Source organism: Periophthalmus magnuspinnatus, chromosome 16 (genome assembly GCF_009829125.3).
Source record: "Periophthalmus magnuspinnatus isolate fPerMag1 chromosome 16, fPerMag1.2.pri, whole genome shotgun sequence".
Taxonomy (NCBI): Eukaryota; Metazoa; Chordata; class Actinopteri; order Gobiiformes; family Gobiidae; genus Periophthalmus; species Periophthalmus magnuspinnatus.
This window is the reverse complement of record NC_047141.1, coordinates 9,241,625-9,818,340: the sequence shown is the minus strand read 5'-3', so window position 1 is coordinate 9,818,340 and position 576,716 is coordinate 9,241,625. Positions and strand designations below refer to the sequence as shown.

Here is a 576,716-nt window from a genome sequence, read left to right as displayed (position 1 = left end):
TGAAGGTTATTAATAAGTGTTTGTTTTACGCTCAGTGAGGAGACAAACTGATGAAGTGCTGAACGGCAGGATGTAGCCGCCTGATAAATTGAACACACAAGGGACGCCTTAAACAGCCCTGTATTTCTCTGCTGTGAAGGTAATGATAACTCTCCCGCTCTCCCTCACAGTCCCACCCCCAACACCAGCCGCCATCTTGTCTCCCCTTCATGTCCACCCTGTACCAAACGCTTGAGTGACAGGTGAGATTAGACCCCCTCTGGACCCTATCTGCTTATTAGAGGAGCAGTCCAAATTGAAGGCGTATTATTTAATGCGGTCTTGCTGAGTCAGGGAGAGCCGAAGAAGCAATGGGCGGTACTTCCCTGAATGATAAAAGGGCTTTTGACTACTCTAAGGTGTGGGGCAAGATGGTCCGATCTATCCTGTAAAAATGGTCAAATGAACAGGGATAGAAGTGCTTCCAACAGCAGCTTTGGGTTTGGTAAATCTTTAATACGACCTGAGGTAGGAATCGTGAGAGGACGAACAAACATCCCTCTAGTGAAAAGATGAGGAGATGGCAAACAACTAATCGAACAAATCAAAACAACATGATTTGTCTGAAGATTATGACTGTATTGGAGAATTGTGGTTGTGATTTTTCTTTTGTGGATCTATGTGTATGCATTAAAGCTGTATTACCCTGCATTTTTCATGGACACAAATAAATGTTGTTTTCCCTCTATAAAGTGTACAAAACTTGGGATGCATACAGATACTGGCATCAATATATCAGCGGTGATACTAAAAAATTAGCTGGATTGGATATCGGTTCCATAAAATTGGTTAACAACATTGGGTCTTTAATTGGATGTAATAAGACTGTTTACAGGCAAATTTTGTCTTAGATGTCTCACAATGTTTAAACTTGCATTCATATGAAGAGGTTCTGTAGTTATTTGAAGGATAAATAACATGTACATAAAACAATTGCATCTTTTGTGTAATACGTGTACTGTGTTTTAAAGAAATAAGTGCAATTTTCTGCCCCTACACGGGTTAATATCAGGTTTCTGCAAATTCTTGAAGTCAAAACATGGAAATTGGTGTTGGAAGTGGAAAAGCTGGACAAAACCAGACCACTGTCCACATTTTATCTATTGCTAACTTATGACAGCTGATTGATTCCATGTCGGTGGTCCACCCAGCTTCAGTTCTCCATCTGAAAAAAAAAACAAAAAACAAAAAAAACAATTCTAAAGCTGTACGTGTGCCCCCTTAAAAAAAATATGCATGTGAATCCAAAGGCTATGAAGTGGTTAGACAAATGTAAAGCGGGTGGTATTTTGCAAAACTGACTTTTGGAGCTTTCTACCGTGTAATAGCATTGTTTCCTCAACAAAAACTTGCCTGAGGAGGCTTTATATGTCATGCCTGTCCTGGACCCTATTCAAACCCTCCTTATGGTTAGCTGTATGATACTATACAAAGCTCAGCCCAAAGGCCTATGACATCCATGTTCCCGCACAGCAATTTTCCATACATGTACAAAACAATACACAACAACTTCACAAACCTGATGTGATGTGCAGTAGTTTCATTAGCAGAATGCATGTCGCTTGTAATATGATTGCACTCTGAAGGGTAAGCAAAGGGTGGGGGAGTGTCAAAAGCAAAACTGAAACTTATTAAACATGTTAATTTGTTGTTTTCAAATCAATAAAAGGTAATATGGTGATCAAAGTTTGTTATGTGTTAGTAGTCAATACCCCAAAGAAAAGTAATACCTTCTTCCTCCTACGATGGCTTGAAAATGAGACTTATGTCAGTTAAGCAATCAAAGGCGTATGCAATTACATTGTTAAAATAATTAAATAAATGCAATTTAGTGGCTAAATAGGTTAAGGCTTTGCGCATTAACTAGAGGTTCAGCAGTTCAAACCACAGCCAATAGCAACTGTATTATCTACCCCATTATCCATTTCAAAATAAATTATGAACACCTAAGTCTGCGACAGGTGCGTAGGCAAAAACTTCACTTCACAAGACAAAGAAACTCCCCCACACAGTCTCACTCTTTATGAATTTATCACTGCAAAGTTTCTGTCTCACTGACCTTCACTCCATAATCCCAGAAGGATATCTTTTGCAGAAGAAACATGGCAGAATCAATGGAAAGACCTTTGGTGAGTTGGTACTTAAGCCATCATTTTGGTGTTTCCATGCTTTTGGGAACGATATTTGTCCTTCACATTTTATGACCTAAAATGTTGTTTATGTATTCTGCTGCTCAGGCTCTGGGACTTTTACAAAGACCTATTACAGTCCACAGCATTGAATGAGAGAAATAAAAGCTACTCTAGACATGTTTTTTTTTGTTTTGTATGTTCCATAGTATGCCATTAAACTTACATATCTTACATGTATTCAAAGCAGGCACTGTTCCTCAAAAATACCTTAGAAAAACATGCTTTCAACTATGAGCGTGACCGCCCCTCCATAGACCTGACCTGTAGCTTGGCATGGTGATGATACATTGCTTGTCTCCATGGAGAAAAGTTTAGTGCCATACTGTGGAACATATTAGGCAAAACAATAATATCTCAATGGAAACAAGCAGGTGACGGACCCCCCACCTGAAAATGTCTACAGTGCAACAAAAAGATTTGATGGGGAAAAAAAAGGTTTTCACTTCATATGTTGAGCATTTTCTCTGAGTTGGAAAAGCAATATTTGTGCAGAAATAAAATATGTCACCTCTTTAAGTTCTGCCTGTAACATTGTGTCAAGACGTTTCTATGTTGAACCCATAGACTGTACAAAGAAGCGGACTAAGGGAGTGTGACATCACCCATAGCGTTCAGCTCCAACCAAAGGAGGCTCATGGAGGCTAGCAGTTATAAAGATGAATTTAGAGCTGAGTTACAATTTTTGAATCCTGACTACGAGTATCATAGCAACCAAAGAGCCAATCAAGAGCAAGGCTGTTGAAGGTGATCAGAGGGCTGGCACAATCAGATTAAACCTGTTGTTAACAATAATGGAAGTGACCTTGGGGAAAGAAGGCGTGATTTGTTATTTATTAATGTTCATATCTTGATGTAGCAGTTACGGAGAGATGAGGTGACGGTTTATCAATAGAAAGTGAATGGGTGCTCGAATCGATGGAACTGACAGCACGCTTATGCTCACTTCCTGTTTGGAACGCAGCAGCTAGAAGGTTAGCTATGTACATTTATACATACAGTCTATGGTATGGTATGTGACTATCTGCAAAAGGCACAATCAAAATCCATGTTGCCTGTTGAATACACACTTCTTCAATATTTTATGAACATGTGAGTCTGTTTTCAAATGGGCGTGATTGACAGGTGGATTAACCAATCAGGCACATGCATGGTCCATCTGTTTCCCTAGCAACATTTAAACCAGATTAAAATATGACTAATGATAAATTTGTATATTTTACTTACTTAAATGGATGCAAATGCTAAATATGTCTCAAGTAATTAATAATCTTTAAACTGTAGCAGAGGACAATGACCCCTGACACTTAATCATTTCATTGTTAGATCCTAAAACGTCTTAATCTACAAAACCTGGAACTAATAACTTCTCGAAATCTAACGTATTACTAACTCATGAGTTCACATAGAGGTCACGTTAAAGGGCCTGTGCCATATTTTTTCCCACGTATTTGTCTTGCCCATGACGTATATAATGTATAAGCAGCTCTTGAGGTCAAAGTATGTCCAGTAGAAATATTCAAATCCCAAATTACACGTGAAGTATAAATGCTCCTTTTCTACACTATTATAAATGATTCCCATAATGCAATCTTTCTAAACAAACAACACAACATTAGCAGTAAATCAGCTCGTGGATTAGCCGGCAGTATTCTCCATATTCCACTGTCGGGGGATGAGTAATTCAGATGGACAGAATGAGGGCTACAGCAAAGACTAATGGTGTGTTTTTCAAAATGAGAAACAGAGTGAGATTAAAGAGTTATTACGGAACACTGCTCCGAGCACGTTCTCTCGGCTGGTGGCTCCAACACAAGCATTGATCATTGGTGCTGTGTGCCGTGTTTTAAAAATTATTATTACTTCAATCAGTTCACCTGGCGTCCCCTCTCCCTGCTTTTCAAATACCACTCGGTATGCAGGACAAATATATTCGGGCTACTTACTGAGAGACTGTAGCTGGAGTTAATAACTGCAAACTGGGAGAAATTGGTGAAATGTTTCAGGCTATAATTCAATTTAGCTCAGAGAAGGTGTAATTCAGTGTGCAAGGATTCAAGTCTGGAGAACAAAAGTAAGACTTACATACCTGTCAGTTCATCTAACAGTGAGAGTGTGTCATATTATTTATCTTGTAGTGATACGTGAAGCTCCTTTGTATTTTTAAAGTCTGTATGTCCTTATGACTCATCCTGTCTTATTCTTATCTTAGAGCTAACATTCACTACATAGACCAGTGACGTTCATCTGGTCTTCTGTTACAAGGTTTAGTTTGTTTTCATACCTCACAGTCTGGACTACTCACCAGCGCTCTTCCTCAGAGTGGTCATGTGATGTTGCTGTGACGTGTCCGGGCAGCTGATTTAAACAGATGGCACTGTCCGTCCCAGGCGCCAAAGTAAACAGCAAACATCATTGGGACAGAGACCCTTCTCCTTCCTGAGCGTTTGATGGCTGGACACTCCCCATATACTTGTGTATAATCGTTTGAACAGATGAACGTGGCACTTTCAGGGATCTGGAAATTGCACCCAGACTTATGCAAGTCCACAGTTCTCTTCCTGATATCTTGGTTGATTTCTTTTGACTGTCCCATGATATTACACAAAGGCACAGTGTGTTTCAGGTGTGTCTTCAAATACATCCACAGATGTGTCTCTAATTAACTCAAATTAGAAGACATGACATCATCATCTGGGTTTTCCCAAAATCCTTCTCTCATTATTCTGGCATCTAACAAATAGAAATAATGTTGATTATCCTAATTGGCCTAAAACAGGAAAAGTTTAGTCTGATTTTAAGTCAGACAGTGAGAAAAAAAGTGCATGTATCTATATATAGTGTATGTAAACTTCTGGTTTTATCTATAAGTACGCAGTAATTGAAGCATTCATTTAAAATTGCACACTTAGAGCGAAAAACAAAATAAATAAAGTCATAAGGCAAAATGACTGCTATGACAATAGAGCCGTGGGTTTGTTGTGAACACAGTTTTACTACAGAAATACTCAGCAATGCTTATGCACTTAACAACTGTGCAAGAGAAGTCCAGATTTCTGCCTGCAACGTAACAATCTGAGAAAAATGGAAATAGGGTGACAGCCATGTAAAAATGAATGGAACAAGCGTGAATGATGCTAAATACAATACATTTAACCAGCACATTATAAAAACAGTTTATTTGCAGTAAAACATGTTAAACCTTGATCGGACTCCTCATCGTATCAAGTATGTAAACTGTCTCAGAAACAGTTGATTTCAATTGAAAGTTTCAGTCCCAGAAAAAGTGCAAACAGCTGGTTCTGTGAGACTACGGGGAAGTTTATTCTTCCAGTAAAAAACATTTCCTCGTCACTTTCTGTCACAAGAACACAAAATACTTGCTTTGAAATTCTAGCACTTTTGTTTTTGCCAGTTGGAATAATTTTGCATTGTTACATTTTGTTTGTACTGTTAATTGATGGGAGGTGGTTTAGTGAATGTTTTTTTGTCAAGCCATCAACAATTTTTAAAATAATTGTTATTGCAAGGTGCTGTGCCGATTCTTACTGTCTGAAAAACATGAAAAATAGAACTAGTTTATTTTAAATGGTTTGCAGTGGAAGTTGTTTCTTACTTACCTTATACATTCAGAACATCTTAATTATTCACCGCTATGAGTTTATAAGTGTTTTTCACAACTTCATGACAGAGGCCAGAAAGGAGTTTTCTGTCAGGAGTAATAACAACAACTATCAACAACTAGTATGCTGAGCACACACTTCCTGATTCTAGGATAATAAACCAGTGTAATTAGAAGCAGACTGTAGGGCTGCAACGATTAATCAACTAATCGTGAGTACTCCACCATAAAAAAAAAAAAAAAATTGTAGTCAAATTTTCATCATATAGACTATACAGGCTCTAAAACACATATGATAAGACCTTTTTATAGCAAAGACAAAAGTATTATTAAATCAAAATGTTAAAAAGAATAAACCATTTCTGATTTCTAATAATACCCTTTATTCCTTTGGGGCGACAGTGCCTCAATTGGTAGAATTTTTCCACTGATTCAAAGGTTGGCGGTTTGAATCCCGCTCTCGATGTAAACAACAGTTTAGCGCTTAACAGTTGAGTGGTCAGATCCACTGACCACAGGTTGGTGGTGTGATTCCAGCTCCCACAGATGAATGCTGTCATTGTGTCCTTGGACAAGACACTTAACCCATCTCGCCCTCAGTGTCTGTGTGCACTGGTGTGTGAGTCTTGAAGGTGGAAAAATGCTACATAAAAATGTGGCCTTTTACATTTTACATTCATGAATTTACTCTATTCAAAAGTCTTCGTAAGCATTTTTCGATTTTTATTTGGTTAAAAATAATTGTTTGAGTTGCCGCAGTAGAAGAGAGTACAGCTGACTTATTTTAACCACAAGAGTTGCTTATACAATGTATCTGTACTGGGGGAAGACAAATCTTGCTCAAAGACATAGGAAAAACAGACCAAGGTTTAGTTTGTTTGCATACCTGACAGTTTAGACTGCTCACAAGAGTGGTCACATGCTGTGACGTGTCCGGTTCGCTTATTTAAACAGGTTTTGGTATCGTCTTCGTACTGGTGGCGGGACAAAAGCGCTATCTGCAGTCTGATTTCTTCGGGACAGTATCCCAGGTGTGTGAGAGTAAAAAGCCCCCTCATCCCAGTGTATAGTCCTGTGGACATGTTTCTGTATTTCAGTTGCCTCCTTAATCCAGTGATGATGTTTGTTCAGCTGACTGGACACATCACGTGACTCTTCTGATGAAGACTGCTAATGAACAGTCCAAACTGTCAGATATGAAAACAAACTAAGCCTTGGTCTGGAAAAAAATAACAGAAGCCCAGATGAGCCTCATTCGACTACATGGGAAAAACATCTGTTCCAGAGCCTTTATTTAGTGGATTTTAAAGTTATATTTGGAAGACAATTAATTTCTTTCAGCTGTCTTCACTCACGTCTCATGTAACTGTTTATATGACATTTCAAAAACCTAGCTCCAGAAATCAAACAATGCTCAGATTTGTGCATGTAAACATAGCCACTGTTTCTTCTAGGGTTGTTGAAAAGCATAAAACTAGTATCATTTGAGCAGTTATCAATACTAAAAAACTCACATTCCTAGGACAGAAATGAACCTTTCCTGAACAGCTTTAGAATGATCTTGAGCTGTATCAGAACAAGCTTTAGACCATAGACTAGTATACACAGGCCAAGAAAGTACAATTATTTTCAAGTTGCCTCTCTTCTTTAGTATTGAAATCGAGGTTGAAATTTCAGTACTGTCACAACACTAGTTTCTACTTTCTACATATACCTGTGTAACCGATCCTCCTCTCTCCTCTTCTGTCTCCTCTGGCGTCCCACCACACAGCCGCAGACATATGCTCCTGTCAGATTGCGTTAGACCTGACTCTTACACCTCACAGATGCATTAGAAAAAGATGTCACAACATTCCAGAATAAATCGGCTGGGGCTGCTACAATCTGCTGACTGGCATCCATCAGTAGCCAGCGGAAACCTACCGAGCTCCAGATAACGCGGGCACGGCTCGCTTCACTTCTCCTGATTTAGTCTTTTCGATTTCGCCTTTACATGGATGGCTCGTTTTTAATGCTTTTATCAGGCCGGTGTAAGTTCAAATAGTACAACGCCATATAGAGAACAAATATAATGTGATATTGGCTGAAGGATTTATGTGTAATGATTTTTCCCCTACAGGGTAACAAGATTCCCAAAGCATCAAATATCCAAGGGGCTTTTGTTAGCTACATGTTGTGATTTTTTTGTGTTAGTGCTGCACAGATGTTGGTTTAAGGCTTGGCTGGAGCGGCAACGTTCATAGTTAGTGAATCAACCATTGGCAAGGCGAGTGGGACTAAATAAAAGTTTTAAAAGGGGACGTGTTATGTAAATTTGACTTGTTATAAGATTTGAACCATGGTATAACACTTCCCTCATCATTACCTCACTCAAAATGGACTATCAATGGATTCACGCATGTTTGATAATCCTGTCCTGCATTTGAGACTTGAGTGCTAAAAAATTGAAAAAAACATCACATACCCACTTTTCGACATTAAAACCACATGAATACAAATAAAAATCCCCAGCTTGCTAAAGTTAAATGTCATAATGATGAGGTGGGACCATCAGTTTTGACGTTTTGACCCAGATCCATGTTCCTGTTTTACATCAGTATTGTGGTTTGCCATGAACAAAATGTTATCCAGTGGTCCAAAGTTTAATACTTAAATACCTGTTAGAACGGGTCATATCTTTAGCCAACTTAAAGAGGGATTTTAGATCAGCATGTTACCTTTAAAGTTTTGAAAATGTTATATTGGCCAAAAACAACGTATTAACATGTTTTCATTTCATTTTAGTCCCCCCTCCTTTTGCTCTCGGTGCTCCCCCTTCAGAGCGCTATCACAAAACACTTGTTGTGTATCCCGCTAATGAAACTACTGCACATCGCACCAGGTTTGTGAAGTTGTAGTGTATTGTTTTACGTTCTGCTTTTGTATATTTATGCGAGTGCATGAGTGACTCGGGCTTGTGGGCGGAGAATTGTACAGGCTCATACAGTTAACTCTAAGGAGGGTTTGAATACAGCCTGGGATTACTCAAACATACATGGATGACATATAAAACCACATCAGGCATGTATTTGATGAGGAAATAATGTTATAACATGGCAGAAAGCTCCAAACTGTCATTTTTGCTTAATACTGTCTCTTTAAATACTAAGTTAAAGGGAACCCACAATGCCACTAACTGAATCTGGACCTTTTCAAGAGTTTGCGAGTCCTTTTAAAACAATCTAATTACACTAATAATAATTTTCTTGTTCTAATATTTGCGGCTTGAAAGTGTAAAGTAGAGCCTAACTTGAGTCAGCCTTAATAATGTGCAGTCATGCCATCTGCTTTGTTTAATTAGAAATCTCACTATTAGAAACCAGCTGCTCCAAACACGCTACAGGACAAACGGCTCCAACCGCTCACTGTACTTGTTAAGAAATGTGTGGAGAAATTTACTGTGTCAGATCAGGAAAAAACATTTGGCTGAGTAAAAACAAAATCTGTTGGCTACTATAAATGGGCGCTGTTCACTGTTCACTGGCACTCCAATACAAACACATAAGCCTGAAATGCACAATGGGACTTGGTTAGCACACTGGTATCGTCACTCATTTTGCTCCTATTTTTGCTCAGTGTTTAAATGGCAAATGTTCTTGGTATCAGTAATACTTACCTAAAACGTTTTAGTTAATTTATGTATTGAGTTAGTCTGTCAAGATAAGGTGTAGGTAAATTTGGGAGGTGACAGGATGATCTTTTTCCGAGTTGCCAAAAGTCCTGGAAAGATATTTTGCATTTGATAATAATGATGATCTGACTGTCTTCTGTCTGCTGCGTTCAGACCGCGGTGTCAGGTTTGCATGTAAAGTGTATGGGAACACGCGTCTAAGCTAGTCCTTCCATTTTTTTTTTATGTTCATACGCTTGGATCGATTTTGATGCTCGGTGTGAACATATATAGCGCTTTTACAGATGCTTTAATTTGCTTAACCCTTTAAGGACTGAGCACATTATAGACCAGTATAGCTCACCTAGATGTTTTTTTTCTTTTCTTTTTTTAGCCATAAAAATCATGTTAAAGGAAATATCAGCATGTACAATTACCTCTATTTTACATATCCATCTTTATTTTTCCTTTGATGCATCAAGTAACTGGCTGGGAGAATCCCGGCATCACCTGCGCTCTGATTGGTCATCTTTGAGGGACAACATAAGCACATTACCGTAATGACAGTAAAATATTTAAAGAGCCCCATGCCTCTGCTTTGAGACGGCATTTGAATTTACATGATAGCGCAGTTGGTTGAGGAGTTACGATAATGGAAAGTCCGCAACTGCGAGTCTATCGGCGGCAATAGCATCTGACAGTATAGGGTTAACAATGTTGTGTGTTACAGTTAAGTTACGTTCTAATAACAAGGCGAAATCCGCAAAGTAGTCAGCTTTATTTTTTACAATGATTATATGTGTTTTCAGGCTGTAGAACCCCTCACCACACACTTTATACACTTTTCTCACACAGGCATTAACATTTTCTCACATTTCTCTCTTGTTTAAACACTCTCAAAGTTCAAACCTTCAGCCCAAGCATTTGTTTAAGAAATAAAAATATAAATGTTTTCCTATACCGTAAATAAAAAAAGGTGAACTGCGATATAGTGAGGGACAACTATACGCAAAATGAAAAACTTTAACCACAGACTAAGCTGTCCAAAAGTAACTGTAAAAAGCATTGAGGATGAGATATGTACTTGGCAACCTTTTTCGGCCACAACACACTCTCCTCTTGTTCATGAAAACAATCCGTGCTAATCCCTTGTACCATATCCCTCACTATTTGGCTTGTTCAAACCTGCTTTTCATCTTCAACAGTACTGCCTCTTCCCCACCGGAGGGAGCCTGACCTTGAGAGAATGGGCTTGTAAGGGATTTAAATGAGGATGCGCTGGTACGTGCTGCTTTCTGGTGCGGACGTGTGTAGGCGAGGAGCCCCAGGTGTTTGCTGTCCTCTTTAAGGATTACACAGGGACATTTGGATAGGTGCGTAATCCCTCCAAGTGTCTATCAGGCTCGGGCCGGCAGCGGTAAACAAACACAAGACACACAGGAGCTAATGATTTTAACTTGTACCTGTGTTTGACTATCATTGCATAGGATGTAATCAATATGTGTGTTTATGTAGACATTCATAATTGCAAAGCGGGATTAGCGTCATCAAGCTATTTACTTTACGTGTGGTTTCATGTGATGTCTTGTATTGTGAATATACAACTTCCAAGTAAACAGGGAATAACCATGTGTGGGATTGATCGGATCTTTGTTCCATTTATTTGATTAATGGTGTGTCTGTGTAATCCTTCAGTCGTCCAGGTATGATCCATAGTAAAAGAAAAATTCAAATATGTCAAGGTGATATAGTTCATTTTCCTGGCTCCCCTCTGCTTCTCTGTGTGTAGGCGCTGATTGACATACTCACACCCAATCAGAGCAAGGATAGGAACTTTTAAAAGGTGTGTTCTAGCTAGCTCTCTTGCCATGTCCCAGTTCGACGGCTGCACACTTCGCCGCCTGCATTTGAAGCGCACTTACGTCACTTCCAATGCGACAAGGCCTGTCCCACTTCATGTACCTGATGAATACGGCTGACAAATGTGCCCTGCGTTTCCATGGAGATCAGCCGTGAACGAAGCGTGCATCCGTGCAACTTTGAGCACTTCTATATCCCATCATGCACCTTGCGTCACATCTTCTACTGGAGAAAATGGAGTCCGCGGCCGCTACGGAATATACTTTTAAATGTAAGTATTGATTTACAGTGCTACATGAAACTGTTAAAATTTCAATAAAAAATAGCCTTCACGGTTGCTAGGGGACGTAACGTAAGCGCACAAACAGCGGTTGATGTACACTCTCCGTGGCGTAGGCCTGTCCATCTTTGCGGTCCACATAGGTTACATGGAGGAGCACCCTTCGTCTGCCAAGCCCGTTGAATTGGGACACGACATCTGGCTCATTCCAAAATCGTCAAATTAGTCACAAAGCTCCTTAAGCCAAAACCTGATGTGTGTCACCATCTGCCATGATAAGGGCTGTCCGAATATTCCGCTGAGTTAGGAAGGAGTTAATAAAAGGAGCCTCTCATAGCTCCTTTAGCAGAGGAACCTCAACCCAACCTAACCAGGGGTAAGGAGCTGTGAGGCATCCCACAATACAGTAAGCTTTTTCTTGAAAGTTTCCGAACACAGACAATCTCTGAACAAAGAGTTTGTGAATACAGTAAAAGTTGTATAAGACATTTTAAAAAACAACGATCTGAACAAACTCAACTTCATATAAGTATCCAAATGAAAGATTTTAGGGTCATCACAGCTTCACATGTTTATCTGTAGATACATAATGACATAAGGGAAGACGAGCGCCAAAATTAAAGCCACATGGGTCATTTGCATAAACTCGCTGAAGGAGCCTGTGCACTGCTCTTTGCTCGGCAGCACACGGACTAAAAGACAGGATTTGGTGGAATATTTGTTGGGACAGAGCAGAGGCTGTGCAGCTGATGGTGAGTCTGGAGAATATTGACTCTGTTCTGTGCATGGAGGTGGTTCATATTTAAACTTTTCCCAGTCAGATCTACAGTCTGTGAGGTTTAATGCAGAACGTTTTTACAGCAGAATCTTCTCTCATGCGTAAACACTCAGATTACTTATGTACACTGTTATTTTGAAATTTTCATTAAGATCAGAGCAGTAGAGGAGACTGAGGAGCACTTGCTGTAGTCCGTTTTGTGGGTGTTGTAGCTTGTAGGGTCATGTGACTTCTCCTTTGGTCCCGCTGTATCACTTTCCAGGATGCTAACCTGTTAACTTTGGAGAGAGGTTGGTTTAGGTGAGTCAGTATATTTGTTTATACACACTAAGTTTATCAGTTGTTGCCTTCTTGTCGTTTTATTGTGTCAAAGCTTTTTTTAGACACACTTTTGATTTCTTTAATTTCTTAGTCTACGTTATTCAGTTAGGACCTGTTTTGTTATACTTTGATTCTTTTCTGTTGGCACAACTGCTACGCGCCTCTTCCCACATTTATGTAAAAATCCTTGAATGTTTTGGCTCTGAAATAAAATGGCCAAGCATCTGTTTTGACTCCTTGTCTCATGATTGTTTTATATTAGTTGTGTCTTTTAGTAAATAAGGGACAGAACAGAGTGTTTAAAGAGGAGGTGTGAATCGTTAACACGTTACATATTCAGATCTCCATGTGACCTTTTGTTTTGAAAATGCTATACTTGCTAAAAACAACATAATAAAAGTTTTAATTAGTAGCTCCTTGCTCTAAGTCACTCCCCCTTCTGACACAATCACAATCGCCGTGCGTTATTGTAATGAAACTACTGCACATTACATCAGGTATGTGAAGTTGTAGTGTGTTCTTTTGAAAAATCATTGTGTGGGAGCATGGATTATGTAGGTTTAAGGTTTAATACTGCAAACCATGTACAGAGAAGATCGCTACATTACTCAAACATGCATGAATGACATAAAACCTCTTCAGACATGTTTTTGTTGAGGGAAAATCGTTTGTGCAACCTTCCAAGCGAAACCGTAGCGTCTCAATAAAGGCAAGCAGGTGACTCACTCTCCGCAAGAAAATCTACTTTGTGTCCCTTTACGTTGTTAAGAGTAGCTTTTGAGATTGCCTAACCTGGTCAGGAAAAGAAGACACTGGAAATAAAACGTTTATTTGTTTAGTATTTAGATTTTTTATGTTCCATCCTTCCATTTTCTTCTGTTTTTCTGAGGTCGAGGATAAGAAGCTCAGCTCCTCCAAATTCGAGGCCATGGTTCCCGACTGGAAAAAGGTGGCTTGCCCTCTCCGGGTGGGTGAAGAGTCCTTGCTTCAAGTGGAGGAATTCAAGTATCTCGGGGTCTTGTTCATGAGTGAGGGAAGGATGGAGAGAGAGATTGACAGGCGTTGCAGCCTCTGTAGTGATGCGATTGCTGTATCAGACTGTTGTGGTAAAGAAGGAGCTGAGTCGAAAGGCCGGTCAATCTACGATCCTACCTTCACTTATGGTTATGCTCATGGATTTTGTTCATCATTAGCCAACTATAGATCAGGCACTCCAAGACAACACATAGATTTGAAGGAATGACAAAATTACAATGATGAAATTGTATCTTTTTTCCCCTTCTTTTTACAGTGCAAGTTAGGACAGTGCACGTGAACATTATTTTATTCCTTCCTATTCCAGGAGAGCCATGTGTAGCCATACCTCCACTCCTTGCCTGGCTGGAGTAAAGGTCCAGGAGCAGATCTCGGGGGAGCAGCTGGTTATTGACGTGTGTTTGGCTGACAGAGGTCACTGACCGCCACAGCACCAGGTGGACACAATCTGCCTGTTTTTGTTTGCTTTAAATAAGATTGTGATTGAGTTTATCCCCTGCTGGCGCTCACTGGATATGACGCAGGAATCATTACATGCAATCTGCTGTGTACTGCACAAAGCCCTAATGCAATATTGATGCTCACTGGAAGTAACTCTGGCCACTTTTGCTCAGGACTTTGTTTGGTTTAGTACGCTTTTCATCTAGGCAGGAAAATGAGAAACAAAATAGCAGTTTTTGATGATATTAACCATCCAGCCTGATGTATGTACTGATATACGAATCAGTGTAGCAAAGGTTTTAACTGTGGTAATCTGGACGCTGTTTTTGCAATCGAGACGTGTCTGCGCTCATCCGGAAGACATTTTCGATTTGATGGTACTAACGTAAGACGCTTGGATTTATACTGCTCCAAATTAAACAAGTGCTAATTAGGTTTTTAACTATGCTAAAAGTGAGACAGCCAATGCACAATAGCAACATAACGACCCATAATGTTGTTTGATAGAAAACAAGGGCACGGCAGTTTCACTCTAAAACTTCTCCCTTTGGGGCTGGACTTCGTTAACTCAGAGCAGTGTAAATCCTGGTGTCTCAAGCCAGTACCAGCGACTTTTTTGGGGGGGGGGGTTGTGGCGGTTGGCATCAAAGGAAAAGTAGGAAGCGGTAATTCGCATTTCCTTTGATGTCAAGCACCACAAAACCCCAAAAAGACGAAGAAGACGACAGTACCATCAAATTAATGAAGGGAGCCAAAACTTCTTCATGGAAAAATCGGTGTCCTAATGACCACAATTAAAACCTCCTCTACACTGAACCACTGCAGGATGAATGAGAGATTACATTGTTTTACGTGTCATTTGAACAGGTGATGTCTTTGAAATGTGTGCTTTTTCTAGATAAAAGTAGACTGATCTTATTTGGGTAACCTTAATTCAAGCTGCTGTGAAGATTGCTAACTCAACTTCAGATTGGTGGCTCAATCCCCAAAGTATAACTACATCTTCAACAAGACTCATATTAAAAGCGTTTATGCTTCACTCACTGATGCAACACAAATCATTTTCAGTCTTGTTGTCAGTCTTGTAAACCACTATGTTTGTTTGATACTGTTAGCATGGTCCCTTTACTCAGTGTTAAACATGAACATTAAACTCAGCAGTACGCATTATACTTTTGTCTGAACATCCTATCCCCGTGTGCGCACTTCACTTATTTTACACAGGTGCACTGTAAACAGTCTAGACTCTCATGTTGTGGTTAAATCACTGAAGCCCTCTAACTGGATATAAAAAAAACTAAACAAAAAGAAAAGGCTTGTTTTGTGCTTGACGGGGTGAAAGAGGAGCACTGTGCACACACAAAGCTGCAGCTTATAGATGTATGTCTCATTATCGCTCTAAATACTTTGTGCGTAAAACAGTTTAGAAGCTAATAACCAGATAAAAAGCTCCTCCCAAATTATGTGCAGGGACTGGATCAGTGCATTTTCCCTGAGCTGCACTAATCTTCAGCTTTTTGTACAATGTAGTTGCAGACTCAAGTCACCAGAGGAGGGACATACAGATTCTGATACCATAATGAAAATTAAAAAAACAACAACTAAACAATAGAATTTAGACAACAGAATGTGATTTTCAACATTAACCCTATAATGTTGTCAGATGCTATCGCCGCTGATAGACTCACGGTTGCAGACTTTCCATTACCGTAACTCTGCAACCTATTGTGCTATTATGTAAATTCAAACGGCATCTCAAAGCAGAGGCATGGGGCTCTTTAAATATGTTACAGTCATTACGATATGTGTTTACGTTGTCCCTCGAAGACGACCAATCAGAGCGCAGGTGCTGCCAGGATTCTCCCAGCCAGTTATTTGATGCATCGAAGGAAAAATAAGGATGGATATGTAAAATAGAGGTAGTTGTGTGGAAAAAAGTACATGCTGATAGTTCCTTTAACATAATTTTTATGGCTAAAAAAAAAGAAAAAAAAAAGGTCTTGCCGAGCTATAATGGTATAATGTGCTCAGTTCTCAAAGGGTTAAATCATAGTTCTTTTTTTTATATTACCATGCGGCCTTATATCTGTGTAATCCTTCACCTGTTGTAGGTTCCATAGTGGTCCATGGGAGTATACTAGTCTTATACTCTTATGCTAGTCTTATGTGTCTTATACTTGTTCTGATAAAGCATAAGCTCATTCTAAAACTATTCAGGAAAGGTTCATTTCTTTCCTGTGAATGTGACTTTTTTAGTTTCAACACATGCTCAAATGAGTGTCTAGTTTGGATACTAGTTTTAGTATTGATTAGTAATATGACTACACATCTTTGACTACTTTAGGGGAAATGTGTGATCTTGGTTGGCCTGGCTGTCTTTACCCACTTCACCACATGTATGAGTCTTTGGTGTGAGTGCTACAGGGAGCTTGTGCATTCTATTATAAAAAAAAAAAAAAAAATACCGCTTTTTGTTTCAATAATTTGTTTGTAATATAAACAATTAAATGCTCGGTTTACCACTGTATTGTACTGGTATTATTCCTGGTTACTATCGCACTGCTCTCCACACCACATTTTTACTACTAATCACCAGCTACTTTTTATAGCCTCTCTATTCACACTCTATTTGGCTTGTATTTGAATAATACAAAGCCTCTTTCGCACTGTCCTCGTCAGCTGGGGACACATGCTTATTTATGAAAATTGTTGACAGCCTTTTAATCCTCTGTCAAGTCGTGAAAATTCCACAGGAAATGATGCAGCATATTTTGGCTAAAGCAGATGTCCCTTGACGATTCTAATCCTACGCAAAACAAGCCATTCGTCCATGTGTTGTGTTCCACCGTTCACTTTTCTCCTGGAAGTGCATTTTCAATCTTACTCTTGTCACGAACAATTTAAGCCACCATCGGGGAAGGTTTTTGTTATTTCAGCACCACGGACAGAGATTGGTTTTGCTAAAATTCAAAGTGACAAAAGCGTGATTGAAGCCAAATTTACTCGCAAGTGTTAATGTGTTTTGTAGAATGAGGGCCGCGGGGTCACTCAGGAGTCAGAGCCAAAGCCATGGGAAAGGAAAGTACATTTTAGAAGGTCGTGTATGAAATGTTTTAGACCGAAAAGCACTAAAGTATGGTTAAAGACGCTGTATGGGTACAAGAATCTTTGTTATGGTGTGATTCACTTGTCTTACATAGCGCCCTGTTGTCGAAATGATGACGATAGCGAGTAAGTTATGACGTTTCTGGTCTTGCAACAAAACAGCATATTACGATTCACAAAATAACATGGTAGCACAGGGTTTATTGGTTTTAAATTATAGCAAGAATAAATGCAAAACATGAGCTGGTAGTGCAATATTTTTAAAAGAACTCTCAAATAACAGTAGTCAAAAAACTTCTGCTGGAAAAAAAAAAGTATTTCATGCATTTAAAGAACACACATTGGTGTTTAACCTTGTGAAAAAAACATACCTGCAGTTGTGTTTTTGTTTCATTCACGCTTGTTTCATTAATCTAAAGCCGTCTTCTCTCTTTAAAATGCACACTTCCACAGCTCCACACTGAAATTTCTTTAACCGAAGCGTGCGTGAAAATAGATATTAAACTCCTTGATGGCAAATGAAGTCATAAATGTTTTACGCGTTGACTCACTGCTGGCAGTTTACTGTCTTGTCAAGTTTAATGATCATTAGCCCCATGCTAATATCAGCCCACATTAAGACGTAATGGAGAAATAATCACCATAAAAATTATATGAGCAGAGATTTTACATATTTAGATCAATCAGTTGACTGTTGTATCAAATTATTTTTCTTTCAAATTTGAAACCTAACACTGGGTACTATGGACATTTGCAGAAAGAGGATTACACATTTAATAGGTTGTTCTCAAACACTGCCTTGCCCAAAAATAAAAATAAATAAAAGTTGCCACCTGGATTTAACTAAGCAAATATGTTGGGGTTGCTGCAGTTGGTCTGGTCTAGGTTCAGCAACAGTCTGTGATCAAAGAATGAGGTCAGCTGATACCTGAATATACTGAATGACCAGGTTATTCCATCAATGGATTTTTTCTTCCCTGATGACACAGGCATATACCAAGATGACAATGCCAGGATCCATCGGGCTCAAACTGTGAAAGAGTGGTTCAGGGACCATTGTCCACCACAGAGTCCAGACCTTAACCCCATTGAGAATCTTTGGGATGTGCTGGAGAAGCTTTGTGCAGCGGTCAGACTCGACCATCATCAATGCAACATCTTGGTGACAAATGAATGCAACACTGGATGGAAATAAATCTTGTGATATCGCAGAAGCGAAATCAAAACAATTGTGAGTGTGTGACTTTCTTTTTTTTTTTTTTGGTGGCGACTTCTCTTTGGCCAGGCAGTGTATAATAATAATAATGATAATAACATTTACAATTGCAGGCCAAAAAAACTACAATGTTTATTCTAAGATTGAAAAGTCAAAACTCTGGCTGTATGATAAATGGTGCGATGGTATCAACATATAAAGGTATGTATGTTTCAGTGGCTCAAAAGATCTAATAATTAGTTTTCCATTGTTAGTCACTACGGCAACAGCCCTAATTTCATTCTGAACCCATAGATATGCTCACACAGTTATTGATGAATGTCTTCTGCGTTCTTCTTCAAAAAGGTCACGTGACATTACAGCGACATGTCTTGTGTCACCGTAACGTCATGTGATCCTACTGAAGAAGATCACAGAAGACATCCAAAACATGTCAGGGTATGTGTAAAAATTATATAATATAGCCCATATATTTAAATAGACAACGTTATAACATGGGTAAATCAGATCTGAAGAAAAATTAATGTACCAGCCAAATTTACATAAAATCAAAGCAAAAGCTCAGCTCCAGTAATCATGCTGTCTCAATGGGCCCTCTGTTCAAAGAAGAGCACAGTAGTCGCAGAGCTGCCACAACCACACCTCCAATCAATTACTCTCACAAATGACAGATTATTAAATCAATATAATTCTTCACATTTTCCAGAAAAAGGAATTATGTAATTATTATGACAGTAGGTGCAGGTTCCAGTAGTGGTGAATATGACCCTTAGTGCTCATGTTTTATGTATGCATGGCGTTTTCTACAGACCATAAGTAAGAGTGTTACTCTTGAGTAAACTGCATAGACTGTTATATAAATGGACACAGCTAATGCGCCAGATGCTGAGTTCCAAATAGGAAGTGAGCCTGGGCGCACGTCCGGCTCCATCGATAAATTGTTGCCCCTCTCTGTGTTATTACTGCTGTTAGCATCATCATTTTGATCTTAAAATGCTTGTACTAACCCACTCTACATGATCCTGGTGTTTTTATTTCCCTTTTGTGTCAGTATATCAAGATATAAACATTAATATCAGACAAATCTGGTACATAGCGTTAGCAACTGGTCTGATTGACACCGTTGCTAAGCACCTGCTCCCTGTTAAACCAGCAGTCTGGGGACGAAGGGGTATTACCTTCAGCAGCCTCTCTCCAGATTGGTTCTTTGGTTGCTATGATACTCATGGTCGGAATTCCAAATATGGAACTTGGCCCGAAATCTGCCCCTATAACCGCTAGCCTCGATGAGCTTCATTTGACTGGAGCCGAACACTTAGTCCACTTCTTTATACAGTCTATGATAAACTATTTTCTACTATTATTATGATTACCATTTCAACTATGGCAGGTGACATGTATTGTTATAGGAATGTTTAGCCCCTCTGCAACCCTACCTCACATTTGACATTTTTATTTCAACTTTTGTTCATTGTAAACCCTAATATGGATCAAAAATGAAATAGGTCCATTGACTTCCTGTTCAAAACTGCAGAACTGAATCTCTGCTCATGCCTCAGTCTGCTTCATTGTTGCATTTCATTGTAACATTGTAAAAACATTTCCTCTTGAAGAATCACCACTAAGTATTGAGAGGTAGGTGGAGATAGGGGGTAGGTGAAAACATACATGCAAGTCAAGCCTCAAATGCAAGATTACTGTTTTTAAGTCCATAAACCATCACACTATATGGTCAAATTGTGTACACAAATAACACATGGCTCTATTAGCACAGCATTGTCATGGTCTAAATGATTAATGTGTTTACTTTATCATTGTAAATTTGGGTTGCTGACAGCAGAGGGAGCTCCAACGACTAAATGCCTCATTGGAAATGGAGGTGTAGTTTATAAAGTGTGTTTTCTAAATGTACACATTATTTTAAGTTATAGAATGTGAAATACTTATCCCAAGGTGACCAAAAGAATATTTAAAGCGACAAGAATGCATAATATGTGTTTATTAAGTCTCATGAAAGTTGATTTTACATGATGCTTCTTTTAACAGAAAAATCAATAAAGTTCATTTTTTCAGAGTGAACAAGTGACCTGAGCCGTACAAAATGAAGCCCCCAAGTTAAACTGCTACAGCAGAATGAGCACTAATGAGATGTGCATGTTCTGAGTAGAGTATTAAATATTAAACAATAACGGCTTTAAAACATTAACAGCTTGTATTTTTGTCATTACTATAGATTGTATTGTCATTAAAGAGTCTATTAACATGGAACAGAATTGAATAAAGGATAAAAATCATCTCTTTTGTGACAGTGCCAGTCGGGAGCAGCCCAGCGACAACCCTATCTATTAACCCCTCCTTAGCACTTGATTCAAGATAATGACCAACAAAATACCACATCATAAGTAAGTGCCCACAATGCTATTAACTGTTAAAGGGTTTCACCTGATTTTGAACTATGAGTCAGGAACATATTTAATTTTAACCATTATTCCCACCCACTTAGTCCTTTCTGCCATTCAGATATTGCACCATGACACACAAAAAACAAGTGTCTGGGATAATGTCAGAAAGTTGATAGTCATGATTCTTGGTGAATAATGTGCGTGCCAGTAGCTTCTGTATTAGTTGGTACATCAGAAAATGTTTTGTAAAATGCATTATCACAGTCTCAATGTATTTCTTATTTCGCTTCTTACTAGTGTTGGCACAAATAAAAATAAAATGAAAGGAATAGACTTGATGCTCAATAACAATTCCAATATCACAACGATAAGAATAAAAACCCTTTATTCAGACAATAGAATGTGATTTTCAACATTAACGAGGTAGTATTAAGTCAGGTTTGTGAAGTTGTAGTGTATCCTGCCCTTGTATATATTATAATAAAAATACAGGAGAATTACAATACTTCTGACAACCCAAGTTCTTACTATATGACACATACTTTTTATTTTGGCTAGAATTAATTAACATCGGCCCTTTAAGATGCCAACGATGGTCTTCAGTTAGAATTAAGGGGTGAGATGCATTGCCTCTGTTCTAGCCAAGTCCTTTTTTAAAAATAATTTCTGTCTTAGTGAGTGCTTCGACTCCCAAACATTGATGATAGAGTGCTTTGAGTGCAGTGATCCCAGGTCCTGCTCGCATTACTAACACTGGCACAAACATTTTAGTGGCTCGAGGCTGCACTCACAAAGGCCCTTTTTAATCAAACATTTTTATTTTCGGTTTTGGATGGAAAGATGAACCAAACCCAGGTGCGAGCCAAATGTGAAAGCTAGTTAAAAGTATGACAGATGACTATTAACAAAACACATTTCAATAAAACTGCGCTAAGGAAAGGTGGGTGGGGTGTCTTGCTCAAGGACACAATGTGACAGTGCACTAGTCTGTTCCCCACAGAAACAAAAGGAACGCGTCAGCAGTTAGCTCCAGTCTCTCTCTCTAAAACCTTCAAATCAGGTTAGAAATTTAGGGGTAATAATGGACTCAGACTTGAACTTGAACAGCCACATCAAATCAATAACATCTGCAGCTTCTTACTATATAAAAAAATTGCAAAAATCAATGGTATAATGTCAAAACCAGACTTGGACAGACTTATCCATGCATTTGTCTCCTATAAGTTAGACTACTGTAACATCCTGCTCACTGACCTCTTCAAACGAGCATTAAAACAGCTGCAGGGGTTTTTACTCTGCACTCTTCTGTTTTAATGTTAATTTTACGATGATTATTTGTGATTACTTATGTTTTGATTTATTTGTATTGTGATTTTAATGTCTTTGTTATTCTGTAAAGCACTTTGAATTACTTTGGGTACAAACTGTGCGATACAAATAAACTTTTTGCCTTGCATTTCCACTGTCTGGAGCTGGAATTGAACTGCCTTGGTTTGGTGGGATAATACGTGTGTTCAATATTTATCAGTTTTGCATCAGTCACGAATCAGTTTGTGAAAAAAAAAGTTGGAAAATAAAAGTTGAAAATAATGGGATGTCGCACTGAGTTTTAGAATGAAATTCCTCCATCAATAAATGTGTTCCCTGGGTTCAAATTCTGTCAGGCTAATGCATATTGTGTAAATTAGCCGAGCTTTGGCCCCTGTTTACGTTATAGCAGCTGGGAATTACTCTATTTATGTCACATCTGCTGACCATGTTCAGCCAGGAAGTAAAAGTATTAATAAAGGCATATACAGTTGAAACCTGTTTTCATACAGTATATATATAGACACATATGTTTTTTGCTGTTTTTTTCTCACTGTCTGACATGAAATCAGACTAAACTTTTCCTGCTTTAGGATTACCAAAATTATTTCTGTTTGCTAAATACCAGAGTATAATGGGAAATAATGAGAGAAGGATTTTTTAGACTATTTTTTCATGACTTTCTTCAAAGTCAGAAGTTTACATACAGTAAGATTACTCTGCATTTAGACAATTTGTGAAAACCCAGATGCTGATGTCATGACTTTGGAAGCTTCTGGTAGTTTATTGACAACATTTGAGTTAATTAGAGACACACCCGTGGATGTATTTGAAGGCACACCTGAAACACACTGTCTCTTTGTGTAACATCGTGGGAAAGTCACTGACTCATGTGAAATCTATCCTTCTGGAACAAAACATAAAAAAACCCCAACACATTTCATTTCAGATTAACAGTTTAGCACTTTTTTCCACTATGGTTTCCATGACGTGATATTTTTGCCTAACTTTTTCCTTGTTAGCTGCCATTTTGTTTTGATACGGACCCTCGATTGGCTAATTCACCTGTCAATCACGCCCATCTGAACTTCAATTGGGCGTGATTGACAAATGCTGCATTCTGGACCCTAGCCAAATATTAATAAAATGAGTGGTCTAACCTATTATATGCAATTTAACTCATGGTGCCACTGACCTCACAGAAAAGTATTGCAAATAAAACAATGGCATTCATAGTATTTAAAATCTCGTTTGCAATGAATCTACTTTCTTACAGTCAAACTGGTCTTACAGCATGTGCCCGGTTACATCGTCGTTACGTCAGTAGCTTACCCCACACATGTCTCTATCCCCATAATTATTATTATTATATTCTCATGTGTAATGTGATAAGGTGTCAGGGTATCATTTTAAAATACAATAGTTTCAATTACCTCTCATTGCTCCACCATCCACCAGGAGGCAGCAGCGTGGGACTCGTTTAGAACTCTTGGTGGTGGGTGGGTGGTGTTGGTGGTGTTGGTGGTGAGGAGCAATCATTTTTCCATTAAAACAGCTGATGAGAACTATTGTACTTCAGTAAATGCCACACAATTGCATGGAAATGAAAGGAGGGACAGTCATTTTCAAGAGTGAGATATTGTCACGTTGTACTGTCTGCACGAGCACGTATAGGATAATGGTTTTTGATTGGGCATTGTTTTAAAGAACAAAACTACTTTGTATTTCATCGGTGAATGAAAGAAATTGAACGCACACACACACACACACACACACCCCCACACACACCCCCACACACACACACACACACACAAAGCTTACATATAGAAAAGTGTCTGGATTTATCCCCAAGCTTGTCACAATATAAATACACAAGAAATACTTTAAAATACTTCATATTCCAAATTAAACTACATTATACAGTATGTAACTTTCTGATCTCATGGAAATAGAAATTTTGATCGATACTTCAAAATATTCACCCTGGATTTAAATATATTTTGTGACTATGAAATACTCAATTCAACAACATTTTCATAGAAACAAGCAAAAAGACCCCTCCAGGCTGATTAAGAGTCAGGTTTGTGGAGATGCAAGCCCATTCAGAGCAAAGACATGTTTTTCAGTGGTAACACAATCAAAATGAAAACAAAACAAAAAAATTAATAAAAAATCTTTTACTTTAGTATTTTTTGGGGTGTAAAAGTTACATACTGCAGGTTTAATCAATAGAACTTCACTTGCGTTACTGTCCATCTTGGTTGTCTTCCGGGAAATATTGTTGCTTTGCCTATTTATTCATTAACAAATGTTTTTATTCCCAAGAAACAACTTCAAAACCACGCACTCTCGCTGTAGGCAGGGTCATCTCTGCACAGATCTGACCTAGAATCTAGTGGTGTCTCCATGGAGATAGGTACAATGGAACGCTCCCTTCCAGGCAAATCAATAACATCTCCATAGAGACAGTCAGGTGGCACATCCTCCTCCAGAAAAAGTTACTTAGTATGACTTTTAACTAAAAAGCGGTGTTAATACTCGAGTGTTCTCTGCTGTTATCCTTCCACAGCCCCTCACAAAAATAGCTATATACTTCTTCCCTCTAAGTCATAACAAAATTGCCTCATTAAAATGCATAGAATTTTACTGCAGGCCAAAGGGACGAGTGTTTAATTGTTGCGAGTGCGTTGACGGGCATATGCTGCGGTCACTTGATGAAAAGCTGCTGGAGCACCCATCTGCATGTGTGCCGGTGAATGTAAAAGCCACGACGATGGCCATATGGCGCGAGTACGTTTGTGGGGAGCTTCAAGGCCACTGCTGACACTTCAGAGCCAGAGGAGGAGGAGGAGGAGGGAGGAGGTGGGCTGTCTGACCTCCACGAGACCCAGAGGAAATGAGCGGCAAAGCGCAGGGAGGGCCGGAGCGGAGGAGCAGATGTGTGGTAAAAGCGGTGAGGTTAATTGATGTTTTAAAAAAGTTGTAGTTTGAGTGCTTAAAGGTACTACATTACACAAAATGGATTCATATGAGCTTTAAGACATGCTACAATGCAGTTCTAACATACCCGGAGTTGTGTTTTGTTTCATTCACATGTGTTTGAGTAATCTTGGTTTAATAGGTTGTCTACATCTCCAGAGCTTAACATCCTCTGTTCCACATTGTGATGTCATGGAGTGGTAGTTTTCAAGCTAAAGTGTATGGAGTTTAAAAAAACACAGTGGAGCACTTCCTGTATTATCACATTTGTTTGCCTTTATTTATACAGGGAGACTCACTCTTTTTCATGAGCACCATTAAGAAAAAAAAAAAAAAAAAAAAAAAAAATAGGTCCATTTGAAACATTAAAACCAGGAGCAGGTGTGATTTTACATGTATGACTATGTAATTTGTGGCCAGTTTTGCATGTACTGGAAATGTATTCCATTTATTAAGAAGCAAAACCATCAAAAGCTTTTTTCCCCCATTTCAGTTCTAATATGGCCACTTTTTAGGTGTAGATAATCATGAGATCTTGTATTCAGGGGAGTCGACGGAGGGGGGGGGGGGGGGGGGGGGGGGGGCAAAGGGGTCTGTTGTGCCATTCATTTATATGGGGGGGGGGGGAATTTTAACTACAAGCCGGCTTGTAGTTAAAATTCCCCTATCAAAGTTCATCAAGCAAGTGAGATATTCAGGCAGTCTATCAAGTCCCTTATAAATACATTTATACAGCTGTTCTTTTCTGACAGATAGTGATGGCCAACCTACTTTTTCACAGAGTGTGCAGTGATGGGTTTTAAATTCATCACCTGTTATGAAATGAAGGGCTGAGTGGAAGACTGAGAGTGGATCTAAAGGTTTAAAGTAGAGGCTGAAGTCTGTATGTAGATTATATCTCCATAATCCAGTACAGAAAGAAAAGTTGCTTTAACAGTTTCTTTTCTGTAATTCAATGGGATCATAGAGTAGTTTCTATAATAAAAAAAACGTCATTCTGAACTGTTACATAATTCTGAGACAAGTACTTTAAAAAATAAGCTTTTGTCAAGCCAAAACCCAAATGATTTATAGGTGGTGAATCTTTCAATCGATGTACCATTTAGTGTATAAAGAATTGTGTTTGCACACCATTTAAATGTTTTGGGGGTTTTTTTTGTTTTTTTTTTTGCATTTAGAAAAAAACATATTCTTAGTTTTATTTGCATTCAATGATAATTTAAGATTTTTAAGTTAATTTTACATTTCATTAAAATCTTGCTGCACTTTTAAAATTGCCTGATTAGCAGAGGGAGCACTTGCATACAAAGCTACATCGATCCATCCATTTTCTTCCACTTATCCAAAGCCAGGTCACAGGGGCAGCAGTCTCAGCAGGGACTTCCAAACTTCCCTCACTCCAGACACTTCCTTCAGCTCTTCTGGTGGGACCCTCAGGCGTTCTCAGGCCAGCCAAGAGACATAGTCCCTCCAGAGTGTCCTGGATCTTCCTCCATGGGGCCTTCATCCGCTGGGACATGTCCAGAACACCTCCCCAGGGAGGCGTCCAGGAGGCATCCTGAAAAGATGCCTGAGCCACCTCAGCTGGCTGCTCTCGACATGGAGGAGCAGTGGCTCTACTCCGAGTTCATCCCGTGTGACTGAGCTCCTCACCCTATCTCTAAGGGAGCGCCCAGCCAGGATCTTGTCCTTTTGATCATTATAAATGTGAGGGCCGTACTCTTAAACTGTAACCAATGGAATTAATTCATATAGTAAAAAGTAGCAGTGATGGATGAAGTACTCAGTTTAGTTACTTAAGTAAGTACAGATACAGTGTTAAAAAGGTATTCAAGTAAAAGTAAATGAATCACAGAAAAAAATATATACTTAAGTAATAAAGAGTAAAAAGTAAAAGTATTTGACACAAGTGTTGCTAATTTGTTAAAGTGTAAATATAGTGATACTGATTTAGAAATTAGACATATTTTGGTCAAGAGTAACAATACAATGTACAATGTATTTTTGTTTGCTGAAAGCCACATCTTCAACTCAAAAACTTTAGTCAAGATGTTACTACGAACATGGGAAAAATAATCCCTTAAATCTTATGAAAAATACTTTTTACTTTTCCATCCTGTTCAAAAATGTAATGGAGCAGAAAGTAGATACCTGCTCACAAATGTAGTGAAGTAAAAGTAAATATCCACTTGAAAATGTACTTAAATAAAGCACAGGTACCTAATCCCCTTTAATGCATTTATGTTTTGTATTGTTTATACAAGCGAGGAGATTCCTTTTATTTTTTACTTCACAATCGACTGTGACTACTCGACTGATGTAAAATTATGATAAATATTTACCACAAGTACTATCCCACCAAACAGAGTAATAATTTGAAGGGGAAAAAAACCCCAAAACTGTCACAAACACTTTAATAATGCAATATGTAAATGCGACGCTGTCAAACTGCTGCACACATGTCCGAGGATTGAACCCCCCATCTGAGGACACAAGTCGCCTGGTGCGCTCTGAAGACTGCCCCCTGAGCCGGGCCCCCTCTCATCTCCCGTCGGGCCCTTTTATCTATTTTTAGTTCACTGTTGCCTGCATCTCTAGCGCCTCATTTGCAAAAGACTCCAGCCCTTTCCTATTGATTTCCACCTCTCTCCCTCCTCTTCCCCTCGGAGAGCCCGACACTGTGCTCCGGTGTACACAGCCGCCTCTGATATTACAGATAATGTTTTCAAGGAGGACCTAAATCAGATTTGGTTGTTCCTCCAGCGCCTCTGATGGTTCCATGTGGGCTATTCTGTTGGTTTGAAATACTGTGTGTGTGGTACAACTGTGGAAAGAAAATACGTTACGCTACCTGTGGGGAAATAACCTCTGCATTTAACCCGTCTGCCGGTCAGGAGTGTTGGGGCACCACAGCGTGATGGCCGGGGGCATTTGACCTGATCAGTGTCGGTTGTAATCCCTCTGTCGTTCTGGAGTGGTCTGGGCTAGAAAAGGTTTCAACGATAGTCATCTGGAAATGTTTTTGAAATTGACTTTTAAAACATTGTGCAATAAAGAAGCAGAATATGTAGCAATCAAATCTAGATGGCAATTTGAGCTGGCGCAATTATCACCAGGGTAAAGGCTGTAATTATTTTGATAACTCTACAAAGAACAAGATATCCTTTCTTTTTACAGAAAAATCGTGTACCTTGTAGTTTAGACCTCTACAAACTTGTTCTGAAATGTATGGGATTCTTGTATTAGTTCAGGGGCGTCGAACTCATTTTCACAGAGGGCCACATCAACAAAATGCTTGCTCTCAAAGTTCCAGATGTAACTGTAAGATAAATGTAACTAAATGTAACCAAATGTAACGTAAAATAAATGCAACTACTTTTTAATCTTGTTAATTAATCGTTTCTATATTTATTACTTATTCAAGTTACAAATATTGCATATGGATTTGCATAGACATGAAAAAATGGCTGTTTAACTGCATATCTCCTGATAAATTGATATTTTAAGACAGTCAGACATTTTAATTTACTTTGTCGTGGGCCACATAAAATGACATGGCGGGCCACATTTGGCCTACGGGCCTTGAGTTTGATGTGTGTATTAATTTATGAGTTAATCAGTTTCGATCTTCTCTCAAATTTTAATGACGCTGAACCATAGACTTTACATATAAATGGAGACAGTAAATGTGCTAGCCAGCGAGGTCCAAATAGGAAGTGATCATGGGCCCATTTACGGCTTTATTGGGTCCAATTCACTTTACATTTGAAAACTGTTGCCCCTCTCTCTGTAACTGCTGCAGTGAGCCTCCTCATTTCCGTCTTAAAATGTTCGCATTAACCCACTTGACATGATCCTGGTGTTTTTATTTTGCTGTTGTGTCTGTAACTCAAGATATGAACATTAATAACAGACAAATCAGGCGCCTTCTTTCCCCGAGGCTGCTCCCGCTACCGTTAGCAACAGGTTTGATTGACAGGGTTGCTATGATACTCACGGATGGAATTCCAAATATGGAATTCTGCTCCAATTTGGACCCTATAATTGCCTCGATGAGCTTCATTTGACTGGAGCAAAACACTAACACTATGGATGACGTCTACTTCTTTATACAGTCTATGCTCTGAACAGAATCCTACTTTTTTACGTTAGGATTATGGCAGACTATCAGCATCCACTAGCCTTAGAGCACAACATGTTTATTTTATTTTTATTGATACAGGGAGAGCCCAATGGGAGCACTTGCGCTCTCTTTTTCATGGGCACCTTGTTCAAATACATAAAAAATACAAGCAAAACAGCCAAAAGCCCCTTTTCCCCATCTCTTGTGCAGCTTGTACTTAGACTTATATAATCATGTGATCTTGTATTAAATGTTCCGGTATCAATGATTGAACGCTGCTGGAATATCTCACCAGCTTGTTAAAGTAGTAGCCTTATAACACAGTGATGGCCAACCTTCTTTTTCATAGAGCGTACAGTGATGGGTTTTAAATTCATCACCTGTTATGAAACGTAGAGCTGAGTGAAAGAGTGAATCAAAGGTTTCAAAGTAGAGGCTGAAGTCTGTATGTAGATTATATCTCCATAATCCAGTACAGAAAGAAAATTTGCTTAAACTATTTATTTTCTGTAGTTTAATGGATACAATATTTGTTTGTCTATTACATACTTCCGAGATATGTTTTTAAAAGATAAGCTATCGTAAAACCAAAAACCAAGATATTTATAAGTTGTGGCTCTTTCAATCAATGTACCATTTAGTGAATAAAGACGACCAGCAGGAAGAAGGCTCCTCTCCCCCAACTGTAAATCCAACTGCCTAATATGATCTTTTATTCCAACATCAATTCAATTTATGAACTCCAAATTACTTTCAAGCATAATGCGCTTTACCCTCATGAGTGCCTTCAAGTGTTTTGGCCATTTTATATTATTTTATTTTTTTTAAATCTCTTTTGAAGAATGTATTTTCATTGAATCTTTGATATTGCTGAATGTTTGTTGTTGTCCTCAATGTCATGTGGCAAATGTTCTGTACTGAGCCCAAGACAAATTTCCCTTAGGAGACAATAAAGTGTTGCCTGGCAAATCTAGAATGAAATCTCTCTGTATTTTTGTTACAGCTTGATATCAGTCTGGTCCCCATGTACTGCAGTGCATCTTAAGCCTGGTCAAACATGATTGTGCAATCAGATTTGTTTTTCTTTTCTTTGGTCACATTGGTCACCTATGATTTACAAAAGAAATCAAAGTTATCTTTCCTCAGACTAACAGAGTTTAGTGCTTTGCTCATTGATTCTGCAGAAATCCATCATAGTAAAATGTAACCTTTAATGGCCCTACTGGCTCACTTTAGTGTTCTCTTTGTTTCCTTTGTTTGCTTTGGGTCTGATGGTGGAATTCTAAACTGGGGACAGGTGATGTCTAAGGCCCCCAATCCTGTTCAATAAAGGATTGTCTTAAGAGAATAGGACCATTAAAGGTTGAATGGAGGCCATTAAAGCTGAAACTGTAAACAGTAGCTGTTTACAATTTCCATGTAGTTAGCTACTCCATGTAGTGTCCTCCAGTAATCTGACCAGAAACGAAGAAGTGGCTTGGATGAGCAGCGAAACATGTTTACTCCTACAACTTTTTGTCCGGATGACAAATTTAACTTTGTTTTTTATAATGGATCAGACCTGGACGACTGAGGGATTACACAGACAGTAATCCGTGATGTTTTCAGTTCCCTGTGACAGTTTTTTCCTTAGATTTTTCTGATATGGATGGACCATGCATGTCCCTGATTGGCTAATCTACCTGTCAATTACATCCATTTGAAAACGGGGAGATTCATCGGTGACCAGACCCACATCTTCGTAAAGTTTTGAAGAGGTGCTTACTCTGGATCCCAGGCAAAATGAAGTGTATTCTATTGTAAACATATATTGCAAATCTAATCACAGTCTGCTTGTCAGAGGAAATTGCAAGAATTTAAACCGGTGTCCAGATTTTAAATCTTTGTTAAGTATTGTGGTGGTGTGTATTCTTGGCATGTAAAATGTGAAAGATAGAATACTGGTTGAAAATACTAAATGTACCTGGGTATACAACAGAAGTTTAGTGTTTTCTTCTTCACACATACAACATGCTGTTTTTTTACACTGATTAACGCTGAACCAACACAAGAATCAACACAGAAGCAGAGCAGGCGACACTAGTGAGAGCCTTGTGCACAATCATATGAATAAACTGTAAAAGAGCCAGTCTTTTGAAGGGCTCTTTAAAATGAACAGATCCAAAAGTTTCGAATCTCATAAAAGAGCCGAAATCCCATCACTGCTCCCCTGCTAACTTTTGTCACTCTCTGCATACAAAAAAACAAATGTAACACCGCTCCGAACCATCATTTACCCCCTGACATATGACACGGAGTGATGTATCGCCCATAGCTTTACTCGATTTATCCAAAATGCATAAAGAACACAACAAGACGAAGAAAAACCCGATTTGGAAGATGCTGAATGGACTGGGTTTTTTTTGCATAATTGGTTGTTTGCTTCAGAAATGATGGATAAACCGGGATAGCGCGCGTGAAAAATAGCATGGTTTAAGGCTAGACGATGTCTGCTGCCAAGCTCACGTGGAGTGGAGTAGGCTTTCCGCGGTTTGGCTAATGCGATTAAGATGCTACGTGACAGTTTGAGGTGTCATCCACGCAGCATGACGCAGAAAAATAGACACAAAAGAGCAACCTAGTGCCAGTTGTAGAAATAAAGGACAATATGAACCCAAAATGGTAAATACGTTTGAGGGGACGTGACAAGTTAGGAAACAATTGGGTTGATTGATGAAATTAGAGTATAGTAATGATGAGTCAGTTTGTCGCATTAACAAGACGTTTAGTGGCTTATGTTTGGAGCATCACCATAGAACAAGAATTTGTCTAAAATTGTTTTGCATTGCACAGTTCAAAATTCTGGCCCACCTCCCGAATCCTAGAAGAAAATTTCCCCTTGAATATTCCCAAAAGTGTGGAATATGAAAGAAAACATATCATGCAAAATTGACTGATTTGAGCCTTTTTTCCAGACCAAGGTTTAGTGCCTTCACGGGTAGGAAGAGAGCGCCAAAACCTGTTTAAATCAGTTGACCGGACACTTCACAGCAACATCATGTGACCACTCTGAGGAAGAACGCTAGTGAGAAGTCGAAACTGTTAAAACAATCTAAACCTTGATCTGGAAATAAAAATAATAATTTAACAGAAGACCAGATGAAGCTCGTATTTTGCTTCATCACATGCTTGTTTCATTAATTCTGTTTACAAAGTCCTCTCCCTCTGAGCACGTAGAAATCACTCTGTATAAATCTTCGATAAATTGTGTCAAAGTAGAAATCCAGAGGGCTGTTTTTAAGTCCATCAATAATTGGCAAACTCATTCTACTGTCAAATCACAGTCATTACAACTGCGTGTTTATATTAGCATGCCAGAACAACATCGCTCAATGGCTAGCTTATGTTTTGTTTTTTATTTCCATGGATATTCCCATTGCTGCCAGTAGACGGTGAACACCAAATCCAGATAAGGGAGCACGGACTAACTGCAAAATAACATATTGCATGGGCTTTCAGTACATTGCAGAATTTCAAGTTTAAAGTGTGAGATGCTAAAGCAAAGGCACTCAGGAGCATGTCTGCTTGCTGTAGGCTTATCAACTATGTGGTGACTAATGAGAATATGACACATAATATCACTTATAATATATTTCTGAAATTGTGAATTCAAATTTTAGGTTTTAGTATGTTTTGGGACTGAACATTATTGTGTCATAGACTTTTATAATTGCAATTTTTTGAAAAGTCAAGGAGAAAATAAATAAATAATGGGAACTGAACTTACGTAACCTGAGAGGAGTTCAAGGTGGGTAGGGCTGTTGAGATTTTTTCTGGAAAACATGGCATTATAATGTGGCGACGCCATAGATAAAAAACAAAAAAAAAGGCCAAAAAAAACCCCAAAAAAACCTTTTACCTAAACAATCAGCAATCTTCTAAGGAATATAAGTGGCAATGTTTTGTTTTTCATTCAACAAGATTGTCATCGTACTTCAGTCTAATTTGAAACACAACATATTCCAGTGAACCATCTATAAATATCAGGAAAATGTCCAAAGTCTGATTCAGAAGTGAAATTAAAGTTAATATTCCTTTCACTGCGTCACACAAAGTCAAGTGGTGGATTTGAGCACGAGTTAAGGCTGGCCACATCTTAGTAATCAATGGGCTCATTTGGTTTAAATTGAAATTGGATAATTATCCGGGGGAAAGCGGCGTAAAAAGCAGCTCCACTGATGACTCTGATTGGGTCCGCCATTCTGCTGCTGATTACAAAGTCTTTGATTGAGTGAATGCGGAGCTACTGCTGGGACAATGGGACTCTGAGGAATGATCTGAACAAAGGCGAATTAACAGTAACCCTTTGCAGTGCTCTTAAGGTAAAATACAAGACATTTTAAAACCCATGAGCTCTACAGAAGACTTGGTATACCTTTTCGACAGCCAATAGAGACACCAACATACTTAAAATACAAAAAGTGATAAATAGGACATTATAACTTTTCTGAATAGTAGTGAGAATCTCCATGGTTACAATGTTGGATATTAGGGACTATACTATAGGTTCAATGTAGTGAAGAGTGTAGTGAGCAGTACATTGAAGAAACTAAACAGCTACTCCATAAGAGGATGTACCAACACCGTCACACGAGTTCTTCTGGACCTCAGTTTGCCATACATCTCCATCTCAAAGCCACTAACCACTCCTTTGAAGACAGACAGTGAGGTTCAAATCTTAGTCAGAGAAAAGAAAAGGTCTGAGAGGGGAGTTAAAAAAACAATTTTTGTATTTTTGTTAAACAGGAATGGGGGCCTGAGACATAATCTACAACCCAGCCTCAGACCCAAAATAAACAGGAACAAAGAGAATAATAGGTGGCCATTACAGGTTGAATTGGGCCATTAAGGCTGAAACTGGAGAAAATCGCTGTTTACAGTTTCAGTGTAGTTAGCTCCTCCCTTCAGATAGATATAAGGCAGATCCATCTTGACAAAAAACTTGTATATTATTGTCATTATTCATATTATTCATAAATATGTAATTCAACAAACACAGATTAACAATTCAGTAATCTGGCTGTGTTAATTCTCAACAGCAGTCCACAGAAGGGCTTTTAAAACAGTTCAAATGTCACTAAAAAGCAGTGGGATTATTTTATCTGAGTTTAGTGGACTTTCTTTCACCCAGGTGTTAGAGTCACGTGACCCGTGTGAATAAGTGCACTATAGAGTCTACTAAAGTGTGTAGGGCTGTGTAGTGAATGAGGCGTTAGGGGCTACGGTGGACATTCAAACACAGCCTAGCAAAAAAAAAAAAAAAAAGAGGCAAGAATTGCAGTGAATTGAATAGTCTAACCTCCCACTTTAAGTATCCAATCCACTTTTTTTTATCTAAGTTCAAGAATGTTAAAAACACCATTCCCCAAAATAGAAGAATGCCTGTACTGGGCTCTTTATCAGACCTCATTGTGAGATACTTCCCATCCGTCTGCAGAAACAAAACACACTCAACACCAAACCACTCCCCAACAGTTCCGCTTTTCACCATCCGCTCAATGCATTACCATCCTTCAGGGGCCCTCACAAAGCGCACTTGTCCCTTTAATGCTCTTAGACTGACAGTTCCGTCCCTCTCCGTTGTATCGTTGCCCCTTCTCTCCCACGCAGGCTTTGTCTCACTGGGCTCTGGGTTCACGGGGGGCGGTTAGTCACGCGCTGCTGCAGTCTTGTCCCTGTCCTAAGAGAGGTTTTATGCCCATTGAGAAAAGAATAGCGCTGGGTTTGATTTATAAAACTGTACGGGGAATTCGGGTACGTGTGGATGAAACTTTTTTTATTTCCTTTTTCAGGGCAGATCTACTGTACTTCAGCCTCATTCCTGGAAAACTTGCATGTAAGGTTCAGAATTTTTTCCTCCTTTGGATTATGAGGTTTTATCTACATTGTGGTTCTGAGATATTTAAGTTTAAAGATCCTATATTGCACAAAACTGACTCTTGTGAACAATAAGCCATGTTATAATGATGTTACCTCATCAAAAACATGCCCAGAGTTGTGTTTTGTTTCATTCACACATGTTTGAGAATGTTTGTTTTACCTCCAAAGCTCAAAATGCTCTGTTCTGCCTTGTGAAGTGGTAGTTTTTCAAGATAACAGTTCAATAGAGATTGGCGATTCCAGATCTGAAATTATCCAAATGATTTAAGTATTACCACATGACATCACTAGGTGGAACCATAGATTGCATATATAAATGGACGTAGCTAACTTGCTAGCTGTCGCGCTCCAAATAGGAAGTGATCACAGACGCACTTCCGGCTCCATCGACTCTGGCTCCAATTCACTTTCTATTGAAAAACTGTCACCCCTCTCTCTGTAACTGCTGCTGTCAGGCTTGTCATTTTGGTCTTAAAATGTTCATGTTAACCCACTCTACATGATCTCGGTATTTATATTTCACTATTGTGTCCATAAATCAAGATATGAACAGACAAATCAGGGGTCTTCTTTTCCTGAGGTTGCTCCCGGTAGCGTTAGCAACAGGTTTGACTGAGAGGTTTTGTGTGTTAAACATGTGTGAATGAAACAAAACACAACTGCGGGTATGCTTTTGATGACGAAACATAAAATAAATCGTAATATGAGCCCTTTAAAGTTTGATCCATTCATACAGCACAATGGAATGAATAACTCAATTTCAACAAAAAAAACATCAGGTAGAACATCCCTTCTCAAGTATTGCTTTATTTAATGTAATTTCAAAGCAGAATAGAGTGAACCAATCAGAGGACAAAGAGCAGATGTTGGCCTATCTGTACTTTTTTAAGAACAAGCAATTTCAGTAGCATGTGGAAAATATATTTATTTAAAAGAAAAGCTCTTATGTAGTTGTCCATCACAACATAAACTAGTCTAATAAAAAGTGCAGCCATTTGATCTGTTACTTTTACTTCTATTGAGTATGAACATATTTAGATCACCACATTACCTTTTAATGTTTTGAAAATGCTATATTTGCTGAAATCAAGGTATTAACATGTTTTATTATGTTCACGTTCACTTGTGACACCGAGTTTCCCCTTTGTGTGTGCATACCACCAATGACACTACTGCACATCGCATCAGGTTTGTGAAGTTGTAGTGTATTGTTTTGTATCATGTGTTTGTATATTTATGGAGAATTGTCATGTGGGAGCATGGTTGATGTCGGCTTTGGGCTGAGATTTGCATAGAATCTACGGCTAACAGTAAGGAGGGTTTGAATACGGTCAGGAGAGATCACTAAATTACTGAAACATGCATGGAAGACATCTAAAATCTCTTGAGGCATGTTTTTGATGAGGGAACAACATTATAACATGGTAGAAAACACAAAATTGATTTCACCCTCCTTAAAGAAGACATAATATCAACACTCTAACCACTGAGCCACTGTCGTTAGAAATAAGTTCAAACCTCCCGTCTAAAACTCCAGAATTGCTAGTTTTCCTCCACTCATAGTGAAATCTCAGTAGCAAAAAGCACATGTGGCAGGAGGAGTGGGGATGTTCAAGAAAAAAATAAAAATAAAATCAAGTATAGGCACGGGACTATACCTAGAAAATAACTAAATGAGAGAGGTATTTTTAAGTAATTGTACTTTTATTTTACACATTAGCTTAGTTGACTGGACAGGTGCGTATATAGTTCTGTGTATTTTATTAATTCAGTTCAAAGTCCGTTACATGACATAAGTGGTGATTAAGAGTCAACATTGGGCTTGACCGGTCGGGCCCATGTTAATTCTCCATGGCCTAGCACCAAAGTATATCTCCAACATGTTAGTGCCATATGAACCATCTCACACTCTGAAGACTTCAGGGACAGACCTCCTGCTGGTGCCCAGAGTCAGGACTAAACATGGAGGATCAGTGTTTCAGTTTTATGCAGCTAAAACCTGGATCAGTCTTCCTGAAGATGTGAGACAGGCCTGTACTTTGACAATGTTTAAATCCAGGCTCAAAACAGTTCTGTTTAGCTGTGCAAACGACAGAAAGGTTTTCATTCTGCACTTTCTTTCCCTTTTAATGTTATTTTCTGATGATTATTTACGTTTCGATTTGTTGTATTATGATTTTAATGTCTTTTTTATTCTGTAACACACCTTGAATTACTTTGTGTATGAATTATGCTATACAAATAAACTTGCCCTCGCCTTAATGGGATAAGAAGATGAACAAGGCGGGCTACAGTCATTAGCTCACATTTACAAGGGAAACACAACACCTCCAGCACCAACACTGCAGCTCCTGGGAGTCACATCACTTACACCTCAGAGGACCATTGTGGGGCTTTGACAGCGGTACCGCAACCATCACATACAGAGCACAACACGCGGCACCAGGTAACACGCCACAGCACTGGAGAGCGGAGGACACGGGAAAATAAACACCAAAGGGACCCAGGAAGTGCAAAGATAAGAGGACAAGTGACACAAACGAAGCAGCATTATTGATTGGCAACTATTACAATTAGCCAATGGGACCAGTCTCTTAAAATGGCAAGACTCCAGACCACACTGCCGTACAGAATTGAATGGTTTATTGTTGAGAAATGGCTACATAGCATTTTTAATCCAACATATATATTAGCCAGGGTCAGCCAGAGCAGTTGGTGGAGACAGGAGTTAGGTGAAAACAGAAATTTTCAGACGACTTAAACCTTGAATACCAGACAATGCTCAAATGTTACTCAAATGTGCAAGAATCAATCCTTTTAAAATGACAACTGAAGGATTTTTAACTTAGAAAATAAGTTTATGATCTGAAAATAGGACAAAATCGCCACAAAATCCTACCTTTGCAAAAACTATTGGTGTCTGGTCAGCCGAACACAAGCAGTTTCTGTTTACTTTGCGCTCTACAGGAAGAATGCATTCTACTGCGCACGCTGAGACTAAACCACTTGAAACCCAGCTCTATGAAGAAACATTTTTAGAAGTTTGATGAAGAAAAAGGTTGCATAACGGACACTTTTTATTACATAGACTTTAATAAGCCAAGCACAGTGTGGGAAACCTGAGAGTTAACCTTGTCATAACACTCATTGTCTATTCTCACAGCGTATTGTATCTGCATGGGAAATGTAATCACCGGCTGAAGTTTTATTAAAGTAAGTGATGTCGAGGATGACTAAGACAGTAATCCTCTTCTTGCTTCGCTCGCCTCGTCTCATAACAAAAACCAACCACGATCAGTTATTTCTGCATGCCATTCACAGGCACTAGTAATTCCTCCACAACAAAACATGATTTAAAATAGGAAAAAAAAAAGACACAAATACATAAAATGGCAGATTAAGGAACACCAGATTACTGTAAGGATGTAACTGTCCAGTAGTTATTGAAGGGTTTAATCATCAACAATACTGGAATGTTTCACAGTACGACATTAAAGAGGGGGTATTAAGCAAAATTGTTTGTTTTGTTTTTTTTAGCTTTCTACCAAGTTATAACATTGTCTAGCATAAGAAAAATTCAATTCTGTCAACTCAGCAACTGTACTACGGATCATACCTGGAGCACTGAGAGATTACACACACTTACAACATTGTCCACTCATCAAAAAACATGCCTGAAGAGGTTTTTATATGTCATTCATGCATGTTTGAGTAATCTAGCGATCTCTTCTGGACCTTATTCGAACCCGCTTTATGGTTAGCAGTACGATCCTGTACAATGGTCAGGCCACAAGCCTTTTTCATACATTTTTTCATAAATACACAAAAGCATGATACAAAACAATACACTACAACTTCACAAACCTGATGCGATGTGCAGTAGTTTCACAGAATGCATGCTGATTGTGTTGTCATAGCATTCTAAAGAGCGACTGACTAAACTGAAACGTAGAAAACATCTTTGCACGTTATTTTTGGCGAATATAGCATTTTAAAGGCAGCTATAAAAGGGAGCATGGTGATCTAAATATTTTAATACCTCATAGAAGGTCTTTAAACTCATCAATCTCTATGGAGCAGGTGACTTCACCGTCTGCCACTCTATAAGACTACACTTCAAGATATTTTCGAGCAATAAAAGGCCTATGATTGAATAAATGCAAGATAGATAAGTTTAATCTCATACTGTAATGTAACATACATTCTAGCCAAACAAATAAAGCAATAACATCTCCATGGAGACTAGAGGTTAGCAGATCTGTTCACCTGAAAAGTTACATAGTGCTAATCTGCTAATCTGTATATTTCCCCATTTTTCACAGCTCTTCCCAGCTATAAAAGGGATCCGCCTCCTACGCCTGTCACCGATTGCCACAACTTTATCACTTTTCCACAATTTGCACATATTTATTGTAAATTATCGACTAAACGCTCCAGCAGAGAGCTTAAAACGGTTGTGTCTGCCCCCTTCCTTTGTTACGATCACGAGCCAGGCTGTAACATCCATACACCTGACATTTAAAAAATTTTGAATTCTGTGCAGTCATACCAAGCAAGCCCCCCTCCGTGTCCTTATTAGATGAGCGACTGTGTCATTTGGGAGGATAATTTTGCAGCGATTGAATTACGTGCCATCATCCACGCCCTGATACATCTCCTCTGTCTGCACTGTGTGGGAACTTCCTGATTACAAAAGACAAAACGAGATGGCATATCAGCACTACCTCATTTCATTCCAGTGGTGCACGAACCTCCTGTGATACTAGGCCTAACCAACAGCTTCTAAAGTGTGTATATACATTTACGTCATTATAGGTGTTTTTATTGCTATGAAAAGCTTGCAGAAGACAGACATAGGCACCTGGAGACAACAGGGTAAACAGCAGAAGGAAGCATCCTGACCACTGAGGGATATTGATTCAATATTATATCAAGTAATGTCCCTAATTCAGCACCACATTTACATTTTACTACCACACATAACCAGCATCATTCCTTTTTTCCTTTTTGTTAAAATATCCAACATATAAATTCACAAATCTTGAATCTGATCATTTCTATAAGTGACTGAACCCTATACTGAACTTTATATTCCATTGTCTCCATATTGAAGACAAAGCCTCATACATTTATATGCACATGATGCTCATTTGTTTCCAAGTGCTATCTCTGCTGATCAGGTGCATTAAAAACTGCAGCAAGATTGATCAATCTTAAATTATCACTAAATACATACGTTTTTATTTTTTTAATCATATACTTTTGTTATTTGTAATGTGCAAGCAAATCAAATCTTTACACACTAAATGGTACATCGACTGAAAGAGTCACCACCTATAAATATCTTGGGTTTTGGCTTGATGAAAACGTATCTTTTAAAATACATCTCAGAATTATCTAACAGTTTAAAAATAAATTATGATTTTATTATAGAAACAAATCTTGTATCCCATTAAATTACAGGAAAGAAATTGTTGAAGCGACCTTTATTTCTGTAGTGGATTATGGAAATATAATCTACACTTTATCCTCAAACCTTTAGATACACTCTTTCACTCTTTCACTCTGCCCCTCGTTTAATTACAGGTGATGTATTTAAAACACATCATTGTATTCTCTATGAAAAAGAGGGTTGGTTGTCACTGTGTATTAGAAGAGAACATCACTGTATGAAGTGTATCTATAAGAGACTACTTCATAAACTGCCAGAGTACCTCACCTGCCTGTTAATCATTGATACTGGAACATTTAATACCAGATCTCATGACTGCAAAAGGTCAAGGACTAGCCACACCAAAACTGAGACGGGAAAGAGGCTTTTAGCTACTTTGCTTCACAAAAATGGAAAACACTTCAAGGACAAGCCAAACTGAATATGTTGGTGACACAATTGCAATTTAATAATCTGGTAACAAACTTTTATGCACACTTCTGCACCTGTTTTTAACCTTTTACATGGACTTGTATACTTATTTGTTGTCTTTGTAAAGTGTCCTTGAGTTTCACGTCACTTTCAAGGCTTAATATATTGCATTGAGTGTGGCTCTTGAGTTATATCGGGGGTGGAGATTTCACAAAGTTTATAAAATCCAGTTTACGCTCCATCATGAGACAATTCCTTGTTTCCTTGGGTGACCGGTGCTGAGCCGAACCAGACTGTGACCGCACTACGACCCTATGTCTGCCCACTGAGGAGAATTAGGAACTATTTATCGGATCTGGATGCTGTTAGCCGCCCATTTCATTGTGTAATTTGGATGAAACGGCAACAAAGCAGAACAATCGACGATAGCAGGCGGTCTAAATCACCTGTATCCATCATTGTGTGGGCACCAAGGTCACTCGGGAGCCGCTACCTGCTTCTCCATTAACTGGTTGTGTAGCCGTGTGGAAGTTGCAAGGCTGGTCTAAATGCTTCCCTCTTTCAGTCCACAACATGCTGAAATAAACCTGAGCGGCGCCGGGCGGATGACTTTGGCTTGAAGGTTAATTGATTGGAGGGATTATCCTCTTCAAGTCACCTGCTGAAGGGGGGAGAAGCAGGGAGTGGAAGGGGGAGTGGGGAAAACTGCATACTTGGCCAGATGGGGGCTTTGTGCACCAGCTGGGAGCATCCACAAGGACGTTTTACTGGACATACTGAATCAGAGGTTAAAAATTTGTTTATATGAATTAGGACAGTGCATAATTATCAATGTGGTATATTGGCTAACATTCACTGCCTCACACCAAGAGGGTTTTGAGTTCAATTCCCATATCGTCCTGGCTTTTCTGTGCAGACTTTGCATGTTTCACTTTGTGTCTAGGTGGGTTTTGTCTAGGCAATTCGCTTTTCCCCATTGAGTTCCCCCTGGTTTTTGGGGATTCTGGGGCGGCAGTAGCTCAGTTGGTTGAATGACGATGCTCCCGATATAAAGCATCATTGTTAGATCGTTGGTGGCGCGATTCCTTGGGCAAGACACCCCGCTTAACGCTTAAAATTTTGTGTTTTAAATGTGCTTCTTGCAATTAATACAGCCACTTTATGAATATTAGTTGGCATGTAACTGATTGGCCTCAACAATGCTTTTGAATTCTTAATATTTGAACTTTTTTAGAAAAATCTAAAAAGGGAAAAATTTATGGAAAATATACTTTTGGAATCAAAGCGGATTTCGAAGTGAATTGGATTGTCCCATTCTCCATTCAAGACACCATTGCTCCAATCAACCCCGTTTTCACTGCCACGTATAAGTCCACTGTTCTGTACTTACCTCATTTTATAATTTTTTTAAAAATCGGTGATACATTTATGATTTGGCAGCGTCAAGAAATAAATATAAAGTTGACTGCTCCCTAGTGTGATCTGCTGCTGCCCATAGGAGGGGCCGACGGCGTGGTCCAACAGAGCAAAGCTTTGTTCAGATGACAATTACGGCAATACTATGAAGGGGCAGGTGGGAATTGGCTCCCATTGGGGACTGCAGTTTTCCAACTCAGAAGTCAGCTGCTTTATTTAAGTTTTTTTAGATGAATATTGCGATTTCAAATGTCCAAAATATAACATAATGATCCACAGGTGTCATAGATTATACAGACAAAAGCACAAGGCCTGATGAAAAAAAAAAAAAAACTGGCCAGCAAACTCACTTTTCTGAGACTGTGTCGAGGGCCCAATATTCAATCAAGCATCAACATCTGTTCGTTCACAGTGCAGCAGTTTAGCCGTTTCTTTTGCCAAGGTGACGTGTTTGTGTTCAGGGTGATGTGTCCTCAAATGCTCCATTGACTTTCTCATCTAAAGCTAAACGACACGTGTTGATGGCACTAAACTGCTGTTCTACTGTTTTACTGGCTGACTGCCACTGAGAACGTGGACATACTAGCCTGCTATGGTTGCCTTCATTGTAAACACTGGCTCCTGATTTCAATACATAATGTGCTGTGAAAGAGAAAACAAAAAAAATAGTATGGTATTATGCGATGAGTGTGTTACTGAGTGTAATGGTACACAGGTGGCGCTCAATTGCCTGCCCCTTTGACTGAAGTGCCCTCGTGATCAACAACTTTTTTTTAGTTTGATATTTGCCCCATGGAGACAGCACTTGTATAAAAGTTATTCTAAACACTCAACTTCACCTAAAACACCCCAGATTACAGGAAATTACATTTATTTTATCAAAAGCTCCTGACCCCCCTCACATAAAAATATTCTTGTCGGTTTCTCAGCTCATACACCTATGCACAAAGCTTTGCTGCTAAACCTCAGCAGGCACACACCTAAAAGTAACCTCTAAAGAAGAAAAGAAGACTAAATCATTTTTGCTTACTTTTAAAACCTGTGGATAAGTTCATTTTAGGCGATGTGGAAAAGTACCCTTTTTTCTTGCTTGATCACCTGCCCCTCAAAATGTCTGTGCAAGATCCTGGTGCATAATACATGTAGTACATTATATTGTACTTGTGTATTCAGCACAGCGTTAATGAACTCCACGGAACAGAGTATAAATGAAGTACTTTGCTATAGCAGATAGTGCATATCTCTTTTTCATGTCTTGTAGCCTTTTATTATGATTTTCCATAATGTTCCACTTACAAGGAATATCTTTGTTTGGTGCGTTGATTCAGCCGGTACAAGATGTACATATGTTGCATGAAAAGGGAAAAATATTTACAAGAGAAAGGGAAAATGGCCAACCAATGTTTTTATCTGTCTCCTCCACTGACAGAACCTTAACACAAAAGAGCCTTTGAGAACCGCCAAACACACCATTGCTGCCAAGTTCGCTTCTGTTGAGCAAATCTTTGAAAAGTCACTAGAACATTTTAGCAGTGTGATGTTTTTTGGCTCGATATTCTACTTATCCACATATTGTAAGGTTAACGTGTTTGACTGAAGTTATATATTTGACAAAAGTCTCCATTCCATTCTCTCCGCTCAGGATCATCTTTTTACTGTATACAGCTGCTGTTTTCTAAGCACCTCCAACAAGTAATATCCTGGAAATAAATATTATAATTTGAGACTGCATGACAAATACATTTACAATCTTAAAGATGCTGGATCTGATTTTTACTTTAAACAAAAAAAAGGGGGGGGGGGGGGGGGGGGGGAAGTTTATTTTAAATGGTTTCAAGTCATTCATTACTTATCTTATGGGTTTCACTCATCTTAATTATTCACCACAATGCGTTTATAAGCACCATTCAAATCTCTGCTGGATTTTACTGTGATGATAAAGCTAAAAACAACTACCATATTAACATGCACTTCCTGAATATCGTACAATAAAATGCTTTATGATTAGATGCAGACTGCACACAGCAGACTTACTCTGACCTCAAGAGTCACTTATACAATATATCTGTACAAATTTTACTCAAACAAAAATATCAAGTACAGGTCCTTTAAAGAAGACATATTGTGTTTTTTTCAGCTAGTCTGACACCTGTGGATCATTGTTATATTTTGGACATTTTAAATCGCAATACTGATCTAAAAATGCTTAACAAAAGAAACAAGTTCACTGATTTCTGGGTTGAAAAATTGCTGTGCCCAAGGAGCTGATTCCTACCTGCCGCTTTACGCTACATCAACGCTACAACTTCAGCACAACAAAGTACTACATGCCCTTGGGCTCTCCTATGGACAATTGCACATCACACACTACTATGGCTATGTGACACCAAATCCTATGTATATCACCAATTAAGAAAATTAAATTGGAGAGCGTAGCAAGTACAAAGCAGTGGGCGTGTACTGGTGGCCGTGAAAACGACAGGATCAGAGCGATGTCGTTGTGAATACAGGAGTATAAAGATTACTAAATGCAACTTTAAGAGGGGAAATAAGAAGGGAAAACAAACCTGGTTAAAAGGTCTGAAAACTCGATCTTACATAACTTATCTTCTCTAAACTAAACCATGATCTTTCCTACTAAACAGATGCGTTATTATGTTAAAGGTCCTGTATTACGCAAAATTGAGTCTTGTGAGCTTTACGCCATGTTATGTTACTCAAACGTGTGGATGAATATGTTTTTGATGAGGTAACAGTTTATTATTAGTCCATCTAAATCTCCAAAGCTCAAAATGCTCCGTTGCACCTTGTGATGTCATGAAGTGGTAGTTTAAGTTAGCAGCTACAATTTACCTTTTGTTCAGGGCAGCGTCAGGGCTGAAATTATCCAAATAGCAATGGAGCACTTCCTGTACTACCACATGACATCACAAGGTGGAACAGACATGCAGGATTTGTGAGTTAAACATGTGTGAATGAAACAAAACACAACTCCATGTGTGTTTTTGATGAGGAAACGACATTATAACAGATGAGAAAATAGTATAATATGGGCCCTTTAATGACATCCTTAGGTCCAGATGCCCTTCCCTGCTTATTGAACTGTGCATACTTCTTCTAACTTATTTATTATTTCTCCCAACGGCTTAAGGGTTATTAAGTAAATTGTTAATTAGCTGCAAATGTCATTTGTCTAAGCACCTATAGATGGTTACAGCACTAATTATGCTTTGTACTTTATGTCTGCAGAGAGCATGGGGGCGTAACTGTGTTAGAAGTACAGTACAAACAGATTAGCACCAGACACTACTTACGGGGATTGGGAACATTGTGAACTCTGCTTATTGTGCTGTATACTCGGCTGGACTCCAGATAAATGCTGCAGTCTAAATAATGAGAACAATTTTGAAATATATGGATGGTTCAATATGGATTCTTTTAAGCTCATATTTATTTGCCTTGCTGCCCTGATATAACAGCTACAGCTACTTTTCTGGTGGAGGGTGCTCGAGCCAATTGACAGGTCAGATCTGTGGAAAGTGGAGTTGACTCACAGTAAGAGCACATGTTTTTTTCAAGGTAGTTTTTTTTTTCAAATGGTTAAATCTGAGACAAGAAGTTTAAAGATTTCTGTTTCAGTGGTGTCTGAGTAAATCTTGGTTACCTTTATGACAGTATAGAAGACATATTGTGCTTGCGTCAGCTATATAGTTATAATCTGTGACACCCGTGGATCATTATGTTATCATTTGGACATTATAAATCGCCATATTAATCGATAACATCTTAATAAAAGAACATGTCCGCTGACTTCCACCTTAGAAAACTGCGTGAACGTGAGATTGCTGACACCGCCGATGGATAGCGACCACGTGAGACTGCTGAATCCTACATGTATCACAGATTAAGAAAATAAAATTGAAGAGAGAAGTAAGTGGAGAGCAGTGGGCGTACACCAGTGGCAGTGAAAACGGAGTTGATCGGCAATATGGTGTCTTGAAAATAAGTGATTAAAGATTGGTAAAACATGAACGAATCGCTCCAAATACAACTTCGGGTGAGTAAATGGTGAGGGGAAACAACTATAACCAGGTTAAAAGCAATGAAAAGTCGATTTTGCTGAATAGATCTGCTTTAAAAGTAACCTACTGTTCCGTGAGTACCTTTTATAGAACACTCAAGCTCCCGCTCAATTCAATTTATATAGCGCATTTAAAATACAACTTAAGCTGCCTAAAGTGCTTCACATAAACAACAATAAACAAAAACAGATATACATAAAATGCGATATAGGCAGAGATCAATTTATAATAGGCCATTACATTATTAGCTCCACAGATGGATAACAGCGTCCTCAAATGGACCATCGAGAAAAGAGCCAGAGAAGCAACAACTGGCTCTTAAATCACTTTGAATGGCAGGCAGTGATGTACATCCAGGTTTGATTTCTATTCGCTCAAATTGGCGGCCATGTTGGAAACCCCAGGCTTGGTCGACTGGTGGCCGGGCCAGATTTGGACCATTTTGTTATTCTTTCTTTGAATATATTGTAAGCAGAACTGACATAAGCAGACCACTGTGCAATGTTTGTGTGCATTAAAAAAAATGTCATTAATAGCAAGTCTGAAACGTCTATTTTAAATTGGGTCAGCAGGTCACAAGTTCACAAGCTAAAAAAAATCCATGCATGCAAATACTAATGATGTGCCAAATGGTTCACAAAAGCTACAAAAAAGTTAGCGTTGCAAGTAAGTTTGAACTACTAACCTCCTCCTTCCCCCGCTCAAAGTCAATTTAGTTGAAAATGCCTCTTTCACTCTTTCAGTAATCTAATTCTTTCTGCTTATCTGTGTGTAAATACTCATAGCCCCAACGCTGTCTCAATCTTCCTCTACAGCGAATGCCCTGACCTCTGCCAGTGCACTCTTGTTCCATGATGAATGATAATGAAGGGCTAATTGGCCTGTCACTTCAGATTAGACACAGGTAATAGTTGTTTCTAAGTGATGAGCTGGTTCTTACTTCTCCAGCTATTTTCTCGACGGTCCATTTAAGGCCGCTGATAGGTACCTGAGCTAATAATGTCACGATGGCAGCTCGAGACAAAATGGTGAATTAAGAAAGTTAAGGCGAACTCTTATACGAAAGGCAGACAGAAATGGTTAAGAGGTTGGAGAGCTTGGATTATAACTATACAGAAATAATAACAGTGATTTTAAATGTAACCTTAACCCAACTAATTGTGTAAGAATTAATGTAACTACATGAAAGGTTTTGGAGTGGTGGTAGCGGTAAGTACCACAGGAAACATACATCTCACAGTCGGAGTATGTGGATTAATTTTCCAAAATGGCTTTAACTTGCATCTTTGCTCTTTATCTGCCAGACTAAATGCAGCTAAAAACAGTAGCTGCTTAATATGGCTCACACTAGACTGGTATGTGTAGCAGTCTGACTTTCTCGCTGAAAGTGATCAGGAAATGGCGGAACACAGTGACAACTATTTGAGTATAATTGGGCAACAGTGGAAAAAGCCTAGAAATCAAACTTTTGTTAGAGACAAACACAAACACAAGCACTTACCTTCTGCACCTTTTTCAAAAACAAAGTAATCCATGTTTCTGCTTAAATAGGTTTAGTACCTCTGTCCATGTTGTCATGTTTGTTTTTCTTTGCTACACTTTTGTCAAGATCCCAGTCTGTCATGCCTTTTTTTGTGCTGTCTTTTCTGTATCTGAGCCTGGAGCTGGGCGGAGACTCGGGCTCCTCCCATGCACACCTGCAACTAATCACTAATCAAGCTGCACCTGGGAGGACAAAGGGAGCCAGGACCTGACTTTTTTTTTTTTTTTTAAGTGTGAAGTTTTTTTAGTTTTTTTTTTTTAAGTTTTTTTAGTGATTTAACTTTCAACTTTTCATTAACGGCCTAACCACATTTCTGTCCTGTGATTGGTCTGAACACTGGATAACCGGGCAAACACAACAGCGGGAGAAACGGTCTAGGTTAGCATCTGCTGACTGATCCAATACAAATGAGTCTGGGGATGGTGCATGGAGACACAATATAATTACCACACGGTGCGATGTGTGAAGGGAGACTGCTTAAAGATGCACTATATAACTTTTCTGATGATCTGTCTGCTACTTCCTTGTCTCCATGGTTGTCAAGTGAAATGCTCCAAAGTATGGCAGTAAATTGATCTCTTTTGTGTTTATTCAATTACACATTTTTTTACTCAAATACCTTGAAAAACATGCATTCTTACAGTGAGAGGGATCGCCACTTCACAGATCTGACCTCTAACTTTCTTGTCTCCATGGATAAATGCAAGTTAAATGTCATACCTGTGGAACATTAAAGGCAAAAAACGTACATCTTCATGGAGACGTGCAGGTGTCAGGCCTAGTACCAGAAAAATGACATAGTGCACATATTTAAAAAATGAACTAAAACACTTGCTTTATGCTTCTGATGAGGAAACGCCAAAACACATCTCTAACAAAAGTGAATTTAGCATAATACTGGACCTTTTAAAAGCAATAGGCTGACATTTCAAGTGGAACACAGACAAGAGAAGCTGGTTCATGAGATTTTGTTCATTTTATTTGCTAGATAGATGTTGGTATTTGCAGAAAATCTAACCCAGCAGCAGTCAGTGAAATGCTGTGACATTTAATAATGGTTTTGCTAATAAACTAAAATGGCTCTCTAAAGTCCCGCACAAACAGACTGTGCAACCATTTCAGGAGCCGGCATCTTTACTTGCTAACAAACAAGCGTGTGATCCTCAGGAGAGTCTGTAGTGTAATATGGACACAGCAGAATCATGAGTTTCTTGCACAGACTATTGTTAAATTTATATCACTTGAAGCTGAGAAACGTGTCGGGGGTTTGGAATAAAGTCCGCCATTGTGGAGGTACTGGAAATATTAGTTTTATCTTAGCTGTTAGCAAGCTTTTAGCTTTGGTTTTCATGTTTTGTTTTTTTTAAATATGACTTATTTTGTTGCGGTAGGACCTGTGGTAAATATTAATAATAGTTGATCAAGGACTTCAGAACAAATATGGCTGCTTACGTGGACAAAATGAATAAAAAGATGAATAAAAATCACAGGGGACTGAAAAACATTGTTACTTTCTGCAGAATCAATGAGAAAAGCGCTAAAGAAATTTGATTTTGTTCTAAATAATGTGCGACCAATGAGCTCCTTCCTTTCACGTATGTCACTGAAATAAACTCATCTGATTGGACAGTTTGAATCCGGCTTGAGACACGATATCTCTCTGTATAGAAAATAAAGAGAGACAGCTACAAAGACTTGCCAGGTACGAAAATTCCCTTACGTATGACTAAAGTTTGAAGTTATGTCGTAGCCTAAATGGAATGTATTATTGATTCTCTCCAGTGCATTAAATAAATCAGTAGACAAATCCCATCTGTGCCGCATTGTGAAACTATTTTCAGAGATAAAACAGGACACATCTCCGTTAGTGTGAAAAGAGTGTGGCCGATAATCCATCCCAATGAAAGCTTTTCAAACGACGGAACCACATACAAAGAATAATATTGATTTACTCTGAGCTCAGTAAAAATCACCTTGTCAATGTGGAGCTGCCATAGCACCTTTTGGAACATAGTAATTTGCCAGGGAAAGCAGCGTGACGTGTGATCGCTTATTCAACACCTGCAGCTGGGACTGGGCCAAGTGATACTGCTAAACGCTGTGAACCACGGCTGCTACTTTCTGGGGGGTAGTCATTTAAAGGTGCATGATATAACTTTTCTACTGGTGTCCATGGAGAGGTTTTTGCCTGGAAATTATAGGCGCTGTGTCCGATTTTGTAACCTGACACACCCTTATATCATAAACATGTACGTTTCTAACATGAAAATTATAATGTACGTATGTTTCCTCCTCAAAAAACATATCTGGAGTTGTGTTTTGTTTCATTCGCGAACACACAAACCCCACGTATTCTTCACTCAAACAGAAAATACACAACTTTTCTACCTTGTAATGTCATGGGGTAATACAGGAAGTACTCCTTACACCTTGACTACAATCATTTGGATACTTTCAGCTCTGGAAATCTGGAAATATCTCTACTGAAAAAAGGTAGGTTTTAACTTGAAAACTACCACTTCATGACATCACAAGGTGGAACAGAGCATATTTTGAGCTTTGTAGGTGTAGACAGACTAATAATAAAGGATTACTCAAACACGTGAATGAAACAAACACAACTCCTGATATGTTTTTGATGAGGAACAATATTATAACAAGACTAAAAGCCAAATTTAGCGTAATATAGGTGCATTAAACAGTTTGCTGCGGTCCATAGTTCTTCCTCACTTACCTTATGGATTCTGAGCATCCCAATTATTCACTGCAACAAACACTGTGGACAACAAAAATAGTTTCTAATTAGATGCAGACAGCACGTAGCAGACCTATTTTGACCACAAGAGCTGTTTATGGAGCAGGACAAACGTTATCTATGTTGTGTTTATTCAAGCATGGAAGGCTTTACTTTACTGCTCAAAATCTATATTGAAATGAATGCATTATGGCAGTGAGTGAGCTTGCTTGTCCACAGATCTGACTTGCAACATTGCCTGGTAGTGTCACTGGTCTCCTTGAGGTAATATCGATTTGTGTTTTTGTTTTTATCGTACCTAGAGTTGTGTTACACTCAGGCATGTTTGAGTAATTCATCTTATCATATGGAAGACCTGAGGACCTGACCATTGAATCATTCTTCAGTAAGTGGAATAATGAGGACCTGAGTGTCACTTGAACATGAATAAAATGTAAAATGACTACTTTACCGCCAGAAGTACCTCATTGTTTTTTCAGGTTCATTCGCCTACACTGGACTCAACCTGGATCATTTTAGTGCTTACTATGCCTTCTCTACTAGCCAACCGATTTTGATATTGAAACAAAACACAGCTCCAGGTGTGTTTTTGATGAGAAACAATATTAAAACATGACTAAAAGCTCCAAAGAGTCAATTATGTTGTAACTTCATACATACCAGTCAAAAGTTTGGACATACATTTCCTATTCAATGTTTTTGTTTTTGTTTTTCTCTTATGTTAACTACTTTCTCTATTGTAGATACATCGTGATGACATCAAATAGACAATGCAATATATATATGGAATTATGTGTTGTAGTTGTAGTTGTAATAATAACTCCAAATATGATTATTATTATTTGTGGGGAAGCTGGCCCGACGTGATCAAAGTAGAAGGCAGACTCAAAAAGAAGTCCCATTAGACGAAACTTATTTTCAGCGTTGTGGTACCCCGTGAACAAGAAAAATAATACATATTTACAAAAATTAACGGTCCTCAACAAAACTAAGCAACAGAACTTAAACAACTAGGGAAAAGGCCACGTGTACCCTGGCTACACTGATGTCTCCACTCTGTCTAATTAGCCCTGCTAAAATACCCCCCTGCACCTGAAGCACCTCCCCCTGGTGTACACCATCGCTTCCCCAGGTGCTGTGGGTGTAACATTAGCAGAATCTTAAATGTAAAACCATATCTCAGGGCCCAAGTCCCTTAACTAAAGTGTTTAACAAAATAACCATAAACACTTCAAACATTGAAACAAAATACATAAGACATTAACACAAAGAAATAAACAAACTTAAACCAGTTCTCCCCTCCACATAGTCTGGCCCGCAACCACACCCAAACCTATAAAAATGGCCGACAATGGGCACACCCCCTCTTTGTTTGGACCATGTGGAGATGCAGGTAAGTGGCTTGATGTATTAAACTGAATTGACACATTTAACTAAACAAAATATATTTAAACTAACAAGTGTGTGTGTTGCGGGCATGTCATTTTTAACACTGTTTTTTTGTATAGCACTTGCACTTTAATTATTTGTGTTCACTGTAAATAACAGTATCTGGTCATTGACAACTAACATTACTATTCATTGTTTTATTGTAAATATTTATTTGGTTGCCCGGAAATCACGTGACCAGTTCCAAGGTAGGGCGCGGCAAATTTAAGCCGGCCTACTGAAGCATAGTAGGTATGTGGAGAAGCAGCCACCAGACTTGTGTCTGTGCTGCTGTCGGGACGTTGATCGGTGTTATTGCTGTAAGTGTTGCCATTATTGTTTTTATACTCCGTAAACTTAAATCCACAAATAATCTATACTGTATCTACACTACAATGGTTTTATATTTGTTGTTGTTTTCACCAGGGCTCTTCTGTTATGACTTTACTGCACCCCCAATAAATGATGAAAAGGGATCTTTTCTCTGTGATCATTTTAAAGAGTGCAAAATGTGGTGATTTAACTAATTGAAAAACTAAACAAACCCGGGATAGTTCTATTTAGTTTTGTATTGCAAAATTATTGAAAATGACCATGTGAAATTGTGAACAAACAAAATGGTAATATTAAAAAGGGACAAAGGCCCACTTTGTCACATTATTATACAATATCAAATACAAATTAATATTATTATTATTATTATTATACCACCTTACACATATATAGTGCTTTTCATGACATTCAAAGACGCTTCACACAAAACACAAATAAAAGAAACAAAATGATGTAGTTATTTGAAGGCATTTTTGGCACAGGTGAGTTTTTGGGGCTTTTTTTGAAGATGGGGAATGTGGATGAGTGTTTGGGCAGGGAGTTCCAGAGAGTGGGGGCAGCAGCGAAGAAGGCCGTGCCCTCCCAGGTTTTCTGTTTAGTCCTGACGGAGGGAGACAGGAGGTTGGCATCAGCTGATCAGAGAGCACGGGTGGGTGTGTTTTGGTGGGCTATTGGAGGAGCTCAGAGAAGCAGATGTGGGCCAGGTTATGGGGGGACTTGTACACAATGGTAAGGTGTTTGAATTGGATGCAGTGGATGATGGGAAGCCAGTGGAGATCTCTGAGGACAGGGGTGATGTGTCGATGGGAGGAAGTGCGGGTGAAGCTCACAGATTCCTCAAAGTAGCCACTCTTTGCTTTGCTGACAACGCCGCAAACCCTTGGTCTTTTCTCAGTGAGTGAAAGCATGATTTTAGTTTTATTTATTTTACTCTTAAACCTTGTGTTGAATACTGTGTGGCACAAACATTGAGGTGAACCTGTTTCTGAGTAAGAATGTGACACATACTCAACACACTGGAACCTGCTACATCGGTTACAGCAGTGTTTTTCAACCACTGTGCCGCGGCACACTAGTGTGCCGTGAGATATTGTCTGGTGTGCCGTAGGAAATTATCCAATTACACCTAACTGGTCTAAAAAATATCAGGTTTCACACTGAGTGAGTAGAAATATTTTATTATAAAATGCTTTTTTTGTGTGTTTATTTGATTCCTGTTCAAACAAATCTGATGGGAATTACTTTATATTGTAAATATAGGATGCAGAGTTTCATTTTTTAACATTTTCTGCTTATGGTGTGCCTCGTGATTTTTTTTTCAATGAAAAAAATGTGCCTTGGCTCAAAAAAGGTTGAAATACACTGGGTTACAGGATACAGGTGTAACCCGGGTATTTTTCTGCTCCTGGTTCTCTCTGCCTTGGGTTTTGCCCCGAGACTAAGTCGCAAGTATCGTGAGACTTGGTACACGTACCGCGAGATTTGGTGCGCACTGTCTCTTTAAATATGGCGCTGCGACGCGGCTCGCGAGTGTTGTGGGTCTCGGGAGTGGTTGAGCTGCTGCAGGTAGGCATTTAGCATTTAGCCCTTTAAAACTCACTGATCTTGGCTTAAAACGATCTCTAAGTAACCGTTATGCTGCCAACCTTTCTAGATGCCTCTTACTGCGTGATGATGTGCTGTGAATGACTGTATTAAATGGAACTGGTGAGTGCTGATTTGTTATTGGTTGTTTGGAGCTACCATGCTAATGCTAGCGCTCCTTTGTAGTAAGATACGGACCTGTCAGCTGGGGCTGGCGCTAGCTGCACTTGGTCCTATGAAGATTAAGACAATCATTTCTTAAAATGCTATATTTATTCTGTACTGTTTTGAAAAGCATTAATATATATACTGCTCAGAATTATTGACATTTTCTACATAATGTTAGCACTGAAACTATTGAGTAATGTTTACTCTTTAAAGCTTAATGCACTTTGAATTATTGTGCTAATGATATGACCTTTATACAAAGAGTACTCTGTGATGAAACAAATATTTATACATGTACATGGGTTTGAATTATGATCATTATGACGATTTATTGTGACAAATTGTTGTACTGTCAGTTCCTTTTTGTAACTTAGCTGTGATACATGGGTTATGGTATTACTTATTGCTGGTCTTGTTTTGTACAGGCCAGGTTCCAGAACTGGATGGCGAGCTAGAAGGCCTCGAGCCTGGACAAATATTGAGTGCGCCCGTCTGCCAGTCTGGTAGGAGGCACTGCAGCCGTTCCCCACACACACTTGCACGCACACCAACAATCTCTGCTGGTGATAGGGTTCTGGACTTTGCAAGTATTGCACAAACTGACAACTGGTTCACCGATCCTCTAAATCTGAACTCTTTTTGCGCCTATGTGGATTTATGGACCCTTTTTGCGCTTACGTGGATTATGAACTCTTTATGAACAGTGGGAAAAAATCTCAGCTTGCGCACACAACCTAAAAAACTCCTTAAATGCGTTGGATCCATTTTTGCTCTACATCACACACACATCTTGTAAATTATTGTACATAATGTCTGTTTGTCTATGGCACTTTTGTAAATAACATCACAACTGAGCTCAACTCCAATATTTGAGTCTAGTTTTTATTGAGCACCACATTTTCCTCCGAGCCGACCTATATCTTCTGATCCTAGCCTATTTTACGGTACTATTATTATCATTGGTAGTTATTATGATTATCATATTGCAGTATTATACATGCTACACTACACAAGTCTTCATCTTTAGGGCGACAAGAGGTGTAATACATCTTTTCAGTGACTGCGAGCATCTTTTTAGTAACGTATTCTATCTTCATGTACACAGCTAACGGTATATCCATTTGTGACTGTGTAAGGACAGTATGTAAATGGGACCAGCCTTCTATAGATAGTACCTTTCTTGGTGTATAAGTACTGGATGACTCCTTTGTAATGTAACTCACACGCATGTACTTGCCGTCTGTTCATTCATCTGATCTGACTTTCAACTCTCTAGCTGGTCTGCAGTCTCTTCCTTCACAATTACAATGAGGTTCATGATGGTTTTCACTTCACATTTGTGCCTTTTCAGGGTTCATTAGCAGGAGGCCAAGATTGTATAAAGCAGTGATCAAAGCAAAGGGTGGCCATTTTGGAGAATCTAAAATATGTTTTGCCCCACACTTTGTTCAGCACATTACAGATGTTCCTTCGTAGTTTCGATGTTTTCGTGTGAATCTCCTGTTGTAAATAGTCATGAAAATAAAGGAAAACCAATACATGAGAAAGTCTGTCCAAAATTTTGACTGGTAGTACAGCTGTTTGAACGTGTCTAGTATTAACTGTGGAATAATGCACAGTAAAATTTCAATGCTGTTCCAACATGACCACCACACGCCCTTATCCAAATGGGATACATCATGTTCGATGTTCCATTAAACAGCCACTTCACTGCCTAAGTGCTCTAACCCGGACATACAGCCACTGTTTTAATATTCTAGCACCACTGTGTCTGGGAAAAGGCAAACCTATGACAAACCTTTCCCACTTTTATACAAAAAACAAAAGATCAAATGAAATGGTGCTATTAAGTAATTATTATCACCATTATCAGCTAAATATTTTTGAATGCATTTTGGTGCTTCTGTAAACCATTGCCCCAGGAAAACATACAATATTCCAATTAGGATTTTCCAACGCTAAGGCAACATTAAAAGTGTTGAGGGCTGTTGTTAAATGCTAACTTCTCCATGAATTGGTACTGGACAAATGGGGTTCATTAAATGCACTTTTATGAATCCAGCATTTATTTATTTATTATACAACTCCATTCACTATCACAGACTCCAAAACATCTTATCCACAGTTCATAGTTACATGTAGTTTACTTGTTGCCAGCGCTCTTCCACAACTTCCAGAAACTGATTTTGTGACTTGCATTTCCTCCAAATGCGGTAACTTCAATAGGCCTCATTTAAAAAGATTGCAGGTGAATATTTGTCCACGCTCCAGCAGGTACATGGAATTTATGAACCAGCACGTACAACACCGATCCTGCTGTTTGCACCAGAACTGGCGATAAGCAGTCCCTGAAATGTGAAAAACGGCATCATTTGAACGAAACGGCCCAAAATATTCATCTTTTATACTGCCTATATTACGTTGTTTTCTTAGCTATATTATAATGCTGTTTACTCATCAAAAACATATGTGGAGTTGTTTTTGTTTCATTCACATGTTTAACATTTAACACATACTCTGCATATTCAGGCCGAGTTCTTCTCAAACTGAAAACACTCTGCACCTTGTGATGTCATGTGGTAAAACAGGAAGTGCGCCACTGTGTTTTTAAACTCCATACAGCTTCACTAGAATCATCTGGATAACTTCAGCCCTGGAATTGCCAATCTTTACTGAACTAAAGGTAAAACGAGCTGTTAACTTAAACTACCACAGGGACAGACAAATAATAAATATGTATGATATCCAGGTATGATTTTGAGGAGGTAACAACATTATAACATGGCTTAAAGCTCACAAGAATCCATTTTGTGTAATATAAGACCTTTTAAATCTCTCACCTACTGGATTTATGAGGCCATGGCAAAAAGCAGCATTTGTCTGAACAGGTAATCATAAAGAATTGCATGAAAAAAGAAGATATTGTCATTACCTGTAGTTTTGTTTAAGCTTATCTTAAAGAGGGAGTATTATATGAAATAGATTTTTGACTTTTTTTTTTTTACTTTCTCCTGTGCTATAATGTTAATCCCTCATCAATAAATGCCTCAATATGTTTTATGTCATCCATGCATATTGAGTATTTTAGTGATCTCTCCTGGCCCCTATTCAAACTCTCTTTGCGGTTAGCTGTAAGATTCTGTGCATTGCTCCGCCCACAAACTTACATCACCCACCCTCCCACATGACAATTCTTCAAAAATATACAAAAGCATGATAGAAAACTGTACACAGCAACTTTGAGAGTGACTTAACATGGGGAGCAAAGGGAAGGAAGACTCAGAGCATTGAAAGTGAAACTAAAATAAATATGCTGTTTTTGGTGAATATACATTATAGCAGTCACAAGTCATAAGCTCAAACTTTCTGTACAGTACATAGTAAAACTAAGGAGTTTCTGTGCACATAAAACATTTCCAAGAGCTGCAGTTCTCATTAATGACTGAGAGAAACTTGGTTCAAACAGAAATAACAAACCAGGGTCCATCTGTTGCCGGCCACAAAATGTCTCTGCAGTACTGAATGTGCCACTCTCGCCAATGAGCCCTATCGTTTCATTGAGAAATATTAAGCTTTTTATTCTTATTGGATTATTCTTTAACTTACACAATCTTTGGATGTTGTTTTAATGCATGAACCTGACAGAGAAATCGGACAACGACAGCTGGCTAGTCTGAGTTAGCTTTGTGCGCAACCAGTAAGAGAAAGCAATAAATACAACCATCTGTGCTATTACAATGTACTGTTTGGTGAATCCAGAAATTGAGTTGCATAAGCACAGACTGACTATCAAATATGAAATATCCTTTGGTGGGGTGAGAAATCAAACCCTCTTGGTTTTTAACATGCCAGCTTTCATAATCAGCTGTCTCCTTTTCCAGAGCTTAAAATGTTCAGTTTGTCTAGATTATGTTATTAAGTTACACATTGTCTTAAAGGTACAAGGTATGTTTTATTTCTGATTGAGAGTCTTAGGCTGTACCTGATTTTTTTCATGTAATAAAGTCAAATTTGTCTGAACAGGAACAAATTATAGATACAATACAGTGCACACATGAGGAACATCATCTGTTTTTTCGCCACATGTTAAGATTTGACGAACAATAAAAAGGGTCAGCATAGCTGAGTTACATCTTACGAAGCTATAGTTCCAAGTAACAGTGCTACAAGGACAGCAAAAAATATTAAATCAAAGAAATATAAAATTGTAAGGCCAATGGAGAAAACTAAACCACTTAATTTATTCTTTTCAAAACCTTCTCTGGTCTCTTTCTTGTAGGCATCTCATCTTGTCTCGTGCCATCCCGAGTACAAACATTTACCATCCATGAGCAAAGAAGTAAGGCTGATGTGCATGTTAGCTCATTACCCTTCCCAAAAATTCAATTTTGGCCACTAAAAGTTGTGAAACGTGCTTATAAACTCATCACAGTGAATAATTACAATGCTAGAAATCCACTGGAAAAGTTATCAATTTTACTGTCTTAAAAACGTGAAAAACAGAACTAGTTTATTTTAAACAGTTTGCAGTGGACCAAAGTTATCCCTGACTTGCCTTATGCATTCAGAGCATCCTAACAATCCATCACATAATTGCTTTTCACAATGTTCAGATACCAAAGAGTTTTGCCATGACAGTAATGCTCTACAACAACTACCATGCTAACAGCGCACTTGATAATCTGACACGAAAACGCTTTATAATTAGAAGTAAACAGCACACAGCGAACATATGTTAACCTAAAGAGCTGCTTATACAAAGTCTGTACTGGGGCAAGACAAATTTTGGTCAAATAACTCATGAATACAGGGCCTTTTAAATAACCTTTTGGTCTGTTTGTTTAATCCTTCAGTCGTCCAGATCTGATCCATAATAAAAGAATATGATTAAGTATGTCTCAAGCACAGTGCACCCTTAGTATAGCTCAATAGACCTAGCTTACATACAGAAACTATAAATAAAAGCTGTTTCCAGTTTCAGTGTAGTTAGCTCCTCCCTTCAGACAGATATAAGGCAGTGTCCACCAGTAATCTGACCAGAACTGAAGAAGCAGCTTGGATGAGCAGCGAAACGTCTTCACTCCTACAGCTTTTTGCCCATTTCACAGATTTAACTTTGGCTTTAACCTTTTGGTCTCACTAAGTTCCTGAAGTTCCCCTGAGTCACGTCAAAACTTGCAGCAGACACATTAATTCAATTATGCTTACATGAGATAGCTTTTTCCTTTTCAATTGAAGTAATAATGCTGGGTCAAGTAACAAAGTGCTTCTCATTGCCAAACAGTGTGTCTTCGTTAGATGCTCTTTGTGTAACATTAGCTGTGGTGGTCTTCACAGCCACTATGCTAGCTGACTCTGTAATGACACACTCATCCCGGTTATTCACGCTGCAAAAATAACCCAAAAGAGGAAGAATTAGCGATCGGCACTCAAAGACAAATGGGCTTTTATCTGGTTGCGCTGTATGCCGGGCGGCGTATGCAAAGCGCTCCTCTGAACTCAGAACTGCATTATTAAGTCAAATTAAGCGCCGCGCGGCATGCTAACGCTGAGTGCTTGACCCTGCCTTGCCAGAGGAGGCTATCTCGTTGTGGCGCATTAGGGGCTCCAATTGATCCCGTCTACCGTTTAATAAGGCCATCTCTGGACTAATGCAGCCCTCCATCAACACTGAATATATATTTTTGTTCATATCACATGGCCAAGGTTAGCTTCTGATTAACTCTACCCTGACTTCTCTTGCTGTTCTTGTATGATATAATTTGTTTCTCCCATTAAAAAAAAAAAAAGTAGTTGCTGCGCTTTTGTGACCAATTTCAATACGAAGCATTTATTTTATCGTGTTGACAATAGCCATGCTGCCAATTTGTTTTGAAAAGGTGGTGTTTCATATTCTTGCCAGCAGAGGGCAGAGCAGAAGAGGAAGTACAGAATTTTTCATGCAGAAATATGAATGTCAAGATGTCCAGTTTCGACGCCTGGGACCCAGAATACACACTACTCCAGTACTTTTATAAAGATGTGAGTCTTGTCACCGTTGAATTTCCCTGTGTTCAAATGGACGTGACTGACATGTAGATCAGCCAATCAGGGACAGGCATGGTGTGTGCGTACCAAAGCCGAGGAATAAAGAAATGGAAGAAATATATATCACAGGAGACTGAAAAACATTGTCTTTCTGTAGAATCAATGAGCGATGGACTAAACTCTGTTAATCTGGGGAGAGGGAAGTTAGATTTTGTTGTAAATGATGGATGACCAGTGATCTCCTTTATTTCACATGCGTCGCTGAAACAAATGCGATTGCACGTCAGATGAGAGTGGTGATGACTGATATCCCTCTGTATAAAAAAACACAGAGGGATATCAGTCAAATGCCAGACATCCAATTTGTATGTTTTTTTTTCCCCACATCTCTAAAAACGCAAATCATCAGAATGACTTTCCTAGCAAGGTTGCGTACTTTCCAGACAATTCAGAAACCTCAAAATAGTCAACAAACATCTCCAAATGTACCTTTCACCTCTCTCCTCATTAACAGTGTTCCATCTCCGAGTCTACTTGTCTCCTCTTGCACAGATCCTGGGGCGGTCTGTGTCTCCATCACATCGCCGAGGTCTCTCTAACTCTTTTATCGGCCTGCTGTCGCCTGAGCCCCTTATCGCGCTCCCATTCCCCCAGTGCTGTTTTTGTCATTTTCCTTAATCCTCACTCTCTATTTTTGTCAGTGGAAGCTGAAAGGGAATTACAGAGCCCTTAGTGGCATCGACGCCTCCGAGATAGATGGCGAAGAGCAAATGAGGATTCCTTGCGTTTCAGCTGTACAGTTTTCATTAGGTCTTGAGGCTTGATTCCCATTTTTTCTCCCCCATTTTTTTATTTTGTTTTTGTTTTTGTTTTTGGAGAGGCTGTTCAAATTGCGACTAAAATGTGACTCAAATCCGATTTCATGTGTGAACCCAGAAGCCCTGAAGTGGCCAGATGTGCAGTACAAGACAAGACAAAACCAGGAGTACACCATACTATATGCACTATATTTAGCATTTGTCCACTGATCTGAAGGTTGGTGGTTCGAATCCCGCTCTGGACATAACACGTCTCTCAGAGCAGTCAGATCCACTGATACACAGGTTGACAATGTGATTCCAGCTCCCACAGATGAATGCTGCTGCTGTTGTGTCCTTTGGCAAGACACTTAACCCCCCCTTGTCCCTCAGTGTCTGTGTACACTGGTGTATGAATATATGTGTTGGTGTGTGTTGATGTAAAGTGCTTTCAGTGCCTTGAAGGTGGAAAAGTGCTATATAAAATGTGACCATTTAGCATTTAAAATATCAGTGAGAACAATTTGTCAATATATAATTACCTAAAATGTGTAATCTCTTTATATTTCGCTTTAAATAGGCCAGTTATTTTTATGTTTTGACTCACTTTCAATCAACTGTATTACACTTGTATAGGGTATTAACTGCTAACACAACATTTTTAGCTCACTATATTAGCTTTTATTGTTTTGAAAATACTATATTCACAGAAAATATTTAAAAATGTTAAACAAGTTTTAGTTAAATTTTTTGACACTCTAGGTCCCCCCTCCCCGCTTCCAGTGTTAAGTCACTCCCCCTTCAGAGCATCACCACAACACAATCATCGTCCATCCCCCTAATGCAACTATTGCACATCACATCAGGTTTGTGAAGTTGTAGTATATTGTTTTGTATCATGCTCTTGTAAAAATTGCTGTGCAGGAGTTTGAATCACGCTCAGGAGAGATCAGTAGATTGCGCAAACATGCATGGATGACATATAAACTTCTTAAAGCATGTTTCTGATGAATGAACAATGTGATAAACATGGTAGAAACCTCCAAAATGCACAATACCCCCACTGCTGTGGCCTGGCAGATGTTTAATTGTGTTTCATTTCTGCCTTTTCCAGTGAAAAATGTGATACCTGTAGCATTTCAGTGCTGCAGATGTCAGATAAATGTGATTTGCGTGTTCAGACTGCAAAAGATCACATTCAAAAATGATGTATTTGCGCATAAGAAAAAGGCCCAGGTCAGATTCGGAAAAAATAGATTCAGCCTGTTCACTCTGACATAAAAAAATATCTGATCCAGGTCACAATAGTGTAATTGTACTTTGTCATTAGAGGGTTGAAAATATGAAGGCTGTAAGGTGTACATGGTTACATTTATTTGCTATATTTAATCATCAAAATACAATTATTACATGCATATTCCAACAATTTTTAGAGTGACTCCCCCATAAGGTTTTCATACCAAAGGTGTAACTGTCATACAACTGGCTCACATTGTTTGATTCAACTGTCTTATTAAAGGGAGATATGCAAAATCAACTTGTAAGAGCTTTTAGCCCTGTTATAATGGTGTTTCCTACTCATCAGCTTACACAAAGTTGTATTACATTTGTATTGTCATGCATGAGGGAAAATGTCTGTTTTCACCTACCCCCTATACCCGGCCACTTCCCTAAACTAAGTTGCATTTATTCAAAAAATGAGACTTGTTCATGTAAAGTTAAAAAAAGGTTGTATTGTTTTTCAAAAATAAAAACACACACTAGCAAGGCCACTAATTACAACATCTGCATATTTTTTTTTACAAAGTCAATAATTCCATTTCTATAGCAAAGCCGTTTTAGATCGATTTTGTAGTTTATAAAGAACTAGATGTATAATAATGAGCTACGTTTGATTACTACTAGAATACTAGAAGAAACAGGGAGGCTCCAGGGCCCCAGCCTGCCTTCAGCACCAAAGGAATTACTCTCTCTACCTAGGCACAGGGCCAGGATGCTCCCCTCTGGAGGTGGGGGACCACGGAGGCTCCAGGGCCCCAGCCTGCCTTCAGCACACCAGCCCAGACTCACTCTCCCTGGGTACAGAGCCAGGAGACCCCCCAAGGTGGAGTGTTTTCCAGGCCTAAATATGCAGGGTTGGTGTGTTAAACTTGTATGTATGAAACTAAACAAATAAACAACTCCAGGTATGTTTTGGATAAGAAAACAGTTTAACAAGTTAAAAATGTGAACAGATGCCAGTATCTCAACCCATTTTAGATTCTCAGTCTTCGGATTGACCTGTGCGCCATGGAGACTTTTTCCTCTGGTCCTTTTCACTAAGCCTTTGGGCGATTTGCACTAAATGAATCTAATTAGGTAAACATTTTGGAAGATGGATTTTAGCGCCTTATTCTTGTTGCAATTACCGAGTTCTGCGACTATTGATTTACTCACTTGCTGCAGTGGACGGTGCCAGAAGGCAAACTCCACTCCACATTGTCCCGTAATTATTGTTCAGAAAGCTTGTTGCAAATTCTAAAGGAGACTTGTTTCCTCCATAGAGCCATTGATTCGCACCAGCATTCAACATCTTGTATAGATGGTTATTTTATCAACGGGCCTGTTTGTGAATCAATTTGGATCATAAGATTCTCTGGCAACACAATTTTGCTGTGTTAGGCAAGAGATAGATCAATCCAGCGCTGGCATGAAACATATGCGCACGGCAGCAGGTGTAAAATCAATAGAAGCATGACGACAGTATACAAGCAAAAATACATTGTTGGTAGTGTTGCTTTGTGGAAGAAATATGTTCTTTTACAAGCGTTAAAATATGACCTATGCTGGATTAGTCAATTAGCCAAATTACTGCAGTCTTTGTTACATCAATAAAGATGTCCAACACTGAAAGCACAAGCATTAAAGATATTAAACACAAACAAAAATGATTATTTATCAAAATAATGCAAGCTTTAGGATACTGTATGCAAACTATAGGCTGATTTATGGTATCAATTTAATTATGTTTTCTTTTCCTTCAAAGCCCCAAATTAACTAATGTAATGTTGTAGAACGGCAGGAAACATTAAAGAAGACATACTGTGTGTATCTGCTATATAGTTATAATCTATGACACCCGTGGATCATCATGTTAGAATTTGGACATTTTAAATCGCAATATTCATGTAAAACGAAACTCCACTGACTTCCATGTTTGGAAACTGCTGTGCCCAATGGGAGCTGAGGTCATAAAAGGTCATCACAACAAAGAGCAGCTGTTGGAATTTTTTTTTTGTTTTTTTTTTTCATTTATGCCACACTGCCAAATCCTGCACATATCACCAGTTAAGAAAATAAAATTGGAAAATGAAATACAGAGCAGTGGGTGTTTACCGGTCTGTGGTGAAAACGGGTAGATCAGAGCAATGATGCCTATACAGGAGTATAAAGATTGCTCAAAGATTCATGAATTACGAATAAATACTGAATAGATGGTAAATGAGAAGGGGAAGCAACTACAACTTGTTTAAAAGCTCTAAAATGTCAATTTTGCATAATAGGTCCTCTTTAAGGTCATTTTTGGATAGATATGGACTGCCCACCTCAAAGTCCAGAATGATATCAGTCTGGTCACCACTCCCATTGTACCTCAAGCCAATTCAGACAGTACAACACAATCAGATTTGTTTATTTCAATTCATGTAAAACAACATTGGTCATACATCATTTACAACTAAATCTCACCGCACATTAACAGTTTAGTGCTTCACTCATTGATTCTGCAAAAAATGTATGATATTTTTCAGTCCCTTGCAATATTTTCATAGTTTTTCCTCGTAAGCACCATACTTGTTTTGATATGGATCGAGCTTGTGCATTCCTGACTCACATCTTTATAAAGTATTGATCTTATTCGACCACTTTCACTTTTGCCTCTAAATGCTCCATATCTTTCTTTGTGGGGCCACTTCTAGGTAAGACTTTATGACATGAGGCTGGTTAATGTAAAAAATATCATTGTTTATGTGCACAAAATGGGTTCTTCTGAGCTTTAAGCCATGTTATAATGAAGATACCTCATCAAAAACAGACCTGGAGTTGTGTTTTTTTCCATTCACACATGTTCGAGTAGTCCGTTATTATAAGTCTGTCTACATCTCCAAAGCTCAAAATGCTCTGTTCCACCTTGTGATGTCATGATGCGGTAGTTTTCAAGTTAACATCTACCTTTTATCTTGGCAGAGAGATTGGCAATTCCAGGGTTGAAATCGATGATTCTTGTGGAGGTGTATGTGGTTCAAAAACACAGTGGAGCACTTCCTGTATTACCACATGATGTCACAAGGTGGAGTGTTTCCCATTTTAGAGAAGAACTCAGCCTAAACATGCAGGGTTTGTGTGAATGAAACTAAAAAAGCACAACTCCAGATATGTTTTTGATGAGGAAACTTAAAAGATCAGAAAATAGCGTGATATGGGCCCTTGAAGCAAATTTAAAATGCAGTTAAGTGTGTATGATATGAGGAAGACGGTAAAATATTCATTGTTCATTGATTCTCTGGGAGGCTTTGTGGTCCGTATAGAACTTATTTGCTGTTAAATGTGGCAGTGTATTCTGGATCTAAGGGCAGCAAATTATTATACTGTCAATGAACACAAGACTGGTACATTGTCTTAGGCTGACATTACAAAACTAAACTGTGAAGCAACCACGGGTACTTCTCTAGATCTACAGTTTAAATCTTAGTCTGAAGGAGCCCGGTCTTGTCTGTCTGTCTACATTCACATGATCATCCCTCTTCTACAAAATACTTAGTGGTTGGTGATAACAAAAATGATTCTGTTAATCTTTTCAATCTAAACACACTAACAGGATTACAATAGCAGTTACCTTATCATGCTAACGGAGTCCAGATTGCAGTAATTGATTTGAAGTAGCTCGAGGAGGACCATTCAGACTGAGCAGATGGCAATGGCCGAGAGGTGGAAGAAGTAATTAAAATGTCTAATCTCCAGTTTAACTCCATTGGCATTTTCACACCAAAGTCTACCTCTGCCACAAGTAAAAAGAACAAAAAGTAGGCTATACTAGCTGCTCTTATCAAAAGTGTGCTGAGCAGTGTTAATAATCGCAATAAATGATTTGCATCTTAATCCTACATACAGTCAACCTTTTTTTTTAATTGAAATGTATTTATGAAATGTAAAGTCTATGGTTATTTTTGCACTGCTTCCTGAAAGGCCATGTACACTGCCTGGCCAAAAAAAAAGTCACACACTAATATTTTGTTGTTCCACGTTTAGCTTTGATTATGGCACATATTCGCTCTGTCATTGTTTCGATTTCGCTTCTGCAAATTTATTTCCATCCAGTGTTGCACCAATCTTTCACCAAGATGTTGCATTGATGATGGTAGTTTGACGCTGCACAAAGCCTTCTCCAGCACATCCCAAAGATTCTCAATGGGGTTAAGGTCTGGACTCTGTGGTGGACAATCCATGTGTGAAAATGATGTCTCATGCTCCTGAACCACTCTTTCACAATTTGACCCCGATGAATCCTGGCATTGTCATCTTGGAATATGCCTGTGTCATCAAGGAAGAAAAGATCCATTGATGAAATAACCTGGTCATTCAGTATATTCAGGTGTCAGCTGACCTCATTCTTTGAGCACAGACTGTTGCTGAACCTAGACCAGACCAACTGCAGGAAGCTCAGACCTATTTGCTTAGTTAAATCCCGGTGGCATTTTTTTTTTTTTTTTTTGGCCAGGCAGTGTATATGACAAAACAGCAAGAAGATCCGAGGTTTGACACAATCTGGTAGGGGCCGCTAAAGTAAGTTTCTACTTTGTTGTATTTTAGCTGCAAAATTTTTCCCAAATTCTCCATTCTCACATTCTCTTAATCATAAGAACCATCACAAAGAAAGCACAGTTTAGTTGCATTTACGGCAAAAGTGGGTGGGGCCAAATAAGGTCAATAGAGACAGTAAAATGTGCTTTAATTTAACCTTAGCAAAAGACGAAATTTAAATCTATCAACTGGACAAATTGTTGTAGGAGTGAAGATGTTTCGCTGCTCATCCAAGCTGCTTCTTCAGCATCTTCACTCCTACAATGTTTTGTCCAGGTGACAGATTTAAATTTCGTCTTTTACTATGGATCAGCCCTGGACGACTGAGGGATAACACAGACAACTTTAATTTAACCTTAGCAAAAATAGACTTGCTCAGAAAAAGAAACTAGAAAACTAAAACTCTAACAGTCAAATCATCTCAGCATGTGGGTTAATCAATTTAATCAAGTTTAATCTATTCAGTTAAATAAACTAGAATCCGCTGTGTCCCTTGAGAAGTCCATGAAAATCGTGAAAATATGTGTTTACAGCGAAACGTTGTGAGATACAATTGTTTCTGTAATGTCATATTTAGTGATTTTTCCTGTACTGTGTGGATTGTGTTGCTTGTTAACTTGGCTGAGTCTCTCTCTTTTCTGAATCTCAAAGGGACTTCCTGGGAAAAAAATAAATAAATTGAGATAGATATTTGTACTTCAAGTTACTTTAGACAATGTAGAAAGTAGGGTTATCAAAAATATCGAAAATCAAATACTAAATAACCCTGTCTCAAATAGAAATACTCGCAAAAGGCTCCACACACACACACACACACACACATAGTATTAGCTTGAGTATAGGGCAGAAATAATGTGGGGAAGATTATCCAATTATTCATTCAAATAAAAAGGGAAAAGAGAGAAACGTAGGAGGGAAGAAAGGAAGAAAAATGAAAGAAAAAGAAAAAAAGAGGAAGGAAAGGAAAAGGAGAAAGGAAAAGAGGAAAAAAATAAATGAATAAAAGTGAATGGAGACTCAACCCTGAAACTGAATGTCAAAACTAGTTTTAACTTCATAACTATACTCACCCATTCATTCATTCATTTTACCTGCTCATTGCTCACTGTAAGCCCCCGGCCCACTCCCTCAACCCACCCAAAGCTCTGATCATTGCTTTATTTCTGTTTCTTGTCCTTTACTTTGTACCAGGTTTATCATTTTCTTGTCTGTTTCCTCGTCTCCTGTGCATCATTTCTTTCTCTTGCCAAGTCCTGTTATGTTTTGTACTGTACAAAAAGAAAATCAGATATTAATTGATACTAAAACTAGTATCGAAACTAGATGCTAATTCAACAAGTGTACTAAAAAAGTCACGTTCACAGGACAAAAACTTTTTCCTGAGTAGCTTTAGAACGATCTTGAGCTGTATCAGAACAAGTATAAAGACACATAGACTAGTATACACCCATGGACCCGGACCACTGAGGGATTACATAGATGTAAGCCACGTGGTAATTTAAAAGAAAGTACTACTACTATGATTTAATGTTGAAAATCACATTCTGTTGTCATTGTATTGGAATCTGTAGTGAGTATCGAGTCTATTCCTTAGTATCGAAATCAAGTTAGACACTGTAGTATCATGACGACACTAGTATAAAGACCACACACTTTCTTTTGCAATGCACCACATTCTATAGAGATATCTGTGCAGTTTTCTTCCGCTAACATTCGACGTCATGGGTTCATCCGAGGACTGCAGCAGTGACAAGCCTCCGGGCATGTATAATTGGTAAAAACTCTGGACTTGCTGCTGTCCAGATGCTTCTTATAGAGACATTGTTTTGTATAAAGAAGTTTTGCGGGACAGGACCACCGCATAGACTCACTGACCAATAAATGGTCCCAAGTCTCAGTGGAATAACGGATATTGTTTTGGGGGGTTGCATTTGTCAAATAATAAAGTCAATTTGTTCTGGCCGGGTTGTGTCTCGCAAATCATACATTTTTAATATTGTTTGGACTTGGCATTTACTTGTACTTGTTTTATTATAGTAAAATACAATGCCAGAGACTTTACTACAAGTGTTATGAATTAACAAATAAACTGCTTTGTGACTTTTAGGCCTGCCTGCAATCAGTGAACAAATGTTAAATCAAACCACATACAGCAGCCTCTCTTCTCCTGGCAGCACAATCACGGTTAATCACTGGTATTAAGTTGGCAGACTTTTGACAGGTGACATAGCCCTCACACCCTTACATTTTACATATGGGTTAGCAAAACTTGTTAAAGGTCCAGTATGTATCTTGCACTCTTACTGTATAAAACTATACTCACAACTGAACCTGAGTAAACCTGTATAACAATAGCATCTGCAGCTTTTTATCATCTAACAAAACCAGTCTAAACCAGTCTGTCTAAACCAGACTTGGACAGACTTATCCATGCATTTGTCTCCAATAAGTTTGACTATTGTAACGTCCTGCTCACTGTCCTCTCCAAACAAGTGTTAAGACAGCTGCAGTACATCCAGAACACTGCTGCTCGGGTCCTGACTAGAACCAGGAAGTATTTCACACATGCGTCCTGTGCTCAGGTCTCTGGCTCCTGTGGCTCAGAGAATAGACTTTAAAGCAGCTCTGATTGTGAACAAGTCTCTCCATGGCCGAGCACCAAAGAACATCTCCCGCATGTTAGTGCCATATGAACCATCTCACACTCTGAGGACTTCAGGGACCGGCCTCCTGCTGGTGCCCAGAGTCAGGACTAAAGATGGGGAATCAGTGTTTCAGTTTTATGCAACTAAAACCTGGAACAGTCTTCCTGAAGATGTGAGACAGGACTCTACTTTGACAATGTTTAGCTGTGTATATGACTGAAAGGATTTTTATTCTGTACTTTTCTCTTTTAATGTTAATTTTCTGATGATTATGTGTTTGTATTGTCATTTTAATGTCTTTCTTATTCTGTAAAGCATTTTGAATTACTTTGTGTGTGAATTGTTCTATACAAGTACACTTGCTTTGCTTATATAGAGGACACATAGACACATAGTTTTTCTCATTCTCAGTAAATGGACAGATCATGTCTCATGTGAACCTCTGGGATTCACTCACTGAGCTTCAGAGGCTGCACTAGCACTGATTAATGATTAGTTGTATGTTCTCCCCATGTCTGCATAGGTTCCTCCCATAGACTGTATATATAAATGGACATAACTAACCTGATAGCCATCACTTTCCAAATAAGAAGTGAGCTTTTGACACCATCGACTCTTTCTCCAATTCACTTTCTAACTGAAAAAAATGTCACCCCTCTCTCTGTAACTGCTGCTATGAACCTTATCCTTTTGGTCTTAAAATGTTTGCATTAACCCGCTCTACATGATCCTGGTGTTTTTATTTCACTATTTCGTCCATAAATCAAAATATGAACATTAATAAGACCCCAATGAGCTGCCCTTTTCCCTGAAGTCCCTCTGCTTAGCAACAGATTGATTGACAGTGTTGCTAAGCCCCTGCTTCTTGCTAAACCAGTGGTGCAGAGAGCAACCAACTCACTCCTGATTGGCTCTTTGGTTGCTATGATACTCACGCTCAATGAGCTTTATTTGGCTGGAGCTGAACACTATGGATGGTGTCAAACTCACTTAGTCCACTTCTTTTTCCGCTCGAGAACCATGGCCTCGGATTTGAAGGAGCTGATTTTCACCCCAGCCACTTAACACTCGGCTCAATCCGCTCCAGTACATGTTGTCTAAAAAAACAATGAACAGAACCAGTGACAAAGTACAGACCTGGCAGAGTCCAACATGCAGTGGGAACAGGTCAGACTGCACCGGGGCCTGTGCCACTAAAACGTGCAAAAGACTCCTCTGAAAATAAGATTCTAAATCTCACTAGAACTTTCTGTGTTAAATAAAGAATAAGAATAAAGACTGTCATGTATAATGTCTTTTTAAATTGAGAATAAATCAGTATTACACTTGCATTATAAATCAAGTATTTCATTTGACTGTGTACATCTGGGGGACTAAGATAGGTGCTGTTTATGAAATTTTAAATACATATTCTGCATACTCTAAGTTACAATTAGATTTTCAATGAACCTTTTTACAACCACATGAAAGACTGACATTTACCACTTTTCTGGGAGCGACAGTAGCTCAGCTGGTAGAGCGTTTGTTCATTGATCCGAAGGTTGGCAGTTTGAATCCTGCTCTCTAAATAAAAAAAAAAAACAACAACATAAATATCCACCCATCCAACAGACAGCTTGGCAGTGCAACTCCTACAGATGAACACTGTTGTTGTGTCTTTGGGCACGACACCTAACCCCCCTCGCCCCTGTGTCTGCGTACACTGGTGTATAAATGTGTGTGTGAATGTGTGAGTTGTTCCTTGACGTAAAGATGTTGAGCGCCTCGAAGGTAGAAAAGCGCTGTATAAAACTGTGACCATTTACCAACAAAACCAAAACACCAGTGATAATTTAAAATCAAATTAAACTTTTTGTCTGCGACCTATCACCTCTGCTACCAACTTTTATGGAAACAACTGTAGACTTTTCCCGGTGTTGGCTTTATGGCCTCACCTCGGTAACTATTTACACCGTGATTGTGCGACCTTGAGGATAATGCCGCTTGGGTCAGCCATTGTGAGATTAGTGGTGTGTGCCATATTACGATCGGGTACATTAACTCCACAACGAGGCCTGTCATAAACGAAATCCAGCCGCTTCTGTGTGAAACCTCACTGCACTGAACAATAGCTCGGAGCAGTGCCAGTTTTCCTCGCTCACCTGCTAACTCTTTTCCTGTTTTCAGCCTGAATACAGATTAATTGCAACAGATTCTGAGCGATATAAAAGTTGACACCTGCTGCGTTTATATTAGGCCTCAGAATGGCTGTTTTATGTATCGCTAATGAGTTCAAATGGATGCTAACTGTGTAATGACAAAGCACAGTGCGTTGAAACATGTCCTCAGGTGCTTTCTTTCATTTCATTTCACTATTTAAGTATTGTTAACGTAAATACACAGGTGCACCAAGTTATACTGTACAAATACAATGTCAAAACAATTAGATTCAATACACACACAAAACAATTAAACAATATACTTTCCGCTCTTACCCTTCCTTTCCTCCCACTGCTCACATTTTTTTTATGATTAACACATATCCAGATGTAAATTAGAAGTAAAATTAAAGTGCTTTTAAACGGTAGAAATATTAAAAATACAACTGTAATGTAACTTTTCTGTATACAGGTCAGGTCTGCGGAGAGGCGACGCTGCTCACAGTTTTTCAAGTATGTATTTTTGAGCAGTTAAAAGTATAATAAACTAAAATAAAACTATAATAAAATAATATTTACAGTATATATTTATAATTATAATACAACTATAATTTAAAAAAAAAAAAACTAAAAATAAAATAAAAATAAATACAGGATAGAAACTTTTACTACCCTACATTGGAATATCCCAGGCAAAGCAACAGAATCAACCATATAATAATAATAATAATAATAATAATAATAATGTTGTTCCTCTCAAAAACATACCTGGAATTAAAGGCCCTGAACCAATTTTGAGCAAAATTTGTCTTGCCCCAGCAAAGATATATATTGTAAGCAGCTCTTGAGGTCAAAATAAGTCTGCTGCATGCTGTCTAATTAGTCTAATTAATGTCCAATAGTCAGGATGTGCATGTTGGCATACTAGTTGCTGTTAGCTTTACCGTTGTGGAAAAACTCTTGACTATGGGAGCTGTGAAACTCTTTGCTGTGACTAATTACGATGTTCAGAAAAAGGGAAGTGAGCAGTAACTATGGACCACTGCAAATGTGTAGTTTTTTTTTTTCTTCTTTTTTTTTTTAAAGGCGATAAAAATTAGGTACAGCCCCTTTACATTTCATTCAAGAACTCAACACTTGGTTATCCCTTGTGATACATGGTGTTAATACAGATAGATTATGTTTACTTTTTTGTCTCTTCAATATTGTCAGTGCAAACAACACTGTTTATTTACCGCGCTATGTCCCCTTTAATTACTCCCCAAATGCCTCGCCTCTTGCCAGGTTTGGAAAATCTAGGCTGCAAACATGCGTCATTTGATTCCACTTTGAGCTGCTGTCATGTTCTGTTGTGACAGGTGCATGCGTTTACTTCACAAACATCAGAGAACACAGCGCTGTGGGTCCCTGGGGCATTCAGGCACAGTGGGAGATTTTGGTTGCGGCCTCTCTTAGCGTCAAAAGAGTGACATTCAATAGCACTATCAGAAATAGTAAAACTGTGTTACCCCAAGTTACTTTTATTAGTTTTTAATCCCAAACCTAAATTTGGTGGTCTGTAAATCCCACTATTTTAATGATCTGTCGGCTTATATTTTATGTGCTGAATTTGACTGCAAAGACCTCTTTTCATATTTCATAATTCCATCCCAACTCTGCCAACTCAAAGTTCCTCATTAAAGCCGATTGTAGCCCATTTTTGTCCATGTATTAGAGAGAAAATGTGTCTTGCCCCAGAGCAGATATTGTATAAGCAGCTCTACAGGTCAAAATAAGACCGCTATGTGCAGTCTGCATCTAATATAAACCGTTCATTGTCCGATCATCAGGAAGTGCGTGGTTAGCATGTTGTTGTTGGCAAAACTCTGCTCTGGTTTCTGAAAGTTGTGAAAAGCGCTTACAAATGAGTGATCAATAAAATAACAATTAAGATGATCAGAATGCAATAGGTAAATGAGGAATAACTTTGGACCACTGCAAACGGTTTAAAAAGTAGTTCATTTTAAATCAAGTAAATCAAATCAAGTTTTTCACATTTTTAAAGGTTTTTTTTTTTTTTTTTTTTTTTTTTTTTTTTTTGTATATAGATTCTTTTTCCAGACCAAGGTTTAGTTTGTTTTCATACCTGACAGTTTGGACTGCTCACTAGCGCTCTTCCTCAGAGTGGTCACGTGATGTTGCTGTTTCGTGTCCAGTCAGCTGATTTAAACAGGTTTTGGAGCCATCTTCCTACTGGTGGAGGCAGGTCAACAGCGCCATCTGCAGTTCGATTTCTTCTTCAGGACAGTATCCCAGGTGTGTGAGAGTAAAAAAGCCCCCTTGTCCCGGTTTATAGTCCAGTGGGCATGTTTCAGTTTTTTAAATTGCCTCCTTGATCCAGTTACAATGTTTGTTGTCCTCTGTCCCTATGACTGAGCTTTTTTTTTGAGCCTGACCAATACCTGCTGTTTGATTCACACCATCCACTGCAACACAGAGCTCAAGTGGTGCCCACAAACACAGAGGGAAAAGTGAAGGAGGAACAACACGTGGAGAAAGCCCTCTCTGTTTGTGGGTATCCCAAATGGGCCTTCAATAGATCGAAGACAAGACAACAGGGAATCTGAACCTAGAAGGAAAGGTGTAACTATTCCTTACACAGCAGGTGTTCGGCTGTGTAAGGAAGTCACAACTTAAGAGAACTTTAAGACAGTGTGAAATTCCGGTCTATTTCATATGTACAAACACTTAAAGACAAAAACTGTTTCACCCAGAGGACAAAACCCCGAGTCATAAACAAAGTAATGTAGTCTACTCCATTTAGTGTAGTGAAGAGTACAGTACAGTGAGCGTTACATTGGAGAAACTAAACAGCCACTCCAGAAGAGGATGTACCAACACCGGTGGGAGAGTTCCTCAGGACCCCAGTCTGCTGTACACCTCCATCTCAAAGACAATAACCACTCCTTTGAAGATAGTAAGGTACAGATCTGAGCCAAGGAAAAGAAATGGTTTGAGAGAGGAGTTAAAGAAGCAGTTTTTGTTAAGAAAGAGAATCCTTCTTTAAACAGGAATGGGGGCCTGAGACAAAATCTCTCACCAATCTACAACTCTATCCTCAGACCCAAAACAAAGAGAACAATAGCAGGGTCGTTAAAGGTTGAATAGGGTAGTTTAAGCTGAAACTGGAGACAATAGCTGTTTACAGTTTCAGTGTAGTTAGCTCCTCCCCTCAGATAGATATAAAGCAGTGTCCACCAGTAATCTGACCAGAATTGAAGAAGCGGCTTGGATGAGCAGCAAAACATCTTCACTCCTACAACGAGTTGTCCAGTTGACAGATTTAAACTTCGTCTTTTGCTATTGATCAGACCTGTACGACTGAGGGATTACACAGACAGGTATGAAAACAAACTATACCTTGGTAGGGAAAAAAACAATAAAAATAAATGAACAGAAGACCAGATGAACCTCATTGCTTTCCACGTTGTTAAGACCATTAAAATCGGGTGGAGCGCCTATAATTTCCAAACTTGTTTTACTCTGGCAGAGGTTAAAACTGTGACATTAAAACAAATTTGTCTCCCTATGAAAATGGCATGACCTACCAAGTCGCAAGGAAGACTCTAATAAAGTTTTAATGCTGCCTTTCACAGCTTGTAAATGCGAGGGTCACCCAACGAACCCGATGCAATTATTTATAAAAAACTACGCTAGAATGAAACGGTGGTTAAAGAACCCGACGTAGAAGGTTGTAATGATTAGCTTTATGTCAAGTTCTCGTGACCCGCCACTGACCTCCACAGATTTTCTATGGTGACTGAAGGAAAACAAAAAAAGACAAAAGAACAGTGTCAAAAATGGTGAATTTAGTTGATACTTTAGGTGTCCGTTACTTCAAAACTCCCCTCTGGTCTCTTTGAACTGCAAAAAGCCTTTATAAATGAATGATGAATGAATAATTAGGATGCCCGGAAAACATAAGGTAATTGAGGAATAACTTTGGACTAGTGATGGGACGTTCGGCTCTTTTACGCTCTTTTGGATCCATTCATTAACGAGGAGGAATTTTTATGACAGAAGCCAATGTGAGAACTCATTTTCTCTACAAATTAATCAGACAGAGAAATGACCAAGATTCAGATTTGTTTAAAATGGTTCAAACTGAGAGTGGGAGCGTGTTTATCTTTTTCAAATGATGCATTATCTGAATAAAATGTTGCACTACAATCATAATAAATAAAAGACTTAACAGTTAAGATGTGAGATGTGTTTTTTTGTGCACAAAGATCTCACTAGTGTTGCCTCCTCTCCTTCTGTGTTGTGATTCTTGTGTTGGTTCAGCGTTAATCGGGTTAAATGCGTAAAAATTTGCAAGAAAAAGATGACTTTGGACCACTGTAAACCATTTAAAATCAACTACTTCTGTTTATCACATTTTAGACCTTAAAAATCAGGTTAAGCGCCTTTAATTCCCAAAGTTGTTTTAATTTGGTTCAGCGTAGAAGGTTGTAATAATTAGCTTTATCTTAAGTTCTCATGGCCTTCCGTTGACCTCCGCAGATTTTCTTTGGTGACTGAAGGAAAACAATAAAAGACAAATGAACAGAGTGTCAAAAATGGTCAATTTGCTTACCTGAAGTGTGCGTTCTCATGCTAGTTGTTTGCCGTGACTTCAAAACTCCACTGTGGTCTCTGAAAATTTGAAAAGCCTTTATAAATGATGATGCTCGGAACAACTTTGGACCACTGCAAACCCTTTAAAATGAACTAGTTCTGTTTCTGTTCACCGTACTGTTCTGTTTTAGACCGTAAAAATCAGCTATAGCACCATTAATTCTTTTTTTTTAATCTGGCTTAGTGTAAAAGACTGTTATGATGAGCTCCATCTTCTTCTCATGACCCTCCTCTGACCTCTGCAGATCTACTGTGACGACTGAACAGAAACAACAGAAGAATAGAGTGTGAAAAATGGTGAATTTAGTTGTTGTATGGATTTAGCCGCGAGTGACATTTAGACGTCAAAGCCTCCTTTTGTTCCACTACGGTGAAGACAAGGCAAGGACAAGAAAGGAGCGGTGCTATCAAAGCGAGTACGAGACAGGTCTGTGCAGAGGGAGCGTGTGACTGTAGAGTGGAGTCATTACATCAGCTGAAGCGTCACGAGTATTGACGGGAGAAGGTAGTGATGTGTCAGTGTATTTCAAAAACACAGGAGGAAGAAGCACAGATCATGTGTAATGTGTGTAGTGTGAGTCGGGTGAGTTCTATTTAGATGTCAAAGCAAACAGGACTGGACTGGAAGAAGAAATCAGCCCTGGATGTTTTAGTCTGGACTGGACCCCTGATCACGGCGATTCAGGGATGAGATGAAGTAAAACGGATTTTTACTGTCTTAATCCTGGCCTGTATTTATTAACCTGTATATAACCTTTGGCTATATTTAATGAGGCAGTGTTATGAATTATAATTAAATGTTTTGATTTTGTTTAAATTATGATGATTGGTAGAAATTAAATCAGTTACTACACAAAATACATAAGTTTAGGACCCAGAGTGTACTTACTGTGCACGCCCCTGGATGCTCAGAGCTCAGAGCCACAGTCTGAGAACAGCAGTGAACAGCAGTGCTCTGAAGTGGCCCATAAACCACAGAGGCTTCACACACTTGTGTCAGGACATCTGAACTCATGGTTTATGTCACTTTTAAAGATAATAGCATTTGCTCCTTTGCAAAAATCACACAAGAATTACACTGCCTGTGTAAACAATTTGATCGCACTGCATGAAAATGGATGCCTTTTTTGATGAGCTAAACATATCCAGAAGATGTGATATGTGGTCGATGTAAAAGAAAAACTGACGTGAAAACTGAAGAGTGTAGAATGCATTTATGGGCTTGGAAACATTCTTTGACGCCTTGATTTTCAGCGTGATTTCAATGAACAGGCTCAGTACCAACAGTAGCTCTGAGCATGCTGCCACTCGGGACAGAGACTAGCGCTCCTGCCTCTGCATGGGGCCACATGTGTGTGAGGCCACATGTGCGTGGGGCCATATGTGTGTGAGGCCACATGTGCGTGGGGCCACATGTGCGTGAGGCTGCGGTGAACTCATACTTAGAACATATACATCCAGGGAAAGCTTAATAAGAGCGGGGCACTTAAGCGTTACATCAGGATTGTTGTACTGCACAGGTGTGACAGTGACCAGCCCAAAAAGTGCCTCGGCCCGCTGGTAAAACTCCTGTTGCTCCAGATGGCCAGTCCGGTCCTGAAAGCAAAGTGTACTGAACTTGCAGAAGGCAGATTGATTTGTTGCAGTCAAACTGACTTCTACACATAAACAACCTGGGATTGCTTCCATTTTATTATTACTTGCTAACAAGGTACCAAGTGCAAGAACTGACTCCTGTGATCGGCTAAAACTCAGCTGAGGGTTCCTCTTTTTCCCGAATGATATCAAAGTTTAGTTAGTTTAGGCTTTATGTGAAGGGACAATGTACAGAGACATTTAAGCTCATAATGAGGAGATGTCCCACACCAGATTATAGCTGCATAGCTAGTTTCCATCTGCAGTCCCTGATTTACAGGAATAAATTATAGGGAGCCCTTCCAGATTGATAATGGAAGAACTCACTTCACAGTGTGGTGTTAGCCAGGCTAACATGTTTATTTTGGTTCCCTTGGGTGCTTTGCCCTTGGCTTCAGACAAAACTACAGTGCTGCCCTGTAATTGGTCTGTTGTGTCCAATCCACCGGTGTATGTGAGTTTAAGCTCATGGACAGAAGCGGGACAGGATGGTCTTTCATGATTTTGATCAGTCCATGGGACGACACAGCTCGCCGCCCGATGTTTTGAGTGTATATAATAGTCACACCTAACAACTGGTTAACTAGTTGGTGGATTCCTCATCAACAAATCTTACCCAGTGCAGATGCCGCCTGTAAGACACTGCCAACAAAAATCACAAACCCTGATGAGACTGGTTGAACTCCTGAAAAACGGGCGGATGCTATTTTCAACTAATAAACAAACTGATTGGTCTTCCAAGTAGATCAAAGACACACATCAGACCACTTCAGGGCCATTGAGTTCACAAATTAAATCTGATTTGAGTTATATTTTCTTCTACGGCGTGAACAGCCCCTCCAAAAAATCTCATTTGGAAAAGAATTTGAATTGATCATGATGATCCGTGTGAACGCAGCTACAAAACTTAAGTGAGGAGAGATTACAAGTTAATAATTCAGCAGTTGCAGATGTTCCCCTTCAGTAACACACACGTAGATATCTGTTTCACAAAATGACACTCCAGCCTGCTCCAGCGCGCCCCCCCCCCCCCCCCCCCCCCCCCACAGCCCGGCCTCCACGTGTCCCGCACATGTCCGCTCAATCCGTACATTTACATACCGCACGGCTGCACTGCTCCACAAACGAACGTGAACTATCGATGCCTTTACAAGATGCATTAGGCTTTATTATCAGATATGGATCGGTGTGTTGGCGTGTTGCTATGGCGTGGCGTTCATCAGGAGCGTTCATATCGACCACGGCTCGTACTGTCATTTCAGGGATAAAAAATGATGCACGTGGTAATGCATCTGCAGCAGTGCATTTAGAAACTATTACTCTGCCCCAGTCAGTCGATGCTTCAGACGTTTACTGTTGGGGCTAAATCAGCAGTTTAATACAGACATGGGGTTTACAAAGGTTAGAGTTTTGATGCTTCATTTTGCCTCGTGGAAAGTATTTTTAAAAGTATAAACATAGTAAGAAGTATGTGGCAAATAGTTCATTATAGCCTCATTTGTAACTAAAATAAATGCTTTGGCAAATTTTCAAAACAAACATATCTGTTTTTGCTTTTGAACTTTTCAAACATATGTACGATTTGTGGAGATGTGATGACACTCACAGGAAGAATATTTTCAAAGTATTTTAAATTAAATAAAAGTAGTAGTAGTAGTAGCAGTATGAGTAGCAACAGTGGCAGTAGTAGTAGCAGTAGTAGTAGTAATAGTAGTAGTAGTAAGAAGTAGTAGCAGTAGCAGTAATGGTAGTGACAGTAGTAGTTGTATTAGTAGAAGCAGTAGTAGTAATAGTAGTAGTAGTAGTAGCAGTAGAAGCAGTAGTAGCAGTGGTAGTAGTATTAGTAAGAAGTTGCAGCAGCAGTAGCAGTATTGGCACTGGCAGTAGCAGTAGTATTAGCAGAAGCAGGTACAGGAACAGCAGCAGTAGTAGTAGTAGTAGTAGTAGTAGTAGCAACAGCAGTAGTAGTAGCAATAGCAGTAGCAGTGGTAGCAGTAGTAGTAGTAGCAGCAGTAGTAGTAGCAGTAGTAGGAGCAGTAATAGTAGTAGTCGCAGTAGCAGCAGTAGTACTAGTAGCAGCAGTAGCAGCAGTAGTAGCAGTAGCAGCAGCAGTAGTAGCGGTAGTCGCAGTAGCAGCAGTAGTAGTACTAGCAGTAGTAGCAGTAGCAGCAGTAGTACAGCAGTAGTAGCAGTAGTAGTAGTAGCAGCAGTAGTAGCAGTAGTAGTACTAGCAGTAGCAGCAGTAGTAGTACTAGCAGTAGCAGCAGTAGTCGCAGTAGTCGCAGTAGTAGTACTAGCAGTAGTAGCAGTAGCAGCAGTAGCAGCAGTGCTGCTTTATTTACAAATGATCATATTATTTTAGGTTAAAGGGGTCATCTTCATCCAAAGTGACTGGAAGCTAATTAAACAGTTCTATTTTACATCTTATAGTAAACAGAAACGAGTTGACTTGATGCACCGCGGGCTGTAGTCAGTGCAGTGGAACAGAGAAGTGTAATTACGCAGATGAGTTTGTGACACCAGACACTGTCTAAAATATGAGGTCGCAACTTCCCTGTTTTTAATTAGCGCCTCCGAGTTTTAAAGAGGCACTAAGGCTAATGTAGCAGAGAGGAGCAGCGTGCAGGAAAACAGATGCATAATTCAGATGAGCTTTTGCAAAGTCATGAAATTTACTGTATCTCCAAACACACAACAGTTAAACCAGAGTACGAGGGTAATGTGAATCATCACCGAAGAAAAAGGCAGTAAATTAAAAACGCCTTGTGTAGCTTTTCTGATGGAATGTCTGCCACTTGCTTGTCACCATGGAGATGTTATTCCTTTGCCTGAAATGATCTGCAGTATGGTATTAAACCGTTCTATCCTGCATTTATTTAATTACAGGTTTTATTGATCTGGGTTGCCTCTCCACAGATCTGACCTGTAACTTGGCCTGGTGATGTTTAGCAATTTTTCAAATGAAGATAACTGTTTTTCCTATTGAACTCATCAAGTCTATGTCCAATTTGTGCAGATGTAATCCCACTCAGTAAGAATGTTTTCAAAGTATTTTGAAGCAAAAAAACAACAACACACATTTAATTAAATAAAAGTAGTAGTAGTAGTAGCAGCAGTAGGAGTACCAGTAGTAGAAGTAGTAGGAGGAGTAGTAGCAGCAGTAGGAGTACCAGTAGCAGGGGTAAGAGTAGTAGTAGTAGAAGCAGTAGTAGTAGTAGTTGCAGCAGTAGTAGCAGTAACAGTAATAGCAGTAGTCGCAGTAGTAGCAGTAGTAACAGTAGTAGTAGTAGTAGTAGTAGCAGTAGCAGCAGCAATAATAGTAGTAGTAGCAGCAGTAGCAGTAGGAGTACCAGTTGCAGCAGTAGTAGCAGTAGCAGTAGTAATAGTACTAGTACTAGAAGTAGTAGCAGTCGCAGTATATTATTCCTTTTCCTGAAATTATGTGCATTATGGTCTTAAACTTTTCTATGTTGCATTTATTTAATTACAGGTTTTTATTGCACATTGATCTGGGTTTCCCCTCCATAGATCTGACCTGTAACTTGGCCTGGTGGTGTCTCCTACTTGTCTCCATAGAGATAGATTTAACTGAACACTATACTTATAATCCATGTACTTTAACCAGGGCAAACATCACATATAGACAAGCAGGTGGCAGATGCTCCACCATTAAAGTTATATAACACAACCATAAGGCACACATTTCTTGTATTTTCTGTAACTTCAGTTCTATTAATTTCACCTGGACTCTTAAAGGGGATGCTACACTTCTATGGGGTATTCATTGCTAAGATATAACATATTTAGATCACCATGTTACCTTTTATTGTATGGGACAATCATGACGTCCTGTGTAGTGCGCCCAGCAATACAACTAGGATAAAGTGCAGTTATGAGTACTAAAACTGGAAGTCCAAACAAAGACATATTCAAGATTTGGAATTACAACTGCGAGTATCATAGCAACCAAAGAGCCAATCCAGAGCGAGGCTGTTGAAGGTAAACACCCCTCCCGCCCACTTTGTTGGTTGTGCAGGGGCAGGGCGCTTAGCAACGCTGTCAATCAAACCTGTTGCTAACGCTAGTGGGAGTGACCTCAGGGAAAGAAGACGCCTGATTTGTTTGTTTTTAATGTTCATATCTTGATTTACAGACAAACTAGCGAAACAAAAACACCAGGATCATGTAGAGCGGGTTAATAGGAACATTTTAAGACCAAAATGACAAGGTTCGCTTCAATTTTATTTCTATAGCACATTTAAAACAACTTCAGCTGTCCAAAGTGCTTCACATAAAAGCACAAGAAAAAAAAATGCATAGGAAAAGGACTATATAAGGACTATTGTGCCTTCTAAAAACATCACCCAGGGGAAGTATGTACAGAGCAAAGAGGACTGCTGCTAATGTAGAGTCCTGGGACACAGCGTACTCTAAAGGAGACGCAGAGGAGTACTGTCCAAGGTTCACAGAGACACTCCTGTTTGACATAGGCCTGAAACCACCAGAGTGCAGTACCCTTAATGACCACATGTGTCTCCAGACGGGACAGAAGGATGATGTGGTCCACCGTGTTGAAGGGGTGTGGGTCAACAGTTAAAAGCAGGTCATTCAAAACTTTTAAAAGAGTTGTTTCGGTACTGTGCTGAGATTTAAAACCAGATTGGAATTAAATTTTTCACCAGTTTTGTTCAGATTAAAGTAAAACTGCATTTGGTCATAGGTAACCTTCTGTAAACCCTTAGAAGAAAAGGGCAACTTTGAGATGGGTCTAAATTTAGAAAGAGCATTTGCGTTTGGATTAGGTTTTTTTGATGCATGGCTGGACCACGACATGTTTCAGAGCTGTAGGAAAACAACCAGACATCAGAGACAAGTTCACAACATTAGAACTTGGAAAAATATCTACTGGACACAAGGAATGCTTTAGCGAGAGAGAAATTGGCTCAAAACACTGAAACTGAATTACAGACTGTTACAAGTTTCACTACAGAGGACAGAGTGACATCTAAGAGCAGAGACTTTATCACTAAAGAATGATAAGAAGTGTAGATAAGGGCACAACAACATTTGCGTTACGTAGATTTACAAGAGACTTCAAAAGTACTAAAAAACATCTGAGATCTGTGGCACTTTGTTGACACCAAGTTTGATTTAACACTACACTTGGCAGCTTTAACTACCCTTTGTAACAGCAGCAGTTATAGAGAGAGATGTTTTTTTCAATAGAAAGTGAATTGGAGCCAGAGCTGATGGAGCTTGAAGGAGCCTTATGCTATGTGGAATGTCTATTTACATACTCAGCTTTAGATAAACGTTCATGTTTTTGCATTTGAGCTACCTGCTGGAGCATTTTGTCACTTTTTTCCTTGTCACTGCAGTACCACACTGCTCCTGACAGTTGTCTCCACAGTGTTCAAATGCAGAGGATGACTTTTCCTTACAGGGACAGTTAAGTGTACATTAACCTTAAAGTGTGACTAAACCCCAAAACTCCACCCACAGCCACATTTCAAACAGAATTGCTAAACTGTGCAGTACCTGGAGGACTAAAGAAGACAGTGAAGCGGGGGGAGTAGTGAGCCTGGACATTTGTACTGCACTGGCTCCCTATTTTAAATCAGGTGCAATTTAAAATGTTACTGATTGTGTTTAAATGTTTGCACTTCATGGGTCCTCTTTATTTGAGAGAGTTACTGCAGCCCAATACTCTGCCCAAGACCCAAGATAGAACAGCGCCCTCTGCCTGTCAGATCCTCTCTGTCTTTAATACAGTTACACTAGACTATAAACCCATCTCTTCTCTCTGGCATTTGGCTCTAGCTAGACAGGATATATTGGTGTTTTGTTGTTTTATTGTTCTTTGCCTATGTATCATATTTGTTGACTTTTGTGTAAAGCACTTTAGGCAGCTTAAGTTGTATTTTAAATGTGCTAAAATGTGTAAAAAGAACTGAATTAAATGAGGAACAGTGCAATTGGTCTAACACAGGCATGCCTAAACTGTGGCCCGGGGGCTAAATGTGGCCCTCAGACCAAATTTTTCTTGGCCCTCAAGCTTCCAGCTGAATTGGCCCGTATTACCTTAAACAGTACTTCTTACTGTACATTTCTGAAAATCTACTTACTGCCCATCTCAAATATTTAATGTGTCCTATTCCTATTCACAGATTTTCACTGTATTGGCGACCAGTCTATGGCGCTTAATCGGCCCTCAGCTTTGTCTGTGTTTTTATATGTGGCCCTTAATGAGAAAAGTTTGGACACCCCTGGACTAACATGTATCCACAGTTCTGCGTGATGTGAAGTAGTACTTGAAATTGCAATCTACACTGGAGGCAGCACACGCACTTTTTGACCATTTTTGACCAGGAAGGTGCTAATTTACCTACTAAAACTGCCAAAGGGGAATAGAACAGAGGACAGTACTATTTAAAACAATAGCAGAATAAAAAAAACATTTTAACCTTAACACTAGGACAACACAGCACCCGTAGAGTAGCATATTTATTTATATATTTCTTTCCTTTTTTTTTCGCATAATCTGTAGTAAATGACATCATCCTCTTCTCAGTGTGAGTGGAGGCTATGACCCCGTGAAGAAGGCCCTCAGGAACCCACCCATCAGTCATCTGCATGTTCACCCACCCGCATGTTCTTTACCGGGGGCCAAAACGACACATGGGGCCACTTCGTCTCCGCTGTGGGGGCCCGATGGAAGCACTGCACAACATGAAATTCTGACAGCCCCCACTTTACTTGCCAAACCCTCCCACAGCTAACCATTAGAGCGGTGATGGCAACAGCTAACTCATTAACAGGCCTTGTTCACTCAATTACTCATGCACCACAAGTTAATGATGATTATTTCTGCCAGTGGGATTTTATGGGGCTTCTACCCTTTGATGAAGAAATGAATTTAAAATCACTCTGTGCCACATACCAGTCAAAAGTTTGGACACATTTTTTCATTAAGGCGAGGATATTATGCAAAATCTACTTTTTGGAGCTTTGTACCATGTTGTAATGTTACCTCATCAACAACAATCCTGGAGTGGTTTTATGTGTCATCAATCCATGTTGAGTAAAACACGATCCTTTTCCAGACTCAGCCCACAAGCCTGCGTAACCCGTGCTCCTGTAAGGCCATTTTTCATTTTAAAAAAGATCATTGTACGTATGTTTTGATCTGTAAAACGCACAGTCCTCCCCAGTGTAGCTCAATAGTTTCAGTGTAGTTAGCTCCTTCCTTCAGATAGATATAAGGCAGTGTCCACCGGTCTGACCAGAACTGAAGAAGCGGCTTGGACGAGCAGCAAAACATCTTCACTCCTACAACCTTTTGTCCAGTTGACAGATTTAACTATGGATCAGACCTGGATGACTGAGAGATTACACAGACAAAGTACGAAAACCGAATATTTTTTAAATGGATAAATGTAAGTCATATTATCTGGAGCTAGTAAGCAGCACTTGGTCTGGATGACCTGGGAAAGGAGCATTAGTAATTGCATTACTAATTACATTAGTATTCAGTAAGTGCAGGTACCAGAAAAAACTGAAAAAAAACTGAGAGGCTGGAAATAAGTTTAGCTAATTTATTTAACAAGTGTGGCTGATGCTGGTGCTGATGTGCAAGAATTATATGTTATAGGCCCATATACACTTAAAATGAAACATAATAGTGGGATAAATAACAGTGACAAGTATAAAAACGGATCAAGTTCCTAAAAAACACACACTTCATTAGGATAAATTCATACCAGTTGGATATTATGAAATAGATTAACAATACCTTTGCCCAATGTTGAGTTCAAATGTTTGTACTCGTCTTCCTTTAACTTCATACCCATGACTAGATTCAAAAAGATAAATTAGTGTTTTACATAAATATAGTAGTAGTCATAGTATTTGCAGTAGAAGTGCAAATAAACTCACATCAAGTGCGTATTGCTACTTCTATCCGTATGGTGGATGGCTGGAGGTCGTCTGAGAACAGTCTATGGAATGAATGTGCAAACTACAATTATTACGCTGTAAAACGAGCACATTTCACTACTTTCATTTAAGTCATGCAAACAACGAGAAGGTTGCTCAATGTGCAAGATAGAAAGATCATTTACACCAGCTCTATTTAATGTCCGTACGCTGCAAGAGACGTGTCGTGTTTTTGACCGAAAGCTGATTATTACCTGATGAAACCCTACCTCATCCACTTATGTTGTTGACGTCTGTGATAACGCATGTGCCTTTGTGTCCTTGTAAGTTGTTTGAGATATTGTGTCTACATTTTTTTTAAAAACAACAATAAACTCTATACGACTTCACAAACTTTTCATTAGCGGGATGCATGCTGATATGAATCCCGTGAGGGCTCAGTGTAAAAAAACAACACTATGTAGCATTTTCAATACGATAAAAGTGAAAATGTTGATCTACACATGTTTGCATCTAATTAGAAGCGTTTTATTGTGAAAGTGGTAATCAGGAAGTACGCACATGCTAGTTGCTGCTGATTTTACCATGATGTTTTCTGAGATTTTTGAAAAGCGCGCACATCCTAATTAGTCACTGTAATAAACTTTTTGTGGTGAATAATTAGGATGCTCAGAATGAATAAAGTGAGTGAAGACGCACATTTAACATTTTGCCTGGGCATTTTTCATTGCTACATAATTCCATACATCTTGCTTCATGTATATTGATGTCGTCAGTGTGTATTTGCAAGATCCTTTTGACTTGCTGGAAGCCACATTCACCGTACGAGCCGGATCTCTGCTGCTGTGGGCCCAGAGGAAGCAGTCTTCCCAATCCACCCAGCGATCCAACAGCTAACTCATTAACACGGCTGGTTCACTCAATTATTATTATTCACGCTCTGCAACTTTTGATTATTTTTACTAGTGAGAGATTTGTACAGATGAAGTGCTATGCTGTTGATAATTAATTTCTTTGCTCACAGAAATTGAAAATGTGGATGTTTGGAATGTGTATGAACTCTAAGGAGATGAATATAAGGTAGTACTGTCTGTACCTTTGACAACTTTGACAGTTTTGCATAATACATGGGCTTTACTTTGATGGAAATAGCAGTATTGCCACAACAAAGAACAATTGAAAATGCAATACTCTGTCAAAAGTTTTCAATAGGGAAAGAAGCTGAAACCTATGAATACATCACACAGTCAGAGGTGGAAGAGTAGCCAAAAACTGTATTCAAGTTAGAGTAGTGTTTCTTCAAAATGATATTACCCGAGTAGAAGTACAAAGTAGTAGTACAAGTAATTACTCAAGCAGGAGTTTAAAAAGTATTTTGGAAAAGCACTACTTCAGCAATGGTAACGTAAAGCCTAACTGTTGGGACGTAGCATCTGATTTACAATTTAAAATGAATGTAATTGGAAGGACAAATACAAATAATGCAAAAAAAAAAAAAAAAAAAAAAAAAATATGATATTTTCAAAGGACAGACACAGAAATGAGAAAAAATGTGAAAAATCATATATAAACCTTTGTGGTCTTACTCACAATGGGAAGAGTACCCAAAACTTTTACTCAAGTAAGAGTACTGTTACTTCAATAACAAAATAGGAGTAGGAGTAAATGTAGGCTGCTAGAAAAGTACTCTGAAAAGTACAATTTCTTGAAAAGGTTCCTCAAGTAAATGTAACTGAGTAAATGTACCATCTATGTCTGTACACAATATTATGCATCATGTTACTTTGTGCCACAGCGGCTAGAGAACTCCCACCTCACAGCAAGAAGGTCCTGGGTTCAACTCCCAGTGTCTAGACAACATTAAGTCATACGTCCTTTTGCCAAACCTTCTTGTCGAAGCCGAGTCTCAACAGATCGCAGAAACTAAACAGGGACTGGGACTGGTTAGTACGTGGATGGGAGACTGTTCCAGATGTCACAGTGGGGCGTCAGTGGTGAAACTGTTGTTGTGTCCTTAGGCGAGACACTTCACTCATCTTGCTAGTATGAATGTGGTGTGTGTGGGAGCGTTGGTAGTGGTGCAGTTTGGCAGAGTTGCTTCCGTCGGTCTACTCCAGGGCAGCTGTGGCTACAACTATTGAGTGAATGAATAATGCACAAACTTGCAGAGTGACTTTGACCATCTGGGAAAGTAGTAATATTAGTAGTCATAGTAATAGTAGTATCCAATGGAGACGATATTATGTCCCCTCTCTTTTGCGGTTTGCCTACACACGGACACAAATATCTTAAGGACATATATTTGATAGTAATGTTGCTGCAGCAGGACCCAAAGTACTATAATGCTGTTTAAATGAGGTACACATGACAAATAGTGTTGAATCTCCAGGCGAACTCAATATCTAGTGCAGGTCTCATTACAAAGAGAACACTATGTACCGGAACAGCAGCCACCTTCAGACTATAAGGTAATAGTCCATTTTGTGTTAGTCTGTTGGTGGCTAATACATATTAGAAGTTACTGAATAGTCGTATCAGTCAGGTTACATTACATAGTTGCAGTTGTTTTACATATTAATAATCATTTGCGTTTGTCTAGTGAGGAGCTCGCCACCCGCTGGTCTCAATAAAGATGTTACTGCTTTGGATAGAAAGTTATGGCATTACATCTTATCAGCCTCCATGGAGACAAAGTATATTTTAAAGCAATAAAAACACCTAAATAAAAGTGAGATAGATAAGTTTAATGACATATTGTGAACATCTATGACATATTTAGATCGCCATGTTACATTTTATTGTTTTGGAAATGTTATATTTGCTGAAAACAACGTACTAACACGTCTTATAAGTTTCACTCACCTCTCTTTGCTCCCCGTGTTAAGTCACTCCCCCTTCAGAGCACTAACACAACACAATCAGCGTGCATCCCGCTAATGAAACTACTGCACGTCGCGTCAGGTTTGTCAGGTTGCTATGTACAGTTTTGTTTTTGTATATTTATGGAGAATTGTCGTGCGGGAGCGTGCATGACGTACGACGTAGGCTTGTGGGCGGAGCATTGCACAGAATCTTACAGCTAACCGTAAAAAAGGTTCGATTAGGCGCTGGTAGAGATCGCTAAAATACTCAAACAGGCATTGAGCAACAAAACACCTAAATACACTTGAGATAAATATGTTTAATGCCATATTGTGCAACATTTCAGGCAAGTAATAATATCTCCATGGAGGTGTGTATGTGGCAGACCCTTCACCGGAAATATTACGTAGTTGCTGGTTATATATAATTACTTTTCATTGCAAAGTTTAAAAAAAAAGAGAAAGTACGGGGGCTAGATGATTTTCCTTCCCGTAGTCCCCATAAATTTATATTCAATTTGGTATGGAAATGGAAATGAGAGTAAAAATGCCAAAACAATTTCCAATCAGTGCCGCACCTTACACGCATCAGCACTAAATGAAATGCCAAACATTATTAATTTGTGCCTGACTCCGTACACATATTCAGTTGTAAATAATGTGCGAGGAGTGCGTTCCACCCGGCGACGCGGTGAGGATGCTGTGAGGTGAACAGGACTGGGAGGTGCAGATAAAGCGGAGCAGCGTTGGGGAGTTGGCCCTGAGCCGGAGGAGAGCGATGGAAGGTGAGCGCACAGCCGGAGACACTGTGGGCCTTTCAGATAAGACACCAGCTCACAGTGAAGCCAGCAATGCACAGTACAATACAGCTGAAACCAGAATTTTACAACTATAGAAAAAGACACATATGCTTATTTTCTCATTGTCTGACATGAAATCAGACTAAACTTTTGCTGTTCTGGGTCGATTAGGATGAACAAAATTATTTTTATTTGCTAAATGCCAGAATCATGAGAGAAAGTTTTTTTTTTTTTTCAAAGTCAGAAGTTTACATACAGTGAGATTACTATGCATTTAAACTATTTCGGAAAACCCAGATGATGTGTCTTTGGAAGATTCTGAGGTTTATTGACAACATTTTGAGTTCTTTAAAGACAAAGCTGTGGATGTACTTGAAGGCACACCTGAAACACACTGCGTCTTTGTCTAGCATCATGGGAAAGTCAAAAGAAATCAGCCAAGATATCAGGAATCACAATTGTGAATTTTGGACTAGGACAAATCTTTCCAGATGCCTGAAGGTGCCACGTTCATGTGTTTAAACAGTTATACAAAAGTCTAAACACTATGGGAATGTTCAGCCATCACACTGCTCAGGAAGGAGAGGAGTTCTGTGTCCCAGAGATGAATGTGCTCTGGTCTGAAATGTGCATATCAACCAAGGAACAAAAGCAAAAGACCTTGTGAAGACGCTGGAGGAAGCTGGTAAAAGTGTGTCATTAGCCATAGTGAAACAAGTACTGTGGGCTGAAAGGCCACTCTGCCAGGAAGAAGCTATTACGCCAAAAGAAACATAAAACAAGCCAGATTACCCTTTGCAAATATAAGCAGGGACAAAGACCTTATTTTTTAGAGACATGTCCTGTGGTCTGATGAAACTGAAATTGAACTCGGCCATAATGAGCCTCGTTATGTTTGGAGGAAAAACGGGGGAGTTTGCAAGACTGAGAGCACCATCCCAACTGTGAAATACGAGGGTGGCATCATCATGTTGTGGGGTTGTTTTGTTGCAGGAGAGACTGGTGCACTAAAAATCCTTCTGTCATTATTCTGGCATTTAGCAAATAGAAATAATTTTGGTACGTGCGAAGTCTGTGTCTCAAGTTTCACTCATAAACAGTGTGTGACAAGAACCTGTTACTTTTCCCAGTTGTGACTCATAACTGTACAGTCATAAGAACACAGAGCAAACTACTGTCCCCTTTACACAACAGACCAAGACCAGGCCCAAACAGCACATTTATGAAGTGCACAGATATGAGAACATTACAAACATGTGCACGCCACATGACAACACTTATACACTAGTAACTCCAGCAGCACATGTCACTCTCACTGTAGTCATCTGTTTGAGAAAACAGATGACTACAGATGAAAAAGAGTCACCAAATAATGTGGACAATGTATATCCATAAACTCCACAAGAGTCGGCAAACTTCCTCATGTGTGCTGAAAACAGAGGGTATTGACCATGTGCCAGCGCTAAACCAATGAAATGTCAGGAAAGTCTTTACAGCCGCCTAGTGCAGCTTCTGATTGGTCACCTTTACAGTCAATCTCTGTTTTAGCCAATCACTGTCTATTCTCTTGGGTCGATCTTATTTAGTTCCTAAAACAAAGAAAAAACTTTGCAGCTCCTCTGAATGAGACGCGAGAGCAGAGTCTGATCTGTGATCACTGCTGAGACTCACAGTAAAATGATGAGCCCGTTACAGCAGAGGAGAGAGTCATTAGTTTGATTTCTTGCTACTAGTAAAAATAACGTCATTTAACGCAGTTTTACTTAAATGTCATTATTCCCAACACTGCTCATAAATGGTGAGAAAATAGACGTTTGCTTTCAGTAACTTGGAATATAATGACGGGAAGCACAAGAGGTGAGAAAGAAAAGGTGAGGAACTGCAGCTCAGAGAGAGGGAAGGGGAGCGAAGGTAGATGAAACTGCACAGAGTCAGGAGGGAAGGAGGTGCTGGATTTTTAGTCAGTGCAGATTTAACGAAAAACTTAAGTAAAAAATGCATGTGAGGAGACATAATGATGTGCCATGGCCCTGATTCAGCGTTTTCACTTAAACAAGAAAGTGGTTACTCCTCTTCAGTACCATGCGCTCTCACTGTCACAGGATTGGCTGTAGACTTGGTGATTAAAATGCTCTTGCCAAAGTTTAGATCACAATCTATCGATCTTTTGATTTTTGGCATAGCCCTACATCAAGGACAAGGCCCCAACGACAAGGACATGGCTCAGCAACTGTCTCAGACAGTGGAGCGCAGAAGAAGAGGACCTGGAGGAACCATCATGGGAGGACAAGCCCCTGCACGGGATGTACCACCAGAACATATGTAACTGAAGTGGCTGATATGAAGAAATCCTACCAATGGTTTGAGAAAGCTGGACTGAAGGACAGCACATCCTGGCTGCACAGGAGCAGGCGTTGAGCACCAGACCAACAGAGGCCCAGATCTACCAGACCAGACAGGACCCAAGGTGTAGGCTGCCAAGATCCTGTGGGACTTCCAGATACAGACTGACAGGATGGTGATGGCGATTGTGGTGGTGGATAAACAACAGAGCAAATCCGTTGTGGTGGACATCGCAGGACCAAGTGATGGAAACATCAGGAAAAAGGAACATGAGAAACTAGAGAAATAGCAGGGTCTCAAAGAAGAGCTGGAGAAGACCTGGAAGGTGAAAGCATCAGTGGTGTCCGTGGTCATCAAAGGACTCGGGACAGTGACCCCCAAACTGGAGGAGTAGCTACAGCAGATCCCAGGAACAACATCAGACATCTCAGTCCAGAAAACTGCAGCTCTAGGAACAGCAAAGATACTGCACAGAACCTATAAGCTCCCAGGCCTCTGGTAGAGGACCTTGGAAAAAGAATGAGACCACGCACAGAGGGTGAGGGGGAGATTTTATATATTATTGCAGATGGTATCTGCAAATGTCTATGGCTTGTAACCCTGCTCTATTTTTTCATGTATTTTCATGGCAAGAAGACCACAGACAGCATTTTGTCTCAGCAGAGACTATCTGACCCCTGAGTAAGTTCACATTTTAAAAGTTTTATTTTACAAGTTAGCCACATGTAAAATCCAGCTTCAAATGCTTTCCTTCCTCAAACTGAATCCATTCCGGCTGAACCAGTCCTGTTAAAAGTGAGTGTGCCACTGTAATCGTAAACTTATTCAACATTTTACGCCAAATATTCCATAAAATTATGGTTTGGATAGTGCAAGCTAGGGCAAGAAGTTTACAGTTCTGGCTTATATTAGCAAACGCCAAAGAAATGTTTTTGAATAGGTTTTGCAGACCGTAAACTACAGCTCATGGCAGTTTGAACTGAAATGACAATACTTCCACGCTACTTTGTGTTATGAACATCCCAGCGCTCGTAAAGGTCCTGTGCACATTTTATATTTGAGCAAAATTTGTCTTGCAGCATAAGTCGCTTCTGAGTAGGAATACAGGATCCAGGTTTTTTCACTTCTGATACTGATTTCAAAACTATAGCTTTAAATATTTGCTGATACCTGAAACCAACCGATACCACTGCACAGACTGAAAACAGCATTTATTTCCTTAAAACAGATGTGTTATGTAGCTCTCTCTCTCTCTCAAGTAACCACAGAACAGCTTGTATATATAAAAGTTCAACAATTATGGGATTTTCTGGGCCAACTACAACCAGTAAATAAATAGTGTTATTACATGGTTTTATATGTCCAAACACAATATTGGCTGAACCACTATTTGGAAGCTGATATCCAGTTCAGCGAAATTGTCAAGATTGGCACTAATGTTTGATCCCAAGACTGGATCATTGCATCTCAACTCCTGAGGTCAAAATATATCTGCTACTTGCTGTCTGGATCTGATTCAAAAGCATTTTTATTGTCCAATAATTAGGAAGTACGCAGCTGTAGTTGGCTTTACTGTCACTACAAAACTCGGTCTCACTGGTCTCAGAGTTGTGAAAAGCTCTTATAAACTTATGGTAAATAATAGGGATGCTCAGAATGCGTGACGTAAATGAGAAATAATTTTGGACCACTGCAAACTGTTTAAAATGAAATAATTCTGTTTTTCCCGTTTTTAAGACAGTAACAATCACATACAGCGCCTTTAAACACAAAATTCCCCATCATTTTCTTTTAATTGGCAATCTGCAAAGAATCAAGTATGGCATATTGCTGTTTTCAAAGCCAGTCACATTAAATATTCACAGCTGACAGTGTTCCAGGAGCACATTTATTGCAATAGCAGAGGAAATTAGATTTTCCTAGTATTACGTTGTGGGTTTTGCATATAGAGTAAAGGATTATGGGACATCTTTCTTCATAAAGGAGGTAGCGATTGTGCAGTTCTTTCGCGGTGTGCTGATTTGAGTGAGGCTGGAGTAATAGTCACCTCAGTTTCTGTCTGATGTTATTCTGACGAGCCCGCTGTCACAGAAGGAACAGAGAGGTGTGTGAGGCAGGAGGGGGCAGATATCACCGGCAAAGAGGAGGACAACATGGAGTCTGTAATGATGTGATGGTATGAGCTGTTTTTTAAAGAAGACATATTGTGCTTGTGTCTGGTCTATAGTTCTAATCTATGACACCCGTGGATCATTATGTTATCATTTGCACATTTTAAATTGGAATATTGACCTAAAATGACTTAATGAAAGAAACAACTCTGCTCACCACCGCTATAAAGGTTTTTGTAACAAAGAGCCGCAAAATTGTCTGCACCTCGAATGGATAGCTGCACATCAGGTTAGCGAGCTGATAAAGAAAAGAAAATTGGATAATGAAGTAAGTACAGAGCAGTGGGTGTCAGAGCAGTAAGTAAGAATAGTCCTGCTTTAAAAAGGCCATAAATATCTTGGACAAAGAAATAATTTCACTACTGCATTATTTATTTAATTCATGTTTGACAATGTTGTCGTATGAACAGAGATCTGTTAATTATAACATAATTATTTTCTATTTCTTTATTTAATTTTCTTTCTTATTCATCAAGCGTTTGAACATATAGACGTCATATAACTTTTAAAGGTAAAAATACATGATACAAAAGTACACATACAGTGTATTTATGGAAGTAAACTTGTGCTGATATCATTGTGCTAGCACATGCTCTGTACACTGTATTGTTTCACTCTCTTCTGTCAGTGTATTTTTGCTCTCCAATGCAGCAGATGTCTCTCTGATCTCTGTTTGTGCAGAAAACAACTCTCACGAGGAAATGTAACGATGACACTTTTGACAAGGCAAGTATGGATTTTAAATCAACGTGGAGTGACAAAGAATTTGACAAAGAATTATTTGACAGTGGTCATCCAAAGATAAAATTCCTCTTTTCTACACATGTTTTTTAAGTTGATCTATGGATTTACATGTCAAAGGTGCTGATCTTTACTGCTTTAAAAACATGAAAAACAGAACTATATTGTGAAAAACATAATTATCCATTTTAATTATTCACCATGATGAGTTTTAAGCCCTTTTCATAACTTTCAGAGACCAGAGTGGAGTTTCTGCAATCACGATAATGTTAACAACTAGCATGCTAACAGTGCACTTCCTGATTATTGGACAATAAAGTGATTTATAATTAGATGTATACAGCACACAGTGGGCAAATTTTGATCTGCTTATACAATATAAATCGGGGCAAGACAAATTTTGCTCAAATACATGGGAAAAAATCGAATACAGGGCCTGTGACAGCAACATGAAAGTGCAGACTAAAAACAATATAAATGCCCCGTTATGTAGGAGTATTTCCTGCCCACGCTGTAGGGCAGCAAGATTACTCTCAATCTAATCAAAATTGCAATTTGAAGAACCAAAATTTCCTCCACAAACATCAAAGATCAAATTGTTCAGCCCCACCACACTACACTGAACAAATAAAAAAATAAAACTACATACTTTTCTCAAAACTATGATTAAAAAGTCTGCATGACCTCATAACAGTACTGTGTTAGCTCCATGCTCATCTGAGCCTTCAATCTTACCCAGCCTCAGGCTCCAGTGGTTCTACATCTTAAACATACTCCCTGGTGCATGTCAGGAATATGTTCATACTGTATATGCTGCGTGTTAGAGACACAGATTTACATTCATTTCTTTCAGAACTCCCTTCCACAGTTATGGTATTTCTGTGTAGGATTTTATTTGCACTCTTCTCTTTTAATGTCAGTTTGATTTGTTTGTATTGTGACTTTAATGTCTTTTTTATTCTGTAAAGCACTCAGGTCCTGACTACAACCAGGAAGCATTTCACACATGCGTCCTGTGCTCAGGTCTCTGGCTCCTGTGGCTCAGAGAATAGACTTTAAAGCAGCTCTGATTGTGAACAAGTGTCTCCATGGACCAGCACCAAAGAACATCTCTGACATGTTAGAGCCACATGAACCATCTCACACTTTGAGGACTTCAGGGACCGGCCTCCTGCTGGTGCCCAGAGTCAGGACTAAACATGTGTGTGAAACGCAGAATCAGTGTTTCAGTTTTGTGCAGCTAAAACCTGGAATAGTCCTCCTGAAGATGTGAGACAGGCCTCTACTTTGACAATGTTTAAATTCAGGCTCAAAACAGTTCTGTTTAGCTGTGCATATGACTGAAAGGGTTTTATTCTGCACTTTTCTCTTGTCAATTTTTGGATGATTATTTGTGATTATTTATGTTTTGATTTGTGTGATTTTAATGTCTTTCTTATTCTGTAAAGCACTTTGAATTACTTTATAAACAAATTGTGCTATACTTGCCCTCGCTTTGACTATTTATTCGTATTTGCAGTGGTGGAAACTAACAAAGTACAAAAGGAAAACTACTGAAAGCAAGTAATTTTTGAGTTGTCTTAAAGTAATTTTTACAGAATTGGACTGAAAAGTAAACAGTGAATAGGACACATCGACAGAACTTGGTCTGACAAGGAAATGAATCCTACGGTTGAGGGACCACTGCTCCACTGTCGCGAAGTAAAGTAAATTTTATGAAGACATGTTAAATCTATTCATTTGACCTGATTTTCAACCATACACCAACACATACTTTAGAAAGTTTGGTGATGTGCCTTGCCAAGGACCCACAGGGCAGAAGCAGGGACTGAGCCACCAACCTAGAATGAATGTGCAAGTTCTTTGTCGGTTCTCTTTAAATGCATCAATTGCATTTGAAAACTGTTAAATTATGAAACAGCCTAAACATATGCCTAAAACGTTATATAAGGCGAGGGTTATATATGCTGACTGAAAGCCCTTAGAGTCAAGAGATGCATTTCCTCACCTTTTCGCATCTAAATTATCATAATGTTGGTCGCTGCGGCACTTTGGCTTGCAGTTAATGGCATCAAAATGCTTTTATGGCCCTGTGGTTAAGGAACGCAGGAAAAATAAGCCATATAGCCCGACTCGTACCTTTCCCTGTGATGCTACGTTGCGTCAGACCAGTTACTCTTAGCAACAGTCTTATGGATTCATTCCACACACACACAAACACACACACAGACATAGGCAGCATTCACCGGAAGCTGTCGTCTGCCCAAAATGCAAATCCAATTTCGGGAGAGCACGGGACACGGAGCGACCTTTTGGCAGCGGAGGTGTTGTATCTGCGACAGTAATCGATTGGTGTTGGGGGACAGAGTCAACAGGCCCGATGCTGACCATGTGCTGCGGTGTAATGAGAAACTGACTTCGTGCAGAGGTGTGTGGCTACGGGATGAAGGCCTGGAGAGAATATATTACTGGTGCTGTATCTGATGTTTACTGTCTTAAAAAAAAAAAAAAGATTACTCAATTTTAAATGGTTTACAGTGGTCCAAAGTTAATCCTCACTTACTTTATGCATTCTGATCATCCTAATTATTCACCATGATACGTTTGTAAGTGCTTTTCACAACGTTCAGATTCCACAGAGTCACGGAAATGTTGACAACTAGAACGCTAACAGTGCACTTCCTGATTATCGGACTATAAAATGCTTTGCAATTTGACGCAGATGGTACACAGCAGACATACTTTGACCTCAAGAGCTGCTTGAGCTTAAATACATAGGAAAAAAACTAAACAAAAAAAAAATCTAGTACTATCCATCCATCCATTCATTTTCTTCCATTTTCTTCTATTCGGTGTTGGGTCGCGAGGGCAGCAGTCTAAGCAGTGACTCTCAGACTTCCTTCACCCCAGACACGTCCTCCAGCTCCTCCGGTGGGACCCCAAGGTGTTCCCGGGCCAGCCGAACAGAAACAGAAACAAAAACAGAACTAGTTCATTTTAAACGGTTAGCAATGGTCCAAAGTTATTCCTCACTTACCTTATGCATCCCAAGCATCATAATTATTCACCACAATGAGTTTACAGGCACATTTCACAACTTTTCACAGGCCAGGGCAGAGATTTAGTTGCATTGGGGGTCAACCAAATACATACCAATTCCAACAATATGTATTCAGGACACTAATTTTGAGTGTATTACTGTACATGTACCATATTTTTCCGGGCTTTCCGGGTTTGGCCGGGGGTGTGACTTATACTCAGAAGCGACTTGAAATATGTGGGGTTTTTTTCTTCATTATTGTGCATTTTTTGGCTGGCGCAGCTTATACTCCAGTGCGACTTATACTCTGGAAAAAAACAACGCTTTTTCAGTTGTTGGTATTAAGTAAACTGTTACTTCCCTATAATCTAAAGAAAACGTTGTGGTACCAGATCACGAAATTTAAACTTTAAACTTCAATTGCACAGAATTATTGCAAAAAAAAATCGATAACACTGCTTTTTCAATCAAATCAATCAACAAACAGTGAAACGGCCATGTTTTCATCTTATCCTATCATATAATACACCTCTACATGAAAATATAGACTTATTAATAGCCGCAGGAAGAGCAGCTGTCATTTTGGTGACAGCTGCAGAGAATTCAAATACAGAAACAATAGGATTTGTGGTGAAATAATACAACTTCAGCTGACTCAAGCCAATGTTGTAATTTTTCCGTATTAAAATTATATTTCAGAAGTTTTGACAATACAATATTATTTCTCATACAAAATTGTGTTTTTGTTCCATGTGTCTTTGGTGAAGATTTATTTTGTCTTTAGTTTTAAGCTTAGAAATCATGATTCTTCTTGTCAGACAGGAGCGTTTGTCAAAAAGGACAGTCGTAAAAAGAAAAATGTGTACTCATGTGATCAATAGGCCTACCAGGGAAAATTACAAATACATGCTCAAGAGATGGAGACCCAAGTCTTATAGATCTTTGCCATTTCATAATATGGTTTAACTGTTTAATGTGGCTCAAAAACCTGATTTTTACAGTCTTAAAAATGCTATCCATGCACTTCCTGATTGTCGGATTGTAAAATGCTTGATAATTAAAGCCCGACAGGACCCGGTGGACGTATTTTGACCCCAAGAGCAGCTTATACAATATATCTGTACTGGGGCAAGACATATTTTGCATACATGGGAAAAAAATAAAAATAAAAATCGTGGCTCGTATCTTAATAAAAGCACTGTATTGAAAACACCCCGTGGCTGTGTACCTCTTTATCCTGCCTCATGTTATCTGCTGCACCTCATTACAAATATTCAGATGAGGAAAACAGGGACCCATGGCTTATGAGTTCTCCTATCTCCAGCAGCATTATTATTATTGTAATTTCTTCTCATTTTTATTTTGTTTATTCAAATAATACAATTCGTCCTATTTTATGATCCCATGAACTTGTAGGCTGCTGTTGAACAAGCTGAAAGATGGGGAATCTTCAGACAAAAAGATGGAGGAATCAAATCAAGGTTATAAAATGCTGTTCTTATTAAAAAAAAAACAAAAAAAAACTGTGTACAGTCTGCATCTAATAATAGAGCATTTTATCGAATCACAAAGTGCACGGTTGGCATGCTAGTTATTGTTACCATTAGCGTGATGGAAAATCTCTGCTTGGCCTCTGAAAAGTAGTGAAATGTGCCTATAAACTCATTGTGGTGAATAATTATGATGCTCGGAATACATAAGGTAAGTAAGGAATAACTATGGACCATTGCCAACCATTTAAGTAATTCTGTTTTTGTTTTTGTTTCGGCTGTTCGACTGGCCAGGGAACGCCTTGCGGTCCCACCGAAGGAGCTGGAGGACATGTCTGGGATGAGGGACAGCTGAGAGTCCCTGGTTAGACTGCTGCCCCCGCGACCCGGCCCCCGGACAAGCGGAAGAAAATGGATGGATGGATAGTTCTGTCTTTCACATTTTTAAGACAGTAAAAATCGGGTACAGAGACTTTAAAGGAATTCTTCACAAATAATGGTTTATTTGTGTTGCGAGTGTGATTCTGTGTAATTGTAGTTCGCGGAAATACTTGAACTAGCTCTGTTAAAAGGAACACATTGTGATATTTTGATTTTGAATGCCATAAACATAACCTATCTGTGTCCCAAGATACGAGGAAACATGTTCAAATCAAATATAGTTCTTACTAGTAACAATTGTAACGCTGACTTACCTTTACAAAAACATTTACTTGTCAGAATGTGTGTTGATTCTCAAAAATTATCCAATCAGAAACTCTCTCTGATCTGAAGGGTCACTACATAAACCCCAGAACCTACAGCCAATTGTGAATCAGTGCTAGTGCAGCCTTTGCAGCTCAGTGAGTGAATTCTGGAGGTTCTAAGCTTTGACATGAGGCCTGTCCATACATTGAGAATGAAAAAACTTGTATGTGTCCTCTATCTGCAGGTTAAAGCACTGGCAATGCAGGTTTGGGTTATCAGTGGAAGAAAAATACATTATCAAACCTCAAAATTAAAAAAAGCATTCCACATCATAGTTTTAAAAAAATAAAATCCTCATGGTATGTATAGACTATATTTCTGTGGTAGTCTGAATATAAGTATGACATTTACGCCTCGTGCTGTCTCTTGATCTCCTGCTGTAGTGACCTCAATGCACTATTACACTCTCGCTCTACCATTTCATAACGTGGCTCCATGGAAACAACAAAAACAACATCATGAGAAACTGGGAAAGTCAAGTTTGTGAAGCTGTGAGACTGTGGACCCGTCTCCAGATCTGTGCTTGTTTTAGGTTTATGAGAGTTACAGGAGTACTACCCGTCCCAATGGGGAAGAATGTGCAAACTAAATACACAACATGGGGCACGAGAATCACACAGGGGGACTTTCTAGAAAATTATGCTAAATTATTGGAACACGTACAATTGATATTTATTGTGTATGGTGTTTTAATCGCACTGTCTTCTGGCAATTTTAGTGCAAACTTGGGAAATTTGCAGCTTTCTGGTCAAAAACGTATAAAAATGAGTATGTCTTGACTTCAATGGTTACTGCTTTTTTAAGTGCTTGGTGACATCACGCAAGACTGCCCCAAATACAGATAGGTGTTTCTGATTACAAACACCAGTCTGAAAAGTTAGACCAATCACACTGTTCCTTCTACCCCTAGACCCCGCCCCTCATCCCCTTTCACTCTCTTTTCTAGTCCTCCAGGTACTGCCCAGTTTAGCAGCTCTATTTGAAATGTGTTTTTTTGGGTGCGTAGTTTTTAAGTTTTTGCTGTTGTTCAGTTTTGTCGTAAGTATATATTTGATTGTCTTCCAAACAACATTTAAAGTCTTTCCATTCTTCTGAGTCAGCACTTGTATGGACTCCATATGTTTAATAGGTTGTAAATTGTCCCAATAACAACACCCAGATGTAGAACACAGAAAACACTTGTGTGGGCTTTGTGTGTGCTGTTAGCATGCTCTCTGTTTCTCTGTAGTTTTCCCCTTTCCTCACGTGTAAGAAGAGATAATCTTACTACTCCTGGCCATACATGTGGAGTCCCCAGGCGTCATAGTGGATTCGAACCTTCAAATTAAACCTTAAAGAAAATCTGGTGAGTTTTTTTTTTGTTTTTTTCTGGTAACCTGTGACTCAAGTCCATTTTCATTTTACATTCTGTTTCTCTCGATATTGATCAAAGACAACTTAATAAAAGAAACAGGTCCTTTTCAAAATTGCACTGCTCATTTTTGCCCTTTTGTGCAACGTTACCGTAAATGTCATCACAATAAAGCACCGTGCTGCCGGCTTTGTCCATAATGTGATTCTCTCTTTTACAATGATCAGAAATGGCTGATTTGAGTAGCTCCTGTTCTGCTTTGTGTTTTGTTGCTTGTGTGCATGTCTTTGCTGTTTCCTTCTCACATCCTGTCCTGTGTTTATCCTTTTCATGTCCTGAGTGCCTTCAGTTTCCCCAATGTATGTTTTAATCCAAGACATGTAGGGTATTTTGTACTGTATATGACATTACATTTGTGCTCCGGCTGTGTTTGATGTTTTTCGTATATGTTTTTTACACCAAGCACATGAACAATAAAGTACAAAATTGAACCGGAGCAACTCAAATCGTCCATTTCTGACCACTGTAAAAGAGGGAACCACATTATGGACTGAACAAACATCATAGGGACAGAGGAAAACAAACATCGTCGCTGGATTAAGGAGGCAATATGGAAATGTGACTTAAACGGGACTGTAAACTGGGACAAGGGGGCCATTTTTACTCTCACACATCTGGGATACTGTCCTGAAGAAGAAGTCAGACTGCAGATGGCGCTGTTGTCTTGCTTCCACTGGTAGGAAGATGAAACGAGCGCGAAAACCTGTGTAAACTACACAACTCAAAACTATGAAGCTTCTTTCAATGTACAAAGGCAAAGTCTGTAAAATCTATGTGATAATCAAATCATTTTCCATGTCATGTTCACCCATTATTGTCCATAGTTTAGTACGGAAAAGGACCGCTCACCTGTCGCATTTCACATGAAGCTCGAAGATCCTGAGATGGTGCGGTTGTCCTGCCTCCACCGGGATGAACACAGCAGCAAAACCTGTTTAAATCAGCCGACCGGACACGTCACAGCAACATCACGTGACCACTCTGAGGAAGAGCGCTGGTGAGCAGTCCAAACCGTCAGGTATGAAAACAAACTAAACTTTTTCGCAAATGGCTGATGAGTAAACGATCGGAACATATTGAAAAGGCTTTGCTCATATGGCACTTCATTTAGAACAGAACAAGGCAAGATTATGTTTGGTTTGTTAAGAATAGAGAGAGACTGTCCTCTTGTCTATTACGAAAGAAACAAAAGTAAACACCAATTTGGATTTGAGAATTATTTTTACAAAAGCCAGGAACCAGTTCAAGTTGCAGAATTTTAAAGTCCCACAATAAAACTTCTTGGCGGAGAGTCTGCCACCTGATTTGCCTGGAACTTTCCAAGGTTTTGCTACAGTCACACTAAAAAAGTTTGATATATTGCTGATTTACATACATAGACGATAAACGATGATACTGAAACTCAAACCAAGAGCAGATTTAAACCACAAAAACTATTCTAAATCTACAATATTGTTAAAATTAAACACTTTGGTCGTTAGTTTGCCTCTGCAATGAGTCATACAAGTTTTTAGTTCAAACTTTTATGATTTAAATCTGATCATAGAGCCAAAAATAACCAAAATGTTTCAGTAGAGCAAAGAAAAAGTAGTGTATTTTTCCGGACTATACATCGCTCTGGAGTATAAGTCGCACCAGCAAAAAAAATGCATAAAAAATAATAATTTGTGGGAAGACCAAATTAACCTCATTGGACTATTACTCAAATACGCTTAAAATGCTCAAAATGCAACTTGGGAACACAACGATAGCATGATTATTAGCTCTTAAACATTGATTTGGAATAATATTTAAAGAATTGGTGAAATGCAGTCTGCCTTAACCCTAACCCCAACCTCCAAACGTGATTTACGAGTGGCAGACAGTGACTGAGCCCCTCGTCATCACATCTCTGGGTCTGCTGCCTTCGCTCAGCAGTATCAACAGAACAATGTGCCCTATTAAAAGTACAGAACGCCCCTCTTTTTGGGACAAACTTTTAATCCGTTCTAAATTGGACTCTGAGACGATTAAAGCGCTCCCGAGCCCTGATTCTCAACATGTGCTTTTTTCTGCAGATCCGACAATTCTTCAATAGCCCAATTACAGCTGTGTAATCTGCATTAGGCTTAAATTACTGTCTCAGCCCCGGATTGGATGCCTGTCTGAGGGGAGAGACACACAAATCATACTTTTTAGTACTTTGAGGCAAAATCAAGCTATGACTCACCATTTTGTAACGCAGTGTACTGGATAGGCTCTTCGATTCACCTCATTCCTGATGTTGCCGTGGGCGCCGCCGTCGTCATTCGGGTTGTATTATTTTGCATTAAGGCTGCTGATGTTGACTGTAAATAACTTCTCTACAGACTACAAAGACGTTTTAAAGCCTCCCAGAGAATCACTGAACATGAACATTGAACATTTTACACAAATCAACCTACTTTATATCGTATTTTAGAGGCAAAACTTCTGTGGTTTAGTAGCATTTAGAGGTAGAAGTGTGTGGAGCGGAATAAGGCCAGGATTGTTTCATTATAAATCAGTTTTGTATCAGTTTTATTCATTTTAAAAAGCTCCTAGGAGAGAAATAAAGGTTTGGTGAAAGGTAATGAAGTAAAAGTAGTAAAGTAGTGTACTTAAGTAGAATGTTTAGGTATCTGTACTTCACTTAAGTACATTTTACTGTGGATACTTTTTACTTTTACTTCACTACATTTGAGAGCAGGGGTCTGTACTTTCTTCTTCACTGCATTTTTTTAACTGAACTGAAAAGTAAAAAGTACTTTTCATATGATTTTTGCCGTTATTTTTACCATGTTCATGGAAACATCCTGACTAAAGGTTTTGAGTTCAAGCTTTGGCTTTAAGCAAACAAAAATAAATACACAAAATTCACAGAAAAATTAAGAAATGGATTTGTATTGTTACTGTTGACCAAAATATGTTTCATTTTAAATCAATCTCACTGCATTTAACACTTTAACATAAATGAACGACACTTTTACTTTTTGCTTTTATAAAGTACATTTTTAAACAGGTACTTCAATACTTTTCCTTAAGCAGATTTTCCCATGTGCTACTTTTACTTTTCCTTGAGTAAATTTTGCTTCTGTATCTGTACTTTTATTTAAGTAACAACATTAAAGACCTCATTCACCATTGGATTTAATAATGGCTTATTCCCGTTTTAGCTATTATGCTCCATTTATCCTGAAAATATTTCAAGTCATAGTTCAGCCTGGTGTAGATCTGAGGACTGACTTACAAAACACAGACAAAGGCCATTAACATAACGTAGATACAAACTAAAGAACTCATCACATCGTTTTTCTTTTCTTATAGGGAACATTTTTCTGTAAATTCCATATGATAAATCAAATGCCCCATGTTATGTTCACCTGTTATGGTCCTTAGTTTAGTATGGAAAAGGACCACTCACCTCATTGCATTTGAAAAAAAAAAAAAAAAAAAAGTATGAAAGATCCTGAATGCAATGGAGATATTTTATTTAATCCAATAGGTAAATCCAGTGCACAGATGGAGGACATGTTTTTTTTTGTGTCTAAAAAACTCATCTTAGCAGTTCTGACTTGTGTTACAGCCTTTTTCTGATGAGTGAAAAACATGAAAAACAGAACAGAAGTTGCCATCAAGGTAATGCTAACAACGACTAGCATGCTAACACACACTTCCTAATTAATTATATAAAACCCTTGATTATTAGCTGTTGACCTCAAGAACTGCTTATACAATATATCTGTACTGAGGACACATTTTACTCTTATACGTGGAAAAAAGAGTGCAAAATAGTGCAATACGGGAGAATGTGGGGGTCCTGAAGGTGCTTCTTTTTTTCTTTTTCTTTTTTTGCAGAAGAATTGGCTCCCGCTTGACTTTGTGCATTGAAAATCTGTGAAGGACTGATCAATGTTTTGGAGGAGACAGAGTGTGGAGCTGATTGCTGTCTCCAGATCACCTTGTGTGTTCTTTCTCACGAGGCTTGTCTTACTCGCTTTGACCTTCTCAAAGCAGCCTTAAAGGGACGAGTGCTTTTAGCCACACAGGAAACATCAGAGCAGACATTATTCTAGCCCCAAGACTGTCATTTAAGTCAGTATGTTTATGTGAGATGTTTCATTTAACTACAAGATGTGTGAGATACAGCAGGGGCTGTAGGCGCAGATCCATAGGGACTTCACCTGGTCACCCTCTGGCCTGAGGACTAATACTCAACTACTGCACCACTATTTGAGCAGAAGTACATATATTGTTTAAGGAGCTCTGGAGCTAAATTTGTCTTGCCTCAGTACAAGATGTATTGTATAAGCAGCTCTTAAGATCAAAATAAGTTGCTGTGTGTTTTCTGCTTCCTGGTTATTAACTTTACCGTAACGCACTTTTCTTGGTAGACAAGCAGACAATTTTTGACAATAAATAATTTAATAATGCCACTTTTTGTACAAATTAATATATTTATTTTTATTGACGTATTAAATACATATATCCTGAGACATCTGCAGTCAAATTAGAGAAGCCTAGACCTATAGTTTACAGTGGCTCAGTGGTTAGAGTGTTGGTCCCCCAACCCGAAGGTCGGAGTGTCCTTAGGCAAGACACCTCACCCACATTGGCTAGTATCAAAGTGGTGTGTGTGTGAATGATAGGTGGTGGTCGGAGGGGCCGATGGCGCAGATTGGCAACCTCACTTTCGTTAGTCTGCCCCAGGGCAGCTGTGGCTACAATAGTACCTTACCATCACCAAGTGTGGAAATTAATGAATAATGACTATAGTGTAGTGCTTTGAGAGGCTTTGAAAAGCACATTACAAGTGTAAGCCATTATTATTATTAATCTTTGTATATATTGGACTGTGTTTGACACCCTGTCTGTACAAACAGGGTTGGTTAGTGGGATGTTTGTTTGTTCCTATTGTTATCTATGGAATTATCATTATGCATCAAAAACCACATGAGTGACACCGCTACACAAAATGTACATTCATGAAGCGATACTAATAACGACCGGGTCAGTGCTCCTGTCTGATCAGTGCACTGACCCGGTCGTTATTAGTATCGCTTCATGAATGTATATTTTGTGCTGCTCTCAACATCACAAGATAATGAGACGTTTGGATCTACAGGTGATGCAGTAGAGTGTACTAAAGGACACCGTGACTTCAACCATACTCAGACAGGCAGAAGTGAAGGGAAAACAAGATTATTTGGCTATAATTCGTAACAATTTAATTATACCTTTGACACGAGATGATTTTAGATTTTATTAGACAAGCACTGCTTGCCCTGATTGCCCTGACCTCTCACTACTACCATGACGTCACAAGGTTCTCATCTCTGAAAGTTGTGAAAAGGAATTACAAACTCATTGTGGTGAATAATTACGATGTTCGGAAAGCACAAGCTGTGAGGAAAAACTGTAGACCCCTGAAAACTGTTTTAAATGAACTAGTTCTGTTTTTCTGTTTTTAAAACAATGAAAATCTGGGACAGTGCCCTTAAAGGACACATGGAAAGGACATGCAAAATCAATCTAGAATGAATCATTCATGTTTGAGTAATCTTTATTCTTACAAATTTTGGGGAAAAATGCTTTATGTTCCCACAGTCCTTTTTTTTCACATTTAAGTTATTCTAGAAAGTAAGTCCATAACCCCTGCCTCACCCTGGCCCCTATTTTAACCATAATCTCAAAACCATGTCCAAATCCATAATCCCAGGAGGCTCTAATTAATCTTAACCTTACAATTTAAACTCAAACATTGTTGTACAAGACAGCAGCTTTAGCCCTACAACAAAGTGCAAACTATTACAAACGAGTTAAAAACAATGTCCCTAAAATGTAAAAACACAGGGATGTGGGAGCATAGAATATTTTTTCTTTATTTTATTTTTTTCCCAACAAATGTGGGAACATAGAGCTGATATGAACAGTGAACAAACTTGATTGATGTAACTTGTGCTCCAACTTTCCCCATTTGCTAAGTAGCTCCACAGGATAATGACTGCTGACGCGCAGTGAAATGAATGGGCTGTTTGTGTGTGCAGTGATATATGGCACGGTGAGCTTGATTATGTAATGTGGCCTCGGGCTGTCACAGGGCCTTGCATCCGAGCAGCAGCTGACGGAGGTGATGGAGATAATGGAGATGATGGAGATGAGGGGTCTGCAGTATCAGCACATGTTTAGCAGCTGTACCTTTGTGATGGACACTGACACATGTACTGATGTTCTGTAGAGGCCTGTCATGTAGACGCCTGTCATGTAAGATTCATTCTTCTCCCTGTTATCTGAACGTTAGCTGTATGTATGTACTATGCATCATGATACTACAGAACATGTTGTACGGCTACACAAACATGGCATTTAGATGATAGAATAGAAGAACAACATGTCCTTTGTATAGAAACTCTCTAGACCTCAACAAACATGTCCTAAAATCCGTGCATTTGTTCATCAGTTCTTCTCATTTTAATATCATAAATCTAAAGGGCAGGTGCAATACGTGTTGGAAAAATGGATTTAAAAATCCTACAGTTCTGTCATATTAACAAAGAGTTTTTTTCAGTCTCTTTGACACATTTCTCTATTGAAAAATGACATTTGCAAAACAGCTCATACAAAACCCTAAACAGAATTTCATTTTTCCTAAACAACATTTTATCTCAGCAAAAATGCAGTTTTTCATTAAAAACTGATCAATCATCCCCCAAAAGCCGGTTTAACCATAAACACTCTCAGCCTTTGGTCATGTGTTTTTCTGTGCTCTTTGATTTGACAGAGCAGCTCAGCAGCTTTAGTCCTGCTCTCAAGGACCACAGAAAAGCATTGGTTTAGTGCAGTCTGACAATGGGGTTCACACTTTACACACAGGAATTAGGAGCTGGAAAAGCTGTTTTCTTTTGTCTACATATTATAGAAATTGTGTTAAATAAATGTACCCATGTCTGACTACATTTTGTGATTTCTGATTAAAACAATGCTGAAGAAAACTGAAAGAATAGCAAATACACTTCTTTTGTAATGCATGTTTTCTTAATGTAAAATTAGACATTAGATCTATACTGTATCTGCACTGTATCTGTGTATGTCTGTGCTCTGCTGAGGCCTTTCTCCTTGTTCGATTCATGTGTGACATCTTCTGTTGTTAGATTTTAGGTGACCACAAATTGTAGTTTTTTGCCATTGTGTTTGAATTTCTATATTGAAAGCGACAGAGTTTGGACCAACGTCTCATACCACGTGAGAACAGACCGTACAATATTGACAAAACAAGCTGGATCCACTGCTCATGTGTGTTCATATTTGTGAATGAGCGCTGTGTCAAGTGTTCTGACAAAGAGCCTGAGAACTGTGTGAACTCATGAGAAATGCACGAAATGATGTGACCAGCTGTGTCCCTGTTCAGATACAAGTCAAACTAAACCACGTTTCAAAAAAAATTGCTACAACTTTTGTTTTTTAAATAAAATAGGCATCAACCTCTTTGAAGACAGACTATGTTTTTGCATCAAGCTATAGTTGGCCCATCACTGTAGCATTAAAAGCAGCTGTATCCGTCTTTATCCTGGAAAAAAAGTTCCTTATATTGTATTATATTATTTTAAAGCTATTGGCAATTATTCACAATAGTGGATATTTTGATCAAATCTTGTTTTGGAATTATTTTGTGGTTTACTGAGAAAAGTATTCACCCATAATCATGAAGTGCCCCTAGCAATAATTTTCTATCTTCACTTTATGTAGCAACGCCTTTCGCGGAATCCAAAATCAAAAACAATTCAAACAGAGTTCACTTGAGAACTTGAGGAATCTTTACTCCGCTCTCGTCCAGCCAAGACACACAGCTCTGTTATACCACCAGCGTTATCTCTGCACTGTCTGACCAGAGGGCCTCATTGACCACTACCATTACTCATGTCTCTGAATCTATATCTGCTCCATTAATAATTCATAACTTAATGGCCATGCCCCTTGTGCAACAGAAAGCTTTATGGGTGCGCGTGTTTTTAAGGCCGCTAACATGTCTTTAGCTTGTGCTTCTTTATGTGAAAAGCTTTTAAAGTGCTCCCACTCTCTGTCTCTCAAGCTGAAAACAATCTGCAGCTAAAGTGTATAAAAGTTTGTGCTCTTGCCCGGTGCAGTTCAGGACAAAAGAAGGGCCAAAAGCGGCTCTGGAAGTCATCACGTTCAGCTGCATGACGGAAGCCATTACGGAGCCCCTGGGGAGAGAGGGAGGAAAGGAGGGAGAGGGAAGACAGAGGAGAGCAGACGGATAGCACAGGAGGAACAACGAGCTGATACGGTGAGGAATATGGTGCTAACGCTTCAGTGTGACGAAGCAAGGGACACTTCACTCTCAATATTTATTACGTTTAAATTTTATTAAACAATGATGACACCAAACTATAACATACAAATATATAACGCAATAACTTAAAGGTTTGTTCAGTTCAGTTTATTTAATTTTATATAAAAATATTTCATTTTACATAACTGTGGTACATAGCTTGGTTGAGTTTGCCACCTTTTTGCCCCCGTGGAGAATTTTTGGTCCCCCATTCCCACACATATTCATGCACCAGTGTACGCAGACACTGGAGGTGAAGTGGGTTAAGTGTCTTGCCCAAGGACGCATCAGTTGTTTTCATCTGTGGGAGCTGGAATCGCACTGCTAACCTGTGGGCCAGTGGATCTTACCGCTCTACCAAAGATGTCTTTATGTAGAGAGCGGGATTCGAACCGCCAGCCTTCGGATCAGAGGGCGAGCAGCGGATCTCCCCACTGAGCCGCTGCTACATAGACTGAAACGCAAACAAAGCAAAAACATCTGGACTTGAACACATCTGCAGCCTCCAACACTCCCAATGCAGCGCGTACAATTTTAACCACATCCAACTTATTCTTTTTCAATATATCTCTACTTTACATAGCACCTCTAACTGTCAAACCATTATTCCCAGTCGAGACACCCAAGAAGGTAACTGAAAAAGCCACGTTTTTGCTTCGAAGTGGCTCCAAAACTACTTGCTTTGTGCTTTGAGATCCAGCCAACAACCTGAATTCAACAGAATCCTCAAAATCCTGGTCACATTGTCAACCTCACACCACTACAAGGCCACTTCTTATCTCACATCAAAACACCTTCTTTATTTCGGAGTGATATACGTACACGTGCACCATTGTATCAGATTACAAGATTTACAATTATTTTATTCACGTTTGCAGCCGTTCAAAATGATTCCTCGCTTAACTTATGAATTCCAAGCATCCCAAATATTCACAGTAATGAGTTTATAAGCACATTTCATATAAGCAACAACTAGCATGCTAACGCTTCTGCACTTCCTGATTAACGCACAATAAAGCGCTTTGTCATTAGATGCATTTGGAAACACAGCAGACTTATTTTGACCTCGATAGCTGCTTATACAATATATCTGTACAGGGGCAGGACACATTTACTTCAAATACATGGAAAAAATAAGTACAGGCCTTTTAAAATGCTAAATCCATTGATTGCGCAACTCCGAAATATAGGCCACATTCGCCCCCAGTCCTTCCATATGGCACGCATCAACACCTAGCTCAATATGATCGCATCTCAACTCAACACCAATCTGAAATATAGACTACCGTCCACACCAATATGCAGCAAATATCTTCTACCTCACAACTTCACGGATCCTTGTAGCCTCAGATAGCAAATCGCTCCCCCAGGTGTAAATATCTAACAGGTTTTTCATAGCAGTCACGCTGAGGTGGGCAAAATGAAACTCCCATAGCATTAAACATTATGACTGGGAATGTATGCAACGGGCAATGTGCAAAAGTTAAAAAGAAACTAGAATGTATGCTAGCTGCTCATGCTGTTGTCAACTAAGAACAGTAACAGAGACTGAAACTTGAAATGCGTTATGTTTATCCTGGCACACTGTTAAAGCCACATGCAACTTTAGATTTATTGCATCAAAAAAAACGTAGAAACATATTCATCCTTACTCTGAGCAGGCTTGCATCTCCACAAACCTGACTCTTATTTGGCGATGGCCTCCTCCCACTTATTTCCATGTTACTGTTGTTTCTTGGCTATAATATTTCACAGTATGGTATAAAACATAAATATTCACATGGAGAATATTCCCACGTATGGTTCTAATGCTAAAAAATCATGCAGGTGACATGCCACTGCCAGAAAATTACGTATTGTGCCTTTAAAGGGCTTGTACTTTATTTTTTTTCCAAATATTTAAGTTTTTTTTTTTTTTTTGCCCCAGTACAGACATATTGTATAAGCAGCTCTTGAGGTCTTATGTCAGCTCTGTGCTTATCTGCATTTAATTATAAAGCATTTTACTGGACCAGTGGATTCACTCTGCCACTGCATCCAACAGATCAGTGTGTGGATGCAAAACAACTTTCTTCTGCTAAACTCAGACAAGACTGAAGTTATCATCTTTGGCCCACAGAAACATAGAGAAAGTGTCAGCAGTCACCTCCAGTCTCTCTCTCTAAAACCTTCAAATCAGGCTAGAAATCTAGGGGTAATAATGGACTCAGACTTGAACTTTAACAGCCACATCAAATCAATAACATCTGCAGCTTTTTACCACCTAAAAAACATTGCAAAAATCAAAGGTAAACTGTCAAAGTCAGACTTAGAGAGACTTATCCATGCATTTGTCTCCAGTAGGTTAGACTACTGTAACGGCCTGCTCACTGGCCTCTCCAAACGAGCCTTAACACAGCTGCAGTACATCCAGAACGCTGCTGCTCGGGTCCTGACTAGAACCAGGAAGTACGAGCACATAAGTCCTGTGCTCAGGTCTCTGCACTGGCTTCCTGTAGCTCAAAGAATAGACTTTAAAGCAGCTCTGCTTGTGTATAAGTCTCTCCATGGCCTAAGTCCAAAGTATATCTCCGACATGTTAGTGCCATATGAACCATCTCGCAATTTGAGGACTTCAGGGATCGGCCTCCTGCTGGTGCCCAGAGTCAGGACTAAACATGGGGAATCAGCGTTTAAATTTTATGCAGCTAAAACTTGGAACAGTCTTCCTGAAGATGTGAGACAGGCCTCTACTTTGACAATGTTTAAATCCAGACTCAAAACAGTTCTGTTTAGCTGTGCATATGACTGACAGGGTTTTATTCTGCACTCTTCTCTTTTAATGTTGATTTTATGATGATTATTTGTGATTATTTATGTTTGATTTGTGTGATTTTAATGTCTTTCTTATTCTGTAAAGCACTTTGAATTACCTTGTGTACGAATTGTGCTATACAAATAAACTTGCCTTGCCTTGCCTTACTGTCCAATAATCAGGAAGTGCACAGTTAGTATGCTAGTTGTTAGCTTTACCATGGCGGAAAAAACGTTTGTTGTTGGGATAAGCATTTATAAATCCATAGCAGTTAATAATTCGGGGGTTTGGAGTGGATAAGGTAAGTGAGAAATAACTTTATACCACTGCAAATCGTTTAAAATGAACTAGTTTTCTTTTTCACGTTTTTACGACAATGAAAATCAGGTACAGCGTCTTCAATGTGATACTTACTGATGCATGTTTTTGGTGATAAAGAAAAGATAAAACATGTCATCATTTGAAATACTTTTATTGTTAAAACATGCACTATGCAAGCTTTCTGGAGGAGGGCTCACTATTTGCTTGTCATTTTCCCAGTATGTATCTCCACGGTGACCAGCAGGAGACGCAAACAGATGCCAGATCACAGGTTATATCTGTGGAGAGGCATGTCAGCTCACAGTAAGAAGGTTTTGAATGGTTAAAATTAGGGTACATTTTTGTAATAATTGGTTAAATGCGATGTGCAGTGCAAGAAACACAAATGTTCAAATCATTTCATATTGTCAACATAAAGCTCTTGTCACGTGTAGACCATGGGCGCGCTCTCGGTGCTGCTGTCAGGCTCGTCATTTTGGTCTTAAACTGTTCGTATTAACCCGTTCTACATGATCCTGGTATTTTTATTTCGTCATTGTGTCCATTAATCAAGATATAAACTTTAATAACAGACAAATTCTTTCCCCAAGGTCACTTCCATCTTCTGGTTGCTTCTGGCAGCGTTGCTAAGCGTGGCTCCTTGCTAAACCAGGTGGGAAGGGGCGTTACCTTCAACAGCCTCACTCCGGATTGGCTCTTTGGTTGCTATGATACTCCCGGTTGGATTTCCAAATGTGGAACTCAGCTCCAAATTCGTCCCTATAACCGCTAGCCTCGATTAGCCTCATTTGACTGGAGCCGAACGCTACGGGCGACGTCACACTTCCTTAGTCCACTTCTTTATGTCCCATCTAATAAAGCCTACATTTGATAAAAAGTAAAGTTTTAACTTACAGTATATGTAAAAATAATACACTGTTGTTATGGATTCATGTTAAAATGTTCCTAGCAGTCCTGAAGGTCATGTTTTGTTTACGGTGCTCAGGGCTAAAACCATGATGGTGTTTGCAGAAGAAACATGCATAAGTTATAAGTGATATGCACTGTGTAGCGTCTCTGCTTTAATATCCAGCACAGATATCACTCATTACCATATTACTGGTAGATAAAGCTGAGGAAAAATGTGGCCTTTGCTCCTTCTCATCATTGTAGATCTTGTGTTACGCGACGCTCAGTGTTTAATAAAAGGTACAAAGGTGAAACGTTCTATTAAGACCAAACGGAGCAACTTGTCGATATTTATGAACAACTATCACGTCATATAGAGTCATTTCTTAAGTAACAAAAGGCAGACGACTCTTCCAACCCAATCAAAGACAAAATGCGTCTTGCCCCAGTACAGATATATTGTATAAGCAGTTCTTGAGGTCAGAATAAGTCTGTTGTGTGCTGTCTGCCATCTGATTATAAAGCAGTTTATTGTTCGCTAATCAGGAAGTCCAAGGCTAGCATGCTAATCAGCTGAGCAGCTCAAGACCAGAGGTGACAAGAGGTTTTCTGTGACAGCACCCAGACTATGGAATAATGCCCTCTCCCTGTCCGATCCTCTTAATCTCAGTCAATAAGAATAGACTGAAAAACAATCTCTTCTCCCTGGTATTTAATTCTAGCTAAACAGGATATCTTGGTGTTTTATGTGTCATATTTTCTGTTTTCGTTGACTTTCGTGTGAAGCACTTTGGACAGCTTAAGTTGTATTTTAAATGTGCTATATAAATAAACTTGAATTGAACTGAATTGCTAGTTGCTGTTAGCATTACTGTCACGGCAAAACTCCAGACTGGTTTCTGAGAGTTGTGAAAAGTGCTTATAAACTCATCGTGGTGAATAATTAGGATGCTCGGAATGCATAAGGAAGGTGCGGAATAACTTTGGACAACTGCAAACAGTGTAAAATGAACTAGTTGTTTTTTCCAATTTTTTTGGACAACAAAAATGAGATATTCCACTTTTTAAATTTGCAACAAAGCTTCTAACATTTTTGAGAGGATTCACAGATATATATTTTACAGCATTTGTTGTTTTGTTGTTGTTTTTTATTCTGAAATAAGTACCTTGAGAAAAATGCATTCTTAGAGTGAGTGGGGGTCGCCTCTCCACAGATCTGATCTGTAATGGCCTGAGATGTGAAGATAAATGCGAATAAATACTGTGGGACATTACAGGCAAAGCAAGAAAAAAAAAAAAACTCCATGGAAACAAGCTCGACCCAAAGTCTGTTAGTGTGGGAAGCAATTGTCCTTCACTGGCCTAGCTCAATTATTTATCTAATACTATTTTTCTTCTTTCCATTGATTAGCAGCTCTGCACAGTAATCCCTCTTCATCACTTCCCGGTGCTTGTGTGAATGTTCCTGAAAGGTCATGTTGCCGTGGTGAAGGATAGAGCCGTGCATGTCGGCGTAGCTGCTGTTTGGATATGATGTTATCTGTTGCAGGTTCGTAAGTGGCCGTAGGTGCCGGGGACAGTGTGTACGTGTGGATAATTGGCTTTGTTTGCAGCTGGACACGTGCTGAGTCAGGATTCGCCGCCATGTTATCGCATCATCTAAAATTGTCCGGATATTGGAAAGAGTAGCTAAGCAAATGTAACGCGGAAGATTTAGTTTTCAGTACTTGTAGTAAGCACAGTGTTTACCTACTTATGTTTGGTAACCCGGCATGGAAGGAGCGATCAAGATTGGGAAAACAGAATGGTTAAAGCTGGGGTTGCTGATTTTCACACAACAGAGGGAGGGAAAAATGGAAAATGGTGGCGCGTCATGACAAATATTTGCATACTATTTTAAATCCAGCTGAAAGAAGCACAGGCAGGTACGGCCATACACAAATGCACGAAGTACTTAACCCTCTGCAAAAGATAATATGAATAATAGTAACATCCCCTGTGTTTGTTTTGCTTTCTTTGGTCACTTCACCTTTGGCTCCGCCCAAATCACCTGAACCATCGGAGCCCTGGCCCAGTCACGACAGCAGGAGCCAGACCAGATGGATTTTCGATGGTTTGTGAACTCACCAATATGGCGAGAATCCATCTTGCTGGTCAGGTTAGAAAAAAGTCAGTATTTCACTCATTTGTAGCTCTCGCAAACTCTTTGACGCAAAGTTAAAATCCATAAGCTCCAAATTTTGGAGCACATTCACGGTTTTAAAACAGCTTTTTGAGATGATATAGTCAAACCATATAAATCCAAATTGGACGGTGTTGTTGTTTCCAGGTTAGGGTGATCAGGCGTCCGTATTTACCCGGGACAGTCCTAGTTTCGAGCCATGTGTCCCCTGTCCAAGCAGATTTATCCCAAACCATTGATTTGTACCAGTTTTATACACGATCCATCCCAAGTGTCCCCATTTTTTGACCAATTTGAACCCCGTCAACAGTAAAAAGGGAAATGTATTGTCATTTGTTTAGCTAAAATACAGAAAAACATACTTGAAAATGACATTATAATAGGGTGACCAGATTTTAAAAATTAAAACCTGAGACACACTGTGAAATGATGCTTATATTTGTATAATTAATTAACTGTATGCTTATATTGTGTACAAGACTAACATGGTGTGATGGAAACTACAAACCTGTGAAATTGAAATGTATAACTAAATTGAAAAGTAACTGAACTGAGAAACAGGAAACGAGGGTGAGGGTGAAAGGTCAAAAGTTGCGTAACCTGAACTGAAAGATAAGAAAATGTCTGTGTGGGAAGGAAAGAGAGAGTTGTTCTCCTGATAAGCATGTTGGGAAAACTTCTGAGTTGAGTCAATGTCCAAATAAAAGGCTTCTGCAGTCTGCGTAGCTTCTTGTTTGTGCTCTCTCCCCTCTGATCAGAGCAGAAGAAAAGTCTAACACTTGTCCTGAGTCTTTTGGGGTAAACAGCGCGTCGAGAACAGAGTTTTCTTGACACACACCTGGGTTGATAGATTGGTATATGAGAGATTGGTGACATTAGGCTAATCTGGCGGACTACTGACTTCATTTTTATTTATTTATTTTTTTCCCCTTATGCTCATTTTTTGTTTTCTGTATTCCCCGCTTTGCTATTAGCTGGTATCAAATTGGTCAAAAATGGGGACACCTGGGACATAAAAACTGGGACAAATCAATGGTTTGGGATACATCTGCTGGGACAGGGGACACAGGGCTCAAAACTGGTACTGTCCCGGGTAAATAGGGACGCCCGGTCACTCTAAATAATAAGGCAAAAACAAAACAAACAAAAAAAAAACAAAACACTGACCCACAAGTGAATCAAGAATGGACAATGTCACATGCTATTTTCAGTTTTATTTATACCACCCATTCCAACTCGGGTGTTTCTTAATTTTTTTTATTATGAAAGCCTGGCCACCCTATTCCAGGTGAACAAACAGAAAAAAAAGAAAAAAAAAGGAGTTTCGTCTTTAGTTTCTCGCCTCCATCTGCTTTTCAGAACTTGCCTGAAAGATTTACTAGTTTAAATGTTACTTGGGGGAAAATGCAAAACTATTCTGACAATCACAATTTGTGTGCACCCAATTAGTCAACAAATGAAAAAAAAAAAAGAAAAAACTTTCTCAACCCCTAAAAATGTTAGTAGAAACATTGGCCTTTTAACAGAAACTAGTAAACAGCCACTTAAGCTGGTCTGGATGATTTGTTCTCCAATTTGTAGTAAATGCCATGCTGTGGTGATAGTATGAGTACAAAAAATATAAAAGACTTCTTGCTTCTGCAGCGCGTTGTATATTGGATTTGTTCTCACGCCATTCAGCAGAAGGTTCCATGGACCTGCATTGTCTTTCTGTATGTGTTGTATGTATCAATCCTCCATCTTGAAACACAAGGCGATCGTGGGTAGGTTTCAAAGGTAAAGGTCATCCGGACCCTGTTTTTGAAATTGAGATGTTTCGAGTTCCATTCAGAAGTCATTTTCAATCTGAAGAAACAGGCTTGAGAAAGTACAATTTATATATAGCAGTAATAATGGACTCAGACTTGAACTTTAACAGCCACATCAAATCAATAACATCGTCAGCTTGTGAACACGTCTCTCCATGGACCAGCACCAAAGCACATCTCACACATGTTAGTGCCATATGAACCATCTCACACTCTGAGGACTTCAGGGACTGGTCAGGACTAAACATGGGGAATCAGTGTTTCAGTTTTATGCAGCTAAAACCTGGAACAGTCTTCCTGAAGACGTGAGACAGGCCTCTACTTTGACAATGTTTAAATCCAGGCTCAAAACGGTTCTGTTTAACTGTGCATATGACTGAAAGGGTTTTATTCTGCACTTTTCTCTTTTAATGTTCATTTAATGACGATTATGCATGTTTTGATTTGTTTGTTTGTGATTTTTTTCTTATTCTGTAAAGATTAGTCCTGACCAACTTGTCCAACTGGTACATAGTCTAACTTAAGTACATAGTGAAGTTGGGGTCAAAATGATTAATGATTTATCCTTGGAATTATATTAACTTCATATTATAAATGAGATATTACCTCTTGACAGTTACCCTTCAAGTTACCGTATTTTCTGGACTATACATCGCTCCATAGTATAAGTCGCAGCAGCCAAAAAATGCATAATAAAATGGCTGTCATACTGGTACACGAGCCTAGAGTGCCCTTGTGCAGTTGTCAGCGTGACAATAACAAAGATGTGAAATTATAATATTAATAATTTCACACATAAGTCGCATCTGAGTATAAGTCGCAATCCTGGCCAAACTATGAAAAAAAGTGTGACTTATAGCCTGGAAAATATTGTACTCTTACCCAATTAGTAGTTTTTCCCAGACTTTTTTACTCTTACTAATTTCTTGAATCACTCCTTTCTTCTTCCACTTGAGTAATATTATTTTGAAGTAACGTTACTCTACCCATCGTTGATCTCAACAGACACATGCAGGTGGCGTACCCTAGTTACATAGAGGCCTTTATACTTGTTGTGCTGTGTATATATCTGCACCTCTCTAATCTTATCACCGAGGTCTTATAGAATGTCTGACAGAAATTGTCCAGTGTACATTACACAGCGGCCGATCCCACAGCAGCTTCACCTGACTTTTTACCTCCTCTAATCACGTCTTATCGATCTCCCCGTCGCACCCAATCAATATTTGTTATGCATGACATTTTCCAACGTCAACATCCCCAGCACCACTGCACCGGGGACACATCCGGCCTGGAAATGCGCTCTTTGTGGGAGTAGCAGCAGGTGACATTGGCAGAGTAAATTTGTATTAGAAAGCATCCTCCATAGCATAACGTGCCCGCGGGATGACTTCTTAACTCTTCCACCGCCAGACCATTTCGGAACAGCAGCCCATAGCGACTCTGCAACCCCATAGAAAGGTAACTGTGCTAGATTAAAATGTCAACGCGTGTGCCGTAGAAACTGAAGTGCTTTAATTATATATGAATTAGTTCTGTGTTTATCTGTTGTTTTGTTATCTACAGTTAAACAGCAGCGCCATTTTGAGACAAACGGCTAAGAATAAATAAATATAATTTTTTTTTTTTTTTTTTTTTTTTTTTTTTTTTTTTTTTTTTTTTTTTTTTTTTTGCCACAATATGTAAGTTCCAATGTAAGTAACCAACGAATAGACTATAACAAGCACATGTGTTCTTACTGTGAGCGTGCTTGCATCTCCACAAACCAGACTCTTCTTTGGTTTGGACCAGGGCCTCCTCCTGCTTTTTTCCATTGGCTATAATCTTTCAGTCTGGCATAAAATTTCTATCTCTAATGTTCTGCAGTGTGGTTTTGACTTGCTACTTCTACAGAATCATACAGGTGACATGCAATCTCCAGAAAGTTACATACTGTACTTTTAAGTTCTCACTTACTACACTTACTGTCTTGCATGTGGCTCCAATGTACTGTATTTCCTGGACTAAAAGTCGCCCTTTTTTCATAGTTTGTCCGGGGGTGCGACTTAAACTCAAATGTGACTTATATGTGAAATTATTCAAATAAAAAAAATAAAAATATAATTTCACATGTTCGTTATTGTCACACTGACAACTGCGCAAGGGCACTCGGCTCGTGTAGCTGTATGACAGCCACACAGAAGTGGAAGCGACCCTTCATCTACATCTGAAGCAGGCGGAGCTGTTCAGAAGTGACGAGGATGAAGAATTTAATGGATTTAATGATTTGGAGTGAGATCCAGAGTAAACTTGTTAGCTTGTTTTTTATGCTTTAGTTATCTGTTTAACTGTTAATATCTTACTTTAACAAACCAGACACATATTCAGTTCTGTCAATGCTTTATGTTGTTGAATAAAAATAAATGTGTTATGTTAGCTGTACTGATATTCAGCCTCTTGTTCTCTTTTATTATTATTATTATAATAACTTGCCTTAAAACATAAAATGTCTGTTCTTGGTCTTGGATTTTGTAAAATTCATTTCCCCAAAAAAGTCCAGTCCACTTATATATATTTTATTCTTCATTATTATACATTTTTGGCTGGTGCGTCTTATAGTCCTGAAAATATGGTACAAGTCAACATGTGTACCAGGGCGCCCCCTATCTTATGATATTATTAATTCCTTATGGAGCCTTATGTATCTGATTATATTTGAGCAGAATTCTTGCACCAGTCAAGATATATTCCTTAGGCAGCCTTTGAGGTCAAAATATGTCCACTGTGCGCTGTCTAATCTAATTTTGAAACACTTTATTATCAAATTATTAGGAAGTGCACTGCTGACATGCTAATTGTTGCTAACGTCACAGTAAACTCCGCTCTGGTTTGTGAAAGTTGTGAAAAGCTCTTCTAAACTAATCGCTCGCAATGCATAAGGTCAGTGAAGAATAACTTTGGACCACTGCAAACCATTTATAACTAGCACTATTTTTCACATTTTTAAGAGCATAAAAATCAGGTACAACACGTAAAAAAAAAAAAAAAAAAGTGTCCTTCACCGGCAAAGAGATCATTTTTGCAGCAACAGTAGTTCAGCGCGCCTAGAATCCCCGGCAATCATTTTATGGCATTATCTATCTGTAATGTGGTGGTGGCACATTAGCATTCAGGAGGCGCCGCTCAGCTGAATGCCATAGAGACACATGCAGGGAGCAGAGTCGCCAGCTTCATTTGGAGGAGCTCAGAACACGCAGAGAACAGGCCCGAGGAGCGTGAGAGGGGATTGTTGAAATAATGTCCGCAGGGAAAGTCATTTAAGTTTCATTCGGCACTCTTTCTCCACACAGCTACAAGAGAAATAATTAGTTCATAAACCTTTACATTCTACAGCTTTATTGGCTCTGAATCGGAATTATTCTTTTCCAATTACCGGCTGCAAATGGAGGCCCGGTGTGAGGAAAGTACTAATTATACACATTCCAGTTTTGAATTTCTGAGATGTTTTACGTTGTCTGCACGGTTTTATTGCTGCGTAATTCTGGGGTTTTTTTTGTATTGAATCTACAGAATATGCTCGCTAATGGATTTGCTTCCCTTGTAATGAGTGACAAAATTATTAAAGCCCCACCTCGTAACATTTCTAAAGCCATTCTTTGGAACTATTCGGGAAAAGCAACAACGTTTCTGTGTCTGTCTAATGGAAATATCTATTCAGGTGTGGCCCATGTTATCAAAGCTTTCAATGTAAGTACAGTTGAAACGTTTGATACTGAAATTAAAATGTTACACAGCGTCGCTTTAAATGTATGTTCTTGCTATGTCATGTTTTACCCCCAGGTTCTTTTATATGCACAGTATTACACAGCACAGTGCAGTAGACGAGGTCGCTTGGGTCCAGAATACACACTTCTCTAATACTTTACAAACATGTGAATTCTGTCATCAGTTAATCAGACTCAATTCAGGTGGTTGTGTGTTTATTGATTTTTCATTTTGTTCAAAATGATGTTTGACCAATGAGCTCCTCCGTTTCACATGTGACACTGAAATGAACATGTCTGATTGCAGGATACTGTCTGAATCTGGCTCGATGCAAATACAGATACAATACAGAAAGATATGATTCTGGACCTGCCAGGCAAAGATACTGCTTAAGATAAACTTTGCTCAAGATTTACTACTACTACTACTACAGCTATTACTACTGCTACTGCTGCTATTACTACAGCTAATACCACTATTACTACTATTACTACTACTACTACTGCTATGGCTACTTCTACTACTACATCTACTACTACTACTACTACTTCTACTACAGCTATTACTACAATGACTACTACAGATATTACTACTACTGCTATTACTACAGCTACTACAGCTACTACCACCACTACTACTAATACTATTACTACTTCTACTACTACTGCTATTACTACAGCCTCTACTACTACAGCTATTACTACTACTACTGCTATTACTACTACTACTATTGCTATTACTACAGCTACTACTACTACTACTACTGCTATTACTACAGCTACTACTACTACAGCTACTACTACTACTACATCTACTTCTACTACTACTTCTACTACAGCTATTACTACAATGACTACTACAGATATTACTACTACTGCTATTACTACAGCTACTACAGCTACTACCACCACTACTACTAATACTATTACTACTTCTACTACTACTGCTATTACTACAGCCTCTACTACTACAGCTATTACTACTACTACTGCTATTACTACTACTACTATTGCTATTACTACAGCTACTACTACTACTACTACTACTACTACTACTGCTATTACTACAGCTACTACTACTACAGCTACTACTACTACTACATCTACTTTTACTTCTACTACAGCTATTACTACTACGACTACTACAGATATTACTACTACTGCTATTACTACAGCTACTACCACTACTACTAATACTATTATTACTACTACTACTGCTATTACTACAGCCTCTATTACTACTACAGCTATTACTACTACTACTACTACTACTACTACTACTACTACTACTACTACTACTGCTATTACTACAGCTACTACTACTACTACTACTACTATTGCTATTACTACAGCTACTACTGCTACTACTTCTACAACAGCTATTACTACTGCGACTACTACAGCTATTACTACTACTGCTATTACTACAGCTACTACCACTACTACTACTACTACTACTACTATTACTACAGCCTCTACTACTACTACTACTACTGCTATTACTACAGTTACTACCACTACTACTACTACTACTACTACTATTACTACAGCCTCTACTACTACTACTACTGCTATTACTACAGTTACTACCACTACTACTACTACTGCTGCTGCTATTACTACAGACTCTACTACTACTACTGCTATTACTACAGCTACTACCACTACTAGCACTATTACTATTACTACAGCTATTACTACTACAACTGCTGTAGCAGTAGTAGTAGTAGTAGTTGTGATAATAGCATCACAACTACTACTACTACTACTGCTATTACGACAGCTACTACTACTATTACTACTTCTACGACTAAAACTTTGCTTTTCGTTGAAGTAAATATCTGCAGGACCTTAGTCTCATCCATTTGAACATAACATAATGTCGTCTATTTATGAACCAAATTGTTTCATACCTCACTTTTCTGCAAAGCTCCAAAGGAAATAATGACTTAATGGCTCTTTACATTCTGCAGCTTTTTGGGACTCAGATTCAATCATTTTCTTTTTCCCATTACTGCTGCAAATGAACCCGCAGTGTAATTACAAAGTACTATTTTATATGCACTATTAGCTGGTTCTTCTTGTTAAAGGCGCTATACCTGATTTGTACTGTCTTAAAAAAGTGAAAACAGAACAAAGTTATTCCTCACTATGCATTCCGAACATCCTAATTACTCACCTTAATGAGTTTATAAGCACTTTTCACAACTTGACATGGGAAAAAAAATCTGGTACAAGGGCCTATAATACAGTAACTTAAAGAGACTGATATATTTGAGCGTCTAGAAAACCCACTGAAGACTGTGCTACATTAAAACCAATGTTCCTCTGAAAATGGTTTGCATAATCTTGTTACAAATTGTTCAGAGCAGATGGAAAACGGCCAGGCACATCTACTGCGTGCCATAGTTGCCATCCTGTATTTAGGAAGGACAAATTGGATTTTATGTAACATTTTATGCAAAACTGTCGTAATAGTAAAAAAAAAAGTGTCCTCTGTGATAGAAGAGACAAATGGGGCACAGTGAGATTTAACAACCTGAGTCTAGTCACTGGAAGATAGAAATGGATAGCATACTACTATCTGATATGACACTTTAGAAATATTTGAAAAGGAAGTGATTATTATTTCAGATATTTGTAAGATAAATCGCATTTTAAGGATGTGATTAAGTCTGATGAGGGTCACAGATCGTTAGTTGACCGTGGTCCGATCTAGGCACGTTTGAAGACTTGGTTTAGTCCTGCGTAATAATTTATTTTATTTATTTAATGCAGTACAGCTAAATATAGTGACCAGTCATATACAGCGTTGGCAAGTGGTGAGGAGACATACTAAGACATAACAAGATGTAACATGGTTTGTAGATGATGTAATAGCTATTTGTATTGTATGTGACAGGTCTGTGTTGTGTTGTGTTGGGTTGTGTGTGTGTGTGTGTGTGTGTGTGTGTGGGGGGGGGGGGTGTGTGTGTGTGTGTGTGTGCCTGCGACGTGTGTGTGGGGACAGCAGGGGAGAGTGCTAGTACTAGTAATTTGTAAGTGAGAAAAGAAGATATAGAGAATGTTAATGGGGTAAAAATAAATACATAAAATAAGTAAAAGAAAAAGTAGTAAGTAATATAAGTAATAATAATAATAATAATAATAATAATAATAATAATAATAATAATTATTATTATTATTATTATTATTATTATTATTATTATTATTATTATTATTATTATTATTATTATTATTTGGTGTTGTGATTAGTGAAGCCCATTTGGGGTTTTTTGTGTTATTTTTTGTGGGGGGTTTTTGTGTGTTTTGTTTTGGGGGGTTTTTGTTTGTTGTTGTTTTTGTTTTTTTGGGGGGGGGGTTGTTGTTGTTTTTTCTGTCTGTTTTTTGTTTGTTTGTTTGTTTGTTGTTGTGGTTTTTGTTTTTGTGGGTCATGTGGGTTTTTTTTTTGTTTTATTGTTTAGTTCTGAGTTACACCTGGTTTAGCCCTGTCTTAGACTTTGGGATTTTAAGTCATACTGTAGAAGATTCCCCAGGAGGCTGCGGGGAAGACCCAGGACACGCTGGAGGGACTACGTCTCTCAGCTGGCCTGGGAACGCATTGGGATCCTACTGGAGAAGCTGGAGGATGTGTCTGGGGTGAGGGAAGTGTGGGAGTCCCTGTTTAGACTGCTGCCCCTGTGACCTGGCGGAAGAAAAGGGACGGATGGATGGACTGTAGCCAAAGGATCAACATTTCCATAGAAACAAGCACGAGGAGACGGGAATGTGGAGATGCAAGCCTGCTCACAGTAAGGGCGCATGTTCTTAAGTATAATAAACATTACAAAAAATAATAATAATAATAATAATTTTTGTCAGTTTTTTGGTCAAAAAGCGACTTACTGTGGCTTTAATATTTTGTCTTTATTGTTAGAAAAGGTTTTTAATTGGGAACACCTTGAGATCCCACTGGAGGAAGTGTCTTGGAGGCCCTGCTTAGACTGCTGCAGCTCCAAATAAGCTGAAGAAAATGGATGGCGGTTTTGCATTATGTTTTAAACTCTATACAGTCCATATCACAATTTAACACGCATTTTAATAGTCAAATTGTCTTGATCTCACAATCTTTGCAGCCCTCATATAAAGACGCCTCATTGTTTCTTTAGTAAAGGTGGTCATAATGTTTTGCTTGTTTACACTGTTCTTCACAGTAACACATGACAAAATCCTTACCCTCGGCTCGGCGCAGCTTTAAATGCAGCCCACATCCTCAGCGACATTACGTTTTCAGACCAGAGGAGTGACTTTTTTTTCTTTGAGGAACATCTATCTTTGATCTGCAAATTACCAAATTGGAATACATTATGCTGGCCTTTGTACTCAAATGAATGAGAGGAGGCCGACTCAATGCTAAATCTGCAGCACTAGCACTTCTCAACTAAGGCTTTTAAATGCCTGTATTCTGCACCATTGCTTCACTTCTACACTTAAAGCTAATTAAAATGTGCGCTTCATTAAAGGCACTGTACCCCATTTTTTACCCCCATGTATTTCAGCAAAAAGTGTCTTACCCCAGTACAGATATATTGTAAGGAGCTCTTGTGGTCAAAATAAATACTAAGTAGGCTTCTAATCTGTCAACTGGGCAAAAAGTTGGAAGATGTTTTGCTGCTCATCCAAGTCGCTTCTTTACTATTTTAGAATACTGGTGGACACTGCCTTATATCTGTCTGAAGGGAGGAGCTAACTACACTGAAACTGTTTTTTGTTTTTTTTCTTTTACTGTGTACTGTCTGCATCTAATTATAAAGGGATGTATCTTCAGATAATCAGGACGTGCAAGATAGCATGCTAGTAGTTGTTAGCTTCACCGTGATGACAAAACACCACTCGGGTGTCTGAAAGTTGTGGAAATTGCTTATAAACTCATCATGGTGAATAATTAGGATGCTCACATTGCATAAGGTAAGTGAGGAATAATCTTTCTTTTAATATATGTTTATGAGAATTCAGGTACAGAAACTTAAAACTACTTATTACTTACTTATTGTACTTATTGTTACTTATTTGAATTGTTCTGAAACGTTACGATTTTACTATTTTAAGTTGTGCAAAAGTAATATTGGCTATACATATTTTAAACCTAATTACTGAGCAGATTTAAAGCTTTATACCCACAGAAATAGTCTAGAAATAAAAGCACATTTTCTATTTTCACTGTGGATGAAATAAAATAATAAAAAAAATTTAAAAACGTGGTCCTTCCTGGCCTTGAGGACGGCCTCCACCTGCTCACATTCAATATACTATTACTGAGCTCAGGATGAACAACTCGATAAACTGCTGGGCCACTGCTGGTAAATACATCTATCACTCTATGGCAGGGGTGGGCCAACTTTTTGACACACGGGCCACGGTGGGTTCTAAAATTTGACAGAGGGGCCGGGCCAGGATATATATATGTATATATTACATTAGAGATTTGGCCTGTAACATGTAGCAAAGCATGAATATGCAAGGCTCATTGTACAAATTGTTTTCCAAATACATACATTTAATTAATAACTAATTTATTACATTTCAGTTAAATAAACACAGCAGAAAAAACTTTGAACAAGGTTTACCCTTACCTATTTTAATATAATTTGTTCATGTTCAGCAGACCGTATCAATAAGACCAAAGGGCCGTGTGTGGCCCCCAGGCCGTAGTTTACCCATGCCTGAACTATAGACTCAGAATGCATTTGAATGAACGCTAAGGCTAGGTAGGTATTTAGCATCTGAAAATCACCATTGGTTTAACATTAGGCTACACACCATTATGAGGTGTGTAGTCACAATCCCGAGCTCTATTGACCCACCCACTTTTTCCGTAAATGCGACTAAATATGCTTTCTTTGTGGTGACACTTGCAGTTAAGTGGGAAACCCGTTCCTTTCATGGAGAATTTCGGAAATGTTTCGCCACAGAAATATTATATTAAGTTGGTTGATTTGTGTCAAATGCTCAATCTTTATGTTCAACAACAACAATTGACCGATTCTCTGAGGCTTTAAAATGGCTCTTTAGTCTGTGTAGAACTTATTTACTGTTAAGATCAGCAGCCCTGTGCAAAATAATACAACCTGAATGACAATGACGGTGCCCACGGCAACTTCTGAAATAAGGTAAATAGAATATATAAAACTGGAACACCCTAGGGAGTTGTTCCAGGCAGGTCCCACTGGGAGGAGGTTCTGAGGAATACCCAGGGACTATGTCTCTCAGCTGGCCTGGGAACACTGTGGGGTCCCACCAGAGGAGCTGGAGGACGTGTCTGCGGTGAGGGAAGTCTGGGAGTCCCTGTTTAGACTGCTGCCCCCCACGATCTGGCCCTGGATAAGCGGAAGAAAATGGATGGATGAATGAATATATAAAATAATTATTGAAAAAAATATTTGTGCTAAAAGACATATATTTATATTTAATTGTATGTTTTAATAAGAAAAAAAAAGGGTAAGAATTTTTCTTGCATTCTTTGACACCAAACTCTCTATCTCTGCTTACAACTTGTATTAAATTAAACCAAAGACTAAAAAATATCAATACTGTATGTAACAACCATGGCCATGATAAATGTGTTTCGGAGCATATTCCCAACACCTCTGCAAACCCGTCTTTTACCGGGATAATACTGACAAATGAACAAATCAACGAATTCCCTCTACCACGCACTCCGTTTTACAATCCCGTCTAAGTTTGAAATGCGATGCAAAGCTCCTGTCTCGGATAATGCAGTTATGGAAATAAATGAAGCATGAACTCATGTTTTATTCAGTGCATTTGATATTGTGTATGATGTGGAGTCATCAATAACTAAGACAATAAATCTCTACTCGTGTAATTCCTACGCTCTCCCCATCTCGTCTTTATTAATATAGCGCTCGCGGATCATTTACCCCCAACGCGGTGCTGGAAAAAGACCCCATGCCTCAAATCCATCCGAGTTATTATTGCAAGTGAAATGCAAAACAACTATTCCGCCGTAATCCTCCTCTCGGGTCGGCATTCTGAAAAGTCAACAACAACCAGTAATGAATAATGACGAGTAATTGAAAAACTCATATCACTTCTCTATCAACTGAGTGAACAAAACAGAATGAGCTCATGTTAAATAGTTTGCAGTGGTCCAAAAAGTAGAGTTGTTAAAAGTATCGACACTACTAATCGATATTAAAACGAGTATTCAAACTAGATACTCATTTGAGCAGGTATTGATACTAAAAAAGTCTCAATTACGCAACAGAAATGAACCTTTCCTGAATAGCTTTTGAACAATCTCAGGATGTATCAGAACAATATTAAATACACAATGGACCACTATGGAACCTACCTGGACGACTGAGGAGTTACACAAATATAACAACACACTGCAATATAAAAGAAAGTACTGTGACTTAATGAAAAAAAAAAAAAAAAAAGCCTTTTTAGTTCCCTTAAGAGTGATTTTTTTTATTATCATTCTTGCATCAGAATTGAGTATCGGGTCTATTTCTTAGTATCAAAATCAAGTGTGAATTTTTAGTATCGTAACAACACTAGTCCAAAGTTATTCCTCACTTACCTTATGCATTCTGAGTATCCTAGTTATTCACTTCACAGTGGTCCCTTGCTATAACGTGGTTCACCTTTCGCTGTCTCCCTGTTTCACCAATTTTTTTCAATTTCACCTGCTTTTTTACAGCATATGAACGTGCATTGTGTTCTGCGTCCTGATTGGCTGAGGGACTGTAGACCATTGTCCATCAGTCTCCTCCGTGCTGTGTCTCCTGTACAGTACAGAAAGTGTTCAGACAAATTTACATAAATGTTCAAGTGCAGTGTGACTGACTGAATGTCGATGAAACGTTCTGCACCGACAAATTTCAGAAACGCTTTGCACGGAGTAGCCGCCTCTGTGGATACCGCTGGAGCAGAGGCACGTGAACAACATATTTAAAGTGATCATCGAGTAAGAGGGATGTAATATACGAAGGTTTGAACTTTGAGAGAGTTTAAACAAGAGAGAAGTGTGAGAAAATGTTAATGCCTGTGTGAGAAAAGTGTATAAAGTGTGTGGTGAGGGGTTTTACAGCTGCAAAATATATATAATAATAGTAAAAAATAAAGCTGACTACTACGGGGATTTCGTCTATTGCGGGTTACTTTTAGAACGTAACCTCCGCGGTAAACGAGGGACGACTGTAATGAGTTTATAAGCACGTTCACAACTTTCAGAGAATTTGCCGTCAACAACTAGCATGGCTAACACTGCACTTCCTGATTATCTGCAATAAAACCCTTTATAATTAGATGCGGTCAGTACACAGCAGACGTATTTTAACTCCAAGAGCTGATTATACTATATCTGTAATGGGGGCAAGACATATGTCGCTCAAATACGTGGGCCTTCGAAATTACAACTGAAACGCAAAGCAACAATTTCGTCGCAATTCTCCCCTCGCATCGGAATTCAGAAAAGTCAACAACAGCCAACAATGAATAATGACAAGTAATTGCATCAAAAACTCATATCACTTCTCTCCCAAATGAGCTAACAAAGCAGGTCTGCGGAATAACAAATGGAGCGATGCCAGTAATGGTTAAGCTATTAGCAACGGATGGGCTAATTGCCGTACATCTGCCGGAGCGCGGGGGGTTTGGGGGATTACTTTGTGTTCTGCCGGTGCTGTCAGTCAGGCTAATGGAAACTTACGCCACATGCTCCGCTCTCCTGCCGTCATATGCTTTGTTGATGAGGAGCAGCTTGACCCGCGTCTGGAGAGGTGTGGAGAAGTTTTGGTGTTAGAGTGATAGGTTGAGTCGGGGGATTTTTGAAGTAAAAGTATTAAAATTATAAGGATACCTGGGATACAGTAGACACACTTCCCTAATACTTTATGAAGATTTGAGTCTCGCCGGCGAGTCTCAGTCTGAGGTCGGATGGGTGTGATTGACAGGTGGACTAGCCAATCATTGACAAGGTTGTTTGTTAGAAAGGAAAAATAAATACAAAAATAAGATAAATACAACAGAGGACTGACAAATATAGAGGAAACGCAAAAATATTTAAATCTGATGAGAAATGTGATTTTGTTCAAAATAATAGGTGGCCAATAAGCTCCTCCTTTCGTATACATCACTAATAAAATACAATAAAAATAAATAAATAAAATAAAATAATCTGACTACAGTAGCATGTTTGGTTCTGGCTCAACACATGATGGAGGGAGTAGTGATCAAACTGATATCCTTCTGTATACGAAATATAGAGAGATGTTAATGTAATGGGAAGAGATCTCAATTGCATTTTTTGAGGCTTATGAATGGGGCAAAACAATGATGCACAACATCATGAGGTATGTCAGAGAAGCCCATATAAATGTAATTAATAGACAATCCTTAATAGGTATTATTTTACAGTTTGATATCTATATTTCAAACTCGATTTCAATACCAAGGAATAGACTCAATGTAGTACTGTCTTATATATTATCGTGTGGCCTTATATCTGTGTAATCCCTCAGTTGTCCAGGTAGGTTCCATAGTGGTCCATGGGTGTATACTAATCTATGAGTCTTATACTTGTTCTAATTCAACTCAAGATCATTCTAAAGCTATTCAGGTTCATTTCTGCTCTGTGATTGTGACTTTTATAATATGTATGTATGTAATTTGTGCAAGTGAGTTTCTAATTTTGAGTTGTAGTATCGATTAGTACCCTACAATGTGACCTGCCCAAGTCACCCAGGTTCGGTCTGCTCAGAACACAAAGGACAAATGCCATATCTGGGCCACATCAACCAAATTGACAGCATGGTGGTTGAGTGGTTGCAAATCAAGGAAATCTCAATCCTGTGATCAGCTCTTTTGGTCCATGTCAAAACTAGAACTGGAATTATGCTAAACTGATTTTTTGAAGCTTTCCATCATGTTATAACATTCTCTCATCAACAACGTGCCGGAAGAGGTTTTAGATGTCAACCATGCATGTTTGAGTAATTTAGTGATCTCAACTGGGTCCTATTCAAACCCTTCTTACGATTAGCTGTACGATTCTGTGCAATGCTCAGCCTACAATCTTACGTCATCCACACCACAATTCTCCATTATTTTCCATAAATATGTGAAAACACGATGCAAAACTGTACACTACAACTTCACAAACCTGATGTAATGTGCAGTTGTTTCATTAGCAGGATACACGCTAATTGGGTTGTGACTATGCGCTTTGAAGAGGGAGTGACTTAGCTTGAAGAGTAAAAGAAAGAGAAACTCCGACCGTCAAAAGAAAAAGTGAATACATTGTTTTCAGCAAATGTAGGTTTTTCAAAACAGTAAAAGGCAACATGGTGTCTAAATATGTTGTGTTAGCAGTGAAGTCAAAATAAATGCTTTCATCTGTACCAAGCTTCTAAACATGTCACTCCTGGAAGGGTCTATACTTCCTGGATTACCGCCTATGACATCACAAAGCGCTACAGCTCCAACTTTAATGTTCAAGATTCAAACCTATATGAAAAAAGGGAAATAAATCCAGGTATGTTTTTGATGAGGAAACAGCATTGCAACATGACTAAATTCTCAGATGAACCAGAATGTGTCAGGTCAGCTAAACTGCAGTGCAAGCTAGTCTTCCCCTGACTGTAGGCTAGGTGGATAACCTAGTTTCTCGGCTCGACTCTGGACTCTGAAAAGGAAACATGAAAGCAGTGACATACTTTAAAATCACACCACATCTACAGTGCTGTCAGGCTAATCCACACAAGAGGTCAACTGCTGCAGGAGCCTGTGTAGACCACCAGGGGGCGCAACAAACAGGACAGAGCCACAGAAATGAAATACACAGACAGTGTCATAAAGAATAGAAGGTTCAGAGCAGTCTGCCGAAATAAGGAGAATCGCAACATTATTCTTTAAATGTAATAGAAGTATTAACACGTAATGACCAATGACGCAGAACCGACAAAACAAACCACAGCTAATTTAGCCTGAAATAAGACTTCATTTATAATTAACCAAAAGGTCGTTACCATTATTATCATTATTATGATTATCATTATGATTATCATTATCATTATTATTAGAAGTTACAGTCAGTGCATTAATTAAGGGACATTACTTTGGTACTTTGGAACATTCTGCATGGAGATAGATTTTATGCAGTTCTGTGGAAGATTATAGAGAATGAAACAACATTCCCATGAAAACAAGCAGGAGCAGGCCAAATAAAGCTTGGCCAAATAATTCCTTTCAATGAATTTTTCACAGTGGCCAACATCATATAAGGCACACACACGCATGTAACACATACACATGCACATTTACACACTCAGGCTTCGACATGACGACATACACAGGTGTATACTCTACACATACATTTTTAATATTTACATATGTATGCCAGTATATTAGTGAGGTATAAGAGTCAGGTTTGCGGAGATGCAAGCCTGCCCAAGACGCATATTTTTTTAGTGCAATAAACTATGATTTTATTTTGGACAACTTTTTGGCTAAAAAATGATATACTGTAGCTTTAAGTAGTTAAAAAGCTTGAATCATAAATACACTAAATAAACTATATGCTTATTATGAGTTAGGTTTTTGGTCATGCTTTGTTAAGGCTATTAAAAATGTATTTATTATAAAGTTTGTGTTCTCATTATATCTGAAGCTGATATGCACAAATCCATAAGTTGGTACTGCACCCCTATTCTCAAAAGTTGGGAACGTCATTGTTGTTAATAACAATTCTCTGGGATTACGAAAAAGATTTCTAAGTAGCCATGGGTATTTGATTTGCTCTTGCAATAGCATAAAGACTTTACACTAAACTCTTTAAGGGTTAGATTAATGCTCCTTCAAACTTATTGAATTGTGGGAAAACAACATTATTAACAACTTTCTTTCAGCCATTCTTTACAACAATTATTCATTTTAATCAGTTTAGCTACCTCAAGTGAGCATGTTTCAAAATCTGAAGACAGCTTCTATTTGTCTGAAAAATACACAATAAACTTAATATATTCATTACTTTGGTTAAAATTAAGCGCCGTATTCGCCCATATTTTCTCTTTTGTTAACAGCTCCAATTGCAGTGGAATGAACAAGCAGTAAACTATTTCAACACCAAAATGGCTGCCATCGAGTAGACTGCGACTGAGTGGACAGAGGGAGCCCTGGGGTGGTTTGATTTTGTCACTGTGATAAGTTGGAGGTCAATTCAATCATTCAGAGCGAGGTTGGGGCTTGTGTGGTAATAACACGCCTTAAAACTCTTATTTAAATGAGAGGTTCCGCTAAATCCTATTTGGGAATTGTGCCGCTAATGCTAGCCCGAGGTTTTTAATCATTTCAGAAGCAGCCTTTCTTCAGTCGTATCCGGAATAGTTGTGCTCATAATGCCGGGTAAGGGTACTTAATCTAATCAGGGACCAAGACAGATTGTCATTGTATCAGAATGGCTGTTAGCGGCATAAATACGAATAACAAAGGCATAAGCTAGTGGTATGGAGAATGTTAACATAAGGCAAATCAAAGAGTGGATGTCAGTGGAGTTCAAAATTTCCATACAGTCTTCCGAAACTCCAAAACATTAATGGCTATGTGGTAAATAATGTGACTGTATTAGATCCAAACTTATTTTATGAAAACTTTTACATACAGAGAAATGTATTTGCAACTTAAGTATTCATAAAGTTTGAGTAGCGTGATGCTGGCGATCACCACGTTGCCTTTTATTGTTTTGAAAATGCCGTATTCGCTGAAAACCAATTGTGTTTAGTGACTTCGCCTTTACAGTGCCATCACACAATCCGCTAATGAAACTACTGCACATCGCATCAGGTTTGTGAAGTCGTAGTGTAATGTTTTGTATCGCGCTTTTGTATAGCTGAGTATGTACGTAGCTGAGTCTCCAAAAAGTACAGTTTGTTTAACATTCCTGCAACAAAGACATGCCCATAGTCATTAGGTTAGATTGCTTTACTTAAAAAAAAATTTAATTTATTTTTTATTGCTTTACTTAACTTGTTTTGCCATTTGAAAGAGCTGATACCACATTTCACATTTCATTCATTCACATTATATATTAAAAACACAAACAAACATGAGAATAAAGTGTTACAGAACTCCAGTCCAGAATGTTTTTGTACTACAAATATTGGATCATGCTAAGATAAATAAATCTGAAAAAAAAAAAAAAAAACTTGTTTAGAAAGTTGTTGCAAAAGAAGGAATTAAAACCAATAAATAAATACTTAATAGTAAATTTTGATCATTAGAGAAATAGTTGCTGTAAGGAAGCTCTTCTTAAAATAATTTGTTTTAGATTTTGGGACTAAAACATCTGACTAGAAGGAAGCAACCGAAGCTCTGAGTTTAGAGGATCCTCTGTAAATGTGAATCTTAGTGGGTTTATTAAAGGGCCATATTACTCTATTTTCTGATCTGTTATAATGTTGTTTCCTCGTCTAAAACACCTGGAGTTGTGTTTTGTTTCATTCACGCATGTTACAAACAAATCCGACAAATTTAGGTTGTGTTCTTCTCTCAAATGGAAAACAGTCTGTTCCACCTTGTGATGTCATGTGGTGATACAGGAAGTTCTCCACTGTGTTTTCAAACTCCATACGCCTTCACTAGAATCATTTGGAGCATTTCAACCCTGTAATTGCCAATCTTTACTGAACAAAAGGTTAAAATGTAGCGGTTAACTTGAAAACTACCACTAGATGACGTCACAAGGTTGAGCTGTAGCTGGAATTATAATAAAGGGATACTCAAACATGTGTGAATAAAAGAAAACAGAACCCCAGGTATGTTATTGAGGAGGTAACAACATTGTAACATGACTTAAAGCTCACAAGAAACCGTTTTATGTAACATAGGACCTTTATGACATCCTGACAAATGCATTATGCCACTTTTCCACTAGACAACAAACCTTTATCTAATCCTCGTTTTACACTTCTTTAAGATTTGCTTGGTAGCACTTCAAACCTTCATTTCACAAATAACGTTGTTTTATAGCCACTGGAAATCACAAATTTACCAAACACGAAATTGTCTTTGGGAATGGCATATTTTCTTGGAGTAAAAAGCACTTTCACACATTCCGTAGAAATAGCTTGTCAGATTACAGTTGGCACAATATCAGGGCTGGATAATAGCTTTAGCTCTGTTTGGCCCGAGGACAGAGGCATTTCTGTGAAAATTGCCACAAAAGAAGTTATTGAAGAGATCGGCATCCATGACCCCACAAATATTGTTACAGCGTTTCATCTCGGAGGAGATTTCAACAAGTCTGAGATGGAGGTTTTATGAAGCACTCCTGATGGAACGGCAAAAATATAGACATCAGGAAGTGAATGAGTTCCATGGCAATTTGAACATGGACTATGCAACTTTTCTAGTGGAGGATTTGCGTGGTTTATGCAATTGGTTGGCCTGGAATAGTGTTGTCACGATACTAAAATTTAAAAGTTGATTTCGATACTAAGGAATAGAATTACTCAACACCAATTCCAATACGACAATGACAATGACTCTTTATTTAGACAATAGAAGGACATTATTATTTAATCGTAGTACTTTTTTTTCTTATATCCATGTAATCCCTCAGTCGTTTAAGTAGGTTCCATAGTGGTCCATGGGCGTATACTAGTCTATGTGTCTTAAACTTGTTCTGAAACAGCTCAAGATCATTCTAAAGCTATTTCTGCCCTGTGAACGTAATTATTTAGTATCGATACCTGCTCAAATGAGTATACTAGTTTTAGTATCGGTCAGATTTTGTCATGATCCCGGTCTGTCCTGCCTCGCTTGTTGTCCTTTCCCCCTCCCTCACGTGTCTGAGTCTGGAACTGGGTGGAGATCTTGGCTCCTCCCGTGCACACCTGGAAGCAATCATCATCATCATCATCTGCACCTGCGATGGATAAGAGGAGCCAGGACCCGACACTCGGCACCAGATCGTCCGCGTGTTCACGTGAACATACTTTGCTCGGCTTTGCTCATGTTTTTTCTCTGCTTTTTACATGATTACCGGATTACCTTTGCTCCTCACCAGATCCCGCTCTTTGGACCAGCTCAGCACTCCCGCCTTCCCTGCTTCCCTGTATCGGTACAGTACTCCTCGTCTCAGATTCAGCTCCTCACGTTTTCCCGCGGACCACAGCTACTCCCCGCTCCCGACACATCGTCTGATCTACCGTCATTTGTCAGCTCTCACCTTGTAAATAAACATTGTTGAAACTTCCCTGAGTTCTGTATTTTTGGTCCCTCGTGCCTAGCGTTACGACAGATTTCAATCCTAGTATGGAATAAAGTCATCTACACAATGCCAAAATACAGATTGTATCAGTCGAAAGGAAGCATTAGTACCATCCTTATTCTCTGCAATGACTTTTTAAGGTCTTTTCACCACTTTCAGAGCATGCTAGCAGAGCACCAGCCTTACTTCCTGGGTTGTGGACAATACAAACACAATAAAACACTTTATTACACAAAACACTCAGATTGTGATACTTTTTGTCTAGATCTTGAGTTAGGCTTGGTCAGCACTACTGTCACTGGAGAGGTTGACCTATTCAGCATGTTTTAGGTTGATGGGGGAAACTGGAGTGCCAGGAGGAGCAAACTCTGCACAGAAAGCCATAACCTTCTTTCTGTGAGGCGAGAGTTCTAACATCTAATTTATAGCTATACCACCAAGCAACATTCTCAAACAGACACATTCAGAGTCTCCTGTACTCACGCCTTGTCGTATTTGGACACAGACAATTGGTTTTCCCATATATCCCTGTCCAAAACTGATAATGTAGAGTAACGGCGCTAATTAGAACGTAGGCAAACAAGCATAAAGCCGCGCCAGTCGTTAACATGAAGATTTATATTTCCTATTTGGCTAATCAGTAAAGCAAGCAAGAGCTGACAGAAAACTAATTAAGATCATTTTCTCTAAAGAGGACTCTTCGCTCTCTCCACTGCACAAACAATTGTCGTGTTTAAGAGCTTTTGAAAACTGTTAACATTATTAGGGCCATACTTTGTGCTGGCTAAGTATTCCTCTGTTTTGAGTCTAATCAGGCAATCTAAGAAACCCGTGTAAGAAGGACAAATGGATCACCCTGGACAATTTGTGGCCAAACATATCACACAAATACTTATTTTCTCATATTTTTCCATGTTAATAGTTTATGTTGAAAGAATAAAACAGGCGCACTTGAAGAATGTCTGCTTGTCTTCATGGGGATTTTATTGCCTTGCCTGAAATGTTCCATTTCGTTTTTATTCAATTGCAGGTGCTCATGCACTTCTACTGTGACGGGGTACGCCTCTCCACAGAACTGACCTGTAACTAGGTCTGGTGGAGTCACCATGGAGTAAAGTTTTATGCTGTGGAACCTTGTTGGCAAAGCTCCATGGAGACAAGCAGGGGGCGAATACTACACTATATATATATTTTTTTTTATTTAACATTAAACAATTAGATAAAAAGTTATAATATAATACATTTATTTAAGCCACTTTATGTAACTTTGTAGCCAAAAAACAGACTAAAATAAAAATGTGTTTTTTCATTTCACAATGTTTTTATTGCACTGAAAATTTTAGAACATCAGTCTTTACTCTGAGGAGGCTTGCACCTCTACAAATCAAACTGCTAGTTTCCATGGAAATGTTGTTCTGTTAGTTATAATCTTCCATGGAATGGCATAAAACGCTCTATCTAATATCTATTACTAATGTTCCAGAGTATGGTTTTAACTTTCTATTTCCATGGAATCGTGCAGATGATGTGCCACTTCTAGAAAGTTACATACTGTACATTTAACCCTTTAAGGACTGAGCACACTATGGACCAGTATAGCTCACCTAGACTTTTATTATTTTTTAGCCATAAAAATCATGTTAAAGGAAGTATCAGAATTTAGTGCATTTTTTCACACAACTACCTCTATTTCACATCCACCCGTATTTTTTCTTTTAGGCATCGAATAAGTGACTGGGAAAAGCACCCGCGCTCTCATTCGTCACCTTTGAGGGACAACAGAGGCAGATTACTGTAATGACTGTAAAATATTTAGATAGCCCCATGTCTCCGCTTTGAGACGCCGTTTGAATTTACATGAGAGCACGACTGGTTGCGGAGTTACGCTGCTGGAAAGTCCACAACCGCGCTCTATCGGCAACGATAGCCTTCGATGCTATAGAGTTAAACTCATTCACTCATTCTTTTTTTGGGGGGGGCAGTGCAGCTGGAGGGCAGGTGCCAGTATAGCTATGGATGAATGACATTTTTAGAGGAATGTACTTATGAAAAATCTATCAGTGGTTATATATTTTTGGTGGTTAAGTCTACAGCTTCACACAAGTGAGGAAGGCACGGTCTGTAGTGTGTGCAGAGCTTGACACAATCACATCTATGGCTGAGAAGAGAGTCCTTAACTCCTGTCCATCATGGATGACCCCCCCAGCACCCCCTGCACAGCACCATCACTGGACAGGAGAGCACTTTTGGGCTGTTGTCTTTGTCCCACTCTTATCTAACACCATGAAATGCCAAAAGAGTTTAATCTTTGTAAATTTATCAGAGAATATGTAAAACTTTTGTCAATCTTTGTTTCACGTGAATAACATTCTTAACCAAGCCACAGAGTCTGCATATTGACACCGACAATAACAAACTGCCCTCCACCTCAATTTTAAACTCAATAGACTCCTTTAGAAATTTCCCACAGCACATGAACGCCACCTATTCTCCTGTTCAAAGGAGTCATCAATCGGCTAAAACAAGTGCTCTTACTTCACCGATGCTTTCAAGGACACAGACAAAACCATTTATCTTCGGTCTGAGAAAAAAAAATAGGGCTCCTTCTGAGTACAAGGGCACGTAGCGGCTCTTATGAGAAGAAAATTTAGCCAGCCTCATTAGACATTAACAATCCCTCTCTTGGTTTTAAAACTATGTGCTCAATCATTTAGCGACAAGAAAATAGCGCGATAAAAGGCCCCGGCTAAGACCTGCATTAATGATGATTGTAAAGCTTTGTGAGGGGCACATTCGGAGGAGCCAGACCGGAGCTTTGATTATGAAAATGCACCATAATCAGATAAAGTGGATTTGAAGTAAAAGGAGCATAGATGTATGTCTCGCAAATGATGACGAGAGATAAAAGTTGGACAGCTAACTTTGTGTCTGAGAACCTTTTTATGCATGTCAATAACCAGTTTAGTACTTTTAGTCAGTTTAGCAAAAATAAGATTGCGTACATGGTAGTTGTAAATGACAGTTTGTTTTCAATTAACCTGCATGGATAAATAAGTCGTGGTCCTGCCCACCACAGCCGTCCAGACATTGACCATCTCCTCATCATGAAATGTGTACATCTCTTTTCTATAGTTGCAAAATGTTCTTCAGTACCCAGATACTCTTTTAATCTCAGCATAGTCTATCCATCCATTTTCTTCCACCTTATCCAGAGCCAGGTTGCAGAGGCACCAGGCTGAGCAGAGAGGCCCAGACTTCCACACACACTTCCTCTAGCTCTTCCGGGGGGATCCAGAGGAGCTTGCCGCCTCTCCCTGTGGGCAACAAACTCAGGCTCAAGGTGACGTTCCATGTTGCCACAGCTAGATGTTGTGTCTGTGGGTCATCGAGACACCCAGTCCTCTTTGCACCTGATTTCTGTGAGCACCTCTGCGGGTGGTGAGCCCCGACTGGGCCCCGTGGGCAAAGGCCCAGCCACCAGGCCTCGAGCCCCAACTTCAGGGCTGACTCCAGCCCCAGCTGTTATATGCTTGTTGTTATCCTTGTTATATCACTATCCATAGAGGTATTGTGAACTGCTCTTAGGCTACATTATGTAAACCAGACGGCTGATGGCCACCAAATGGGACCTAAGGGACCACAAAATTGAAGTTTAAACTTGCTCACGGAGAGAACACTACAGATGCATGGGAACATATTATCACCATGTTCACCTCATTAGCTACTGAGCTCAGCTTTGGAGATCAGAAGCTTGTCTCGATATTGTTGGTTGTTGTCATGAAGGTAAACATCTGAGAAGATAAGAATAACATGATCTAAATATGGAAATAATGCATAGTGACATGACAAAACCACCTTACTCCACCGCATCACTGGTGAGGCCAGTAACATCTTCAGACCGGGTAACCAATGGTCAACCAGCCATTCCATCAAGGAGCTGGGCCAAGCAGGAACAGGTCTTCAGCCAACATCCTTTAGTTGCGCCTGAAGGTATCACCATCTTCACAGACCCCCCAAGCCATACCCCCCCAGCCCCCACAATCTCCTCCTCTTTACCGCCAGTGTCTACATCTGGTGATTAACTCTTTTAAGGTTGTAACATTTCTGATGGTTCAACAACTTTCCTATCCAAGTACTGTCATTTTAACCTAGTGCATGGAGGCGACTGCTTTTTCATTTAGAAAATGCAAACTGACAATTGAAGATTATCTCTGATATAAAGGTAATGAAATAGCTTTCTAGTTTGTACAGAGGAGAGGAAAGTCCATTTCTAATTAGACGTTTTCATAAAGCAATGTTAGCAAACATGACTGGGTTCAATTTAGCCATAACGTCTCACTAAACAAATAACACATTTCCAGAATCAAACAGTAAGTGCTCCTTTATATTTACAACCACCCAGGCTCCTGCCTTTTGTATTTATTGACAAATCAATCCTTGGAAAATGCCATCACTCTTGAGAAAAGTGCTGTTTGGCAGTTGGAGAGCTTTCATTGCAGCTACAAGCAATATCCAAGTATTTATATTGATCCTTTTCTCTGCTGATTTAATTTTTGACTTTTAGCTTAGTTTTGCCTTTACAGATCAGGTAACAATATTAGTGATAGGATTCGATTCCATTTGGACAATAGTTTTACCAACAAAAGTATAAATATGCTGTACCTGATTTTTACTTTCTTAAAAATGTGAAAAACAGAACTACCGGTAGTTAATTTTAAATGGTTTGCAGTGGTTCAGATGTTTTCCTCACTTACCTTACCTTGCATTCCAAGCATTGTAATTATTCACCATGATGAGTTTATAAGCACCCTTCATTGCTTTCAGAGACCAGAGCAGAGTTTTGACATGATGGTACAGCTAACGACAACTAGCATGCTAACACTCCTGATTATCAGACAACAAAACTTTATAGAGTATAAGTAGATGCAGACAGTGCACAGTGGACTTACATGTGTATGTTTTCCATGTGTGAAAATGATGTCTCATGCTCCTGAACCACTCTTTCACAATTTGAGCCCGATGAATTCTGGCATTGTCATCTTGGAATATGCCCGTGCTATCAGGGAAGAAAAAATCCATTGATGGAATAACCTGGTCATTCAGTATATTCAGGTGTCAGCTGACCTCATTCTTTGAGCACAGACTGTTGCTGAACCTAGACCTGACTCGTACCTATAGGCTCGTACCTATTTGCTTAGTTAAATCCATGTGTCGACTTTTTTTTTTTTTTTGGCCAGGCAGTGTATTTCGACCTCAAGAGTTGCTTATAAAAAATATCTGTACAGCAGCAACTGATTTTGCTTGGATACATGAGGGGGGGAAAATTACATGGTATTTTGGCCTAAATTAAACCAGAAACCTGCTAGTACACACGATTGCCAGATACTGCAGAGATTACACTTTCTTAGCTTTGAAAATGTTATTAGGTTTTGTAATTTAAAATTGATGTATAAATATTTGCACAGTAGAATTCCAGGTGTCCTCAGGGAGCTCATAGTCCCACTCAGAGCACTGGGCTCCATCACGTGAAGAGCTGAAAGTGGGAATGTGAAGATGCCCCTGAGAAAAGCATCCTTTGGGAAGTCTGCATTCTCTGTCCAGGGCATTAAGCTCTGGGACTCCTTAAACCCTGAGTTGAAACTGGACCTTGACTGGGGTGATTTTAAACATTAACTTAAACATGTCTTAAAGAGTAGTCAGACATGTAATCACTGATAGACCTTCAGTGAGGACTTGCATTTGCCTTTTCAAATCATGTCTGTCCCACTCATCACTCTCTGCAACTTGTCCCACTTTTACTACAATTTCAGATGGACTCCGTAACTGCAGTTTTTTGCTATAAATCTGCATAAAACTTGTTTCTTTTATTAAGTTATTTTAGATCAATATTGCTATTTAAAATGTCCAAAATAGAAAATAATAGTCCACAAGTGTCATAGCTATACAGCGGACAAAAGCATGATAAATCTTTCATTTCTACATTACTACATTTCTCTCTGGAGCCATTTTAAGCCTCCTTCTCTAATGTCGTGTGAGATCAGTCAAAGATGAAAATGGCGTGCCATAAAGTCCCCCAGAGTCTACTTTCACTCCGATTCTCCCATTTTACGATTTGACGTTCACTGGTGGCGTTTTCCGAGCTGTCGTTTTCTTTGTGCTGCTGATAATTACTGCGCCGTAAACTGCAGCTTAGCCATGTTTACTCGTGTCTCATCATGTTTAATGAGATGTTTGCGCATTCATTTTCTCCATTTACTTTGGCTAGTCTGTTTTTAAGCATAGTCGATAACGCTATTGTGGAGAGCGGTGCGAGTGGTTAAAACTTATCCAAATTCAAATTGTTATGATTGCAGGGAGAAACGAGCTTGTTCATGGTCATGTTTAATGCAATGTTGACCTTTGCTGTTGGAGCATGAGGTGGAGTTTTCTTGTATCAGTTGGTAAATTCTTCCTTTGGCAAAATCAATTGCTCTCTGCTGATGGCAACACACTTTACTGTAACATTCGGGAAAGACAAACCATTATTTCTTTTGGCAAAATGTTCTGTAATCGATCAATACACTTTCAAGAACATAATATAATAATACACATGGAACAACCTGCGCAAAATACTAAAACAAAAGTTCCAGTGTCCAAATGCCACACATTTAAAGGTGCATTATGCAACTTGTCTGGTGTCTGGTCCACGACTTGCTTGTCTCCATGGTGATGTAAATTCTGGAATGTTGCACAGAATGGCATTACAGTGGTCCTTCGTTTATCGCGGGAGTTACGCTCTAAAAATAACCCGCAATAGGCGAAATCCGTGAAGTAGTCAGCTTTATTTTTTTACAATTATTATATATTTATATGTTTTAAGGCTTTAAAACCCCTCACCACACACTTTATACACTTTTCTCACACAGGCATTAACATTTTCTCACATTTATCTCTTATTGAAACACTCTCAAAGTTCTTGGTAGATTAAATACTCAATGACGATACCAAGACAAGTTACAAGTCAGAACTGCGGAGAAGTGACCTCACACTTAATAAGAATGCGTGTTTTTCCAAGATATTTCTGAACAATAAATAAAGTTGTAAGCGAATTAATTAAAGAGGGGGTATTATGCAAAAATTGACCGTTATAACACTGTTCCCTCATTAAAAAGATAAGATTTTTATTTTTGATACATTACTGTTTCTCAAGAAAAAAAAAAAAAAAAAAAAAAAGGCTTCCCACCTCAGTCAAGTTTTAGCATAGTTCGCTATAACATCATCTGTCACTTCAAAACTCCTTCCTTGTATTGGAGCTGTCAGCCTTCATAGGAATCACCATATCATCTAGTTCCAATAACTCTTCTAAGTTCTTCCCTGTTTTCTTCTGGTGTGGGTACGTTCAATACTTCATGAAAACAGGAGCTGTGGGCGCCGACACGTAGCGGAGATTGCATTTGTCAATCCAAAACCTGACAGCTTCAACAGCTCACACGATATATATATTGGCTTCCTGCAGAACTCCGCCCCCGGTCTGGCCCAGTCTCTTGAGCCGATGCTCGAGAAAGAGTTGACGTTTAGTGGAGCCGGAGGAGTCTGCCATTCCTCTCAGAAGTTGGGGTTATTTTTCATTTCTTGGACGCGACGGAGCTCTCCAGTGTGTCTGTCAGGCCTCTTGAATGACTGTGTTTACTGCCCACAGTCTGGATCACAGTGGCATTCACGATGGCATTTGTCTACTCTTCAGTCACTGTTGAATAGGGACTTAAAAAGCGGTTGCACATGATTTTTATTTTTTCATTTTTTTCCAGTAGTTGTGAAAAAAAGCACAGTTATACAGCTCTTAAGGTCAAAATGTACTGTGTGCTTTCTGCATCTGATTATAAAGCATCATCCCACATTTATTGTTTGAGAATCAGGAAGTGCACTGTTACCATGCTAGTTGTTTTAGCTTTACCTTGACTGCAAAAACTCCGCTCTGGTCTCTGAAAGTTGTGTGTTTGTATACTCATCATGAGAAATCAATAGGACTCAAGGAATGCTTAGGGAAAGTGAGGAAAAAGTTTGGATTACTGCAAACAATTTAAAGCTAACTAACTCAGTTTTTCACATTTTAAGACAGTAAAAAAATAAATAAATACATAAAATATCGGTACAAATTGTAATTTACTATCAAAGAACTTGTAAATATGTAATGTTATATGTAATTTACGCAATTTTAAATCAGTAGCTACAGCGACACATAACATAAGTAAAGCTGCATACATGTATATGTTTCACTTTTAAAAATACAAATAAAAAATTCTAATTTATACCGGAGACCTCAGAGCTGCCTGTGCAATGCTAGCCTTTGTACCACACTGTTTTGTATTTCTTATATATTAAACACTGGTCGGATGAATTCCGTTTTAAAACTGTACAAAAGTTGGCAAGAGATACGACACTTTGCATAGCAATAACAAGCCGTGGCTGATGTGTTTGCATTAATTAGGCTACTAACCAGCAAAGTTTTTGGTTTCTTTATGCAATGTGCCCTTTTCTTAAGCTGTTCTTGTAAAATTTATGTTTGATGTTGTAAAATGTATTATAATTCTCCCCTCCGACAATAAACTTTTTTGAGGTCAATCGTGAATCATTCCCTTAGGTCCTGGATGCAACAGTTTTTTTTATGATGCATAAAATGTGCAGTTTGAGTTGAGTCTTCATTTAAATAAATACAGAAATAATGATAATAATTCATATTTTTACATGTAACATTTAAAATGTCTTTGCACAGCAGTCGAGATGTTGAGGTGGCCTTCCAAACACTTCACATTCTTCATTCTGTAAAGCAGGGCACTGTGGACTTTTTTGGAGCTCATAAATGACTATTCACACATTATTACCTCCAGTATTCAATTTAAGATCTAAGGCCATATTATATTTCCTCAAGAATTATTCTGTGGTAAAAAGCCAGTTCAACTAAAAGTGATGAGTAGAGAAAATATGAAAAGTTTGAGATGAATCTGTAGTCCGCTGTGATCAGTTTGTGCAGCTGTGATTGCTTCATTAGTTTCTAATGCATTTAAATATATGCTAATGTTGGCAGTTTTTGCTAATCTGCTAATCATGATCAGCAGTTTCACATTCCAGAGTCAGGCGTTTGTAAACCAGAACAAAATCTTCCTCTGGGCACAATGTCTGTATGACTTTTTAAATGACAAACTAATAAATCGATTCATTGATTCACAGCTGTAGCTTGAGTCTACATTAGGTACTTTATCACGTGTTGATTTTTTAAGAGGGCAAAAATTGTGCAAAAATTGACTTTTTGGAGATTTCTATCATGCAGTAACAGTGTTCACTCATCAAAACTTGCCTTAGGTTTTACATGGCATCGATACATGTTTGAGTAATCTAGTGATCTCTCCCAGACCCTCTTCCAGCCCTCTGTACGGTAACAGTACGATTTTGTCCAATGCACAGCCCACAAGGATACATCAGCCATGGTCCCACAAAGCAGTTTTCCATAAATGTACAAAAGCATGTAGTTTCAAAGCCAGAACGCACAGAAGGGGTAGTGACCTAGGGTGGAGAGCATCAGCGCATCAAACACAAAGCCGTTCGTTTTCAGTTTAAGTTTCAGGAACAGCGCACTTGTGGTCATTCGCTACCGCACACCTGATTAGCCCTGAGTATGCTGTCAAACTTTGAATTATTATTATTTTTATTATTTTTTAAAGGCTTTAGTAAGACAAGTTGACAAAGGAAACTGTTATGAATTGGAGGACAAATTCTCTAACAACAGCAGGAGGTCTTGGGCTGAAACAAGGCCAGCCCGTCTATTCTACATTCTGTTTAAATCTAAAAGGATTTTGAAACTTTATTGATCCACACGGGAAATTATTTGGACACAGTCACTCACATTTTACGATATAAGATAATAGCAAAGAGCAAAAAATATAAATGGTAATAATACATTCAAAATAAGTAGCAAGAGACTGATGTCAGTTTTATATGTAAAAGTAAAATTTTAAATATAATAAATACAAAATATATCTCGATAGTACTTGAAGTGGATGAGAAGAAACACTGCTTAGGACACGACCATAAACAACATTTTCATAACATTCAGAACAAAATATATAACTTATTTGACCTGGGATGAAGTTTATTGATTCTCCAGAAATGTGCACTTTTTCTTGGTCCTCTGCACTGTTTTTTTATGTGTAATCTGCCTGTCAATCACTTTGTCTCGAATCAAAGAGACAGTTCCAGATCCACTTTGTTTTTGTAAAGTTTTGTCAAAGTGTGTGGTTCTGTCTGTCCAGGTAAGGCTGAAACTAAGTGCCTCATGTGCAGTGTGACAAAAAAGAAGTCTAAAAGAATGTAGAGAAAACTGTCGATTGGAAGATTGAAGTTGGACCTGTGTTGTTGTTTGGAAACAGTAACCCCAAAAAACATGATCAGGGTTATGTAGGAAGCCCAAACTGAGATGATTTGGACATGTGCATTAAAGTTTATATGACAGGTTAGATTACTTATTCACGTAAAATATGATTAAGGTGCTTATATTTAAGATTTTACAAAAAAATCTAGACTAGTTTTCAATTTAGGTGACGTTTATAATTGAACTTCCTGGTTGGACACGGGCAGCAAACGACATACTTGTAACTGTTACCTAGCAACCATAATGTAAACAAGGACCACAACTTGTCTAAACTGCACAATAATTACGGTTAGACGACTGAGAAGAAATTATAACACATTTGATTAGATAAGTTAAGGTTGAAACTGCCAGAAAAATGTGTTTCTTGTGCGTAAACTGCATTTTAGATGGAATCTTCTGGTCTGATGACATAGGTACAGGTATTCTGTTTTTGAACGTACTGTATTTTTGTGCTTTTCTTCTCAACATTTTTGTGCCTTTATTGAAGTATTGAAGAACTATGATAAATATAGAACACAGCTACCATCCCACCAAACTAAGTCATAATCAGAAAATCATGAAAACCTGCCACATGCACGATAAAAGGAATATGGACAAAATACAAATATAAAATGAACTGTTAAACTTTGAATTGTCAGGCAGGAGGTCCAGAGGAAGACCAAACAAAACCAATGTCGTCTAGAACATTATCTTGTTGCTAGTTGTTTTGAAATTTTAAAAAGACGAATAAGAAGATGGAAGCAGGTGAAAGCTGCTCTGACAGTAATAGAACTGGAGAACAGAGAATAATTTACCCATCCTTCAACTGTACTGGGACAACCTGTCAGTCTGCCTGGGGTTCAGAACGCACTTCTCCAATACCGTGCAATATCTCCAATTTTAGATGGGTGTGATTGACAGGTGGATTTGCCAATCAGGGACATGCATGGTCTGTCCACATCAAAACAAATATGGCTGCTTACAAGGAAGTAAAACATGAAAAACATGGCGGATTTCTGCAGAATCTATGAGCGAAGCACTAAACTCAAAATGATGGATCAACATTGAGCTGCTTTGTTTCATATGCGTCACTGAAATAAACAAATTTGATTGCACAATTATGTCTGAATTTAGCAAATTTTTAAATATTTTTTTCCCTCTTTTTGTCTGTGTAATCCTGCAGTCATCCAGGTCTGATCCATCGCAACTGGACAAATTGTTGTCGGAGTGAAGACGTTTCGCTGCTCATCCAAGCCGCTTCTTCACCTTTAACTTTTAATATTTTTTAAAAATCCAAAAAGTCTATGAGAAAATTCAGTGGAAAATGTACTTTCAGAACTGCAGCAATGGTCTTGGACATGGGCGAACTGTTGAGCACCAAAGCTACCCAAAACCCACCTTACCCTTTTTGTTTCTACAACAATACTACAAATTTGTCTGTCTGGAGTCTGGTCACCTGTGGATAATTTATGAACCCATTCCATCTTATTCTGCAGCCAACCTCGGGCCAGGGTCTGTGTCCCCTGTACGTATACATACACTAAACCAATAAAGGCAGGCCACAAGCGAGCCATCCATATTTCATGTTGCTAGCCTGCTTTGATACCTCCTATCTGCTGCTCCCATGTGGCACTATTTCTTGGCCACTAGCTTTAAAGGCGTAGTAGTGGCTTATCAGAGGAGCTTGCACAGGACTGTCTTATCATGTATGCATTAGAGGGAGCCTAAGGTGTGATAGGGCCAATAAAAAGAGGCCATAGAGAAGGGTAAAGGTCCACACAGAGTTTTATTAAGCTGTCACTGAATGAAAAGAGGGGAGGGAGAGGAGTAGTCAACCTTGGCCCAACGATGCGCCCAGATAACAGCCCAAAACACATTCTAAACTTAGGCGGGCTTTAGATGATACATACACAATAGGATCTGGTAAAGGGGGAGTATATAGAGTGGAAAGTATTGCATTTGTTTGATGGGTACAAAGGACTTAGTTTGAGTTGACTGAGAAAGGTTGGGTTTATTGATATAATTTGCTAATGAATTGGTGGAGAGGTGATGGAGTCGGTTAAGCAATGACTGAGGAACTGTAGGATCGCCGGTGCAAATCATTACCAGTGACCACAACCACATGCTGCTGTTGTCTGGGAGTTACACATAAGGCAAAGGAAGAGTATCCTGCATAAAACTCAACCATTACATGTTCTGATAGTTGTGACGTTTGTACTTATTTGTATAGGTTTACTTAAAGTGGGACTAAACACCTAAACACCACAATTACATTTCAAATAGAGCTGCTAACCTGGACACTACCTGGAGGGCTAAATAAGAGAGTGAGGAGAGAGGAGGGGTGGAGTCTGGGGGTATAAGCAACAGTGTGATTGGTCTAACATGTATCCACACTTCAAGCTCTGCAGACATGTGTTTGTAATCAGAAACACCTGGCTGTAATCAGGGCAGTCTTACGTGATGTCAGCAGTTGTTGGAAATTGGGCCAATTAAGGCAACACCATCTTAGATTTAGGTGGTTTTCACACGTGTTAGTGCCTCTGTGGAGCAACCCCAGTATGCACTAGATTTAGTTCTGCTTATTTACTTTTGTGTTGGCCTTGTTCACACACATTGAGCATCAATTACCCCAAACATCCCACCATGAGCCACGAGAAAGTCCATCAGCTGATCACCAAACTTATTTCTATGACAACGCACTTCAAACTGACTATATATACGCATGCACACGCTCGCTTTCCCTACATGGGGTGATCTTTTTCTTTTACTTGTGGCTAAACACACCGTGAAGACGCTGGTGAAGGAGGAGAAAACGCTTTTTGAATGAGGCACAGACAGACCAAGGCTCACCTGTGCAGATAGAGGCAGGAGGAGACTGTCGCTGATATTAAGTTGATCCAAATGGCCTCGTCAGACAAGTCATACAAATATATACGTGATCTAAGTACTTTTTTGCCCAATTCCAAGCACTTTTACTGTCACCTTGAACTATGTAGGTCAGCTCGAGGTCGGCCACGTTCACTCCGCACTTGCTCTGCTCCAGAGTGTGAGAGGAGCTGCTCCGAGACTGCTGTCAGCTGTTGGACCAGCCCTTAACTATGGTCCACAGTGAACTGTTGGGTTCATACTGGCCCAAGCACACCGCTATCGGAGTGAATGACCCAACTAGTGGCAGTGTGAAAACGACCTCATGCATTTTTGACCAGAAAGCTGCAAACTTACCTAGTTGGTATTGAATTAGCAAAAAATGACTAGAAAGGTTAATAGTTTCACAGACAGAAGGAATCAGAAGGATAAATGAAAGCAAAAACAAAATAAGCTAAACTGGTAATTGTGAATTTATGGCAAGCAACTAAAATATTCTATTGCGTTCTGGAAGCTTAATTTTGGACACTAAAACATACATATCACGAGATAGTATTTATTTATTTATTTTATTCATATCAATGAGTTAAGAAAAGTACAAGTAGAGAGAGTGAAACCCAACAAGAATACTAGCACACACATTTCTTTCTTTTGTTCATCGTCAATAATCAGATATATAACGTTGCATTATTTTGGCCCATCACTTTGTTTATAGCCACCTCCTTTGAGAAAGCACATAACACTCCTCAGGGACTTTGCTCTTCTTCTGTATAAATGTCCTCCATGTGTGCTGGATCATCTCCCACTTGTCTGTGGTCCCGCTGAACTGCTGGTGACACCACAGAAGACCTCAAAGCATCTGCGTGACAATGGCCCATAAAACCCCTCCTGCATCTGCTTCTTCTCTCTTTCTCATGTTTATTTACCATCAGCATCTAATGCGCGGCAAGCTCTGTTTCTGCCCGTCCGCTTTGATACGTGATTGCGCCGTACGGAGAAATGATGATGAAGCTAGCTGCATTGTTGTGGTATGCTAATTGTTTCAAGGCCGTGCGTGCTGGTTCACATGCGCAGAGGGAGGGGTAATGATCCAGTGTGCCCATGTGTCTTTGCAAGGGTCCAGTCATCAATAGGAAACAGCCCGGAGTTTTACCCCCAACAACGCTCCATTAGCCTAATACAACTGCTTACATGTGGAGGAGGACAGGGGAAACAGATAGACAATGGTAAAACATATGATACATTATACTTTTTGTGACACCTCTGCACTCTGTCCGCAGCTAAGAATAAAGAATTTTTTATTTCTCATTAACAGATGCCAAAAGTCATGCTTTGATTGGCTGTGCTTAGGCAATCCACACCAGTTTAATTTAGTTATCTAATCAATGCTCTTACATCTTTGGTCCATACTTGTCAGTGGTGTCACATCCTTGGTCTTTTACAGTCAGTGCTGTTACATTATTGGTCCATAACTGTCATTGGTATCACATCGTAGGTATTTTACTGTCAAGCTGTTACATCATTGGTTACATCATTGATTTTTAACTGTCAGCACTGTTATACCCAGGGACGTGCACAGATAGAGCTCAAGCACCTGCCCATTTGCCCTAAGTGCCCCCCTGGTTAACATATTTTTTTGTTTAATATTTGCCCCATGAAATATGTTTTAAACTTTTAACAATAAGCTACTATCTCCACTCCGCTCCCCCCTCCTGCCTCATGTGCGTCTGAATGTCACAGTTCCCACTTCTGTGACTTAACGCCAAATCAAAGACAGTAGAAACAGTTTAGTCCATAACGATGTTCTATGCCACTTAAACGTTTAGCCCGTTTTTACTTTTTGACAATCCATCCCATATTTGTGATGTTTTGAGCAGAACAGCTGATGCCATATGTTTATAGATTCAATAGAGCGAGTACACCACAGCGATACCCGGTGTATGTCTTGAAAAACATCTATGGAATTCTTATAAAAGAAATGGCCAAAAGTTTTATGATTGTTTTCTGGAGCATTTGTCCACAGTCCAGTGTGAGACTGCAGCTCACAGACAGTGGCTACGCTCAGTGTGCTGTTTCAAACTCTATAACCTGAGAAATAAGTGGCATCAGTCTATAACTGGTTGAAGATTTTTTTTTTTTTCATGCTAACAACTAAAACATAACGCTTCAAAGCTCACAGCCATGCTTAGTTAGTGACATCGGCTCGGCCAGGCCATGACGCCCACAAACCAATCACCACAGACAGAACCCAACACCACAGACAGGATGCATCACCACAGACAGGACCCATCACCACAGACAGGACGCATCACCACAGACAGGATGCATCACCACAGACAGGATGCATCACCACAGACAGGACGCTACACCACAGACAGGATGCATCACCACAGACAGGACCCATCACCACATACAGGACCCATCACCACAGACAGGATGCATCACCACAGACAGGACGCATCACCACAGACAGGACGCATCACCACAGACAGGACCCATCACCACAGACAGGACGCATCACCACAGACAGGACCCATCACCACAGACAGGACCCATCACCACAGACAGGATGCATCACCACAGACAGGACCCATCACCACAGACAGGACCCATCACCACAGACAGGATGCATCACCACAGACAGGACGCATCACCACAGACAGGATGCATCACCACAGACAGGACCCATCACCACAGACAGGACGCATCACCACAGACAGGACCCATCACCACAGACAGGACCCATCACCACAGACAGGATGCATCACCACAGACAGGACCCATCACCACAGACAGGATGCATCACCACAGACACGACGCATCACCACAGACAGGACCCATCACCACAGACAGGATGCATCACCACAGACACGACGCATCACCACAGACAGGACCCATCACCACGTACAGGACGCTACACCACAGACAGGACGCTACACCACAGACAGGACCCATCACCACAGACAGGATGCATCACCACAGACAGGACGCATCACCATAGACACGACGCATCACCACAGACAGGACGCATCACCACAGACAGGACCCATCACCACAGACAGGACCCATCACCACAGACAGGACGCATCACCACAGACAAGACGCATCACCACAGACAGGACCCATCACCACAGACAGGACCCATCACCACAGACAGGACCCATCACCACAGACAGGACGCATCACCACAGACAGGATGCATCACCACAGACAGGACGCTACACCACAGACAGGATGCATCACCACAGACACGACGCATCACCACAGACAGGACCCATCACCACATACAGGACCCATCACCACAGACAGGATGCATCACCACAGACAGGACGCATCACCACAGACAGGACGCATCACCACAGACAGGACCCATCACCACAGACAGGACGCATCACCACAGACAGGACCCATCACCACAGACAGGACCCATCACCACAGACAGGATGCATCACCACAGACAGGACCCATCACCACAGACAGGATGCATCACCACAGACACGACGCATCACCACAGACAGGACCCATCACCACGTACAGGACGCTACACCACAGACAGGACGCTACACCACAGACAGGACCCATCACCACAGACAGGATGCATCACCATAGACACGACGCATCACCACAGACAGGACGCATCACCACAGACAGGACCCATCACCACAGACAGGACCCATCACCACAGACAGGACGCATCACCATAGACACGACGCATCACCACAGACAGGACGCATCACCACAGACAGGACCCATCACCACAGACAGGACCCATCACCACAGACAGGACGCATCACCACAGACAAGACGCATCACCACAGACAGGACCCATCACCACAGACAGGACCCATCACCACAGACAGGACCCATCACCACAGACAGGACGCATCACCACAGACAGGATGCATCACCACAGACAGGACGCTACACCACAGACAGGATGCATCACCACAGACACGACGCATCACCACAGACAGGACCCATCACCACATACAGGACCCATCACCACAGACAGGATGCATCACCACAGACACGACGCATCACCACAGACAGGACGCATCACCACAGACAGGACCCATCACCACAGACAGGACGCATCACCACAGACAGGACCCATCACCACAGACAGGACCCATCACCACAGACAGGATGCATCACCACAGACAGGACCCATCACCACAGACAGGATGCATCACCACAGACACGACGCATCACCACAGACAGGACCCATCACCACGTACAGGACGCTACACCACAGACAGGACGCTACACCACAGACAGGACCCATCACCACAGACAGGATGCATCACCACAGACAGGACGCATCACCATAGACACGACGCATCACCACAGACAGGACGCATCACCACAGACAGGACCCATCACCACAGACAGGACCCATCACCACAGACAGGACGCATCACCACAGACAAGACGCATCACCACAGACAGGACCCATCACCACAGACAGGACCCATCACCACAGACAGGACCCATCACCACAGACAGGGGAGCAGGCCATTGCCCACACTAGAGGCCAGTGAGGGCTTCAGAACAGAGCCGGGCCCTCAGCTACACCTCTGGACTATATTTACAACAAATAACTAAGATTAGTTCACCTAAAAGTTAGAATTGAATTTCTTAAATCAACTCTTACCTATCATCATGAAGGACAGGGCACACACCAGCAGGGGGACGTGAGCAAGTCAGAGGAAGGCCAAAGACTGCTGGGAAACCTTTATAGTTTTTGCTCTACTGCCACCTACTGATTGCTCCACAAAGTCAAACCTACTACACACGGATACGTTCATTTTAAGAGAAATAGAAGTTACTTTTTTCTTTGCTGGGCACCTGTCCATCAAAATATCTGTGCATGTTCCTGGTTACACCAATGGTCCATATCGCTCACTGCATTCATGTGATCTCGGAAACTCTGAAGATCTAACTTCCGACTCAGATAAATAGGCTCAGGTCCAATATTCAACTCGGAAACTTGTGTGGAAGCGTTGGAGTCCGAGTTCCCACCACGCTGAGGATCCACACTGACAGACATCTACTTGTATATTTTTTTGTATATCACACTGATGGTTGCAGGTGCCTTCCACATGCTGCTCTCATGAAAGCTCTGATTTAGTGAAGTCGGATGATTACACAGTTATCTCAGAGTTTCCAAGATTCATTGGTACATAACAGTCAGCACTGTTACCTCAATGGTCCACAACTCTCAGTACTTTTACCTCATTGCTTAGTTACATTTATACATTAACATTAACAGTTTACTGTCCACAGGTTTGGTTTGATTTGCTTGATAAATATTTAAGACCATGTTATAATAAGATCTAATTATGTGAACCTGAAACTAAATATTGACCTATACTTAACTGGTGTACTTATAAACTATTTATTGTTTAATCGCTGCAGTCTTTTAAATGTCTACATTTTAATTTTTGACTCATTCTCACGTTATGGTTATTGCTGTCTAAAAACCACAGGTGTTCTCTCCGTACCTCTCCACACCACCAAGAACTCTCCTTTTTACAATTAAAAACCTGCTCTTTTATTTTGAGTGCCAGACTAATTTTCCCCCACTGCCTGTCAGCACGATAGGCCATTTTTCTCAAGTGAAAAAAAAAAAAAAACACAAAAAAACCTTCAGTCCTACTCCCACACTGCCCACTGAAGTTAAACAACCTTAAAGACGCTGTACTTGATTTTTTACAGTCCGAAAATGTGAAAAACAGAATTAGTTCATGTTTAACAGTTTGCGGTGGTCCAAAGTTTTTGCGTTCCATCCTTCTAATTACTTACCATGATGAGTTTATAAGCACAAACCAGAGTAGTTGACTGTCACGCATGCTAACGGCACACTTCCTGAGACTAAGACTACTACTGACCGCTTTATAATCAGACGCAGACAGTACGAAGTGGATCTATTTTGACCACAAGAGCTGCTTATAAAATTTATCTGTACAAGGGTAAGACAATTTTTCTCAAATAAATGGAAAATAAACAGCTACAGGCCCTTAAAGTTGTCAGGGACCAAACAGCGTGCATGCTCACATTCTTCCATATGGTCTTCATTATTAGCCTCCAGGTATTCACTTACTGTACCTCGCTCTCCACGAGACACCTCCCTTCATTCCTCTAATGGATCCCTGCGTATAGCGAGGGATGGTTTAACCTAGCTTTGGAAGGCTTAGGGATACAGGTGAGATACAGACCAATTGGGAAAGTGTTAGACAATTTGGAGGAGAAGGGACACTTTTTTTTACAATGGCACTCCTAGAACTCCTAGAAATTGGGCCCATTTTTAGACCTGTCATTGGGGCCTAGGAGAATTAAAGTTTGGTTTAAAATTAACTTTCACGTCAGGAATACACCTACTGAGAAAATGTTGCAGAGAAACCTTATCCCAATTATAAATAACTAGCTTGGAGCAACAGACTGGTAACTATATTGTGACCTTTAAAATATATCACACCAGAATGCATTTAAATAGATTTTAGGGTAGAAACAGAGAAAGATGCAGTTATATAAAAAAAACATAACATAATCCTAACATGAGGGGAGGTCTAGACATAACACACCACAAGCAATTAACCAGAAAACGGAGAAATGCAGTTACAATACTAATACTGTCACAATACTAAAATATCAAATTTGATTTTGATACTAAGGAATAGACTTGATACTCAATACTGATTCCACAATGTCACAATGATCTAATCCCTCAGTCGTCCAGGTAGGTTCCATAGTGGTCCATGGGTGTATACTATGTGTCTTATACTTGTTCCAATACAGCTCAAGATCATTCTAAAGTTAATCAAGAAAGGTTAATTTCCTGTGTGACTTTTTTCTATCAATACCCACTCAAATGAGTATTTAGTTTCAATACTAGTTTTAGTATCAATTAGTATCCCCTGACTGCAACTAGGAAGTATTTCACACGTGTGTCCTGTGCTCAGGTCTCTGGCTCCTGTGGCTCAGAGAATAGACTTTAAAGCAGCTCTGATTGTGAACAAGTGTCTCCATGGCCCAGCACCAAAGGACATCTCCCACATGTTAGTGCCACATGAACCATCTCACACTCTGAGGACTTCAGGGACCGACCTCCTGCTGGTGCCCAGAGTCAGGACTAAACATGGAGAATTAGTGTTTCAGTTTTATGCAGCTAAAACCTGGAACAGAATCTTCTTCAGAAGATGTGAGACAGGCCTCTACTTTGACAATGTTTAAATTCAGGCTCAAGACAGTTCTGTTTAGCTGTGCATATGACTGAAAGGTTTTTATTCTGCACTTTTCTCCTTTAATGTTAACTTTATGATTTGTTGTATTATGATTTTAATGTCTTTCTTATTCTGTAAAGTACTTTTAATGCTTTGTGTACAAATTGCGCTGTAAAAATAAACTTGCCTTGCCGTGGCTTAGTATCTGAATTTTGATACTTTTGACAACCCTAATACATATAACATTTTGCCTCCAAAAATTTTTCAAAACAAAACATTTTTTCTTAACAATAGCAAGAAAAAAGCCTACAGCAAGCAAAACTTGTATGATTCTTTTTAGTTAATATTCCTCTTTTTTTAGACTTTGTTGCTACGAGATGAGAATGTAATCCCAATATGTAATGTAACTGAGCAGTTTCCTGGACAAGGCCAAAACATTAGAAATATGTATTTAATAACACAATATGTAACTTTTTAGTACAAAAAATAGTAAAACTAAAAACATGTTTTTGGTTGTGTTTATTACACTAAAAACTTAATAAACATCTATACTGTGAGTGAGCTTGCATCTCCATGAACCTGACTTATTTGGCCTGGCCTTGTTTCCATGGAAATGTTGTCCCTATAATCTTCCACAGGCATGAAACATATCTATCTCCTTGGAAGATATTCTGAAGTATGAGTTTTAACATCCTATTTCCAAGGAATCATGCCATACACATGCCATCTCCAAAAAGTTACACACTGTGCCCTCAAAATGTTTTCACAGATTTGTAACTAAGATTAGAAAGAAGCACTTTTGTCCAAGTTCTAGTGGTTCTTTCACCAAATTGCCATATTACTTCTCAAATAGGATCAACTGTCCGTGGGTGTGTTTTAATTGAGTGTGTGCTTCTCATTTACCTGTGTGATCCCATCTCTGCACACGTCCCTGATGGCCTTCAGACAGGCTCCTTTAATTTGGGCCGTGTGCAAAAGGTCAAACCAGGAGCTGTTACACTGTCAGCGCTGGCTCTAATTACCCACAGCACTGACTTGGCCACCGCTGCAGAACCTGGCTACATCTCCAATGCACATTTAGACCAAGACTTTAAGGTCGTATACTGTGAACTATTTACTTTTTCTATCTTTTGAGCTATTGAGGTGCACAATGTAATTTTCGCTGGAATGTTCCACAGTATGGCATTAAACTAATATACCATTTATTCAGTTACAGGTGTTTTTATTGGTTAAAATATCTGAAAAAAAAAACTGAAAAAAGACAAAAAAATAATTCTTACTTGGAGCAGGGTTGACTTTCCACCAATCTCACCTATAACTTGGCTTAGTCGTGTTACCTGGTTGTCTCTGAGAAAATGTTGTGTGGTATTATTAAAAAACATGACAGGTGAGCTTCTCTTTGGCCAACATGTGCAGTAATACTATGAGCTGGCATTAGTGTTGCGTAATCCAGTCCCAGCTTTATTGAGTAACAGATCTGTACCTCATTTTTCCCCAAGTATTTGACCAAAGTTTGTCCCCAGTGCAGATATATTGTACGATCAGCTCTTAAGATCAAAATAAGTCGTCTGCGTGCTGTCTGCATTTGATTAGAAAGCATTCCATTGTCTGATAAACAGGAAGTTAGCATGCTAGTTGTTGTTCACCATCACGGCAAATCTCCGCTCTGGTCTCTGAGAGTTTTATTGTTTTATTTTTACATTTTTAAGACTTAATAAACAGATACAGCGTTATTAACCTACACATTGCTTCACTGTTTCCATGCACAGTTTCTATGTCAACTAAATACTCAAGGTACCTCGCTTTAAGAGTACTACGGGAATACGTGCATCATTTATTCTAATCATATGGAATTCTCTTTAAGATAATTGCAAAATAAAACGTCTATTTCCCCGTTCAGAGCTTAGACGATCACCGGCATAAAACATTTTTTCCAATAAAAACGTATAATGGATACAAATTCTGAGCTAGAACTGGATCAATATTTCAGTGTGAAGCTGTGAAACTGTCTGAGGAGTCGGGGCAGCGGGCATCATTTTAAATTCATTTTACTATCAGTTCTACATAAAGAAGTGATGAGGCTTGAATACATTACTAGCCATGCTTTTAGATCGTAGTACTACAACATGCTACACTGACGGTTTGTTATTAGTAAAACATTTCCTGTGTGGGGTCCATGGTGTTTTCCAGTCTAAAATATACAGAGAATTTTTAAAGTTCTAGCCTTTTTATTTCCAATGCTCCCATGTTCTTTATTCAGATTAAACCCCCTGCTGTGCTCGTTACAGTGAAACAGTTAAAAGTGTGAAGCAATTTAAATAAACATGCAAGTTGAGCGCCCCCTGCAGACAAGACATGCATGTAGTCGATTCGTCAAAACACTCTTGGCAATTCATATAAAGGTATAGTGCAGATAGGTTGCGTAATGTGACACCTTTCTACAATCCCTATAGTTTAAATTCAGCTGGACAGGACAGAAATCTATGGTGGAATTTGACTTTCAACTGTCAGATTACAAAATTTGGTTTGGAAAGGACTGAAAGGACTGTTAGGCATAAGATTAATGTGCCAAGTTTGTGGAGCAGATCCCTAACAAATACTGATAAGGTCTGACAGCTGGGTATCAAGGATATTTATTCAAAAAAACAGTGAACATCCATTTGACCTTTTTAGGCCCTTGCCCGCTATCTGAAATTATGAGATCATCAAATTCTAGCAGTGACGTCACGCTGGGAGTGTTCTACATGTATCTCTGTGGTGGAATGTCCAGCAGTTACCATGGTGACACAATGGATACATTTGGAATCAATGCCAAAAAAGTTTTAAGAAAAGTGAAGAAAAAATACAAAATGGATTTAAACAACATTTTCAACATTCATGGTCCTCTTTATGTCTTTGATTTTCAACCAAAAAGGAGAGAGTGTCCTACTGAAAACCTCTTGGCTATTGTTAGCTAGCTTATGACTGTAATTTTATTTTTGAAATAATTGTTTAACGGTACAAAATCAGCTCACCTGTTGTAGTTCCAACTAAACCAGCTCTTTTTGGTCAGATTGTGTTAAGTAGCTCAGATTAAAGTCTAAAAAGCCTTAGACAGAGCAGTTCTTACAGATAGCATCACACTCCCAGAGAATGCAGACTGTATATATAAATGGACATGACTAACCTGCAAGTCGCCGCGTTCCAAATAGAAACTGAGCATGGACGCAAAGTAGTTGCTTCGAGGTGTGGTTCCAATTGACTTGTATGTAAAGATCGCCCTCTTTCTGTAACTTGTGCTGCTGCCAGGCTTGTCATTCGGACTTTCAACCCACTCTACGTGATCCTGGTGTTTTTATTTCACTATTTTGTCCATAAATCAAGATATGACCATTTATAGGAGACCAATTAGGTGCCACAATCCGTTGAGAAATCAGCAGTGCGTGCGGGAAAGGGCAAGTACCTTCAACACCTTGGCACTTCGGTTTTGCATCCAGATTTTTAAATACGGTCCCTGGTTGCAAATTAGCCTCTATAACTGCTAGCCTCGACTTCACTTGGTCGCAACTGAACACTATGGGTGACGTCACACTCCCTCCACTCCCAGTCCACTTCTATTATACAGTCTACCATCATTAAACGCTACTTGGTTCTTGTCCGCAAAGCTAATGCCAACCCACCCAGCCCCATCAAGCAATGACTGTCTGGTACAAATCCAGCAGGCTCGGAAGTCATTTTCTCTGTTGCAGTCCTCTCCGTTGCCCCGGTGCCCTGTGGCTCTGTGGCAGTACAGTCTGATCACTCAAGCTCAATCTCTCCACGCCTCATTGCACACAGGAGCTCCGGGTCTTTTGGGAACCAGACCGAGAATCTGTGCTCTGATAACAGCGGCGGTGACAGCGAACGCCCCTACCCATGACCCCGCCGCGGTTAGCTCCTCTCCACCGCCCTGGGACCTTCCATCACTGCACTGTCCCAGGCCACTGAGGGGTGAGCAGGGTGCAAATTGAGGGGAAGAGGGGCATCACGTGACAAGCGGAAGCAGTGGAGGAGAATGGACGAGTCACGGCGGGTTTCTGATAACGTGTTTGGCGGCTCGTGACAAAATAGTGTCTTGTAACTAGACAAAGTGTCACGCGCGCACTTTCATTCACAAGAAGTTTGCACATTTGCTCATATTTGTGTTGTTTTAAATTGTTAGGCTTATAGCATAATTGTCTAAGTTATTTTTCAAGGTTTTTCAAGGTACGAAAAGGAAAGAAAGCTCAATTTGGCCAAAAATGACTTGAACTGTTATGCAGAGGCCGGCATTATGTAAATATGTAAATACGTTCTGTCTTTTCAATGAGAAGGCCGTCAAATATCACTTTTGCAAACATAAGTAGGTACAAAGCCGTGGGCAGGGGAAGGTGATGTGATTTATGTTATAAAGCACTTTTTTGGACACTCAAAGACACTATACAGTACATTATTCAATTACTCTATACTCGGTGAAATATGATTTACTATTGTAGCCACAGCTGCCCTGGGGTAGATTGACAAAAGCTGCAAATCTGTGCCAGCGTTCCCTTCGACCCCCAACACTCACGCACACACACGACTTTCGTACTACGCAATATGTCTTGCCTAGAGACACAACATTCCAATGGATCACTCAAACATGTATTAATCACTCAAAATACAAGTCAGAGTGAAATAAAGACAAGAAAAAACACTTGCTAATGTTTTGGGGTTTTTTTTTCGTACCTTTCTTTTGCTCATATTTGGTTGTGAAAATAAGTGGGAAGCCCTGTGTGAAGTAGTAGGTATTTCAATAAGTCCCCTAGTGTGTGGTTGCGTAACGCTGCCCACACAGACCCATGTCCCCCCTCAGTCGCCTCAGCGGGAGCCATTGGCCTCGGCTGCAGTCATTGGCAGTGTCAGCCCCATAACATATACTTTGGAGGTTTTAATTAGGATGCCCTGCCTGCGTTCCCCTCTGGTCTGTACCTCCTCGACTGGCTACTGAAATACTCCCAACCGTTTAATGAGCCAGACACAGTTACTGAACCGTGTTAACCCTTAAGTAGGAGGTTGTATTCTTATAAAAGCACAGGGAACTGGATTGTGTAGAAATATGAATGCCAATTTGCCAGAAAATACAATTATAAAGCATTATCAAGTAGTAGATAATGATATATAGTGGAAAAACTGCATGCAATTAGATTTAGATATTTGTCGTAGTCTTTGTGGGTAATAGTTTATAAGGAGACATATTAGACTAACAACTTTTGTGCTCTTTGAAGGATCATATAAGGTCAATATAGTTTTGTTTCCTTACCAAATCACTACTGTAATACAAGAGGGATTTGTTAAAGTTGCATTTTTTACCTTTAGCAGAAGACAAAGTTTAAATCTGTCAACTGGACAAATCGTTGTAGGTGTGAAGGCATTTTGCTGCTCATCCAAGCCGCTTCTTAAGTTCTGGACAGATTGCTGGTGGACACTGCCTTATATCTTTCTGAAGGGATGGAGTAACTACACTGACACTGTAAACAGCAGGTGTCTCCAGCTTCAACCTTTAATGGCCTTATTCAACCTTTACTGGCCCTCCTATTGTTCTTTTTGTTTCTTTTGTTTGCTTTGGGTCTGAAGATGGAATCATAGATCTCTGAGAAGTTATGTCTCAGGCCTCCATTCCTGTTTAAGGAAGGATTGTCTCTCCTAACAAAATGTATGGAATAATGGATCAGCCCTGGACGACTGAGGGATTACACAGACATTTTTTACCTTCATTGGTGGAGTGGACGCCACCTTGTGTCTATGGAGTTGTTATTCCTATTTCTAGAATGCTACACACTCTGGCATTAACGATTTGTTGAGAGGCCACCCCACTCAATTAGAATGCATGTTTTTCAAGTTATTTTTGAGCAATAATGCCATACTGTGGAACATTCCAGGAAAAGCAAAAACATTTACACTTGAAAAATGTTACAGTCTACCAGTCTAAACATTTCTGCCGTTAACCCTCATTCATTTCAACTCTGTGTTTACATTAATATGTCAGGGCATGTTCCTCATTACCTAGTTAAATATTTTTCCTAAGATGCTAGTAGATGCACTAAATTCGATTCAATTGGGTTGTTCTGTAATTAGCCATTATTTTAAGCTCTAAAACTGGAAATGCTAAAGAAAAAGTACTCAAGAGTATGTTTAAAGGCCAATGTCTACGCACAGTGAAAAGACGTTGGGGGAGATTTTCATGGATAGGTATATTGAAAGTTGAACTGATCAGGTGTTCTTTGGAGATGGTGGGTGAATTTTTCTATTACAAAATAAAGATTTGTGTACTTAGGATGGGAAATAACCAGACAAAAAGACAAGACTTTGGTCAGGATATTACCACAAACATGGTAAAAATAACCCCTCAAATCATATGAAGTACTTTTTGCTTTGCAGTGTAGCAGAGTAGAAAGTACAGATACTGCTCTCAAGTGTAGTAATGTAAAAAGTATCCACCGTAAAATGTACTTAAGTATAGTACAGATACCTAAAATTTCTACTTAAACACAATACTTTTTAACTTGCACTTTGTTACCTTCCACCACTGCCCACCTTCAGTATTAAGAGCATTCAGGAAATATTTACAAAGATAAACGGTAAGAGCAAATGTAATAATTTTATATGTAAATAAAATCCATTTTGACAACAAAAAACATACATAATACTGCACCATTTCACAATAAAAAGTATGTACAATTCTAATGCGCAAAAATGTAATTGTAAAAATAGTAAACATACACAAATAAGTTACCCACCAAGATTCTCAACTGGACCAGATTAACCTTTCAAAATATTTGTCCTTTAATCTAGTTTTTGCTAATGTATCTGCATGAACATTAGGAACATCTTTTTGCCATTCGATTCTGAGCTCGATACCTGCCTGTACACATCTCCAATCTCTCCTCTACTTTTCCTTCTTTGAATTCCCTTACATGATAAAGTTAAAAGCAGAACTTTAGGCCACTTTTCGAAGTCCAGACTCACATTTGCTGCGTCAGCCTCCCCCCTCCATCACATCCACTTCAGATGTGATAAAGATTGAGTCGGATTGCTCACGGCTCTGGTATCGAACCTCCATAACCGTATGTTTCAGTGGGCGGGTAGCCTCCTCTGCCAGCCCCAGTCAATACCATCAAACTTCTAAACGCTTTTTAAATCCTTGTCATTTGTATCTGTTTGAACACTTTCACAAAACATCATCTTCGCGTTGCCATTTAAAAAACATTAGATATGGCTATGCCTTTGCTATCATTTTAGTATAGGATAAATCTGAGTTATGATATGAACATTAAAAGTGGTTGTATTTTTGTGGATTTCCGTGTCAAAACATTTCAGGATTTATGCAAATGTATGGGGCTGCAGTAGCTCAGAATGCAGTAAAAGGGCAAAGGCTACAGTCTGGCCGCCGCACTTGCATCAGTCAGCTCTGGGGCATGATCTTGGGAGTAACCTTGTTGAGAAGAAAATCCATAACATCATTTTTTGTATATAGCTTCAATATCGCAGTTAGCTCCATCTCCATAAGCTATGACTTCTCGTCCTAAGCTGTTATATAGATAAACCCATAAATCAGTTGACCGATATATCCAGCCGATATTTGCCCATTTTAGTGTATTGATTATAGGCTTTAAATCTCCAGCAGAGGCCGATATTTTGTTCTGCTGACCTGCTGCCTAAAGAAGTGTGAGTGTGTGAGATTGTACTACATTTAAATGACATAACTTGGCGAAAATAACGGAAATCAACCTACATATCAGCCCAAAACTATCAACAGAGCTCATCGACCATCGGTTAATCTGGATTCTAAACCATCAGTATCGGCATCGGTCATGAAAAAACCCGTGCTGTTCGATCTGTACTGTCTTTTTTTTTGCTTATGAGTTGTTAGGGGTGAACCAGAAATAGACTCCTGTACTGTAGTAGCCATGGCAGCACTAAGTTAATAAAACGTATCGTACATTATGTATATTTGATATAATCTCAGTACATCTGTTGTTTGGTGCTGTTGTTGTAGTATGATGAGGTAAAGGGAGTAAGTTTGATCTGTATCTGTTTAAAATAACTACTGCCTTAACCTGCAGATAGAGGACAAATAGTTTTTCTCATGCTCAGTTTATGGACAAGCCTCATGTGAAAGCTCAGAACCTCCAGAATTCACTCCCTGAGCTACACAGGCTGCACTAGCACTGATTCATGATTAGCTGCAGGTTCTAAGGTCTAAGAGAGTCCTTTTAGGCTTATTTCCAACTGGTTAAAGGTGTTGGAAGTGCCAACCCAAGCTATATTTGATTTGCACATGTGTATCTTGTATCAGGGGACACAGATGGGTCAAGTTTACAACATTTGAAATAAGAAATTCAATATACCTATAAGTTTTTGTTTGTTTTCATTTATGCAGCACTGAAAACAGAAATGCAGGAACAAAATAAAATTTAAAAAACAACTTAACAAAGGCTCAAATTAATGCAAATAATATTGACGAAAAGCTGGGTCCAACTGCGGTCAACTCAACCTGAACAGAACAAAACCAAAATTAACTCAACAAGACAAGGACAGATGTTTAAATACAAGAAGACTAACCAGAAAATGAACACAAGAGGGCAGTACTACATTAAAGATGAACAAAAACCACTAAAAGGCAAAGAAACAATAAGGCAAATAATTATAATTATAAGACCCAGGACATGCTAGAGGGATTATGTCTCTCAGCTGGACTGGGAACACCTTAGGGTCCCACCGGAGGAGCTGGAAGACATGTCTGGGGTGAGGGAAGTCTGGAATTCCCTGCTGCCCTTGCCCCAGATAAGAGGAGGGGAATGGATGGATTATAACTATACAGAAAATAATAACAGCGATTAATATCATGACTTTAAGCTAACTAAATTAGCAAAAGTAAACTTAATAGTGTTTCCTCTCTCTGCCTTAGTCTTGGTCCAGGTGGGCTCTGCCAGGTCCTTTTACGGGCCTCCCTCATCCTGCTCGGATCTTTTTATCCGGCAACTCAAAAGAAACAAGTGTAAGTAAATGTAGACAGATATCAGAAATCTGTGCACCCAAAATTAGGAAATATATGTCTAAATAAAGGAATTAAATGAAACTATGTGTATTTTTTATTGAATGAACATGTGCAGTGTGATGTGTAAAAGAAATTAAAGACAAATTCTGGCACTATGGAGCGGTGGCAGATGTTTTAAAGAAGTTTAAATCTAATTGGCGCCCTGTAAATGTGTAATTCTTTCATTAGCGTAGTCTAATTTTGAACACTTTGTCTGCTATTTTGAACCTGTATTAAATGAGACTGGATGTTTTACGTAAATAGGGCAAAAATCGTTAGGGGTTCATTTGCCATCATAGCCCACTGACCCCCTAGGTGCTGCCCCTGCACAGATGCAACAGAAGAATGTAATAAAAGTTCGTAATGTAAAACAGTGTACATGTGGCGTGTACTTACAGTTTGAAAATAAACTCTCTCACCTTATTTGCATGGCTTCTGACTCATTAAGCAGTCTGGCTTGGTGGGAGTCCACTAACTCAGCCCCTTTAGAGCGGAAGTCCAATCAGTGCCTACGAGTCCTGTGTGTGTGTGCTGTATGTGTGTGTGTGTGTGCCCCCTCCCCCGAGCTGTTCTGGAGGTGCAGGGAAGCAGCAGGACTCAGACTCATACCTAACTAGATGCTATGGGAACTGTGTGCACCCACTCCCTGCAGTTTGCACATACATAAAGATGTGTTCATAATGGAGGAGGTATTTTTAGAGCTTCCATCCACAAGTCTCTAATGTAGTCACCATCAGCAGCTCAGGCGCACTCCCCAGTACTGCCAGTTAAGGCTGTAATGTGCTCGCTGGGATACCATCAGACTTTATGTAATATAGTAGTGAAAAATGATCTTTAATTAGGCAGTAAAGTGCGGATAATTGTAAAAACATAAAAATAAGGGAAGCCAAAATATATGACATGAAGATTGACAAGATAAAATATAGCAATGATTAATAATGAACTGTACAAGCTATAAATTGTTTTTACATAAACGATTATCTTTATAAAACCAAGATTTACTTCTGCTCTCTTGACAAATGATACTGATTTACTAGCTATAGAAAAAGAAAGTGCGTGACAAATGCTATTAAACTATGAAAAATGTAGAGAATTCAATTTGTTGTCAGGACGACCCATTTATTTGTAAGTGTAGATTATTTCAGACGCAAGAACGTTTTATAGATTTATAAGATTTAAAAGAAGAAATACAATGACTGAGTTTGGTCACACGGGAGGAGCTCAGAGTAGAGTCGCTGCTCCTCTACGTTGAGGGGCACCAGCTGAGGTGGTTCGGGCTTTTGTTCCGGATGCAACCTGGACGCTTCCCTGGGGAGGTGTTCCGGGCATGTTCCAGTGTTAGGAGGCCCCAAGGAAGATCCAGGACACACTGGAGGGACGTGTCTGGGGTGAGGGAAGTCTTGGAGTCCCTGCTTAGACTGCTGTCGGCCCCAGATAAGAGGAAGAAAATGGATGGATGGAATAACAATAAACTGTTAGCCCACTTAGCGCCTTCGCTCTCTCCCATGAACCATATTGCTAATTCTCCAACAAAACTGTCTTATAAAAAGTATAGGCAGTAGCATTTAGTGTAACAAGTTAACAAATAGCGGCTTTTATGATACATTTTTTTTTAGCTCATTCAGAATAACCCTACTTTTCCTGTCTGTCTGATACAATTTATTTGTTTTGTTTTGTTTTTTGTGCTAGTACCCAATTTTTTGCTGTGCATTTGAGCAAAATTTGTCTTACTCTTGAAGTCTGCTGTTTGCTGCCTGCGTCTAATTATAAAGCATTTTCTTGTCTGATCAGGAAGTGTATTAGCATGCTAGTTGTTGCTGACGGCGGTTGTGAAAGTGAAATGTGATTATAAACTCATCGCAGAGAATAATTAGGTCGCTCGGAACGAATAAGGTGAGTCAAGTTAACAATTTTTTTCATGGTTTTAACACTGTAAGAATCAAATACAGCACGTTTAAGTTTACCGTAGTTGAAGGAAACTAATAAGTCACTGAAAATGTTAAAAAATTGACACATATGAACGGGATATACTCTTCTTCCTTGGTTTTGCTGAGATCGTTTTAACAATATGGTGGCTCGTCTGCAAAAACTTACTTCGCGGCTTCTCACTATTGCAAAGTACACTGCAGTTTATTTAACTTACTCAAACTCCGTGAAGCCAATCTGCCCAGCTCCAACCATTTTGAAGAGCACATAGCAGGATTTCTATTGCATTTGGGGATCGCTATACCAGTTGCTATGACAATGTCCATCCATGCTTTTTGTTGACAATGAGCAAAAACAAGTTTCGGTAAAATCTTGTTGGATTACAGAAAGAAAAGTGCCAGTTTCACCACCAACGACAAAGTGTATATGTATTTATTGGCTATTCTATTTAAAGTTCTAAGGAAAGAAGAGAAAAGAATCAATGTCAAGTAAACTCAAATGAAACCCCATAATACAAAATGGATAAATTGTTGCAAAGTTGTCAGGTAAGCCCAGATGACATTTACAATTCTGTGAGAGAGGAAACTCATTTTCTTATGTATGTCTCGTTACAATACAAAATGAAAGATTAATTCAAGGTTGTAAGGTTGTATTGTGTTCTAAAAGAGTGCTATATATTACACATGATTAAATATACATATAAAAATGGACTGTGTATATAAGTAGACTGAGGGAGTGTGACGTCACCCATTGCGTTCAGCTCCAGCCACATGAAGCCACATACATTCATTAAAAGATCCACATTAAGCACTAATAACAAATTCTATATTGCACATAATGATGAGGTAGCTGGTAGTAAAAAATACGATTAGTAATCAGTACTTTACTTTGTCCATCAGTCTGACAGTGGTGGACGCTCTTATGGAAGAATGTAGTGTCAGTCCTGATGCTGTATGTGTCTCAGACTGTTTGTGCAGTGCTCGTGTTTAAGCAGGGAGTGCGCAGGTGACTCCAGTCCTTCATGATCCTTTCTGCTCTCTCTAACAGTGCTCTGTCTATATTGTGTCCCTCGATTGTAGTTTTGTCCCTGTAATACTCTCTACTGCTGTCTTTATGAGAGCCTTCCTCTGTGCCAGTGTGTTGTTCCTGTACCCCACTGTGACACCTGTGCAGAGGATGCTCTCCAGTAGTCCCCTGTGGGCGTGAGAGAGAGATGGTTCAGCCCAGATTTCCTGAGCATCCTGAAGAAGTAGAGCTGCTGCTTGGCTCTCCTCACAGTGGCAGCAGTGTTCTGTGCCCAGCTCAGGTCAGATGTTACCTGCAGGTCCAGGACCTTGTATCTGTCAGCTCCACCTCCGTCTCTTTGATGAGGCTGCAGAGGGCACCTTCAGAAATCCATGATTATTTATTTTTTAGTTTTGCCTATGTTGAGTTTGAGGTAATTATCTTATCCATAGACGATGTTCCTGTACCATCACTACACACACCCCAGAGCATGCCCCTGACAGCATGTCCCTTTATCACCTGTCTGTGTGCCACAGGTCAGCGCACCGCTCCTCGCCTTTTTGCTCTCTCTGGTCCCAGCATGTACTGAACATACACTCCCTCCTCATAATGCACTGATTAGACCAAGACCAAACTAATCTAAACTTACGCTACAGTGTCAATGCAGAGGACTGTGACATGTGGGCTGAAGTTTTCCATAATAAAAGTGGTATTTGTCACAATGTGCATTTGGTGTAGTAAGGCATGGTGCAGAGGCATGTACATATCACTGTATATCCAGTAAGTAACTCCTTTCAAGTTGTAGCTCTAAAAATTATGAAATGCCCTTCCTCTTTCTGTCTATGTGACCGAGTCTGTGGATTCCTGTAAAAAGCAGCTGAAGACACTGTTTAGAAAAGCCTTTGGTTAACTAAGTCCTATGACCCTATTTGACCCTTTGTTGTTTATTTGGTAGACCTGCTCTCTCTTTGATTTTTATCTGTGAAAAGCACTATATAAATAAAGTGTTGTAAAACACAGTGTCCAGGTTTTGCAGGACATGGCGGAGGGCTTCAGACACCACATCATCCACTGACCTGTTGGAGGCGAAGAGCAGCATGTCTATGCTGCTTGGGACAATGTGCTTTATGTATGAGAGCACCAGTTTTTCCAGGCACTTCACACCCATGCTGACTTCCTATTGTGTGTGTGTATATATATATATATATATATATATATATATATATATATATATATATATATACATATATATATATACTCTATGGTACAAAAGCACAGTAGCTACAGCAGGAATATATGACACATAGATTAACAGTATGAGCAGGTATAGTTCAGAAAATATGAAGTATAGAGAGGATCGTTTGAGGCACTGGGTGGTTTATATTTAGCACTGTGAGTCACTCAAAAAGTTTGCAATTTCCAACTCTTCTGACTTCCTCAGGCTGGGTGCATGAAAGATGACTCCCCCTGTATTCACAACATAATATTGTAGTATTATGTGGTGGGAAATGACATCAAATGTCTCAACTTATATCATCAACTTTCCTGATGATGCAGGCACAGGCACAGCTACTTCTTTAGCAGAAGACATTTACTCTGAAATATCCCGGCATCATTAAGTACCAAATCTATAACTTGTTTCTTTGCACACTCATTCTCTTCTGCATTATATTTTTCATTCTTTTTGCTCTCTAAGTCGCCCTATAGTGTTACACTAATTGGCTCTGTCTTTTAATCTCACCCATCTATGTTCTTGGAGGACCTGGATCCAGACTAAATGTCTTTGTAAAGTATTGGAAAATCCTGAAGTCTTGACTGTCCAGGCAAGGGACGCACTCAAAATGAGCACTATAAATGTCCACTATGTCCTTATTGTACGAGCCGGCACTCTGCTTGTATCATGAAGATGGTATTGCTTTGTTAGGAATAAGTAAATTATCTGTCTCCATGGTGACAAGCAGGTGATGTTTGTCTCCAGTTGAAGCTGTCAATAACAAACAAGTTAGTGAACCCTTCTCCATAAGTTATAATGTACCTTGAAGTTTTAAAGTTAATATTTATTGTATTGTTACCTGTCCAGCTAGACCCACACACTTTACAAAAACTAGTGGCTCTGGTACTGCATCCTGTCTCCACAAATTCATTTGGACGTGATTGACAGGTGGACTAACCAATCAGAGAGACCCATGGTCAGTTCAAACATGGCAGCTTACACATAAAAAGGGGGACAAAACACAAAGGACTGAGAAACAATGCGGATTTCTTCAGAATCAACAAGCAAAAGACTATTAACAATGTTATTTAGCTCAGGTAAAAGAAGTTACACATGTTCTTCTGAATGGTAGGATAATTTTTTAGCGTTATCTTCCACATCTGAGAGACAAGTGACCATAATCCATAGAGAACATTGTGGCAGCTTCAAGATAGATTACAATCAGCGGGTTACATCAAGAATGACCATCATGAGACAACTTTGTTACTTAAAATGACACAAAAGTGAAGACCAAACCCACATACAGTAAATAAGTCGGCTGTATTTTATATGTTATATCTGTTCTGTGTGCAAGTCTTTCAGCAAACTTTCAGCACTGTTATCTTGATTTTCTAATTATTACTTAGTTTGGTGGGATAGTACTTGTGTTTATTATAGTTTTAGATCAGTTAAGTGGCAGTGGAAGAAAAGTGGATAGTAAAAGTACAAAAATACAGGAAGTAGCGGTGAGAATTAAAAACAGAATACCTCTACGTATGTCATCAACACCAGAAATTCCATCAAAAATGCAGTTTTACAGTTCACAGTTTTAAGGAAGGCAATTTTTTCTGACAGTTTAAACATTGATTTAACAAAATAGAGGTGTTGTAATGTAGTTTTATTTGTCTTACCATAACTATTGTGCAATTTAGACAAAGGTTGACACTTGTTTACATTATGGTTGCTAAGTCACAGTTGTGTAATTATGGTGCAATCAAGTCGTCCCCAGAGGTTGGCCTTTCCGAGTTCTGACTTGTGCAACTGGAACGCTCTGCGATCTCGGAATTTCAACTCAAAATCCATTCTAAAACGTTGCTTTATTAACTTCCTATGTAGCAACAATGTCCGCATTTTGGGCGATGGAGTACTTTTCTACATTTTTTATAATTCGATTGAGTCCTTATTGTAATATACTGGTCACTGTATCACCAATTTGACAACTGGAACATGCATCCGGTTTAACTCGGAGATTACGTCACTCCGAGATCCGAATTTCGACCAACGAGGGCAAGTGAAATGCACCATCACTGCTATCTGCTGCCTGCGACCAACCAGGACCAACCAACTTCAAATTGAAAAACTAGAAAAACATAGCCAAGTAAAAAAATATAGATAAAAATATAGATATAATGATGTTTACAATGTTTTAGTGAAATGCATAGTCTAAGTTCTCACAATCACTTTAAGAAACTGCATTTCCCCTACACTGCATTCAGTTCTTCATCAAGTTTTTTTGTGTTGTTTTGGTTTTTTTATTCGCCATTTTTAGTACATCTCCAGTCTGTTAGCTCCTCTCATGTGTGCCGCTAATAAGCCGCTCTTAAATGCTGCTTAATGAACTATACATAGCATAAAGGCCAGGATTACACAGCGCGCTACTGAGCCTTAATTGTCCTCATGTGGGTGACACCGGATCAGCCTGGCTTAGTTCAGCACTGTGGTTTTTTTGCAGAATTACAGCTGGTACAGTAATCTGCAGCTTTGTGTCCAGACGCATTTATTCAAATATTCCATCTGAATATAAGCGCGGTGCCTTGGAGCTAAAGATATGTGTGAAAATGTCAAAATTTTCTGTTCTGGCCTTTGGTTCCTCAGCTCTCCCCAGACTCTTCTTGGTGAGTTTAAATCATTACTAAAACCTCAGGCTACCGCGGCACATCGGCTTTGGAGTCCATTGCGTTTTTCCTCCCACGTATAGCGAGCTTCTGCCACTTCTCTGCATTGTTCAAACACAGAAATGCTTGGTTTGCTTTTAGCTTTAGCCAGCTGATCGTATATCTACTCAAAATGTGCTGTGTTCTCAAATCAAGAAGATTTAGTTTGTAAGAAAGCTTGTCTTAAAGATACTTTGCATAACTTCGCTCTCTTGGTTGCTTTTCCTGGAATATCTCACAGTATTGCATTAAGCCTTATTAATATCTTCATTAGGACGAGCAGATGACGCTATCAGGCCAAGTTATGGGTCAGACATGTGGAGCGGCGAGACCATTCGCAGTAAGAATGTTGTTCAGAATCAACACTGAGGATGAAGAATTCAATGGATTTAGTGATTTGGAGTGAGATCGAGAGTAAACTTGTTAGCTTGTTTTTTATGTTTTAGTTATCTGATTAACTGTTAATATCTTAAATTAACATACCAGAGACGTATTCAGTTTGTTGTCCATGCTTCATGTAGCTGAATAAATATGTTATGTAACAGTTGATTATATGTGTTACAGTTCACTTTGACCAATAGATGATGCTGTTGTGTTTGTAATACTTGTAAGAAAATTTACTTGGCTAGTTTTCTTTTATACATTTCATATTTAATTTCCCCTTATTTATTTTCCCTTCATTTATAAAACCATAAAGGTGATCCTTTCATTTGGAACAATATTGTAAATGTTTAGTTTAAAGTCTAGTTAAAGGTCACAAATCTTCTTCCTGTTTTCCAGTTCAGCCTTTTACGCTAATGTGAAGTCTTACCCGACAGAGCACTATTTAAAAGTGGTATGTATATTTTCCCTGCGTTTGTATGCAATTGTGTGTATATGTAATATGAGCTTATGTTATATTTCATGTGTTTGCTAGTTCTACGGTGTGCACTGTGATGAAGAAGTAAGACCACAGTAAACATCAGTGAAAAGAACGTGTGTCTCTCGTGTTTGTGGACAAGCCGGCATATCATTGTCAATGTTTTTTTCCCCATGTTTTCCCCATACTGTGGAATATTCCAGGCAAACATCTCCATGGAGACCAGCAAGTGGCAGACTGTGTGATTTTTGAGCTGATTTTGACACGGATTTTAGCTGCACGACAATTTTAGAATCAGGTCAAATTTCGGCTCCTCTGTGCATCAATGTCTTGCAGTGTCCAGGGGGTTATGAGCGACGATTATCTGCTCACGACAGCTGACGGCGCAGTAGCAGAGATACCAGACATGTTTGATATTTGTGGTAAGTCTAAGGGTCCGAGCGCTGCTGAAGCCGGGTGAGAAAAGCGTGTGCACGGTAAAATACAGCTGCAGGCAATGTAAACACAGCTCCGGAGGGCTGGAGCGAGGTACGGAGATGAGCAGGGCTAATATCAGCGCCTCTGACATGTATTCTGAACAAATCGCAGCACACACTAGAGCCAGAAAAGTTTGGTGACGAAAGCCTCGGCCTTGAAACAAAGAAATGCTAAAGTTAACAGCGCCAACGGTTTGCCAAAGTACTTGTATGATGTTTTGAGGATGCGTGTACGTCTGTAGCGGAATGTAGCTGTTACCGTGGTGACACAATGCACACAATAGCAAACACAGCCTTGTACGTTTTTAGATGGTCTGAAAAAACTGAAGTTACACATTTTCAGGAGCTTGTGAACAATATGAGCTTCTGTTCCAAGTTTTGATTCTCAACAAAAAAGGCTAATGCTAGGTAACTCGTGGCTCTAACTTGAGAGAGACTCATGTAACAGCACAAATCAGATCATCGGTTGTAGCTCCAACTAAACAAAATGCCAAGTCTAACACAGTTTCAGACAGACCAGAGCCTCCAGTTAGCATCACACCCTCAGGGAATGTTAACGACACCAGCTGCTATTGGTGGACTCTCACAAACTCCGTCCCTGACCTCACCTCCACTCCACTCTGAGAATAAAGCAGCTAAATGATCACTCCGGCAGAATGGCTTTTTACACAGCAGGTCCTTCAGAGCAGATATGAACTTTATAACCTGAGATTTCAGCTTTCAGACTCAAATGAAAGAAATATTCCGACGATTCAGAGCAGATCACAGTTTCCTCTGACTCGGCGGATTGGATTAATTCGTCACCGCTGCAAAGTGTCAAAGTTTAGCTCAGTGATCAGAAGGATGTTACATAAAGCGTGATGAACACTCCTTATGTAAATGAAAAGATGCTTTGCTCGGTCTGTGTCACTTATGGTGAAACTAAACTATAAACTATAAACATGACTAAAGAGGCACGATGTAACTTTTTTAAGAGGAGGGTATGTCAGATTCTTATTATCATTGCTCTGCCTGGAATGTTCCACTCAAGAGCATTAAAATTAAGTCTCTGTTCATGCTTTACGAAGGCTATTGATATCCATCTATTTTTTTCTGCTTATTCGGGGCCGGGTTGTGGGGGCAGCAGTCTAAGCAGGGAGTCCCAGACCTCCTTCACCCCAGGCACATCCTCGAACTCCTCCGGTGGGACCCCATGGCATTCCCAGGCCAGCTGAAAGACATAGTCCAGCGTGTCCTGGGTCTGTGCAGAATAAAACCCTTTCAGTCATTTGCACAGCTAAACAGAACCGTTTTGAGGCTGGATTTAAACATTGTCAAAGTAGAGGCCTGTCTCACATCTTCAGGAAGACTGTTCCAGGTTTTAGCTGCATAAAACTGAAACACTGATTCTCCATGCTTAGTCCTGACTCTGGGCACCAGCAGGAGGCCGTTCCCTGAGGGCCTCAGAGTGTGAGACGGTTCATATGGCTCTAACATGTTGGAGATGTACTTTGGCTCTAGGCCTGGGAGAGTTGTACACAAGCAGAGCTGCTTTAACCTGCTAGGACCTAGCATCCACATATGTAGACAACACATTTTAGGTTGTCTAGGCCACAATGCAAATTTTTTGAAAAAGAACAGCATACAAGAACAGCAACAATGCAAAAATGTTCAATTTAGAATATTTTTAAGAGTTTAGAATGTTCAGAATATGTTTTTATCATTTTGTTTTTACACTCAGGACAAATGTTGCTGTGTTCAGGCGCTTTATAGTTTTTGCAAATCATTCAAATGTTTTATCAAAATGATTCAAATGTCCACATATGAGGGTGTTCGTTTTACACTCATCAGGTCCCAATCAGCCTAAATAACAAAGAGCAATTAATAAAGCATGTCATGCAAGAGCTCAGATCTTAGGAGGTTAAAGTCTGTTCTCTGAGCTACAGGAGCCAGTGCAGAGACCTGAGCAAAAGACGTATGTGTTCATAAGTAAAATCTGTCAATTGGACTAAAAGTTCCAGGAATGAAGACGTTCCGCTGCTCATCCAAGCCTCTTCTTCAGTTCTGGTCAGATTGCTGGTGGACACTGCCTTATATCTATCTGAAGGGAGGAGCTAACTACACTGAAACTGCAAAGCATCAACCAGATTTTTTTAGGAATTAAGTAAAATTGGTCTTGCCCCAGTACAAATATATTGTAAACGCAGCTCTTGGTTGGGTGAAATTATCTTTTCTCTGGCCTCTGAAAGTTGTGAAATTGCTTAAAATCTCATTGCAGTGAATAATTAGGCTCGAAATGCTTAAGGTAACTCGAAATGCATAAGGTAACTTTGGACTCCTGCAAAGTTTCAAATGCACTGTTTTGTACTGACAGTCAAAACGAGGTACAGCACCTTTAAGATCGAAGAAGCCGTTCCTACAAGCTGTGCAAGCAATTGTTAACAAAGTGCCACATTTTGATTGCAGTGTACATCTAGACATGGTTTCTGTCTGATGCTTGTGCAACAAACAAATGTTGGAAATAGAACACCAAACCCACACTGTCAGGCCCGCTGCTGAAAGCTTCCATTTTGTACTTTTAATGGGGAGAGAAAAGTGCATTTGTTTAGCTCCAGCTGTTCACATTCTATATTTCCCAGTAAACTTCACACAGAGCCGGAGTGCAGAGATCTCAGCTCCAAAACAGCATCTTGAATAAACTTGTCAATGTTTACAATGGAGGAGTTCTCAGATACAAAACAGTCTACAGTCTTCAACCTTTACTCAAACACCCACCAGTGCCCGGCAGGTAGAGGCCGCTGCATCACACAGGACCTTACGTAGGACATGTTTAGAACAGTATTATCAGCAGTTCAAAGGGTTACTATTCAAATAAGACGTCAGGCATGTTCAAAAGACTGCTAAAGATGCACTATGGAACTTTTCTAGTGTAGGGTCCACCACAAGTCAGATCTGTGGTGGGGAAACTCCTGCTCACACGTTTCAATGTATAACACCAGATATAAAAGTAATGGAAAAGATGCTAAATTAATTTAATGCCAGATTGTGGAACATTCCAGGCAAAGCAATAGCTGGTGGTGGACCCAGAACCTAAAAAAGTTACATAATGGATCTTTAAGCTTCTCCACACTGTGCATTCTTACACACAAATTTGTCTGTCAGGTCTTATGAAGATTTTTGGCATTCACAAAATTAACTGAAAAAAACCCCCAAAACAAAACCTAATAATAATGTCATCAACTGTTGAGCCCTTTTGTGTTTTCAGGTTTTTACAACATTGCCATTTTCATACTGTCACTGCACAGCTAACTACGTTTAAATTTTAGCCTTATTTAAGTTACATGTCTCCTTAAGCCCTCTGCTGCCAATCAAGTCATCTGTATTTATTGTGACTCTTTGCAAAGTGTTTAGACCTAAAAAGAAGCTGTGATGGTATTTATTTTCTTATTTTAAAGCAAATTTGCATGAAGCGTCTTGCCCAATAACACATCAATAGAACAGACAGGTTCAAGTGGGAATAGATGTACCAAATTTTCAAGTTTTTTAGCCACTTAGCCCTTTACACAATTCTCCTGGGTATTCACCAATTTAGACAACTATACGCTTCCATCTTGCAATAATCTGACATTTCTGTAACCTGCCAAACTTTCTCTAGAGTATTTCAGTTCTGATGGGCAAATGTCAGCTTTAATTAAAATTTCTTATCAAATTGTTGCCGAGGGCTGGGTTCGTGTATTGTGCCATCGCTCACGTCACTCAAAAAGGCAGCACAGTGGGATTATAGACAGAACACAGGCTCGAATTCACGTAACCAATGACAACTTTTGCATATTTACCTGTACACTGGTGAATATTATACATTTATGACATATGAAAGGTTACAACTTTTATAATATACTAAAGGTTATATTGCACCTATTCAAAATTGCCTGTACGAGGGGTTGATGTCGTCACACCAGCGGGTCACGAAGGTCGGCATGGAGTAGCATCTAACTTGCTTATCAATCAAATTACTGGACTAAAACCTAGTAAAAAAGTTGGAGCAAAGCTGGATCTGGACACAAGTATCGTATCTATCTGCTACAACTCCAATAACACACTTTCTTAATGCTGCTGAACACGACATCAGGCAAAGGCATCGAGGCTAAAGTGCAGCTAGTCCACATTCCCAGGCTTCATGAGGCTATGGATAGTAGCACGCCTATCAAACCCAAGAGCCAGTGTCCGCCAACTTCAAAAAAGAAGCGGCTTTCAAGCAAAGAGTTTCTAAAATCCCCAGACCTCACGGATATTGATTGAACATGATCTTGCTCATTGAAGAAAAACTACAACCCGTCGACAAGTTAGGAAAGTTGGACCAACTCGACAAGGTTATCGCTGATATATTTGACCTGAGGAGCATGGTCGTAGCATTCCAAACGGAAAACGCAAAGTTAAAAAAGGAAACTGTCGGATCTACAAAAACGAAATGTTAAGTATCCGAAAAGAGAAGCACAGCCTGAGGGAAGCATTAGATCCTCGGTCCAGGTTAATGAGGGACAATCTAATATTCACTGCAATCCAGCAATCTAATGACGACAACAAGGGGAGAGTCTTCAAACTTTTATGAGAAAAGAACTGAATATACCAGTGCACAATGTGAATAAAATAATGTTCGCCAGAGTTCACTACAAATGCACTACAAACATCAGGCCAAAGGCGACCCATCGGCCCGTCATGGCTCGAGTTGTGCATTTTAAACAACGCAAACATGTCAAAAGTCTGGGCAAGAGGCTAAAATAAATGGAATAAATGAACAGTTTCCTCCGATGGTGAGTGTCACAAAACTCTTCTTCTCATCTACTACAATAACTGCAAGAACGGTAACAGGATGAGTCTGATCTCCTGTACATAAACAATAACCTGTTTGTAACCTAACTTGAAAATATAGAGTATGCATTTGCTACTTTTGCTACATTCAAACATGCTAACAATAGTGTTATTGCTTACTCCTTAATGCTTGTGGTTTGATTCCCACTACTGGCATTGCATACTGCCGTTGTGTCTTGAAGCAAAATATCTACCTTGCTTGATATGGGTGAAAGCGAGTGATATTAGCCAAATTTACTGTATTTCCTGGAGTAAAAGTCGCACCGGAGTATAAGTCGCACCTGAGTATAAGTTGCACCTGAGTATAAGTCACACCGGAGTATAAGTCACACCGGAGTATAAGTCGCGATAGAGTATAAATCGCTCCTGAATATAAATCGCACCGAAGTATAAGTTGCACCTGAGTATAAGTCGCACCTGAGTATAAGTAGCACTGGAGTATAAGTTGCACCGGAATATAAGTAGCACTGGAGTATAAGTCGCACCGAAATATAAATCGCACTGGAGTATTAATCGCACCAGCCAAAAAGTTCATGATAATGACGGAAAAAACATATTTCACATATAAATCGCATCTCCGGCCAAACTATGAAAAAAGTGCGACCATTACTCCGGAAAATACGGTAATATCCTTTTATTTATTTATTTATTTATTTATTTATTTGCAATATCAAAATGACTAAATGTATGCAAAAATATACTGTTACATGCATGGTTTCAGGTTTCAGGTCAAAATTAACCACTAAGGGGCATGTCAAAATATTTAAAAGGGGCACTATGTAATTTTTCTGGCAGAGGGTCCGCTGCATGCTTGTCTCCATGGAGATCTTGTTGCTACCAGGTGAAGTTATAGATCATGTGGAGAGGCAAACCTGTTCACTGTAAGAATGCATGACTTTCAAACACCCAAATGACACCCATAATAAAATAAATGCTGAATAGATACATCTACTTAAAAAGAAAAAAGTTGCACAGTGCACCTTTAAAATGCAAGACATGCTTTTAATCAGCGGTTCTTTCATCTTGCAGCCTATTACTTTGACATTAACCAGGATAGGGCCTGGTTAGTACATGGGATATCACTAGGAATGCCACAGTGGAACAGCAGTGGCTCTAGTGTGAACTGTTGTTGTATCCTTAGGCAAAACACTCGACCAACATTGTCTAGTATGAAGGTAGTGCGTGCATGAGTGGCGGTCGTGGTCGAAGAGGCTGATGGCGTAGATTGGCAGCGTCACTTCAGTCAATGTACCCCAGGGCAGCTGTGACTAGAGTAGTATCTTACGACCACAGAGGATAGAGTGACTGAATAATGCAACGTAAAGCGCTTTTGGGTGTCTTGAAAAGCGCTATATAAATCCAATCCATGATTATTATTGCATCAATAAACTTAAATATCATTATTTCAAAATTCTGTAGCTAAACTGGCATATGACTGGGGAGAAAATGAATAAAGCCATAAGGCAAATCCAATGCGTTATGAGATTCTATGCAAGCAAAAAAGGCAATAAGTAGTTACCTCTCTCCTCTATCTAACCCCGTAGTTTTCTCTGCTGCTAAATGACAGTAATTACGTATTTCTATGCATATACTGTACCCTTGATCATTGCACAAAACCTGAGGCACATATGGCACTGCAGGGGGTCAAAATATGCACCTCATTCAAAAACCACAGTACCGCCAGGGAACACATCTGATTACATTATTCAGATAAATGAGTCAGGAGCAGCAGTTTAGTTACATAATTCTGAGTTTCTGCAGGCCTGTGGATGTTATGTTGTGTTGTAGTTACAGTTCAGCAGTTGCATCAGTCTAAACTTTAAAAGAAAGCATTGGAATTAAAGGTAGATTGTGGGGGGTTAGCTTGTATTGTAGTACTATTTGCACTGGTAGTATTTGTAGTAAACTATATACTTAAACAAGCACGTGCAAAACTTGTAATGCAAGATTACAATTACTTATCAATCTGGAAAAATACAGTTGATCCCCTGGTTATTTATTGGTCACAGTGCATGACAGGTTAGAAAGCTCTTTTCACTAAAACATAGTTAACAAAATTATATTTAAAATTATAACTTTACTTCTTGGTTGTCCATGCATTGTTAATAGTTGTAGTATATCTTAACTTGCATTGCAATTGCAAATGCAATACAAAATGTGTATAATACAAGATTGCAAGTCCTTATTTATGTACCATCTGGGGAATAATACCGTAGACCCTCTGGCTATTTACTGGTTAAAGAATGGTCACATTGAAAAAAGTTTCCCAGTCTGATGTTGGAACCATAGACTGTATAGATGGAAATAGCCAGCCCATTAGCCTCTGCGCTCCAAAGCGAGGCATGATTCGGCTCCACTGACTCCAGTTCACTTTCTAACTGCTAGCCTCAACTGTTTACATTTGGCTGGAGCCGAATACTATGGGTGACGTCACACTCCCTGAGTCCACTTCGATGAACAGTCTATGGTTGCAATATAATCTTTTATTTGACCTGAAAAAACACCATTCATTGTATAAATACACAAAAAACACTTCATATAGTCATTTGAGATGAGAGAATTGTATTGTTTTTTATTATTATTTTTTGTTTTTTTAGTGGGAGGGGACTGATGTTTGTTGAAAGTTGAAAGTAAGTAGGAGAGTATCCGCACTGAACTGTCAAATAAACTATACGTACATATAATTTGTCATCATTGACAGTAGTGTACCATCCATCATCAGCTTTGGACTGCCCCCTGCTGGAGAGCTAAATCAGATCAGGGTTTGAGGGGTGAAGGGGGTGAGGGCGTCGACCCTGCAAGATTCAGGATTCAATGGCCTTCTTGTTGTCTTCTAAGAGGAGGAAATTCCTTTTCACTGTCGATGTTAATGCAACTAGGTCTGGAGGCGTTTTTACTAACTCCAGATGTCTACAGGTGTAGAGGGCAGGTTTTACACTGTCCTGCTTCTTTTTGCAGCGTCTCTGTGTTTTCTGAGTTTCCCATACCTCATCCGTGTTCAAAGGCCTGCAATAGAAGTCCTCATCAGGGCCATCATCTGGCATCTCAGACCAAAAGCAATCTGAAGCCTTTGTAACACTCTCTGTCTCTGTCTCTTTTTAGGTCACACTGTAGGACCTAAAAACATCCCTGATGACATCCCTGATGAGGGGATGTCACAATATAATTTAACACTTGGCTTCTCTTCAGGTTCAGAAGTTGACACATTTGCTGGTTCCTCCTCATTGGCCATTGTAGCTCTTAGCTGGATGAGGCTAGCCTGTAATCTTAAAGTTTGCTTCATCCTCCTGTTTCGGTTCCTCTTTTTAGAGGTTGGAGGCTCACTAGTAGAATCAGATGTCTCTACACTGACATTTGATCTTTCTTTATTATGAGTGTTGTCTGCTCCTTGTTCAATGACGATCACATCAGGCTCAGGCTTGGTGTTGCCTGGGCCTGAGTTTCTGGAGGTGCCTGAAGATTGGATGTTAGAGTTAAGTGTTAGTGTTAAGTTTGGGGAATTCCAGAAACATGGCTGTCTTTGCTGTCTTCAGTGGTTATGTGATAAACTACCTTTGTAGGGTTTGCCTCATCGACCCTGCCAGATACAGGATTCAATAGACAATTTCTATCCTGTTCGTCTTGTTGCCTAAGAGATGGAAATTCCTCTTCACTGTTGATGTTAACACAACTAGGTTTGCAGTCTTTCACCAACTCTAACATCTACAGATGTACAGGTAGGTTTTACATTGTCTTGCTTCTTTGTTTGGCATCTCCGTTTTTTCTGAGTTTCCTATACCTCATCCGTGTTCAAAGGCCTGCAATAGAATTCCTCATCTGTGCAGCCGTCTGGCATCTGAGACCAAAGGTGATCTCCAGCCTTTGTAACACTGCGTCTCTCTTTAGGTCGCACTGTGGGACCACTCTGAGTTACTGGAGTTATATATATATATATATGCTCAAAATACAACAAATACATATGAGTAATTACAAAGGATTAAATACAAGGCATACAAAACAAGGATTAAATACACTGAATATTTAAAATACAAGAGAGATGAAAAGATTGCCACGGTATCAGTGATTCTTGAGAGTCGAGACATAACAGGATTTGAGATATATTTTTCAAAAGCATTCTACATTTATGAATTATATATCTTTGTAGAGCGAGGTCTGAGCTGTGCAGAAATGCAAAGGAACAGGTTCTAAATAATAAAAAATAAAAACATTTTCTCAAACAAATGTCATATTTCTGATATAATTCAATAATTGTCATCTCTGTCAGACATAAAAGCACATACAATTTGATTAATTATAATCCAACTAAAACTTTTACTTGCAATCTATGTTGTAATAAGGTTATACTTTTATGAACATTAGAGTTTCAAAATATCTCAATTTCAAGTTTTTTTCTGTTTTAATATTAGTGTAACTTGGAAGGGCAGTTGTTGCATTTTAATAAGAAAGACCACCCATAGTTTTAAAAAATATTACTTGGAATAAAGAACCATATTGAGCTTGGCCGAGTTAAACGTATTTCGATCCAGCTGATTTCAAAGGTAGCCACATAAGTCAATAAATTCTCGATCTCTGGAGGCGCTGGAACTAGTTACGGCATCTTTTTTTTCAGTTTATGTGGCTTGTTTTTCCACATAGAATCTAAAAAGAGTTTATTGATATCCTTCACTATCTTATCATTAATGTATAAAGAGAGAGATGGACAGATATAATGTGATAAACCATCAGTTTTAGATAATATTCTGCCAGACACACTTAAGTCTCGCTGAAGTCTGGAATTTAGAGTTTGGATAGAGTTTTGTCTAGGGGTGATGTCTTGAGTTATATGGATACCTAGATATTTAACAGAAGTGTTGCTTATTACAATTATAAAAAGGCAAAAGTTCACATTTTCAACCCTAAAGTTTCAGAGAAAACGCCCATGTTTTTTAAAGCTAAGTCAACTTTTCTTATAATGTTGTGTCATCAGATAGTTGTGCAATTTTTTATTCTCTTGCAAAAATAAATATCACATTTTACTCAATATTTTTACCAGTACTCAGAGAGAGCAGTTCAGTGGTGAGTAAAAACAGAACAGCAGACATGGGAAATCCCCATTTTACACCGCGGTTTATCTTAAATCTCTGTGATGTGTTTTGATTGATAATCACAGAGCTGTTTAAGTCTTTATAAAACTTTGAATTTTGATAAAAGAATGACCAAAACCAAGAGACTGAAGTGCTTGAACAAGGAAGAAATGCTCAATGGAAACAAAGGCTTTATAAAAATCTAGATTCCACTAATTGAGAGTAATCCAAAAGGTCAAGTATTAGACATATGTTGTTAGTGATATGAGGCTTATTAAGGAAACTGGACGTCATCTCTGATATTATGTCATCTAAACACGTCTTGAAGGTCTTTAAGGCAAAAATGTTATGATCAGTGTTAGTAATGTAACTGATCTACTGTCATCTATCAGTAGAGTCTTAATCCCGTTAGTGGATGACAGAGATGATGCCTTGTTTCATTATGGTCAACATTTCTTTCTTTCCAATACATTCTTTTTACATGTACAAAACAGGCTCCTAAAAGTCTTCTCAAAAATGTAGATAAAACTCATCAGAGAGTAGTTTTGCCTTTTTTTACTGAGACCAATTATAATCTCTATATCGCAGGTTCTTTTAAATTCCTCACTAATAATTGGGATCAGGTTTTGGATATTTTCTATCAGTGATTTACAGCGATCGTTACATATCCGATTAGTTTTAATCTATCCAAATGTCAGACTTTGAAACAAATTTAAACGTTTTATCAGGGTCTTCTGTTGTTACCCCTTTTACACAGTCACTATTGTCAGCACTGATTGCATTATTTTTTGACATAATATTTGAGTGGTTTTAAATGTGGAAATGTGGAGTGAAAGAATGGGAGAATGCATGGTGATGTATACTAATGGATAAATTAATGGATACTAGATGTATTTTGATTGTTTGTAACCTGCCCGAGGACAGCAAATGGAAACGAGCTTCAGCTAAATCTGGTGTTAAACATATCTTTTGTTAACTGGACAAATCGTTCGTCTTCATCTTTTACTATGGATCAGACCTGGACGACTGAGGGTTTACACAGACATGTCTTCTTTAATGAGGTTAATGCGTTTGCACATGATCATTGTTAAAATAAACCAATACACGAAACTAAAGTTAACTATTTAGGTTGAGGGTTGTTAAGGCTTTTCGGTGGCCATTTCGCTTCTTCAGTGCAAAGAAGTATTTGGAGTTTTTGCATCTTTTTCTAACCATTTGGCACTAGATTGATGACCATATTTATGTACTGTAGTGATACTAATATCTGTATGAGCCATGATCTAGCCATTTTTAGATTTAGTGACTACTGTAAAGAGGCAGGACTTATTCAATTCAGTGCAGTATAAATCCCTGAGTCTCAAACCAGTACCACCTATTGAAAATGACTTCTGGTTCTTCTTTTCTACAATACTTTTTTAAGATAATTCTTGGTTATTCTACCCACCTCTGTTCAAAAGTACTAAAAAATCCAAAATAAAGCATGAGATTTTTTATTAATGATGCTTTGCTGTGGTTACATGGTCAGTGGTAGTCGAAACATATTAGCATCCATCTGAAGGTCACTGCTGTTTGGGTCGTTATCCTGATGAGTGTTCTGACATTGGAGCAGAGTGCAAACATGTGACTGTCAGTAACACGCAAACATATGGTCCCCGTTGCTGACTCGCTCAGACATTAGCGCTCCAGTTGGTTTTATGGTGTATGGATGTGCTAACCTCCACCCACACACAGGCTGCGCTCTCTCAATCTGATGCACGCTCCAAAGTCAACTTACCCCCAGCTCATGTTTAACGTTCATGATGGAGATATGGCACGGATATGGTGTTAGGATTAGTCAATTTGAGCTCAGTCACAAATGAAACTCTTTTCTAAGTGCACAAAAACAGTTAGCATGATGTCCTAGTCTCAGCTAAGCGCTACAACCAATACATTACCACACGGTGCCTACAGCCTGATATTTGCTCAGACAAACGTGGGAGTCGTAGCCACAACTGATCCTGTGAACAATCATCTGTGAATCTTACCATTTCAAATTCCCCATGTCTTGTAGCGAAACATCCAAAACTCTTTTAAGATGGTAAAACAAAAAACATACAGTTGACACGGCTATTACGTAATCACATAGCAACAAGTACTGTAAAATAAAATGCGACTGTCAACTGCTATCATGGTGTAACTGTGTATTAAAATGCTGTTTTATCTAGCGGTAAGGAAAAAAGGACAGAAATCTAGCAGTGAGCAGTGAGAGCAGACTAGTGTAAATTGAATTTCATGAGCCAGAGGCAGAGGAGACTGTCAGACCGTCATGGGGCTCAGAACACTGGATATTTAAAGTGCAGATATACAGAGGAGAGAAGCTGTCCCAGGACTACCCCACCAGCTCCAGAGGGGGCAGGACTTTTACACATCTCCAAAGTGTTTAATAGGACCTGGTTTTAACTAGGGATGATCCAATCTGTTACTGTATGAGTCATGATCGAGCCGTTTTTAGATTCAGTGGTTAGATCAGGGTGATACGCTGAATAGCTCCTTTACATGCAGCTGTCGATGCTAATGCTGCAGCCAATGCCCAGAGCTGCCTAAACACAGACTAAGGAAGCTCTGAAGCCAAGAATAACAGATAGCGTTTTAATGTTGTAACCACTGTTCCCTCTAAGCTGCGCGCGTGCGCAATTGTGCACTGGTGACACGGCCTCCGCACACAGAAAATCTGTGCTGCGCACAAAAAAATCAAGTTGAAAATAAAATAAAGTTAAAAAAAAAAAAAAAAAAATATATATATATATATATATATACATATATATATATATATATATATATATATATATACATATAAATATATATTTATTTTGAACCATACCACTCGTTTTGACTATATTTCATATACAAATATACATTTTATATTGTGTTTTGATATTTTATGTAAATGTACAGTAATAGAGCAGCTGTGCAGATACAGATTCCTCTCAGTGTGTATTGGTCATTGACTGTCACTATTTTATGAGATGTAAAAATCAAATGATCGTGTCATATACTGAAAAAGAGTTAACGGACTGTCTCCCAGACCACAGTAGGACAATCTCACTCACTGCACAGCAAAAGCTTCACACAATGGCTTATACTCATAATACAAGTCAGAGCTTTATCATAAAAATATTAAGTGTGTTTTCAACATTGGAGTTTACAGTTGTCTTGGTTTGGTTGGAAGCTCATATTTTGCCATAGTTAAAATTAAATATTTATACTTCCAATAGCATTAACATACTACACAGGTCATGAGCAAGATTTTTGTCATTTTCATTGTATAAGTGGCTAAAGCACTTAATTAAAACTCATCTAACTCTTATTAGCATCCTCTGAGTCAATCTCTATTGCTTCATGAAGGTTACTGTATAATCCCTCAGTCTGCCTGGTATGGTCCATAGTAAAAGAAACATTCAAATCTCGAAACGTCTTCACTCCTACAACTTTTTGTCCAGTTGACTGATTTTATGAAGGTTAATATATTTATAACCAACCCTCTGTACAATAATAGGTTTGGAGATTGCTTTAAGAAGAAGCGCCATCTCATACAGTAAACTATCTTCGACAATAGAATACAGGAGAAAGCATTTATCTTTCAAAAACCATTTCATCTGAATGTGCCCAACTCTCCCCCAGACATTTCAAATTGAGTTTCCAACATGGCAGCGCTGCTCGGCTTCCGTGTTTTATTGTAAACAAGATAAGGACAAATTGGCTTTTTTCCTGCTTCGGACTGCATCTGGTCCCTGACACTTTTATTTCAATTATAAAATATGCTTTCTACAGCCGCCATTTTGCACCACGAAGCCTGATTATAGGTCAAAGTAGAAGGGAAATTTGCATCTAAATATCTGTGGTTTGAGAAATGTCTAACTTGTGTGTCTATGGTAATTTTGTGGTTGCTTATCTAAAAAAAAAAACTAAAAAAAACACATTATAGATTTAAGTGCTTCATACGATTACATTACGCTCATCTACATGCATGGAGACAAGCAGGTCACGTCTCTACAAGTTAAGTTATAGGTCAGATCTGCTGAGAGGAGAGCCCACTCATAGTAAGAGTGCGTGGTATTTTTTTGCTATAAAACACCTGTAATTAAATCAATTATATATAGAAGAAATGCTACTCTGTGGAATCTTTTAGGCAAAGCAATCCAAGACACTTCTTCAGTTCTGGTCAGATTGCTGGTTCCTATTTTGTTAGGAAAAACAATCCTTCCTTAAACAGGAAAGAGGGCCTGAGACATAATCTCTCACTGATGTACAACTATATCCTCAGACCCAAAATAAACAAAAACAAAGAGAGCAATAGGCGGCCATTACAGATTGAATAGGGTCATTAAGGCTGAAACTGGAGACAATAGATGTTTACAGTTTCAGTGTAGTTAGCCCCTCCCTTCAGATAGATATTTGGGAGTGTCCACCAGCAATCTGACCAGAACTGAGGAAGCGGTTTGGATGAGCAGTGAAACGTCTTCAATCCTACAACAATTTGTCCAGTTGACAGATTTAAACTTACTCTTTTGCTACAGTAAAGTTAATGCACATGTAAGTTTTGATATATACATGGTTGGAAATAGCATTAATGATCCACAATTGATTTTCTGCAGCCATTGTGTCCTTCCGCAAGACAAATCATCCACTTTGGTTGTCAGAATGCATGTTTCATCATGAGAAATAGACGTAGCACAGACATGAGTGAGATGTGTAATAGTGTATTGAGTGTTCATTTATTGAGTAGGTGAACTTTGGAGTTGAGACACAGGTAGAGAAAACTTTAGCTATGACATGAAAGTAGTTCTTGTTGACTGGGGGTGATGAAGATGAGGAAAGGGAAAGAATAAAATAAAAAGATTGGTAGGTCTGCTGCTGTGAGTTTTGATATGGGGCTGAAAAAGGCAAAAAAAAACAAAACAAAAACTGTATTATTGGCAGGACAGGCACACACAGCAGGAGGTGATTGGTTGACAGCAATAAAGATAATAAATTAATTAATACTAATGCAAAGACTTGTTTTTTATCTATATTACGGCAAAACACTACAGGCAAAACTCTTTTTATCTTTTTGTTTTTTGTTAAGTTTGCTTTCTAAACATACACTGCCAGTCAACAGATTTGACTTTATACTTTATTTATGTTTCTTCCTTATTTTTTTTATCATTATTTACATTTTAGATTCTCACTGAAGGCATCAAAACTGTGAATGGACGCCATAGACTGAATACACAAATGGACATAGCTAACCTGCTGGCCACCATGTTCCAAATAAGAAGTGATCATGGGCGCACTTACAGCTTTACTGGCTCCAAATCACTTTTCTTTGGACTCGTCATTTGGACCTTAAAATGTTTTTATTGACCCACTCTACATGATCTTGATATTTTTATTTTGCTATTGTGTTTGCAACTCACTCTTTGCTTTGAATCCTGGTTTGCACTTTTGGCATTTGTTAACCCTGACAAGGCACAGCTGTGAAGTGAAAACCATTTCAGGAGAGACTTCATCAAGAAGATCTTTGAGAGAAGGACGAGGATTTACAACAGTATCAACGAATCAAAGGGTGGATACTTTGAGGATTCCAAAATATAAAATACATTTTTTTTATTAGTTGAGTTATTTAACTTTTTTTCTTTACTACATAATTCCATATATTTTGCTTCATATATTTGATGTCTTCCACATGTATCTAAAATGTAGAAAGTAGTCAATATAAAGAAAAAAAAAGAGAGGGTCCAAACTTTTGACTGATGGAGTATTAGCTTTTCACCTGGAAGCAACAACATTGTCCAGTACATCCGTGCAAGTCTCCCATAAGTGCATAAGACCACCATTTAAAGTAGTATGTAGCGTTCAGTTTACTCAAATATTAAATCAAATATTAAAATCCCCTCCATAATGCCACATTTAAATTCAAGCCTATCTATTTTTTCACATTCATGTGTCCCAAATATGTGCAATTTCTGAAACTACACAATTTTCAGATTGATATCACTAAATTTACATTTTTTTTCCTGCTCACCTGCAGTGACTCACCTTAAAATCCCACTGGAACCAATCTGCGTTGACCTTGGCTCACCTCTTCGTGCTGACACTGTGTTATGTAAAGGCAGCGATTAGCGAACACTAGAGTAATATCTTCATTATCCTCCAATTAACAGGCCATAGCAGAGCAGAGTCATTAGCTCGTCTCCAGCAGAGTATCCTCATAAACTATGGAGATGTATGCTACAGGTTCACACCTGCTCCCTGCACGGCTCCTTTAGTCTGAGACACACCAAACACTTCACAACAGAGGCTCAGGAAGTTAGGGAGGAGACATGACAGGGAAATACTTTAGTCAGTCTGCACAAAAACAGAATTTTCATTAAATGAGAAGTGGTGGAAAAAAAAGGTACTGAAAATCTGTACACAAGTTACATGGCTTATAAAGTACTGCTGCCAAAATTGTACTTCATTAAAAGTTAAAAGTACACATGAAAAAGACTAGTAATAGTTACTAGTTACATTTTAACACAGTTTTTGAAGCATTTTAGATCATGCTTTTCCACAAACTTCATCAATCAAGAAGGCCTTGCTTGTTTTCCACAGTATGGCTTAAAACTTATCAATCTCCAGGGAGAGAGTCCCAAAGTGTGGTTTTAACTTTCTTTGTCATCATGCCGGTAACCTGTCACCTCCAGAAAGTTACACAATGGTGCTTTAAGTATTTTTTGTAAATGGTAAATGATCACATCTTTACATATCACTTTTTATTGCAATATATATAACTTCTGTATGTTGCATTGTGAATAACAGCGTGTGCCGAAACAGTTACAAAATATACCAAACAATGTATTTTCAACAAAAAACTGAAAACGAATACAGATACAGTTGCATAAAGGAGGATGGAGCATGAACCTTGGCCATTGCACACTGCTCTTTCAAACTATAAATGTGTTCAAATGTATTATTCATATTCACTGGAATGAAGAAGTGAAACATGCACAAAACAGTGTTGTTGTTTAAATCGTATCAGTTCAGCATAATGAAATGTTATCTCTATGCAATGAGGTCACTGAACTGCAGAAAATAATTACATCCAATCAGTGCCATCTGTAGCATAACAATACTGTGCATGCTAAAAGTGTCTTATCTACCCACAATTATAATATTCGATTAAATATTAGTCAAAGTATGTTCCATCAGAATCACATACTTTTGTTAGCTATTGTCAGCAAATATCAAAACGTGGAATGAGGAGTATGTATTTAAAGGTCGATCCATGAGACCTTAGTCCATTAGGTCATATCCATTTTTTTCCCTTGTATTTGAGCAAAACTTGTCTTGCCCCACTACAGGTCAAAATAAAGCCACTGCGTGCTGTCTGCATCCAATTAGAAAGCATTTTATTGTTCGATACTCTGGTGGGCTGTGCTAAAATTGAATTGAAGAATTGCCTAAAACTTATCAACATTGATACAAAAGAGAAGACACCTCTGGGCCAACTTACAGGCATTTGGGTGATTGGGAAGAACGACTTGAAGAACGAGTGTTTTTCTAATTGGACGTCTGTGCTTTTTACTGTTTGTCCATAACAAGCACGAGTGCACATGACAACAGGACATCCTAGGCCAGGCCAGTAGCATCTTCAATTCACACCTCCAGGAGCGCTTCTCCCAAATCCTAGAGCAGTCCGAGTGGATTACATTCTCCTCTTCTATTGTCAATGCTGCTTGTAGTGGTCATAAGGTTTGAGGTGCCTGTCACAGTGGCAATCCCCGAACCTGGTGGTGCCAAGCGTGCCGCGGCTTGTACAGTCTAAGAGTCAAAAACTCAAAGTTGAAAGTAGTTCAGGGAGGACACCGAGGAGAACTATTGGTCGGCCTCAAAGAAATTCTGACAAACCGTCTGACGCCTTAGGAGGGGAAAGCAGTGCTTCACCAACACTGTGTATTCCAGGGTACCGAAGAGGAGAATCCAACCAATAGTTGAACCTTGGATTCAAGAGGATCAGTGTGGTTTTCATCACAGTCATGGAGCACTGAATCTTCTCTATAATTTCCACTAGGTGTTTGAGGGTTCATGGGAATTTGCCCAACCAGTCAACATGTGCTTTATGGATCTGGAGAAGGCATTTGACCGCGGTGGTCTGGGCCCTTTGCTAAGGGCTGCCTGGTCTCTATATGGAACTGTGTTTGAATTGCTGGCAGTAAGTCAGACCTGTTCCCAGTGCATATTGGACTTGGCTACGGTTGCCCTCCATCATTGGTTCTGTTTATTATATTTATGGACAGAATTGTTAGACACAGTCAGCGGCTGGAGGGGGTCCATTTCGGGGACCACAGGATCTCATCTTTGCTGTTTGCAAATGATGTTGTCCTGATGGCTTCATCGAACCAGGATCTGCAACATGCACCGGGGTGGTTTGCAGTCGAGTGTGAAGTGGCTCAAGTGGAGGAGTTCAAGTATCTCTGGGATCAGTGCAGCATTGACAGTAACGTGGTTTATGTATCGGACTGTTGTGGTGAAGGAGCTGAGTTGAAAGACAAAGTTCTCGTTTTACCAGTTAATCTACGTTCCTACCCTCACCTATGATATTTTGACCTCAAGAGCTGCTCATACAATATATTTGTACTGAAGCAAGACAAATTTTGTGTGAAAAAATCTGGCACAGCTCCTTTCATGCTTATACGTCACATTCCCAGTTCATGCCATGATCCCTGTATAGACTGAAGTTGGCTCCACCATTATTTACATGGTAACAAAAGCTAAGCACCAGATTTCACTTCACACTCTTCCTCTCTATCTAACACAGTCTGTCCCTGTCGCCTGCACTCATCTCAGGGGGAACATCTGAGCAGCTTCCCCACTAAATCTGGGCATCTGCGGTCGTGCAATAAGCGCTGATGGATGGCTAACAGGTGGCTAGCACATGCAGCCTCATGAATATTCATGTGGCAGTGTTAGCTGTGTGTCGACGGGGTTGTTACAGTGGTGCAGAGGGGTGGAGAGGAGAAGGGTGGAGAGAGAGAGAGAGAGAGAGCAGAGAGGCAGTAGTCATTTCTCCAAAACGCGTCCGTAAAGGTCATATACTACAGCAGGGTGGTGCGCAACTTCACGGGTCAACATCAACTACGTGAGCAGAAAGATAAATGTGATTCTATGTTGTGCAATGCTTCTTAAAGTCTTGGATACCAAGCTTGGATACCTTTGCATATTGACTTATAGCAGCGGTGTCCAAACTTTTTTTTAACAGAGTGGCATATGGAAACAGATAAAGTAGAGGAACAATCAAGTTGCCTAACACATCCAGAATGATATCTCTCTGTATTTTTATAGTCTGGTGACCACTCCATCCATCTCACCACGAGCCAGAAACAAACATGATCGTGCAATCAGGTTTGTTTATTTCAGTGACGCATGTGTCATTTCAGAGTTTAGTGCTTCGTTCATTGATTCTACAGAAATCTGTGATGTATTTTCAGTCCCCTCTGATATTTTGACCTTTCTTTTTTCCTCATAAACAGCCATATTTGTTTTGATACGGACAACCATGAGTGTCCCTGTCAATCCTGCCCTTCTGAACTTGGGTAGATGCACTATGACCAGACTCACATCTCACAGTTTGGAAGAAGTGTGTATTCTGAATCCCATGCCAACTATCACGACCTTTATGCTAAAGATTTAGAAAAACATCCAAAAAGTGGGATGACAGTGGCTTAGTGGTTGTCTCCAGAACAACTGGAATGTGGAGGGAAGATTACCACTCTGAACAAGTTCTGGCCTTGTGTCCTTCGGCAAGATACCTTGCCTAATATGAAAGTTGGGTGTGTACACAATACAATAGTATCTTACCATCACCAAGTGTGGAGTGTATAATGACTAGCACTTTGGGAGGCTTTGACAAGCTTGTAAAGTGTATTTTTTATTATTAAGTTTAAGGTAAATAAATAATGTTTATGGTTTAGTGATGCAGCAATTTGTTACTTTAATAAAATGTATTTTGTCTTCAGTTACTTTATATCTTGATTTATTTTAAGCAGACAATTTCATTAGCGAGATGTATTTGCCTTGTCATGTTTAGGCTGTCACCTGAGAGCATCCTCAGAACTCTCACTGATGGTGACATGTCACAATCAGCTGTTAAACACTGCATGTGTTTGATAGAAGGATGAAGGAGCGTTCCACTTTTCACTTACATGGGACCCTTCTCCAAGCACCAGAGAGATTCCACCAGAAAAGTTACATAGTGCACCTTTTAAACTGTACAACTTAATCAGTTTGGAACATAAACATTCCTGGTTGATCATTTTAGTGTGATGAATACCTGGTTAAGCTACTTCATCCTGTCACAGTCTTCAAACTTGGCCCTACAACTCTTTTCACAATAGCTTAGCATGCTACTAACAACAGTACTGGTTACATTACACATTCAATTGAAATCCTATGGAGAAAAATAGGCTTTACCAATACTGCACTGTGATTTGGCTGTATCCCCTACTGCTCGTGTCCGGCAAAGGTTTGATTTTCCTCCCCGAGCGTTCCGATCCCACTGCGGGCCTGACAGACATATTATTTTAGCCTGGGCCAGCAGGTCATAACTGTTCTCTCTACTATTTCTATTTCAGATAGAGTCAGTAATGTACCTGTCTGTCACACGCTACAGCTGTGACATTACACTAAATTGTATACTAGACCGAACACATGTGGATATCGAGACGTGGAATTGAGAAAAGGGCAGGCTGCAGGCACGGAGTTTGGGAATAAAGTGAAAAGTATATAAGCTACATTGTGTCGAAGTTAGATGGAAGAAAGTTTTAAGTGTTAAAGTCATTTGACAGTTTTTGGTGTTTTTTACTTGGCTCGGTGGGATGGTACCTGTGGTTAATGTTTATCACAGTTTTACATCAGTTAAGTTGCAGTTTGTGGGGAAAAAAAGTACAAAAGAAAAGTACAAAAATACAGCAGTGAGTTTGAAAATGGAATATCTCTACCTATGCCATCAACCAAAAATTCCATCCAAAAAGCAAAGACAAACGAAAGCGTTTTTCTGACAGATTAAACTTTGGTGTTTTTGTATTAGTCTAATCATAACTATAGTGCAATTTAAACATGTTCTGGCCCATGTTAACATATATGGTTGCTAGGTAACTATGCTGCGTTCCAGTCACCCTCAGATCTCAGAATGACGTAATGCTCGGGTTAAACATCGGATGCCATTTCCAGTTGTTAAGTCAGAAAAACAATGACAGGTATATTACAGAAAAGACTGAATAGTATGTAATAAAAGAAAGTGCTCAAATCCGCCAAAATGAGAGTCTCATATTGATTTTGTTAATAAAGCGATATTTGAGAGTGAATCTCTGCTTTTGTTGACATCAGTTTCATGTACACGTTAGCAACATTAGCATTTATAACTGCAGAGGCTCATCCGCTGTGCAGGAGCAAATTCACAGGGAGCAACTAAAGAGAAAATAAAACAAGTACTATCAACATTTTAACTGTGTCACATATTGAAGTTTATCCAAACGTAGGCCACGGCCACGTTGAATTTTCTTATCCCGATTCTGAAATGTTTCTGAGTTCTGAGATTCCGACATCGCTGTGCATTCCAGTTGTCATGTGGAAGTCGCAACTCAGAAAATCCGACCTCTGGGGGCGACTGGAACGCACCATTACCTCTACATATGTCATATCTGCATGCCCAAAATAATAATAATAATAATTTCAATAGTCTATGACAAAGTCATTTTTTTCATCCCAGTTAACAAAAAAACATGTATTTCAATGAGAAATGTCAGACGTTGCCATGGCAACGCACTTTTAAATGGAGCTATGTTCTCATTGGATTTTTTGTTCAGTATGGGAATGTCCATGCCAAATTTCAAATGTTTTTGACAACGTAAAATGTTTTGGATCCCATTCACAATTTCAAGGGGGCGCTGTGGAGCAATGGATTGTTTCAGCTATGTAAATTGTATATCATTAGGTTCAGATCAACAGTGTTACCAAACTGTATATTAATGACGGTTTACAGGGCACAGCATGTTTGAGTTAAATGCAAGTAAATACTAAATGCCATTTTTGTTTGCATGTTGGCCACACCGACATTTTATGATTTAGCAAAATCCAAAAACCTACCCTATAATCCCACATGGGTCTAGTTCATTTTGACCAATTTGTAAATTTTATTTACTAATTTTTTTTCTCCTAAACAATAAAAGATACAGTCATGTGACTTTCTCGCGTTGTGCTCCATCACAAATAAGGCTCCTGTGAATTCAATTGTCTTCTATGAATTTTTGAAAATGAAAGTTGAAGAGGGCGCTAGAGAGCCATTTTGTGAGGTAATGATATGATTTGCATATCATTACGTTCAGTTTGCAAATGTGCATAAATGCTCTATTAGCTTTTTCCCAACAAAAAATTAGTGAAAGGTTTTGGTTTTGTTTTTTTTTTTTGGTTTTTTTTATTTACCAGAAATTGCAATTTTGTTGAAAATTCACAGTGACCACACCCAAAGTCATATTTAAAAGACAATTGATAATCTTTCATTGCACATGAGTTTAGTGGGTTTTAGCCAAATTTGAATTGTTTGTGATGAAAACTGTGTGAGGAGATGTCCTAAATGCGAGGGTGTGTGCTTTTGTCAATTCCGGGTTTGATCCAATATGGCCGACTTCCTGTACATTTTAGGCTGGGGCCATTATATCATTTTGGTCATGTCCCAACATGTTCTATTTTTTGATATTTTTTCCGGGTCGGGCTCCCATTGGCCCAATAAAAATGAAAGTTTGAGGGGGCGCTACCCAGTTGTCTTTCGTTATTTTTTTCTTGGGGTCATGGAGTTCTAATTTTTGATACCACTCAATGCCATGTCAGGGCGTGTTTCCTACTTGATTTTTGCCATTTTCTGGGCTCCGGACGCGGTTTTAATAAGTCCCTCGCCAGGATATTGTCCCAGGCTCGGGCCTAATAATGGAAATTATTTTTCCAACCATTATTTTTGTCCTAAACCATAAGAGACAGAAACATGTGATTTTCTCACATTGTGCCCCATCAGAAATAAGGCCCCTGTGAATTGTGAGTCCACAATAGATTGTCTTCTACGAATTTTTGAAAATTAAATTAGATTTTTTTGTGAGTTTCAGATTTTTACGTTGACCTTTTCCAAGTCGGGCTTACATTGACCTCATGAAAAAAAAAAGTTTGAGGTGGCGCTACCGAGTCGTCTTTCGTTATTTTTTCTCGGGGTCTTCGGTGACATGGGTTTAGAGGGATTTTGTCAAATGTGAAGTGGTTGTAATGAAAACTGTGCGAGGAGATGTCCTGAATGTGAGGGTGTGCACTTCCCGTGTTTGATCCAATATGGCCGACTTCCTGTACATTTTAGGGCGGGGCCATAATATAATTTTTGTCATGTCCTGACATGTTCTATTTTTTTATGTGAGTTTCAGATTTTTACGTTGACTTGTTTCTGAGTCGGGCTCCCATTGGCCCCATGAAAATCAAAGTTTGAGGTGGCGCTACCGAGTTGTCTTTCGTTACTCTTTCTCAGGGTCTTTTGTAACAATTAGAGCCTGTCGAGTTCAAATTTTTGACACCACTCACTGGCATGTCGGGGCGTGTTTACTACTTGATTTTTGCCATTTTCCAGGTTAATGAGTCCCAGGCTCGGGCCTAATAATAATAATTATATATATATATATATATATATATATATATATATATATATATATATATATATATATATATAAAATTATTATGTATCTAAGATTTTATTATAATTCTAAGATATATCTACAGTTTTTTTACTCAAATTAGTAGTCTAACCTGTCATATGCACTTTAAAATTGGATCAGCCAGTTCAAACCTCAGAGTGTGTACCAATGTTGTGAGAGATGTTAACTCATATTGGTCAGTCCAGTCAAAACATGTGGAAGGGCATCCAACATAACACCCTGTCAACTGTGTAACTGATTCGTTAGGGCAATTTTGATTAAATTAAGTGGTCAGCTTGATTATAGTGAAATGAAAGATCACATCAAATACTTACGTAAAATGATGGTGCAGTGGTTATCCAGTAACCAAAGCGTGGTCCATTCAAACCTCGTGTAGAATGAACTCGAGTCACTACAGTTGCTGGTTACATGAAGGGCATCCAACGTAAAAACATTCTAAAGATTCTGCAAATAGTCACTTGGTTTTTATCTATCTATTTATTTGAGAAGGAAAACTTTTTGGCTTAAAGAAAGAATTGTTTTTTACAGAAAATATTGTGGAATGTGATGTGTATGTTTCGAGGGGATATTGATTACTCTCTTTCAAAACAGTCAAACATAAAACCAAAGGAGTCCAGCTGTGTAGCGCTGATGCTAATCGAAGAACATTCTCAGTGTGTGGTGGTGTAAAAATGTGTTTACTAAGAATGGGTCAGAAGTGGTTCAAAGTGGCTTGGAGATTCTGTCAGGCAAAAACAGACTGCCTCCCGCTCAGAGAAGTGGGGCTTTTATGGAGTTTTTGTTATGAAATCGTACTTAATAGACCCATTGCCAATACTGTTAAAGATGCACTATGCAACTTTTCGGGTGGAGGATCTGTTGTCCTGCATGGAAAGGTTTTTGCTTTTGACTTGATTGTTTCACAGAATGGCATTAAACTTACGTATTCCTATGGGAAGAAGCAGGGGATGCCATCAAGCCAAGTTACAAGTCTGATCTGTGGCGTGGCGAGCCTGCCGACAGTAAGAATGTATGTATGTAATTTATATGTAACTATTTAGCAAATAATAAATACAAAATAAAATTAAAAAATCAACTAAAATAAATTGTTTTGTTTTATTTATTTATTTAGTAGTATTTATTCCACTGAGAAACACGAGTTCTTGCAACTCCACAAACCTGACTCTTATTTGGCCTGGACGACAACCTTCTCCTGCTTGTTTCCATGGAAATGTGGTTCCTTTGGTTACAATCTCCCACAGTATGGCGTAAAACGTATTTATCTCCATGGGGAATGTTCCAAAGTATGGTTTTAACTTTCTATTTCCATGTAAAAATGCAGTGCCACCTCCACAAAAGTAACATACTGTACCAAAGCTATTTCTACTTCCAGTTACAAACATTTTATCTCCTGGCTGCTGTATTATCTCTCTCCCTGTTTACCACCTCCTCGGACGCCATTTTGATCCAAGGTCATATGTTAGCTCAGACATTTAGAGCGTCCCTGCTGAGAGAGAGGGAGGAGCAGAGGTGAAGAGTACAGACCTGGGTACACGTGCTGACCACCAAATCATTCGGGCTATTACCACCAAGGCCAAACCAACCATCAGAGGCCAGTACATTGTATAGACTTTCTGCACAATCACACTGCATTTATCATAGTCGACTATCGAGGTCTGAGGGTGTGAGTACTGTACAGTTTTAAAAGTTATGAAAGTATATCAGCCAAAATCAGCGAGGTATGAATAGCTGAAGACTATGAAGGCTGCATAATTAATATCCTAACTACTAACCCCTGAATTAGGCGACACAGTGGCTTAGCGGTTAGAACATATGATTCATGGTAAGAAGGTTCCCTTGTTGCCTGTTTGCATGTTCTCCCTGTGTCTGGGTGGGTTTCTGGGCTTCACTCCAGTTTGTCTTATAGGCAAAATCCTCCAGCTAAGGTAGTCCTGACCAAGGGTAACAACAAGATAATGAAGATGGGTCCCCGAGTGCTCACTGCTTCTGATGAGGTGCACCAGCAACATTAAAGAATGGGTCAAATGCAGAGGACAAATTACCCTTAAAGGGACAATAAAGTATACCTGAACCTTAACGCCATGGTATGTAACTTTAGCCAAAACAGACTAAAATAAAAGTATGCTGTTGGTTTTTTGGTTGTTTTGGGGTTTTTTTGGTTATTTTTACTGTACTGAAAAACATGCATCAGCGGGCTTGCATCTCCACAAACCTCACTCTTATTTGTTCTAAGGGATGGCCTCTTCCTGTTTGTGTCTTCTATTTGTAAGGGAAGATGAGACTAATATCCCTCAGTATAAAAATACAGACATATCTACCCGGCCAACCAACCATAGCCTGTCTCCACAATTTCAGTTGGGTGTGATTGACAGGCAGATTAACCAATTAGTGAGATAAAGTCTGTTCTTGTCAAAACAAACATGGCGGCTTATACCAGAAACAGCGCGGATTTCTGCGGAATTAACAATTGAAACACTAACTTATAGATTTAGTTCTGAAAAAGACAAGAGGAGATGAGATGTCTTCTGGATTTGAGTGACATGTGAACTGTCCCAAGTTAAGATTTTTCACGCTCTATGGTCCAGTTCCAGACCCTTCTTGTGAATGTAGAAACAACTGGCTGCACAGGCAAGAGAGATATCATTCTGGACATGCCAAGGATTTGAGCAATACCTCCAGATTAGCTAACAACCAATTCCTTCTTCCTTCTTCCATGTCATAACATAAAAGTATAAAATTAACGATAATACATAAAATAATAATTACGTCTAATAAAAAACCATATCATGCACTTCTATTTCAGACCCATTGCTCCAGGATCGTTCATAAAAACTCTTTTCCTGGCACACAAAACGCTGCTAACCATCCTGATGCAAGTCTTCTTTATGCCTCATTAACAAGGACAGACTAAAAATATGTGTCGCGTTTAAGATGAAGTTCACCCAAGTCCTCTCGCTGTCCTGAAATCCCTCATCTTTCTTCATGTTGTTAGTGAGATAATATTGAAATTTTCATCGGGTGCAGAGCAAGAAAAACAGAAAGTGTCAGACAGAAATGAATCATCCCCTGAACGCATTGCCAATACTTGTTTATGTTTTACTTTGTTTTGGTGTTAAGCTGCGGTGTAGCTATAGGTCGACAAAGTTACTTAAGTTTGTAGAAATTTTCAGACATTGATTTTTTTGGGGTTTTTGTTTCTTGATGAAATTGTGTTAAAATTATAGACTGTGTATATAAATGGACTTGTTCCAAATAGGAAGTGATCATGGGCGCTCTTCTGGCTCTATCGACTCCATATTACTGACGTCCCTCTTTCCAGAAATGCTGCTGTCAGACTCATCATTTTGATCTCAAAATGTGCGTATTAACCTGCTCTACATGATCCTGGGATTTTTATTTTGCTATTAAGTCCATAACTCAAGATATGAACATCAATACAGACAAATCAGCTGGCTTCTTTCCCTGAGGTCGCTCCCACTAGCCTTAGCAACAGGTATGATTGACAGCGTTGCTAAGGGCCCAACCCCGGCCAGAGCAGCAGTGTGGGTGGGAGGGGGTGTTACCTTCAGCAGCCTTGCTTCAGATTGGCTCTTTGGTTACTATGATACTCATAGTCGGATTTCCAACACTCTCACTTAGTTCACTTCTTTATACAGTCTATGGTTAAAATTGAAGGTTTTTGAGCAAAATTTGTCTTGCCCCAGTACAGATATATTGTATAAGCATCTCTTAAGGTCTAAATAAGTCTGCTGTGTGCTGTCTGCATCTAATTATAAAGCGTTTTATTGTCCAAGAATCAGGAAGTGCGTTGTTAGCATGCTAGCAGTGTCGGCAAAAACGCTCTGACCTCTGAAAGTTGTGAAAAATTCTCATAAACACATGCTGGTGAATAATTAGGATGTGCAGAGTGAATAAGGTAAGTGAGGAATAACTTTGGACCACTGCAAACTGTTTAAAATGAACTTTTCTTGTTTAAAACTGTAAAAATCAGTTACTCATAATGATGTTAGATAGTAAACAAGGACAGAGCAGTTTCACTCTAACACTCCTTCCTTTGAGGCTGGATTGAGTGAACCCAGAGTAGTTTAAATCCTAGTGCCTCAACCCAGTGTCAACAAAATGAAAATGGCTTCTGGATGGGTGCCGAAGCCTCTTGATTGCAAATAAACAGTGTCCAGATGACCACCCTTGAAACCTTCTCTACATTAACCCACTCTGGACAAATGAGGGTTTGCGCCATCTTATAATATTCTTAGAAACCTATATATCTTTTGTTTGCAAACCTAAACACTTGACTATTGTCTTTTTTACTCAACTGTTGATAGAAATGTTGTATCTTTCCCGTAGAACAGTTGGAGAACAGAAAAGACATCTGTCAGTTGAAATAGCAGCAAGAGACTAGTACTGTGTGTGTGAGTGTGTGTGTGAGTGTGTGTCTGGGTGTGAGTGTGTGCGGTGGTTACTTCTCACGGTGGGTCTATCGCTGGAGGACTGATTGGATCAAAAGGCAGGCAGCTCCAGCCAGACCTGTCCCTAAACAAGTGCTTCTACTACAGGAAGAGTGATGGAGCGCACACCCAGCTTCTATCTGCCAACACTGGTGAAAAGAAACTCAGTTAAAGTACGTGCACTATGGAACTTTTCTGATAGATGTTGTCTCCATGGAGATGTTATTGCTTTGCCTGGAATGTGGCTTTGCCTTTGGATTTTTGACAGGGTACTGGTAAGTCAGTGTCTTGTATCTGTCTGAAGAGAGGAGCTGCTGAAGCTAATGCACAATATAGTTAACAATAAGTAAGAAAGGCAAGACAAGTTTATATGTATAGCATGATTTGTACACAAGGTGCTTAGACATTAAAATCACAATACAACAAATCAAAACATAAATAATCACCATAAAATAAACATTAAAGGAGAAAGTGTAGAATAAAACCCTTTCAGTCATATGCACATCTAAACAGAACAGTTTGAGCCTGGATTTAAACATTGTCAAAGTAGAGTCCTGTCTCACATCTTCAGAAAGATTATTCCAGGTTTTAGCTGCATAAAACTGAAATGCTCATTCCCCATGTTTAGTCTTGACTTCTGTGGGCCAAAGACTATGACTTCAGTCCTGTCTGAGTTTAGCTGGAGAAAGTTATTTTACATCCACACCCTGATCTGTTCACCCTGAGTGAATCCACTGGTCCATCTTCACCTGCTCCAGTGAGACATAGATCTGACTGTCATCTGTATACACATCTGTAGACACATTATTGCTCCGTATTAACTGGCCTAACAGCAGAATGTAGAGATTGAACAACAGGGGTCCCAGGATTGATCCCTGGGGCCCCCCACAGGTCAGGGACAGGTTATCTGTGACACACTTTCCAATTTCAACAAAGAACTCCCCAGATAGGACTTGAACCAGTTTAGTGCCGTACCAGAGATGCCCACCCAGTCCTCTAGTCTCTGTAAGAAGATCCTATGATCCACAGTGTCAAAAGCAGCACTCAGATCTAACAGGATCAAGACTGAGACTTGGCCTTCATCAGTGTTCAGGCGGACAGTCTCAGTGCTGTGGTGGGGTCTAAAACCTGACTGGAAAACATCAAGTACAGTATCTGTTATTAGTTATTAAGTCCATTGAACTGCTCTAAGGTGTGAACCATTTTCTTGATCATATTTTGCATAATTGTTCATGGTCTAAGGGTCAAACTCATATTAGCTATTACGTTTTTATTTCAATGCTAAATATAGCTTGACACACCTGCGTTCTTACTATGTTGCGTCTGCACAGATCTGACCTGTAACTTGACCTGCTTGTCTCCATAGAGATAGAAATAGGTTTAACGTCAGTCTGTGGAACAGCATCTACACTGTTTTTTAAGTATATTCATATTTTTAAAAATGTAATGCATACGGCATAGTCTTTTACTATTTAACATTTTAAACATTGGTAAATTGATACATTTTTATATATAATTTTTCCACCTTCAAGTGCTTTACATCAAGGAACCACTCACATTCACACACACATTCACACACACACACACACACACACACCTCCGTACACCAGTGTACACAGACACTGAAGAGCGAGGTGGGTTAAGTGTTTTGTCCAAGGACACAATGACACTATTCATCTGTGGGAGATAGCATCGCACCGCCAACCCATAGGCCAGTGGATCTGACTCTTCAACCAATAATGTGAAAGCGGGATTCAGACCGCCAACGTTTGGATCAGAGGAGAAACACTCTACCATTTTATAATGACTTAATCTTAATTAGTCTTAATAAAATGTTAAGAAAGACTTAAGTCACACTGAACAAATAGTTTATTAGGAATGATTCAGGCTCGTAACTACTTAACTAAGGGGTTCGTGCTTGCTTTTTTGGTTAGTTTTGTCAAACATCAAAATTCTATACTGCAACATTCCATCAAACCTAACCTGATCATTTCAAACCCAATATACGGCACACATGTTCCATCAGAGCGTCTCTCTCCATGCTGTCGCTCTCACTAAATCTATGGACATTGATCTAACGCCTTCTCTTCTCACACACTATTCACAACAGTGTGACTCTAATTCAATAAGTATAACATGGCAGACCCACAGCAGCCTCGTGGTCACTGGATCCCATCTCCTCCATTATTCACAGACTCACAGTGGTGAAAAAAGTACACAATTGTAAATCTGATACTGTGGTTATTGTTCTGATCTTTTTTTTTTTCTTCCTAAGCTCAATGATTACATTGTCTTTATTGAAGATTTTATGTTCAGTTACTGCATGACTAGCTTTGAGAAACATACTCATCTACCCAAAATATAAAATAGAACGTGAGTACAAATGTAACGCCATATGAAATATCCTGCATGTCTTTCAATAAAACATACATTGGGAAAACAGGGAGGGCTTTCAGTGCATGAAAAAAAGGAACAAACATTGTTATCGGATTAAGGAGGCAATTGAAATACAGAAACATGTCCACAGGACTATAAACCAGGACAAGGGGGGCTTTTTATTCTCACACACTTGGGATAATGTCCTGAAGAGTTCAGACTGTAGAAGATGCTGCTCCTGCCTTCAACGGTAGAAAGACGGTGCCAAAATCTGTTTAAAGCGAAACAAAACCTTAGGAGGCTTAGGGTTAGCGGTTTGTTCCGACAAGAAAGACCAGAAAGAACTAACTTAGTTGGAACTACAACAAGTGAGATGATTTTCACTGTTAAACAAGTCCCTCTCAAATAATATTACAGTCACAAGATAGCTAGCATTAGTCTACAGTGTTTCAGTTAGTCTCCCCCTTTTGTTTAGAATCAAACATCTAAACTGAACCATGAACACTTGCATTGATTTTTTATTTATTTTTTTTTCCTGAGTTTGCTAATGTGTGCATTGTTGTGCAACTGCTGAACATTCCACCATACACATACATGCAGAACACCCCCAGTGTGATCAATGAGTGTAAATTGTGCTTGTGTCTGCTATATAGTTATAATCTATGGCACCGTGGATCATTATGTTGATCCATAGGTGTCCATATGTTGTTAATTAGGACATTTTAAATATTTATCTCAAACAATTTAATAAAAGAAACAACTCAGCTGACGTCTGCATTAGAAAACTGTGATGCCCAATGGGAGCTGATGTCGCAGCAACAAAGAGATGTGAAGTTGTCGGCACCTCACACTGACAAGTAGTAGATGTTTTTTTTTTCATTTGTACCAAAATCACGTAGGACTTGGCAGCGTCGCAGATTATGAAAATAAAATTGTAAGTACAAAGTAAGTACAGAGCAGTAGGCGTATGCTGGTGGCGGTGAAAACGTTAGTTTATTGGCAAAATAACGTCTTGAAAATAAGTGATTAAAGATCTTATATTATGCAAAATTGAGTCTTGTGAGCTTTTAGCCATGTTAGAATGTTGTTGCGTCATCTAAAACACACCTGGAGTAGTGTTTTGTTTCATTCACACCACATCAGCAGCACCATGGGGTAGAATTTCTACAAGCAAACAACTAAAGAATAAAATGAACTGAGAAGCTGTCTTGAGTCAGAGTCTGATTTATTAAAGCAATTGTGCCACAATTGTAAAGAGCTACCTGTCCCTGACAGAGCGTCCTCTTGCCCTCAGCTGTGTCATTGTCAGAACATAGAGCATAAAAATTACATGAACCCAAAAACCTGTTTAGAGCCGTAAAGGAGCACAAGGCCAAAACAGTTCTTTGGACATAGGATAAGCAGTTTGTCTAATATGCATTAGTCAGTGGACAACAAAGCACAGTGAACTGGATCTTGAGGTCAAATGGATAAGATATATTTGAACCTTTAGAGAGTTAAGAAGCCGGGACTAAGAGGTCTAGATATCAGTATCCAGTCTATATGACAAAGTACAAATTAGGTAAAAGGGTATGAGTAAAGATCAGCAAAGATAAGTAAAGATTACAAAGCTCTATCACAGTCTTGTGAACTACAGCAGAGTCAGTGATTCTGATTACTCACCAGCCTTCACTTCATTGTCCACATAGTAAAATCCATACAATTGTATCTAAGTGGAAACACAATGGACCAGGCTCTGTATACATGAATGCACTGGGTCGCTCACTGTGTTTCAGAGCTAACTTTTATCTATCCATTTTCTTCCACTTATCGGGGGCCAGGTCGCAGGGGCAGCAGTCTAAGCAGCGACTCCCAGACTTCCCCACCCCAGACACATCCTCAAGCTCCTCCGGTGGGACCCCAAGGCGTTTCCATGCCAGTTGAGAAACAGTCCCTCCAGCGTGTCCTGGGTCATCCCCTGGGCCTCCTCCCAGTGGGACATGTCTGGAACACCTCTTCAGGGAGGTGGCTAACATTTATTATAACGTAAAATATAAAATAAACAACCAATACAATTTTAAAGTACAAACTACCAGACTGGTTTTAAATGTAGATTACTTACATTTGTGTTGTTATTTTTATGTTTATTGTGCCTCATAATTAGCATTGAGACAAAAAGATCTATTTTTCCAAACAGAGAAGTGTCCTCTGGTGAAGTTTACACCTCATTTGTCTTCTTTAACATGCTGTCAGTGCCATCCGCCCACAACTCACTGTCCACTGCCTATTATTTATTTATTACATTTAGTGTGACTTAGACAGAACCATCAACCTCCCTGACAGTTCACTCTCCACTGGGACTCAACACCATAACTTATACACTACAAACACTATCAAAACGTTAGGCAACACTAAACAACGTATCAGGGTTTGTTATAATTCAGTAAGACGTATACAAGTTGATGTTTAAAATAACATGTGTATCATTGGCCTCCTTCCCAAACCAAACTGTACATGTTGCCAGGACGCACACGAGCCAAAGACAAAAACAACAGCAGCTGTGTTTATTCTGAAGAAGTCGCACACGTCGACAATTCCACAGCCTTTGTCATTTGTTTGTGACATGGCCATTCAGTTGAAGAAGGCTCACGTCACATACAGAGAAAAAAACACATATATGGAGAGGGAGGAACTTTAACTATTTGGAATAAAACTGAACTATAGTTACGTTGTTCCTGTTTTGTGTGTGTGAACTAGGGTTGTCGAAAATCTGATACTAATCGCTACTAAACTCATATCCAAACTTGATACTCATTTGAGCAAGTGTCAGTACTAAAAAAAGTCAGATTCATAGAAATTAACCTTTCCTGAATAGCTTTAGGATGACCTTGTGGCAAATCCAAAAGATCCAGAGTCAGAAGAAGTTTTTACAAGACACAGAAATATACAGGACGTCCATATCCATAGAGACAATCTGGCAAATGAGGAACTAAAAAAACTTTAAAAAGGGGGCTGATGAAACACCGGTGCAGCACGTTAGGGTGGGGTAATAGCAAAAGCAGGAGCACAAGAGGACAGGAAGGAAGTCTGCAGCAGAAATAACGTAAGTGGTTTCAAAATAAAATCACGACTTGATGAGACGTGACACCGTGAGTTGTATCAGAATAAGTATAAGACCTTATGCGCCCATGGACCACTATGGAACATACCTGGACGACTGAAGAATTACACAGATATAAGGCAGTACAGTGGTCCCTCGTTTATCGCCCGGATTACGTTCTAAAAATAACCCGCAATAAGCAAAACCAGCGAAGTAGACAGCTTTATTTTTTGCAATTATTATATAAGGCTGTAAAACCCCTCACCACACACTTTATACACTTCATTTTCTCACATTTGTCTCGTTTTGTCGGTGCAGAACGTTTCATCGACATTGTGAGTTTTGTCGGGGAGAAAACTTGCAAACATACAGCACTTCAGAGTCACACTGCGTTTCAACATTTACATAAATTTGGCTCAACACATTCTGCACTGTACAGGAGACACGACACGGAGGAGACTGATGGACAATGGTCTACAGGCCCTTAGCCAATCAGAACGCAGAACACAATGTACATTCAAAGGTTGTAAAAAAAAAAAAAAAAAGCATCTAAAATTGCACAAAAAAATCCGCGAAACAGTGAGACCACGAAAGGTGAACCGTGATATAGTGAGGGACAACTGTACTACTATTTAATGTTGAAAATCACATTCTATTGTCTAAATAGAGTGTTTTTTAATTATCGTTGTGGTATCAGAATCTGTATTGAGTACTACTGAGCACTGAGTATTGAGTATATATGAATGTAACTTCCACATTATGTTATAAAAATCCTAAAAGTAATAACATTATCACTTAACAAAAACACATTTTGTTCGCCAGCGATTCAGAACACACTCTTCTCCAACACTTTACAAAGAAGTGAGTTTAGTTACCATCGAATCTGGCCGTGGATTAGCCAATCAGTGACACACATGGCCCTCCTCAATCAAAAGAAATATGGCTGCTTACAAGGAAAAACGAAAGGAAAGAAATATCCCAGGGAGGTGAACATTTGACTCCCATTTGACCATATGAGAACATCAGATACAATGAGCTCGGAACCTTCTCATCTGTGGAAAATTACAGTTCCATAAAAGATTCCGCGGCGTGTATTTCTGCGTGTACCTTCTCCTCATTGGATGGCGGTATAGTTATATGGAGGTACAATGGTAGGTCAATGGACGTGAGCCGAGTGGGAATGATCCAGTTGCTCCAGTACTGTAAAGGGCAACCGTCACACTACGGTAGAAGTATGGGGAGGTGGTCAATACATGAATCTGTTTTATTCTGAAGTCATGAGTAAAATGTACAGAATGATAACAAGATGTATGTCGAAGATGGGTTATTATGCAAAATCGATCCTTTTCGAACCCTTCTCATGATTAGCAGTACGATTCTGTCCAATGCTCGGCCCACGTTACCCATGCTCCTGCACAGCAATTTTCTATAAATATACAAAACAATGTACTACAACTTCACAAATCTGATGCGATGTGCAGTAGATTTATTAGCAAGTGCACGGCGATTGTAATGTGATAGCGCTCTGAAGTGGGAGTGACTTTGTGTAGAGAGCAAAGGAAATATGTTAATACCTTTCAAAACAATAAAAGGTAACGTGGTGATTTAAATATGTTATGTGTTAGCAGTTAATACTCCATAGAAGTAAAATACCCGCTCTTTAATGAGTTTGAGCTTTTGAGCGTAGTAGCATAAATGTTAACTGTGTATTTTTACGTTTGTGGCAGTCAAAACGTTTTATATCTTTCTTTCTTTTCTGTCTTTATTCTTTATTTGTCAGGGACCGTGTACAAATGCATTAATCTAACAAAAGAAAAGATGATTTGTACCAGATTTAGCTACTGATACTTCACATGTGCAGTTCCTGGGCAGGTGAACACACATTAAAATACACATTTCATTACGATTACATTATAAAACAAACAGTTGATCATTGACATTAGCAGTAAAATACAATAAATGTCCCCATGTCCAGTACAGTATGTTTACTACAGTCCATACCAGTTTAAAAAATCAATTATGTGCAGGTTTTTACAGTGAGACAGAACAATAATACAGTGAATGCCAGTAAACACTAGAAAACAATGCAATGTCCTTGAGCAAGACACTTAATCCACTTTGCCCAGGTGTGGATGAGGTGTGTGTGAGTGTGAGTGAGGTTGGTGGGCAGATTGGCAGCCTCGCCTCTTACCAACAGGTGGAGTGAGTGAATAAGCTAAAGGTTTTTTGTTTCATTCATGTGTTTGAATATGATTTTGCACATTTAGGACATGTCCAGATCTGAAAACACGCTGTTTCACCTCATGACATCATGTGGTGGTATTCAAGGAAGTGCTCTTTCATGTTTATAAAGTCCATAAAGTTCAGTCAGGCTTTTACTAACATGAGTATGCTTAAAAGTGTTGTACCTGATTAAAAAACAAGTTTATTTTAAACAGTTTGCAGTGCTCCAAAGTTATTCCTCACTCACCTTATGCATCCGAAGCATCAAATTATTCACCAGAATGAGTTTATAAGCACTTTTCACAACTTTCATCGGCCAGAGCAGACAAAAGCTAGCATGCTAACAGTTCCTTTCCTAACTACCAGACTTAAAACACTTTAAAATTAGATGCAGATCGAACACAGTTTCAGTTTAACCTCAAGAGCTGCTTATACAATATATCTGTACTGGAGCAAGACAAATTTTGCTCAAATATGTTGAAAAAATCAGGTACACGATCTGTAAGCGGTGAAATGTGAAAAACCAAAAGCACTGTGTCCAAAAGTAGTTTTAAAAGCTAGAATAGTGCAGAATATATAACCTTTAACAGTTGACAAGAGGCGATTTTTAAGCTGCTAAAATTACAGACAGCTTTGACAATTTTCACTTTAATGTTTTATTTCTAATCGGACCGTGTTAGAAGTGACATTTAAAACTCATCTGCCAAAATGGCTTCCTCTTTCTTCCCTGGTCCCAGCAGAACAAAAACTGTGACATAGACTAATCAGGCTTTCAGGTCTCCAAATGTCAAACTTGCGCTGAAAGTGCACACGAACTTTATTAGGATAAGAAGTCCGATGTGTGCTTCTGTATTTGTAGAGATGGTTCAATCATTTTGCCATAACAGCTTTGAATAGAAAAAAAATTAACAAATCCTTGAGCAGTTTTACTAAGTGGAGAGTGTGTAATGAGACAGCTAGGTACACTTGAACTCTCCAGTTATCTGGAGAACACCTTTCTTAAAACAAAAAAAACAAAAACTGAATAGATTCTTATGAGCTTTTAGCCATGTTATAATGCTGTTACCTCATCAAAAACACATCCGCACTTGTGTTTTGTTTCATTCACACACTTTATTATTAGTCTGTCTACATCAAAGCTTAAAATGTTCTATTCCACCTTGTGATGTCATGAAGTGGTAGATTACAAATTAACAGCTACCTTTTCCCTTTTGTTCAGTAGAGATTAGCAATTCCATTTATATATATATATATATATATATATATATATATATATATATATATATATATATATATATATATATATATATATATATATATATATATATATATATATATATAATTTTATGTACATTTTAGCAATTAAAAAGAACTATAACTGAGTATACACAAGATGTTTAATTATTTACCAAAAGCAATGACATTTCCATGAAGTCAATCAGATCAGTTAAATACTCATCTTTGAAATTGCCATATTAAAGCCACAGTATGTAACTTTTCATCCAAAACATAAACTATAATAATTGCATGTTGTTTTTCATTTTGGTTGCTGTTACTGTACTAAAAACATTTGAGCAGGTTTGCAACTTCACAAATCTGACTGTTATTTGGCCTGGAGGAAGGCTCCTTCTGCTTGTTTTATTTTAAATTGTTAATTGCTTTTGCTAATTTTTCATCATTCTGAAATCCATGGATAACCTCCCACAGCATAAAACATCTCTATCTCCATGGAGAATGTTCCAAAGTTTGGTCTTAACTTTCTTTTTCCTATTCTGTTGCATTCATGCAGGTGATGTGCCACCTCCACAGAGTTACATACTGTACTGTTAATGCAACTTATACCAAGTCTCTTCTGGTTGAAACCAATTTAAATGATTAAAATATGAATTACTGCGTGGGCGTCTCGTCTGCACATAAACGCTGATGAAGTGAAAGTGACTGTTTTCATTATACTGTTTATAATGCGTTGATATAAAACACTGGGTGGTGCTAATAGCTGGAGCAAACATAACCATTTCCCCAACGTGCTGATAATGAGATTTTAAAAACAGAGCAGCACTTTAGCCAAATGACAGCGATTAGAGGCGGGTTCACTCCAGTTTACAGGCCCAAGAATAACCTCTGCACCATACGCACGCACTTTTAATATCACATAAACATGGAAGTTTCACAATAATATACAGTCAGCTGGATCTGCCTCGAGCCAGCAGTGCAGCTACAAAGTGGGCGAAGTAAGAGGACATGAAAAGTGATAAAGAGGTGCTAAGGCAGTTTTTAGGTGGATGGTCCAAAACCTTCTATTCTCCATGGAGAGTGGAGTTTTGTCTCAAATGTTCCACAAAATGACGAAGCACCTAAACTCTTCCACATTTTAAGTAGAGCTGCTAAACTTGGACAGTACCTGGAGGACTAAAGAAGAGAGTGAGAGAGGAGGAGGAGGGGCGGGGTCTGGGGGTATAAGGAACAGTGTGATTTGTCTAACAGGTATCCACACTTCAAACTCCACCCCTGCAGCTGAGTGTTTGTAATCAGAAACACCTGGTCGTAATCAGGGCAGTCTTGTGTGGTGTCATGTAGTACTTAAAATTGCTGAGGCCACCGGAGTCAGGCTGTTTTGTTTTTTGGTTTTTTTTGTTTGTTTGTGGGTTTTTTTTTTTGTTTTTTAACACAAAGCTGCAGACATTTTTTTTCAAACATCATATAGTCAGTTTAGAAACACAAGAGGTTGATTTAGGGTTTAGTTTCACTTTTAACAATCTCCTTGGTGACTCAGTTAAAAACACAGTATCTAACAGATATATTTAGATCATTTTACACCATACTGTGGGACATTTCAGGTCAAGCAATAATATTTTATGAGTCATGCAGGTAACTAAATGTACTCCAGACACATTAAATACTGCAACTTTAAATCTATGCCAAATTTAAGAATATTTACGTTTAATATTTATGTTACCTTTTATATTTTTGAAAATGCTCTATTCACCGAAAACAACTATTAAGATGTTTTATAAGTTTCACTTTTGTTTTCGACAATCTGAGTCTCCCCTCCCTTTGCTCTCTGTGCTGTCACTCCCCCTTCAGAGCGCTGTCACAACACAATCAGTGTGAATCCTGCTAATGAAACTACTGCACATCACATCAGTTTTGTGAAGCTGCTGTGTACAGTTGTATATTTATGGAGAATTGTCACGTGAGAGCATGGCTGATGTAGGCGTCGTGCAGAATCTTACAGCTAACGATAAGGAAGGGTCGAACAGAGATTGCATGAGGGACATTTTCGACGAGAGAACGTTATAACATGTTGGAATGCTAAAGCAAATCTATTCTGCATAATACCAATTCGTTAAAAAAGGCTTGAAGATTAAAGCTACACTATGTAACGTTATAGACAAAAAAAAAAAAAACACTAAAATAAATGCATGTTTTGTTTTTCATTTTGGTTGTCTATTCTTTGACCAGGCTTGCATCTCCATAAACCTGACTCTTATTTGGCCTGGAGAAACAACATTTCCCCCCCTCCTACTTGTTTCCACGGCAATGTTGTTTCTTTGGCTTTAAGATGTCGATGTATGGCATGATGAAAGTTCCATGATGAAAAGTGTATTCACTTTCTGCTGGGAGTCATGCAGGTGATGTGCCGCCTCCAGAAAGTTACATACTGTACCTTTAAATTGTGATGAATACGCAGTTGTCGTAACCCGGCACCAACGCATGACAGAAAATACGCAAAAACACATATTCACATATTAAATAAACAAATAACAAATTAGTTAACTTAAAGCAAATTTTAATGGGGTATGGATGTATGTAAGTGCGAGCATGTGACTTGAATTTTTATTTTTTTATTTTTTTACATTTTAGTGGTTTTACTATTCATTTTCATTTTAAAAAACAAGCACAAAAACTTAAGACAAACAACCACATTAATAAAGCGGCCTTTGCAATATCGCAGTCTATTAAAATACAGCCGATTCAGCAGAAATATTACTCCATATCCTGTTTGTTTTGTCCTGTGTGTTGTGCAGCTTCTCAAGACACATCCGTGGCCACGCTGGGACAGACCGATCCACTTGAAGACACAAAATGAAGACACTGTGGGACATCCCCAGAAAACACTAAGATATGTACCACTATCAGTTTTACATTTCCAGCAGTTATTGTTGTGTAATAAGCCCATTTTGTACAGCTTTGATGGAAAATAAAACTGCAACTGAGTATTTATATTTTACAGGTGGAGCAGGAATAAAGATGGCTGGTTTGTGGAGGTAAACCAGTGCGCAAGTATCAACCGTAGCAACAATCAAATCCTCAACGTAAATGAAATGTGGCTTCTCTATGTTTCCCCAAAGTGTGGTTATGATAGTCTGTTTTTATTAGCAATTAAAGCCGCAAAGTTTTAGTGCTAATGATAAATTACTAGAAATGGATCCTGAAATGATATGAGAGAATATAATGAATGCTGATATGGTATTTCAAATGCAATATTATGGACATTGTTTCGCATCTATTTTTTACAAGACTCCAGTAAAAGTAGCTGACAGTTTAGTGACAGTTATGGTGTCGAAATAAATAACAATAATAAAGAAGCGGCGTAAGCGTTTGTCCCTCGCGGTGGTCCACATTTTGGATCAGTCGTACTAATGATTCATACCAAAACTGTCATAGGCAAACCATAAAAACAGATAAGTTACTGAGGGCGATAAACACGTCCTTTAAAGAGAATGAACCGAGTCAGGCCCTGTATCATCACTGTTAGGAAAGTTGCTGTCTGGATTTCACCTATCCTTCAACAGGATCCTCTGCTGTAACACAAAGAGTGCTAACCACTTTGCTTAAGTGCCACCAATCACTGTGATTTTTCGGCTTGTTGTGTTGTTGTGATGCTTTTACCAATCAGATTCAAATATTCATCATGTTTTGTTTTTCAGGGAGAGCTGTTCCAGATTGATAAATGTGTAGAATGGTTTGAACGGTTCCTTAATGGGAACGGTTGAATCTGGATCTACTTTTTTAAAAGAGCTGAATCTTTTGCTATCTATTGTTAATGCATTTTTACTGATTTACTCTGAAACAACACAAGAATCAGAACAGAAGCAGAGCTGGCAACGCGAGCGAGAGCTTTGTGCACAAAAGCATATCTGGTTTCTTAATAACAGTTAGGTTTTTTTTAATTATTGTTATAAAGCAACATTTTATTTAGATTTTCATTGTTCCAAAGGGTAAACACACTCCCACTCACAGTTTGAACCATTTCAAACCAATTTTAGCCTGGGATATGTTTCATTAGTTTGTTGTTAAAATGAGTTCACACATTGGCTTCTGTCATATAAAGAAGTATTAAAACAAGCTGTTTTTTGAATGGCTCTTTGAATTGAACAGATCCAAAAGATTTGGATCCCATAAAAGAGCCGAAAGTCCCATCACTAATATCAGTCTAGTGTGAACTAGTGTGAAGTTAAAGGATTCACGCACACAAAGTATCATATAAAAAGTTCCATGTGCTTAAATGTGTCGCTCCTGCTAGCGTTAGCAACAGGTTTGATTGACAGTGTTGCTAAGCACCCACCCTCTGCTAAACAAGCAGTGTGGGCGGGAAGGGGCGTTATCTTGAACAGTCTTGCTCCTGATTGGCTTTTTGGTTGCTATGATACTCTTGGACAGAATTCCAAATATGGAACATGGCTCCAAATTCACTCCTATAATTGCTCTGGCCTCGATGAGCTTCATCCGATTGGAGCCAAGCGCTATGGTTGGCGTCACACTTATTTAGTCCACTTCTTTATATAGTCTTTTATGCAGACTTTTATACAGTCTGTGGGTACCAGACAATTTTTGCCCCACTACATGGGAAAAAATCAGGTACAGCCACTTTAAAGATACTACAAATATATATTTCCTGATTTTTGGTTCACAAAGTCTCATGCGTTCCTTGTAACCACTGAATCCACAGGCTGTAGAACATGTTGAAAGTGTGTGTGATGACTGATTGATGACCTTCACTCCTCCGTCTGAAGCTGCCACAGTCCTGGTCCAACACAAACTCGAGTGGCCTACTTTCTGTTCACATGTTTTTACATCGAGAGAGACATGCAGTAGAGCCAGGGAACGTGCTGAGAAATCAACCAAAGCTTCTCTTTTTATAATAGACTTAATTATACAGTACTGGTGTCAAACACGGGAACATAACTGAGGTCACACTGTTATATTTACCTTTTTACCATTTAAAAACATTGCAAAAAATTGTAGGTATTCTGTCAAAACCAGATTTGGAGAGACTTACCCATGCATTTGTCTCCAGTAGGTTAGACTACTGTAACGGCACTTTTAAATACTTTGTGTACGAATTGTGCTATACAAATACACTTGCCTTGCCATAACAGGTAATTCCATTGTATTTAATTACAGGTGGCTTATAGAGGCTCAGTGGTCTTCTTAGGCAAGACATTCACTTACCTTGCCTTGTATGAATGTGGCGTGAGTCGCCGAGATTGGCAGCTGTGCTTCTGTCAGTCTAGCCCAGGGCAGCTGTGGCTACATGGTATAGCATCATAGCAGCTTACCACTGAGTGCGGAGTGCCTTGAGAGTCTTTGATAAGCCTGTAGAGCTTTATGTTATGTTATTATATCACATTGCAGGTTGTTACGCTGTTTATTACATTTGGGTTACATCACATCACACATTATTTTGTTACATTCGTTTCACATGTTATTACAGGTTGTTACATAATGTGTTATTTACAGGGTACTTCAGTTGTTACACAGTGTTACATTCTGGATACATGTTTATTACAGCTTTTTACAAGTAGTACTGAGGTAATGAACAGAATTGCTCAAGAATGGCATGTAATAACAGCCCAACATGTGATGCATATAACATGTAACAACCTGTAATCTGAACTATTTAAAAGTGTCTTGCTAAATGTTACACAATTTACACATTTAGTGATAACAATCTTGGCATAATTCAGTTTAATCATATTTAATCATACTTTTAAACAGATAACATTGGTGTTCAGTTACCTCATTTGCTTGGGGGGGTTGTTATGGCAGCCAAAATATATTACACAAAATGCTACAAATAATTACCTGGCAATGTGGCTAATCTAAGTATTTCTTTCTGAGACAACCTGTGAGTGATGGAGGTCTGTGTCATCAGCAGAGGTGGCCTGGCGATGAGCACCTCAGTAACAAGTGTGTCCTTTTTGAGAAAATCACCTCTCTCTGATTGTTATGGAGCAAACCAATCAGTCGGACTTGTTCACACTTATACTAGTCATTGTGCTGTGTTAGCAGTGTAGTGAGTACAATTCAAATGGATGAGAAAGAATATTATACAAAAGATTTGAAATGTCTGAGATTAGGGATGATTCAGGTCTTTGAAACTCCATTTGGACACCTTATTCTTGGTATTTCATGTCGTAACTTATATGTAACACAGCTAAAGCCCTGATTTTGATGAAACACCTGATGCTACAATAATATACACTTATATTAACTGTATGTAGCCTGTGCTCTTACAGTGACTAATAGTATGAGGCTCATCCTGCTTTGTTTGGTCGTCTTGAGAAACAAAACACAAAATTATAACATAAGTAACTCATATCCAATGTTTATGTAAGTAAGAATAAATCAGCATTACAGTTGTTATCAATTTGATTAGAGCATGTTGATCTCATATCTTGGGACACAGTTTGGTCATATTTATGGAAGCTATGGACCTTATGGAATCGTTTTAGATTTTTATTATCATTAGTTTAAAGTCACACTATGTCACTTTTCTGGTGGAGAGCATAATACCCGCTTGTCTCCATGCAGATGTTATTGCTGGAATGTGCCACAGTATTAAATTAAACATTTATATTCCCTTTATTCAATTATAAGTGTTTTTATTGCTCAAAAATACCTTGAACAAACATGCAATTCTTACTGGGAGTAGGGTTGCCTCTCCAGAGATCTGACCTGTAACTTCACCTAGTGGCGTGACATGCTTGTCTCCGTTGATATAGTCATTGATTAAGTCAAGTTTAATGCTATACTAGATTAGAAGATTTCAGGCAAAGCACAAACATCTCCATAGAGACAAGCAGGCGTTAGTGCCATATGAACCATCTCACACTCTGAGGACTTCAGGGACCGGCCTCCTGCTGGTGTCCAGAGTCAGGACTAAACATGGAGAATCAGAGTGTCAGTTTTATGCAGCCAAGAAATGTGAGACAGGCCTCTACTTTGACAGGCTTGTGATATTAATGTCTTTCTGATTCTGTAAAGCACTTTGGATTACTTTGTGTATGAATTGTGCTATACAAATAAACTAACTAAAGGTAGAAGAACTAAAAGATAGACAGTTTTTAGTCTGTTTTATTTGGTTAAATTTACTCAATTCAGTTAAACACATCCATTCACTCTTACCTGAATCTAAAAATTTGCCCAGACAAAGACGGAGTGTGCCCTATGTCAGCCATTTTTAAAGGCTCGGATTAGGTCGTGGGCCAGACCATGTGGAGAGGACAACTGGTTTAAGTTATTTTTTTTGTTTCAGTGTCTTTTGTGTAATTTAGTTCAATGTTTAAGTCTTTATGGTCTTATTTTAAACACTTGTGGTTAAAGGGACTTAGGGCCTCAAAAGTACGCAGTTTGTTGGGAAATCTGCTAAAGTTAAATTTACGGCACCTGTGAAGTAAATAGTATTAACCTGGGGAAGGTGCTTCCTATTGGAGGGGTATATAAGCAGTGTGAGTTAGTCTTTTGAGGAAAACATCACTGTAGCCTGGTACATGAGAGTTTTTCCCCCTCAGTTTTGTTAAGTTCTGTTGCTTTTACTTAAGTTGAGCACAGTTAATTTTTGTAAATATGTATTATTTTTGCCAGGGCTTACCACGATGATTTGTAATAAATCCTGTTGATTGGGTATTTTTCCTTGCTTTATTGTATTTTTTTCTGTTTAGGGCAAACGTGAAGACATGGGGCATCAGCTGACCTCAAACAAAGGTGTAAAATTACTTTGTCAGCGGATACCCACAACATTTGATTGACACTGTGGTTCTCTGTTGGTAAAAAACCCAGTAACACTATAGCGCCAGGAGAAATAAAGCAGGATGTCACACGCTACCTCTTTATAATGGCACCTCCTACCACACTGCCCCTGTCTGCCGCTCCCGATCACACCACAATAACAGGACGATAGAGGAGGAGGAGGGCGTACCAGAGGCTTCAACCCCCATATATCAAACTGGATATGTCTACAAATGTTCAAACTGAGAAATAACGGGGTTTCCCATGCAAAACGTGACAAAATACATGTTACGACCCAGTTCAGCTAGAGTCAGAGAGGTAATAAAAACTGACTGGAAAACATAGTAAGACAAAAGAGGCACATTAACACGCAAAATGGCGCACTGGCCACAAAGACCAGCAGCTTCGAGCAAGTGTGAAGAATCTTCTTAAATAGGGGAGGTGTCTGCAGTTGTGAGACAAACGTGGTACAGGATTGGCCAGGCAGGAGCTTGATACGCCAATCAGGAGCCAGTAAGCAGCCGCCAACTGGAGACAAAACAGTCTTCCAATGAACATCACAGTCAGGACAGATACTAGAAGGGGAAAGAGTCGAAGGTTTGGCACCGTAACACTACATTTTTCTTTTGTTTTGTAAAACGTGGGGAATCTGGGTCGTTTCTGTCAATGGGTTGTTTACTATGAATGTATGACACAGGATAAAAGGATGAGATGAAAATAAATGTATTTACGTGTCAGTCCAAGCGAGTCTGTTTTAAGTACAACAGTGTGATTCTCCAGCAGTGATTCTTGGACATTTTTGGTAAATGAATGGAAAATTGCACATTTGTATAGCACTTTTTTACCTTTAATGAGAACTTTACATCAAGGAAACACTCACTCATTCACAAATTCTTACACTGGTGTATGTAGACACTGGGGGAAAGGTGACAGTACTCACCTGTGGGAGCTGGATTCTAACCGCCAACTTGTGGGTCAGTGGATCAGACTGCTCTACTGACTGAGCTATATCACACCACTGATACCATCCTCATGATATTTTTGTAATATTTACTTTTTTATCTCCAATTTTAACTAAGTGAAACATACATTTCCAACAAATAACAGTATTCTTCCAGGTAAGGTAGTCTTGACCAAGCGTTGCTGCTCTTACTACAACGTATCCACATAATTTTGGTTCATGTTCATGCTTTTGTTTGCATAGTTATGTCTGAATATTTATCTAAAACAACTTAAATGAAATTCCTTTTTGGTCAGTGTAAACGTCATCATAACAAACTTCAGTGCTTCTGGAGTTGTATTTTGCTTCATTTATTCTTTTTTCATCAGTCAAGCATCTCTGAGCACTGAAAACTGCTTTGTATTTTGCCCAGATTGTTACGTCATAGATAAAAATTCCTTCTCGTACAAAGTTTTTAAGCTCATAAGCTATTTCTAGACTCATTCTGTGGACAAATTGCAAATACGTGGCCCTATTAGTATAGCTGATTGGTAGGTGATTTTGCATGATATGTTTCCTTCAATAAGTAACCGTATTTGCGTATTTTTGGCATACGTTACACACAAATGCAATGATAAGACAACAACACACTAGCTGGTTCCATTAGCAGACGTGATCACATCAACATAGCTTTTACCCCGTGCATGTTTACCCTTGCAGTCCTTGTTCGGTGGAATGTGCCAGCTCGCCTGTCACCTCGAGGTGCATGGGTGGGAGGTGTCACATTCAATCCCACATTAACCAGTGTCACTTGAACCTCAGGAGGGGGCCGCTGCATTCCCCCCCCAGTATACCAGACTCTGTGACAGGCTAATTAGTGATCTTTCTGCACCGCCCGGCTGGTGCTTAAATGAGCGCTTCATGTGGTGCGGGGGGCAGTCCGAGGGGGCGGGAACTGGGCATGTACAGATCTGGGTCATGACCAACTTACATGATCAGTAGCTTGTTCCACACAGTACCTAGAATGTATTATACTCTCTCCCAGATCTGACTTGTAACCAGTGTTGGGAAGAAGGATTTGAAAATGTATTTAGTTATAGAATACCTCCATTAAGATGCTTGTTGTTATGAATATGTTTATCGTTAAATAAAGAAGAAAACACACACCACAAGCATTTTTCTCATCAATACCAGTCAGTTTGAACCTAAAACTGCATAATCAAATACCACCATGTTTGTTTTGAGAGAGTAACTTGTTTCTGAATACCAACAAATGAAAAAAATACCGGAATACAGTTGACTCAAAATTAGTATTCTGAATATGTATTTGTGGGTACATGTACTAATTACTTCCCAGTGGTGCTTCTAACTTGGCTTGGTGGCATCCCCCGCTTGTATTCATGGAGTTCTGTGAAACATTCTAGGCCTGAGTATAAGAGAATGCTACACTGTACAATTACACATATAATGAAGCCTCTTAGGTGTAGTTTTATTACCTTGGGTCTTCTTTAGTGGTTTCATGCAAGACCCCATCCTCTGCTTTCAAAAATGACATCCTACATGGCACAAAATGTTTTGTTACAAATGGTCATTGCTTGGTTCACTCGTCTTTGTTCTTCTAGCCGTGTAAATTGCTGCTTTTTTCTTTACTAACAACAATGCTTATATGTGATAGCAAAGGGCAGTCTGGGCACCTCTGTTTAGACTGTTGTGACGCAGACAAGTTCTACAAGAGAAGGAGAAAAGTATAGGTAGATAGATATTGATAGAAATATATTGATGTAGATTTTAGAGAATTAGGTCTTAGACAATTCAAATTTGGTACAGGTCTTGCCATACTGAACAAAAAAGTCAATGAGGACATACCTTTATCTGCAGCTGTGTTATCGTGTCAATGTGAAAAATGTGTCCTTGAAATACCTGGGGTTCAAACAGCTCTACTTTGTTGTAGACTAAATAGATGCTTTAGACTAAGCAAACTATGGCATTGCAATGCAGGCAATCGCCATGCAGGTGATCACGATGTAGTGATCGCTATGGGGGTGATGAAAAAAAAAATGTTTGTCATAGACCACTGACAATGCTCTGATCTGATAGAAGAGGGCAATCAGGTCATCTCTGCTGTGACAGTAAAGAAAAATGAAAATTGAAATGGAGAGTATGTAAAAAAGATGCTTTTGTTTATGCTTGTTTCTCAGTTTCATACATTGTGAGTCTATGTCCCACTAGAGTAGGTCTAGACTCTTATTTGTGCTATTTTCAGTGCCATTGATTTAGAAGAAAAGGGGGAAAATACAGAATAGAGTTTGTTTAAAGCCAATATCTTAATATCTCTGGCTCCAGTAAAAGCTGCATGTAATGCCAAACAATACATTTAGTTGAGTGTTTCACTTCTGTATTGGAAATATGAGAGCCACAGTGGCACAGTGCTGTGGACCTACACAAAGTGATCAGACAGTCCATTCCATACTCAATAAATATGCAGGGTTTGTGCGTTAAACATGTGTGAATGAAACAAAACTCAACTCCAGGCATGTTTTTGATGAGGAAACAACATTATAACAGATGAGAAAATGGTGTGATATGGGCCCTTTAAGTGCTTTATAGATGAAGGCATTTGCTCATGTTTCCCATGCAAAGTACAGCTGTGAGATGCATTGACAAAACAATAATAACACAGTTCGTACCAAAATGTCAAGTCAGCAGTGGAATGGTTCACCATTCGACCGCAGTGATTAGCAGAATGGCAGTTTTATATGAGCATATGAATAGAGAATACGTGAGGAAACAGATACAGGCTAGTAAGAGCACTACAGAAAAGTTATGGGACAATAATACATTTTTTTCAATGAATAATGATTACTTTGGAAGTATTTATGCACTGAACTACATCTTAATTCACCTTAAAGAATGGGACAAGACATAATCCATTCAAAAAATAGTTAATTAAGAATGATTTAGGTTTGGTAATTACTTAATTAAGGGATTATGGTTAGGATTTAGGCATAGGGTATTAACTCTAGTGAAGGTGTATGGAGTTTAAATCTGGTTCTGGTTATGGACTGTCAGGTCTGTGTTCAGTAGCTCCTGTATGTATTTTTAACGATCACTTTAGACATCAATCGCCGTGATCCTGCTAAGAACCAGATTTTAAGTTTGTATTTCTTGGCTCACCCAGGATGTGTCTTTTAATGTTTACTTGTCAGTGACTCTGCCGGCTGCATTTTCTGTTTGGGAGTTACGAGCTAATACACAGATCAAACGAGCAGCCGGAAAAAGCCTCCACTTACCTCCCCCAGTTGTCATAGATGTGCTCATCTTGGTGAGAAAATTGCATGGTTAGAGAACCAGATAACCACCCTCTTTTGGATCTGTGACGCAGAAAAAGTTTAGGACACTATTGTAGTTGGTCTAGTGAAGCCTGGGGGGCCAATGCAGGCTCCTACGGAGGCTGAGTGGCTTTTGAACAGCAGCAGCAAGGTCTCGATGGAGACCTTTGGAGACCTAAAGCTGTCAGTTTAACACCAACTCATCAGGAGCAGTGGCTTGTTATTGGCTCTCGAGGAAAGCAGAGGATCTTAGATATTTGCTTGGAGAGCGATTAGTAAATTTCCTTCTCTGTTGCCAAGTCCACCATCTCAGTCTCGCCTGCTCCTCCACTGCCAGCTCCTCCGCTGTCAGCTCCTCCACTGCCTGCTCCTCCACTGCCCAGTCCTTCGCTGCCAGCTCCGCTGCTACCCGTTCCTCCGTCGCTGGCCGCTGTGCATCCTAAAAAGTGAACAGCAACAGGGATCATCAGCCTCCAGTTCCACTGCCTACATCTGAGCATCTTCCAAACAGGAGTAACTCATTGAAGGGTAATGCTACAACCCTCACCATTGGAGACCCTATTGTAAAAATTTTTAGCTGAGCATCCGTCTGCACATCACCATTCCTGTTGGTTGCAATGAGATTTCAGATCATACATCTGAAATCTAAATAGAAACTTTAACAGTCTTTTTGTCTCCCCTCAGCTCCAAAATACAGCTGTTATCAGTGGTCCCATTCCTCCAACTAAGAGCGGGGAGGTGGAGGAGCTGTTTTTGAGCATGCTCTATTTCCACACCTTGCTGATCTCACTGTGTGCAAATCGTAAAATTCAATTTGTGGATCATTTCAATCAGTTCTGGAAACACCCGGCCCTTTTCCGACGTGATGGTATACATCTAAGTACATCTTGCTCACGTACACTGAGTGATCATATTTTCTATAATTTGGCTTGTAACAATAAGATTGAAGGTTGACTCGTACTCATGCCGCCTCAGACAAGTCACTTGTGGTCATTTCCTGCAATCTGCAGTTTTCACCCCTAGCTACTCTAGCGCCCTCTGGCAATAAGGAGTGCACAGTGCTCCCCATAACAAGTTGTCTCAAATTCCCCTACATCACCCAGTTTCTAATGTTTCCTGTGTTTGTAATCACTTTTCACAAATCCCCTGACATTTTTCAAGGCCAAATGGACATAGAGTAAATAATATTTTGAAAGTTCCCATGAATCATTCCATTTTTCCCATCTTTCCAACATCCGGTGTGAGCGAATTAAAGACATTACACAAGCTTAAGGCATGTTATGGGCTGAAAATACTGCACTTCAATGTGAGGAGTATTCTGCAAAAAATTGACTGATAATGTGCTAATTCATGAGGCCACACCAGACATATTTGTTTTCTCAGAGTCCTGGTTATCCAAGAGACTCCAGACTCCTGTAATCTGGTTAGAACAGACAGAAAATCTAAAGGAGGTGTTGTAATAGTTAGTTTACATTAAAGATTGTTCGTCTGCGCAAGTACGTTTGACCACATCAGTACCAAAACTCTTTGAATGTATTGTTTTACATATCCACCTTGGAAGAACACCTTGGGGTCCCACGGCAGGAGCTGGAGGAAGCGTCTGGGGTGCGGTAAGTCTGTAAGTCCCTGCTTAGACAGCTACCCCCCCGATCCGGCGCAGGATAAGTGGAAGAAAATGGACCTCGGAGGTAATGCCCATTTGACTTTGGCTTTTATCGTCCTCCCTCTGCTCCACACGCAGCTTGGTATGAATTAGAGAACTTGTCATTATTTGTAATTTCAGAATTAATGGTTTTGGGAGATCTGAATCTAGACTGGTTTTCAGATCATTCTTCCAGGCTGAAAGAACCATGCCCAGAATTAAATATAACACAGTGAATTAAATCTCTAACACATCTACATAATAATAATCCCTCTAAATCTGCTCTTATAGATCAGACTGATTAAATGCCCTGTCATTGGGGTTTTTGCACAAGACAATAGTGATCACTCTCCCATTGCCTGTATCAGAATAACTAAAGGTGTAAAATCATAGGCTTGTGTTATTAGAAAACAGAACTTTAAAGACTTTTCAGAACACGGATTTATAAACGACTTATTTCAGATTTTGGTTTCTTTTTTTTATTTTTATTATTGATGTGTGAACAAATATAGATCATTTTGAAAACTAATAACATCTTTATATGCTTTTATCACCAATCGTTTGGATTATTGTAATGCTCTTTATATTGGGCTGAACCAAACTTCTCTCACACATCTCAAACTTGTTCAAAATGCAGCTGCTCACCTTTTAACTGGTACAAAAAACGGGAACACATTACACCTGTTTTGATGTCCCTACACTAGCTCCCTGTCTCTTATCGTATTGATTTTAAAATTCTTCTATTTGTCTTTAAATGCCTCCACGGCCTCGCTCCGCAATATCTGTGCGACCTGCTTCAACCCTATGCTCCTGCTCGCTCACTCAGGTCTGCAGATCATTCACTGTTAGTGGTCCCAAAAATGAGGAGGAAACTTCGAGGGGACCGGGCCTTCTCTGTGGCTGGTCCCAAACTGTGGAACGCGTTGCCCCTGCACCTTAGACAGGCTGAGTCACTCTCTACTTTTAAATCAGCTCTGAAAAATGCACTTTTTCTCTTTAGCTTTTTATTGATATATTGACTTTTATAGTGTACAGTTTGTAGTTATTTATTTGTATGTCTGTCATTTATCTGTGTTTTTAAAATGTCTCTTGTGTACTGCAGTCTGGTCAACTCTGTTGTTTTTAAAGTGCATTAGAAATAAAGTTGGATTGGAAAACTAATAACATCTTTTTATTTTTTTTTATAAACATTTTTTTTTTTTTTTTTTATGCAGCAAAAACTAAAACTTAACAAACAATCTCACAAACCTTGAGTGAATAAAACAAATAGAAAGAGCATCACACACACAAAAGAAAATAAATTAAAAAATACTTCTTGGAATATCTAATCTTGTCTGTTTTCAAAAAGGACATAACCTCATTTATCCGTTGAGTGTTGGATGCGGAATTTGTTGATTTCCAGTGTAAGAGGAGATGGCGTCTTGCAACAATAAACAGACTGGGCCTGTTTGAACCCAGATGCTGAGTTGACTTTAAATCATTGCTTAAATACTTTCAATTCTGTTACTAATAAACATGCTTCCCATAAAAATTACACAGTTAAAAATCGATCTCTGGTTTTCAGTAGATCTTGCTGATTTCCACCAACTTAGAGCCACAGCCTGGTCTGCTGCAAGACGCTCACGTAATTCAGCTGATTGGCTGCAATCCCGAAAGCTGAGGAATAAATGTGTTAGTTTGACCCGACTTAATCACACTTTTATCTTTCTTCAGCATCGGTTAAGTTCTGGAAGACAGTTAGTTCTTTGAAACCTACCCACAATTTGTTCCCTTCCCTTTAGTTTTGTATGAGGAAAAATAATATCTGATTGAAAACAAATCTGTGTTGTGTTTATTTTATATTGTCTTGATTCTCCACCTATTCAAGATATTATTATTTCACAATCATCTCTCAGCCACGGACCCTTCACATTTAGAAATATAAGTGATACAGAAGTTCTCGATCATCTTCTACATCTAAACAACACAAATCTAAAAGACAAGATGATCTTGATCTGTTTTTTTCTTTTTTTTTCTGCAGTTTAGTGCCCATCTAATCTCTGCTCTCATAGTCCATATAATCAATCTTACCCTTAATACTGGCACAGTTCCTAAAATATTAACAGCTATAGGCCCATTTCCAAACTGAGCTGGAAGCACTTGTGAATGAACAATTAGAGTTGTTTCTAACTAGACATAACACTCTTCAGCAACAACAGTCTGGGTTTCAACCAGGTCACAGTCCCGTCACAGCCACATCTATGGTTATGAATGTCCTCTGTTGGTCTTGTTGGAAGAAAACAGTCAGTTGTTGCAAAAAGTCTAAGATCTAAACTGCTTGACTTCACTAAGGGTGTTTCACAGGGGTCCATTTTAGGATCTCTTCTTTTCACTTACATGTAAACAATGTTTGAACCACCCCCACCTGGCAGAGTTCACTATATGCATATGACACAGTGTTGTACAGTGTTGGCTCTACCCCTGAACAAGCCACTGAAAAACTTCAGGCAGCTTTTACCATACAGTATTTCAGCAGCAGTCCCATAAACCTGTCTTAAATCCCAAAACCAAGTGGATGATGTTCTCAAGGTCGATTCTTTTGTTTATTTAAAAGGCCCTATGTGGCGAAATTCCCATCTATTTATTGTCACTACTAAATACTAAATGTTTGAACTAGCTCACGAACTAGCTCACAAATGCACATCAGACTGACTGTTCCTCGGGTAAACTCTGAAATTGGAAAGATTGCCTTGCATTTGATAAGTGGAACAGGCTCCAGGAAACCCTTGGACTGGAGAGACTGGTCCTCAAGCAAACATTTAGATTTTAATGGAAGGAAAATTGCATTTAAATTGCACGTTGTTTTTTTAAATTCCTGCTTATTACATGTTTGTACCTTGTCTTGCATTTATATTTCTTCCTGTTTACAGAGCATTCTCAAGGGCTTCACCTGTATAGAAAGAAGAAATAATAATAATGTGAAGCACTTCCCATTACCCCATTATATCACACGGTAGAACATAATGTTTTCAGTTTGAGAGAACAACTTTGTGTGTTAAACATGTGTGAATGAAACAAAACACAACTCCAGGTCTGTTTTTGATGAGGATAACATAATAACACATATAGGAAAATAGCATAATCTAGGCTCTTTAAACTTCTCCCTAAAGGAGCGGGACTTATGTAACTCAGTGTACTAAAAATCCCAATGTCTCAGGCCAATACTATGACATTTAAAATGGCATCTGGATAGGAGCCAAAAGATCTTTATTTCAAAATCAGTGTCCACCTTACCACCTCTGAAACCTTTCCAACATTGGACCACTCCTGGGCAAATGAGGGATTACAGCATCTCATTACTTTATGACATTACCATTCTGTGATATCATCGACATCACAGCCTGTACTCATCTCTAAATGGAGCACAGGGTAGAAAATCAATACATTGCATGAATAATATGGGCCACGTTTACTGCCATATTTTCTTATTACCACCCCAACATTCCCTAGCATCTGAGGCGTGCAGTATTGTGTGTCAGGATTGGACTGTGTAATCTGTAATTGCTCCTAATGACTGAGATAATTCTTATCTGCAGCCTCTTCTCCGCAGCCACACTGAAGATTTCATTCCCCACAGGTTCCTTGAGCCGTATCTCCACCATCACAGGGCGGAGCATCCAGAGCAGACGCAGCAGGAGTGACGATAACACCATTTGACATCTTACTTCAACTGTTCTGTAAGTCTTCAGTGGAAGTTAAAGGGGACTGTTGTGAATTTTCAAACATGTTATAACAATGTTCCCATCATTCTTAGTTTGCCTAGAGTGATTTGGGCATATTTGAGTCTAAGTTACGCTCATATTGTTAATAAAAAATAAAATAAAGATCTGTCATTGGATTGTTAGTACTGCTAATCTGTGATTGGTTCATGATGGTGGCAATGCGCTTCAGAGGGAGAAGGTTCTAGGTTTGACAATCTGGCCTTTCTGTGCAGAGTTTGCATGTTTCTCCCTGTGTCTGGGTAAGTTTTTTTTACAGGCACTTGTGTTTCCACCAAAAACATGCACAATAGTTAAAATTCATCCCGCTAAGGTAGTCCTGACCAAGTCTTATATGGATGTGAGCGTGACTCCTCCCTCTACCATATTTTCTTCGCTGTTTTAAACAAGTTTTAATGTGGTCTGCCAATGTAATGATTTATGAAAACTACTATGGAATGTTTTTTTGTTTTTGTTTTTTTTTTGTAGTCTCATTTTGAACCCTCTGTATTTGCCATTTGAACATTATTAGTCAAAACTGGATGTGCTACGAAAGTGGGGTCAAAATTTTTGGATGACCTATGAGTGAGTACTGGCCATTCTAGGGGAGGCCAGGGCCCCCTCAAGCCCCCTCAAGCCCCCCCGGTGCCGTGCCTGATCATACCCCTCTGTTCTCTAAGGAGGTTCACCGTTGACTGGGAATGGGACGATATTAAAATTTAACAGTATTATTATGATCATTATTAGCCCAAGGTTTACAGGTTTGTTTCTTTTTTTTAAAGTCACTAAAACATCAATTACATCAATTTGCAGGTGTCTGAGTGATCACCTTTATTGTTTTTTTGTTTTTTTTGTTGTGTTTTTTTGCAGCAAGTGAATCAGCCATCAGCTGTGCAAAATGCTATTCAGCTAGCACTAACCTAGCGATAGCAAGGTCGACACAAACTCGTACCATTATTCATACAAATCCAAACTAACACAACCTACATTCAAAAGTTTATTTCACTTGGTATGTTACTTAAGATGGATATTTTATGCTCAAGTTTGTCAAACAATGCAGGATGGTTGTCTCTTAAATGTCCATGTAATTTGCTCGTATTTGCCCTCGGAGATGCAACTTTTTTCAGCAGGCTCTGCAGATTGGTGGCTCATCTTGTTGGTCTTGTTTTTCAAAGCCATAATAATTCAACACATCAGACTTCACCTTCTTGAGTGGAGGATATAAATGTGTGGCATCACCCGGATGCAGATCAACTGCCTGCCCACTAGCCATGAACCACAGGCACAGAAACTAACAAGTTTTATTGCTATGAGAGAGGGCTCCCTTGTGGGCAAACACCAGAACTAACATCTAAACATTGTAAATTGAAATCAGAAACATGTGGCAGTCTGGTGTTGTAAAGGCGATTATAATCGTGTGTGATGATCACAATTATTAAAAAATGCCATGAACAATTAATTTCGGACCTTTTTGATTGTGAGTACTGATATTATATCGTCCCATCCATACCGGTGACCAGACTCACATCTTCGTAAAGCCTTGAAGAAGTGTGTATTCTGGATCCCAGGCAGATAAAGTGTATTTAGTATCTGTAAAAGGTCGGCGCTATGTCATATTCTCTCTTTGACTGGCATGTTATTACCTATGCAATATTATCTTGACATTTAGTTCTTACTTGCTGGACGCACATGGCTGGAACCTCTCAGTGTGTAAAGTGATATTGAAAGCCGACCAGATTAGGCTTTTAATAACAAGGCCAATATTTGACTGGTGTGCGAGAAACATCAATATTGCAAGTCATTAAACAAATGGGCAGAAATAAAAGTGAGTCCCAGGCTGTGCCCGCTCCGAGCCGGGCCAGACGGATGTAATAAAAGCGTTAATGGCCGCTCTTTAAAAGCGGCACGATTTATTCACAAAGCCAAAAACACTGCCATCTGATGCGTTTCTGATACTGCCCCGGTACGAGCAGGCCAGGAGTTAAACGTTATGTGGTTTGTAGTTTAAGTGGCTTCATTCCTCAATATGGAAATTATATATACAAAGGCACAATTGTTTTTTTGTTTTGTTTTTTTTTCTTTGCTTGATATATGGTGCCAACTGCAACCTGCATTACATGTAATTGCATTGTGCTTTGGCTGAGGCTTAGGTATAGGGTCTTTAAAAGTATAAAAAATCAGATACTAATCAATACTAAAATGAGACCTGGACGACTGAGGGATTACACAAATATAAATCCAGATGGTAATGGAAAGTAATATGATTTGATATATTCTGAAAATCACTGTTCTGTTGTCTAAAGAAGAGTGTTTTTTATTATTAGCATGGTTCTCAGTGCAGAGTATCAAGTCTATTTCTTAGTATCGAAATCATGTTTGAAATCTTACATAGCTTCTTAGGGTGTCCATATTTTTCACAGTGGCACTTATCGTATTTTCTCGACCGTATTTTTTGCTCCAGAATATAAGTCGCACTAGCCAAAAAATGTATAATAATGAAGAAAAAGACATATATAAGTCACACTGGACTGTAAGTCGCATTTTTGGGGGAAATTTATTTTACAGAATCTGAGACCAAGAACAGACATTTTATCTGAATATCAGTAGAGCACGCTGACGTAACACATTTGTATTTATTCAGCTGAATACGTGTCTGGTATGTTTACGTAAGAAATTAACAGTTAATCAGATAACTAAAGCATAAAAGTTTAACAAGTTTACTCTGGATCTCACTCCAAATCACTAAATCCATTGAATTCTTCATCCTCAGTGTCGCTTCTGAGCAACTCCTGCTCCGGAAGTAGATGATGCACCGCTTTCTCTTCAGCGTGTCATCAGACTCAGCAGACTACGATTTTCTTTTAGGGGGCATTTTTGTTCAGTCTTTCTCAGATGTCTATAAAATTACCGTGATGTTGAAATTGTTTATTTTTAATGGTACAGGAGTAGTAGATACTGGTACACAAACCTAGAGTGAACTCACGCAGTTGTCAGTGTGACAGTAATGAAGTATATTTTAATAATTTCATTTTTAAGTCACATTTGAGTATAAGTCGCACCCCCAGACCAACTATGAAAAAAGTGCAACTTATAAATATGGTGTAAACCAAAACAATACAATATACACTCATATCTGCAGCCTATATGAAGCTTGAATGTGTAAATGTGTGTGTTATATGTGTGTTTATATATCTGCCTTATATAATGTTGACCATTGTGAAAAATAAATTGAATTGGATTAAACTGAGGTGTGTGTTATTACATTGTACTTAAAGATACAGTGTGTAACATTCTGGTGGTGGCACATCACTTGCATGATTCCATGGAAATAGAAATTTAAAAACATACTTCGGAACATTCTCGATATTATAGCAAAAGGAACAACATTTCCATGGAAACAAGCATGAAGAGGCCCTTATCCAGTAAAAGTCAGTCAAGTACAGCGAGCACTCCACCCTCATGCACACGAGGAAGAGAGGGGGCTAATGGGAGACTGAGTCCAGCCCGGTACACTGATCCATGTTCTGTGGGTGAGTGCGCGCTGCCCAAGTGTCCTCCCTGCAGATATTCACCTCAACTATGGCAGCGCTAATATTGACATTAGGAGTGCAAGATTAATTGCAATCAGATTTATAGGTACCATCATTTTCTCAACAAATAAGGGTTTGAGTAGGGCCCAGGAGAGATCGTTAAATTCCTGAAACATGAATGACATCTAAAACCTCTTCAGGCGTGTTTTTGATGTGGGTACAGCGTTATTAACATCAGAATCAGAAGACTTTGTCAGTGAACACAACTCACCAACTAGGATCTCTCTTTGGTGATAAAGTGCAACATAAAACACTGGATAATAATAAAAATATATAAGTTAAAAAAAGATATGCTTAAAAATAAAATAGTCTTGGAGGTAGATATATAGAACAACATCAGAACAGCAGTGCAAACATGACCGGTATTATAAAGTGACCAGTTTAGTACAGATATTCTAAAGCGCCAATTGTTCATGAGACATTTCTACCAACATGGTAAAAATCGACTTTGCATAACACCCCCTCTTTAAATATGGTTATCATAAAGTGTTATCGTGTGAAACTCATGGATAGAATATTCTATCATCATTTGCAACCCCACAATATTTACTAAACCCTCAAATTTCAAAGTTTAAACCACGATACAACCATCTAAAACTGCATCTAGATTAGAAAGAAGAGGTCTTTGTGCCAGGCTGCGGCGAAGTGAGTCATAATCCATCATTGTTTTAGCCGTCAGCTCTGCAGATAGAACTTCAAAGATAGTCATTTAGCTGGGTGCATGGACAAAGCTCCTCACTGTCAGATAAAGAGAGGACAGGCTGTACGTCCACAATGGAAGCGCTGCGGTGTGCGAAAATGTTACAATGTGATTCACTGAGTCATGTTAGCGTACAGAATATTAACTTTACAGAACGTATGCATTATTTGTATTGTTCTGAGCCTTTAACAATGCTCTCAAAACAAAAATCCATAGACTATAAAGAAGTGGACTGAGTGAATGTGACGTCACCCATAGTGTTTGGCTCCAGTCAATTGAAGTTCACTGCGGCTAACAGTTATAGGGGCGAATTTGGAGCTAAGTTCCATATTTGGAATTCCGACAACGAGTATCATAGCAACCCAGGAGTCAATCTGGAGCAAAGCTGTTGAAGGTAACACCCCTTCCCGCCCGCACCGCTGGTTTGGCACAGGGTGGGCACTTAACAACGCTGTCAATCAAACCTGTTACTAAGGCTAGTGGGAGCAACCTCTGGGAAAGAAGGCATCTGATTTGTCTGTTATTAATTTTCATATCTTGAGTTACAAACACAATAGCGACATAAAAGTACAAGGATCATGTAAAGCAGAGCAATATGAACATTTTAAGGCCAAAATGATGGCCTGACAGCAGCATTTCTGGAGGGAGGGGCCATAGCTTTCTAATGTAATATGGATTGGAGCCAGAGTCAATGGATCCAGAAGTGTGTCCATGATCACTTCTTATTTGGAACAAGATGGCTAGCAGGTTAGCCATTTCCATTTATATATACAGTCTGTGGAATAAACAGAAAAACTCCGCTCACAACCACATTTCAAATAGAGCTGCTAAACTGGGTAGGAGGGGGGGAGTCTGGAGGTATAAGAACAGTGTAATTGGTCTAACAGGTAACCAAGCTTCAAACTCCGCCCCTGCAGCCAGGTGTTTGTAATCTGGGCAGTCTTGCATGATGTCACCAACTACTTGAAATGGCAGCGACAACTGAAGGCGCACATTTACATTTAGGCGTTTCTGACCAGAAGTTGCAAATATCCAAAAATTATGAGAAACAGTAGATAACACTATGAAAAACCCATATACATATTTTAGTAGTAAAAAAAACAACAACAAAAAAAGGTGATTTAGTGGTTAGTTCCAATTTAAGCACTTTTGCTTTGGCATCTTATGTTTTATAACTTAAAAAAGGGGGTATTAATTGCTAAAACATAACACATTTAGATCACAGCGTAACCTTTTATTGGTGTGAAAACGCTATATTTAGCAAAAACAATGTATTAAAAATGTTAATTAGTTCTAGTTTTGTTTTTGATGCTAGGTCTCTCTGCCACTTTTCTTTTTTTGTGAGGAGAGGGGCTCTGTGGTGGGAGCGTGGGGAGCACTGCAGAGAGGTTCCTGGTTACGAAGGCTTGTGGGCGGAGTCTTAGACAATATGCATGGTCTCGTATACCTAACTGAAACAGAAGGAGAGACTGCAAGATCACGCAAACATGCACAAATGATTAAAAAAGGTCATTTCAGGCATGTTTTTGATGAGGGGACAACATTATAACATGGTAGAAAGCTCAAAAAAGTTAGTTTAGCATAATACCACCTTTTTAAAATTATGTGTAAAACCAGACAATATTTTCCCTCTGGTTGCTGCCCATACCTGAATCTGGGTAGGGCTCCATCTACTGGCAGCAGAGAGGATTACCATAGGGGAAAAAACTCATCTTAGCTAATAACAAACCTACCCTGATGTTAATTTAGCACAATTTGATGTCAGAAATGCTTTGAACAAGTCAGGCAATGATTCACAGGTTTAAAACTGTGCAATGTTTCTACCTGTGATGTAACAATCCTGGGAAAATTCAAACCAAATATTTTCTGAGGCGCAGAAAGGGCTTTTTACAGAGGATTTCAGTGTGAATGAAGCTAAATACAACTCCAGGAACGATGCTGTAACACTGTTAAAGATAATAATATCTATGTCCTTTAAGGGTATATTTGAGGATGTACAGTTAGAAAGAACATTTAATGGTGGTGTAAGATCCAGCGCATGGCATAATATTGTGTAATGAAGCATGTATATTTAAAAGCAGCAATAGCATTCAGACTCCCACCACAATCTGTCTCATGTTGCTGCCCACCTCTTGTACTGGTTGTCCGTAAAAATAACCCAGCCTTGTTGTGGCTGTCTCTACATTCTGAAGTGAGGATTGATTTGCTGTTCGTTTTCTCTCTGTTCTCCTGGAGCTATTGTGTTTACAGAGCTGCACTCCTCCACCCCTGTTCTGTTACATAAGTATTACTGCACAGGGCCTGGAGGGTGTGACCTTTGACCTTCTGACCATCAGACTCTCAAATGGCAAAGGGACAGAGAAGGAAAGATCTCGTGTCTGAGATCTTTCATCTTCTCTCATATTTTTTTCTTTCCCACTCTCTTTTTTATCTTTTGTTTGTCTTCCCTCCATTTCACTCTCTTTTCCCTCCTTCTCTTTTAAGCTTCTTAACTTGAAAATGTTCTCTGGACTTTTGGCACATTATACCCCATCTGATATTGTCTTACACTCACAAAAGTAGTTAAACGTAAACATATGGCCATGTCCTTCTGTCATTGCCCACTCGTAGCCTGGTTAGTACTTGTTACGCTATACCTCTTTTGCAAACTGTTGTTGTGTCTTTAGGCAAGGCACATCACCCACATTGCCTAGTATAAATGTGTGTGTGAGTGTTGGTGGTGGCTGTAAATCTAAATCCAATGCATTATTATTATTAACATGTTTATTACTCAACTTTAAATGTGTTAAATTCTTATATTATGCTAAATGTATGAAAGAAAGAGTATTTGTATATCTGAAATTGAGTGATTGTGTGTGTCTGTGAATAATTTGGTATGGTTGTGTGTGTGTGAACTGAATGTTTTTAGAAATGGTGGATTTGAGGAGCGAGATGTGTTGTATTAGATGTCAGTGTATTTTTTGTGCACTGTCCCTGTTCAAATAAAAGCAAACCATACCATACCATAATGTCATTGCTTTGGCATTAAACTTGCCTTTATTCAATCACATGTGTTTTACTGCAAAAATAAATAAATACCTTGAAAAGCATGCATTAATGGGGTCGCCTCTCCACAGATCTCACCTCAAACTCGGCCTGCTTACCTCTACGGAATTAGATATGTTTAAAAACCACCAAAATGTACATAGTTCCCCTTTAAATTTACACATTTTGGACACATTTACAGCAAATTGCCTGAATAATTAAACTGCACTGGCCATAAAGCGAGCAAACAGCTGAGACAATAGATTCCAAATAGTCTGTCTTCTTCATTCTCATTATTTTTGTGATAGTTTTTTAGTATTGATAAGTTGGCCAAGCTCTGAAACGTGTTATAATTGAATCCTTTCCTCTGTAAATTGGTTTTGTCAGCTGCCAAGACACAAAGCGCTGAACACCGCTCAGCACATTGTCAACACATTCAAATGTCTCGGAATTTCAAGCTTTTACATAATGAGATTTGCAGAATTTGTTGGAATATACAGTATTTTTGCCTCTATAAAATGTTTTTTTTCACTTGTGAACATATGGTCTGGTGCTATTTTAAGGTCTTTGAAATTACAAGGCCCCGTGTAAATCTATGGATACAAGCTGATTAAATAAAACTTTATCTTTACGGAGCAGATTGGACAATGTTGTTGTTTGCACATAAAAGCCAGGCTGAAATAGCAAATGAAAATTGAAAAAAAGACATTTGTTTTGCCTGTACTGTCTCATGTTAAAGCGAGTTAGTCCGGCTTAGTGTTCTGCCGAGTGGATGAGATGATTGACAGCTTCATCTGGTCAAAAACATATACCTGTGTTTATCTGAATTTTTCCCATGTTTGACAGCTGTTAAACATATGTATGCATTATTTTTAGATATTGCAGCATTATAATTGTATGCACAGTGTCCTGTAGTGTAATTCGAAGTTAATTTGGCCCGGAGGAACGGAGCTGACTTTCGTTAACTCTGTTCCTAACCTTAAGGCAAGACAAGTGTATTTGTACAGCACAATTCGTACATACAGAATAAGAAAGACATTAAAATCACAATACAACAAAACAAAACATAAATAATCAAGAGAAGGGTGCAGAGTAAAAATCTTTCAGTCATATGTACAGCTAAACTGAACTGTTTTAAGCCTGGATTTAAACATTGTCAAAGTAGAGGCCTGTCTCACATCTTCAAGAAGATTGTTTCAGGTTTTAGCTGCATAAAACTGAAACGCTGATTCCTCATGTTTAGCCCTGACTCTGCGCACCAGCAGGAGATGTTGTGGGGGATGAAACCTTAACCAAAACCTAACTTTAACCATTTCATAAAGCAAATCGTAACCCTAACCATAATTTATAGCCCTGTTCCTAAAAACATTATTTTTAGTGACCACCACTGGCACCACTGTATTTGCAAGACCTGATCACTTTGCAGTCTTCAAACCGCACCCTCAGATCTTCAGGTGGCTCCTTCAGGTCCCCCCCAGTAGGCTCCGTACCATGGGGGACCGAGACTTATGTTCAGCTGCACCACGACTCTGGAATCGCCTCCCTGTCCCGCTGAGAGCCACACAGAGCCTGGACTTTTTTTTAAAGCTAATCTAAAGACCTTTTTATTTAGAAAAGCTTATTGTTGATGTTTTTAGCTTTTAGCAATTAGCATTTTAAAGTTATTTTTTGTTGTAGCACTCTGGGATTCTGTTGAATGAAGAGTGCATTAGAAATAAAATGTATTATCATTATTACTATTATTACCAGTTGTCTGTTTAGCTCGCAGCAAGCTAAAAACAAACGGCACAGGTTTGCGGTTTAATCTGGTCACGTCGACTTGATCGGCACTTCAACTCGTCTTAACACTGGCGCTATTGTATTCTCACATAACACCACCAGATGCTATCTATGTCAGTGTGGTCTGATAATGTGCCAGCTTTGGCCTGACAGAAGAAGACCAGAGAGCACAGGTGAGCTTGAATAAAGGTCAGGTAAGGGGAGGGGACACGTTTCACACCTGGCATCTACTCGTAAAAAAAAAATCTAATAAATGTACAGGTGGTAGCTTTGAGAATGAATGTCCTCACTAAAATTCTAAACCAGCCAAAAGTTGTTCTAATATTAGTAGTTCTTATTCTAACAATATTAGATCCATATACTGCAAATACTATGTTAAAAAAATGAATTCTCTGGCTATTTTGTTGTTTTGTTTGCTTTAGCCACCAGTATTCCCAATAGAACGCACTGAGCCTGTGACATTCAGACTAGCACGCACGCTACAGGCTGTGGTTTACTCATTTACTCTGCTTCCACACAGCAACATCCTTTCACTAGAATTGTTTTTGTTTTTCAGTTGAATGCAGCTATTAATAAGTCACTTTTTTTCTTCAGTTAAAGATGAACAATGTAACTTTTTCGGTGCCTGTCTCCATGGAGATGTGATCGCTGTGCTCAATTTTGCTCCATATGTAATTTAACTAATCTTGTGTTTAAGCAATTACTGGTGTTTTTATTGCTTGGGGGAAAAAACGTGCGTTGTTACTGTGAGTGTGGTCGCCGCTCCACAGATCTGACTTGTAACTGGGCCTGGTGGAGTCATCTGCATGTCTCTGATAAGTTTTATACTGTGGAACATTCTGCGCAAAACAATTAGAGAGAATTAGAGCCAGACAGGTAGCTGAACCTCAACCAATTTACCAACACAACCCTTAGATCCAGCTGATATTTGCTCCTCCCTGTTTTTAAAATCCATACACCTTTACCAAACTTGTTCTCTCCCTTTATTTTCACAACGAAATATCTCTTGCTAGCATCTACATTATTTAAACGCTCACGGTGTAACTATTATTAGTGGTCAAAAATGCCTAGAAATACACGTTTTCACCCTCTTACTATGAGTGGGCTCGCCTTTCCACAGATCTAAGCTCTACGTGGATAGGTAAATTAAATGTGTTACTGTTGAACATTCCAGACAAAGCAATAACCAAGAAGGTAGTAGACGATTCTCCAGAAAAGTTGCGTAGTTTACCTTTAAATTGCTTCACATTATGAAAGGGGTAGTAGCTGCTCCCCCTTCTGGCAACAGTTTGTAGTTTCGCATCCACAGAAATCAAAGATGTAATATGTTCATTATTGTCCGTAGATAATACACAGTAGAGTTGTCAAAAGTATCGAAAATCGGATACTAATCGATGCTAAAAGTAGTATCGAAACTACATACTGATTTGAGTAAGTATCAATATTAAAAAGTCACATTCACAGGACAGAAATGAAGCAGAACAGAGCTGTATCAGAACAAGTAGAATTTCACTTGATTTATTTAATTCTTGCTTGCAGTAAAAAAGTGAATTTGAGCAGAATTCATGTAAAAATCTACAAAAGACAAGTAATAAATATGTACAGAACATTTAGCCCCTCAAGTATACGCCCATGGACCACTATGGAACCTATCTGAACGACTGAGGGATTACACAGATATAAGGCCACTGTCATGTTCCGCACTGTCCACTCCTGGTTTTCCCCCTCACCTGCCAGATCTGGGCTGGGCTCCTGGCTCCTGCGTGCACCTGCAGCCCATCAGTGCAATCAACTCACCTGCTGCGCATAAAGGGAGCTGGGAGAAGAGACTCAGCGTGGGATCATTGTCGTGTCACTACCTTCCAGTCGTCCCTGCATTCCAGGGCTGTTCCTGCATTCCGTGTTCCGGCCCTGGATGTCTCCTGCCTGCTCTGCCCTACGCCCGTCTGGTCTGCCTGTCTTCCTGTCGTCCCTTCATGTCCTCGGTCCTTGTGTTTCCTGTGTTCCTGCTCATCTGCTCACCTCCGGATCACCCACTGGTTGTACATTGTCCTTTTCCTACAATAAATCCTGTAAATATTCCCCGAGTCTGCATCCTTTGGTCCACTACACTCACCCGTTACGACAGCCACATGGAAATATAAAAGAAAGTACTACCATTTCTAAGTAAAGAGTGTTGTTTTTTTTGGGTTTTTTAATTATCGTCATGGTATCAGAATATTGTATTATGGTTTATTTATTAGTATTGAAATCGAGTTTGACATTTTTGTATCGTGACAAAATTACTGTATTTCACTCCTATACTTTCTTAAGCAATTGCCTGATGTACACAATTAGTTTTTTTTTGTTTTCCCCGCGGCTGCCTCTATAAAATTCACTCACACAGTCAATTATATGAGAGCATTTCGGGTTCGAAAAAGTCCGCACCATCTCAGCGGAAGTGATGCAATGCACGTCCCTGGTTCATTGGCTGTGACTTCATGATACTCCGCCATAACTAAACAGAGCGGGGTTTTTGACAGTCACTGCAGAGCTGAAAGGTGGATTCTGCCTCGTCAAGTAACAGGCCGACCTCCGACACTTCCCAAACACCATCAGAGATTTCACATAAAATCAAGAAAAGAAAGACTTTATCAAGTGCAACTAAAAAGAAAAACTTAGACACTGACCTGCGCTGGAGTTGGACAAGAGTAAACATGAGAGCAGCATTGGAGAAATGGAGAGAGCTTAGATCTACACTGGGGGTAAGAAGGAACCCACAGTTGGCTTTTCTTCTGATGAGAATAACATATAGTTACGAAATAAGGAATAATGTGTTTGGCTTATATTTATCATGCTAATCTAGATGGAGCCAGTCCCTCGGTTTGTGCAGCTACATGTCGTGTTGGCCGATGCACTGCACATTATGCATTTAGTTTATTCACAGTACACGAATAGCAGCTTGTTGTGAACTGGTCACTTGCTGTGTATGTGCAGTGTTACCGCCAACATACTGTAGTTATGATTACAAGCTGCATTTACATGAGCCATTATGACATAGCAACAATTGTTTGCGAGGAAAGCTAATCATTATTAGCGACTAGTTTGCCATCATAATATAATCAAACTATAATTGAGGTTGATCAAGTTGTTTCTGGAGAGGAAGACAGAAAATGTGCCTTAGAGAGTTGTTTGTTTCTTGGTCGTACAAGCCTGCACGAAGTGAACGTGCACAACTTTGCAGTTGCGGTTACACTTCACACCAGATCTGGCAAACAAGTACAAAAACTCTGTAACCAACCCAATGCTTATTTAAGAAAATACGTGCAAAAGTGGTAGAATTCTGCACAACATAGTATTTTGGCTGGTCTTGGCTTGTGTACCTCTGATGGTAAGTCTGATACAGTGTGCAGGCCTCGGCTCCTCTGGCTCAGCACAGCAGTGTTTCCACATAAATGCAGCAGAGATAAGATCGGCTCGGTCCTGGTCAGTGTCTGGCAGTGCACCTTTGGATTTAAACTGTACTGAACCCAGTTCCCCCTCGGCTCTATGTTCTAACGTCGAAGACCACAGCTCTGCACTACTCAGCTTCATCTGTGTGTGTGTCTGTGTGCGTGTGTGCATGCGTGTGTGTGTGTGTGTCTGTGTGCATGCGTGTGTGTGTCGGGGTGTGTGTGTGTGTGTCTGTGTGTGTGTGTGTGTCTGTGTGCGTGTGTGCGTGTGTGTGCGTGTGTGTGGGAGGTGAGTTCACTCCAGGACAACATTATGCATAACTGGTACTCTGTACCATAATAGCTGCCTTCTTGTTTCTGACTGGTTAAAAGATTTCTATGTGATCGAGTGCTGTTAGATGTTGGTGATGTAAACAAGCCCCAAAGAAGCATGGAGGGCGATTAGATCAAAGGCGGGTTTCCTCTGGTTCACCTTGGAGTGGATGGGTACAGTTCTAAAGTGTTTCCAGTCTCTAAAGTGAACCGTATTAGAGGATTCGAACATAGACTGTATACACATGACAGTTGAAAAAAAATTCATATAACATAACTGTTATGTTTCTAAATATTTTTATTTTATTTTTTCAGATCATTTAGAACTACCCTTCCGACATTAATATGAGCAAATATAGCACCGAGGAACCGATTGACAAAAATCTTGGAAGGTTCAGTTTACCTACTGCTAAATTTATATATAACTTAAGAATTATAGGAGTTATTGAAGAGTGTCAGTGACTTTGGGGCTATAAATGGACATAGCTAACCCGCTAGCCTCTGTGTTCCAAAGAGAAAGTAAGCATGGTCGCACTTCCGCCTCCATCGACTCTGACTCCTATTCACTTTATATTAAAAATACGTCGTCCCTCTCTCTGTAACTGCTGCAGTGAGCCTCATCATTTTGGTTTTAAAATGTTTGTATTAACCTGCTCTACATGATCCTGAGGTTGTTATTGTGCTATTTTGTCTGTAAATCAAACTATGAACATTAATAACAGACAAATCAGGTGCCTTCTTTCCTGAGGTCTGATTGACAGCATTGCTAAGTGCCTGCTTGCTAAACCAGCGATTCAGGTGGAAAGGGGCGTTACCTTCAACAGCCTCGCTCCAGATTGGCTCTTTGGTTGCTATGATACTACTGCTACAATCAGAATTCCAAATATGGAGCTTGACTCCAAATAACTATAACTTCTACCCTCGACAAGCCTCATTTGGCTGGAGCCAAACGCTATGGGTGACGTCACACTCCCTTAGTGCCCTTCTTTATACAATCTATGCGTTTGAAGCAGGGGTAGTATCTCTCAAAGAGATCTGGACTTCTTTGGCTCCTGGTATGCTGAAGTGAGATGATTGGATAAGAGAAAACGCAGACTCAGCTGAAAACAAGATGGCAAAAGATATGAACAGAAAGTAATCATTCCTCACCAAACGCTGACTTGATGTTGTGATAAACCGCTGTACTTACGGAGTTAACTAAATAAAGCTAATGCTATTTCCAGTTTATTGATGCACAGCATTCGCAACAAGATCGAAAATGTCATATTTCAATCTCACATTACATAAAGAGATGTTAAAACTCGGGGTAGAGGCACAGACGAATGTAAAAAATGCAGAAAGCACTATTTAACTTCTGACAGAGGGTTCACCACCTGCTTGTCTCCATGGGAATGTTATTGCATTGCCTGGTATGTTCCATCATATGGGATTGAATGTACAGTATCTCTTTTGAATTTATTCCAATTACAGATGTTTTAAATGCTAAAAAATGCCAATCTGTAATTTGACCTTGTGGCATCACATGCTTGTCTCCATAGAGATAGATAATTATAATGCCATTCTGTGCAACATTCTGCAAAGCAATAAGGCCCATGGAGAAATGTCGGTCTTGAATTCTTCACCAGAAAAGTTACATAATGCGTCTTTAAATTGCTTGAATCTGTTCTTTAAAGCAGACCTATTCTGCAAAATCAACTTTTTAGCGCTTTTAACCATGTTATAATTGTTTCCCTTCACCATTTACTCACACAAAGTTATACTTGGAGTGATGTTGGATGTGTTTAGATAAACATTGTGATTTAAAATGTGCAAATTATAACATAATGATCCACGGGTGTCATAAATTATAACTACAGAGCAGACACAAACGCTGTAGGGCTTCTTGAACACTATTGTGATGATGTCATACTTCCAGATGTGGGGCAAGAGACAGACATCCTTATAGATTAGATTGTATGTGGGCATGAAATATCTATATTCACAAATCTCATATCATATATTCACAAATATATATATATATATATATATATATATATATATATATATATATATATATATATATATATATATATATATATATATATATATATATATATATATATATATATATATAAAATTATTTTTTATTTTTTATTATTATTTTTTATTTTTTTTGTGACTTGTCCCACATCTTGTATTACGTAATTTAAGAATATTAATTTTAGCTGCTCCACATCTGTATTAAATATTATGGCCCTATAGAATGCATTTGTATTTATTTACACAGGGAACATCTCTCCTTTTCATTTTCTGTTCAAATACAGAAAAGACACAAAATTACATAAGTCCATTTAAAACCACCATTTTAAAAAACAGTTGCAGATGAGAGTATAAATAAATGAGAATGTTGTGATGTCATCTGAAACCCACCAATAGGAATACACCAAGAAATACACATTACATTTGTTTGTATTATAAGCAGATTTTGCAACAGAATGAAAACCCCAAATGTATTTTCACATCTCCAAACCCCCCTCCGTGTGCCTCTGCAGTGCTGTACGCCTGTCATGAGCTCCCACATGACAGAACCACAGCCCTCCTGGCACTGGCTCTCCTCCCCATGGACAGGGCACCGTCGACGTGGGGAGGGATGGTATGGGACTGTAAGAGTAGTGACCCTCCACAGCGCAGCGTCAGCATGTGTCCGGCCTTGTACTTGTACCAAACATGAATCATAGGCTTGTTTACTGCAAATGCTGCAACCAGACATGGGAACGGCCTCACTGTCAAACCAAGAGTCTGTGTCTAATGAGATACATCACATTCTTGTTTTTTTTATAACACTGAAATGATAAGGGTTACATTTTATAATAACTGAGCTTTATTTGCCCTGAGGAAAGCATGAACAGAGACTTAATTCTTGCAAAAAAAAAAAAAAACCCTTCATAAATAATTTTTAATGTTTTTTTCTACGCGTATTTACATGTTCTTATGTCTTATGTCACCGTTTATAACAGTAAACGGTCACAGTTTTATAAAGTGCTTTTCCACGTCACTCAAATCACTTTACATCAAGGAACAACTCACCCATTCACACACACATTCATACACCACTGTACGCAGACATTGGGGGTGAGCTGGGTTAACTGTATTGCTCAAGGACACAACAACAGCATTCATCTATGAGAGCTGTAATTGCACCATCAGCCTGTGGGTCAGTGGATATGACTGCTCTACCAATATTGTGCATGTCGTGAGCAGGATACGAACTGCCAACCTTCAGATTAGTGCACAAACTCTCTACCAACTGAGCTAAAGAGTGTGAAGCATTTTTTATTTATTTATTTATTTAGTATTTATTTATTTATTTTGTATTTATGTATTATTTAGAATAATGTAAAAAATAAAATAAAATAAAATAAAGTATTTATCAAAGTTAAATGGCAGTTTGTTGCTTTCTGTGATAAAATTCCACTCTGAAGAGGCGAGACCTTTCTGTTCTGTCATTTTAAACAGGAAGTCAATACACCCTGTTTTAGCTCAGTGTTGTAGTTTACAATGAGCAAAATAATGAGTTACATATCGATAGCCTCATAACATAATCGCCTAAGTCATTTTACAAGACTTTCAGGGGAAAAAAACACTTTTTTTTTATGAAATGGTTGAATATTTACTTGTCTCTGCTGTCATGGTGAGTTCTATTAGAGTCGTCGACAAGTTTGTAGAGTTAAAAACATACGGCTATATTGTCTAACAGAAAAGAAACACTTAGATGATTTGTGCTGAACTGGCCATGACTTAGGTGGTTTTAAAGTTGAGTTCTGTTAAACTTGAGTTTTGTTTTTCATTGAAGGTCAAACTTCTGTGCAGCCCAAACAGTGAAATGAAACATAAAAAAAACAACTATAAATGTGATTTTGTTGTATCACAGTTTACTCCATATTAAATGAATGGAGTTAGATTGCAATTGTAATAATGATCTATCCTTAATTGCAAAAAAAACCAAAAACTTGTCAACTTGATCATGTTAGAATTTGGTGTTTTGGTCCTCAAGATGTCAAGATGTGGTCCTCTTTATGCAGGGTAACACACAGGCAACCCACTTTCAGTTGTGACTTAAACAAAGAGCGCAGGCTGCATACATTTAATTTACTTCTCATTTCAAAAATAAAAACTATTCAAGTAAAGTTTCAGCAACGCCATCTGAAACAGTTCAGTCGTGCTAGCTCCGTCCGAACACAACAGTTTGCTCGCCTGCGCCGATCGCCCTTACAAAACGCCGCGCTATCTCTGCTTTTCTATTGAAACAGAAGGTGCTTAATAGCCATTTCGGCACCACATATGCTCCTGTTTGATAACTTAACACTGCACCCAGTCAGCAACAGCAAGAGGCGAGCTACAGAAGGCTCATCAGATGTACGTGTTTATTAAGTCCGTGGGTGGTTTGCGAAAGAGCGCTTAAATTCTGTGTTTTTTTTGGCAAAGAAGAACAAAAATGGAGGGTGGTATTGGTAGAGGTAGCTTTTGTCCCCACAGCTGACCTATGACCTTTACATGCATGCTGAACAAGCTGCTCCTAATCTTGTGTTCTGTAACGGAACCTGTTGGGGATTAGGAGTCACAGGACTGGATGGAGATCAGAAAAGCGGCGTGCAGTGATAGCGGTGATATGGCCAAATGGAGAGGCGGGGTGCCAGTGTAACACCACGCGGCGCTTGCCTGTTCTGGGAAGAAGTGCCATAGAAGAAAAAGGGAAACAAGAGAGGGATGGAAGAGATGCAGAGAGGAACAAGAATTTAAAAGTGTAAAGCCAAAAGGTACAATTAATGTGACTCAAAACGTTTCCAGGACGAATACAGCCGTGGGAAACATAACAGGTTTGATATTCATTTGAAGACATGATATGAAGTGTTTTACTGTTATTAATGTAACTGTTTCAGAGACAGAGAACGATGTGGTGGCTTTGTAAAATGAGCAATTAGATTTTTAACGCATTAGAATATTTCCAAATGTTGTTTTTGTTTTGCTCTTTTGTGGTTAAGCCCCTGAGAGCCAAAGTTTTGTGATTGGTCATGCCAAGATGAATTCTCTGGATTTTATGAATTCACAAATAGTGCAAGAATCATTCTTGGTTTGCAAGACCAAGTTACAGGTGAAATCTATGGAGAAGAGAGGCCACTCACAGTTTGGTTGGCAAGTCCAGAGTGACATCTCTATATACAAAGAGATATCAGTCTGTTTTTTACTCCCTCCATCATGCCTTGAGCCAGGCTCAAACACAACCGTCCAATCAGATTATTTTATTTCAGTGACAACAAGGTCATTTATTTGTCACTATTTATTTTGAACACAGGACCGAGCAGTAACATTTCCACGAGACAAGAATGTGCTGGACCATCCAACCAAGAAGTGATTGAAAGATGACAGTAAAGAGTGAGGACAGTTTAACCTCTGCAGTATCACAAAACACACTGTACTGCAGTAACAATAACATTTACTCACTAATTCATCTTTTATATTTTGATAATCACTTGTTTGTGATTTAAACTCCATCAAACTCTAGAGTCACAACCAACTCTCTTTAAATTGACCAGGCATTATCTCGTGTTTATTATGCCTGTAAATTTTTCACCTAGTCCCATTTTCAAATGTTAATCACAGCTCTGCAAATGCCAAACATGCCAATTATAAGAACTAGTGTGAAAAACACCTCCCATCATCTCCTCATTGTGCCTTCTCTATTGCAGCAAAACAGTAAATCCTGCATTTAACCCATCATCTCTGCATCCAAACGACATATTACCGACTCACTGGGAGTTCTCTTGTCAGTTTAGGGCCAATTATGAAGAACACACACACACTACTGGTGCCATGTATGCAGAGGTGGGTAGAGTAGCCAAAGAATGTACTCAAGTAAAAGTCACGTTACTTCAAAATAATATTACTCAAGTAGAAGTACAAAGTATTTTAAGAAATTATTTGGTAAAACTACTCACGTAAGATTAACTTAACTGTTCTGGCGTAGTATCTGATATATATTGAACTTAATTTAACTGGTAGACATTAAATAATGCACAATAGTACTTTCAAAAAATATAACACAAAACTGAGAAAAACTAAGTAATATCTGAAGGAGCGGTGCAAGAAATACAAATGTTCAAATACTTTCATATTATCAACATGAAGCTTTTGTTCCTTGTAGACTTACTCAAAGTGGGAAGAGGAATCAAAACTTTTACTCAAGTAACTTCAAACAAGATATTACTTAAGTAGAAGTGATACAGCTCAAGATCATTCTAAGGCATTTCAGGAAAGGTTCATTTCTGACCTGTTAATGTGACTTCTTTAGTATCAATACCTGCTCAAATGAATATCTAATTTCGTTACGAGTTTTAGTATCGATAAATATCTGATTTCCAATACTTTTGACAACCATATCTGCGCATAGGTTCCCTCGGGTGCTGCGGAGGGGACTGGGAGGCGCGGGTGTGAATGGGGCATAATGATGGCACGCACAAGGCAGCTTTTGTGTTGGCTCCTCTGAGGAAGGCACAGTCCATAAACCAGAGAGAACAAGTGTCTTTATTCAACACAGCCCTGTCAGTAATCATTAATGTATGCTAATGTATACATGCTACTGCGCCGCGTTGGTTTATGAGGCAAGTGAATAGACAGAGGACTTGATGTTCTTTTGGGCCAGGCTAAACGTTGTGCTGACTGGGGTTATGCATGGTTAGAGGTAGGAAGTAAGCTTAAGCTACATTTGCTTAAGGAATCTTTTAACAAAACTGTACTTCTTGGAGTAGTTTGGAGATTACATACTTTTACTCCGTTTTGGGTAATACATTTGACAGTATGCACAATAGTAGTTGACACAAAACTGAGAAAAACTACATTATATCTGAAGGAGCGGTGCAAGAAACACAAATGTTCAAATGTCCTTTTGTCACTTGTAGACTCACAGTGGGTAAAGTAACGAAAAGTTTCACTCAAGTAACAGAACTGTTATTTCAAGCAAAGTATTACTTAAGTAGGAGTAAAAGTATGCTGCTAGAAAAGTACTCTGAAAAGTACAGTCTTCAGTTACAGAAGTAAACGTAACTGAGTACTACCCACCTCTGTGCAAAATGTTGTCACGATTCAAAAATTTCAAACTGCATTTCGATACTAAGGAATAGGCTCGATACTCAATACCACAGCAATAAGAAAAACACACTTAATTTAGAGAATAGAATGTGATTTTCAACATGAATTAATAGTACTTTCTTTTATATTACCATGTGGCTTTTTATCTTTGTAATCCCCCAGCAGTCCAGGTAGGTTCCATAGAAGTCCATGAGCGAAGAGGACTTGATGTTATTTTGAGCCAGGCTGTGTGTTGTGCTAGCTGAGGTTATGCTTTGTTGAGGTGGGACCCCAAGGTGTTCCCAGGCCAGCCGACAGACATAGTCCCTCCGGTGTGCCCTGGATCTTCCCTGGGGCCTACTCCCGGTGGAACATGCCTGGAAGACCTCCCAATGGAGGCGTCCAGGAGGCATCCAGAGCAGATGCCTGAGCCACCTCAGCTGCTCCTCTCAACATGTAGGAGCAGCGGCTCTACTCCGAGCTCCTCCTTGTGTGACTGAGCTCCTCACCCTATCTCTAAGGGAGCGCCCAGCCACCTTAAGGAGGAAACCCATTTCGGCTGCTTTTATCTGCGATCATGTCTTTTTGGTCATTACCCAGAGCTCATGACCATAGGTGAGGGTAGGAACTTAGATTGACCAGTAAATCAAGAGCTTTGCCTTTCGGCTCAGTCCTCACTCATGAACAGGACCCTGAGATACTTGAACTCCTCCACTTGAGGCAGAGACTCCCCACCCACCTGAAGAGGGCAAGCCACCTTTTTCCGGTCGAGAACCATGGCCTCGGATTTGGAGGAGCTGATTCTCATCTCAGCCATGTCACACTCGACTGCAAACTTTTACTTCTACTTGGGTAATATTCTGTATTTGACAATGGAACAGTACTCTTACTTGAGAAACAGTTTTGGTTTCCACTGTGAGTAAATCTACAAGTGACAAAAGCTTCATGTTGACAATATGAAATGATTTGAACATTTGTGTTTCTTCCACCGCTCATTCAGGTATCATTCAGATTTTGTGCATCATTATATAAATCAGATATTAAATCCAGACATTCACTTTAAAGCCACAGTGTGTAACTTTTAAAATATAGATTAAGATAAATACTTGTTTTTGTTTTTTTTTCTTTGATTTTAGTTGTGTTTGTTGTGCTAAAAACATATATCTTTATGGTGAGCCGGCTTGCATGTCCACAAACCTGACTCTTTGGTGGTGAATTTGGTGTCAAGGAGTGTTTCCATCTGATTGTTTCCATGGTCGATGTTGTTCTGTTTGTGGAAAATGTTTCAAAGTATGGTTTTAAATTTTTATTTTTGTGGAATCATGGAGGTGACGTGTTACCTCCAGAAAGTTACATCCTGTACCTTTTTAACTTAAATATAATATGAATATAATGGACCACTACTTTGTAATTCTTCTTGAGTAATACTATTTTGAAGTAACAGTACTCTTACTTGAGTACTGTGTGTGTAGTTATGCTACATTCATGTGAAGAATAATTAATTTCATTATTTGCTCTGTTCTATTACTTATAATGACATATGGTTATATCATAAATTACTCTAAGTATTTCACTCCACAGTGTTGGTCCGGCCTCACTCAGACTCATACAGAGAAAAACCTTTAAACCCACTGATACCCCATTGCTCTCTGCAGTGATTTTTATGTCTAAAAGTACTATATCCATCCATCAATCCATCCATTTTCTTCCAACTCCTCGGGACCGGGTCGCGGGGGCAACAGTCTAAACAGGAACTCCCAGACTTCCCTCACCCCAGACACTTCCTCTGACTCCTCCAGTGGGACCCCAAGGTGCTCCCAGGCCAGCTGAGAGACATAGTCCCTCCAGTGTGTCCTGGGTCTTCCTCGGGGCCTCCTCCCTGTGGGACATGTCCGGAACACTTCCCCAGTGCAGATGCCTGCACCATCTCAGCTGACTCCTTTCGATGTGGAGCAACAGCATCTCTACTCTGAGCTCCTCCCCTGTGACAGCTCCTCGCCCTATCTCTAAGGGAGCCACCTCAAACTATAAAAGTACTGTAATGATCTAATATTTTGGGTTTAGTTCAGACTTGAGACCTTTTGTTGTTCTTGTAACTATGTTTTGTTGTTAATATAACTCCTTTTGTATGTACCGGGTTGCTATGCCGACGAGTGGATGTGAAGGTTCTATGGTCCGTTTTGGAGACTGGCTCTAGCGAGTTGAGACTGCTGTTGTTTTGGCGTGGGTTACGGCCTTGTGTTCTGAAAATAAAAAAAACAGAAGAAATTTGGTGTGTTTCTTTACACCAGAACGCTACAGTACATACACTATGCATATGCCACCACATTCATCACTACCTCTGTTTTAAAATGAGTTGTACTCATTTCACCAGCAATAAAACTACATTGAATTGACACGCACAATCTTTGGACACGTCTTTAAGCCCATTTGTCTCAGTCCTGTCCATTATCTCTGAATATCTCTGCATATCTAGAGCCATGACCTCCCTTTAGTCACACGTAATCACTCTACTTCTATCCACTGCAGGCAAACAGCATGTACTGACTGGTTTCTTTGTAGAAATGAGTCCAATGCGATGGTGTTGGACTAATTTTCACTTGGGGCCACACTCGGGAATGAAAATCATGTTAGGAGATTAGACCTGACTGGCCTTTGTTGTGTCTCATCATCATAATGTAAACATCTTGACATTTGCCCCTGTGTGATTGGATAGAAGTTTGAGAGTCAAGGGAATTGCAAGACTGAAATTTGAATCCATTTGAAGATTCTTATCAGGAGACATTCAGAAACTTTTGATTTGATCATTTAAAGTACAAGAATGTTGGTATCTCCACTAGATAGTGCATCAAGCTAGCGAGCTGCACCAAAAAGACCAATTCTACGTGTATCGCCAATTAAGATTAAAGTGGCGAATGAAGTAAGTCTAGAGCAGTAGGTGTGGTGGGTTGAAAACAGGAGTTGATCAGCAATATGGCATTGAAAATAAGCGATTAAAGATTGCTCAAACATGCACGAATCACTCCAAATACAGCTCTGAGAGGGTAAATGGGAAGGGGAAATAACTTAAGCTTGGTTAAAATTGGCAAAATTGGCAGCCACTTCACGTCAGTTTTATTAAAAAAACATTTTAATAAAACTGACGTGAAGTGAGGCTGCCAATCTGTGCCATCGGACCCTCTGCTCCGATGGCACAGATTCAAAACTCACACGCCCGCCCCACAAACATACAACGCAATAGTAAAGGGTCAGATTTATATCGCACTTTTGTACCTCACATGCATATACAAGTGTGGGCGAGGTGGGCTAACAGTCTTGCCTAAGGACACAACACCTGTGGGTTAACGGATCTGACCACTCTAATGACAGAGATAATGAGGGACCTCTGAATCAAAACACTCTCTCTGAAGTGTCTTGCCTAAAGATAAAATAACTGTGCGCTTGAGCCACTGTCATCCATCTACAGCACCTGGTCTCCCATCCAAGTACTGACCAAGCACAACCCTGCTTAGCTTCTGAGATCAGATGAGATTAGGCTTGCAAAATCAGAATCAGAATCCTTTTATTGCCATCGTTTGTGAACACAGTTCACAAACTAGGAACTTATTTTGGTGATAAAGTGCAACATAAAACATAAAACACACTGAATATATACAAATACAAATAAGGGCATGCACGAAGTAAAAAAAAAAAAGATATGGTTAAAAATCAAATAAAATACTTAAATGTAGAAAATATAACAGCAGCATCAGAACAACAGTGCAAACATGACTTATTAAAGTGGCCGGTGTTATAAAGTGTCCAGTTTTGTGCAAATATTATAAAGTGTTCATGAGACAAACTGCAGAGGAGAAGAAACTGTTCTTATGACGAGAGGTTCTGGTCCCAATGGACCGTAGCCTCCTGTCAAAGGGAAGTGGCTCAAATAGTCCATGTCCAGGGTGAGAGGTGTCAGCTGCTATACGGCCTGCTCGCCCCCGAGTCCTGGAGACGTACAGGTCCTGTAGAGATGGAAGGCTGCAGCCAATCACCTTCTCAGCAGAGCGCACAATGCGCTGCAGTCTCTGTCTGTCCCTGGCAGTGGCCCCAGCGAACCACACAGTGATGGAGGAGGTGAGGATGGACTCAATGATGGAAGTGTAAAACTGCACCATCATCTGGACCGGCAGCTTGAGTTTCCTCAGCTGCCACAGGTGGAACATCCTGTGATGGGCTTTCTTGATGAGGGAGCTGATGGTTGGCTCCCACTTGAAATCCTGGGTGATGCAGGTGCCCAGGAAGCGGAAAGAGTCCACAGCGGTGATGGGGGAGTCTGCCAGGGTGAGGGGAGGCAGGGGGGCTGTGACTTTCCTGAAGTCCACAATCATCTCCACTGTCTTCTGGGCGTTAAGCTCCAGGTTGTTCCTGCTGCACCAGGACACAATCATAATCTGTACCCATACTTTTAGACAATCAGATCCCTAGACAAAGTTGTGGCCTTGTAATGGCATTAGAAGCCATCCTTATGTGATCTGACCCATGCTGACAGGTTACAGCTCAGTTCTAATTTTCCTGTCTTCACGAAGGACCTATCCCACCCACCCCATTAACTACCTGACCCATAGACTGTATATATAAACGGACATAACTAACCCGCTAGCCGCCGTGTCACAAATAGGAAGTGAGCGTGGGCGCGCTTCCGGCTCCATCGACTCTACAATTCACTTCACACTGGAAAACGTATTCTGTAACTGCTGCAGTGAGCCGCATCATTTTGGTTTTAAAATGCTCGTATTTTTTATTTCGCTATTTTGTTCATAAATAAAGATATGAACATTAATAACAAATTAGGCACCTTCTCTTCCTGAGGTCGTAGTGATAGGTTGAAGGGGCATTACTTTCAACAGCCTCGCTCCGAATTGGCTATTTGGTTGCTATGGTACTTGAGGTAAATCCAAATTGGCCCCTGTAACTGCTAGCCTTGATGAGCTTGATTTGACTGTAGCTGAACACTATGGGTCACACTCCCTTAGCCCACTTCTTTATACAGTCTATGATCTGACCCCAATATATGGTTTTGTTTTCTCCACAATAACACCTTTGCTTACTTGCTGGAAAAAAACGGTATGAAAACAGTATTCTCAGCTCTGTTCTGCTACATGGTCTACCCTGTATTCTGTTTACCACTCCACTGACATTATTTTAAGTCTTGTCTCGTGTAACCACTGCTGAGAATCCCAAAAGAAAATTGAATTCTGTCAACTATACAAAAGTTTTTAAGAGAGAATACGTTTCACCATTCATCCAAGCAGCTTCTTCAGTTCTGACAGGATAATGGTAAGTCACTGCTTTGTATCTGTCGAAAGGTAAGAAGAAACAGAAACTAACACATCCTTGTTGTTTACAGTAAGGAGTTATCTGTTATGAGTTAAATTCATTGAACTGCCCTAAGGTATGAACTGTCACCTGAGTCATATTTTGCATGATTGTTCAAGCCCTTAATGGGTGATCAACACCTATACTTTATTTATCGTTTTCTTTGTTATGGGTCTGTGTATGGAGTTGAGAATGAATTAAAGAAGACATATTATGGTTGTGTCTGCTCTATACTTATAATCTATGACACTTGTGGACCATTATGTTATAATTTGGACATTTTAATCACAATATTGATCATATACGATTTAATAAAAGAAAGAAGTCTGCTGTCTTACAATGGGAGCTGATGTCGCCATAAATGTCATCACAACGAGCAGCGGATTCATTTTAATTTGTACTAAAATTACTATGTGACACTGCCAAATCCTACGTATATCACCTATTAAGAAAATAAAATTGGAGAATGATGTAAGTATGGAGCAATGGGCGTGTACCTTGGCGGTGAAAACAGGGGTTGTTCGGAGCAATGATGTCTTGAATACAGGAGTAAAAACATTACTCAGACGTGCATGAATCACTCGAAATAGAACCTCGAGAGGTATGTAAGAAGGGGAAACAGCTATAACATGGTTAAAAGTTGATTTTGCAGAATAGGTCTTGGATCCGCTGTGATGTCTAGGCTGTATATTGTGCCTATTATTTTCCCTGCTCCGTTTTGAAGTGACCCTTAAGACCTTTGGACAGTGATGGAGGCGGTGATGGGAAAGATGAAAGCTGGACATGAGTGGGGCTGAGTTCAGGCTCATTTATTGGATTATCTTCCAACACCTTAGTGCAGAATAAGCATGGGACTCACTCACTGGCCAAGGCCAATTTAAACCAATTTTTCAAGATGTACGTAAACCCGGGAACAATGGTCGAGGTGTCGTGAATTGAATCTCAAAGATCTCAGTAACACATCTGGAGAAGCTGGTACATACTTGAATACCTGCTGCATGTAACAGTGCAGTCTGATCACGCTAAGAGCAGGTTAGGAGAGGCATTCAACTGCATGAGGTCAGAAATAGCCAAAAAAAAAAAAATTGACTTTATTCACAAAGCAGTAGCATCTCCATGGAAAAAAGCAGATGACTAACCCTTTGCCAGAAAAGTTACTTAGTGCAACTCTAAAGCCTGACATGGGCACATTTTTAACATTCAAATAGCCTAGCTTTCACTATATTTGGAAAATACATGTTATGTTTAACATTTAATTTTTAAAAATGCATTCAAACTTAGGCAAGGTAAGTGAAGTGCCTTTGCTCAAGGACACAGCAGCAGCATGCACTGGTCCTGACTAGGATCAAACCAATGCTAAAGAAGAGGAAGTCTAACATTTAAATCATGTAAATAACACCAAAATGCAATATCTACCTGTGTAGCCTATATAGAGTTGTGCTTTCCAGTGCATGAACAATAAAATAACTTCTTAAATGAATGTAGAGACTGGGGTAGTGGTCATGGCATTTATGCTTAATAAGCCTCTGTAGAGTCCCCGGTGCTTAAGGGCTTTGAGATCACCAAGCAAATATATGAGAACACAACCTCCCTGAGCTCCACACACATGCAGGATTCAAACCAGAGGAGGTGGTCTAAAACCTATGACTTACAGTATATCCTAATTGTGTGTGTGTGTGTGTATATATATATATATATATATATATATATATATATATATATATATATATATATATATATATATATATATATATATATATATATATATATATATATATATATATATATATATATATATATACATATACATATATATATATATATATATAAGTTAATAACCACTTTGAAGCCAGTAAATGCACCTAGAGTATACTCTTGTTTTATGCAACCTAAAAAGGCTATTTTGCTTGCCTGACCAGCCACAACCACACTCTTTTATAATACTTTGCAAAGATTTGTGGATCTGAAACTTCCTGATTCTCTGGGATAAACCAATCTGAGAAACACAAGGTCCATTTGTCCAAAGTAAGGACAGTTGTTTTACTCACTTTATGGCCTGGTTCCAAAACCTTATGCATTTGAACAGAAGTCGGGAGGACTGGCTGTTCAAGCAACTATATTGCACTAATGCAGTTCTAAATGCATTATCGTGCTGAGCTGAATGTATTTTAGCAGAATTATACTACTTTAAATGTTCGCTGACATCACTGTTTTACAAATGAGTGAGTTTTATTTGTGTGTGTGTGAGTGGTTGGATAAAGTAAAGTTAAAAGTCCTATATTACAAAACTCTGACTCTTGTGAGCTTTAAGGCACGTTAAAATATTGTTACCTCCTCGAAACATACCCGGAGTTCTGTTTTGTTTCATTCATACATGTTTGAGTAACCCTTTATTATTAGTCTGTATTTGTATCTCCAAAGCCCAAAATGCTTTGTTCCACACTGTGATGTCATGTTTTCAAGTTAACAGCTGCCTTTTAGCTTTTGTTCAGTAGAAATTGGCAATTCCGGGGCTGAAATCATCCAAATGATTCTAGTGAAGATGTGTGGACTTTAAAAACACAGTGAAGCACTTCCTGTATTACCACATCACATCACAAAGTGGAACAGGTTGTTTTCTGTTTGTGAGAAGAAGAATATGCAGGGTTTGTGTGTTAAACGTGTGAATGAAACAAAACACAACTCCAGGCATGTTTGTGATAAGGAAACAACATTGTAACATAGATCAGAAAATACTGTAATATAGGACCTTTGAGGTACACTTTGTCTCTGTTTGTAGGAAAACTTGTCTTTTGCATTTGACCCATGCTTCAATACTGCTGGAGCAACCTGTCAGGAGCAGCGAGTAGCACACAATGGGATCCTTGTCCAGCTCTTGAGCCAGCCTTGGTCAGGACTATCTTAGCTGGAGGATTTTACCCATCATGCATGTACTGTGTTGATGGGGGAAACCATAGTCCCCAGAGAAAACCTACGCAGACACTGCCTTTGACACTGTTGATCATGGGATCCTCTTACAGAAACTAGAGGGCTGTGTGGACATCTCTAGTACGGCACTAAACTGGTTCAGGTCCTATCTAGAAGACAGAGAGTACTTTGTTGAAATTGGAAAATGTGTCTTGGATAAAATATCCCTGACCACTGGGGTCCCCCAGGGGTCAATCCTGGGACCCCTTTTGTTGAATGTGTACATGCTGTCGTTAGGCCAGTTAATACACAGCAATAATGTGTCCTACCACAACTATGCAGATGACACTCAGATCTATGTCTCACTGGAGCAGGTGAATATGACCCACTGGATTCACTCTGTCACTGCATCCAACAGATCAGTGTGTGGATGCAAAACAACTTTCTCCAGCTAAAGCTCACCTCCAGTCTCTCTCTCTAAAACCTTCAAATCAGGCTAGAAATCTAGGAATAATAATGGACTCAGACTTGAACTTTAACAGCCACATCAAATCAATAACATCTGTAGCTGTTTACCATCTAAAAAAAAAACATGGGGAATCAGCATTTCATTTTTATGCAGCTAAAAACAGTCTTCCTGAAGATGTGACGGGCCTTTAGTTTGAGAATGTTTAAATACAGACTAAAAATAGTTATGTTTGGCTGTGTATATGACTAAAAGGTTTTTATTATGCTCTCTTCTCTTTTAATGTTAATTTTATGATGATTATTTATGTTTTGATTTGTTGCATTGTGCTTTTTAATGTATTTCTTATTCTATAAAGCAGTTTGAATTTATTTGTGCACAAACTGTGCTATACAAATACACTTGCCTTGCTTTAAGATACTTCTCTTGGGAATATCCTACTTGGTCTGTAAAGAGAATAAGCAAATTGAAGACTACATAAGCTGACTGGTTCAAAGTATGGCTATGTATAGGCAGATTTTTATATTATTTTTTTAACATTTTAGTTACACTAAATGGTTGAAAATGAAACTTTTATTGGTATAAAATATTTCAATAGGGATGATAAGCAGAAGATGATAAATGCAAACTGCCTTGTTCATATAGGCTGTAATATAAAGTTACATAACACGCTCTGCTCTTATCTCAGAGCTGTTTTGGTTAGCCGTCTGCATTTGAACCCTCCACTCCTCCACTCGTGCATTTTAAACCTATTTCCAGCCGCCTGCACGGGCTCTCGTACTGTCTCACCATTTATCAGACATCCTGATGTTTAGACGTTCAACATCTGGCCTGGGCGGGGTCTGCGTAACCACTCCAAACTCTTTACGCATATCAAATCCGAAAGACGTCTCTCGTCTGGTCTGTCATTGGCCTGACCACCTGTCATAAACGGCTCGGGGGGCGGGTCTTGTTCGCCTGCCGGAGTGTTGTGATTCCAGCCTGACTTCAGTCTTGTCACAGCGGTGGAGGAGGGCGCCTTTTCACCGCTACTGGGAATACTATCCGCTCCAGCGACGCAAACTAAGCGTAAACTAACTACCGCTGCCTTTACCACCGCGACTTTACGCTTTCACCTCGCTCTGAATACCCCTTCTTTGACTCTACGACGTTTTTCTCCGGGAAACAAAGGGAATAAGGTAAGAAAAACGCTGGGTTTCGTGTTGCAGTAGTTGGCAGAGAGTTGCGTGTGCCGCAGCTGTGCCGTACTTGGCTAATTAGGAGTTTTTGGCGTTGCCTCTAGATCCAGATTAAAAAGTTGAACGTTGGAACTGCTAGTTTTGACTCATTTGGAGCGTCATTGTAATTCCCGAGATTTTTTCCCCTGTTGTATTGAAGTAAAATTGCACGTCTTGCATAAGCCATTTGCGGGTTTGGAGCTTGTTTATAACCGTGCCTTCCCTGTCAATTAGTAGAGATGATTTTAAACACCTTTATCAAGCTTTGAATCATTACTATAACATGTCATAATATTTCACGTGTTTATTTAATGCCACTTCCACATTTTGCATCTAAAGAAACACACCGTTTTCCTTGTTGTCTTAGTATTTGCTTATACATTGCAAGATAAGTTATGACAATTACGCATCTAACAGCATTGTTCATTACGCGCGCTGTTCTCTTGCATTACGCACGGATTACCGTTAACTTGACACATTTTTAGGACGAAAAACACCCCGCATCCTCCGTCTATCAGGCTCAGGATTCTGCGTAGGGACGGATCAGAACTTGAACAATGCATTTCTAGTTATTTCGGAGCCATATTATCCGCCTGTGACAGCATAATACAGGGAACAATGATGACACCGCTGGATTCGAACCTGACTGTAGCGTGTCCCATTTGCGTGCAAAACGATGCTTGTCTGGTAGTTTTGTTGTCTTCATGCCAAACTTGCAAGCAGAAAAGCGATGAGCTCATTGTTCTACAGGTCCTAAGGTTTTTACTGCACGCAGATTTGGAGTAGTGGTGCAAACGAGCGCACAGCCAGACAGATGTGGAGAGGAGAGGGGATACTGTGATTTTTGTTTTCTGTTTAATATACTATAACGTGCCCAGATCATTTTACATTTTGTTAATTGTAAACTGCAATATTTATTTTTTATTATTATTTTAATGTATTGTTATTATTATTATTTTTTAAATGTGATTTCTGTTCAAAATCACATAATTAATAGATCCTATGCCTATATATACCACTAGCTTTACCGTGACACTATCACATCTTTTAATTTACTTGATTTTATTGTTAAGAAATCCTACATGTATGACTCGGTATCTTGAATAGTCCCAAGTACAAAGCCATAGGCAGAGATGTTGGATAAGTGAAAACAGACATTTTTGGATCGCTCAAGCCTCACATGCACAACAATACACGAGTACTCAAACATGCATGAATCACTCTAATACAGCTCTGAGTAGAGTTGTTAAAGGTATGAAGAAGATACTAAAACTGGTATTGAAACTTGATGCTCATTTAAGCAATTATTGATACTGGAAAAAAAAAATCACATGGATAAAATTTGACCTTTCCTGAACAGTTTTATCAGAACTAGTGTAAGAACGCATGGTATAATAAACAAATACTGTTATTTTGTGTTAAAAACTTGAATATTGTCTAAAAAAAGAGCTTAAAATGATCTAAATCAGTATCTAATCTATTCCAGTTTGAATTTTAGCACCATTACAAACACATTTTCCGATGAAGAATACTGTTATGACATGTTTAAAAGCTCCTCAAAGTCTATTGTTCAGAACACGTCCCCTTTAAATATGAACTTGAGATGAGAACGCAATGTATTTATCTTCTAGGATTCCCTCGGGTCTGTGCTTGCTCGGAGTTACTTTGTTGTGTAATAGAAGCTGGGAGGCAGGCATATAGGGCTTTATAGGGACGCTGGTCTGCTCTCCTCTCCCTGGGTGGGTATTCGATTTCAGATGAGCCCAAGAACATCTCAACAATAAATAAATCTCTATGTAGAAACAAACATCATTTTGTGTAGGATTTGATGTTGTTGTGTTTTTCTCATAGCCGGAAGGAGAGAGTTGTTTTGCTGCTTGAGAACTTTATCATGGATTCCCAAAAAGTCTCAAGGCGTAGTTAAAATTTTGCTGCCTTACCTCCTGCCATTCTTGCCCAGTTATAGCCTGTTGTTTGGAACGGGCGATATGACAAATAAATGATCATATTTTTTTCCGCTGTAACTGAACAAACACTTTTCCTTTGTGTTATTATCAGGGCTGCATGATTCTGGGGGGAAAAGTATTGCGATTATTTGTGATGTAAGTAGCAGACATGTCACGATAACAGCTTCTGAAGCACGATATATCTCTACAGAGAAATACTGCGATAAACGATAATATTGAAAGTACTGACTAAGGTTTAAATAATGCAAGATAATCCCAGTGAAACATTTTAAGTAGACAGTCTCATTAAAAGACATGAGCTGCAACAAATAAACAGCAGAACGTACCAATAATTACCGGTAGCTATAAAAGTGACTTATTGACCCCTCTACAGCTCAAATGTTGTCATATTACAACAAAAATACCCCAACTCTCCCCACTTTTGCAAAGAAAAAGTACTCATGATAAATACTGAGGCCCAAAATATGTTGTTCCAGCTCGTGACAGGCCTACCCAGGAGTGTTAACATTTCAAAGCAGACTGGAATATGAACTGGTCCCATGTGTTTCAGAACATGTTTGCAGAGGTCTAAACTACAGCTGCAGCACGGTTTTTCTATAAAACCTATAAATCTGTCATTTCTATAATGGCAACCTTCCGGATTTGATAAAAAAATGTGATTTAATTTCAGTTATTTGATGTATTTTGCAGCTGTAATTATATTAAATGAGTAAAATGGCTTTCAATATTATTTTCATGAACATAAGAAAGGCTTTTAATAATTGTATTATGTCAGATCTCCAAAACCCTGTGCTTTTACCAACAGAACTGGCTGTTGACGTCTTGCCCATCATTGGCGTTTCTAGATGACTCAATCTCAATCTTGAGTAAAATTTGATTATTTGCACAGCCTTACGTATTGTATTGTTGGTTATTTTTCTATGCGTTTCTGTTTCTCCCTGGTTGCTTGGGCGATGTGATTGCAGCCCGGAGGAGGCCACCAACAGCTTGTGGTTATGTTGTTGTACAGTGACTCTGCAGCCCAGCGGATATGATCGTGTGGTTTGAGGCTAGCTGGCTTCGTGCTAGCGCTGGAGAGGAGAATAAACAAGGCTTTGCCATTTTGTGCGAAAGTGGTGCACGTCAACAAGTGTAAGTGCAAGGATGTTGTTTGCGGTGTTTCATGTAGGGGAAATAAGGTCTAAGCTCACGTTTTGTTCATTTGAGGCCTAAGTTCGTGCCAATACAGAGTTTGATTGGCCATTAGAAAGTTGAATGCTGTTCAATGTAATAGCGTAGTGATGATTTTAAACATGTTTTCGGTATTGAAAGGCCTAGTATCTTCAACTTTTTTATGTTCCGTAGTGGTACCTTTGAATGGTGCCCAAGTCAATACCAACAGACCAGGGAAAGATGTAGAAAAATTAAAAACAAATAACCCAATTAAAGGAACTGGATGAAGTCTGCAGTCTTACTCTTTTAAAAGATACTACACTCACAACTGAACCCGGGTTGTGAGTGCATAAACTTGCAGATAGAGTGCACAGAAGTTTTTCTCAGTATGGACGGGCCGTGTATAAATGTGAAAGCCGAGAAGCTCCAGAATTCACTGCCCAAGGCTGCACTAGCACGGATAAATGATTAGCTGCAGGTGCTGGGGTTTAGGTAGTGCGGATTCAGATTAGAAAGTGTCCTTTTTAGGTTTAAAACAACTGGATTTCAACATTGAAACTGGCAACTTATGTGAGGCTCATTCTTCTCTGTGATTAGATAATCATCTTGAGAACCAAACTACCAAATTATAACATAAATAAATGGGTTGTCAATTCCAGTGTTTTTTCTAATGAGGAATAAATCTGCATTACAGTGTTACCCAAGAATTTGAACATGTACCTTGTATCTGTGAACACTGATAGATCAACCTAAATGTACATTTTTAGAATCAAAATCTTACATACACTTCCATTAAGATGACTACTTTAATTTGTTAATAGCCTCGGTTGAAATCGTAGGCAATTTTAATATCAAAGGCTGTGTTATTGAAACTGTACCAGTCAGCATAAGTCTTCAATCTTCAGTAGAGGTTCAGTTATTTAAGAATGTAAGATTTTTTGCACATTATGTATAAATGATCTATTGTCATGATGCCAGTTGAATGCAGGTTTTGTCAATAAGAGCATCTTTCATATATATATTATCATGTAAGTTGCCCCTAGTGTATCCATGCATATGAATTGTTTCCTTTGATAGCCCCCACTACTATTATAAGATCAGTTTCATTATAATTCATAGTAGACAACCCAATATTCTTGTTTCCTATCTCTCTTTATCCAAGTAGACATACAAGCCCTCCAAACATGAAGTGTTTGCTGAGATCAAACATCGATGGAGCAGGTGAAATCTAGTGCCGGTGCAAAGCCATATTTCACTCCTCACAGGCCAGTCACTGCTCACTTGGTTGGTATTGTTGTTACATTGCTACTTTTAGTGTTTTTTGGTGACCTTTTACTCCCAATTTACAGTTACATTATGGTGCTTTTGAATGCTGATGGCTAGCACTTTCTTTATGTTGAGCGGTTCCATTACATAACTTCACACTCTCTCACCACTGACCATGGCAATAGGGTTTAATTAACAGTTTAATTAAATGGAATTGCTGTCTTGTTATATGCCTTTAGATTACAGCAGATGGCAAAGGATGACTCTGGTTGCTTTGACAACAGTGGGAACGGTGTCCTTTATCCTCAAACATACTTTCCTCTATGATTGAAAATATATCATTTGACTATAATTTGATCTAGGGCTGAGCGATGGGACAAAAATTGTTGCCCCCTCATCAAGAACATAACTTTGGATTCATGGATTATTGATCTCCAGGTGTATTCTGTGTACTTGAAAATGCCCTCTTTGCATTTTCCCTGTTTAGTTGCGTCATAGGTAAAAAAAAACTAAGCTCCAGTGCAGTTTTTAAGTACAATACTAATTGTGTTCACAAAGAACACATGGCTCTGTTAGCATAGCTTTCACATTTCCTAAGGGCTTCATTTATTTCCCATTGTTCATTCCCGTTAATGAAGGCATTGGAAACCGAGGTGTCGTTTATAAAGTGTTTGCCAAATGTAGACTTAATTTTAAGGTATAAAGTGTGAAATACTTATCCCAAGTTGACCAAAGACATGTTTAAAAGGGAATTAAAGACGTAAGGGTGGATAATGTGTTCTTTAAGGCCATAGTATGTAACTTTTTAGCTGCAAAATGTACCAGGAAAAACTGAAAAAAAAACATGCGTCCTTACTGTGAGTGGGTTTGCTTCTCCACAAATCCGACTCTTATTTGTCCTCCTCCTTTTGGCTATGATCTTTCAGAGTGTGACATAAAACACGTGGAGAATCTTCCAAAGTATGGTTTTAACTGTCTGTTTCCATGGAATTATGCAGGCGCCGTGGCACTACCTGAAAGTTACATACTGTACCTTTGTTAAATGCAGCTAATCACACAGCCATAATTCACAGCGTTCATGGAGGTGACTGGGCAAAAACGTTTGTGACTCATGAATTGTATAGGATTTAAAGCATTTGTCATGTGCTGTTGCTCAGTGCGGCGCAGGTGAAGTTCAGTCTCCTCGGCAGTTTGTCTCATTCCCACGCCCGCTATGTTTAGTCCCGCTGGATATCTATATTCTCTTCTTGCGAGCGGCTGCCTCCCACGCTGACAATGCTCTCCTATCTGTGACTTGTTTTGTTTTTGTGTTCATTTTTTAATTTCCTACAAAACACCATTAGCACAGGCCTGTTCTGCTGACTAGCCTCCACACTCATCGCATTCATTTCACCGCCACGGCTGAAATTCCGCCGGTCCGACCCCCGGCATGGGTCCGTCGCTCAGTTAGCATGCCTAATGGTGCATTTAGCCCGTGCTGTAATTTTATTTCCCATTTCCACTCCCGCGCTCACGTTTTTAGTTGAAAGTGACAAGAGGCCGGGGCTGGTGGTCGGGGGGTCGGTTGGTGGGGGTCCCGGGTGCAGAGATGGCATCTGCAGTAATGGGCCGCAGGGTAATGACGGCTGAAATAGGCTCTCGACTGCAGCCTAGGGACCGGGGCCCTCAGGGGACATTCGGCTCGTTTTCATTTACTCTATTGACATCAAGTGGCCGATATAAGAATGTGAAAAGGACTCAAAGTGGAGTTGAGTTAGTTCAGATCACATCTCTAGAGCTCGATGGGATGAGGAATCAAGGAATACTCACTCAAACTTTTTGAAGTGATGTTGTATATTAATATATAAAAATATTTTCTTGCTATATCGATTATTGTATCAGCCAATATTGTGATATTGATATTTTCACGACATGTCACAACAACACAAAGTAGAAGGCACAAAAAGGTAGATTTTATTCACGTTTTTCCTTATGTCTGTCTTATGACTTAGGTTAGTGTTGGTTATGTAAGTATTTATTTTCATCCAGTCTAGCATGTGCATTTTTGTTTTAGATTTAGAACTGAATTTATTGTGCCAAAAATATAAATGTCATGATCATGATACAAAACATAGTCCTGAATGTCTGATCTAATTGGCGCTGCATGACACGAGAAAGAAATACGATATAAGATTGGAAATTGTCGCTGTGATGGGCCAAAAGCCTTTGGAAGAATTCTTGACAGATTGACTCTCTTAAAGTCACTGATGTGCCTCATTATTTCTCTTATGAAGCTATGATTGGCCTCTTGTATAAAACATCTTAAAGGTTTAGTTCTCCTTGGACATTCAGTGCAAAAGATAAAATGTAATTTTTATCAGCGATTTACTCCAATCTCCAGTCAAGAGGCAAATATTTTGCTTCTTGACTAAATGTCAAATGAAAACAGGCGATTCTGGCTGTTTTTTGCTTTTTGTACTTTTCTCATAAGAAAAAACCCCCCAAAAAAACAAACGTGAGCTGGTCCGTAGGGCTGCAACAATTAGTTGACTATAAGATATATATTATAATCATTATCTGAACTATAGAGACACAAAACAGACGGCACCATTACTAAATCAAAAATGCCAAATAAGTATAAGTCATTTCTGATTGACATCAACAGTCCACATTCATAAATGTTCTGTATTTTGTCTCATGTTTCCATTTTTATTTGCTTCATAATGTATGTATTAAGTCCATGTTCAATAGAAATAATTGCTGACTAGTCGACTACTAAAATAATCATGAGTTGCAGCCCTAATGGTCCATGTTAATTGTGGTGAACCGGCTTTATGCTTGGTGTAATAGTCCTCATATATCTTATTACAGCCCCGGGAAGCAGTTTTATAAAGAGCAGACCTGCTAAGCAGTGGGCCAACAGCCTTTTTCATGCAGATAACAGATCTCCAATGAGGGAGGAGCATGTTTTCTGCTGACATGGGCTTCATTTAGCTGAGAATCTACATTTGTTGCCACTCTCACTTGTCGCATGTTTTTAGTAAACTGATATTTTCGTGGACATTTTTGGAGGTGAAAACGGGGGACAGCTATCGCTATGTGACACATCCTGTCATCAGCCAGTAGCGCATCTGGAAATATACTTGTGCCGACTCAGGGTGTAAAGCTGGGGAGTTAAAAGTGGTACGATTTATTTTTTACACTTAATGAATCTCAAAAACTTGACACATTTGTCTCTGCCATAGATCTATTATAACATCTCTACCCTGTACCCGTCTTTCACAGCAACTTTACAAACCTAATAACCCATACCAAAGTGTCCACAAAAGAAGGAACCCAACAGAATCATTAAAGATTTTCTGAAATGACGTCACTACAACATGAACACACAAACTAATCTATAAACATACCGTTGTGTTGGTATTATGTTCATGCAAAAGACTATGGCTTTGTTGTCTGCAGATGTTCACCATCTAACACATTATTCTTATATGAGGCCGATCTCCAGCCGCTGTGACCTATGTCTTGTGCTGCGCGCTGATTGGTTCGTGGTCTAAATCTATGACTTACCGTTGGTTCACAGCTGTGGTGTTTGTCTGAAACTGACCAGATGAAAGTGAATTTTGTGAAAATGTGTGAGAATCTGTAGTGGTGACAAAGCTGGTCTCATTGAGTAAAATATATTTTAGTTGTATGTTGAATTCGGTGTGTTCCCTCAATGGAGGCCTATGTTTTCACCAAAGAAAAGCAGATGGACTCTCGGCCCACCGTCGATGCACTTCCACTAGCTCCATGTAATCTGCCTCCTCATCCACAACATATGTGACTGTATTTGGCCCTGCACCTGGGAGCTGCTGCGGTCACTGCCACCTCATATTTCACACTGATAATGGCCCGTTACCCGTGGCAACAACTGTCCAATGAGGACGTGGTTTGTTGAGGGGTGAACAGCACACCCTACTCTTTCTCACTCCCTTTCTCCCCCTCTCCCTTTCTTTTATTTTCTCCTTTTTTTCTCTCTTTCTCACTTGCTCTCTTTCCCTAGCTTCTCTCGCTGTGTCTCTCTCTCTCCGTCTCCACCCTGTCTTTCTCTCTGTCTCTCTCTCCACCCTGTCTTCCTGTCTTTCTCTCTGTCTCGCTGTCTCTTCTCTCACTCCGTCCCCCCTCTCTCTCTGCTCATGTGTGTGTGTCCAGCAGAGGGTGTGCGACCCCTGGGGAGTGAATTATCACCTGTCAGGCCCACGGGCTCCAGCTCATCCATAATCCAGACCCCGGCTCCAGCCTCCAAATCACATTAACACGACAGACCAAGCGTTACAAATGCACAGGTTAAGAATAGCAGGGAACTGTTGCAGGCCACCAGCAGAGGGTCTCCAGTGGGCTCCCTGTTTATGGCAACTGTGGTTTTTAAATGGCTCTGAAATTAAGAGATTGACTCAAATATTTATTAAGACTAAATAATGTTTTATTTTAATGATTTGAGTTATAAAAAAAGTAAAAAAGAGACATGATACGTACAATAACATAACTGACACTGAAAAACTTTTCCACAGTGCACCTTTTAAATGTTTCAATGTCTTGATGTTTAACTTTTCTGGATGGTTTGCCACCTGCTTTTCTCCATGAAGACATTGCCCCGGAATGTTCAGCAATATGACGTTAAACATCTATCTCCACGTAAACAAGCAGGTGACATTGATCAGCCAAGGTACAGGTCAGATCTATGGACAGGTGACCCCGCTCACATTAAGACAACATAATTAAATACATTTTTTTATTGAATTAATGCAATACTGGGGAATGTGTCAAACAAAAGCAATAACATCGCCATAGAGACGAGCAGATGGGAAAACAACCCACTCCATTGTCCCCATTGTCACCGCTCACATTTACCTTCTCCAACATAAACTTCAGATTTGATTTCTCATACTTATCTAATGTCAGAAACTTGATCTATTTTAGTGTCAAAGTATTTCAGTATAATGTTTTAGTCATTTTTCAAAGTCATTGGCTTAGAGGTGCACCCCAGTTCCGCAGTCGGGAAAAACTGGAGACTCCCATTGGTCAGAAGGAGACTCGGGCAGTGGGTTAAACGCTCGGCTTGCTCTGCGGGCCACGGAACATGAAAATAAACCAGGAGACTGGCCTTGTATTTTTAGCACGTCAGCCAATGAACAGCACTGTACTGAAAATAAACCACCAACTTTCACTGCAGGCCCAGAGAAACCCACTTCCTGTAGAGATTTGAAAGAGTCTCTGTGAGGAACATGGACATAATGAAGACATTTGCTGAAGAGGTACAGTAGGCTCTTAGCGGGGGTAGTAGTAACAGTAGTAGTAGCAGTAGTGGGAATAGTAGTTGCAGGTCTATTTATAGTTGCAGTATTGGGCTTACTGGTGGTGGTAGTAGTAGGAAGTAGTTGCAGTACCGGTGGCAGTAGGGGTAGGCATAGTTATTTGGTGGTAGTAGCTGAAGTAGCAGCAGCAGCTATATTTCTGTTTTCCATTCATACAGTCCTTCAGTGCCATTACATTTCTTGCATGTGTTTCCAGTGAGCCGCCTCGCACGTTCCTCCCGTCGTCAGCTATTAGCCCCAAACCTCCCCGGGCTTGTAATTACCCCCGATCCCCAGAAAAAACCATACCATGCCGTGGCTTTCCCGCTCCAGCCCAAGCTCAATCCTCGGAATAAAGAAACCGCGGCGTGTTTCGGAAAAGCTCCAGAGTTCACCGAGAGGCTAGCGTGAAAGAGACGGGACCAACCCAGCGGGGAGGGTTTTATGCTAGGCCCATCCATCCCGTCCAGCCTGTCTTACTGCGGTTTGGGTATAGTGCAATACTGTTCCCCCAGTTCCAAACACGAGGCCGCGTAGACCCAGCCAGACCAGCGGAGCCACAAGCGTTTTGGACCAGGAGCATAGGAAGAACAGTGTGGTTTACGCTCCATGAAACAGCGGAGCGACGCCAGCTATTACCGAGGGGGACGCTAACCTGGAGCACGCTATGTCAGCAAATGTCGTAGAGCTAACGGCAATGAATGAAAGAAGCTTTGTTAAGGTATTCAGGCTGTAGTAAGCTTTTGGTTGTGGGTTTGTTTTTAAAATAGTGCAGGTGACAGGTTTTCATTTTGTTTTGTTTTTTTGGAGTTATTACTTTGGTTTTGGTGGGATAGAACCTGTGGTAAATATTTATCGCACTTTTAAGTGGCAGTTAGTGGGAAAAGTTGAGAGGAAAAATACAGGAAGTAGCTCTCAGTTCTATAAGACAATATTTCTACCTATTCCATCTAAAATGAGACACAGAAGGTAGTTTAACCCTTCATAACTTTTGTGCAATTGACAGTTTGTCCCGTGTTATAATTGGGCAGCAGATGACTATGACTTTTACCTATGGCGCATGTCAAGTAAAAATATAAACTTCACCAAAATAAAAAGAGGAAAAAAGTAGGCAAGGTTATTTTGATCCTCTGTTAATTTATTTCATTTTCAGATAAGCTTGGTTGGGTAACAGTTTCAACTCATCACCTCACCATACCTGCTAGATCACACTCACAAGTTTTTAGTCAAATTCTTAAAAAAAAATTGTCATGTTGAGTTTATTTCAGTGAAAATCAGTAGTCTAACCTGTCATCTGGAACAAGCTCGATTTGCAATGGTAATTCTTGTAGATTTATGCCGCTGTCTTGGCCTTTTGCAAAGAGTTGTTCACATAAGGTGCTTTGATTTGGATAATAAGAGGGCCGCGTGTGCTACCTACAGGGAAGAGTGCAAACTGTGTGCGCCCACTGCTAATGCTCATCTTTGAAGTTAGCAAAATTGTTCCTCAACATTAAAAGGGAAGCGTAACTTGTGGTAAGGTTGTAAAGTGCAGGTAGGGGAGCTGGAAAACTAAAGACTCTTTCTGGGCTTTATCTATTTTTTCAGATTTGTGTGCAGATGGTAACGGGAAGATATTTTTGGAAATAAATTATGATTTAAAAACATTTTTATTTTATTTTTTTTAAATACAGATGGATATTGGTCTGGTCCCCACTCCCTCCGTTGCACCTCAAGCCAGACTCCAAAAACAACCATGCAATCAGATTAATTTATTTCAGGGCCGCACGCGAAACTAAGGATGGTCTAGGCCTGTCACGATAACGTGTTTTGAAGTTCTATATATCGCTAAAGGAAATGTAGACGATAAACGATATTGAAACCAATGTACGTCTCTGACACAATAACCCAAAAGCAGATTTAAACCACAAAAACTATCTCCCGAGGAAGATATTGTTCAAACTATTTTCACTTATAGCATGGGGGAACAGTAAAGCAGTATTTGGTGAACAAAGCCCTGGACGCAAGATAATGATTAAAGATCAGATCTGTGCCATATTTCAACTTTAATGCGGTGAAGTATAAAATGGTAAGACAAAACAGAAACAGTTGGTGTAAATCAGGAGTGTCCAAACTTTTCTCAATAAGGGACACGTATAAAAACATAGATAAAGCTGAGGGCCGATTGAGGGCCATAGACTGGTCGCTAATGCAGTGAATACTTCAGTCTAATTTGTAATAATAACATAGATCTGAACTACTAGACCTTTTTATTCATGCTTACATCCTCAATGGGACACATTAAATATTTGAGATGGGCAGCAAGTAGATTTTCAGAAATATACAGTAAAAAGTACTGTTTGAGGTAACATGGGCCAATTCACCTGGAACTTGAGGGCCAACAAAAATGGGTCTGAGGGCCACATTTGGTCCCCGGGCCACAGTTTGGGCATGCCTGGTGTAAATCCTTTTTGTGTGTAGACTCTGCACACCTGAATAGGCAACAGGTTTTTTCACTGTTGTGATTGGTTGATTCCTCTCCCCTTAACTTGTATAAGTGGAGAGGAAGGGGCTATCTTCATACCTGAAAAAGGTCAGAGGGACTGAAATGTTGTACTAATAAAAGTGAACCAAGTGTGAGATGGTGTGCGAGACTATTATTCAAATGTACTCCCCCAAGCAGGTGGATTTACACTGATATGTTGCCCAATTCTAAAACGTCGACTCGTTAAAACCAAAGTATCCGTTACTATTGTGGATGTTATTTGAAACTAAACTCTACAACTTTACAGTCTTTTCACATTTGCATGATAATGAAACCTCAATGTTCAAAAACACGTTTTGGCACATTTCTGTTGGCTGAACAGAATTATTGGGATTTTTTTGGGTCAATATCGCCCACTCCGCTGTGTATTTTTAAAAATCCCTTTGAATTCTCTTTGCCATGTGAAATAGTCCTCCGTTTCTTTACTGTTAACTGCAGAAAAGTATTGGCGGGTATTAAAGATGCAGGAGAAATAAGAAAATGTAATAAAAATGTCTTGATCTAATAATATGCCCGGCTTTATTCTACTGGTATAATAACAACCCCAGCTTCATATGCAGTGTCTCCTTTCATATATGACACTCAGAAGATCTCTGAGTCTCTAGAGCTGCCACATGAAGGTACCCCATCACCTATCAAATCAAATCTAACCGCATGGATAATGGGGTACTGTTCAGAGTCCACATTTTAAACATGTCCAGGAGAATTGACAAAAATGCTGATACAAGATTAGCAGTTTTTATGCAGAATGAGACCGGATAGTTTGTTGTTTGTGGAGGAAATAATGGTACTTCAAAAATGGTAGCTTTTGTAGTTTGCTAATTGTCTTGGTCTGCATCAAAACTGCTAACCCTGTAGTTTAGATCAGTACAAGCATTACCTGAAGTTAATATCAGTCTTTGTCATTTCTTCTAAACACTTTAATAGAATTCTGTGCAAAGTTCACATTATAAAGTGAAATTAAACCCTAAATCTACTTTTCTCGTGACTAACCTGTATATATGTTTTAATAGCAATACACCCACTGTCTCTAGCCATTTTTTATTTTATTTTTTTGCCAATTTGTGCGAGTTAGGTACATTTCTGGTTAAAAACTGACTGTATTCTGCCTCCAGTGGTGACTAAGACTTCAAGTACATGGTAACATCACAAGCCTCTGCCCTGAACGTAGCCATGTGTTTCTGATCACAAACACCTGGCTGCAGGGGCGGAGCTTGAAGTGTGGATATAATTAGACCAATCACACTGTTCCGTATATGCCCAGACCACGCCCTGCCTCCCTTTCACACTCTTCTTTAGTCGTCCAGGTACTGCTGAGTTTAGCAGCTCTATTTGAAATGTGATTGTGGTTTATGCGTTTGGTCCCACTTTAAAGCATAAATTGCAAATCTAATCACAATGCATGTTAGAAAAAAATAGCAATTTGATATTTTTCACAGATCTTTTGATTCTGACTCGACTGCGATTAATCTTGCACCCTGTTGTTCCAGCTCCTCCGCCACGCGCATAATTGGAGGAAGCATCCGTAGTGCAAGGAAACAAGTGTGAGTGGAAATGCCCTATGGCTGCGTACACTGTCTATTGATTGTACAAGTGTTGTTTTGTGTGTGCAGAAAAGGAGGAGGAGGAGGAGGAGGAAGAGGCTGCAGGAACCCGAGTTTGTTGCTCTAAATGATCTCTAATCACCTCATTATGATAGACTGCCCTCGCGCATTATCGACTCCCGGCGCAGGAGCAGGTCACACAGCTAGATTACTGACCCAAGAATAGGCTTTGACGCAACAACAAATGGCCAGCGAAATAGGCGTTCTAGTCTTAACAGCGTTAATGGGTCATAAGACAGAGCAGAGGGACAAGCTGTCAATATTGTGACATGTTGTGTGTACCGTGGTTAGTGAAGGAATATCGCAGACTGCTGTTTTGATTAATAACCTGTATTGTATTTGCACAAGAATGTCAGCAAATACGGAATTTCCTGGCTTATTTGGAGGAGAACATCATTGTGGAGTTGTGGTGTAAATGATATTTGAAGCAGTTTTCGAAATGGATGCCACGCTTGTCTTTTATTTCTAGGACTCGTCACGAATATACAGGTCATAATATAAATTTAGAGTACAAATATGAACTTCAACATTTTGGCAAATTATAGCCTATGTCAAATATTTCACAGCTCTATTGACATTACTTCAATGAAAAAGGGTACAAAACAGATGATGGATATAGATGGGTAAATAGGTTTTTTTCCCCTCATAATTTTTGACGGCACAAGAAACAAGATTTTGGGCTCGTTCCTATAAAGCAGTTGCCTGGAATCCAGGATACACCCTTTACATACTTAAAGAAGATGTTAGTCTGGTCACCGGTTAATCTCCCCGTTTTCCATTGCACGTGATTGACAGCTGGATTAGCCAATCGGAGGCGCACATGGTCCATCTGTATCAGGGAAAAAAGGAAAAAATATCACAGGAGGCTGAAAAACACCGTGGATTTCTGCAGAATCAATGGGCAAAGTAACTGTTCATTTGAGGTGACAAATTTCAACGAATCTGATTGCACGGTCATAGTTGACCGGGCTGGAGATGCAACGAGGACGTGGGGACCAGACTGATCAATTTGTATGAAAAATACAGAGAGATATCAGTCTGGATTTGCCAGCCAAGTGAAGCATCATCTTACTGGCACTGTTGTCAAAATGATAAAATGGATTTCAATAAAGGATTGCTGCCCTGTACCAATTTTGATGCCGCAATTTGATATCAGTATCTGGGTATTTCTTAGTTTTCTTGCAGGTTTTGGACAAATGATTTCAAACATAAAAGCCACAAGTTTATTTTCTTTTGATTATATTGAGTCAATATTTGTATTTCATCAACCTATTTCTGTAATTTTCCCTTTAAATGTTTGTGCAAGGTTCAGTTCAGATACAGTTTGTCAGCCTTTTGTTTAGCGTCTTTGTTCGCTTGTCTGCTGATCGCACACATTTACAGCCTCGGTTGATTCACATTATATTCCCTGTAGCATAACTTCCCCGCCATATTGTTCTTTTGTTGCCGCCTTTCGTCTCGGAGATGGGCCGTCACTCAAAAGCGAGTGGGCGGCCCTGTACCAAAAGTCTGCTCCTTGATTTCCAATTTGAAGTTGAAGCTCTGTTTTGTTTTGTTGCGGTTCTTTGCCATCACTGCTCATACTAACAGCCCAGTTACTCCTCCATTTCCCCCAAACGAACCGGCCGGTGCTGCTGCCGGGAACGCAACCATCCATCTTTGTGCCACGAGTTATTTCCCAGGAAAGACCCCGCGGACACCTACAGCCACCCTCCACCTCGGATTTCGGTCGCTCCCTCCCACAAAGAATAGCAGCCAAACAAGACATTGGCGTTGTTTTTTTATCACCGCAAAATGAAAAATGTTTTGTTGTGCCGAGATTTATAGCCGCGGTGAAATTACCCGGGTCCCAAAGAGGCACTTTTGTTGTTTACGGTGTATGAAAACATTGTGGATTTGATCACACAATCAAGTCTGACAAATCATAGAACAATGACATGGGAATGTTAATGATGGGGTTTGCCGCATCTGTGTGTTGTGTAAACATAGACTTGGCAATAGAAAGGAATTAAGATTTTATTTCATTTCGCGATCAAGGGCCCCTTCTCACACGAGCCGATACATGAATCTTGATTGTTGCCAAATGCCAGTTCTACACCTGATGCACATTCATTTCAGTTTTAGTTGATAATGGGGCTGTACCAATCTGATGTCAAATTCCAAATGTAATAAAAACAAAAACATGGCAAGTTTTATCATGATTTATGTTGTTTCTTTGCGGTAAAAGCTGCATCTGAACCCTTTAAAGACTGAGCACATTATAAACCAGTATAGCTCGCCTAGACTTTCTTTTTTAGCCATAAAAGTCATGTTAAAGGAAGTATCAGCATGTACTTTTGTCTTTTTTCACATAACTACCTCTTTACATATCCATCCTCATTTCTCTTTTGACGCATCAAATAACTGACTAGGAGAATCCCGGCATCAACTGTGCTCTGATTGGTTGTCTTTGAGGGACAACGTAACCAGATTACCGTAATGACAGTAACATACTTAAAGAGCCCCATGCCTCTGTTTTAAGATGCCGTTTGAATTTACATGAGAGCACAAATGGTTGTGGAGTTACGGTAATGGAAAGTACGCGACCGCAAATCTATCAGCAGCGATGGCATCCGACGCTACAGGGTTAAATCCAGGAGATTACTTGATGTGTTAAATGTACAGTATGTTACTTTCTAGCGGTGGGATGTCAGATCACTTGATGATGTACTTTGGCTATAATTTTCCATAGTCAGGAACATTCTCGATGGACATTAGTTTCGTTTTGTGCCAAAGAAACATTTCTAGGGAAACGACCTCCAGGTCAAATAAGGGTCAGGTCTGTGGAGATACGAGTCCACTTGTCAGGATGCATGTTTTTCTAGGTTTTTCAGTGCAATTAACATTTTATTTCTGGCTTTAACTACACAGTCTAGAGATTAATAATATGGCACCATCAATATAATCGTGACATTATAGTTCTGAACTGTGAACTGTTTATTGCTGTGGCTGTTTATTGCTATTGTGAGTTGCCTTTGCACCACACATCACCTGATCACATGGTTGTGTCGTAACGGATGGCAGAATTGAGTGAAGGTAGTATGCAGGGAGCGCAAAACTGAACTCTCAGCAATTGCACTAGAAGAAGCCATTGCTAAATTTACAAAAATCATTGCATCGTTTAGTTGTGGTTGAAAATAAGGGCGACTCAAAACTGTTCTATGGAGAAATTAGGCTATAGATCGCTGGCGAAGATGAGCTGCTCTCCCTCACCGATTTTATCAAATCTCCAACTTTACCTGAATTCACCCACCATGATTTCATTTTGGCTGGACAAGAAAACCCTTATATTGGAGCAGAGAGGATCTGGATGCCTTCCAAGTTTTTCATCGCTGGCTGGGTCTCCGGGACTTGGTGCTACTGTTACAGTAGATGATCATGATATGAGCTGGACTGGAACATAACCTTTCACATAACGCATACCGTATATAGGCTATAGCGATAATAATGTAATGTAAATTCTAAATATTCAATACATGTAATGCAATCGGACACGTTCTGAAGCTCCCATAAAGCCCTGGGTGTCACTGCTGAAGGACAGGGCAGCACTGTATGTGGCCATTGCACATGTAAAGCAGGACTGGGAGAGGTGTGATCGCATCAAAGCCCTGCAGAGCTGCTCTGGACTCTGCTGTAAAACTATGCGCTCTTCATTATGTAGTTTTCATCTACATCTTTTATTTCCAGTGAATTACTGTTTCCTGGGAGCTCTAACTTCAGCATCCAGCTTCCTGCTGTCTGTACAATGCAATTCTGTTAAAATACAAGCTGTTTAATGTCAATGTTTGAATAGGGTATGTACAGTTACCAAAATAAAGTTGTTTTTTTATACTTTTACAGACCATATTGATTTGTGCATTATACATTTATGTACAGTTGACATTATTATTTTAACAGCAGGATATCACCATTTTACCTGTGAAATTGATCGAAATGAGCCTATATTTATATATTGTACAACTGGGTTTTTTGTAGCTTTCTGTAGGCAGTACTTCCACTGTCCGTCATGGCAAAGTGGGCGTTCCTTTTGAAGAGCGTGACGATATGTGCGAAGGATCAATATAGGGTTCTAATGTTTTCTTTTTGCAGCCAGAATATAACAGTCAAACTGAAGAGTAAATAAAACTAAAATATAAGCGGTACAGATTTTACTTTGTACCTGGTTGTAACATTCCCGGCAAAGCAATAACATCTCTATGGAGACACAGAAACTGCTCTTGGAGGTCAAATGCCATACTGTCACCGGGCCAAGTTACTGGTCAGATCTGTGGAGACCTGAGCCTGTGTTTTTCGAGGCTTCCAAAGTTTTAACTTTTTTTATTTAATTGAAAAGTTTGAAAAAGCAAAGCAATTCCATACATGGAGACAAGCACGGCAGACATCCTTCGAGAAAAGTTCGATAGTGCAACTTTAAATGATATTCCTTGTGAATTGGTTGCAGAGAACATGTCAGCCAGAGCAGTGGGCCCGATCGCTCTGTGGAAAGACTCCGCTCTTTAACTGCCATAGAAGTCATTTAAAGTTATGATCACGCGTCATTGAGGATCTTTCCAAATGAGATTTCTCCCCTCCACCGCAAGACACGAAATGAAGCAGGAAATGAAAAGTCCAAGATAAGCTCTTTTTCTGGATCACCCCAACGCTACTCCGCTCCCGCTCGCCCACTGATCGCTACTCGCAGATTTAATTTAAGCTTTGAGAGCGGAGAAAGGGCCACTCTCATCAGCACGTGTGATTAGGAGGCGAAATTGGCTCTCCTCTGCACTGTAAAGCACCCCACACACACACACACAACCCCCCCTTCCACACCATCTCATCTCCAAACTTCTCCCGAAATAGTCGCCGCTTGACCTTGTTAGTCCAAATGTACCCGTCGCATCCGGCTGTCACTGTACGCCGCCCCGGCTAATTTTAGACCCAGGGGTCGCTGATAGTTTATAAACTCCCACAAGCTGCTTATGCTTTGCACTGTGTTCTCGGCGATAGGGATTCTTGCTGATTTTAGTCCCCAAACTTTCCCCAGGCTTGAAGAAGACATATTACACTTTTTGGTGGGGTATTTTGTATTAAACTAATGTGCATATATCATTTTTCTACATTTTGGTCATTGTAAACTGCAAATGGATATAGAAATAGAAACGGGTGCTTTGACGTCCTGTTCAAAACCCGCCTGTAGAGAGGGGAATTTCTCCTTTTTAAAACGATGTAACTGAAGATCCATTGCTTGTTAATTGTTGAAAAAATGACTACATGACTTTTTTAACCCTACATCTATATCCATCTAAGTCCGAATTTTTGTAGTACGGTTAACCTTATGCTAGTTTATATTTTATATTTGCAGGTTAAAGTTTTTCACATTCTCAGTGTTGACCTGATTCCACCTTGTCCACTTCTGGTCAAGCGGTAATCCCATTCATTTCAATGGACAAATTGGGGAAAGTTTTGCTGCTAAAATATGATATAAAGTAGGTTAATTTGTGTAAAATGTTCAGTGTTCATGTGACCAGCAAGTCAACGCTGCACCAATTCCCCAGAGGCTTTAAAACTGCTTTGTAGCCCGTGTAGAACTTATTTGCGGACAAGATCGGCAGCTCCATGCACAATAATACAACCTCAATGACGATGTCGGCGCCCATGGCAACTTCAGGAATAAGGCGAATATAGACAGCAGCAGAGGCACTGATTAATGATTGGCTGCAGGTGCTGAGGTTTATGCAGAGGATTCAGATCAGAGAGTCCTTTTTTAGGTTTAAAACCAACTGGATTTCACAATTGAAACTGGCAACCCAAATCAGAGACTCGTGTGAGGTTCATTCTGATTGGACACGATCAACGGGTTATTTATCTTATATTTTGGGGTTTTGGTTCTCAAGACGATTATCCAATGTTCCAATTGTTATCAGTAAAGGCAATATGTGATTTGAATATGTTAACATTGTATCTGGCGACAGTTGGGTCATGGTTATGAAATTTGAAATCAGTTTCACATACAGTTCAGATCAGATGTAAATCCACTTTTTTTTTTCCACTTCCGAGTTATTTATACCCCCTTCCATGTGTTAAGGTTGGAGGTCTACCGTCTGTCGTGCTCCCCGCTTGGCCTATCTTGCTTTTTTTTCCAATTTTTTTTTTTTTTTTTAATGGCTCTGCATACAAATATTTGGCTTGAGACGTGGCGCAAGATAAATCTGCACTGTCCTTTTCCTTCATTTCCCAGAACCCCGAGACATCTTCCATGGAATAGTGTGGTTATTTTTAAAGCACTTTTCGGGGAGGGCAGAACATTTGGGGGGTACAGCGACGGGGGAAGCAGTTTACTGTCATATGAATCCTAACTAGGCAGAGATCCAGAGAAGAGCCCCTCCCCCTGCAGAAAGTATGTCGCTCTCTCTCCCCATGTGTTGACTCAGGACCGCAGCTGCGAGTGGGAGGCCCCGGAGTTAGCACGCACAAATGTCAATCGTCACCACAAGATTCAGCGTTCGTTTAGACACTTGAGTATGATTACATATTTGAAGTATGTATGTTGGGCCTGGGGGCATCGTTGACTTAACACTTACGCCGGTTAGAACTGTTGGGTTCGACCACATCCATCAGTGAATGCAGTGCAGCCGTTTAATCTAGCTTCTCTTTGTGTCAAGCTTTTTGTAACCGTTTTTGAGCGTGAAAAACAAAACTAGTTCTTTTTAAATGGTTTGCAGTGGTCCAAAGTTATTCCTCACTTATTTTATGCATTCTGAGTGTCCTAATTACTCACCGCGATGAGTTTATAAGCTCTTTCACAACTTTCAGAAGCCAGAGCTAACAATGATCACAATGCTAATCCACACTTCTTTGTTATCAGACAATAATCTTTGAAATTAAATGCAGACAGTACAGAGACAATTTATTTTGACCTCAAAACCTACATATATAATATATGCACTGGAGCAAGAGATATTTTTTCTCAAACATATGGGTATAAACCGGGTACAGGGCCTTTAATGCCATATTCATTTTAGACAATGCTGCTTTTGTGTAGTTGGAGACGGGACAAAGATTGAAAATAAGTGGATTTTGGTGACGTGACGCTCATGGTTGGCTCTTTTGAACGATTCCTTAACATGAGTGGTTGGAATCGCATCCAATAAAAAAACTAAATAAATAAATAAAACGTAAATGCAGATCCAAACGATTCAGATCCCATGAAAGAGCCAAAAGTCCCATCACTCGTGTATTTACGAAGGAGAAATCACAGGGCATTTCAACATAGCGTTTCAAAAATCATTTGCCGTGTGTATAGTGTTTGGAAGCTGTTCGGAAGTTGTTGGCTAAGGAAGATGTGATGATGCTAACGTACCACTTATGTTTGGAAAGAAACAATTTGTGCAAAAAGAGAAAATTGAACCTCGGTGTGTGTGTTGTAAATCTTTAATATCCAGCGTAGGTGAATCTGTGCAGCAGTGTTCGCTGAAAGTCGATTTTCGCCAAAAAAAAAACATCAACGGGCTCGAGTCCAAAACATTGATTTGGATGAGTCAAATGTGTTCCTTGAAGCACAGTCTCTGAGGCAGTCATTTTAATTTTAGCCATAATTGTGTATTCCCGTGGGTGTGCCTGGAGAAATTCCAATTCCGACTTTCGTTGTAACTTCAAAACATGGTTATCAATCTCCCGAGAGCAAGACGTGTATCCAGCAGGAAGAGTCTGTGCTACAGTGCTCTCCGTAATGCCCTGGTTTGACGTTTTAAACTGCCGTGTTTGGAGAGACTTCTGGGGAGGATGACAGGAGAGCAGCTCTTGGTAAACAAATCACTGCAAGTTGCCATCAGAATGGAAAAAATAAATTGTCACTATTTGTATAGAAGTAAAATAAAAACTGTCCGGCATAATTTTTATTGGCATATAACATGGAAATGAGAATTGTTGGCTTGTCCGATTTTTCAACGATTTGACCTGTGCTTGATGCCACCATTGGTTGCTCTTGATTTGGACCATATCTAAAATTGCGCAATGGGAGTTAACGTTGCTGTAAATGTCATCACAAAATCAAACACCCTTCATCCAGTCGGCCCGTCCTACAGATGGCACACCATGGAATCAAGTTGCGGATTTTATGTTTTACTTGATTTGTACCAAAATGGCTTCGCAATATATGATTGCAAATCTAAAGACTTGCCTTTTTGGAGTTTGGTTTGTGTCCAAGGCAAATTCCATCTGAACAAATTAAATCTCCTTGGCTATACAAGTTGTAAATCAGGGCTAAACCGGGTATTTGTTCAGTAATCACACCACTTAAAGGTTCTAATTGGAAAGCTAGCTTGACAAAAAGAACAGATTTTTGCTTTGCTCCATGAAGTGACAAATGCGTGCTCTAGTTTGCTTTACCCCCGTCAGACAAACGCGGTTAAAATAACACAGTGATGATAACCCATTTTTGGACAGGTTTGAAAAGTCAAAATGAGACCGAATCAAAGTGGAGCCGCTTCAATCAAAGCTCTTGTGTTGCTTTTCCGTGACAAGTCTAATGGAAATCACGAGTCATTTAACCAGCTCGCCCCCCCGCTATGATCCGGCATGCCATCCTACCGCTCCGCACTCTCTCCCCGCCCAGGCCCCTCTGATGTCAGGGATGAAATGCAATCTGTCCACCACGAGGTCAGCGTCCACCATTCACCGCGCAGATCCCTTTAATTCGGCCATGTTCGTTTAATTAATCAGCCTGGTGCGGAGTCCGTATCCATTTGTCAGCGAATCTATTCCCGGGCTTTTGTCTAGTTCGAGTTCCACAGGTCCTAACCTTCTCTTTTTCGCCGCTCAAATGTAGCGCTCCTCTTTAGATTAGCATGATAATACCCCTGCAGAGAGAAGGGAGAGATGCCGAAGAACTATTGGCAAAAGCGCTCATCGGATTCAGCTCGTGCAAGGCTGCGGTTATTACCATACTGAATGCACCATCGGTTAAGCTAACAGCCCCGGATCCTCGCGTTTATCTCCCGACACACGGACTGGCACTCGTACAATGGCAAATTATCAGTTATGTCTTGCTCTTAGGACCCCGCTCCTTTTCCCCCGGTGTAATTACTCTATGCTAATTTAGCCCCCCCCCCCCCCCCCCCCCCCCCCCCCCATCCTCTCCCACCCCAGCAACGTACCGCCAATGAGGAGACCTGCCAAGTGTTTGAATGTCACCAACTGTGGTTACAAGCGACTGAAGGAATTGCCTCGGCTGAACACAAACTAACGTCATATCCAAGTGGGATGGTTAGTAATTTGGGTTCTTCTTGTCAGGCTAACGCACCTGGTTAATGAGAATCGCAGATGAGCTGTTGCTGCATGAATACCTGGCCTTAAAGTATAAAAACATGGTCCAGCGGTGCAGTGGCATATTTAATTAAAAAAGTGTATTGAATTTGGATTTTTTCATTTAAACGGTCACCGACGAGTCTTTACGCAAATGGATATGTTTAAAACAAAACTATGATGAATTATTTTGCCATATTTCCCAGCTCAAATGTTGAAACACTTTAATTTGGTGTTGAAAAGTTAAGTGTTATAATGGTTTTGAAATTGTTACAAGTTTAAAGTACTTTCATATCAGTGTCTAAGTCCAATATAGTTCACGACTGTTCTAAAACTATTCATAGAAGATCAGATTTTGTCTCATTTGTCCTTTTTTTTCCCCCCAATTTTTCCTTGAATTTGTATGCAAATTTTTAATAAACATAACCTTTTTGTTCAATTAGGCTGTCTTCCCTGTTAAGATATAGGAGAATTAAGCTTTTTATGTAGCCAATTACTCCCTGTATCTGTGAAAAAATAGCAGACTTGACCTTTTTCTTGTGCCAAATGACTCAATGACTGAAATGGTTACTCTTATCTTTGCTTTGACCCGTCTTGCAGTCATGATGGACCAAGGTGTCTCTAGTTTCCACAGTGAAGGGGGTTGTAAAGTGGTGACAGAGACCATGATCCAATGATGGGTCTATTTCTTTCCAACTTTTGCATACTTTTATTTGTGCCAGTGGAGCAACAGTGTGGTTTTGTTGGTAGAATTATCCTCAATAGCTTAATGGATTTTATCGCTCGGCAACAGGGACATTACAGACCCGAAACTGCTACCAAATTTGGCTCAGTGAAGCTAGAAACTGCATTTTTTTGTTTGTGAATGTTGTTTAATTGCAGGAGTGTGCACGCTCACCCATTTATTAAAGGCGCTGTATCAGATTTTTAAAAAACATGAAGAAAACTAGTTCATTTTAACCAGTTTGCATCGGTCCAAAGTTATTCCTCACTTTCCGTATGGATTCCAAGCATGGGCACATAGGTCAGATTTGTGTACAGCATTTTTCCACCTTCAAGGCACTTGGCACGCTTTACATCAAGGAACCACCCACCCATTCACACTCGCATCCGTAAATGTAGAATGTAAAGTTGGGTAAAGTGTCTAGCCCAAGGACACAAAGACAGCATTCATCTGTGGGAGCTGCAATCGAACCGCCAACCTTCGGATCAGTGGACAAACACTCTACCAATTGAGCTACTGTTGCATCCCAGTATTTCACCACGACACGTTTAGAAATGTTTTTCACAACTGTCAGACCAGAGCAGAAATATGCCGTCAAGGTAACGCTAACAACAACATCAAACAACCCGCATTCCAATCGTGCACTTCCTGATTCTCAGACAATGCAATGCTTTATCACTGGATTCCGATAGATTGCAACGAGGTTATTTTGCCAACTAGAACTGCTTATAGAATATATCTGTACTGAGCCAAGGCACCTTTTTTTTTTTTTTCTCCCCCTCATACATTGGGAAAAAATCGGGAACAGACTTTTAACTAGGTCTGAACGAGGAGCAGTACCATTCAATTACACTCGCAAAATATTTTAAAAGCTCGAGCTTCATTTCACGGCTTGAATCTCCTCCAGCCACATTCGCATTTGAGAGGACACTTTATTATGAACTGCTTGAACATGAGAAGATGGAGTTTAGTGGGGATGGGACAATAAACAATAACATTGTTTATCATGATAAAAATGGCAGACAATCGTTCAAGGGACATTTTATATAATCGTGAAAATCATCAACATGATCTCTTCTCTTCTAAATCATTATTTTCACTTATAACAAACTGCAATACTACGGATCCTCGCCGTCTTTAACGCCGTTTAAGACAAGACTGAAAACCCACCTCCTCTCTAGAGATCGACTGATACGGGGGTTTTCGTAGCCGATACGATTGTTTAGAATCCAGAGCAACAAATATCCGATAAGCTCTGCTGATATTTTTGGGCAGATTTAGATTTTCTCCTAATTATGCAAGTTAAATTATTTATTACATTGTTTTAAAACCACAAACCCATAAGACAGCTGTGTAGTCATGTTTTGTGCAGCTATATCTTCATAATAAAATGCTAATATAAAGCTTTGTGTGTATTTTTTATTTTTTTTTAGGCAGCAGACTGATCAAAACTAAATATTGGCCTGTGGAGGAGGTTTAAGGCCAATATGCTAAAAAGTCCAAATATCAGCCCAATATAGTGGCCAACTGATATATTGATCCATCTCTACTCTCCTCCCTGGCATTTAACACTGACTATCTGGGATATCCTGGTGTTTTATTGTTCTTTTTTTTTTATGTATCATGTTATATTTGTTTTTTGGTGACTTATGTGAAGCAGCTGAAGTTGTTTAAAATGTGAATAAATAATTTGAATTGAAGATAACAGTTGTTTAAACATAGAATCATTAATTGTAATTACTTTGCCAACAAATATACCCGTCTGTCTCCACTAGGCATGGGACAATTATCATGGACAGATACATATCGGGCCGATATTTGGACTTTTTTTTTAGCATATTAGTTATTGGCCTTAAATCTCCACCGCAGGCCGATATTTTGTTTTGGTCAATCTGCAAACAAATCTTCATATTAACACTTTAATATGAAGAGATAGCTGCACAAAACATGACCATGCAGATCTGTTATAGGTTTATGGTTTAAAAAAAAGGGCTTGGGGGGAGTTTGTAGTAACTTGAAATGACATAATTAGGGAGGAAAAAATAGAAAAATGGAAATCTACCCAAAATATCGGCAGAGCTTATCGTCATTGGTTGCTCTGTATTCTAAACCACCGGCATGAAAAAAACACACATTGGTCGATCTCTTATGCCTAGAGTTTATTTCATTGTATTACCCAAATAACTGCAGCCTTCTTATTTGTTATTCAAAATGGGCCTTACATGACGGACTCTGGACACGTTCGTGCTGAGTGTGGGCCATTCGCTGCACGTCTCAATAGGGCCGTTGACCACACTCGTAGAATTGCCCTGTCAAACATAGCTCACATTCCTGTAGTGGGATCATGAATAGTGTGAGTGCGTGACCACCCTCAGTGCTGGCGTGTTGTTACGCAAGAATATCAAAAATGTCACAGCAGAATAATGGGTTCTACAGGCTTAAAGGGAATGTAAGCTTTTGATTTTTAAATCCCATAAACAGGACCTAACTATGTTTCCAGATATGATGCAGACGTGTTCAAATCCAATGTAACGCTTACTGATAACAACTGTAATGCGGATTTATTCTTAAGCACAAAAACATTGGACATGATGGCCAAGTTGTTTGGTAACCCAATTATAACAAACTGAATTATAACAGTTTCAATGTTGATTTCCAGCAGGACTCACTGATCTAGTGTTGTCACGATTTGTAAAGTAGTGTAGTGTAAACTTTATTTCAATACTAAGGAATTAGCTCAATACGCCACACCACAGTGATAAAAATGTTCCTTTTTTAGTATTAGAATATAATTTTCATAGACAAAATACTACTATATTAATCTTATCGTGAGGTCTTATCTTTCTGTTCTGATAAAGGTCAAAATCACATTAAAGCTGTTAAGGAAAGCTCAAACTTAATAATGTGATTTTATTTTGTTCAGTATAGATACTTGCTCAAAGAGTATATAGTTTTGATATTAGTTTCAGTGTTGATAGCGAGGATTCAGATGAGAGTAGGGATAACGAAAATCAGATACTATCTCAACCCCGGCACCTGCAGCCAATCATTACTCATTGTTTGCGTAGCTGCTCCGGTATATGCTGTACATACACTGAGAAGGAGAAAATCTCATAGGCCAAGTAATCCTCTATCTGCAGGTTAAGGCACCAGCAACCCAGGTTCAGTTTTTTAAAAACTAGGAGCGTAGGCTACATGCAGTTCATTTAAGTTCACAAACAGAAGGAAGGTGGTGGTAGTTGGCTTTAAACAAAAACTAGCTGATCTGAAATGCTGCAGGCGGTGGTATTTTCTTGTGCTAATTAAAACGGTTGTTTGTTGTTGTGTTCAAGGTAATAACAGATGAGAATAGAATACTAACAGCTTGAGTACATTTGTATCGGCCATGACTGTCTTTACATAATGATAAATCTCTGGGAGATATATTTTTGATAGTTTAAATGGGTTAGCGTTGCTCACAACAAAACAAATAATGGCTTTAAACAAATTAAACAGATGGTGTACATGCCAAAAAACAGTATATTGTAGCAGGGATGAACGAAATGTTAAAATTGTGATTTGAAGTATGCATTTATAATTGTATGTAATTTTATGTATACATTTCAGCTTAGTGTAGCTGTTTAGGCTTCTCTTTGTGTCAGACTGTTTGACTTTTTAAAGGTGCTGTGCTCGATTTTTACAAACATGGTATGCAGTGGTCCAAAGTTATTCCTCACTTTATGCATTCTACACATCCTAATTATTTACAGCGATGAGTTTATAAGTGTATTTCACAAGGTTCAGAGACGAGAGCAGAGTTTACGGGCACAGTGAAGCTAACAGCAACTAGTATAGTAAGTGCTCACTTCCTGCTTTGTGGAAAATACAACTTTAAATTAGATACAGACAGGACATTTTGACCTCGAGAGATGGTTACAATACATCTGTACTGGGGCAAGACAGATTTTGCTCAAATACATGGAAAAAAACATTGGCTACAGGCCCTTTTAATGCTGGACATGTTTAAATTGTTTAGAAAAAGTTGCACAAAAAAATGCAATAGCAAAATCATCACAATTGGGTTTTTCCCTTAAACCCTTAGTAGGCCTGTCACGATAATTACTATAGTGACTTATTCCTTCAAACGTATATCGAACAATAATACTTTTTGGGGTCAATACTACTGCACAACTGGGAAATTTGGAATATTTTTTGACTATATGATACGATTAAAGCTGTAGAAGACAGAATAAATATTTTTTTATGAATCGTTACAGATGCAAACTAAGTACTAAAGTGATTCATTCATTCAGCATTTTTTTTATTATTATTTTTTTATTGCAGCTCATGTTTTTTTAATGTAGATTTAGAATAATGTTTGACACAATAACCCAAAGCCAGATTTAAAACAGTGGTATAAATTACTTTCAATATTATAATTTATCGTCTGTATTTACTTCAGATCTAACTTCAAAATGTCTTATCATGACCGGCCTACCCTGGAGCAGTAATAAGACACTTTAGATTGTCGTGATATTGCCAATATTATTCCAGCCCTACCGTTGAGCTGCCTGCACTTCACAGCTCAACACGTCCGTCAGACTCTTTGACTTCTCGCGGTCTGTTTTTCATCACAAGAGGAATTTACAGGCACGCAGCAGCCATGTCTACACCAACAGAATTATCAGCCCAAATCGCATCAACCTCCTCTCTATTACATTTACTTTAATTCACTTTCGGCTTCTCTGACCGCAGACCGATGTTGCGTCTCCGGAGCGGGTCACACGCGGGTCGGCCCCCAGCCTCAGAACTGCACGACTGGATTCACCGTGCTCAAGGTGGACAGGGTCACCCCCCTCCTTCTTTAAAAAAAATTAATTAAATGATACATACATTTGCATATTGATGTGTACACTACAGGCAAGGTGACAGAACACATGACACAGAGACGTAATATAAACAGTCAAACGGATTTTTTTATTTTTAAGCATTACATACATACATTATCTGGAAGTAAAGTTTTTTTTCTTTTTAAATTAGATTCTCTTTCCACACCGAGGTTTAGTTTGTTCCTCGGAGTGGTCACGTGACGTAGCTGTGGCGTTTCCGGTCAGTTGGGACTTTAAACCGGGACGAGGGGGCTTTTTTACTCACACACCTGGGATACTGTCCTGAAGAAGTCGGACTGCAGATGGCGCTGTCGTCCTCCCTCCACCAGTACGTCAGGTATGAAAACAAACTAAGAACCTTGGTCTGGAAAAAGAATCTATTAAAATAAATTGATAGAAGACCGGATGAACCTTATTGGACCATAAAGCTTAAAGTGCATATGACAGATTTTCATGTTTTTTTCTAATTATTGCTTGGTTCAGTTAAGTGGCAGTTTGTAGAAAAAAAAGTTGAGAAGAAAGGTACAACACAGGAAGTGGCGCAGAGTTTTAAAACAGAAACCCTCTACCTATGACGTCAACACGGAAAACTCCATTTAACAGAATAAATGTGTTTGTCTTTTATTTGTCTAATAACTATTCTGAATTTTAGAATTAAGTTTTGTCCGTTAACATCATGGTTGCTCACTAGCTCATTTGTATTCTTGGGTTTATTCGCTTTTTGTTCAGGTTAGTTTCCAGTTCCACCCAAAAGAAAAGAACAGGGAGACGTTCAAAGAAAAGAGTTATTGATTTGGGTTGTAGTGCAATTAACATCTGTCATTATTGAATCTTTTCAGTAAGGCTAAACGATTAGGGAAAATGGCTAATTGTGATTTTTTTTCTGTCAAGCATTGCATTGTGCGATGAGATTTGAGATTTCTGTTGTAATAATAGGATTCTTGACAGTTTTAATGCAGAATAAGTCAGGATATCTTGTGGAGGAAACTGTGGTACTTCAAAACCTGCAGCCTTTGCAATTTGCTAATTGCATTCATTCAAATTGCAATTTCGATTTGATTGTGGTGAATCTTGCAGTCCTAGATTCTAATTCTATCCAAGAGAAAAGAATGGGGAGACAAAAAGCGTAATTAAAGAAGTTGTTTTTTTTACTTTCTACCGTGTTGTAACATCGTCAGAATCATGCCTGAAGAGGTTTTAAATGTCATCCATGTATGTTTGAGTGTTTTTGTGATCTCTCGAACCATCCTTATAGTTAGCTGTAAAATTCTGTGCAGTGCTCAGCCCACAACCCTGTCATCCATGCTCTCACACGATTCTCCATAAAATTTTCAAAAGTATGATACAAAACTATGCAGAACTACTTGACAAAGTGCAGTAGTTTCATTAGTGGGTCGCACACTGATCGGGTTGTACAAGTGCTCTGTAGGGGGAGTGACTTGAAAAATGAAAGTGAAACTTATAAAACAAGTTAATTTTGGCAAATATAACATTTTCAAAACAATAAAAGGTAACATGGTGATCTAATACGTTATGTGTGGGCAGGTAATACCCCATAGAAGTAAAACATCTAACTTTAACATCATTGTCATTAAGTGTTTTTAGATATTTACTCATCCTGTGTATGTTACGCATTATTATCTAGTTTTATTAAAGACCACCTCCTTACCTCCTCCTGGACACAAGGATCGCATTAGCATCAGGCATGCATCAAACACTTGGCCGGGACACGCGAATCGCTGTCAGGGCAGGGGTCATCCAGTGTGCTCGGGCGAGTGGGGTCAAGCCACTTACGCCTGCCCCTGCGCGGAGAAAGGGAATGCGCTACAGAGGAGTCCCAACATGTTTGAAACACGACACTGGCCACATGGTTCCTCTTTTACAGACATGGGGGCAGAGCAGCGCTGCCAAATGACAGGCCAATAAGAAAGAAAACATTGCTTGTTGGTAGTAGGGTTGTCAAAAGTATTGAAAATCAAATGCTAAATGATGGTAAAACTTGTTCGGAGGAATATCTAGTTTTGATACTAAAAGAGTCACATTCACAGGACAGAAATGAACCTTAGCTTAAGTATAGCTTTAGTATGATCTTGAGCTGTATCAGAACAAGTATAAGACACATACACTAGTATACACCCATGGACCACTATGGAACCTACTGAACGACTGAAGGATTACACAGATATATGGTAGGGATGCCATGATACCAAAGTGTTTTACCCCAGTACAGACACATTCTATAAGCGGCTCTTAAGATAGACAAAACACAGCAGACTCAGTTCTATCTACACCTAATTATAAAGTGCTTTATCTTCAGAGAATCACAAAGTCCACGGTTAACTTGCTTGTAAATGGCATTACCGTGTTGACGAAACTGATCGATGTGAAAAGTGCTTATAAACTCATCATGGTGAATAATTAGGATGCTTGTAATGCATAAGTGACTTTGAACCGCTGCCATCTGTTTTAAAATGAACTAGTACCTGATTTTTACTGTCTCCAAAATGTGCAGCTTCATGAAAATGTGAAAATAAAGACATAAACATCGATTAACTTTTTCTGGAGCTTTTCAAACTAATTTTGCTTTTAAAATTCTAACTATTATATCAAATACCCAAATAATTTCAACATTCTTTGTAGTTGGCTCATAACGTATAACTTACCATGTTTCAGGAAATGTCTCATGGCCGAACACTTGCAAGAAAAAGTCGGACAAAACTCCTAAAATAAATGTAACGCAACCCCGGCTGTCCTCTTCTTTAACATCTGAAAATGATCAGGGTTTATATTCTTTGGCTCGGAACACATTGTTTCATGCTGGACAAAGAGATTCAGTCCTGCAGTGGATTGTTGTAGCTCCACTCTACAGTAAAGCGTTCTTTGTTGTCCGCTCGATAATTGTTTCACCCCGGTTCGGAGCGTCACAAATAATTATAATCCCCCAACCGAAACACACTTTAAAATGCTCAACCAACCAAATGTAGCCTATTGCATTGTTTCTGTTGGGTGCAAAGGGACAAAGGGGGCTGTTGTCCAGGGCCCCAGGATCTTAGGGGCCCAGAATTAGACCCTCTTTCCATAAATTTGTATTAAAGGGGGCCCATGTGAGGCTTATTGCCCTGGGCCTCCAAATTTCAGTTGATGGCCCTGCTCATCCATAATTTTCTGTTATTATTCATATCCATAACAACTTTAATTATCGTGATATAATGATTAATTGAAATTATTTTGGCCATGATATCACACAAAATTTCCGTATCGTTCCATGTCTACACCCAAGACCCTTTCATTCTTTCATTTCAATATCATCTTTGACGTTTTTTTTTACTGGTCCTAGTCTTTACTTTTTTTAATATACCTGTTTGTCTTTGCGTTTCCGTTTCGAGGGGTTAGTGTGTGGAACAACCTTGATGATAAATTAAAAAGCTCCTCCACAATAGAAGCATTTGAAAAGAGATGTACAACATTACTTTTTGGAAATTAGAGGACTCATGAATGATTTGTATGAGCTGCCATGGTTTGCAGTTTTTCTTTTGTTTACATTTTGAGTCATTTGTTGTAGAACTGATATAAAGCCTAACCATGTTTAATAATAACGCACAAGGATTCCAAGAAAAATCAGCATAAGTCATTTTTAATTCAGCCTAAACCCTTTCGGTCATGATGGAGATATGTACAACCTCATACAAGTTGAATAATGTTTGATTTTGAATGTAATGACCGAATAAAATACTTACAAAAAAAAAAAAAAATACTATTGTTACGACTAGTGATCTTGCCTAGATTTTGCATTTTGGATGAGATCTAAGTAATGCCTCCAATTGTATACATTTCAGTACAGTTACATTGTAAAAGCAGCTCTTTGGCTCAAAATGAAACCACGATGTGTTCTCTGAATCCAGTTATAAAGTGCTTTTAACCAAGAGATAAACCTGGTGCGTTGTTAGGATGCAAGTTGTTGTTATCACGACTGCAGAGATGGTCATGGCGGTGATGTTTATAGTGCTTATATAGCCATCGCGGTGAATAATTAGGAAACTACGAAGGTAACGATGTGCGAAATCACCTTTAGTTGTTTTCCACATTTTAAGACGGTAAAATCAGGCACAGTGTCTTATAGGAATAGCCAAAAGTAGTTTAAGAGTTTCAGTATTTCATGTGCTTCTTTCAGTGCATGAAGTAATTTTGCACCAGATGCTTTTCTTTAGACTCTCCATTTTTCTTTAGACTGTCCATTTACTATCCTCGTCCTTGATTGTTGTAACCCTTTGTGGCAGGATAATGCACAGAAAAGCACATTTGTCGACATTCGTAACTTTTGTTCTTCCACAAACCATCCACATTAGACGTCTGACAGTTGGAGTTCTGCGTTGCCCGTCCTTTAGAAACTCTGATGCCGGATGCTCGAAGCTCAGCAGTAGTCGGGTGTGACGTTAGTTGTTTGATAATGAGTAACTAAAGCTCGGCGTTGTTGATTAAGCGGAGCGTTGCTGGGATGGCATTGGCAGAGAGTGGGGGAATGTGTGTGGGAGGCTTCGAGCTGTCTCCCTGCTAACCCGCCCAGCCTGCATCACAGTGCTAATCACAGCCAAATCAAAATGCTAATGGCTGGTTGTCGCTGGATACAATTGTCTTGTCTAATCATCTGCTGTTATCAAGGGCGAATCACTTTAAACTCTTCATGTGTAGGATATTTTAGTTAATTTTGCTAAACTTTATTTTTCAGCTAAATGTTTTCTCAAAACATGCCTACTAGGGCTGTAGGCCTTTAGTCATTTAAGGCGTATTCAAGCCAGAAAAGTGCTGAAGTCTGCTAGTTTGATCCGGATCGAATGTGAAATGTGTATTTAATTTTTTTTCAGCTGGCAAATGTGCAGTGAGAATAAGGGCCAAACCAAGTGGACTATCAAAAGTAAACAAATGCACGTGCACGACCATCAGCGCGCTCATTGGACAGAACTGATGGGGGCGGGGCAAATCAGACGCCAATACAGCCCTCATTTTTACTTTTATTGATCAAAGAGCAAATGTCTGGACACAGTTAAAAGCTCACGCATCGACAAACCACATGCCATTAAGTGTAAGCTATGTGGGCCCAAACCGGGGGCACAGAGGAGTGCTCAGCTTCAGGACCTGGAGGCGCTGTCATGACGTGTGTTAAATGACCATTGTATTGCGCTGTTTTTGCTCTTTACGCAGCCTTTACACTGTGGGCCTAGATGCGCGTTATGTGAGGGATACAAGACAAACACCAGTATACATGTCCACATTTAACAAAAAATCTACTTGATGAATGTTTCTGGAAATAATCAGGCCTCTGATCCATTTGGATTTAAAGTCACATAATTTGACCAATGAGCATTCACATGATTATATGGATTTTTATGGAACAACAGAAGAAATTATGAGTGAGTGAGTTAGCTGAAATACCTGTTTTACCTACCATCAAAGACCACCACTGATTTTTAAACATGTATTTATTTTTGTTTAAAAATAGTGACACATGTTGGATTCAGCATTGCTATATACATTTCTGCACCAAAAATAAAAACATAAAATAAATCTACTGTCACTTGTCACCATGATCTATAGCGATCATAGTCGGCCCAGCAGCCTGGCAGTACTTTTTAGGATGACCTACCATAAAGGCGCTTCCACAGTTTTGCACTTGAAGTCAGTGGACTCATTTCTATTAGATAATTTTTGATGTGTTTTTAATGTGTGTCATAGATCATAACCATATACTAGGAAAAAAGCATATGTCTTTAAATTTCCTTTTCAACAAAACATTTCTTCCCAACTGGCTATAGCGGCTAGCAGGATTGTAAATCCCCAATAAACAGAAATCTACAATTCTTGTCAGCCGTGGATCTGCCTGTCTACAGCGCCAAAGCTCAAAATGCTCTGTTCCACCTTGTGATGTCATGCACTGCTACCTTTTACCTTTTGTTCAGTAAAGATTTCTTGGCAACAATGCATTTCTTGCCATTTGGCTATAGTGGCTAGCAGGATTTTAAATCCCCAATAAATGGAGATCTGCCATTCTTGTCAGACGTGGGTCTGCCTTTCACCTGTCTGTTCAGGGTGTTTTATTATGGTCCATCAATACAGACTGAATTACTTCCACCCCAATGATAATGACTCACATTCCTTCTGAATACCATGAAATCTAATATTGATTTATAACCTTTTTTTCTGCGTGTTTCTTTTTTTTTTTTTTTTCAATCTTTTTATAATTTTTTTGTATTCAACTACTGTCACAATTCCCTTTTGGATCAATCCAGTTGTTTTTTTTCTAACCATGTTGTCTTAAACTTATACTTGTGGAAGCTTGCAGAATAAACCTCTAAGATCTTGAACAGCCTTGGAGAGCATGGGCTTGAGAGTTCATAGCAAACAGACCAGTACAACAAGCATGTGGTCGGACAGAGCTCAGACCGATCGCTGGCTTCATCTCCCCCCTCCTCCTCCTCCTTCTCCAAAATCTGCTCCGCACAGAAAGCACTTATGTGTTTTGTCAGCAGCTGTGAGGCAGAGGTTCGGGAAGCATGGGGTCATATAATCATTTGTCCTCTTCCATTTTCTTCACTGAGTTCTGACCTGATCTGACCCACATTCTGAAAACCACATTGCACACTTCGGAGTCCTATATTGCAGAAAATTGATTCTTGTGAGCTTTAAGCCACGTTATAATGCTGTTATCTCTTCAAAAACTTACCCGGAGTTGTGTTTTGTTTCACAACCTGCTTTATTGTCTGTCTATATCTCCAAAGCTCAGAATCCTCTGTCCCACCTTGTGATGTCATGTAGCGGTAGTTTTCAAGTAAAGGCTCCTTTTACCTTTTGTTCAGTAAAGATTCTGCAGTTCCAGAGCTGAAATTGTCCAAATCAGGGGTGGGCAACCTTTAACACCCAAAGAGCCAGTTTGACCCAGTTTCCACAGAACAGAAAACACTGGGAGCTGCAAATACTGCAAAACTGCAAAATCTAAAATTAAAATAACACTGTGTATATTGTTTTATCTTTACATTATACCTTTGTATAAACAACTACAGTGTGTTGCTTATGAATTCCATGAAGTGCTACAGAGAAAATGTAACTAACACATTTTAAACACTTTGAACTCTTAAACATGCCGAGTTGAACGTCTTTTTCGAATGAATTAAAACCTGAACTTAAATTATCCATATAGCAAACAAAAAATGCTGTGCGCTGTCATCTTTATATCACCTTGGGGTTTTCTGCGTGTGTAGCGGAGCCTAAATGCACAGCGTTTTATCGGGTGTACCAGCTTCTGCGAGTATGACGCTTATTTTGAGTGATGAAAAATAGTAAAAATATTTCAAGATCACTATAATCTTCCATTTTAGAATTACAGTTTTAAAAAAGAACTAACACAAATCAAATACACTTCAATTAAATATTACTATTTTTCCAAACCACACGGAGCCGCAGTGTAAGGATGAAAGTGCCGACCCCTGGCCCGAATGATTATGGAGTTTAAAAACACAGTGGAGCACTTCTTGTATTACCACATGACATCACAAGGTCGAACAGAGTGTTTTCTGTTTGAGAGAAGAACACAGCCTAAATATGCAGGGTTTGTGTGTTAAACATGTGTGACTGAAACAAAACCCCGGATATGTTTTTGATCAGGAAACAGCATTGTAACATGGATCAGAAAATGGCGTAATACGGGCCCTTTTAAATGTTCTTTTTTTATGACTTTATTTTATGGAGGGTTTGCAGATTTTGGCTCCCCTTGTGGCGTCACACAAGCAGAACTTAAAACTTGCCTGCTCGCTGTCGCTGCTCTTCCATAACTGATTGCATCTGGGCTTATCTTGGCTTGTTCCAGCTGATTTCTGCTGATCAGAGAGCAGTCCGGCCAATGCGCGAAGAGACTATACTACAAATGTCTTCAAAGTCTGCGTTTAATGATCGCGTTTTGGAACTCTTTGGTCTATGGGAATTGGAAGATAATGATGCAGTGATGGAGTTTGGATTTGGCGAGGTTCGGGTTTTACTATGCCCATGGGAAAATCCTAATGAAAAACAGTTAAAGTGGGGTCTTTAAATGGGCTTTTTGTGTTTGGAAGATTTATTATGCACAGACGTGAGATTATTCGAGATTTGGGAGAACTGCGAGAGGCGAGACAATTAGGTTAGCGTTGAAATCTGAAAATGACTGCTTTTTATCCCTCAAAGGTGTGAATTTAGGAAGGGTGGGAAATTCTCTTGCAAACATGGTCCGATGTAATGGAGTTTCAATGCATTTCTAAAGTCGTGATTTAGTACACTTTTAAGCGCGCCATAGGAGCATTAAAGGAGCTCTACCTAATTTGTTTTCCTCTTACAAATGTGAAAAACAGAACTAGTTAATTTCACACTATTTGCAGCAGTCAAAACTTATCCCTCACTTACCTTTTGCATTCTGAGTGTTTGAAAGTTGTGAGAAACACTGAATTATTAAGAGACCAGAGGTGAGTTTTGCCATGTTGGTAATGCACTTTTACCACAGTAGTTGTTAGCATTTTCTGATTAATGGACAGTAAAGCGCTTCATAATTAGATGCAGACACCGCACAGAGGACTTATTTCGACCTCAAGGGCTGGACGGACTTTGCCAATTATAATGTTGACCTTACAAAAAAACTTCCTACTCCCACTGCTGATAACACAGGGCTTATGTTGAGTGGTGAGTTTTGCTACAGAGGGATAATGTGGCTGTGTCTTAACCTGATCTGAACCGTCAGCAGAAGCAGCATGTGGTCTCCAGCTGCTGTCTGCTCTAATCCAGCCTCTGCAGCACCTCCTGGGCCCTGCTCCTTCACAAGTGTGTCTGAGGTCACGGTGCCATTCATCACCGTGGGTCTGCATTAGTCTGCTACAAGCATATATGTGTAGATAATCCACATACGGGCCAATCGGTATATACCAGGATGATGTTTGGGCTTTTTAGTGCTATTATCGTTTCCCTTCAATTTCTAACACCGATAATGGCTGATAATGTTTTGGCCGACCTGCTGCCTAAATAATATGCAGATAACTTTGTTTGAACACTTCACTGTGAAAAGATTTGTATAGATTTGTGATTTAAAAAAAAAAAAATAATTCAAATGATAAGTTTTTGGGAAAATAATCATTTTTCTTACATATCAGCCCAAAAATATTGGTTGACCCTCTCTGCCATTGGTTTCTCTGGATTCTAAACACCTGTATTGGCATCGGTAAAAACCCACATTGGTCAGTCTCTAAAGTGTTCACTATGTCAAATGCTACACTTCGCAGTGGGGCAAATTCAACTTTTTATAATATCAGATTTTGAGTGTGACTGTGGTATGTTTGCTTTGTTAAAAGTACAGTGTGAATGTGGTTGTTATTGATGTCTTTAAGCTGCACAACGGCTGGTCCTCGTGCACTTTTCCACCATAAGCAGATTCTCAGTGGGAGAAAAGATGGTGGTTTAAAGTTATTGTTTGGCAACAATAGTTGGGGCTGGATGATTGTGGAGTTTATTGTAGTAGCCTGAGAGCTGTAAGAAGAGGCATGTGGCTGGAGTTGTAACGCAGGAGTAGTTTATGTATCAACAAGGACTGAGCATTCAGTGTGGGGCCAGCACAGAAATACAAATTATATTATTTTTTTACTATCCCAAAGACCGTTTTTAAAAATTATACTTAGCGAGTCTTTTACAGATGAACAAAAGTGTGGAATTCTCACCTTGCACCCTGTTTTGAAAGTTAGCAAGATTTTTGATATGCTTGATACTCTTTTGCTTGTCTTCAAAACAATCACAGTATTATGTTGTTTTATGCCTCCCACCTCTGATCTCTACAATCCTGATTAATTGTAAAACCTATTAAAAGCCTATTTTGTACTCAAAACAATTTGTATAATCTCCAATCTTTACAAAAATTCTCCATCTAATGTTCTTTCTTTTCCAGAACAATGATCAGGTTAATGGATTTTGAAAATGACAAAGTGTGCATTTGCTCATAGAGATGTGATTTATATTTAACTCCAAACCCCCTTGGAGATCATGTTGCAGACTTGATTGGTTTTCCTGCATGTGTGAAACAATATCCGGCGTTACCCTTTGGAGAGCACACAGTCAAACGTTGTCATTAAAAGCTGACATATTACTAATCACACGAGTTGCCATAACACATTTTTTGTCATATTTTCCATAACATATAGATTTCCCGGGAGCAGATTGGTGGAGCAGATTGGGTGCCGCCAAGAATCTGTCATATTTGAAGCACGACCTGTTGTCATGGCGAACCTACACATTTTCAACATGTGTTTTTAGCATTAATTCAGAAGATAAAATATGTTATGTCACTACAGTTTCTTGGATGACAATTCAAATCTGACATGTAAATGAAGTAATGACTTCCCTCTTCCTCCCCATAGGTATATTGATCTGCGGTCTACACACCGGTCTGCTACCCCGTCAGGAGTGTGCTTGGTGGGACATTTGAGTCAGTCAAAGGCTCTATAAGGTATTTCTATATCAAAGTATTACATATGAGTTTGTGATTTCCAACACTAAGATGTTCACCTGTTTGTGTCCATGGAGATGCCAATGCTTTCTCTAGAATTTCACAGTGTGGTCTGCAAGTGTCGTAATGAACTATATTAATTTTATTCCATTATTTTATTATTCATAAAAAAACAAAACCTTGAAAAACATACATACTTACTGTTAGCAGGGTCTCTGATCTGTAACTTAACATGGTGGTGTCACCTGCTCGTGGTCAAGCTGATGCCATGCTGGATTACATGTCATGTAGTATCTTCCAGAGTTGCATAGTTTATCTTTTAATTAGATTCTACTTTTTTGTACATTTTCTCTTTATTTTCGTCTAGTCTGCATGTTGATACAGTCTTTTCATTTCTCATTAGTTATGTGACTTCACTTACACTAAGTGATTAAAATTGTGTGTTCCAGTTCCAGAAATGTTGAAATTGAATCAGGAGACAACTTTTTTTTTAAAGAAAAAATTGTGACAAACCTTTGGTTTTGTCACTACTTTGCACACTGTTGGTGTCCCACTTATGAGCCCTGACAAGGCTCAGCTGTGACGTGAAAACCATTTCAGGAGACTTCATCATGAAGCTCACGGAGAGAAGGACAAGGGTTTGCAGCTCTGTCAGTAAAGCAAAGGTTAGCTACTTTAAAGCCTCTGAATCTAAAATACAAAACATATTTAGGGTTATTTAACTTTTTTGTATGCCACATAATTGCATACATCTTGTTTCATATATGACACATCTACATTGTACATCTACAGTGCAAAATAAACACTGAATGAGATGTGCCCAAACTTTTCTCTGGTTGTGAATGCAAAGTGTCATCAGTTGTGATAGCTGATACCCCATTGTACTTGGGAGCAGCCCTGTGAAAACTTTTTGAAGTTCTTCTTGGACCTGTAACCCCAGCATCCTCCGTAGCATCAGCACCTCTCGTCTTGTGATTCCGTGTGAGGTGGTGTTGCGTGTGGACAGCAGAGGACAGGCCTGAACAGCGGCTGTGACAGGGCGTGGGCTCCTGGGACCGCTGGAGCAGATGGTCGGGCAGATGCAGGACTGCAGTGACCTTGGAAGCATGGAGAAAGGGGTGCACCGAGCCAAAGCATGTCTAAAAACAGAATGGACAGAACATCAGTGGAGAGTGGAGACTCATCAGGGGGACTTTGGTTCTGGCAGTTGGGTTTCTGTGCGCTTTAGTGGCGGCATATTGTTTGGTTTAGATGAGAATGGGCCCACAGTGGATTCTGTCAGCGAGTCCTTAAGCAAGACATCTCGACCAGTGGAGGTCAAGTTTCAGGTCAGTGGGTACAAACATGTCTTGCCTTAGAGGACAGGGTAGTGAAGAGGTCGGGTTCATGTGATGTAACAGCAACATTATAGAGTCGCCATAATTTAAAAGTCAGAATTTTCTTGTGTAATTTGCCGGTTAAACATTCACCAGGTCAAGAAATCTGTAATCTGACAGTTTATATTTAAATGCCAGTTTTTGTTTCGTGTGGATAGGCCCAGGAAGTACAAAGTTGTTTATTTACACTGACATTGAAGGCATACAAAGACGATTGTGATCATTTGAAAACCATAAGTTACATTTTGTGGACCCACAAACAGAATAATCCTGAGGTTCCACCATTAGCTGGTCACAGGTTTGAATATTTCTTAAAAAAAATAAACTAAACAGTGAACCTCTCATAGTTATCTGTGTGTCATTATGTGTGTATGTAACAATCCTTGGTTCATCACAGAAAATGCAAGTTTAATTAGAGAAGGAAATGCTGCTTCAAAAACTGCAAAGGCAACTAGATCAGATTGGGATTGGCATCTTTTTTTATGTATAAACAAAATCGAAATAGGTTTTTAGCAAGTTAGAAAGGCAAATTCCGTCAAATCTTTTTAATTATCATTGAATGCACATTGATTGAAAGAGTCACCACCTATAAATGGCTTGACCAAAACTTAAATTGTTCAACCAACCGTTTCTTCTGTACTGGATTAGGGAGATATAATATTACATGTAGACCCCAGCCTCTACTTTGAAACCTTTTGATACACTCTTTCACTCAGCTCTTGGTTTTAGATTGTGCAAATTTGAAATCCATCTCTGTACACTCTTCTGATGGATAGCGATGGCCAACCTACTTTTTCAGAAGAGCACAACACCGTATAAAGGGACTACTTGATAGACTGCCTGAATATCTCACTTGTTTATTGATACGGGAACTTTTAATACAAGATCTCATGATTATCCACGTCTGAAAACTGGCTGCAATGGAACTGAAATGGGGGAAAATAGCTTTTGGGTATTTTGCTTCCCAAAAATGGAATACATTTCTAGGACATGCAAAAGTGGATACACTGGTGCCACAAATGCACTTTAATAATCTGGTGATACACATTTATAATCAGTCCTGCTCCTGTTGTTAATGCTTTAAATGGACCTATGCAGTTATTTGTTTTGTTTTGTTTTTGTCTGGTACTCTGAGATAAACAGAAATTACAAATGTAAGCCAATTTATTTTTATTCATTGGTCAGAATTTTGTTGCAGGTGAGTGATTGCAAGACACCCGTAGCACAGTAAGGTATCTGAAGTCAACAGCTCCCTAATAACTGTACTATTGATTTGTTGTGGTGAGCCTGAAAATTGAAAGGAAGCAGCTTAGAAAACAAAATAAAAGGACAACAACTTTTATTGCATCCAATTTATACTTAAAATGTGCATCTAAAATAACCCAAACTACCCTACAATATGAATCATGAATCTGAGTCCCACTTTTTACCTTTTTTAAACTGTTCTCGCTCATTTTGATACATTCAATTATTGCCAAAAAAACATTAAAAAGTAGTTTCATGAAGTTTCACATGGTAAAAACTGTCCACTGTTACAAGAATACAAACGCTGCGCCCTGCTACTGTCACGTTAACTATATAAACACAACAGAATGAGTTGGTGGCGCTCGGACATGTTGCGTAACGCCAGTATTGATGTAAAATAGCCACCGCTTTACGCAGCAGAGCCTAGCTGTGATGTTGGGCTGTGGGGAGGGGGCTTGACGGAGGGGAGAGGTGTCAGCCGTATAATTGGGGTGAGCAGATCTCTGGGGTGGATAGAGGGAGGCTTTATTAAGACCGCTCCAGTCGGATGTGTTGGCACGGCTTTCTGGCTGTATAGGACTGTGAGATTAAACACAACGGAATCGAAATCACAGTTTGAATGGATGTAATTAGCAAATCGCAGAGTGCAGGTTTTGTTTTAAGTATCATAATGTCCTCCACAAACAAAAAAACCCCACTGTATACATAAATGGACATGGCTAACCTGCTAGTCGTTCCGTTGAAATAGGAAGTGATCATGGGCGGACTTCTAGCTCCATCATCAAAATGTTCGTATCGACCCGCTCTACGTCATCCTGGTACTTTTATTTCGTTATTGCGGCCGTAACTCAAGATATGAACTTTAACAAGAGACAAAACGGCTGCATTCTTTCCTGGAGGTCACTCCCGGTAGCGTTAGCAACAGGTTTGATTGACAGCGTTGCTAAGCGCCCGCTCCCCGCCAAACCAGCAGTAGAGGCGGAAAGGGGTGCTACCTTCAACATGTTTGCTTCAGATTGGCTTTTTGGTTGCTAAGATACTTGCAGCCGTAATTCCTAATATGGAAGTCGGCTCCAAATTCGCCCCATAACCGCTCTAGCCTCGATGAGCTTCATTTGACTGGAGCCGAACGCTGTGGGTGACGTCACATTCACTTAGTCCACTTCTTTATGCCGTGTATGGGCTTATACTGCATGGACCAGGAGTCTCAAACTCACAGCCCGGGAGCCAGTTGCGGCCCGTGAGGCGATATTTTGTGGCCCGCAGGACAATATGAAAGTTTAATGTTAGTGTGGCAATACCATGTTCCGCCAATCCCAAAACACACGTGTCACTCGCTCTGTGTACTCCCGTCACAAAAGATTCAACAAATAATGTATATCCATAAAATCCACAAGAATTGGCATATTTCCTCATGTATGTTGAAAACAGCGATGACTTTTGAGAAGATTTTAAGCTTTTTTGTGGACTACCTGATGCGACCCAGCTTCACCCAGACTCTCCCTCCTGCCGCCCCCAGATAATTTGAGTTTGAGGCCCCTGGTGTAGACACTGCTAACACTGTAGTTTAGATCCAAAAAGAATCACATGTATTTCAGAACGTTTAATCAGTCTGTCAGTCCACAATTTAAACTTATCCAGAAGAAATCCTATTGCAATGCTTGTCAAAAAACTAACAATTATTTTGTTCATTTTTATACATATTTACAGGTACATGCATCTCTACATTAGAACATGTGCGATGCTTAGTGTTATAAACTCTCTAAATATTGTATAAATGGATTCCAGATGATGTTGTTGTTGTTGTTGCTGTGACCTAGTTTGTTTCGAGCAGAGGTTAGGCAATCCACGGAGGAGTTGTTCAGTTAGAAGATGTAACCAGTGATTTATTGAAAGTTTGCTTTTGGAAAAATCGCTATTAGATATTTTTCCCAAACCGTTCACCCTATGTCCCTTTGCCTCAGACACCTACACCCCCAGCTCCCGTCTTCCATTTCCACCCGAGAGTCTGTCACAGTCCGCCATTGCTCCTTCCTCCGCCACAAAACTACTCCAAAGCTCCGTTGACCACGCTCCACTCCGGCGATGGCTGTGTTTGTTTAAGACCCGTTCTGCTATTCTCTGGATGAGACGATGATTTCGCTGATTGAGCTGTTGAGATGGTGGATTTCAGAGGAGTGATGTAGTACTTTTAAAGAAACTTTTGTCTAGTGTGCATTCTGATAAACCAATCTCTCTTGTGAAAAAAAAAGAAATGTGTTATTGTCCACTACAACAAAGCTCCAAATCAATAAATGGGTTGCTGCAAAATTGGTTTTGACTCTGCAAAAAGTTGAAGAAAGTGTAGTGTACGTTTTAGGCCTATACTCTAGCCACTAAAATTTGTGGAGGGTGACTGTTACAGGTTCATTACAAGAAACAACTTTGTACTCCTACACTCAAAGATATATTGGTGCATTAGTCTTCTATAATAATTGGTCCCATCTTGTGCTGTTTTAAGCTAAAAAAATATATTGTACTTTGACATTTAATTTTTGGTTTGGTTTTACTTGAACAACCCTGTTTTGTAATCCATGACAGAAGATCCAAGGGCCAAACATGTCTGAATGATCAGATTTGTTCATTTAAGTGACACATTTGAAATGACAGAGCTCATTGGTTGCCCATCATTTGCAACTAAATTACATTTCTCTCACCTCAGATTAAACTTGTGCAAATGCTGCTGTTGGGGTTAAAGAATTTCCCTTGCAGTAACTTGTGGTGTGTGCTGCACAGCACATAGGCCCATAATAATACATGTTCATATGTAAATTGGGGTTGTACTTGAAAAAGCTATATAAAACAACAGTTGGGCCTGAGAGACCAGCACTTGTGTGTGCACGCATCAGAAATGACTTCTTCTGTTCACTAAATGCAGTTTTAGAGACAAGTTACAAGGATATATTATTACAGTATGTTATAATGCTGTTCTGAAATGAAGTCATGTGGGACGGAGCCCTTGTGGACACTTCTTGGTTACTGAAGTCTTTGTGCGGTGTGATTGATCATACTGCAGTATTGCAAGATTGCGGTTACTGCTACAGCCCTATGGGCAGAGTCACCGGTGACCAGAAACACATCTTTGTAAAGTACTGAAGTGTGTATTGTGGATCCCAGGCAAATCTAACAAGATTTAACCTGTTTATATATTCTCTTATGAGTCTGTTCTAATTTGCATTCTTCAGTGATGATTCCCTTGGCACATTAGCAAATATGTTTGGGAATTAGTTCCTTGGGGTTTTTGTGCGTGACAATGACTCGCTAATTTCTTTTTAAAAAATTCTAGGTCCGTACCTTGATAAATCCGCCCAGACCAAAGCAGCAGAGGTAAATGAGATCACCTGTGGTTTGTATTAGTGATGCAGGCCTAATGGAACAGTTTCACTCCTGTTTTCCACACTGTGGGAGATGGGCTTGTTGCTTGTCTTAAACACGTTTTGTTGATCGAGTGTCCCAGAGGTTGTGAGTGGGAGCAGGGGGTAGCTGTGCTAAACGGGGCCTCCTCGGAGCTCCTGTAAATTGGTTGAGTAGAGGTGTGGAAAGAGGCTGGAGGTGTGTTGGCCGCTTCCTTAGTAGCTTGTTAATCCCTCTCAGCTCTGGTTGGAGGTAAGCACACACTGGCCTCACAGAATGCCTGTTACTGGAGCTCCTGCCGCCTTCTGTCCCCTTTCCTGTGACTCCAGCAGTGCCGGGCTAATCCTCCGGCTGGTCACGGTGGGAGATTGTGGGCATGTTCAAAGCCTTGTGCTGGCTGTACTTCAAAGCTCGCGGCTGTGGGGAGTTGACGAGGTGGGACAAAATGAGGTCCAGCGTTGGTAAAGTCCCAGGGGTGTGTGCCCTGTGCCATTTCTCTGGGAGAGCTGCTCTCATGGGAATAACTGTGCTGATTGGACGGACAGCAGCAGGAGTCTCTGGCCCGGTAACTGATGCTGCACTTTCTTATTTTCATTTTTATTTTTCATTCATCATCTTTATTTATACAGGGAGAGCCCAATTTGAGTACTCAGATTCTTTTTCATGAGCGCCCTGTGAAGATGGAGAACAATACAAACAATAGCAAAGAAAACGAATAACTACATAGGTCCATTTAAAACATTAAAAACAGGAGCAGGTATGAGTTAAATATTTATCACCTGATTATTAAAGTGCATTTGTGGCACCAGTGTATCCAGTTTTGCATGTCCTAGAAATGTATTACATTTTTGGGAAGCACAATAACCAAAAGCTATTTCCCAATTTAATTTCTAGTGTGGCCTCTTTTTAGATGTAGACATACATGAGATCTGGTTCTTGTATCAAAGTTCAACAAGTGAGATATTCAGGCAGTCTATCACGTGGTCCCTTATAAATGTATTTTATACAGTGTTGTTCTCTTTTGATAGTGATGGCCAGCCTACTTTTTCATAGAGCGTACAGTGATGGGTTTTAAATTCATCACCTGTAATTAAACGAAGGGCTGAATGAAAGAGTGAATCTAAAGGTTTTAAAGCAGAGGTGAAGTCTTCATGTAGATTATATCTCCATAATCCAGTACAGAAAGAAAGGTTGCTTAAATTACTTCTGTAATATAATGGGATACAATACTTGTTTTTATAATAAAATGATGATGATTTTGATTTTAAAATGTTACATAATTCCGATATCGTGTGGTTGGGCCCGACCTCTGGAGGCTGGAGATTAGACCAATCACAGAGCAGCATTGTGCTTTGGGCAGAAGTTAAAGCTGTAGTGCTCAAACAAAGTAAAATAAACATGGCGATGCTGACAGACATAATCAATTTTATTTTTGCCAAAATGCAGACTGTTGTGGGTTTTTTTTTTTTTTTTTGAAAGACAGGGAAAAAAAAGACCATTACTCTCCAACTATAAGTTTTGTAAAAACAAACCTTTTTTTGTATCTCCATGTGATCTAGTGAAATCATGTAACACATGCAACACAGAATTCACTCACCCTGTGGTTATTGTCTAGAAATAAATTATTGCTTTTATAAATTGCCTTTTATCTTTCACCATTCAAATTCCATTAGTACTACTTACTTAAATAGATTGGAGATTTTATCATTCTGCTTTGGGTGTTGGAAGTTCATTTTCAAATTTAGCACTGAAGTCAGTTTTCTCACTATGGCAACAGTATCCCATCCTGGCCTGATCCTTCCTCTTTTATTACATGTTCTTGTAAGTTTTATATGAAGCATTGTTCTTCTGCTAGAACAGTGACACCTGGGTCATACAGAACAAACAGCAGAGCCCGTCTGTTAGCTTGTGATTGACTTCCTGACACTACGTGACACCTTTGGAACACATCCGGCTGTGGCCGCGTCAGGGCTGAGGAGTATGGGTGTATCGAGCCTGAAGCCTGGGTCTAAAAGAGCAGTATGGACGCCACATGTGGTTATTGACCGTGGATGTACTCTAATGCAGACAGACCTGTCAGCTTAGTGCTATTGGCAGAGGACAGCTACATGTGGTGTTCAGCAGTGAAAAGTACTTTGTATAATACATATAACTAATGAAGTTCACTTTGGACTGGGCAAGATGACAATAAATTAAATCACTAGTTAGTTTATTGCATTGGCCATTAGGCTCTTTTACTTTTCCATGTTAAAAATCAATGATCCAATGGCTTTCAATCTTTATTTCAGATATTAAAACAAGAGCCACTTTTAATTTGTGTCACTTCACACCACAATAATCACATTTATTTCTGACAGGTTTGGCTGTAGACTTCTTTACTAAATTGGACCAAATGTCAATTAAACATTTTCACTGGCCTTGCTAAGTTATGTCCTTTTATTTAGAGTAAGGCTGCAATTGCAACTTTTTTTTTTTGTCTAAGTAAACCCCTCTAAACACGGAGAATTTTCAATTTTTGTGTAGTCACAAGTAAAGATCTTCAGTTTTTAAATCCATAAATCTAAATCTGAGAATTTCTGGCTTCAAATCATGCTCATTGCAACTGATAACAAGTTTTCCGCCACACTAGCAGAAACAGTTTAACTTTAGCTGTGACTTGTCTATTGAATAATAACTCCCTCTACTACCAGTAGATGATGGGCTAACACCAGTTTCCAGTTTTGGACGACACCTACAGAGACAAAGTATCCTTAAACTACACACTCATTAAAAGAAATCTCAAAGTTAATTATGCCCCTCATTATAGTTATGTTTTTAGGCAAGACGACAAACTACAAAACTAAACTAAAATATTTAAATACTTGGGGGGTATTATGAAGAATCGACTTTTTGGAACTTACCATGTTACAACATTCCCTCAAATACATACACAAAAGCATGATACAAAAGTACACTACAACTTCACAACCCTGAAATGTCTAGAAACCTGTAGTTTCATTAACCGGATGCACGCTGATTGTTGTGATAAGACTCTGGAGTGGATGTGACTTTGCACAGTGAGCAAATGTAGGGGAGACTTTGAGTTTCACTTTTAGTTTTGACGTCTTCAAACAGGTTCATATGTTTTTCAGCGAATATAGTACTTTCAAAACAGAAAGTGACACGATGATCTAAATATGTCATGTGTTAGCAGTTAATACTCCATAGAATACCCCTCTTTAAGAGCTTACTAATCACGACACACACGGATTTCGAAAAACTGCCTCTTTTTCATATTTCCTCTCTTCTTGCATAGTTTGACTTATGTGCAAAGGAGTCCTCTCGTACTCTCACTCGCACTTCTGAAATGATTTGGCGGGGGCGGGTAATTTGCGAACATATTACCTTCAAGTTTGTTATTTTGTTATCACTGGGATCCTGCTGCGTCGGTACTCTCCACGCTTTATCCGAGCCGCTGTTCATTTCTCAATTTAGCCGCTCCCTAGGCGGGGCATTAAGGAGGATTGCTGTATTAATTGCTTATGTATGCTTTCTAATAGGTAATTGGAGGCCCCCGCACTGTGAATCTGCTCTGCTTGAGGTTAATGGAATTTATTAAGACAACAAAACAGATGCTTGGTGTGATGATGCCGTTTGGACCGGAGTATCGCCTTTTCTTGTTGAGCAACCCAATTTCTTACACTTGATGTTTCTTAGCCAGTGTAAAATTGTCTTAAGAACAATATTGATAACAGTGATATAAAAGCAGAGAGGCTTACTTGTTAAGACCCTGCAATCTCTCTTTAATTAAAGTCTTATCCGAGTTGTTTTTGTAATAATCGTCATTCCTCCATTATGCACTCGCATGGTAAATAGTTTTTCCCAAGGTGAGGAACCAGCAGAGCCACTTGAATTAATCACATTTAAATGCATTCAAATTCATTCTGGCTCTCGAGGGACTTGTTCCACGTTCAAGTATGTATTTATATCCATTGAAGTAACTATAAATAACTACCCACTTTTGGTTTCCGCTCTCACAATGGCCATTCATTATCTCGATGGCGTTCCAGGGGCGTTGCGTTTGGATTAAGTGCCCCTCCACGGTGAGATTTCCAGGGGTTCAAACGGTCGGTCATCTGTCTGACGCGTGACGGATGAGTGTTCTATAGGAGCAGACATGTACGGGCTTCAAGTAGAGCCACAGGAATCGCACGGAACAGGCGTGAGGAGAGGGAGAAGTTGTGTCAAGGTTCAGTTGCGTCCAATGAGTCTTAGTAACTGCAGATGAAAAATTCCATAAAATTTGGTTTGGTGTAGTAGCGCCTTTCTTGGTTGAGAAGTTGCATAAATTTGACATAACGTTAAAGAGCCTATATTAGGTTATTTTCAGATTTATGTTAAAATGTTTTCTCATCAAAAATATATCTGCAGTTGTTTTATTTTCACACGTTTAACTCACAAATCCTGCATGTTTAGGCCAAGTTCTTCTCTCACACGGAAAACACCCACCTTGTGATGTCATGTGGTAATACAGGAAGTGCTTCATTGTGTTTTTAAATCACTGGCAACATTTGGATAAGTTCAGCTGTGGAATTGCAAATCTGTACTGAACAAAAGGAAAAATGTAGCTGTTAAATTGAAAACCGCTTCCTGACATCGCAAGGTTGAGCTTTGAGTAACCCTTTATTAATAGGCTTTCTACATCTCCAAACATGTGTTAATGAAACAAAACACAACTCCTAAGTATATTTTTGATGCGTTAACATTCTAACATGACTAAAAGCTGGTACCAACTATTTGCTGCATTGTATAGCGCAACTTTTGCTACAAATGTGAGACATGAATGCATAAAACAACCTAAACATTGTATAAGTTCGTATAGCAAAGTCTGTACCTGGAGTTTATTGCATTATATTTCATGCTACCTAAAAATAACGGTTGTAATGGTAGCACGTATTCATAAACAGTAGAATTCCCCAGGGTCGTCAACATCTGCAGTCACGTTGCTATTATGTTTAACTGCTCCTTTTTATATGATTGACAAGCCCAAACGCAAGCTCCAATCGTGACTCGTAATGTGAGGTATGTTCTCCGTCTGTGTGGCAATTACTGCTACTTTTTAAAAAATGTCCTCTGCAACTCTGATGAATAGCTATAAATATTATACCATTTTAACCGTCAAAACTTTTAATTCAATTTGAGAACATCTGAAGGAGTTTACCGTCAGCAGGATTTTGGATATTGCCTCCACGAGAATGCTGACACCCTTTGCTAATGTCTGTCCCAAGGCTATGTAATTCCCATAATGTTGAAAAACGTTTTCTACCTCCGTGTGGGAGCCTGGAATCGCTTCGTCTTCTATTCGTATTGGCAGCCCTCCCTTCTTTCTCTCCTCGGGGACAAGTACAGTGTTCTCCAAGCCGTTTTGTTGTTCCTGTTTTTGTCTCAGGTTTGGAGTAGGGTTAAGCGCTCTCCACGGAAAGACTGGTGCGAGTGTGGGCGTGCGGTCGAAGAGGAGGAGAGAGGAGAGGATGGAGGAGGTGATTGCAGAGGATCAAGTCGGTTTTCTTTTGACTCCAAAGTTCTATGGCGCTTTGAGAGTTCATTGTCCTCCTCAATGGCTCTCGTTTGCGCCGTTTTAAAATTCCATGTTCACCTGTCCAATCGTTCAGCTCTTTTCACAAACTTGGCGTTGTTGGGGAAGGATTTTTTCGTTTTTTTCCCTCCAATCTCATTGCTATTCATCACCTCCTCGTCCTCTGCCCGCCTCCTCCTTTCACCTTTTTGTTTCACGCATTCTCTTCAGCTTTAGGTTTAGTACTTGCTGAACGGACTCGCCCACCGTAGAAAAGTTGACGCGGCATCAGAAGGAAGAAAAAAAGACCTTTGCCTTCAAAAGCCATTGAGGAACGCTTCAAGTGGAGACGTCGTCGGTACAATACAATCATAAAAACCAGGGATGCGCCACTCCAGCTTTTTACGTTATGATACTACGGCTTAGAAAACAACAGAAACGATAGGATGCTAGTAGGTGTGAGTGCCCATTAGAAGCTGAATGAATATGCCAAGTATTACTCAGGCACAGTGCACATTTATTGTATCTCTTTAGACCACATGTGTCAAACTCGAGGCCTGCGAGCCAAATGTGGCCCTCCACATCATTTTATGTGGCCCTCAACAGAGTAAATTAAAAGGTATGATGGTCTTAAAATCTCAATTCATCAGGAGATACGCAGGTACAGTCATATTTTTATATTTAGGCAAATGCATATGCAATATTTGTAACTTGAAGTCATAAATACAGAAACGGTTAATTAAAAAGTTATAAAATTTGATAGATTTATTTTACATTTGGCCCTTTGAGAGCACCCATTTTGCTGATGTGGCCCTCGGTGAAAATGTGTTTGACGCCCCTGCTTTAGACGTACCCTACAAACAGAAACCGTAAACAATAGCCGTTTTCAGTTTCAGTGTAGTTAGCTCCTCCCTTCAGATAGATATAAAGCAGAGTCCACCAGTAATCTGAACTGAAAAAGCAGCTTGGACGAGCAGCGAAACATCTTCACTCCTGCAACTTTTTGTCCAGTTGACAGATTTTACATTTGGCTTTTACTACGACTATAAGTATTTGCCTATACCCGATATCGACTGTTACCACTATAGAGACTATAAAGAAAATGGCATTCTTCTTCCTTTAAAACAAAATTGCCATAAGCTGATCCAGATGTATTATGTAGCTGTTATGTAGCTGTTATGTATGCCTCAAGCAGCTACTGAACAACTTCGTAAAATAGAAGTTCAAACTTTGAAACTTTCTGGTCAAACTACAATCAGTAAATAGTCTTATTATATCAATGTATATGTAGAACCAGGACATCGACTGAACCGATATTTAAAATCCGATCATGCATATTTTTCATTTCAGTGGTGAGGATTATAGAAGCAAAGATATGTCATTTTAGTTCAGTGTATATTTCTAAAAAAAAAACAAAAAAACGACACTTCAGAATCAGAAGGTTTGTCTGAGTAATCCCTCAGTCGTCCAACTATGATCCAACAAAAATTCAAATCTGTCAATTGGACAAAAAGTTGTAGGAGTGAAGACGTTAGCTCCTCCCCTCAGATAGATAGTGATCTGACCAAAACTGAAGAAGCGGTTTGGATGAGCAGCGAAACGTCTTCAAACCTACAAATTTTTGCCCAGCTGACCGATTTGAATTTTTTCTTTAACTACAGAAGGTTTGATGTCAAAAGTACTCATGGAATTTTGATATATTAATGAATGTAAATGAAAGTGAACTAAGGATTTCCCTATTTTTCGTGAGGCGATTATTCACAATTATTGATCCCGTGACCAAACTCAAAGTGTATTTTGCGCCATCCTTGGTATAAGGTTCTTTGCTAGTTCATTGTGTTTTTCAGTGGCTCTTGTTTGCTCCTTTTTAAACTTCCATGTTCAACAGTCTTATCACTCCTCTCTGCTGTTTTCACAAAGGCTACACTTGGCGATGCTATGGCAGGATCTTCTTTTTTTCTTCCAATCTCCTATTCCTATTCATAACCTCCTCGCCCTCTACCCACCTCCTCCTTTCACCTTTTTGTTTCTTGAGTTTTGTTTAGCATTTCAGTCCTCCCCCTTTTTAGTACTTGCTGGACTGGCTCGCCCACTGTAGAAAAGTTGACACGACATCACAAGCTTGCAAGAAGGGAAAAAAATAAAAAAATAAATAAAAAAGTAAAAAGCCTGCTAAGCTTTTCAGAAGCCATCACGGTGCACCCTCTCGCCGTCGTAATTACTGCTGAAACAAGCAGCCCTGGGAAGTGTCGGAGCGCCGGCGGACCCGTCATTACCGACAATCTCCCGGCCTTTATCTGCCGTGGCTAAGATGCCGCTCCTGTGATGATTGCCTCGCCGAGCTCCTAGAGGATGAATAACGAACCAGAGGATGATCAGAGCAAGAGCGTGCTGAGCAATTGCAGGTTTTTCCATGGGCGTCGTGGAGATGTAGCGCCACAACCGAGGCCCTCACAAGCTAAAAGGAGCGTTTCAAGTGGAGATGTTGAGATTAATCAGCACAGTATACAAACTAAGAATTATAATGGCAGTAACGGCGACGATTTTAGAAGCCGTTTGCGCGCATTTGAAAATTCGGCGAAATTTGCTGCGCGTCATCGAGTTTCAAGCATCTGCCCCCCAAATCAAAGGCGTCCAACAAGAGGCATTTGGTGCAATTGTGACAACCCAAATGAGACTCATGTGAGGCTCATTCTGCTTTCTGATTGGATAATCGCCTTGAGAACCAAAACACAAAATTATAACATAAACAACTTGATTACAAAAACATTGGACATGATGGCCAAGAATAAATCAGCTTCTCCGTTATCAGTAAAAGCTATGTTTGATTTGAACCTGTTTACTTTGTATCTAGGGACACAAATGTTAAATATACAATCCCTTTAAAACTCATTAAAAGGTGTTATGAGTTTTGTTTATTTCCTTTTTTTCTGGCTGACATACCCTTGTTTCATCATCCAGAAAGATTCATTTTATAAAACTAGTCCAAGCATGTGGCTTGTGAATGAAAGTGAATGATTTGTTTGTTGATGTTTCAAAAATTCACAATTGTTAAAAGTTTAAAGTCTGCCAAACTACCTTCTCTTGTTACCATGGTGATTTGACTCATATCTCCGAGTGCTCAGTTTATGTTGTGTTGTGCTCAGCCTGACCTGTCAGGCAGACTTTTGCAGAGGTGGAGACCAGGACATGGCTTCCAGCATTCTGTCAACAGGGAGCTTCACACAGATCAACTCGTCAGCACAGGGGCTTTCTGACCACTTAAGTGTCACATGACGGTAAGCGTCGGTAAATCACAATTTTTTGTGTCGAAAAATGACGGTCTATTGTTCAAAAAAGAGCATGTTTTTTTAATTGTCTTTGTGCTGTCAAAATTGGTATTGACTATCAAGCCTATTACTTACTATTGAAATCATGTTTGACATTTTTGTACTGTGACAACACTACTCAGTAATGAACCGTCACTACAAGACGAGATACTGATTTGTGAAGGTATGAATGTTCAAAAAATATAAGACAATACATGGTTTTATACTGGCTCTGATGTAGATCCAGACTATTCTAAGACACATGAAAATGACATGCCATCATTATGACATCAAAATTGGTAGAGAGTATCGAGCATTTGTCTTGAGTGTCAGTTGGCCATTTTGTGAAATGGTCAGTTATCTACTTTTTTTTAATATTATCCTTGTTTCCTCTCTGCATGTAGTGTATTTCAGCACATAGAAAAAGGTGGATGGCATTGTACCTTCATAAGCACATAGAATTGTTTAATTAATTGATGTATTATTTTTATTTCTTATGAAAGCATCTATGTCTCCGAGGCACAGCATTATTTTCAGCCTTTGTTGTTTTTACTTTTTTCACGTGTGTTGTGTAACATTATTTTTGCCTGGACTTGTATTTTTGTTGTGATGCTGTGATGCATTTTTAAGCATGTTTGCCACCTTCAAGCTGTTATCTCTTGGGTAAGTCTGATAGTTGTTTTTTTTTTTTTTTTTTTTTAGGTGTGTGTGAACATTGTGAAATATCTGGAAAAAAAATCTTACACTTCATTAGCACAACACTGTTAATACTCCCAACTCTGAAAAGCTGCTCTATTGTGGTCCATGCAGCAACTGTTATCTTCGAACCTTGGTTAGCATATCGTCTGCCTTCTGTGCCCACTACTTGTGCGCCGGCATTCGATTCAATAGCTTGGCTGGATTGCGGGTCCTGTGGGTGTGCGATTGTTGTGTACACGGCTCTCAAACCGGTTCCATGCGGGCGTTGGTCTCTGAGCTAAAAAGCCGGAGCGGAGGAAAACTGCTGGCAGAGTGCAGCGGCAGCCAGCAGGTACAAACAGGTGTCATTATGCGCCCTTCCCGATGCCTGCCTGCACCCGCCAGCACCTGCCAGCACCTGCCAGCACCTGCCAGCACCTGCCTCGCTCTGGAAACTGCTTCTTGGGAAACCAGCACAGCAGTACGTACAAATCAGTTCTCACTTTGTCTCTGCTGCTCCGAGGGCATCTCGTCACTTTGGCTCTTTTGAAACATTTATGAACACAGTTTTGCAGCTTTGGATTTGATTCTAGCTAGTGTGGAGCAATACTTCTATGGATTGATCTTCCCTATTAAAAAAAAAGAAAAAAAAGGTGAGTGTCATACTGCATTGCATTGATTTTAGTGCCCCAGTGACGGGTCTAACTTGTTGACAGCTGTGATGTTGCGTTGATGATTCGAAGTACAAAGTGGTGGGCCAAGAAATGACTCAAGTAAAAAGTAAAAAAAATATTGTGGAAACTGCTACTTAAGTAAGAGTAATTAGTGTCAGGAATAAGGTCACATTTATAATTTGAAGTTAATGTAATTAAAGGACAAAAGCTTAAATGATCCAAAATCTGTCATCAATCATAACTATAAATCTTATCTAAAGAAGTGGTGCAAGAAATACAAATGGTCAATTTCATACTGACAACACAAAGCTTTTGTCACTTGTAGACTTACTCAATTAGAAGTTTTGGTTCCTCTTCCCATTGTGAGTAAGAGTACTGTTACACTGTCAAAGATATACTCATTATTATTTAGTTGTCAGTTCATAACTTGGATATCTGGATTATAAAGCCGTACTTCATTGTACTTCATTGTATTTCAAATCCTTTTTTAATGTTTACTGGCACAGTGATCCTTTGAATTATGACTCTCACTAGTGTTTTTATTTTTATTGTAGATGATAAATATTTGAAAAGCAAAGGGCATGTTGAATGTGAAACCTGTCCCTTGGGGTATAAGGTATGTTTACAGGGTAAACATTTTCCGATAAAAGTCTTTACTGATAATAATTGTTGTAGTTGTAATGCTGATTTGTTCTTAATAACAAAGCATTGGACATTAGGATGTGAAATTATGAAGTTATTGATGTTGTCACTTGGTGTTTTGTTTCCCAAGATGATTATTCAGTCAGAAAGCAGAATGAGCCTCATATGAGTAATTTGGGTTGCCAGATCCAATGCCTATATCAAGTTAGTCATAACCAAAAACACCTCTGATCTGAATAGTCACTACCTAAACCCCGGGACCTGCAGCCAATATTAATCCGTGCTAGTGCAGCCTCTGCAGCTCAGTGAGTGTCCTTGATGTGTCTGCACCGGCAACTCGGGTTCAGTTGTGATTGTTGTGCCTTTTTCAAAGCAGTAATAATTCAGGCTACATACCCATACCTTTTTAGTTTATAAATAAAAAAAAGTTACACATTTTACATTCTGAAAAATGTAAGCAGTTCCAACTTCTATTCGCTTTTTTTTTTAAATTTTTTATTTTGTGTTTCTCCCAGTGTCTATAGGAAAGTTATATTATAAAAGTTGCTGCCGGTGCCATTTCTGTTTTGCCGTATGCTGCCTGCCTCTAACTCTGTGCAGTTTGTTGGCAGCTGTCATAAACCAGGATATGCTTTGTCACACTCTTCACACTTTGTTTCCCAGGTTTTCTCTGCACTCAAACCTATCCCAGCTTAGCCTAGTTTGGAAAATCGGGATATTTGCCAAAACAACAATCTTCTCTTAAGGGGAATGGCATGCTTTGTCAAGACCTTACATGCCACAGTTTACCAAACAAACCCAGCTCAGTTAATGGTGATGTTGATTTTGAGTTGGCAATATTTCTGCAGACTTATGTGTTCAACATAACTGAAAGTAAGTGACCTGTTTAAGAGCAGCTACTGTTTATTGTATGCTTTAAGGAGGTGTCTACTGCTAAACTCTGGACTCTTGCTGATCAGAGTCTGATTTTGAGGTAATAAAAATATGTAGGTTAAGGTACACTTTACTGTCCTGGAAAAAATTGTTCTCTGCATTTGACCCATTCTTCAGTGCAGCTGGGACAACCTCTCGGGAGCAATAGATCCATCTCCAGATCTTGAGCTAGACTTGGCCAGGACTACCTTAGCTGGAGGAATCTATATCTTATCTATCTATATTGTTGATGGAAGGCATGGGAAGATTTTGAAATTTGGTGTCACGATTATCATGGACAAAGTAATTGCGATTAACGATTATATCACGATACTTATTAAAGTTGCTGACAGTTAAAATGTTCTGGATATGAAGAGGTTCCATATTTAAACAACTGTTATATTCATTTCAATTCAAGTTTACGTATATAGTGCATTTAAATACAACATCAGCTGACCAAAGTGATTCACATAAAAGTCAACAAAAAGCAAATACAGTTGTCCCTCACTATAATGCGGTTCACCTTTCACGGTCTCGCTGTTTTGCGGATCTGGGTTTTATTGTGTTTTCCTGTCTAGCTAGTGTTAAATACCAGGGAGAAGAGGTGGGTGTTCAGTTTAGTCTTAAACTCTGGCAAAGACTGAGAGGATCTGTAGTACTGTACTTTGCTATAAGTGAAAAAAGTGTTGTTTTTTTTCTGCACATTCTGGTGATGTAATGGCGATTATATACGATTGTATAAAATGTGAAAAATGAACGATTGTGGTCTACCATTTGTATCACGATAAACAGTATGACTAATTGTCCCGTCCCTAGTCATCTATAATTATCATATTTACTTATTGTTCAGTATATCAATAGAGTTTTGGTATTTTTATTGTAATATAAGATTTGAGCTGTATGGCTAATTATTGGTATATTCTGATGTTTATTTGTTGCAGCTCATGTCTTTTAATCAAACTGCTTTTAAAATGGTTTACTGGGATTATCTTGCATTATTTAAATCTTAAACACTTACTTTATGCCAGTAATTATCACAATATTGCTAAGTAGCGATATATCGTGCTTCACAATTTTATGGGGGAACTGAAGTGTCTGGAGGAAACCCACCCAGACGGGAAGAAATATGCAAACTCCAAACGGTCAAACCTGAAAACTTCTTGCTGTGAGGCGAGAGTGCTGGTGGTCTAGGCTTCATCGATATTGTCTTGCCCAACTCTTCACCCCCTTGTTTTAAATATGTTCTGTCCAATAAAGCCTATGCTTGTAAAAACTAAATGACACAACTCTAAAGTAAGATTCATTGCCATCACAAGTATAATTGGAAAAAAAACAACAAAAAAAAACAGGTTGCGTTATCTGTATTGGGAACAGCTCCGATTTTGAATAACATTAAAGCAAGCCTCACTGAGCTTCTATCAGTCGGAAGAAAAGACTGCAGCATTGACAAAAACCTCGCGCTGACCAGGCAATTTTTACTTTTAGTCTGATCCCTACTGCTTTCTATGACGCAGTTTGCCCAAAAGAGTCTGAAATAACAAAGTTGTCAATAAGCCTTTGATCATTACTGGCAGTATTGTGACTAAGCGGGCTTTGAGGCTAGATACGGGGGGAACAAACGCGGACGTGATTTGTTTATTTTGCTCCAGAGACGCTCTTCAATTGTTCACTTTGTCACAGTTTGAACAGTTGTCAGTACAGCAGCGTGCAGGAGCCAACCAATAATCCCTCCCCCTCGCATTATCATGGGCTTCTGTGGCGCGGGGGAAGCCATGGCGCGCGCTCACAGGGTATAGAAACCGGATTTCGCTCCATTATGCGCGGCGACAATGGCCAGACCCGGAGAGAGGGCCACGGTAAGCTGGCGAAACTGTAGCCAAAAATGATTCGGCCACATGGAAGAAGGAAAAAAAAAAAATGTATAAAACTCAAACTGCCTGCCGGGCTAGACCTTCAAAACTCGGCATGACCATCCATAAATTGTGTCCGCGCGGAGAGTCCACTTCAAAAACCTCGGAGCGCCAGCATGGTTCACTGGTATTACCATTTGAAAGGGGAGAGAAGATGAGTCGCCCAAGCGGGGGGCCAAAGTGCAGCGTGCACACAGCGAGCCGGATCGGTGACTTGTTGAACTTGGCGCTTGGATGGGCTTCATTTGTCAACACAGTGTAGACCCTCAAGACAAGGCAAGAGGAGGAGAGAGGGAAGACATGAGGAACAATTCATCCTATATGTTAGTGTTGTCACAATACTAAAATTTCAGACTTTATACTCAATACCGATTCCATTCTTTAGCATCGAAGTAGAGTCCAACGCCACGATGATGATAAAAAATACTTTTAGACAATAGAGTAGTATTTTCAGTATTAAATCACAGTACTTTTGTATTACCATGTGGCCTTATATCTGTGTAATCCGTCAGTCGCCCAAGTAGGTTCCATGGTGGTCGATCGTCGTATACTTTTTAGTATCAATACCCGTTCAAATGACTAATATCTAATCTAATTTCGATACTAGTTTTAATATGGATTAGTATCTGATTTTAGATACTTTTAACAACCCTACTGTATGTTCAAACCACCAAAATCTAAAGCAGTTGATTCACTGTGAAATCAGCCAACCGCACACTGCAGACCATTTTCAGAATTGGATGAAAAAAATAACATGGGCCCGCTGCCAACGGTGAAGCTACAGTGTGACTTCGTTTTTTTTTTTTCCAAATACAAAACCTAATTTGAGCAGTCTGTAGCGCTACTGTGCTAATATTTAAATGTTGGACATGCTATAGGTCAGGCATGTCTGAACTGTAAAACTCTCCAACCACTTTTTCTTGGCTCTTGTGGTAATTTAGGTCAATTCACCAAGAAACCTAGGTATTAGTTTTAAAGGGCCAGTCCCTAATTTTTTCCATGTATTTGAGGAAAAATGTCTTGCTCCAGTACAGATATATTGTATAAGCAGCTCTTGAGAGTCTGCTATGTGCTGTCTACGTCTAATCAGAAAACCTTTTACTGTCCGATAACCAGAAGGTGCACAATAGCATGCTAGTTGTTGTTAGCTTTACCGTTAAAGTTGTGGAAAGTGCTTATAAAGTCATTGCAGTGAGTAATTTGGATGTTCGGAATGCATAAGGTAAGTGACGAATAACTTTGGACTGTTTAAAAGACAATAAAAAAAATCGGGTACAATGCCTTTAACTACAACTTCTACCAATCTACCTTTTTATAAACCCGCTATCAAACATTTCAGTGTGTCCTGTTGAGATTCCAAGCTTAATGAATGGTCTGGTGGCTCAGTCTAACCTCTGCTAATTGCACCCATTTGAATTAAGTGTTGACCTCCAGTCCATGGTCCTCAATCGGCCCAACATTAGCCTGTATTTCAATATGCAAAACAAATAATTAAAACATATGTAGACCCTTGCTATAGACCTACACATTTTAAGAAAGTAGTTTTAACTCCCGTAAAGATTGCATTTAAAATTCTCTGCCACACCTCAGTAACTTTAGTCTTCTCCAAGTGCCGAGTGATGTAGTGTTTTATGTGCGCTTTTTGCAAAGGCTCATATTTCTATTTGAATTCAACTCTTTTATAGGCCTTCAAAAACGCCTATGTCATCCTGAGCTGTTGGTTCCCGCACAAATGATTTCATCAACAAGATCAGGTCACTTTTAACATTTTAAACATGTTTTAATTTAACAATATAAAGAGAGAAAAATATCAACGGATCTGGTGGGCATCTGGTATGGCCAAACAACACATCGACGGGTTTTGTATCGTCATTACTGCACTTGCACTTAGGTTGCCTTGTGGTACAAATACGTTTATGTTGATTATATGAAATGATTTGAACGTTTGTGTTGTTTCGTACTCAAAGTGTAATGTCTTGGACCACTACTTTATACTTTTACTCGACTAATATTATTCCGAAATAACGTTAGTCTTACCCATAGGGCCCATATTACACTATTTTCTGATCTATGTTATAATGTTATTTCCCCACAAACTACCTGGAGTTGTGTTGTTTTATCGTACGTTTAACACACAAACCCTGCATATTTCTCAAACTGAAAACATGCATCGTGACATCACAAGGTGGAACGGAGCATTTTAAGCTTTGGAGATGTAAACAGACTAATAATGCAGGGTTATGCCAAACATGTGTGAATAAAACAAAACGCAGGTATGTTTTTGAGGAGGTAACAACATTCTAACTTGACTTGGCGCTCACACGATTCAATTTTGTGAAAAGTGAAAAAGTCCAGTCATAGGTCACAGGATTAGACTTGTTTTCTCACCCACGCGCGTTGGACCCACCTTATAAAAGTTCGAGCATGCTGCTGGCACTTGATGAATGCCAGTTAATGCGCCTAGGGCCATGCCAGCTGTGGCTTGGCACGCACTGAAAGTTTGTCAACTAGTGATGAAATTATGAGTCCAATGTGAATCGGCTCCATTCAGGACATAATCAGGCTCAGGCGGGTTAAGTGCTCTGTGTATTCTGCTCGTGTGCACTAATAGTTGCCATAAAAGGACAGTGTTGAGGTTTAATGAGCTGCGTGCCTGGGTGGAAACTTCCAAAAGTGTAGGTTACTGTAACTGAGGAGAGTTTTTGGTAATCGTAGTACAGTACAGTTCAGTCCTATGTGATTGTGTTAACTGGTACTTTGAGTAGTATTTTTCATGTGTACTTTAGGAACAGTATGTGCAATTTTGATTTTAAATCCTAAACATGACCTATGAGGTAATATGTGCAAATCAAATATGGGTTTTACCGGCAACAACTGCAACAGCGCAGATGTATTTATTCCAAAAAAACATTAGACATGATGGCCAAGTTGTTTATTATGTTGTTTTTATCCAATCAGAAAGCAGAATGAGCCTCACTTCAGTCTCTCTTTTGAGTTGCCAGATGAGACATATTGAAATCCAGTTGGTTTAAACCTAAAATGCCCTTCTCTGATCTAAATCCTCACTACTTAAACCCAGCGGGCGAATTCTGGATGTTCTGACTTTCCATATACTGACAATAGGAAAAAGTTGTGCATGTCCTCTATCTGCAGGTTAAATCCTACTACTTTTTGCAGGCTACATACTGTACCTTTAAGTATACATTTCCCTGCAATTGACTACATTTTTGCTGTACTTTTACTTGAGCACAGCACAAATTTTCACTACTTTTTTTCATCACCGTGTGTATACTTCGCCTAATACATATTTAGCTGTTTTGTTAAAGTTTAAGCTCAAGCTATGTATAGTGTAGAGAAATGTCAACTGTCTGGCTGATATGTTAACATGATTACCTAATGCAATTACAGAACCTATATTAGATCTATTGAAAGACATAACTGGATTTGCCTCGGATGTCTTCTTTGTATTGAATTTCACATCAGTTCTCAAGAATTCATATCACTTGACCGCATTTGATTTGTTGCCATGTTTGCATACAGCGTACAGTGTTGCTATTTAAAGTGTAGGAGACATTTTTATATAAAACATTAGGATAACTGAAGTAGTATATGAATGTCTGTGTAATCCCTCAGTCGTCCAGGCAGGTTCCATAGTGTTTCATGGGTGTATACTAGTCTTGGTGCCTTATACTTGTTTTGATACAGCTCAAGATCATTTCTGTCCTGTGAATGTGACTTTTGAGTATTGATACCTGATAATAAGTATCTAGTTTCCATACTAGTTTTAGTATTGATTAGTATCTGATTTTTGGTACAATCGTAGTTTTTATTTTATTTTAGATAGCATAGCTGAACAATTTATTTATTTTTTTTTTTTTAACAAATGAATTATTTCTAGACACTGGTTGTTTTTCATGATGAATTTCTGATAATTTTTATGTTTATATTTTTATATCATAAAATGTATGTGAAATTACACTGAGAAACACACACACAAAAAAAAATTGCATTTAAAAGTTCCATACTGGGAGGTTAGCATAGTTCTTTAGCATTTACCCCTTTGTATATTTGGTGTTTCAAGTTGCAGCGTGAGAGAAGTTCGTCCAGAGTCACCTACTGGGAGAGCGGCATGTCATTTGACAAAAACCTTGAACGTTGCTAATCATCCACTTAACCACTCTGTTCCAAAGACTGGCAAATGGCAAGAGCACCTCGGCAAAACTCACCCAGGGCCTCGCTCTTCCTTCTCCCCCCTCTCACTCACCCAGGTCCTCTCCTCGCACTCCCCTCTCCCCCTTCCCCTCTCCACTGATAAAATCCTCTTCATTAAACGGCCCTCTCCACTCAAGAGCGCAGTTGTCAACCATTTCTGACTAATTAAAGAACGACGCCAAGCAGGTCCTCCAGCTATTCATTTAGCTACCCATTTTTGTTCAGGTTTGGTAGAGGCTCATTTGGGATAAGGCAAGTTTAATCATGGTGCTGTTGCATTAGAGGGACTGGTACTTGATTCTGATTAATGACGTGGAAGCTTGTTTTGGTTTGAACTGTTAGCCCTGCCCTTTTAGTCCTTTCTGCCACTCTGCTGTTGCAGCACGATATAACAAACAACTTTCTGGGATAGTGTTGTGCATCGTTTCCATAGTTGTCAACAGTCCCAACCCACTTAGGCCCCTTTTTCACTTTTGATAATGTACCATGGAGGATGTGAGGCACTGCTCTGTTTGAAGCTGTTACTCAAGTCAGACTTTAATCTGGGTTTTGTTTAGGACGGTTTGGCCATGAAGAACTGACTTAGTTGGGACTACAACAGGTGAGCTGATTTACCTGTGCAACTCCCTCTTAAATAACATGGTCATGAGCTAGCTAGCATTAGCCAACAGTTTTTCAGTTAGTCACGCTCACCTTTTTTGTTGAAAATCCTAAACAGGACCATGGATGCTTATATTCATCACAGGCTCCTGAAACTGTGGTGTTTAAATTTAGTATTTTTAAGTTTTTAGAAAAAGCATTTCTGTGTGTGTTTTGTGTTTTCTCATGTGTGCACTGTCTCTGTGGTAGCTGCTTAACATTCTGTCATTAGACATGCACGCAGTGCACATTCAGCATAATGTCGCTGCAAAGTACCTATATTGTACTGGATATGATAATACCCGTCTAATTGTAGGTGATATGAATTTTAATTACCGCGCTATAATTTGTGTGTGCGCTGGAGCTGGTTTGTGTCTGGGATGAGCAGCACATCTACATGAACGAGAGCACGTGGAGGCTAAACGTTGGCTAAATTGTGCCCTGTAGTCTGGCAGACAGAGCATGCTTATGGAGCTAACTTTGGAGATAACCTTTGTTTATTATGTAAAGATGAAAAATGAGTGTCTGCTACTGTCTGTGTCTGCTTCCCACACAGTCTGCTTTTAGGCTGTAAAACTTCTTGTTCACATCAAAATGTTTTTTGTTTGCAATGTCTTTATTGAATATTGTGTACGTAGTTTGCACAGTCTAGGTCTCCATCCATCCATTTTCTTCTGCTCCTGTGACTCGGCCCCAGATAAGCAGCAGTCTAAACAGGGATTCCCAGACTTTCCCAGACTTCCACACCCCAGACAATTCCTCCATCTCCTCAGGGGGGTCCCCAAGGTGTTCCCAGGCCAGTCGAGAGACCTAGTCCCTCTATGTGTCCTGAGTCTTCCCTCCCAATGGGACATGCCCAGAACACCTACCCAGGGGGAGGTGTCCAGGAGACATCCAGAACAGATGTCCAAGCAACCCAAGCGTGGTGGAGCAGCGGCTCTACTCTGAGTTCCTCCCATGTGACTGAGCTCCTCAACCTTTCTCTAAGGGAGTGCCCACCCATCCTGAGGCGGAAACTCATTTCGACCGCTTGTATCCACGATCTTGTGCTTTTGGTCATTACCCAAAGCCCATTACCACAGGAGAGGATAGGAACTTGGATTGACTGGTAAATCGAGAGCTTTGTCAATCTCATGCTTGATTCTTCCCTCACTCGTGAACAAGGCCCTAAGATACTTGAATGAACTTATTAACAGGAGAGTAAAGATTGTGCTTGGGAAGTATTAAAAGTGGAACTAAACACCTAAACTCCAAACCACCTCACACATTGGATTGGGTGGACACATGAGGAACTGACACCTCTGATGAAGGTGGAAGTTCTATCACCAGTGTTTTGTTTTCTTTTTTTTCTGAATTTTACAATATGATGCATGATAGTGTTATTAAAGGCGCTGTACCTACTGCCTTAAAAATGTGAAAAACAGAAATAGTTCACTTGAAATGGTTTTGGTCCAGAGTTATTCCTCACTTACCTTATACATTCCAAGCATCCTAATTATTCACCAAGATGAGTTTATAGACACTTTTCATAACTCTTCCAGTGCAGAATTTAATGCTGCGATGGTGACGTCAGCAATAACTAGCATGCTAATGTGCACTTCCTGATTATCAAACAATGAAAATCTTTACAATTGGATTCAGACAACACGCAGTGGACTGACTTTGACCTTAACGACTGCTTATACACTACATCTGTACTTGGGCGAGACAAATTTTGTTCAAATGCATTGGAAAAAAAAAATCAGTATAGACCCTTTAACGTCATGGATTGCGTCTCCAAACTGCTGATCAAAGACGGCCCCGCTCAGTGGTCCTGCCTTGGCTCATTTTCCCTGTTCATCCTTCATTACTGGAGTATAAATAAGTAATGCGGACTCAACCAGCTGAAACTTGGCCATGAGGGAAGCTGTAGGACTCTAGCAATAATTGAGTGCTCTCTATAAGAAGGCAGGCTTTGTTTGGCAGGGTTTAACAGAAAAACCTCATTGTGATTCCCAGTGGTCTGAAGTTCTTAATTGAACGCTGCCTTACAGGGTCTTGTTTATAATTCATGAAGGAAATGATGGAAATGAGGATATGCTCTAATAATAAGACGATACAGTAAGTCCCTGTGTTTGCTTGAGTGCTCTTGATAAAATGGAAAATCTGTTCTCTGTCTCGGTTTGTCGACTGTACTCATGTTACAATGGTACAGAAATTATTTAAATTTCTTTGGTAAGATGATGTCAAGGCAAGTTTATTTGTATAGAACCATTCATACACAGTCATGTAAGTGCTGCGTAGAATAAGAAGAGTATTTAAATAATAATACAAACGAATGATCATTAAAACAGAAGAGTGCAGAATAAAAACCTTTCAGTCATATGCACAGCTAAACAACTGTTCTGAGTCTGGATTTAAACATTGTCAAAGTAGAGGCCTGTCTCACATCTTCAGGAAGACTGTTTCAGGTTACAGCTGCATAAGTCAGGACGAAGTCAGGACGAAGTCAGGACGAAGTCAGGACGAAGTCAGGACGAAGTCAGGACGAAGTCAGGACGAAGTCAGGACGAAGTCAGGACGAAGTCAGGACGAAGTCAGGACGAAGTCAGCACCATGTCGTCCTGACTTCGTCCTGACTTCGTCCTGACTTCGTCCTGACTTCGTCCTGACTTCGTCCTGACTTCGTCCTGACTTCGTCCTGACTTCGTCCTGACTTCGTCCTGACTTCGTCCTGACTTCGTCCTGACTTCGTCCTGACTTCGTCCTGACTTCGTCCTGACTTCGTCCTGACTTCGTCCTGACTTCGTCCTGACTTCGTCCTGACTTCGTCCTGACTTCGTCCTAATATGTCACGAGATTTACTTTGGTTCTAGGCCACGGAGAGACTGTTGAGATATAACACATGCTAAACATTTTTGTCTAAGCTTGGTTAGTGTCGTAGATAACGGCATAGCTACGCCTGTGAAGCTGTACGCAGTAGCCGAACTGGAAAGATGAAGGTGAATTCCATAATCTGCAGTCCAGTCATAGTCATCCTTTACGTTACTGTGTGAGCTTGTGCAACACTTCTCTCAAATCAACCTCCTACCCTCTACTATGTATGGTCCAAATGGAATAATTATATTTTTTTATCCTCAAAGGGGGGACGTATTATGCAAAATGAACTTTGAGTAAGCTAATGAGAGAACAGCATGGTTTAAAGTTCATAAGAGTTGTATTCATTTACGCGTTAATGAGTAATAAGTACTGTCCTGCAGGGTGCTCAACATTTCTATTACCTCATATTTCATGCATGGTCCTAAAATATCTTGTTTCCTTTTTTCAACAATTTAAACACTTCAATGAAAACTGTGAATTGTCACAGAAGACGTAGGGTCAGTTCTACAATTTTGAACAGCAAATCCAAAAAAACATAACACATCTTCTTTAAAATGTGTCAGCCATTTTTCATAACGTCTTTGGGACATCAGATCATATCAGATTGTCCCTCTCTTTACACTCCAGACACTCCCAACACATTCGAGCCCTCCTCCCCATCACTTTTAGAGTTGCCTTCACCCGTGCTAGTGTAATTGGCTGTTAATGAGTATTTGGCTTCGGTATTCAAATGAGTGACGGCTCACAGACAGGAGCTTCCTCAGCGTCTAGCATTTACCGAACACTTAGCCACGCGGAGCTCCTAAATATTGACGGTATGATTAACACCTCTTTTAATGCCTCTGCTCTTTCATTAAGAACGTTTTCAAAAGTGCGACTGTAGAGCTTCAGTGAGACGCTACAAATACGGGAATGAAACCCTTTAACGCATAAGAATATTGAAGGAACTGGGTCGGTGACTTTTGGATAACAAAGCCACGTCTCTTATGCCCAACTATAGCTTAAAGTGGATATTTTATGCATAATCAATTTTTATTAGCTTTGTAATCGTTTCCCTCACCATTAACTTGCTCAAAGTTGTATTTAGAGTGATCCGTGCACATTTGAGTGATCATGTCTATGTGCAATTAAAGGGCCTATATATTACAATATATATCAAGCATGCGTGAATGAAACAAAACAACTCCAGTTCTGTTTTTGAGTAAGTAACATTATAACATGGCTTAAAGCTCCCAAGACTCAATTTTGTGTAATTTAGGACCTTTTAAGGCCTGATTGTGCCGTTCCCCTATAGCTCTACCCATAGCTCTGTATTTACTCGCCATTTTTTGCTAAATATAGGCTCTTTGTCATACACGGTATGGTTCAAACCCATTGTGTTGTGTGCAGTTGATTTGGTGAAATGCAACTTTCAGATCTAGTTTAGCTTGAACAGGTGTAGTTCAAAAAGGTATATGAATGAAAACTATAGAAATAGGTTGTTGTTTTGTGTCCTTTTTAATATAATTTGTCAATTATGTCACTATGCAAACTTTTCAGATGCACCAACACCAGTATCAGTTGATTCACAAAGACTAAAGATCAATGGTGATATCGGAGCTGGAAAAACGTGGATCGTCGAATCCCTGGCGAAAACCCATTTAAGTGGTTCCAATGGGTTTCTTGGTGGTGTCATATTACCTGCTTTTTTATCATGAATTTAGTTTCTACTTAAGGAAAATTTTTAGACAAGATGAGATGGAAAGGAATATTGTATTGTAACAAAGTTCTCATTAATCCACAGTTGTAACTTTATCTCGTTCTTACAGGCCTAATAAAGTACTATTATAGTGATTTGTATTATTCGTATTATTGTATGCTTTCCCAATATTGCACAGCACCTCCATTTTTGTAGGTATCTTTTTATCTTTGACCTTAGCACTACAAACTTTAAACATATTCATCCGAAACCTTTCCTCAAGATCTACTAGTAGCCGCTCTCCAGAAATTCCCCTCCATCAAATCGCACACTCGGTAGTTCCAGATAAGACACATGTAACCACTCGCAACAAGTTCCATTTTCGGGTCAGTGTTCCACCTCCGCTCCTCCGTGTTTAAAAAAAGACATTCTCACACTCTTTTTCCTACCAGAACAGAAAACCACCCCAACTCATGTTTAATCTCACTGCTAGCTTGTCGGCAAGACCTGGATACTTCACTGAGCTGTCCACCAACTCTGCACTGCATGGGTTGGGTTTCCGGTACATCATGAGAATTGAGACTAGCTTTTGTGCGTTCCAGATGAGGAGATGAGAAGTGGTGCATTTTTTTCTGTCAGTTTCGTTCTCCGCTAGAGCGACAACAATTAATCGACTGATTGTGACCATAGACTGTGTAAAGAAGTTGACTAAGTGGGTTTGACGTCCTATAGCATTCGGCTCCATTTAAAAAAAGTTCATCGAGGCTAGCAGTTTTAGGATTTTGGAGCCGAATTCCACATTTGGAATTCAGACCATGAGTATCGTAGCAACCAAAGGGTCAATCCGGAGCGAGGCTGTTGAAGGTAATGCCCCCTCCCGCCCGCACCGCTGCTTATAGTAGGGAACAGGCGCTTAGCAATGCATGATACAAAACAATACACTGCAACGTCACAAACCTGATGTGATGTGCAGTAGTTTTATTAGCAGGTTGCACGCTGATTGTCACTCCCTCAACAGAGAAAGGAAAGGGAGGACTCCAAAGCCTCAAAAAAAAAGTGAAGGCTGAATATGTTAATATGTTCTTTTCTGTTAATATAACACATTGTAATGATATGGTATTTTGGGTTTAGTTCAGAGCTGACACCTTTTGTTGTTCGTGTAACTATGTGTTATTGTTAATATAACTGCTTTTTCATGTGACACCTGGTTGCTATGACGACAAGTTGACGTGAAGCTTCTATCATCAGTTCCTGGTCTGTTTTGGAGACTGGCTCTAGCGAGTTGAGACTGCTGTTTTGCTTTTGTTTTGGCGTGGGTTACGGCCTACGATCGCCCTTGTGTTCTAAAACAAACAACAAGAAGAAATTTGGTTTCCCTACGCCAGAACGTGACAATATTTAGGTCACCATGTTACCTTTTATTATTTTGAAAAAGTGTGTTGGCATGTAAAAAAAAAACCCTCTTGAAAGCAGTGCCACTTTTTATCTCCCCATTTTGAACCCACAAAAGCTAAAGTCAAGATGTACCAGACACCAAAAACATGTAATGCAGAGTAGGTGGAAGTAGCCAGCTCTTACTGCTATTCTCCTAGTTAGATTAAACATTATTTTTCCTCTTACTTCTCTGTCACATGTCCATCCAGGCTTCCACCTTACCCGAGTTTACAGTCGTGTTTGCATCTCTCCACTCCAGAGTAATGTTGAGTGATGGCGGGCGGGTGAGGCACGGGTTTAGAGGACTGCTTTCCTTTGCAAATAGTGACACGGAGACGAAACGCGAGCTGGCAGCCGGAGCGTAAACCATTGAGCTTGTGAGACCTCGGACAGCTCTTGTGCACTGCTCCATTCTTGCGTTTAGCGATTCAGTCTCTGATTTCGTCGCCTCTTGGAAGGACATGCCATCAGAGTTCTTCTGTCTTGCCCACCGACCTTGGGATAAATGATGTTACGGTTGTTAGAAAAATCGCAATTGGATATTTTTCCTGACATGCATTGCAATAAGAGTTTTTATGTTTTTTAAAGAGGATTCTGTTCAAAGTTTGGGGGCAATGGTAGCTCAGTTGGTTGAGTGTTTGCCCTCTGATCTGAAGGTTGCCGGTTCAAATCCTGTTCACGATATAAACATCATAGGTAGACCGGTCAGATCCATTAACTTGCAGGTTGGCAAGGCTATTCCAGCTCCTACAGATGAATGCTGTTGTTGCGTCCTTGGGCAAGACACTTAACCCACCTCACTCCAAGTGTCTGTGTACATTGGTGTGTGAATGAGGGAGTGTTTCCTTGATGTAAAGCACTTTGAGTGTCTTGAAGGTGGAAAATCACTATATGAACTTGGTAAGTTTTTATCTTAAATCCAGGAGTATTAACATTGAGACAATGAGAATTGAGAAATCTGAACTGCTAATCCTAGAATCCTATGCATTTCAGAACACTTTTGTAGACGTCTATACTATAGACCTCTAACCATATCTAGAAGCTGCTCACCCTATATTTTGTAGACACGAATGTTTGTACAGGAAATTATAATACTTAAATAACTGGAGTGATTGCATCTTGCTAATTACTAATTAATTTGTTGGTTTGATACCATTATGATTTATTTTGCAGCCCTAAACAGTAGCCCATTATGATAACTGACATATGCGGCCAATTTTTTTTTTTTGAAACCATTTTTGTTTGTCATTCTGAGTTCATCCTCAAAGTGGAGAGGCGAACCTGCCAAAAATTATTTTGGTCAAAAGTATTACAATAAGCCTAAATGATAAGAGATAATTACCTTTTGTAAAAAAAAAAAAAAAAAAAAAAAGTTAAATGTTAATTTGTGAACTTAACTGTAATTGAGAGGGCCTTTTTATGGAATAATTTGATATTAGCATGAGACTATCTCTGCTATCGGTCCATACTTATCCAAAGTATTGGCCGATAGCTTATCCAAACCCATTTACTCATTTATGTCTGGCATTTAATTACACTTCACAACTTGGATATTCCATTCCATTCCAAAGCCTTTTATTGCAGCTGTCATGGCCTGAGCTGCCCCAGTTTTTGTATAGCATACAGTAGGAAGCTTCCATTTTCCAATCAGCTCGCCCCGTGCGGTTAATTTGGATGGATTGTGTGAAAGGTAATTATTAGTTCAAGTAATTTTTAGGTATTGTTCAATATTCCGTCTGAGCCCCAGGCTGGATAAGAGACTGCGGATGGTAATGAGCTGCAGGGCTGTAACCTGTTAATATTAGACTTTTATCAAATGAAGAAAAGCACTACATCGTGTGATTTTTAGTTCAAATGGTAAAAGTGAACTATACGTTTTCTGGGGGAGGGTCTGGTACATGCTTGTCTCCATGGAGAAGCTATTGCTTTGCCTGGAATGTTCCACAGTATGGCTTTAAATGTAACTACATGACATCTATTAAATAAGAGGGATCTAAATGGCTAAATCCTTGGTTTGGTGGTTCTTGTCTCCATGGAGATGGGTTTGAATTTGGCAGAAATGAACTACACAAAACATTCCAAGTTGTGTTAAAATCATGACATGGCACTAAGAATAAGAAGTCCTTGTGATGTCAAGAATGTCTAATATCTGATCTCATTTCTGATTAAGTTGAACATTGAGTTTCACACTTTAATGGTTCTTCACCTGAGCTTTTTTTCTAGTACAGTTATATGTCCATCAAGGTGCAACATAAAGGTGTGAATGGACCCACTCACTCTTGATTCAAACGCTGGTACCAGACCTTTGAGTTACTGCTTTGCAATATGTGTTCCTATTATTGTGTGGCATGAACAAGCCATTACTTTTAATGTTCTGTGGTCATGCTTTTGTTATCTCTTTTGAATATTACATCTGTCACATTTATGTTTGACTTTCTATATAAGTCTGTCATCTTTTAGGGCCTAAAGCCCAGCAGATTTGACAATTCAATGGGATGATTACCACTGACACTACACTTCCATACGTGTGTTAGATTTTTAATTCCTTTTTACATGCTATCATTTAGTAAAGACATTATTTTATTTTTTATTTTTGGACAATCAAATTAGTCTCCTGCTTGCCACAATGAACAGGTTTTGAACAGGAAATCAATTTTCCCATTTAATTATTAAGCAGTTTTCGAATATAATGGTTTACAATGAAGAAAATGTCAGTTGATTTAATAGTAAAAATGCTCATGATTTACAGGCTTATTGAAACCTCTCAAAGCACTACACTGTCGTCATTATTCATTCACTCTGCACTCAGTGTAGCAGCTGTGGCTACTATTGTAGCACAGCCTTTGAGTAGACTGATGGAAACGAGACTGCCAGTTAGGGATGGGACAGTAAACAATAATATTGTTTATTGTGATAAAAATGGTTGTCAATAATTGATCATACATTTTATATAATCGTGATAATCGCCAACAAAGATAATCGCCATTGTATCAGCAGAATGCACAGAAAAAGGCTGCTTCCCCCGATGATCTCTTCTATTCATCGTTTTTGATCTTTTTTTTTCACTTATGATAAAGTACAATTCTATAACAGTTCTTTAATCATGGAACTTTAATAATAATTGTGATATAATCGTTGATCACAATTATCGTCCCATGCCTACAGCCAATCTGCCCCATCAGCCCCTCAATCCAATACTCGCACGCACACGCCACATTCATGCCAGGCGGGATGGCTGAAGTGTCTTGCCTAAGGACACAACAACTGAACAGACCTTTGAGTGGGAATCAGTCCCCTGACCATCAACCACTATCTCCTCACTGTATAAATCCTTAATGGTTGAAATATCCACATAGCAATCACCAATTTTCCTACACCCCATTTTGTAATTAACAGTTTAAGTCACTTTCTGTCATCTATGACATCTCTCTTTTTTGTGTGATGTAGTTGCTGCCCCATTATATGACTGTCCTCTGAGACTCTAACACCAATCTGATAACAAGCCCCACCATTTAAAAGACCACCGCATTTGTCACGTTTCTTTACAAACCCACACTACTCCTCCTGCGTTTTCTTGGACTCTGACCATCACTGTCCAATCACTCCAACGGCTGCGTACTTTCTGCTGCCGAGTGCTGCATATATACGGGTACTTCCTATGCCCCCGCACCCCCTAATGTTTTTTTTTTTTTTTTTTTTTTTTTTTAGCTAGATCAATCTTGTTTCCACACAATTGCTCAGATTGTAATCTATCCCAGCTCGTAAAAGAAAGCCGAAGTCGAAATAGAGCCATTCATCACGGGGTAAACAGCGTAGCGCAAGGGCAAAAAGACGGAGTATGGGAATATTAAAACAAAACGCTACAGAAACCGAGGTGGAGCAGAGCAGGGGAGTAACTCGGACCACTTTAGTTACTTTAGGTCTACTTTAGGTCTGGAAAGAGATTAGGGAAGGAAAATGTCCAATTTCTACAGCCGTTTCTATAGAGGTGTGCCGTGTAATAGCAAAAAGATTATCTCATTTAACTGTGCCAAAAGTACTTTACGACTACAACTACTTTCAACTAATTGGCGACACACCTAAAGCGTATTTCGCAAGGAAGAGACAACAGTGATGCAATAGCCGTAATTGTCAGTGTCAGATGTGTTTTACCTGTGAGACCTGTTTGCAATATAACGATTGTAACGATTTATAATGAGCCATATATATATATATATTTTTTTTTTTTTTTTTTGCCTAGTCGCTCTTTTATTTCCTTTTTACTCATTAATGACCCATGGGCACATAGGGACTGGGCAGCTTAAAAATATCTGTGAAAAATATCAACTGATTTAATATTATTATTTATAATTTATATATCTATTTATCCATCCATCCTCAATCTCTGCCATTCATCCATCCTCGATATCTACCATCCATCCCTCGATATCTGTCATCCATTCCTCGATATCTGCCTTCCATCCATCCCTCGATATCTGCCTTCCATCCATCCCTCCTATATCTGCCTTCCATCCATCCCTCCTATATCTGCCTTCCATCCATCCCTCCTATATCTGCCTTCCATCCGTCCCTCGATATCTGCCATCCACACTTTCTTACTGTATTAACCAATTGATGCTTCTGTTACACCTTATTTGTGCAGTTTAAAGAATAATTACAGTGCATTTTAGACACATCCCCTGTCACGATGATTACTGTGTCGACTTATCACCCAATATATGAAAGCTTAGAACAATATATTTTGGGGCTCAGGATATCGTGAGTACAATTTCTTTGCAAAAATTGAGAGATTTGGGGGTATTTTTGTAGTAATACGGAACGATTTGAGCTGTAAAAAGTTGAATAAGTGACATCAAATTATTGTTTCATTCTGTTTCTTTGGTGCTGTTCAGGCCTTTTAATGATATTGTATATTTACAAGGATTATCATGCATTATTGTTATTCTTGAGTCACTTGGATAGGACTAACTGCCGCTAGTCTACAACATACTGAATAGGAAAAATGTCTCTTTTTTTGTTAGAAAAAAGTCTGATTCCCCAGCTAATATAAATGGGTTTTCAATTGTGCCTTCTAGCAATTTTAGAGCCCATTGACATTGATGGAGAACGGATGATGTCGTTTTGGGCACGACTACATCAGCTGTGCCGTACCAAGCCAGGTTCCACTGTTTGCTGCTTTCACTGGTCTTTTAGTCCCACACTGGCCTCAGTCTGGGGTGTTCTGCCTCTCCCCAGCGTGGCATTTTGGACAGAGCTGTATAGTCTTCGCAGGGCTCATTACCATTCCAGGTGGTGCCAGCTGGAGATGTCCCCTACGCCTCTGTCCCCGCGCTCACCCACGGCGACTACGCGTTTTACCTCCTCCTCTTTCTCCTCCTCTTCCTCGCCACCGACTCCCCAGCTCCCCGTGCTCTTTATTGTCCGTCCGTCTCTTGCCAACTCGGCCTCAAACGCTGCGCGGCGGTCAGTCTATTCGCCGCCGCCCGAGGTGTCAGGCGCCGGTAACCATGACGACGGTGTCATGGCAGTACCGTCGGAGGTGCTGATCCCCCGGGGCGGTGCAGACACAAACTACAAGGATCTGTCACGCTCGGCACACCAACTCGGCCACGTCGGAGGCAATCTAGTAATATGTGGAGAGTGTTGTGGAGAGCGGCGATGCTCAAACGTGAAATCCTCTACTTCATGATGGTGCTGTATGCTAAGTTTGAAAAGACTCTACTGTAAAAGAGAGCTAAAAACACAAGGCAATAGCAAACATAACTAAACATTTTCTTTGATTGAGGCCTGATTTGCCCTCTGCTAAATAGGAGAGATGGATTCGCCTAAATATTGCAGTACTTGTGACAATACTAGTATTAGCGCACCGATCCAAACGTTAGCGGTTCGAATCCCGCTCTCCACTTAAACATCATTGGTAGAGCAGTCCGATCCACTGACCCACAGATGAATACTGTCATGTACTTGGGCAAGACACTTAACCCACTGAGCCCCCAGTGTCTGTGTACACTGGTGTATGAATGTGTGACTGGTTCCTTGATGTAAAGCGCTTGCCTTGAAGTACCTCAAAGTGGAAAAGCGCTATATACACCATTTATTAGTACTAGTATATCATGCATGTTTACGAGGCTGCATTGTTGCAACAGAAATCCACGCAACAAAGGACAAAAGTTGGTTACTTCTGCCACACGAAGGTAACCTCTAAACCACTATGCTCTCAAACTCTGTCAGACAAATGAATACTTTAAATACTTACTATAGTTAAATAGTTCAAATGATTGTTTTTGTAAGAAGTGAAATCATTGGAAATAGTACTTGATGTGCCAAAAGTATCCTCTTTATAAACTTTCACTGCGAGTTATTCAGTATTAATACCCGTGTTCTGCAGAAAATGTTCTTAGTAATCCGCGTGTCTTCTTAATAACTTATCAAAGCAGACGAAATCAAATAGTGATTGTAATTTTGTGGAAGATTTTGAAAGTTTATAGCAAATCTAAAATAAATCTCAGTACCAACATGCAGCTGGATGTGAACTGTGACTCATATCTTATAGACAGAATATAGGCAATGCACATCCCTAAAAATTCAAGGCCAACGTCATTCACACTCCAATATAATGCAAAAAACGATCTCTGGAAGTTGTGAAAAGCAGAGTTTACATGCAGACAGTACGCAGCAGACTTATTTTGACCTCAAGAGCTGCTTATGCAATATATCTATACTGGTGCAAGACAAATTTTGCTCAAATATATGGAAAAAAATGTGGGGAAAAAAACTGATCCAGGGCTTTTAAGAGGAGCCAGTTGAGGGGATAAGGCACAGACATTCGCCTAATGACTCATCCCTACACATGTAACACAGTTTGCATTATCCCAATTTGTATCAAAGATGTGCATTTGCATTCTATTTGCTCTGTAGCCAGAAAACCCCTTTTGGATCATTAAGCTCACGAGACAACCCTGGCCTATAGCTGCCGTGCATTTTCAACAGCTCTAGACAACATCTCCAAAAAACGCACCTGAATTGAAAGTAATTTGCTCATTTTCTAGCAGCCCGCTTTCAAGGACCTGAGAATAAGAAGTGGAGGAAAGTGAGCGCCTCCACTACAAAGGAGAGCTTATGGCACGAAATTGGCTCCGACAAAGAAACAGGAGGCGTATAGAGTTCAGCGTTCTATCTGCGGCGCACAGGCTGGGGCTCACCTTAAAAACGCGCACCTTTTTTTTTTTTTTTTTTTTCTTCTTTGCCCTCCTCTTTTCGTATGAAAGGTTAAAAGCCTGGAAAGAGACACCGCGATGGAAACAAAAATAAGAATGACATCATTCCGAAGCCGTGGCAACACTCGAAAGGGAAGTCTGATCGGTAAATACGGAGTTCTCAGCCAGTGCGCGGCAGGTGGTCCCGCAGCTAATCGTCTCAAGCGGAGAATGTGCGAGTGAAAGGTTGATGCAAAAGACATGTATACAGGATGTGGAGCGTCTAAAATTACCGAAACGTGAGAAATTGAGAATTGTTTTGGAGACGGGCAAAATTTGAATATCTGGTAATAATAGGATTCTGTTAAAAGTTCACGTTTTAAAACCATCCAGAAGAATTGACTAAAGTACGACAGAAATATGAACTGACAAACTAATACGAGAATCACATATTAGAACATGTTTGTACAGATCTAAATTATAGGCTTAGCTCTTTTGTTTTTCATTCAGAATAAGACGATATATTTTGTGGTTGTTTGGTACTTAAAAAAATGTAGTGTTTGCAGTTTGCTAATTTTGTCTATTCAAATTGTGATTTCAGTTTGATTGCAATTCATTTGGCAACTCTAGTGCAAATTAAAATGACCTCAAACAGGAATGTATGATCTCCCAAAGGGTATAAGTGAGATTTTTGGACTTTTGTGGTAAATTTTATGGTCCTTTCACGTTTTGTGCTAGTCTTGAACCTCAACCAAGACATACAAGCTTTCTGGAGATGGCACCTGCATGAAAAGTTAAAACCATACTTTGGAACCTTACTTTGCCATACTGTGGACCATTGCAGTAATAGGAACGATATTTCCATGGCAACAAGCAGAAACAGACCCTTCTACAGGCCAAATAAGGCTCACAGCAAAGACGCAAGTGCAAAAAAAGCAACCAAAAAACCACTTTGAGTCTATTTTTCGGCTGAAAAGTTGCACACGGTGGCTTAAAAATGATACGTGAACATAATTTAAAGAATAAACGGATCAAATTTGGGGATGACAGGATCACTGGGCTTCCATAAACAATAGCAGTGTCAGGTCAAAGAAAGATGGATGCCACATGAGCTGTCTAAAAGTGGGGCAACTCTCTCAAGGGCGAGGGGGGAGATTTTGGGGGCGCACACCAAATATCCAGTTTTTTTATTTTTTATTTATTATTTTTTTCCTTGGATGTGGAGAGAAAGCGGAGCGTCGACAGATCTCTGCTCCCCGTCTGAGTCAGCAGCTCTGGCTTTGTGAGGCGTGCCAGCGTGATGAATAATAAGGGCACATACAAGTGGGTTTGAAGCGGCTCTACTTTCTGCTCTCAGTAAACCGTGGAGCTGTGGTCGGATGGTAGGGGTAGCGATTTCGTTGGCAAGTGAAGTTGTTTTTTTATTTTTATTATTTTTTTTATTGAAATTGACACACGCGTAGCTCATCTGACAAAATGCTTCTTTCTATTTTTAAGGACGCTTACGGAATTAAACGTGTGTAATTCTGCATAGCTGTGCCAATAATACAATACAGTCATAGAATTGTGTCAAAATGTTGCTGAAAACTCCAAACCAGCCCAGACCTGCTTAATTCTATTGGGGATTTTTAGACCAAGGTTTAGGTGTTTTTTTCATACCTGACTGTTTGGACTGCTCACTCCAACAGCGCCGTCTACAGTCCGACTACTTCAGGACAATAACCCAGGTGTGTGAGTGAAAAAAAGCCCCCTCGTTCCGGTTTATAGTCCCATGGACACGTTTCCGTATTTCAGTTTCCTCCTTAATCCAGCGACATTGTTGTTGTCCTCTGTCCCAATGATGTTTGCTCTGTCCTGGTCCATAATATGGTTCTCTCTTTTGCCGTGGTCAGAAAATATCCAATTGGAGCTGCTGCGGTTCTGTTGTTTTGTTGCAATCTTTCCTACTTGGTTTGTAGGTCGTTACTGTACAAAAATGGTCTTTTGTTCAAAATAGTGCCTATCAAACATAAAACTCAGTAATTGCTTGTGGTAGTGACGACTTGTTAAAAAAATGAAACTCCCAATTGCAACTTTTTTTTTTTTTTTTTTTTTGTAAAGACCGCACAATATATTGCAATCAAATTAAAATTACTATTTGAGTTGCCACAAAGTCACAAAGGCTGCAATTATTTGGATAATGGAATGTCCTCTGCAAAGAACAAAATATGAAAAAAGTTGTACTTTGGTGAAACTTGGTCTGAACTTTGTTATGTGAAAAGTAGACAGTAGGTTTATATTGCAGCTGGAAATAAATATCCAAAATAGAAATCCACAAATGTCAAACCTTCATCTGGCCTTCGGATTGGTCGACCGCTGCTCTTACCACTGAACCACTGTCGCCCAAGTCCGTAACTTCGAATGCACTTGTTTAGAAACTTTCAAGAGGCCTATTTGGTCTTCTGTCTCTCTGTCACGTCACAAGTCAGCAGTGACTCTAAGCTGAGGAAGAAGTGAAGTTGTTGCCACGGTGATTGAATCTTGCCATTAGGTTTCCTCAGCAGTCTGTGGAGATCCGTGATGAAGGAGGGAGGGGGCTTGGATTAATGAAGCCCCCTGCAGCACGGGGAGCCGGTGGGCCGCCTTCACCTGCCGAGCTGCCTCAGACTGGGCCGGTAGACAGATGGGCCCAACAAACCCATCAGTGTGAGGGCCCCCCCGAGACCGCCGCGCAATCGGGGAGATAACACACAACGAGCTGTCTGCGGAGTTTGCTACCAGTGGGAGAAAAGTAGCACTACAGTAATAACAGCGCAGAAGCTAGTGGTTATCGACTGACCAACCGGAGCATGCTAATCCTAAAGAGACATGTAGATTGCCGTTTGAGAACCTTGAGTGGCGTCTTTAGTGGCAACGGAGAACAACGCGGCCATGGCTCAGCTGCAGTGAGAGGTAAATATATGGTTGGTCGATGAATCTGGTTGATGTCTGAGTTTTACGGTATCAACATCGATGGATAGGGGTTAAAACAATGAATTGGTTTGTTTAATTCTTGTCTAATCGCTTATGCAGTGGCTAATCGTTATCTGCACTCACACTTTTTAATATTTTTTTAGCCAACACAGAACGGTTGTGTTATAAATTCACATATTTTCATAGAATTGAATGTAAATTATGTATTTAAGGGAACTTTATAAAGTAATTAATTACATAAACGCAAGATGGTTAATGCCTGTCTCCATGGAGATGTTATTGCTTTACCTGGAATGTTCCGCAGTATGACATTTAACTTATCTCTGCTTTTATCTCCATGGAGGCAAGGAAGTGACTCAGATCGTTTTACAGCCCAGATACAGGTCAGGTCACGAATGCATATTTTTCAAGGAATTTACGAGCAATAAAACTAGTACAAAATGAAAGACCCACCACCAAAAAAGTTACACAGCACACCTTTAATCTTCAGCTTGTCGCCTGTCCAATTTCAAAGCAGACATCCCGGAGCAACGTGATTCCATAAATCCATAAAGGCATTGCACCAGCAGACTGGAACCTTTGTGCGCGCCCGTGTACCTGCTGCGCCGCGTGGGATGTAGCCTGACGTGGAATAGATTTGCGCTGATGGATGGCACCGACGTCTCTGTTCCCTCCGAGCCGCCCCAAGCCCGCTGCTGAACCACCGCTGAATCCATTCTGTGGGCACAGCGGAGCCCTTGTGCCCGCGACTTGGCATGCGCGGGGTGGCAGGGTAGGTATCCGAGCCAACAACTCCCCACTGCCCTGCCAAGGCTTAGCACGCACCAAAATAAAAGAGGGATCGGAGGATTTCGGAGAAGAACACTTAGCTTTAAAGAAGACCCATCGTGCTCTTTCTGCTATATAGTTATAATCTGTCACATATGTGGAACATTCTATTTTAAATCGCAATATTCTTCTGAAACGGCCCCATAGCAGTCATATGCTGCAGTCAAATCTCTGCTCTCCATGCTAAGTTGCTCCCCCCTTCAAAGCACTATCACAACGCAATCAGTGTGAATCTGACTAATGAAACTACTGCACATCGTATCAGGTTTGTGAAGTTGTAGCATATTGTTTTGCACCATGCTTTTGTGTATTCATGGAGGATTGTCGCGTGGGAGCAGGGGGAACGTAGCCGTGTGGGCAGAGTCTTGAAACCAGCTGAAAGGAGGGCTAGAATAGGGCCCAGGAGAGCTCGCTAAATTACTGAAACGTGCATGGATGGCATCTGAAATCTATTCAGGCATGTTTTTAATGAGGGAACATTACAGCACGGTAGAAAGTTAGGAAGTAAAAAATCAAAAGACTGAACAATACCTCCTCTTAAATGAAAGAAACATGTTTGGGTTGGAAAATTGCAGAACCCATTGAGGTATTAGAAGCAGATTCCCGCCTGCGCCATTACGGTACGGCGCTATAAACATCACCACAACAAAGTGCCACATGCTGTCGGCCCCTCATATGCAAAGCTGCAGATCACACAAGTGAGCATCATTTTTCTTTTTCATTTGTGCCAAAACGGCTACGAGACGCTCCTGAATCCTACGTGTATCACTAATTAAGGGAATCATATTCGAGAACAACGTAAAGAGCAGTGCCGTGTGGCGTCTGCGGTGGAAACGATGGTAGACATGTTGAATACAGGAGAATAAAGATTGTTCAAACATGCATGAATCACTTTAAATAGAATTCCTAATGGGTAAATGAGAAGGGGAAACAATTATAATATGGTTTAAAAGCCACTAACCACTCCTTTGAAGATGGTGAGGTACAGATCTTAGCCAAAGAAAAGAAAGTATGTAAGAGGTAAGTTAAAGTGGTCATTTTTGTTAGGAAAGACAATCTTTAAACAGGAATGAGGGCTTGGACATAATTTATCTCTTATGTGTAACTCCATCCTCGGACCTAAATCAAAACAAGGAAAATGATAGTGCTAGCCAGTATGGTAATGGGTGTGAGAGCAGCCATTAGGGGCCTGAACGATTATGTAAACATGAGTCAGGCACAGTTCAGTTACTATAGTTCAATAGACCTAGCCAACAAACAAACACTGTGTATACAAATAGGTGGGTTGGTTTCAGTGTAGTTCGCTCCTCTCTTCAGATGGATGTACAGCAGTGTCCACCAGCAATCTGACTAGAACTTGGATGAGCAGCGAAACGTCTTCACTCAATAACTTTTGTCCAGTTGACAGATTTGAAATTTTCTTGGATCATACCTGGACAACTGACGTATTACACAGACAAGGTTAAAAAGCTCTAAAAAGACAAATTTAAATAATGGGTTTCCTTCAGTATCACAAGCTTGCCAGAACCGGTGCGGCGTAATATCGCATAAATGGCTCTAGATGCAATTAAACTGGACTCGTCACGGCCACTTTCCTTTCATGACGATGATTGTTTCAGTAAGGTTTCTCACCCTTTGAGTCAGCGCGTCTCACTCCACTTGTCGCCCGCTTTTGGATGGATTCGTAAATGTCGTCTGGATTGCAGCTGTCTTTTAAAAAAAAAAAAAAACAAGTTCTGAAAGTTTTGCCTGTACAAACTGTTCCTCAAAGCATTTAGAGGAAGGCTTCCATGGAAGTAATGTGCTTGTTGACAGATTTTGGTTTTTGAACGTGTTACGTGTTTATATCGGGTTAAAATTGTGTGGCTTAATTAACTGTCTGGTATTTTACAACAACCTTTAATTTTTTATTTCCCTGTCCTTTACAAAGTCGCCATTTATTTACTTTTTCAACTTTTTTTCCCCTTTGCATGTGTCATATTCTGGGATGCACAGGTCGAAAAAACATAATTTACACCAGCCGTTCCCAAAGTGGACACAATGTCACTGATTAAACCCAAGTCACAACAAACTGGCTAATCTATTTTAGAGGTCGTTAACATTATCTGCAAGTCTAACGAGCTTGCAGTGGGCTTATTATTGCTCTTTTTGAAGATAGTAAATACAAAATATAGGCTAATTAAATTCCTGTTTGCAATTTATCCATTCTAGCCAAATATGCCTTTCTAATCTAATAATCTTTTACAACAGTTCTACAGTCTGGACTGAACCGAGGACGAAACAAAACAATTTGCATCTTATCTTTTGAAGTAACCAACTATATTTTGTTATTTTTGAAGCTGCAAAGTTGTCCTTCACAACTTGTTTAAATGATTTGTAAAAAAGTACTGTCTAAAGCATATACATACGTACTTGAACAGTTTGATAGTATTGCTTTTACTTGTATTGGAGCAGTATTTGACCAGATGTGTCTTTTTAGTTAAACTCAAGTAATAAAATGCACTTTGACCACCTCTGGTTGCGAGGCATGAGGTCTGGAGGTCTCGGAGACGAAATGTACAAGTTATGACACTGTATTTATATTTGAACCGGCATATTTTACTCTGTTTAGGTTCTCACACAATAAACTATTCAAACAAACCTTCTTAAAATAGAGCAAAATCGTCCTGTGTAAAACCCAACATTGGACCTGTTCTGTTTGACCCATGCTTTTGAGGTTCCCCAGTGCTGTGCCATGCTGTGTGTTAACATTGGCTAAATACATACAACCAGCCCACAGGAGCAGAGGCAGTCCGGGAATGTAAAGAGAGACTGTACGCATTCATCACAGCAGGGGGATGTTTAGAAGCCTCTTTACCTTTGCCTTGTTTAACACAGTGCAAGCCCCCAGGATGCTTTGTGCTGATGAGCCGGCCCACTGCACATACTGTTGGCAAGCTCTGGGTTAGTAATGTACAACGGATAAAGCTAGATCGGCGCCATAATATGCGAATGGCCTCTAATGCTTAACGGGAGCTTTGCCCGAATTTGAACAATATGGAGTTGATAACCAATTAATCTCGGTAAATGCAAAACATTGGTTACATATGTTAGCTTTATAGTCTGTTAACGTCGTCAAGCTGTCCCAAAGTTGTACACATTGCTTTTTTTTTCATTTTATCATATATATATTTAAATTATTGCTAACCTGTTTTTGAAAGTATACTATGGCAACCAACTCTCACACGCCACATTCATACTAGGCAATGTGGGTTAAGTGTCTTGCCTAAGGACACAGCAACAGTTTCCATTAAAGCCACTGCTGCCCCACTGTGGCACCTGGTCTCTCATCCAAGTACTAACCAACCTTGACCTCGCTTGGCTTCAGAAATTTGACAAGATTGGGCATCAAAAAGCGTCTATTATAAGACATTAAATATATCCAACTTCATGGAGAGAAACAGGATGCTATACTGTGGAACATTCCAAGCAAAGCAACAACATGGCGACGACCAGTTGGAGGCACTTGCACGTTTGCACAGGTTTTATACATGATATGACTGAAGTGCGTCTGCTTCTGTTTGTCTATAAAGTTATTCTGTCACTTTGAAATCATTAGAGACGAGCCTAATTGTTTGCATAGAAATAGAAAATGTATCAGGGCAGGACATATCCCAATGGAAGCACGCCCAAAGCGGAGCTCTCCAAAGGGACCTTGCATACATATGCTCTCCATGAAAAACCACACAAACTAAACCAGGATGAGTACTCTGGGAGAAGTGACCATCTCTCTATTCACAGCTGTTATTTTGAACTCTGTCTCTTAGAGCTGCAAGGTTAATCACAATCAAATCAAAGTCGCAATCTGAATGGATGCGTCGGCAAATGACAAAGGCTGCTATTTTTTAAGTACCATAATTTTCTCGACAAACAACAAAATATCCTGTCTTATTCTGCATAAAAAGTGCTAACCCTGTTGTTCAGATCTGTATAAACACTGAAATATTCTGATACTTGTTTTAGTTTATCAGTTCTTATGGACGCCATTAAAATAAACTATAGAAACAACAATAATTTTGACTATACTATGCTATACTACTTTTCAGAGGACATTGGATTTTCTAAATAGCTAATTGCATTAACTCAAATTTCCAAAGCAATGTTTCGCGCTTGCCAGGGATCCAAAATACACACTTCAATACTTTACAAGGATGTGAGTTTGTTCACCCGTGAATCTCCCAGAGTTCAGATGGGCATGAGTGACGGGTGGATTAGCCAATCAGGGACAAGCATCGTCCATCCTTATCAAAACAAGTATAGCTGCTTAAGAGTAAAAAACTAAATTAAAAAAATCACAGGGAACTGAAAAATGTTGCATATTTCCACAGAATCAATGACAGGAAATTTTATATTGTTCAAAAGGAATAATCGTTTCACATGCGTCATTGAAAAACAAATCTCAGTGCACGATCATGTTTGGTTCTGGCTTGAGACGCGACAGGGGAAGTGGGGACCAGACTGATGCCCCTCTGTATGAAAAATCCAAAAATCATTCTGGATCTGCCAGACAAGTGCAGCCCTAAACAGAATCCCATTATTAAAACATAAATCACAAAACTAATTGTCACTGCAAGGCTTATCAGAAAAATCACATTTAGATATTTTTTCTGTCACTCTACTATCTTTGAATCCGTTTTTCCATTTTCATGCAGCCTGGATTAAACCACCATGGGCCTGTCTGTAGCCTCACCTCCCATAGCGGGGCCCTCCGGTGAACCTCGTGCCCCCTTTTAGAGCTCAGACAGTGGGATGTACGAGCTCGCCGAGTGACCCTGGACCTGCGGGGCTCTGTAATGCATTAAGATGAACGCCGGGCCCGTCCCAACGTCTCGTGATGAATGGGGATCTGCAGCACAGACCTGGCTCTATGTAAAACGCCTGACACCACCATCCATCAGAGGGAGCCACTAATGTTTAAAACAAGAGCTGCTGTTTACATGTTACAGCGAACACAATAGATTACATTTACATACGCATAGCTTGTGGAAATATTATCCTCCTGGGAAAAACATGGAAGTATGTTGGAAGTTTTCATCTGTCACAAAGGGGAGATGAGTTACTCAAGGAGGGCATCTGGGTTAAAATATATGCTGAACCAATTTGAAGATGGATGCGTGTAGTGAGGGCAAAACGCAAATGGAGAAAAAATGCTAGGGGACTTGGAACTAAACTAATTAGACTTTCCTTTAAAGGCACACTATGGAACTTCTGTTGGGGGGCCTGCCACCTGCTTGTTCTGAGTGACATGTTATTGCTTTGACTGGAATGTTTCACAGTATGGCATTAAAGGTGATTTCCCTGTGAAAAATAACAGAACGAGTCCATTTCAAACAGTTCACAGTGGCCCAGATGTATTAGTAACTTACCTTATGCATTTGAACATACTAATTATTCAATGCAAAGAGTTTATGAGCCTAACTAGCATGCTAATGTGCACTTCCTGATTATCTGACAATACAACGCTTTATAATTAGATGCACAAAAATCTATCTCCATCAGTCTCATTTGTATTTCTCAAATTCCGTGAACAAAAACATGCTTTCTCACTGCAAATGGGCTCACTTCTCCACAGATGTGACCTTTAACTTGGCCTGGCGTAACTCACCACCTGCTCGCAAGTTAATAATACAGTGTAGGACTTTTAAAAGTTTGACCGTTGGAATAAAACATGTAACACTTTGTCTATAATTGGAAGTTTAGAATTTGCCAGTATCGCTCCATTTGGCCAGAAAGTCGAATTGTACGCTTATATTTCTGCAGTGATGCTTTCTACATAGTATCTAATAGCGATTACATGGCCTGTATTTTTAAGTGCGTGTAAACCGAAGAGCACTCTTGGGATGATACTGTTTGTCCTAAAGGGTACTACACACACACACACACACACACATGCATTAATAACACACTTACTGCTGCTTTCTGTACTCGCACTTTGTAATGGGCTCTCCACACACAGGTGCCACATACCACACAGTCCGCTGCTATTCTACGCTATCTGTTCACACAAGCTGCAATATCAAGCTCACAATTAGCATCGCACCTGAGATCCTGCATTCACACCTCTGATAAGTCCCTCATGTCCCTCATATTTCATGTGCTGACAGCAGCTCTGGTTCTGTTTATGGCGATACATGCATGTGTTTGGCTTGTGGCGCCCCCGGTGGAGAGATGGAAAAGTTCACGTCCGCATGGTTTTGTGATTTAATTTGCCTGGACAAATATTCTACATCAGTACTTTAGTGGAGCTGATAAATTCATGTATGATTTTTATTTTTTTTATTAGGGGTCATTTCAGAAACAACCTTGAGCACCATGGTTTGAAGAAGTTGGACATTTTTGGACAGTTTTGACATTTTTGTTTAGTTAAAGATGGAAACAATGGCAAAGAAGTAGGGCTAACGTAGACACTTTTCCCCATTCACTCTTATTGGTCTGTCCATCATGCTCTGTGTGAGTGACAGCTAAAGTAAACCAATCACAGTGAAATATAAGCTTTCCAAAGCAGTAGATGGTATAAGTGGCAAATTGTGACGGCCATGTTTTGGTCACAGAACATGTACGAACATATACTTTCTGACTTTCTATAATGCTCTCCCGGCACCCACCATGCCTCAAAACTTTGCAATAAAAGAAAGTCTTTCAATACCAATAGTAGCCAAACATATTTATTCGGTACTGTTAAGCTTTAGGTACACATTATTGTCCCTGTAGGGAAATTTATCATCTGCATTTTACCCGTCACTCAATGCCACCAGGTTTTGGGTTGATGGGTTTTGTCCAGGTACTCCGGTTTCCCCCAACTGGACATGGGGAGACTAACTTTAACTTTGAACAGTAAGTTAAAGTTAAGTGAGTTAAAGTATCAAGCATATCCAAAAATGCATGTCAGAACCCTCTTTGAACCAGGGTTGGTTGTTATGGGCTACATTTTTATAGAACATTTAATACATTTATTACTGTTACAAAAGCCAATTCTCCCCATACCCCTTCATGAATTCCAAAAGATATTCTATAACTGCATTTTAAAAGTCACAATTACAAAAAGGTCTGTGTAACTGTTCAATTGAATCTTTTAGAGGTGTTTTTTTTTTTTTTTTTTTTTTTTGGCACTACACCACGTTCAAGACACTCTGTACATGTCAGAATGTATTAAACCGAAGTGACTTTCAGAGGTTCTAAATTTCTCAATAAACGGAGCAATTATCACCCACGTCGATACTACCATACTTTACCAGAACAAAACTCTCGTCTTTCCCGTGGATCTTTCTAACCCAGGTATATTCCATCTGGGGCCGATCCTTTTCATTCTCCCGGCATGTGGCCTCGGTATCGTGGCGAGATCGGCGGTGGGGGGCGGCGGTGATGTAACAGCGGTTGTTCTGGCAGATAAGACCCCCCACCCCGACTCACCCGCCCACCCGCCACGCTCCCGACAAATGGCACCCGGGCTGTCTACAGCGTTCACATTGAGATAGACAGGTGCCGCCCTAACAACTACCTTATCCACGGCTTCTTATAGGCGGCATTTCAGACTGCCAGAAATAAGCACGGTATAAGTCGAGATAGCTAGCTTTCGAAAGGTATTTCATAGCAGCGAAAATAAAAAAGTGCAGGAAGTGAAGTGAACTATAGTTGAAATTGCAAAGTTTGTGACAGTTCACAAGTACGTGTTTTATGCACTTGGGGGTTGGTAAAGCTATGGGTCTGTGTAAGCACTAACATTTCAGCGAGGAGACAAAATTATGGTCTGGGAATATGAAATACTGATCGGTCTTCACTGTGGATTATATATTTTTTCTTTATGTCTTAAAAAATGGCTTTGGCTAAAACTGTGCTCCAGGTTTGGCTGTAGACCAACCCGAACCCTAAGACCCAAGCTGATCAATTTGACCAGTTTGATTATTTTTTGCTCACTTCTTGACAAAAATGGTATGTAGCAATAGGATGAAAAGTTGTTGATTTGAGAGCGATAATAACTCTCCCTTTTGTCCAAACATTAGTGGTGAAGAGGAGTAGATGGCGAGGCTGGGGAAGCAAATAATTCTGTGGAGAGGAGTTACCATCAAGCTAAAATGGCAATATAAAGGAGTGACAAGATGGCGTATTTAGCCTATTTGAATATCCAGAGAGGTGATTGGCTGACTGGCAAAGGTAGCAGGCTGTAATTGGCTAATGTAAATTTCTGTCATTGTGTCCTAACCCACTTTTCCTAGTACGAAAGTGGAGTGTGAGTCCGTGATTAGTTGTGCAGATTGGCAGCCTCACTTCTGTCTGTTTGAGGCTTTGACCAGCCTGTAAACCGCATTATTATTATAACTCTATGTTCCTGGTTGCATTTCAGCTCAATCTTCCTTTCTGTCAGCATTCTTTCACATCTGAGCTAAATCCTGAAGGCCCTCCGCACATCCACAGGGGGAGGCCGTACTGCATCATCGGTCAATTGCACCATTACACCAGCATATGTCTTGCTTCTTCCTGGCAACGGAAATTAGTCTATTCTCAAGCATAGCAACAGCAAACCTAACCAAGTTGGATCATTTTATATTCAGTGTTGCAAGGGCTACTTAGAAAATTGAAAGTTGTATTCTGAATAATTTTGCATTGAGTTGCATTACATTAAATGGTTTCTAAAAATGTGGCATAGGAATCAACTCCGATTTATATTTGGATTGTTTTGGTTTTAGGAAAGTAATGGTTTTCAGAATACCGCCAAATGAAAGATTAACTGTATTAAAACACAGGGACATCACATTTTGAGCGAGTTACACCTCCTTCAGACGCTGTAGTTCCAAAACACAGTGCTATAATGACTACAAAAATATTAAATAAAATACATTTAACATTTTTTGCCGACATTGTGAACTTGATAGCACAATCTATGTGCTATCAAGTTCACCCCAAAAAAACCTACTCAAAAGTTTACACAGGATTTTCTAAATATATTGTGTTCTGTTTGTTTTGCAGGTTGTTGCAGAACCAGTGGTATCAGCCGATCAGAGGATTATTAACTCCAGAGACCTTGTGTTTTGGAGCTACTGTGGAATAGCTCTTTAAGGTATGGGACTACTTTTCTCTTCACTGCATCTGATGTGTAATGTTTTCACGTAGAATATAGCTTTACTCAAGATTTTATACCTGTATTATACCTGTACCTGCTCTACCATATATACAATCAATGTCAAACCTTTTCAGTTATTTTTGCTGGTCAATATATGGCAAGGCAAGTTTATTTTTATAGCATTATTCTTACACAAGGTAATTCAAAGTGCTTTACAGAATAAGAAAGACATTAAAATCACACAAATCAAAACATAAATAATCACCCAATCTGCAACTCTCTCACCCACTCGTTTGCACCCTTTAAAAACTCTCTCTCGCACTCTTTAAACACTGTCTTGCTCAGTTTAAGAACTTTCCCATTACTTTACAAAAAACTTTCCTGTCTATGGTGTCTTTCATCCCTGTCAGGAAGAATGGGGAAAACGGACTGCCATAAGTATAACGTTTTTTGTGTATTTGGGCACAAAACTTGGTACTAGATGTGCAATACTGTCATTTATAAGTACATTTTTGCAGTTACGGCTGCACAATATTGGGAATGATTGAGATGAGAGATTGAGAGTATTTTATTGCTGTCAAGTACTGTGAACAATATTGTAATATTTTAAGAATTTAAACACAATAGTGCAGTTAAATGCATTCATTTACCAGTCAATTTACTGTTTAAAAAAAGAAAACGGCAACAAAATAACTGAAAAAAGAAAAATCATTGATAAAATCTGCTTTGATATTGCAATACGTTTAGTTAGTTGAGGTATTGCATTGGGCATTGCATTGGGCAGTATTGTTATATCAATACTTTTGTGATATATTTTGCATAGGTTCGTGTGTACTTTTTAAAGACAAAAAAAAGTAAAAAAAAACAAAAAACATTTTATCTAAGTTATCTAAAAAAGAAGACTATGAATGAATTTAACAGTAAAATAAAAAACACGTGTTGCCTTGGAGAACAAAAGTAATCCATGGTGAGATTGTAAGCACTGGAGGGGATATAAAGGAGTAGTTAGTGAGTTAGCTGGAATTTTTGTATTTTGTTATATGTGAAAAGACTAATTAAACTTAGTGAGTGCATTTCTATAAAGCTGAAACTTGAAAATCTTAGTACTTTTTCTGCATACATAGTTGTTTTTGCATGAACCCCGTGCAGGTGTAGTCTTGTGAGTGCTGTTTGGATCAGATATATAGAGATAGGTAATATTTATGAGAACTTTTGCCACGCCCCCTTTTTAGTCGACTAATCGATCGGCAGGACATGTCTGGTAAGTCAACCAAGAATTTGTTTAGCCAACTTCAGCCCTAATGCCATAACTCTTCCATGAGATCATAACTGCAGCATCCTGGTTACAGATTTGTTGTTGTTGTTGTTAACTCGTGGTTATACCCATGTTGCAGGCTCACTCTTGTTTACATGTTGTTTGTGGACTCCCCCGGCGTCATGTTCACATCCTTTTAGCTCTGATGCTCCGTAATTGATTTTCTCCTGCGCTAATGATGCTGTAACATAAACTTTGATAGTCCAGTCATCATGGCTGTTAGGAGGAGCTGTTCCCCGTACGAGCCCGAAAATGGAGCAACCAGTAATAGGTTGTGTTCACATGATGCTACAGCGTTTTTCACCGTTCATAGTTTATAATTGAGGCAGAGATCAGGTCGTAGACTTACATGGTAGAATTAGACATGTACTGAACAGATTTTAATGCAGATTTGTTAATGATATTTTGGCTTAAAGTGCCTATACTTGATACCGACCGATCCCAATGAACAAACTGAACAAAATTAATCCAAATGTGTGTTATTAACTGTTCCTTATCCTTCAAGTAACTATGAAACTGCACTGTATAGGAAAAACATTTTAGGACAACATTGGCTCGTTTACTGACATTTATCGGCTAAAACGATGTCTAGAGAACTATTCCCAATCCAAAATTTCTTTTCGTATTAGTGCCAATACCAAGTCCCAGTACAATATTGGCGCATTGCAAGTTATAATTGGCTTTTCTGTCCACATAAAACATTAGATTCAAAAAGCAAGTGGAGATATACAAAACCAAGAGGTGCAATTGTTGTGAGTCGAAAGTATTTTGTTAGAGACTTGGTCAACAAATCTGCCATATTGATAATGAAGTTTCGAATTTGTGGATACTGTTTGGCGTTTCCAAAACAATGAATCACCCAGCGGCATATTGGCCCCTGCCCTCCACCTAAAATTCTGACCCTAAATACTGGAAAGCTGTGAAAAAGCCTGAACCTGAGACCTGAAAGAGCGCTATTGTAAAGGTCAATAAACGGGATCCGGCTTATAGTATGGTAGACTGAAATAATTTAGTGTGCAAGCTGTGTGCGTGCGGCCAAGCTGCGATCCTGTCAGGGTGAGTCAGTCGACAGCTCTGTGAATTGGCTCTCTGCGGGGCTCACCTGGGGCCCCTGGAAACCCCTGCATTCACTCCGTTCACGCCAATGCTTCCTGACCATAGCGCTTTTATTCCACACGCCATCTCCGCTTTACATCGGCGTCGCCACAAAAGCCACCTGCCACACCTCGTTCAGCCGCGTCCGCTCGCACAAAGTCTGTCAGGCGGGTTTTCGGTTTGGATTTTGTTTGTTAGGTTTCAATAGGCATCACTTAGAGGAGTGGCAGAGACTTCCCATTGAGTTTCCATAATATCCTTTTTTTTATGTCGTTGAAGATCTTGGACACACTTGCAACTGAATCACATGGTCCCTCACAATTCGATACGATACATGGCTCAAGATACGATGATATTACGATCTGGCGGTACAAGGCATTTGGTGCAATATATCGATTATCACAACAAATCGTTTCCTGCTCAAAGTTAATATGAAATAATACTCTTTTTAAGGATCAAATGTATTGCAAGTTTCCGTCATCTAAACAAGCAACAAAATCATAACATAATTTCAAAATAATTTACTAAAATATACCAAAAAAATGCTCGTGATGACATATTGATAAGCAGCCCATGATAACAGTGTACATAGAAGTGCTGTGGGTCCCTCAGTGCTGTTACGTTCCTGTGAAAACATGGCCGGACGCTGAGATCACATTTCTTTAGTTTATAAATGTGTGTTATTTCAGTTCCAGCTAAAGGCTTGGAGGATTCTCGGGAGAACGGATAGAAAAGTGGAGTAGGACAGGCACAACAGGATACACACAAACTAATGAGCTCTAAAGGAGTCGACAGTGATATTTGTGTCTTAGAGAGACTGCGAAACTGAGGAATTAATTATTACTATATCACTAAAAAGGCTGTTTCTACTCTCAGTATTACTATGTTCAACATGGCGGGTACAAATGTGTTAAAAAAAATGAGCTTTTTTGAGCTTTTAGCCATGTTATACTGTTGTCTTCTAATCAAAAACATACCTGAAGTTGTAGTTTTGGTTCATTCACAGTTGTTACATTAATTCATCAATCTAAAAAATGTTCTAAAAATGCTCTGTTCACATTTGGTTAGTTTTGTTGTGTCACAGGTAAAACTTCAGACTTCTCCTGTGTAGTTTTTAAGCCCATAAACCATCGGTGGACTCATTCACTCATGTGATCAAATTGTGTACACAAGGAATGCATGGCTCTATTAGCATAGTATTCACATGGGATAGGGACTTAAATTGGCTCTGTGCACAGTGATAACCGGGTAGTTCCAATCAGAGGGACAGTCTGCATGACCATTAACGCCGTAATATAATGTATGAGGTTTTTGCCAAGTCGCGCTAAATTCACAAATCCTGACAGATCAGTCGGTGGACAGAGAACTGCAAGTGTATGTCACTGACAACGTGTTAGAGACTCAACAATGAGGAGAAAGCTTCACCGCTTTTGTAAACACTTCTGTGTTTGTAAAAGTACGTATTTGTGTGTCAAGTCAATGCTAAGGCTAACTTCTATTAAAATCTTAAATGTAACAACAAAATTAAATTTGTTCTAAGGACGACCCAGTTATTTGTAGGTGTAGATTATTTCAGTCAGTGGTGTTATTTAACTATTTATTAGGCTCCGTAGTTAGCATTAGCATTAGCCCCAACACACAAAGATGTACCTTTTTATAAGCACATAAGCTTCATCTGGTGTAGTTTTCCTCACATTTGTAAGGCGTTTAACACGTTGTCAGTGACATCCACCTGCAGCTCCACGTCTACTGCCTGATCTGTCAGGATTTATTGATTTTAGTGCGATTTGGTAAAAACCTCCTAGACATTACATTACGGCAGAAATGGTCGTCCATAATGTCCCTCTGATTGGAACTACCAGGCGCCATTTGTGCACAGTCAATTGTTTACTTTCCAATTGTTCCATTTCCATTTTCGAGAGAGCTCCAACAAAAAATACCTCGTTAGAGACCGAAATGTAGTTTATAAAGTATATCTTCCAATTGTAGACATTATTTTAAGGGACACAAAGACACAGGAATGCATTATGTGTTTTATATGTGACTATGCAAACTATAATGTCTGACCATATATTGATGGTACTCCCATGAAAATATTTGACTATCTGTTAAGTTTAATGCCCTAACTATTTGTTACAAATGAGATGATGCACCAAGATTAACCAACTGCAGTCAGAGCTCCAGAAAAGTTACATAATGCTCCTTTAGGGACATCTTTGCCAGTTAATTTCAGAACTGGCAGTGAATACACACACTACATAACACATAGTCGTATCAGAAATGGCACCTTTTTGGCCATTTTCATCTTGGATTTCAGTCCAGAACCCATGCATCAATATTAACATAGTGCAGCCAGACCTCCACCTGGAAGCCTGAATAATGGATGTGTCTTTGATTCCGTGTGCTCCAGTAGCCCGCTGTTCTGGGCCCACGCTTGTATGTGATTCACTGTACTTTCCCTTTGGTACCGAGGAGACGGATGAGGGCCACTGATTGATCCGCATGGCACAGACATCAGTCAGCCTGACAAATGGTCGCCCTAAACTTGGAAAGTCATTACGGAGGCCTTGGCAGGAGCGGAGCTGTGGGCCGTACCCCGCTGTTTTCCCAGAGGCTCGGAGCTGTGCCGATCGGCGCGCGGATTTGCCATCGCAGTGGGTCTTAGCGGCCACATTGTCACCAGTAGCCTGAAATTTGAGGTCATGGCATCACCAAAGTACTACAGATCGTTTCTTCATCCAAATATATTTCCAAATGAGATTGTTGGAGTAAACCCTGCTCTGACCAGGGAGTTCTGTTGTGTCCTTAGGCAAGACACTTTATCCATCTTGCCTATGTATGAATGTTGTGAGAGTGAGTGACTGTGCCATCGCCCCTCCAACCTCCACTAGATTGGATGAATAATGTGCAAAATTGAGCATTTTTGCGATTAATGCAATGTTACTATTAAAATTAGGGCTCGGCAACATGGCAAAATGATCTCGTTTTTCTTCATACAGGTGGTCATCCATTTTCGATTTTTTTTCTTTTCAAAAACTAAATTTTAAAATGGGTTTCAGCATTGATTTCATGAACGCACAAGGTAGACTTTTACACTTGGTCATTTAACACAAAATACAGCCCAATTTCTTCGTCTGAACCCTGCTCACAACCAGGAGGATTAACGGATTGTAGACTTTTCCATTAAAAACCCTCAACCATATCTAGACGATCTTGATCTTGATTAAAATTCACTTAATTGAAACTTAAATTAATAGAACTCCCATGGGCTTTGGCTGTATTGGGTAGAAGATTGAGAGGCTGTGGAGGCTGATGTTTTAAGCTGCTGTGGTGAACTTGGGGCGGGAGAGGGTTGCAGCACTTAACCAAAACGAATGAAAGAAAAAGAGATTGTGCGTTTACAAGATTGAGAGTCCAATTAGTTTAGAAGCAAAGGTAGAACGCTCTAATTGCCTGGCAACAGCTGACAGGTGACAGGAAGTAGGATCAAAGCAGAAATGCAGTATTTTGAACTGACTTTCTGACTCCACAACTCGCGAACTATTGTGAACTCCCAGTCAAAGTGCTATATTTAGTCCATCTGTGTTTACGTGCAAAATTCTGCTGCCAAGGCTCATTCCAGGAGCCAAAGTCGTTCAAATTGACCCCAAAGTGAAAACTATCTGGCTCGCGTTTTTTTTGGCTCTGATCATTTTTCATACAAACTGCTGTTAATTGTGCTTTAATTTTTAATACGAAAGTGTTTTTGGCTCCCACGTCGGCTCATTGGGCCATCTGGAAGCCATTTTGTGAAGTACTTATCCATTATGATCGGATATGAGTGATTGGCCAAAAAGCAGTTGACATGTTTACTGGATAGAGTTAGTGAATGCCAAAGCGAATGTTCAAATGACTCTGTACCAGATTTTCCCCTCCATGTGTTTGAATAAAATTGTCTCGTCCCATCAGATATATCATATAAGCAGCTCTTGAAGTCAAAACAACACTGCCGTATACTGCCTACAGCTATAAGTGTGGTATTGTCTTTTAATCAGGAAGTGCACATTAGCATGCTAGTTGTTGTAAGCAATTCTGCGATGGGAAAACTCCGCTCTGGCCTCTGAAAGTTGTGAAAAGCGTTTAGAAACTCATTGCGGTGGATAATTAGATCGCTCGGAATGCATGAGGTAAGTGAGGATAATCAGGACGTTCACATTAGCATGCTAGTTCTCTCTGATACTTGCGAAAAGCACTTACAAACTCATTGTGGTGAAGAATTAGGATGCTCGGAATGCACAAGGTAAGTGAGGAATAACTTTGGACCACTGCAAAAAAACATGTTTAAAATGAATGAATTGGTATTTATTTAGAAACCATGTTATTGTTTGATAATCAGGAAGTGCACGTTAGCATGAGCTCTGAGACTTGTGAAAAGCCTTTATAAAGGACTGTAAACATCAGGTACTGCGCCTTTAAGCACATTGTATCTGTAAATTGCATTATTCCAATTCTTCTTCTGGACAGAAACCAACTGTTTAGAATTGGAAACAAATGTTACGTCTTATCTAACAGAACTAGGTGAGAGGCTAATACCTAGCAGTCGGTCAGGTCTCCGAAGCGATCTCCAATTCCAAGTGGTGTTCATTTAGCCTTTGTTTTATCAGCTGTATTTGCAAAGGAAATCTCTCTTTATTTTCCTCCAAACCAAAAGAACAACTCCGTCGGGAAGAGCAGAGGAGGGAGGGAGAGAGAAATATTAGCCTGTCCAAACTTGGTGGCAGAATTTGGCAGATAGTCTTGACTGTAAAACTAAACCAAAGCTACTCGGGGATGTTTACAGGGCTCCGCGAAATGAGGCCACGGTTTTGGAACCTGTCTCTCAGTGAAAATAAAGAGACGATGGAAATGGATGCAACGCAAACATTTACACAGAAACATGATGTGTTGGATACATTTTTGACAAATACACGGAGAATTGGATACTCGTTTATGGGGAATTGGGGTCGCGACTGTGAGTTTAAAAAAGTGTGTTTAGACTCTTGATTTTCAAACTTTTCACTCCACATAATTATTCATTTAACCGTGCGTACATTAAAGGCGCTGTATCTGAATATTAATGTTAAAAACACATCAATTACTATATAGAGTTTGCAACTAATTCCACACAAACTTCATTCTGAGCACCCAAATGATTTACCGCAAGTGTATAAGCGCTTTTCACAACTCTCAGATGTCAGAGCGGAGTTTTACTGACACACATTGGCATGCTAACAATGCACTTCCTGATTTTCAAAGGCGAAACTGTTTTCTAGATCTAGGGGGTACACACAGGCCTGTCACGATAATACTTTTTGAAGTACGACGTATTGCTGAAGAAGATATAGACGTTAGACACAATGGCTGGACTTTCCCCCTAAAAAACAATTCTATATGTACAGTATTTTTAATGAACATGAGCTGCAATTAAAAAAATCACTTAATGAGCCTTACAAATTATTTACTCAGCCCTCAAGAGCTCAAATGTATTCACAGTGCAGAAAAATAACCAAATGTTCAAAGAAAAAGCATCCATGATAGCTATTAACCCACAAAAATAGTTATATCTAGGCCTGTCACGGAAACACATTTTGAATTTCGAGTAAATATAGTCAATAAACGATAATACTGCAGTTAATTTATGCCACTGAAACAAAAACCCAATAAATAAACAGCAGAATAAAACACTTAGTACTTAGTTTGCATCTGTAATGAGTCATAGACATTATTAATTCAACCTTTTGCAGCTTAAATCTTATCATATAACAAAAAAATAACCAAAAATGTCTGATTAGTGCAAAGAAAAAGTACACATGATAAATACTGACCCCAAAAAGTATTGTTCCACCTTTCATATACTGAACCATGAGTCAATGTAGTTATTCTTGGCACACAGCGGTCTCATTTTGTCTGTTACAGTTGGTTTGTCCTGGGTCAAAATGCACTTTCTCAACTACATGGACAGACATTGGGTACAGTCATTTTAAGAATTACAGTAACGGTAATCTTGTAAAAGTAGCTATTTGTGGGGAAAAAACATGACATGATATTGCCTGTACCTTTTAAATAGACATATTGTTGAATGCGAACCGCAAAGGAAGCGACTGTCAGTGATATAAAGTGGTATCAGAGATGTTGTTGGAGGAGAACCATGAGGAAACAACTGACTGTGACTATCTCAAGTGCAGTGCAGTGCGTTAGGTAAGTGCGGCTTTGGTTCATTCTAAAACATGTTATGTCAAAGTAAAAGTATTTTGAACTGTTTTACTATGGATCAGACCTGGACAACTAAGTTAAATCTGTCAACCGGACAAAACGTTGTAGGAGTGAAGACGTTTCACTGCCCAGCTTTAGTTCTGGTCTCCCCAATTTATAATTCTATCCTCAGACCCAAAGTAAACAAAGGAAACAAAGAGCAATTGAGCGAGCCAGTAGGGCCATTAAAGTTTGAATGGAGGTTTTTTAGGGCTGAAACCATAAACAATAGCTGTTTACAGTTTCAGTGTAGTTGGCTCCTCCCTTCAGACAGATAAAAAAGTGTCCACCAGCAATCTGACCAGAACTGAAGTGTCCTGGATGAGCAGCGAAACGTCTTCACTCCTACGTTTTGTCCAGTTGACAGATTTAAACTTTGACTTTCACTAAGTAAAACTGTATTTATTCCAGACACTAAAAGATCCAAGCTATGCCCAGGCCCAACTAAACCTGCTAAAAAAGTTAAACTTATCTAGCTCAATGGAGGCAAGGAGATGGTACCAAAGAGGTTACAGGTCTAATCTGTGAACAGGCGACACCGGTCATAACATACACACGCAATAGTGTTTTCCAATGATACAAGCTGGTGGCATACCCTCCTCTAGAACAGTTACATAGAGCACCTTTAAAACCAATGTGCTATTAAACTGCAATATTAAAAACAGAGTTTTGTGAAATGGATTTTAGTTGTTTTTTTTTTTTTTACATTTTATTTTATTGTTATTGTTATTTTAATGAAGTTTCAACAATCCCAATTTACTCTTCTCCATGACAGGCAGTGTTGTTTTAAAGCTCCAGTGATAATTCCAGTGTATTTCTTGTGGGCTGAGCCTTGAGCCGGGTTGTTTGTGAAGTTCACAACTCACGTTTGACACCTGAGTGACTGACTTGAGCACACTGGGAGAATGCCGCCAGACAGGAAGTTCTCCGATCACTGAGTAGAGATAGCACGTGGAATGTGGCCCCTGCGGTCTTACCACATCTGAAGACTACTACTACACTGGGTTTTAAACTATCGCTCACTCTACTACGATCATCACATGGGAGTTACTGTTCAACACAGGACTTTACTTGTTTTCTGTAGAGACGCTTCCCATTTAAAGAGTAAGTGAATGATTTTGTTGAATTGGTTTGGTTTACTTTTCACTACTAGCACAAGAAATGAATAGACCATAAAATTAACCACAAAAAGGCAAGGATTTTACTTAATACTAGGAATCAGATATTGGTGATTGGATGAGATTCTCCAGATATATCGGTATCGGTTTGATGTGGGAAAATATCGATGGCAAATATTGGCTAAATTTGAACGTCTTATTCCCAGTTTGTCCTCAGTGCCTCAGATTTGTCTGTTTTGAAGGTGGTAAAAACTCCTAGATATAGTACTTTTTGTTATGATTTTAGAAAAGTTAACTATAACACAACATACATTTGTGGTCCTTGGATGGATTTTAAAATCTTAATATCAGTATCGGTAAATATTGGCCACAACGGTATGACAAATATTGGAGATCATATCGAAAAAATAAAATAAAAATCCATATCTCACTATCCTCTCTTCATACCCATTGTTCGTGAGATTACACTAGATGTTTGTGTCACTTTAAGAGATAATTTTTAATATTTTTGATTATAGAACATACTCACTATTCCAATTTTGCATATTGCCATAACAATCATTGCGATATTATACATTTTTATGCATGTCTCACCTCTGTTTTTAAATTCAAGTGTGTCGGGGTTTGTAATGGTCTCGGTGTAGTCCTTGTTGGTCTTGTTTAGTCCTAGTAAGTCCTCCTTGTGTCCATTTTTAGTCCAGTGCAGTTGTTGAGTGCTGGTTTAAACCCATTTGAGTCATGGTATTGTCTGCCGGATTATACTAGGATTAAACCAGACAGACAAACATGACGACCAAAGCTGGCGAAAAGTTTGACCCATGTTTAAACCTGGCTTGGTTAAACTCTGGATTTGGGCTGTTAATCTCTTGGTTTTGTTTTTGTGTGTATACTTGTGTGTTGACTTGTGGTTTTATTATTCTGATGCAGCTCAAGATCGTTCTAAAGCTATTCAAGAAAGGTGCGTTTCTGTCCTGTGAATGTGAACTATGGGCCTGAAAGAGTGCGTTCTAAATATATTCTTTAACATTTTGAGTATCTCTATCATTTAGATCTCCTGATAAGTTAAATTAAAAACCAGTTCTCCTGTTTGCTGGGATGTCGTGCTTATCTAAGACCCATTGTTCCCATTATTGTTCGACTAATAGTCTGTTAGGTAAAACAAACCTCTATCTCCTGACTTGTTCCGCGTTTGACCCCATCTGTATCTCTGTATTTTAAACCTTTTAGTTAATATACGTGAGTGACTTTATAAAGAAACTGCACTTTTAAGAGTAGTTTTCAAACTCATAATGGAGCAAGTTTTGGTTACTCTTTGTGTTTACAATACGAAGTGATTTGAACATTTGTATTTCTTGCACCTTTCCTTCAGATATGATTTGGTTTGTCTCATTTTTGTGTCTATCCTTTGATACCAGATATTTATTTTTTTTTGCATTATGTAATAAATTTCCCTTTCAATTACAATTAACTTCACTACATCTACACAGTTACTCCTACATTTACTTTTGAAGTCGTTTCGCCAAGTACTTTTTTAATCTTGAGTCATTTCTTGGACCACTATTTTCTACTTCTACTTGGGGAATATTACTTTGAGTACAATCTTTGGTTACTCACCTCTGATTGCAAAGCCCCTATCGATGGATGTACACATTTATCGCAGATTTGCCACAAGCTCAAATTTCATCTCCGGTCTAGATATTCAGTTTTCCAAATGTAAACTAAAGTAAACATTTAAGAACTTAACAATTAATACATAAAAAATACATCAATCAATCAATATGACTTAGCCAAGCGTTAAGGCTGCAACAATTAAAGGCCCTGTACCCATTTTTTTAATTTTTCCCCCCCCCCCCATGCATTTGAGCAAAATGTGTCTTACCCCAGTACAGATATATGGTATAAGCAGCACTTGGCATCAAAATAAGTCTGTCTCCATCTAATTATTTATTATGGCTGTTGTTTAGCATTACTGTGACGGCAAAACTTCGCTCTGGTGGAAGGTTCTAGCAAACCCCCTGCTGATGGACACATCCATTTATTGTGGATTTGCGACAATCTTGAATTTCATCTCCAGTCCAGCTATTCTGTTTACCAAAGCTGCATGCCTTGAAAAAAACACAAAAAAAAAACAGGAAGCTGGCAGTGTCGATGGAGAAAGAGGCGCCTGGTTGACACGGCAACGGGAGCTCATTATCTGGTGGTCTATGCCCATCCACGGCGCTCCATTGACGGGCGCCCGGGGAGAGTCGGGAGGCAGACGGATGGGCTTTCACTCCACAAAAGAGCGTAGGACAGGAGGGAGGAGGAGAGAAGTGACACGTCGGCACTCTAATCCCGGATTACCTGTCTGCGCACGCCGTATTCCACTGCAACGTCTGCATGTTCAACACCAAGACCGCAGCTGTGAATGCCAGTCTGTCTTTGGTGAAACACAAGGAAATTGTATGCAGTGTCAGAGCTATCAACATCTTTACTAAGAGCTGGGATGCAGCGTCCAATGGGCACTGTCCAAATCTAATTATAAAGCGTTTTGTTTGCCCAATAATCAGAAAGTGCTGCTCAGAATGCGTACAGTAAATGAGGAATAACTTTGGACCACTGCAAACCGTTTAAAATGAACTAGTTTTGCTTTTTAGGATGGGAAAAATCGGGTATAGCAGCTTTAATCAACTAATCCTGACAAGTCGACTATACGAAATTATTATAGTTTTTTGTAGTATTTTGATAATCGTAACAGTTACCTAGACTCTAAAACACATATATGCCTCACCAGATCCCAAAAGTTCCAGTGTGGTCTTAAGAACACCTCTTTTTCCGATCCTGGAGGTTTGAAATATTTCAAGAAAGGTTTTGAATTGACTGTTCTGAGAAAGGTGGATCCGCCATTACCTGAAGTTAAGTTTGGGCGCTGCCATCCGAACGCCATTTTGAACAAAGCGCTCCTCGTTGCTGGGCAGAACTCGCCGATCATATATATTCATATATATAGATCATATATTATAAGACCTTTTTCTTTGTGAATATTGTGGCATTATTAAATCAACTGTACATTGCGACTTTTTAAATATATAATCAACCAAATAAAAAATAGTAATAATCGTTTTAGTAGTCGTCAAATTGAAATTTCTCTACTTTTTCTACTTGTCTACTGAAATATTCGTTGGTTGCGGTCTTTACCAAGTGTGACCTTTGAACCCGGACAGAAAATGCAAAATGCTGCTTTGAGAGTTAGACCAGCCAAGTCCCTTCCCACACCATCCATAAAATACGACAGACGGCCATCTTAACTTGGGACAGCCGCTAAATTGTATAACAGGGGTCTCAAATACAGAACACATCTACTCTCGAAAATTCCCGTAATCTGCCATGTTTGTATTAACACGAACACGCCTGTCAATGCCAGTTTGATGTCTTTGGTGTAAAAAAATAAATAAAAAAATGAAATAGACGTAGAAAACCATATGCAGTTTCGCTTCATTCAGTATCCGTCACTAAACCCCATCTTCAAGCTGTGACAGAGAAAGCGTTCCTTTGATGGGTATAGGAGTATTTGTGTCACTATGAACCGCGACCCTGTGCTATTCATATCTGGTCCGGTCTGTCAGCCTTCACGTCTGGTACATTTTAGATGTGCAGATATAGTTTTAGATCTGTCAGCCACTATTGTTCCTGTTGTCTGTTGACGTCAAAACGGCGGCCAGGTCGGCTCATCAGAATCTCAGTAAAGAAGTGTATTAATGTATTTTTCTCTTGGCTGGTGTCAAACGCTGATAATTCTATTGAAAGAAATGTAATTGTTGTAGAAGCAAACAGACGTTACAAGATAAGATTGCTGTATTTTGAACTAAGAGCACTGAGCGGTAATGATTTTATACAAAGAAAGAAAAAAAATACTGGTAACTACAGAGCTGCTTTTACAATAGAGATGAATTGCCGTATCATTTCTAAAGACCATTCAAAATGCCATCATCAAAAATGTTCATAATTCTGGGATGAAGGCGAATGAAGGCAAGTCGGCCATAATACACTTTCAATTAGGCCTGTCATGATAATTACTGCATCGACTTGTTCAAAATATGGAAGCTGGAACAATATATTTTGAGGCTCAGTATTTATCGTGTGCATATTTTGCTTCAATATTGGGGAGGTTTCTGCTAATTCTTATGTAATACGGTAAGATTTGAGCTGCAGAGGGGTGAAAAAGGAACTTCCAGGTTGGCTATTTATTTGTTGTAGCTGATGGTTTTTAATGATTATGTATTTAAAAAAAAAAAAAAAAAGTTTACTGGGATTTTATTGTTTCGAGTAGTTTCAATGTTATCGTTTATTGTGATATTTCTTTGTAGCCATTTATCACGCTTCAAAATTTGTTATCGTGACAGGACTACTTTCAATGGTTAACTGATATTAGATCTATGGTCTATATCGATCTATGGTTAAAAACAAAAAAAAAAAAGTCACAAAAAAGTCCATACTGTGTGTAATATGTTAAATGAACTGTTGTATTTTGGAGAAGGTGCTCAAAGTACAGTTTAGAAATGGGCCGTATTCAGACCTGGGTCTACAGGGGTGCAAAATGGTGCATCACAACCTCAGTTAACATTTGCACCCTCGTTTCAGGCGCCTAAAATCATGAAACTTAATGGAAGCGTATTATGTCTCCACCACTTTTAAACTCAAATGCCTGAGTCAGTTCACGTTAAGCAATGCAGTCAGACCTGGGTGCAGACCAAGCTGTGTTATATTGTAAAGCGAATGTTTTGGTCTCACTGAATGTTCTGTTGTACAGTTGACCTTTCGCGGCCTCGCTGTTTCGCAGATTTTTTTACTGCAATTTTACACGCTTTTTTACAGTGTATGAACGTGCATTGTGTTCTGCGTCCCGATTGGCTGAGGGACTGTAGACCATTGTTCATCAGTCTCCTCCGTGTCGTGTCTCCTGTACAGCACAGAATGCGTTCAGCCAAATTTACATAAATGTTTGATCGACACTACAGCGGAGCAACGCCAGGACGAAGACACACGGTCAGAAGAACTGAAATACACGTGAGTCACTATTAATTAATGAAACAAGAGAGAAATGAGAGAAATGTGAGAAAATGTTAATGCCTGTCTGAGAAAAGTGTATAGTGTGTGGTGAGAGGCCTTAAAACATATATAATGTTTCACCTATTGCGGGTTATTTTTAGAACGTAATCCCTGTGATAAACGAGGGACGACTGTATTTCCAATTTTTAAGACGCATTATGTAACTTTTCATGTGAAGGGTCTGTAACCTGCTGGTCTTCATGAATATGCTATTGTTTTGCCTAAAATGTTTTACGGTGTGGCTTTAAATGTATCTATCCCCATGCAGACAAGCAGGTGGCACCACTAGGCCAAGTTACTGATCAGATGTGTGGAAAGGCGACCCCTCAAAAGGCAAAGCTCTCGATTTACCGGTCAGTCTATGGTCCTGACCTCACCTATGGTCATGAGCTTTGGGTAATGCAAACATGAGGATCTCAGTCACACGGGAGTAGAGCCGCTGCTCCTCCACGTCGAGAGGAGCCAGCTGAGGTGGCTCGAGTGTCTGTTCTGGATGCCTCCCGGGAATGCCTTGGAGAAGATGGAGGAAGTGTCTGGGGTTAGGGAAATCTGGGAGTCTCTGCTTAAACTCTTTCCCCCGATAAGCGGAAGAAATGGACGTATACAACTGCATTGTAATAATTTTTTTCTTATTTATTTATGTATCTTTATTCATACTGGGAGAGCCCAATGAGAGCACTCTTTTTTCATGAGCACCTTTTTTTCAAATACAGATAAAATGCAAACAAAAACAAATACATAAGTCCATTAAAACGGGCGCAGGTGTGAGTATAAATGTTTGGTGCCACAAATGCAATTTAATAATCCGGTGACAAAGTACCCAGTTTTGCTCGCCCTTGAAATATATTCCTTTCCTTATTACCATTTTCTGTGGGCTGCTTAATCAGTCGCACAGATCCGCAGTACAGTTTTGTTTACACTCAGTCTAGCCGTAGCTTAGCGCTCCTTTCGTTGACTCGAGGATACATATCTCCTTACGATAATTGTGTACCGTGATTCCGCCTGCAGTCTCCCGGCTCACTCGCGGCAGCCATACTTCAGGTCCTATTTGACACTTTGGATGGAGGCCAGACTGCGTCGCACCGCTCCAGGCTGAGATGACAGAAGTTGACAGGCAGCGTTCTCGGGGCTAATGGCAAGCTAGCATTATGATTAGGCAAACATCTAATTATGGTTCTTGCAAAATGTAAAGCCTGACATTCTAATTTCCGACCAAAAGCGCGGTGTGTGTTTTCTGTTCAGATTGGCGTCATAGGTTTTGTGTTTGGGGGGGACGACTGGCACTCGAATAACCTTTCGAAGTTTCGGGATTTGACAGATGGATTTGCAATTTGCGATCGCGGAAATGGCTGTCCGTCAAATTATGCTAATCTCGTGTAAACTGAAAAAGGGGCTTGACATTGATTTGAAAACATACAAACATTATATCCTGGACAAAGATGTATGTGTTTTGACTGTTTTTCATTATGGCGCAACAGAAGTTATAATCATTTTAATCTCTCAAATAGCAATGGGTGGTCCCAGGGATTTTTTTTTTTTTTTTTTTGATCAAATGTAAAGTAATAGTGTGACAAGTATTGCAATACCAATGAATTTTGTATTAAAATGCATTGAAACTCCTACTATGACAAATGTGACCTTGCTGGAAATATTTTTTGAACCATCCCAGTTTGAACTGATCTAAAATGCAACTGAATACTAAATATTTGTGCAGATAATCTGAAAAAGAACAAAAAAAAAACAAAAAACGAAACAATGCATTTCACAAATTTTAAGTATTGCTAGATATTTTTTTTCCCCAATTTTTAAAAACTTTTTTGTTTTATTTCTGGCATTTCTTCAGTTAAACTTGTATTTATCCCACATATGCCCTGTAGGTTAACTCTGTTTACCTTTTGCAATATTCCATTTCAGTTTTTTTCTCTAGTCTCAAATTTGACCTTGTCCAGCTTGTCCGTTCCAAATCCGACCCTGTCCAACTTGTTAACTTGCATTTCTAACCTTTTGAGACTCTTGTTCACTATCCCATCCTGCCCCATCACCATTTTCCAGCCCGTATAATGCTAGTGACACTTTTCAATTGAACCGTCAAAACCAGTGACGCGCCGTGGACAAATAGAATCCCGAGAGCAGCAGATTGAATAGAGCATATGAGCAGACAGTGGTGCGTCAGGCTAATGCTAGTCTGTGGGAGGAGGACAATGGCGCTGATTGTAAAACAGGAGCGCGTCAAAAAACAACATACGAGTGTCTTTGTCAGGGCTTCATCGACTCACCAGACCACGCAGTGCACAGACAGGCTCGGAGAATGCACCTAAGTGTGTGTCAGATATGCACCGCTGAAAATGGGATTGGGTGCTAAGTGGAAATGGACATAAGGGGCGGTTGACAAGCGCTAGAAAGATGGGTATTGTTGGTTGGATCATTGGTGGTGTTGGTCGAAATGTTGCTATTTTGTAAATGAAATCACTGGTGATCCATGTGAGATGAGGTGTGGAAGAGTTTTTCATTTTTTGCTGGTTGGAAAAAAAACTTTTATATATTGCTCAACGCTACCATATGTAAGAAGATTACAGTGTGAAACCCTCTTCCCCTCCTCTCACCCGGCCTTTGTTCAGACTGACCTGTGCTTTTTTCTTCTGTCAGGCCAAGACTGGCATACTATCAGACAGATAGACAATATAATTACAGATAGTAGCTTTAAAGTGCACCTAGAAATAAACTGCAAGTTGTAGCCTCCAACTATTTTTGTGGATTATTATTTTAGAGTATTTTTGAGATATGTACCCATTTCATTATTTAGTAAGGTTTTTGAACTACTGTACTATGGCCTTGTGGCATCAGCTGTTTGTACTTTATACTAGAAAAGTTACATGGTGCACCGTTTAGGCATGAATATTTACTTGAGTACATTTTAATTGCGTTAGAGTAGACATATTAACAAAATTAACCTTTCAGGGCTTTTAACCATTTTATAGTTGTTTAATCTCGTATTTTCAAGATGTCATATTACCAATCGACCCCCCGTTTTCACCACCACCGGGATACACCCACTGCTCTGCATTCACTTTGTTCTTCAATTCACTGTTAACTAATGCAATCTGCAACTATTGATATGAGGGACCGACAGCTCCATGGCTTTTTGTTGTGATGATGTTTACGGCAACGTCAGTTCCCACTGGGTACAGCAGTTTTCTAACGCAGGAGTCAGTGTACTTGTTTCTTTAATTAAGTTATTTTAGATAACTATCATGATTTAAACATGCAAATTATAACATAATGATCCACGGGTGTCATAGATTATTACTGAGGACTTCATGGTCTGGCCTCCTGCTGGTGCCCAGAGTCAGGACTAAACATGGGGAATCAGGGTTTCAGGGTTTGTTTTATGCAGCTAAAACCTGGAACAGTCTTCCTGAAGGCTCAAAATGGTTCTGTGCGTATGACTGAAAGGTTTTTATTCTGCACTCTTCTCTTAATTAATTTGTATTTTTATTTATTTTTTTCTTAATAACTACATCTTAATTAGCCTGAATGAAGCATGAGCAAACACTTAACTCATAATGAACAAAGTGCTACCCAAACACTGCAGGCACGGCCCGTACGCTCTTTTACAACTCACTGCTTAATAGAGACCTGCACTCAGCCGACTGGCGGTGTCAGTGAACGTGGCGTCGCTGCTCTCTGGGTGATTTATGAGCCCACTGCGGGACTATTACGTTACAGGCCGCACGTCCCGATAAGGGCGCCCCAACACCAAACGAGCAGGCGTTTGCTCTGAATACCCCGGCACCACGATAAAGGAATTAAACACAATCTCATTATGTCTAACCCGCAGCTGTTGCACGTCTATTAGCCCACGCCTTCACAGTTGGCAGAACATTTACAAGGAATACTGATATTAAAAGTGTTAGCATGAATTTGATTGCATAAACAGTGTGCTGCTCCTGTTGTGTTGGAAGCATCCTTCAGTGAGGTGACTAGAGAGTCGAAGAGCTCTCTGGTGAACAGCCCAAACATGTCCCTGTTAGCAGAATTAAGACGTAAACTCTTTGGGTACAGTGTCACGTTTGTACTTTTATGATGTTGGTTTATGGTTTAATATTAAGCTCTTTTGTACTGTTAATAAAAGGTTAACTTAAAGCTGAAGTATCAAACTTTTATTCAGATTCAGGCGACTTTATTATTCCCACTGGGGGCAATTAGAGCAGTAAAAAAACACAGACAACCAAACATTCAACACAAGGAGCAATTTTGAACAAAGAGGAGCTCTGATGTCAACGAAGCACCCAGTGAAAAGATGTTTCATCTACATAGAATACATATTTAAAAGGCGAATGGCAGTAGGAATAAATAGTTTCAAATACCTATTCGTTTTGGAATAAGGGACAACATGGTGATGGCCTGAGGGCAATAAAAATAAAATATGACTCTGTGAGCCAAGAATCACATTGGCTGTTTGTAAATTAACGTGAAGCTCATGTCTCTGCTGCACTCCTGTGCTTTTAGAACCGATTTTAATGACAGAATTCAGACTGTTCTTGTCTTCTACAGAGAGGCTGTTAAGCTAGTGAATACAAGAAAAACATACCATTGACTTTTAAAGAAAAATCAGCCCACTACATGATGTATTAGCTTGTGCTCACCCAAACGAACCATTTGGTCCAGTTGGTGGAGGTGGGCCAAAGCACGGTACCAGCCTGGTCAAGCCAGGATAGAAGATGAGAGGAAAAAGTGAATGAAATCTGCTCCAAAACTCACAGCGCATCCACGCTCACATTCAGTAAGGACTGTGGCGGAGACAGAGCTTTTGAAGCCTCATCTCCTGTTGTCCTCGCTCCTTTACACTGTTGTTTAATCCATAAACTCACGGATGAGCATATCACAGTAGGACACATATCTGCTTTACTATTTAAGAGATGTTTCATCTCACTGGTCTTATTTTCGCCGCTAAAGTGCTAGCACTGCTACGCGACATACACAAGCAGCACCATATATAATGACGTCACTGGGGTGCTGGGCACTAACTGGAAAACATGTTATTTGTTGGAAACTTGTAAGAGCGAGCCATATGAGTCACTATATGACACTTTGGGATGGGCTGATTGACTCTGCAGTGGCAGTTCACTTTTCTGTCTGAAACTGAAGAAAATGCATAAAAAAATATTTATTTTTGCAGTATAGAAGTGAGCTACACAGGTGCTTTACACTTAATTATTGTAATCAGCAGTGTTGTAATTGTTTTGTCTTGGATAGTAAATTCTATTCTTTGTGAATATTAACGTGTGTGAGATGTGTGACTTTGTAATACATGTACAGGAAGTATACTAGAAATGTATTACATGCATAACACAGGGGTGGGAATAAATAAGTATTACTTCATCACACTCTTTTGAGCAGATACTTTAGTCTGGAGACATGTTGTACATGTGATACATTCAAAGTGTATTCATGCTTTTTTTTTTACTTTCTTGGACATGTATTAAACATTATACTAGATCAATGCTCAAAATGAATAAATCAAACACAAAAAGCTGTTGTAAAGCTGTTCTAGTGTCTATCATTCTTGTGAGCTCTCCACATGCGACTAATAAAATGAGTACATACTTCTTTCATGGTTTGAAAATCAGGTAGCCCAGCTTTTATAGTGGACGTTAACCTAAAAGTGAACCTACATCATAAGTTTTCTGAGAGATGTTATTGTGTTGCCTGGAATGTTCCAAAGTGTTGCATCAATATATTTATCTTGCATTTATTCAATTTCAAGCATTTGTATGGCCAAAAGTACTTGGTTTGGTGGCATCACTTTCTTGTCTCCGTGGATGTACGTTGTATGCCATACTGTGGAACATTCCATGAAGAAAAATGCATGGAAAAAAACAAAACAAAAAAACACCTCTCAAAGTTGCTGACTAAATGGCTTTTTAGGTACCAAAGCTACAACTTAACAGCTTTTTTTTTTTTTTTTTTTTTAAGTAAGGCCTTTGAAAACTTACGATCTGAGGGGATTTGTGTTTCTTTTATTCAGTGTAAAGTTTTCAGAATGTCTCTCTTCCGAACTACGAACGAGCTGAAAAAGTCTTAGGATTTATGAGTACCAAACCCACAATCTACTTTTTTAGGAGTAGATTCAGTCAGGAATATCACCATATCAAATGTTAGTGCTTGTGAGAAGAAACTGGCCACATAATTGTGAATAATCAGAAAATGTTGCAAATAACTGTGAAATCCTTGGTAAAACATATCTAGAGTTCTTTTGTTTCATTCACCCTTTATTATTAGTCTGCATCTCCAAAGCTCAAAATGCTCTGTTCCACCTTGTGACGTCACGAAGCAATTACATTTCCATGCACTTACTGAAAGTTATTTTAAAATATTTGTCTGATGCAAGGAGTTGAATAGAAATAACTTATTTTTGCATCTAAAACTTCTAGAAATTCTTATATTTTGCCGATAACAGTTGATCAATGTTGACATCCCTAGTGTTCGCGCTCTGTTGATGTTTTTGTTCTGAAATCTCTGTTAGCCTGAAACCGCTTTGTCACAGATCGGTCCTTTTGTTATTCCATCCAAACTCGGGGCCAGCTCTGTCACATTATGATTCTGCGCTGACGGGAAGGCTGCCACTAGCATGCACCTGCGATCAGCAGCGCCACCTCCAGTCCTCCTGATTGAGCTCGTCTTTGTCCGCGGCACAAAAAGCACGCTCCGTCGAGACCGGGCCCTGCCAGTCTCTCCGCGTCCGCCCTTGGATCCTCGTCCCTGGGAATGCTCAACCATTTGCTTGGCAGGATTGGAAGGCAAGAAAAGCAAAAGTTCACTCTCGACAGGGCTGTATTCTTTTAGTCCTTTAGTCGATTAATCAGTGGTATCTTAGTTGACCAAAATTAGTTTGTGTTGGTTGGTTTTATTGAGATTATAAGGATTTATGAGACTACAGCAGAAAGGAGAAGTTGTCGAGTTAGCTGGAATTTTGGCATTTTTTGGTATTTATGTAAAAAGGCAGATTAAACTTATGATTCTCAAGTTTAATCTTTATATAAATTCATTGTTTCGCAGTACTTTTTCCTGCATAAAAAGTGTTTTTTTTTTATGCAGGAAAAAACAGTTTGGAGACCTTTTGCCAATCAATTAGGTGTCTGTGGTCAACCTAAGAATTTCTTTAGCAAATCGCAAAGGCTGCAGTTTTTTGAAGTATCATAATTTCCTCAACAAATGAGAAAATGTCCAGTCTTATTCTGCATATAAACTACTAACCTTCTAGTTCTGTGCAAACATCTGAAATGTGTTGTGATTTTTATATCAGTCAGTTCATATTTCAGTCTTTTTTGTCAGTTCTTCTGGATATAAAATGTGAACTTTGAACAGCATCCTATTATTAAAACATATTGCAAACCTAACCACAGTCGCAATGCTAAAAATAGATTATGAGCTCACACCGCAAAGCTCTATGGGATACCCCCTTAGACAGACAAATGCTAACACAATGACCTCCTTATTTCCACTTCTAAAATTCTGTGTTATTAACTTGATTTTCCTACACAATTTCTGGTTTCACAGAGAGTTTTAATGTGCTGGATTGTCCAAGGTTGTGACATCATCTGTAAAGTGGGCGATTAGGTGTTTTTCCCCAGATTGTTCACCCCTCGTTCACTCCAACCCCAAAGGCCAGCTGTTGGGCGGGAGACGGCGCAACAGGGTATCAGGCGTTGTTGAGAGCATTATGGAGCAAGGGCGGGTCGGGGTTGCGTTCAGTCAGCACAGCGGGGGTCCCTGTGCTGGAAGGGCAGGCGGCTGGGAGGGTGCGGGTCTGAGATGGACGAGTACAGTTTGAGGGTCGGACAAGTAGCAGGGACTGGCAAAAATACCTTATGCAAAATATTGATCACGAGAACCAGAATACACACTTACCCAATAGGAAGATGGGAGTTTGGTCACTGGTTAATCTCTAATCCACCTGTCAATCACGCCCATCTGAGCTCAGTCAATCAGGAAAATGTGTTCGCAGTCCATATCAAAGCAAATATGGGTGCTTACAACGGGAAAAAATATACAGGAGACTGATAAACATTGCAGAATCGACGAGAAGCACTAAAACACTGTTAACCTGAGAGGAGAGAAATGTGATTTTGTTCAAAATGATAGTTGACCAATGTGCTGTATATATATATAGTACATAGTACACGTATCATTCTAGACCAGTTTTACGATGAAATGCTTATTTTGGTCAAATTTTAGCATTGGTTTAGTCCTGGTAGAGTTGTCGTTTTGACTAAAAAGACTTGTTTAATATTCTACGCTGTCACATATTATGCATGTCTCATTTCATGCAGCCAATCTGGCATAGTGACATTATAGTTAACAAGTCAGTAAGTACGCCATTTGGAATAGCCAAGTATGGGTCCATTTTCAAACAAACTTTTTTTTGGAGAATTCTTAAATCATTTTTATCTCAACCTCAAAGTACCACGTTGATGAATTCTCTGCCACCGCTGTCACACTGAACCTTGTAAAATATGAACGAAGGATTTTGGCCTGCCTCTGAGCTCAATGAAAGAGAAAGGAATTATTAACGAGTCTAATATTCCACTTCACCCCTCCAGAAGTCCTCTCTCCTGACAGCCACCCATCTCATTGTCAAACATAGTGACGGGCCCGGCCTAATTATCATTCATGGGAGAAGAGGGCAGGAGATAAAGGGGTCCGTATGGTGGCCACGCTCCCCTCTGTTCCAGCTGCCATCCCCAATAGCATTTTGGTCCAAACACTCCAATGGATGTGTACAGGGCAGTGCATCAGATGTAATGGATTCTTTGTCATTCTGCAATTAGACAAATGGCTGCCCTCTATGAGCTTCCCAATCAATCTTCTGGTGCCTAATGTTTGGGAGGGAAAAAAAAGTCTCCAAGGACTTGAAGGAAGATTTGTAGTTTGGTGATATGCAAGGCTTGAAACGACAAGTTCTGCATGAGTTGGTAGCGGAAGTGGTAGTAATGGTAGTAGTAATGGAAGCACTGGCAGTAGCAATAGAAGTAGTGGTAATGGAAGCAGTGGTAGCAGTAGTTGAAGTAATGGCAGTAGTAATGGAAGTAGTGGCAATAGAAGTTGTGATAATGGAAACAGTGGCAGTAGTAGTGGAAGCAGTGGTGGAAGTAGTGGCAGTAGTAATGGAGGTAATGGCAGTAGTAATGGAAGCAGTGGTAATACAAGTTGTGGTAATGGAAACAGTGGCAGTAGTGGTGGAAATAGTGGCAGTACTAGTGGTCGTCGAAGTAGGGGCAGTAGTAATAGAAGTAGTGGTAATGGAGGTAGTGGCAGTAGTAATGGAAGTAGTATTAATAAAAGTTGTGGTAATGGAAATGGTGTCAGTAGTAATGGAAGCAGTGGTACTAGAATTTGTGGTAATGGAAACACTGTCAGCAGTAGTGGAAGCAGTGATGGAAGTAGCGGCAGTAGTAATAGAAGTAGTGGTAATGGAAGCAGTGTCAGTAGTAGTTGAAGCAATGGTAGTAGAAGTGAAGGTGGTGGCAGTAGTAATAGAAGTCATGGTAATGGAAGCAGTGTCAGTAGTAGTTGAAGCAATGGTAGTAGAAGTGAAGGTGGTGGCAGTAGTAATAGAAGTCATGGTAATGGAAGCAGTGATAATAGTAGTGGAGGTAGAAGTGTGAAATATTACCGCAAGGTTCAATCAACGTACGCTACTTTTCCATAATTTGCTTTACTCTGGTAGTAGCGGTGGCTGTACCTGTTTGACATCTCTGAAGCTAATCATAGTTGGGTCTTGTTAGTACTCGGATGGGAGACTGCTGGGAATACCAGGCGACACGGGGGGGCAGTAGTAGCTCTAATGGAAACTGTCATTGTGTCCTTAGGCAAGACACATAATGCAAATTGCCTAGTATAAATGTGGTGTTCCCGCCAGTCTACCCCAGGATGTTGTGGCCACAGAAGTAACTTATCATCACAGTAGTATTAAATGAATAATGCGATGGGAAGCTCTTTGAGTTTCTGCAAATAAAGCCAATGCATTATTAGTAGCGGTAGAATGCTACTATCATATAATTTTCTCTGCTTGTAAGTATTTTTAGTATGGTAGAAACATTGCAAAATATTCAAATTGTCCCAGTAACCTCACAATGTAAAACAGCTATACCATAGAGTTGTGGATTGTGAGTTTTTACTAAAACCTCTACACATTTACCTCATATTGGAATACTTACCTGTTGAGCAAACCCTTATTGTCGCCATCTCTCCTCAGGTTTGTTATTTCCGTAGCCTTTTCCCTGTCATGCTTGCGTCTCCCGGTGCAAATGAATTCTGCACGGTCCTATTCGAAGGCTTTATCCCCTCCGAAAGAGCCACGCTATTTGTGCTTTGGAAGTGTGGGCGTGTAATGATCGGGCCGACTATGTGCCAATTAGACTGCAGCTCGCACAGTTCACACGCACGGCTGCCATAGCACTTGTTGGCAGCCTACTTTTGGAGAGAAGAAAGTCAACACTCATTTGTAAAAAGTGGCTATATTTTTATCTCCGTAGTGTTTTTTGGCCCAGGGTTTGGGATTACTGGACTGCTCATTTGAGTATGAACCGAATATTTGTGAAGGTGGATATGAAAGGACACATTATGCATCATTTTAGTTTCGTTGCTTTGGGTTGCTTTGGGATTAGCATTTTCATATTTCTGGCATTTGTCTGGTGTTACGTCCTTCGGCAAGACACTTCACTCACCTTACCTTTGTGGTAGTAAGCGTACTATCTATATATCTATATCACATAGCACAGTATCTTCGAATGTAAGGCTGATCTACAGGGAGTTAGCAGCAGCAATTTCTTCTGTGCCCTCAAAGCAACACTGTACAACTTTCTGCAGGATATTCCACTAGCATAATTCCATGGAAACCATACTTCAGAACCTTCTCCATGGTTAAAATAAGAGTCACGTTTGTGAAGGTGCAGCATAAAAAAGTCCATTTACAAGACCTGTTGCTTTCTTGTTTGAGGATAAAAAAAAAAGAAAAACATGGCCATTATCCAGAGCCTCATATACGGAACATAGTGATTTTCTTCAACTATCGAACAAGCTCCATCTTTGCTTTTTTTGGTAATTTGAAGTGAGCACGGGAATAAACACAGCATAAGGAGGACAGTTGTAGTTCACGTTTTTGCGATGACTCCAAAAGTGTGTATTAAGACTTGTACAGGAAATGCGAGCCTGTACGGTTCTGCAGCAGCCATCTTGGTTTCCACTCAAAGAAAGGATGCATCTTTTTCCACAAAATAAAAACAAAAAAGTACATATAATTATATTTATAGAATCATTATAATTGCTTGACCCAGGGCACTAACAATTGTAATAATTTTTAGTTTTTTTCTGATTTTTTAAAACACCACAGATGATGCACTAAACGCGTATAACTGTATACATTGTACCGCTCCACCTTTCCCATTTGTTTAAATCCCGTAAATGCCACATGATCTCACTCTCCAGCCCGTAGCTGGTTAAACAACATTCTAATCAACAGCAAGCAGAGTCCCGCGGTTGTTTTCCAGATAGCAGCAGACATAAACGCATTTGAGAAAGAGCGAGAGAGGGACAAGGGCAAAGCGTTCTGAAATGAAAAGCCAGTCCAGAGCTCCCACTGCGGTCACTGCTGCTCACTTGATTCCATTTGCCCGTCCGCAGATGCATCTCAGAGGGAGGCCGGTCGGGGCTACTGTCGGTTATTAGGCTCTGTAAAATAAATGGATTTGCACCAAACGCCCATTTAATACACAGCGCTCTGGTAAACGGCCGCCAAAACAGGGCCCTGAAGTATCCTGGAAAATGCATGCAAAAATGGAAGATGGTAGAGTGTAACAAATAGGGCTGGGAATCACAGGATCACTTATTGAATTTCACCATATAAGTTATTTTGTTATTTGACTTGCGTACCTATAATGCTGTGAGACTTTGTTTTGGTGTATAAAACCCTGTGCATATCGATATAGCAGCCCACGATGACGATACTGTATCACCGGATATACTGCCACTATATAGTTATATATTTTTGCACACCCCTAGTAACAAAGTGGCAAAGATAGTGGTGAAATTTCAACCTATTTCAAAACTAAGGAAGTGTTTTCATTAATTGTGGTATAAGAATTTGTATTGATCTTTTCCAATACCACAATTATGATAAAAACACTTATGACAATGGAATGTGAATTTCAACATTAAATTGTTATTTTTGTGCTATGGATATGTTTTGCTCCCGCATTTGACCCATCCTTTTGCTTGGGGAACCTAACTAGAGCCATGCAGTCTGTTCACCCTCTTATCCAGATGTTAAAAAGACATATTGTGCGTTTGTGCATCATTATGTAATATTTTTGGACATTTTTAATTAAAATATTGATCTAAAATGACTTAAGAAAAGAAAAGAAATAAAGAAGTCCGTTATCTTCTGGGTTGGAAAGTTGCAGAGCTGATTTCCGTTACTCAAATATGCAAGAATCACGCTGAATGCAACTTCGAGAAGGTAAATGAAAGGAGGAAACGACTACAACATGGTTAAAAGCTCTAAAAAGTTGATTTTGCATAATGATCTGGAGCTGATTTTGTTTCTTGTAGATTTTTAAGGTTGAGTGAAATCATAGATTCTGGTAGAAATTAAAATTGCACACCTCAAAGAAGAATCAAAATGATTGTTAGAATGATTCCTCTAAAATAGTGAAATTCTTTTTAGACTTTTCAGACCAAGCCACATTTATAGTCATAATGGTACCTTTTAAAAGAAATTGCAAGTGTTGAATTGATCTGTTCTAAAAAGCTTCAAAATGTTGAATGTCTTTGAAACTTATGTACTTTGAAAGCAGACCCAAAGGTACTGTTTGCATAATACTAGTGCAGATTTTAAAAGAGAAATGTTTCGACAAATGATGTATTTGAGAGTAGATCTGCAGTATAGTTTTCTACAATAAATATTCCATTCAGATGTTGTTTATTGACATTAAATAAAGAGTGAGCTGAACTGTATGAATGTAGTCAAGTGTTCCCGTGAGGCTACTCAAGTGTCTTAAAGGGGAAATATTATGTACAATTGACTCTTGTGAGATTTTAACCATGTTCTAACTGTACTCTTTCAACATCATCTTACTCAAAGTTGTATTTTGATTCGAGCATGTATGTACAGTCCTGTATTATCCAGCATTTGAGGCTTGAGTGCTCAGAAAATCTGTTTTCACTTAATCTACATCTCCACCCACGGCTCTGAATTTACTTGAGATAATTCAGAAACATGTAGGGTTTAAAAGAAATATGTACTGCCGATTTTCAGAAAACAACAAAAACACAATAAAAAGATTGTGATGATGTAACTTCCGAATCCGACTGGCAACTTCACAGCTAATGTCTACCTTTTTTTTTTTTTTTTTTTACAGAAAGTCATGTTCCTTATTCATCTAACAAGAAACAATTCTTTCAAAAATGTATGTTTAACCATGTAGTTACCAGTCACAGCTAAAGCTAACCTAACCTAGCCTAGCATCTTACCTCAACCTCATACACTTTGCCACACTTACTTTTAAACGACTGCAGTTTAACGCGAGGTTTGTCGTTGCTAAGGATTAAATTGTAAACATGTTCAAATATCCACAACTTAAGGCACTAAGTAGCGGTCACACCACGGCACTGTTGATCACTTATTATGAATAAAAACGCTAAATAAATAAAACAAATTCAACTGTTATTGTGTAAAGTTGCTAGCTTTAGCCATTTACCTGAGCTTAAGCTGTTAAAAGAGCGATTTGTTCCACATTTAAGATAAAAACAAGTAATCCAGTCCATTTGCATGAAATCCAGCTCGACAAAAACGTGTATGGTTATTATTAGTACATAAATACATGTGTGCCAGTCCAATTTGATCATTATTTATGACTGAAATCAACTTTTCATCAGAGTTTAGCCTTTAAACTTTTTTTTTTCACCCAGACGCCAGAGTCACATGACCTGAAAGTAGTGAGCTGCGTGTCCGAATCGCTCTATGAATGAGTGCACTATAGAGTCTGCTAAAGAATCCAGGCCTAAGTAGTGAGTGAGGGACTTATCGACTAAGAGGGAAATGCAGACACAGCCATTGTTTTTAATCAACCTTGGACCCGGACGTGACATCACACTCAACAATCCTGTGAAGAAGCAGAGCATATGAGTTCAGTCAATGGACCTGTGTCTGTTTCATATCGATATTGCAGTTTACAACGAAAAAACTAAATAAAATCATGATCTACATATGTTATAGTTTAATCCCAAATCCCTAAAGAACAGCATACGTCTTATTTAACAGCCTTCACTTTACCTCACTGCAGTATTCAGTTTACTGCGTTCCATGTTTTCCTCATAATTTCGTCATTACAGCTCATTCCGAGGACTTCTAATCAGACCCCTGCAACAAGAAACAACGTGACATTTCCTCTAAGCCTTATCAGATCCACCGCTGATATTGTCCTCGATAAGTCCCGAAAATTAATTTAACAAAACAGTAGGAACGTCGCGCAAGTAAATCCGGCATTATTTCTTCCATCTCCTCTCCTCTTCTCCGCACATTTCCCAGGAACAAGTCTATTACTCTCCTCGTTTTTCAAAAAGTCTGCAATTAATCTAATTAGTAATCAATCAGGCGGTGCACTCGGTCCACCCAGAGCTAATGGAGGATATGACAGGCCCAGACCCTGAATTATTAAAGAGGGGGTATTATGCACAATCTTTCTTGCTTTCTAGCATGTTATAACATTGGTCCCTCATCAAAAACGTGCCTGGAGAGGTTTTAGAAGTCGTCCATGCATGTTTGAGTAATTTAGTGATCTCTCCCGGGCCCTGTTTTGATCCTTCTTATGGTTAGCTGTAAGATTCTGTGCAGTACTCTACATCACCCATGCTCCTACACAACATTTCTCCATAAATACACAAAAACATGACGCAAAAATGTACACAGCAACTTGACAAACCTGATACGAACCGCAGTAGTTTAATTAGTGTGACAGAACCACTGAAGCCGGAGTGAATCTAGCATGTTCAAAACAATAAAAGGTAACACCGGTGATCTAGATAGGTTACGTGTTGGGGGGGCATTGATGAGTACCACAGCCCGGTAAGCACCTGCTGGTAAATGTCCCCAGAGAGGAATGCATGTGCCGCTGTTATGTAAGCCCGCGGTCAATACGGCTCTGTGCGCGTTTAATGGGGTTATAAACAACATGGCTGCTCATATAGAGTGTGGAGTAGGGATGCAGCAGTGCTCAATATAATATAAAATCATTCACAAGTACTATACACGTGCGGCTCAGCATACACGCTTGTATATCAGTACACAGGGGGTTACATTATGGCGTACTGTTATTTTTTACATGGGCAGCACACAACAATACATTAAGGCAAGTGCTACAGGTAGAGATGGACGATATGCTTTCTGTTTTTCTTTTTCCCATGACTAATGCAGAAACTGATTGTTTAGAGTTCAGAGCAGCCCATGGCCGATAAGCTCTTGTGATATTTATGTCGATATCTAGAGTTGATTTTTATTATTTTACCCAAAATATAGCACATTTACTACACTAATTCACCTACAAATATGTCAAATCGAGGCTACCAGTTACCGGGCGAATTTGGAGCCAAGTTCGATATCTGGAATTCCAACCGCAAGTATCATAGCAACCAAATAACCAATCCGGAGCAAGGCTGTTGAAGGTAAACCAGTTAAACCAGAGGTGCGGGCGTTTAGTAACACTGTCAGTCAAATGTGTTGCTAATGCTAGTGGGATTTGTGACTTATTAATGTTCATATCTTGAGTTACAGACACAATAGCGAAATAAAAAATACCAGGATCACATAGAACGGGTCAATACAGACATTTTAAAGCTGAAATGACGAGCCTGATGGCAGCAGTTACAGCAAGAGGGGCGACAGTTTTCTAATGTAACGTGAACTGGAGTCCGAGTTGATGGAGCCTGAAGCGCAGCCCATTATCACTTCTTATTTGGAACGTGGCTAGCAGGTTGGCTATGTCCATTTATATATACAGTCTATGGTTTTGCCACAAACCTATAACCTCGTGCTGTTATCTTTTTGCACTTAAATAACACACAAAGCTTTATTTGAACCCTTAAGTTGCAGTTCATCCAAAACAAAATAAATATTAGCTTGTTCTGGTGATTTAAGTCCAAAAAGTGTGAATATCCACCCAATATACCAGTCTATCTTTAGGCATAGGAACGATGCTGGTGCCAGTTTATAGCATGAATGCTCATTTACACCTGTAGTCCCCCTGTGCAGGATGGTGCGAAAACTGGAAATGCAGATTAAATGTATATAAAAAGACAACAAATACATGAAACAGATATTACAAAGTGTCATCATTCAAGGACTATTCTAAAATCGACATACACCTGTACACATAAGCACATGCCATTACCCCGTTCCTTTATCCTCTCTGACCCACTCCGTACGTTCACAGATACTCAAGAAAACAGCTATGTAAAGGCCTAACTCCTGCCCGCTTTATTTGAATAGAGAATGATTAATAAAAAAAAAAAAAATAAATACATAAAAGACCAAAATGTCTCCAAATCACTTTTTTTTTTTTTTTTTTTTTGAGCAAAGATAATTTTCAAATAAAAAATAAAGACAAAAAACTAAAAACTAAAGGTGCACATTCTGTCCTACTTGTCTCCATGGGCCTGATTTTGCTTTGCCTGGAATGTTCCACAGTATGGTATTTCATTTGTCATTCATCTCATGTCATACTTTATCAATTATGCAGCAATGCAAGTTACAGGTCAGATCTGCTGAGAGGCGAGGACGTCACAGTATTGGATGCATGTTTTAAAATGTACGTTTTAGCTACATCAAAAAAAGGTTATTTGAATAAATGTAAGATAAATGTACAATGCCATACTGTGCATTCAAAGTAATTACAGACCCCACCAAAGTTTCATAGGGCCCCATTAAATATTTATTAGAGTTTGAATGCTCTAGGTTGTCCAAATGTTTATTGTACTTATGGCGCCATTAGAATTGTAGTACAAAACTGCTGTATTGGCTTTTATCAGTCCAAGACACACACAACCAAGTAAAAATAAATATTAAAACCTTTTTCCTTATACCATGGAACTATCTTTGTTTGTCTCCGCTATAGAAGGACCTACAGGGACAGCTGGAGCACAGATGCGAGCGCAGATATAGAACTGGAAGTGTGGTTAGGTGGTCGACCACGTCCCCCGGGGAGTCCTGGGCGCACTTTGGGGGAAATGAGGGATTATACGGGTGGCGCTAATGGGAATGTTGTGCTCCGAAAGGCTCGTTTGGTTAATGGGGCTCACCTCCAAACTATTATGGCGGGAACAGGGGAGCGTAGGGTGCTGTTCTGTGGGATAATTCGTAGTAAATGAGATTAGAAATTATACGCAGCCTCACAACAGCGCCAATGAAGCAATCACACCGGTATTATCCTTCATCTGATACCGCGCGGGCCAAATCGATAAGCGCCGTCGCGGTCGAGGGACAAGGGCAAACCGGTAAACAGGCGCGCTCATCCGACTGCTCCGAGCTGGCGTCCTTGACCTTAGAAGCAGCGATGTCTCCTGCGTGTGTGGAGCTGCTCAGGTTAATTCGTGTAGCACTCTGCCAACATTTGTAAATGGGTTGGTTAGCCGTGTTGTTTGTTCACCAGTCTATGCAGAAACTGGTGTTCAAGGTTAACATTAGCATAATTAGTCATTATGCTAAATACTTATCGATTTCAATCATTATTTTGTTTGGATGTAGGTGATTTTAAAGTGTTACGGAGAGGTCTAATTCTGTCATTTATTCCAGTACTGACACTTGTTCAAATGAGTACTAGTTTTGATGCTAGATTTAGTATCGGTTTGTATCTGGGTATTGATATTTTTAAAGCCACAGTATGTAAAAGAGTCTACAGAGAATATCCAAAATATCAAATCAAATCAACGCATTTATAAAATCAGCTCTTAAAACATGAACGTTCTCTGCAGCCCTGAGGTCCTCCAGCAGGGTGTTCCATAGACGAGGTCCATAGTCCTGTGTGTATGTCCTGACTTTGGGAATGACTTTGAGCCTGTTGAGGGTATTGTGGGTAAAAGCAGTTCTGAAAGATGAGAAGGCCCAAGACCATTAAGACATTTAGCAAACAGTGAAAGAACTTTAAAATTGATCCTGAAACACACAGGGAGGCAATGCAGTGATTTTAAAACTGGTGTGGACCTGCCCTTTGGTCCAGAATTTTGTAGTAGTTGTGAACCTGAAGAGCAGGTCTATTTGAATGGTGATAAAAGCATGCATCAGCGTCTATGTGTTGGCCCAAGAGCGAGTGGAATGGACTCGGGCTGTGTTTTTTAGGTGATAAAAAAATAAATAATTCTTTGATGTTAATATGTGAGGTGAAAGTCAGCTAAATAGTCAAAAATAACACCCAGGTTTTTCACTTGAGGACATGGGTTAACCTGGGTTAAAAGACTGTGCTTGTAATTTGGGTAAAAGTTTCTCTCTCTGAGCCTCAGGGTCAAGAAAAAAACTTGAAAAAAAGTTTTAAGATGGAGAAAGTTTTCTGCCATCCAGGATTTTATATTAAAATGCAGTGAAAAAGAGCATGTCTCCTGATGACAGTACCAAGAAGAGAGCATGTACAGGATAAAAAGCACAGGACCTAAAATGAGACTCTGGGGCACACCACATGTGATTTTATGGACCTGAGAGGAGCATCTGTCTACACTCACTATAAACTTTATCTGTGAGATAGATATGAACCATTTGTGAATAGCACCAGAGAGGCCGTGTTTTAGGTGTTTTAAGTTAAAAGAATAGTGTGGTCTACTGTGTCCAGTAGAACCTACGCTGTCACCTTTTGTGATCATAATTTTCTCTAAAATCATTTAACATCTTTGGCAAGCCAGTATCAGGGCTGTAATTCACTCTAAAGCCAGATTGATTTTTTTAAAATGTATTTATTTTTTATGTTGTGATCAGATAAAAAAAAAATAAAATAAATAAATAAATAAATAAATAAATAATAATAATAAAAAATAAAAAAACAACTTAAAAAAAACCTCATTAAGTTGAATAAAAACTATTTAAAATTGTGCTTAAAAAGTGTAAGTGAAACACTGGTGTAGAGTTGTTAAAATTATTCAAATCAAAATTTCTCTTTTTCAGCAGGGGCCTCACCACTGCCACTTTAAAGTCAGCAGGAATGACTCCTGTCTGCAGAGAGCTATTCATTATGTTTAAACACTCATACAAGATCCATGAAATGACTTAAAAATGGGGTTGGTTTTGGGTCTAAAATCCATGTGGTGAGGCCTCACTGAGGAGACTTTATCAAGAGTCTCAGCAATACAGAAAAAAGCCCTGTCATGATAATTACTATATGGACTTTTTGTATAGTATATAAAGGTTGGAACTACTTTTTTGGGGGGGTCAGTATTTATCATGTGTGTATTTTCTTTGCACTACTGATATTTTTGGTTATTTTTGGGATATATAAGATTTAAGCCATAAAAGGTTAAATTAATAACTTCTATGACTCAATACAGATGAAAACTAAGTACTGAAGTATTGCATTCTGCTGTTTATTTATTGCAACTCTTCGCTTTTTAACAATATTGTAGATTTAGAATAGTTTTTGTGGTTTAAATCTGCCCTGGGGTCACTGTGTCAGTGGCATAAAGTAGTTTCCATGTTATTTTTTATTGTCTATATTTACTTCAGCGAGATATTGAACTTCAGCATATGCTATTGTGACAGGCCTAACAGACAAACAATCAGATGCATTAAAAACCTGCTTTGACAAGATAAAACTCACATGATTGTGCTTATCTTCCCCATGAAGTTGTCTAGAAACTGCACGCAGAGAGAGTCAGGGGGGGTTAATTTAATTTTAAGAATTTGAAAGATTGTCAATTATAGAAAAAAGAACTTCAGAATTATTTTTGTTGTCTGAGAAATACAAGAAATTCATACTTCGCCAAGATTATCACACAGTTTTGTTATAAACATTTTGCTGTTCTAAGTAAATTTCCTTTTTAATTGTAATTTGATTGTATAATATTATTTTTCCTACATTTTCGTTCCTCTGTCTTGCAGTTTCTCTTCAGTTGTTGTGCAGTTCTCCAGGGGGGTATGGATTTGACGTGACTATTTATTAATTTCAGTGGAGCCACTTTGTGAAGGGCAAACTGACGCTTACTGTTAAGATGGTCAGTAATAAAACCACAGGGGCAGGTAAAACAAGTGGACAATGGTTTTCTAAAAAAACTACAACACAATTTTCAGCCACTTGAGGGTCAGACGACGCTTCCTCACAGTTCTCACAGAGGTCCCCCGCTGTATGAAAAGTGATACTCAAAAACACTGTAGTGGTCACACACAGGCAAGTCAACCACAGAAGACACACTAGTGAACAGGCCAGGTCCAGAGTGCGCCCCCTGCTGTCAGTTGTGTAAAATTAATATAATAAACAACATTTTAAATTTTGTTTGTGATATGGTCTAAAAAGTTATCTATGTGCAAGTTAACATCACCAGTTAAAATAATCACATTAAAGGAACTGTGTAAAATTGATAAAAACTGAAAATTGTGGGATAAAAAGACTACACTTTTTTGGTGATCTGTAAATGGTCATGCATGAAATTGTAGGGTCACTAAAAATATTCAAAACTTGAGCAAGAATCTAAAATAAAATGGGTTTGGTGGGTTTTGACAAGATTATTTAATGTGATAGAAAATGGTTTGTGGTTTAAAATCAGATAGTTTACAATACAAGATTTGTTCGTCAGAAAGCAGACATTTAAAAAAGCCATGTTTATAGAAGACTGTGGCTGATTAATAACAGAACTTACAGGTAGATGAGGTTTGGGGAGAAATCTGAAATTATTGGTGTTAATAGTAAATCTGTAGGAGGTTTTATCCATAGACATTTGCAATGTTGCATCAGGATTATTGTAATAGTTGCAATATTGCAAATGTCCAGAACTCTGCTGCTCATGTGCTCACAAAAACTAAGACGATGCAGGATATCTTGGTGTTATATTGTTCTTTGCCTATGTGTCATGTTTTATGTATATCCGTTTTTGTTTATTATTGTTTATATGATGCACTTTGAGCAGCGTAAGTTGTATTTTAAATGTGCTATATAAATAAAATTGAATTGAATAGGCTGCTCTCTGCTGATGATAACCAGAATGTGGGAAATTGGACATGATAGATTTGAATCTATTGGAACAGTGGATGCTGAGTGTGTGGTGCGATGATTGTACCTTCAAGCTGATTCCAGGGTGAGTTGGATGTCGTGTGAGAGGAGGCGGGATCCAGATGGGTTGGGGTGTAAATGGTCCTTTTTGAAAACTTCAGATCTCTTGAAAAATGTGGGGAAAGTAAGGGGATATTATGAGATGTGCAGTGAGATTTGAGCCAGGAGTGAAGAAGTCTCAAGCGGCTGTATTTGATGTCTCCAAAATGGGGTGGAGGAAGTTGTCCAGAACCTATGTGCTGTATGTTTGAACTGGGGATGTGTTGATGAGTGGTTAAAAAAAAAGAAAAAAAGTTGTCCTTGAGTGTCTGATTGCTGCAGTCTGAGGTCATTTGTGCCGACTTGAACTACTATTGTTGAAACTGATGAGGTGGTGGGGGGCTTAGTTGCTGATGTCCTTTACCACAGCACCTGGGTGACAGGAGGTGGGTGGCCTTTGTGTTCTCTCACGTGTGCTGGACCATGGAGAAGCCAAGGATCAGCACAGACCGGTCCGGCTTGGAATCTGAGGACAAGAGCACTGCAAAGAAAACAGCTGAGCCCGGCAACTCCACAAGCCGGGAGGACGCACAGACAACGGTGGAAACTCCTCACAATCCAGGACACAGAAGTATGTTTGCATCCCAGAGCTATGTTTACAGCGGGAGAGGAGCACGAGAGCCAGATCCCCTGCGATATACGGCAATTGCAACGCCCACGGGTCCAAGTGGAGTGGAGCTGATTGGGATTTTAGGTGTGGTTCCTTGCTGTAGCCATTGCCGTTCCGTGTTCGTGGTTCCTGAAGCTGATGAGGAGGTCTGTTAAAGAGTTGAGCTGTGAGCCGGCTGGGCAATGGTGGCAGCGGCACGGGTCCCGCCCAATATTACATCCAGATCAGGTTTCTCCTGGTATTTAAGTAGACTGGACATCAGTTTTTCCAGCTCGCCCACTTTTTGGCTAAGACCAGCGTAACTGTCACAGATGGATGTCGATGTCAAACTAAGCGGAGGCATGGCTAAAGGGTTTGACCAGTTTCCTGATCCAAAGGTCCACTGTGGGCTTAAACGTTAAAATCTATGCATCCAGTGGTTAAAAAAACAATAATTTAGGTCAAATCAGAGTTAAGAACTGCCACAATCTTTGCTAGATCTAAAAAGTGTACTTAAGATAAACCGAAATAAAGAAGAAGCAAGTTACCTGGATGATTCCATGAACTCCCAGCACTAGAAAGTTGCATGTTGTACCATTAACATCACCGGTACATGAGTGAATCCAGCTTTTCTTTGTTAATTTGTATAAAATTTCTATCATTTCCAAGCATGGACAGTTAGTATTTTTTTAACACCGACTACATCCTGCATGTCTTTTGGTACCAAAAGACATCAGTGTAGAAGAAATGACCTCCGAAGAATATCAGAGGCTGAAATGAGGATCCAGCTGAGCACTAAATGTTAATTCAACCAAGAGATGCATCATCACTCATCACACACAGGCCAACCAGGGAGGGGCCAACACGAGTTTACTGTACTGTGCTTTTCAGTCCTATGTATTTCTTTTCACGCTAACATTAAAGTGAATTGTCTCGGGGTTAAGGTTAAGATACCGTTTATAGCCCCCTGCATTTGACTTAAAATGTATTGCGTGTATCTTTTTTTTTTTCTGCAGGTGAGTATGTTTGTTTTTGTTATTTTTTATGTAATACTTGGAATAAACGATAACATGCAAGGTCTAGATATTTGAACAATTAACATGATCCTGCTTTAAAGAGCCTGTATCCATTTTTTTCCCATGTTTTTGAGCAAAATGTTTCTTGCCCCAGTACTTATTGTTACTTATAAGTTCTTGAGGTCAAAATAAGTGTGCTGTGTACTGTCTACATCAAATCGTAAAGTGTTTTATTGTCCGAGAATCATGAAGTGCGTGTTAACATGCTAGTTGTTAATATTTCAGTGTTGTTTTTAGCATTACCTCTCTGGCCTCTGAACGTTGTAAAAAAACACTTGAATAATTAAGCTGCTTCATCATGATGTTTTTTGATGTTTTTTTGTTTTTTTTTCTGTAGCTAAATACATTACAATTACAGGCTACTTACACCAGGACTCCCAGTGTTTCCCATGACTAAATTCCTTCTCCCATCCAGCACCGCGGCCTTAACCTCAGCAGTAAACAGCCACACACACATGCAGAGAACCAGAGCTGAGGCGTGGAGCGCGAGCTGTTTATGAGCCCTGAGACGAGGCACGAGGCTGGAGAGGGCTGAGGGGTGGAAGGGGTGGAGAGCACTAGAGCAGCTGCAGTCACTGGCCTCTTTCATTCAGCTCATGTGTGAGAAGGCGTGCCTTAAGTTCACAGACATGTCCACTTTACTTCTGTTTGGGTGTGCTGTATGTAGGACACTGTTAGAAGGTCAGCAGTCCCCAGTGTAGACTCAGGGTTATAGTTGACAATGGTGTACAGTTAGTTTCTTCTCAGAAATATGAACATTTTTCAGAACTTGGATACATTCTCCATGGTGACAGATTCATTTTATAGCTAAAAGGAGCAACATTTCCATAAACGGGCAAGTAGGTGGTGGCCTTCCTCCAGGCCAAGTAAGTCAGGTTTGTGGGGATGCAAGCATGCAGTTTTTTATTTTTATTTTTTCAATAAACAAACAAAAAGTGGCTTTAAAGGTGCATTGCATTTTTAAAATGATTACAGTCTTTTCCCTCCCAGAGTATATTGTAAAAGCAGCACTTTGTGACAAAATGAGACCGCTGTGCGCTCTCTTTGGCTAATGATAAGTATGATAAATATTTTTTATATCTCAACGTAGAAGTAAGTACCATGCACGCGCCTGAAGGTAAATGCATGTGGATATTAACGATGTGCTAAAGGGTTTGTGAGAGCTACAGAGTTTAACAGATTCATACCTACTTCCTCCTAGCATGGTGTGAAAATCAAGTACCCCAGCTTTAATTACAGGTGTTTTTTATTGATACAAAATAACCAGGAAAACATGTGAGGCAGATGCATTTAATGCTATACTGTGGAACATTCCATGCATGGAAATGAAGCTCAACAGTAACAGCCTGCTCAGGTTCCAGAAGTAAATTTTCCATTCTTTTTTTTTTTTTTTTTCATAGACTTGTAATGCTTTTAATATACATTTTTTTCAAAGGTCTATAAATAAGGAATAGGAAATTTTGTTCTGTAACCGCAGGGTGGGCGGTCACTGTAGAGCTCCATTACATCTCCATGGATAATAGCAGGTGGGAGACCTTTCACCAGAAAATCTGTTGAATTAAAACTTGAAATTAGTAGTACGTACTTTGCACTTTTATATTGTGTAGTAGTTAACTTCCATTACCTTCATTACCCTGCTAGTTATCGAGGTCATGTAGACATGGGGTTGCTGGTTGGACTCCATGGGGGTCCTGGTAAGTGATGGCTGATTTTGTGGTGCACTGAGCTAATGATGCTAATGAACAGGCTAATGTCCCTCTAGTGTCTCGCACCAGCCACTGGGACAGTCTGCAGCTCCAGGACTCTACTCTACTACAAATTATTAGCTGTAAAATGCCCCGTGGTCATGTGTGATGAACGAGAGGAGGCAGGAGAGGGAAGGAAACAAATAGGAAATCCAAGCTTCTGTTACTGGTTATCCAATTTTCACAGACCATGTAAATGTACCAAGAATAATCAGATATACTGGTGGATGCACAGATATACTGCTATCCAAATCTCTCCAAAATGTAATGGATTGGGTATCGACTCTAGATCTCTCAATACTGATGCGATACGTCCCTGTCATAATCAACAAATAGTTTATTAAGAATTCAGGCTTAGTAACTTAAACTTAATTAGACTTAATTTGGATTTAATAAAGAGGGTTAAGGTTTGGGTGTTAAGTAGTTACTGAGTCTGAATTATTCTAATAGTGAGGTATTACATTTCAATGGGGCATTAATTCCTAACACATAATTCTAAATTTGCCAAAACAAGATTACTCAAGATAACAGCATGCATGATATATAACACCACACAGACATTTTTTTTGATGACCTTTATAACATCCGGCTCGAGCCAACTGAAGCTCGTCAATGCTAGCAGTTACAGGTGTGAATTTGGAGCAGATTTCCATATTTGGAGTTCCGACAGCAAGTATCATGGCAACCAAAGAGCCAATCCAGAGCCAGGCTGTTGAAGGTAACGTCCCTTCCTGCCCGCACCACTGGTTTACAGGCTTTTGGCAACACTATCAATCAAACCTGTTGATAACGCTAGTGGGAGCGACCTCGGGGAAAGAAGACACTTAATTTATCTGTTATTTATGTTCATATCTTGATTTACGGACGCGATGGCAAAATAAAAATATGAGGATCATGTAGAGCAGGTTAATGTGAACATTTTAAGGTCAGAATGACGAGCCTGATAGGAGCAGTTATGGAGAAAGGGGCGAGGAAGTGAATTGGAGGTATCAAAATAGGAAGTGATCATGTGCACATTTCCGCTTCCATCAACTCCAAGTATCGGTATCAAAACTGAAAAAGCGGGATTGTGCATCTCTGATAAAAGTAGCTCAAGTTCATTTTAGTAGATTTGTGTCTGTCCAATCTAACCTTAGTCCAGATGTATTGTATAGTAACAAATCCAATACTTACAACTTCAAAATATGGCTAATACAAGTCCTGTTAATCAATACTGCAACTCACTGAGCCCGCTCCGTTTTTGCCTTTCCATACCGAGTGGTTTGATAAAACGCTGAACAATTTCTGTGTCTGTAATTTGAAAACCCACCAGTGCGCTCGGTTCTGGCTCATCTCTGCGTTGGCTTCGCTTGTTTTTTTTTAACGTTCGCTTTTTCGCCTCTAGACATCCTCACAAAGGTTTTCTGTCGTTTGACCGCGCTGCCAAGTTGTTTTTTAATACATTTCCTTCTTTTTATAGCTTGAAGTGTTAGCAATTAACACCATTCAAACATGTTTTATTCATCCTCTGACCTATGCTTTAGCGCTATTGCTGCTATGCTGAGGTTAAGAGTAGCAGTCTTACAAATGTTGATTTTGGGGTTGGCAGAGTGCATCTGTCTATCCAAGTGCCTGCGGTGTGTGGAGCGGAGTTTTACTTGTTTGTAATAAATATTTAAGCGATACTAATGTAAACACGGTTCTATTCCTGAGGCCGACTCACCAACCCGTCCCCAACCTGCCCCCACTCGGCATTTGACACTTGACCTCAGCCGTGCGAGAGCTGATGTTTTGACAATCCGGTGACAGGAAAGATTACGCTGAGAGCCACACGGAGCTGCAGTCCAGGAGCCCCGAGGTCACTGGTCCCGTTTAAGACCAAACACCCGGGGGGACCCTTGGGGGGTTTGGGAGTTTTTGGGAGCAGCTGTGATCCATCCTGTCCTCATCTGCTCTTAAAAATTGGGGGTATTATGCAAAATGTACTTTTTGGAGCGTTCTATCACGTTACAACATTGTTTCCCTCATCAAAATGTTTCCCTCATGCATGTTTGACCTCCCAGGCACGACTCGAACCCTCCTCACAGTGAGCAGTACGACCCCACAACTCTTGTACAAAGCTCAGCCCACAAGCCTGTATAACCCAGAGCAACAAAAATGAAATTGGCAACGTGGCGATCTAAAAGTGCTGACAATTAATACCGCATAGTGTAATACCCTCCTTTAATGTGCATATGACAGGTTTTCATGTTTTTTTTCTAATTATGACTTGGTTTGGTAGGTACCTATCATAAATATTTATCAGTTTTACATCAGTCATTTGGCAGTTTGTGGAAAAGTTGATAAGAAAAGTACAAAAATACAGCACACCCAGAAATTCTACCCAAAATGCATCAACGCATGGCAAAATGAATGTGTTAGTAATTATGATTTGACAAATAAATGATGTGTGATTTAAACAGGTTCTGGCCCATGTTAACGTTATGTTTGCTAGTGTCAGTTATTATCAGAATTACCTGTCACAAATGTTTCCCATTGTCGCTGTGGAAGGCCACTTTGTACCTGTAACTCAACTGCACATGCATTATCCGAAATACATTTTTATGCAGTTAATGAGCATTTATAATCATCATATGTCATTATTTATAGTGATAATTATGAAGGTAAATCAGAAAACTCTGCAGAAAGACAAGATGATCGTCATTTTAAGCCAACAGTTAGCAGTGGTGTCTAGCGCCCTGATAAATTCACGGTAGAAAGAACTCAATCTAACCAAGCACTTTTCATGTGTCCACAGGAAGAGGAAGTCCATTGCAGAGCTAGCGTTGGTGGGATCCTCTTCTCAAAGGCATGTGCTGACTCCTGCTGGTCCATACACAGCCTGTAGTGAGGTACAGAGAAGGGGACACGCCGCTGGACAATACAAGAACAGCGCACTGTAAGTGTAAAGCTTTTTATTTGTGTTTATGCCCTCGTTTATTCCCCTGTCCAAACTGCAAGGCTGATTGTTAAAGATAAAAAAGAATGGCCTAAGAACTGCAATTCCGAACTAACCAAGGAGTTTTGCCTATTTTCACGATTTCTTCATAGAAATGTTGCACTTTTCAGAACTCACACGCCACAAATAATCATTTATCAGTAGAAGTCCCGGGAAAAAGTTTATAATCATCCACTGAACATTCTAAAAGTTGTTTAAAGCCATAGTATGTGACTTTTTGTTACCCCCCAAACAAATTTACAGCATAGACACCCTTAGGAAAATGTACATCTTTACTCTGAGCAGGCTTGCATCTCCACAAATCCGACTCTTACTTGGCTAGAAGGTGGGCCTCCTCCTACTTCTTTCCATGGGAATGCTGTTCCTTTTGGCTATAATCCTCCACACCATATGGCATGAAACTTAAACTATCTCAACAGAAATAGTTAAGCAGAACTAAGTAACTTTCAGCAGTAGAGCTCCCCCTGCAGCTCCTTTACAAAAATACAATGCCAGGGAACAAACTCAAGATTGAAAAAAGGGAGTATAATCACATAGAAAAACATATGCCATTGCCAAACATAAAAGCAAGAGCCAGGGTTTCCCAGGAGAACTGTGGGTCGGAGTTGGCCATATTGCAAGCTGATTTTTCACACAGAAACGGCAAGGGGAGACGACTGATGCTTCAAACACCACGGAAATACATCTTTAACCTTCTCAGGGACTTACCAAGTTGTTTAATGAGGTAAAAATGCTTTAAGTTTTAGCGTTCTGCAGTATGGTATTGACTTTATGTTTCCATGGAATAATGCCACCTCCATAAATTTGGACAAGTTAAACGAACAAAGCCTCACATTAAACATACCTGATTTTTCTTCATTATTGTCGCAAGCTGTTTCTACTGCCAAGCAAACGTGTCTGATGTCTTATAAGGATTTACACAAGCGGTATAATACGAGGGTTGTACCAGGTCACCACTCTCAAGCCTAGAAAAAATTTAGCTCACCTCCATCATTTTGAATATTTATGACTTTATGTTGTTGGTGCCATGTGATAATTATGGCAAACAGAACTATTGTTCCCCTCAGTACTAAAAGCTCGTATGCACCATTATATCCCCCCAGAATAATGCTACTTTTACCACGTCATTGTACGCTAATGGCCTTCTATATCCCTCCTATACCTGATTGAGTAACCCTTTGCTGATTTTCAAGTGGCACTCTCCAGTGGCTCAAGGACTCTCCATAGATTCCAATCAGAGCTGCGCCAGACAGACAAGTAAACAATTTTTTACGTAACACAAGCACATTGTTTTGATGGTACGAGAGAGGGTTTTGTCCCCCTCCCTGGGCCTTATGTTTTTGTCCCGATTTGACAAATGGGGCTAATGCCGGACCGTCCTGTCATTCTGGCCTTTCCATTGTGCTGTGTTGTGATCCTTTAGGCTGGAGGTGCGTACATGCAGACAGGGGCACATGGATCAGTGGCTGTCAGTCAAAAGTCAAGAGAGGATAATGCAGGAAAAGCAGGGAATGCATAAAGTGTGGGCTGGAATGGCTAAAGGAGCTGTGTGTCGCCTGCTGTGGTTTAAAAATGGTGCTAACATCACAACTGAACCTGGGTTGCCAGTGCAGCGTTAAAGTGCAGATATTTTTTCTCATTCTCAGTTTATGGACAGGCCTCATGTCAAAGCCCAGAACCTCCAGAATTCACTCACTGAGCTGCAACGGCTGCACTAGCACTGACTTATGATTGGCTGAAGATGCTGGGGTTTAGGTAGTGACCATTCAGAGCAGAGAGACTCATGCAGGGCTCATTCTGTTTTTAACTGGATAATTGTCTTGAGAGCTAAAACACCAATAGCTTAAATAAACAGACATCACATCCAACGTTTTAATAACTAAAAACAAACTGTCCTTAGAATAGTTCAATCAGTTAAAGCTACGTTTGATTTGCACATGTTTACCTTGCATGAGGACACAGATGGGGCTCAGGAGGTCAAAAAAACTTTACTATTTAGTTTAATAACTTTTTAAGCGAAGTACTCGTGAGACACTGAAAAGTATGAACTAAAAAACAAACAAACTTGCATTTCAGAACATTTTGATTAGAAATCTTAACAATGAGATTTGCAAGTTTTATAAGCCTCCTAAAACATTCACTATGCTACTTTTCTGGTGGACCCTATACTGCACCTTTAACATGAGTGCAATGGATTTGTTCTCTGCAGATAATACGTCTTACATAAACCTTTGTCTTTGCTAAACGGCAGCATTAATACTGCTGTTTGACTGTGATCCATCTTGCTCCCGTGCTTTCCTTGAACGTAAGCGTAGTCCATGTACAGTAATATGTTTCCTGTCAACGCTAGAGCAATTAACTTGACATGATTGTGCAACCTAAACTGTAATATTCAGTAGTGGCCGTGTTACACAAATATGACAGGGATCCACCCACTCTCCACACGTGCATCAGAACACAACAATAACTGCGCACAATGCTATGACTCATCCACCATGTTTGTTTTTCTTCTGTTTCATTGTGGCCACTGCTTGATATGTTGTTTTTAGTTTTTGAGGTAAAAAAAAAGGGTGAAAAACAAGTTCTAAGGCTCTTTGTTGTAGCGTTTTCAGTTATGCAAGTCCCAGTAATGCTTTCCAAAAAGGTCCAATGTACTGGTACTGGTAGGTTTAAATGTGTTTACTACTTTTGTATCTTTTGTATCATGCTTTTTGTATATCTATGGAAAATTGCCATGCGGGGGATAGAGGTGATGTTGGACAGAATCGTACTGTTAACTTTAAGGAGGTTTTTAACAGTACTCGGGAAAGATCTCTAAATTACTAAAATACACATGGATGACTTCTAAAACCTCTTCAGCCATGTTTTTCGTGAGGGAGCAACATTATAACATGGTCCCAAAAAAGATTATTTTGCACAATACCCCCTCTTTTAATATGAACTCAGTTGTTGGGTTACATCTTTTTCTGAAATGCCCAAATTGTATGCTTCCTGGTATTATATTTGAGCAAGCTGCTTTTCCGTAAGAGGGAGAAGAAGGAGAAAATGTATTGTAATGCAGTGGTCGTTTTGGACATTTTCAAAATCACCTGCAATAGATGAGACTGCAAATTGGAATTCAAACTTGCAATGTGACCTTTCAAATAATAGTTGAAAATGATTTTTTTCTTCACTTTTGTCGTTAATTTAAGTCTATTGTCTTAAAGCTCAGTCACAGCATCAAGGCTACAGGCGCATTTTCACTAAATATCCGAGGGATTCCCATAGGACTGTGTGAATATGCTCATCAGGAGAATCCCAAAGATATTTAGGTATTAATTTTGGCCATTATGGGACAACTTTATTTAAGGCTTGGGGGGGGGGGAGAAAATCTAATTGCGATTTTTCAGTGGTATTAGATTTCTGATTGATAATTTAAGACAGGATTCGGTTCAGTGTGCACATTGTAAACAACCCCAGGAGTAGAGCATTTGAGAGAAGACTAAAATGAAAAGAATCTCATGCATTTCAGAACATGTTTGTAAAGGTTTCACAGATTTTTTCCTATAAAAAAGACAGTTAATAATACTTGGGGTTGGGTCAAACAATAAAATATCCCATGTGTGACATAAAAAATAGCCAAGCAGCATGATCTGTTATCGTCATGTGCTGTGAGTGACAGCTACGAGCAGTCGTAGCATAAATCTCTTATGTTATGCTAATGATGGTCGTATGCTACGTCCCGCATGTCAACACCTTGAATGATATTTAGTCCCAGAGCGTATGACCCTTTATCTTCCAGGCATGCTGCCATGTCACGCACAGACTACCATAGCTTTTATAGAGAAGTGTGTTTTCTTTATATCCAATAATAATAATGAAATGATGACGATGCTAATAATAATAATGATGACGATGCTAATAATAATAGTGATGATGACGATGCTAATAATAATGATGATGATGATGATGATGATGATGATGATGCTAATAATAATAATGATTTGTAATTTGTAATAATGACATTTTCAATTATTTACAGGGTTGTTTTTCTACATGTTTTTTAAGAGATTCCCTTAGTAAGCAGCTAAGCATCATGTTCTGCTATTCTGTTATGACGGTCACAAACAGTTGTAGCATAAATCCCTCATGTTATGCTAATGGTGCTAGCATGTTAAGTCGTGCATGTCAACAATGTGAATGGCATTTAGTCCCAGTGCGTACATGTCAGCACGGGTGAAATCAGCCCGCACGAATACACACTTTATACTGTCAACACAAGAGGAGGGCCGACCGGCATGGCTTTCATATCGGAATTTTTGTCAATATGGCCGCCCGCTCACCTATTGGCCGTTGTTCAAAGTTCAACCCACCCCTTGTTATTTTAAAGTACGCACGATATAAAAATAGCTTAGCATCATGATCTGTTATCCTTAGGTTTTGAGCGACAACTACGAGCAGTCGGAGCACAGATCTCTATGCTATGCTAATGATGCTAGCATGCTACGCCACGCATGTCAACACCATGAATGACATTTGGTCCCCACGCGTACGACCCTTTTACAGAGCCATGTCAGCGCGGGTGAAATCAGCACGCTTGAATACGCTCTTTATACTGCCAAACACAGACTAGCATAGCTTTCATAGCATGTCACCCACTCGCTCACAATGCGCCATGTGTCTCGAGTACATTTTCTAAGCGTTGTTTTGGGCAGATTAACATTGTATGAGTGACAAGAACAACAAAACAAGTAGATCTCTCGAACAGCGCCTGAATGACAATCACGCATCTTATTATTGCAGTTTAATAAAACATAACGTGACTTCCCCCAGGAGCCGAAACTAGGGTCAGGAGTTTATGTGCTCAGTGGTTTCAAACTTAAATATTAGTTCAGCTCAACAAAGATATTCCCCGGTGGAGTGCGGAGTGAGCTAGCGATGTTGTGAAAATGGGGCAGGGTGTTGGGGATTTTGAAGTAGGAATTGGGGGAGTTACTGGGACACTGAAATTGTAATGTCTTAACAGTTCATCAATTTTGCATTAGTAACACTTTACTTTACACATATAAGTTGCAAAGTGGTGAATAGCTGAATAACTAACCACTAAAGTTAGTTATACAGCTATTGGTAGTGGTGGAAGGTAAGTACAAGTAGTGAAGTACTGTATTTAAGTAGAATTGTTTTGTTATCTGTACTATAGTGAATTTTACAGTGGATACTTTCTACTCCACTACATTTTTAACTGGACTGAACATTAAAAAGTACTTTTCATATGATTTGAGGGGTTATTATTACCATGCTCGTAGTAACATCCTGACTAAAGTTTTTGATTTCAAGCTGCGGCTTTGAGCAAACAAAAATAAACACACAAAATTCCTAGGACAAATTAAGTAATTGATTTGTATTGTTACTGTTGACCAAAATATGTATCATTTTTAAATCGATCACTATATTCATCACTTTAAAAAGTAAAAGTATTTCACACAGGTGTTAATTTGATACACTTAAAGTACATTTTTTAAGTGGTACTTAATTATTGAAGTACATTTTTTTCATGTGATACTTTTGCTTGAGTAACTTTTTTTTACCTCTGTATCAGTACTTTTACTTAAGTAACAAAAATGAGTACTTCATCTATCACTGGCTATTAGTTAGTATTTATAAAACGCTTATTATCCTTATTACAACAGTGCTTTTATTGCCAAAAAAAAAACCTTTGTAAAACATTCTTACATAAGCAGAGTCGCTTTTCCACAGATCTGACTTGCATCTTGGCCTGGGGGAAGGATCACCTGCTTGTTCTTATGGAGATCAATAAGTTTAATGCCATGCTGCGTAACATTCTGAGCAACACAGTAGTATCTCCATGGAGACAACAGTTCCTCTACCAGAAAAGCCGTGCACCTTTAGCAGTTAGCATTAGAGAGAGTATTTAAATAGACTATGCCAAACACAGCCTTGATTGCATAATTTAAGTATTCCCTGTTGTTATTGTTGCAATTTGTTGAGTCTGGCTCAGTGTATACGTGATCCGTGTTGTGGTGATTTGTTATTTGAAATGTTAGCTCAGCCTCACAATGGAAGTTAATATTAAAAGATATAGAGACTAAGCTGTAAAGTAATATATCCTGTCTGGTTCTATTACACCTGAGGAGGGTTGATTTTCAAATACCTGTGTGCTAAGTCAGTAGCATATTTAGCGTGCTTGTTAATAGAAACCTATGTTGCTACGTTGTTATGGAATTTTACCCACTATTGTCTTGATATACAGCAGATACAGGGTGACCAGGTTGTTTCCATTTACCCAGGACAGTCCCAGTTTTAACTCCTGTGCCCCCCTGTCCCTGCAGATTTATCCCAAACCATTGATTTATCCCAGTTTTATATCGTAAAGCGTCCCAGGTGTCTCTATTTTTGACCAATTTGATCCCCGCCAACAGTAAGAAGGGAATATATAGTCATTTGTTTAGCTAAAATATAGAAACCCGTGTTGAAAATGAGCATAATAAGGCAACCGAAGTCCCTCACATTATGACTGACACTAGTGAATCGACAATGGACAGTGTTACATGCTTTTTCCCCCCCCCCATTTTTATTTATATTAACCATCCCAACCCGTTTTTTTTTTTTTTTTTTTTTCCATAAGCAGCCACGCATGCTCCTGATTGGCTAATCCACCTGTCAATCACAGCCATCTGAATTCAGGGAGGTACAACGCTGACAAAACTCACATCTTTGTAAAGCGTTGGAAAAGTGTGTATTCATGGTTCCATATTAACCGTTTTGAGTTTAAAGTGAAGAGTGTCAACGCCAGCCGCGACCATATATTAGATTATATAAAACCCATCGAAATGCAAGCTCCAGAGACGACTCGTGCTTTGACCTCCGCCTCGCTCCAGATATGATCCCAGCACGCCGCAGTGTCATCGCTCCAATTTGCACCTTGTCCAAAGCGGCACCCTCGCTGCTCACTGCCATCACTGTCCCCGTCATTCCATTTCCCGTGTTTGTCCCGCGCTAAACTCCAGGTGACCTCCCCCGCCGGTTCACCCTGCGGGCTCAGCCTTTGTAACCCCTCCCTCTTTCCCTCCGCTCTCTGCCAGGACGGGTACAGATACACTCCACTGCCCTGGGCAAATTGGCACCACAGAAGCAGAGGGAGCTGGGCAGGAGGAAGGCTTTATGTGAGGAGCGAAGTGATACCAAAAGATGGGTCTGTAACTTGGGCTCTGTGGTAGGAAAGATGTGATCAGTTGTCGTATAGAATAATGCACATTTTGACTTGATTCGATTAAAACTTCGCAATGAATACGTCTTTTATCTGGTCAGTAACAGCATGTGGTTTGGAGCAGAGTTCAGACGGTGGAGGAAGAAATTTGACATTTTATTTGAAAGGCAGTTATTGTCCATATTGTTAATGGTTATGTAATTAATCCTTTTAATTATATTGTAACTGTTTTTAATAACACAAAATCAAAAGTTGCCATTCATCAATATGACGGGGAAAAGGACTGATTTAATCCCGTAAAGCCCGTCTTATAAGTTGCACAATATGGCATTTAAATCACTCTTTACCCTGTCCCCGAAGATTGAAAAAGAAAAGTTCTACGACTCTATAATTCCTAACTAAAGTGCTATTTATTGCAGCTCATGTTAACAATAGTGTGCATTTAGAAAAGGGTTTAACTGGGATAATCTTACCTTTTGAGTTTTGTGTCAGTAGCAATACATCATCCTTGTTATCATGACAGGCTTAACTAAATTCACTCGCTGAGCTGCAGAGAGGGAGCGAGTCCTTTTTAGGTTTAAACCAGCTGGATTTCAACATTGGAACTGGCAACCCAAATAAGAGCTTCGTGACGCTCATTCCTCCTTATGATTGGATAATAATCTTAAAAATCAAATGCCAAAATATAACAAACAACTTGGCCACCACGTCCAGTGTTTTTGTAAATAATAAATTAGCATTACAATTGTTACCAGTAAAAGCTATATTTGATTCCTCATATCTGGGAATGGAGTTAGGACATGTTTGCAGAATTTAATATCCAAATCTTACAAACAGTTCCTTTTGTTATGATTATTATGATGCATTGCCTCTGTTGACCCCACACTACACCGCTCCATTGAAAACTGGGCTAATGCTAAACCTCCACACTCCGACGCTCCGTGACAAATTGTCCCAGGGAGAGTGAGCCGGCGCTGGGGAGAGGAGACGGGCTGTCGCGCCTGGCTACGGTGACATGGATTGATCTTCCCTCCGCACACAGCCGGGCCACACATGCTCTGGTTTGCGCGATCCCAACTCCCCCAACCCTCCGAACGGCAGCCAGCCCCTGACAGCCGCTCGGAGCAGCCTTCCATCCCTGTTAGGATCAATGACGTGTGGGCGCGGCAGTCGCAAACTGTCAGCGAGGCATGGAAAGGCAGGAGGAGGCTGAGGGCTTGTGGCAGGGACAGGCGAGCAGATCAGGCTGATGGCGAGGTGTTGTGTCTACGCCGCTTTCACTGTGTGTCAGGTGTCCGTGCCATGGTAATACGGATGAACACCAAGGTCCATTTTGATGAGCCAGGAAAGTGTTAGGTTTGGGTTTACTACTTTGATTTGACGCCCAGCCAAAGTAGATTTTATTTATCGTTAAAAGAAGCCTCAGAATTGTACAGTTATTCACAATTATTGACACTGATTAAACAGCAATGCAACATAAAGTTTGATGATCTGAGTTGATGATCTAAAGATAACGTGGCTAAAATTGCTAGATAAAAATAGAAATTAATTTGTGTCTTTGTAATGATTTTGCTCGATTTTGTTGTTTTTTTTGGTCATGATTTGTGTTGTCATGATACAATTTTCAATCAAAACTATTCATGAGAGGTCCAAGTTTCAATTCAGTTTTATTTATACAGCACATTTAAATACAACTTCAGATGTCAAAAGTGCTTCACATAAAAAGTCAACAAAAACAAATATACAGATAATGATACACAGGCAAGGAACAATACAATAATAAAAGACCAATATGAGATCCTGTCTAGCTAGAATTAAATGCCAGGGAGAAGTCTCAGTCTAGTCTTAAACTGCATTAAAGAGTGAGAGGATCTGACAGTTGAGGTGGCTCGGGCATCTGCTCAGGATGCCTCCTGGACGCCTCCCTAGGAAGGTGTAATGGGCATGTCCCACCGGGAGGAGGCCCCGGGGAAGACCCAGGACACGCTGGAGGGACTATTTCTCTCGGCTGGCCTGGGAACGCCTTGGGGTCCCACCCGGAGGAGCTGGAGGACGTGTCCGGGGTGAGGGAAGTCTGGGAGTCCCTCCTTAGACTGCTGCCCCCGCGACCCGGCCCCGGATAAGCGGAAGAAAATGGATGGATGGAGGAACTGACAGGCAGAGGGCGCTGTTCCATAGTCTGGTTGCTGCCACAGAAAAGGCTCTGTCACCTCTAGTTTTGAGCCTGGCTTTGGGCACAGCAGCAGGAGCTGGTCAGCTGACCTCAGGGCTCTGGGTGGAGTATTGGGCTGCAGTAACGTCCTTAGATAAAGAGGACCCATAGACTGCAAACACTTGAACGCAATTTGTCATAGATGTTAGCGGTGTGCTAAAGTATCAACATGTCAACATAAATTTGGTACAGTATCATTATTGTGGGCTGCTGTATCGAAATATCACCATGAGCATTTTTTGGTTGATTATTAAGTGTATTTAGAGAAATTAAATGTATTTTTTTAATGTAGGTGCCAAATTCATCAAGTTTTGGAGCATATATTTCATACATTGAATGTACAAAGTGGTTTAACAAAGAAATAGTGTTGTAAAAATGTATTTGTGTATTTTTAAATTAGCGATACATCACAGGATATCATGTGCAATACATCGATTATCGCAGCTACCGCCAGATTGTTATAATAAGGAGTGTATCGCACTGCCCCCCAATGCCCCCATCTCAATAAACACTACACGCCTATAGAATGTCGAACAGTCAGCGAGGTGTGGAAAGACAGGAGGATGCTGAGAGCTTACGACGCTCACAGAGCTGATGGGGAGCCCGTGCAGAAACATACATGTGGCATTGTGTTCTATTTCCAGAACGACAGGTTTGAGAGAGTGTTTACCCACGAGGCTTTGCTCCCGCTCGACTGCACCCCTCGGGACTTTGTGCAAAGATCACTCTTCTGCCAGGCCTCCACGGCACAGCTCATTAGGCTGTGACTGGAGATGGGTCCCAATTAAAGTTCACCAACAGTAAGGGAGCCGTGGAGATGCTTATAGAAGGATTATGTAACTCTGCTGTCAGGTATGTACCGTCGGTAGTGTTGATTGAACTTTTGAACTTTTATATTATTTGGTATGGCAAACTGAAGTTAGAAATACTCAAGTGAAGTAGTAGCTTGTAAGGTAGTTATTAGGAATATGGGAGAAAATATTTATAGGTTGGTTTTTTTTCTGTCTATTCACCTTATTCCGGTTGACGCAGGCGCTGCCATCATCATTCGAGTTGTTATTTTGTATGGAGCTGCTGATCTTGACAGCATATAAGTTCTATACTGAGTACAGAGGCGTTTTAAAGCCTCAGAGACAGACATTTTGTCAACCTACTTTTATATCATTTTAGCCATGAAACTTCTCAAATTCTTGCTGTTTAGTCATATTTAGAGGCAAAAATGGATTGAGAAAGTATCAGTTGTACAACTGATACTTTGCAGCTGACAGCTTCAACCGCCAGAAAATGGTGATGACAACTGGAGGTACTGCCCTGTTTGAAGCGCTCTTACTCAAGTTAAACTTTAATCTGAGCTTTATTGTAACACAGCCTGACTATAAAGCATTGATTTAGCTCGAACTACAACAGGTGAGCTCATGTGTACTGTTAAACAGAACCCTAATTTCCATAACCTTCAAGCTGTTTCTTTCATGGTTAAAATTGGCATACATTATTTTAACATCAGTAGACATATTAGGGAGATCATTTATACACATACTGAAGAGCAGAGGCCCAAGAATGGACCTCTGGGACACTCCCATAGAGGTGGCTTTAAACAGGGAATGGAATATTGTTCACCCAAACACACTGATGTCACTCACCAGTTTAAACAACCTTCCAGGCCTGAAGTGGCTGTTACACGGGTGTCACAGTGGGTTTTTATTGGTTAAAGTTACATAGGCCCTTGCTCACCATCTGAGATTACAACATCCTCAAATTTTAGAAATTCTTCACAACCTTTGAACTTATGTAGTCACTTAATTTCTCAGTCATAGTCCTGAATCATGCCCTTATTGGATGCGTTTGCAGCGGTGGCAGAATAGAGATTTGCGTGTGCTTGGGCTCTGGGTCTGCTCTGGGTCTGTTTGTGAAGGGTGGGGGCTGATAATTGCAGCCTTATCTCTGCTCTCGTGAAACGTGACAGGGTAAGTTTCCCACGCCTGCTTGATATTCACTCATCCGCGCGGGATATTGATCAGCTGATGTGATGTATTCCCAATGCCTTCCAAGCATGTGGATCAACTGGGGAGCTGAATCGAGGATTCTTAGAAGAGCTGCACATAGTGAGAGAAATTGGGATTTAAATTATGTTGAAGTGTAGATTTTCTTAAAACATTTCGACACAGATTAAAGTAAAGAGAAAGCTTGTAAAAATGATGTATATATATGACATTTTAAAGTTTAATCTAGTCTAGTTCCGCTTAATGTTCAACTGTATGGCATTTAACTTGTGGAAACAGAAGGTGATGCTGCCCAATCATTTCTGTGGGGAACGAACACCTGAAAAGTTCCACAGTGCACCTCTAACAAGATTAGAAGAAGAAACTGAAAAAATAACATTTTGCCATCTTGATAAAAATCCTTGTACTTATGAAACGATTTGTAACGTGTAATTACAACAAGACAACACCTGGAGCAAATATTTGAGCTAAGTTAAAGGCGCTTTCTCTGATCTTTACTGCCTTAAAAACATGATAAACAGAACTACTTCAATTTAAACAGTTTAAAGTTGGTACGTTTTTCTGCACTTACCTTATTCAGTCTGAGCATCCTAATTATTCACCACAATGAGTTTATGAGCACTGTTCACGACTCTCACAGACCAGAGCGGAGTTTTGCCATCACAATGAAGCTAACAACAACTAGCATGCTATTACACACTTCCTGGTTGGGTAATAAATCGCTTTATAATTAGTTGCAGACAGTACAGACCAGACTTATTTTGATCTTGAGACCTGCTTATACATCTGGACTGGAGCTAATATATGAAGTATCTAATTTCATATATGGAAATTGCTTCAGCTTACATTACAATGTCTTTACTTTGCATCTCTGCCTCTCAAACTTGCACACTATAAAAAAAAAAATCTGACCCTGGCCCCGAGAAGCACAGAAATAATTCAGTTATCGAGCGCTTTTGAGTTGTTATTCAACTGTGATCTAGCGAGCTTTCCAACTGCAGATCTGTATCGACGCCGCTCTTTTCTCCAGCACTTCAAACAAACCTGATACTTTTTCTTTCATGTTTATCAACGCCTAATCAACTTCTGGTGGGAAAGTTTCAGGGTAGAGCTTTAATTGAAGTGGCCTGGTTTCCATCAAGCACACACGCGCGGAGCATGGAGAAGTATATAGCATGTCTACACGCCATTACACTCTGCAAGAAGTTGGACACACGCCAGTTTGTAACAAGAACATGGAAAAGAACAAGCCAAGAGAGCTGAGAGAGAGGGGAAAAAATACTGCAGGTGAAAACTTGGACAAAAAAAGAGTTGACGGTATAGAGTGCTAGAGCAAAAGTGCAGAGGGTTTAAATAAATGATGTTACTGAAATGCACTGGAGCACGCTGCTAAAACATGTGGAACTGGTCTGTAAACCACATGCCATTTAGAGGAAGAAAACCTTTTTTAACTACCCATAATGCCCCATAACATTTTTTGTTTTTTTCTTACGTAAGTCTCTTTCCACAAGGACAAGTTAGAATAGTTACTGTATGACTCAAAAATGAAGTGAAATGGTCAAATTCGATGATTGAAGTATTTGCTCACAAACCTTAAAAAAAAAATGTATGGCCAAGTATCCAATCAGAACGCAGAATGAACCTCACACGGGTCTCATTTGGGCTGCCAGTTTCAATGCTGAAATCCAGTTTGTTTAAACCTAAAAAGCACTTGGATCTGAGTCTTCACTACTTAAATCCCAGCGTTTATCAGCCTGTCCACATACTTGAAAGAGAAAAATTGAATGCGTCCCATAGACTGTATATATAAATGGACATAGCTAACATACTAACCGCTGCGTTCAAAATAGAAAGTGATCATGGGCACTCTTCTAGCTCCAACAACTCTGGCTCCAATTCACTTTACATTGAAAAATTGTTGGCCCTCTCTCTGTAAATGCTGCAGTGAACCTTGTCGTTTTGGTCTTAAAATGTTTGCATTGACCCGCTGTGTTCGATCCTGCTATTTTTATTTCACCATTTTGTCCATAAATCAAGAATAAACATTAATAACAGACATATCCAAGGTCACTCCTCATTGACGGCATTGCTAAGCGTCCACTCCCTGCTAAACCAGTGGTGCGGGCGGGAAGGGGCGTTACCTTCAACAGCCTTTCTTCGGATGGGCTCTTTGGTTGCTATGATACTCACAGTCGGAATTCCAAATATGGAACTTGCCTCTAAATTCATCACTATAACTGCGAGCCTCGAGCTTCATTTGACTGGATTTGACCGTTACGGGTGACAACACACTCACTTACTCCACTTGTTTATACAGTCTATGATGCATCCTCTATATGCAGGTTTAAGCACTGGCAGCACAGGTTCAGTTGTGATTAAAGCACAGTCCACCCAGATGCCGGTGATTTAAACATGTTAGTAACCTTGCTTTTACGTGTTTATTTTGAGGGCAGCACTAAATGTCTCTCTTTAGCGTCCCTGTGTTTGCTCATTACAGTGGTGTCGGTTCTGATTGCACATTAGCACACATGTATCCGAGCTGCAGCTGGATTTCCATTTTCCGTGTTGGCTTTTGTTTATCAGTCCCTGCACGCTTCCGCCAAGGTGATGCTCTGATTTATACTTTTCCCTGTCGCAATTAAGCTGATAAAAGCAGAGCATGTTTACTGTACACAGGACTGAAATGCTCTGCGGCCAGTAACACCGCTGCCGGGTGATGTCCTCCAGTGTATCTTGATTTACAATAGGGAACAAGTGAAGGTGAGTCTAGTGTCTAGGATACAAGTGTCCTCCTTTATATCATATAAAAGACATTTGGTGTGAAACTGAGGCAGAGAGCGATAAACATTAATGTGGATGCACCTGACTTTTTTATGAGCAAAATTTGTTTTACCCCACTACAGGTATATACAAAGCAAATACAGCTGCTTGGTGTCTTCATCCATTATTCCATTAGTCATTTTGTTGTCCAAGAATAAGGAAGTGTGTGGTTAGTGTGCCCAAATGCATAGTTTTTCCACATTTTTAAGTATTGTCATGATACAAAATTTTAAAATGAGAACAAAAAGACACTCCTTAAATGATACATTGATACCACAGTATTACAAAACACATTCTACATTCTAAAACTAATTCACGAAAGGCACAGATTTGTCCCATGTATGTGATCTGTTTGAGATGGCTGGGAAAAACATGCTGACTGTATAAAAGTCATGTTTTATCATAATGACCTCTTGCAAACACCATGTATTGTATTGTACTGTTGACTACAATAGATCTATAACTTTCCATTTACTTGCTTTTCAATGCAAATATTTAAAGAAGACATATTATGCCTTAGTCTGCTATATTCTAATATATAGTGAGAATGTACGGTAAGGGAAAATGGCGACTTGAATGCACAAATCCCTCTATCTACAACTGCAAGTGGGTAATCATGAAGGAAAAACAATTATAACATGGAAAGAAGCTCCGAAAAGTCGATTTTGCATATTATTCTACTCGGTGCCCCCAAACATGCACATATTAACTGAATAAATGGATGAAATTCTGAGCGGAAATCTGCATATAATCAGCATCAACTTTAAAACAGAATGAGCCAAATTCCAACATTAAGGGCCAACTGTTAGATCCGATAATGTGATCGGAGCGGCACACGCCACACTTGCCTGCCTCCGAATGTGCTTGGTCATTGAAAAGCCTGATTAAAAGTCCCCCTGTGTCATGGCGAGGGCTTAGGCTCAGACAGAGAAGGGAAGCGGATCCACGGATTACTGACAAACGCCCCATTTGTGGACGCCCAACATTTTTAATTAAAAGCGGAGCAGGCAGCTGTTAAACTGGCAGATTAGTTGAACTGGCAGTTGCATTACAGTAGATGGCCCAGTCTCTTGGAATACAGCGTAATGAGGTGACATATTCACAGCCGTCACAAATGACTTAGGCGCACAGAGGGTAAGATAAACAAAACCAGTGCGGTGACTGATTAGCACTGCGGTCATAGATAACATCCAATTAACTTCAGTGGGAAATGGTGAAAGATGATGAGGACACAAGGACAGCGGTCTTCTTAAAGGCGCAGTGTATCTTAAATATGAATATGTATTATGCTACATTTAATTTTTTGAGCTTTTGAACGTGTTATAACATTGTTCCGTCATCAAAAATACACCTGGAAGCGCAATAGATTTGAATTTTCCCAAGATTGTTATGTCACAGGTAGAAACCCTTTATGGTTTTTAAGTTCAAAGAGACTTAATCCTGACTTGGCAAGTATAAATGGGTTCATCTGAAATTGCTCCTTATATATTGGCCTTGAGAATGCCAGATCTCGTCCATTCTTGGAAGTTATTCCCAGTGGTCTCCCATGTTTTACCAATAAGGCTTATCAGATGGTGGAGCAGCACATGTCACTAAATGACCGAGGCCAGACCGAGGCCAGACCGAGGCCAGACCGAGGCCAGACCGAGGCCAGACCGAGGCCAGACCGAGGCCAGACCGAGGCCAGACCGAGGCCAGACCGAGGCCCTAACTTGAGAATGGTATTGTGAAACATTTATGCTTTTGCTCCTATGTTTTGCATTGCATTAAGGCATAAAGGTATTCACTTTCTTCTAAAACATTGTCCAACCTTTTGTAACTTTTCCACTTAACACATGTATTTGCCCTAATAGTAAACAGATGGAGGTTGGGAAAATATTATCTATAGTTCTGAAACAATATCAAACATATACAATCTTTTCTTTTGTGCCAGTTCTAGACAATGACAGACAGACGAGCAATAAACACTTCGACAAGCAATTTCACCATCGTCGCACCGTTCTGAATGTAAAATTTGAACAAGTCGACTGCTTTCTCTCCTCTGCTCCTGTGCGTAGTAAAGAATATAACTCCACCGGGCGCCAAGGTCATTTTGTCCGACAAATATCTCAAACGGTTGAAAGAAAAAACGAAAAAATAAAATCGGCAACCATGCGTCAAATCAGGACAGGTGTCTGAGTGACTCCAGCAATAGTTTGACAAACCTTATCAGCGGGGGTGTCAGTAGGTGGCGCTGTTGTTTGGTGATATCGGGCTCTGTGTGGTTGTCTGTTGTGGTCATGTATGGTAACGTTAGACCCTATTGATCTGGCTAGACGTCCAGACGACTACACAACCATTGAACTGGAGGGGACAGCCAGGCGAGTAGTTGGGTAGTATTCTGTTGCATTTACCCGAGTACATTGTTTTGAAGAAATTGTGCGCTCAACATCTTACTTTTACTTGGACTTGAGTCATATTTTGTTTCTACTTGAGTTAAAGTTTTGGTTACTCTTCCTCCTGTGTGAGTAAGTCTATAGGGATAGGCTGACAATATTCATGTAACATTTGCTGTGTTTGTCTGCCTGCGTCATTGCTTTGGCTGGAATGTTCCACAGTACAGCATTAAGCTTCCATTTGTTCAATTACAAGGATTTTTATTGATCAGTAGCTTGAATAACATGCATTCTTACAGTGGAGGCGGTTGTCTCTCCATGGATGTGATCGTTTAACTAACTTGTTGGTGCTGGTTGTTTCACTGGACATGGAGAAGTGAAATGCTATACTGTGGAACATTCTGGGTAAAGCTATAGCAACTTCATAGAGGCAAGCAGGTAGCGTACCCTCCATAAGAAAAGTTACACAGTGCATCTTACAAGCGCTGAATTAGATTTTTACGGTCTTAAAAACAGGAAATTTGAAGTACTTCATTATAAAAGAGACGTCCACTTACCTTATGCATTCAGAGCATATTTGTGTAATCCCTCAGTCGTCCAGGTCTGACCCATAGCAAAAGAAAAATATAAAATCTGTCAACTGGACAAAACGTTGTAGGAGTGAAGACGTTTTGTTGTTCAACCAAGCCGCTTCTTGAGTTCTGGTCTGAAGAACGTTTTGTCCAGTTGACAGATTTTATATTTTTCTTTCGCCATTCAGAGCGTCCTAATTATTGACCAGAATCTGTTTATAAGAAATGTTCACAACTGTCAGCGACCAGAGCAGTATTGCTAACAGCCACTTCCTGATTATGAGATAATAAAATGCTTTATAATTGGAAGCAGAGAGTACACAGCGAACTTATTTTGACCTCAGGAGCTGCTTACACAATATATCTGTAGAGGGGCTAGACATTGTTTTTTGGGGTTTTTTTTCAAATACAGGGGGAAAACTCTTACTTTAGTGCAAAATTTGGCCTCTCTACCAACCTCTGCAGGCGTGTCACTTCCATTTTTATTTTATTCTCTTTTTTTAAGGTTTTTTTTTTTTTTTTGAGGGTTTGAATTTGACATGGCACACGGCGACGCACACTGCCTGCGGATAGAGAAGCGTGTCCGGGCTACATGCGTTCCTACTATGAAACATTTGGAGATACAAAACCCCCGCTGTCACTCTGGGACGCAGGCAGCCTGCTAATGCACTTTTCACAACACTCGCATTTCTCACATTGTGTCCTTTGCTGTTGGAGAGGCTTTTACCAAAATACAAAAATAATAAAAAATCACCCACCGCGCTATAGTTAAAAGTGTTACACAGGGCCACAATTAAAGCCTTAAATTGAGGCTTTAAAAAGTGTTACGTTTAGTTTCAAGCAGCATAAAACAAATCGGCAGTTGGGCCAAAAACATTTGTAGTATCTAGTTAATATTTACGCTTCGAGCCAGGGCAGGCGAAATGGTCGTAGCCGGTGTGCGTTGAGGTCCGATGTGGGGGCGCACTTCTGAAACTTGGGGCTTGGAACAGAAAAGCTGCCGCAAACGGAATCAAGTGCACCGGTTTAGATCTGATCATGTGGACTGTTAAAAGCACAAAGATGAAGGGGCTGTCGAGAGGGCTTTGGTGTTTCATTTCCTCGTTTTCATTAGATGTGTGTGCTTACGTTCAAGGGCAGTGGTCGCATAAGCCAGACTGTTGTATCTAAAGTACGCACAACATTAAATGCAGTGCAGCAAATTCAGTTTATCCAAAAACAGCGCAGCCCTAAAATCTATGGCTACTACATACTTTTTGTGCATTAGGAGTGGCAAGATTGAGCCTCTTGTTTAATTTGATAAGGTTTTAGATTGTTTGGGTCTCCTAGCCCTGCCCCAAAGCTTTAAAAATGATGTACATGCTTTGATATAATTACAGATATTCTAACTATTATCTATAATATAATGTGTTCAGTGCTAACAGACGTTATCTTCAAGTGTGTCGCAGTAGGGGCTCATCAAAGGTCATCAAGGGTCATCAAAGGTCTCAGGACGTATGTAACTACTCCTACTACTACTACTACAGATTGGGAACCATGGCTCAATGAGGAGTATTTTAAAAGTATTCTTCATTTATGGGTAGTTCACAGGCTTAAAATATAGATTAATTTGTTTCTTTAAATTTGTGTATGTCCCAGCAACATTATGGTGAATCTAGGGGAGCTATTTTATCTGGAAACCTTTTCAACAAATGCATTTTTCCCTAATACAAAAGATATTAACTGGAATCATGTTCAAAACTTACACTGCACTAAATAAGCTTTATAAATGTTTTGCATTATAATGACTATCTATAGTTTCTCGTCATTCTGCCGTCTGAGTGCTTACAAAACTAACAATGACAACATAAAAGCTTAATTATCTTTCTACATCTGTTAATGGAAGTACAAATACTGAATTGCGGCATTAAAACGTCACTACCAAGCATTTGTTTTTGTTTGTTGCATAACCTGCGTTGACCCGGTTACAAAGTGGTAGAAGTTGGGTCATAGGTAGAAGAGGTTGAATGGGTGAGAATGGATCATAATTGCTTGTCATACCAGGTAAATTTGAACTTGGCCTGAAAATAAATGTTTGTTTTTTTTAAAGAATGTTGCTAGCTTTTGCTCAGGGAACATGGTGAAGATGAGGAGGCTGATGGTTCTGCTGCTTCGGTTGAGATGGGTGAAGATGGGCAAAGGGTACTGTGACGCAGTGAAGCCGTGAATGGAGAGCTTGGTGGAGATGGATCTCGGGATAGGTGGTGAGAAAGAGAAGCAAATGAAGAAGTTGAGGAGGCTGATGGTTCTGCTGCAGCGGTTAGATGGGACAGTGGGGCTGTGACACGGTGAAGGGGTGAATGGAGTTTGGTTGGGCTGGTTTCCGGGTAGGTACTTGGTAAAGAGGAGATGAAGAGTGTGAGGAAGTTTGGTTGAGCTGGGTCTCAGGGTAAGTACGTGGGGAATAAGATGAGGGGATAGAGGTGCCGAGGAGGCGGGCGGTTCTGCTGCAGCGGTGAGATGGGCCAGTGGGGCTGTGACACGGTGAAGGGGTGAATGGAGTTTGGTGGAGCCGCATCTCAAAGTATGTACATGGTGAAGAAGACTAGGATATGGGTTATGATGCTGAGGTAAGTTGGGCGAACGGGGCTGTGAATTGTGTTTATTTTTTATTAGTTGTGAGTCCAAAATTGCAAGCAGGAGGGTGAGAGGATATTTGAAATGCAGTGGTCCCGATTCAGGTTACACTTCACCTAATCCCGCAGGTATGTTCCACAGTGGTCCATGGGCGTATACTAGTCTATGTGGTCTCATACTACTCAAGATGATTCTAAAGCTGTTCAGGAAAGGATTATTTCTGTGTTTTTGCTGTGACTTTAGTATCGATACTTCTTCAAATGTACTACTACTTTTAGTATTCATTAGTTTGATACTTTTGACAACCCTACAGTGCGTCTTACACCTCGGGTAGAAGCACCTAGCTAAAGAGTTAACCCTAAAGTGCATGTTTTAGGTTAAAAAGGGAAACTGGAGACTGCAGACTCCACACACAATTCCATAAGTGAATCTGGAACCTTTCAGCAGCAGCTCACTAAAACCGGGCGGTTGCATTGATTTTAGTGATGCATTCAGAATCTATTTTCTGGCATGTGGTGATGCTTTAACTCCATCTTCTGTTCACCTATTAGTAACAGGCAACATCGACCCATCTCCCTCCTCGTTTCCCTTGCATGCGATAAACTACTACACAGTAATTCAATCTACCTAATAGAGCCAACTGCATGAGACTCCACAAGTATCTAAATCTACAGACCCACACAACCCCACTCTCGCCCCATCCTCCTCCTCCTCCTCCTCTGCACCAAGTCCTATGCCAGATGATCTACTACAAGAGGTATAACCCCCGCTCTCCTCCTCTACACTCTCTAATGAGAATCTTTAGAACCCGACAAGCCCAGTTCATTTATCAATCTCACTTTGTAGCGACAGCCACCCACCACTACTATATAGTCACACATATACTTCTATTATTACAAACCACTACTCTTGCTTTTTTCCAATGAGAACAGAGCAGTCCTAGATGTTTCGGGTGTCAATACTTGAAAAACCCCACGCGGCGCTTTGATCGGCCGATATAAGACTTGTTTTATATTTGTACCACGGAGACGGGGCTGGGGAGAGAGTGTTGACTTGACTTTCTCTGTCACATCAGACAATTAGACATGTGGAAGCGGTAATGAGGCGTGTATTGCAGTGTGAATTCTTTAGAAAAGTATGACTATTTTAAGGGTAGTGCTAGCGAAGGGTTGTTCATGTTCTACTTTCTCTGTTGTTACTATATGTCTGCGTGTTTCGATGAAGTCTATGAATGTTTGTGTGGTATTTAGAATTGGATTTTGTGTTTTCTTTAATGATTTGTGAGTAAAAATGCTTTGCAGGTTTGTAAGATAGATATATATTTCCATGGAACAACCACATTCTAAGTTAATTACTAGTAAAATTATGGTAAATAATGATCTGAAAGCTCATTAAAATACAACTGTAACTTTAGCCAAAAGATTTTTATTTAATTTTTTTGTTTTGTTTATTTTGCATATTTCGAACATGCTCAAAATGTAGAAATCTGTGTATTTACTGTTGGCAGGCTTGCATCTCCACAAACCTGACTCGCCTCTTGCTTGTTTGGAAATGTTCCTTTGGCTAAAATATTACACAATATGTCATAAATCGTTCATCACCACGGAGAATGTTCCAAAGTATGGTTTTAACTTTCCATTTGAACAGCATCATGCAGGTGATGGGCCACCTCCAGAATGTTACAGTGCTGCATTAACTAAAACTTAAACTTAAAATGTCTCTCTCCTAACGCCCATAGTTGCAGAAATAAACTCTGGTATCCACAAGTCTTAGTCACCAACTTGTGTTTGCAGATGAATTAATTAAATGATACCGTTACAGTAGCTAGCTTTACATAATTAACATTGAAAAGTTGGAAAAACTCCGCCTTTTACATTCCAAGGTTTTATGCGTAACTACCACACGCACAGAGGGACCTGATTTCGCCTCGTATCCTTCGTAGACACAGACATTTGCTATTCACTGTAATAAACTCAACTGAACCTGCCTCACCTTGGAGAAGTGCAAATGGTAAACATCTTAATAAAAATGTATTGGATTTATATAGAGCCTTTAAAGACACTTAAAGCTGCGCCATCCACCCCTCCGATCACCCACACTGCCTTGTACAACTGCCGTGTGTATGAGTATTGGGGTGAAGTGCTTAAGGACACGCTGGTACGGCCACAATAAAACGTATTGGTTCATGGCTACTTTGGAGGTACAGTATATGTATTGGTGTTATCACAACCTAATGAAATTTTCCACAAACATGATACTTTCTCAATAACTGCATTGGTAAGACTTTGCTTTATCCCATTTCTTCATACCGAGTACGACTCAGTACAGTGTATGTGACCTGACTACACCTCCGTATCTTTGATAGAAAGTGCGGAGATGGAACTGTACCACTCCAGTCCACACTCGTATACATAACTGCTGTGTCATCTGCTCTCATTCAGGTGCAAGGACTGATGGAATTTATGTGCACATTTAACCGTGAAAATGAGCGCTGTTTATATATCTCACTCCTCCAGTCAGACAAGCCCAGCCTAAATTGCACATTTGTTTGGTCAAAATAAAAAGTCAACATGATTCATTTGCGTTAGTTCATCATACACTACATCTTTGTTTACTTAATTGCATAAGTTAACACGACAACCTTGACAGTAGAAGTAGAAATGCAACTGTTTTCTCTCAAATTTCAGTCACTACTTATAGACACACACCAGAAAAATCGCGTAACTGGCCTAGTCCATTTTAAACAGATTTTTCAATATGGATGTCAACCCAGAGACTACGATTTAAGTTGCTGGGAATCGAATCTCTTAAGAGCGCATTAACATATCTGTAGAAGCCGGTGCATACTTGGATACCCCCGGCACGTAACGGTTTGGTCCGATTTGCTTTAAACGCAGACTGGGAGAGGCGTTCAACTGCATGGGGTAAGAAATGGTTCAGATGTTTGGACGTGGACTCATTTTAGATCAGCAGCGACGACAAACTACCTTTCCACCGAACACTCACTGATAAAAATTTTGCTTTGTTTTGGTCCACTCCGTTGAAGTGAAAGTGAACGCTACTGGACTTTAGATTTGTTTATTTGGTTGTTTAGCGCACTTCGACTTCCTTGTGCGTGTAAATTGTAGTGACTGATAACGTTTATGCAGCCAGTAAGAGTTTGACATAACAGTCCTGTGCATGTTACCTAACTTTGCCTCAGACTCCTTGATGGAAAACGTTTACCTGTCCCTACAAACTGAATCTGTAGAAAACATGACCTCAGACTGTCTACAGCTGCACAATGCAAACGAAGTACATAAGCAGAGTGGTGGCGACATTGAAGGTTGTTATGGTTGTTCGTGCAGACTGAATAGGCTGAAGATTAGTGAATGCACCTGTCTACTGCCTGCTCATTAAACCCGGTGAGTGCTATGGAGCATTTGGACTGTGTTGTGATTCTGGATGTGTACACGCTGGAATAGGTGGTGTGTTCCAGATCAGTGATACGAGGAAGGCCGTCACTCCTCCTCCTCCTCCTCCTTATCCTCCTCCTTATCCTGGTGCTTGGGTGTCACAGCTCATGTGCCATCGCTCCGTTCACTTGGGTTTCACGAAGACCTATTGTGTGATGGTGGGACTATTAGAGTTTAACTGACCTGTAGTTAAAGCCACAGTATGTAAACTGCTTGTCTCCATGGAGATATTATTGCTTCTCCTTGAACGTTTCACACGCGCCATTTAAGGTATCTCGCTCTCTGGAAACAAGTACGTAATGCTGGCAAATCAAGTTGCTGGTCAGATCTGTGGAGAGGCAAGCAGACTCAAAGTTAGAATGGATATATATATATATTTCCCACTAATAACGAAGTCGACAACCACGACATCGACCACCATGACGACGATGACAAAAAAGAATATATAGAAATGTTTAATGCCATATTATGGAATAATCCAAGCAAAGCAATACTATCTCTGTTGAGACAAGCAGGTGGCTGAACCAGAAAGGTTACATAGTGCAGTTTTAATGGTCAATTACAGTCCATCATAACAGCAGATAAAAACATACAGTGAAATATAACAGAGTAAAGTTAAAAAACAAAATAAAGAAAAAAAATACATATATAACAAAAATTGCAGTCATTTGTAAAAAAATTAAAAAAATAAATAAATAAAAATTGCATGTTAATTATTTGGCGCACCTCTTCACTGTATCCATCCCCAACCTCCCCCATGATGCCACACTCTAAACTACAGCAGCCTTATCAGATGATGCATGAGCTGCGCCGCACTCGCTCGCTCTCCTGAGGCTCTGAGGTGAGAAGAGCCACGTCGCGCCTCATCCCCGCCACAGGCCTCTCACACGGGAGGGCCTTGTTAGCGCCGTAATGTCAGATAAAGAGGGCTGAAAGCATGTGCTCGATGCTATCTGTGAAGAGCCTAATAAGAGGAAGGTCATCTGCCGCCGAGGGCCCCCATCGCACAGCTCCATAAGGCTGCTTCCTTCTCATCTGCGATCGGTCTAGCGTGGGGAGGGTGGGATAGGCTTGAAGGATTCTGGGAAATGTCCAATTGCCTTTTTTTTTTTCGAAGCATTGAGATTAGATTTGTGATTTATGTTTTAAGATTTAGATTTTAAACTTCATAAACTTGAACTTACTGATAACAATTGAAATGCTGATTCATTCTTAATTACAAAAACATTGGACATGAGGGCCAAGTTGTTTATGTTCTAATTTAGCCAATCAGAAAGCAGAATGAGTCTCACATGAGCCTGTCATGTGGGTTGCCAGTTCCAATGCTGAAATTCAGCTGGTTTAAACCTAAAAGCGTTCTCTTTGATCTGAATCGTCACCACCTACAGAGATTTTTTGCTACCTTTACGATTTGCTAATTGTATCCATTCAAATTGCGATGACTCTTGCAGCCCTAGCGAGGGATGAGGCTGACGCACCACTGTCACATTTGACTGAAAAAGCCCCTGGGTAATTGGATGCACGCTGGCGCTTCACAGAAGACAATGATAAAGCGTTTAATCTCCTCAGAAACACAGAAGCATACAAGCATGATGATGCCATTATCTCAGGACCGCACTCTCCCGAGATGCTTCACTCTTACCCTTGATTTATATTTTCCTCCATCAGCTCCGACCACCGGCGCTGTGAAAAACCATCATTTCCAGAAGCGGCGTTTTTGTTGAGCGAGCCGACGGTTGCACTTTGGTCTGGCGTTCCCCTCGCATTCGTGCTTTATAATCTCATCGGGATAATGTGACAGCGATGGATCTTGGAGGGGCCCTCTCTGTGATTGCCTTCGCTAACAAGGGATTAGCTCAGCGGAAGGATTGTCATGCCATTTATCTTGTGTTTAATCCAATCCCCAACACTGACAATATCATGTGACCTCCAACAGTGCCAGCTACACACTTTGAATGCTGCACCATCGAACATGCTTTGGTTGTAAATATAGTCTTTTAGTTGAGGCTAAAAATTGCAGTTGGAGAAATCGCAAAATCAGGTTTAGAAGCAAAAACGTCACCAATTATTCCCAATTAGTGATCCATGTCCAGACAATTATGAAACCCTTAATTACCTTTCATTCACATGTTTAATTGCTCACCATTCCTCTTTCTGAATGATAAAGTAAAGTTAAAGATAAACTATGTAACTTTTTGGAGGAGGAACTTGCAAGATTCCATGGAAATAGAAAGTTAAAAGCATACTTTGGTTGCTATGGAGATACAGTGGTAGAAGATGATGAAGTAAAAGTAGTAACGTACAGATACCTAAAGATACCTTGTAGTCAATTTTACAGTGGATATTTTTTACTTTTAGTTCACTACATTTGAGAGCAGTATCTGTACTTTCTACTCCACTACATTTTTAAACTGGACTGAAAAGTAAAAAGTGCTTTTTGATCTGAGTGATTATTTTTGGCATGTTTGCTGTAACATTCAAGTTCAAGCTTTGGCTTTGGGCAAACAAAGATAAATATACAAAATTAATAAGAAAAATACTGAAATTGATTTGTATTGTTACTGTTGACCAAAAAATGTATAATTTTTAATAAATGTCACTGCATTCAGCACTTAAAGAGTAAAAAGTAAAAGTATTTCACACAAGTGTTGTTAGTTTGTTACATTCAAGTACATTTTTAAACAGATTCTTAAATACTTTTACTTAAGTAGATTATTTTAATGTGATACTTTTACTGGAGTAACTTTTTGCCTCTATCTGTACTTTTACTTAAGTAACAAAATTGAATACTTCATCCACCACTGAAGATACATTTTATGCCATACTGTGGAAGATTTTAGGAACAACATTTATAGGGAAACTAGTCTAGTTAAAAGTTACAAACTGTGGCTTTAATGTGACATAAACAGCCAGATGAAAAATCACTTTACATTGGTGTTAAATTTCATTGAATTGAAATGATTTTTGCATAAAAAACGGGCACAATTATTAATATTTAGTGAAGATTAATCACTAAATATTTGAGATTATTCAGGTCACAATATGATCCTAAAAATGAATTTAGGATCATATTGTGACCTGAATAATCTCAAATATGAAGTGATTAATCTTCACATATAAAAAGGTAACTGTTGTTGCTGAAACTGTGAATTCATCAGCTTTTTCAACTCCATTTGCTGATATTAACTGATACCAACCGATACCAAACAACTTTCCTTAAAAGTTGAACCAAAGTTAAACCAAACGAAGTGCGCACGTCTGGAGCATCAAATGAGGTCGTCAAATGAGGTATAATTTATGAGATTGAGAAGAAAATTGTGTTTGTGGGCTTGCTCTACCAGCCATCTTTTTTTGCACAGCAATCTAAAATAAATAGGTTGTAAAATAAATTTAGAGACTAGTTTTGGAAAAATTGTGGGTTGTAAAATGAATTATTGACAGTTGTACCTGATGTTTACCATCTTAAAAAACATGAAAAACAGAACGGGAATCATTTTAATCGGTTTGTAGCGGTCCAAAGTTATTCCTCACTTACCTTATGCATTCACAGCATGCTAATTATTCACCGCAATAAGCGCTTCTCACTCTCTCAAGTTTCAGAGACCGTGAGTAGAGATCTGACATCACGGTGTAGCTAACGGCAACTAGCATGCTAACAGTGCACTTCTACTTTTAATCTCAAGAGCTGTTTATACAATATATCTGTACTAGGGCGGGACAAGACAAAAAAAAATCAGATACTGACCCTTTAATTCACAGATTTTTGTCGTCCACCATTAGCATTTGTCTGTTTACTTTTAAATATTTGGACAAAACAAAAATATCCAACGACTTAGAGCTACCTCGGAGATTATATCGTCTCCTTGCTAGCAGTATTTCCAGCAGTGCAAGATCAGCCCAATTTCTGTAGCGTCTTCATCTCATTTCGAACAGTCACAATTCACTTTTCATCAGAAGGGAATAAAAAGTTCCGCAGGATTGATAATTCATTCAGGATGTCTTCGGAAATAGGAAGTGCAACCAAATGCAAACGGCGCAGCTAGCTAATTGGTACCACGGGGGAGATCCACATCAAAGAGGCAGCCTTAATAAAGAAGAGCTGCTTCCAGTCGGTCGATCCGTGTGCGAACGGACACAAAATGGCGTCCGCGGTTTACTCAGCAACAATTAATTTCCAGCTGCAGGCCTGGAGTCATCAAGCGGATGCAACCAAGGTTCTTTTGAGCCTTCTCGCCGATCTAAGTACGTCTCCATTGGTATTGCCGGGTTTCACTATATTCTCATCATCATCATCGTTGAGTTTCAGATTAATAAAAATTTTTGATTGTTCCCATGGTGATTAAAAGATGTACCTGATTTTTACCATATTTTAAAAATGTGAAAAACAGAACTAGTTAATTTTAAACAGTTGGTTGTAGCAGTCCAAAGTTATTCCTCACTTATTTTACGCATTCCGAGCATCTTAATTATTCACCGCGATTTGTTTTTAAGCATTTCACCACTTTTGGAGACATGGGTGGAGTTTTGCGTCACGGTTAAGCTAAGAGCTAGGATGCCAATGTGCACTTCCTGATTATCGAAGACTTAAATGTTTTCTAATTCTCAAATACATGGACAGAATCGGGTACAGGGCCTTTTAACGACTTTAAACTGAATGTTTTTGAATATTTAATACACATGGGGCAGCTCAAATCAGTATCGTTAAAATCCTTATTCTTGTTTGTAATATAGTGAATTTGGGTCTAGTCACTAATGGAAATCTTTCAGCCGACGTCATCAGCATTCTCTGGGGGAGGGAGTGAAACTAACTAGAGGCACTGCTCTGTCTGAAGCTCTGTTACTCAAGTCAAACTTTAATCTGACCATAAAGAAGTGATTTACCTGGAGCTACAACAGGTGAGCTGATTTTGTGCTGTTAAAATGACCGTCACAAGCTAGCATTCATCACAAACGCCACATGTGCCATTTAAAACCATATTTCAATCTAAAAAAAAGACGATGCGTGTATTCCGTCACCATGGTAACTGTATAACATTCGTCCGTAAAAATACATGCAGCTCCTCAACTGTGATATCACTGGAAAGTAGCAATAGCAATGATACGGTTTGTCTTTTTGAATTTACAAGTACCACATAATCAGTAGAAAAAGATGACTCTTGCGCCCCCATCTGGCAGTATGTATTCGTCCCATTGTAGAGTCCAAAGATCACCACTTTGAATATTTCTGGTGTCGATCCTGCCAATATTTCCCGTGAGAATATTTGGGTTTCTCTTGGGATAAGGAAGTTATTTGCATGTACTATTTCTTAAAAGTGTAGTTCAGAGCACACCTTAGTTCAAGTTGGGACACGGCGGCATATTTGGAAGTCTATAATCCGCAAAATCTACGGCATAAATCAAGTTAATACCAGGTGCGCAAAGACTGTAAACAAACCGAAATATGACAGGTTACTGTTAAGTGCTGGATTTATTTCTTGGTTGTGGTCTTGACTGTTTGATGAATGCAGCTGATGAGAATATACTCGAGTGTGAGTTATGAAAGGTGAGGTTTAATATAAGCAAAAATTAGAGAAGTTTTTTGTTCTGGAAGTGTGATATAATTTGAGGGATGGCGTCCAACTCAAACCAAAATTTGGACTGAAGTCATCGTTAAAGAATGAGCCAGGGGAGGTTGATTATGTTTGCGGTGGCAGGTGGAGATGCAAGTGTGGCATGTGGAAGAGCGTTTGTGATTGATCTGTTGATTGATATTTACAAGGATGATGATAGAGCGCATGGAACAGGCTCTGATTATTTGATAGTGACAGGTAGAACATTTTTATGGATTGATGGATAGAGCATTTTCCACTGAACTAGGCGAGCTCTCCTGGCATTTTAGTTATTTATTTTTTTCTTTTAAACTTGTATTTTTTAGTACATTTTAACATATCACAACCCAGTATCTCCCCTCCCCTACAGGCACAGGAACAACACAACTGTTACATACACAAATACATTAAAATTAACATATTTTTATACATTCATACAGCGTCACACACACACACCCATACAAGTAAATACAAACCAATATACAGTATGAACATTAACCGTAGTAAAATAAACAAAAATAGATAAATAAATAATACATTTCCGTCTTCTTAGTAGCTTTCTATTGGTCACCATCTGCCTTTTCTCTACTGTACAGTTGTCACTAAAAATATTTGATGATAAACCACGCTCCAGATCAGACATTATGCACTCCACTTTCAATATAAACTTCTGTTATAGTAGTTTTAATTGAAATGAGTCCCCGGAGCCACATACGAGCATCACAATCCAGCGTCACCTGATTCATTTTGACTCTGCTCCAGACCTCTCATTGCTCTTCCTTATTGGTATCAAAGTCATCTCCTGGCAACAAGATGGCCGCCCACGCTCTCCCCTCTCTTTAGTCTGTGCCTCTTGTGTATTAGCGCGGAGTCTTTGATGCGCCAACTACGCCCAGCTGGAGATCTCCTGCCTCCTCCACAGGCCTCTCAAGGATCTCTTAATGGGTCAGCCTAAACCATCAAGAGGAGATAATGTGGGCTTTGTTCGATTTGCGTTTTATTTTATTATCATCATGGCCGAGCGTATCAAATGTATCAGAGCGGACATTTTGCTTTCGTGTGATTGACTTTTAAAGCTGTCAGAAAACGTTTGTCCAAGATGTTATTGATTTTGCTGAGAGCGGTGTCCTCACTGAAGTTTGAGAGAGCTGCTACTTTCAATTTTTCTCGGATCTTTTAGATGCCAGATTTCAAAGGCGCGCTGTATCTGATTTTGACAGTCTTAAAATGTGGGAAAACAGAACTAGTTCACTTTGCGCGGTTTTGCAGTGGTCCAAAGTTATTCCTCGCTTACCTTATGTAGTCTGAGCTTTGCGATTATTCACCGCCATGAATTTATAAGCGGTTTTCACAACTTTCCGAGACCAGACCGGAGATTTGCAGCGACAGTAAAGCTAACAGCTAACGTGCTATTGTACACTTCTGATTATTGGGCAATACAATGCTTCATAATTAGATTAGACAATACGTAGCTGACTTATTTTGACCTCAGGAGCTGCTTATGCAAGATATTTGTACTGGGGCAAGGCGCATTTTGCTCAAGTGCAAATCTTTGTTTATGTGTTGAGCAATTTTGGCGTGTTATTTTGTCTATTTCTTGTTCAAATGATAAACTCCAATGATATAGGAGTATGGGATTTCTCCTATGAGTACACAATTTGGATATTTTTTATAATTGTAGGACTGGGCAGTTACTTAAATTTATATTGAATCAAATCATTTTAAATTGTCAGTGATTGATTTTGGGTTGATAATGGAGAGGTGTACAGTCAAGAGTTCTGACTTTGGCGAGAGAAATTGGACTAACTCTTGTGTGAAATGGCAAATTGTATTGTTTTTTTTTGTTGTTTTTTTTTTATGTATAGTATATCATTTTTGCCGTATTGTCCTGGCCCTACTACCTAATAGCGCGAATAACCTTAAGCCACTACCATGTCAAATCTGCAGTGTTACAATAGTTGGCTCATTTTCACCACATTTTGGCATATTTTAAAAAATGTTACCCAACCTGAAACTGTTTAGCATATCAATATACAACTCTCTATTAAAATTATGTCAAGGACACCGAATGCAAACCTATTTAAATTCCACTCGCAGTTAGCAGTAGAGGAGAAATAATTTGCCACTTTTAATGCATTTTGCTACCTCAACTTCATGCTAGCGTTATAATAAGAAGGTCGTTTGACGTAGCAGCTTGCGTCACCGTAGTAACTTTACCTCCTTTCAAGTTCGAACACTTCTCTGTGCCTCTTTAAGTGCTAGGTCATATTCAGGTCTCGAAGATGACTGCGTATTTTTAGCAACGCAAATTCCAGACAACAACAAAACGCTAGCCCTCCTCGAGCTCTCCCGATTCCTCCGCGCAATCCTCAGGGGGGATCCAGTGTTGGAGCGAGTGACTGCGCTTGAGTTTCGGTCAATACGGAGCCCAGGTAGTGTTTCGCAATAACATGATGAATTATTAAAGACGGGGAGATGGAGGGGCAGAAGGGGGTAGTTAACATTCACTTTAATCTATAGAAGAACGATGGGGGAGAGGGGATGGCACCAATCTGGCATGCATGTTTAATACTGTTTGACTATGGGATCTGTAAAGGCCATGACGACCCTTGATAATGGGATATTCTAATCAGCAGGGACAGCACAAGAATTAACTTAACTTCATAAATTGCAAAGGACATAATGTATATTGTCTCTCCCCACTGCTCTGTACTTTAAAAAAAAAAGTAGCAGTAGCTCAGTTGATAGTGTTTTGTCTGATCCAAAGGTTAGTTGCTCAAATCCCACTCCTGGTTGAGCGGTCAGTGTCAGCGTAAAGTGGTGTTTTGATATTTGTGTTTGAAAGTGGAAAAGTGCTACATAAAAATATAACCACTGCCCATAACCACTTACCAAAAACATAAGTCATTTTAATCAGAAGTAAATGAGAATCTGCTGATTTGTGCGGCGAAACGCTACAGTGAAGAGGCTGCGTGCGACTCTGTTCTTCATGTTTCCATTATTAAGCTCTTTTAGACCAATATTACAATTAAAATAATAATGATGACATATGTACTGTATTTGGAGGCATTTGCTTTTAAACTATAAGATGTCTTAAGTAATGAATAATGTTTCTTTTACCATCTTACCTGAAATAACTGAACTCGGCATGTTTAAAGGCCATGTACGTGATGCTGTCTCTTTTGAAAAATGAAACTGGACTGTATCTCATTTGTATTAATAAAAAGATTTTCTTGGAACCAAATGAAAATACCTGTCTGTGGTAATCATGTTGTTCTTTCACGGTAGAATCTTATACTTCAAACAGCGCCATGTTCCTCTGTCATGGTTCTTTATCAGATAGATCAATATTTATACAAGTAAAACTGCTCAGACTAACTTCACAATTTGTTATGTAACATCCTTTCACAGTTTGGACCATAGACTTTATAAAGACGTGGACTAGCGTTCAGCTCCAGTTAGATGAAGCTTGTCGTGGCTAGAGGTTATAGGAGCGAATTTAGAGCCAAGTTCCATATCTCGAATTCTGACCGTGAGTATCATAGCAACCAAAAAGCCAAATGAGACTAAGGCAAATGAAGCTAACGCGCGTTCCCACCTGCATGGCTGGTTTAGCACGCAGTGGGCACATAGCAACGCTGTCAATCAAACCTGTTGCTAACTCTAGCGGGAGTGACCTCGGGAAAAGAAGGCACCTGATTTGTCTGTTAATTAATGTTCATATCTTGATTTAGGGAAAAAAAGGATCATGTAGAGCGGGTTAATATGAACATTTTAAGACCAAATTGATGAGGCTCACTGCAGCAGTTAGAGGAAGAGGGTTGATAGTTTTTCAATGTAAAGTGAATTGGAGCCGGAAGTGTGCGCATGATCACTTCCTGTTTGGGATGAGGCAGCTGGCAGGTTTATATATTCAGTCTATGGTTTGGACATTGGACTCACTACGCTTAAAAAAACCTCAATACAAATACAATAAATGTGTCAAACACTTAAACATTGTTGCCAGAAGTTGACATATAAGCACTACTATTCAGGATTCAAACTGATTTTCATAATACATCTCCTTTAATCTAACTACTCATTGGAAGAATGGCTTTGCAGTATATATAAAGTTAGTTTGAGATTGTGGTCTTGCTTTCACAAAGAGAGACTGGATGTTGCCCGTGGTGCTATCTCAGATCGATGGCAGTGCCGTCTCACAGTCTGCGTCATCCACATATCCCTCCGCATGAAGCCGTTCCCATCTGTCCTTTGTAGAAGGCTGCTCCGACTGGGGGAGACTGGATCTTTTCTTTGAGAGAGATACCATTAGGAAAAATAACACATGACTTCCCACGCTGCCCGGAGAACTTCAAGAACTTCAACAAGCAATGAAATGGAATCTTTAAAGCAAATGTTGCATTTAGACCTGTCAAGATAATGAATTTTGCATTATGATATATTGCTACAAAAGAATGTCCCTATGAACTTTAGTTGGTCGGTCTAGTGTCTGTGTCATACATGTTACAGGTACAGTGTGTAATTTCTGGAGGTAACACATCACCTCCATGCATTTTTGAAATTAGAGTTAAAACTACACTTTGGAACGTTTTATGCCATACTGTGGAAGATTATAGTCAAAGGAACAACATTTCCATGGAAACAAGCATGGAGGTCCTCCTTTAGGTCAAGTAAGAGTCATGTTTGTGGAGATGCAAGCCCACTCACAGTAAAAATGCATATTCCTAGTGCAATAAAAGCAGCCAAAAGTTACTTAAAATTACTTCAAAATTCAACCAACTACACTTCAAATGTTATCTTATGGGATCGCTACTATAAAACCATGCGTTTGTCGTCATGGAGATGTTATTTGCTGAGAATATTGTATGGAATGGCATTAACTCAGGTCAAGCTATAGGTCAGATCTGCAATTGCATTCTTCCAGCGCACAGGAAGAATGCAATTGCAATACCATGGAACATTTCAGGAAAAAAACAATAGCATAAGAACCATCCTCGTGGAGAAAAAGCAGCAATGGACTTTTTTTTTTTTTGGCCATTTTTTTGACTATATCAGATTATAGCTGTAAAAGGTTGAACTGATAACATCTATGACTCATTACAGAGGCAAACTAAGTACTACAGTGTTTCATTTTGATGTTTATTTATTGCAGGTCATGAGTTTTTAACAGTATTGTTGATTTTAGAATAGTTTTTGTGGTTTAAATCTGCTCTTGGGTTGTAGCGTCAGTGGCGTACATTCGTTTCAGTATTATCGTTTATCGACTGTGTTTACTTCATATGTACAGCGTGCTTCAAAATGTGTTATCTTGACACGCTACAAAATAAGTAGTTTTTAGCTTGGTCCTTGCATACCGATTGTTTTTGACAATCTTCTCCAGAGAATACCCGCCTAAGTGTCTGTCATTTGCTGTCAAAACTCTCACTGATTGACGTGGTTTTTTGTGCTACATCACTGAAACTATGCAGTAAGCCGTGCAGAATGCAGTTTAGCTACTTGCATAACAGCCCAGCTCAATACAAGCGTGAGTAACTTGGCTTTTTCATCTCAACAGGCATTAATGACGTTGGAATGGCAGTGTACTTGGAGGCTTAAAGTGCATACGACAAGTTTTTATGTTTTTCTAATTACTTGGTTTGGTGGGATAGTACCGGCGGTAAATGTTTATATAAGTTAAAGGGCCCATAACACGCTATTGTTTCCGCACTCAGAACATACCTGGAGTTGTGTTTTAGCCTTCTCTCAAACAGAAAACACCACCTTGTGATGTCACGTGGTAATACAGGAAGTGCTCCACTGCATTTTTAAACTCCGTACACCTTCACTAGAATCATTTGGATCATTTCAGCCATGGAACTGCCAATCTCTACTAAACAAAAGGGTCAAATGTAGCTGTTAACTTGAAAACTGCCACGTCATGACGTCACAAGATGGAACAGAGCGTTTTGGACTTTGGAGATGTGGACAGAGGGTTACTCAAAACATATATGAATGAAACAAAACACAACTAGATATGTTTGAGATGATGACACAAGTGTGAAATCTACGCAATATATGATGAATAAAACGGTTTATAATTGGATACAGAAAGAAAGCACCGACATATTTTGACCTCAAATGCTGCAATGAGGCTAGACCAATTTGATTCAAATACAAAAAAAAACAACACAGCGTCATCAAATGTCACCAAAAAAAAATCTAATTGGTACTGTAACCTGTCATATGTACTTAAAATCTTTCACGATAATTCAAGGTTGAAAATGTAAGAAAAACACTTGCTTTTAACTCTGAACATTGCGTAAGAAATGTGCATTGAAAGACACTACTCGCCGAACCACAAAGCCTCTGTAGATCTTCAATCACTTCTGAAACCCAAACTGCACGCTCCTCTTCAGGGGGCTGTGGTCTTGACGCGGGGTGACAATCGTTGGCCTTTCCCGACAGAACCAGCTGTCATGTGCCGAACCGTGAGGGCATCTGGGTTAAAACGGCAATCCCACGGGAACCTTCTGAGTGGCAGAGTGGGCAGCCCAGGTCCTAACCGCTCCGACAGATAGATCTCATCACGGCTGACATTTTGCCCTCTCTGCCCCCTCCTCCCCTCCGTAAGAAACAGACTGCATTATACTGATGTGCACTTGACAGGCTAATCCGCCGAGGTAAAGGACAACAGGGGAACATTGATTTAGCGCGTTCTGGTTGGTTAAAAAAAGCAAGAGGGCTTCCACCGCAGATGCTAATGGAGTTTTAAAAGACTGGAGCCTGGTAGGTGGCAAGAACGTCAATGGGGATTGTAAAAATATGAGTCACCATTTCCGGTTTGTCGCTTTTAACTACACCACAGGCGAAACAGTTTGGTCTCTGAACATACAAGCTTTCACAAACAATGAATTCGTCCAATCTGCCTTTTAGAGATGTTATGTTATTTCATCTAATCAACTTGCATCCATAGTTATTCAGGACATAGTAATTTCTAAAGCATTTTTCTCCCATATAGGGACATAAAGCTTATATTACCACCTACACGCACCAAACTTTACTTCTCAATCTTGTATGGAAGTATTTATTGATATCCAATTCTAAGCTTGATTTATTAAAATTTCTAGTTTGCTCAAATAACAAATAAGATAACCAAAATGGTATCTTATATGTTAACAAAATAAAGCAAGCAAGACATAAATCTGAAAAAAATCAAATGAGCCAGGTTTAAATATGTCCCAAATATGGCCAATTTACACATAAACATAACATAAAATTTGTATATGAAAGCATTACATGATGAAAAACTACATTTTTTACTTTGATCTCTAGATTTTGGATTCATGATTCACAACCTGCTCCTTGTTTCCATTGACTTTTTTTCAACCTCATTCTGGAAAAAAGTGTGTAATGAACCATATAGCTAAAGAGCAAACGATAAGCATACTTTTTATTGCAAGCAACATTTTGTACTTTTTCTTAGACGCAATAGCTTGCACTTTTTTATTAGAAGCAATAGCTCGTCCTAGAAAGTGAGTGTAAAAGTAAAGTGGAAATGACTTACAAAACTGGAATATTCTGAGCAGAAGTTCGATTAAGATGTCAGCTATTCTGAGTCATTGGAAAAACTAATGAGCTATACTGTCGTAGAACAGCGTTTCAGCGTTACAACCTTAAACATAAGGCACAAACAGAAAATGGGACTTTAAACAAATGAAGCTGGATAGAGGCACAAAAACAGCTCTGTTGTGCTTTTGTCAACAGAACTTTCCCTTTATGACTAAATGTGCTTTGTACATAGTGTCATGGTGTAGCTGAAGAATGTTCTACTGCTACACAATACTTCACACATTAAAAGCGAGGAGTATTCAAGCTATCCATCCATCTACATATTTCCATGCATACTTTCTTACAGTTAACTTTGAATGAAGAGCAATGTAAGGAAAATTGAAATTTGTCCAATAATAAGACAAGCATATAGTCTCTGGAGTTTACAGTGTATAATATTGTTTTTTTTTGTCATCTCTTAAATGTTCCACTTGGCTCAAAATGTGTTTTCCTGATTTACAAGATGCATTCTTAACTTGATTGAGAATGAATGGATATCTTTGTTGCTAAAGCGCTTCCCCCCTTCGTTTGTGTCCTTTGATCCATAAATTGACATTTCCATTGGAAAATCAAATTAGCAAATTTAGCAAAAAGACTGTAGGCATTGTGTATATTATAAAATAAAATAATCATTAATCAGTGATCCCCATTATCTATTGAGAATCATCGTCAGCCAGGTCTAAAACTGGACTAAACTTGGTCTAAACAGTACGTAATCTGGTTTAAATTTGAACTTGGACTAAAGCAGGATTTAAAGGCCCTGTAGACAATTGTTTTCCAAGTATTTGAGGAAAATATGTCTTTCCATAGTACAGATATATTGTATAAGCAGCTCTTGAGGTCAAAATAAGTCTGCTGCACTTAATTATAAAGTACTTCACTGTTACATGATTGTCGTTCTGTTCTGAAACCATCAGTATGGCAATATATTATGACTGACTGCTTGCATCAGGACATTTATCATATCGAGGTATGAGTATTGTATCATCACGTACTTGGTAATACTCAGCCCATCAGGAAGTGCACTGTTGGCATACTAGTTGTCGTGATGGAAAAACTCCGCTCTGGTCTCTGAAAGTTGTGAAATGCAGTTTAAAATGAACTAGTTCCTTTTTTTTTTTTTTTTTTGAGACTGAAAAAAAAATAAAACAACCTAAAATGAGTCTAAACCTTGACAAAACTTGCTCCAAAAACATCAGCGCCTACCCCTCCACGTCTACACACACGTCTTCAAACCCGTTTCCCAAAGACAGGCAGCTTTTGGCGGATGTTGTTGTTGCGCGTGTGATTGGTGTCATGAGACGATGGACGGATGCCTTCCAAAACCAGAGCCAACAATACAGCTCTTGTTTAACAGGGCACCGCTCATATCATGGGTTGTTTTCGGCCATGTCACATTAAAATTCCATTAAGTTGTTTTGGAGGGAAAACAAAAAGTCCTCATCAGTTTTAGGTCTGAAAAGCAGAGACAGCACTGACACCTGCAGATGCTATTTTAAGGCCGCGGCGAAGCTTTGATACGGTAATTGCTTCGCTGGAGAGGTGATACAGAAATTTGAAGCGTTGTTTTGCTGTCAACGGAATATAAAAATGCATATGGTAAAAAGTGACAAGATGGAAAGAAGTTGTATCACGCTGGGCTCTATTGTTTAAAATTGCACACAGATATGTAGTAATAATAGTATACTGTGGAGGCAGGAGGTCAGTGGCAGTGTGTTCGCCCCCACACGCACAAAGATGGTGGTTGAATTTCAGCTACAACCAACGCTCCCTGTCGTTTTGTCCTTGGGCAAGACTGTTAAAGGTTCGATGTCCTCAGATACGAGGTTAACATGTTCAACTTGTAATGCTGCTTTACTCTTAAGTACAGAAACATGATTGCAAATTTGTTGTTGACATCTTTCATTGTTTTGGTTCCAATCAGAGAGCGAAGAGCTTCTCACTTTGGGTTGCCAGATTGTAGGAGTAAATCTAGTTGGAAATCCAGCCCAAGCAACACTCTGATCTGAACGGTCACTACCTAAACCCCAGCAGCCAATGTTAATCTATTTCAAGAGCAACTACATCATCTTTACGTTTGGGTATTTTCTATTACTCTCTATACTGTAACGAAATACTTCTGCAATATCAACAACCCTGTTTTGTCATTCGTTTGTGCCACGACTGTTCTGGACAGACTGCCATTTTAAGTCTTATAAGCACAACATTTCGATGGAGAATCTGCACAAAATTGTTTACATCCATGTCATGTCACGGATACGTCTGTTTAGCATGCCGCAGTGTTTCGTTAGCACCAGAGGACGACGGGCTGTCTATCATTATCCATCATTTAGTTCAAATTGCTCATGAAAGCTAATACGCTAGCATTGACGTCATCAACCCTCAACTTCAGTCAACGCGAGCCTGTGCATGGAATCAAAAGGTTATCAGTGCACAAGCCTCAGCGTGGTACTGATGAGACTCCCGCAGCCCCAAGGAATAGTCCCTCTCTGTCCTCTGTTGCATCTTTGGGGCTTAGATCATTCTCTTTTTAATGAACTGGACTTGTTAAGCCATCTGGGACGCATTGGCAGTTGGGCCGCTCCACCAGGGCAGTCCATTGATTATCCGACACTCATTTGGCCAAACGAGAGGGCTGCGACTCCTAGATTAATAAAAGCGTTGGGCACTTTAATGAGGATAGAATCTCCTTTGTGAAACTTGGCACCCATTCGCAAGCTAAATTTATACAATCCTGCCATTTTGCGATCCTGGCAGGCGATGACGATTCCACAATAAGTCGTGTTTTTAAAAAATTCCAATTTCATAGTCATGCGCCCGGGCTGCACCGCTGACTCGAGGAATGGCTCTTTCTATCTGCACCTGCTGCACTTGAATTGGAGGGATGAGAGCACGTGGCCAGAGGGGGGTCGTCAAAGATTTAACTCAACTAAGAGTAACGTCGCTTCAAAATGATATTACTCAAGTAGGAGTACAAAGTTGTGGTCCAAAGAATTCTTCAAGAGTAACTTAGAGTAGCTAACTGTTGGGACGTAATATGTGATTTATAATTTAATCTTTAATCTTAATCTGGCATTTCCAACAGATAGACACAAAAATGATTAAAACTACATTATATTTGAAGGAGCAGTGCGAGAAACACAAAGAGTACCGTTACTTCAATGAAAATACTCATATAGGAGTAAAAGTATGCTGCAAGAAAAGTACAATTTCTTTAAAAAGTTATCCAACACGCCATCCCGTAGTTGTCCCAGGCTTAAGCAGAGCCAACATGCTAGTGAGGGTAATTCATACTTTGTTTTCTAAAAGCTTCCCCATAGACCGGCCTCTCACGTTTCACTCCAGTTTACAAGAATATCCCGAAGTCTCGAGCTTAGACAATTTTAGGCCAGTGTCTCCCAATATACTCCACTATTGACGCTCAGATCCGATGTCACGGAGCGCTATGGTAAACAAACTACAGATGGATACAGTTTGTTTTTGAACAGTACAGTGTTGACTTTAGAGAAGACTTGAAGGCGCTGTACCTGATTTTTTTACTAATTTGTTCATTATAAACGGTTTGCAGTGGTCCAAAGTTAGTCCTCATTTACCTTAAGCATTCTGAGCATCCTAAATATTCACCACAATGAGTTTATAAGCACTATTTACATCTTTCAGAGGTCAGATTGGAGTTGGTGCATGAGGGAATCGTGCACTTCCTGATTTTCTTATGTTTTTTTTTTTTCTCATTATGCATGTTTTTACTGCACTGAAAAACATATGTCTTTACTCTGAGTGGGCTTGCATCTCCACAAACCTGACTCTTATGTGGCTTCTCCTGCTTGTTTCAATAGAAATGTTCCTTTCCTTTGTCTATAATATTCCACAGTATGGCATAAAACCACTCGATCTTCATGGAGAATGTTTTGAAAGAAAGTATGTTTTTTATTTTAATGTGATCACTCAGTTCACGTACCACCTCCAGGAAAAAGTTCCATATCATCACTTTAAACACCTACGGTCACATGCATTTCATCATTGCCCTCATCTGATTGCAGCCGTTCAAATTGCCGTTTTGATTAACATCGAGCTCATTCAACAAAGTTAGCTTTTCATTTGAGTCAGTGAATGGGATGTTACATAAAGCTATACTCTTTTTAGCAGACAAGCCGAGCGTTTGGCCCTTATCCAACAGTCTATGCCACTTATCACAGTAATGCATGCATCAGTCTTGTATATCGCTTTTATGGACACTTATAGTTACTTTACAATGGAGCGCGGCCATGTTTAAGAATTTGAAGTGAAGATTCCAGACAGGGCCTATGTAACTCTATGAGCGATTCACTGTTTTTTTTTTTAAAGAAATATCCAATTTTATAATGCACATACGTTAAATCCAATTACTAAAAGCTGTTTTCATTCGTGCCGACAGAGAAGACGTCCCAGTTTTAGGTTTTGGTTTTATCTTATGCCCGTTAATTACAGAGATATTACACACTTCAGTATGTTTTGACTTTGAAAACGATTGGATAAGCGTATTGACTGTCATAGACTCTTGATTAACATTGCTTACATCCAGTCTCTATATCACAGGTTCCCAAACTTTTTTTTATCGAGAGCCACATCTCAAAATATATTCGAAGTGGAGGGCCACCATTGACCAGTGATCAATGCAGTGCGGTCCTTTATACACAGGTTTGACAGAGCCGCTGTGTATTGATAAGGCTTGAAACACATGCATTTCCGGTCTGTACCACAATGTAATGGGATGTTTGAGGTTATAGTGGTAGAAATAGTTAAATTTGCTGTTAAAAGTACTGCTTATGATCAATTGGACCAGTTCAGCAGGAGGTCTGAGGGCCAATAAAAACTGTTCTGAGGGCCACCATAGTTTGGACACACCTGCTCTATATATTTGGCTACTCATGACTGGAAGAACCTCTGGCATAAATTGGGATTAGTTTCCTCTTGATTTTGACTTCAACTTTGACTTGCAATTAACCTTAACATAATATTTTTGATTCTTGCACTACTTTGTTTTATACCCAGGACAATTGACAGCCTAAATACTTTTGCTAACTTTTATTGGTGTTCTTATATTTTACTTATTACCTTTTATAGTAACTTCATGGAAAATTGTGAATTAAAATGTTATAAATATGACCCAACTAACGGTTCAATTGTAATTGTAGTAACTTTTCTTTTAACTAATAAGAGCGTAGGCTACACATAATTTTCCAAGTCCCACATCCCACCTCAAACATGGCAGTATATCAGTTAAAATTGCTCTTATAAATGTGGTGAAAGTGTGTGGATGTCCATGTCCTCACCTGCAGCTACACTCCTAATTGAAATCTCCGGTTCATCTGGTCTTCTGAGCGTAGCGTAAACAGAAATGAGCGTGTTTGGGTGTCATTTCTCAGCTCCATTGTCCTGGTCGTTTGGCTCACAGTGGTTCGGACAAGCTGTTGTAATTCACCGCGTAAACAGGAGCGCAACGCCGCCCACCTGCGGATTTATGGAGCTCCAGTCGGCCCTTGACCTCCGAGCTAAATGCGGTGCACTTCCCCAGCATTTAAATGAACAAGGCTATTATTGGTATGGATGAGTTGACATGCCTGGTGACTGGGTTTACTGAAACACTTAGGAGCTGCTGGACATGGATACTACTGCCGTGTGTCTTATATCTGGGGTACTCAGGCTTTGTAAAGGCAGGTTAATGTTTTCTGAAACGTGTGTGGCATTAGAGGAACATATCTGCTTTTTAAATCCTTTTGGACACTATAGCCTTGTTTCGATTGGTTTGCTTTGAAGTGGATCGTGTGAACGTCTCCACTGTGTGTGAACCATGCTGTCCCATTTGGGGGCTAGTACCTTCCAAAACCGCCTGGCTCGCTTTGGTTCCTAGGTCGCTTTAGCTCTAAAAAGAAACTAAGCACCAGATGAGTGAAAGGAAGAATGTAGACGCGAAAACCAGACTACAAAACACAGATAAACAGAAATTAGTACTTGCTCGCAAAACGCTGACTTAATCTTGTGATAAACCGTCATATTTCCAACGACGGCAACTTATAATATGGTGACTCAACATACTTAGCAAAACAAAGCCAAGGCACGGTAGCAATAGCTCTTCACTCTTTATCAATGAACTAGATAAAATATATTCTGTTTCCACTGCATAATGCATTTAACAGGAGCCAAACTGACTGCATTAAGATGTTAAAAGATGAAAAAAAAAACTGTAGCTGTACACTATATACTATATCTTGGCACAGAATTATCCAATGCAATTCTCGTAATGTATCAGGAGAGATGTTGCAACCCATGACGGAAAAGATGCCCGGGAACACTTTTTATTTCAAAATCCCATATGTTGCATTTAAAGTTTGTTGCTCAAATGCGTATTAAATATTTCTGGTGTTGAATAACTGTTGTGTTTGAGTGAATCTGGCACCTTTACTCCAGATCTCGCCTGTAATCGAGGGGCATAAATCACTCTTTGGAGACAGACTTATGAAGCAGCAGATGTCCCAGACCAGTGTTCACCCTCCTGTTTCGTATTAGAGTGGACTCCTCCCAGTTCTGATAGCAGCTTTGGAAACGGGGACCATTAAGTGTTGAAGCAAGAAACACACACTTTACACATCTGTGGGGGTTGTAACTAGTGTTGTAATGATACAAAAATGTCAAACTTGATTTCAATACCGATTCCATGATGATAATAAAAAACACTCCTTTAAAAAATAGTATGAGATTTTCAGCAATAAATCAGTTTGTTCTTCGGTAATACCATGTGGCCTTACATCTGTTGGTCGTCCAGGTAGGTTCCATAGTTGTCCGTGGGCATTGACGAGTTTTGCAAGCAAACTAGTCACGCAGGCCTATTTTAACGTTCTCCCTGGTTGCCCCTCTGTTTCGTTGCCCTTCACTGCCTGTTTCCTCCGTGCTCTCCTTTCAGCGTCTCCTCTGTTCTCTGCTACAGTGAGTGACAGGTCCACGAAATGAGGGAGCAAAAGACAGACCGGTTATTGAATGTTGCACGCTTGTTTTATAGAGTTAGCACCAACAGAACTGGTGTCTGGGTGACACAGGGAGAAGAGGCTGCTTTGTGCTTCATAAGTCTCACGGTACACGCACATTTAAAACAAGCCTGCGGTGGCGCTGTCTTGTGCTATGATAGGAGGGAGAAATGGAGGCGAGCAACACAGTGTCAGAACCAGGCAGGTTTTAATGGTTTAACATCCCTGCCCCGAGTGAACGGTTTGGTTCAATAATCACTGTCGGGGTGCTCCATGTGTAACTTTGGAGATCCATTTGGAGTCAATGGGGACAGTCATGGTACACACAGAGTACTATCCCGTGAATGTGACTGTTAATGCGAGTTTATTTAGTTTTGGTACCAATTTGCAAGTAGTCATAGTCATAGCCTAGTCATACCTTTGTCCTTTACTTTTGGTTACTATGACCCAACTCACCATCCCCCCAATTTTGGAAAGATGGTGTTACAATCTACTGTATTAACTACCATAGAATTATTGCCAACCATTTCTGAAGTTAAATTTGTACAATTTACAATGAGTATTAAAAATTCTATGAACATAACCCAACCGTGTCTCCAGATATGAGGTCCAAACAAATATTGCTTTTACTGATAATAATTGTCATGTTGTTTTCATTCTTGATTGCAGAAAAACAATGTTGTTTTCATTTGGTGTTCTGGTTCTCAAGACAATCATCCGAAAGCAGAAGGAGCCTCACATGAGTCTCTCACTTGAGTCCACTGTTTAAATCTAAAATAAATTTCTCTGATCTGAATCATCACTTCCTAAACCCCAGGACCTGCAACCAGTCATTAATCAGTGTTGGTGAAGGTTAAAAAACTGGCAACCCAAGTTTAAATATGAGCACAGGCTAGCTATCCTCTCTTTAGCAAGATATCTGAATCTGTTAATCCATATCCAATATCCAAGTTGGCTAAGAACCATCTACTGGCTCAAACAGTCCAATTATTCAAGTTGTGTTTTCCCTCATTTTTGGGGACATGTTAACCTTGACAGACCATGGCAGATCTCGAGCATTATAATGATGCTTCTAGACAGTCACCTTTAAAACGTGACATGAGCTGTCAAAGCTAGTGTCAACAGTGAGGCTAAAGCATGCACTGTCCACTTCCAAAGTCTTTAATGAACCATGAGTGAAGCTAAATGAGGCTGGTGAGCCGTTACCATGGCCGACAAGTGTCAGGCCATCTTCACCTCCTCATCCCTCTCTCCATGTCTTAATCCCCCCTCTCTTTCCATCTCCATCCTTTCATTCCTCCATCTCCCACGTGTGTGGTGGAAGGTGCCAGTGGGTGCTCTGCAGTGGCACTAGCCTCTGCATGCAAATCAGTGCAGGGCTGCCACTGACACTGCTGCACTTAAACTAATAAGAGCAGTGATGAAGCAGGGTCCATGTGGCACAGTGGCTGAGGTTTTTTACCTGTTTTTCTAACTGTTTTAGAGAGGACACATTTTTGTGTATTTTGAGTCAGTGTTGATGAACGTAGCTACTTGGACCCAACGTAGAGGAGCCCATGAGACAAATGAAGGGACAAAATTATATTGTAGGAATCTTCATAGTTAATGGAGGCGATATTGACAAAATATTCAATTCAATATAATCAATCAACACCAATATTTGATTTGAACACGCTTAACTTATATCTTCTCGCACATTTGGGTCATGTTTATGAAATTTAGAATCAAATTGTTTCATACAGTTCCTTTAATGTGAGTGTCCTCGTGTGTACTAGTCTATTTGAACCCATCCTCTGTTCTTCTCTCACAGCCAGGAGAGGAGAGTTTGTGGTCGGATCATGTGCCTGTGCTGAGGGGAGCTCTGGTGCCATCATGAGGCTGCCCGCGGCCTCCTCCTCCTCTTCCTCCTCTTCGTCCCCTCTGCCCCTGCTCCTCCTGGGCCTCGCCTGGATCGCCCTCGTGCCGCACCTGTCCTCCGGAGCTACCCCGTTCCCCCAGGACCTGGAGCCCATCAGCACTGTGGGCAGAGATGGTGAGTCTGTTACCATGGTGATCCTCTACACAAACTAAAAGCGAAGAGAGAAAGAACAAGAGCAGGACTGTATAAAGGAGTGATGTCAAAGAGACTGAATTGAAGGTGCACTGTGTAACTTTTCTGGTAGTGTAGGGTGGCGCTAATTCATTACCACCTGCTAGTTGCTGTGGAGATGTAATTTCTTTGCACAGTATGGCATTAATCTTATCTATATTGCATTTATGTACATGCTTTTATTGCTCAAAATACTCTATGAGCACACCAGCCTCTCCATAGATTGCTTCCCTGGACATAATCAAAATTTCATGCCATACTGTGGAATATTTCACCTGTCATGAGAAAAGATAAAAAGGGGTCCATAATTCACTCATTTACAGTGCCTTATGGAGTACTAATTATAAAGTAATTCCTCACATCCTAGTTGGACGTCTTCGTGGCGTGTGTGCAGAGGTTGAGACAGATGCTCGCTCTTTCTGTCCTGTTACACATCTGGAGTTGACTTATGGGAAATCCGCACATTTGAATTTTGCAATAATTTTGACCATTTCTGTCAAAACCACCTTGTACGACAGTCCATTATACGTGCAGACCTAAAAGCATTTGTTGGAAGTTGTCCAGAAGAGTTAGATGTATGATTCTAGGCAGGCCTCCGTAGTACCATAAATAAAATGTTCATACTGCGCATAATTTAAAATGGATAACGCATGTCAAATAAAAGCATATTTCACCCACGTTTTAAAATCTCTCCATGTGGCTGAGCCAGTACATCAGAGCTTGTATGTGTTTGCTGAATATTTCTTTGTTTATAGTTAAAGCAAAACTAGTCAAAAACAAATTGCATACATCAATAAAGTTGTCTAGTTTTCAACAATCATTGGCAATTCAATTTATTTAGTCCTTTTGAGATTCAAAATCTCATTTTCCAGGAAGTCCAGGCCCCACGAGGGAGGAGCCTATTGTACATGCTTTTAGTGAGAGGGGAAACCAGAGATGTAACATGTTATGATGCAGCACCCGACACTGCCCCCATGTGCACGTTGTCACTGCACTCAGTCACCCCTGTGTGCACCCAGTCACTGCACACAGTCACCCCTGTGTGCACCCTGTCACTGCACACAGTCACCCCTGTGTGCACCCAGTCACTGCACCCAGTCACCCCTGTGTGCACCCAGTCACCCCTGTGTGCACCATGTCACTGCACCCAGTCACCCCTGTGTGCACCCAGTCACCCCTGTGTGCACCATGTCACTGTACCCAGTTACTGCACCCAGTCACCCACGTATGCACCCTGTCACTGCACCCAGTCACCCCAATGTGCACCCTGTCACTGCACCCAGTCACCCCAATGTGCACCCTGTCACTGCACCCAGTCACCCCCATGTGCACTCAGTCTCTGCACCCAGTCACCCCCATGTGCACCCAGTCACTGCACCCAGTCACCCCCGAGGTGCACCAAGTCACTACACCCTGTCACCCCCATGTGCACCCTTGTCACTGTCCCTGTCACTGTCCCAAGGTGCTCCCTGTTACTGCACCCAGTCACTAAACCCTGTCACTCCCAAGGTGCACACGCTCTCACTCCACCCAGTCACCCCCCGTGTGCACCCACGATATCTGATGTAATGACCGGTAATTCACTTCAGAGGTGATGGAGACCACGGCCCACACACTGTAATTGATCTATCAGGAAGAGAGCTCCACGAGCATTAGCAGGAATAGCCACGCCATTAGCCCCGTGTGCGCAGCCGTGTCCCGGGCCTAATGAGGGCCATTTGTCACCGGTGGTTCCAGTGGGTGACAGGGTGGCACCTCTCCTCAACTCTAACGTAACGAAGCACCATCTGCACCAGTCTATCAACCCCCACTGATAACGCCAACCCGCCAACTGGGCATCCCATAATATACTGTAGTCAATTAACTACAGCAGCATCTGGTTTGTTTTAGCAAGAGTTTTGTTATGTGTGCCTAATATTATCGGACAGAGAGGTGAGAGGGGCTCTGTCAGATTGGAAGAGCTCAGAGTAGAGACGCTGCTTCATCATAACACGATGCTTCCACTGGAATACCTCCTGGATGTACTTTATCAAATGTACTTACACCACCTACCTCTGCACAAAACGGATACATCAAACCGATATGTCAAAGAATACAACACCATCTATTGTATTTTGTTGAACTACCAATATCCCACCAATATCCCAGCCCTCCGAGCTCACCTGAAGTTTGTCAAAAACTCTGACCTGCTCAAACCACCGCTAATCAAATATGTTCTTTTGTGTCTGGCTGCGTGTGACTTTCCCAAGGACACAATCTAAAACGCCACTGCGAATAATGAAAAATGAAACGCCGCAATCCCAAACCCGATATTGTATCAGCCATATTTGCGTCAGTCCCTCCTGTCTGTTTCCAAGTGGATTCGCTCCCATTTTGTTTGAATTAAGAGCTTGTACTCGCTGTCTTTTTGTACAAATACCCGGGAGTCGACAATAATATCTTTTATAACGGTGAAAGTGAAGTCTAGTTTTGCCCTTGGTACAATAAAGAACGCCGTGTCACCTGCGATAGGACACTTGTTAATTGAGTTGCCTTTGATTTGTTTTGGTCTTTCTCTTGGCACGGTCCCCGCAGAAACGAGGACCACCGGGAACCATTATTTAAATCACGCTGACTTCTTTGACACCGGTATCTAATTTGCAACTTAGGAGCTCTTCGTTCCCCCCAAAGTCCACCTCCACGAGTCGGCATTAGCATACAGTGTCTGCTCCGGCAAACACAAGGTCACGGCATAACCTTGGGAGTGCTTTTTAAATACCAAGGTGGGCCGCATTTTTACAAGATTCAAATTTTGTTTTGTGAATAATCGTTTGGAAATAATTGGCTGCTGGTTCATTTGGAGACTAATTATGTGGTTATTAAAAGTTAACAAATACGAAGGGCCAACTTGCTTGAACTTAAGTGTCTTGTTAATTCGAGTTAGCAAAAACTGTTCTTTTGATTGTGATGGAAAAACTAAAAAACATGACGTTTACAAAGTGAAAAATAGTAGATATTTTGAAATTGTTTATGCTTGTTATCATTTCTAGTCACACAAAGCCTGCACTGCAAACCTTCTGCTGCCAGCTGCTATTCTAAACACATATTCATTATAATTGGTAGGTACATTTATAGTTTGAAATGATTGAAATTGGAAGGACAAAACATCCAATAATGCAAAAATAATCTAGTGATTCCAATTACTATTACCAGAAGGACCTGTGCAAAAAATGATCAAATCATTTATGAATTTCTATACTGTTACACTGTCAAATATTACTCAAGTAGGAGTAAAAGTATAGTGAAAATTTACTCTAAGTATTTCATCTCTTTTTTGAATTGTTTTATAGTGCACATTTTAAACTAGGAACATTCAAATTTGTGACGAGACTGAAATCTGAAGTGCTAAATGAATACAAGAATCACATTTCAGAACATGTTTGTCTCAACTACTACATGGGTGACAGGTTTTATACAGAACAAGACAAGATAGATAGTAGTTTGCAGTAGAAATCTACTTAAAGAGAGGGAGTATCATGCAAAACGGACTTGTTGTTGATGCTATAACTTTCCCTCATCAGAAACAGCCTGAAGAGGATATACAGTGTGGCCCAAAAGTCACTGACAGTTTAAAAAAAAATTCATAACTCTTTTGTTTTTAAATATTTTTATTTTATTTTTTCAGAGCATTTAGAATTACGCTTCCGACATTAATATGAGCAAATACAGCACCGAGGAACGAACCCTCATTGTACAGTGGTACTTTAAGTCACATGGGTCAAATTCACAAACCCAGCGGTGTTACCGTCGACATTTTAATGCCAGAGATGCCTCGAGTGCAAACGCCATTAAAGGAATAATAAGTTGTTTTCAAAGACAGGGGGCACAGACCTGACTAGTCCCGATTTCGTCCTGTGGGGCGATCTTAAAGAAAAGGTGTTTGTGAATAAACCTCAGGCAATAAATCACTTAAAACGTAATATCAAGGATCAAACAAGAGTCATAAGCCCGGAAATGCTTTCAAATGTTATGCAAAGTGTGTTGGACAGGGCTGTTCAGTATGAAAGTGAAAATGGTTGACATTTAAATTTATTTATATTTTTTTTAAATGTGGTAATTTTTACTTCCCCCTAGTTTAAGTAGTGAGTTCAAGTGTAAGTGAACAATTATAACCATATATACTGCCAAAAATCTCGGAAGGTTTAGTTTACCTACGGCTAAAATTTGGTGAGTATAACTTAAGAATTATAGGAGCTATTGAAGATCCTTACAGTTAACAGTATGATCCTGTCCAAAGCTCAGCCCACAAAGCCGCGTCACTCATGATCCCACATGACAAATTTACATAAATGTACATACGTATGCTACAAAACAATCCACTAAAACTTCACAAACCTGATGGGATGTGCAATAGCTTCATTAGCAGAATGCACTATGATTATACTGTGATAGATCTCTGAAGGGTGGAGTGACTTGGCATAAAGAGCAAACGGAGAGGGAACTCAGAATGTCAAAATTTAAACCAAAATATTACTATGCTGTGTTTGGCAAATACTGCATTTTCAAAACAATTAAAGGTAACACAGTGAAATGGTAAATATGCAATGTATTTGCAGATAATTCGTTACAGAAGTGTAATAGGCCCTCTTTAAGTGACTGCAGTGTTTACAAATTGCTTATTTCGACCGTTCAAATAGATTAGATTGTGATTAAACATGCAGCCCTAGTAATTGTGCAATTACAGCAGGTCTCTGAATGAAAACCTAAATGGAGCCAATCCAAACTGTTGTGTGTCTCCTCCCTACAGCGACCTACCTGTACCCCAGCTTCCAGGGCCTCATGTCGGACAACGACACAGCCCGCCTGGGACTGGACTTCCAGAGGATGCTGCGGATCAACCACATGCTCTACATCGCTGCCAGGTACGTTTGAATACAAGTCCTGAGTGAAAGTGATTGTATTGAAAGAGCAAATATATTATTACTACATCTAATGTTGACTGTAAATTGGCCCATTACAGTAAGAATTTTAGCTATTGTTCTATTTTTGCTACTGAAAATATCAACAAGAATTTATTTTGCCACTTTACCCATGAATGAAAACCTCTGAATATATCTAAAACAAGGTAAGATCTGGAGATGGGTCCCCGGGTAAAGAGGGATTAATAAAAGTACAACTTACCTTATACTTTACCTCACCGTTGCAACAATGTGTAACACGCATTGCCCTTAATTGCCATCTGTAATAATCACATATGGAAATTATTCAGCACTCAACAGCTCAAATGTAAATGTGCAAACAGATGCAAACAACAAGTGTCGTAAGTGCTCAAACCTGTGTAACTGTTGTCTCAATCCTTGACAACTACAGTGAAGGATGTGAAAAGTACTTGAAGGCAAGTACTTGACGCTAACAATACTTGTACTTGTACTTTTTTTATTGCCTGAGATATGGAGTACACATTTTTTCCACCTTTACGAAGATGTGACAACAAACAACATAAACGTAACAAATACCGTAAATTAACGTGCGATATATTGATGGAGTGAATATAGACGATAAATGATAATATTGAAACTAAACTATGCCACTGACGCATTAATCCAAGAGCAGATTTAAACCACAAAAACTATTCTAAATCTAGCATATTGTTAAAAAATCATGAGCTGCAATAAATAAACAGCAGAATGGAAACACTTCAGTTCTTAGTTTGCATCTGTAATGAGTCATGGACGTTATTACTTCAACGTTTTACGGCTTAAATCTTATCGTACTGCTACAAAATTGCAGAAAAGGTATACACTATAAATATTAACCTAAAAAAATTACCATTCCATGTTTCATATATTGAATGTCGATATAGTAATTATCATGACAGGCCTGTGCATTGGAAGGTGGATTAGCCAGGAACATGTATTAAAACAAATATGGTTGCTAATGAGGAAAACGAGAAAGGAAAAAAATTGCACAGTGGACTGAAAAACAATCAATGAAGCACCGTATAAAACAATACAGAGAGAGATCATCCCGGATTTGCCAGGCATTGTTATTTATACTCTGAACAGTACTGTTTTTACCATCCTATCAGGAGCTGTATCCCCGTACTGTGCAAAGGAAAATGGTGCGTCTCCAAACACCACATTAGCCCCCTGCTCTCTGAAGCATTTCCCGCTCATAGTGCAGGAGAATCACTTTTTGAGCTCATATCTTTGCTCAACCCTTTTAAGGAGGGCTCCTCTCTCACCTCCACGCAGCTTTAATCGGGGCTGTATTTCCAAGCTGATCGGCGCACTGCAGACCTGAGGTTGTTACTCACTGTTTACTGCCTCTGTGTGATGCTAATGCAGGGACATTACAGTCATTCAGTTCAGGTGTTTGGGGCCTGTCACACATTAAACAAGTCCAGATATTTTCCAGATATTTTCTTCTATCCTGTCTCAGTGCCTGCCTATGTGTCATTCACAGTTTGTCCTCAATGCAACAGCTGTAGTGAGTTACAATGGAAACAGAAGAGCAACTGTGCTAAAGAAGTGTGTGTTTGTTTACGAAATCCAACACTTTTTATTATATACAAGATGAACACATTTTGCCATTTTTTTGTTAAAACTGAACGTTAATTTGTACATTTGATGACATGCTTACTTCCATTTGTAGGGCTAGATTTTAAAGGTGCACCAGTTACATTTTTTGTGTCCGCTAAAGATTGACCGATATGGGTTTTTCCATGGCCAATGCCGGTACCGATTGTTCAGGATCCAGAGAAACCAGTGGTCAATACTAAAGATATTTTTGGGCCAATATGTAAGGCTGGTTTTGGTAATTTTACTTAAATTATCTCATTTGAATTCAGTATAAAGACATCCACGACCGTCTTACTACAAACTGGATAAGAGCAGTGTAGTCACATTTTTACAGCGCCCTCTCTGGAATAAAATGCATAAATAAAGCTTTATGCATATACTCTTTGTGTATATGGGGGCAGCTGATTGGCCAAACTAAATATCTGCCTCTCCTGGAGAATTAAGACTGATAGCTGATCTGCTAGAAAATGTAAATATCGGCCAACTCATATGTCGATCTATCTCTAGTGTCTGCCACCTGCCTGTAATATTCAACAGTATTGCATTTAACTTATCCATCTCCATGGAGACGAGCAGGTGGCATCACTAGGACAAGTTACAGGTCAGGTCAGGAGAGGCATTCCCGCTCACAGTAAGAATGCTTTTAGAATGTATTTTAAGGGTGATTTGTGCAATAAACACCTGTAATTGAAGTCATTAGAGCTGAATCAGATTAATACCATACTTTGGAACATTCCAGGGAAAGCGATAACATCTTCTTTTGCCAAGCAGGTGGTGACCCATGCCCCAGAAACCTTACATAGTTCACCTTCAAAGGCCGGTTGTCATTATCAACAAGCATTAATCATTGGCTACAACAACGAAAATAAATAAATAAAATCCAAATCGCACCATTCCAACTCATAAACATGCCCCCGGTCCGCACCTGCTGTTCTCCTGGCTAACCGTGTGCCGCCGCCCCCTCTGTCCTCATCGCAGGTTAATTCCCCAGAAGCCCAAGCCTGTCCCCGCGCCCGCTCCTGGGATGGCGCAGTCTAAATCTTGTTTCAGTGTTTGGCCGTGATCCCAAACTGCGGCGCGCGGGTTTGCCAAGTTGCTCTTAAAGGTACAGTGCTTTAATACCGCCGTACCTGAAACGGGCCAAATGCTTCACAGCTGCAGACTGCACAAAGTGATTCATGCAGGTTGGGTCAATGTTTGGAAATGTCCGTGTTGGGAGGTTTGTAAAGGGAAGTGGGGCCAGCGCCTGTAGTTACTCTCGCGACATTGAGCTGCTGATTGGATTGGGTCCATGCTGCACATAAACCATGTCAAATGGGACGTGTTATGTATTTAATCTGGATACGAGTGGACATTTTTGTATTGACGTTTCAAGTTTATAACTACAGAATGTAATGCAGGTAGAGGAGGGTAATAAATAAAATGGTAAACGGTCACACTTTTATATATAGAGCTTTTCCACCTTCAAGGCACTTTACATCAAAGAACCACTAACCTATTCACACACACATTCATACACCAGTGTACAGACACTGGGGGTGAGATGGGTCAAGTGTCTTGCACAAGGACACAACTACAGTATTAATTTGTGGGTGCGGAGATTGCACCGCCGACCTGTGGGTCAGTGGATCTGACTGCTCTACCAATGACGTTTTATGTCAAGAGCGGGATTCGAACCGCCAACCTTCGGACCGATAGACAAACACTAAACTAACTCACGCACTGAGCTACAAAATAATGTTTTGATTATATCGATGTATCAGTATTTAGACATTATTTTAAATAGGAATGTGCTAGAATGGGCCTGTAAATGTCTTGGTTGAGGTTTACGTATTGTGTGAAACATCAATGGAACTTAAAATGAAAATGGTTTTAATCATAGACAAAATATTCAATTTGCTCTCTGAAACAATTGTGGTAATATCTGATTTTTGAATATCTGTCACCTCCTACAATAGGCTAATCCTCCAGCTAGCTAGTCCTGACATTCATAGTCATTCACATTCATGCAACAATGTATTTTGCAAACATCTACATAAAATACAAGACAAAATATATTTCACCAACATAATCTTTTGAAAAATACTAACCTATTTTTTTTATCTTTGTTGCCTCGATAAAATAAAGCATTGGTCCACTCCTGTAAAACCTGCACGGGGTGAACAGTCAGTCGTAATAGTTTCCATCGAACAATTTGACAGGAAATGACTTGCAAGAATGAAACTAAATACTGCTCTGGTATGTTTATGAAGTGAATAGTGCACAAGGGTTAAAAACTCTTCAAACAAAATCAAGCTGCCTTTACCATATTGGATTAAGGGTATTGTGGTATGAGTCTCTAATGGGAGCCGTGAGGAGCAGTTCTCCAAAGCTCTGGCAGGTCCACGTCAGATGACTCACTCCTCACATATCTCTCTCTCTCTGTCACAGGGACCATGTGTTTGCCATCAACCTGGCGTCGTCGTCCGAGCAGATCATCCCACAGCAGGTAGGATCTGTGCACTGTCACTACTGCACCTCATCTGTCCGGGCTTTGACGCGCAGCTACATGCAACAAGACAAGTTCACATTTCTGTTCAACTCTGAGCAGGGCAACAATTTCTGACCATGTTTTTGTGGGTTTTAAAGCAACCATAGTCTCAAGTTTGTGTTTGTAGAAGGTCGTATTATTATGAATACTACAAATGCCGCACATTAGAGCCAAAGATTGAAAAAATAAATGCACACATCGGGATTCAAGTGGTTCTCTGGAAAATGTAAAGCCAATAAATGTATACAAAATGTGGTCCTCTTTGGTTAATCCTTGGTTAAAAATACTGTCTTAGTGCAGATCTATTTTAGACCTGGTTTAGCCCTAGTTTAGACTTGGAAACGTCTTATTATAGTCTTCGACAACCACTGGTTTACGGCGAAGTAAGCATATTAAGTCTTTTAAGTTGCCAGGTAAAAACAGCTTCTGACTGGTTGCATCCTCATCTTCTGCATTCTGATTGGCTGCTGTCCTCAGGTGTTCATCAGGTAAAAGTAGGCAGCAGCAGTAGAGCCCCTCCCACTGACAGTAGGACCAACGAGAAGCTTCGTCCGGCCCACAACCCTCACCCTCATACTCCTCCCTTTTTCTCTTGCGCTCGTTTCGCCGACCGGCCCCTTTAATGCATCAAACTGGAGAACATATCGTGCTGCCGCTTCACTCCTTTTGTAACGGCCTTTTTTCATTTGGCATTTCATCTCTTGACTTGAATGTGATCGATCATCATAAAAGAATACAGTCACGCCAAATGTTATATCGTCCTTGCCTGGGATCCAAAATGGAGTTCTTCAATACTTTACAAAGATGTGAGTTTGGCCACTGGTGAACCTCCTTGAATTCAGATCAGGGAAACGCATTCTGTCTGTATTAAAACAAATATGGCTGCTTACGAGGAAAAAAGAAGCGGTAAAATCTGGTAATCTGACGTTACATCAGGCAAATATATACCTGTGAAACGTGTCCAAATTCAGAGTAGAAAAATCCCTTATTTTTCTGATCCGGCTGACAGCCCTGTATCATCACATTGAAAGCACCCAAAGCTCTCCTGATGGTAAACGTCTTCAGTATTCATTTTTACTACCTGCTTTTTGTGTCCCTTCTCCCGCTCCCTCGAGTGCCATCAAAACCAGCCCAAGAGACAAACTAATGCACTTTTACTCAGCCATAAAAGCTAGCCTACAACAAGAAGCTCGCACATCCATAAAAGTACGCCTATAAAACCAATGAAATATCAATGGAGTCCAACTAAAAACGCGTTAGAAATAATTGGGATGATTAAAGTCAACTGACAGTAAAAACAAATGGGTTTTATTGGGGTAAGAGCGAGTTGGAGTGTAGCTATTTCTGTTTTTGAATACACATTTTGGACACGTTTTATGTCAGAATCTTATGTAGTGTAAAGATGTCAAGCATTTTTACACATAATTTTACGCTATGTCGCCATGGAGATGCTTTGCTTTGTCTGTAATGTCTCGTAGTATTGCATTGAACTAGTTACAACCAACTTAATGTAGTCCTTAAATACTTTCAAAATCAAGCTAGCCATTTGTATGAATGTGAACAACGTTGTCCACTTTTCCAAAAAAATAAAATAAAATAAAATAAAAATATCATTTGGTGAAACAAATATGTTCAGGTCATAATAAAATTGTAAGAACTGAAAAAAATAAATTAAAAAAAACAATAACATATCAGTGATTGAAGATAAGCGACTATGGCGAAACCAACAAGTTGAAACTTGACTTGGCTCACTTGGCTAATTATCACGCATCAAGCTTTAAAGAGGCACTATGGAACTTTTCTGATAATGTTATTGCTCAAAAATAACCTGATACATTCTTGCTGTGAGGGGGTTACCTCTCCACAGATCTGAGCTGTAACTTGGCCTGACGGCATCAACTGCTTGTCCCCATGGAGATGCATAAGTTTAATGTCATACTGTGGTATAACAGGCAATTCACACAGCATTTCCATGGAGACAAGCAGGTAACAGTCCCTCCCATAGTCTGTATAAAGAAGTGGACTAAGTGAGTGTGACGTCACCTGTAGTGTTCAGCTCCAGACAAATGAAGCATGTCAGTTATAGAGGCAAATTTGGAGCCGAGTTAAATAAAATCAAAGAGCCAATCCGGAGCAAAGCTGATGAATGTAACACCCCTATGAACATTTTAAGACCAAAATAACGAGGCTCACTGCAGCAGTTACAGAAAGCGTGGCGACAGTTTGTCAATGTAAAGTGAATTGGAGCCAGAGTCGATGGAACCGGAAGTGCGCCCATGACCTCTTCCTATTTGGAGTGCGGCTGCTAGCAGGTTAGCTATGTCCATTTATATATACAGTCTATGGACCCTCTAGTAGAAAAGTTACATAGTGCACCTTCAAAAAATAAATACTTCCAGTACCCAATTTTCACTTTTTTTTTTTTTTTTGCTACGTAAACTATTATTTTCTAATGACTACTTTTTAAAATTCCAATGTTGTCTTTAATAAAATAGCCAGCAAGTGCTCGCCGTGTCCTTTTAAGAAATCAATGCTTATATAAACCTTTGCATCCCAACGCACTCCATCTTTGTTGTAATTAAAAACTATTACTTCTGCAACAGCGAATATGCTTTACGGACGCCGCCACCTGGCATACAGCGGCTAATATATCATCATAAAAACACTTGACCCGGTTTGGCCTGCCTGCTTTCTCGAGTACTACTATGCACTCCTCACGCACTCAGTCTTGTTTTCATTCCCTTATATTATCTTATAGCAACTTCTTCATCGCTTCTTTTGTTTCAAGCACCAGCCATCCGAGCCATCCTGCGTCAGACTTGCATTAGGTTTCGAGTGGCCCGCTCCATCCGATCGCAATCTCATTTGTCAAACATGATTGCACTTAGACACAGGCTCTCTGAAGCTTTGGACCGAGTGTTAGCTTGTGTTTGGATTACGCACAAACAAAGTCATTCAGATAGGGTCACTCCAGTCTGTGTAGCACTCGGAGATATTGATTCCAGGGGTGGTTAGATGTGAAACGAGTTGGTTTTAAAGGACTCATATTACGCTATTGTCTGATCTCTGTTATAATGTTGTTTCCTCTTCAAAAACATTCCCGGAGTGTGTTTTGTTTCATTCACACATGTTTAACACACCAACTCTGCATGTTTAGGTTCAGTTCTTCTCTCAAACAGAAAACACTCTGCTCCAAATTGTGATGTCATGTGGTGATACAGGAAGTGCTCCACTGTGTTTTTAAACTCCATACGCCTTCACTACAATCATTTGGATAATTCTAGCCCTGGAACTGCCAAAACTGTTCTGATCACAAGGTTAAAGGAGCTGTTAACTTGAAATCGACCACTTCATGACATCACAAGATGGAACAGAGCATTTTGAGGATGGAGATTTAGACAGACTAATACAGGATTAAATATGTGTGAATGAAACAAGACATAACTCCAGGTGTGTTTATGATGAAGTAGCAACATTACCACATGGGTTAAAGGTCACGAGAGTCAATTTTGTGTAATATAGGACCTTTTAAGGTGACCCACTGCAGATGAATAGGAAAAAATCTTAATTTTGAGGTATCAGTTTAACACTTCTGTACTTTACTTAAATAAACATTAGGAAAAAAAATATTACAAGTTTCTCACCACGTTTTCACACAAAAATAAAGCATTTGATGTTTATAAATGAAACGTATATTTAATCTGGAAAGGTTCATATGCCATGTTTCAATTTCTTAATTTTGTTGACATATCCACAAAAACTGACGTGCTAACAGCATCTAGCATGCTAACAGCGCACCAACCTTACTTCCAGGTTCACGGAGGATAAAAACACTTTAAACAGACCACCGCGGTTTCATTTTGAGCCTGCTGCTTTTGCAATATATCTGTACTGGGGCAAAATAAATTTTACTTTATTACATGAAAAAAATGGGTACAGGCCCCTAGTGTTGTGATGTAATATTTAGACTGTTAAATACATTTGAAATTCTTTCAACCCATTTCCCAAAAGCACCTCTCATTTGGCATGTGCTTTTGGACAGGTGCGAAAGAATTTTGAACGTTTTGGACAGCTATTCTGACACTTTACCAATATTGTATACAGTTTGATGTCTCATTTTGTTTCATGTAAGGAAAAGTAAACACTGAAAGAAATTGAATCATGTTTTATATTTTAAATTACGATTCCTCCACGTAGCCACCCTTTCCTTTGCTGACGGCGCTGCAAACCAAAGCAATCCTGTCATTTTATATATCACTGCTGGCACTGGTAAATAAAATCATCATTTGAGTTATTTCACCTTTTGTTTACTACATTCAATATTTGTTTTTTCAGAGTTTTGATGCCTTCAGTGAGAATCTACAATGTAAATAGTCATTAAAGCTAAAAAATAATAATAATAATAATAAATACAACATTTTATTAAAGTGTATCCAAGTATTAGACTATCCGTTTAAAGGCGCTCTACCTGATTTTTACCGTCTTAAAAATGTTAAAAAAATGAAATAAAAAAATAATTTTAAACAGTTTGCAGTGGTCCAGAATTATTCCTCACTTACCCGATGCATCCCAAACATCCTAATTATTCACCGTGATGAGTTTATAAGCACTTTGTCACAACTTGCGGACACCCGAGCGGTAATGCTAATACCAACTAGCATGCTAACCACACATTTTCCTGATTCTCGGACAATAAAACTTACAGATGCAGACAGCACACAGCAGACTTATTCCTCTGACCTCAAGAGCTGTTTATGTCATATATCTACCGGGGCAAGAGAAACTTTGCTCAAATACATGGAAAAAAAAAAAGAAAAGCGAGTACCGGCCCTTTTATATCACTCTCCTTTAATGACCGTTCACGTGGCTGATTTTCTGCCCACTAAACTGTGACATTTTCAGTTCTATAACTTACCACTTACAGATTGAGTCTTTCTATACGCAGTAATGCAGTTCCTCTCACCCCACATACATTTGCATTCTCCTCACTTGTACCGTACCCTCGGCTTGCGTGGCTTTAAGACGTTATTAGTAAACCAAATGGAGCATAAACATGGAGGTTTTAAAATGTAGATTTCCTGCTCTTTACTTATGCAGGGTCTCACCCGAATGAGCCTTCATGTGTTGCGGGTATTCTATAGGGATGTACTGTATGTATTATGGCTCATATATGGGGAAAAAAAAGGAAAAAAATGTGCATATTGAAATTGAAATGATGCTCTTGTTATTCACTAGTGGCTCTTGGGGAACGTATCTTTCATGTGGAAGGGAGAAAGTGGCCACAACTTGAACTGGAGATGTGTTTGTTCCAGGAAGCAACACAAACAAGTAGCTTTTATTCAGTTTAAAGTATTTTAAGGTGTCTACATCATGACCATCCATACATAAGTCACAGATAAAGATGTAGTTTAAGTGGTAATATGGTATGAACGAACAAATATTAATCTAAAAAATAGTATTTAAAATTGATTGGTTAACATGTTTTTTGCCCAAATAATCTTGACATCTATATGCTACTATCATGTTTTTTTTGTTGAAAAGTGGACAACGCAATTATGAAAGTATTTGAGGACTCCTGCCAGCTTTGTCCATTTATATACAGTCTATGGTCTTAACGTACAAGCCAGTTTTACAACATAGCTGTCAAATTGCACAACATGCAATTAATTTCAGTAACAAGTAACAATTATTCTGTATATTGAGATTTCTTTAACACATTCTTGACCAAGTAAAAGTAGAAACATGGCGACTGAGGACATCCAGATAGAGAATATTACGAATACAGTCAGCTCCCTCCTCGTTTATTATCTAAAAAATAACCTCCAATAGGCGAAATCTGCGAAGTAGTCAGCTTTATTTTTTACAATTATATACGTTTTGAAGCTGTAAAACCCCTCACCACACACTTTATACACTTTTCTCACACAGGCATTAATATTTTCTCACATTTCTCTTGTTTAAACTCTCAAGTTCAAACCTTCATCGGTGCAGAACGTTTCATCAACATTGTGGGTTTTGTCGGGGAGAAAACTTGCAAACATACAGCACTTCAGAGTCGCACTGCGATCCAACATTTATGTAAATTTAGATGAACATTTTTTGTACTGTACAGGAGACACAGCACGGAGGAGACTGTCCCCGGTCTACAGTCCCTTAGCCAATCAGGACCCAGGACACAATGTGGGTTCATATGCTGTAATAAAATCATGCAAAAATCAGCGAGACCGGTGAACCACGATATAGTGAGGGACAACTGTAATGTGTATTATCGATGAGATCAGAGATAGTTTTAGTATTTTCCCATTTCGATTAATTATTGCCATTGGCTTTGTGACAACTTATTTTCTCATACGTCTGAGTTTATAGTCCAGATAACGATTTTCCAAAATTCGATGATTAAAATGCAAAAGAACATTAACGAGCTTGGCTTCTCTCACGTCTCCCGTTGTGATTTTATTAGGCCATTAAGGCACTGATCAACCGATTTATGTTCAAATGTGAAGTATCTGCCAATCCTTTAACCGCGCCACTACAAACCCTGTTACCTCTGGACAAAACTATATATATATTTAGACCAGTGCACATGCTTAGTCCACGGGGTTAATTGTCGCTAATTACGTTGCCATCGCACTCTCACGCTGCTTTGAATTCCAGCTTTCAGATTCCCATCGAGTTTGACCAGATTCCCGACGCTCCGAAGCCACCCCACATTTCTGCCCATTTGTGTTTCCTTTACAACAGTTTATTGAAGTTAATGAGATTTTCGACACAGCTGTCCGCTAATAGCACTGGAACAAGCGAAGTGAGGAGCAGCTTGTCTGGGAGCACACACTCTTCCGTCTGTTCATGTTTTTTTTCTTTTTTTTCGTCCTTTTTGCAGAAGCTGACTTGGAAGACGAAGGACGTGGCCAAGTGCACGGTCCGCGGGAAGAACAGCGTGAGTGGTTTTGTTGTGTCGGCTGGTTTCGCTCGGAGCTTTCATTTCGGGAGTGTTTTTGGAGGGATACGAGGTGCAAGGAGAGCTTATTGTCGGAAAAGAAACGGCAGATGAGATTTTTGATATCACTAGGTGTGGAGGGATAGTGGTCTGGTTTAGTTGAATACCTCTTTTTTGATGGAGAAGTGCGGAAAAAAACATGTGTAGTAGGTAGAATACAGGGTAGTTCTGCTAACTTTGACGGTATTGTTTGTAGCGTAATTTAAGCAGTTTTCTTTTGTTTGCAATTAGTCTTTATATAAGGAAAAAGTACAATTAAAATATATATTAAAATAGCGTGAATATATTGACAAATTTGTGGTCTGAATTTGAGAAAATGTTCACTTTTAGGACCAAGATAAGTTATGCCATTTCCTTTCTGTACTTGTGAATGTGAATGTAGTTTTGTTCATGCATATTGTACGTGTCTTAATCTGGGCGAACACTGCACGATTTTGGCCGTCTCCGACAAAAAGATTTGTGATCATGGGGAAAATCTTAAGTCGTAATTAAAAATGGCGGGTCGCAGGTCTCACAGCGATAAAGACCGGGACAAAGATCAAACTTTAGACTCTAGAATGATGTAAAGTGTGTCTGATCTTTTGGTCGCAGAGTGAGACCTTCCCTCGCGATCAATCTTTCTGATCAACAAAAAACACAAATGCTCCTTAGAAGAGCTCTGCCATGAACGGGACCGACTCTCCCTGATTCGCTTTCATTTACTCTCTTTTACACATAGGAAACCACTGCTACTTTGTCCCTCTAGCCCAATTACGGAAACGTTTCCACACGGAGCCTGAAATTCGCTCCAACAAACTTTAGTCGTGGCCATGGCTGATCGTGTGCATCATCACAGTGTGCATGTGTGCTGTCGTACAGTTTAAAGTCGTGTAGTGTGCCCTCCTAGATTCTTATAAAACGTACACACCAGGCTGCACCAGTTGGATAGTAGTTAATAGACGTGTTTCCCTCAGGATGAATGTTACAACTACATCAAAGTTCTGGTGCCACGGAACGACGAGACCTTGTTCGCCTGTGGGACCAATGCCTTCAACCCCACCTGCAGGAACTATAAGGTAAGAAGGCTCCTATAAAGACATTTGCTTTGGAATCATCTATGGTTTACTATGGATTTTGAGGATCAGTCCATTTTGTAATCCAAATTTCTATGTTTGGGTAAAAGAGGAAGATGCGATTGCTGCAAGTATGTCACAAGTCCATTTAAACGATGATTTATTACTGATTTTTTTTTTGTGTTCTGTCATGTTATAACATTTTTACCTCATCAAATCATACCTGGAGTTGTATTTAGCTTCACACTTTCTATAGGCGTGATTGGCAGATGGATAAACCAATCAGAGACGCATGCTCCGTTCGTGTCACAACAAACATGGCGGTTTACCAGTGCAAAAAGGAAGAAAAAATCCGACAAAGGACTACGAAACAGACTCTTGGATGTCTGTCAAAGCAACTGTCAGAGATTTAAACCTTTAAAAACATTGCAGCGACGTGAGGCAGGTGTACTCATGGCGTAACAATCTCTCATAGAAGGTCACGTGACTTCAGAGAGCGCCGTTGATAAAGCCTAATGTTGAGTAAACAGGAGCGAGCCGGTCTAGTGTTGACGGAACACAGCAGGAGGAGGACGGAGCAGTGGCAGCTTTTATGTAAGAGACAGTACCTCAGGGTCACTGTGAGAGGAGGGGGATCTGTGAAAGAGACGGGCTCTGGCATTATGGAGATAAAGCATTATTGGATGTGTGGAGTTTACAGTATTTTCTGTTTTGTTCTTCAGCACCAAATGTAGTTGTGGTGGTTTGTTAAATAAACAATCTCATCATAAAAAGAATATAATAATTAATTTTACCCTGTGCACGTGTAAAAAAACTGCGTATTTTGGATGTGTTGTGCATCAATTTCAGAGTATAGAACCCAACCTATTCATACTTCAACTGGTGTGAATGTAGAGCACTTCTCATTCAAAAGACATAGAAATTAATCTGTTGTATTTGTGCCATTACCACCAACACAGTGTTACTCTTCAGGCAGTTATGCATCATTTGAAGGAGCTCGGGTCAATTTGTGCTTTGAAACGCACTTTTGAAAACCTCATGTTTGCCGTGAGTGGCCAAGTGGCGATAGGCCAACGGTTCGAGCGGCTTTCCCATCACCGTGGCCTGATTGTAATAAATGTTTGTCAGGACTATAGAAAAGGACTGTGCCATTTATTTCATCCCTACTATAAAACCACATAATGCACTGGTTAGCTTTTTGGACGATTTGATCAAACTTTCAGAGCTCAGACTTTGAGGTTTGTGGTTCCCAGCAGGCAGATGGAGCAGAGGAGCAGTTGTACAGTAAATCTGAGAGAGGAGGAGATTGGAATTCAAATGGGGAATGCACATCTCCCCATCAGCCCCGTGCTCCTGATGTGCAGCACTGTGACCTGCCTGTGACCTCAGTCTGTGCACACGCCGTATTTCACCAGTATATCCCACTATGTCATTACTGCGTAGGTTATCTGGTGAAAGGTCCGCCACCTGTTTGTCTCCATGGAGATTCATTGCCTCGCCTGGAATGTTCCACTGTATGGCACTAATTATTTTCATTACAGGTGATTTTATTGTACAAAAATACCTTGAAAAACATGTTTTCGAACTGCGAGTCTCCACAGCTGTAATGTCATACTGCATGATAGATAAGTTTTTATGCCATACTGTGGAAATACCAAAGAAACATTTCCAAACAGGCAGGTGGCCCTTCTCCAGGCCAAGTAAGAGTCAGGTTTGTGGAGATGTAAGCCCACTCAGGATAAGGACACATGTTATTCAGTGCAATAAACACAACCAAATGAAAAAAACAAATAAACAACAAAATGCATCTATTTTTTTGGCTCAAAAGTGATTTACTACGGTTTAAAGAGGGGGTATTTTACTTTTATGGGGTATCAACCGCTAACACATAACATATTTAGATCACCATGTTACCTTTTATTATTTTGAAAATGCTAAATTTGACAAAAGCAACACAACACTATAATTTTTATGGGTTTAACATTCTATTTTGATGCTCTGAGTTAAAAGTCACTCCCCACTATCACATTACAATCAACGTGCCTTCTGCTAATGAAACTACTGCACATCGCATCAGGTTCGTAAAGCTGCAGAGTATAGTTTTGTATCATGCTTTTGTGTATTTATGAAAAATTGTCATGTGGGAGCATGGTGATGTAGGCAAACGTGCATGGATGACATCTAACACCTGTTCAGGCATGTTTTAATCAGGGAACAACATGTATGCATTTATTTTTGCTCTGTAACATCCTTGTTTATCCGTGTTCCATTCAATCACACTTTTAAAACCGCATTTTACACATCACACCTTTAAAACCGTGTAGCATCAAACCACGACTCAACACTGACCTACATAGTCTGAACCAGAGGAGATTCACTCTTCACTCACACATCCTGGCATCGCTACCCCTGCTGTGTCTGCTCGGCCATTTCAGGGGGAAAAAAAAAAGGTACAAGAGATGCCTATCCGGACGCCTGGAGAGAGAGGAGGAAGAGGAGAGAAAAATTTGGGAAAAAGACTGTGTTAGCCGGTGTATCAGACCAGGACAGGTGGGAGTGTGTGAGTTTATAGGGAATATTTAGTCCAAGGTTGGGAGCTTGAAACCAGCCGTGCTGTGTCCTCGAGCTGCCGTGACCACTTAGTCAACCTCACCTGGCCTGGTTTATTTACTCCACAAGAGACTGGATCGTGTTCAATTTCCGGCTTGTTTTTGGTCCTTGGAATCGGTTCTTTTGACAGTTGTAAAGCATGTTCAGTCTTTCATGTTTGAGTTTGTATTTTTAATTTCATTTTGATTTGATTTAAGTTCATTTAACTTAATTATTTTATTATTTATGTTGGCTTCAGTCAGTTAGTGTTGCTGTATTGAAGCATGGTTCATATACATGGTACTTCAACAAATGCCTGAAATTTAAAGCCTCACTGTAACTTTTAACGCTGAAAACAGGCTAAAATAAAAGCATGTTTTTTGGGGTATTTTTATTGCATCAAAAAATGTTCATCCTTACTATGATCAGGCTTCCATAAACCATAAACCTGACTCTTTGCCTGCTTGTTTCCATGGAAATTTTGTTCCTGGCGTTAATCTTCCACAGTATAGCATATATCTCCATGGAGAATGTTCCGAAGTATGGTTTTAACTTTGTTTCCATGTAATCACGCCGGTGACGTGAAAGATACATACTTCTGATTTAATCTACAACAAATGCCTAAAATGAATAACATCAGGTTCAGGTATGTTCCACTGTATAGCATTAAACTTTTTATCTAACTTTCTGTAAATTTAGCTATCATACATTTGTTCAATTGCAGTTGGTTTTATAGCTCAAAAAATACATGCATTCTTACTTTGAGCAGTGTCCCCTCTCCGTAGATCTGACCTGTAATCTGGCCTGGTGATGTCAGTTGCTCGTTTCCATGGAGATAATGGAGATAGTTATGATTCATGCCATACTGTGGAGCATTTAAGGCAATAACATCTCCTTAGAGACAAGCAGGTGGCGAACTCTTCACCACAAAAGCTACACAGTGCACCTTTAAAATGGATTATTCAAATTATGAGCAACTTTTTGCTTTGTGATTGTGGCTCAAACTCCACAGAAGAACACGGAGCAAACGCAGTGACAGTGAAGGATAGGCTCTCTGATTATGAATTAGCAATAGCGTGATCCTTTCTTGATTAAAATGTTAATCCTCAGAATAGGAGGCTGTAGGTTTTGTCTTAATGCGAGGAGCAGAATGATCACGTTAATTAGATTTTAAATGGATTAGAAATTCACTCCGGAACTCGGTAGATTAAATATAAAAGTCTGAAGAGCCTGCCATGTTGTTGTTTATTTTAGTTGATGTAATTATGTTCTCTGTGGCTCCACTAGAAGAAACTTAAAATCGTTTTATACAATGACATTTGGGTTCATGATTTTAACTTGCAATATCTATTATATACATTTAAAAAGGGGGTATTTTGCAAATTTTTATTTGTATTTTTTTTACATTTTATTATTATTATTATTATTTTTTTTTTTTTACAATGTTATAATGTTTTTCCCTCATCAAAACATGCCAGAAGAGGTTTTAGAGGTCATCCATGAGTATTTTTGCAATCTTTCCCAGGCTATATTCAAACCCTCCTTAAGGTTCGCTGTAGAATTCTGTACAAGGCTCCGCCCACAAGTCTACGACACCCATGCACCCACACAACAATCCTCCATAAATATACAAAAACACGATGCACAACAACTTCACGAACCTGATGCGACGTGCAGTAGTTTCATTAGCGGGATGCAGGCAGATTGTGTTGTGATATCGCTCTGAAGGGGGAGTGACTTAGCATGGAGCGCAAAGGGAAGGGGGACTTGGACCGTCAAAAATGTAAAGTAAAACTTATAAAACATATTAATACGTTTTTGGCGAATATAGCATTTTCAAAACAATAAAAGGAAACATGGTGATAAAAAGAAATATGTCTGGTGTTAACACTTAAAATCCCTGCTTGTCTCCACGGGATGTTAGTGCTTTGACTGAAATGTTTCTCGGTGAGCATCAAAGAACATTAAAGGTATCCCCACCTCCTTGGAGACAAACGGGTCACGTCGCCAGGTTAAGTTACAAGTTACATCTGTAGAAAGAAAGATTCGCCTGTTCACCGTAAGAATGCATATTTTTCAAGCAGTTTTTACATGCACCATTATGCTTTGTTCTATATTAGGGGCATACTCAACTACTAATTACTAAATACTAAAAGCTGATGTATTGATATATCTCTAAGAGTATTTTTGGTAATATAATCTGTGATATCGTATTGGAAGCCACATATCTTGGAATCATAAGGGACACCGCAATTCCAAACCCTTTTCTTTATCACGAGCCCCATATTTTAGTATAATATAGCATATAAAGTAAGGTAAATGCTGCATCCCCCAACCCTACCCCACTCAGCCTCCTGGAGCCTGTTGTATTTGTTGTTTTATTGAAAATAGTAAAAGGAAAAGACAAATATAGGTGGATATAAGGCAGTGTCCACCTGTAATCTGACCAGAACTTTTACTATGGATCAGACCTGGACGACTGAGGGATTACACTGACGTCTTATTGTAAATATTGATTTTGTACTCACTGCTCAAATATAGTTTATCCTGTTGTTTTTGCGTTAATGACTTAAAATATAGATAACAAAAAAAAAAAAACTAGCCATATTAGCGACTGTCGTCTCTGGTTTCTTCCATATTAGAGATTGCACATGTCTTTGGTTTTGCTCCCATGATGCACCAGTGAGACAGTGGCGCAGTGTTGACATGAATGGGTGTTCATGCGTGCACAGAGACAGCTGCTCTGAGCACCGCCGCCACAGAGGCTGTCGAACACACACGGCGACGGTCCGGATGAGCGTCAACCGTCAAATCCACCTGTCTATATCTCTATGTCTCTCTGTCTGTGTGTGTGCATGTGTCCACTGCGCTAACTGGCGGCACAGAGGGGGGTTGAGTAAAGCTTCCATTTGTCAGTTACTGGTTGGATTGGACACTGGCTCTAGTTGGTTGAGAATTCTGGTTGTTTATTTTGCAAACACAAGGGCGAGTGTAGGCCGTAACCCACGCCAAAACGAGAGCAAAAGGAAAGCAGTCTTGACTAACTAGAACCAGTTTCCAAAACAGACCAGCTACCCAAAAACAGAACCTTCACATCAACTTGTCGGCATAGCAACTGAGTGTCACATTCAAAAGCAGTTACTTGGCATAAAGTGTTAGCAACAGGTTTGATTGACAGCGTTGCTAAGTGCCCGCCCCCTGTTAAATCACTTTCAACAGCCTCGCTCCGGATTGGCTCTTTGGTTGCTATGATACTCGTGGTCGGAATTCTACATATGGATCTCGACTCAAAATTCGCCCCTATAACCGCTAGCCTCGACAAGCTTCATTTGACCGGAGCCGAACGCCCCGGGTGACGTCACACTCACTTAGTCCGCTTCTTTATACAGTCCATGATCGCAGCAAAAACTGCAGTGCCACCCTTTCTGTTTGTAATGCTGAGTGAGAAAGCGTCCAGTAACCAATAAAATTCAACCCTTTTTACCACCTTATAAACAAGCGGACACAAGCTAGCATCTAAATATGTGCTTTGAGACAGTCCTTCAAGCCTTTTATTGAGCCAGCCCTCCCATAAGCCTCTCTATAAAACAAATTCTCCATATGATGCTTCAGTGATTTCTAATAAAGCGCATCACGGCAACAAGGCTGCTTTAAGGGCAGATTTACAGTGAGGCTAAGTGCTTTTATCACATGTTCCACTGACTGTCCTCTCTTTTGCAGATGTCCACTCTGGAGCAGGAGGGGGAGGAGGTGGTGGGTCAGGCGCGCTGTCCCTTTGAGTCCAGACAGTCCAATGTTGGATTGTTTGCTGGTAAGTAGTAGGGCTGCAAGATTTATCGCAGTCAAATCGAAATCACAATTTGAAAGGACGCAATTGGCAAATCGGAAAGGCTGCGATTTTTGAAGTACCATAATTTCCCCCTCAAACAACCAAATGGTGCCTTCTTATTCTGCATGAAAACTGCTCATCTTGTAGTTTAGATCTGTACAAACACGCTCTGAAGTGTGATTCTTGTGTTAGTTTGTCAGTTCATATTTCAGTGTTTTTGGAAATTGTTCTAGATGTGTAAAATTTGGGGGGAAAAAAGAGTAAGTGCAATCATAATTCTTGTCAAAATATTTCCCCCTCCCCCCAAAAAATGTATCCATCAACCTACAACTTAAAATATATCTTTAGCTAATCATTTTCAGACTGTGCGTTCTCAAAATATGAAAATAAATTAAAATTGCAATTTCAGTTGCAATCATCAAATCACAAAGACTCCAAATAACTAAGAACAAAAAACAAAATATCCTGCTAAACAACTGCTCTGGATTCTTGTATTAGTTTATCAGTTCATATTTCAGTTTTCTCCCAATGTTAAACCTTCTGGAGTTGTTTAAAATGTGTGCTCTGAACAGAGTCAAGCTTTTTTACTCATAAATCGCAAATCTAATCGCAATCACGATACATAAAAAACAAAACTGGGCCCAATGCTGGAGGATGGGTCAAATGCAGAGGACAATTTCCCTAAGTGGTCAATCAAATATACTTTAACCATACTGCTTCCCAACATTAAGATGAATTAAGTCTTTAATGCACTGGTGATGGTCAAGCAAAGTTTAGTCTTTAGTCTCTACAGTAAGATGGCATAATAAACTATTTCACATTTAATAAAGTTTTCTATAATTACAGTTTTACACATGGGACACAGCCTCATTTTAACCACAAAAAAATCATTATTAAGACCAAACATGAGTGTTTGTCAGATGCATGAAGCTGTATCAGACTTTCAGCGAAATCAAATGAAAGAACGGTATTAATAACACGCAACAAGAAAGAGCTGTCAACGGCGCGGACATAGATTTAGACCGAAAACTTCAATAAATAGTGTTTGCTAATCCCTTTGTTTATCCTGTTTAGAATTTGATAAAATAGAGAAATATAAGCAAGCAGCGTGTCACTTGGAGCTAGAAAACAAAGTGCGAGCTGACAACTTAACAAGACTTTTGATTATAGCTGTGACAGAAATGAAGATGGAATTATTCTTAGTGTAATCAAATATCGTGCTAAAGTCATTTATATGGATTTTGATTATTATTCGACAGTGTTTTGGGACAGATTTATAGCAAAATTTGAAAATGGGAGACTTCTGAGTAAAGATTGAATTATGAAGTTGTTGCAATTTCTATTAGTTTACGATTGTTTTGTTTTTTTGCCACCTGCTGCCATTTTGGTTCTTGTTGCTAATGTAAAGAAATGGAAACTGATGGAAATGTGCATTAACTGACCAAATATCAGTATTAAACCAGTGTTTTAGGAAATTTCAGCTTTCTGGTGTTGGATTAATGACACTCGTCCTGTTAAAGTCTTTGAAAAAACATATAAAAACAGTTTGATAAAAACCAATATGGCGCCAACTGCTACTGGTGACTTTGTAGTTGTACTGGTGTAGTAAAATTCAGCACAAATCTTTATCAAAATCACTACATTTGAAGCTTTATTAGATCTCAATTCTATTAAATTTGTGCAAAATACTTCCTACTTACTTTTACTCTTTGCGCACACTTTTAAACGGGTACTTTAATACTTTTTCTTAAGTCGATTTTTTCATGTGATACTGTTACTTTCACTTGAGTATTTCTTTGCTCCGGTATCTGTAAATTTACCAAAGTAACAAGATAAAGTACTTATTTCACCCCTGTATACATGAGAGATGCTGTAAAAACCCTGGTTTGTACTATACTAAAGTTTAAAAGTTTGAACACAGTTTGGACAGTTTTTTTTCCCTTTATTTCCATGACTGTTTACTATTACTATTTATTTAGATTTGTCTAAGGACACGACAATACTACACTCTAGAGCCATGTCACCTCGAGAAAAAAACACTTCGAGGTTCTGAAAAGGCGCTATATATGTAAATCCAATTCAATATTAGAGCCACTACTGCTCCACTATGGCACCTGGTATTTTCAGCGCTACAAGTACTAACCCGGTCCTATCTTGCTTACCTTCTCGGATCAGACGAGCTCGAGTGTTGACAAGACGATATGACCGTTCTAGAGCTGGACTACAAGCTCACATGGGTCTCTAATTAGCATTTCAACATAACGCCGGTGAAAGCTAATCCTGTGCTGATGCTAGCGGTTGAGCGAGGGGGGAATCTGAGGCGTGCGCCGCTCCTGCTGGTGTCCTCTGGCATTTGTGCAAAGTTCACACATGACGTTAATAAAGCGACCGGTTCTGCTTCTCACACGTCTCCAAAGGCCAGTGAAAGTCGCGTGTGACCACAGGCGGCACTAGGGATGGTCCCATATGTTGTTTTTTTTTTTCTTTTTTGAGGCGATATTCTATTCGTTGCCAATATCAGATATTTGCAAGTCTTACACATTTATCTAAAGTTGAAGTAAAGATTGCAAAAATAACCAAATGTATTTTTATGGGATGAATAATATGTTGCATGATTTTGCAAACATAGAGGTGTATTTTTTTGTCCAATTGCTCTACTATTTCCATTTTTACCCATTAGACATTTCAAAAAGACAAATCTGATGCAATGAAAACAAACTGGGTATGACAGTGATATCTGCAGGGGAAAAATAAACCGCTTACATCATCCAATACCGATATTGGAACCGATATATATTGACAACACACTTGTTCTTTGTATCTGTGATCCTTAAGTCCTTTAGTTGAATAATCTGCATGGGACAACTCCAGAAAGAAGTGAATGAGTTAGCTGAAGATTTGGAATTTTATATATTTATATGTAAAAAGGATATAAATACATTGTTTCCTAGTACTTTTACTTTTCTAGTCTTTTACTAGTCTTGTGAGTGCAGTTTGGGTCACATACAGATGGCCACACCCCCTTTTTAGGTGACTAATCGATGGGCAGGACATGTCTTCAGTCAACCAAGAATTTCTTGGACTGCAGCCCTAGAAATGTCACATCATGTTCCCTCATTCTTGTGCACACAGGTGGGGACTTCTACTCGGCCACCATGACAGACTTCCTGGCCAGTGACGCAGTGATCTACCGCAGTCTGGGCGAGAGCAGTCCAGTTCTGAGGACGGTCAAGTACGACTCCAAATGGCTGAGAGGTGAGTCCAGTTCAGTTAAACCCCTAAAAAACAATATTTTGTATAAGCAGCTCTTGAGGTTAAAATAAGCCCACTGCATGTTGTCTGTATTTAAGTATAAAGTGTTTTATTGTCCAGTAACCGGGAATTTAGCATGCTAGTTGTTGTTAGCTTTACTGTCACGCAAAACTTTTCTTTGGTCTCTGAGAACTGTGAAAAGTGTTTATAAATTATAATAAGGTAAGTGAGGAATAACTTTGGACCACAGCAAAACCCTTAAAATAAACTAATTCTGTTTTTAATGCTTAAAAATCAGGTTGCCTTTTAAGGTCTTTTATCAGTGTGTTCTAACATTTTAAGTTTTGGGTATTTGCTGAAAAAAAAAAAAAGACAAATGACACCATTTAGAAAAAAAAAAAAAAAATGTTAGTGCAAAATTATTGGTGGTAGTTTTGGTCTGGTTGTTTAATGGCCTCCCAAAAGGGTCAATTAAATGACTCTGAGAATGAGTTCAATAAAAGTGGGATTTTTTTTCAAGGCACACCTGGCAACGTGTCCAGACACACTAGTGTCCTGGCACTGGGTGTAAAATCAATGGAAAACATCATTGAACATCTCATGTTCTTCTGCTGTGCGCTCACTTTGAGATGTCACGTACAATACATTTGTGCAGTTGTTATTGGACTTAATATAAATGTGGTACTGAACAAATATGGTGAAAATAATGATTTATATATATATATATATATATATATATATATATATATATATATATATATATATATATATATATATATATATAAATGATAAACCTAGGTAAATAATTATAAATTAAATAATATATTTTTTACCTTTTCATTATAAACCATACCATGCATCTAATACTTCTGCTAATTTGTTGTGGTGATTTTTTTCAGTCCATGAATACATATTTGATTCAGCGTTACTATTATGATTACGGTTTCTTTTGAATGCATCACGCTCCATGTTTCATATTGGTTTCGTCATTATATGCCGTGATGGAATTCTGTGGAATTTCAACCAACAATAAAATCTAGCTGCAGTACTGTACATATTTGTACTTTTGAGGAGGGGGGTGTTCCCCAGTCATGGCCAGAAAAGCACATCACTACATCTTTAGTTGTTCAGTTTTGAATACTGTAAAATATAAGCCTATGTCTGTGATTGAGCAGATGTACAGAATCAGATCTGACTCTTTCTATTAGTGTTTGAGCTGCTCCATTGGGCTGCAGTTACAGCTGTGCTCGTGTAATCCTCATTATTATTTCTGTCTGCTTATGTCTCACACCTTTTCCTCCGATTCTCCTGGGCCTATTTTCAAAAACCCACTCATTTGTTTATCTGTGATCTGATGAGCTTGTACCAAGGCGCTGTACATGAACATGAAATATAGTCCATTTTAGACTGTTTGAAGTGGTCCAGAGTTATTCCCTACTCACCTTATGCATTCAGAGCATCCTAATTATTCACCACAATGAGTTTAGAAGCACTTTTCACAACTCAGAGACCAGAGCGGAGTTTTGCAATGACGGTAAAGCTAACAACAACTAGCATGATAACACACACTTCCTGATTATCTGACACTAATATGATTTATAATTACACGCTGACAGTACACAATGGACATATTTACGTAAAGAGCTGCTATGCAATATATCTGACAAATTTTGCTCAAATACATGGCAAATACATGTTTTTTGCGTGTATATTTCAGAGCCACATTTTCTTCATGCCATCGAGTACGGGAACTACGTGTACTTCTTCTTCAGTGAGATCGCCGTGGAGTACACCTCTCTGGGCAAAGTAAGGCTACACTAACAGAACATTGCCGCTATTTTGCAATTACCTCAAATACACACTCCATATGTTTGAACAGTTACACAAACAAGAAGTGAGATACCTGAGCCCAAAGACGGACGAGAAAGGCAGCCAGGCTGTTACATTTTCTCTTTTAAAGCTTCGTTATACACTGGCTGGCCAAAAAAAAGTCGTCACCTGGATTTAACTAAGCAAATGATCTGGGGTTGCTGCAGTTGGTCAGGTCTAGGTTCAGTAACATTCTGTGCTCAAAGAATGAGGTCAGCTGACACCTGAATATACTGAATGACCAGGTTATTCCATCAATGGATTTTTTTCTACCCTGATGGCACGGGCAAATTCCAAGATGACAATGCCAGAGACATCATTTTCACACATGGATTGTCCACCACAGAGTCCAGACCTTAACCCCATTGAGAATCTTTGGGATGTGCTGGAGAAGGCTTTGTGCAGCGGTCAGACTCGACCATCATCAATGCAACATCTTGGTGAAAAATTTGTGCAACACTGGATGGAAATAAATCTTGAGACATTGCAGAAGTGAAATCGAAACAATGACACAGCGAATGTGTCACGTAATCAAAGCTAAAGGCGGTCCAATGAAATATTAGAGTGTGTGACCTTTATTTTTTGGTGGCGACTTTCTTTTTGGCTCGGCAGTGTAGATTCTACAACCACAGATTGCCGATGAAATTAATTCACATGGATGTGACGACCGCTTCAACATCACTAAATATACTAAAATACTAAAATGTACAATAATCTGCTAGTTTTTCTGTGGCCAATATATTATAGACTAACAGTAGCCTTGTCAATACTATATTTCTTATATAGTGAAAAGTGGGATGCTGACAGTGTGCAAAGGGTGGCTATTTTGAAGAATCAAAAGTATAAAACATGTGTTGCGTTATTTCTGGTTACTATATTCACATGCGTTCATTCATAGTTTTGTCAGTGAGAATACAGAGTGTAAAAGAATCTTTGAAAATGAGGAAAACCATGAAATGAAAAAGCGTGTCCAAACCTTTGACTGTTCATGTATGTATTAATGTTTTGATTTTGTTGTATGCGGCAACAAGTTTACACAGATCAGTTACATGTCCACACAAAGCAGACCATTGAATTTCAAACTACTAATTTATTCCACTTCAGAATAATAACAACAGAGCTTTAGTACTAGACCGTAGACTATACAGTTGAAACACAATAGCACACTGACTGTTGTTTACTCCGCTCAGGTGGTGTTCTCCAGGGTGGCCCGTGTGTGCAAGAACGATAACGGAGGGTCCCCGCGGGTGCTGGAGAGGTACTGGACGTCCTTCCTCAAAGCCCGGCTAAACTGCTCCGTGCCCGGGGACTCGTTCTTCTACTTCGACGTGCTGCAGTCCCTCACCAACGTCCTGCAGATCAACTACCGGCCGGCGGTGCTCGGAGTGTTCACCACGCAGGCCAACAGGTCAGAGAGGGACACGGGCGATACAGGCTTACATAGCACTGCGCTTCTTTGGAATCAAATTAAAAGCAATGATTTTAGTACTTAGTTTGTATTCATGAGTCATAGAAGTTAATTATTCAACCTTCCACGGCTCAAATCATATCGTAGTACTGAAACTAACCAAACGTTCCACATTAGTACAAAGTAAAAGTATGTATGATAAATATTGACCTCTAAAAATCATTGTCCCAACTACCATTTACTGAAGTCAGTTTAGTTATTAGTACCACCAATGCTTGTCTCCATGGTGATGTTATTGCTTTACGTGGAATATTTCATAGTATGGCACTAAATAAAATGCATAAATACCTTGAAAAATATGCATTCTTACTGTGTGCGGGGTCGCCTCTCCGCAGATCTGACCTGTAACTTTGTCAATGCAGGCAAAACAAGAAAGGCTTAATGGGATACTGTGGAACATTCAATGCAGGCAAAAGTACTACAGTCAAATCTGATCCTTGTGTACTATTAGCTGCCATATACTGAGGTCATGTCTTTTGTGAATGGAGCTGGAGGAGAATCTGGCAGCCCAAAATTAGCTCGTTCTGCTTTCTGATTGGATAATTTTTACATTTACATTTTTAACGTTGTGTAAAATATAAAGTAAATCTGACTGTGTGTACTTCACATCTGAGGACACTACCCAATTTAATACTAATCCTCCAAGCACAGTTTTATATTTTTCATTCAATTATAAAGCACTTTTATGAACTACGAACCAGGAAGCAAGGCTGGTGCTCTGTTAGCATGCTAGTTGTTGTTAGCCCTGCCATCGGAAAAGTCATTGCGGTGAATAATTATGATGCTAAGAATGCGTAAGGGTTGTGAAATCTCTGTTTGGACCACTGCAAACCGTTTAAAAATGAAATACTTCTGTTTTTCACGTTTTAAGAGAATAAAAAAAAAAGTCTCGTTCAGCACCAATAACTTAAAAACTGTCTTGAATCCAGCCAAGCAGACCCAGCGCTTTGCTCCCCTCATGTATACTGTCTTCTGCCTTCTCCTTGTCCAGCATCACAGGCTCAGCGGTGTGTGCCTTCTACATGGACGACATCGAGAAGGCCTTCAGCGGGAAATTCAAGGAGCAGAGGAACAGCGAGTCTGCCTGGACCCCTGTGCCCGAGGAGCAGGTCCCCAAACCCAGGTACGACATGGGACTTTAAATAACTTTTTTGATGCGTTCTTGTGGCTTTAATTCCCTTTTAAATATCCTTTTAGGTACCTTGAGATAAGTATTTCACATTTTCGAACATAAATAATGTCAACATTTAGAAAACACACTTTACAAACTACACTTCTGTTTCTAATGAAGTATTTAAGTGTCGGAGCTCCCTCTGCTGTCAGCAACAGGAATTAAAAATGACAAAGTAAACAAAATTTAGGCGAATGCTATAGAGCAGGAAGCAAAATCTGTGCAGGAGTCTGATTTTTTTAACTTTGATGCAACAATCTAGGCAAAATGCAAATTTCGATTTAGGTTAAAAATAGTGGATAACTTTACAACTACCACTTCACAAGGTGGAACAGAGCATTTTGAGCTTTGGAGAGGTAGACAACACAATAACGTAGGATTACTTGAACGTGTGAATGAAACAAAACACAACTTTATATCTATATTTTTGATGAGGTAACAACATCATAGCGTGAATAAAAGCTCACAGGAGTACATTATGTGTAGTATAGAAGAATATCTAATTGCGATTTTTCTGCCAGGCATTGTGACTGGGTTTAACAAGACGAACTGACAAAAAATTAATTGTTTGCTATACAGAGTTTTCAGTTTTTAGGCAAAATAAGGAGGAATGTGGAGGAAATAATGGTACTTCCAAAATTGCAGCTTTTTGCTAATATTGTCCATTCAAATTTCAGTTACAATTCCGATGAATCTTGCAGGCCTACTATCAATAACAGACAGAAAAGTGGCGCCAGCATGTTTATCCTCCCCTCAGCACAAAAGGAGCGCCCCCTGGCATCTGCCCGTACCTCCTGCCACAGTCCAGCAGCTGCCAGAGCCTTGTACATCTGCAGCAGAACAGTGAACACAGTCGTTTGTTTACTCCACACATGGCACAAGTGTGAGCTGTCAGGAGAAGCTGCCAAGTGTGTGTGAATGTGACAGGAGCAGACAGGTGACCAGTGATTAGGAAACTCGGTGTAGATGGGGTTAGCGTCAGGACAGTTCAGTGCAGTTTGGGATGAAGGTCAACTATATTCTGGATTATAAAATGTGCAATAATGACAATGTTGAGGCAAGGCAAGTTTATTTGTATAGCACAATCCGTACACAAAGTAATTCAAAGTGTTTTAGAATAAGAAAGACATTAAAATTACAGTACAACGAAACAAATAATTACCATAAAATGAACATTAAAAGAGAAGAGTTCAGTCATATGCACAGCTAAACAGAACCGTTTTGAGCCTGGATTTAAACATTGTCAAAGTAGAGGCCTGTCTCACATCTTCAGGAAGACTGTTCAAACTTTTAGCTCCATAAAACTGAAATGCTGATTCGCCATGTTTAGTCCTAATTTTAACAGTAGAATATATAATATGCACACACAAAACCTCCAGAAATCACCCATTGAGCTGCACAGGCTGCACTAGCACTGTTTGATAATTGGCTGCAGGTGCTGGGGTTTATGTAGTGACAATCACAGAAAATGAGAAATGTGAGGCTCATTCTGCTTTCTGATCAGATAATCAGCTTGAGAACCAAAACATCAAATTATAATATAAACAACCAGGCCGTACTGTTTCACTTTTGTAATTAAGAATAGATCAATGTTACAGTGATATCAGTGAAAACAGTATTTGATTTGAACACGTTTACTTCGTATCTGGGGACACAGATGGGACATGTTTATAAAATTTGAATTTCAAATTGTACACACCCTCCTTTTGCAATTGCTTGGATGAATGATATCTCTCTTGGTTTGAGTAAACTCAGAAACAAAGGCAAAAACGTTACATGTAGTCAGCTGGTCATATCGCCAATGAAACAAGTCACTTTCCATTATTGCACAATTTCATCTTTATTGTACTACAGTTTATTATAATTCCACAGTGTAACTTCTGGGGATCAGTGGAGCGCCTGGAGATCCTTCTCATGAGCTAGCTTCATAATCAAGAGTACCTAGCTGGAGGATTACTTTCAAGAGTCTGCATGTTAGTTGTTTACAAAGTGCTTTTGTTGTTTTGTTTTTGTTTTTTTCAAACTTAAATGCATTAGTAATAATTGATGTAGTAAATCCGCGGTGTACCAGACTGCTCCCAGCTCTCTGAACATTAAACTGATGGAGCACTCTTTATTTGTGCGGACTTGGCACGCTTATGTACAATATAATGTAGACATTTACTACCACGAAGGAAACAGTTTGGCTTGTGATTTCCTATTCCTTGGTTTCTTTTAATTATAATATTAGATGCAACATGGGAAGTTTTGAATTACAAATTTACTAGCATTTTTATTTAGCAGGGGTTCAATAAACTAACTTTGCTAAAATCATTACAGAAGTGATTCAAGTGTTTTGTTTCTTAAAGGTGTACTATGTAACTTTTTATAGAATTATATTAAACTTATATAAACTTATATTAAACGTTTTTCTTTCATTTATCCAAATACTAGTGTTGCAAAAAATTAAATAATAAACATACATTCTTCCTGTCGGTATCGCCTCCCTGAAGATCTTACCTGTAAATTGACCTAGAGTCGTCACCTGCTTGTCTCCATGGAGATGGCTTAATGTTATAACGGAACATTCAAGAAGACAAGCTGGTGGTGGATCCTCCAACAGAGATGTGTACTGCATATTATGAAAAATTGACTTTAGCTTTTTTTTCATTGTTTCCTCATCAAAAAACATACAAGGTGCTGCATTTAGCGTCATTCCCGATTGTTTTATGAATCCCTGTTTACTAAGTCCGCTCCTTCTAAGCCCCATAAAAACATGTGATTTTTTTATTTTCCAGAATTGTTACGTCATTGGTAAAAGTCCAGTGATCTCCTGCACTTTTTAAATCCATAAATCAAATTCTTAGCATTCCTGTCATCGAATTGTGTTTGTGACAATTGCGTGCTTCTGGTGGCATGTTGGAAAATCTCTCTCCCTCTGTGTCGTCCAGACCCGGGTGCTGTGCCGGGGAGGGCTCTGCTGCCTCTTACAAGTCGTCCACCACGTTCCCCGATGACACCCTCACCTTCATCAAGTCCTACCCTCTGATGGATGAGTCTGTGCCCTCCGTCAACGACCGGCCCTACTTCACCCGCACCACCAGCAGGTACGCTTAAACCCGCTCATGGAACTGTACAAAGGCTCGTAGACCGCCATTAGAGGTGGAGAGTGTTAAAGAAGGCAGTGGTAGTAGTATCAGTTGCATAGTGTTAATAGTAGTAGTAGCCATAGTAGTGGGTAGTTTTTACTTCTACTTGAGTAATATATTCAGCTGTGTTACAGTAATAAAAATGTGGTTATTCTTCCCACCATGAGTAAGCGTCTAAAGTGCCCAAAGCTATACTCCCTCTTATATGGCATACTTGATTTCTTTTATTGTTTGTTATAGGAACAATTTACATGCAAGATACAGGTTTTTTTTAAACCTAATATAGAAGTGTTTAATATTTTTATTTGTCAAATAAAACTGTATAGGAAGTGTAAACAAAGCATAATTTCTTAACTTCTTAAATGAAGGGGGTGGGATTTAATAGGTTTTCTCATTTTCAATCATATTATGTAAGGGTTCATTTGTGCACTCTGCTTTAAGTGTACCCAATACATGTGCTCAAAAAAAAAAAAAAATTCTTTGTACATTGCAAGAGTTTTGGCCCAGTGTACAACATAGTTTCCTGGTAACACGTATGGAATTCCCTGTGGTATCATGAATTCCAATTAGAAAGTAACATTTAGAAACATGACCAAACTGGGAATAAATATGTTTAAATTTTAAGTATAATAATCTTTTAACTGTGTTTTTGTCAAATTATGAGACTAACATGTCAAAGGCACAAGTCCATTTTTGATGTATGTTTTTACTTGGACCGGTTTAAATGTTTTCTAATATAATTTAAATGGTAACATTGGCACTATATTTAGCACATTAAACTCCACTATATGTCCACAAACACCCTCCACCTGCTCTGTCCTCACACACACTTCCACTTCCACCCAGCAGACTCCTGCTCCTGCTGCCTCCTGGAGCAGAGCCAGCCTGGCAGCTCGCGCTCAGGGGACAAACACGCGCCTTCCCCTCACATCTGGCTCCAAAACCCACTGCATCTGCCGCGGCGTGCCCCCACCGGGCACGCTCACAAATGAAACTCAACCGACAGCCAATGGCATCGCAGCCCCAGTCGCCGCGCTCCGCTCTATACGGGTAAACACGGCATCCTGGCCCATCTGCCCAAAAAAAGAACTAGCGACACAAACCGGAGCGAAAACCGGAATGCCAAACATCCGCCGGCTTCATTAGAGAGAGTCTGTCGGAATTCCCCCGGACCCCGCGCCGAAATATGTCCGCAGCAAATGAGCGAACAATAAAGAAAAGTCAACAACTGTTAAGACTAGAGGTGCCCTTCAGCGCGCCGCCTAATCCCCAGCTGTTCCCTGGGAGCCCGCCTGCTGAAGTCTGTGAATATGAATCAGTGCAGTGCCCAAAATGAAAGGAGTGGGTTACTGCAGACCGGGCTGTGATGATGATACAGTATGGGATTTGTAAAGAAATAGGGTTGGGTGTACAGTGTGGGCCAGGACATTTGTACTTTACTATACAATTGGGTTAGTCATGGTTTATGTATTTGGGTTGAGTAGCCAGCTATTATACTCAAGTAAATGTGCTCTTACTCGAAATAATATTAGTCAAGTAGAAGAATAAATTAGTGGCCCAAGGAAATACTTTACTCAAGTCATTAATATTTGTAACAATAACAAACTAAAAGTAAAATTTTACTGAATTACTGAGCTCACCCCAGAGTGTCATGTCAGCAAAGGAAGTCATTCTAATGAGCGTTTAAGCGTGCCGTTTGTATAGACATGGGTTCAAATCCAAATCAAGGTATTTATGTCGCACATTTTATAAACAAAACAGCCCCCAAAGTGCCACGCATAAACATAACAATAAAAACAACAAAAAGAGCGACAGTAGGTCAGTTGGTAGAGTGTTCACTGATCCGAAGGTCGGCGGTTCAAATCCCGCTCTCGACCTCAAACATTGGTTGAGCGACCAGACCCACTGACCCACAGCTTCCACAGATGGATGCTGTTGTTGTGGCTGTGTACACTGGTGTATGAATGTATGCGTGAATGGGTGAGTGGTTCCTTAATGTAAAGTGCTCGGAGGGCGTTGAAGATGGAAAGGGCTATATAAAATGGGACCAAAAAGTAGTAACAGAGTATAAATGCTAAATTGAACCTTGCCAGTCCTTAAACACTAAAACCAGTAAAGTCAGATAAATGCCTACTGGTTTGTACATTTTTGGCATATTGTGGTAGAGTAGTGAGTCTAAAATACAGGGTCATGCAAAAAAAAATGGTGGAGAAAAGTGGACATGTCTGCAGATGTAAGATCAAGTTCTGCATAATGGAGCTGTACTGTCTCTGACCAGCATAGACACAGGTCGATGATGTTTGATTTCGTATTTCCTCACCATGACTGAACAGTGTTTTCCTAACCCTTTAACCCCACGATCACTGGTTCTGTTTACATGCGGACTAACAATATGCGTGACATTTCAATAATCTGATAACCTCAGACATCAGATATTGATCAAGCGTTCACATCTGCACAGGTTTTACTCAAGTAATTGTCACATTAGTTTCCCCTACTCTGCACAAAGACAAAAATCTAAGAGAAAAAGTTTAAAGATTGAAACTTATTTTAAAATTCACTTTCATTTGTGCATCTAAACACACAGTTATTGAGTTATCAGGTTTGTGTAGTTATCTGATTTACTGGCCATGTAATTGTACCCATCTGCCCATCATGGAAGAAATACAGTGCAGTAGTTCTGGAAGTTATTATATTTTTTTTTAATCTAAAGATGAAATCAGCCTGTACTAGTTTTTGTAGTTGAGCCAAATTTGTCCCAGTACAGATATATCATATAAGCAGCTCTTGAGGTGAAAATAAGTCAGCTGCGTGCCGTTTTATTGTCTGATAATCAGGAAGTGTAGTTGTTGTTGGCTTTATTGCAACTGCAGAGCTCCACGCTGGTGTCAGGAAGTTGTGAAAAGTGCTTATAAACTCATCGTGGTGAGTAATTAGGATGCTCGGAATGCATAAGTTAAGTGAGGAATAACTTTATGCCACTGCAAACCATTTAAATTTAAGTAGTTCTGTTCTTCATGTTTTATGGCAGAACATTTTTGAAGACGCTGTACCTGATTATTTCTGTCTTTTGCTTGTTTTGTCTCTCCACCAGGTTTAAGTTGACTCAGATTGCCGTGGACACCGCCGCTGGCCCGTATAAGAACTACACCGTCATGTTCCTGGGCTCAGACAATGGTCACGTGCTGAAGATCCTGGCCAGTACTCAGGGCTCCAACACCACCTTCAACACACAGCTCCTGGAGGACATGGACATCTACAACCCAGACAAGTATGTTCCTCCTCCTCTTCTCTGCCCTTTCTCCTTGCTCTATTTTCTCCCTCTCTATCCTCTCTGTATTCTCTCTCTCTCTCTCTCTCTCCCGATCACTCTACTCTCTCTCTCTCCCGATCACTCTACTCTCTCTCTCTCCCGATCACTCTACTCTCTCTCTCTCCTGATCACTCTACTCTCTCTCTCTCCTGATCACTCTACTCTCTCTCTCTCCTGATAACTCTACTCTCTCTCTCTCCCGGTCACTCTACTCTTTCTCTCTCCCTGTCACTCTCCTCTCACTCATGGTCACTTTACTCTCTCTCTCCTGGTCACTCTACTCTCTCTCTCCTTTCTAAAATTTCCCTCCTCTTCTCCCTTCTACTATGTCCTCCTCTGTCCTCTCTCTCTTCTCTCTCATCTCTCCTCTCTTCACCTCTCTTCTCACCTCTTCTCCTTTGTCCCCTCTCCTCCCTCTTCTCCTGTCCCTCTCTCCACTCCTCCCTTCTCTCCTCACATTTATTATGTATCTGTCTTACCCTTTACTCAACACAGGGCTTTCTCGTGGCTTTAGTGTGTCGTTCTTTTTACAGTCGAGCGCTCGTGCTTTGATTTGTGCTGCTCGTCCGCTCTGCTCCGTTTCATTCTCTGCTGCCAAAACACAGATTAAAGTGTGTCTCTTGTTTTGAAAATGTTCTGTCTACAAATGTTGAAATCAAGATCATGACTTTAGGACTGACTAACATAGATTTATTTCCTCAAGCCTAGATTGTATCATGTGTTTCTAATGGGAGTTTGGCTTTTCTTAATATATAGTATATACATATAAGTATATGCCACTGGAGTAATGAAGTAATCGGGACAATTTAAATATAACATAAAGCAGTATGGCTTGTGAATCTTGAAATAAAATTCACGCTTGCACTCACACCACATGGAAATTCGCTAAATTAGCACCAAACTCAAAACAAAGTCCGGCACTAAATGCGGAAGTAAACCCGGGAGTACACCTGGAAGTACACCCGGAAGTACATTTGGACTTAAACCTGGAACTGAACTTGGAGTAGGCAAAGACTAAATGGGGATAAACCAGGACAAACTCAGGACAAGTGCCACCACAGCCGTAAAGCGGGGTACCTGACCTTTTGTTTTATAAGTGAGTGCATTTAGTTTCCCCCCAGGACTATACTGTAAAAACAGCACTTTGTTACAAAATGAGACCACCTTTATGATCAACTGTCTGCAGCTATAATAAAGTATTTTCATTTCTCACCCGGAATTAAGCGCCGAAAGCAGAGCTCTGATTGGCTGCACTTGAGTGGTCCAAACCGCTGTGACTTTGCCATTGCTCTATAGCCGCAGACTTGCAAAAAATTAATACATGTGGATATTAAGAATGTGCCGTGGGGTTTAGCACAGTACGAATTGGACAGATTTAAATCCGTCCTCCAGCAGTGTGAAAATCAGGTACTCCAGCTTTAAAGGGCCTGTACCTGATTTGAACCATGAGTCATAGTTCTCTAATCTGTCTACTTTAAGATTTTTGTCACTAATGATAATCTGTGGTGGATGAAGTACTCTATTTTGTTACTTAAGTAAAAAGTAAAGATACAGAGGTAAAAAGTTACTCAAGTAAAAGTATCACATGAAAAAAACCAACTTTTTTAAGTATTTAAATACACGTTTAAAAAGATTCTTTAGGAGTAAAATGTAAAAGCATTTCACACAAGTAATAAATGTAGTGATATTGAGTAAAAATTATACATATTTTGTACAACAGTAACAATATGAATCAATTTCTTTATTTTTCTTATGAATTTTGTGTATTTATTTTTGTTTGCTCAAAGCCGAAGCTTCAAGTTAAAAACTTTAGTCAGGATGTTACTGTGAACATGGTAAAAATAACCCCTCAAATCATATGAAAAGTACTTTTTAATGTTCAGTCCAGTTAAAAATGTAGTGGGGTAAGTACAGATAGATGCTCTCACATTTAGTGAAGTAAAAGTAAAAAGTATCCACTGTAAAAAGTATAATTTTTAGGTATCTGTACTTTACTTTAGTACTGTACTTTACTACTCAGTTACTTTTCATCATGTGCTTTGTAAAATCCATAGATTATGACCTTCACAATGTATTTCTTATTTATCTCCTTTCACTATACAATGCATGATGTAAACAACAATTACAATCAGGAACAGACTTTTTAAGTAAGATTATTGTACAACTTCAAAAAAAAAAAAAAAAAAAAAAAAAAAAAAAAATATATATATATATATATATATATATATATATATATATATATATATATTCACAAATTTCTCTTCCTAAGTCATGTAGAATGCCAGAATGCTCTTTGTAACATTTTAGAGAAACAAAATGCATAGTACGTGTAACCGTATAGTAACTTGTTGATGTATGTGTCTTTTCACAGGTGTACCATTCGCGGGGACGAGCGGCGCGTACCCGGAGAGGAGCGGCGTGTGCTGGGACTGGAGCTGGACCGGGACCACCACGCTCTGTTTGTGGCCTTCTCCGGCTGTGTGATCCGAGTGCCCCTCAGCCGCTGTGCCGACTACAGCACCTGCAAGAAGTCAGTGCACTGCTCTCAGTCTTTACATTTACATACATGACAAGATGCAAACTTAAAGTGACAGGTTAGACTACTCATTTAACCAAAATGCAATTAAGGTCATTCGTTTAAGATTTTTTCCAGGAATGAGTCTGAGAGTTCTTTCAGTGTAAATGGATGAAGCATTCCTTAAAGAATAAAGAAGGTTGTGTGTACTGTATAGGTCTAATCTATAACACCCGCAGTTTATTATGTCATCTTTTTGCATTTATTCATCCATTGAGAATACATTGTAGTTGTCTTGCTTAACTCATACCAGTGCCCTCAAAGCATCTGTCCAAAATGGTAATAAACATCGACAATAAAGGTAGTTGATAGTTTCAAATTGGTTTTACATTACATGTCAACAAACTGAACATCTCTACTTCGCCCACACTCCTGGATTAGGGACAAAGCCTTCTGCACAGAAATTACAGCATATTACATTGAAATGAGTAAAGACACTGCTAATCCCTCCATGTTGTTGACGCATTTATAAAGAAAATGCGGTTTCCTCTGCTGCCAATTTCCTAAATGTGCCCACTCATTCTGCGCTTACGGCTCTGGACAGAAGCCTGGAGAAATCTTGAGCTATAATCTGGTTGGTTTGTCCACTTGGCTACTTTCATTTTTACAAAAAGTAGTCCCTCCATGGTTCTACTGGTAGCCCTGCCCTTAACTACGGCAACACAAGTAAAGTGTAATCGCTGTTTTTGAGCTGAAAGAGTTTAAGGAATGAGGTACTATGCATTCTTCTGTCTTTAATTCTCTTTTACCCATGCTTTGGTCACCTTGGAATAAATATTTCACATTTTATAACATCAAATTTTGGAAATATATACTTTACAAACTACACCTCCGTTTCCAGTGAGGTATTTAGACGCTGGAGCTCCCTCTGCTGTCAGCAATGGGAATGAACTGTGAGAAATAAAACAAAGTCCTTATCTCCCACGAATGCTACGCTAATAAAGCCATGTGTTCTTTGTCTACGCAATTTGACCACAGAATGAGTCCCGTTATGGTAAATGAGCTTAAAAACTGGGTAAGACAAATACAGATTTTTACCTGTGATGCAACAATCCGAGCAAAATGCAAATTGAACAGAGATGCGCAAGGGAGAAGCTGACTTTGGAAACAAGCATATTAAAGCAAAAGTACAATTCCAGATATGAGAGGACAACAAAACTCAAAAGAGTGTGTTCTTAAAAGTTTTTACTTCCTGATTGGACATGAGCAGCAAATATGACAGACGAAGAGCGCCTTATGTTGTTGTCTTTTTACGTTATTGCCTGAAAAGTTACATATTGTACTTTAATTTAGAAAAATAAAATGGAATCAAATCAATTGTGAGTCTTGCATACAAGAAATGAAAGAAGAAATGTACTATTGCGTAACATCAAGAACCATCGATAATTCAACACATCATACATAAAGATTTAAGAAAATGAGATCCCATTACCTTCACGTTCAGTTTTAAAGCTGCATTTGCCTGATGTGAGACTGAGCTAAACTTGTCACTAGAAAGAAGACACTGTAATCCTGCCCATGTGTGAGTCATTTCTGAGCGCTAATATTTAGACACTTCCATAAAGTTTAAAATACGAGATACAGAGGTCAACCTGGGGGTTATCTGGAGTACTTCAACTATGTATATGTTGTACTAAGACTAAGGCAGCTGTCTAGTTAAAATGTGATATTGTTCCAACGCTATTAAAACCAAAACCAAAAAAAGTTTAAAGTTTAAATGACTTGATTAATTTAATTGGGTATTAAAGTAAGTAATTGGTTACACTCAAACAATTAATTTATTTATGAATCCAAAAATTAACCATTAAAAAAAAGAAATCTGTCCCTGGAATAAGACAAACCAAATGGACAGAGTTAGAAATACTTGAATTTACAAACTAAATCAATTTTTTTACACGTTTAAACGCCTCAGACCAAGAAAACTATTTACAAATCAAGTCCCTTTTCTCCAGTGTACCTCCCCGTCGTGTTTTCTCTGCTCTCATGTACCCGTCTATGCTGCTATTTTTGGAGCTGTGTGGAATGTTCACCCCAAGTTATGGCCCCTCTGTTTCTCTGCCCCTTCACCCAGTGGTAGAGTTTCTTCTCTTTCACATGGGGAATGGTCATAGCCTCGTAGCACGCTAACCCCGTCAGCGCAGCGGGCCTGGAGAAGCTCTGAACGTGGCTCGGATCATAAATTGGATCCAGCTGATTGGCCATGTGCCAGTGGCTGTTGTTTCTCCAATAGAAAGACACACAAATGAAGAGGGCACTCTCTGCAGGGCCGAGAGTCTCAAGTACGGAGTATGACTGTCAAAACTATTGAAAATTCAATCCAACTTTATTGATTGGCTGCAGGTGCTGGGGTTTAGATAGTGACCATTCAGATCAGAGAGAGGCGTTTTAGGTTTAAACCAACTGGATTTCAGCCTATCGTCTTGACAACCAAAACACCAAATTATAACGTCAATAAATGGGACATAATTTCCAATGTTTTTGTAATCAAGAATCAATCAACATTGCATTTCTTATCAGTAATAACAATATTTGATTTGAACATGTCCTCTATATCTCTCTCTCTTGCTCCCTCTCTCTCTGTCTTCCCACTCTTCCCCTCTCTCCTCCTTCTTTTCCCTTTTTCCTTTCTCTCTCCTTTGTTCTTTCTTCACTCCCCTCCTCTCCCTCCTTCCTCTCTTCCCTTTATCACCCTTTTCCCTTTGTCTCTCTCTCCCCCTTCTCTCTCTCCCTCTTTTCTTTTACCCACTCTTCCTTAATATTTGATTTGAACATGTCCTCTATATCTCTCTCTCTTGCTCCCTCTCTCTCTGTCTTCCCACTCTTCCCCTCTCTCCTCCTTCTTTTCCCTTTTTCCTTTCTCTCTCCTTTGTTCTTTCTTCACTCCCCTCCTCTCCCTCCTTCCTCTCTTCCCTTTATCACCCTTTTCCCTTTGTCTCTCTCTCCCCCTTCTCTCTCTCCCTCTTTTCTTTTACCCACTCTTCCTTCTATCTTCCTCCTCTATCTTTTCTTTTCCTTCTTTCTCTCACCCCCCTCTGTCACTCTCCCTTCTCTCTCTCTCCTTTGTTCTTCCGTCACTCCCCTCCTCTCCCTCTTTCCTCTTTGTCTCCCCCTTTCCCTTTCTCTCTCCTTCTCTTTTCTTTCACCCCCTCTTCCTTTTCTGTCTCCTCTCTTCTCTTTCCCTTCTATCATTCTCTCACCTCCCACTCTCGTTTACTCCTTTCTCTTTCTCCTTTGTTCTTTCTTCACTGCCCTCCTCTCCCTCCTTCCTCCTTGTCTCCCCTTTTCCCTTTCTCTCTCCTCTTTCTCCTCTTTCTTTCACCCCCTCTTCCGTCTCTCTTCCTCCTGCCTTCTCTCCGTCCCTTCTCTCATTCACTCACCCTCCCCTCTCTCTCAATCTCCCCATTCTCTCTCCTTTGTTCTTTCATCACTTCCTTCCCTTTCTCCTCCTCGTCTCCCCTTTTTCCGTTCTTTCTCTCTCCTCCTTCTCTCTTCTTTCTCACTCCCTCTTCCTTCCCTCTTCCTCCACTATTTTCTCTTTTCCTTCTCTTATTCTCTTGCCCCCCACTCTCCCCCTTCTCTCTCTCTCCTTTGTTCTTTCTTCACTGCCCTCCTCTCCCTCCTTCCTCCTTGTCTCCCCTTTTCCCTTTCTCTCTCTCTCCTCTTTCCTTTCACCTCCTCTTCCTTCTCTCTTCCTCCTCTGCCTTCTGTTTTTTCCTTCTCTCATTCTCTCACCCTCCCCTCTCTCTTGCTGTCCCCCCTATCGCTGTCTCTCCTTTGTTCGTTCTACACTCCCGCCCTCTCCCTCCATCTCTCCTCCTTGTCTCCCCTCTTTCTCTCTCCCTCTCTCTTCTGTCACCCCCTCACTTTCCTCTCTTCCTCCTCTTCCTCCTCTCTTTTCCTTCTCTCGTTCTGTGTTGGCACGTTTCCCTCTCCGGGCCCCTGTGCTGCCAATATTAGGTTTCAGAAAAGTCCTTGTTTTTGCAGCTCAGGCTCAGAAGAGTATGAAATGTATGAAATGGGACTTTTTTAATAATAACACGGTAAAAGTGCAGAGGGGCCCTGAACGCAGCACAAAAGGATACGCGCCTTATTGAAAAGAGCAGACTTGAGAGAATCTCGAGGACTCACTGCTTATGTCAAACAAATGGAATTATTTAAAAGGAAAACCACTACCACGGGGCTGTTTACACGCCTGACACGACTGGTTCAAAAGCATCCTCAAAAAAATCGAACAGTTCTGAGCAAAAACAAAAAGTTCAAATTTTAAAGTTGGCAACATAAAGCTTTTGTCACTTTTAGACTTCCTCACAGTGGGGATAGAAAGCTTGAACCGCAGTAACTGTTGCCCTGTAAGATATATTACTAAAGCTTTGGTCACAGTGTACTTAAGACGTTCATATGACTGCCTATCTATTCAATTTAAAAAAGTAAATTTCGCACAATCTGTATTTTTTTTTTTATTTATTTGAACTGTTATATTGTTGTCCTCGTCAAAAACATGCTTGGAGTTGTTTTGTTTTGTGTAATAAATCCATTAATTCATCTTCTGTGAGCATTTGAAAGCGCCCTGTTCACATTTTGCCAGTTTTGTTGCGTCATAGGTAAAAATCCAGACTTGTTCAATGCAGTTTCAAACCCATAAACCATAAACGAGACTCGTTCTGCGGTCACAATGAACACGTGGCATAGCATTCATGGGGTGTAAGGTCTTTGTTTACTTTCTGATTGTTCATCCCGTTGCTGACAGCAGAGGGAGCTCCAGCATCTAAAAACCTCATTTGAAAGCAACGATAAAGTTTATAACGTGTAGACATTTGATTATTTGAAGGAACAGCCACATTGTTAAGCTGTTTGGAGAAAGTCTCGGATAAGAACTTTGTCCTGGCTACAATATATCTATCAAATTTGACCTTGAAAATGTCTCATAGTAAAAAAAAAAAATAGTAAAAAATTCCTCTAAAATCCACTAAAATGCTGGAAGTTATACCCCTTTTGTAAGTTTTTTAGGGGGAGAGAAACCCCAAATCACACTTAAAAAACCAAAACAAAACAAAAAAACAATGCTATAGGCAAGATTTCACACATACACATCCATAACGTCCTGTTTTCTAAGTGCAGCCACGCGGGCTCAGTACCATTCAAACGAGTAAACTGCATCTTTTACCAGTATGTTTGGGTTCGTATAGGTTCTCCGTCTAACACATGTCCTGTTTACCGTACATTTCCCTCGTTTCATTCAAACCTCCGCATTCACACAGTTGTACATGTACCATCTCATTACAAGGCTTCTCCTCACTCGCCGCGGTGCCACTCTATACCCAACGGTTTTCATGGAACACATTAGCATTTGAGCACGTTTAAAGGAGCACAGATTGTACGCTGTTGGGTGAAATAGTCTGCTTTGAGAGTTTGTTTGTACATGACGCTGACTGCTAGTGTCCCATTCACATAAGTGTTGTGTAATTAGATCTCACGGCCGAGGGGCAGGCTGCAGTGTCAATGAACTGCAAGCGAATACTGCGAGAGAAAGGGGAGAATATTACGTCATTTGGGCTGTTGGAGCATAGAAAATGAGACTGCTAGCGTGGCTTTTCATAGTCGCTAATGCTGTTTTAAATTGATAAGATTTCAGACCGTGTACAAGAGATGAGTAGAGCATAGGCCTGTCACAAAAACACATTTTGAAGTTCGATGTATTGCTGAAGTACATGTAGATGATAAACGAGAATACTGAAACTATTTTATGCCACTGACACAAAAACCCCAGAGCAGATTTAAACCACAAAAACTATTGTAATTGCACAATATTGTAAAAAAATATATATATATGAGCTGCTATAAATAAACAGCATAAGGAAACACTTTAGTACTTAGCTTGCATCTGTAATGAGTCATAGGAGTTATTAATTCAACCTTTTACAGTTTAAATCGTATCATATAGTCAAAAAATAACCAAAAGTGTCCAAGTAATTCAAAGAAAAAGTACACATGATGAATACTGACCCCAAAAATAGTGTTCTAGCTTTCATATACTGAACGATAAGTCGATAGTCATTATCAGGCCTAGTAGAGTATCCAAATATTGTACTCTAATAAGAGTGATGGTACTTCAAATTAATATTACTCAAGAAAGAGTAAAATGTATTTGTGAAAAGTACTTCTCAAGTTAGAATAAATGTTGGAATGTAACTGATCTGATTTATAATTTGATGTTGATGTTATTGAAAATACCACATTTTGTGCTATGCTTAATGTTTTGTCCTTCCAAAGGATCGACACAAAACAGAAAAACTAAATCTCAAAATCTCCCCGAAGGAGCGCTGCAAGAAACAACACATGTTCAAATCATTTTATATTGTCAACATAAAACTAAAGTCACAAAGTAGACTTACTCACAGTGGGAAGCAGAACCAAAACTTTTACTCAAGTAAGAGAGTGCTGTTACTTTCATAAAAATACAACTTAAGTAGCCGTAAAAAGTATGCTGCTAGAAAAGTACTCTGAAAAGTACAATTTCTTTAAAACGTTACTTAAGTCAATGTGAGAGTACTTACCCTGTGTGGTCTCCTGTGTTGGTTCCATCTCTTCCCAAGTTTTTTCCAAAACACTGAATTCCACAGAAGCTTGCTAATTAAGTTGTTTTGTTTTTTTATTTGACAGACCCATGCATCTGATCAATGGCATACCCATTTTTTCCATTAAAGGAACATTATGTAACTTTGTGGAGTAGCCTGCATACTTACATGAAAATATTAAGATGGATGACTTTTAAGCCATACTATGGAACCTTATAGCTAAAGGAACAACATTTCCATGGAAACAAGCAGGGGCCTTCTGGCCAAATAAGTCGGTCATTCACAGTACGGTCAAATGTTTTTCAGTAACAATGTAAAAAAAAACAAAAAAAAAAATATTTGAGTCAATTTTTGTAGCTAAAAAAGTTACATAATGAGGCTTTAAATGATTTTATTTGATTCAAAACGAATAATTTTGATTGTTTATTATATTTAAATATCTAGAGTCATTATGATGCATTTTTAGTTTATTTTACACTTTATTAATGACATTTTATCTCCTTGTTGTCAAAGTTTTGGATCCAACCTTCAGCCATCTTAACTTCATCATGACCACAACTACGAGACTAAGAAACTGTGGTAATGTTTACTGGCTACTAGGATTGTCCAAAGGAGAGAAAACCAGATGGCAGTCAATATTAAAACTAACATTCAAAGTAGATACTCATTTGAACAAGTATCAGGACAGAAAGGACTTAAGTGAACATTTCTTGAATAATTTTAGAATGATCTTGAGCTGTTTCAGAACAAGTATAAAACACACACATGGTAATATAAAACAAGTACTATGATTTAATGTTGGAAATGTTTTGTTTGTTTTAATATCATCGTGGTATCAAAATCTGTATCAAGTATCGAATCTACTCCTTAATATCAAAATAGTTTAAACTTTCAGTATCATGACACCACCTTTTGCTCTAACAAAGGCTGGTGCACAAGTAAAAGATTATATAGAAACATTAGTTCTACTGTTTACAAAGATTACTTCCATTTGCATTTTATGGGAGTTAAGTTTGACAGAAGCCATGCCTCACTGGTTGGTGTAAAATTATAATTTGGCACTTTGATGCATCCTTCTCATTACACAAACTTGGAACCAGCACAAAAGTACAATAGCTTGTGATCACTTTATCTAAAAATGGATGCCTTCTTTCCCTTGTGTTTAGTTATTAAAACTCTAAACAAAAATAATGGTTTGTAATAAGGACCACAGATGAAATCGGATTATGTTTTCAAGAGAGGAATAACAGCGGGGTGGCTTTTCTTGAGGACATTTTAACCACAGAGGAGCAGCTGTTTTTTTTCTGTTCATCTTCATAAACCAATCTGGGTAACTCTAGTCTTTGTGCATCGAACTTCAAGGCGCTATATCTTGAATTTCACCGTCTTAAAAAATGAAAAACAAAACTAGTTCATTTGAATCGGTTTGCAGAGGTCCAAAGTTATTCCTTACTTACCTTATACAATCTGAGCATCCTAAGTAATCAGAGCTGACTTTTGCCGTCACTGCAACGCAAACAACTAGCATGCTAACGTACGCTTCCTGATTATCGGACAATAAAACGCTTTCCAATGAGATGCAGACGGCACACAGCGGATATATTTTGACCTCAAGAGCTGCTCAAATACACGGGGAAAAAATACGTCTTTAATATCTGCCACCAGTTTATTGAGTTGTCCAGAATGTTTCACAGTATGGCATTAAGCGTATCTATTTCGGTGGAGAGGAGCAAGGGACATCACCATGCCAAGTTGCTGGTTAGATCTACGGAAAGGCAAGCCCATTCACTGCAATAGTTATAATGTGGTTATGGGAACTACGCATGGGACAGTTTTGAAATTTGGTGTCACAATTATCATGGAGAAAATGATTGCGATTAACAATTATATCATGATAATTATTAGTCGCTGACAGTTTTAAAAATGTTCTGGATATGAATCGTTGTAATTTTAATATTATGAATAGGTTCTATATTGAAACAACTGCTATAATATTGCACTTTGTTATAAGTCTGACTGTTGCCATTAGGGATAAGTGTCTTTTTTCTGCACATTTTGGTGATAACCTCGATTATTTTTGTTGACGATTATATGAAATGTCCCATGAACGATTGTGGTCTACCATTTTTATCACGATATAAACGATGTGATTGTTTACTTTCCCATCCCTAATGTCAACAGTCCTTCTCATAATTCAGAAAACTGATGGCCACATATGGATTCTTGACTGGTCAGTTCACAGATGGCATTCAAGTGTTTGTTCTACCGCTCTTCATAGCTAAAAAAGAAAGAAAAAAGCATGCTTCACGGCTACAGACAGTACCATCTGTCGTGATATAGTAGGTTATATAGGTATAGGTTGTGCGCAGTCTCAGTAAGGACACCTCCAGTTCATTCTTGACATTTCTCTGTGGTTAGCTCTGGTGTCATTCAGTTTTCTTGGTCAAATCGTCTCACAGAAGTGGTCTGCTGCTCTTCTCGTTTTATCTTGACCAGCTTGTCTCCAGGCTGTCCTTCTTATCTCCTATTTAAACCTCCTTGTGTGGAAGCGTAGTCAGACTTGGCTGATACTACCATGCAGTATCCAGTATTTTCAAGTCATCTGGTCCCGGACTGATGGTAAATAATTCTCCTGCCTCAGACATCGTGTCTCCTGAGTTTCTTTACAACTCCAGGACTCGTTAGGACAACACCAACAATCGGCGAAAAATCATATGAATAGTATCGAGTGTCAGGGCCTGTTTTTGTCCTCGTAAACTTGCCGCTGGACTTTGGACACTGGAATGCTGAAAAGCCGTCATCTCACGGAACTATTGTAACAGAGGGACATAGTTTAACGTTTGATGTTTTGTGTCTCGTGCAGGAGCTGTCTGGCCTCTCGCGATCCTTACTGCGTCTGGCTGAAGTCTGGAACCTGCGCCACTGTGTCGCCCGGATTCAAGTAAGTGTCACCACAACACAAAACTGCCTCACTAACGCTCCATGTAACACATCAACACGGGACACAGAAAGGGCCGTAAGCTAGCTACTCTCAACTCGAAGTAGAACAGACGCTAGCGGAGTGGCAACACTGCAAAAAGGTCCTAGAGGCTATTCCCAAACTGCGAGGTTCGTTTAGGAATGGGTTATATGTGTATTTTTAAAATTTCATACACGTTAACCATGGAAATTAGGATTATTTCAACGCTATTAGTTAGCTTGTATGCTAACTGTCAAGAAATTAGCTGTGAAGGTTTGTCCTAATAAATTAATAAATAAAATCTTATCATATGCACAGAGATTGGCATGTTTGGCGTAGCAATTAACAAGTCAAAACAAAATATATCTCGGTATTAATAGTAGTAGTAGTAGTAGGTAGTAGTGATTGCAGTAGTAATGCGAATTATCACTGGTACAATTGATTGAACTCACTTTACCTGCCACTTTACTGTACATAATACTTTTGTAGCCTAGTATTTTTTTTCCCTCTTTTTGCAGAGACATGCTAATGCAAGCTAATGGATGTCTAAATGAATTTGACAATGCACTTGCTCACCAATCACCAACCATCATTTCCCACATCACTAACTTGTAATATACCGCTCTAATCTAACAGCAGACGGACACATTTAAAGCCCTCGCTCTCCGTGTCACCTCGACTAATAAAACCGCCGCGTTCATTTTAGCCCGATACGTCTTCCCGTTACAAAATCCCTTTAATTACGCTCGCGCCAAGAGACAATCCCTTGCAGATTCCTTTTTAATCAGGCGCTCTGGCAGGAGGCTCGGCACGCTAATTCTTCTCCCGCCAACGTGTAGCCAATTACAGGCCCCCGCCCCTGCCGCTGCCTGGTCATCGGGAACGCGAGTGGGCGGACGCGGCTATATAAAGACGTTATTACCGCCGTAAGTCTGCGTCGCCGCGGACACATTTGTATTTCCGTCAATATGGTGGAGCCAAGCGGGAGTCGAGGTAATCGTTTTTAAATGAGGTTCCGGCATGAGATGTTAAGCCCCGAAGACTAGTTGGGTTTGAGTAAATGTGTTTGTGTCCTGGATCTAGTGTGTGCCATTTTAGACTCTGTTTAGGACTTGCTACTAGTGCTGAGCGTGACCAGCGGGTTTTGTTTCACCAAGTAATACTAGTTTGCATACGGTCATAATGATTTGATAGTTTACTATGAATTTTGCTATAGAGAATTGTACCTTGGAGTATATATGTTTCACTTTACCTTAAATATATGCGCAGATGTAAGAAAAAATGTTTGTGAAATTTTAACTATTGAGATTTTGTGAGAATTGATACTTTTTGATAGCTTGACCTAGTGAATTTTGTATAAAGAATTGTACGTTGGAGTATATATTTTTAATTTTACCTTAGTTTGAACTGTGCTAAAAAAAATCTAATATATATAAATATGTGCAGATGTCAAAATAATGTAATAAAAAAAAAAAAAATTAAATAATGAGATTTTTGCGTGAGTGATAGTTTTCGATAACTTTACATACTGAAACGTCGATATATTGTCATTTTGGTATTATAAAGTGTTATACTACTTGCTTTGACTAATTCTTCTTCCCGCCAACGTGGAGCCAATTACAGGCCCCAGCCCGTGCCTGGTCATCGGGAACGTGAGTGAGGCTATATAAAGATGTTATTATCGCTGCGGGCACATTTGTATTTCCGTCAATATTGTGCGGCCAAGCGGGAGTTAGAGTAATCGTTTTCAAATGAGGTTCCGTCGTGAGATGTTAAGCCCCGCAGACTAGTTGGGTTTGAGTGAATGGTAAAGCAGCTTTTTTGGAGTGTTTTGGATTTAGTTTTGTGCCATTGTAGAGTGTGTGTGATAGAAATTGATGTGTATCCATGTTGCGAAGAAAATATTCGTATCATATGTCTGTGTGTAAATGCATTTGATCTGTCAGTCTGTCAGACCCAGACAAGACGTTAACCGGTGTGAAGGCTCAGCAGACACTGTCCCATCCTTCAGGAAAATCTGTGTTGTTTTGTCTGTATAAACATTCAGAAACCAGTTACCGTAAATTTCGGACTACAGAGCGCACCTTGATATAAGCCGCACCAGCTAAATTTGAAGAGAAAATCAATTTTGTACATATATAAGCCGCACCTGAATATAAGCCGCAGGTTTTCATATTGTAACATGAGATATTTACACAGAAAGACGGTGCACCGACACGCTTTTTTTTAAACTGTGCCTGAAAATTGGCACCAACACGACAACAACACGGGATGAACACATCTGCAGGTTTAGAAAATAAAGCTGCACCAACACGGAAAATCTGCTTTTATTTCCTCTGAAAACTTTTGTCGTCTTTTTACATTGACCAAGTTGGATTCATTGATGTCGAGCTTACGTGCAGTGGCTCTATTTCAGGGGTCGGCAACTCGCGGCTCCGGAGCCGTATGCGCCTCTTTCAGCCTTATACTGCGGCTCTGCGTGGCTTGGGAACTGACACAGACACAGCTCACAGTCCTGCGTATAGAGCCCTGATTTTCAGACGCTGTGCGCACAGGGGTCAGGAGCAACTTTGGCCCGTCCCTAATGACACACTAATAAGCTCGTCCATAGATTTATCATGAAAATCCTGCTAGAAATCGCCACAGAAATCTATTTGATGTAGTAGCAAGTATATTATCTGCTCTTGTCTCCGCGATGACGTTTCACGTATAACACATCAGACACGACGCACAAAAGTAGAGCCACAAGCGAGTGAAAATGAGCCAAAACAAAAGTCTTTGGAGATCTTTTTAACAAAGGGGAAATGGACAACTGAGGAGCCAGAAGAGGAGACTACGACCTCCAAGAAAAAGAAAGATAAATTTAACAGACAATGCCTACTTAAAATCTGGGTTTGTCGCTGCAGGTGACTCTCACGCACAGAGTCCGCTCTGCGTAACATACGGGAAAAGCAAATAAGGCAATGAAACCTTCAAAACTGCTTTGGCACATGGAGAATAAGCACCTGGGATTAAACGATACGCTACGAGTTTTTTTGTTGTTGTTTTTTTAAAGAAACTGCGGAGTAGAGTAGACATAATCACATAATCAGCGCGATGCATGATGCAGCGGTTTGGTGAGTTGTATTTTTTAATGCACTTAAGTTGTTTTTGCCATATTTATCTGCCACGTGTAGAAGGCTTGTCCGTGAAAGTAAAACCTACATTATTCCGTTACATTATTGTTATTATACAGTGTTATCTTCATTTTAGATGTCAAAAAGTATTTGCGGCTCCCAGTGTTTTATTTTATGTGGAAAGTGGGTCCAAATGGCTCTTTGCGTGTTAAAGGCCGACCCCTGCTCTGTTTCCTTTCTGTTTCTTTATCTTAAAAACTGCATCATATCCATTTCATGATGCGCAAAATGATCGTTCAAAATCAAAACTAGTGAATTCTTCAGAGCAGAATCTTTCCCCACGTCTGTCTCACTTTTACGTTTACAGCTAGAGAGCGCCCCCCAGGGTCCGTTATCCAGTAAAATTCCATATATAAGCCGCACTGCTGTAAAAGCCGCAGGGTTCAAAGCGTGGAAAAAAAGTAGCGGCTTATAATCCGAAATTTACGGTAGTACCATGGCAAGTATCGTTATATCAAGCCGATATGGACATCAACAAGTTTTTTTATTAAAATGCATTGAGACTCCTCTGCTGTAAAGAATTTTACCTTGCCGTACACGACCAGTCAAAAGCTTTGGACACACATTTAATTTTTTTTTTCTTAATTTTAATAACTATTTACATTGTAGATGCTCACTGTGAAGGCATCAAAACTATGAATGAACACATACGGAATGTAGTAAACAAAAACATGAGAAATAACTCAAAACATGTTCTATAATTTTGATTGGATTACTTTTATGAATCTGAATCTAAAATTGTTCTTTGCTACATAATTCCATACATCATGCTTCCTATATGCGATGCCGTCCGTATGTATCTACAGTGTAAAAAGTAGTAAACACAGCAGTTTTGGAGAAATTATAATATAGAGATGCATGCGTGAGATTCGAAACTATGGAATTTTGTGGATAAGTTTTGAAAATCCCTACTTTAGACAGATCAACTCAAACCTCCATACCTCCCCAACGCACTTTGTTGCTATTCCGAAGCTAATCTGAAGTTAGCATAGCGGCGGTGTCAGCATGATGAATACCTCAACTCTGTAATAAACCCAAATGTTGCAGTGAGCCGTGGGACCCACACATCTATCCATCATGCTTACACTGCAGTGACAGCCCTGGGATGTGCATTACAGCCAAATGCATGTTCTATATACACTGGCAGACTCTATAAAGATATATGCAGATGAGGTGAAAAATAACTGGACATTTTAATCAATAGTTTACAAAGAGGTCAAGTAATGAATTGATTGCCTCCTATAGTTGGGTTTCAGATGATATTGCAATGTTCTATGGGCCAATAATATGTAATACAGATGGGGCAGCTAAAAGATTTATGAATTTACCTTTTGGATATGTCATGGCAAAGTACAAAGTAATCAGGAAAATGGTCTCTTGCCCCCCATCTGGGCGTATGACATCATTCTATAATCTGAAAGCCAACAATAGCTAAAAGATTCTGCAAAGACGGATCAAAAGTATGTCAAAATACGCTGATCTGTTTAATATCCACATATAACATTCTTTCAAATTTAACTTAATACGTTTTTTTTATAAGCTAAAAAAGGAAATTTAATTGTGTTTTCAGAAACAAACTGATGGGTACAATGGCGCACTGAGCGGACTGAGTTGATAATTTGTGAGGTTTGAATACTTCCACTTAGGTAGAATTCAAACCTCACCCAATCACATGCTGCTGTTGTCCCTTTGCAGCACAACAACACTTTGCAACAACACAAACGTGAAAATGTAAATGTTCAAAAACAATATTCAGATTGCATAATGCTTAAACGTTCGCTATGTAACTTTTCTTGTGGGGTCTGCCATCTTGTTTCTATGGATATGTTATTGCTCTGCCTAGAATATTACACAGTGCGGGGTTAAACTTCTATCTCTATGGAGACAAGCAGGTGACAACAGCCATTTTTAGCTAACTGGAATTGATTAAATACAAGATGGACGAGTGGTGGTGATAAACAGGTGTGAGGGGCAGTGTCAGTGTTTGCTAAATTTAAGAAATCCCTTTACTTCTTGCCAGAAAGCACCAATAGGCTTGTATCTCATGCTCGACAATCAGCAGCCTTAAGTTAATAAGCTAATGCCATCAGCGTGCATGTTATTTGGGCTAATCAGCTGTTAGCTTCATACAGCCTACTCTTGTTTACGTGCAGAGAGCTAGCCTCACTCCATCACACTGCAGTTTTTATGTCCATGAACTACATTTGGCATTTGACCTACAACTCGACAAGACATTTCCTATTCTATTTTTACTGGTTTTCCTGAACAAGTTTTGGAGGATGTTTTTCTCATCTCCTCGTCCCTCTGAGCGTCTGCTAGAAAACCCTAAAGTGGGCTTCAATCTGGGGCAATGGCTAAAGAAGATGGATAGGTCCTTGAATGGAGACACTGATGGATGTAGCACTCTATGGACTACCAGGTTGTTCCCTCCTCTCCTCCCATTTACCTCGATTGTAAAATGTGTCGAATTTTCAGTAGACTGACACCCGAATACTCCCAAATAGTGCCTTTTTTGTTCCCTGACCAAAGCTTCCTACACTTAAAGTTGACAGCTGAAATACGCCGGGCAACTTGATATCCGAAAGAAATTGTCAAGCTAGCGTCCTGTCAATCAGGCTTGAGCCAGTTTTGCAAAGTAAAAGTGTGAGATTTTGTTTTGTATTGTAGTGATGTAGAACATGATTATGGATAAAGAGTGTTTTTGTATGGTAAAGAAACGGACTCCATAGCAGGAGGGTTAAATCTGTGGTTTTATTGAAGTTTTTTATTTATTTTTTTGGTTTGGTTTTGGTTTTTTGTCAGTCAATTGTTCACTATTGTTTAATGGATATGTATGTTTAGATATGATCTTTGTTGTTTTTTGGGTTTCTCACAGCAGACCTGGCATATAAGCATTAGACCCACAATTTTGAACCAGATGCCCTACATGTCATAGCCTCCCACAAGCAAATCTTTTGTGTGTTAATGGTGAAATATTTGATCATAACTATAATATAAATCGCCCTGATAAATGTCCACATTTTTATATAGTGCTTTTCCATCTTTAAGGCTCTCAAAGCTCTTTACATCAAGGAACCACTCACCCATTCACACACACACATTCATACATCAGTGTACGTAGACACTGGGGGTGAGGTGGGTTAAGTGTCTTGCCCAAGGACACAACAATGGGAGCTGGAATCGCACCGCCAACCCATGGGTCAGTGGATTTGACAGCTATATTGAAGTCTAGAATGAGACTCGAACTGCCAACCTCTGGATCAGTGAACAAACATTCTACCAACTGAGCCACTGTCGTCCAATAGACTATAATATGTAAAAGTTATTCAGCAAATACTCTGTAGAAATGCGTACCAAGTTTTGGAAACTTGCCAAGAACTTTTGTGGTGGCAATTTATCATTTTTCTTTAAAAAAAACAACAACTTTGTGCTTGCATCTGCTATGTATTTATAATCTATGACTCTGTGGATCATTGTTTTAGTTTGGATGTTTTAAATTGCAATATTCATCTAAAGGACTTAATAAAAGAAACAAACCAGCTGACTTCCGCGTTAGAAAACTGCAGTGCCCAATGGGATCCAACTTTGCCATCACAACAAAGAGTCGGCATGAATAACTGCACAAAATTTAGATTTTTTTCTCATTTGTACAAAAATGACAATGTGACACTGCCAAATCCAAAGTGTATCAGTGATTAAGTCTATAAAACTGGAGAATGAAGTAAGCACAGAGCAGTGGGCCTATAATGTGGACAGTGAAAACGGTTGATTGCCAATATGGCGTCTTAAAAATAAGCAATTAAAGATTGGTCAAACTTGTACAAATCACTCCAAAAACAACTTTAAGAGGGTAAATCCTAAGGAGACACAATTATAACATGATTAAAAGCTCTGAAAACTCAATTTCACGTAATAGGTTTGCTTTAAAATAGAACATAATTTACATGATTATAGCATCAATGCAGAGATAACAACTTAAAACATGCATGTAATGTCCAAAACTGTGACTTTTGCCCAAAAAGGAAGCGGAAGGAAGAAAACCTTCTTAATCCTATCCCCTTCTCTCATTATTAACACAATGAGTTAGCCACAAGTGACTCTGGCCACGGCTCTGGACCGGGACAGCCTAAGACAACATGCCACCAAAGAGAAATATCACTGCAGAGGAAGCTGATGAACTCAAAAAGTCACTCGAATCCTTGATTGAGGAAGTTGCGGTGATTTGCAGTGATCAAAAAAAGATTCTGACCGCTATGGAGGAAATCAAACAATTGCATAAGGAAAACAATGAGAAGGACGCGCGGATTTCGCTCCTGGAAAGGAGGGTGGACGAGCTGGAGCAGTACTCCAGGATCAACGATGTGGTCATCTCAGGTCTCTCTTGCTTGTATAAAGCAAACAAAACTATGCTGCCATTAAATATCCAAAAACTGTTCAGCACACAGGACGTACACTATGATTTAAGGGGAAGGGGTAAATTTAAAACAAAATTAGTGAGAACCACCAGGAAAAGCATGTGTGTATCTGTGTGTGGGGTCAGTCTGTGGAATGGGTTGGGAGATAACCTGAAGCAGTGCCCAAATATTTACAGGTTTAAAAGGAATTATAAAATTTTTTTGCTTTCATTGTATAAGGGTGACAGCACTGGGTGATCTTAAAATAATTAAATAAAATATTTATAGATATTTGTAAATATAATGTGTAGATAGATATGTACATAATGTGTATATGTGTGTACATATGCATGTATATACATGTGTGTACATATATATATATGTACGTACGTATGTATGTAATTTACGTACGTACGTACGTAAATTACATATTACGTACGTACGTAATATGTAATTTATTTTGCTATATGTAAATATTTGTTAAGTTCTGGGATCAATGTACAAAAGTAACCACATATTTTTTGAAGTTATGATATGATCAGGGGTGGGTTAATTTAAGTTTTTCTTCATCCCACTCCTTTTCGAGTGATGTGCTTTTCTTTTGTTTATAATGTACATGTAGTAAACATGATTATTCTTTTCTCTTGGCACTAACTCGAAATAAACCAATCAATCAATCAATGAACTTTTGCTACTTCCTCAAGGACAATAAGTAAATATTGAAACACAAAACCCTAGCTGTCGATAGATTTCTTTGAGATGAAGTTTGTCCAGTTTTTTTCTGTTCTTTAAAAAGTATCCTCATTCAGTATTCCAATAAAAAAATAAAACAAAGGGAATTTGAGGTAAAAATCTAAATTGGAAAAAGAACTGTAGACCTCAGAGCCTTTCACTGATGTTTGATTTATGCATGTGCATGAAGCCAGCAGCACACAGCAGCAACAGACCAGAACCAGGAAGAGGGACTGGAATGCTGCTATCCAAATGGACCCATTAGCCCGCTCTTAACAGCATGGAAAGGATCGGGAAATACGTGTGGGAAAGGTGAACAAATGGTTGAGCGCCTGTACCAGAGTTTTCTTCCATGTATTCTAGTTATTTTTTCTTTCCCCAGGACAGCTATATTGTATATGTCATTATGAAGCGTTTAATTGTCCTAGTAACAGGACATGTATGTTTTAGTATGTTAGTTTTGTAAGCATTACCTCTGACACTTCTGAAAAGCTCTTATAACTAATCAGTGTGTGTAGGATGTTCAGAATGCATGTAATGAGTAACTTTGGACCACTGAAAACCGCTTAAAATGAACTAGTTAAGTTTTCCTCATTATTAAGACGGTAAAAATGGGGTACAGCGACTTTAAGAGCACTTGAAGAAGTCATCCATCTTGTCCCAGGCGCTAACATCTGTTTCACATTCAGATCCGAGTAGTGCCGTGTGCAGTCCGGTAGCTACTCCAGGATCCCCCATGTGGTCTGGAAATCTGGAATCTACCCGCAGTCATCTCTCGTTCATGAGTTTTCCATCTTGAAATTACTTTGTCTCAAAATGTTTTACGGTCAAAGTCATTGGAAGCGTAGGTTTTATCACGTGAATTGAAGTGTAGCGGTTTGCACACAGGTGGAGCGGAGCAGGACTAAACGGGTCCAAAGCTGAATCATAAAAGCATTTGGAGCATTTTAACTAGGTCTTTGTGTTTTTTAATGAAGCTCTTTGATTTCCTTTTTGTAAATATTATCCTTTACACTTTTTTTTCTCATTGTTGTAACAATATCATTAGAAATATTTATTTGAATTGTATAAAAATATGTATTCATTTTTATATATATATATATTTTTTTTTCTGAAATTCTTCACGTAAACATTTTTTTTTCTTTTCACATTTTTATGGTTTACTTTTTTTTTTTTTTAAACAATCAGCTTTTTTTTTTTCTTTTACTTTTCTCTGTATTAAACTTTGATCTCTTATGTCAAAGTGTCATTCTCTTTGATCCTCGCTTTGATTTGAATGTTGTTTTTGCTTTTTTTGATGTGGACTTGTTTGATCCCTTATACATCTGTAAACATTATATAGGCTACACTGACACCTGCCTTTTATTTATATACAAAATGCAGGTGCAGAAGTCAATACATGGAAGTGGATGGGGTGATTGTCAGACCAGACTGTGTGGTAGATCCTCTCGAAAGCCCTCCAGGGACCAGCCCTCCACCTCGGTCTCTTGTATTACTCTTTCACGGATCCTGCCTTTCCCTCACTGGTCTACTCTGTTCTTCATGACATACATTTTAAAGAAAGGGTATTACACATCTGTGGGGTATAAATTGCTAACACATAACATATTTATATTGCCATGTTAGTTTTTAAAAATGTTATAATTAGGTTCAGTTTTCTTTTTGATGCTCTTGAGTTTTCCCCTCCCTTTGCTCTCCACCCTAGTCACTCCCCCTTCAGAGTATCATCACAACACAATCAGCACACATTTCACTCATGAAACTACTGCACATCGCATCAGGTTTGTGACGTTGTAGTGTATTGTTTTGTATCATGGTTTTGTATATTTGTTTTGTACAAGAGGTGTGGGTTCGTACTGCGTAACCGTAAGGAGGGTTTGAATAGTGCCCGGGGGAGATTGCAAGGTTACTCAAACACGGATGGGTGATATAATTATAAAACTACTTCTGGCATGTTTTTGATGAGGGAACAATGTTGTGATATGGTAGAAAGCTCCAAAAAATTGATTTAACATAATACCCCCTCTTTAATGAAAGTCAAGAAGGAGACCGGAGAAAGGATTCGCAAGCAAATTCTTCTTTTTCCCTATTATGAAGTTGAGAGACGCTGCATGGCCGTATGTTTTTGAGTCATACATTATGCATTTGACATAACCATTGCTGCCAAAACAAAAGGCAGCCAAGGACGGGCAGAGAGGGAAAGACAAAGGCGAAGAATCACAAACGGAAGCAAAGCTAGTCAAATATTTGAGTCTAGACAGGCTTTATAATTATTATTTCTGCCCTAAAGAAAGAAGACTAAAAATAGTGAAGTCGGATGTTTTGCAAGTTGTTGTAGTTAAATTAGGCATATGCTTTTCTGGTATTTAGTAATGTATCAAATATATATATATACACATACATACATATACACACACACACACATCGCTGTCATACTATTGTTTTGCATTTGGTTGATTGAAAATCTCAATACCGATAAAAATGGCTTTAATAATAGAAACTGGCCCATTGACTGAATTTCTTCTCTGCTGTTGGCCTCACCTCTTCATCGTAGCAACCAACAGATTTGTATTTAAATAATTGATTAAATGCTGAGGTGTATGTCTACGATCAATTCTTTTTATGCATTTATTTTTTACATTTTTGTAGCTTTAAGTGCGTGCAAATACAGGATTACGCAAATGTGTGTGAATTAAACCAACAGACAACTCAACTGTGAGATAAGTTATAATATGATTAAAAGCTTATAAATGTTTATTTTGCATAAAAGGGCATGTACCTGATTCTTTCGCCTTGTATTTTAGCCAAATATGTCATGCCCCAGTACTTTACAGTGACTGCAAAACTCCACACTGACCTGTGAATGCTGTGAAAAACGCTTATCAACTCATTATGGTGAATAATTAGGATGCTCCGAATGCATAATGTGAGGAATAACTCTCGATCTTCATATTAAGAAAAATCAGGTCCAGCGCCTTTTATATAGTGTGAACCTAATCAAATAAAAATTAATAATTGCCTAAATTTCAAAAATGCTTTTTCAGCCAGGAGATTTCTGTAAAGCGAGAGGGTCTGAGACACATAATCTGATTAGCTTTCGCTGGCAACGCTACACTTCTTGGCAACGACGGAATATTCTCTTAACTCAGGTTTTATAATTAAACTTCACAAGCCCCGTATTGATTTTGCTGCCCTCTTATACTTTATCTTGTTTACAAACTTATCTGCAGGGCCTGATTTATAGCCCCCAAACTTAAACTTGAAAGAGCGTGGCGGGTTACGTAAGGTTGACTCATCACGCCGTTCATTAAGTTGAAGGACAGTGAGCCAGGAGCAGCTTTTCAGTCTCGGAGTGGAATCAATACGCCACTAAGAGCACAGCATTATCGACAACTCCCAACAAACCCCATAACAAAGTAAAGACAAGTTATTAAAAAGTACAAGCAAATGCACAAGAAATATGCCCAATAGAAAATATAGTTTTAAAGATACAAGGGCAAATGCATTGCAGCTGAAATGCAGGTGGTGAAGAGGAGGAGATGGAGAGGCTGAGGAGGCGGATGGTTCTGCTGCTGCAGTACAGCAATCAGATGGTAGTAATAATACAGAGATACATACAAGATAGTGCTTTTCTTCTGGAGGTATACATTTCCATTACTTTTTCCGATACTTTTGGGAAAAATGAAAACCTGATGTAGGCTAATCAGCTACGTGGTAACTAATGGTAACAACATATTTCTATTAACTGCCAAAGTTATTAAAACATTTAGCCAAATTTGAGGTTTTTAAAGATAAATATAGTGCAAAATGTTCTTTTTTGAGCTTTTAACCCTGCTAAAGTGTTGTTTTTTATTGTCCCTCCCTTTTTCATTTTGCCTGGATTGTTTTGTCACAGTTAAAAAAAATAAAAAATCCAGACTCCATCACCGGAAATTGTGTTCACAACAAGCGCATGAGTCTATTAGCATAACGATCTCCGAGACTATTGTTAATTTTCTCATTGTTCATTTGCGTCGCTGCTAGGGGCGCTTCAGTGGCGCAATTGCCTAATTGAAAGGTGTAGGTTTTCAGTGTGTTTTCCAAATGGGGGGGGGGACTCAAAACGCAAAAATTCCCATTCCCAAAAATTTCCCATTATCAAAATTGGTAGGGCACGGTGCTTAGATTTTTATGAGGTTGTCAAAAATTTCTACTTTGTATCAAAACCAAAATTCTGGTTCATTCCCATGATATCAGCTTGGAAGGTCAGGTGTTGTATTTATTAACACAAAGCTTAAAAAAAACAAGAAAGAAAAACAAAATGGTCAGGTGGAGAAGCCCACACAAAAACATGCCAGTACCCATGTCATTGATTCACAGTCACTGAAAGCAAATCTGTTTGTTGACCTTGAATGAACACAAAAATGACAAGTTTGGATTCTGATGGTGAGGTTTCAAGATTTTAAAAACATCATTGTGAAGCAGGAATAAAAGAACAAATCAAAATTGAACCGATAAACTTACGAGACAAGACACATTTTAAAGGGCTGGTACCCCATTTTTTTCCATGTATTTGAGCCAAATTTGTCTTGCCCCGATATAAATATATTGTGTGAGCAACTATTGAGGTCAGCATAAGTCCACTGTATACTGTCTGCATCTAATTATAAAGCACTGTTTTTGCCAAGAATCAGTTACTACGCCGTTAGCATGCTAGTTATTGGCTTTACCATCACTGCAAAACTCTGCCAATGAAAGTTGTGAAAAGCGCTTATAAACCCATCACAGTGAATAATTGGGTTGCTCTCAATCCGTAAGGTAAGCAAGGAATAACTTTGGACCACTGCAAACCGTTTAAAAGGAAACTGGATCGTTTTTTCACATTTTTAAGACCGTAAAAATCAGGTTATAGCGCCTTTTCTTCTTCGATATACTGTACTGATGCATCCAAAAAATGTACGCTAATAAATGTGCTATTTTTATTCCAAGGTCAGGTCAGTTTAATGGCAAACTTCTTTCCACTCTGTTCCAAATGTAATGGTGCCAAGATATTTTCTCGCCGATTCTCAAAACTTACAAGATGGAAGTTGGACTAATTCCACGTTTAACCTTACAAACAACACTCGTATAGAAACGTCCTTGAAGTGGTGGCTAACGGCTCACATCTTATCAAGCTGTTTACGTAGCTAACAAAGTAAACATTGAGCTAATAAGAAGGCTTCGCACAGGAGTTCAGACTAGGTTATGGTAATGTTCCAGTCCAACTGTAAAAATAAGCCTCCCTGCTGCATTCTTTTAGTCGTTCAGACTCGCAGTGCTGCACTGAAATGGGGCGGAACCACTTTGCAATAATGTCCTGTTATAGTTTTCTGACATGTAACAATAGTAATTAGATTTGTTATATGTAAAGCAGGGGTTTAGTTCACAGTGTATAATGGGAAAGAGACTATATGATACATCCTGCACATTATTAGGTATTAGTATGTGAGACACGTTTTTTTTTTGTTTTTTTTGGGGGGGGGTTCTCAATTTATGGACATGGTTGAAAGCGAACCATGTGGAAGCAATTGCCAGGAACTATTCCAGACCAGCGTTTCTCATGGTGTAGCATGACAGTCAGAGAAAGGACCCGAGTATTAAGTATCGATACTGAAAAATCATATAAATAGGACGAAATTTGCTATTAACAAAACAACCATAATTCTGACGTTGATCGTTCTGTTGATCAGTTAGATTCCATTGACTGAAGAAAAAAAGCGCTTCAAAGTATCAAAATTGGTATCGAGCGTCTAGTGTCATGACAGCACTCGCTCTGTAACTTACTGTAACTGGAGTGAGTTCAAGCTATAGACTGTATAAATGGACATAGCTAAACTACTCCAAATAGGAGGTGAGGATGGGCGCAATTCCGGCTCCATCGACTCCGCTCTAATTCACTTTACATTGAAAAACTGTCACCCCTCTCTCTGTAACTGCTGCAGGGAGCCTCGTCATTTTGGTCTTGCTGTTGGTCTCCGCACTGACCCACTCTGCATGATTTCACTATTGTGTCGGTAAATCAAGATATGAGCAATAATAACAGACAAATCGGGCGCCTTCTTTCTCCCAGGTTGCTCGCTAAATGCTTCCCTCACTGAGCTTCATCTGACTGGAGCCGAACGCTAGAGATTACATCACGCTTCCTTTGTCCACTTCTTTATACAGTCTATGATTTAATAACCCTAATAAACAATAATAGAATATGGTTAGCTTAGGGGGGGGTCCCAGCAACCCTAATTACAGCCTTATATGTTCCAATTGCAACCATAAAAATGTAAAATGTATTACATTTTTATATCAGTGAGTCACTCAGTACAAGTCTGAATCATGCATCCACTGTATCTTTTCTCTACTTTCTCGCTGATAATTCCAGCACAATAACCCCGGGTCCCTGAAATGTTCCTGACTGGATAATCACCTCCTGTCTGACTCCCCCACATGAAGGACCGTGCCAGGAAACTTATCTGGAGCACACTTTTCGGGGTAGATTTGTCTGTGCTATAATTCACTGCATCAGGTGTGGAGTTGTGGTGGAAAGTAATAAAGTGCAAAAGTAAAAGTATCTGGACTTACAGAAGACATATTGTGCTTGTGTCTGCTATATAGTCAAAATCCATGACACCCGCGGATCATTGTTATATTTTGAACATTTTAAATTGCAATATTAATCTAAAGCGACTTAAAAGAAACAAGTTCACTAAATTCCACGTTCGAAAACCGTAGTGCCCAATGGGAGCAGACGTTCTCATTAACATTTTAGTCAACTTTTTTTTTGTTTTCATTGTTAACGTCCCAATTTGGCACAAACAAAATATACAAATATATAAAAACAGCTGGAAATCAATGCAGTCACTAAAACTCGGCACAATTCCTTATCAAACTGCATAACTACTAACTTTAACAGTTCTAAAAATCTTATTGAAATACTTTTACTTTTTAAGCTTAAATACACTTCAGTACTTTTATGTAAAGAGATTTTTCACCTGATTTTTATATAGCACTTTTCCACCTGACCGCTTAACCAATGGTGTTTATGTCAAGAGCGGGATTCGAACCACCAACCTTCGGATCAGTGGACAGCTGAGTTACTTTTCCCCTTTTTACTGCTGTAGCTATACTTTTACAAGATCAAGTACTACATCCACACCTGGTAAAAGCAGCCCCCCCAGCTAACGACTCCTCTGCTAACGCTCCATTCTGACCTCGCTAGTACATTCTCAGTCAGGCCGAGTCAAGGCGTTAGCACACATCCACCAAATTGAAGTGATTAATTCTTTGAAGTGAGCCCTTCGCTTCCGGCAAATAGTCAGTCCTCGGCTGCTCAAACTGCCTGCTGACTCCCGCCGTTAAATTGGGTGTCTGCTGTGAGAAATTCAAATCAAGGGACCATACCGTACCTGAATCGATAAACAGACACATTGTGGTTTATTGCATCTTAGAGCCAAGTAATCAAGCGTGTTCTGAAAAACGACAAAGTTGGCTTACCTCATTTGCTAGCTAGCTATAAAAAGTTCATATATTTTGACTTTTTTGCAATATTTCATATAACTACTTTCAGTGACCTGACAATAGAGAGAGAACTTTTTTGCACCAATATGAATGTTTAATCTAGCATTTTAGACCTAAGCAATCAAACGGCTTGCATATGTTCTGAAAAATGACAAAGTTGGCTTACCTCATTTGCTAGCTAGCTGTAAAAAAGTTCTTATACTGTGACCTTTTTTTTTTTTGCAATACTTTATATAACTTCTTCCAATGGCCTGAGGCACGAATCACTCCAAACACAACTTCGAGAGGGTAAATGAGAAGGGGAAACAACTAAGCCCGTAACATGGTTCAAATCTGCTAGCTAGCTGTAAAAAAGTTAATATATTTTGCCTTTTTTTCCCCCAATACTTTATATACCGTAAATTTCGGACTACAGAGCGCACCTTGATATAAGCCGCACCAGCTAAATTTGAAGAGAAAATCAATTTTGTACATATATAAGCCGCACCTGAATAAAAGCCGCAGGTTTTCATATTGTAACATGAGATATTTACACAGAAAGACGCTGCACCGACACGCTTTTTTTTAAACTGTGCCTGAAAATTGGCACCAACACGACATCAACACGGGATGAACACATCTGCAGGTTTAGAAAATAAAGCTGCACCAACACGGAAAATCTGCTTTTATTTCCTCTGAAAACTTTTGTCGTCTTTTTACATTGACCAAGTTGGATTCATTGATGTCGAGCTTACGTGCAGTGGCTCTATTTCAGGGGTCGGCAACTCGCGGCTCCGGAGCCGTATGCGCCTCTTTCAGTCTTATACTGCGGCTCTGCGTGGCTTGGGAACTGACACAGACACAGCTCACAGTCCTGCGTATAGAGCCCTGATTTTCAGACGTTGTGCGCACAGGGGTCAGGAGCAACTTTGGCCCGTCCCTAATGACACACTAATAAGCTCGTCCGTAGATGTATCATGAAAATCCTGCTGGAAATCGCCACAGAAATCTATTTGATGTAGTAGCGAGTATATTATCTGCTCTTGTCTCCGCGGTGACGTATCACGTATAACACATCAGACACGACGCACAAAAGTAGAGCCACAAGCGAGTGAAAATGAGCCAAAACAAAAGTCTTTGGAGATCTTTTTAACAAAGGGGAAAAGGACAACTGAGGAGCCAGAAGAAGAGACTACGACCTCCAAGAAAAAGAAAGATAAATTTAACAGACAATGCCTACTTAAAATCTGGGTTTGTCGCTACAGGTGATTCTCACGCACAGAGTCCGCTCTGCGTAACATACGGGAAAAGCAAATAAGGCAATGAAACCTTCAAAACTGCTTTGGCACATGGAGAATAAGCACCTGGGATTAAACGATACGCTACGAGTTTTTTTGTTGTTGTTTTTTTAAAGAAACTGCGGAGTAGAGTAGACATAATCACATAATCAGCGCGATGCATGATGCAGCGGTTTGGTGAGTTGTATTTTTTTAATGCACTTAAGTTGTTTTTGCCATATTTATCTGCCACGTGTAGAAGGCTTGTCCGTGAAAGTAAAACCTACATTATTCCGTTACATTATTGTTATTATACAGTGTTATCTTCATTTTAGATGTCAAAAAGTATTTGCGGCTCCCAGTGTTTTATTTTATGTGGAAAGTGGGTCCAAATGGCTCTTTGCGTGTTAAAGGCCGACCCCTGCTCTGTTTCCTTTCTGTTTCTTTATCTTAAAAACTGCATCATATCCATTTCATGATGCGCAAAATGATCGTTCAAAATCAAAACTAGTGAACTTTTCAGAGCAGAATCTTTCCCCACGTCTGTCTCACTTTTACGTTTACAGCTAGAGAGCGCCCCCCAGGGGCCGTTATCCAGTAAAATTCCATATATAAGCCGCACTGCTGTAAAAGCCGCAGGGTTCAAAGCGTGGAAAAAAAGTAGCGGCTTATAATCCGAAATTTACGGTAACATTTTTCAGTGACATCACAATAGAGAACTTTTTCGCACCGATATGAATGTTTAATCTAGCATTTTAGAGTAAGTAATCAAACGGCCTGCATGTGTTCTGAAAAACGACAACGCTGGTTTACTTCATTTGCTAGCTAGCTGTAAAAAAGTTCATATATTTTGACTATTTTTCTAGTTTACTTTCAGTGGCCTGACGCAGGAATCATTCCAAATACAACTACAAGAGTGTAAATGAGAAGGGGAAACAACTAAGCCTATAACATGGTTCAGATCTGCTAACTAGCTGTAAAAAAGTTCATATATTTTGCCTTTATTTGCAGTACTCAATATAACTTCTTTCAGTGACTTAACAATAGAGAACTTTTTCGCACCAATATGAATGTTTGATCTAGCATTTTAGAGCCAAGTAATCAAACATGTGCATGTGTACGGAAAAACGACAAAGTTGGCTTACCTCATTTGCTAGCCAGCTGTAAAGTTCATATATTTTGCCTTTTTTTTTGCTATACTTTATATAACTTACGAACTCTTTCGCACCAGTATGAATGTTTAATCTAGCTAGTGGGAAGATGGTTTTAGTTGCTAGAACACAAAAATAACTTGCTAACAATTTGAAGCATTTTTGCCTAATTTAACGCCATCCAGGAGTCACGTTAAGCCTGACCACTACATGACATCACAAAGTGCAACAAAGCATTTTGTGCTTGGGTGACGTAGACAGACTAATAATAAAGGATTACTCAAACGTGTGAATGAAAAAAAAAAAGACTCCAGGTATGTTTTTGATGAGGTAACACTGTTATAACACAACTTAAAGTCAGTTTTGCATAATAAGGGAACTTTTAAGATACAAATTACAGACTTTATTGCCTTGAAAAATAGGCCTATGCATTCTTACTGTAATTGTAGTCGTCTCTTCAAAGAGCTGATCTGTAACTTTACCATTGCGGAGTCACTCGCTTGTCTCCGTGGAGGTTTACAAGTTTGATGGCATACCGCGCAAAGCAATTACCTCTCCACAGAGACGTGCATACTCCACTAGAAAACTTACACAAAACACCTTTTAATTTAGCCCACATTAACCTCATATTGAGAATCCAGTCTCTCTTGACACACAGAAAAACAAACCGTAATGCAGCTTTGGCCACGCAAACTGCAGATCCCGCCCGATAATAACATAATCAGTTTCATTTTCTCTTCCAAAGGCATCAGTCGTGAAAATGGCATCTTGCACAAACGCTCCATCGTCTATTTTTGTTTCTGCCAGATTATATTTCGTCAAGAATATTTCCAGTGCCATTAGCCCAGCAGCCCGACGACTCCTGCCCAGAAATTATGACAGGTTTGGGTGTCCGTCCCTCTAGATTGGCACAAAGATTGGTCTACTAAATATTTTCCACTGACATTGAACAATTGCGTAGACTAGGGCCTTGCAGGTACCAATTTTACCAGTCTCAATAGAGCGCAATGGTGTGTAACTACTCAAAGTGATATGTACAAAGCGACTGGGAAATTGTGGGTAATGAATAGCCGGAGTACAAACAGTTTAGGCGCGTCCAGGGGAAAGGAGGATACAGTGGAAGTCAATGGAAATCGCAAAGATGACTCCAAGTAGACCCGGATACCGCCCCGTTAAGCTGTTTTCGTAGCTAATAAAGTAAACATTTAGCTAATAAGAATGTTTCACAGAGAAGTTCTAACTAGGTTGTGGTAATGCTCCAATCCAACTATAAATCATATACGAGCGTCCCTGCTGCGTTCTTTCCAGCCTTTTTTGTATTACACTTCTACGGATCTCCCATCCTCTTGCCCCCTGCGCTATCACAACACTATATAATAAACTACTGCACATCGTGTCAGGTTTGTGAAGTTGTAGTGTATTGTTTTGCATCACACTTATGTATATTTATGGAGAATTGCTGTGTAGGAGCATGGGTGACGTAGGCTTGTGGGCTGAGTATTGGACAGAATCTTACAGCTAACCATAAGGAGGGTGCGAATAGGACCTGGGAGAGATCACTACATTACTCAAACATGCATGAATGGCATATAAACTTATTTTCCGGAGTATAAATTGCACTGGAGTATAAGTCACACCAGCCAAAAAATGCATAATAATGAAGAAAAAAAAAACATATATTCCTGAGTATGTCGTACCTCCGGCCAAACTATGAAAAAAAGTGCAACTTTTAGTCCGGAAAATACAGTAGTTGGACGAGAACCACAAGCAATTGTATGATACTATCCAAGAGAGTTGTTTCTCATGGTGCAACATGACCAAGAGAGGGGAATAAGTGGGGTGCATCTACCAATTTTACCGGTCTCAGTAGAGCTCAATAATGTATAGTTACTCAAAGTGCTATGTACAAAGAGATTGGGGAGTTGTGGGTAGTGAGTAGCTGGAGTACAGTCGAGAAAGGGTGCAGGGACAGCGAGGACACAGTGGAAGTGAATGGTAATCGCAAAAATAACTCCAGGAACTAGACGGGTCCCACTCACTGCTGTAAATTGGGGATGTGCAATCATGTAAGAAGAATTGAAATTAAATTCGGGCCACTACAGCTCTCTGCTCACTGGAAGAATTACTGACCTCGGTGAAACACAAAGGAGTCGTAATCTAGTTTGGGGGCACTTATCTCTCGTCTCAGTCTCGTTCTAGAGCTAAAGTAGGACAAAAGAGAGGTTTTATGGCCAAACAGGATGATATCGGAGAGGTACAGGACCACATGACTTTGAACAACTTTGAAGTGTTTTTGTCCTTGGTAATGGTAGAATACGCAAGTGTAGAAAATGCTTGAAGGCAGTGGTTCTCAAACTTTTCACACCAAGTCCCAATAAGATAGGTTTACATCTGTACTTTATCAAGCCTAAATCAGGTCTAAAACCAGATTAAACCATGGATAAGATTGTTTTTAATAATAAATAACCCAACGGAGGACAAAAACATTCTATCTCCAAAGTATAAGTATATAAACTCCACTTAGAAAGCCAGCTGTTCGACACACCACAAGCTATTTTCAAACCAGTATGACATTAACTTTTATAGGTTACATCCACAACGTTTTAGAAATTGATTTTGTAATTTCAGAGGAAAGGTAGAAGCCTAAATAACTCTAACGGTTTTGACCATCGCTGCTTTTGAAAGGAGCCATTTGTCAGTATTGAGTCCACAATTTTGGCAGATTAATCTTGTTTAACGTTTATTCATCTGACCCCTGTGATGCTTTTGTTATTGAAAGATGCCCCTACTTTTTCCAAGACCGAAAAAATAAGACCAGTTTTTGTTTAATGTGGATAGGCCCAGTAATTACCGAGATCGCAAGCGTACCAGCATCTGCAAAACAACAGTTAAACAGCACATATTACCGTAGAATTTTCACTTACCCTCCAGCTCAATTTGAAAACATGGGCAGTTTTGATTACTACGAGAACCCTACCTACTATTTTGCGGTTGAGGTTGTTTTGTTTAGTTTTCCTAGCTTTTGGGGTTTAATAACCGTGAGTTTAAACTGGGTTGTGAGTGGTTAGTTTGTGGGTTGGGATGGGTCCTACAAGATTTGTGGTAGGCCTGTCACAATAATTACTATATCGACTTTATTCAATATATTATAAATGGAGCAATATTTTTTTGGGGGGTCAGTATTTATCATGGGTACTTTTTTCTTTTGTAGTAGTGGGACTTGACTAACTATGGTACTTAAGTGCAAAACGTTCTCTGCCGTCTCTATAACATGGAAGCACCGGTGACATGTACTTGAGTTGAGTTGAGTAATGGTATTGTCCCTTTAAACGATTCCCCTTGTAAACCCTAATCACCACGAACTTTTAAAACCATTACACGCCATGAAACGGGTTATTATCCACTTGTTTTTCTTTGACAGCTCTTTTTTGTTTGTGTCTGCAGGGGCACCTTTGAACAAGACGTGCAAAATGGTTACCACCAGCACCCTGATACTTGTCATGGTGAGTATGCTACCATTTACATCCATGATATTGTCCATTATCCAAGGTTACATTGCATATGACAGTTCTGCATGTTTTTTCTAATTATGACTTTGGTGGGATTGTGATTAAAATGTATCATAGGTTTACATCAGTTAAAGGTGCATTATGTAACTTTACCAGTGTAACAGGTGAAAATATACCCCCCGCCTGGACTATGCCCTAGATCATTACGTCGATCGCGATCTACCAGTCGATCGCAAAGGCATTTTGGGTAGATCACGTCCCGTCATTCATCCAGTCACATGACTAATATACAGGACAACCAGTCAGATTACACCTGACCCTAGGTCACATCATGGGCGTTGCACACGCATAAACAGGCGCGAGTTAGCTTAACCCTATAGCATCGGATCCTATCGTCGCCGACAGAGCGCGGTTGGGGACTTTCCAGTAGCGTAACTCCGCGCCCAGTCGTGCTCTCATGTAAATTCAAATGGCGTCTCAAAGCAGAGACATGGGGCTATCTAAATATTTTACCGTCATTACGGTAATCTGCCTCTGTTGTCCCTCGAAGGTGATGAATGAGAGCGCGGGGCTGCGGGGATTTTCCCAGTCATTTATTCGATGCGTAAAAGAAAAAATACGGATGGATGTGTAAAATAGAAGTAGTTGTGTGAAAAAATGCTGTAAATTCTGATACTTCGTTTAACATGTTTTTTATGGCTATAAAAAAAGACAAAACCGTAATCAACATGATTAGCTCTGTTATCACTTTCAAACGAAAAATGCAATTTTACTCCTGGCTGGCTGTCAGAAGCTACTGCCCGAACTATGCATCCCTCACTGATTCCATTCAGTGCAAGTCATCAGAGCAGTAATCATCATTCAAGTAATTATGATCCTGGGGTTTTTATTCCACTATTGTGTCCGTAAATCAAGCTTTGACCATTAATAACAGACAAATCAGGCATCTTCTTTCCCCGAGGTTGCGCCTTCTAGTGTTGGTAACAGGTTTGATTGACAGCGTTGCTAAGCACCCGCACCGTGCTAAACCAGCGGTGCAGGTGAGAAGGGCGTTACCTTCAACCTGTGATACTTGCTCAGAACTGGGCTCTAAATTCGCCCCTATAACTGCCTGCCTTGATGAGCTTCTTTTGAATAGAGCCGTCCACTATGGATGACGTCACACTCACTTAGTCCATTTCTTTATAGAGTCTGTGTCCAACCAGGAAGTAAAATTATAAACTTTACCAAAATACAAAAGCTAGAACAGGTTTTTTTGATAAAATCTTAAATTTAAATATGGTAACTATGTGTTGGTAAAATGAGAAGTCTAATCAGTCCTATGCAGTAAAGATTGCATCTCTAGTAGACTATAATGGCTTGTCGGATGTTTTTACTTCAGCGAGGGCAGCTTGTCCACCCACACTGGCCTTTTCCACTGGTCTAATGTTCTCCATCTCTTCTAAATGCAAAACAACTATGAGCATCATTAGACTTTAGCACAAAGTATAGTGCTTTTATACGGAGTGGTCCCATTCAATAATTAGCCTCCACAAAGCAGCTTTTTTAATGAGCATTTCTTTGTTCATTTGCAGATGTCCTGGCAACCACTCGCAGGCAGAACACAGCAGCAGATTCGGCATATGGTCAGTGAAAAATTCAATTCTCTTTGAACAACAAAAGGTATAACAACTTTAATGACATGTTTGTTTAGGGGTAATGATTGCAATGGAAAGAAATCTGACTGAAAAACAGTATTTTGTGTGTGAAATTATGCTGTATTTACTTTGTTGGTAAATGGGTTGCCTTCAGGAGCTAAATTCGCCCCTAATATCATGAACAACGCATACGGTGTCTGTGCTCCACTTTCAAATAAAAAAAATATCACAGTATTGCTAACATCTACAAGCAGCTAATGTCAACAAAAGCAGATATTTAGTGTCAAATGTTGATGTATAACTTATAAACCAACTTCATAGCAAGATTAGCAAGGAACATTAGCAACAGCGCATTTACAACAACTCAACTCAACTTCTGTACAGGAGCAGGTTCACAGACATCAGTTATGAACAGTTTATTTGAAAAAAAGAAATTACTCAAGAACGGTAAATCTTTTTGGTCGGATATTAAATTTATCCAAATGCGGGGCAGAGCCATGTTAGATTTTGGTATCGCGGGGTTCTAAAATGAGTTTCCAAGCAGAAAGGCCAAGATCGATGAGTGTTCTTGTTGAAATATACAAGTTGGAACGCAATCCGAAATCTCAAAGACAAACTCAAATGCAAGAGTTCTTAAGAGTATAGCGGCGGTGTAGTGGTGACTTGTCATAGAAGCTAGCAAGTTAACCTGCATATGTGCTGCAGGTTTGACCGCTGAGCCACACCCAGCAGTGCAGCGTTATTCACCTCTGAGAACACACTATATTGGAAATGATTGACATTCTTGGTTAATCCAGCTTACTTTATCCACAGTTGTGATGAAACTAGTGTAAAATTTAAAGCTATTTCGATGCTAAGTAATGGAATCGATGCTCAATACCAATTCCAATACCACAATGATAATTACAAAAAAAAACAACTTTCTTTAGAATTAGATTTTCAACATTACATCATAGTACTTTCTTTTCTGTTACCATGTGGCCTTCTATCTGTGTAATTCCTCAGCTGTCCAGTAGGTTCCATAGAGGCCCATCGGCGTATATAAGTCTATGACATTTTATACTTATTCTGATACAGCTCAAGATCAGTCTAAAGCTAATCAGGAAAGGTTCATTTCTATCTTATGAATGGGACGTTTTTTAGCATCGATACTTTCTAAAAATGGCATTGAAACGTCATTTGAGCATCGCTTAGTATCTGATTTTCAACACTTTAGGCAACCCTAGTTAAAACTGCAAACTTCATGGACTATTTTACAATGCTGGACATATTAACCAAGCCTGAGTGAAGGCGTATTGAGTGTGCCAAAGCGATTTTGATGACACCAGTGTTCCATGCTTTGGCCAGGGACAGCTGAATGATGGGGCCCTCCCCTCACTCTCTCTGACAGCACTGACACGGAGCCACGGTCATGTGCGAGCCCATGCGGTGCACTGACCGGCCCCTGAACGGCCCCTGACCACCTAATGTCCTGTATCAAGAACGGTCATCTTCCCCCGTCACGGTCCACTACTCCCCCTGGTGGAAAGCCCAGAGACATGTCTGGCACCGGTACATCAGGAACGGAAAGTGGGTTAGGGATGCAACTAACAATTATTTTAGTAGTCCACTAGTCAGCATTTTTTTTTTTTTTTTTAGATTAGTTGACTATAATTTTATTTCTCATTTGACTTTGACTTTTGTGGGTTTTTATTAATCAGTAAACTTTAATATTTCAAATGCAGACTTATTGATGGAGTTTATGAGTATTTTCTTGGCCTGATAATGATTACTGAAATAGTTAATGATACCCTTGGTACTTGTAATCTTATTTTAGATCTTCTTATGTCACGTTGAGACAAACCAGGTTTCGTTATTAGCCTATTTTGCACTTTGTTTGGACCCATTTTCTATTTTTTTATTTTCTGATTTAGTTCTGGGTTTACACAGTTTTAGAGCTGGTCCAGTATGACTTAAACTTAGTTCCATTATGCAGTTGGTTAAATATTGGTTTATTCCTGTTATAGACCTGGCTTAGTCCTTATCTAGCCCTAGTTAAACCCTGGTTTAGCCCTGGTTTAGCCCTGATTTAGCCTTCAGCCACCCCTGGGTTAGCCCTGGTGTAGCCCTGGTGTAGTCCCAGTTTAACCCTGGTGTAGTCCCGGTTTAGCCCTGGATTAGCCCTGGTTTAGCTCTGTTTTAGCTGTAGTTGAGCCCTGGTTTAGCCCTGGTGTAGTCCTGGTTTAACCCTGTTTTAGCCCTGTTTTACCCCTGATGTAGCCCTGGTTTAGTCCCGGTTTAACCCTGGTTTAGTCCCGGTTTAACACTGGTTTAGTGCCGGTTTAACACTGGTTTAGTCGTGATTTAACCCTTGTGTAGTCCTGGTTTGACCCTGTTTTAGCCCTGGTTTAACTGGGGTTGTGGAAAGTTTGCTAAATCCAGGCTTAGACCAGACTCTGGTCACATACTCAGAAGTCGTTGTTTTCCATCATTGCACTCTTGGCCCGCTCCAGTCGCTTTCATCTTCGCACCAAAGGACCCTGCTCAACTTTCTGAGGAGTTTCAAGGGCCATTCTTTTTTTTTGGATTGGACAAATTGGGACCTGAGGGACCTCATGGTGTTGGAGGATCCGGCACAGTGATTAGTATGGGCTGTGGGCCCATCATGTGGGGAGTTTGCCGGTGTTAAGTGCACACAGCTGACTCTGGCAATGAGCAGAGCCACAACCTTTATCTCTAATTGTAGTAGTATGATTGTGGTGTAGTGGAAAGGGCGAGTGGAGTTCTGATCCTATCGCTCAAAGTCTATAAAATGTCCATCATTCAAGCCAGCGAGGGTTTTAGAGTGCTGAAAAATAGACTGTGGAAATAGCAGTTAACGATTCTTATGATCATATTATAACTTTTAAATGTACAAAGGCCTTCAAAAGGTCCAAGACAAGAAGACCTGTAAATTAAACCCACACTAGTAATATCCAAAGGAGATATCCACAAATGTTGAACCTGGTCATTTGGACTAGGCCATGTAGCAAAAAAACATTAGTCTCAATTTTTCCCCTCACATTAATTGATCCCAATTTTCAATGTATTTTTGTTTTTTTGTTTTTTTTTCCAAAACTAAAATCTTGATTTAGTTCAGTTGATTTAAACCTAAAAGGCCTCTCTGATCTGAATGGTCATTACCTGAACTAGTGCAGCCTCTGCTGCTCATTGAGTGAATTTTCCAGGTTCTGAGCTTTGACATGAGGCCTGTGCATATACTGATACTGCTGGTTAAGGAACTGGCTACCCAGGTTCAGTTGTGATTGTAGTACTTTTTAAAACCATAAGAGGACAGGACACTGTTCCTTTTAAATTTGCAGTAAATGTCCTCCAATCAAAATTCAGTTCACATTGCCCATTTAAAACACGGCCTGAAGCACTAGCATTTGAGAAAATACTGAAAACACTGAAATATTCAGTGCTAAACTGTGCTAGTAAATCTGGTTGTAGGCAATTATCTTCTACCTAGACACAAAAGAATATCCTTACTTAGACTGGGAATCGAACCACTCTCCCCCTAGGCCACCAAGCAAATCAATAGATCTATAGACTTCCACAACAATGATATCATCAACATTCCCTGGGGGTGAAGCTAACTAGAAGCACTGCTCTGTCTGAAGCTCAAGACTTTAATCTGAGCTCTGATTTAACAGTCTGACCAGAAAGAACTGTCTTAGCTGTAACTACAACAGGTGAGCTGATGCAGATAAACAAGTCCATCTCAAATGACATTAAAGACACAAGCTAGCTAGCATTAGCCAACAGTTTTTCAATTAGTCATTCTTACCTCTTTTTTTTACAAGTTTTTTCAGATAACCTCAAAACATATTTCAGTGTTTGCTAATGTGTGCATTATGTCACCGTAGTAACTGATAAACCTTCTTTCGTAGACATACATGCAGAACACCCCAGCATGTCACTCCAAAGTATCAATCCCGAAATGGAGCCATTTGTCTTAATCCGCTGGTGGAGAATACTCACCACTCCACTTAGAGCCTTTCTCACTGAACACCCCGCTGTCTGGACCTACGGCAGGGTGCTCCTTCTGAACAGCGCTCCAGTCAAGTTTAATTGTGCCTTTGTTTCTTGGCCCGCCGCATCGCACTAAGCCGTTTCAAGTCTCTGAGCTGCAGATCAATTATCAGCACTTGCAGACTATAAAGACGATGAAGGAGGCTGTGTGCCAAACGGAGCAGTTGCTACATGGGGTATGGTGGTCGCCGTGACAACACACCAAAACCACGACTACAATAATGTTCGCATGGCTGTCGTCCAGGAGACCGTGAGGCAGGCACTGACCTGTGGGGGCGATGTTATAGTTTGCCAACAACCACCAATGATGACCAGTTTTTAGGTCTTAAGACATGAGAATGTTGAAATGAAGATATCCGAACTATCCGTGGGTTTCAAAATGATGACAAATTAGGACGTTGCCATGGCGATTAACCATTTAGACCAAAATATTATATGCATTACTATATAAACTTATGTAATTACACACGTTTTATAATTAAGACCTGTAACTTGGCCTGGTAGCATCATTTACTTGGAGAGACATACATTTGTCACCATACTGTGTAACATTCAAGGGAAAACAATAGCATCGCCATAGAGACAAGCAGATCGGTGCGCTCAATAACACACTGGTGATGGATCATAGCTGCAATCTTGGAGCTGTTCTTGGGGGTGGAAGGGTCTGTAGTCCCCCGGTGGGCGGTTTAATTCCTCCGGCACAGATGGGGAGCTGCAGTCGCCTCATTCAAAGTGGCTCAGAGAGGGACAGTTGAGCTACGCTAACACTTATTATTACTCTGGACGAGACAATAGAAACACGCTTCACAGGGAGGAGAGTCACTAATACTAGAGGAGGGGACAGGAGAATACACAAGGATATATTTGAGTAAGTGTAGGACGGCTTAAAGTAAAAATGCGCTGAAATGTACTATTACTGCATGCAATCAATTCGAAATGAGCAAATCGCAAAGACTGCAGTGTTTGAAGTACCATAATTTCCTCTACAAATAACAAAATATCGTGTTTTATTCTGCATAAAAGCTGCCAACCCTGTAGTTTTTAGCTCTGTACAAACATGTTCTGAAACGTGATTGTCGTATTAGTTTGCCAGTTCATATTTCACTCTTTCAGTCGATTCTCCTGGGCGCGTTTAAAATGTGAACTTTGAGCAGAATCCTATTTTTAAAACATAAATCTCAAGTCTAATCGCAATCACAATGCTTGTCTGAAAAAATTAGATATTTTTCCCAAATCGTTCAGCGCTATTACTTTCATTTTGATGTAGTCAGAAAGTTATAGCATAAAAATAGTAAGAGTGTTCAAGAGATTTTGAATTAAGTGTAGTCATTAAATTAAAGGTTTCATGTGACTTTTCTAATTGAGGGTCCGCCAAAGTTGTCTATCTCCATGGAGAATAGCAAGATTCACCGTCAGGCCGAGCTACAGGTCAGGTCTGTGTCAAGGCGAGACCGCTAACGGCAAGAATGCACGCTTTTCAAGATATTTTTGCACAATAAAAAAGCTGTAATTATCCAAATGCAGATCACATAAGTTAAATGCCATATCATACAGAAGATTCCAAGCATAGCGGTGCTTCATGGAGACAAGCGAGTGATAGACCTTACATAATGAACCTTTAATTTTCATACTTACTAATGCTTCCAGCTGTTTCAAATTTGCACTGTGCACTGAATTAAGTTGCGAATTTATGTATTTATTTTCCGAAATTGCACAGCCTAATCTTCTATTTTAAGTTTAGCATCCTGAGGTTAGTTGGTCAGTTCAAACGTTCAAATTCTCATTAAAAACACACATCTGGTGGGTGTATTTGTAGCTCAGTTGGTTTTGGTGAGTGTTTGTCTATTGATCTGAAGGTTGGCAGTTCGAATCCCACTCTCAACATGAACATTATTGGTAGACCAGTCAGATCTGACAGATGAATGCTGTCGTTGTGTCCTTGGGCAAGACACTTAACCCACCTTGCCCCCGGTGTCTGTGTACACTGGTGTATGAATGTGTGTGAGTGGAAAGTGGAAAAGCGGTATATAAAAAGGTGACCATTTACCATATAAGTGATTAAAACATGACCCCAAAAAAGTGAAATTATCAAATTTATGTTACTTTTTTTAATTTTTTTTTACATTTTTTGCAAGACGTAGCTGAAGACGAGATGAACATTACCAAAGTGAAAGTATGAAACAGCATTAATAGTACTGGTAATGCATTCTTGAGACTTTTTATGCTGAACTCAACTCAACCCAAGTTTAGCTCCAAACAACTTGCATAGAAATCCTTTTACTTGGCGCGTCTGTCGGAACCTGACGTGTATCTGTGTTGTGGCTTTGACAAAATTCAAAAATGCACTTTGTAGCGTTGTTACCACAGCGCTTTGAAACGTGCGTCGAATGTAGCAACGCTGCATAAAGTGAGAGTATATGGGACTTGGAGGTGTCAGCCGTTCCAACTGAAAGCTAAGCAGGTCTACACCACAGCTTCCATGTGGGTGATGTCTGTTCCATCATGTTCTGTCACTGTCATTTTTGTGTGTGCAGCCCTGTCTCACTAATAATGCATTTTCGTTTATGATTTTAAAGTTTCAACAAAGTGAAACCGTTACAGCTACCAAAGTATGTACAATGTTTATATTTGGGCCAATGCCTGACTTACCGCTGCGTTTCAAATGACATCAAAACATTCTATAGGCCAATAATATTTAATACAGATTGGGTAACGGAAAATTAAAATTCAGAACAAGTTTTTAGGGTCTGTAGTCAAAAGTCAATGTAATCCCTCAGTCGTCCAGCTAGGTTCCATAACAAAACTGGACAAAACACTTGGAGAAGACGTTTTGCTGCTCGTCCAAGTGGCTTCTTCATTTTCGAACTTGGTCTTCTCTCTAAATCTTTTGCCCAGTTGACCGAAATTCTAGTCAAAAATAGAAATTGCCAAATTCAATATTTAAGAATTTAACATTTGGGTATTTCATGGTAAAGTACTGTGTTATAAACAGGAAAGATCTGTCTCTTTCCCCCATCTGAGAGTATGACATTATCACCTTCTATAATCGACAAAACACCAATATGTTTCTTTTACAAATAGTTATCGGTGTTTTTAAGATATTGTAATTAATGGACTCTTCAGACTTGGTTATAGAGACTGGCTTAGTCATGGTTTAGTTTAAGTTTTGTCCCAGTTTAGTCCCAGGTGAACTCCAAAAACACTTGAGTTATATTTATTTAAGTAAATCAAGTAGAAGTACAAAGTAGTAGTCTGTGAAATTACTCAAGTTGGAGTAAAAAAAAAAAAAGTGTTTGGGGAAACTACTCAAGTATCAGATTTATAATTTGAAGTTATTTTTTGGAGGGATAAAACTGTAAATAATTAACATTGGCACAAGATGTTCAAATGATTTCATATTGTCAACATAAAGCTTTTGTCACTTGTATACTTAATCACAGTGAGAAAAGTAACCAAAACCTTAACTTAAGTGTGCTGTCAGACTGTCAACTATATTACTCAAGTGGGAGTAAAAGTATGACATCAGAAAACTACTTGTTACATTTACTCGAGTAACTCATATACACCCTAGTGACGTAGTTCCAAGGTGGAGCTAAAACATAAAGCAGAGAGATCAGCTATTTTGACTTAAAGATGTAACAGCATTTCTTCAGCGTTAGCACCTAAATGTCTTGTGTCACAGTTCATTTTATATTACATCCTCGAGTGGTACTAGACAGTAACAATAGTGACACATCAAACTGAATTTGCATTTGGTGTAAGTCAGTGAGGAACGTCAAACATTCACGTTTTGGATCATCGGGCTAACAATCCTTACTGTAACAGTGCTAACCAAAAATGCCCTTTGATCAGTGATACAACATCCCTAAACTTGAGTACTACAATGAACACGTTAAGAATGAATACTGCATTATAAAGTTGGCTTTGTGTTGTACTACTTTTGCAGCACATAGTCTCCACAGTTTTCTTATGTAAATCTTGTACATACTTTTGTCACTGTAATAGTTTAAAGGTCTTATATTACACAAAATTGAGCTTTAAGCCAGGTTATAATGCTGTTAGCTCATCAAAAACATACCCAGAGTTGGTTTGTTTCATTCACACATGTTTGTAACCCTTTACTATTAGTCTGTCTACATCTCTAAAGCTCAAAATGCTCTGTTCCACCTTGTGATGTCATGACGTGATAGCTTTCAGATTAACAGCTACCTCTTACCTTGTGTTCAGTAAATATTGGGCTGAACTTATCCAAATGGTTATAGTGAAGGTGTATGGAGTTTAAAACACAGTGGAGCACTTCCTGTATTACCACATGACATCACAATGTGTAACAGTGTGTTTCGCGTTTTGAGAGAAGAACTCAGCCTAAATATGCAGGTTTTGTGTGTTAAACATGTGTGAATGAAACAAAACACAACTCCAGGTATTTTTGTGATGAGAAAATAGCATTATAACATGGATCAGAAAATGGCGTAATATGGGCGCTTTAATGTTGCTGTATTTTGCGTGAGACAAGGTTGCTTTCTGACACGGGTTTTGCTTTTGCTAACGGTGGCGGTTCTCTCTCCATCCAGGCTCACCTCATCTCTCCGCAGTGTTCTTCATTTCACTAATCACTCGCTCTGTGCCCTCCCCCCTCCCTTCCTTCCTCCCCCCTTCACCACCACCGCAGGGAAGACCACACCCACAAGCGCCAGCACAACCAATCAGGGGCCGGCATTCCCCAAGGAGGCAGGTGACCCACACAGAGGTACAGGTCCCGAAGGCCCTCCCCGAGTGAGGGAGCAGGGGTCACCTGACTCGGAGCCAATCAGTGTGGAGATCGAGGGTAAGGGGGTGGGGCTTGTCCGTGGGTAACTATGCCCTGTTGGGAGAATGCACCGCTGGGCCCAAGAACGCATCACTGTACATAGCTAATACGCTAACGGCTAAATATGCTAACATCTGATAACCCTGAATGCCCGATCACTCTGGTTCAACACGTTAAACTTCCATATAATTTGGGTCGATAAATAAATCTATAAAAGTAGGCTAAAACACTTTGTCTCGCCCATATGGCCTTATTAGCCTAATCTCTGCCATATTGGAAATGCATGTGTTCTTCCAGGGTGAACTTTTAAGTAACTACTCATTTCTAACCCCAGCATAATTTAATTCAAACCAGTTATTGCATGTGATATAAAAAAAATAGATGTATAGATTTTTAGAGTTTTTCATATAGTGATTGAATTAACCTGCATGACCAGTTTTGATGAATGACTATGTACAAATTATATTCTTGCCCATGAAAAATGAAATGTCTGCAAAAATGCCTGAAAACAAATGTGCAAAGAAATGATTAGCTGCAGAAACTGAAAGAAAACTATTGTAGTAATAACTATATTGACAATAAAACAAAAAAAAAAAAAAAACTAAATGAGGTTAGCATGTTATAAACTAGTGTTAAAATGGCCTTAGTTAAATCACAATCCAATCTTTTTCCATATTTGTTTAAGTTTAAAGGCCTAAATGTGACTCAACCGCTAAAGCCTCAAAAAAGTACACCAGTTATAAATGTGAAGTAACAGTATTGGGTTCTCTCGTCTGCTCATTATGAAGTTAACTGAACTCATAAGTTCATTATAATCAGGCCTATGGTAATTTTGCCTCGTGGTGAATATAAACGAGGCTTATTGCACAAAAATATTCCCTAGATACCTCTAAACCTTATTTGGTAACAGCTTTTGAATTAGTTTGAGGAAATGCAACAATTATGAATATTTACAGATAACATTTTCAAATTCACTTATCACTGTGAATAATTAGGATTCTCAAAATGGCAAAAGAAAAACTGAAGGAAGAACGTGGCCTGGCCATTTAAAAGTAGAATTTGTTTTACTTTTGACACAAAGGCAGTAAAAAATAGGTACAGCGCTTTTAATGTCATGTTTAAAATATTCTTGATGTTGCAAAAAGAAACAAACATGCGTATTGGGAGAAGCCTATGTAAAATATTGTCATTTTTCACCATAGACTGTATAAAGAAGTGGACTAAGTGAGAGTGACGTCACCCATAGCGTTTAGCTCCAGTCAAATGAAGCTCATCGAGGCTAGAGCAGTTATAGGGGCGAATTTGGATTCAAGTTTCATATTTTGAATTCCGACCGTGAGTATCACAGCAACCAAAGAGCCAATCTGGAGCGAGGCTGTTGACGGTAACGCCCCTTTCCCTGCCAAACCAGAGGTGCGGGCACTTTGCAACGCAGTCAGTTAAACCTGTTGCTAACGCTAGTGGGAGCGACCTCAGTGAAAGAAGGCGGCTGATTTGTCTGTTAAGGTTCATATCTTGAGGTACAGACACATTGGCGAAATAAAAAACCCCAGCATCATGTAGAGCGGATGAATATGAACAGTTTAAGACCAAAACGACGAGTCTGACAACAGCATTTATGGAGAGAGGGGCGACGGTTTTCTAATGTAAAGTGAATTGGAGCCAGAGTCGATAAGGCTGGAAACGCTCCCATGACCACTTCCTGTTTGGAACGCGGCAGCTAGCAAGTTAGCTATGTCCATTTATCTATACAGTCTATGGTTTTCACAAATTCTATTATTCTATCTAATAAGCTAGATACATTTGCACTTGTAATGCTCAAACGCAAGGCGACTAGGAATGACGGTTTTAAGACTAAGATTACACACACTGGCACTATTCTATATTTTATTAAACCTACATTCCTTTCACACTTCACAAGCATATTTTCTCTTTGACTGTTTTAGCACAGAGACGCCAATAAGCAGAGATATGATATATGCAGCAGATTTGTTATTTAACACAGTCTTTCTAAAGATGGTGCGAAGACGACATTACAGAAATAGGCCTTCAAAGTGGCCCGTTCCGTCAGATTGCACCCTGTTGCTAGGCATAAGTTTAGAAGACTATTGGCAGAAAATATAGTCTGAAGAGAGCCGTGTAGTGTCGGAAATTGTAAAACAAATGTGGTAAATTGTGTCAGGGTGCTGCAAAAATAAAACTGAATTCATTAGAAGTGCAAATAAAACAGTCGATATCTTGGGGTGCCTTCACACTAGAAAAAGCACAGTATGTTTGTCCAGTGTGAGTGCAGATGATCCATGCCTAGGCTTTTGGAGTTTGGCCCAGTTGGAGGAGGTCAGCCAAAGCACGCCGCAGTGGATTATGTACGCATACATACATGACTTTTATTGTTTACAGTCCTGCTATGCATGCTGTAAACAATAAAAGACCAAAACTGTATAAAGTCGGGTATGAAAACACACACTGAATCCACGCTTGCCTTCAGTAAGGACTGGCGACAGAGACAAAAGTTTCACCTCCTCTCACCTCCTTTTGCCCTCTCTCCTCCACACTGTTGTTTAATCCATAAACTCACAGAGGAGTATCACAGCAGGACTCATATCTGCCTCACTATATCAGAGATATTTCATGCTGCTGGGCTTTTTTCTGATAGCTCTTCAGCACAACATGTAAACAAACACTATGTGATGATGTTCTTGGCTGTGGTTCAGCTCGTTCAGGGCTCAAAAACCCTAGCGTGACCGCACCTTTAAAGTTCATTTGACAGGTCAGACTACTCATTTCATTTCAACATTGTTAACTTAATTCTATTTAAGGGTGTTGGAACTGGTTTTACTGACTTAAAAAGTTGAAAAACAGAACTAATACAATTCCTCACTTACCTTGTGCATTCGTAGCATCTTAATTATTCAATGCAATGATTTTATAAGCACATAACTCTCATGGAATAGTTTTACCGCCACGATAAAGTGACAACTAGCATGCTAACTGTGCACTTCCTGATTATTGGAAAGTTGAATGCTTTATAATTAGATGCAGACAGTACACAATAGCCTTAGCTGCTTATATAATTTACCTGTACTGGGGCAAGTTTGGCTCAAATACATGGGAAGAAAGGGCAAACTAGGTAACATTTTTAGCTTTTTTCTAGATTGATTAAAAAACGAAAATAGTGCACAGGCTTGGTCGACTTGATTCTGATTTACAGTGGACACTGCGACACCACACGTTTGTCTTCTCTCTTCTGCAGCGTTTAGTCCATAAATCCTTCCTCCTTACACTCTCTCACCGAACGGATGCCATCACGAGCTATACTTTGGCTCTACTGACATAATAAATAAATAAGAAAAAGGCCCTGAGCCAGAGAGCGATGATATAATAGAAACGGTCTGTTCCAACAGAGAGCAGGAGTCAGAGGAGCAGGCAGACACACCGATAACACACACACAGACACAGACATACTTCACTCTATTCTACTAAAGATATACGGGCCCGCGTGGACTAAGATGTTCAGGAAGCACAAGCTGTCACTGAAGGGTTGACAAAGTTACCAAGATTTTTAAACAGAAATTTGTAAGTAAGGAAAAAGAGGCGACCATGCTGATTTTGCTTGAAGTCACTGCCTTAGAGAAGGGAAGGTCAGTAGGCTGTGTTCACGTCCAAAAACATTGAAATTTCTATTTGTTTGGGATTGGTTCCACAGCTTAAAGGCCTGACAGCGTCTTTGAGTAATTTATTAACCATAAACCAGGTCAACAAATCCAAAAACTTAAACAGCTAATTCCACCATAGAAGTCTCTAGCTCAGTGTTAAACTATGGGGATTCTACAATGTTTTGATGTCATTAAAGTGAAATTATACCCAAAAACTGAAGCATATCTCACTATATAAAGCTTTCTTATGAATTAAATGTATATATTTTGGCTCACCTGGTCAATTTCAATAGTAATTTCAATTATTACTACACTAAAGTCACAGAATAATAGCCAATACTCCAAAGTTGTTTTGTTTTTCAATTAAATAACAAAAAAATCTGCCTAACATCATCCATCTAATAACCAAAATCAGTTCAATGTGCAGCGACACATTGTTGTTGTTGTTTTTTTGTTGTTGTTTTTTTGCATTTGTTTAAAAATTTTGATAAAATTGTTTATCAAAATTTGTTTGTTTAAAAATTTTGATAAAATAGATTTTTGTACTAGGTGTTAATTCAACTAAAAACTATTTTTAAAAGTCCACCATTAGCAGTCTAGCGTTCACACAGCGCCATCATTTCCATCCATTGTCTCACTCGGCTGTGTCCAAATTCCACCTTCGCTGTGAAAGGCCTTCTCGATGTGGGCGGCCGCATCCCATTATGTAAACACCAGAGGAATCTAAAAAGGCTTCGGTAGCAACCTGTGCACATGCTGCTATTTAGAACAATACGATTCGTGACCTGGAAATACACCCACCAGCATGACTCAGAAAACCGGGTTAGCAAAGCACTCTCCCTCCTGCCCTCCACTGTTTTTGCCCTCCATGGACCAAAAAGCCAGACCAGAAGCTAATAAGCTGCGCTCACGGTCTAGAATTTCATGATGACGACTGTGTGCAGTTTGTAGCTAGTGGAGCGTTTTATTTTCACGGAATCAGGAAGTGCGTGTTGGCATGCAAGTTGCTGTTAGCTTCACCATAACAGCAAAAACTTCACTATGGTCTCTAAAAGTTGTGAAAGGCCTTATAAATTCAGTGCAGTGAATAATTAGGATGCTCGGAATGCATAAGGTAAATGAGGAGTAACTTTGGACCACTGCAAACCGTTTAAAAAATGAACTAGTTCTGTTTTTCGTGGCAGCTGACAACAATCACGTCTTTGGAGTTGAACACTGGCACTACTTTTTGAGGCTGTAATTGAATGTTCTTTATTTATACTGATCGAGAAGATATTGAAGTGTGTGCCAGTTTTTGTTTCAGGTGGATAGGCCCAGTGATTAGAGATGTTATCCATAAACCAGCTCAATAAATCTGCAATCTGACATTTATACTGTAAATTCCACCAAAGAATTCAAGCCTGTCGTCCAGCTCCATTTTACACAATAAAAATTCAAGAAAGTTGTGATCTCATGTGAACGCAACCTATTTGAGGCACAAGCTCTAGTCCAGGAGGTCACTCTAAAGGCAAGTTTATCTGTATAGCACAGTTTGTACACAAAATAATTCAAAGTGCTTTACAGAATAAGATAGACATTAAAATCACAATGCAAACTCATCTCCACATAATCATTAAAAAACCTTTCAGTCATATGTCTGTGCAATCCCTCAGCCGTCCAGGTCTGATCCATAGCAAAAGGCGAAGTTTAAATTTGTCAGTCAGTCATATGCACAGCTCACTGTTTTGAGCCTGGATTAAATATTGTCAAAGTAGAGGCCTGTCTCACATCTTCAGGAAGAATGTTCCAGATTTTAGCTGCATAAAACTGAAACTCTGATTCTCCATGTTTAGTCCTGACTCTGGGCACCAGCAGGAGGCCGGTCCCTGAAGTCCTCAGAGTGCAAGATGGTTCATATGGCACTAACATGTCGGAGATGTACTTTAGTGCTAGGCCGTAGAGAGATTTGTATACAAGCAGAGAACAGAAAGAAGAAAATGCACTGCATTATCTCATTAAAAGGCTCCAGGAGGATAGTTGGCGCGCAGTGAACTCGGGCTGAACCAGGTTAACTGAACGAGCTAACGTCCACTGGGGATATTGACTACGGCGAGCAAAGTTCAAGTTATTTATACATCTGTAGACCATAGCAACAGACGTTTAAGCCTGTTGAGGTTTATTGATCCGTGGACAAGAGGTGCCGTATTCTTTGTGATGCGTTAGTATTTACAATGTTTTTTTATACATCTTTTTTTGAAATGCTGAATAGGATTGCAGCTATAATTGTTGACTATTCTTTGGCAATGCTCCTAATTTCTTCAATCAATAGATAACAGTATTGTAGCGTCACCTTTTCATAGATCTGACCCGTAACTTGGCCTGGTGGCGTGCCCTGCTTCTCTCAATGGAGCTATAGATACGTTTTTTTGCCATTAGCTTTTGCCAATTTCAGACAAAGCTATAACATCTCCATGGAGACAAGAGTTCACAGTTCATGTTTAAAATTTGGGGGTCGGACAGAGCTGGAGGAAGTGTCTGGGGTGAGGAAAGTCTGGGAGTCCCTGCTTAGACTGCTGCGTCCGCGATCCAGAAGAAAATGGATGGGTGGGTGGGAATAGTTAGACAATATGTTCCAACTGGTGATTTGCTAATTGACACCATCAAAATTCTCATTTCTTTGCGCAATGGTTCATTATGTAACTTTTTGAGAGGACAGTCTGCCACCAACTTGTTTCCATAGAGCCTGGAATTTTTCACAGTATGCCAGTGTATGTATTTAAAACGGGGTCGCCTCTTCAAAGATCTGACCTGTAACGTGTCTTGGTGAAATTACCAGCTTCTCTCAGTGCAGATACTAGATAAGTTTAATGTCATAGTGTGGAACTTTCCCTGCAACGCAATACCATTCCCATGGCGATTGACAGATAGTTGACTCTTCCCCCCACAAGAAAAGTTACATGGCGCACCTTTAAATTCCATAATAAGTTATATTTCAAGGCATAAAACATGACTCACTACCCCAGAAGTCTACAAATCTAAAATTAGCAACTTCATTAATTATATTCAAAACTCATTAATTATCCTGGCGAGTTGTTAATCTGTTTACATACCCACCTGTTGGCACTATTTTTAGCATCACGCACACACCTCCACGTGCCCCCGTCGCGCCAACGCTGTCCTGCGAACCTATCACAGCTGTCAGAGCGCGGCAGATCGTCTCGGCTGTCACTCACTCACCCCTCTTACTCGCTCTCTCTCTCTCTCTGTCCCATCATGCTTTGCTCCCACTCCTCTTTGTAGACGCGCCTTCCTCCATCGGGCGTCCTGATTGGCTCCCTGCCTGTCATCGGAGTGCGTTTGATCACCTTCTCTGTCTCTTTCTTCAGCCCATCTGTCGCACGTACCTTTTTGGCAAACTCGGAGATGGCTATATTAAGCTGCCGCCGAGCCGAGACCGATCTGACGACAAAAAAAAAAAAAAGTATAAGGCGGCAAAGTAAAAAGAACAATGCAGAGCCAAGCTGCGTTCAAGGCCAGACGGAGAGAAGTTTTTCAAATGTTGCGAATGGAATAAAGTTTTGGTGGTAGTCAGAGTATGTGCTGCAAAGTATGAGGAATGTAACTTTAACAATACAGTTTACAGAAATATGAGGGTTTTAGTATTGGTGTAAGTGAAATTAATGAAAAAAATAAAAATGCCTAAAATTGCCTAAATAGTTAGAGGCGACAAACTAACAGGGACATGATTTTTTATTTTTTTCTCACTGTCTGACATGAAGATTAACTTTTCCTGTTTTAGGTCAATTAGGATTACAGAAATTATTTATATTTGCTAAAAGCCAGAATAATGAGAAAAGGATTTTTTTTAGACATTTTTTAATTACCTTTTTCTTCAGAGGCAGATGGTTACATACAGTTAATTTCATTGGTGTTTGGTGCCAGTGCTTTAAACTGTATGACTAGGGTGAAACATTTTGGATATCCTTCTATAAGCTTTTCACAATAGTTGGCAGGAATTTTGGCCTGTTCCTTCTGACAGAATTGGTGTAACTGAGCCAAGTTTGTAGGCCGTCAGACCACAGGGCACGTCTCCAGAAATGAAGTCATTGTCCCTGTGCACATTTGCGAACTGTAATCTGGCTTTTTTATGTTTCTTTTGGAGTAATGGATTCTTTCCTTCTTCTTGACCTAAAACAGGAAAAGTTTAGTCTGATGTTATGTCTGACAGTGAGAAAAAAGTGTGTGTGCCTTTTATACAGTGTATGTAAACTTTTAGTTTCAACTGTGTTTTTTTAGGCCACAAATGACAAAACGCTAACTTTTTTTTTTCTCTCAAACTTTAAATCTAGTAATCTCAAATGCACACTTGAGCTATATGAGGTATTGGCAACACTCTGAATGCAGATTAAAAAGAAGTTTGCAATATTGTTAAACCACAGAGCATAAGGTTAAATATGTGATGCAAATAAAAACAATACTTTTGGCAGACATTTAGATTGGTAAAAAATATGGCACTGTTATTTCCATTTGTCAGGTCAAACTTTAAATTCATACGCCTCCAGGTCATCGCTAGCTCACTCATATTTTTTAATATTGTAATATTAATGGATTCAATGGATTCTATGTGCCAATCATGTGCATGAGTATATAACAAGATATAAGAACAATCCAGCATTTTGGCATCTACAGGTCAAATGTTATTGAGTCTAAAAATGTTTTATTTATTATATTTATTATTTAAAAACTTTTGACAATTATGAGTCATTAGCTGTAACACAAGCTGCAGTACCAGATATTTACTGTCTTAAAACGTGAAGAAACAGAACTAGATTTGCCATCGTGGAAATGTTAACAACTAGCACGGTCATAATGCATGATTATCGGACAATAAAACACATTTTCAAACCTTGATTTGGACAAACGTTATTGATCCACAAAGGAAATTGCTTGGACAGCAGCTCACACATTACAAAATAACAAAAAACTCATTGTAATAAAATTCTAATTGCAAAATAATTAAAGTGCATGTAACAGTTTTTTCATGCTTTTCTAATTATGACTTGGTTTAGCGGATAGTACTTATTTATCATAGTTTTACATGAGATAAGTGGCAATTTGTGGGGAAAAAGTTGAAAAGAAAAGTATAAAACTTTAAGAAGATAAAGGTGTTGTCATCTAAATATCTAATTTAGAGTCACAGAGTTGTCCCGTGACTCTTGTGCGCCCCCTGTCCCCTTGGTAGACCTTTTGCAGTGATCCCGCTCTGATAGTTTTGGTCCCATATGTGCAGTGCATGTTGTGACAGCACTGTTTACCTTCTCACCTCCTGCAGGGACACTTGACTCAGCGCCCCCTAACCAGGAGGCGAGCCTGCCAGGCCCCTATGAGTCACTGTCACTGAGAGAAAGAGAGAGAGAGAGAGAGAGACGGGGGTATTTAAGGACGTTAACCTGAAAATATAGGACCATTTTCCAATCCCAGAAAGTGTATGGAAAATCTGATAGAAGCCAAGTCTGTGGGACATCTAGGAGTGGCCAGGAAAGTATTTATAGGCAGATATTAAAGGCCAAGATGATGTTAATGGAATATTGGTGTAGTTCTCAGGTAAATAGCGTGGTTAGAGCAAGGGAAGAAAAGGTTATGCAAGATTTAAATCTGTAAAACCTAATACATAATTTTGTGTTATGAAATACAGTCAGGGACCACAGGTAGAATAGCAGCAGATTTGCGGTCGCTAATGGAGATACAAATAAATAAAACCATGAAAAAACGACTACCTTAATAAATAGCGTAGTAAATATGCCAACTCTATTACACAAACAGGCTTCTTTTTCAATTAAGAAACACAAGTTAAAGTTACAGTATGCAACTTTTAGAGGTGGATTAGATGGAAATACAGTTAAAACCACACTTCGGAACATTCTCCATTGAGATACACATGTTTTATGCCATACTGTGAAATAGTCTAGCTAACATTTCCATAAAAATAAGCTCCTTCAGGCTAAGTAAGAGTCAGGTTTGTGGAGATGCAAGCCCTTACATAGTGTTTTAGTGGAATAAACATAACAAATTTGACAAAAAAAAACAAAAACATGCTTTCATTTGGCTAAAAAATTACATATGGGGCTTTAAATTCTGACATTTTTTATATAGGCTATATAAAATAAAACGGTGTTACATCCAGGTTGCAGTGGCATTTCTGTCACGTGCTCAAATGCCTATAGTTTAAAACTGACAGGTCAGAATTAGATTATAATTTTAACTGTCAGATTGAAGATGTGTTGACCTGGTTTATGGATGATACCCCTATAATTACCATCTACATGAATAAAAAACTGGCACCAAGTTCAACATCTTCCCGTCAGTGCCATCAAAATCAATCCATAAGATTAATATGACACATTTATGGAGCCAATCCCCAACAAATGACAGGGTCCAACATTTGTGGACCATACGTTTGGATATTTCTTCCAAAAACACTGAATCTCCCGTAGAGTTATACAGGCTCCTGCCCTCCATCTGACTTTATGACATCACAGGTGGTTGTCTAAGTAATATATGTAATTACACCCAATTAAACAGCCAAACCGCACACACACATCACCACATGCACCTCGGCAAACTGCCTCCCCCATCGCGCTCCCAATTCTGATTCATGTCTTTTTAATGTGGTCAGAAGTGGGAGCGCTCGTTAGCCTAAATGAACTCTGAATGAAAGATTGTTAATTGGAAGCTCTATTTGAGGCGTTAACACTGGGAAAGATACAGACGGCCCACTGTTCAGGCGTGATGGATTGAAGGAAAGTCTTGCTCAGTAAAACACGTAGTTTGTTATGGCCATGTTTAGTTTTAATTCTGTTTTAGGATGGAGAAGGCTGTGGAATGGCTAGTATAGAGCGCTCGGTTGTTAAAGTGTATATAGCAGGTTAGACTATAATCTCACATCGTTATCATGATTATATTTACGATTTAAATGCAAGTCTTGCCCATTTTTTTTAAATTTTGGTTAAGATTATAATTTTACTTCCTGGTTGGACATGGGCAGCAGATGTTACATTGACATATGAGGAGCAGTGTGATTGGTCAAACTCCGCCTCTGCAGCCAGGTGGTTGTAATCAGAAACACCTGGCTATAATCAGGCCAGTCTTGCATGATGTCACCAATTACTGTAAATTGCAGAGACCATTGGAGGCAACACATACTTAAGATTTAGGCATTTTTAACCAGAAAGCTGCAAATGTACCCAGTTTGCACTACAGTTACCGAAAAATGTCTAGGAATAGTTCACAGCACTATTAAAACACCATATACACAATTTGTTTTTTTTTGTGTGTGTGAAAAAAGTGCATTTAGTGTTTAGTTCCACTTTAAAATTGAGGTGCAGGACAGGGCGAAGGTGGAGCCATTATTCAATCCCAAAGATGTGATGGAGGTCAGTTGAAAAATGGGACTGAGGGTCAGATTCATATAGCAAGTTTGTGGATCCAATCCAAAACAAATATTAATATGGTTCAACGTTTATGGATTTCTATTTTAGAAATTTCTTTCAAAAACAGTAATTCTTCCATAGCCAACCATCTGAGATAATCACATTCTACAATGTGAACGCAACTTATTCCATACTGTTGTATCTCTGTTGCCAAGCAACCATGTTGTATTCAAGGGCTAAAGCTTGTTATTAGTCTAAGAAGCAGTTTATTGTTTTCAGTAGCTCATCACAATAATTTTTCTCTCCTCCATTTCCTAAATTAAAGATCCAGGTCTGACTGCACATTTTAAATGGCAGCATTTGAGAGAAAACTGAAATATGAACAAACTAATTCCAGAATCACAAACAAGGAATGCCAAGGTTATTCTGTTCATCATTAAGTGTGATTATTCAGGTTAAATCTGAAGAACAAAAACATTATTTTGATTTTTTCAAAGTGAAATGTAAAGTATTTTATTTTTACTTTTTATCAGTCTGTTTATGTGATGTTCTATTCATTTGAAAGATTTAATTGAATTTAGATAAATGAATGATAATGACTTTCTCATTGTCTCATAGTAGGTTTAGGCACGGCAAGTTTATTTGTATAGCACAATTTGTACACAAAGTAATTGAAAGTGCTTTACAGAATAAGGACATTAACACACAAGGACATTAACACAGAAGGACATTTGATCACACAAATCAAAACATAAATAATCACAAATAATCATCATAAAATTTACATTAAAACAGAAGTGCAGAATAAAAACCTTTCAGTCACATGCACAGCTAAACAGAACTGTTTTGAGCCTGGATTTAAACATTGTCAAAGTAGAGGCTTCACTGTTCCAGGTTTTAGCTGCATAAAACTGAAACTCTGATTCTCCATGTTTAGTCCTGACTCTGGGATCAGCAAGAAGCGGGTCCCTGAAGTCCTCAGAGTGTGAGATGGTTCATATGGCACTAACTAGTTCATTCATCCTTTGGTTGAAATACATTTAGTGGGTCTGTCAGTCGAAGGAGCCTATTTAAACAAATATACATATGGCTATATAATATTTGACCACAGTTACAAGTAATAAAATTGTATTTCCCAGAGTACTTTGCAAGCCCAATACTTTTAGCCCTACTTGAAGAATAAATTCAACAGTGTAACAGTACTCTTATTTGAATAAAGGCAACTTGATTAAGTTTACAAGTGACAGACGCAATTTTGCTCTTTCAGTTAACTACAACTGGTGTTATGTCCAGTCTGTTGCTCTTAAACTACTCTTGAGTAATTTCTTGGACTACTACTTTGTACTTCTTGAGTAATATTATTTGAAGTATGGGTTCCCCTACATGAGTACAACAGCCCTGGTGGGTACATGGCGCTGGAGTTGCGAGGGCCCTAACAGCAAATTTTGTTTAGGGCCCACGTCAAGGCTAGGGCTGGACCTGATCCTACATGTCATAAAATACTTTACATTTTTACTACTTTCCACACAAATAAAACCTACATTTAAGGAACATTCATAGTCTTTACTCTCAGGATATGTCCTATTAAAGCTAAATTGACATGGCTTCCTCTCATCACCAAAACCTCATGCACCCCATTCATCCATGTTTATCTATCTTCCCTCCCATACACATACCTTTTCCTCTCCTGCTCCACACCCCACACTCTGCCCGCTGTAGACATGCCCTGACACCACAGATGGCAGCAGGCATTCGCACACAGCGGCTCTGATTAAGCGAGCTGGCAGGTTCCTGTCCGCGCTGCCTTTCACGCCATTAGGCAAAACGACTGCCAGGGTCACCAAATCCAAGGACATCTGCATGCTAGATTTACCGCTCCTTAACAGCCCAGCATTTTGTTCAGGAGCTATGCTAAGCTTCATCTGCGTTGGTTGTGACAGGCATATGGGAGCGGACCTGCCCAGGCTCTCACTCTGATCAGATAACAGTGTTGTTTTGGGTTGTGCATCAGAATCAGGGGATCTTGTTGTGATGTTGGCATTCTGAAAAGTGAGTTGTGTGAAAATGACATTCACTGCTCAATATTTAAAGCCCTCATTGACTAGGGCAGATCTGAGACCAAAGACACACTGAGAGAATAGAAAAGAACTATGGAGTAGGATTGGTGAGGTAAGGAGCCGGAGAGGAGTCCAAATGTCTCCTCCATGCTGTGTACAGTGCAGGCCTGTACACAGCTTGTCTCTCTCACCTGCTGCCTGACCTATATTAGCTCTGTACTAACTAACTCAGTCTAAAGTCCTCTAAACTAAAGCTGTGTTGTCGGTGTGTGTTTCAGGAGTGCGGCGCCCCCCTGAGGTAGAGAAAACCAACCACAGTGTCCACTACACGCTGCTTATTGCCTGTGTGCTGGTGGCCTTTGTTTTGGGAGCGTTCCTCTCTGGGTTCCTGGTGTCCTGTTACTGTAACCACACCGGGCACAAGACCAAGAAGCTGGCCAAAGACCCAGAAGCCCCCATCCCACACGCTCTGTCACTGCGCAGCCTAGCCAAGCTCAATGGGCTTCTTGACAGCCAGAACAAAGAAGACAAGATGGAGGTGTCCTCTCCAAAGATCTACAACTCTCTGTTTGGCAACAGCAAAGAGCACCACCTGCCTCGCAGGAATGGCCACCATGCGGTTACCATGGGAGACCTTATGCACTCACACCATCACCATCTGCACCACTCGTCTGAGCTGTCCGGTCTGCCCACGCCAGACTCCACTCCTGAGCTGCCCATCAAGAGCATGAAGGCCTTCAAGAATCAGTGGGAGAAGAACCAGAACTGCAACAACGCCAAAGACAAGTGCGGCCTGTCCAGACCGAGCTCTGCCATGCTGCCCCAGCAGGTTTATTCCTACTCCCATGGTCTGTCCAACGGTCTGCACCCAGAGGAGCGCAAGATCCACAATGTGGAGAGGGTGCTGTCCCAGCCCTTCTCCGGCTACCCACAGAAGGTTATGGAGGTCACCTCTCTGGATGAGCTGCTCAAGCACATCCACGAGGGGGGCAGCAGCAGTAAGCCCACCCAACTCATGAGCCCCTCCAGCCTGATGGCCAGTGGAGGAGCAGGCCAGCTGGCCTTCTCCAACCGCATCCAGCCCCAGATCCCTGAGACCGAGTCGGCTCCATACTACAGTTCCTCCACATTGCCTCGGGACAGCCTGACCAGGCGCATGGATGTACCCCCAGACATCCCCCCACACCACCAGTCAACTCTGGAGCGCAGGCACTCCTCCCAGAGGCACTCACTGCTCACTGCAGCCAACAAGATGGTCGCCAACGGAGGGGGAGTGATTCCACGGCAGCCCAGTTTTAGCCAAAGGAACGGGGGTCCTCACCAGCCCCCACCCCATTTGGCTCGAATGAACTCCACAGGCAGTGGCTGTGAGGTCCACTACCCCCTCATCCCCAATGGCTACCTGTCCCGCCAGCACAGCTACACCGGAGAGCAGGACCTGCCCCACAGAGGGGCCGTAGTGCGTCGGGCCTCCTCCCTCAAACCAGACACTCCCCCTAAGCCCCTGTTCATCCCAGCCTCCTCCCCGGTCAACCAACCGGGCAAGTTCAACTACTGAGGACTAGACCAGGACTGGGACTCACTGTTTGTAGAGGAACAGACCTGACTCACGATCAGACCTGAGGCCCCCTGGTGGTCATGTGACTGCAGTGTCACACTGGACAAGCCTCAGCTGAACGTGGTTCCTCTTGTCTGTCCAGCGAATATCTCTGTACCATATTGGTATTGCTGGGCTCCCTGCTTTCCTACAGACCGCTGATTGGGATGGCGTGATGCCACCTTATTTTAAACTGCCAACGTCGTGTATGGATTTACTAAACCACTTTGTTTGGACGAGTACAGAAGGACTTTGTGTTAAAGACTTCAAACCCAGGATCCTGCTCCGCTTGGATACATGCTTTTGCTTAACCTTTTCTGATGTAGTGTTGGAGCAGCCCCGCCCACCTCTGATGTGTTCTATTATGCATGTGTGTGTATATATGTGTGTGTTTATAGCCACACCGTATATGTATACATATACATATGCAGTCTGTGCAAGTCGTGGTCCAGTCAGAGTCCCCTGAGTAGTTAGGCCTGATTAATAATCTCTCATCTTTGGGCAAATTAAACTCTCCCCCAGATCAAACAGAAGCTAGGACCTCCAGTCCACGCTCTGCATTTGCCAAACTCTCTCTGACTTAAGTCTGGTGTGGAGCTGAGGAGCAGGTCAGATCCTCTCTCCTCTTCCCCTCTCTTCCTCCTCTTTGCTCCCTCTATAATCTTCCCCCTCTCTTTTGTCTTTTCTCTCATCACCCTTTTCTCTCTACCATCTGCTCTCCTCTCTCTCCCTTCTCTCCTCCCCTCTCTCCTCCCCTCTCTCCACCTCTCTCGGAAGGCGGCGCGCTCACAGAATGGACTACCGGTCTACTTATTCACTTTGTGTGCTATTGGTTGTAAATAAAGGAATAACTACTAGCCAAATCTTTACCTGTATGTGTTAATGTGTGCCTTATTTAAGACCGAAGGAAGGGAGGGGCGATGCAAGGGGCTCCAGTGTGTTACCCACTGTCTTTTGGTTCATTTGATTTAAATTTTTTGTACGCTTGTCAATGTGTCATGGAGTGAAGCGTTCATTCCACCCATGTATTAGCCATATGCGACTGTGAGTTTTTTGTTACATATTAATACGAGATGACAGTATTTTACTACACATGTGTTTATGAGATCTGGAATGTTCTACCCACATCCCTCAAGTGTGAAGATGCTGGACTCAATGGCAGATCTATACAAATACACCTTTTATCTTATACTGACTCGCAGTTTCTGGTTGTTATTATATCTTCCTGTTTTTCAATCGGGATGACATCTCCAACAGTTTGTGGCCAGCTGGCAGTGGAAAGTGTGGACTAAGTTATGAGGAACTGGTTAATATACCGTTTTTAGATTTAGTTTTGGATCACTCTCACCAAACTACATCCATGATGTGAACCAACCCCAAGGCCCGGTCCCTCTGCTTTAACCTGTACATCGGCCATTTTAATATTCTCATTCAATGAAATGACATAAAAGCAGCGAAAGAATGCTGATGCCAATTTCAGAAAATATGCAGATATTTACAGTATATGATGATTTATCAAATTTAAAAGGATTTTGCTCTTAAAGGGCACATATGCTTACACTTTTAAGCATAAACAGATCTGGCCATTTTGTGGCCTGTTTTAATCTGGGGCCCCGCAAGTTTTAGATCATTATTATGGCATAGCAATGCATTACAGCAGCCTATATGTTACAGAAATATCCACATGTCTGGATTCGAATATGGTCCTTGGGGGAGAAAAAAATAATTACCCACCCCTGGTGGTCTGGAGGGTCTGATCCAAAGGACAGTGGGATAGTCATTGTCCAAAGTAGCACATCATTGGCTGAGCAATAGAAAAAGGACTGTCTTGAGTTTTTTTTTTCCTGAAGAATGGGTCAAAAATGAAAGTCCTGCTCACCTCACACTTGGTCCACCTCTTCACTGCCAGCGTCTCACCAGCTCACAGCTCCTCTTTAGAGTCATTAGAATGCATGGGAGTAACACGGTTTATGCACAGCCTCAATGAACATGGATTATGATGATGGCAAATCAACTAAAGACACTTTGAACCTTAAAGTGCGTATGACACGTTCGACTCCTCATTTGACTAAAACACAGTTAAGATAATTCTACTTGTATTTCCGAATTTGAAAATGGTGACATTACACTAGGGAATTTCATAACTGCAACCTATAGCAACGGTGTAGTAAACTGAGCCATAACCTCTCTAATGTACACAGAAATTATTATTTTAATTATTTTGGTGAATATATTTTTAAGGGATAGAATTCTGAGTCTCCCTAGGTGATGTCATCAATATTTTTTTGAACTCTGCTCTCTACTTCCTGTAATTTTCAACTTTTTTTTCAACTTTTCATCACAAACTTCTTCACAAACATTTATTTTTACAACATGTACTCTCCCACCAAATTAAGTCACAACTATAAGACCCAAAAAGCATGTCATACGCACTTTAAGATTTAAGATTTAGGTTAGTTTAGTTAATACAAGTTGAAACTATAATGGCTGACGGCTTCTATGTATCCAGTCTAGAAACAATATAATGGATGTGAATGTGAAACAAAATGAAAAATGACAGATTTCAAAATGTACATCCAAAATTTAGTTGTAAAAATATTTTCAGGTCAGATTTAAGTCCACTCTGACAAGTTGAGCTCATTACTTCTGTATATCCCCCTCCTCATATTTATGTTTGTCTGTATATTGATTCAAATTTCCCCAAAGTACGGCACCGCTAAATGAAAAGATATGCGGCCACGAAGGGTCGTTTAGTTCTTAATGATAGATTTGGAGATTAAAAAGCAGCGGAGCATTAAATAGGCTTTGAAAATGGTCGAATATTGTAGTCATTACGTCTGTGAAGAGGAATTGTGGCAGCTAACAGTTATTTTGTTTAAAGAACACATATTATGCAAATTTGACTTTTTGGACCCTTTAGCCATGTTATACTGTTCCCTTATCGAAAACATCCCTGGAGTTGTATTTTGCTTCACTCACACTTTTCATTTATCTAAAGTTGTCTTCTCTGAGCACTTAAAAAAAATATGTTTGCGTTTTGCCAGTTTTGTTGCATCATAGGTCAAAGTCTGGATTTCTCTTACACATTTATTTTAAGTTGGGTTAAAAACCCATACCCACGAACACATTTCAAATAGAGCTGATAAACCGGTCTGGAAAAACACTTCAAACTCCACTCCTTCAGCCACATGTTTGTAATTAGAAACACCTGGCAGAAATTGGGGTAGTCATGGGTGCTGTCACCAACTACAGGTAGTTGTGGTGGCCACTGGAGCAGCACACACTATTAATTGCCAGAACTGGCCTAAAACAGATTGTTGTTAAAACACCAGTTTTTCAGTTCCATTTTAAGTTAGAAAATGTGAAATACTTATCCCAAGTTGACCAAAAGCATGTTTTAAAAGGGAATTAAAGCTACAAGAATGCATCATATGTGTTCTTTACTTTTGTTTTTATTTTATTTTCTTGTTTCTGAGGAGAGGGGACTGGTCTCACTTTCAGTTGGTGTAAATACATTACCCGGTGGATCCCATTGGGTCAGTGTTCTGTTGATTTCCAGGATAAAGCTTTTCTTGGATTCTTCAAAATTTGGTCTCATAGAAAACCATTGTATGTCTCTTATACTAGGAATAAAAAGAAACTATGATGCAACCTGTCTGCTCGAGTCATCATTTTATCCATCTATCTATATCTTTTTTACTTTTTTGTCTCTTTATTTTCTATTTACAGATTCTCGCTGAAGGCATCAAAACTATGACTGAACACATGATATGTAGCAAACAAAAATAACTAAACATTATTTATATTTTTTAAAACTAGCCTTTAGCCTTTTGATCACTGATTTGCACACTCAGGGCATTCCACTAATGAACCCTGACAAAGCACAGCTGTGAAGTGAAAACCATTACAGGAGACTTCATCATGAAACTCATTGAGAGAAGGCCAAGGGTTTGCAGTGCTGCCAGCATTTTTTCCTTTATAATTTATATATAATTCCATATACGTTGAATCGCGTGTCTGAACTTTTGACTTGTAGTTTATACAGCTTGAGGTATGCAGAAGGTGGGAAGCTTCTAGCAATCAATAGACCCTTTGAAATATTATGTCATCAGTAAAGATAGACTGATATATTGGTTGGCTAATATATCAGACCGATATTTGTACTTTTCATCAGCTATCCACCTTAAATCTTTAGCAGATGCCTTAAATCTACAGCAGTTTCACCAACAAATAAGAAACCACTATTTTAAATGTGTTGTGAGGAAGTGTCATTTTGCTTTATTCTGTATCGTCAAGGAAAAATACAATTTCATAATTTCATAATTGTATCAGAGATTCACAAACAATAAAAAGTGAAATATTAACTAAAGGGGCAGCAAGAAAACAACATGCCAACTCTAACCACCTCCAATCACCACCATCAAGGACAAAATCTCTCCAACTGAGCTGCTGCCCCCTGAGAAGAGTTCATGAGACGGTTGTTTTAAGCTCGGTCTTTTACATGAGAAGGCCGCATTAATACTCTACTTAAACTCATTTAGTGGAGCAGCCAGCAGTGAAATTGAGTTGGACAGAGTGAAGCTACAGCCATCAGTCTTGTCCAAACAGACATAACACAAGGAACCATTTTGAAACAGATGGGGTAGTGTAGCCAACAACTGTACTCGAGTAAACGTAATGTTACCTCAAGATATTATCACTTGAGTAGAAGTGCAGTAATGGTTTAAGAAATAACCTCAAGTAACCCCGAGCTCAGACCTCACACCCTGCAATGCAGTGGTGCCAGCGGAGGTGCCATTGGGAGTATTTACTGGTTTGACACTGGAGCTGACCACAAGCCTTTTTACTTAAACAGGAGGTATTATGTAAAATCAACTATTTGGAGCTTTCTACCATGATATAACATTCCCTCATCAAAGTTATTATACAGTATATTTATTTTTATTACATAATGCCACAAAAATAGAAGCAGGTCTCATCTGTTGCCTGGGTAAAAAATGATAGCCTTATTTGGGGATGAAAAGTTTGTTGCTCTACTCGGTACTCGGTTACATTTACTCAAGTTAATTAATTTTTACCGTCTTAAAAATGTGAAAAACAGAACTGATTCATGCCAAACAGTTTGTAATGTTCCAAAGTTATTCCTCACTTACCTCACATTCCCAGCATCCCAGTTATTCACCATGATGAGTTTATAAGGGGTTTTCACAACACAATGTGTGCTTAGTCCAACTATACTCTCACAAGGCAATTCTCCATAACTATACAAGACGGTATACTATATCTTCACAAACTGTAGCTTCACAAATGATATACTACATCTTCACAAACCTGATGTGATGTGCAGTAGTTCCATAACCTGAATGCACGCCAGTTGTAATGTTCCACCCATTATCAGTCTGGAATGGCTCCTATGGATATCGTTCAGGAAGAGCAGAGACTCTCACTGGAGTTTTACAGTCATGGCGGCCAACTGACATACTTCATTATGAAATGATGGTGAAATGAATGTAGCATCATACCTGCTGATTCCAATGCTTAGTACTGTGTTAGCACGTATTAATAAAATGTTTTTCTTTGAAAATATCAGCTTTCTGCTCCACATGGACTTGGATCAGCCAGGAGCTGTACAAGATGGATTCTGATGAGTCTGAACACTGCAGCACAAGGTGAGTAAAAAGTGTTTGGGGGAAACTACAACTCCAGCGAGAGTAACTGTCTAACTGTAACATCTGATTTATAATTTGAAGTTCAGTGGGAAGAAGAGACAGTATGTTCAAAGGATAAAAATAAAAACTAAATCATGTCTGAAGGAACAGTGCAAGATACAAATGTTCAAATCACGTCACCTGCAGACTTACTCATGGTGAGTAATTGAAACTTTTACACAACTAGGAGTAAAAATATGGTGTCTGCAAATTACTTTGTTTATTCCATGTATGTGAGCTAAATTAGTCTTTCCCCAGTACAGATATATTGTATAAGTAGTTCTAAGTCTCTTAGTACTTGAGGTACTGTCTACAGTTATAAAGCGCTTTATTTTCCAAGAAGCAGGAAGTGTGCGGTGAGCATGCCACTTGCTGTTAGCCTTACCATGACAATCTCCGCTCTGATCTCGAGTGTTGTGAAAAGCTCTTATAAACTCATCGTGGTGATTAATTGGGATACTGAGATGCATAAGGTAAGTGAGGAATAACTTCGGACCGTTTCAAACTGTTTGGCATGAATTAGTTTTGTTTTTCACATTTTTAAGACGGTACAAATCAGGTTACTCCTTAATTAACTTGAATAAATGTAACTGAGTACTCTGACTTGTACTTGTTAGATATGAACCAAGTGGGAATTTTGAGACAGTTTTTCAAAATTCTTTCTACAACTGCATTTTCTGTACAATTGGCAACAAACTTTTCATCCCTAAAAAAGGCTATTATTTGTTACCGGGCAACAGATGAGACCTAGAACTATTTTTGTGGCATTATGTAATAAAAATAAATATATAAATGAGCACTCAAGAAAATAATAATGTAGCTACTGATGAAGTGGTTTATGTCAAAGCCTTGAACACAGAGAAGGAGTGCAGGGGACCAGCGGTGAGCCAGGTCAGCCGGACCAGGTTGCTCTGACATAGAGAACCATCAGGGGGCTGCTTTTGAGCTGTTTACTGCTGTGCTACTGCTGCTGTTGTAAAGGGAACTTTTAATGAAATATGGTGGAAATTATGTACTTTTTGGTTCAGCTAACTGTTAGCTTTAAATAAGTATTGATTGTTGAAAAACATGAGTAAAGATCTTAGTAATATTATTATCAGCAACAATACTGGAGGTGCTAGCTAATGCTGTTTATATATTGACCGACAACACAACAGCCCATTTCAAGTCACCCAAATATGCACACTGAGTTTATATTTATGGTGCGTTTGAAAGGTCCCATATTACACAAACTTACTCTTGTGAGCTTTAAGTCATGTTATAATGTAATAACATTACCTTCTCAAAACATACCTGGAGTTGTGTTTTGTTTCATTCACACATCTTTGAATAATCCTTTATTATTAATCAGTCTACATCTCCAAAGCTCAAAATTCTCTGTTCCACCTTGTGATGTCATGTAGTGGTCATTTTCAAGTTCACAGCTACCTTTTACTTTTTGTTTAGTAAAAATTGGCATTTTCCTGAGCTGAAATCATCCAAATAATTCTAGTGAAGTTGTGTGGAGTTTAAAAACACAGTGGAGCACTGTTTTCAGTTTGAGAGAAGAAAGCAGCCTAAATATCCAGGGTTTGTGTGTTAAAAATGTGTGAATGAAACAAAACACAACTTCAGAGAGAGGCATTTAGGTAAAAAAGGGATTTCAGAATTGAACTAGCAACCCAAAATAAAAGACTGGTCTGAGACTGAGATATTCTTAATTTCAAAAACATCATGTCCCATGTTTTTGAAATCAAGAATAAACATTGCGATTGTTAACAGGAAAAGCTTTTGGGATTTTTTTTATTTATTTATTTATTTATTTATTTTTTATCTCTGTCTTTTTTATATTGATTTTAACTAATTTATCTCATATCTAGGGTTACAAGCTTACAATTTATTTTTCGTTTTCTCTTTTTTTTTTTTTTGTCTGTTCAGATCTATTCCCATGAGGATTGCAGCGTTGCTAGGAGACATAAGCGTGTTCAGTTAATCTGCTGAGCGTGGGTCAAATTATACCTTCATTTCCTGCTCCTAAAGTGATTCCAGCTCCTGTGTGTGTGGTGTTCAAGTGTCAGGAGCCACTGCTGTGCACCTGGGTCAAAGTAGAACAATTAAGGAGATATGTAAGACCATCGTTCATGCTTCAAAACAATCCAAACCCAATGTTGCTGTGCTAACATGTGAAGTACAACCATTTTCCCAACCTAAACCTTTTTGTTATTACGCTGTGTATATGGTGTTTAAATAGCATGCTCATTTTTTGGCAATGCTGATGCGCACTAGGTATATTTGGAGCTTTCTTGTCAAAAAAAACACACCAAAATTTAAGTTTGAGCACCCTCCAGTGGCCTCTGTAATTTCCGGTAATATGTGACATCACACATGACTGTAATCAGAAACACCTGGCTGTAATCAGGGCAAACACCTGACAGCAGGGGCGGAGTTTGAAGCGTGGATACCTGTTAGGCCAATCATACGTACAATCACACCTCCAGACCCCGCCCCTCCTCCTCTCTCACTCACTTCTTTAGTACAGAGGCATTGACCAGTTTAGCAGCTCTATTTGAAATGTGGTTGTGGGCGGAGTTTAAGTGTTTAACTCCACTTTAAACAAACCAAAATGGCAGATCACAGCGAAACGTCCCTCTGGAGCCTATTATCTAGGTCCAACCCTGTTCAAAGATGCACCAGACTGGATTTCCATGTTACAACTATTAACTAATATTCAGATTAAATTAAAATTTAGATAAAAAAGAAAAAAAAAAATCACCAAATGTAAAAATTATTGCAACAGACTGCCATAAATTAAAGATGCACATTGTAACTTTTTTTACTGGAGGGCAGTCTACCTGTTTTTCTTATTCTATAAAGCACTTTGAATTACTTTGTGTATGAATTGTGCAGTACAAATAAACTTGAATTGCCTTACCTCCTTGTCTCCATGGCAATGTTACAGCTTGAAAAGTTCCACAGTAAAGCCCTAAATGTTTCATTCTATCATTTATTTAATCGTGGATATTTTTAATGGTGGCTTTCAGATTTTAGAAACTAGAAAGTAAGTCTCTGATGACGTCATACTCCAAGATGTGGGGCAACTGTAAGTTTTTCCTATTGATCACATTATACTTTATCATTAAATATCCAAAAAGGTAAATGCACAAATGTTGAACCTGATTGTTTATATAAGTAACACTATTTTACAACAAAAATCTGCATTTTAACAAGATTCATTTTGGCTGCCCCATCTGTATTAAATAGTATTGACCTATAAAAGGTTGTAATCTCATCTGAAACTCAAGAATTGCTCAAAAATACCTTTAAAAGCATCCCTAGGGTCATCTCTCCACAGACCTGACCTTTAACTTGGCCTGGTAGCATCATGTCCATGGAGATCGATACATTTAGTGCTACACGGTGGAACATTCTAAGCAAAACAATAACTCATCCATGGAAAGAAACAAGCTATATTATACTCATCACCAGAAAAAAATACACAATATTGCGTTAAATAGATACAAATTTAGATACTCCATCCCCCTGCAGTGAGTTTTGAAGTATAAATCAGATAGTATTACTACCCTACATACTTTTATGAGTGACCACCGGGCAGTCCAGTACTCCACTTACTCCTCCAGTAAAACAGTGTGTCCTTTAAGAAGTCATCCTGAGCTGTTATGTGTTTGGACAACTGCATCAGAGTGACCGTAAACTGCCCTGAGATCTTTATATAAGTCATAAACAGTATCCTCCCCACATCCAAGTCCTCCCTGTCTGCTCTCTGCTGCCTGGGACATGTTTCTCATTGGTATTATAGGTTAGTTTGGCTTAAATGGCCCATATTATGCAATTTTTTTTAAATTTATGTAATAATGATGTTTCCTCGTATTTTGTTTCATTCATACATTTAACACACAAACCCTGCATATTTACGCTGAGGTATTCTCTCAAACAGAAAACACTCTGCTCCACTTTGTGATGTCATGGGGTAACAGGAACAGGAAGTGCTCCATTATGTTTTTAAACTCCATACACCTTCACTAGAATCATTTGGATGATTTCAGCCCTGGAAACGGCAATTTCTAGTGAACAAAAGGTAAAATGTAGCTGTTTACTTGAAAACTACTGCTTCATGACATCACAATGTGGAACAGAGCATTTTGAGCTTGTAACAACTGCACAATTATTCAAATGTGTGAATGAAACAAAACACAACTCCAGGTATGTTTTTGATGATGTAATATGCTAACATAACTTAATTGATACAGTAAAATTGTTCATAAAATAGTTCTGTTATTTTAGGTTACTAATGTCTAAAAATCTGGACTGTTTAAAGTTAACTGTGTTCAGAAATTATTCTTTAAGACATTATGCAAAATGTACTTTTTTGAACTTTTAACCATGTTATAAAATTGTCCCCTCATACCAGGAACAGTATTTTGCATCTTTCACACTTGTTTTCTGAATCCATTAATCCACATCTTCCTGGAACAGTCAAAAATTCTCCATTTGCATTTTGTCCACATTTTTGCATCAAAGGCAAAACTCCAAACTTCTCTTAGTTAGTTTTTAAGCCCATAAACCATCACCAGACTGATTCTGTGGTCAAATTGTGTTCACCACGTGCACACGGCTCCAGGGCCGGCCCCTGGCGTAAACATACTAAGCGGTCGTTTAGGGCCAGAACCTCTAGGGGGGGCACATCCTCAGAGAGAACTGCCATGACTTGACCAAATTTATTTCAATTAATCTGAAGCACAACAAAAAGCTTTGTGTTTTAATATTGTATCAGTTTAAGCACAAATCTTTTTAATGATATGACTCCTAAAAGAAAGTTTAGCAGTTTGGCTGAAGGACGAAAAATGAACACAGGATAAAGGAGAGAAAGTTATATTTTTTGCTAATAATGTTTAGGACCACCAAATGTCTAGAACCGGCCCTGCGTGGTTCTATTAGCATAGCATTCATGGAGGATAAGGATTTAATTTGTTAATTTTCTCATTGTTCATTCCCATTGCTGAGAGCAGACCTAAATACCTAATTGGAAATGGAGCTGCAGTATAAATGCGTTTTCCAAATGTAGACTTAAAGTTAGAAAATGTAAAATACTTGCTCCCAAGGTGACCTAAAGAATGTTTAAAAGGGAATTAAAGTCACAAGTTTCAAGCCAAATTATATCGGGCACAAAGACTTCAGCTGCTGGTGTTTAAATAAGGCTAAAAACAATAGCTGTTAGAGGGCATAGGATTTCCCAGGCGTAAAACTCCCTTCAGTCTGTCCTAAAGTGATGTGCATTGAGCAGATTGTATTGACCAGACTAACCACAGTGTTAAGTGTTCCTGATGTGAACTAATGCAGCTGTGATTAGTCCTGACGGCTGCCCGGAGGCTGTGTGAGGCCTCCTGTCCACTGCCCACTGTCTCTGAGGGGTCAGGAGCAGGGGACAGGAGCAGAGGATGGGATTAGGGGACGGGAGAAGGGGACGGGAGTAGGAGGCAGGAGTAGGAGGCAGAAGCAGGGGACAGGAGTAGGGGACAGCAGCATGAGACAGGAGCAGGGGACAGGAGCATGAGACAGGAGCAGGGGACAGGAGCAGGGGGCAGCAGCAGGGGACAGGAGCAGGGGACAGCAGAAGGAGATAGGAGAAGAAGACAGGAGCAGGGGACAGGAGCATGAGACAGGGGCAGGGGACAGGAGCAGGGGTTTGAAGCAGAGGACAGCGGCAGGGGACAGGAGCAGAAGACAGGAGCAGGGAACAGGAGACAGGAACAGGGGACAAGGGAAGGCGACAGGAGCAGGGGACAGCTCACAGTGGAGTTTAATTTCACTGTAGTCTCAGCATACAGTGTTTATATGGGATTATTCATATTATTCATGTAGATGTCTTTTATGTTTTGTCTTGCCTAAGGACATAACAGTAATATGCATTGCAAACTGCTCATTAAATCACCAATAATAATGGCTTCCTTCACAACATCTTCACAATAGAAACATGACAATTGGACACACTGTTTGTTAAGGTTTTCTGTCCTAGCTGCCCTCAGACAGAGGGATGGATACATGGCAGCCATTATGTGCCAATGACCACTCTGACCACCAAGGACTTGAAAGACACATATCATGCCCTACTTGATTACCTTTGCTTTGGCATCTCATGTTTTATTTGATTTATGATTAAAGTTTTTTTTGTGTGTGTTTTTGACTTTTTTTTTTTTTTTTACTTAAAGGACCTGTACCAGATTTTTTCCCATGTATTTGAGCATAATTTGTCTTGCCCCAGTACAGATATATTGAATAAGCAGCTGTTGAGGTCAAAATAAGTCCCGGGTGGACTGTCTGCGTTTAATTAGAGAGTTTTATATTGTCCAATAATCAGGAAGTGCATTAGCATAAGTGTTGTAAGCTCTACAGTCAATGGTCAATGAAAAGTTGTGAAAAGCACTAATAAACTCATCACAGTGACTAATTAGGATGTTTAGAATACGTAAGGCAAATGAGAAATAACTTTGGACCTGGTACAGTGCCTTTAAGTGCATGGTCGCTACCTGTGAGGCAACAATCCTGGAAATATTCAAATCACATATTCTCTGAGGTTCAAAGGCAAAGGACTTTTTTTTTTTTTTTAAAGGATTTCTGAAACCAGTGTGAGTGAAGCAAAATACAGGCATGTTTTGAAAAGGGAACAAGGTTGAAAACTCAAAAAGTCAATGACTGCGTGTTGATGCCCATTTTGTGTGTGCACTTTGCTGGTGGGGGGTCTGCCACTTTCTTGTCCCCATGGAGAATGTTTTATTTTTTATTTTTTTGGGTGACATTTAAAGTATCTGTCTAACTTTTTTGTCTTTATATTTTTATTGCTCAAAAATGCCATACTGTGAAACTGTGAAAACAAAAACTTTCCAACGGAGACTAGCAGGAACCACCTTTAATACATACAAATCCTAGCTACTCCACTTACCCATTAATAATCCCCGCTGCGCTTGCTTTAAATCATTTCAGACCGCTGTTATTTTCAAGGAATATACAAGAACACTTTGAGCTATCGCTGCTCCAAACCTCTGTGGAACCATCCTCTGCCCTTTGAAACTTAACAGAACATCACCCCTGCGCTCCATCCTTCATCTATAGGTCACCTTACACCAGCACGTTCCTCTGCTCTGACGCCACGTTAAGTATCACTGCCCTGCTCTGGCCGTGTCCCTCTTAAAATATTACTGCTCGCGTTCAATGAGCCCTGATATTTTTCCATTAAGATTACATTGTGATTTTTGGGCCATGCTTCTCCCATAGCCTCCTCACTTTCCCCTCTGTGGCTTTTCCTAATCACTAAAGATTAGAAGTCATCGGGCGAGTCTCCAGCAGACGTACGAACGAGCTTTAATTACTGCATAAATTAGGGATCTGTACTGGACGGATTTTTTTAGCGACTGTACCGTATTACCACATGTTCAGTACATTTATCCCGACTATAAGGATTTGCAGAGATGTGACTTTCCTTTTGTCCATTTTGGTAAATCTCTGTTGTGGAACAAAGCCTACAAAGGTATCGACTGTAATGATTGACACCTCCGTGGAGTTGGCCCCCCATCAAACGCACATCCTTACAAAAAACTGTGAATCGTTTGTGGTTTGTTTGTGCTGCGAAAAGTTGTGTTTGTGCTGCTTTAGTTTTTGAGATATTAATGATTATTTTACAGGTTAAATTGGGGTCACCCAGCCCTCCAGGAAGCTTAAAAATGCTCCAAATTGGCCCAAAATGGTGCCAATCGTTTGTGCTTTGTTTGTGCTGTAAAAAGGTGGGTTTGTGCTGTTAAGGTTCTTAAGATATCAACAATTTTACTTTCGACTGATGACGTCATCCACCCCCTAAAATTGTTAAATAGCGCCCGATTGACACAATTTTGGGCCAATTTTGAGCATTTGGGAGGCAGAGTGAAGTTGATCTATAAAACTATTGTTAATATCTCAAAAACTAAAATAGCAAAAGCCAGCACTGGTATGATGGTACTAAATGTTCTGACACATCTCCTCATTCAGTGCTTTTTTTTTTCATTATTCTTACTAATTTCTATATTTTAGTTACATACAGAAAACATCAAATATATGAAGCAAGTTGTATCAAATTATGTCGCAAAGAAAAAATGTGAAATAACTCAATATATCCTTTTATATTTTAGATTGAAATTCCTCAAAGTAGCCACCATTTACTTTATCAACAGAAGCGCAAACTCTTGGCCTTCTCTCAATCATCTTTATAACAAGTCAACTAAAATGGTTTTCACTTCAAAGTGTGCCAGCTCAGGGTCAAGGAATGCCATGTGTCCAAAGCAACTGAGTTTATTTTCGCTTTACTACATTCCATGCGCTCATTCATAGTTTTGATGCTTTCAGTGAGAATCAGCAAGATAAAATAAAATTAAGTGTGTCCAGACATATGACTGGTAGTGTACATATGATAAAAAAAAATGTGTTGTTGGGCTGAACATGACATAGAAACAGCACTGGTCCAAACATAGACCCTTGTGGAAATCCCAAGCTTCCATTAATTATAGTTTTAAATTTAAACACATGTATTTAAAGTTGTATCTTGGATCTAAAAAGCCCAGTTTAACTATATTTAATTGCAGTAGTTCATATGCAGCGTTTGCAGTGTGTAAAAATGTGGGAATGTTTCAAAATGTTACCATTGTAGTTTTCAGATGGGAACACTTTATCACAAACACATGACAGTGGTAGGTTGAAGGTTTGTTCACACGTGTTATATTTCCTCCACTGTTCCATTCTGTGTGTGTGTGTGTGTGTGTGTGTATGTGTGTGCCTCTCTCAGTTCCTCTCAAACACAGAGGCAGCAGTTTGTCTGTGTAATTACATAGACGTGTCACCGCTCCAGCCTTATTAAGGACCTAATTGTTCCTCACTTCTCCTGCTTGTACTTTGTGTCTCCGAGTGTCTCCGAGTGTCTGTGGTACTGTCCTCCTCCGCATGCCACACCAATGAAATATCTCTGTCTGACATGTAAGTCACAGACGCAATTAACTCCTGACCTCACGCTCGGCCGCACCAGGAGCTGCTCATCTGTGGACAGGGATGTGGGAAAAGAAGAACCACAATGTAGTGCTACCGGAGCCAAGTCTGTATAAAAGCAGTGACTCTGAGACTTTGTCCGCTAATCCAAAGGTCGGAGGATTGATTCGCGCTCAAACCAAGTTTTGTCGCCGTGTCCTTAGGTAAGACAGTTCATCCATCTTGCTTCGTATGAATATGGTGTGTGCGTGAGTGTTAGTGGTGATCGGAGGGGCTGTTGGCGCAGATTGGCAGCCTTGCTTACGCCAGTCTACCCCAGGGCAGCTGTGGCTACAATGGTAACTTGGAATGGATGGATAATGGTTACATTTCACATGGCATTTGTTGTAAAGTGGAAATAAGATTCTTTGGGGGTCACAGTTTGATATTTTTTGGCATGTTACATTGATATTCTCCATGCCTTAATAATAAATAATAATAATAATAATAAAAATACATAAATAAATATTGTATGGATAATAGATTTTAATACAATTTATACTTAGTAAATCCTTTTGTTCTTTTGGTGCACAATTTTGACCTTACAATTTTGGATTTATTTTCTGCTGTCATTGTAGTACTGTTTGAACGAGGCTTCTCAAAATGTGTAATCCACTCACCTCCAAGCATAATACAATACTACAGCATTTCAAACAAGACAATAAATTATATCTCCACAGAGACAAGCAGATGCATACTCCCCACCAGTAAAGTTACCCATTACACCTTTAAGAAAATACATTCCTAACTCCTCCTCACATAGCGCAGGCATTCCAACACTCCTGTTTTGATTTACACTGCCTTAACCCACACTCCGCTCTCCTTCGGGCTCATTTTTTCTTCAAATGGCCCATCTCAAAATGGCGGCGGTCCCGGATCATTACGTCGCGGCAGATTGAAGACATGACACTTTGAAGAATGCGCATGTGCTCACGGGCGGGACATGTTTAGTCTCTGTCATGGTAAATGCGTTTTGCGGGGGTAGTGTTATTGATCACTATTTCATGTAGCTAGATATACACACACGCAGGTTATGTATGGGGGTGTCGGGAGGCGCGGGTACGACCGGTGATCAGGTGACCTCGCTGCTGACACGGTGTTCCGATTAGACATTGACCCCATTGTGTAGCGGTGAACCGTAATATGTCTCTGCAAGTCAGTGGAACAACATGGGGGGGGGGGCATAGGAATTAATCAATGTGGAATGTTGTCAGGTGATCAATGAATGAACAAGAGGCAATTGAAGCGAGAAGATTCCTGCGAAGGTAAATCATCCATCGTTTCATAATAAGAAATATTAACATTTTTATTCTCAGGTGATAAAAATGTGTGGGCAACTATTTATTGTGCTTATATGGTGATAATCTATGACACCCATGGATTATTATGTTATAATTTGCACATTTTAAAACACAAATCTAAACAACTTATTAAAAGAAACAATTCCTCTAACATCTGGATAAGAAAACTGCCGTGCCCAATGGAAGCTGTCACCATAAACTTCATCATGACAAAGACCCGTGTAGCGACCGTCCCTCTGATGGATAGCTGCACATCGCACTAGCAAGTACCGGATTTTTTTTCATTTGCACCAATATGACTACCCGACGCTGCCAAATCCTATGTGTATCACCGATTCAGAAAACAAAATTGAAGAATGGAGTAAGTACAGAGCAGCGGGCGTGTGCCAATGGTGGTGAAAACGGGACTGATCGACAATATGGCGTCTTGAAATTAAATGATTAAAGAGTGCTGAAACATGCACAAATCACTCCAAAAACAGCTTCGAGAGGGTAACTGAGAAGGGGAAACAACTAGAACATGGTTAAAACCTCTGAAAAGTCTATTTTGTAGAGTAGGTCTGCTTTAAATCATCAGACTTTATTGGTCCAAGCGAAGTGTAACATTGTGTTTTTTTGTTTTTTTTTTCCAAATTAAACCAGTAGAAACATGAGTAAGTTGGTCAAAGATAACTATTTGTGGTTTATCCAACACTGATTTCAGTAATACTTGATCGATACTAATAATAACTGAACCAAGAGACAGATAAAAGGCCTTTACCCAATTTTCCCCATGTATTTGACCAAAATTTTAATGGTAAAATGACAGTCTTAAAGGGGCTGTGTCATGTATTTTTTTTTCCATGTATTTGAGCAAAATTTGTCTTAGCCTACTACCAATAGGTCTATACATTGCATAAGCAGCTCAAAATAAGTCTGTGTACTGTCTGCGTCTGATTAGAAAGCATTTATTGCCCGCAAATCAGTGCGCTGTTAGCATGCTAGCTGCTGTTAGCTTTACCTTTACGGCAAAACTCCTCTCTGGTCTCTGAGAATTGTGAAAAGCTCATCACAGAAAACTCATCACTGTGAATACTTAGGATACAACAGTGGCGCTAATGTGCGTTGGTGGTGGTTGGCGGGGGCTGTGGCTCAGATTGGTAGCCTCGTTTCTATCAATCTACCCCAGGGCAGCTGTGGCTACAACTGAAGCTTACCACAATGTGAATGAATAATGCAATGTAAAGTACTTTGGGTTTCTTGAACAGCGCTATATAAATCCAATGCATTGTTATTATTATTATTATTATTATTATTATTATTATTATTATTATTATTATTATTATTATTATTATTATTATTATTATTATTACGGCCGACAGTAGCTCAGTTGGTAGAGCGTTTGTCCACTGATCCAAATGTTGGTGCTTCTTGACAAAAACATCAGTGGTTGAGCGGTCAGATCCAAGATAACAGAACAGTACAACCGTTGAAGAGAATGGAAAGGTTGAGGTGGCTGTTAGTTGTGCTGCTGCGACAGAATTTAGGTGGTTGTAGTAAGTGGCTGAATTGGAAGGAAGAGATAGAGAATGTATTTATGTAAATGACTTGAGTGGTGGTGAGGTTGCAGACTTTGATTAGCCGATAGTAACAGACAGGAAATAAGATACAGACCAAGATGGTTCTCACTTTTCTCTTTTAGCGCTGTTAAATTCTGTGAAACTGTGAACTATTAAATATTTCTGCTTATTTTACAACAAGGACAACAGAACACTTGGATATTGCTTCAAATGCTTCTCCAAAACCTTGACAAGTATTCCCGGTTTGGTTGTCCTAAAAATCTCTCCTCGTGTGGCCTTCCATGGATTTAATGACGCCAAACCCGCTCATATGTGGAACACTGTGAATGCAAACGGCCCGAATACAGTCTCTGGTGACCCACCTCAGCCCGCGACCCAGCCTCTTTATATCGCATTGCAATTTAGGACACGTTTTAATGAATACAATATGGGCCAAATTATTTACAGTTACAGTTATGATTAGAAATATCCTTTGCTGACATTCAAAAGTTAGAATTGAGTCCTTAAAGGCAAAAAAGAGACTGTTTAAAGAAGTGGACTACGTGAGTGTGATGTCCATAGCATCCGGCTCCAGTCAAATGAAGCTCATCGAGGACAGCAGATATAGCGGCGAGTTTGGAGCCGAGTTTCATATTTGGAATTCCGACCGTGAGTATCATAGCAACCAAAGAGCCAATCCAGAGCGAGGGTGTTGAAGGTAACACCCCTTCCCTGCACTAGCAGGGAGCGGGTAATTCTGTCAATCAAACCTGCTGTTAACGCTAACGGGAGTGACCTCAGGGAAAGAAGACGCTTGATTGATCCATTATTTATTTTTCATATCTTGATTTATGGACACAATAGTGAAATAAAAAAAAAAAACAGGATCATGTAGAGCAGGTTAATACAAACACAATCCTGACAGCTGCAGTTACGGAGAATCGATGAACCGAAAGTGCACCCATGCTTCCTTTTTGGAACGTGGCTGCTAGCAGGTTAATAAGCTAATTAGCTATATTATTCTATATACAGTCTATAAACCTGTGCTGTCAGAACCTTGACATGCAGACAGAGGACACATGCAAGTTTTTCACATTCACAGTATATAGACAGGTCAGAACCTCCAGAGGCTGCACAAGCACTGATTCATGATTGGCTGCAGGTGCTGGGCTTTGGGTATTTAATAACCCAAATGAGACAATCATGTGACACTTATTCTGCTTTCTGATTGGATAATAGTCTTTAGAACCAAAACAGCTAATTATAACATAAACAACTTCATCATGTCCAGTGTTTTTGTAGATTAAATTAGCATTGCAACTGTAATCAGTAAGAGCTGTATTTGATTTGAACATATCTACCTCATATATGAGGACACAGTTACTTCATTTAATTCAAATTCTTAATCTTACATACTATCCCTTTAATACCTTCCTTATGTAGCCGTCCAAGCACACTGTGGGAACCAAACTTAAAGCAAATTCAGCCAAATTGCTAGCTGCTATTGTTCTTATTTAAACTGCGTCACCAGCAGCTGGACTCCTTGTGTCCTCTCCAGACCAGCATCGCACTTTTATTAGATTTAAGAGTTGCTTTTATCATTTTTTCATAAATAACACTTTTATTGTAAGTTAAAAACAGAAAAAAACAGGTTACACATAGTGCAAGTGACTGCAGACAGAGACAATGTCAAAGTGCAGGGCCCGGTCTTGAACCAACAACCTTATGTGATATGACCGCTACACTTTTTACTGCCATAATTTTGATTTACCTTTTATTTAAATAATCTTAAAATAATAAGTTATATGGTATTTTAGTGTTTTTTTTTTTATATTTTGGTCATCAGGTGTGAACTCGTTTTGTTTGGTTGTTGTTTGGTCACTCACCCACTTGACAGAGACACACCTGGTTTACCAACAGTGTGGCATGTCAGCTATACAAGCCAATAAAAGTTAAGATAAAGCTAAAGTGTAAAGCTCATTCTACCTCCTAAGTTTGGGTCAGCCAGAAAGTTGGATGGTGCCGTTGGTGCCATTGGTGGCGTTGGTGCCGTTGGTGCCGTTGGTGGTATCGGGGACCAAGCTTATACATTCAAATTAAAGCTTTTTCAAGCCATCAGTAAAAGAACTCTTTATTGACACGCGGAGGTGGCGTGATAACACTAGAGCACAGTATGCGATAAACTCCTGAAGCTTTTGTTTGGAGAACCTTTCTCTGCTCACACAATCAAGTTTAACTGGTGCCAGCTGTAAAGAACGCAGCATGCTGGGTAATAAAACTTGCAAGATCCAAGCTCTTGTGCCGAGTCTGGTGTCTTACAATCTGTGAAAGATCTGAAAAGTTTTTAGGTTAAAAAAAGTGCTTTATGTAGATGTGTAAGTTAGAGGCACTTTGGCTCCATCTTGTGGTTATTTGTATATACTACATAAGTGGCAAATGAGGTTATGTAGGGGGAGCTTTTTTATTCAAGTCAATGGGAAAAAAGTTCAAAAAGTTAAATTATATATCTGTCACTTATATAAAAATGACAGGTGTGAAAATTAATAGCATGAAAGACACTCTTCTGATTGTGAAAAAGTATCAGAGTTAATACCGAAGAAGAAATGACAAAATACAAGAGCTAATAGTAGTTTTGGATTCTGATTTATAATAGTGAGTTCTGGGTCTACTCAGTTGATCAGATGTTATATTTGTGATTCTTCAAAGCAAAGTACAATATAATCAGCTGAAACCAGGCGCCTGTTCCCCGTTTGGCACTATGACATCATCACATTAGAGAAAACCACAAATAGCATCTTGAGCACTTGGCGTTGTCAGGTGCCATCTTGTCCGTTGGCCATAAAGACTCGGTTGTAGTTGTTTGTTGTGACGATGAGAGCAGTAATTTGTCTAATTGGAGGCGGGCGAGCGTGACGCGGTGACAGCATTGTGAACGCTCTGCAGTGATGAGTGGTGATACATGAGGCTACAGTAAACAGCCTGATCTGAGGGAGCGTGCTTTATGGACTCGCTCCTGACCGATCCATTTGTCCTGCTCTGATCGGCCGTGGACGCCGTCACTTTGGTAAATTAAAACACACAGAGCAGACCATTAGGAGATGTCACCAGCGCTGCAGTGGTGCGAATGTACAGTAGGGTTCAGATGACGTCATAGCTTTCGATGACTCTGTGGTGGAATAGATAAGCACAGAGGGGCAAATTAAAGAAACTGCATGTAAGATTTTGATTTTAAATTCCATAAACATGACATAGACCTAACTGTATCCCCAGAAACGAAATAAATCCAGCTGGTTTAAACCTAAAAAGGACACACTCTCTGATCTGAATCCTCTCTACCTAAACCCCACCACCTACAGCCAATCGTGAATCAAGACAACAGCGCCATCTGCAGTCCAACTTCGAACAGTATCCCAGGTGTGTGAGAATAAAAAAGGCCCCCTCGTCCCGGTTTATAGTCCCTTGAGCACGTTTCCATATTTCGATTGCCTCCTTAATCCAGTGACGATGTTTGTTGTCCTCTGTCTCTATGATATTTGCTCCTTTCCAGTCCGTAATTTTACTCTCACACACGAGACACTGTCCTGAAGAAGTCGCACTGCAGATGGCGCTGTCGTCCTGCCTCCACAGCACCAAAACCTGTTCAAATCAGATGACTGGACACTCTTAGCAACATCATGTGACCACTCTCAAGAAGAACGCTAGCGAGCAGTCCAAACTGTCAGATATAAAAACAAACTAAACCTTGTTCTGGAAAAAGAATCTTAGTACCGAGAATGAGAAAAACTTGTCCTCTACCTACAAGTTATCTGCAAGTGTCTCTGGCAACACAGGGTCAGTTGTGATTGTAGTGCTCTAAAATTGCAAGAGTGTAGGCTACAGTTTCTTTAAAGGGGGTATATTAAGGGGGTTTTAACAGTTGTGATAATCATTTTCCTTCATTATTATCTTACTCAGAGTTGCATTTTAATTGATTATAATGCTAATCCTGAGTAATGTTTTCATAATTATGCATTGTCTTGGATTAAAAATGCTATTTATTGTCAATCTACACATTTAATGACTGTCCTCAATGATACCTCTCTGTGTTTTATCAATCACTTGTGTAGCAGTGAGTCTGACATTTAAATGCAAACTCATAATAGGTCACTTTTGTAATAATCTAGACTCTTTTCAAAGTCTCATTTAACTGAATAATGTTTTTGTATATCTCTTTTCTAGCTTCAAGGCACTGAAAACTTTTGTGCGTGAATCGATTGCACTGCTCAATCAATGATGTTTACGTCAAGAGTGGGATTTGAATTGCCAACTCACCACTAAATAAACTAATAATAATGGATCATCTAATTTAATACAGTAAATGCATGTATTCATTTTCAAAGCATTTTAATTTTGTATTTTTGTGAGATGCCCATACATTGTCTTTGACTGTGTGACATCCCAGAACACAACTACAGTGAAACTTATGGACACTACTCTGGGGTTTTGGTTTGGAAGGAATCTGTGTTATTTGTGGCTGCACACTGACACCTGCTGGATAAAAGTGCCACTGCACGTACAGACTATTCCTGTGTTTATATTAGATTAAAAAGCTTAATGTTATTTCCTGGGCTCTGTCTCAGCTGCTGCACATTACACAACAGACACATTTGTTCAAATTAACTGAAAATGTGTACTCAAGTATAAGAAGATAAATGTACTCAATTACAAGTACTGCAGCCATTTTAGTAAATGTATAAGTTTTGCATGACATATACTTTTCAAAGTAGCCTGGTTACAGTGTGATGATTGGGATTTGATGTTAACGCCTATTATTTTAAGCTAATTACAATGACATTTCTTGAATTATACTCAGTTACAAGACTTTTTTTTCTTTTTCCACAAACTGAATTAATAAAATGGATAAATATTTACCACAAGTATTATACAGCCAAACCAAGTCATAATTAGAAAAACATGAAAACCTGTCATGTGTACTTGCATAATCACAGTGGCTAGTGCTCTTACCTCACAGTGAGATATTACCCAGTCATGCTAACAACAGCTAACATGCTAATAGGGCACTTCCTGATTCTCAGAGGATAATATGCTTCATAAGACTACTGTCAGGATTCCTGTTTTTCATTGCGTTCTTCTGTGGTCTTCTGTGCAATTACTTATTTTTTTATGTTTTCTCCATACCCTGTTTTTGGACCAGAACCACACCCACAGACAACCTCAGCCACCGACCCAGCACCCAGCTCCCAGCCTTTGTCTTTTTGTTAAAACCCTGTTAAACCCTGCTCATTATTGAATTCACATGTCTGCACTTGCTGCACTTTTTTTGATCCACCACCACCACCACCACACAAAGGACTTTTCTTTTCTTTTTTTTTCTTTTTTTCCTTCTAAAGAGCTGACTGTACAATCTGTACTGGATCAAGACAAATGGTGCTCAAATATGTGGGGAAAAAATCAGGCAGAGACCGTTTAATAGACAAACGCAGTGGGGCATATTAAATTAATATTATGATCTGCTAATGTTTTGTTTTTTATAATAGTTTTCCTTCATTATTCCCTTTCTCAGAGTTGCATTTGAAGCGATTCATGACATTTGAGTAATCCTGTATTGTCTGGTTTGATTCCTAAGTCACCCAGGCCTTTCTATGCAGGGTTTGCATGTTCTTACTGTGTCTGAGCGGGTTTCCTCTAGGCGCTCCGCTTTCCCCCATCAACCCAAAACATGTGAGGTCAAATCTGAACCAGTCGACAGCGGTACTGAAGCATGGAGAGGACAAATTTCCCTAAGGGGACGATAAAGTGGATATTAATCTTATTTTTAACAACGGGGATTCTACAATGTTTTGGTGTCATGTGAACACAAAATTTTGCATGTTTGAAATTAACATAATAACAAGGTAAAAGAGAAGTAACTTTTGCAGAATGGAGCCTTCAATTATAAAGACAATAACAGTAATAATAATTGCTCTGACTTCTTTGAGGAAAACTGTATTATGATTCTAACACCACATGATGAGATTTTTAATTAGTCCCTCTACTCCCACACTGCTCCTTCTCTCTGTGATACCACTTCAGTACTATAAAAGACAGAGGACAGTGAACGCCTCATTATTCTCCTGTCTCCTCCCCACAGCTCCTCTGCTCTGATCACATTTCACACATCACACTGTGGAACACATCAGGGCTCAGATGATGAAGGTTCTTCATCTCCTCTTCCTCTGCAGAAATGAGCCCCAAACCCACTGGGTAACCATGGAGACCAGCCTCAAATCAAATATACAGTAGCTTTTAAGAACAGTCGTGACGCTGATTTATTCTTAATGACAAAAACATTGGACTTAATGGACAATTTGTTATGTTATAATTTAATGTTTAGGTTCTCAAGACAATTATCCAATCAGAAAGCAGAATGAGCCTCAGGTGAGTCTCATTTGAGTTGCCAGATTCAACGCTGCAATCCAGTTGGTTTAAACCTAAAAGGACTCTCTCTGATCTGAAAGGTCTCTATCTAAACTCCCCCCATATATCTGGATTGAAGTCCTGATGTTTTACCCTCTCATCCCCACAGAGGGCGCTGTTGTATGTGAGACAGACTGATACAACATTACAACGCCTCAGGTCAAACACTTTAATCATGTGGACCTCTCCAGAGAGTCCTCCCTCACTCACGGCGGTACACAGTGCAGCAGTGTCCCCACATGGCTGGATAGTTCTTGTGTATTCTGTGTGATGTGCTGCTAGTGTCTGTGTAGACTCAGAGCATCGAGGTGTGCAAAGACTGCCCCCTGCTTTTTATAACCTAATTTAAACTGGTGAGGGATGGGGCGTATGGCTGTTATTTCTATTAGGCAGCAGTTTAGTTTAGCTAGACACACCCACCCTTTTGTTTATTTATTTATATATATATTTTTATTAATTGAAAGCCATCCTTCACATCAAGTAATACATTTTTGTCTAACATTTTCAGACTACCTTGTACTTTAAAGGTCTTGTATTACACAAAATTGACTCTTGTGAGCTTAAATCTATGTTATAAAGTTGTTACCTCCTCGAAAACACACCTGGAGCTGTGTTTTGTTTCATTCACACATGTTTGAGTAACCCTCTGAGTATTAGTCTGTCTATATCTCCAAAGATCAAAATGCTCTGTTCCACCTTGTGATGTCATGAAGTGGTCATTTTCAAGTTAACAGCTACGTTTTACCTTTAGCTTAGTAGAGATCGGCAATTCCAGGGCTGAAAAAAATCCAAATGATTCTAGTGAAGGTGTGTGGAGTTTAAAAACACAGTGGAGCACTTCCTGTATTACCACATGACATCACAAGGTGGAACAGAGTGTTTTCTGTTTTCTGTTTGAGAGAAGAACTCAACCTAAGAACCTAAATATGCAGGTTTTAATGTCTTAAACATGTGTGAATGAAACAAAACACAACTCCAGATATGTTTTTTACTGAGGAAACACCATTATAACACAGAAAACAGCGTAATATGAGCCCTTTAAGCTAAGTAGGTTCATAAATTAAAAACTTATTGTAACAGTGGAATAACCCTCCAGCGTGTTGTGATGTCATGTGAACACAACCTACTGAGAAAGTAGTTAACTGTAATTAGCTGATAGCAAAATAATGTCCTCTGCTGGGAGCTAAATATCTAATCACTGCGGGAACTTGTGATGTAACATTTTTCATCAAAACTCAGGCATTTATTATTTTAGTTGTAACAAAATTCTTAGTCCACATACATGTATTTATTGAGAATTCTCGAAATCCAGTTGGTTTAAACCTAAAATGCCTCTCTCTGATCTGAATGGTCACTACATAAACCCCAGAACCTGCAGCCAATCTGTGCATGTCCTGTCCAAACGCTGAGAATGAGAAAAACTTGTATCTACCTTGTATGTATCTATCTGCAGGTTAAAGTGCACATATTGCACTATTTTCTGATCTATGTTAAAATAGTGTTTCCTCATCAAAAACATGCAACTTGTGTTTTGTTTCATTCACAAATGTTTAACTCACAAATCCTGTGTATATAGCCTGTGTTCTTCTCTCAAACTGAAGTCGCTCAGACCCACCTTGTGATGTCATCAAGTAGTAATATTTTGTGTTTAAACTCCATACACGTTCTCTAGATTCATTCAAACAACTTGCAGCCCTGGAACTGTCAAACTTCGAAGCCGTTATCGTTTGAGTCTCGTTCAAAGTTCTTCACTCCTTGGTGGATTTTCAGAGAACTTTATGGATTTTCTGTTGCATCTCAACTGAGGAGAAGTTAAAACAAAAACATTCAAGAGTATGTAAGAATAAAGCACTTCGGTTGAGTTTAAAATAGCTGTTATAGATATATTTTTGAGAAGGTAACGGCATTATAACATGGCTAAAAGTTCACATGAGTCAGTTCTGTAGGACTTTAAAGGCACCACAGGTTCGATTGAGATTAACCCTGTTTTTTAATATTAAACAGAGTGCAATGAGTGGGATCATCTCTCCACAGATCTGACCTGTAACATGGCCTGGTTGTGTCACCTTCACAAAAATTGATAAGTTTAGTGCCATGGAGTAGAACATTAAATGGCAGATTAATAAAAGCTCCATAAAATGAACAGGTATCAGACCTTCCACCAAAAACCTCTATATGTAGGTGACAAATGAATAGAAAGTAAAATAATCAAGACCTAATACATATAAAAAATTAGAAGTTACAATTTATCCAGAAATCATTTTAAAAAGACCTATTGTGCTTGTGTCTGTTATATAATTATAATCTATGACACTCATGGATCATTATGTTAAAATTTAGACTTTTTAAATTGCAATATTCATCTAAATCTACCTAATAGAATAAAATAAAAAAATACCCTGACTTCCACGTGAGGAAACTGCGGTGCCCAGTGGGAGCTGACGTCGCCTTAAAAAATCATCACAACAAAGAGCTGTCGGCGCCCCCTATGGATCACTGCACATCACAGTAGCGAAAAGTGCCAGAATAACTACCAGAATAACTACGCAGATTAAGAAGATAACATTGGAGAACAACTTCAAGACAGCGAATGAAACAGCGAAGAATTAAAGCTCTAAAAAGTTGATTGTGGATAACACTTCATCTTTAACCAATTTAGATATTTCTTTTTGTAGTCTAGTAACAGCTGCACAAATAGTCATAAAAATTACACATAGAAAGTCAATAAAATACATGACACAACACATTGATTTGTCCGGCACATGAAATAACTTGTTTCTGCTCTCACCCCGTCACGCTGTAGAACATATTGCGAGGTTATGAAATCCTGGTCAGGCTGCAGGACGCTGATTGGCCGGAGAGGACGGGCGAGCTCTGTGATTGGGCGAGCTCTCTCAGTGTCAGTCTCTCAGCCTCAGTTCACACTTCACACATAAAACACAGAGCACAGCACCATAAGAGAAGAGCATATGTTATTAATCCATCTATATGTAAAGATGTCGACACGTACACACGGAACACCGACATGTGCGAGGTTCATGTGTATTCATTATGGACAAATTTCAAGTATTATATTCACAACAATACTGTTTGTCTCCCTGGAATATTCTGCAGTATGGCATTAAACATGTCTTCCATTATATAAAATTATCTTGAAAAAAATGCATTCTTTTACGTGAGCGGGGTTGTCTCTCCGCAGATCCGGCCTGTGCCTTGGCCTAGTGGTGTCACCTGCATTGAACATTATAATTTATGGACGATGTGGGAATATAAGGAGCCATTTTTACAAGATTATATACATATTGATTCTCAACAATGAACTTTATTTGATGGAAGACTAGAAACGGTTGAATGAGTTACTGTTACTTTGTATGGTCTTGGCTTAGCTTCATTTTTAATTAGGAATTGCTTTTTTTTCATTAAAGAAGACCTATTGTGCTTGTGTCTGCTGTATAGTTATGATCTATGACACCCGTGGATCATTATGTTAAACCTGGGATATTTGAAATCGCAATATTCATCTAAAACAACGCTGATTTCCATGTTACAAAACTGCGTTGCCCAATGGAGCTGACGTTGGCGCAAATGTCATCGCAATAAAAAAAAGGTGTCAGCCCCTCTAATGGATAGCTGCAGGTCACACCACAATATTGGATTTGTTTTTTGTTTTTTTTCATTTGTATGAAAATGACTACATGACGCTGTCAAATCCTACGTGTATCACTGATTAAGAAAATTTAATTGAAGAACAAAGTAAGTATGTCACAGTAATTAAAGATTGCTCAAAATATGCATGAATCACTCCAAAAACAACTTGGGTAAATGAGAAGGAGAAACAACTATAACATGGGTAAAAGCTCTAAAAATCTATTCCATCTGCTTTAAGTAAAATGTCTTGCCACTGCACATATATATTCTAGCAACTCTTGAGGTCAAACAAAGTCTGCTGTGAACTGCCAGGATCTAATTATACAGCGTTATGTTATCTGCAGAACAGGAAACGCGTTATTAGCATGCTAGATGTTGTTAAAATTACCATGAGGGGCAAAACTCTGCTCTGGTCTCTGAAAGTTGTGAAAAGAGCTTAGAAAGTCATCGTAGTGAATAATTAGGATGCTTGGAATACACAACGCTCTTAAACTGTATGTATGTATATATATTTATGTTGTGGAAAAAGTATATATTCAAACATATTATATTATTATATTTATTTATGTACTTTTTTAGTTCAGTAATGCTTGCAAATAAGTCTGTTATGAGCTGACATACTGCTGATCGGTCAGTGAAACCGAGAAAACAATGTTTTGTTGAACAGGAGCTGTCCGTGGTGCTGAAGCCACAACTCATCACTGGTTTGAGGTTGTACGGCACATATTATGAGAGGTTTGAAAAGAAGAATTGGTTATTAAATAGTCCTAGGCTGATAATCACTTAGGAGTAGGGCTGTGCAATTAATCACATTTTAATCAAGATTGAGATCGATAGTTATAAGCTTGGGTTGTTTTAATGGAGAGGTCCACAGCAAATGAGCCAATCCTCTGTCAGTAAAATCATGTGGTTTGGAGCAGAGTTGAGACTACAAATTAGACTATGTGTTGTGTTAAAAGTACTGTTCTTGATTAAAAGAAAATAAAATAAAATGTGAAAAACAGAACTAGTTCATGTTAAATGGCCTGAGTAAGTTATTCCTCACTTACCTTATATATTCAGAGCATCATAAATATTCACTGTGATGAGTTTATAGATGCTCTCAGAGGCCAGAGCAGAGTAAAGCTAACAACAGTTATCATGCTAACCGCACCCACCTGATTATCAGACAACAAAGTGCTTAGATACAGACAGTAAACAGCAGATTTATTTTACAAGAGCTGCTTACACAATGTATCTGTACTGGGGCAAGACACATTTTGCTCAAATAGATGAGGAAAAATGGTACAGCCATTTTAAATGGTACTGATTAAAGTGATAATATGTAACTTTCTGGGGGTAGAAAGTCAGTTAGATGGTTGCATGGAAATAGAAAAACTAAAACTATGGTAAAATGGGTGGGTGATGATCCTCTATTTCTCTGTGGAAGGCACTGATTTCTGATCACATGACTTGGACATTATATGGATGGAAATGTTCAGCTTTTCATAGACAAATGGAAGAAGCCACTGGAAAAAGTCAGCCTTAAGTGTCAAATAGACTCAAATGGACAGCCACTTTGAACTTGAGCAACCACAAATGTTTCTGGACCTTATTTTGTCAAATATCAACCAGACTCTGTTGCTTTGTTTGTTTGGTCTGTATTGTATCAATATATTTATTTTAAAAAAGGTTAATAAATACATCATTTTTAAAAAGAAACTTAAAACCACACTTCAGAATATTCTTCATGGAGATAGATACATTCTGTACCATAATATTAAAGATTATAGCCAAAGGAAGGAAGGAACAGCATCTCCATGGAGAGGCCCTCTTCCAGGCCAAGTAAGGGTCAGGTTTGTGGAGAGGCAAATCTACAGTAAGGGTGCAAGTTTTATTATTTTCTAAACATTTAATAAAAACACTTTGGGCAATTTTTTTTTAGAATCTTGTATTGTTTATGTTTAGAAAATATATATTGACTATCATATGTTTTTATTAAGAAAAAAAAAAATCATGATTGATCAAGGGAAAAATAGCCTTTTTTTTCTCCTTAACCTTTTTCAATTTTTTATTTTTATTTTTTTATTTTTTTGTATCCCCTTAAGAACCACCCATTACATTAATAACATCACTTTATTTTATATTATTTGCCATGATCGTCCTGTGCAGTCCTGCCCGATCACCACTAGGGGGAGACGTCCCACAGTAGCTGGACAGTGGGAATAGTCAGGAGTTACATAACAACAATAGTTTGTACCATCTGCAGCCACTGACCCCAAAGTGACTGACTCTCCATCCTAACAGATAACAGTGTGTCTCCATGGCAACACCCCCACCCCTCCCTATCCTCTCTCTTTCCCCCCTGAGGCACACACACCCACCTGTCATCTGAGAATGGACCATCTCTGCCACGCCTCAGCAATTTATCTGCCTAAGTGAAAATAGTTTAGGACCAGAACTGATAAATGTATGTTGCCTGCGGGTATTAAAGGCCCTGTACCTGATTTTTTCCCCCATAAATTTGTACAAACGCCCCAGTACAGACAAATTGTATAAGCAGCTCTTGAGGTCAAAATAATATATCTGATAATATAGACAGTACGCTGTTGACATGCTAATTGTTGTTAGCATTACCATTGTGGCAAAACCGGGTCTAGTCTCTGAGAGTTGTGAAAAGTGCTTATAAACTCATTGTGGTAAATAATTAGGATGTTCAGAATGCATAAAGTAAGTAATTTTGGACCATTGTAAACAGTTTAAAGGTCCTATATTACACAAAACTGGTTCTTGTGAGCTTTAAATCATGTTATAATATTGTTACCGCATCAAAAAAAACCTGGAGTTGTCTTTTGTTTCATTCAAACATGTTTGAGTAATACTTTATTATTGGTCTGTCTACATCTCCAAAGCTCAAAATGCTCTGTTCCACCTTGTGATGTCATGAAGTGGTAGGTTTCAAGTTAACAGCTACCTCTTACCTTTTGTTCAGTAAAGATTGGCAATTCCAAAGCTGAAATCATGCAAATAATTCTAGTGAAGGTGTGTGGAGTTTAAAAACACAGTGGGGCATTTAATGTATTACTACGTGACATCACAAGGTGGAACAGAGTGTTTTCTGTTTGAGAGAAGAACTCAGCCTAAATATGCAGGGTTTGTGTATTAAACGTGTGAATGAAACAAAACACAACTCCAGGTATGTTTGTGACGAGGAAAGCATAATACAAGCCCTTTAAAATGAACTAGTTTTGTTTTTCAAACTTTTAAGACAGTAAAATGCAGCGCCTTTAACTGCACTATATATGGTAATCAGATATAAATTGCAATTCGAGTTGGCTATTTCCTCTGCAAAGAACCAAACATTCTGTAATTTTATAGAAAAATCTTGTGTCGTTTAGACCGCTTCAAACATGTTCTGAAATCCAGATCAAATTTATGCTCCTGTATTTGTTTACAATGTGAACAGAATCCTTCTTTACAAACAAATATTACAATTATATATGTTTTTTTTTTTTTTTTTTTGCCCTACTGCAATATAAAGCAGCAGAGGAGTCAGTATTTTATCTTACAGAAAGTATGACCTTCCACAGAAATATTGCAATGCCCCAAGCTAGTGACACCCAAATGGACGCTAGGTTGCTATGGACTACCAAGTTACGTAATATAATTAGTTTTTTGTTTTGTTTTGTTTTGTTATTTTCCGCTTCTAGGAAATTGTGATGTCACAGTCGCGCTCAGATGGGGGCAGGAGGATGTATGACCACATGAATGTATGGTATAAGATGTATTTAAATATATTCAAGACATGTTGTTTATACTTTCCTATGTGATGCAGAATGTCCATGTTATGTCTTATGTTGATATTTGTAATAAGAAAATTAAAAAGGTCAAATATTCTCTGTTGCTTGTGTTTAGATCCTCGAATGTGATGATGTCATACTCCCAGATGGAGGCAGGAGACAGTTTTCCTATTGATCACATTGCATGAAATATCCAAAAGGTAAATGCACAAATGTTGAACCCATACACTGTATATTTAAATGGACATAGCTAACCTGCTAGCTGCCTCGTTCCATATAGAAAGTAATCATGGGCGCGCTTCCAGCTCCATCGACTAATGTAATTCACTTTACATTATAAAACTGTCAGCCCTCTCACCGTAACTGCTGCTGTCAGGCTCGTCATTTTGGTCTTAAAATGTTCATATTGACCCGCTCTATGTGATCCTGGTGTTTTTATTTCACTATTGTGTCAGTAAATCAAGATATGAACATTAATAAGAGACAAATCAGCTGCCTTCTTTCCGTGAGGTCGCTCCCAGTAGCGTTGGCAACAGGTTTGATTGACAGCGTTGCTAAGCGCCCACGCCCAGCTCCAAATTCGCCCCTATAAGAAGCGTTAGCCTCGACGAGCTTCATTTGACTGGCACCGAACATCATGGGTAACGTCATATTCCCTTAGTCCACTTCTTTATACAGTCTATGGTTGAACCTGATCATTTTTTTAAGTGACAAGACTCAAGATCTTACTGTATTACACAAAAATCTGTATTATAACTATATTCATTTTAGCCACCTGTACCCATGTGTATTAAATATTATTGGCCTATAAAATGTGATCTGAACCCCAGTTATATTTGACCTTGTGATTACATATAATTTATTCCTTCCTATTCATGGATTTCAAGCCTAATGATTCCTTTCTGATTTGACCGATTTGTTGAGGTAATGGTCCTCCATCATTATAGCAATAACTACATTCAAATTTTATAAAAGGAACAAAAGGAATCATTTGCCTAAAACCCACAGATGAATTAAACCCAGAACCTTCTCAGTCACCGTGCTGCAGGCTGGATGTCATAAAACTTCAGACACAGTGAAAATCTACTCTACGCTCAACATTTCTCTAATTATTGACCTGCAAATCTGAAAGATCAAGACATATCATCAAAAATGCTAACAATCTCTAATACCAGCAGTACTTAGCAGGACGACTACCCCATTCTGCACTTATTTACTATTTACTTCCATTCCAAACGTGACCACAAAAATAACACAGGAACCATTCCATCTGTCCACTTGAATAATGAAATCACAAAATGCCAAACAGACTCTCATTAGAGCCTATTTGAAGCGTAATGCACAGGGCTGGCACAATGACATTACAGGATTATATATGGTGGACATTATAGACGCTGGACCATAACTGACACGTGCGATCATCGTCCTAATAAAGCTGGATTTATGACTGGCATTTGGAATCTGACATTTGGGCTCCGAATGGCATTGTTTATAGCAGTAGCATGTTGTTAAAGATGGGGGATTATGCAAAGTTGTTTTTTTTTAGCTTTCTACCATGTCATAATGCTGTTCCCTCATGTGTCTGAAGTGGTTTTATATGCTATCCATGCATGTTTCGGTAATATAGAGATCTCTCCGGGGCCCTATTTGAACCCTCCTTATGGTTGGTTGTAAGATTTGTCCAACGCTCCGACCATAATCCATGCTCCCAGATGACAATTCTCCATAAATATACAAAAGCACGATGCAAAACAATACACTACACCTTCACAAACCTGATGCAATGTGATCTAAATATGCTATGTGTGTAATTAATACCCCATAAAAGTAAAATACCCCCTCTTTAAGTGTTTATTGTGTTTTGCAGGCTGTAGAGCGAAGGACATCTTTAATATGGTGCATTCTTGTGGCTTTATTTCCTTCTTAAACAAGTTTTTGGTCGCCTTGAGATAAGTATTCAACATTTCCGAACGTAAAATAAAGTCTGTGTGTGGAAAATCTACTTCCCAATGAGGCGTTTAGGCGTTGTAGCTTCTTCTGCTGTCTGCAACCGGAAAGAGCAGAAAGTAAATAACTGGAGTCTTTAGCCCTAATGCTAATAGAGCCATGCACGATTTGACCGCAGAATGAGTCCGGTGATGGTTTATGGACTTAAGAAATGTGTAAAAGAAGACTGGAGTTTGTATCTATGATGCAACAATCCTGAAAAATGTGAACAGAGCATATTTGAGTGCTCACTGTGGATTCGTGGATTAATGAAAGAAGTGTGAATCAAACAAAATACAACTCCAGGTACGGTTTTGATGGAGGAGACAACGTAATTAGCTCCAAAAAAAGTCAGTTTTGCATAATATGTGTTTTTAAGCAATTTTTAAAATGAAAACAGTGTTAATAAAATGAAGCAAAAAATACAAATTACAAAACTGATGGATTTCAGACAACTTCAAAACATTGTATAGGTCACTGATATTTAATACAGCTAAAGCTAAAATTAATATTGTTTTGTTGTAAAATAAGTTCTTGGATCTAGTCACTAATAAAAATGATCAGGTTCAACATTTCTGAATTATACGTACCTTTTAGATATTTCATGGCAGGTGGCGACACCAGGCCAACTTACTGCTCAGATCTGTGGAGAAGTAACTTTGCAATTCACGGTATTTGTTTTAGCAATTAAAAGTAAATGAATATATAAGTTTAATGCCATAGTGTGAAACATCACAGGTGAAGCAATAATAACAATAATCACATGGAGATAAAAAGGTGTCAGGTCCTCCACCAAAAAAGTTACATAGCTCACCTTTAAAATTGTATTCAAAAATTGTTTATTATACACGTGATAAAAAACAAAAACAAAAACATAGTTTCTTTTTTACCTGTGTGATGTTCAGGGAGTTTTAAAGTAGTATCCATGGTAACAATTACCACTTTTATCAGCAAGTTAGAATTTCTGTTACCATGGCAGCGGACAGTTAACCCAACACCATCCACACAGAGGGTCCAGTCTCCACGGTAACAATCAATCGCACAGATAAAGTACATCCAGAGCTCAGGAAATACACCGTCACAAATGAGTTTAAATGACTTCAGTTGGGAATATGTTATGTTGATTTGAGTTTGTTAGACTGATAATGCATATGACAGGTTAGACTACTCATTTCACAGCTCTGGCATAGTTAACATCATAATATTTACAAGATTATAAGACTTTACTAAATGTCTTGCCTTCGTTTTTTCTAGTTTTTGAATTTTTTGGTGAAGTTTATCATTTTACTTTCTGTTTTGACCAGGACAGCAGATATGACATATGTAGAGGTAATTCCACTGTTACCGAGCAACAATTCAATAAACAAGGGCTAAAACTTGCTTAAATTGCACAATATTTACGATTATACTAATAAAGTTAAATGAAGGTTTAAACTGAAAGAAAAATGTGTCTCTTTTGGACGGACTGTCAGTGTTGAGGACATGTCTTATTTCTTATTTAATGTATTTTTTAAAGCGATAGCACATATGAATGAACATTTAAAAATACAAATATGTAAAGATTATAACCAACACGGCGAATACCCATCTTCAGTGCCTTTAAAGGACAAGGAAAAGAGCAACAAGAGGTATTTTGTTCTAGGTAGAAGCATTTTGTTTCAGAACTCAGCACTACTTCCTTTATTTTTGTACTTTTCCAAGTCATAATTAGAAAATCAAGAAAACCTGTCAAAAGCAATTCAGCAAGCAGAATTATCTTCCAGTGGAACATGATGTTTTTGTACTTTACTTGTTCCACTTGTAGACTTTGTTACTTGGCTCAAATATACTGTTTTAAGATGCTTTAAAATGTATTATAATGACTTGTTTCATTAAAACCTATAAAGTTATCATTATCCCACCAATCAAAGTTATAGAGCACTTAGAAAAACATGTCATCTAGTCATAAACACTTTCAATCTCACCAAAATCTCGATTCTGGTTTAATACAGTGCAAGAACCAAATAACAGTTTACCATTTGTTAAAAACAGAGAAAAATTAAACAGGAGTGCAGTAGAAGCACAGGGTGATTCATGGGACAGGTGGTGTAAGCTGATGTGTGGAGTTTGCTTCTGTCTGGGTTCTTGGGGGTATAAAATATATCTCTGTGGATGTTAGGCACATCTGGCCAGCACCATAATGTTTTTGACGTTTGATCCCGAGCTCTACAGTGCCCTTCAAGACTCCCAAAGCACTTTACGCTTATTCACTTACGCTACACGTTTTTATTTACTCCATACTTGGTGGTGGAAAACTCACAATGGCGACAGCTGCTCTGGGGCAGACTGATGGAAGTGAGGCTGTGAATCTGCTATTGGCCCCTCTGACCACCACCAACGCTCACTGACACATCACATTCATACTAGACAAGGTGGGTGCAGTGTTTTGCCTTAGGACACAACAACATTATATTAGAGTCACTGCTGCCCCCCCCACTGTGGCACGTGGCCTTCCCAGGACCAAACCTGCACAGCTTCTGAGGTATAATTAGATCGGGCATTCGTGAGTCACAGTTTTGGTTACTATTCCCACAATGAGTAACTCTACAAGTGACGAATGTTTTATGTTTTATGTTGTATTTTAAAAGATTTGAACATTTGTGTTTCTTCCACTGCTCCTTCAGTTATGATTGTCTAATTGTTGTGGTTTATTTCCTTTGAAGAGAACACATTTTGTAGATTGTTAGGAAAGACAATCCTTCCTTAAACAGGAATGGGGACCTGATACATGATCTCTCAAAGATTCCATCCTCAGACCCAAAGCAAACAAATGAAACAAAAGCGAACAACAGGAGGGCAATTAAAGGTTGAATAGGGACATTAAAGGCTGAAACTCTTGACAACTGCTGTTTACAGTTTCAGTGTAGTTACTCCATCCCTTCAGATAGATATAAGGCAGTGTCCACCAGCAATCTGTCCAGAACTGAAGAAGCGGCTTGGATGAGCAGCGAAACGTCTTCATCCCTACAACGATTTGTCCAGTTGACAGATTTAAACTTCGTCTTCTGCTATGGATCAGACCTGGACGACTGAGGGATTACACAGATATTTTGTAGATTATTTCATGATTATAAAACAGATGTTACAAATTACTTTCCTAAGCCTATTTGAGTCATTTGTTTGAATCACTTCATTATAATTCTACATGAGTAATCATTTTGAAGTAAGTGACAGCACATACTTGAGGACAATGTTTGGTTTGACTCTACCCATTAATAAACATGAAACAAATATGACAAATCATTTAGTATTCATGAGAAAAAACTGTGGACATGAAATAGGCCTGCGTATGACGTCCTGTAGTCATGACAATGCACAGAGAGCGTGGGGATCCTCTTATATTATATCATATAGGCTGCACGTGTCTAAATTTAGCCTCGTGCGCGCGCCTGGCTGAGATACTACAGAGCACACGGCCACACCTTGCTCTCATCCGCGCGCTCTGTAGCATACCTGGGAGGATTGCTATAGCAACAGGTTGCCAGGAGCGACGGGGCGCCACATCTCGTACGTGCGCGCGCGCGTATGTGTGTGTCTGTGCGCGGGGATGAGCCAAAGCACAAGAAGAGCATCCACCACCACCACCAACAACACCACCGCGTACAGGAGCAGCAGAGAGGACACAGGCGAGCTCTGATCCGCTCCACAGCGCGCCACAGCCGGGCTTTTCAACGCTCCAGGCACCGACACATCCCTCTGCATCTCCCCGACACCGAGTGAGCATTCTCCGGCCAGCGCCATGGAGACCCAGCGCTGACGGGAGATCCAGCGCCGTGAGTCTCGCTCGCAACAACAGGTTAGTGTTTACAGACATACACACTACAGAGGTCTCAGAGGTGAAGCAGGGCTAAACCAGGGATAAATCTGGACTAACCAGGACTAAAACTGGTCTAAACCAGGACTGAACAGACGGAACCAGTTTTAAAGAAGGAGGGATAAACCAGGAGGGGATAACACTTACCCAAGACCTAAAACCAGGACTGAACCCGTGCCAAAACAGGTCTAAACAAAGGTCTAAATCAGGACTAAACCCAGCCAGAACCAGGACTTAAACCGGACTAAAGGAGAAAGACTAAACCAGGGGGAGATAAGACTTAACCAAGACTAAACCACGACTCAACCCGGGCTAAAACAGATCTAAACCAGGTCTAAACCAGGTGCACGTTGGTGATGCAGGTGAGCAGACACGGGGGGCTCGTATTTTCGGGACATTATCGTGCCGTAAAAACGATAAACGGTGTACACCACGGGGCCATCAGCTGTGGTGTTTGGTGTTCCCGTGCGTAACGATAACCGGAGCGTGATTTACGGATGCCGGGTGAAAGTGAGCAGAGGTGGCGGTAGTTATGGCTCAGTGCGGGAGCCAGGTGCGCGGTACGGAGCTCCAGAGGGGACCCGCTGATGTCATATGCCCGACACGGAGGTTCAAGGCGCGGGCGTGTCTCGGTTTGTCCCTCTGCGCGCGGTTGGTTCCAGTGGACGTGGACATGTTTGTGGAAGAAGAAATGTCTTTAATGAGTGAATATGGATATGTCCTCTTGTAATTAGTTTTTCTGTAATAAGCCCATTGTCTGATTGTTATCCGTGTTGTTGTCCCTGAAAACAATTACTTTATCCCATTTATTTATTTTTTATTAAGCTATTTTTAATGGTTTCTTTTTTTTCTATTTTTTCTTTTTTCTTTCTCTCGCTCTTTATTATTATTATTATTATTATTATTATTATTATTATTATTATTATTATTATTATTATTATTATCTTTTATTTTTACAATTGTAGGCTATTTTTTATTTTATTATTATCATTATTATTTTAACATTTATTTCACCTCAAGGTTTCATTATGAAGCTATCCGTACACATAGCCTATACTCCTGTGAATAACAACACATATTACATAATTTATATCTGATGTATTGGCTATATGCATTTTCTATTGTTAAATTTACATCATTATTATTATTTTTTATTATTTCCATGCCTTGTATTATTATTATTATTATTATTATTATTATTATTATTATTATTATTATTATTATTATTATTATTATTATTATTATTATTATTATTTATTTTTATTTTTTTATTAGCTTTTTAAAAATAATTTTTAACTAGGACTTTCTTTTTTATTTGACCTCATGGATTTTAATATTGTGCTGTCCTGCAAACTCCATAAATCAGATATGAGTTATGTAATTATGTAATGTATGTATTGCTATTGAAAAAAAAAGTTACGTCACTTTATTAATTATGGCCCTACATGCAAACTAGGTATAAAATTACTTAGTTAACATTACATAACGCATTAAAAGTAACACACACATCAGAAATGAGCCTTTATTAATCTGTAAGTATTGTGCTGTCCATTTATAATATTAGCTATGCACTTTTAATACAAGATCAATAATTAATTTCAATCAATAGTTTATAATCTGTCCTTATGCTAGGCTGATGCACTTCCGTCTCTGCAGATGTCAGATTGCATGTCGTCGTTTTGTGCAGGAACTGGTGCGTTGAAAATAATGAGGCTAAGTATAACTCCGGAGAGGAAGGCCTATGTTATATTGGTCTAGTGTTTGAACGCTTCCATGTTTGTTGTTATTTGCTCTGTGTGTGGGTGTGGTTCCATGTCTTAGTCATTTCGACACTTCAATTGAAATCTATAATTATTTTTCAGCTAAGGGTGTGATTTGTATCTAGAATCTCATCATTTGTTCTGAACAGTGTTTATTTTGACAAAAAAAAATTGAAATGAGTTTATTACGGTCGGGCTGTGGGTTCATTTGGAGCTTGGATCTGGTTCTTACTCACATTTTCTGTTTTTTTATGGGTTGAAATACCAAAACTCTTCATCATAATTTTAGATCTCATGTATTATTTTAGCTTTTTATCACTAAATATACTATATATTAAAAAAAAAAAACGTAGACAAAGTGTAATATAATAAGCATTGTGTCTCTTTAAAGCAGACCTATTTCGCAAAATCGACTTTTCAGAGCTCTTAACCTTAACGCTATAGTTGTTCCCCTTCTGATCTAACCTCTAGAAGTTGTTTTTACTCCAATCTACCCTCGTTTTCACCTCCACCGGGACACGCCCACTGCTCTGTACTTCCTTTGCTCTCCATTTTCATTTTCTTAATCAGTGATACAGGTGGGATTTGGTGTCGTGTGGCCATTTTGGTTGCCATTTTGGTTCAACTGAAAAAAAAAAATCAGCTACTTGGGGGCTTAAATAATAAAAATCCTCTGCAAACTCTATATAGCTTAAATGCGTAGCTAACTAAGGCCCCAACTGACATTTGAACTGTTTCTGGCGAGGGAAATTACGAAAATAACGACTAACGACTAGCACGATTTATGCAAACTTGGTAAGCGACTCAAATTGGGGAGTGACCTTAACATTTTTTTGGTTTTTCCGATGTCACACACGAACCTACCTGTCCAGCCAGAACCTCACGCTTTGGCAAAACTTTACAAAGACGAGCGGATCTGACGAGTGGAGCCGTGTCCTGTCAGGCGGATTGACCAAGAGAGACGCATCAGAGAGACGCAAGGTCCGTTCGTGTCACAAAACAAACATGGTTGCTTAGACGTAAAAAAGGAGACAAAGAAACAACATGAAGGACTAAGACACTGCAAGGATTTTTTGAGTCTTTTGCATTTGAGAGACTAAAGTTAGGACGGAGGATTTACACTCTCTATGGTCCAGGTTCCAGACCCACCTGGATTCAGTCACAATGTAGAAAGTAAGGGACTGGATGGTCAGGCAACACATGAACCACCATAATTCCACATATCATCAAAGAAATCATGATACAAACTAATGCAAGTGTAAGGACAGCTGGCCTCGCTCGCTTCTTCTCATGTTTCATTAAACTTTAATAAGGGCTATACTCACTATGTGTAATCTATGTTATGTGTATATAATGTAGGTCTGCGTAATGTATGCAGCTGTGCTCTCCTCACATTAGATCTTAGCTGTACAGTAGCCTATGAGGGTTCAAACAAGAACTGTAAAGAGTAGCTTATATAGACTATAGACTGTATATATAAATGGACATAGGTAACCTGGTCCCATTGAGTCTGGCTCCAATTCACTTTCTATTGAAAAACTGTCGCCTCTCTCTGTAACTGCTACTGTCAGGCTTGTCATTTTGGTTTTGGAATATTCTGTGTTCTTTATTTTCTGTGCTACATGATTCTGGTGTTTTTATTTGGCCATTTTGTCCATAACTCAGGATATGAACGTTAATAACAGACCAATGAAGCGGATTCTTTCCCCGAGGTCGCTCCCTCTGGTGTTAGCAACAGGTTTGATTGACAGCATTGCTAAGCGCTTTTTTTCCACACAAGCTGTCACTTAACTACAGGTACTATCCCACCAAACCAAGTCATAATTAGAAAATTATTAAAATCTCTCAAATGCACTTTAAAGTAGGGGAGAGCGTATGTATCTATATGAACTTGAAAGGTAATTGGCTGAGAGGCTAAAGTAACAAGGCTGTGATTGGCTGACAGCAATAGGCAGATACGTATGCTGTTTTTATTTAGTTTTATTTTGGATGCCCTACCACTGAAAACAATCCAGCAGTTTGTTAATGGATTTAGTTTTACTCCTGATGCCCTACCACCTCTGAAAACTCTGTAAAGCAGTGTTTCTAGCTCAATATTAAGCCAATCTTTGAATGGATTTATCTGAATGTCTTGGTCTCTCACTTAGTTTTATTCCGGATGCCCTACCTCCCCCTTCAAAATCTTTGAAGAAGAGGGAGATAAGATTGTCTTGACAGATGATTTGTAGCAGTGGGTAGTTGGCTGTTTTACTCCGGATCCCCTACCTCAGAAAACACTCTTAATAGTACATATTAGTACTACCCAATCCTTGCTATAAAAATCAGTAATACCGTGTGTTTGTGTTGGCTCGGGTGAGTCCGTGTGGAGGCTTGCACACACTGCCAGGGCTGATGTCCTTGCTCAGTGACTTTGCTATGGATCCGTAGTTTTCATCTCTGCTCAATCCAAACTACACCCAATCGGAATGCAACTACTAATATATATATATATATATATATACACACAGGAGTTAGGGTAATTATGACTCATTGTTAATAAATAAACTACTTGTTCATTATAAATGAATGGCTGAGACCTGGTCGACTGAGGGATTACACAGACATTATGAATGAAGTGTTCATGCTTTAGAGGCTTCCAGGAGTGACGTGTTTAGAGCTGCTGTGCATACAGCTTTATACTGATAGCCCGTTTGATCCCATTCATTTCAATAGGACAGCAAAATAAACACATACATTTTGATGTTTGCAGACAACACAGACAAATGGTTGTTGTTTGTTACATTTGCCAACAATCTCAGGTGCTTGATGAATTGAAGCTAAAAATAAAAGCTAAAAATATAGCCAGCCATCATTGTAGCCGGCTATATTTTTGATGCATTACTGTGCAGCATAACATTAGATTAGCATGTATGCTCATTTCTACGCTAACGTAATGGCTCGCTCAGACTGCACCTGGTCCAGTTGCTGGTTTTGTTGTGATGTGAGACTCATTCTTTTGAAGCTGCACACACGAGACCATGTGCTCACGCCATAACTGTTCATTTATTAGGAAAGGTCTGTGGTAGGCTCCAGTGTCCGGCACAAAAAGACTCCCAACGGAATTCATCTGGAGCGCTGCGACACCTCCACCAGCACCACTGGCCTCAACACCGGCCTGCATGGATGTGGTCTGAGCTCCTCTTGCTACTTTGAATTATAGCAAAAGATGAAATTTGTCAGCTGGAGAAATCGTTGTAGGAGTGAAGACGTTTCACATATTTTGCTATGGATCAGACCTGGACGACTGAGAGATTACACAGACTAGTTGGAATTATGCAATACTTAGGCCACCGGACCAGATCCGCACCACGTGCAGCCTAAACCTGGGGTAAAGAGGGCTCAGTCACCAAAACAGCCCTGTTTTTTCATAGTTTGTGATATTTCGAGTCTAATGCTAACTCTCCCACACTGAAAAAAAACATTAGGGCTAATCTATAGAATGGGACCAGCCTCCTATGGAATGTAAGCGCTCTGTTTACAAACACTGGAAGGGTCTATTAAGCCTAATTAAAATGCAGTTTTCATAAAGCGTTTCTAAACATCAGACACTAAAATGAATCAAGTTTAATGTGAGGTTTTGTTTCACCAATAGAGAATAATATACTGTTCTGTTGTCTAAAAACAAGTTGTTGTTTTTTTTAGTTTTTTTTTTAATTATCATCGTGGTATCAGAACAAGTATTGAGTATCA

The 576,716-nt window shown here is 39.4% G+C and overlaps 1 protein-coding gene across 5 annotated transcripts; it reads left to right on the top strand.

Moving 5' to 3' along the window:
* Nucleotides 1-258,858: 258,858 nt before the first annotated feature.
* sema6e (sema domain, transmembrane domain (TM), and cytoplasmic domain, (semaphorin) 6E) lies at nt 258,859-537,567 on the top strand. 5 transcript variants are annotated; one of them, XM_055228148.1, is made up of 22 exons: nt 258,859-259,081; nt 298,277-298,365; nt 348,859-348,949; nt 391,363-391,503; nt 436,807-437,028; nt 441,872-441,986; nt 446,076-446,133; nt 453,056-453,112; nt 454,126-454,227; nt 460,534-460,624; nt 463,775-463,897; nt 465,612-465,700; nt 466,954-467,171; nt 468,223-468,354; nt 471,333-471,488; nt 474,625-474,801; nt 477,215-477,373; nt 486,857-486,934; nt 508,633-508,691; nt 510,272-510,322; nt 519,060-519,215; nt 532,598-537,567. In XM_055228148.1, exons 5-22 carry the CDS (start codon nt 436,869-436,871, stop codon nt 533,875-533,877), a joined length of 3,261 nt encoding a protein of 1,086 aa, XP_055084123.1. In that variant the 5' UTR covers nt 258,859-259,081; nt 298,277-298,365; nt 348,859-348,949; nt 391,363-391,503; nt 436,807-436,868; the 3' UTR covers nt 533,878-537,567. The 5 variants fall into 5 exon arrangements, with proteins under 5 accessions (XP_055084123.1, XP_055084125.1, XP_055084124.1 ...); XM_055228150.1 differs by lacking the exon at nt 519,060-519,215 and having other exon boundaries at nt 258,877-259,081; XM_055228149.1 differs by lacking the exons at nt 258,859-259,081; nt 298,277-298,365 and adding an exon at nt 314,247-314,572.
* Nucleotides 537,568-576,716: the final 39,149 nt, after the last annotated feature.

Coding starts and splice junctions, on each gene's coding strand:
- sema6e (XM_055228148.1), top strand. CDS start 436,869: ATGAGGCTGCCCGCGGCCTCCTCCTCCTCTTCCTCCTCTTCGTCCCCT. Junction 474,802..477,214: donor GACATCTACAACCCAGACAA/GTATGTTCCTCC, acceptor GTCTTTTCACAG/GTGTACCATTCGCGGGGACG. Junction 519,216..532,597: donor AATCAGTGTGGAGATCGAGG/GTAAGGGGGTGG, acceptor TGTGTGTTTCAG/GAGTGCGGCGCCCCCCTGAG.